This window comes from Tricharina praecox, assembly GCF_024521635.1.
Source record: "Tricharina praecox strain CBS 144465 chromosome Unknown BZA05scaffold_2, whole genome shotgun sequence".
Taxonomy (NCBI): Eukaryota; Fungi; Ascomycota; class Pezizomycetes; order Pezizales; family Pyronemataceae; genus Tricharina; species Tricharina praecox.
The window spans coordinates 825,531-1,287,836 of NW_026250404.1; the positions used below are offsets into that span (position 1 = coordinate 825,531).

At 54.3% G+C, this 462,306-nt stretch overlaps 127 protein-coding genes and 4 non-coding genes across 131 annotated transcripts; 72 read left to right on the forward strand and 59 right to left on the reverse strand.

Annotated features, from left to right (window-relative positions):
- The first annotated feature begins 2,094 nt into the window (after window positions 1–2,094).
- Window positions 2,095–2,858, forward strand: BZA05DRAFT_384579 (uncharacterized protein). The gene has a single exon (XM_051482326.1). The coding sequence runs from the start codon at window positions 2,172–2,174 to the stop codon at window positions 2,766–2,768; it is 597 nt and encodes a 198-aa protein (XP_051343456.1). The 5' UTR covers window positions 2,095–2,171; the 3' UTR covers window positions 2,769–2,858.
- A 1,853-nt stretch (window positions 2,859–4,711) lies between these two features.
- Window positions 4,712–8,583, reverse strand: BZA05DRAFT_433144 (uncharacterized protein). Its single transcript, XM_051486250.1, has 5 exons — window positions 7,569–8,583; window positions 7,185–7,516; window positions 6,836–7,110; window positions 6,134–6,754; window positions 4,712–6,075 (listed from the first exon to the last, which is right to left on the reverse strand). The coding sequence occupies exons 1-5, from the start codon at window positions 8,287–8,289 to the stop codon at window positions 5,151–5,153; spliced, it is 2,874 nt and encodes a 957-aa protein (XP_051343457.1). The 5' UTR covers window positions 8,290–8,583; the 3' UTR covers window positions 4,712–5,150.
- Window positions 8,584–14,320: 5,737 nt separating this feature from the next.
- BZA05DRAFT_433145 (uncharacterized protein) lies at window positions 14,321–15,918 on the reverse strand (the record flags this gene model as incomplete). Its single annotated transcript, XM_051486251.1, has 7 exons — window positions 14,321–14,483; window positions 14,590–14,697; window positions 14,739–15,002; window positions 15,036–15,121; window positions 15,324–15,404; window positions 15,631–15,667; window positions 15,879–15,918. The coding sequence occupies 7 exons, from the start codon at window positions 15,916–15,918 to the stop codon at window positions 14,440–14,442; spliced, it is 660 nt and encodes a 219-aa protein (XP_051343458.1). The 3' UTR covers window positions 14,321–14,439.
- Window positions 15,919–16,710: 792 nt separating this feature from the next.
- Window positions 16,711–17,530, forward strand: BZA05DRAFT_384594 (uncharacterized protein). Its single transcript, XM_051482327.1, has one exon. It carries the CDS (start codon window positions 17,158–17,160, stop codon window positions 17,446–17,448), a length of 291 nt encoding a protein of 96 aa, XP_051343459.1. The 5' UTR covers window positions 16,711–17,157; the 3' UTR covers window positions 17,449–17,530.
- Window positions 17,531–22,985: 5,455 nt separating this feature from the next.
- Window positions 22,986–25,521, reverse strand: BZA05DRAFT_384597 (mRNA capping enzyme-domain-containing protein). The gene is made up of 2 exons (XM_051482328.1): window positions 23,396–25,521; window positions 22,986–23,339 (listed from the first exon to the last, which is right to left on the reverse strand). Exons 1-2 carry the CDS (start codon window positions 25,041–25,043, stop codon window positions 23,299–23,301), a joined length of 1,689 nt encoding a protein of 562 aa, XP_051343460.1. The 5' UTR covers window positions 25,044–25,521; the 3' UTR covers window positions 22,986–23,298.
- Window positions 25,522–27,034: 1,513 nt separating this feature from the next.
- On the forward strand, window positions 27,035–30,203 carry BZA05DRAFT_423693 (Mechanosensitive ion channel-domain-containing protein; the record flags this gene model as incomplete). Its single annotated transcript, XM_051485880.1, has 8 exons — window positions 27,035–27,180; window positions 27,268–27,538; window positions 27,644–27,823; window positions 27,874–28,482; window positions 28,537–28,852; window positions 28,909–29,032; window positions 29,090–29,916; window positions 30,100–30,203. 8 exons carry the CDS (start codon window positions 27,035–27,037, stop codon window positions 30,201–30,203), a joined length of 2,577 nt encoding a protein of 858 aa, XP_051343461.1.
- Window positions 30,204–30,898: 695 nt separating this feature from the next.
- Window positions 30,899–33,373, forward strand: BZA05DRAFT_384602 (tubulin alpha-2 chain). Its single transcript, XM_051482329.1, has 9 exons — window positions 30,899–31,128; window positions 31,285–31,343; window positions 31,418–31,574; window positions 31,648–31,735; window positions 31,809–31,880; window positions 31,939–32,349; window positions 32,418–32,532; window positions 32,584–32,969; window positions 33,030–33,373. The coding sequence occupies exons 1-9, from the start codon at window positions 31,117–31,119 to the stop codon at window positions 33,080–33,082; spliced, it is 1,353 nt and encodes a 450-aa protein (XP_051343462.1). The 5' UTR covers window positions 30,899–31,116; the 3' UTR covers window positions 33,083–33,373.
- A 12-nt stretch (window positions 33,374–33,385) lies between these two features.
- Window positions 33,386–36,134, reverse strand: BZA05DRAFT_104519 (transmembrane amino acid transporter protein-domain-containing protein). Its single transcript, XM_051478502.1, has 3 exons — window positions 34,914–36,134; window positions 34,734–34,859; window positions 33,386–34,675 (listed from the first exon to the last, which is right to left on the reverse strand). The coding sequence occupies exons 1-3, from the start codon at window positions 35,974–35,976 to the stop codon at window positions 33,819–33,821; spliced, it is 2,046 nt and encodes a 681-aa protein (XP_051343463.1). The 5' UTR covers window positions 35,977–36,134; the 3' UTR covers window positions 33,386–33,818.
- A 1,244-nt stretch (window positions 36,135–37,378) lies between these two features.
- On the reverse strand, window positions 37,379–39,106 carry BZA05DRAFT_104573 (Ser-Thr-rich glycosyl-phosphatidyl-inositol-anchored membrane family-domain-containing protein). Its single transcript, XM_051478503.1, has 3 exons — window positions 38,528–39,106; window positions 38,214–38,296; window positions 37,379–38,155 (listed from the first exon to the last, which is right to left on the reverse strand). The coding sequence occupies exons 1-3, from the start codon at window positions 38,731–38,733 to the stop codon at window positions 37,749–37,751; spliced, it is 696 nt and encodes a 231-aa protein (XP_051343464.1). The 5' UTR covers window positions 38,734–39,106; the 3' UTR covers window positions 37,379–37,748.
- A 1,618-nt stretch (window positions 39,107–40,724) lies between these two features.
- Window positions 40,725–42,738, forward strand: BZA05DRAFT_384608 (uncharacterized protein). The gene is made up of 3 exons (XM_051482330.1): window positions 40,725–41,065; window positions 41,156–41,440; window positions 41,501–42,738. Exons 1-3 carry the CDS (start codon window positions 40,811–40,813, stop codon window positions 42,494–42,496), a joined length of 1,536 nt encoding a protein of 511 aa, XP_051343465.1. The 5' UTR covers window positions 40,725–40,810; the 3' UTR covers window positions 42,497–42,738.
- Window positions 42,739–42,953: 215 nt separating this feature from the next.
- Window positions 42,954–43,983, forward strand: BZA05DRAFT_384612 (Tim17/Tim22/Tim23/Pmp24 family-domain-containing protein). The gene is made up of 2 exons (XM_051482331.1): window positions 42,954–43,189; window positions 43,241–43,983. Exons 1-2 carry the CDS (start codon window positions 43,163–43,165, stop codon window positions 43,853–43,855), a joined length of 642 nt encoding a protein of 213 aa, XP_051343466.1. The 5' UTR covers window positions 42,954–43,162; the 3' UTR covers window positions 43,856–43,983.
- A 165-nt stretch (window positions 43,984–44,148) lies between these two features.
- BZA05DRAFT_347137 (Brix domain-containing protein) lies at window positions 44,149–45,443 on the forward strand. The gene is made up of 3 exons (XM_051481206.1): window positions 44,149–44,319; window positions 44,376–45,102; window positions 45,155–45,443. The coding sequence occupies exons 1-3, from the start codon at window positions 44,306–44,308 to the stop codon at window positions 45,377–45,379; spliced, it is 966 nt and encodes a 321-aa protein (XP_051343467.1). The 5' UTR covers window positions 44,149–44,305; the 3' UTR covers window positions 45,380–45,443.
- On the reverse strand, window positions 45,444–46,945 carry BZA05DRAFT_384615 (methylenetetrahydrofolate dehydrogenase). The gene is made up of 4 exons (XM_051482332.1): window positions 46,629–46,945; window positions 45,934–46,561; window positions 45,793–45,882; window positions 45,444–45,737 (listed from the first exon to the last, which is right to left on the reverse strand). Exons 1-4 carry the CDS (start codon window positions 46,832–46,834, stop codon window positions 45,651–45,653), a joined length of 1,011 nt encoding a protein of 336 aa, XP_051343468.1. The 5' UTR covers window positions 46,835–46,945; the 3' UTR covers window positions 45,444–45,650.
- A 1,559-nt stretch (window positions 46,946–48,504) lies between these two features.
- BZA05DRAFT_104656 (uncharacterized protein) lies at window positions 48,505–50,970 on the forward strand. Its single transcript, XM_051478504.1, has 6 exons — window positions 48,505–49,171; window positions 49,223–49,426; window positions 49,489–49,896; window positions 49,947–50,033; window positions 50,098–50,290; window positions 50,344–50,970. The coding sequence occupies exons 1-6, from the start codon at window positions 48,750–48,752 to the stop codon at window positions 50,779–50,781; spliced, it is 1,752 nt and encodes a 583-aa protein (XP_051343469.1). The 5' UTR covers window positions 48,505–48,749; the 3' UTR covers window positions 50,782–50,970.
- Window positions 50,971–51,994: 1,024 nt separating this feature from the next.
- On the forward strand, window positions 51,995–54,511 carry BZA05DRAFT_367294 (Rad17 cell cycle checkpoint protein-domain-containing protein; the record flags this gene model as incomplete). The annotated part of the gene is made up of 1 exon (XM_051481560.1): window positions 51,995–54,511. The coding sequence occupies one exon, from the start codon at window positions 51,995–51,997 to the stop codon at window positions 54,509–54,511; it is 2,517 nt and encodes an 838-aa protein (XP_051343470.1).
- A 96-nt stretch (window positions 54,512–54,607) lies between these two features.
- On the reverse strand, window positions 54,608–56,515 carry BZA05DRAFT_347146 (cytochrome P450). The gene is made up of 4 exons (XM_051481208.1): window positions 56,077–56,515; window positions 55,641–56,004; window positions 54,827–55,575; window positions 54,608–54,768 (listed from the first exon to the last, which is right to left on the reverse strand). The coding sequence occupies exons 1-4, from the start codon at window positions 56,398–56,400 to the stop codon at window positions 54,655–54,657; spliced, it is 1,551 nt and encodes a 516-aa protein (XP_051343471.1). The 5' UTR covers window positions 56,401–56,515; the 3' UTR covers window positions 54,608–54,654.
- Window positions 56,516–57,968: 1,453 nt separating this feature from the next.
- Window positions 57,969–59,528, reverse strand: BZA05DRAFT_331259 (S-adenosyl-L-methionine-dependent methyltransferase; the record flags this gene model as incomplete). Its single annotated transcript, XM_051480580.1, has 4 exons — window positions 57,969–58,110; window positions 58,187–58,471; window positions 58,652–58,846; window positions 58,984–59,528. The coding sequence occupies 4 exons, from the start codon at window positions 59,526–59,528 to the stop codon at window positions 57,969–57,971; spliced, it is 1,167 nt and encodes a 388-aa protein (XP_051343472.1).
- A 6,989-nt stretch (window positions 59,529–66,517) lies between these two features.
- BZA05DRAFT_384627 (uncharacterized protein) lies at window positions 66,518–67,496 on the reverse strand. The gene has a single exon (XM_051482333.1). The coding sequence runs from the start codon at window positions 67,199–67,201 to the stop codon at window positions 66,560–66,562; it is 642 nt and encodes a 213-aa protein (XP_051343473.1). The 5' UTR covers window positions 67,202–67,496; the 3' UTR covers window positions 66,518–66,559.
- A 793-nt stretch (window positions 67,497–68,289) lies between these two features.
- On the reverse strand, window positions 68,290–71,853 carry BZA05DRAFT_470597 (uncharacterized protein; the record flags this gene model as incomplete). Its single annotated transcript, XM_051487909.1, has 3 exons — window positions 68,290–69,617; window positions 69,690–70,024; window positions 71,774–71,853. 3 exons carry the CDS (start codon window positions 71,851–71,853, stop codon window positions 68,290–68,292), a joined length of 1,743 nt encoding a protein of 580 aa, XP_051343474.1.
- Window positions 71,854–86,606: 14,753 nt separating this feature from the next.
- BZA05DRAFT_367302 (thiamine pyrophosphate enzyme, N-terminal TPP binding domain-containing protein) lies at window positions 86,607–88,653 on the forward strand. The gene is made up of 2 exons (XM_051481561.1): window positions 86,607–86,940; window positions 87,012–88,653. The coding sequence occupies exons 1-2, from the start codon at window positions 86,686–86,688 to the stop codon at window positions 88,512–88,514; spliced, it is 1,758 nt and encodes a 585-aa protein (XP_051343475.1). The 5' UTR covers window positions 86,607–86,685; the 3' UTR covers window positions 88,515–88,653.
- Window positions 88,654–89,116: 463 nt separating this feature from the next.
- BZA05DRAFT_441038 (uncharacterized protein) lies at window positions 89,117–89,533 on the reverse strand (the record flags this gene model as incomplete). The annotated part of the gene is made up of 1 exon (XM_051486637.1): window positions 89,117–89,533. The coding sequence occupies one exon, from the start codon at window positions 89,531–89,533 to the stop codon at window positions 89,117–89,119; it is 417 nt and encodes a 138-aa protein (XP_051343476.1).
- A 691-nt stretch (window positions 89,534–90,224) lies between these two features.
- On the forward strand, window positions 90,225–91,572 carry BZA05DRAFT_384635 (thioesterase-like superfamily-domain-containing protein). Its single transcript, XM_051482334.1, has 3 exons — window positions 90,225–90,495; window positions 90,558–91,093; window positions 91,149–91,572. Exons 1-3 carry the CDS (start codon window positions 90,237–90,239, stop codon window positions 91,422–91,424), a joined length of 1,071 nt encoding a protein of 356 aa, XP_051343477.1. The 5' UTR covers window positions 90,225–90,236; the 3' UTR covers window positions 91,425–91,572.
- Window positions 91,573–95,863: 4,291 nt separating this feature from the next.
- BZA05DRAFT_415129 (uncharacterized protein) lies at window positions 95,864–98,114 on the forward strand (the record flags this gene model as incomplete). The annotated part of the gene is made up of 3 exons (XM_051485291.1): window positions 95,864–96,025; window positions 96,088–96,486; window positions 96,555–98,114. The coding sequence occupies 3 exons, from the start codon at window positions 95,864–95,866 to the stop codon at window positions 98,112–98,114; spliced, it is 2,121 nt and encodes a 706-aa protein (XP_051343478.1).
- Window positions 98,115–98,142: 28 nt separating this feature from the next.
- On the forward strand, window positions 98,143–98,570 carry BZA05DRAFT_384639 (uncharacterized protein). Its single transcript, XM_051482335.1, has one exon. It carries the CDS (start codon window positions 98,259–98,261, stop codon window positions 98,490–98,492), a length of 234 nt encoding a protein of 77 aa, XP_051343479.1. The 5' UTR covers window positions 98,143–98,258; the 3' UTR covers window positions 98,493–98,570.
- Window positions 98,571–101,314: 2,744 nt separating this feature from the next.
- Window positions 101,315–104,017, reverse strand: BZA05DRAFT_331443 (uncharacterized protein; the record flags this gene model as incomplete). The annotated part of the gene is made up of 2 exons (XM_051480591.1): window positions 101,315–102,847; window positions 103,088–104,017. The coding sequence occupies 2 exons, from the start codon at window positions 104,015–104,017 to the stop codon at window positions 101,315–101,317; spliced, it is 2,463 nt and encodes an 820-aa protein (XP_051343480.1).
- Window positions 104,018–111,307: 7,290 nt separating this feature from the next.
- Window positions 111,308–114,184, forward strand: BZA05DRAFT_384647 (uncharacterized protein). Its single transcript, XM_051482336.1, has 3 exons — window positions 111,308–111,780; window positions 111,885–113,554; window positions 113,681–114,184. Exons 1-3 carry the CDS (start codon window positions 111,598–111,600, stop codon window positions 113,697–113,699), a joined length of 1,872 nt encoding a protein of 623 aa, XP_051343481.1. The 5' UTR covers window positions 111,308–111,597; the 3' UTR covers window positions 113,700–114,184.
- A 261-nt stretch (window positions 114,185–114,445) lies between these two features.
- BZA05DRAFT_384648 (uncharacterized protein) lies at window positions 114,446–115,448 on the forward strand. Its single transcript, XM_051482337.1, has one exon. The coding sequence runs from the start codon at window positions 114,770–114,772 to the stop codon at window positions 115,346–115,348; it is 579 nt and encodes a 192-aa protein (XP_051343482.1). The 5' UTR covers window positions 114,446–114,769; the 3' UTR covers window positions 115,349–115,448.
- BZA05DRAFT_384649 (uncharacterized protein) lies at window positions 115,449–116,081 on the forward strand (the record flags this gene model as incomplete). The annotated part of the gene is made up of 1 exon (XM_051482338.1): window positions 115,449–116,081. Exon 1 carries the CDS (start codon window positions 115,493–115,495, stop codon window positions 116,078–116,080), a length of 588 nt encoding a protein of 195 aa, XP_051343483.1. The 5' UTR covers window positions 115,449–115,492.
- Window positions 116,082–120,765: 4,684 nt separating this feature from the next.
- Window positions 120,766–123,168, reverse strand: BZA05DRAFT_441045 (uncharacterized protein; the record flags this gene model as incomplete). The annotated part of the gene is made up of 3 exons (XM_051486638.1): window positions 120,766–122,427; window positions 122,811–122,940; window positions 123,143–123,168. The coding sequence occupies 3 exons, from the start codon at window positions 123,166–123,168 to the stop codon at window positions 120,766–120,768; spliced, it is 1,818 nt and encodes a 605-aa protein (XP_051343484.1).
- An 879-nt stretch (window positions 123,169–124,047) lies between these two features.
- BZA05DRAFT_433168 (uncharacterized protein) lies at window positions 124,048–124,673 on the forward strand. The gene is made up of 3 exons (XM_051486252.1): window positions 124,048–124,216; window positions 124,327–124,402; window positions 124,465–124,673. The coding sequence occupies exons 1-3, from the start codon at window positions 124,132–124,134 to the stop codon at window positions 124,634–124,636; spliced, it is 333 nt and encodes a 110-aa protein (XP_051343485.1). The 5' UTR covers window positions 124,048–124,131; the 3' UTR covers window positions 124,637–124,673.
- Window positions 124,674–131,077: 6,404 nt separating this feature from the next.
- BZA05DRAFT_104952 (uncharacterized protein) lies at window positions 131,078–131,969 on the reverse strand. Its single transcript, XM_051478505.1, has one exon. The coding sequence runs from the start codon at window positions 131,849–131,851 to the stop codon at window positions 131,279–131,281; it is 573 nt and encodes a 190-aa protein (XP_051343486.1). The 5' UTR covers window positions 131,852–131,969; the 3' UTR covers window positions 131,078–131,278.
- Window positions 131,970–134,576: 2,607 nt separating this feature from the next.
- On the reverse strand, window positions 134,577–136,995 carry BZA05DRAFT_330707 (uncharacterized protein; the record flags this gene model as incomplete). Its single annotated transcript, XM_051480549.1, has 2 exons — window positions 134,577–134,978; window positions 135,040–136,995. 2 exons carry the CDS (start codon window positions 136,993–136,995, stop codon window positions 134,577–134,579), a joined length of 2,358 nt encoding a protein of 785 aa, XP_051343487.1.
- Window positions 136,996–138,407: 1,412 nt separating this feature from the next.
- On the forward strand, window positions 138,408–140,774 carry BZA05DRAFT_367316 (P-loop containing nucleoside triphosphate hydrolase protein). The gene is made up of 3 exons (XM_051481562.1): window positions 138,408–138,804; window positions 138,875–140,174; window positions 140,227–140,774. Exons 1-3 carry the CDS (start codon window positions 138,431–138,433, stop codon window positions 140,566–140,568), a joined length of 2,016 nt encoding a protein of 671 aa, XP_051343488.1. The 5' UTR covers window positions 138,408–138,430; the 3' UTR covers window positions 140,569–140,774.
- Window positions 140,775–145,727: 4,953 nt separating this feature from the next.
- Window positions 145,728–147,027, forward strand: BZA05DRAFT_331142 (cyclin-domain-containing protein; the record flags this gene model as incomplete). Its single annotated transcript, XM_051480576.1, has 2 exons — window positions 145,728–146,723; window positions 146,785–147,027. 2 exons carry the CDS (start codon window positions 145,728–145,730, stop codon window positions 147,025–147,027), a joined length of 1,239 nt encoding a protein of 412 aa, XP_051343489.1.
- On the forward strand, window positions 146,972–147,640 carry BZA05DRAFT_384681 (uncharacterized protein). The gene has a single exon (XM_051482339.1). The coding sequence runs from the start codon at window positions 147,174–147,176 to the stop codon at window positions 147,624–147,626; it is 453 nt and encodes a 150-aa protein (XP_051343490.1). The 5' UTR covers window positions 146,972–147,173; the 3' UTR covers window positions 147,627–147,640.
- A 421-nt stretch (window positions 147,641–148,061) lies between these two features.
- Window positions 148,062–149,824, forward strand: BZA05DRAFT_105062 (adenylate kinase-domain-containing protein). Its single transcript, XM_051478508.1, has 3 exons — window positions 148,062–148,477; window positions 148,571–148,842; window positions 149,072–149,824. Exons 1-3 carry the CDS (start codon window positions 148,276–148,278, stop codon window positions 149,480–149,482), a joined length of 885 nt encoding a protein of 294 aa, XP_051343491.1. The 5' UTR covers window positions 148,062–148,275; the 3' UTR covers window positions 149,483–149,824.
- On the forward strand, window positions 149,825–151,467 carry BZA05DRAFT_105063 (ribosomal L28e protein family-domain-containing protein). Its single transcript, XM_051478509.1, has 3 exons — window positions 149,825–150,227; window positions 150,283–151,145; window positions 151,210–151,467. Exons 1-3 carry the CDS (start codon window positions 150,166–150,168, stop codon window positions 151,284–151,286), a joined length of 1,002 nt encoding a protein of 333 aa, XP_051343492.1. The 5' UTR covers window positions 149,825–150,165; the 3' UTR covers window positions 151,287–151,467.
- Window position 151,468: 1 nt separating this feature from the next.
- BZA05DRAFT_105029 (CRAL-TRIO domain-containing protein) lies at window positions 151,469–153,027 on the reverse strand. Its single transcript, XM_051478507.1, has 3 exons — window positions 152,698–153,027; window positions 152,569–152,618; window positions 151,469–152,496 (listed from the first exon to the last, which is right to left on the reverse strand). The coding sequence occupies exons 1-3, from the start codon at window positions 152,863–152,865 to the stop codon at window positions 151,782–151,784; spliced, it is 933 nt and encodes a 310-aa protein (XP_051343493.1). The 5' UTR covers window positions 152,866–153,027; the 3' UTR covers window positions 151,469–151,781.
- A 675-nt stretch (window positions 153,028–153,702) lies between these two features.
- On the forward strand, window positions 153,703–154,305 carry BZA05DRAFT_384690 (uncharacterized protein). The gene is made up of 2 exons (XM_051482340.1): window positions 153,703–154,003; window positions 154,082–154,305. Exons 1-2 carry the CDS (start codon window positions 153,720–153,722, stop codon window positions 154,182–154,184), a joined length of 387 nt encoding a protein of 128 aa, XP_051343494.1. The 5' UTR covers window positions 153,703–153,719; the 3' UTR covers window positions 154,185–154,305.
- A 19-nt stretch (window positions 154,306–154,324) lies between these two features.
- Window positions 154,325–155,366, forward strand: BZA05DRAFT_384693 (Snf7 family). The gene is made up of 2 exons (XM_051482341.1): window positions 154,325–154,467; window positions 154,524–155,366. The coding sequence occupies exons 1-2, from the start codon at window positions 154,431–154,433 to the stop codon at window positions 155,138–155,140; spliced, it is 654 nt and encodes a 217-aa protein (XP_051343495.1). The 5' UTR covers window positions 154,325–154,430; the 3' UTR covers window positions 155,141–155,366.
- Window positions 155,367–155,887: 521 nt separating this feature from the next.
- BZA05DRAFT_367335 (putative ATP-dependent protein binding protein) lies at window positions 155,888–157,385 on the reverse strand (the record flags this gene model as incomplete). The annotated part of the gene is made up of 2 exons (XM_051481563.1): window positions 156,813–157,385; window positions 155,888–156,757 (listed from the first exon to the last, which is right to left on the reverse strand). Exons 1-2 carry the CDS (start codon window positions 157,086–157,088, stop codon window positions 155,888–155,890), a joined length of 1,146 nt encoding a protein of 381 aa, XP_051343496.1. The 5' UTR covers window positions 157,089–157,385.
- Window positions 157,386–158,645: 1,260 nt separating this feature from the next.
- On the reverse strand, window positions 158,646–159,349 carry BZA05DRAFT_331435 (ERV/ALR sulfhydryl oxidase domain-containing protein; the record flags this gene model as incomplete). The annotated part of the gene is made up of 2 exons (XM_051480589.1): window positions 158,646–159,111; window positions 159,165–159,349. The coding sequence occupies 2 exons, from the start codon at window positions 159,347–159,349 to the stop codon at window positions 158,646–158,648; spliced, it is 651 nt and encodes a 216-aa protein (XP_051343497.1).
- A 271-nt stretch (window positions 159,350–159,620) lies between these two features.
- Window positions 159,621–160,499, reverse strand: BZA05DRAFT_331647 (HAD-like domain-containing protein; the record flags this gene model as incomplete). The annotated part of the gene is made up of 2 exons (XM_051480599.1): window positions 159,621–160,020; window positions 160,063–160,499. 2 exons carry the CDS (start codon window positions 160,497–160,499, stop codon window positions 159,621–159,623), a joined length of 837 nt encoding a protein of 278 aa, XP_051343498.1.
- Window positions 160,500–160,664: 165 nt separating this feature from the next.
- Window positions 160,665–162,131, forward strand: BZA05DRAFT_384708 (Alpha/Beta hydrolase protein). Its single transcript, XM_051482342.1, has 2 exons — window positions 160,665–161,631; window positions 161,694–162,131. The coding sequence occupies exons 1-2, from the start codon at window positions 160,930–160,932 to the stop codon at window positions 161,994–161,996; spliced, it is 1,005 nt and encodes a 334-aa protein (XP_051343499.1). The 5' UTR covers window positions 160,665–160,929; the 3' UTR covers window positions 161,997–162,131.
- A 117-nt stretch (window positions 162,132–162,248) lies between these two features.
- On the forward strand, window positions 162,249–163,465 carry BZA05DRAFT_470618 (uncharacterized protein). The gene is made up of 2 exons (XM_051487911.1): window positions 162,249–162,576; window positions 162,644–163,465. The coding sequence occupies exons 1-2, from the start codon at window positions 162,561–162,563 to the stop codon at window positions 163,372–163,374; spliced, it is 747 nt and encodes a 248-aa protein (XP_051343500.1). The 5' UTR covers window positions 162,249–162,560; the 3' UTR covers window positions 163,375–163,465.
- Window positions 163,466–163,947: 482 nt separating this feature from the next.
- Window positions 163,948–170,569, reverse strand: BZA05DRAFT_105255 (uncharacterized protein). The gene is made up of 4 exons (XM_051478511.1): window positions 165,593–170,569; window positions 165,115–165,541; window positions 164,286–165,061; window positions 163,948–164,229 (listed from the first exon to the last, which is right to left on the reverse strand). Exons 1-4 carry the CDS (start codon window positions 170,396–170,398, stop codon window positions 164,113–164,115), a joined length of 6,126 nt encoding a protein of 2,041 aa, XP_051343501.1. The 5' UTR covers window positions 170,399–170,569; the 3' UTR covers window positions 163,948–164,112.
- A 9,636-nt stretch (window positions 170,570–180,205) lies between these two features.
- On the forward strand, window positions 180,206–184,291 carry BZA05DRAFT_105353 (muts domain V-domain-containing protein). The gene is made up of 7 exons (XM_051478512.1): window positions 180,206–181,737; window positions 181,797–181,875; window positions 181,926–182,068; window positions 182,132–182,568; window positions 182,621–182,884; window positions 182,933–183,105; window positions 183,161–184,291. Exons 1-7 carry the CDS (start codon window positions 180,360–180,362, stop codon window positions 184,206–184,208), a joined length of 3,522 nt encoding a protein of 1,173 aa, XP_051343502.1. The 5' UTR covers window positions 180,206–180,359; the 3' UTR covers window positions 184,209–184,291.
- A 2,357-nt stretch (window positions 184,292–186,648) lies between these two features.
- BZA05DRAFT_105358 (rab-GTPase-TBC domain-containing protein) lies at window positions 186,649–189,261 on the forward strand. The gene is made up of 5 exons (XM_051478513.1): window positions 186,649–187,923; window positions 187,984–188,348; window positions 188,403–188,492; window positions 188,546–188,659; window positions 188,715–189,261. Exons 1-5 carry the CDS (start codon window positions 186,744–186,746, stop codon window positions 189,099–189,101), a joined length of 2,136 nt encoding a protein of 711 aa, XP_051343503.1. The 5' UTR covers window positions 186,649–186,743; the 3' UTR covers window positions 189,102–189,261.
- A 516-nt stretch (window positions 189,262–189,777) lies between these two features.
- Window positions 189,778–190,269, forward strand: BZA05DRAFT_441064 (putative sister chromatid cohesion protein Ctf8; the record flags this gene model as incomplete). The annotated part of the gene is made up of 1 exon (XM_051486639.1): window positions 189,778–190,269. The coding sequence occupies one exon, from the start codon at window positions 189,778–189,780 to the stop codon at window positions 190,267–190,269; it is 492 nt and encodes a 163-aa protein (XP_051343504.1).
- A 241-nt stretch (window positions 190,270–190,510) lies between these two features.
- Window positions 190,511–191,877, reverse strand: BZA05DRAFT_384725 (uncharacterized protein). Its single transcript, XM_051482343.1, has 3 exons — window positions 191,743–191,877; window positions 191,602–191,667; window positions 190,511–191,534 (listed from the first exon to the last, which is right to left on the reverse strand). The coding sequence occupies exons 1-3, from the start codon at window positions 191,819–191,821 to the stop codon at window positions 190,612–190,614; spliced, it is 1,068 nt and encodes a 355-aa protein (XP_051343505.1). The 5' UTR covers window positions 191,822–191,877; the 3' UTR covers window positions 190,511–190,611.
- A 1,067-nt stretch (window positions 191,878–192,944) lies between these two features.
- BZA05DRAFT_105400 (prenylated rab acceptor 1) lies at window positions 192,945–194,129 on the reverse strand. Its single transcript, XM_051478514.1, has 3 exons — window positions 193,827–194,129; window positions 193,471–193,750; window positions 192,945–193,411 (listed from the first exon to the last, which is right to left on the reverse strand). Exons 1-3 carry the CDS (start codon window positions 193,887–193,889, stop codon window positions 193,224–193,226), a joined length of 531 nt encoding a protein of 176 aa, XP_051343506.1. The 5' UTR covers window positions 193,890–194,129; the 3' UTR covers window positions 192,945–193,223.
- Window positions 194,130–195,099: 970 nt separating this feature from the next.
- BZA05DRAFT_105413 (cytochrome C1 family-domain-containing protein) lies at window positions 195,100–196,577 on the forward strand. Its single transcript, XM_051478515.1, has 5 exons — window positions 195,100–195,276; window positions 195,411–195,568; window positions 195,641–195,703; window positions 195,766–196,163; window positions 196,229–196,577. Exons 1-5 carry the CDS (start codon window positions 195,214–195,216, stop codon window positions 196,486–196,488), a joined length of 942 nt encoding a protein of 313 aa, XP_051343507.1. The 5' UTR covers window positions 195,100–195,213; the 3' UTR covers window positions 196,489–196,577.
- A 692-nt stretch (window positions 196,578–197,269) lies between these two features.
- On the forward strand, window positions 197,270–199,046 carry BZA05DRAFT_384735 (cyclophilin-like domain-containing protein). Its single transcript, XM_051482344.1, has 5 exons — window positions 197,270–197,473; window positions 197,543–197,637; window positions 197,695–197,943; window positions 198,151–198,302; window positions 198,471–199,046. Exons 1-5 carry the CDS (start codon window positions 197,366–197,368, stop codon window positions 198,710–198,712), a joined length of 846 nt encoding a protein of 281 aa, XP_051343508.1. The 5' UTR covers window positions 197,270–197,365; the 3' UTR covers window positions 198,713–199,046.
- An 800-nt stretch (window positions 199,047–199,846) lies between these two features.
- Window positions 199,847–200,443, reverse strand: BZA05DRAFT_441069 (uncharacterized protein; the record flags this gene model as incomplete). The annotated part of the gene is made up of 1 exon (XM_051486640.1): window positions 199,847–200,443. The coding sequence occupies one exon, from the start codon at window positions 200,441–200,443 to the stop codon at window positions 199,847–199,849; it is 597 nt and encodes a 198-aa protein (XP_051343509.1).
- A 1,603-nt stretch (window positions 200,444–202,046) lies between these two features.
- On the reverse strand, window positions 202,047–203,995 carry BZA05DRAFT_105484 (glycosyl hydrolase family 61-domain-containing protein). Its single transcript, XM_051478516.1, has 4 exons — window positions 203,594–203,995; window positions 203,489–203,540; window positions 203,241–203,425; window positions 202,047–203,186 (listed from the first exon to the last, which is right to left on the reverse strand). The coding sequence occupies exons 1-4, from the start codon at window positions 203,741–203,743 to the stop codon at window positions 202,107–202,109; spliced, it is 1,467 nt and encodes a 488-aa protein (XP_051343510.1). The 5' UTR covers window positions 203,744–203,995; the 3' UTR covers window positions 202,047–202,106.
- Window positions 203,996–208,738: 4,743 nt separating this feature from the next.
- On the reverse strand, window positions 208,739–209,759 carry BZA05DRAFT_415158 (uncharacterized protein; the record flags this gene model as incomplete). Its single annotated transcript, XM_051485292.1, has 3 exons — window positions 208,739–208,852; window positions 208,883–208,904; window positions 208,966–209,759. The coding sequence occupies 3 exons, from the start codon at window positions 209,757–209,759 to the stop codon at window positions 208,739–208,741; spliced, it is 930 nt and encodes a 309-aa protein (XP_051343511.1).
- An 886-nt stretch (window positions 209,760–210,645) lies between these two features.
- On the forward strand, window positions 210,646–212,289 carry BZA05DRAFT_105501 (uncharacterized protein). Its single transcript, XM_051478517.1, has 4 exons — window positions 210,646–210,740; window positions 210,834–211,636; window positions 211,692–212,033; window positions 212,108–212,289. The coding sequence occupies exons 2-4, from the start codon at window positions 210,849–210,851 to the stop codon at window positions 212,127–212,129; spliced, it is 1,152 nt and encodes a 383-aa protein (XP_051343512.1). The 5' UTR covers window positions 210,646–210,740; window positions 210,834–210,848; the 3' UTR covers window positions 212,130–212,289.
- Window positions 212,290–214,406: 2,117 nt separating this feature from the next.
- BZA05DRAFT_330763 (uncharacterized protein) lies at window positions 214,407–217,570 on the reverse strand (the record flags this gene model as incomplete). The annotated part of the gene is made up of 3 exons (XM_051480551.1): window positions 214,407–216,534; window positions 216,594–217,037; window positions 217,095–217,570. 3 exons carry the CDS (start codon window positions 217,568–217,570, stop codon window positions 214,407–214,409), a joined length of 3,048 nt encoding a protein of 1,015 aa, XP_051343513.1.
- Window positions 217,571–218,674: 1,104 nt separating this feature from the next.
- BZA05DRAFT_105515 (IEC3 subunit of the Ino80 complex, chromatin re-modelling-domain-containing protein) lies at window positions 218,675–220,726 on the reverse strand. The gene is made up of 4 exons (XM_051478518.1): window positions 220,486–220,726; window positions 220,305–220,421; window positions 218,878–220,215; window positions 218,675–218,796 (listed from the first exon to the last, which is right to left on the reverse strand). The coding sequence occupies exons 1-4, from the start codon at window positions 220,587–220,589 to the stop codon at window positions 218,784–218,786; spliced, it is 1,572 nt and encodes a 523-aa protein (XP_051343514.1). The 5' UTR covers window positions 220,590–220,726; the 3' UTR covers window positions 218,675–218,783.
- An 867-nt stretch (window positions 220,727–221,593) lies between these two features.
- Window positions 221,594–222,669, forward strand: BZA05DRAFT_367376 (ATP11 protein-domain-containing protein; the record flags this gene model as incomplete). The annotated part of the gene is made up of 2 exons (XM_051481564.1): window positions 221,594–221,769; window positions 221,829–222,669. The coding sequence occupies 2 exons, from the start codon at window positions 221,594–221,596 to the stop codon at window positions 222,604–222,606; spliced, it is 954 nt and encodes a 317-aa protein (XP_051343515.1). The 3' UTR covers window positions 222,607–222,669.
- BZA05DRAFT_384749 (uncharacterized protein) lies at window positions 222,670–223,551 on the reverse strand. Its single transcript, XM_051482345.1, has 5 exons — window positions 223,299–223,551; window positions 223,203–223,241; window positions 223,086–223,146; window positions 222,884–223,010; window positions 222,670–222,822 (listed from the first exon to the last, which is right to left on the reverse strand). The coding sequence occupies exons 1-5, from the start codon at window positions 223,507–223,509 to the stop codon at window positions 222,742–222,744; spliced, it is 519 nt and encodes a 172-aa protein (XP_051343516.1). The 5' UTR covers window positions 223,510–223,551; the 3' UTR covers window positions 222,670–222,741.
- A 157-nt stretch (window positions 223,552–223,708) lies between these two features.
- On the forward strand, window positions 223,709–225,251 carry BZA05DRAFT_384753 (uncharacterized protein). Its single transcript, XM_051482346.1, has one exon. It carries the CDS (start codon window positions 223,821–223,823, stop codon window positions 225,186–225,188), a length of 1,368 nt encoding a protein of 455 aa, XP_051343517.1. The 5' UTR covers window positions 223,709–223,820; the 3' UTR covers window positions 225,189–225,251.
- A 318-nt stretch (window positions 225,252–225,569) lies between these two features.
- On the forward strand, window positions 225,570–228,280 carry BZA05DRAFT_441079 (uncharacterized protein; the record flags this gene model as incomplete). The annotated part of the gene is made up of 7 exons (XM_051486641.1): window positions 225,570–225,660; window positions 225,723–225,851; window positions 225,909–226,015; window positions 226,070–227,456; window positions 227,510–227,608; window positions 227,665–228,178; window positions 228,235–228,280. The coding sequence occupies 7 exons, from the start codon at window positions 225,570–225,572 to the stop codon at window positions 228,278–228,280; spliced, it is 2,373 nt and encodes a 790-aa protein (XP_051343518.1).
- A 719-nt stretch (window positions 228,281–228,999) lies between these two features.
- Window positions 229,000–229,884, forward strand: BZA05DRAFT_384761 (nucleophile aminohydrolase). The gene is made up of 2 exons (XM_051482347.1): window positions 229,000–229,558; window positions 229,616–229,884. The coding sequence occupies exons 1-2, from the start codon at window positions 229,124–229,126 to the stop codon at window positions 229,817–229,819; spliced, it is 639 nt and encodes a 212-aa protein (XP_051343519.1). The 5' UTR covers window positions 229,000–229,123; the 3' UTR covers window positions 229,820–229,884.
- A 24-nt stretch (window positions 229,885–229,908) lies between these two features.
- Window positions 229,909–231,579, forward strand: BZA05DRAFT_384762 (uncharacterized protein). Its single transcript, XM_051482348.1, has one exon. It carries the CDS (start codon window positions 230,016–230,018, stop codon window positions 231,414–231,416), a length of 1,401 nt encoding a protein of 466 aa, XP_051343520.1. The 5' UTR covers window positions 229,909–230,015; the 3' UTR covers window positions 231,417–231,579.
- Window positions 231,580–235,300: 3,721 nt separating this feature from the next.
- On the forward strand, window positions 235,301–237,231 carry BZA05DRAFT_441082 (Rho GTPase activation protein; the record flags this gene model as incomplete). Its single annotated transcript, XM_051486642.1, has 5 exons — window positions 235,301–236,181; window positions 236,271–236,446; window positions 236,512–236,633; window positions 236,691–237,085; window positions 237,150–237,231. The coding sequence occupies 5 exons, from the start codon at window positions 235,301–235,303 to the stop codon at window positions 237,229–237,231; spliced, it is 1,656 nt and encodes a 551-aa protein (XP_051343521.1).
- A 1,744-nt stretch (window positions 237,232–238,975) lies between these two features.
- BZA05DRAFT_384764 (branched-chain amino acid aminotransferase) lies at window positions 238,976–240,881 on the reverse strand. The gene is made up of 4 exons (XM_051482349.1): window positions 240,390–240,881; window positions 239,867–240,300; window positions 239,282–239,796; window positions 238,976–239,226 (listed from the first exon to the last, which is right to left on the reverse strand). The coding sequence occupies exons 1-4, from the start codon at window positions 240,421–240,423 to the stop codon at window positions 239,070–239,072; spliced, it is 1,140 nt and encodes a 379-aa protein (XP_051343522.1). The 5' UTR covers window positions 240,424–240,881; the 3' UTR covers window positions 238,976–239,069.
- Window positions 240,882–240,980: 99 nt separating this feature from the next.
- On the reverse strand, window positions 240,981–244,343 carry BZA05DRAFT_384768 (uncharacterized protein). The gene is made up of 7 exons (XM_051482350.1): window positions 244,048–244,343; window positions 243,921–243,983; window positions 243,205–243,870; window positions 242,857–243,156; window positions 242,764–242,799; window positions 242,298–242,711; window positions 240,981–242,244 (listed from the first exon to the last, which is right to left on the reverse strand). Exons 1-7 carry the CDS (start codon window positions 244,099–244,101, stop codon window positions 241,156–241,158), a joined length of 2,622 nt encoding a protein of 873 aa, XP_051343523.1. The 5' UTR covers window positions 244,102–244,343; the 3' UTR covers window positions 240,981–241,155.
- An 877-nt stretch (window positions 244,344–245,220) lies between these two features.
- BZA05DRAFT_441085 (uncharacterized protein) lies at window positions 245,221–246,522 on the forward strand (the record flags this gene model as incomplete). The annotated part of the gene is made up of 6 exons (XM_051486643.1): window positions 245,221–245,262; window positions 245,317–245,486; window positions 245,554–245,609; window positions 245,712–245,915; window positions 245,983–246,210; window positions 246,278–246,522. The coding sequence occupies 6 exons, from the start codon at window positions 245,221–245,223 to the stop codon at window positions 246,520–246,522; spliced, it is 945 nt and encodes a 314-aa protein (XP_051343524.1).
- A 3,556-nt stretch (window positions 246,523–250,078) lies between these two features.
- Window positions 250,079–251,511, forward strand: BZA05DRAFT_433201 (uncharacterized protein). Its single transcript, XM_051486253.1, has 3 exons — window positions 250,079–250,226; window positions 250,310–250,443; window positions 250,530–251,511. Exons 1-3 carry the CDS (start codon window positions 250,217–250,219, stop codon window positions 251,313–251,315), a joined length of 930 nt encoding a protein of 309 aa, XP_051343525.1. The 5' UTR covers window positions 250,079–250,216; the 3' UTR covers window positions 251,316–251,511.
- Window positions 251,512–252,822: 1,311 nt separating this feature from the next.
- Window positions 252,823–253,805, reverse strand: BZA05DRAFT_433202 (uncharacterized protein; the record flags this gene model as incomplete). Its single annotated transcript, XM_051486254.1, has 6 exons — window positions 252,823–252,950; window positions 253,034–253,154; window positions 253,211–253,304; window positions 253,345–253,414; window positions 253,496–253,537; window positions 253,756–253,805. Coding segments are annotated over 6 exons (378 nt in total). The 3' UTR covers window positions 252,823–252,949.
- Window positions 253,806–256,899: 3,094 nt separating this feature from the next.
- On the forward strand, window positions 256,900–257,868 carry BZA05DRAFT_105865 (uncharacterized protein). The gene is made up of 3 exons (XM_051478519.1): window positions 256,900–257,094; window positions 257,210–257,277; window positions 257,350–257,868. Exons 1-3 carry the CDS (start codon window positions 256,947–256,949, stop codon window positions 257,593–257,595), a joined length of 462 nt encoding a protein of 153 aa, XP_051343527.1. The 5' UTR covers window positions 256,900–256,946; the 3' UTR covers window positions 257,596–257,868.
- Window positions 257,706–262,996, forward strand: BZA05DRAFT_105878 (ABC transporter). Its single transcript, XM_051478520.1, has 5 exons — window positions 257,706–258,513; window positions 258,579–259,179; window positions 259,244–260,273; window positions 260,325–261,367; window positions 261,423–262,996. Exons 1-5 carry the CDS (start codon window positions 258,141–258,143, stop codon window positions 262,798–262,800), a joined length of 4,425 nt encoding a protein of 1,474 aa, XP_051343528.1. The 5' UTR covers window positions 257,706–258,140; the 3' UTR covers window positions 262,801–262,996.
- A 2,600-nt stretch (window positions 262,997–265,596) lies between these two features.
- Window positions 265,597–268,399, reverse strand: BZA05DRAFT_331316 (uncharacterized protein; the record flags this gene model as incomplete). Its single annotated transcript, XM_051480584.1, has 5 exons — window positions 265,597–266,462; window positions 266,532–266,821; window positions 266,957–267,328; window positions 267,399–267,893; window positions 268,011–268,399. The coding sequence occupies 5 exons, from the start codon at window positions 268,397–268,399 to the stop codon at window positions 265,597–265,599; spliced, it is 2,412 nt and encodes an 803-aa protein (XP_051343529.1).
- A 1,429-nt stretch (window positions 268,400–269,828) lies between these two features.
- On the reverse strand, window positions 269,829–270,197 carry BZA05DRAFT_384787 (uncharacterized protein). Its single transcript, XM_051482351.1, has one exon. The coding sequence runs from the start codon at window positions 270,183–270,185 to the stop codon at window positions 269,844–269,846; it is 342 nt and encodes a 113-aa protein (XP_051343530.1). The 5' UTR covers window positions 270,186–270,197; the 3' UTR covers window positions 269,829–269,843.
- Window positions 270,198–274,836: 4,639 nt separating this feature from the next.
- Window positions 274,837–275,243, reverse strand: BZA05DRAFT_384795 (uncharacterized protein). The gene has a single exon (XM_051482352.1). The coding sequence runs from the start codon at window positions 275,225–275,227 to the stop codon at window positions 274,898–274,900; it is 330 nt and encodes a 109-aa protein (XP_051343531.1). The 5' UTR covers window positions 275,228–275,243; the 3' UTR covers window positions 274,837–274,897.
- Window positions 275,244–281,541: 6,298 nt separating this feature from the next.
- BZA05DRAFT_384804 (fungal-specific transcription factor domain-containing protein) lies at window positions 281,542–284,021 on the reverse strand. The gene is made up of 4 exons (XM_051482353.1): window positions 283,783–284,021; window positions 283,672–283,697; window positions 282,907–283,603; window positions 281,542–282,855 (listed from the first exon to the last, which is right to left on the reverse strand). The coding sequence occupies exons 1-4, from the start codon at window positions 283,832–283,834 to the stop codon at window positions 281,639–281,641; spliced, it is 1,992 nt and encodes a 663-aa protein (XP_051343532.1). The 5' UTR covers window positions 283,835–284,021; the 3' UTR covers window positions 281,542–281,638.
- Window positions 284,022–286,693: 2,672 nt separating this feature from the next.
- Window positions 286,694–288,931, forward strand: BZA05DRAFT_330901 (acyl transferase/acyl hydrolase/lysophospholipase; the record flags this gene model as incomplete). The annotated part of the gene is made up of 3 exons (XM_051480559.1): window positions 286,694–287,063; window positions 287,139–288,181; window positions 288,302–288,931. The coding sequence occupies 3 exons, from the start codon at window positions 286,694–286,696 to the stop codon at window positions 288,929–288,931; spliced, it is 2,043 nt and encodes a 680-aa protein (XP_051343533.1).
- A 4,754-nt stretch (window positions 288,932–293,685) lies between these two features.
- Window positions 293,686–295,356, forward strand: BZA05DRAFT_441092 (uncharacterized protein; the record flags this gene model as incomplete). The annotated part of the gene is made up of 2 exons (XM_051486644.1): window positions 293,686–294,026; window positions 295,290–295,356. 2 exons carry the CDS (start codon window positions 293,686–293,688, stop codon window positions 295,354–295,356), a joined length of 408 nt encoding a protein of 135 aa, XP_051343534.1.
- A 5,892-nt stretch (window positions 295,357–301,248) lies between these two features.
- BZA05DRAFT_347260 (uncharacterized protein) lies at window positions 301,249–303,686 on the forward strand (the record flags this gene model as incomplete). Its single annotated transcript, XM_051481209.1, has 2 exons — window positions 301,249–302,390; window positions 302,955–303,686. Coding segments are annotated over exons 1-2 (1,590 nt in total), but the record flags the coding sequence as incomplete, so codon positions are not given.
- Window positions 303,687–305,669: 1,983 nt separating this feature from the next.
- On the forward strand, window positions 305,670–306,621 carry BZA05DRAFT_384820 (uncharacterized protein). Its single transcript, XM_051482354.1, has 2 exons — window positions 305,670–305,855; window positions 305,929–306,621. Exons 1-2 carry the CDS (start codon window positions 305,710–305,712, stop codon window positions 306,341–306,343), a joined length of 561 nt encoding a protein of 186 aa, XP_051343536.1. The 5' UTR covers window positions 305,670–305,709; the 3' UTR covers window positions 306,344–306,621.
- A 1,119-nt stretch (window positions 306,622–307,740) lies between these two features.
- BZA05DRAFT_106304 (uncharacterized protein) lies at window positions 307,741–309,581 on the reverse strand. The gene is made up of 5 exons (XM_051478523.1): window positions 309,306–309,581; window positions 309,125–309,229; window positions 308,546–309,058; window positions 308,172–308,473; window positions 307,741–308,116 (listed from the first exon to the last, which is right to left on the reverse strand). The coding sequence occupies exons 1-5, from the start codon at window positions 309,390–309,392 to the stop codon at window positions 307,750–307,752; spliced, it is 1,374 nt and encodes a 457-aa protein (XP_051343537.1). The 5' UTR covers window positions 309,393–309,581; the 3' UTR covers window positions 307,741–307,749.
- Window positions 309,582–310,097: 516 nt separating this feature from the next.
- BZA05DRAFT_330855 (uncharacterized protein) lies at window positions 310,098–310,972 on the reverse strand (the record flags this gene model as incomplete). Its single annotated transcript, XM_051480556.1, has 2 exons — window positions 310,098–310,313; window positions 310,370–310,972. The coding sequence occupies 2 exons, from the start codon at window positions 310,970–310,972 to the stop codon at window positions 310,098–310,100; spliced, it is 819 nt and encodes a 272-aa protein (XP_051343538.1).
- A 375-nt stretch (window positions 310,973–311,347) lies between these two features.
- BZA05DRAFT_106290 (polysaccharide deacetylase) lies at window positions 311,348–312,949 on the forward strand. Its single transcript, XM_051478522.1, has 5 exons — window positions 311,348–311,525; window positions 311,580–311,672; window positions 311,743–311,887; window positions 311,946–312,295; window positions 312,353–312,949. Exons 1-5 carry the CDS (start codon window positions 311,495–311,497, stop codon window positions 312,718–312,720), a joined length of 987 nt encoding a protein of 328 aa, XP_051343539.1. The 5' UTR covers window positions 311,348–311,494; the 3' UTR covers window positions 312,721–312,949.
- On the reverse strand, window positions 312,829–313,859 carry BZA05DRAFT_441096 (uncharacterized protein; the record flags this gene model as incomplete). Its single annotated transcript, XM_051486645.1, has 4 exons — window positions 312,829–312,953; window positions 313,035–313,385; window positions 313,436–313,559; window positions 313,614–313,859. The coding sequence occupies 4 exons, from the start codon at window positions 313,857–313,859 to the stop codon at window positions 312,829–312,831; spliced, it is 846 nt and encodes a 281-aa protein (XP_051343540.1).
- A 1,130-nt stretch (window positions 313,860–314,989) lies between these two features.
- On the forward strand, window positions 314,990–317,068 carry BZA05DRAFT_331339 (FAD binding domain-containing protein; the record flags this gene model as incomplete). The annotated part of the gene is made up of 4 exons (XM_051480585.1): window positions 314,990–315,123; window positions 315,222–315,803; window positions 315,857–316,197; window positions 316,248–317,068. 4 exons carry the CDS (start codon window positions 314,990–314,992, stop codon window positions 317,066–317,068), a joined length of 1,878 nt encoding a protein of 625 aa, XP_051343541.1.
- A 1,836-nt stretch (window positions 317,069–318,904) lies between these two features.
- BZA05DRAFT_347272 (molybdopterin binding aldehyde oxidase/xanthine dehydrogenase) lies at window positions 318,905–323,723 on the forward strand. Its single transcript, XM_051481210.1, has 5 exons — window positions 318,905–319,365; window positions 319,430–320,409; window positions 320,466–320,818; window positions 320,866–320,971; window positions 321,022–323,723. Exons 1-5 carry the CDS (start codon window positions 319,026–319,028, stop codon window positions 323,554–323,556), a joined length of 4,314 nt encoding a protein of 1,437 aa, XP_051343542.1. The 5' UTR covers window positions 318,905–319,025; the 3' UTR covers window positions 323,557–323,723.
- Window positions 323,724–325,091: 1,368 nt separating this feature from the next.
- Window positions 325,092–325,502, reverse strand: BZA05DRAFT_415187 (uncharacterized protein; the record flags this gene model as incomplete). The annotated part of the gene is made up of 1 exon (XM_051485293.1): window positions 325,092–325,502. The coding sequence occupies one exon, from the start codon at window positions 325,500–325,502 to the stop codon at window positions 325,092–325,094; it is 411 nt and encodes a 136-aa protein (XP_051343543.1).
- A 648-nt stretch (window positions 325,503–326,150) lies between these two features.
- On the reverse strand, window positions 326,151–328,863 carry BZA05DRAFT_106487 (uncharacterized protein). Its single transcript, XM_051478524.1, has 2 exons — window positions 326,556–328,863; window positions 326,151–326,469 (listed from the first exon to the last, which is right to left on the reverse strand). Exon 1 carries the CDS (start codon window positions 328,743–328,745, stop codon window positions 326,601–326,603), a length of 2,145 nt encoding a protein of 714 aa, XP_051343544.1. The 5' UTR covers window positions 328,746–328,863; the 3' UTR covers window positions 326,151–326,469; window positions 326,556–326,600.
- Window positions 328,864–332,880: 4,017 nt separating this feature from the next.
- On the reverse strand, window positions 332,881–334,863 carry BZA05DRAFT_106740 (uncharacterized protein). Its single transcript, XM_051478525.1, has one exon. It carries the CDS (start codon window positions 334,593–334,595, stop codon window positions 333,183–333,185), a length of 1,413 nt encoding a protein of 470 aa, XP_051343545.1. The 5' UTR covers window positions 334,596–334,863; the 3' UTR covers window positions 332,881–333,182.
- A 6,612-nt stretch (window positions 334,864–341,475) lies between these two features.
- Window positions 341,476–343,338, reverse strand: BZA05DRAFT_106902 (uncharacterized protein). The gene is made up of 3 exons (XM_051478526.1): window positions 342,995–343,338; window positions 341,839–342,939; window positions 341,476–341,791 (listed from the first exon to the last, which is right to left on the reverse strand). The coding sequence occupies exons 1-3, from the start codon at window positions 343,239–343,241 to the stop codon at window positions 341,703–341,705; spliced, it is 1,437 nt and encodes a 478-aa protein (XP_051343546.1). The 5' UTR covers window positions 343,242–343,338; the 3' UTR covers window positions 341,476–341,702.
- Window positions 343,339–352,075: 8,737 nt separating this feature from the next.
- BZA05DRAFT_384908 (uncharacterized protein) lies at window positions 352,076–354,988 on the forward strand. The gene is made up of 3 exons (XM_051482355.1): window positions 352,076–352,446; window positions 352,518–352,693; window positions 352,762–354,988. Exons 2-3 carry the CDS (start codon window positions 352,573–352,575, stop codon window positions 354,810–354,812), a joined length of 2,172 nt encoding a protein of 723 aa, XP_051343547.1. The 5' UTR covers window positions 352,076–352,446; window positions 352,518–352,572; the 3' UTR covers window positions 354,813–354,988.
- A 767-nt stretch (window positions 354,989–355,755) lies between these two features.
- Window positions 355,756–357,632, reverse strand: BZA05DRAFT_384910 (uncharacterized protein). Its single transcript, XM_051482356.1, has 4 exons — window positions 356,883–357,632; window positions 356,408–356,823; window positions 356,262–356,353; window positions 355,756–356,206 (listed from the first exon to the last, which is right to left on the reverse strand). Exons 1-4 carry the CDS (start codon window positions 357,503–357,505, stop codon window positions 355,820–355,822), a joined length of 1,518 nt encoding a protein of 505 aa, XP_051343548.1. The 5' UTR covers window positions 357,506–357,632; the 3' UTR covers window positions 355,756–355,819.
- Window positions 357,633–361,468: 3,836 nt separating this feature from the next.
- BZA05DRAFT_384911 (uncharacterized protein) lies at window positions 361,469–363,615 on the forward strand. Its single transcript, XM_051482357.1, has one exon. The coding sequence runs from the start codon at window positions 361,512–361,514 to the stop codon at window positions 363,222–363,224; it is 1,713 nt and encodes a 570-aa protein (XP_051343549.1). The 5' UTR covers window positions 361,469–361,511; the 3' UTR covers window positions 363,225–363,615.
- A 2,464-nt stretch (window positions 363,616–366,079) lies between these two features.
- BZA05DRAFT_456443 (O-methyltransferase-domain-containing protein) lies at window positions 366,080–368,022 on the forward strand (the record flags this gene model as incomplete). Its single annotated transcript, XM_051487554.1, has 4 exons — window positions 366,080–366,328; window positions 366,403–366,948; window positions 367,003–367,358; window positions 367,423–368,022. The coding sequence occupies 4 exons, from the start codon at window positions 366,080–366,082 to the stop codon at window positions 367,613–367,615; spliced, it is 1,344 nt and encodes a 447-aa protein (XP_051343550.1). The 3' UTR covers window positions 367,616–368,022.
- Window positions 368,023–371,624: 3,602 nt separating this feature from the next.
- On the reverse strand, window positions 371,625–371,705 carry BZA05DRAFT_t30. Its single transcript has one exon. It is a non-coding gene; the product is annotated as a tRNA-Gly (tRNA).
- Window positions 371,706–374,809: 3,104 nt separating this feature from the next.
- Window positions 374,810–375,649, forward strand: BZA05DRAFT_107082 (uncharacterized protein). Its single transcript, XM_051478527.1, has 2 exons — window positions 374,810–375,295; window positions 375,353–375,649. Exons 1-2 carry the CDS (start codon window positions 374,862–374,864, stop codon window positions 375,495–375,497), a joined length of 579 nt encoding a protein of 192 aa, XP_051343551.1. The 5' UTR covers window positions 374,810–374,861; the 3' UTR covers window positions 375,498–375,649.
- A 451-nt stretch (window positions 375,650–376,100) lies between these two features.
- BZA05DRAFT_107088 (snare region anchored in the vesicle membrane C-terminus-domain-containing protein) lies at window positions 376,101–377,403 on the forward strand (the record flags this gene model as incomplete). The annotated part of the gene is made up of 3 exons (XM_051478528.1): window positions 376,101–376,229; window positions 376,320–376,601; window positions 376,696–377,403. Coding segments are annotated over 3 exons (858 nt in total), but the record flags the coding sequence as incomplete, so codon positions are not given.
- Window positions 377,404–378,041: 638 nt separating this feature from the next.
- On the reverse strand, window positions 378,042–382,617 carry BZA05DRAFT_107111 (uncharacterized protein). Its single transcript, XM_051478529.1, has 3 exons — window positions 381,510–382,617; window positions 379,069–381,156; window positions 378,042–379,014 (listed from the first exon to the last, which is right to left on the reverse strand). The coding sequence occupies exons 1-3, from the start codon at window positions 382,321–382,323 to the stop codon at window positions 378,215–378,217; spliced, it is 3,702 nt and encodes a 1,233-aa protein (XP_051343553.1). The 5' UTR covers window positions 382,324–382,617; the 3' UTR covers window positions 378,042–378,214.
- Window positions 382,618–384,165: 1,548 nt separating this feature from the next.
- BZA05DRAFT_415200 (uncharacterized protein) lies at window positions 384,166–385,123 on the reverse strand (the record flags this gene model as incomplete). Its single annotated transcript, XM_051485294.1, has 3 exons — window positions 384,166–384,240; window positions 384,278–384,955; window positions 385,082–385,123. 3 exons carry the CDS (start codon window positions 385,121–385,123, stop codon window positions 384,166–384,168), a joined length of 795 nt encoding a protein of 264 aa, XP_051343554.1.
- A 1,427-nt stretch (window positions 385,124–386,550) lies between these two features.
- On the reverse strand, window positions 386,551–387,054 carry BZA05DRAFT_441110 (uncharacterized protein; the record flags this gene model as incomplete). Its single annotated transcript, XM_051486646.1, has 1 exon — window positions 386,551–387,054. One exon carries the CDS (start codon window positions 387,052–387,054, stop codon window positions 386,551–386,553), a length of 504 nt encoding a protein of 167 aa, XP_051343555.1.
- A 598-nt stretch (window positions 387,055–387,652) lies between these two features.
- BZA05DRAFT_107152 (uncharacterized protein) lies at window positions 387,653–390,286 on the reverse strand. Its single transcript, XM_051478530.1, has 3 exons — window positions 389,997–390,286; window positions 388,325–389,913; window positions 387,653–388,268 (listed from the first exon to the last, which is right to left on the reverse strand). Exons 2-3 carry the CDS (start codon window positions 389,898–389,900, stop codon window positions 387,709–387,711), a joined length of 2,136 nt encoding a protein of 711 aa, XP_051343556.1. The 5' UTR covers window positions 389,901–389,913; window positions 389,997–390,286; the 3' UTR covers window positions 387,653–387,708.
- Window positions 390,287–393,367: 3,081 nt separating this feature from the next.
- Window positions 393,368–396,130, forward strand: BZA05DRAFT_415203 (uncharacterized protein; the record flags this gene model as incomplete). Its single annotated transcript, XM_051485295.1, has 3 exons — window positions 393,368–394,052; window positions 394,437–394,512; window positions 394,564–396,130. The coding sequence occupies 3 exons, from the start codon at window positions 393,368–393,370 to the stop codon at window positions 396,128–396,130; spliced, it is 2,328 nt and encodes a 775-aa protein (XP_051343557.1).
- A 1,424-nt stretch (window positions 396,131–397,554) lies between these two features.
- On the reverse strand, window positions 397,555–398,711 carry BZA05DRAFT_107178 (uncharacterized protein). The gene is made up of 3 exons (XM_051478531.1): window positions 398,621–398,711; window positions 398,173–398,556; window positions 397,555–398,089 (listed from the first exon to the last, which is right to left on the reverse strand). Coding segments are annotated over exons 1-3 (900 nt in total). The 5' UTR covers window positions 398,623–398,711; the 3' UTR covers window positions 397,555–397,575.
- A 161-nt stretch (window positions 398,712–398,872) lies between these two features.
- Window positions 398,873–400,509, reverse strand: BZA05DRAFT_384938 (pyridoxal phosphate-dependent transferase). The gene is made up of 2 exons (XM_051482358.1): window positions 400,290–400,509; window positions 398,873–400,211 (listed from the first exon to the last, which is right to left on the reverse strand). Exon 2 carries the CDS (start codon window positions 400,198–400,200, stop codon window positions 399,055–399,057), a length of 1,146 nt encoding a protein of 381 aa, XP_051343559.1. The 5' UTR covers window positions 400,201–400,211; window positions 400,290–400,509; the 3' UTR covers window positions 398,873–399,054.
- Window positions 400,510–400,647: 138 nt separating this feature from the next.
- Window positions 400,648–403,108, reverse strand: BZA05DRAFT_107189 (Oxoglutarate and iron-dependent oxygenase degradation C-term-domain-containing protein). The gene is made up of 2 exons (XM_051478532.1): window positions 402,816–403,108; window positions 400,648–402,760 (listed from the first exon to the last, which is right to left on the reverse strand). Exons 1-2 carry the CDS (start codon window positions 402,998–403,000, stop codon window positions 400,939–400,941), a joined length of 2,007 nt encoding a protein of 668 aa, XP_051343560.1. The 5' UTR covers window positions 403,001–403,108; the 3' UTR covers window positions 400,648–400,938.
- A 1,652-nt stretch (window positions 403,109–404,760) lies between these two features.
- BZA05DRAFT_384940 (uncharacterized protein) lies at window positions 404,761–405,679 on the reverse strand. Its single transcript, XM_051482359.1, has 4 exons — window positions 405,601–405,679; window positions 405,501–405,528; window positions 405,147–405,266; window positions 404,761–405,089 (listed from the first exon to the last, which is right to left on the reverse strand). Exons 1-4 carry the CDS (start codon window positions 405,612–405,614, stop codon window positions 404,952–404,954), a joined length of 300 nt encoding a protein of 99 aa, XP_051343561.1. The 5' UTR covers window positions 405,615–405,679; the 3' UTR covers window positions 404,761–404,951.
- A 250-nt stretch (window positions 405,680–405,929) lies between these two features.
- On the reverse strand, window positions 405,930–406,920 carry BZA05DRAFT_384944 (mitochondrial ribosomal protein L37-domain-containing protein). The gene is made up of 2 exons (XM_051482360.1): window positions 406,487–406,920; window positions 405,930–406,410 (listed from the first exon to the last, which is right to left on the reverse strand). Exons 1-2 carry the CDS (start codon window positions 406,806–406,808, stop codon window positions 406,025–406,027), a joined length of 708 nt encoding a protein of 235 aa, XP_051343562.1. The 5' UTR covers window positions 406,809–406,920; the 3' UTR covers window positions 405,930–406,024.
- A 156-nt stretch (window positions 406,921–407,076) lies between these two features.
- Window positions 407,077–408,155, reverse strand: BZA05DRAFT_384945 (uncharacterized protein). The gene has a single exon (XM_051482361.1). It carries the CDS (start codon window positions 407,698–407,700, stop codon window positions 407,473–407,475), a length of 228 nt encoding a protein of 75 aa, XP_051343563.1. The 5' UTR covers window positions 407,701–408,155; the 3' UTR covers window positions 407,077–407,472.
- BZA05DRAFT_384946 (uncharacterized protein) lies at window positions 407,960–409,630 on the forward strand. Its single transcript, XM_051482362.1, has 4 exons — window positions 407,960–408,214; window positions 408,267–408,553; window positions 408,604–408,885; window positions 408,939–409,630. The coding sequence occupies exons 1-4, from the start codon at window positions 408,083–408,085 to the stop codon at window positions 409,300–409,302; spliced, it is 1,065 nt and encodes a 354-aa protein (XP_051343564.1). The 5' UTR covers window positions 407,960–408,082; the 3' UTR covers window positions 409,303–409,630.
- A 986-nt stretch (window positions 409,631–410,616) lies between these two features.
- Window positions 410,617–411,846, forward strand: BZA05DRAFT_107226 (uncharacterized protein). The gene is made up of 2 exons (XM_051478533.1): window positions 410,617–410,766; window positions 410,848–411,846. The coding sequence occupies exons 1-2, from the start codon at window positions 410,715–410,717 to the stop codon at window positions 411,720–411,722; spliced, it is 927 nt and encodes a 308-aa protein (XP_051343565.1). The 5' UTR covers window positions 410,617–410,714; the 3' UTR covers window positions 411,723–411,846.
- BZA05DRAFT_107227 (uncharacterized protein) lies at window positions 411,847–412,337 on the forward strand. The gene has a single exon (XM_051478534.1). It carries the CDS (start codon window positions 411,971–411,973, stop codon window positions 412,235–412,237), a length of 267 nt encoding a protein of 88 aa, XP_051343566.1. The 5' UTR covers window positions 411,847–411,970; the 3' UTR covers window positions 412,238–412,337.
- A 39-nt stretch (window positions 412,338–412,376) lies between these two features.
- Window positions 412,377–414,962, forward strand: BZA05DRAFT_107308 (alkaline-phosphatase-like protein). The gene is made up of 2 exons (XM_051478536.1): window positions 412,377–413,061; window positions 413,122–414,962. The coding sequence occupies exons 1-2, from the start codon at window positions 412,630–412,632 to the stop codon at window positions 414,940–414,942; spliced, it is 2,253 nt and encodes a 750-aa protein (XP_051343567.1). The 5' UTR covers window positions 412,377–412,629; the 3' UTR covers window positions 414,943–414,962.
- A 1-nt stretch (window position 414,963) lies between these two features.
- On the reverse strand, window positions 414,964–417,025 carry BZA05DRAFT_107296 (cytochrome P450). Its single transcript, XM_051478535.1, has 2 exons — window positions 415,761–417,025; window positions 414,964–415,701 (listed from the first exon to the last, which is right to left on the reverse strand). The coding sequence occupies exons 1-2, from the start codon at window positions 416,848–416,850 to the stop codon at window positions 415,256–415,258; spliced, it is 1,536 nt and encodes a 511-aa protein (XP_051343568.1). The 5' UTR covers window positions 416,851–417,025; the 3' UTR covers window positions 414,964–415,255.
- A 1,620-nt stretch (window positions 417,026–418,645) lies between these two features.
- On the reverse strand, window positions 418,646–420,603 carry BZA05DRAFT_107378 (uncharacterized protein). The gene is made up of 5 exons (XM_051478540.1): window positions 420,435–420,603; window positions 420,046–420,382; window positions 419,777–419,985; window positions 419,631–419,722; window positions 418,646–419,581 (listed from the first exon to the last, which is right to left on the reverse strand). The coding sequence occupies exons 1-5, from the start codon at window positions 420,440–420,442 to the stop codon at window positions 418,821–418,823; spliced, it is 1,407 nt and encodes a 468-aa protein (XP_051343569.1). The 5' UTR covers window positions 420,443–420,603; the 3' UTR covers window positions 418,646–418,820.
- A 1,402-nt stretch (window positions 420,604–422,005) lies between these two features.
- Window positions 422,006–425,017, forward strand: BZA05DRAFT_107333 (fungal-specific transcription factor domain-containing protein). Its single transcript, XM_051478538.1, has 4 exons — window positions 422,006–422,257; window positions 422,320–422,770; window positions 422,833–423,055; window positions 423,110–425,017. The coding sequence occupies exons 1-4, from the start codon at window positions 422,130–422,132 to the stop codon at window positions 424,963–424,965; spliced, it is 2,658 nt and encodes an 885-aa protein (XP_051343570.1). The 5' UTR covers window positions 422,006–422,129; the 3' UTR covers window positions 424,966–425,017.
- Window positions 425,018–425,045: 28 nt separating this feature from the next.
- Window positions 425,046–425,446, reverse strand: BZA05DRAFT_107315 (uncharacterized protein). Its single transcript, XM_051478537.1, has one exon. It carries the CDS (start codon window positions 425,407–425,409, stop codon window positions 425,125–425,127), a length of 285 nt encoding a protein of 94 aa, XP_051343571.1. The 5' UTR covers window positions 425,410–425,446; the 3' UTR covers window positions 425,046–425,124.
- Window positions 425,447–429,539: 4,093 nt separating this feature from the next.
- BZA05DRAFT_384962 (uncharacterized protein) lies at window positions 429,540–430,848 on the reverse strand. Its single transcript, XM_051482363.1, has one exon. It carries the CDS (start codon window positions 430,730–430,732, stop codon window positions 429,785–429,787), a length of 948 nt encoding a protein of 315 aa, XP_051343572.1. The 5' UTR covers window positions 430,733–430,848; the 3' UTR covers window positions 429,540–429,784.
- A 2,163-nt stretch (window positions 430,849–433,011) lies between these two features.
- Window positions 433,012–439,133, forward strand: BZA05DRAFT_415213 (uncharacterized protein; the record flags this gene model as incomplete). The annotated part of the gene is made up of 5 exons (XM_051485296.1): window positions 433,012–433,648; window positions 433,811–434,022; window positions 434,147–434,457; window positions 434,519–438,885; window positions 438,925–439,133. The coding sequence occupies 5 exons, from the start codon at window positions 433,012–433,014 to the stop codon at window positions 439,131–439,133; spliced, it is 5,736 nt and encodes a 1,911-aa protein (XP_051343573.1).
- A 37-nt stretch (window positions 439,134–439,170) lies between these two features.
- On the forward strand, window positions 439,171–439,651 carry BZA05DRAFT_384969 (uncharacterized protein). Its single transcript, XM_051482364.1, has one exon. The coding sequence runs from the start codon at window positions 439,407–439,409 to the stop codon at window positions 439,593–439,595; it is 189 nt and encodes a 62-aa protein (XP_051343574.1). The 5' UTR covers window positions 439,171–439,406; the 3' UTR covers window positions 439,596–439,651.
- An 836-nt stretch (window positions 439,652–440,487) lies between these two features.
- On the forward strand, window positions 440,488–440,587 carry BZA05DRAFT_t25. The gene has a single exon. It is a non-coding gene; the product is annotated as a tRNA-Ser (tRNA).
- Window positions 440,588–440,810: 223 nt separating this feature from the next.
- On the forward strand, window positions 440,811–443,296 carry BZA05DRAFT_470677 (uncharacterized protein; the record flags this gene model as incomplete). The annotated part of the gene is made up of 2 exons (XM_051487912.1): window positions 440,811–440,956; window positions 441,002–443,296. Exon 2 carries the CDS (start codon window positions 441,089–441,091, stop codon window positions 443,294–443,296), a length of 2,208 nt encoding a protein of 735 aa, XP_051343575.1. The 5' UTR covers window positions 440,811–440,956; window positions 441,002–441,088.
- A 643-nt stretch (window positions 443,297–443,939) lies between these two features.
- On the forward strand, window positions 443,940–444,012 carry BZA05DRAFT_t26. The gene has a single exon. It is a non-coding gene; the product is annotated as a tRNA-Cys (tRNA).
- A 1-nt stretch (window position 444,013) lies between these two features.
- BZA05DRAFT_384973 (uncharacterized protein) lies at window positions 444,014–445,592 on the reverse strand. The gene has a single exon (XM_051482365.1). It carries the CDS (start codon window positions 445,540–445,542, stop codon window positions 444,133–444,135), a length of 1,410 nt encoding a protein of 469 aa, XP_051343576.1. The 5' UTR covers window positions 445,543–445,592; the 3' UTR covers window positions 444,014–444,132.
- A 118-nt stretch (window positions 445,593–445,710) lies between these two features.
- BZA05DRAFT_107468 (uncharacterized protein) lies at window positions 445,711–446,517 on the forward strand. Its single transcript, XM_051478541.1, has 3 exons — window positions 445,711–445,770; window positions 445,829–446,071; window positions 446,190–446,517. The coding sequence occupies exons 2-3, from the start codon at window positions 445,846–445,848 to the stop codon at window positions 446,270–446,272; spliced, it is 309 nt and encodes a 102-aa protein (XP_051343577.1). The 5' UTR covers window positions 445,711–445,770; window positions 445,829–445,845; the 3' UTR covers window positions 446,273–446,517.
- BZA05DRAFT_107473 (uncharacterized protein) lies at window positions 446,487–447,983 on the forward strand. The gene has a single exon (XM_051478542.1). The coding sequence runs from the start codon at window positions 446,762–446,764 to the stop codon at window positions 447,896–447,898; it is 1,137 nt and encodes a 378-aa protein (XP_051343578.1). The 5' UTR covers window positions 446,487–446,761; the 3' UTR covers window positions 447,899–447,983.
- A 2,033-nt stretch (window positions 447,984–450,016) lies between these two features.
- On the forward strand, window positions 450,017–451,137 carry BZA05DRAFT_330885 (putative NADP-dependent alcohol dehydrogenase C 2; the record flags this gene model as incomplete). Its single annotated transcript, XM_051480558.1, has 3 exons — window positions 450,017–450,274; window positions 450,328–450,926; window positions 450,990–451,137. The coding sequence occupies 3 exons, from the start codon at window positions 450,017–450,019 to the stop codon at window positions 451,135–451,137; spliced, it is 1,005 nt and encodes a 334-aa protein (XP_051343579.1).
- A 515-nt stretch (window positions 451,138–451,652) lies between these two features.
- On the forward strand, window positions 451,653–453,819 carry BZA05DRAFT_470681 (Alpha/Beta hydrolase protein). Its single transcript, XM_051487913.1, has 2 exons — window positions 451,653–452,664; window positions 452,719–453,819. The coding sequence occupies exons 1-2, from the start codon at window positions 451,775–451,777 to the stop codon at window positions 453,641–453,643; spliced, it is 1,815 nt and encodes a 604-aa protein (XP_051343580.1). The 5' UTR covers window positions 451,653–451,774; the 3' UTR covers window positions 453,644–453,819.
- A 1,964-nt stretch (window positions 453,820–455,783) lies between these two features.
- BZA05DRAFT_456466 (Nitroreductase-like protein) lies at window positions 455,784–456,634 on the forward strand (the record flags this gene model as incomplete). Its single annotated transcript, XM_051487555.1, has 3 exons — window positions 455,784–456,012; window positions 456,087–456,402; window positions 456,476–456,634. The coding sequence occupies exons 1-3, from the start codon at window positions 455,876–455,878 to the stop codon at window positions 456,632–456,634; spliced, it is 612 nt and encodes a 203-aa protein (XP_051343581.1). The 5' UTR covers window positions 455,784–455,875.
- Window positions 456,635–457,226: 592 nt separating this feature from the next.
- BZA05DRAFT_t27 lies at window positions 457,227–457,299 on the forward strand. Its single transcript has one exon. It is a non-coding gene; the product is annotated as a tRNA-Cys (tRNA).
- Window positions 457,300–458,665: 1,366 nt separating this feature from the next.
- On the forward strand, window positions 458,666–459,907 carry BZA05DRAFT_384979 (uncharacterized protein). The gene is made up of 3 exons (XM_051482366.1): window positions 458,666–459,010; window positions 459,059–459,062; window positions 459,180–459,907. The coding sequence occupies exons 1-3, from the start codon at window positions 458,890–458,892 to the stop codon at window positions 459,802–459,804; spliced, it is 750 nt and encodes a 249-aa protein (XP_051343582.1). The 5' UTR covers window positions 458,666–458,889; the 3' UTR covers window positions 459,805–459,907.
- Window positions 459,908–462,306: the final 2,399 nt, after the last annotated feature.

The following is a 462,306-nucleotide window of genomic DNA, read 5'->3' on the forward strand; positions in this document are numbered from 1 at the left end:
GGGAGAGTAGACGACGGTAGAGCCTGAAGAGCGGTTGGCAGATAATAGAGTACCTGCCGTCGATAATGGATCACAAATTATCACACTCTGCTACGGGCCTATGGCTCCTAGGTTGTGTATATTACCGATTCAAACGTTCCGGTAACTAGGCCTCACTGTGATGACTACAGTAAATGTTTACTACTGCGACCTTGATGCGATGTACATAGATTATCGCGGCGGCGAAACCCCGTCTACTGCATCTACGATCACTCGTCCCCGTTGCACAGTGCACGTGCGTCGGGGCTTTCCAAAATTCAAAATTCCGGTGGCTGCACCTATTTTTAGTCTGGCCACCCCCAACTTCAAGTTCCAATTTCCAAGTTCCAACAGGTTCGCTTACCTCACAACACTCTCACCCTCAGAAGTTATCATAGAACCATCTACATATACTCCTCTCCGAATCCCGAGAGACATAACTGCTAGTTCTACTTATAGAATCCAAAGACTGAAGGCTTTTTTTCCTTTTTTTCTCCCTTCAAGCCCCGCGCGGCCCCACCTGTGCGAGGGGGCATCAGCATCGCAAGGCCCAATATAGATGTAGAGTGAGCTCAACCTACATAGATTTATACAAGATTTAACGTTTCGCCCTCCCTCCCTCCCTCCGCGGTGTGGAGAGACTCGAGAGTGCATACGGTAGCGGTGCAGCGTGGTGCGCATTTCTTGCGTGCTGCTGCAGGAACTGCTTCCCACCCCCCACTCCCCCGCCCCCCCTCCTCCTCTTCAGCAAGCAAGCATGGAAAGGTTCAGGAGATCCAATCATCAATGTTGCTGTAGGCACCGTCCGACTCGGTTCTACTTTTAGAAATCCAACAGTCATCAATCATAGATTCATCACGCCCGTGATGTATGATGTATGATATGTGCGTACGTAGTTATCGATACCGGTATCCATCGTGATTCGTGAGTCGTGACCCCGCGCGGCGCGGATGAGCAACGGGCATGGTTCTTGCCCGATATAGATTGATTGGCAAAAGCGGGTTTGTTAACTTTGTTTGTTTGTTCGTTGCGTAGGCGCTAGAGTAGTGATCCAGCAGCTGAGCAGGAGCAGGAGCGAGAGCGAGCGAGATCGCGGGATAATTCTACAGAACCTCCGCGGACCGCTGCCCCACCCCACTCGGCTCAGGGAGGTGCCGGTATGTGGCTACTTTACTAGTACCGTGGTTGGCAGTATGCATGCCAATTACCTATGTACCTCACCTCGTCGTCGAGCACCACGGACCATAGCCGCGCGCTCGCGTTGGCCGTCCTCCTTCCAAGTTCCTCCTCCTCCTTCTCCTCGGAACACACTCGCGACTCCTCCGGCTATCGAACCGGTAGTTACCCTCTAGCGGCGCCATGGCAGCCACCAAACGTCAGCCCCGCCGATGCCGGACCGCAAAAAGTTTTCCGTTTCTCCACCATGGCCGAGCCCACCTTCCCGGTTCCCGTCGCCGGTCACTGATGTATGTAGCGGGGTAGTAACTACTAGTAGTTGGACCCCGGCTAGTATGCAGGGTAGCCCGCCGACGTTTCCTTCCTCCACTCCACTACGGTACTCTAGGTACGGTGCTCTACTACTGGCCTCTTAACCGAGCGGACGATGAATTCACGAACCCACGCCAAAATAATACCGGTAGTTGGATAACTGTTAATCCATCGAGCCCTTCGGCCATTTTCTCGGATGTAACTACTTCAGAAGTATTAAGGTAGGTATTTAATGACCAAATATCACGTCAGAGAACTTGAAAGTTGACACCCGGTGCCATGCAGATACATACCGTACTTACTTACTCCACCATAAGGTTCCCTTCCCGGCCTTCTCTCCTCCAGAGTACCGTGGTAGTATGCATAGCAGTAGTAGTAGATCCCTCCCCCAATAACTAGCCGCAAACCCCATCACATCTACACAAGTTGCCCCCCATGTCTCCTCGAAGCTGCCCATCCGCCCGCGAACCCGCCAGTTAACCGTCCCCGGCCTCCATAAGCCGAGCCTCCAGTTGAACGACGGCTGGCGTGCTTCCCTACCCACCCAGGTATATTAGGTACACATCTTACATAGCTTAAATTCCCAAAGCCATGATATCCTTCCAAAATTGAGCCGGCGATATCAGAGGTGATGTGGCGTGCGCGCACCGGAGTTACGGAAAAGTATGCATCTCAGTATCTCAGTATCAGTGAGTGGCTTGTCCACTGCCCAGCGGCCGCACCGTGCAGATCTAAAAGTAGAAAACCCCGATTCATCCGTGGGCCATGCATACTACACACATACATGCATACCGTCTGCGCACGCCCACCCACGGGATCGAAAAGGCACACACTTGAATGAGTCTCCATCAACCAAACGAGACAAACGCCTCCCTCTCACCCTCCCTCCACAGAATCGCCGACGCCGACACAGACTACTTTCAAGTCTCGAATATCTATCAAGGCCAGGCCAGACCAATCTACTATCCACTCCGTTACCCGTGCGTAGAAAAATAAACAGTGCTCCTAGCTATATACTCCAGATAGGCATGTATGTGTGTAGATATGTGTTGCTGGATGCAAACGTACGGCGTCAGTGCGTCTTTGGCCATGGCATGCATGAGCATGAGCACGAGCATGATGAGCATGAGTACGAGCATGATGAGCATGAGCATGAGCGTGGAGGCGCTTCCGGGAAACGAAACGAGACGATACGAGACAGAACAGAACGGGACAGAACAGGAGTCGAAACAGAACGAGACAAAATGATAAGTGATAACTGAATACATAAGTAGGGAAGAGTGGAGTGGAGAGTGGAGTGAAAGGTCTCTTAATTCCGGTAAAGATTGGGGCAAGTGATGGGGCAAGTGATGGGACACAGTGCCCCCCCTCCCCGCCGGACGGACCATCTCTTCTTCTCCCCACCCCACACACCTATGGAGAGAATGCGACTGGATCTCACGCGATTAATCGTTAGGGTGCAGCGCACGAATCTGGCAATAGAGATGGTGGACACAGTGTGGTCGTGGCTGCTCGTGGATGCTATTAGTAGCCCCCCCCCCCCCCCCCCCCCCTCCCTCGCCAGATCCGCCGCGCAGGCTAGACACGCACTGCGGGTTGACAAGTGATACGCCAGAAGCTATCTTGAGCTCTGGCTGTGGCTCTGGCTCTGGCTCTGGCTCTGGCTCTGGCTCTGGATTCCTGTGTTCCCTGCGTCCGTCTCGCCGATGCTTGCTTGCTTGCGGGAGGGAAGGGGGAATAATCCCACCGCTCAAGCGAAGGACGGGCAGCTACAGTATACCGCGTAATGCTGGATTGTCTCCCCCTCTAAAAAAGAAAGATACCTCACATGATGTATATAGCCAATGTCATCCCATCCCAGCGGACACTAGGTACCGTACCGGTTCTCTAAGTAAGTAGTGTCCGGGGACCTTGGAAGTTATGTAAGTATAGCAGCCCGTCCATCCTTCCATTCATATCCATCCAAACAGAGTGACTGTATATCCAAATACCCAAGACCAAGATGCTATCCCCCCGTCCAGCGATAGGCACTGGGAGAACCCTATGCGGAACAAGGACTCTGGTACTTGCCGCCGTACCGCCGCGCAGGGCCTCAACCCACCGTACCGGTTCCTCCGTCTAATAGTATCTATTCGCCGAGTAAACAAACGACAGAGATGTCGCATGGAAGCCTCCCCATATCCCTCTCCCTGCCTATTGATATCGATATCGGTATCGATACTATACCTCCCCCGCCCCGCCCCCAGGTATCGATCAACCGACATCCACAGTTGCATCCCCCCCTGCCATCCCCATCCGAAAGTTCACAGTACAGTACATGAATAAGGTAGCAGAACCTCGCAATAGACTACAAAGCTCAAAGCCCAATGCCCAAACTCCAAACTCCAAACTCCAAACCACAGTCAGTTCTCAGCAGACCTACCCCCATCCGCTGCGCGTGCGGATCATAGCACTGTATACTAGTAGCATAATCCAGGGTTACCGAGGAAACGCCCGTCGCCCGCCGCCCGTCGCCCGCGGGGGAATCTGGACTCTGGACTCTGGACTCTGGGTATCTACCGGTAGAGTATGATATCTCTTGCCCCCCACCCCCCATCCCATCCGATTACCGCTGCTGGTTGCACTGCACTGCACTGTACGCATGTACGTACATACAGCGGATAGGATTCCTGATATGTTGATCTGTAGCGGAAGTTGGAGCGGACTGTTCTGTTCGCTTCGCCTCGCTCTTTACCCACTTCACATGTGCTTACAAGTTGCCCCGGCTAGATAGTAGACATCCCCTACACACAGCACACTGCACGGAAAGCCCAAGCCCAAGACCCAGACCACATCAATGGAACAAAGTATTTATACACCCACACGCCAAAAAGTTATTGACATGAAAGTAAAAGTAAAAGGTTGCTCGGAGCACCGTAGTAGGTACATAGCAGTACCGGTAGACAAGTACCTACAATGTAATGTACGAAGACATATCGGACATATCCCCCAATCCCCGCTCGATGATGATCTCCGCCTCGAGCCCCCCAAGTTCCCACCTTGTCCTCACCATATCTCCGAAAATATCCCCCTTCCCGCCAACCCAACCCAACCCAATCCCATCGTCACCATATCGAAGCAAGAATGCGCCCACACGCACAGAGATATCGATGAGACCCGCCCCCCAAAAGTCCTAAAAAGTCCAAAAGGAACAGAAGAAGAAAGGAAAAGAAAAAAGAAAAAAGAAAAAAGAAAAAAGAAAAAAGAAACAGCTAGAAAAGCAAAAAAAAGAAGAAGAGCCAACCCTTTCTCCATCCATGCCCACGATAACCATGCCATTCGTCAAAAATATACATACATACATGCGCAGCGAGCTGCAGAAAATGTTCCAAATCAGTGAGAATATCATCACCATACCAATTGCATCCATCCGTCCCTTCCCGCCAAAATACTCTTCACCGAATGAGTGCAAAAAAAAAGAATCCCCTCCCAAAAAATCGCTTCTGAAAACCAATGCAAAAAAAAAAAAAAGTAAAAACAAAATCAAAGGACCTGCACTCAAAACCGCCTAATTCGGCTGAAAGACTCGTCATGCCATTCCCTCCCATATCGTATCTAAAATAACTGTTGAACTTTCAAAGAACTAGACGTCGTACCAATGGTGTTTAGAAATAATCGCGATCCCGGCTGGGATCGTACCTGTCGTTGGGAACGACAGGCAACTCCGGGTCTATTGCTGGTGTCGCGTTATCGTCCCAAATGTGGGGAGGGCAATCGCGAAGGAACGTATCTGCAAAATCCGAAACCGGTGACAGGTCCTCCCCTCCCAGTGGCGCATCTCTGTTGGCGTTGGCATTGACGAAACAGTCGACCGGTGTCCGTGCTTGCCATGACGGATATGTGTACGCCGAGACATCGCTGTGCGTGGCATTTATGGCCTCGACAGCCACTGCCGGGTTGCGGAAAAGGATCGGAGCCGGCTCGAAGTTCCTACCCTCATCCGGGCTCTGTATGTAGGCCGGGGAGATTCCCATGGGCGGAGATTCGCGCCGCGGATAAAGAAGGGGAGGGAAGGAATTGACCGGCGCAATTTCGGGACTGCATTCCTGCATGGTACCTGGCGAGAGGTCGTCGAGGCCATACATAGGAGACGAGTCGGTGGACCCGTCGACGATGCCCATCATCGGTGTCGCGTAGGCGCTAGATGTCTCCGACTGGGGCGGCTGCACCCCGGTAGTCATGTGGGCCGGTGCTGACGATGGCGAGGATATGCGGGACCGAGGAGGAAGTGCCCGAGGGGACGAGACTTGGCTACATCTACCTCCCGCGCTCCCCTGTCTTGCTTTCCCTCGAACCGACCGGGTACGTTTGTATTCGTATCCATGAGCCTTCTCCATGTGTTGCTTCACATTGCTTTCCCGCCGACTCGAATATCCGCAATTATAGTTACAGACTTTCATTGGGGTGCTCCTGTCATGCTTGTCCTGGTAGTGTCGGTCGCGATCCTTTTCGGCCGAAAACCCAGTGATGTGATAATTGCACTTTGGAACCGTGCACTTGTAGGGCCTGTCATGGGTTTTCACATGCTTCCTACAGTCATCGGTCAGCATGCATGTCCGATCGGGATATATTCAAAGACCTAACTCACTTCAAGTCACATGCCCGTGGGAAACATTTGGTGCATTTCTCGCAGCAGTGGGACTTGGGCTCTGCTGTGGATCTTGAGGCATTTCGGCGTCGTGAGGGGCCAGGGGAGGTGGAGCTCTCGCTGGGCGCTAGTGTCGAAGGAGAATCCGGAAAATTCCCGGCTTGACTTGAGTTGCCCGACATGGTTGCAAGGGCTCGGGGCACAGTTGAATTTGCGCTTCGTTTATGTTGTTGTAACTGTGGTGTCGTGGCAATATTCACATCGTTGTAATTAAAAGGCGAGAAAGGTGGACTGAAGACGTGGGTTTCAGTTGGCGGGCCGGTAGTTAAGTAAGAAGAGGTGGGGTCATAGAAGGGATTGGTGGGATCGGAGGGATCGGTATCAGGAGAAGCGCACCCGCGGGACTGGCTTGGGGGTTGCATGCTTATTATTCCAGCGACACGGTCGCACACCGCAGCACTAATACCTGCCGATACTCTCTCTTTGGACTCCTGGGAAGAAAATGTGTCGCATGCCTTGGTTCTCGGTCTCTTGCGAGTAGACCCGGCGTCTGATGGCCCGGGCTTAGTGAGCCTTTTAAGCGGTGTTAAGCTGTGTAGCACGCCCCCTTTCGCAAGTACACTAGGAACAAGCATTATTATTAGCTTAGCGCTCACTAAGTAAATACTTAAAGTACCCCAGAGAGAATCGCATGGCAATTACCTCGTATTTCCGACGCTCGAAGTAGTGATATTCGTGGAGGTTGTTTGTCGCATGCTCTGTAGAACACTGCCCAATTCTTCTCGCTGAAGTTTGAAACGGACCTGGGCCGTACCGATGATCTTGTGCTGGGCGTCGAGGAAGTAGTTTTTGTTGTAAGGAAGATCTTGCGGACGGCAGAGGTCGGCGTCACAAAGCTGTGGCCAGAGCTGTTCGCTGCGCTCGAGGAATTCGAAGGAGAGTTGGAGATACGACGAAGGTGTGCATCCATCCGGCTGCTATTTTCAGACATAGTAAGTAACAAAGATCCATCGTGACAAGCGGGGAGGGGCGCGGAGTGGGGTTGATATACATGACCGAGTTCCAACAAGAGGACATTTTCAAGGTCTCTCAGTGTCGTTATCTTTCCATCGTCCATCCGTAGGTGTGCTTGTCGGAGGACGTTTCGAAATTCGGAAAGGGCGGGATTCTGCATCATGGGCCGCACGATATTCGCCGTGATGGTACGGTAGCCGCCATCTGTGAGTCTATCCGTCGACGCCGTGGGAGATGCGAAGCCCTGGAGAGTGCGGCTAGGACTCGAGATGCTAGGCGGAGAATTGCGAACGCGGGCGTGCTTTGTTTGGTCTTCGAACATCGGCGGCGACGGCGCTGGGAAGAGACTAGGAAACATGGCCCCGTTTACTGTAATCATCAGTTTCCTCACAATAACAAACTCAAACCAGGTGAGACAGACGCTGATCTCGATTGTCAACGGCCTTTTCCTTTCCCCACCAAGGTTCCAGCAAGGGCTCGGGGCTGCTATCGTACCCCATGAACGGGGATTGGTAGCTCATGAGATGGGCAGTTGTCCCGGGGGAAGCCTCGCAGAATCCGGAATCACTCATGAAGCTCATAGCCACGCCGACCGGTGACTGGGACATATCCGAAAAGAAGCTGGCAGAAAATCGTCTCTCACGCTCTCCCGAGCGGGCCGCAACGTATTCAGATCCCAGGGTATCCCAGGATTTCTCCTGCTGCCCGTCGCCGCCCGTCATGACGGTGTCGTCACTGGCGAAGCTCAGGCCGATACACATATCGTCTAGATCGCTCCGTTGCGTCGTGTCATCCGCGATCGTAGACACGGTATCGGCATCTATATCGAGTGGCCAAGCATTGTCGTGAAGCGCTGCCGAGTAATTTGTGATGTTCGGGAGAGGATTGGCGCGGTCATGGACGGTTCGCGATTCGTGGGATCGGGCGTTCTCCTTGGCTTGGGTTTCTTGCAGCTGCACGACCTCTTCACTTGCAAGGTAATTTCGGATGTTGGCAACATGATTATGAGTTCTGTCGTCGCCCGCCGAAGAAGTCTCGGAGCGCCATGTGGAAACCCCTTTCGATTCCTTGGTGTACCTGTCGAACCCACTGGAAGACATGGTTTGGGGGGAATATACGGAAGACTCGGCGGAAGAATTCATAGTATTTCTATTCTGTGGAGGATCTGCGGCGGCTTCGGTAACCTGGATCGGTCGACAAGTGGTCCTTGGAAGAGAGTATGGCGCCGAAGGATATGGCGACGATATATCGGTGTCACTGGATGAACAGGAGGAATGTGGGCATGTGCTTGCGTGTAATGGGCGATACTGAAGGGTACTGAAGGAAAGTTAACATCAGAGCGAATTCCAAAATAAAGACGAAAAAAAAGATGCGAGAGGCAAGGTGGGACAGAGAAGGTTTTTGTCGGCAATCCGACATGTCATGACAGGTGTATGGGGCCAGGGCAGGAGGGATGGGGGATGGCGGGGGGTATGGATAATGGGCACGTACGTGGATTCTTGGCTTCTCTCCAATTTGTGACTAGAGTCGGACTCGTCAATCTGGTGGAGCACTGTCGTAAGGCTGCTGGGGGATTCTTGCGCGTCAGTTCGACTGATGATTCGTTTCGATTGTGAACGACAGGGGCCCGGCCATAGTACAAACACCGAGTGACAGTCTGCGGCAGCAGACTGTGCAGGAGTGACAAGTGGACAGAGGCAATGCAAGTGGACGAGTAGGAAAGGGGCCGAGACAGGACAGGACAGGACAGCACGAAGCAGTACTGAAACTAGGGGAGATGAAGGAGGAAAAAAGAAACTCGAACAAGCGACGGTGGTGGTGGGGGGGTTATGGGTCTGTAGGAGGCGGGCAGGCTCTGTACTGAGTATGTGTGTGCCGTACATACTCGTACAGTTTCCTTGCTAGCAAAGCACCTGCGCAATCACGCGCATTCGCCGATGGAAATAATTACTGCGAGGGAGCGCATAGGGAAGATATGGTCTCGGTGATTGCGCACAATGGATGTGCTTCGGACCCGCTTGCGCACCACCACCACGGCCACCACCACCGAAACTGCACCAAGGCGTGGAACGAGTAAACGTGGCGGGGCACGGTGTGAGGGACGAACGGCAACGGGAGGACGGCTGCGCACCGGGGAAGGGACGAAAAACCAAACAGTGACAGGAAAGCAAAAAGGGACCGATCATCAACTCACCGCGACACGTTCCGGTCTACTGTGCTATCGATATCCATCATCATCATCGTCCAAACTCTCGGTACACACGATGCAAGCCGCGTGGGCGATCAGGATCAATGGAGCAAGCGATCTCGTTGGCTTGGGGCGGGTAGGGACTCGCAGGCCGGCCGGCGTGACCGCACACGCAAGGCTGGATAGCTAATTGGTTGGGTGTGGGTGGGTGCTCACGCACGTATGTAGAGGAAGAAGAAGAAGAAAAGTCAAGATCCCTGGCAGCTGACGTCGTTTGGCTTCGTCCGTGCGGTATCTCTCTATCGTAAAAGCTGACTTCGATGGAGGAAGGAAATAAGAACCAGAGTGACAGTCAGGCGGATAGGAGATGGAAGGAATAGGGTATTTGGTAGTCGGCGGGGGTGTATAGAGGGTAGAGTAGATGGTGGTCTGTGATATCCAAGACAACGATGGACAAATTGCGAACAGGCGGAGAACACAAGAGATCTGGGGGGGAGTGTGAGGAGGGAGGGGGAGACAAGGGCACCGAGACAGATGGCTGACTATCTACTTGAGTATAGGAATGGCGGTAGTAGTGGGGGGAGGGGGTGGTAGGTGTGAGAGGAATTCTGAACCAACGATAACGAGAGGGAAGGGTGGCTGCTAGGGAGGCAAGTAACCGGTCCGGGAAAGGTGTGAGGACAGTGGCAGAGGGATAGCTGACGGTGGCTGGCAGCTCGCTGGCACAGGATGGCTTGATGGCTTGAGGATCGTAGACAGGGCTGAGGATTAGCAATTGATATGCACAAAATGGCCCCCAAAGTGCTGGAAAACGGGGAGAGTAGTTGGAGGGAGCAGCCAATGGAAATATATAAGAGGAGTAGGATAGCGACTGCGGCACAAAACAAGGCGAAGCGGGAAAGCGGAAGGGGCGATGCGGGGGGGTGGGGGTATTCGAGGGGGGGTTGTGTTGCGGGTGCGGTCGAACGAGGGTTTTTGGTCCCTGGTGTACTGGTTAGTACATACGGAAGGGACTGTCGTTGTCAACAAGAGTTTGATGGATAGAGGCGCATACGCATACATAGTAGGACGTACCTATCTCTGGGTCTCGACGTCTGAGCCCCACAAGTTTAGCGGCATCGATGTGCTCCAATGCTCCATAGGGTTGCGAGGTAGGTAGGCGGCTCAAAGGACGGAACCCGAGAAGCAGGGGGGGTGGGTAGCGGTAACGGCAGGGAGCAGTCTAGTCCTGGGCCAATCAGCCGCCCGGGCCCAAATGGCCAAAGTTGAGCCTCCATCTAGGCAGCAGCGGCTCTGCTCTTTTACCGCCAAGACGTCGAGAGTGCGCGCCGGCCGGGTCAGGGTTTTGCGTGCATTGCCGTAGAGTAGGCGTCGTTCGTCAATCGATTTCGAACGGCCCCAGAAGAAAAAAACAAAAACAAAAATACTCTACAGACAGACATCAAAAGCGCCAGGAGCTTCCTAGATGGCTCCGCATTCCACCGGCAGAAAAAACCATCTGGTGACGCCCCGCTCTCGCCAGCTCTCTCGCCAGCCATTACTCGATGGGTGCGGTCCTGCCTGCTTGCCTCTGCAGAGTTCCACGGTCATGATGGCTGCCATCTCCTCCCTCAGTCGATGCCCACGTGTAGGATGGAAAGACAGACAGATACCCCCCCTCCGCCGCGCGTGCACCCGCTTTCTCGCTCTGGAGTCTGGAGAAACAATTAGGCATTGGACATGTACGCGATTTGTCGGTTGGTCTTCCTTGCACGGCCGGTTGCTGGTCAGTCTCTGTCGGGGCCCGCCCAGGGCCAGGCCCGAAGTGATGGCCGTGTTTCCGCATACTACATAAGGGCTTCTTGGGGTTGTACATGGGGCGTGGTCGGCGCGGGCCAGCAATTGTTGGGGTTTCCCGCCAATCGGAGTCGCGAGAGGGGCAGGTGGAAGCTACTTTAGAGATGATCAGAGATAACCATCCATCCAAAACCTTCGGGTTTGAAAGAAAAAACCAGCGTCGCTAAGGAATAGCCGGGCGTAAGAAGAATGTGCCTTGCTAAACGCCTGTGCGTTCTACGGTACGCACTATCGGTAGTAACGATGTATGGGCAATCTTCAGCACCTCAGCGCAACCATTCCTAAGTAAGTACCATGTAACTCCCCCACTGCTACCACTACTGCTGCTGCGCTAACAAAAGCAAACTCCTCTCTCTCTTGCGTTCCCTTGTCCGACTCCGTCATGGCCCATGGTCCACTGCCACCACCATGAATCCGGTTGGTTTCAACCTCTGCTCGGCTACCACAGCCCGCGCCCGCAGGGCCGCAGCAGACAGAAAACAGTCAACCCTCGAAGGTTGCTAACCGGCTCCCCCGGCCCCCCGAGGAGGAGGAAGAGGTTCCCCGCCGAAATTCAACCCCATGCTCCTGTTTTTTTCTGGTAGAGTAGTTAGTCCCGACTTAGCGAACACAGTGAGCAACTGAGCAACTGACCGCTGGTCCGGACGATTGGAAGACTGAAAAAAACTTCTGCTATGTCATAGCAACACGCGGTGAGGGTCTACCCGCTCGTAACTATGTCATGGCACAATAGGTCATACCAAGCGGATAACTTGAACAATAGTCAGTACGTACGTAGCTAGAAAATAGTACGACTCACGAGAGGAGAACGGAGTGCAGTGCTCTCCGGCATCATAGCTCTTGGGCTGTGGTTGCCGCTGGTATGTCGGCAGTGTGCAAAATGCGGAGGGGAGCGCCTGCATGCCATAGGCTACTAAGAAGTCGGGACCGCCACAGCCCACGCCGTTGATGCGGTGACAGCTTACAAGCGAGACGTTTTCCCTTCCAAAACAAGGATTAGAGTAGTTACTGTGAAGCGGGCACTCGTCATCTGTAGCTTGCACTAGTAGTTTGTTTCCTCAGGTCTGATGAGTAAAGTCGAGACCATGATATGTGCCGAATCCCACCCAGCTCCGGACGAACGACTCGATACGTATGGCTGTGTGCTGCAAACTAAACGTAATCCTCGGGACGGGAATTTTTAGAGGTTCGGCATCCGGAGAAGTCCTTGGTGGCTGGTGAGCTGGCCATAGTAAAGTACCTATGGTATGTACTGATGTGTTTGCTAAGAAAATTGGCATGATATGTGGATCGAGTGTCGAGACACAGAGGCCATATGCGAATTTGTATGGAGGATCCGGAGTATCGGGATGTTCCCACTGCGGGATTCGCAGCCGGAAGCCATAAACCTCCAAACACCCTCTTCTGGCAATCTGGGCCCCCCGCTTGCCCTATATTATAGAACGGCTGAAATACTCGTACCCAATGCATCCAGTGCATGCAATGCAACCGACGCACTCGATGAACTCACTTCCCCCATCCAGCAAGCCCAACACGACCAGCACACGCTGATCTCCCTCATCCATTATCTATCGTCCATCGTCCATCGTCCAGTGGAGAGGGTATGACGCTGCGGCGCTGGCCGCGGGATTCTCCTGGCTTCCGACAGGTTGATCGGATCGAAGCATCATTGCATCAACTTGCATCGTGAACGGTGACTCCCGGCGTTCAGCTAGAGTTCTGCAACGACATCAGCTGAAGCTGAAGCTGAAAGCCTGAAAGCCTGAAACCTATGTGCCATCCAGAAGTCGTACGAATGATGAATCGTGGCCCTCTAGGGAAGGGGGGGGGGGGTGGTGGTGGTGGAGAAAGCTTGTCTCGACTCTCGACCGGCGAACCGTTTGTGTGAATCGTGATCAACCGCCGGCGCCATCCACTCCTCCAATTGGCATCTTTGCCGCGGCTGACGCCCGTCCGCGCCCAGCGCCCTCTAGGTCGAGTACTAGTAGGTCTGCGGTCTTTGACGAAGACAAAGAAGAAAAAGAAAAAAAAAAGTAGTTGAATCCACAGCCCCGCACGCCGAGCTCCGAGCTCGATGCACCGCCTCACGGTTTTACTGGCGCGAGTGGACTCTCTTAGTTAATCTCGATTGAGAAAAGAACAGCAGTTTCGACTTTAATTGGTGCATACGATTGCGGGGGGTTAGGGGTTCTGTATAAGTATTTGGAAGAGGTGAGATTGTGCGTCCGTTAGAGGAAGGGGAGAGCGGGAGCCCAAGTTCCCTTTCTCGAGTCTCGGCACTCCACTTTCCGCTATTATGTATGCAAATCGCGATCCCGATTCTCCTCGCTCACCTCCGACAGTCGGCATCTGACCACATCTGGGTTAAGACGATCCCAAGGATCGATATGCATGCACTACATACCTACATGCAATCATGGCCGCAAAAAAGCCGTCTCACCAAGAGATGTATCGAACGGGCCAGCCCTGTTTCGGGAGCATCCTCCGACAGCGAACACAACCTGCAGCTGGATGCTGGGCCAACGCCGGAAAGGAAAAACCGTCGAGCTTGCGTGTGGCCGCTATCGTGATCAGTGCAATGCAGGTTCCGATACCCGCTCTTGGGAGACGTTGTCACGTTGGTGCCCTACACACTCACTCACTCACTCACTCACCAAGTTGCTGGTTACATAATACGGTACTGCCCCTGTATCGGCCCCCCCACGAAACACTATCCGGACATCGGGCCACCCATATGGGATATCCAACACCATCGTACCTGCTTCCGCTGTCGCAAGCAGGCAGGTGTCGCAGCTATCGCAGCTGTTGTCAGCGACCGTTCTCTATGGAGGATCCGGCAATGGACAGGTAACGGACGAGCAATGGGGTTCGACCAGTGAGATGCGCTTCGAAGATATTCGTCGGGGCTCCGCATCCCAGGAGCGACCTGCATACGCAGTACAGTTGGATACCGTATCATACGCAGAGGTATGATTAGTCGTACATATATTGACATGGTCCCGGTGCGTTCTCGAATCTCGACCTCGCAAAGTCAAGATCTTGGCCCGCCAGCGGCCACAGCCAATGGTTCTCAAGTCCCCCTGGTGCCAAGATGCTGGAATGCGGAATGCGGAATGATGCTGATGCTGATGCTGACCCTGAGCGGCGCCCGCCCGCACAACTCCGATGAAAGAGAGACCTCCCCCATCATCCATCATCCATCATCCATGCACGCAGCATGCAAGTAGAGTGTGTATAATATGTACAGTATCTAGACTCTAAAGTAGTACTATACTTGGATGTCGAACCAGTGGTCCGGTGGATCAACAGGCACTACATAGACGCGAACCCCCAAAGTTCCAACCACGGTGGTGGAGAACTTAAACCCCAGGGTCAACCCATCCATGCCTCCATCCACGCATCCATCCATCTAACCCACAGTTTCGCTCTTGGTCCTGTGGGCCCTGGGGTGGGGTCCATGTCTCGGAGGTGCTGTTTAACTTCTGGCGACTCCAGACTCCAGAGTCCACCGGCTGAACCTGAACTCCTGAAGCCGAACCGTGCCATACCTACTAGTACCTGACATACGTTTCGAATCCCGTTTGTATGGCCGCCGTCGACGATCCCCAGTGGCGTGGGGAGTGGAGTTGCGTGCGCGCGCATGCGGGGCTGAAGGATCGTCCGAAGGAACAATAGCGCCGACTTCGGGCGGGAGACATCGCACATCGCACATCACCGACGAGAGAGGGGTATGAAGTAGGAAAGTAGGCGCCGGTGTCGCGTCGTCGTCGCCGCCGCCCAACGCGGGTGCGTCACACACAGCCGAGCAGGAAGATGTGCGCGATACAATATCTACACAGTTTAACTAGGTGGATATTTACATACATGTGGTGAAGCCGTGCATCCTGCAAGAGGCCTCGCACAATTTCCCAGCTCGCACATCGGACAAATCATCGTCGAGGATCTGGACTCTGGCGGGTCTGACAGTAGCACTTTGTTCGCATTCCGCGCGCGGGGCTCGCGGAATAGGTATGTACGTTGTATATAGGTGGTACAATTGTACAGTGTACACTTCGCGGCACCCGAATCGTCTGGGATGAACGCTGAATCGAATCGCTGATGCTTCTTCTTCACCCCCATGGCATCGGTAGATCCCCCCCTCCACCCCCATACAGATCGATGGAGTTTACACCCCGACGACTGGCGAACGAGAAGAGCGTTAGGTTAGGTTGGCCATCCTCGTCGGTGAAATACCTAATACAGGGCAAGGCCAGACCAGACCGATTAAAGTTATCCCGGTTGGGCAGCCGAAAGGAAGGGAATGGATGGGAATGGAAGGGTCAGCCGGTCTCTAGTCTCTTGCCTCTTGTCTCCACTCTCGGGGAGGTGGAGGGGATGGCCAAGTGTTCTAGAAGGATGTAACCCCAGACGCCGTGTAATTTTGCCGCCTACCAATACCAATGGCAATACCAATACATACCTGCAGTGATAAGGCCACACACCGCTACTTAGGCACTCTAGTAAGTCAGATCAGGAGTGGGAACAAACAATAGACTATAGTATGTAAGTAAATCTGTACCGTTACGACGTGTCGAGTAATCCATTCCCTCTCCTTCTCCCTATCCTCCTCCTTTCGACTGGGCAAGCCGGGTGTCGCGATATGATCTGCGGTAATTATTCCTAGCTAGCCAGCCAGCTGAATGGGGGGTGAGTACGCACTCAACCCACCCATGCTGTCACCAGACAACCTTTTTGATCCTTCACCCATTTGTGCATTTGTGTCACAGCCCGCCTGTCTACCTGCCTGTCCGCCCCTCCGCCCAACTCCCGAGCCAACGGGAGTAAAGGAGAGCGGACGGCAGTCTGCGTGGGAAACTGGAAACGCGGTTTTTTTCTCTGTCAAGCATCAAGCAAGCTTAGGTATGTAGTTAACACAAGGGTGGGTGGTCGTCCCCCCCGACTCTTAGTAGGATGGATGGATGTAAGCGTTCCAATCGCGGAGCGACGAACACTGTCAGCCATAGGTCGTATCAGAGCGTTTGCTCTTCTCACCCCCCCCCCCCCTCCTCGATGAGCCGTCGGTATCAGATCCAGAGTGATATAGGGTGGCTACTCTACCATCGGCTGGTGTGGAAAACACATGTAACTACATTTAGGGTCATGTGGAATGATTCGATAGTAAGCAACTTCCGACTTCCGATCTAAAGCCTTAGTAGGATACTCAAAGCAAAAAGACCCCTTTTCCGGCAACTACGTATGCAGGTTAGTAAAACATTAACATTCCAGCCTGCCAGCCTCTTGGTGTACCGGTAGTAGTAGGTAGGTAGACCCCCACTACCACTATCCCTCAAACCGTCGAACTCGTGTTATTCGCCCCAGCCGTCACATTGACATCTCCGGCTTACCGAGCTATGTACCTACTTGCAAGCGCCAGGGCCCAGGAGTGGCAACAAACGGGCGGACCATTGTGATGTATATACTACTATACACAGACCCAGTAGAGCAAGAATAAACTACTGAAACACAGGGTGTGTGTGCGTGTGTGTATGCTCTGCTCGCGCGGCGGAAATAAGTATGTATTTAGCGGCGTTCGCAATGGGGGTATCATGTTCTCAATACTTGCCTGGAACAGCCATGTCTGATGTCTCTGGAGCATCGGTGCGGACCCACTTCCCACTTCAGATTGCTATATGCACGGACAAGGGATAACATGAAAGTTTTTTCGTTTCGTTTCGTTTCGGGACATGGCCAGTCTCCTGAATTTCTTCCATCTCTTTGCTTTCTTTGCCAGATCTACTACCAACTACTTCTTATTTACGTGGTCACTCTATTCCCGCCCCACACGAGAACAGTCAGCGATGAGTGGCTAATAATCTTTCCGAGACAAGTGCAACTTCGGACTTCGGACTAACACGATGCTACCAGTAGAGGTTGAGTGATGCGCAGCACAGAGCACCGTAAGGGATGCCGAGCTCGAGCTCCTGATTTCTAAACCGACCCATGATCCATGGCTCGGCGGACCACTGCTGCTCATATCATTGTATGTACGTATGTAAGTACTGCGCGCACCACCAACATCGGATCACTAATTCACAGTCTCCCACTACATCTCTTATTTCCTTATCACTCTAGCCTTGTAGGTAATAGGTATCATACATACGGAGGAAAGGAGAAAAAGAGCTTCAGGTATTTCGAGCCACTACACACCGGGACCCCACCAACCCCCCCTATAGTAGTACATACTTCCGACGGGGTTGCATTTTATTTTACTCTCTTTCCTCGTATGTATTGCACATAATGTAAAACCATGGTCGTTGGCCACCGTCCAATGAACGAGCATTGTAGCCCCTTCTCCTCCTCCTCCTGAGTACTCCACCTCCTCCTCAAGCCCTCGAATCCACTCGGCATTCCGGCACATTACCTTATACTTTGTAATTCCCCTCCCCATCACGACGGCGATATTCCCGGTAACACGAGCTCTTGCCCCCGCATCGAGACTACTATGTAGCCACTGGCTCTTCCAGTTCGTCGGGGACGAATACGGTATGCATACCGGTACATACTTGCGTACGGCTGAGGTTTCCATGCTACATACTCGGTAATGCGAGGCAAAGACTACACGTCTCCGATAGAGTAGAGCCCGGTTAACGGCAGGAACACAATAGTAATGCTCCGGCCCTTGGTTATAGTAGCTGCAGTGCAGGCGTCTGAAAGTATAGTAGAGTAAGTACCTACGCAAGTGGCTGGTAGGTCGCGAGTGATTATTAGTGATTAAGCCGGCCACGTCGAGACGTCCTGGAGGCGACGGCGAAAGCCCCGAGGGGGGGGGACTGAATAGCACATTAGGAACAAGGAGCGCATGTGATAGGATGCAGCTGGTGCAGCACTACACGCGCAGCAGGAAAGACGGAAAGAAGGACAGCTGCGATTTATGATTTCTCACGCGGCCCGGCTCGGTATAGTTCCCTCGCCGTTTCAATTTCCAAGCCCGTTCGACGAATGCGTAAGGCTTCCGTCTCGTTTGAACTTTGGCTCCGCTTGGAATGCACTACACACATACAAAGGTCGCCATCGGATTCCGACACTTCTTTCTAAGCGACGGACATTTAGGAAACGTTTCGCCTCCGATTGGATTTCCGTGTGGAGAATGTTCCAACTGCCTAGTCGAGATGTCAGGGGAAGTACTCTCACGTGGCTTTCTATTACTACCTCGCCGCTCATCCGTAGTGCTTATGGGAAACCATCAGCCCGACTCCAGCTTACAAGGCTCAACCGTAGATACGTAGTTACAGTAAAACTAAAACCGGTTTGCGGTTGATCCTGTAGTAGGTATTCCTGCCGGGTTCGAGAACCCGCGGTAGAACCACTGGGTCAGTAACCGTGAATACCTACGCGATTGTTCACATGAATATAGTGTACACGATAGAGGAAGATTGCCATCCTACGATGGAAAGCTGGACAAGTGGAGGTTCGCAGTGGCTCAAGAACTGCGCACGTTTTAAAAACGACTATCTATAGTAGTCCGCGCACCGTTGCCTCGCGTACCTGTTCGAGACAGTAGTCGTATGTACCTACATACTTCCATCGTTCCATGTCAGTTCAACTACCTACTGTCCTTTTCTGTAAGTTTACCGAAACGAAGCATAAGAGAATTCATAAAGCGGCAGGTGCTACTGGCCGAAACTCAGAGTGATGTACGGTGCTGCCACCTTTTGCGGGTTCCTGTTCCTGGTTTTAATTGTTACCTCGTATGTTCTCTCAAGGACCTCTGCTTGGAGTCTGAATATCACCTTGCGATCGTGAATACCGGTAACAATCTCAGCTCTCTTGCCGCCACAGCCTCCTCGCCCTTTCCTTTCGGTCCTGATTCCTAAGTCTATGGAAAAAAACCCCGCTGGAGGAAAACAAACAAGGGCCCAACGGTAGTTATCCGCAGTCCCGACGAAAGCATATCTGTTTCCTTAGGGTTCTGCTTAGGATTTATAGTGTTGCGAAGATACTTTATAATACATGCGCAGTCAGGAATGCACGCGCAATAATGAGCATGAGAGACGCAGGCCTCATGATCCCGGGCCTGTGACCTGTCGAATTGATAGGCTTAGCGACAGCCTCGCAACACCTACTTCTCTATAGTGATACTCTCGGAGCTGGTAAGAACAGCTGTAACCGTACGATATCGATCACGTACGAAATGTTTCGAAACAAAAGCCAACGTTCGGTGGAATTCGAGAATGCCGAGAGAGAGAGCCGTACGCTCGGCGGCCCCACCACTGAGCGCCGCGGAACGAGATCCACAGAGGCGGACTGAGTGCGGATGATCAGGCTTGCACGCTATGTTATGTGCCGCTTAACTACGTACCTAGGTCGTAGTGTCAGCATGATCCGATCCTTTCAGTTCAGTTCGGATGCGAGATATGAATTGTAGTTGTAATATGACCATCTCGCTAGTTAGACCACATTCCCGAGACATGCTTATTGATACATACTCTACATACATACTCTAATTGCCCTCACATGCGGGATCGAAAAAAGGGTTCAGTCTACGGAAGGAACCGGTCGGTAGGACCGTCGGCCGGCGAGTCCGCATACGGCATAATTCAGGCACCCAGCGGCCGGCCCAACCAGATTTCTCCGGCAAATCTCGCCCTTGCATCATCGCCACTGTCGGGGAGAGAGAGAGAGAGAGAGAGAGAGAGAGATCGATGGACTGGTGTGGGAATAGCATGTATGATAGGTACTCTAAGCGACCTCCGGATGGAATCTTCGGAGCCAAGTACCTACTCTACATATGCTGGCTATGGTTATGGGCGCTGGTGTTGAGAGGTGAATTTCGGGCCGCGGCAAATTGCGCTTTATGCACAAGAACGGGTAGATATAGGACTACCGAGCACGTGGCTGCATAACAGCCGGAGCAACGGCAGAAAGTTATATGTACCTTGTAGTATAGGTAATACTAGATTATCGCTTCGATAGCAAAAGAAGATAAAATCAATTCATATAACCACATCCGGCCGCATGGTAGTTACTCTAGTCCGCAATAACAACACACTTTTCGGGGGTGTGCTCCAAATTCGCCCTCGTGGGTCTCCAAAATAGGTACACGTCTACTCAAAACTACATCATACTTGTCCTTTCGAACTTCACGACAGCCTACCGTTTCCATTACCTCCCTTGGCTCGCCTTCCAGGGGCTTAAGTAAAAATGATGTTGGGCTGATCATAGGCCATAAAACTATTATATCTGCACCTTGCCAATGGTTGTCCTCGGTTGCGATGTCACATCTCGTCTTCTTCTTGTTAGAAGGACTCGTGGAGGCGATTCACTGGAACGATCTAGATGGAGAGAAGTGGTATGTTTGGGTTTGAGAGAGTGGGAGAGAAAGAAACCCGAACTTGGACCCGCTACCGCACCGAACGTTCCAAGCATTCTCCACCACTGGTCCTCCGAACGGCTAGTGGACTACTCACAGGAACACACTCGTTCCAGCACTTCTTCTTCTTCCTCTTCCTATTCTTCCTCCTCTTCCTATTCTCCTGCGTCTTCTTATTCTGCTTCCTCTCCCTATTCTTCTTCACTTCCTATTCTGCTTCCTTTCCTTTCCTATTATTCTTCGTCTTCCTATTCTACTTCCTCTTCCTATTCTTCTTCACTTCCTATTCTGCTTCCTTTCCTTTCCTATTCTTCTTCGTCTTCCTATTCTTCCTCCTATTCCTATTCTTCTTCCTCTTCCTCCTCCTCTACTTCCGCTCTGGCTTTCTTATTCTCCATCCGCTCCTTTTCCTCCTTTTCGTCTTCAATCCGTCCCACACTCTCTCCCACCGTGACTTGCCCGTAGTAAATAACCAAATGCCACACCTTCACATCCACAAACTCAACTGTATTAGCCGCAGGTACAAGTCTCATAAAAGCTATAATGTTTGAGGATACCTATCAATACGTTTTTTTTGGCACGATTTCTGGGCCCTAATGTCATTGGTCGACAATGCTTCCTGTCCTTGCCGTACATATTAAAGCCGGTCACTAGCGATCATTCGCCCGAGTATCCACAAAGGCTGCAACTCGTGACATCGTGATCTTGTACAAGACGAGCCTGTAATTCGCTTTCCTATACACAATTCCAAGCGGCGTTTTCCTCATTTCCAAGGGCTCGGAATCCGGCGAGCCAACAGTGGTGACTTCTTTTACCAGTGAGATCGCATGACCCAAGTTGCGAGTTACTTTACAGTCAGGGTGAATAGCCGCTACAACCGCGACTATACTGCACTTCAGCATTCGCCGGTGATCTTCTGGGAATATACTCTACCGATTACTATGTTCCAGAGCCTAGGACTCAAAGGAAAAAGAAAACAAAAACCTTGGAACCTTTACGAGTTTCATCCCAGCCGGACGCGCTCACATGCTTCACGATGACTTCTGTTTCTGAAAGAAATACAGTTTCTTGCACTCTAGGAATACAACGCATTTCGTTTTCATAAATTCCAAGGACTTGGTGGACAGAATTACCACCGAAAGAAGAAATACGACAGGAAATCACAAGAATGGCTAGATCCTTTTCGACAAGTTATAGATACTTGGGATTGGCACGAAAGCTTTCAGCCCAGGAGCTATCGTCTACACCCAGCATACCTAGGTAATCCGTCCTCCATCATCAGCCAGGTCGGTTTGTTCTGCCCATGAGTCTGGTCACTCGGTAAAGGGGCCTTGTGGCACGTCCGCTCCGTCAAGATCAGAAACATCAACTGATCCTGCTTCGCGATTGCTGGGCTAGTCGCCCCCCACAATGACCATCCGATTCCCGTACGGAATGCAGGTGTGTGCCCCAGAATGTATGTACTGGTTAGCAATCAAGGTGGAATCGGGCTCGAGTTGGGCACATCTGCAATCACCACCGCTCAGTCGGTAAGTGGGCTGCGGAATAACGAGATACTTATCAGGTAAACACGCACATAAAGGCTGGCATTGAGAGGACATAGATGTCATGTACTCGGGTTGTGGCGTCGGTGTTGGTCCGCAATCGAGGCGGAATTGGGCCCGAGTTGGGCCCATATGCACCACCGCTCAGTCGGTAAGCTGGCAATGAGAACACAAACCATTCAATTTCCATAGACAAAAGATCGCTTCGGTTTCGCAGTTGCGGATCAGAAGACCGGAATACAATCATGAATCATGATACTCACTCGTCGACGTTACCGCTCCCCGTTGTGAACTAACACCGAACAGGAACACGTCGGTGTGAGAGGCTCCCCTCCACCGGTAAGCGGCGCTTGATTATACCGCCGTCTTCCCGCCTTTTTCCTGGAGTCAATTGATCGTGAGGTATTCCAGCTGCGCCGTAGAATCAGTCACCTAAAGCCCGCGCAACCAACACAACACAACCGTTCATCATATGATCGAACGATCGTAGAAATGGCCTCCCTGCATAAGCAGATCCTCTCCATCGACCCACAAACCTCATCTATTAACCACTGGGACCTCAGTCCACCTCATCGCTACTACCTCGAGGTTCGGATTAATTCACATTAGAATCTCGTTCGAGTGATAATCTGACGGAGTGCCCATTCAGATCACAGTCACACACACTGACAGGCTCACGATCCGTAACGCGGCAATTAGCCACCCCGCCGTCGATGTAGACGTACTCGCCCACGCAGACGGCGGAGTAGGCCATAAGCTAACAGTGCTGGTCTTTTATCGAATACCCATGGAGGTTAGGGCGGGTGCGACGGCTCAGACGAGGCAGAGAGAGGTCTTCTACTGTTGCCACGACGATGACCCACGAGAGTAGAACACGATCAGAAGCGGTGGATCCATTGTTCGCTGAGTTTACGTTTATTCCCCGCATACGTGAAGGAGATGTCCCGAAATTCAACGTTTTATTTCCCCCTATCCTATCCTATCCATCCAGCCCATCCGTCTCGTCCCGTCGCAGCATCAAGTCGCAGCATCAAGTCCCATCCCTTCGCATTTATGGACCAAAGAAAATCAAAAGCATTAGAACGACAGTAGCAAGCAATAGCGCGAACAATTGCGATCACATTTTTAGTGACGCAAGGCCTTTAAAGGTGGAATCATACATGCAAACGCGCAAACGAACCGAAATCAAATTGATCAGCCAGTGCCATATTTTTGTTCCAACGAAAGCCGGGCTCTACAATCCACCCTTTCTGAAAGTGAAGGCAAGATAGAATCCTGCACTCATCGTTAGCCACAACGCATCCCACGGGGGTAGAAAAGGGTAAACTCACCACACGCCTCCCACTCATCGTCGCCGAGCGCAAAGCTACCATCACGGTTGCGAACACCCATACGCTCACTGAGATGCCTCATCTCGGGTTGATCTTTCTCCTCCCTCCAGACGTCATGGAACGGCTTGCGATATTCGAGCTCGAGCCCGTAGTCCTCAGCGATGCCACGGAAAGCCTCCCACGGCACCACATACTCAGGCACTTCCTCGACTGCCTCCTCAAGGAAGAAGTTGTACTCCCAGCCCCACGGTGGACGGAAAGTTCCGGCCCGAGGAGGCGGTTTAGAGAACTTCACGCGGTATATAGAGTTGCCCCATTCCTGGATTCCGTGCTCCGGGTTCTCGGGGAGGGTATCTCTCTTGTCGGTTCCGCGGACACGTGCAGAGATCACATCGGAGGACGGAATGGTGCCGATGAACCTCCCGCCAGGCTTCAAGGATCCCGACACGTTCTTGAGCATGGCCCGGCACTTTGCCTCGGTCTCGAAGGCGTAATGCATGCAGAACATCATGCTGACAACGTCAAAGCCAGCGGGCGAAAGGCGGGGATTTCCCCGTGATCCAGGGCCAACATTAGCGTCATAGCCGATGCGTTGGACGATCGGAATCTTGCTGAGTGGGTTGGTCCAGCAGTCCAGGGCGTGGAATTCCGCGAAGAAGACCGGATGGCCTCGGCGACCACGTCGTTGGTCGGAAAGCATGCTGTTGTATCGGTCACGGGCGTGCGCGATCGAGACATCTGCCGAGTCGACACCGAGGTAGAAGCCCACCTCTTGAGGGGCTGATTTCCACTTGAGCAGGTCACCACCCTTACCGCAGCCCATGTCCAAAACGACGAGGTGATCGTTTGGGTTGTAGCTGGGACGACGGGGGTCAAAGTCGTCACGAGGAGAGAACTTCTGAATAAGCGTGCTCTTGACCCAGTTGTTGAAGGACCGCAGACCCTTGATTTTGCTCGACTGTCGCCATTCCTTGCCGAGTTCCTTCTTATCGTTGTAGTGCGAACGCACCACCTCCTCGACACGTTCTGGGAGCGCCGGCTTCGACTGCTCTGCCTCACGCTTCTCAACGGTTTGCCGCAGAAGTTCCTTTTCCTTCTCGGTAAGACGCGAAGATGTGCCAGGACGCTTGCGTGGGCGTGGAGGAGATGACCTACGCGAGGGAGGAGGTGTAGGGTCATCATCTTTCGGCGCGGGGATTATCGGCGGCGGCGGCGAGTTGTAACGGTACTCGCGATCGCGGTTGTCGCGGCGACGAGGAGGTGCGGAGGATGACTGTTCATCGTAGCCCGCACGACGCCGCTTCAAGGGAAGTGGTTGCCGATCCCTCTCATCATTTCTGCGTGTCGGCGGCGACGCTTTGCGCTTGCGCGAGGGAGAGACGGAAGATTGGGACGCGGCACCACGGGAGGGCGAACTGGACTGAAGAGGGGATCTGGGGGGCTCGCGGACACGGACTGCTGGAGGCGAGGACTGGAGAGGGGGTGCATGTTGCTGCTCAACGGGCTGCTCAACGGGCTGCTCAATGGGCTGCTCGGCGGGCTGCTCTGCGGGCTGCTGTGGGGGAGCAGGACGGGCTGGCGGAGATGCCGAGATGGGGTCCGAGGTGAAGATATCTCGAGCCGGATCGTAGCGGTCGCGAGTTGGCATTGTTGGTTGATGCGATGTTGTAGTTGAGCTGAGGGTGGATGTTGACCAGCCTTGAGATTGACGATGGGTTTCACACTAGAGACTGGCCACGTGACAAGAATCTGCGACGTTCAAAAATGCATGACGTTAGCGGTTAGCCTAGGATTCCATTAGTTAGTCCCATTCTCTGAGACCAGAACTCTCAGACTTATCGGAAAGGAAAAGCCCCGAGCTCAGCAGGGAGGCTGGTACTCTACTGTACTATGTATCATAGCAGTAGTACCCCTACAGCTCTTGCCCTTCAGCACGGTTTTCCTCTGGATTGGATGGTTTGGATTCAACGGAGGAAGCAGACGGGTGACCAAAGTATCCGCACGGCAGCCAAAAGCACACCCAACACCGGCGGCGAGCCGGTTGGGGAAATCCTCATGTGATCACCAAATTGATTGGGAAAATCTGTAGCAAGTCGGGGAGTGGCTGTTTTTCTAGAGTCTCTTCCCGGCGCATGTATGTAGAGTACATAACATGAAACGACCAGGTAATTCTTGAAGCGGCGGTTTGGTAAATCCTGGGACAACTGGTCATATGTGCATAACTTGAGAACTCAACAGAGCCGCCCGCAGTGGTAATACCTATCTCCAAGGTACATCATAGCCACATATTCCAAGATGTGATGTTGGATTCCGAATGCGGAGAACCGTCGTGTCAAGATATTATTGTCGCTAAAAGGTGATTTCTCAGCCGGCTTACGGCCAGTGTGTGTTTTGGCCATTATGTGTTGTCCGGAAATCTTTGTCGTCCGCATGAGCCATGAACCTATGTGCTGTGCGGACGGTATGCAGAGTACATATGGTCGGCGCAGGATTCATCCCTACACTGGTGCCTATGCGGGAACCATATGCAACGGTAGCTCATGACGCGGACTGCCTCCGAGATTGAAGATAGAGAAGAACAGGATCCTGTTTTTTGGCGTCGGTTGCCGAGAGATTTTCCCCCTAAGTCGGGCCCACCCAGGATCCGGCCTAACCCATGTGGGATACCGAAGGTGGCCAGGAAGACTTCCAAGTTTTCTCGACGACCCAAGTTCCGCTCCGAGTCTCGGTTTCCGGCAAGTCGCCGCGACACCACGCGTTTACGCCACTGCTTTTTGACAGCGGCCTCGTTTCTCTCGAAATACACACATCCACACCGATCTCCCGGCGCAGGATATTCATCCGGCGCAGGTCCTGTATGCAGAATTTTTGCCGTGTGGCGTTCACGACCGACGAGAAACACCTGATGCCCACTTTCGTCAGTTGAGATGATCATCCACATCATGGAGCAGAGATAAAGTAAAGGCCTAAGCAGATACTCTATCACAAAGTAGAATGTTCACCTGCATACACCTACTGATTTGGTCCAGGGATGAACGCCGCTTCTCAAAACATCCCAGGACGGACACAGAACAACTTCTGTCGATCATCCCTCTTACCGATACTCTAGGTCATGGAGATCCACTCTTGGGCGCTGTCCCTTTGCTTGCGTGCCCATCTCCTTGCTCCTATCATCCAGCCATCCATCCAAAGGGGTCTCCCTGTTGGCATCCGTATCTCGATCGGCTGAGAAAGCAGAAAGGATCTGCTAGTGTTGACAGCTAACAGTAAAAGATATGCTGTTCAGCATATCCCTCTTTTTCCCTCACTCCTCAATTCTCCATCTTCTGTCTTTTCTCTCACCGAACTCCCCCTTCGTTAAAGATTCCCCCAAGACCTCTGCTCCCTAGATCTTCAAAACTCTGGATAAACCACCGGTAACGGAGCTCCCGGAACCCCCACAAGCTAGCTGTCGCTAGCCACTGTACATCGACGTCACGCTCATTTCGAGCGCTCAATCGGCGTTTGCCTTCTATCCAAATCAGCCCTTTTAGAAATCCGCTGTTCCCCTATACCCGGATTTGATATTCTTGTCGTTGATCATAAAACCCCTCGGCTCCCCCCGAATTGATGTCGTTGAAGCTCAACTCGCACTCCTAAATGTCGACACCTACCACAGAATGGGAGAGATCCCAACTAGCATACCCAACCGACCTCCAACGTCCGCCTGCCTTGGACACCTCAGGACGGCCATACACCGGCGGAAACGCCAATGATCGATTTCCTTCCGAGAGCACGGCCGGAACGTATGCAGAAACCCCAACAGCCCCAACGTCGCCCACGTTAGAAAGGTTGCACAAAACAACAACCGGTGGCACGGCCCGAACGGGGAGATATGGGTCGAGCGTCTACTCGCCCTCACGGGCGAGGGAGGAGGCCCACCGACCCTTCGACGATCTGGAGCTCATGAAAGCCGAGCGAGTGGCTTCCAAGAGCTCCAGAGACATATACCGAGCCAGCAGCAAAAGAGACAGGGATTTTGCCGCGAGGCCAGACACTACATCGGACGTATTGGAAGAGGAGACGAATCCAGTGCATAAAACTGGGAAACCATGGAAACCTCCGACACAGCCGGCCACAAAATTTGCGAAACTCTTCAAGAAGGTAGGATCGGCCCAGTCCAGTCCAGTCCAAGCAAGTCCACGGATTCAAGACTTCCTCCTTCTCCCGCTTCCCCCGAAACATCAATGCTGAGAGAGAGGTATGTAGGTTCACGAATCATCGTGGGTGGTACGGTACTTTACGTACATTGTGCCGGTGGCGTTGGTGTTGCTCATCCCACTTCTAGTGACAGCAATTCGGTATCCCGATCATACCACCGGAGGGGTATACACCAAATGGTTTATGATTTGGCTGGAAGTTGTCTGGTTGAGCTTATGGGCTGGAAGAGTGAGTACTCCAACATTTGATGGAATAAACCAGTTATTAATGGTAAACAGATCGTCTCCAAACTTATCCCATATCCCGTGGGGATTTTCGCCAGTGCGGTCACCAACGGCAGTAAGAAGTGGCGAGACATGGCCCACATGCTAGAAGTCCCAACGACGCTGTTCTTTTGGTGGCTCTCCATCTATATCTCCTTCCTGCCAATAATGAAACACAACCACGCGGACGGAAACACCGATACCCAGTACTGGGAGAAGAATGCAAATATTGTATTGTTGTGTCTGTTCATCGCCACCACCTTGAACCTGGCCGAGAAGATCATCATTCAGCTCATTGCCATCTCCTTCCACATGAGGACCTATGCCGACCGTATCGAGCTCAACAAGTTTCAAATCAGCAGTTTGGCAAAGCTGTACAAGCATGCTAAGCAAATGGAGAGAGACTTTGGAGAGATGAACGAGAAGGTTGCTCAACGTAACGGGGCTGTGACGCCAAAGGTTGCGTTGCTGCAGGCCAGACAGGGTGCCCAGCGTGCGTTCTTGCAGATCGGAGACGTAGTGGGAAAGATTGCGGGTGATTTTACTGGCAAGGAGGTCAACTCCAGCACCTCGCCTCAACAAGTGGTTCTCACTCTGCTTCAAACGACAGAAGGAAGCAATGTGGTCAGTGGCTCTTCTGCCTTTGTGGGGGTGAATAGGTTCGCTAACCTCCTATAGCTCGCTCGCCGGCTTTACCGCTCGTATGTTAATCAAGACGAGGAAAACGTGCACGCAGAAGATCTGTTAGGCGCATTCACCGATGATGAAGAAGGCGAAGCCGCATTCTCAATGTTTGACCGCGATCTGAACGGCGATATTTCTTGTGAAGAGATGGAACTCGCATGCGTCGAAATCGGTAGGGAACGAAAAGCCATCGCGGCAAGCTTGAAGGATTTGGATAGCGTTGTCGGCAAGTTCGATGACTGCCTGACATTCATCGTTGCGATCATTGTCATTCTGGTCTTCCTCTCTTTGATCTCGAAATCGACGGCTGGTAGGTGCACCCATTTCCCTTTCTTCCGCCGGACAGTCATTAACACTCCGCTATAGGAGTACTCACTTCCGCGTCAAGTTCAATCCTAGCTCTTTCTTGGCTTTTCTCGGGAACGGCGCAGGAATTCCTTGCGTCCCTCATCTTTGTCTTCGTTAAACACCCGTTTGATGTCGGTGATCGGTAAGTGATGGTTCATGATTAGGTGCTATGAACCCTGTCTAATCAAGTGCTGAACAGAGTTGATATCTACAACACCGGAGCCGGCACGATTGACACTTTCTACGTCCGAGAAATCGCCCTGATGTACACCGAGTTCAAGAAGCTGGAAGGAGCCATCGTCCAAGCTCCCAACTCACTCCTCAACACTCTGTTCATCCTCAACATGCGCCGAACCGGTGGACTAGCCGAAGCCATACCCATCGTGTGCAAATTCGGCACGACACTTGCCCAAATCGACGAGCTCCGCGAACGACTTTTGGAGTTCGTAAAATCCGACAAACGCGAATACCAAGGCAAGATCATCACGGAGCTTAGGGACATCCCGGACATGCACAGCGTCAAGCTCAACGTGGTATTCTTCTACAAGAGCAACTGGCAAAACGAACTCGTACGTCTGCAGCGGAGGAACAAGTTCATGTGCACCCTCATGTGCAACATCCAGGAGCTCGGCATCGAATCGCCGAATATGAGATGGCCTGGACAGAAGCAGAGCGCCCCGATGTACCTCAGCAATGCTCTCCCCGAGCAGTTCGCGTCTCCTATCCCCAACCCCTCGATCCCCCCGCCTACTTTCGCCGGCCCCTCCGCGCCAGTCGATGACTTCCCCAATGCTTCCGACAGCTTCTTCGGGGCACGTAGAGGCTCAGCGACAACACTTGAGCGTGGCGGCTCCATTCGGGGCCGCAAAGTCGACTTTTCGCTTGGTGTGAAGGACATGGTAGCCATGGACGATAGTGGTGACGTTTGGGACGACCGACCCAGACGGGGACTAGTTCCATCGAGCAGTCTCCGCCGTGTGATCGAGGAAGAGGAAGCAGAAATAGCAAAGACCACCAGCAGGAGAAGTAACGAAAGCCACGGGAACCATAGCTTCCTGCACCGGAGAAGGACCACTAGTACGAGGGGTGGTAGTCGAGAGAGAGGACCGCATGATGAGGAGCTGGGGCTCCCAAGGCCGATGCACAGCAGAGGCAGAGGGAACTCCATCGGATCCCCGCCACAATCGGCGCAAAGTAGAGTCCATGCAGTGAGCTCGCCGCCTATGCCAATGCCTGTGATGCCGGTTCCACCGCCGCCGGTGACGGTGACGCAGAGTACGCCGAGGGAGGAGGTTGAGATGAAGATGATTTAATGAGAGCATCTGGGTGAATGATATCGCATACAGCATTATGGTCGGATGATTAGGCTTAGATTTAGATGTTTTTCTTGTATTTACCTTGTTTTGTATTCAGGGGCTGGACCCATGTACTGGTTCTTTGGGGGCATTTAATAGTATTTTTGCGCGCATTAAACATTGTTACCTATCTCAGGCGGTTCTGTTCTGTCTCTCACGATGCTGCCGGCCCTCTCCTTACTCCTCCAATATCTCCGCCGCACGTCTGTCCGCCTCCTCAATAACCACCACGTCCTCCCAGTTCATGAAGGCCCCAAATACGAGCCCTTTCCCAAACAGGGCACGGTCCTGCCAACTGCGGTGGTGCCAAGAAAGCCGGAGGTAGCCGGGTTGCATCGTGGGTCTGTGAAGAGGGTCACAATCCATGTCCGGTTGCGCCATCTATGTAGCCTGTCGTCTTCAGTTGAGCTCAGGTACTTCCAGCCACCAGATTCGTGAGCTGTCGCCACGAGTGAGATAGCATGAATGGAATGTGCCTTTTGCACGCCAACTGTGACGCCGGCGCAAACAAGTGATATACTGGTAAGCCAAAATGCCTTTGGCTCTTCTCTCATTCCTATCCACGTTAGGTCGCTAAACTTGCCCTTCACTTGCCCTCACTCGACCCCCATGTAATAATGTTATCCCTGTTAAGCGAACAACTCACAATCGCCTGAACAACAAACGACTAAGCCAATCAACCCCAGTCAACCCCGGCCCCCGGCCAAGACCTGCAACACAGCAACGAACATCTCGTCTCGTCTTCCTTTCACCTCCATCCCCTCCTCCCCTTCCGCGCCCCCAATAACATCCCCTTACGCCTCTTGTTCTACGGATCTCCCCCATCCAACCTCTTTTGACCGTTTACACTTGATACGGATTCTCTACCATCATGAGGGGCGAAGTAAGTTCTTCCTTAATCTCGTTTTATTTATCGCCCTATCAAGCTCAACCTCAATCGTGGCGTGTCTCGCTCGCTTGTTGCTTATCATATCCGTTCTACTGTTCGCGGAAAACTTCTCCCGGTTGCGCGCTTGAGCTTACCCCGGATTTCTTCTAGATCTGCCATCTACACATCGGTCAGGCCGGAACCCAGCTGGGTAACAGCGCTTGGGAGTTGTACGTGCTCTCCCCCCTCCTTGTTGCTGGTCGCTTCATCGTGGTAGGTGTTGTCTAATCGGCGCAATGGACAGGTACCTTTTGGAGCACGGCTTGAAACAGGACGGTCGCCCCGATACCGAAAAGGTCCGTGGGGAGGGCCAGGACAATGGGTCGTACGAGACATTCTTCACTGAGACTGGCAATGGAAAATACGTTCCGCGATCGATCTTTGTCGACTTGGACCCGTCGGTAGGATTTGCTGTCTTGGGATGCTGAGGCGGTTCGCCGGGGGAAACACAGAGCTGACGCTTTGAACCCATAGCCCATTGACGAGATCCGAACTGGCTCCTACCGACAGCTGTTCCACCCTGAGTTGCTGATCAGTGGTAAAGAGGATGCTGCCAACAACTGTATGCTGCGAAACTTATACCTCACGCTTTGCGCGGTCACACAATTTGGACCCGAGATGCTGATTCGCCCTAGATGCCAGGGGTCACTACACTATCGGAAAAGAGCTTGCCGACAGCGTTATCGATCGCATTCGCCGTGTCGCAGGTAAGCGAGCCCCACACTCCACCTAATGGACGTGTATATTGATACAAGACGCGCCTAGACAACTGCTCCAGTTTGCAGGGCTTCCTGATCTTCCACTCCTTTGGCGGTGGTACTGGTTCTGGTTTTGGTGCACTTCTCTTGGAGCGCCTTTCCACCGATTACGCGAAGAAGTGCAAGCTTGAGTTCGCGGTCTACCCTGCCCCCCGAGTTAGCACTGCTATCGTCGAGCCCTACAACGCCGTTCTCGCTACCCACAGCACCATCGAGAACTCCGACTGTACCTTCTTGGTCGACAACGAGGCCGTCTACGATATCTGCCGACGCAACTTGGATATCGCCCGTCCTTCATACGAGCATCTCAACCAGTTGATCGCTCAGGTCGTCTCTTCGATCACGTCGTCGCTGCGCTTCGACGGTGCCCTCAACGTTGACTTGAACGAGTTCCAGACCAACCTGGTTCCCTACCCTAGTAAGCTCCCCTTCCTCCGGCTGTCAGCGCTGGAGGTGTGGTTGGATACTAAAGTCTCTCGCGCATAGGAATCCACTACCCGCTCATCAGTTATGCGCCAGTCATCTCTGCGGCCAAGAGCTCACACGAGTCCCACAAGGTCTCGGAGTTGACCTTCCAGTGCTTTGAGCCTAACAACCAGATGTAAGCTTGCTCTCAGACCATCCGCGATTATTAGCGCTGACCATACCTTAGGGTGGTGTGTGATCCCCGTGCTGGTCGTTACATGGCCGTGGCCCTTCTCTACCGTGGAGATGTCGTCCCCCGCGACTGCACTGCCGCGATCGCCACACTCAAGGCCCGCTCCACTTTCAACCTTGTCGATTGGTGCCCGACCGGATTCAAGCTCGGAATCAACTACCAGAAACCCGCACACGTTCCCGGAGGAGAACTCGCATCCGTCGACCGTTCGGTCAGTATGCTTTCCAACACCACTGCCATCGCCGAGGCCTGGGCGCGTCTCGACCACAAGTTCGACCTCATGTACTCCAAGCGCGCGTTCGTGCACTGGTACGTCGGTGAGGGTATGGAGGAGGGAGAGTTCTCAGAGGCCCGAGAGGATTTGGCTGCGCTCGAGAAGGGTTTGTTTCCTTTACTCCTTTACTATTTAAACTAAGCAAAACTCTGACACGAAATTACAGATTACGAAGAGGTTGCCAGCGACTCTGTTGCTGAGGAGGAGCCAGAATACTAGATTATTCGTCAAAACTACTCTGCAACCGTAACCTGGTTTATCGCTGTTCTGTTCTGTTCTGCTGGCGTGGTGTACTTTCTCCTTACTCCGTGTAATGTAATTCAGCACTGCAGTGCATAGCGTTGTTACTCTCTTCAACGGAGCTGGCGAGGAAGGAAATTGTCGATTTGGTTACCATATCAGTGGACTCGGAGAGTGTGATATCGTGTGTCCTGGCATCTCAAAGGCCATCTTTGAGAAGCCAAAGCACTGTACCTATTGTCAGTCTATGAAGGTATAGGCGTCACCCACAAGAATCACCCGTCTACCTGCACGCCTGTTAAGATAAATCCGATCTTGAATCTTTATATAGTATAGTCCATCCACCATTTCCACTCCATCACACCGATACTTGGTACCAAGAGGACGAACCCCGCAGGCAAATGACACAAGCAAACACAAGCAAGCAAATAAAACAAGAGAAAAAAACAAGCCAAAACTAAACTTCTAAACCCCTATAAAGCCAACATTCACAATGCATCCCCCTCCATAGTAATCCAGTCCAGTCCAGTCCAGTCTGATCTCTCGCAGCGAATTCTCACAAACACATACAAACAGTAAAAGTAAAACACGCACGCACAGAACACTAAACGCAAAACATAACAGAAACAGAAACACAACGCTGCCAAATAGAAAAAATAGGTATCTACATCGTATCTTGATCGTAACCGGGGTTGGGTGGGTGAGAGGTGTGTCTCTATTGGCTAGGATCACTCCACTGCCACGCCGTGAGCGCGGTAGTGTAGATCATGACGGCACCACCGAAGACACACAGTCCACCCTCGATGACCTTGCTCAACCAGCCACGTCCGGGGTAGGCGCGCATGTGCAGCAGCGGGGGGTAGATGTAGACGAGCGGGATGCACGCGAAGGATCCGATGATGGCGACGAACTTGTCGAGGTCGTCGGCGCCGCCCCAGGCGATGAGCGCAGTGGCCATGACTACTCCGAAGCGGAAGAAGTTCTTAGTCCATTTCACCTTCAGGTTGTATTTTCCACTCTTGGGGAAGATGCCGGTTTCCATGATGCGGATGGCAGGGAAGAGCTGCAGCGGCGTGGAAAGGAGGATGGCGAGCGAGTAAAGGAATTGGACGGCGTTGACGAATTTGCTGTCTTGCGGGAGGTTCAGGATCACAACCGTCTTGGTGTCGGAACCGTAGGCGGCATAGCACATGGCGCCCATTGATACGAAGATGGCTGTGATGATGACCATTACTCCACCAAGAATCTTGGGGAACTTCTCGGGGTGCTTCATGGTTTCCTGGATGGGGATGATGAGACCAATTCCCTCGAAGGTGAAGATTGCGGTGCCGATGAAGAGGGTCCAGCTTGAGGGATTGAAGGCGACGATATCTGCGACGCCCTTAGTCGATAGCGTGAAGATGTCAAAGTAATAAAGGTAAACGAGTCCGAGCATGATGAACAAGTCGGCGATCAGTGCTGTACCACCCAATTTGGCCATGTCACGGATCATCGAGAATGGTAGGAAGATGATGAGTTGCATCAAAATCAGCCATTTGACGCTGATAAGCTTCTCGCCATGTGTTACCGCAACTGTGGCACGTATTAGTTACCAGTCCTGGTCAGTGAGAGACTGCGAGGAGAGACTCACGGATAAACGCCTGCAAGTTTTCAGATGTGAAGACAATGTATGCCGCCGCGAAACCGATCTGAGAGACAACGATCGAAGTGAGAATCAAAGACCGCATCTTCGGCCCATATAGTTGGCCGCCGATATCTGAAATTATCATCAGCAGGTATTCCACGCGAGAAGTTCACACTGGAATCAAACCTCCAAAACTTCCTACAACCCTCAACCTGGTCCTAACCAGCAGCACAAAGCAGTAATAGCTCAACGCGCTGACGAACAGCAGCACAAGATTCGAGAACAACATGCCACCGTTCAGATATGCCTTCGGCAAGAACAACACACCAGTTCCGACGAAACTCTTGAGCAACAACAGTATCGCCTTCCCACTCCCCGCCGTTCCGGTCGCAATCTTGCTCGGCCTCCTCACAAGACTCATCCTTCTACTACCCATCAACGGCTGAGATTCGGTCTCCTCGGGAGTAGCGTCCTCCTCGTCCACCGGCTCCCACCCTTCATCGTCCTCTAGATCCTCACCGGCGAAATGTCCATGCAGAGTCAAAAACTCGATGAAATTCCTGGTAAAGAACCCACTTCCCTCCGGTCTGAACCCTTCATTCGTCGGAGGGCCCTGCGTCCTCCTCAGAAAGTCCCTCCGGAACCCACCAATCGATTTGATATGATTGATATCCTCGGTCTCGTGCTCTGGCTCAGGCCGCGGCAAGTGAAAGCTCATGGAGCGCCCCCGACGCGCGCCCTCGGCCGTCTGATCCACATAGCGATATATTGGGCGTGTAATATCACCGCCCAGGAGCTGCAATGACGAGAACTCCTCATCCGAGCCGTCGCCATCACCACGTCCGGACGCCGCATCATCATCTGTGACCAAGTGGCGGCGCACGATCTCGGGGTCCTCGATGGGCTGTCGCGAATCGAACGAGCCGTAGTGTATACTAGTCGGTCTGCTATCCCCAGGCGCGCCGTGGCCGCCCCCGATTGAAATCGACGGAGTCGCGAACCGTGGCGGTGTTCCGAACCGGGGAGGTGTCCCGAAGTTGTTGAACTGCGAGAGGAGATCGCGGGAGCTCTGGCCGGTTCCTTGGATCGGCGTGCCGGTGCCGGAGCCGCCCTGGAGCTGCGAGGGAAACGCGGAGCCGAGCACGGGAGATCCGAGGCGGGCCGTTGCTTGCCGTTGCGAGGGTGAGGCGGAGCGCGGTGGGATGGGACGACCCGAGGTGTCGGAGGACATTGAGCCTGGGCCTCCCATGACTGTATATAGAGAGAAAGCGTGAAGGAGTTAAGGAGAGGATAAGTTATGTGTAAGTGCAGGAACGGGGGGGTGGGATTTGGGGGAGTGGTGTTGTTCTATGCAGGAGGGTGAGTAGAGTAGGTAGGAGTTGGAGAGCTTGGGTTGTTGTGCAGTGAGGTTGGGGGCAGAAATGCGCTAAGTCAGACAGCAGGAACTCGTGACGGCAGAGCAGATGAGCGAAGCCGGACAGGTTAGAGCGTGTTCTTATTATTCAGCAAGAAAGAGAAGCCAAAGCCGCTAATCACGAGAACCCACTCACTCCGCATTTTCCACAGACCTGTCTTCCTAGCACGTATTGAAGGGTGCTGACTCCTGAGGTATGAAGCAAGTAACTATTTCCTGAGTATGCGATCGTGTACCTATCGTATCCCGCCGAAAATTTCAGTTAACCCCCTCGCAAACCACGACTTCCAGTCCCCGCTCGATCTTCAGGCACGCGCCCGCAGCGCAGGCAGATAGGTAGATAGATAGAGTACGCGGCAGATACGGTAACATTTTTAGAGAGCTTCGTTTGTTTCCCCTCTCCCCCCACTGTCCCATCGGCGCATCGGCCTTCGGAAAATCTCTGCAAAGACAAAAGAGGCCTCCATCGCGACGAAACAGGATTATTATTTTTATTTAACTTTCCTGTCGCCGATGCAAGTCCTTGTTGGTGGTGTCTTTCAATTCGTGCTGCAGATGGATAGATAGGGCGATGAGACGCCGAGTCGGCACGCGCTGAATCGTTATGATCTCATCAGGTGAACGGAACCCACAGGCAGTTACGACTCACTCAACGTTGTTTGTGAAACATAACCATCGTGTCCACTGTCCATCCTCAAAGTTCAATTATATATCCCACACACAACACACGCGACTTCACTCCCTCCGGCCTCGGAAGCGCGTTTTAATCGACGCGCGCCGGCGCCTCATGATCACTCGGGCAAGAGATGACGTTTACCTGGAGCTTGAGCATTTCTCGCGGCATCGGGCAGAGAAATTCATGACATAGAGACGACCGTAAATTTTCATATTCAAGCTGTACAAGTAAAAAGTTGGCTGCTGGAGAATCTCATGCCATCGAGGGAGTCTGAGATGGTGAAGCTGTGTCGTGTGCTATTTGCAGGATAAAATAGTCGTAGCTATTGGTATCGTGAGAGCTTGTGGAAGTACCGTACACTGGTATCTAACGTCTGATCCAGTGCCAGTACGGACAACCGTTGTAAAAACGAATAGACAGCTGATCATCTTATGACCACTTGGAAGTTTGGAGAATAGAATACGATCGATTAGAAGATACAGGTCGGCGACAAGAGTGTTCTCGAGAGTGGGACGTCCTACCGAGCAAATCGGAATCAACAAATATCACAATACGGCCCACTTCTGGCTATCATATTCCCCACCAACGTCCACCGATCAAAACCCCACATTATACATACATCCATCGCTACATACATCCCGCTAAGACAAAGAACTCCGTTCACGAAGCCACATCAAAACCGAACTATCTTCATAGCCGTAAACAAAAAGGAGAAAATACACTCGGTGTATGAGATCATCGAGCGCGTTACTACCTCCCCGAAAGAGGAAAAGAAGGTACAGGAGAAAAAGAAAAAGAACAATCAAGAATCAACGAAATACCACCATTCAGTAGTTACTCCGTAACCCGTCCCCAAGCGAAGATGAATGCTGACATGCATGCATACACCACAAACATAGATCACAAGAGAAGAGTTGTTGATTTGAGACGTTTAATAGAAGTAAACCAGCGACGCAGCGATGCAGAGCACCAAGGCGAGCGGGGAGCTAAGCTGGCCAGCGGCGTTATCGGCCGGATCGGAAGCAGCGGTGATGGGCTCTTCAGTGCTGCTGGCGGAAGCGCGGCGAGTGGTGGTCGAGGAAGGCGAGGCAGAGCCGGAGGCCTCGGCGGACTCGGACGCAGTGGCGGAGCTCGACTTCTTGGTCGCCGTGGAGGTGGTCTCGGAAGAAGAGGTGGCGCTGGTGGTGGAGCTAGACTTGATGCCGGCACCCTCGGACTTGATCGTGAAACGAGGAGAGTAGTTGGTCGCGGAGCCGGCAACAATCTGGATGGAGTAGTCGTCGTCACCCTCGAGCTCCTTGGGAGGAGTCCAGGTGTATGATCCGGTGTTTTCCGTCTCTGCGCGTCATTGTTAACAACCAGCCCCCCTGGTTTTGTTATAGGGGAGATCACTAACCAACGATCTCAACGACAATGTCAAGGTTGTCGGTGTCACCCTTCCTCAGGATGAGCGTAACTTTGTCACCATAGTTGGCATCCCTAAGATCGCATAATTGTTAGCGATATGCGATCGGACAAACGAGTGGCTAAGACATGGCGCGGAGATTTATGATGGAATGATGCCTGCAATCCAGATCCCATCTGCGATTCCGCACAGACTATAAAACGTCCGACCGTCTCTCTCTCATCGCACGACGCTTGCGACACGAAGTCACACCATTCGACGACAAATCGCGGTAAGGGCTAAGGAAAATAGACGCTCCTACGTACCACTTGATGGTGAATGGCTGCCCGGCCTCGAGAGCGACATCACCCAGAGGCTGGCGAATGGGGTTGGAACCTCCAGAGACCGAAACACCGGAAACGGTAGGAACCGCAGCCGGAGCGGTAACGGTGGCTGGGGCGGGCGCAGCAAGACCGTAAACAGTCGAGGCGAAGGCGGTCAGGGCAACAGTGGCAGTGGTGAAGAAACGCATTGCTTTGTTTTGTGAGGTATTAGGGATTTTCTGAGAGAAAAAGAGTGTGTAACGCTGAAAGCGATGGATTTGTTGGTGCTGCAGGAAAGAGTGACTGAGCAGTTGGATTGATGAACGAAGGACGAGGAGAGGATGGAGAGGAAAGGAAGAGAGGGGGAGCGAGAGCCGTTGAAAGAACGGGGTGGTGGTAGGATAAGTAGAGCAAGGGGCGTCGGATGACCTCCTCCCCTTTTCGCACTTTGTGTGAGGTCACTCGAATCGCTGTGCCTTTCTGCTGCCCTTCCTACGGTATCCGCCTCTCACTCCGCTCGCTCGCTCGCTGTGGTCGAGATGTTTAGCCGCTTCGCAAATTACACGATGCCCTGGCGAATTGAACTTAGTATTCCCGACAGGGGTTGGCCTCCCACTCTAGCAGCAGAGATGAGTTTTAGCCCCCAATCAGGAATCACGGGGAGCATATGACTCGGGCCCGGGTGGCACGGCGAGTCTCGAATGAGAAGCTCGACATAGCTGATAAGGCGCGTGGAGGAGAAGGCATATGTAAGGAAAGTAGGTGCTTGGGTGGAGCAAGTTGCGAGACTCGAGCAAAGCAGTTCCGCGGCGGGTGCGGGTAGTCGGGAACAGAATTCATCGTCGAGGCGGGGGACGAGGGACCCCTCGTCTATTTGGGGTTGTGTACCTGCGTCGAGTCCACCGAAATCAAATGGAGTCGGTCTAAGCTAGCGCGGGACTTTTGGGGGCCGATTGATGACCAAAACCGTTACAACCTGTGGCGGCCATCTCGCGGTGCATGGAGATCCATGGCCAATGATGTCGCCACATGGAAGGAACACCGCAGTCCTGCAGGGCCGTTTGTACCATATATACTTGTACTCTGCTTACTGGTATTTCAGTTGTAAGTATGCGTCCGTACGGGTTGTTTTCGGAATACGTTGTTTCCAAAATTCTGCATGGCTCCGACACCACTGTGGACACATCGGATGGTCATTCCAGAAACGCGGAGTCTGCGTCTCAAGCAAACCTGTAACCTTGGCCGCTTCTGCTCGGCTTTCTGCCTTCGTATGTATTGTTCTGAAGGACGGAAGGTATCAAGTGTTACATACCAGCGACATTTTCACCGCGCTGAGGAATTCGTTGCGACACGTAGACTCTTTGACACCCGATTTCAACCGTCGTCCTTTCTGAATTAGGCCGTCCTATGAGCTCATGTAAAACTTTGGATACAAGTATTCCAGATACTCGCAGTACACGCCGACATCGGCCGCCTGGGATATCGGCATGAGTTCGGCTATGGAAGCTACGCTGCCATGGCTCCGTTTCTGTAACCCCCGTGCCGTCCGTCGGCCTGGCCAGTGTCCCGGTTGATAGTAGCGCGCGTTGAGCAGTCATGGTGGAACTAACTGCGGGGTTCAGAAGTTAGCATGTTTGTGCAAATATAGTTGGAGGAGAAGTCTTTTGTGCACATAGATAGCTTGAGGAAAAGTGTCTTCTGTAGAGTGAACGTCCGTAACGCAAATGGCATAAGATCCGTTTTACGGACGGATAAGGCAACTTCGGCGGATGGTCCTCAAGCACCATATTGTCGCCAAGTGTCTGGAATCGAAAATTTTGCGTATCTGTTGGTTCCCGAGGTTCACCTGCCCGTCTTTAATTATCATATAAATGGTATCCAACTTTATGCACGCCGTTGGCCGTCTCAATTCACGGCCCGCCGCGATTATGGGGATGTGGCTCCGCATAACGAAACACAAACCCGCCGAAGAATGGAGGCTCGGAATTGGTGTGTCTCGGACACGATTTCAGCTGTGCGAATAAGACGAGAGAGAGAGATAGAGAGTACGAAGGGAATAGAGACAGACGGTTGAAGCTCAAGTCAAGGCTTCCAGTACTCTACATGGGTTATGCAGTGTGCTGAATTAGTGGTTGCGATTCGCGAGCACTGACGTAAAGAGCGGCTGTGTCTCAGATAGGGCGAGGTTACGTGGAGCCATCCCTGAGCCCCACTATATACCTCCCATTTGCGCATCACCACCGCCAACCCCCCACCAACTCTCCACTGCCTTGCAACGACATTGCGATGTCTGAATCAGTAGCTATTGCCCCATCCGCTGGCAAAGGCAACGGCCTATTCGCCAAAACTGCCTTTGCGGCAGGCACCGAAGTCTTGACCATCCCCGCTCCACTTGTCGTGATCGCGGATGACGCCCACCTCTCCGAGACGTGTGCCCACTGCTTTACATGGAAACCCGAAGGCTCCATCCACAGCTACTACAGCTCTGAGACACCGCTTCAGCAGTGCACCGGCTGCAAGACTGTCAGATACTGTTCTAAGGTACTGTTGCATTCCTGTCGCACAGTCCCCCCGCACTCCCTGACCGCAAGCGATGAAACCAGCGTATAACATAGTACCTTCTTCCAACAGGCGTGCCAGCGCGATGATTGGAGACTTGTGCACAAGAAAGAGTGCGAAATCTTCAAGAGATTACCTCATGTGCTTCCAGGCTCGGTGCGCGCGCTCAACCGTTTATTGCTCCTGCAACCTTCGCTTCCTGCCACCACTTGGGCCGCATTGATGGACATGCAACACCATGCCGCGGACTTCCAGAAGCTTGAGCATTGGGAGATCATTGTGAACGGGGCCAAGGCTGCGCATGCTTTCTCGCAGACTGGGTTACCCGAGCCCATGGTGCTGCGGTTGTACTGCACTGTGAGTGCCTGCCGCATCGTCATAATACCACTGCTTCACACTCCTGATACACGTGGATAGATGCTCGTCAACATGTTGACATTCTCAACGCCCACACTGGACCCCATCGGCATGTGCTTTGACCCCACAGCGGCGATGGCAAATCACTCCTGTCAACCCAACGCCTTCATCGTATTCTCCGGACGTTCCCTCCACCTTCGTAGTCTCACCGACATCCCCAAGGATACGGAGATAACGATTGCCTACACCTCCACTACCGATCCCTCAAGTACTCGACAACAGGAGCTACAAACACGCTGGTACTTCACGTGCACATGTCCGGTGTGCTCCATTGGCCCCTACGCACTAACCGACGTCTACATCTGCCCCGCCTGCAAACGCACCAGCATCCCGGACGACTCTACAATGCAATGCCCCGCCTGCAACCACCAAGCGAAAGCATTCTCCATGCCGAAAGACCTAGATCTAAGCTTCCTCTGGAGAACCGGCTACCTCGAACCAACGCGAACCCCACTGCCAACGATGCACGAAGAGACTATGCAGCGGCTCCTGACGGAGGGGGATTATAAGGAGGCACTGAGACATCAAATGCTGCTGTGTTCACTCGTGTACCCGATTTCCTACAGGCAGCCCCATCACCCTGTGCGCGTTACTGCGGACTTTGTACTCATCGCTCTGATGCTGGAGGTGCTCCACGATCCCGGCAATGATTTGATACGGTACAGTATCGACTGGGCAAAGGTGGTGTGGGCGGGCCTGCAGATGGTGTGTGTTGCGGTCGTGGGTAGTCATGGTGAAGATTCGGGATTTGCCAGAGCGGTGCGGGAGAAGCGGGATGAGGTGAGGAAAGACTTGACGAAGGCTGGCTTCGATTGGCTGGACAAGCCGGAAAAATATCAGGGCGAAGTGAAGAAGTTGAAACTTTTGGTTAATGATTTTGTGAAGGAGTTGAAGGAGAAGCCGGAGAGCAAAGTCTCGGCGACACTGGAAAGGATGCAGGGAGATAATTTCTATTCACCGAAGGCACGTGAGGTGCTAGGCGGAAGGGGATACTAAAAGTATGTAGTGGGCGGAGAAAGAAATCTTCAGCGATCTGTAAGTAACGGATATAAAAGTCGGTTCTCTTTGTCATTTTAGATTACGAAGCACGAACCAAGAACCGAAAGTCGCGGCGGGACGGGGATCATCAATTTATCTCGCACAAAGCCTATAGACTGGATCTATAGTCGATTTATCCTCAGACACTCATAGGTTTTGTACGAGTGACTATGGATGATGATGTCTGCGCACATCTCACTCATTACCACCTAATGGCAACATCAATTTCACACATGCATATCATCGTTCCCCGCTCATCCTTATGTCCTTAAGTTATGTTCCAAAGTCTTCCCCCACAGTTCTACGTGTAACTCTATCATTTTCACAAGCAATCGCTTCACACGCGTCACATGCCAGCATCGGTTCACCATCTGGCGGCACCCTCGCCTTAGCCGACAACCCTGGTTCCCGTCGCAGCATCTCCGAGCTGTTGCCGCGCCTTCGTTGATCATCGAGCCATGTACTTTCCAACATCTTCCCCACAACTCAAACCATACGTTCTCCCTTCTATCTTCACCGTGCGAATACTACATAGAAGTTACACCTTATCCGTCTACGTCGCCGCGACATCTTGTCACCTCCCACGTGCAAGCAGCGACCGACTCTCCATAGAAACAGCCCACAATGTCGACCCACATGGAAGCCTTCCAGGTTCGGCTTCCTCCAGCTCCGCTCTCGAGGCTTCACTAACCCCCCCTTCAGGCCGCCGCAACGCGCTTCATAATGGACCCTTCCAACCGCGAAGTCCTCACGTTAGTCAAAGGCCTTCGGAACGGGCTCGTCTACGGCACCAAGATCCGCTTTCCGCACGCGCTGGTGATGGTGGCGCTGTTCCGCTCGGGAACGGTGCGCGAAAAGGCGTCCACAATCCTGACGATGACGAAGACGCACGCGCGCACGCTGGGGCTGTTCGTGCTCACGTACAAGACCGCCATGCTGGCGCTGCGGCATCTGCGCGCCGACAGGAAGGAGATGGGCAGTGATAGCTTCCTCGCGGGACTGCTGGGTGGTTACCTCGTCTTTGGCCGCGGGAAACAGTCCAGCGTCAACCAGCAGATCGTCATCTACGTCTTTGGCCGCGTCATGTTGAGTCTGGCGAAGGTGGCCGTCAAGAAGGGCGTCGTCCCTGATGCTGAGGGAACTATTTCGGCGAATGCCTGGCCCGTGTTTGCGAGTCTCAGTTGGGCTATGGTCATGTGGCTGTTCAGGTGGCATCCGGAAACGGTACAGAGCTCGCTGCGGAATAGTATGGTGTACTTGTACCAGAATGCGGATCATTGGGATGGGTGGAGGAGCTTTTTGTGGCATAACACATAGACGGGAGACGGGGGCGTTTAGATGGTTGGGAGATACACTGAGCTGTAGCACTATTGTCATGGGTTTTTCTTGGGGGTGTTGGTTTGCGTTCTGTGGATGTATATTATTGTATCATCATCTTGTTTTTGAATGCTTTCCTCTGAATACCATCGTGACCATCTTTGCCACCTTTCCTTGTTCCGAGCTTTCGGCGGTCCCTGCAGGCCATGCCCAAACTCTTGCATGTGCCCCATCCCTTCAACCATCGCGTGACGTCAAGTCTGAACGGGTAAATGGTCTCTTCCCAGGACCGGCCTAGCCCGTAATCCCTGGGAGTTTGAGGCTCTTCCAAAAGTTCTCGTTAGCGCCAAAAAAAAGCAGCGCAGAAGAGTTCAGTCGCAGATCTTCACCTTCGCCGAACTTCAACTCCACCACTCATTCAACCTCACGACTCAGCGCAAACAGGCAGAAATGATTCGCACAACGTACCTCCCCCCGTCTTTTCTACCTGTCGGAGCAAGATTGACGTCCCTGTGTATAGCAAGCCCAAAAACGCTCGCTCGAAGCGTGCGGCCGACGAGCGCCTGCCGAAGCTGACGGAGAACCAAAAGACCACGCTGGTTCTGCGGGGCACGACCGCCAGCGAGCTGATCCAATCGGTGTTGACGGACCTGCACGCGCTGAAGAAGCCAGCGTCGATCAAATTCAGCAAAAAGAACGACATCCGGCCGTTCGAGGACGCCGCGCCGCTCGAGTTCCTGTCGGAGAAGAACGACACCTCGCTGCTGGTGCTCGGCAGCAGTTCCAAGAAGCGCCCGCACAATCTGACCCTCGCGAGGACGTTCGCCTATAAGCTGTTGGATCTGCACGAGTTTGGTGTGGATGAGGCGACGTATCGCAGCCTGGCTAGCTTTGTCGGTGAGAAGCCCCGCGTCGGGATGAAGCCGCTGCTGCTGTTCAGCGGTGATGTGTGGGAGCGCGACGAGACCATGAAGGCGGTTAGAGCACTGTGGATCGATTTCTTCCGCGGGGAGGCGGTCAGCAGTGTGGATGTCGAGGGGCTGCAGTACGTGCTGTCCTTTTTGGCGACCGAGGAGGGCAAGTTCCATGTGCGCGGATCGATGATCAGGACCAAGAGGAGTGGGCAGAAGTTGCCGAGGATTGAAGTGGAGGAGGCGGGACCGAGGCTGGATTTGACTGTGAGGAGGGTGCTTCCGCCTTCCCCCGAGATGTTGAAAGAGGCGTTGAAGACGCCTTGGAAGCAGTTGGTATGTTGTCACCCATTCACCTTTGCGAATGACGGCGGCTGATGAAGTACAGACCAAGACGAAGAAGAACATCTCCATGGACATCATCGGAGACAAGATCGGTCGCATCCATACCGGCAAGCAGGATCTCGACAAGCTGCAGAGCAGGAAGATGAAGGGACTCAAGAAACGGGGTGCCGACGACATGGACGATGATGCAGCCACCCTTGTAGACGACGTAGTGTCCGAGGCCGAGGAGGCTCCTGTTGCGAAACCGAAGAAGGCGAAGAGATCATAGACGGATGGGACGAGAAGATAAAAAAACTTAATGTCGCCGTGCGGTTTCCTTTTCATGTTGGGTATAACTTTGCTTCTTGTTTCATTGTTTGCTTGCTTGTTCTGTACACATCTATGGAGTATAAGGAATTCTACCAAAAGTCCTGATTTTTTTCTAATAGCCGACCTATCCATTCCTAACGCCTGCTCAATCTAGCACAACCGTGGTTCCTTTGTTTTGCTTTGATATCAATATCTCGTCATCTACCCACTCAAGTGTTCTTCACAGCTGTCTACGTCTGTGCTACCCCTTCTGGGCCGGCAGGATCTGCTGGTGCTTCACCCGCTGCTTCGGCCGCCTTGCGGTTCTCGATCAATCGCTGCAGATTCCCATCAATATTCAACCCATGATGATATTAGTGGAGGGCGACTCACCAGAATGTTCCTCAGCAATATCGTGATCGTGACCTTTCCGATAGCAGGCACGTAGATCGACGCCTTCTCCTTGACCTCCGGATCGAAATTCTATACTCCATCAGCGCCGTCCCTCCCCGCTCACTCGACGAGATTTCATACCTTCTCTGACGAGAAATTGATGCACACAGCACCCGACTTCAACAGGTTGACGGGGAACTTGTAGTTCTTGCTCGGCACACCAGTAATGACCACGTCGCTGCGCGGCACCACATCTTCCAGCTTGTCGTCCACATCATGGACATGGTGCATGGTCCTCTTGATTCCCTCACCCCTTGTGAACTTCTGGACACCGGTGATATCGACACTCCAGACATCGGCGCCATCATTCGCCAGCAGCGCCGCCAACGGGCGTCCCACGATCTCCGATCTGTTGACGATCGTAATCGTCCTCCCGAACAACCTATTCCCGTAGGGGAGAATGGGGTTGTACACGCCGACATGCTCGAGGATCTTGATGACGGCGAGGGGCGTGCACGGCAGCAGCGATTTCTGCGTCTTAGCCGCGTCTAGGAACCGGCGGTTTTGGTACATGTTGAACAAGTAGCGGTGGGAGAGTCCCTCAACGTCCTTCGTGGGCACGGTGAGCTGCTGGAGGTAGCTATCCTGCATCGTGCCGAAGACGGGGAAGTAGATTATTATGCCGTCGATCGCCGGGTCCACGTTTGCGCCGAGGATGGCCGCCTCGAGGTTGTCCTTGTCGAGGGTTCGGAGCTCAAAGGCGAAGCCGCTGTTCCTCGTCTCAGTCCCGCGCCTCCTCCGCGAAACAGTGGGGGAGAGAGGGGGAGGGCGGTTACTTGTCCTCACACGTCTTGCCCGTCCAGTCCGCGTACATCTTCGCCGCGGGATCGGTATTGGCCAGGAAACCGACCAGCAGCGGTTTGCGGCCCAGCGTTGCGAGCGAGCCTTTCACCTCCAACATCAGCTTGTTCGCGACGGTGCCTGCGAGGACGACCTTGCAAGTCGCTGGTGGCGGCGAGGAGGGGCGCGTAGGTTCCGACATGACGTTGGGGTGTGGAGGGCTGGTGGGGTGCACTTGTTCTGTTGCGGTACGGTGACGAGCGCCTGGACGGTGGGACACGAAAAAGATTTTGGTGTTTTCGTGGTGGGGTTGATTCTAGGACATAGTGGGGCTGCTAAGCCGCGTTCATTCACGCTTATTTTTGTGCGACATCCATCTATTAGCGTAGAATTACTAGCTGATCCAAGGTTAACTACAGCTTGACGCCGAGTGCTTCTCATGACTGTTGGCTGTGGGTCGGCTGGTTCTCCACCAATTGACTTCGAAAATGGGGTCGTAATGAAGTTTTATTGGCCTGAATGGTGTTCACGACATTATTTGGCGACGTGTGAAGAGTCCTAAAGATCCGGGAACGAGAAGGCAGTGAGGGATGTCACTAGCCACACCTGGTAGATCTGAAGCCACAGCTACACGAGAGGACGTGCGGATCTGGGGAATACGCACGGGCAAGGAGACCACCACAGCCCTCGACGACGATGAACATTGGGGATGCTCAGTGCACACATCACGGAGCACGGTCGCCCGCCTACTCGGATATGTATGCAGAGTAGGTAGAGTACACACACAAACTAACCCACACGTAGGTATGTGGCTGAAGCCTCGAGCTGAGGAAAAACGGAGGGGTTTGTTCACAGAATTTGAATCGCCACATGCGCGGTGAACTTGGCTGCGTTTCGTCTTGTCGAGGCTGAGAAAAACAAAGACTCTACCGGTACTGCCTATTCTACCCCATGCCCCTGACAAAGACGCAACACGAGATCAAAAGACCTGTACATACCCGGATAACTATGGCCCTCGAGACTGGAACCGCTTGAGTATGTACCAGATCTGGTTCTACTATACCTAGACCAACTTCCATTGGAACTTAGAGTTCTCATGGATGAAAACACACCAATTAACTCTTTTCTTTCTTCTCGCAAACCCTTCTCCACAGCCTCAGATACCCTAATTCCGGCTGTCCCGTATTCGAAAACCTGATACAAGCACCATGCGTCGAGCAAAGTCTTGGTTTGGTTCGTCCAGCGGCTAATATACACTTTCAGCCCGCCATGCGGTGTAGATAAGACAGGCGGTGCTACCTGTATACATACTCTACGCTACGGTACTCTAGAGAGTCAACATGGTGTCGATCCCCCGCAAGCTGGGTGGCCGTGAATTGATTGCTGGTGTCAAGCGTACCGGTGACGGCTGACCGAACTATGTAGAGTACGATCTTCCCGCGCCCCAGGGATCTAGTCCCGGGTACGATGGCATTTGGGATTAGATAGGTATATAGGATAGTTGACTATCGATACGGTATTGCGGGGATTGTGGGTATTGATGTTTTGTCTTCTCTGCGCGCGTAAAAGCACTCTACTCCAGAGCTCGACAACCGTGGCGTTCCAGTTGTCAGCGACCCGCTTGCTCTCCTGCTTTCGCCCATCATTCCTTTTCCCCAGCCGCAACATCTCGGCTTCGTTCCCTCTCCCCCACATCGGAGCTTCATTGTCTAGTGGGTGCGCCTCGTGAACAACGCTGCATGCGTGCATGTGCACAATCTGCAGCACTAAACCTGAGCTGTGGAAATGAAGATGTATCATGCTTGGCCTGTGTTACGTAAATCCCAAACACGCACTCGGACTGGACGATTAGACGAGAGCGAGCAAAAGCATGGATTCAAAATACCACTGCCCAGGCACCGTCAGCTCGAGGAAATCCGTGTATGTAGGAGGCAGGAAGCGGCTTCCTGCAGGGGGTATGCCCACTGGATGGCATGCGGCAACAACAGCAATCATAGCAGCAGCAGCAGCAGCAGCACATCAAACTGGCACATCCGGGCGTTGTGCTAGGGACGGGTCTCATATATCTCCAACATCTCCTTCAGGTATGGAGGAAACGAGCACAAACTCAACCCACAATGTATCCACCGCTTCTGACCCTTCTACTCGTGTGGGTCACCGCCGTGGCGGCAGCCGAAGACCTCCGCCTCGTTTCCCCCGCCGAAATCCGGAGCACCCGCCGCGACCTCCTGGGGTACTCGATAAAAGACCAGTACTGTTGGCTTCTGGCCCATTCCGCCGTCCGCGTGGGCAACTACGTCTACATTGACGGCGGCATGGCTAAGTACCGCGTCATGATGGATCGTGAGCCGGTCGGTGTGTGTGATCTGAACGGACACACTGTCAGGTTGTCGCTCGAACGGGATTTCGATGTGGATAGTCCGAACCTCGAGGTGATGGCGACGAAGGGCACTGAGGTCCCAGTGGCTAATCGGGGAGCCTTGTGGGTCGATGGAGAGGACCTTCTCATTCAGGGCGGCCATTTCTACGACTCTGCGATGTACGTTTGTGTTGCTTGCACCTAATTCAGTTGACTGATTCCACAGCACAGCTGGAATACCTCGACGTGGTATAAGAATAAGACGGATATACCGGATTATTCCATCTGGCGTTTCTCCCCCGACAAGCAGCCGCAGGAAACTCGGTGGCAGGAGGACAACTTCCTTCTCGAAAGCGGCCGATCGGCGGTCCGGCCCGTCGTCAGGACCGTCTCCGGCGCCGCAACCTGCACCGATACCGAGTGTTTCTGGTTCGGGTCGGTTCATCCTCCTGTGCTCTTTTGATACTTCTGGTTAACATAGGGTCCGCTACAAACAGAGGTTATATTAGCTCACGCACATCTCCCGATACACCGCTGAATTACAGCCTCCCCCAGCGAGGCATGCTGATATACGACAAAGAAACCAAGACGATAAAGAACCAGACCATCGAGGGCTACGGCACCGAAGAGGACGGCTATCAATTCGGCACGATTGATTGGATCCCGGGGAAAGGCGGGAAGGGTGGATTATTGGTTTCCTTGATGGGGGAACGCTCACTTATCGGCAGGGCCAATACCACCGACGATGATCTGGACGGCGTGGGTGTCAGCCTGACGCATGTGATGGTATACGACTTGGTGGGAAGGCGGTGGTATAATCAAAGCACCGATTACCGAGGGGAGCCTCTCATCAGAACCCGTTTCTGCTCGGTGCTAGTTTACGACGAGGAGCGGGACGTCCACGAGTGAGTATCCATGACTGTGTTCCGATTACTCGGTAGCTGCTAAACCGAAGTTGTCTCTTTATCTATGGCGGCCAGTCTGTTGCTGATGTCACAACCGGAGTAAACGATCTCTATGTGCTCTCAATGCCCGCCTTCAGGTGCTTATCCTTACCCTGATAAACCAGTCATTATTCTGCTTGCTGACCGAGCGGTGGTTTGCAGATGGGTCCAACTCAAGCCCGAGTCCACTACGATTGCGAATCAGTACCTGAGATCACACGTCTGCATTCCTCATGGAAGTCAGATGCTCATTATCGGGGGCAGCTGGCCCAGTAATCGTAAAGGAGAAGTGGACCAAAACTCTGAATGCACATCACGGTTAGTCAATGTGATCGACCTGAACAGAGCGGATATAGTAAGCCACCCTCCTCCCCTTTGATGGAACTACACACCACTAACACACGGCAGCAATACCAAACCAAATTCCACGCAAAGAAAACTCCATACCACCAAGCAGAGCGCATCCGCAAAGAAGTCGGCAACGCAATCGAGCCCATCGCCGCAGGCTGGGCGCACGAGGGTCTTGGTGCGATCTGGCCACGGGGGTCACGGAACGTCGAAACCACCCCCTCCCCACACGCCAAAGGGCCACTCGCTCCCCGCGCTATCGCCGGCATTGCCATCGGCTCCGTCGCCGTCCTCGGCGCGATCACCGCCTTCGTCTGGTGGTACAGACGAAGGAACAGGGCAGCACCTTATCACGGCGGGATACCGGGAGTGGATCATTCGCCGGATGACGAGGACGCATCTAAACACGGCGGGCTACCGGGAGTGGATAATTCGCCGGATAGCGAGCCCGAGCCTGGTTTGAGGGGCGCCGCCGCCCGTTCCCCCAACCCAAGGTGATACAGACTGGACTGGTGGTCAGAGGGCGAGGTTGGCGGTTGTCTTCGCCAGTACTCTGCGCACGGATGAAGCTTAATGTAATGAATACCGTATATATTGAGAGGCGGGGCTAGTTGAACGGCCGGGAAAGCCGGTTACTTTCAAGGTCACTGTTAAAATCACCCGTCAAACAGGACTCAAGAAGTAGACAATGCCGTCACGAATCTCCTGGAGTTGCAATATTGTCGAATACTGCACCGTATTCTTCACAAAGAGGCCTCTCCGCTCTCTCGATGTCGAACCCAGAATATTCGGTCTATTCGATACGTAAAATTTCAGTTTCTAGAAGGGATGCAAGATGGTACTTACTCATGTGCTATCACCCCGACTTCAAAAAAAAAAGGGTTCACGATATGTACTTCGTGCCCTCGTCAATCCGTAAGTCTACTAGGTACCTAACTAGCATCAGCCAAATCGTACGCCAGTCTATCCCGGCGACCTCGTTGTCTCGTCGTAAGCAGGTAACCGTCTGTCGAGACAAAGTCCCTCACTGATCATTGCTACCAGAGGCAATAACCGACTTGATCGTCCCAGGGATCTCCCCAAGCCGCTATTGCAGCCCCCCTCATTCGTACTCCGACCCTGAGGTGAGTGGGGTGAGCGAGGTGCGAATGGAAGAGTGAATGGCGAGGTGAATTACTCCACCACTGCCACTACCACTAGCCGGTAGCCATTCATCCTCAATGCTCATCTCGATTCTTCATACAGCCTAGCGAGTGACAAACAGTGAAAAAATCAACATTGCATTCGACCTTAATAGATCATGGCAGATTACATATCCCTTTTCCACCCGGCTGTCACAGAGCGTTGGCTGCGAGCTTGATACCGGTCCCCTATCGCTCTTCGCCTAGCCTCCCCTCAAGTCAAACCTCAACCCTCCCTACTCAACTTCGACTCCCCTCTCAATCCTCCCCACTCAACCTCGACTCCCCCCTCTACCCTCCCTACTAAACCTCGACTCCTCTATCGATCCTCCCCAATAAACCTCAACTCCCCTCGGCGAAACAAACACCTGATAATCAACAGTCTGCTACATAGTAGATGCATAGAGTGATCCGACATGATCCCCGCTACTTCGGCACGTGACCCGGCACTCGCTCGCGTCTCCATTGACGTAGCTATCCATGTACACGACCCAACCCAAACGACGACCCGCGTACACACTCTGCAAACAATGCCCGCCCGTCCACCAGCACAAAAGAAGAGACGCACCATCGTCGACAGCTCGGACGAGTCACAGCCCGCTCCAGCTCCCGCTCCCGCCTCTGCTCCTCGCGAAACTCGCGCCTCAAAGCCAAGGGCAGCTACCCGTCGCTCCACCACCACCACCACCGACACCGCCAGCACCACCACCACCACCGACACCGCCGCCGCCGCGAAACCACAACCCGCGAAAACGAAACCCGCGAAAGTAACACCCCCACCTCGGAATCCTGTGAAACCGAAAGCCAAGAAACTCACGGGCCAGTACAAATCGCTACACAGATTCTTCGGCGTTCCGCAGGGAGGAGGGTTTCCTGCCGCCACCCCTGCGGCGCCGGATGCATCGAGTCGGCAGTACACGCCTACTGCATCGCAGCATGAAGATGCCGATGATCTGATCGAGGATATTTCGGAAGATGATGAGGTGGTGCTGGTGCCAACGAGGCGGCGGACGGGAACGAAGGATGGATCGCTGGAGAAGCACCTTGTTGTGAGTAAACCTGGGGTTACCAAGGGTTTCGGACATTTACTGGGGATTAAGGCCCCACCTACGAAGCAAGAAGCTCGAACGACTACTGCCGCGGGGGTGATAAAAGCAGATAGACATAAGGCGGCGACCACTGCACCTGGATTACTGCCGCCGGAAGATACACGCACATGGCCAGAGAGGTTTGCGCCCACATCGGTGGAAGGGCTGGCATTGAATAGAACCAAAGTGAAAGAGGTTCGGATGTGGCTGGACTCTGTTTTCGAGGGGGGGAACCGGCAACGCGTGTGTGTCTTCCGTGGCTCGGCGGGGACGGGGAAGACGGCTACGTTAAATGCGTTGGCGAAGGAGATGGGGATTGAAATTCTAGAGTGGAGGAATCCGAGCAGTGGAGCAAGGGGCGAGGAGTATGGTGAGGACGGTGCGTTCTCGGCGGGCTTGAGCGGTCTCTTTGAGGAATTCGTGGGGAGAGCGGGAACGTTTGGATGCTTGGACTTGATCTCGTCGAGTGGGAAACCAGTATCGACGCAGTCATCACAGCCGTCAGCGGGGGATGATCGGAAGAAGAAACTTATCCTGATTGAGGATTTCCCCAACACTCTATTTACATCTTCGCCAGCGCCATTGCAGTCTTTCCGACATACGATCAAATCATTTCTAGCATTACCACCTCCCCCGGCCGAGGCACCACCGATACCGCCGTTAATCTTGATCATCACAGAGACCGCGAGCATAACAGGGCCAAACTCATTTACTGCGCATAGACTATTATCACCAGAGATCCTCCTCAATCCCTTGGTGAAAGAGATCGCCTTCAACAAGATTGCACCAACATTCATGTACCGGGCCCTCACTGCCATCATTGCTCGGGAGTCTCGGCTGTCGGGGCGGAAATTCGGCCCCAGCAAAGCTGTTCTGAGCACGTTGTCGACTAGTGGTGACATCCGTAGTGCAGTGATGGGCCTCGAGTTCCTGGCTATGAACGGTGATCTCCCTGGTATGGGCTTCACGATGCCCCTGACGCAAGCGAGGAAGCGCAAAAAGACAGAAGAGCAACCACTCGATGATGACGAACGAAAGATCCTTGAAGCGGTGACCCAACGTGAGAGCAGCTTTGGTATCTTCCACGCCGTTGGCAAGATAGTCTACGACAAACGGTACGGCGATGACCTCGGGGATCCATACGTACCGCAACAACCTCGTCCTCCCCTCCTAACACTCCCCTATCACCCTCGTGCCCCGCGCATCAACTTTGAAACGTTCATCGATGATACCGGCACGGATCCGCAAACCTTTATCGCCGGCATCCACGAGAACTTCCTCCTCTCGTGCAATCCCCGTGGCCTCAGCTGCCTCCCCACCAGCGACGAAGATGTCCTCGACACAGCGATTGCCTGCCTCGACTACCTCTCGGACAGCGACCTTCTCGCCTCCAAGGGGTTTGGCTACGACAACGAATTCTCTGACATCCGCTCGGACGAGATATCGTTCCACACAGCCGTCCGCGGCATCATGCTGTCACTCCCCAGCCCCGTTAAACGCTTTATTGAACCGAAAGTCAGCGCGCAGAAAATGTACTATCCCACCGCGACACGTCTGTGGAGGGACCGACAAGATGTCGGTGATGTCGTGGATTGGTATGTAGGAAAGCAACGGGCGATGGCACCTTGCAGCGGAGGAAAGAGGGAGGCGCTCGAAGAGCGGATGCCGTTTCAGGCTCTGATCGAGAGAAAGAGGCACTATGGTCCTCGTGGAGGCAGTTTTCTAAGGCAGTCGCCGGATCCGGCGACCAGCAAGGCCCTCGAGCGTGTCACGGTTTTCAAGGGCGTTAGACAGAGCGACGAGCCCATGGAGGCGGAGGAGGCGGCCGAAGCCGAGCAGCCGCGCGGTGGCAGGTGGAAGAGGAAAGAAAAGAAGACCGTGACATGGGCTGAGGATTTGATGGGGCCCGAGCTTGCAGAGAAGCTGGTGCTTAGCGATGATGATATCGAGGAGTTCTGAGAGAGATCTTTATTCTAGTACGAGTTGCAAGGTGCTGGCGTTTGTTTGAATACATTTTCACTTCTCTGGACGGCGGTCGGGGCTCTGTACTACAGTATTATAATAAAGTATCCGGTTTTTTTTGATGGGCTATATATTGTACACTACACACTGTTTTCGGCCTTGATTCTCCTTCTGAGCTTGACCATAAATCCGGACTGCCTCACAAACCAATGGTTAGACAGCTTCCACTCGCTCTTGGGATCCGCCAGAGTAATCTACCTCATTCGTCAGCAACGCCGCCGCCGCCGTCTTCTCACGCCGAGCAGAACATACCTCGTAGTCCCTCAGGATCTGCGGCACAAATTTATACATCTCAAGCCTAGAGATGTTCTTTCCAATGCAGGTCCTGGCGCCCGCTCCAAACGCGAGAATCCTGCCATCCATCCTCTTCTTCGATTCCTCGTCCGCCTCAATCCACCTCTCAGGTCTCCACACTTCGGCATCAGCGCCAAACACACTCTTATCCCTGTGCACCACCCACGCCGACATCCCCACCACCGTCCCGGCCTCAAACCTCCTCCCGCAGATCTCGCGTCCTCCCGCGGGGACAACGCGCTCCAGCATCATGCCCACCGCCGGGTGCAACCGCATCGCCTCGCGGACCACGGCGTCCAGGAACGGCAGCTGCTGACTCTGGTTCCAGCTGACTATTTCGCCCTCCGTGAGCACTCCTTGGGCCTCGGCCGCGGCAATCTCCGCGAGAAGCTTCTGCAGCGACGCCGGATTCTTGAGCAAGAAGTAGAATATGGTGCGGAGCGCGATCGCGGTCGTGTCCGATCCCGCATTCAGATTTGACACCGTCCATGACACGATGTGGCTCCGCGGGATCTTGTCGGGTGCTTTCTGGTGCGCCTGCACAAATTTTGTTAGGAAGTCCGGTCGCGGCTTGTCTGCCGAGGAGGAGGAGGCGAGGTGCGATTCCAAATGCTTCAGGGAAAAGCGCGCGACGTAGCTCGTTGTCGACGCGAAATGCGCCATCAATGGGTTCTTGCGCAGGAGGACATCTAGCCAGGGGAGTTGTCCTGCCGAAGGGAATGTCAGCGTGGACTCTAAATATGATATTCTGGGAGATGTCGGTGCGCCTCACCGACTAATGCCGCATACTCGAGATGCCGCTCGATCCCCGCCATGACGCCCTCGACATCCGTCCCCGTATCCAAGAAGCCAAGGCGGTTCCCAAACGTCAGCTCGCCGATGACGTCGAACGCGAAGAACTGCAGCCACATGCCCCAATCGCACACGGCATCGTTGGTAAACAGCTCGTTCATGCGCTTCTCAAAGCAGCGGATCGTGGAGTCCACCAGCGGCTCGTACCCCGTCAGCGTCGACTGCGAGTACATCCCCGCCACTGGCCGCCGCAACGATGTGTGCAAAGCCTCGGATGTCGTGTTGAACATCCCCTCGATCGATTGGCCGTTCGACATCGTTTGCTGCACGGGATAGAACTCGGACTAGCACACACACCTCATCAACCTCCCGCCCTCCCCCCTCCCACCAGCAACATCAGGAATCACCCCAATTACCTTAATATACCCCCTGCCGACACCATACACCTCTGCAATCCCCTCCGGATCGCTAATACTCACTAAATTCGGGCCGTAGCGAACAAACGTTCCATGCTTCTCATGCAGCTCGATCAGCGTGCGAATGCTCTGCTGCGACCACTGGTCGCAGAACCGGTACAGGTTCGAGACGCTGGCGAGCCAGGGGCCGGGAATGCCGCGGGTGGAGGCACGGCCGTAGCGGGTGTAGAGAAGGTAGCCGCCGAGAACGGCGAGCAAAGTGGCGAGCTTGTGTGGGAAGTCGATAGCTGCTGACAGCAGCGCGGGGATGTGGGAGGTGATCATTGAAGCGGAAATGGGAATGGGAATGGGAATGCTTCAGCCCGGGAATGGCGGGCGTAACTAAAGCTCCCTCTGTAGAGCTCGAGCTCCATCTTCTTATATCCCCCCCGTCGTCTTGTGATACATACGTGACATAATCCGGATATGGCGGCCATGCAGTCCACTTACTCCACCATCCCAGCACCCCAACTTATATGTACTCTACATATTGTACTCCACATATGTAGGGACGGGAATACGGGGGATCGGTTAAACGGGCCCAGCCCACGTGGATCCCCCGCCATTGCCGAGCACAGGGTTATTCATAATCGTTGTAAAGCATGGAGCCGTGGTTGGCAGATATACACAGGGTACACAGGGTATGTAGAGTAGAGCGGAGTGCTACAGCTCTAGAGTACAGGCGCTGCCGAGTGCCGACGACGGGTACGGGTACGGGCAACTGCTGGATGGAATAATTGTCCCGGATGGACAGACAGACAGACAGGTGTCGCGCGAGTGAAGGTCCTTAGTTTTGGTTTATTTAATCGCGATTGATCGCTCACGACCTAGGTACCATAGTTCTCTAGTTCATGGCAATATACATATGTATGCATACACTCCGTTTCCATATCCACAGTCCAACCCAACTCGTCTACGAAGAGGTCTCGGATCTTGAAGTGAGAGGATCGCCAACTGGCTGGCTCTTCCACTTTGGCCTCCGTGATACCGCCACGCTTTGGGTATGTACATAGGCAAGCGAGGGTTGGGGGGAGGGGGGGGGGGGGGGGGGTGGCACTTAGCGGCCTGGTTCCGTATTGGGCCGGCGCGAGTGAAGGGACGACCGATGATCTGTCGGGGGCAACTCTAGTTCGAGTGATAGGTATGCTACGCAAAAGGCCGAGATTTGGTACATATGACCCATCTCATCTGATGGCGGCGGCTTTCCGGTGGACTATTGGACACGCTAATCCGAGAAAGGCATAATTCAAGCCTGCTTGTTCGTGAATAATGGGTATCAAAGGCAGGATCTACCAGCGACTGTGAAGAGATGCAACCGAAAGGCTAGCTATCAAAAGTAATTATATAAGAACAAGAAACCAAGTATGTACAAAAGCGGTCTGCCTAATTACCAGAACAAGTTTAGTCTGTGGGCAGGACTCGCCGTGGTGTTACTCCCTACAGGCTACCACTGTCTGTCTGTCTAACCAACGACTTTTTCACCGGCACCTCCTCCGACAGCGGCGGCGGGGGCTGCAGCGACCGGCTCTTCCTCCATCTTCTCTGGCTCCGGGGATTGCACGATTGCCTCCGCCGTTCCCTTCGAAGATGGTGATGCTGCATCGGTCTCCGCCGCCTCCTCCGCCTCCTCCGCCTCCTCTTGCCCGGACTTGGCCCGTAATACTGTGTTTTCCTTCGACTCGGCCTCATCCACCCATTCTTCGCCTTCTTCCCCCTCCTCTATCCACTCCAGCTCCTCTTCCTCTTCCTCCTCCTCGTCAGATTGTCCCTCCAGCCGCGGTTTCCGTGCAACCATGACATGCCTGGTGGTGATTGTCAGAACCGCAAAGCACGAACATGCCCAGCGGAGGAACTTACATGTCGAAGTAACCGTGCACAGATTTGCTCTTGACCTCGTTCTCACAGTCCTGAAAGAGCTGCTTCGCATCGGCCGGGCTCATGCCCAAAAACCGTGTGAGCAAGCCCAGTCCATACGCCTCAAAGCCAGTTTGTATCCTGCCCATAGTTAGTCACACCGATTCCTTCCGCAGTCCCGCCTAGGCAGGCAGGGAGACAGGACAAGACAACTTACATCAACGTCATCCAATGGCCGAGCTCTTTCATTTTCTTATCGACCGGCCAAGTTCCCAGTGGCAACTTGACGACGTCGTCGCTGAGATCGACGAAGCCGGCATCTGTGAGGAATTCCAGCGGGTCGCCGGCCATTGTGAGCGGGCGTCCGGCCATTTTGGACGCTTTGTTGGCTAGATCGTAGAATCTCCAGAGCTTGGTCTTGTTGTGGTAGGAGTCGTCGTCGGATGCTATGTTGAATGTCGGGCATTCGAAGATTTCGATGTAGCCGCCGGGCTTCAGGGCTCTAGGACCACCAGCTGCGTTAGTTACTTCCTCGTGTCAGGGTAGGGTATGGAAGGTTTGGGAAGTGATCGATGCATATTCTCGACGAGTCCTGCGGACTCTCATCCCCTGTGAGAACGAAACAGAGTGCCAATGTCTTCCTTTGGCTGTAGCTCGGAACGGACTGGAATCAAACACTTACGTGAACACCTGCTCGATCAGTCTGGGCCAGTCCTCGGTCGACCCCAGCATTCCGCGGATATGGACGAAGTCAAACTCGCCATCAAACGTCCAGTCCGACTCGGCATCGTCCACAAAGAACTGCACGTTCGGCGGCACCCAGCCGGGCTGAATCGGCGACAGATCCGTGCCGATGATGGAGGCTTCCGGATACAATCTGTGCACGCACGCAAAAACTGCAATCAGCCCGGGACCGAACCGAGAATCAACTTGCGTGGTATGTTCTGTTCGATGTTCTTTGACACACCACCGGGCGGGAAGAGTGAGAGCGAGAGAGAATGGGGGCAGACTCACTCCGCCATGTCTATTGCCCAGATCCCCGTTCCCGTGCCCACATCGAGGATGTGTCGCGGCTTCCTCAGCGGCGCCAGATGGAGTTTCCCGCCAAGCATCAGCGAGTAGATGTGATGCATCATATCCAATCGATCCTGCTCGGCCTCGTCGTTGGGCAGCGCATACTGCCCCGCCCGGAAGCCATGGTATCTGCGCCCATTCTCGTACTCGTACTCAAACGCCGCCGACCCGATCGACGTCGTCTCGGAATCCAGACTGCTGCTCCCGCCGCTGTGGCTCCACGCATCGCAGTCGTCCACCTCGCTGTTGCTGTCCACTTCCAGCTGCGGCTGAGCCGCAGCCGATCGCTGCAGAGGCTGCCGCCGCAACGGCGCTGAGGACTCGCGACCACTGCTGCTGCAATAGTCGCCTTCGTCGGCTGAGCCGTCTTCGTCGTCGTCGTCGTCGTCGTCGTCGTCGTCGTTCTCGGCCTCGGCCCCGTTCTCCTCCCCCTCCCCGTTCTCGTGCCCGTCCTCTTCATCCTCATAGTTGGAATCCACCTCCATCAACGCATCTTCCGTGTGTTCTGTTATGCGTTCGGCGGAGTCGGGCATGTCGGCGATTGGGCGAATCGATGGTTGTCGAGGGGACTACTCGTAACAGTTATAGATAGTAGATGGATGACTCGATTCTGGGTGAGGGTTGGGTGGGTTGATAGCGGAGAGGAGGGGTTGTCGAAGCGGGCGGGACCAGGCTGGTTCGATGGCGGGACATAAGTACTCTACTCTACTCTCTCTCTCTCTCTCTCTCTCTCTCTCTCTCTTGGGGGGGCCGCCCCCATGAGGAGGCGGGGTGCTGAGGACCTGCATGCGCGATGCACGATGGCATTTGCGATTGGCCAGGGGCTGGGGGACGCGACCCACGAGGTGGAGTCTCGGTGTTACCGTGTTGAAATAAATGTAGCCCCTAGTACGCACGGACCGTGACGCTGTCCCATCCCTCCATCCATCCATCTGCTCTCGAGTATAGTATCATCATGGTATACATAGCATCATAATATAGCAGGTATCATAATAGTATCCTAATAGTATACCCAGTAAACATACCCAGCATACCATACTCTACATAACCCAGTACATGTGCGCTCCATCTAACCTGAGATCATGGCTTACTCCGCACACTTGTCCCGGCCCTGCCCTTCCCAGCACGGACCTGCCTTGCCAAAGCTTGCAAAGCTTGCGTCGTCTCCCTACCCGCATCCACGCCCACGGGTACTATGCGCTTCCCGCAATTAGAGCATGCCGTTACTGGGTTAGTCAGCTGTGTCCGGCTCGCTGGAAACGGGGCCACCCCACGCTGAGATTACACAGAACCATGCCTACGGTCCTACCTGCCGCTCAGCACATGGCGAGAAATCACATCGTGCCGCACGGGAGCACGCACACACGCCCCGCACGCATCCAGTGGAGGCGGGCGGGTTCCCCGTACTGCATCGCATCGTACCGCATCGTACCCTACCCCACGGTACCGTAGTTACCGTGCCGCACATGGCCAGGACCCAGACGCCGCACTGCCGCAGCCAGCTAAGCAAGCAAGCAAAGAACGTCCATGGCGGTGGAAACGAATCAGACCCCCTTCATATCCCAAACCCGACACTCCGGTCGAGGTGGGTAGAGTAGTTACCCACGACCACGAGGAGCGGAAAGTAAAGAACTCTACTCTACTCTGGGTAGCCACTAACGGGAGCACTTCCACTTGTCATGTCCCGGCCACGGAGGGACCGGTAACGGGAACGGGAACGTGAGCCCTCCCTTGAACCGCCAACCTTGCCATCGCGTGCCGCGTGTGCGGAGGGAGTACTCGAAAGTCGAAACCCCCCACTATATTCCAGTCCCTTCGCATCCTCCTCCTGGGTCCCGGGTCTTCATGTCCCCACCAGGTCTCCTCTCGCACACACGCACGCACAGGCCCACTCACTCGTCCATTCCACATTCCATTCAACCCGAACCCCACGTGAACCCCAGCAAACATGCAAACCGCCTTCCTGGGCCGATATGTAAAACCGGAGCACCTCCGATCCCGGCTCACCGCACCTCACTCTTCCCCGCCTAACTCATCCCCCCACACAGACACGACCTTTACTACTACTACTACACACAGAGTACTCTACCAACAATGTCCACACCCGCCGGAATCGAAACACTCCAGCGGATTCTCGCCGCGCTGCAAGAGCTGCGCACCGCCGTAGCCGCGGGACTGAACCCTGAGGTTGCAGCGCGGCTCGATAGTGTCGTCGCCAGCAGGGCCGATGAAATTTTGCGGTTGGGGGTGAGGGAGGCGAAGAGGGTGCAGATGCAGATGTTTTCGCAGAAGAAGATGGGGGAGGGGGGAGGGGGGTACATGGGGCAGGTAGCTGGAAGAGGGGAGGACAGAGAAAGCTAACGACGACCGGGTACTTGGAAGTCTGGGAACTGAATGATGAATCATACGATATTTGGAGTTTGGGGTTTGGGGTTTGGGGTTTGGGGTTTGAAACCGAACGGCTACCACATCGCAGGCCACATCGCAGCGCAGCGTAACTTAGCCATGGCCTAACGTGTAGAGTAGAGTGAGAGTATGTACCTACCGATGTAACGTGCCCGCTGCCCAGTGGCAGCAGCATCGGCCTCTTCTCAGGAAGCATTTCGATCGGAAAGCTGTACATATATGCCATAGGGCCGCAGACATCCGACCCTATCCGCGCCGCTGCTGGCTGGAGAATTGCTGCTACTTGCTGCTACTCTAGCAAGCCCCGTCCGGAAGGGGCGGTACTATCGCAGTAACTATGGGGGCACTGTCGGCCCAGGAGTCCAGGACTGAGTGAAGTGGAGTAGGGTAGAGTAGAGCACCCAGAGCAGAGCACGACAGGCACGGGCACGGAAGACGCAGAAGGTGCGGTCAATCTCCGATGATGCTACAGTGCTACAGTGCTACGTTGCTACAAATCACGGAGCGAGTTTGAACGCTTGAACGCTGCGCGCGGGCGGCAAGCCCGGCGTGGACTCTGTGGGCACTGTGCAAGCTGATCTTGTGATGTGAAAACGAGCTAGGTAACTGAGGTAGAGGCTGCGCATGTATCCAGTAATAGGGTGAGTGAGTGAAGGGCACTTCTGGCCAGCAGCCAGCTCCGGCTCGCCCCGTCGTCGTTGGTGCATAAAGGACGGTCCCGGTGAAACTGTTAACTGGGCACCCCCGCGGCCTTGTGTTCGTTGCTATCCCACCACGCCGGCGCCGGCGTACTCTACTTTGCTTTGCTTTGCGTTGCATCTAACCGAGCAAGGCCAAGGGAAATCCCGTGAAACGGAAGCCCCGTACTCTAGAATAGACTCTCAGAGTTCCCTTACCGGATCGAGAAGCTCTGGCGACAGTAAAATCTTACTTACGTTCGTGTACGGTGTAGCACCTCAGCCTGGCTTCGTATCCGTAGCATCTAGTTGAACTGTTCTGAAGCACCTATGTAGTATGTAGGTAGAGTAGGAGGTAGGTGGCCTGTTGATAGCGGCGAGCGGTGATAGACCGGTATGCAACCAAACCAGGTGGCCGAATAGGTAGCGCCTGTGGTTACAATTCTTCCGTCGCTCAATAGCTCGGTCTCGCGAACCTCCCTTCTCCCCAGGGCCCACACACATACACGGTGACCCCAGAAGAAATACATATCTGCGTATCATATGTACAGCAGAGGATTAGAGTTGCGGGGGGTTCCCCATCCTCGGACTGTACTCTACATACTCTTCCCCCGCAGTACTCTACCTAGCCCAATCCGCACCAAAAGCTAGGACTTGCCACGTTGAGACCTGCTACCTTGGGCACTCCTACGTATGCCTTCGTATAGGTAGTGGTAGTGGTTTGGACGAACGAAAGTCGCAAGAATGCGGTGTAAGTTGTACTGGTACCATGGCCGTGGAATCTTCAAGGAAGCCGTGGGTTGTAAAATAGATGCACACTCTTGTCACGACTCACGACCCACGACCCACGACCCACGAGTCACGAGGCTTAGGCAATGGAAGCCCGGCGTCCTCTAGAGTATCTAGTTCGATGGGTCTAAGGTCTAAGGTAGTAGTTAAGCACCAATACCACTGTGGCGGAGCAAGAGGAGGAGGAGCTGTCGATGAGAGGAGGATCTGTCCGGTGTCGGTGAGAGGAGGAAGTGAAGGAGGAGGAGGAGCTGTCGGCGGGAGAGACCGAACATGGTTAGTAGTGGACATCAACGTTGGCGGGGATCAACATTGGCGGCCATGGCGGGGTCGTCTTCGTCTGCGTCTTCTCTCTCTCTCTCTTCATCATCTATAGAATAGGTAGACGATCAACCACCATATCTCCTCTTTCTTCCATGTGTCGAATTCAGCTATGCCCCACACTTTCCGAAGGGAACTCTGCCGGCCTTCCGGCCCCAACACGACGGGGGATGCAACCAGTCTCGTAGCAAGCCTTGCTGATCCGATTAACTTCTCCTCCTCCTCCGAGTTGGCCGACTGACCGACTGATCGACAGGTTGACAGACCGACTGCCCGACTGCCCGATGTTCGACTTATGTATCGATGTAGAAGCTGGACGCGAGTACATACGGTGGCAGAACAGCACGGCATCCACCCACCATCCACCATCCGCGCTGAGTCCACTGCTAGCATAACTATCGGGAATGATATGTCATCACATGTATGTACATAGGTCCGCACCACCAAAACGGCAACACGCAAATCAAGGTCCGGAGAGCTGCGGCATCCGACTTCACGAGCGTTCCGTTCCGTCAACCACCGTTAGTTAGCCCATCATTAGCCATCATTAGCCCATCATTAGCCACCGTCAAGCTGCAGAGCCAGGAGCGAGGAGCGAGCTATGTTAGTTAGCTAGCGCATCCGCAAGCAAGCCAAAATGCTGGTCTGATCTGGTCTGGTCTGTTCCCCATCCCGAGCTTCCGTCCGCTGGTTGGAATTTGGAAAAGCTTCCTAGCATCACAGACAGCGCGGTGGATGCGGAAGCGGGAAGCCACGAAGTACGTACTACCTATGCTATAGCGTGATAACTTCGGAACCCCTTCCGAAGAATGAGACCAGAGTACCTAGTGGCCTTCGCCCGACGCCCGTCGGCTGCGGCCTGCAGTCGGTTATGTACATACGCTAAGGAATCGCAATTCAACTCGCTCGCTCGCTAACGCGGATGAGGGGCTTTACCGACGATTGTGTCTATGCATTGGACACACCGCGAGGTGGAGACCCCGAATAACGTGCCTATGTACGTGTTTACCGGCTTGCTACCTAGTTCGGCTACAGGGTGGAGGTGCTAGCTAACTATGTGGAGGCAGAGGGATGAGGGATGAGTGCACAGGTTCCATTGTGAATCATGATAGTTGTCAGTTTCAACATCGGTCACTCGGACAGCGGGTGATATTCTATGCCCCTGACATTCGATTATTCGCTACGACAGCGCGTCCATACATAGACTCGGACGCTACATAGGCCTAGTTAAAACTTAACTATCCTCTCTCGTCACCCTTGCACAATCCCCGATCCCGACTCCCGAGCGATTCAATGCTACTAATAGCACTAGTTATCTGCTTAGTTAGGGGGCCTCCTATCATAGCAACCTAACGATAGTTACGCACCTACAAGAAGAGGCCACCTGTGCAGATTTCAGGAAACCGCAACTATGGATTCTTCGCAATCAAACCATCTGTGGATACTCGGATACTCCCTGGCGGCGGCCATTCCTAACCTGAATCTTTCCCCGCAGCCTGTGCTTCGACTACGCAGAGAGAGCTAGGGCGACGCTTCGTTTGGAGACTCGCTTGCCAAGGCCGCGACGTCAAGGGCGCTGTCGCAAGAGCTTGGGGCCGGTGCCGGGGTGTCGGTAGTGGCCCGTAGATACCTATGCGGGCTGCTGCGACCTTCCTACATCATACCTACGAGCCTACTGGTAACTCCATATCTATGACCTATACGAGCTCGCGAGATTCCTGTGATTAATATAGCCAGATTACTCCATACATACCTACCTGGAAGTGGAGCGAAAACGACCGCGTCGGATTCAACAAGGGCTGACGAGACGTTTGTAATAGGTATCTTAGGTACATAGTCGGCTCCGGACTGACAGAATTTGCAATCGCGTGGGGCAAGCAATGGAAATTCCACAGTTGCGGTAGGTAGGCAGGTCTCCCGGAGATATTGGCTCTTTTCAGATAAAGCTGCGGAGAGGATCTATCGACCGCCCCCGGCCGGCGGCGCCCCCCATCCCCGGGCCCGGAAAGTGAGAGCTACCCAGTAAATGTCTAACTTTTCGCGGAGGGCGGAATATATATAACTGACTCAGATTCAGGACCCAGAACGGCGGACCGGGCCCAAGTTGTCACCGTTCTGCCATACATAGGTACACGATCCCATAGCCACGGAGACTGGGTTAGTACCGCTCTATCTAGTTACTATAAAGCGACTTTCTTGACGAACTGAAGATTTTCCACGTGATCCTAGAGAAATCCTACGCTAATACTATTTACATGTTTAAGCATATATGGGCCATGGCAGCTTTGTCATAAACCGAAATCCGAGCTCCAGTTGCGAATCCGAATCACGGATTCGTGTAATTCAGGCCGACGATGATGCAAGTCGTCAGCCACCGGCGCAGTCACACAGGTCTCTGGATGCAATACCGACGCCACATATACCCCTCGCATACGAGTTGAACATCACCTGCACCGGTTGCACAGATGATGGAGAACACGACCTCATACATAGCCATCCTTCTCCTACGCGAGTTCCTTAATCCTCACCTCCTCACCCCCTTCCCCACTCCACTCCCCACCCACCGCCGCCGAAAGTCATGACACAGTCGATTACACCGTGAGTATATCATTTCTCGCATGTCAGCGTGCGCGCTGCTTGGGACTGCCCGGATCGGATGGCTCTGCCTCGTGGGGGCCTTACCCTTGCGGTGGATCTCCCCCCTCCCCCCTCCCCACGTCTCGATATTTGCTCGGAACGTGGCAGCGCCGTGGCAGGGTTGCTTCTTCATATACGAACAAACGCTCGGGCCTTCTTCCATCTACCTACCACTCTATTAGATACCCTGGCGGTAAATTGTGTCGCGCGCTCGGTACCGAGCGTCTGTCTCGCTTGGCTGATGGCTGATGGCTGATGGCTGATGGCTGATGGCTGATGATAATGGTGGTTATCTCAGAGCAAACACGGCGGACCGACTTGGAAGTCTTGCGCCGGAACTGCTGAAGGGGATACTGGACGAGCTCTCGATCCTGAACCTGTGCACTCTATCCCGCACCAGCCGCGGCTTCCGTCGCTACGTGAGCCCGCTAATCGACCACCAAGTCTCTCAGCTGGACGCGGACACTGTGGGTCCCATAATCGACCTACTCATTGCCACACCCGGGTCTACGGCATCGGATGCGCCGATCGCCGACGTCCAAAAAATCTGCCTTAACCCCACGCTGCGGCGTAAAATGCTCGGGTACCAGGAAGCGCGCGCGCGCTCGGTGGACACCAAACACGTCGGCTCCCACAAGTTCTACGGGTTCCTACGGACGCTCGTCGAGCGCTCCGACTTTGCCGCGCTATTCGCGGCCGCAGCGGGGAACACGCGCGCGCTGCAGCTGCTCGCGGACACGCACTGGGCACCCTACCACGGCGTGCTGTACTACGCCGCGCGCTGGGAGCTGGGCTACTGCAATCCGTTCGTGCCGCCGCCGGAGGCGCCGAAGGAGGAAGTCGACTACGACAGCTACTGGAACCGGCGGGCGCCGCGCGGCGAACCGCGCTCGCCCGGCGTCGTCGACGTCGTGCTCCAGATGAAGCTCCCAGAGCGCTTCCGACGTGCGCTGCTCCACGAGCAGGCGCCCTGCTTCCTGCCAAGGCAGGCTTACGGCAGAGGCACTTACCGCCCCTGGCCTCTCAGCGGGAGTAATCTGATCCTCCGCATCTGCTCCGCCGAGCCGTCCGATAGCGCGGCCGCCGCGAGGATCATAGGGAAGATGCTCGCGCTGCTCGAAGACGCCCCGAGGGACGACTGGTGCGAGTGTCTGCACCAGTGCTTTAGCTACTGCGAAGTCCCGCGCTGGGGCGAGGGTAGGGAGCCGAAGATCCTGCTGGCTTGGTGGAAGTGTTTGGCGCCGCGTGGGGGGACGGAGGAAGGTTTTGAGGGTGACGGTTGGTACCCGCTTACGAGACGACTGTGCTGGAGAGGACTCGGAAATCATTTCTGAACAATTACGAGGCCAAATTGATCTTGTCTTTCATACCAGTCCGGTGTAGCTGTGTATTTTTTTCTTCGAGTGAGTTATGGATACTTCTGTGTAATCAAAGGATGCGGGAGGATTTAGGGTAGCGATATGGTCTCGGTATGGTATTTATGCACGCATAATCAATTGTGTCAAACTTTGGTCGCCCGGAGTCGTCGGCACGAATAAGGTTTTGCGGTGGAAGGTCGAGTCTCGAGACCGAGTCTCGGCGGCCGCGACAGACTGTCGACGAGTACCATATGGTTACGCACACACACCTCCGACAACCACACCAACCTTCCGAAAATGCCAAGACTATGCGTTGGCACACCAAATGCCCCGCTCACTTTGACTTCAGGATTCATGTGGCGTGTGTGTCCACTCTTTCCGACCGCGGATTGAGTGCCCCGACCGACGAATTCGACGACGATGAGCATGAAGCGATAGAGATCAATCGAGCCTCGGTCCCTGGCCGGAGAACTGCACCACCACGGGTGCTACGTCCGAACCTCTGAAGAAGTCTCACCATCGCTTCCCCGCACATCATCATCGATTTCAGGCTGGCCTTGGGTAAAACCCCGATCTCGGGCATGGTCCTTGGCCCTTGGGTGGCCAAGTAAGATATGGTGCCTAGATAGAGCGCAGTGATCGGGGCGGGGCGCCGCACCTTAGGCGGCCGAGGACCGACCCGTCCGTCAGTCCGAGGCGAGGACCTGACGGACAGATTTTACAACCGTGACCCGTCTTTCCCAGGCTCGGACTGCCCGGCATTTTGACCGTCCGGACTGGACGATGGAGAACATACACTGCATCTCTGCGATTGGCTTCGTTAAGGCATATAGTAAATTCACGCGTTACAAGCTATCATTCACATGCACGATTGAGTTCGGATGATTTTAGCAGCGTTTCACTTCACGAAAAACAGTCTATTAACAGGTTCAGTCAAGTTTTATTAAAGAAGAAGTAAGATCTAGGAGTGTGTTGCGATTCGAGTCAGTCGGTAATCTAATCGTAGCATTTTCCTGTCAGATGTAACCAAATGTAACCAAATCGACTTGTACCACCAATCAGAAGTTCTCCAAGTTGAAGTGAACCTTGCGACCGCGGGATTTGCTGCGGTTGCGAGGCGGCTGCTGGGTGGCGTCGGTAACCTTGAGGGCATTGAGGCGCTTCGTCAGGTCTTCATTCGAATCCGCGGACCCGAATTCCTTGCTAAGCATCTCCCTGATGGCGGCGCGCTCGCGCTCCTCTTCGGCGTCCTGAATGGCCTTCCTCGCGGCTTCCTCCTTGGAATTCTGCTCGTCCTCCATCCTTATGAACTCGTCGTACTGCGTCTGTGCAAAGTGCAGCTGCTTCTGGATTTCGGTGATCACTCGCTGCTCCTCTTCAGCCTGAGCCTGAGCCTGGATGGCGCGCTGAGCGGCTTCATCGTCTGCAGCTTTCTTGAGAGCCGCTTGCTTAGCTGCCTCCTCGGCTTGCTGTTCCTTAGCCGCCTCAGCCCAGCGGCGCTCGATCTCCGCTTGCTGCTCCTTAGCCACTTCGACAGCCCAGCGGCGCTCCATCTCAGCTTGCTGCTCCTTAGCCGCTTCAGCCCGGCGGCGCTCCATCTCCGCTTTCTGCTCCTTAGCCGCTTCAGCCCAGCGGCGCTCGACCTCGGCTTGCTGGGCTGCGACATTCTGATTGTGGTAGACAGCGGAGTCGGTAGCCTCTTTGTGCGCAGCTGTGAGTCTGGTGATAGCCTCTTCCAGTGCCTTCTTGTGTTTCTCGGCCTCGGTAGCGAAAATCTTAGCCGTGTCAGCCTTTGACCTAGCCGCAGCCTTGTTGAGTTCATCAGCGATAAACTTGGCCGTGTCGGCTTTTGCGGCGGCTTCGATCTTGGCTAGTTCGGTGGCCAAATGATTAGAAAAATCCTGTTTAGCAGAAGCCTCGGCTTTGGCAAGCTCCTGCTGGTAGACTCTGCTGGCCTCAGCTGCGGCAGCCTCGGATTCTTCCAGCTTCTTGAGCAACTTGGCCTCTTCCTCGAGTTTATACTTCAGAGTTACAGTGGCCTCGTCAGCATCCTGCTTAGCCTTCTGAAGCTCCGCAGCAAGATCGGCCTTCTGTTTGGCTTCAGCTTCCTCCTGGAGTCTCGCCCGTTCCGCCCTCTCAGCGGCTTCCCTCTTAGCCTTTTCCTTCCAAGCCTCGATTTCCTGGGCCAAGAGCTCCTCACGACGACGATCGCGCTGACACAAGCTGCACCTGTCGCAGCACTCCATCCGGTCTTCATCTTCACTGTAGGAAATCGAGATACCGCAGACGGAGCATGAGGAAGTTTGGATCTGGATACTAATGTTCCCACCGGCTGGATTCGAGAAAGACCTACGTCCGCCTTGGTCGTAGGGCCGTGGGTTGGGGTCTAATAGCGACTAGTGGTCAGTATTCAACTTCATAGAACCAATAGGCGAGTGACCAAAGGTTTTGAACGAACCTGGGAACGAACCTGGCATAGGCTCCCTCGGATGAAAAACGCAGGGCGGTTTCGCGAAGCCGCTGGGGATGAACGGCCCAGTGTGAAGAGGCTGAACAACGAACTGAGGTTGCCTATCGCCGATCGGCTGCGCATCGGGAGAAACAGGGAAGAATCCGGTGGTGGACCAGAAGCCGCCCGGCATGCAGCCGACTGGGGGCAACGGACCGACATGCTGAGCTCCCATAGGAACAGCGGTGATTGGAGCTCCCTGAGGAATCTTCGCATGGGGAGATGGGTCCACACAGACCGGTGGTGGGTGGTAGAACACCGGAGGTGGGCGCGATTGTCCTGGGCTAACGGTGAGGGATTTGTCAGCACCGCATTGTTGTTTGCGTAAGCTCGGAGAGGATGAGAAATGAGAGGGAGGACCATACACCGTAGGTTGTCTCACAACCACGGCAGGTTGATGATAATACAACGGCATGATGGATTTGTGCTGCGAACGGTATACAACTGGCCGAAGACGGATGCGGAATAGAGGGGGAGGGGTGAGAAGGTAGTGGTGGTGTGGTGGTGGTGTGGTGATGATGGTGATGTAGTGATAGAAGGCGGATGTGTGATTGGGGATATGTGATTGGGATTGGTGATTGGGATGTGTGATTGGGATGTGTGATTGGGGTAGGGCTCGGGAGATCGTGGTTTGCTGTGGAGTTTTAGATGGGACGAACCCTAACTGCCGCCAACCAATTGCAAGTCTAACCGGAGTGAAGATGAGTAGGTACGTAATTCAGTATTCTTATGCAAACGGCGACGATCGTGATGGTGACCGTGGGAGGATCGTGGTTGGCCGCTGCAACGGGAAGCACTAGCGCGTTCACTGCCGCGGGATGCCAATCACTGCCGCGGGATGCCAAGGCGATCGTCTAAATGTGGTAACAGACGCAGCGCTTGGCGAATTAGAGCTTCCACGCGGTATCGAAGCGCGCCACATGGGCACAGCGAGTCCGTCTTGCTTTCTTAAATTCCATCTTATCCTACGCTGACTCTGCAGCCGCGCGTGCAGCAGCCCGCATTCTGGGGCTTGAGCCGCACTTCGTCTATCTACCTAACTGATCAACGATGCAACTGCCATATGGCATGCGACGCTGCAGAAACCCCCGATTACGTACCCACACAAGACGGCATCACACCACTATATGTCCCCCGGCACATTAACAACATACCATACTATTCCATGCTCGACGTGCTGGCAGTTATTCACTTTTGGGCTTTTTCCGGCGGTTCTTCTCATAACAAGCAAGCACGTAGGTGCACACATTCTTAGCTCCCCCACGCTCGGCCGCCCAGATCCCCATGGAAGAGCCCAGATTCTACGAGTGCGAGCTGAAAATCTTCCTCAGTGGCTCCTACGATGCAGTGAGCTCTGGCCTCCCAAGACCGAGCCAACGGGAATTCAACTGCAAGACGGCATGTTTCGCATTTTTTCCTGCGCTTTGCTGTCACCGCGCGCCGGCGATACCCAATAGATGTATAGACTGCGCTGTGTTGTCTGGACTCACCCAACCACAGTCTTGACTGCGATAGATGACGGCGTTGTACTGCAAGATTCCTCACAGGAGTGGGGATGGCACTAGCCAGAAGCGACATCTTCCATCCTCTGGACCCCGCACTAACCAACTACCTACTTACCGGCACTCCGAGAGAGAGAAAAAGGTACTTGTGGACAGCCGTCCTTTCGGTATACAGAGAAGTCCTTTCTTTGCTTGCTGGATTTCGACGGATCCTGCCACGGAAATCTGTCCCGATCGCAGGAGATCGGGGCACTCCCAATCCTCGTGCTATATAACAGCCTCTATCCTCGTTCCTGTCTTCTTTCCCACCCACTTCGCGTGATTTCTACTGCTGGCCGACCACGGTCCATTCCGTGATGGTAGTGTTGCGTTATAACCTGCGAACGACACTTTCCGATCTCCTGGATCTCATCCGAGGACGCGGGGGCGAGCCCTTCTGCAGCCGCGGCTGCATTATGAACCGGATTGGCGCCCCAATTGTAACCTGCCTTACGTATCCTTCGCGCTCGCTCGCCCAACCCTCATACATACCTTAACGTCGCGGCATCTCCTTGGACCTGGCAGACACCCTCCGTGTGAATGTCACGCACACGGGGAATAATATCAGCCATTGGAAGAAATCAGAGAGAAAAAGGCTTTCAAGGCTAGGATGGCGGGGATGATCGGCCGGACGAGATATGTTTTGCCCCGCCCACCCGCCGGTCAATCACCAGCACGCAAGCTTAGGCATGTCGATTAAGCCTCCGAACATATAGACCAGTCATGCAATCTGTTGCGGCTGACCACAGCGGACGGACTAGCCTGGAACGTGTTGAATTCTGGTTCATCGAAGCATGCGCATTTAGAGAAGAAGAATCCTAACGCAGCCGATAAGGTGCATGCTATCGACTGTCGGAGCCAATTGGACCAGTGATTCACCAACTATGGACCACACAGTATGTACGTACTACATGTAATCTGATATCCACTGGTGACGCAACCGCGCTCCGCACCCCACTCGGAGCTTTAACTTGCTGTTCAGATGCACTTTGCATTCCGGAAGATCAACTCTGGTCGCGGATGTTCCCGTACCCGTGCAGACCGGCATCGCCAATTCAGACCATACGGCGCCTGCGTTTAGAGAAGGGTGACACAAACAGCCTATAGGACCAACATATGACAACCTCCGCAATGCACCAGAATGAGCTTGGGTCCAGGTGATTGGTGCCCGAGGTTGCTCCTGTGACCTTATCGGGGGTGTTCATTCGGCGCCGACTGCTGCTGTTGTCCCTTCCGACGCTACTATACCCCGGATTTTCTCCGTCCATTGGTGTGCGCACAGTTGAGATGCTGGCCACATATCGCTATCATAACACGACAAACCCTGAGAGGTATGAATCGCGCCCCTTCCATTGCTGACAATTGCTAACAAACCCAACCGGCTCAATTTAGTCACTTTGGAATGCAAGCGTCCAATACCGCCCCGTGTCAGCACCTCTCTCCGAGTCCATATATGCACCTGTTCGAGATGCATACCCAGATCCTACAGATTACAGAGGTCGGGGCAACCCTCTTGGTCGACTCGTAGCACGCAACGGCCATCCTCGAGCTTTCTTTGAGGATTCGTTCTCCCGTCCGGGCGATTCTCCCAGTGTCTCGGCAACTCGTCCAAGTGGGGGGGGGGCTTGCCGGCATATACACAAGAAGACCAACTAGGCACTCACGGAAAAAGAAAGCACCTGCGTGCGCACGTGCATGCACATGCGTACATCGACGCAGTGCAGGACCAACCGCCTCAATGATCCGCCATTCAGCCAATGCCATCGAACCATAGCGGCAGAAAGTGCTAGGAGTGGTGTCTCGTGCCTAAAAGCTCCCCCCAATGGTTCTATGCTGCGGGATAACGCTGCATTGGCTTTGCGTGGCCCCATAGCACCAGATCTTGTCTATGCCGTCAGATTGCAGATGCGGGGTTTGGGTTTACCAGCTGTTCGACAGGACTAGAGCTGAAACCGTGGGCAGCCATTCGATGTGCAGCCAGTCCCTGCAGAAACTCCCCCCGGTTACGCAAGGCATGTCCACACCCACAATCCACATCACCTAGGTACATCTCAGAAGGTCAGAACATCGGCCGCAGAAGCTGTAATAACCGGAGATCATCAGTCGCAGAAACCATAATAATCAAAAGTAGACTGTTTCCACCGAGGGGTTGAGTGACTGCCGTATGTACCATGATCATATATTGACATATTCACTCACGAACTCGGCCCGGTCAGGATTTGTTGGAACAATTTTTCAAAATGCAAAAACAGACACGTAAGAAGCCTCTTAGCAGTTATGTGTACGACCCTGCCCACGGCCAGTCTGAAGGAAAGAAAAAAACAGCCGGTTATGCAACGAGAAACAATTTCTGATCATGATCTAATGCAAAACAGGCCTCAATCAACGCAAATGCAAACAAAAAACACGTGAATTTGATCCGTCGTATACTGGTATTGCGGCCGTGGGTATCGTTAGGTGGGTTCGCACTGACGCAGCTGGGTGGTGGAGATGCAATCAAATGCATACGGTCCCACAGTTGGGGCAGCACTAAACAGTTCGGATTAGCATTTCGACTACGGCCTTTATACGATCTCGATCGATGAGATAGATACCTTTCCTCTAATGACCCACTGCTCCGTGCCTTCCTCGAGACATTTGGGGCAACGGATGCCAGGAATCTGATTCTAAATTTAGCCGAGTTCTCAACGGAGTGGACTGAAGGATGCGGAATCAACAGTTCTGCGGCCTCGTCCTGTACGTGAATATGTACAGGAGTATGGCCGCGGACCGTGGCACGATTTTGGTAGGATATTGCTTGTAGTTCGCAGGATCTGACCCGTTCGAGTGCATCCGGAACGGGAATCTGATCACTCAGGCCGGTGATCGTTTTTCTTCCCGTCCGGGATGACGCCATTCCCATCAACGTGGGACAGCCATGATCCTGCGAACTACACGCCAACACCCTACAAACATCGTCCTGGGAATTCGGCCCCCACCCTCCTCCCCCTCCCCCGTCCCCACCCGGGGCCTGTTCATCCCTAATGCAGTGTTCTAGGAGTGGCGATATCAGACCACTTACTCCTGTGTGGCCTATCGCGTTTGCCTCAACATCCCAGCCGATGATTGACTCAATGGAAACCGCTTGCTCGAAGCAATCGAGGTGTCCCATGGACTCGGATTCGAACGAACCCGGAAACATAGCGTCGGTAGTGGGGAACATCTCGAAGTGATGGGATTTCGGATTTTGGATTGGGGTGAAGCTTGGAGTGGAGGTGCCCGTGGGGTATATACTGAGGTTTGTATACTGGTTATACTGATCGGTAGATAGCGAGTTGTTTGGAGCGGAGGGGTAGCTGGTTGATTTTGCTGAATATCTTCGCTGACTCTGCTGGGCCTTTTATAGATCAGACTGATGGATTGTCGTCCAAGTGGAAAACCGGTCATACCGGGAAGGATTCCAGAACGGGGCACAAATTAAAGACATAACTCGAGTAGATGGGCGAGGTTATTTCTCCAGGTACCTCCCCCCCCTCCCTCCCTCCCCTCCCCTGTCGACTCACAAAGGACCGGCGCGGATCATTCTTTGTTTTTTCTATATTCCTTTCTCCGCTCTATGCTCTGCTCTGTCTACTGTTACGCCCTCACCCGCTCACCCGCTGTGCCAGCGAATTCGTTTTTTTCGTCGTCCTCTTGCTCGTAGGGTGCACTGATCTCCCTCGAGGCGCAAAGCCGGCGCTATCTAGCTATTCCAGCTGGTCTGGATGCCGAGTCATGGGCTCACACATCGATTGCGAGCCTGCCTACCCTGATTTACAATTCGGCGGCGCAGCTATGTGGTTTTACTATTCCCGTTGCTGTCGGCTGTCTCCAGCGGTGGCCGTCATCAAAGTGGGTGGTGCGCGCTTGGGCCAAACGCTCGGGCCAGGGTGCGGGTCTATCGATCGATTGGGGAGGGGAAACAGCACTACTACATGAGAGCTCGAGTCGGTATAACAGAGAGAATGTTTCGTAGCCATTTTCGGCGGCTAGTGAAGTACCGATGTCTGAGCTTTCTCTCTTCCCTCTCCCTTCTCACTTCTTACTTCTCACTTCTCTCTCTTTTCTCTTCCGTTGCGGTTGCCCGAAGTTGCGGGCTAGGAAGCCGATGAGCCCATCCACCAATTGCGAGCTGAGGCCTGCACGGGCTTCTCGTGATGAGATGGGGCTTTACCGGTGGCAAATCACGGAGGCCCCGCAAACCGCTCGGTGGGAGAGGGCGAGTGGGTGCGAAGGGAGACATGTCTTTTCTGATGCATCGTTTTGAGGCCTATTCACCACCAAAAAGTCTGATGGGGGGGGAAGAGATAAAGACACCCAAAACCTTTACACTCTTGGCGGGGGAAGAAGACCACAGAGGCCGCAGAAACCGACCATGAGGACTCTAATCGCTTTGTGCTATGTGATCAAGACATGATTCACATGGCAACAGAACGAGATGGCTACTACTCACAAGGCCGGAAATTTTGCGGGCCCCCCTGCAAAAATATGATCTGAGATTAGATCAGTGGCTGAGAATGAGCAATTACCCCTATGTGAGATAATAGATTCTACGGTTGAGCCACTCGAAGCCACAGATCTAATCTCAGATCATATCTTTGTAGGGGGGGCCCGCAAAATTTCCGGCCTTGTGAGTATACTCTACTCTCCACAGCTCTGGGGATTTGGCGCTTCCTGGCTCGAGTATGGTAGATACCGGACGTCGCTCACTTCACATGACAACGTCCTCCACCACCACCAACAGCTCGAGACTACCACCAGACTAAGGCAACGCATGGGGAGTCAATAAACCTCGCAAATAATATTGATAACCGAATGCGATCTGCGGTGCGTCGCCCCCAGACTCAACCAGCCGGCTGCAGTAGCAGCACGCACATATCTCTGTCATGTCGGTTGTATTTATGCTGCTGCTGAACGATTCGTGATCGATCCGCAAGATGGGTGGGCGCCAGGAGCAGTGAAGCATGGCCCTCAGCTGGGGCGGAAGGTCCCATTCACTTGGCTACGCTTAGTGAGAGCGGCTTCTCCAATGGAACTGGCTCGAGACTTCTTCACCCCTCGGACCTGTTGCGGTGGTGGCTCGCTCGCTCACGCACGCACGCAGATTGATCCCAGCGACACACGCCCTTCTGCTCCACGCTCTAGGGGGTTTTTTTTATATAATGTTTTGTTTTTTACATTTTTTTATCTTTCGGGCTTCGCTACCTCCGCTACGAATGCGGTGGATCTCCGGTGGGGGCCAGCGATTGGGGAGACGACTGGAACTGGGGACGACGTGCGGCGGGCTTGGGGAATGGAGCTAAGCTAGCTTTGGATACTACACTGTATTGTACAGTATTGTCTCCATTGCGCTGCAGAATCATCGTCGAGAGGGAATCGTCCCCCCACACAGCATGCGGTAAACCTCCGTTCTCCGTGTCTGCACCGGAGAGTTAGCCATTTCGCTACCCAGTAACCACACACATGCATCCAGAACCACGGTTCATCGCTATGTATGCGGGTTAATACAGTAAGTTACATACAGTGGTGGGTTCGGCTAAAACAGCGCTAATGCTAATGTTTTCCGCTGATATAGCATGCTCGGCATTTGCTTTTTCGATTCCTTTTCTTGTTTTTTATTTTATTTTACCGACTACAAGCACACGCGGAATACGAAGAGAAGAAGGGGAGGGACTCAAATCGCACGCCCGCTTTGACCGCTTTCCTCTTCGTGTCTGTGGCTGTTCACCGATTGTGGGGTTTGATTCGGAGCGCCTGAAGATTCTTGGATGAAGTCGATATGTTGGGTATGATGCAGGTATGTATTACCTTCGGTCCCTTCACCCCCCCTCTCGGCTTCCCGCCCGGGGCATCGAGAGACATGCGTGCGGAACCATCATTCAACCTGGATGACCTCCGTACCAATCATTCGCACATCCGGGCGAACAATGGGAATGTACCTCTACACGTGAAGCCCTACCTGTCTGTGAGAGGCGTCGTCCGGCTGGTCATGTCTTCGCCGCCCCTTCCCCCCGCCCCCGTGGGCGCCTCAAGAACCGTTCTTTTTCTTTCTTTTCGTCCGGGCGTTGCAAGTACGGAGTTGAAGCTAAAACACGTATAGTTCAATTACATCACACTCTCGAGCTCTCTGTGGATGAACATCCCTACGTGAATGATGGCGGTCTTGGAGGCCTCATGCGTGCACCTGCTATCATATGGTCGAATGCGTACAGTGTACCTGTACATGGTGGAACATGCTACTCTACTACTCTACCGTATATGGGCCGATGCCAAGCGGGGAGGCATTTCTTGGGGGAAGTAGGCAGTTCTATTCCTCTCGACTCCCGGCGGCTCATACGATAACTAATTGTGACCTGATATTGACAGTTCGGGGCCGTGGTTTCCTTCCTCGCTCAACCCAGCCCGTAGAGTGAGTGCTCAACCTTACGTGCGGCTGGTAGATGGTCAGGGAGGTGACATCTGAGTGCGCCGATAATACGTACTCTACTCTACTCTGCTCTACTACTACTCTACAAGCCGGCCGACCTCAAGCTGCTAGGACATACATCCGGTGGCGCTCTTGGAGACACACAATTCGTGTGGAAATACATCATCCCACGCGTACATCCCCTTCTACTAACTCCCTCTTCCCACCGCTGTATCCTACCTATCTCCACGGCCATTGAGTTGGTGAGTGGTTTTTCTTTCCTTTTCCTTCCCTTTTCCTTTTCCTATTCCTTGCTTTCCTTTCGTCTTCAACAAGAATGCGCTGAGAATGCGCTGTCTCTTTGTCTTCACCTCCACCCTCATTCAGGCTATGATGCTCCCATAATGAGGTCCAGGCAATTGCAACCAGGCCAGAAAACACACACACTGCCAAGGAAGAACGAAGTGTTGTTGGGTGTTGGGGGGGAAGTGAATAATCTGTACTTGCTGCTGCAGAAAGTTCAGTCAGTTCAACCCAAAGATCTAGTGAACCAGGGTTCCCACCCCTAGTTTCGACCACTAGCGCCGATCCGGGTCAGGCCCTTTGAGGTTTCTTGTTCCACTTGCTGGAATCAGTGTCGGCCGCATCAACCACTTCGCGGTCTGTGTGTGAATAATCATCAGGTAACTAAAAAAATGTTCGCGGAATCAAATCGTGCGTGCGACACGCAACTTCGAACACATACGTCGATGATACAGTACCTAGCTTGCGCTGTTTAAAATAAAAAGAAGAAGCGGACGGACTGCCCTGACGAGTAGACTCTATGCAGACCTTCCCCCCCTCACCACCTCACCCCCTGTGCTGTATAGGCAGCTCTCCGAAGAGGCAGAAAACCAATCTGCAGGCAAACATCCGGATGGGAACATGCAACACCCCGTCGGTACTTGGCGAGTGAGGATGGGTGAACTCTGGACGATACCGTGGTACGATGCTACTGCTGCTGCTGCTATCGGTGAGAATATGGGTTGGATGGATGGACGCCCCGATCCGCCCCCCGGCCAGCCCAGCCCTAGGCAGCCAGGGATTCGATTCTAATTGAATTGAACTAATCCTAGTACCGAGTCGGAGATCATATCCTCCCCTCCTCGGAGTTTCACGTCCATCCATCCCCCATCCCGAGGAGAAGGAAAGGGGAGTGGATGGGAGAGGATGGGAGGATGGGGGGAGGGGGGGATGTGACACTCCAGCCAACTAGTACGTAACAGAATGGGACCGGCTATACCAAGCTCCTATCCGTATCTCCGGTACAACAATCGCATTCCCCAATCCCAATCCCCAGCCGGGGGATAGGTACTACATGCATGCATATGTACATACCGTACCATACCATCGACCCATCACAATATGCTGATGCATACCGTAGATATGCTCCGGACGATAGAGTAGCTGGGCTTGGTGGGGAATACCAACGGGGACTTTTCCCGCCGCGCCGCCCAGCAGGCCAAGTGCCGGAATATCTGTCCGGAAAGCGAGGAGCGAGAGTCGGAGCTTGTTAACTCGTTAACTACTCTACATACTCCGCCGTATATGCTACTCTAGAGTCTAGACGTGAAGGAAGTCACTCGTCGACTTGCATGGCGCTAGGTATATCTACTATGGTTAAGTGCTACACTCTACACTCGACATATGTTGAGTATGTAGAGTAGAGTATGTATATGGCAACTACACCACCGAATGACGGACGGACATGTGATATGTGTGATATGTGTGATGTGCTTCACCCACGACGGACGACGACGACAACCTCTCACTTGTGCCCGCTTGTATGTAGACGGGATACTCTATACTCGAAGGAGTAAAATCAAAGTTATGGGGGTGAGGGAGGGTGAGAGGTGATTGGCTCCATTGACGTACAGAGTACTTGGAGGTGGAGATTGCCGGCGGTGGAAGTGGTGGTGATTAACAATTGGGAGCAACCAGCTAACCAGCTAACCAAAAAACTTCATACATATGAAGACAGATATGCCGAACGGGAGGCGGCGGGCGTCACGAGTGACAGAGTTCCTGAGGCTCTACCCATTGTCACATTGATACTCGCAGTGCAGCAAACGGGGCCCGAGCAAGAGCAAGAGAAAGTCGTACGGTGTATCAAGAGTACGGTGTAGAGTAGAGTAGAGTGCGGTGTACCAGTCCGTGGCTGGGCGGATGTACCCAATGTGGAGTAGTGTAAAGCATGTGCACCGGTTAGCATCGCCGTCACCGCCCACTACCACTACATACCACGACTACAACGACCTCCACCACCACAACAACCACTCCTACAACCACAACCACCATCACTACAACCATAACCAACCAGTAACCCCCAGCGTCGCAGATCAGGTTACATACGTGGTTCTGTTGGGGCATCCAGCTTCTCAGACAGATCTCCGGTTCTCAGGTTCTCAGGTTCTCAGCTCTCGCTCACGCTCGCTAGGCGCTCTACAATACTACTGGATCACCACTGCTGCGCGCACGAATGCATGGTCGATCAGCGTGTATATATACCTACATAGAGTAGTACATAGACAGGTACATACGTCCACGCAGGTATGATATGTATAGCAGGCATAGTATGATATGTAGAGCAACGGATGGATGTGATATGACGGGAGATCCAAATTATTTTATTTTTATTCCGCCCTGGTTCCAGACGCTGCACTGTACTGCAATGCACTGCACCACCACCACAACCACCACCGGCGGATTAGAGCTGTTGCAGATTAAGCTCTTGTAACCTAAAAATCACCCATGATGTGTGTATAGTACAGTACTGTCTAGAGCTTCCGATACATAATGTATCACATATATAATGTATCATACTTATGTACCACGATTATTCCACCTCCAGCCGCGGGCACCGCAACTTTCACCACCACCAGCATCTCCACCTCAACCATCGCCACTACATAAGTACCAGGTCAAAAGTTTTCGTACACCTCCCCAAAAGCGCCACCACACCACAGACATATATCTCTATAACACAACAACCACACTTAAGAGAATACTGATAATTAGCATATGTCATGAATATATACTAATAAAGCTTCAATGAGATTTCCAGCTCGCTAGGATGATTACTTTATGCGAAGTAGGGTGGCTTGGCGGATTTCCCTTTCACCGAGGCAGGTCATTTCCCGCCATAGATACAGCAACCATAAGGTAGTATAAAAATATGTGGGCCATTAGAAGGTCTTCTAAATCAGGTAGAGAACCTCGATTGAAATCGGCACATAATTCCAACTGGTGGTGGTTGAGTAATGCCGTATGGGAGAGAAGTTGGTGTTGAAACTGGTTGTCGCAATAATTTTGCATGGGGGCCCCATACAAAATCCGAAATCACTCTCCAACCCGTGCACAACACCGTACCAAGCGCCACCAATTCGAAGTAAAAGTTGTCAGACTTCTTATATGTGATGCATCTTACGATTCTAAAGCTTCTATGAAAGACTCGATTTTTTTCCACCACGTGAAGGGTGGGTTTTGGTTACTTAAAAATGGGCATTTTTAGTGTAAAACGGCCATCGTACGAAAACTTTTGACCTAGTACTTTACATACAGCCCAACTGTCTTTCTGCTTTTTTCTCTCTCTCTCTTCTTACCGAACCCCTTCTTCTTCTTCATTCCCTCCCCCGCACCCGAAGGGTGCTAGGTGCTAACTAGTAACTATTCTCTTCGGGGCCCAGGACCGAGATCATGGGAATGGGAATGGCCCCACCACCCGCCAGTGGAGGCTAGTGGATGCCAGTGGAGGCCAGTGGAGGCCAGCAGTGGTGGTGGTGGTGGTAATGGTAGACATGCGATTTCCGCATACACACAAGGCGTGACGATGACGATCCAAAGACTCCAAAGGCACAAGACAGCGACTGGGGGGGAGAGGGGGGAGAGGGGGGCATTGCATACGGCGGGCGGGCAAGGCCTGCACTCGGGCAGTGGTCCTGAGCCAATGGTGCACGAGTGGTGAGCGTTTTGTGTTAGTTAAGTGCGATTCCCGCTGCTGAGCATTAGCTGAGTGTACATACACAAGACAAGATAAGCAGCGCCGCCCCCCCCCTTTCCCTCCGAGGTTACTCATGGAGAGTCGGTCAAGAGGAAGATGGGGGGGGCGACGACGGACAAATCCGATTCGGCTCGGAGTCTCGGACACTTAATATTTCAACCGTAAGTAAGTGTCGTATTTGTCATTATTTATTGCTTATAAAAAGAAGAAGAAAACAAAGTTTCGACAGCCGACTCGACGGGGAGGGGGGAGGGGGGTAAAAGGGCGGGAATTTTGTCCAGCTGAACATCTGCATCCCACGATCTTGGCTATATCCAGTTATAGGACGAGCTAACTACTAACTATAGTTAATACTAATAGTGGTAAAGATGAGATTGATACCCATCCGTATTGAGATCGACAGGGGGCGTAGCGAGAGGCGATTGATTGACATGTACATACTCTACTCTACTCTACTCTACCCACCGCAGGGGGAACCAGCAAGGGTTTCGGGTTCAACCCACAAGCTGGTGGAGAGGAGAGACGTCGAGAGAATGAGAGTGAGAGTGCGAGAGACACCAGTGATGTTGATTCTTGTCGGTTTCTTGGCTACGATGGCACGTGGGGGCTACAAAGGCACAAAGGGGGGCGCGTGCACTGTGCTGAGTGCTCGCAAAGCCGCGAATCCCTCGGAGTCTCGGAGTCGTAGATAACATGGGGTTGGGTTGCTGGACTTTGGGGGCTGCTGGGTCTCAACCGGAGTTGAGGACTATACCGGTACCGCGTATAGGTTCCTAGGCCCAAACTACTCCCTACGCAGGTAGTATGTAGGGCACTCCAGCTCTCCGTCGCACCTACTACGGTAATGGTCACAGCGAGCAGTTGGCTGTGTATAGACAACGCATGTGGCAGTCCATATCATGAGACACACGCAGTGCACACCGTAACATAGGTATGTACTCTGTACTCTACACGCTTACTCTACTTTCCCATCCGATCCTCAGTCAATGACAATGCCACCTGTATATCGGTATCCAGGGCAAGAGAGACACGGCAGAGCACGACTGCGAGTGAACTGCCGGCGAGTTCAGTCCTCTGTGGGGACCACCGGTGTGAACATGTGCTTCATTCAAGCTCTCACGCGGCGGGCCGCCGCCGCCGCGACACAAAGATCTATAATTCCGCATCTTGCTTGCGGCGCAGGGCTCGCACTACACACCATGCAGAAACCCATTTGCCGTGGCTCCGTGGCTGTCACTCGAATTCTCATCAGGATTTTCGATATAAACCGTCTGATATGAGAGAATTGCCATGGGCTGGTTGGAATGGATAGGTAATGTAAGCTTCATCTGGTTCCGTTGACATTGACATTGACGCTGCTCGAACCGGTACGTCGATAGAGAAGACTGATACCTTTGATACCTATCGACCTACCGTACTCTACATTCGTGCTAGAGGAGATATCAGCACACCACAGCACAACCGGCGGTCTCGATACAAAGATACCGAATTGCGCTACGTGGCACCATGCAAACACCATCTGCGTTCTCTCCGCGTCCTCCTCAGCCGGAATCGCTGCGTCGGCCAGTCTCTCGAAGGACTGTGCCGGCTACGCTTTCGGTCAGCCCTAAAGCCGATGGGACGCCGGTCGACCAAAAGAGGGCTAGGGTTATTACTATCTAGTATTAAGGTTCGCTCTGATGGCTGATTCCCTCTTTACCTGTTCATCTTCTTCATCTTCTTCTTCATGGCAACTCTCTCTCGTGCCAGTCTTCGGCGGCGGCGGCAGACCCGCGTGTGTTAGACTCTACCGGCATACAGTACACATCATACATGTGCATATGTGAAGCTCTAGTGGGCTCGCTTCCGCATCCTGACAGTCGGTATGATATGATTGTGCTTTCCATGCGTCGCACGATAGGTGGTGAAGACGGGTGCAAAAGATGCGGCAGGTCTAGGTCAGACTTGTGAGCGGAAAGGCATTCTGTTTACACTCCAGCAGGGATAACTACAGCTTCGATGCTCGTACATGAGATGTGTGCCCTATCGACGTGCAACCGACGTGCAAACTCTAGGAGCACAGCAGTACATACGTACTTGCATATCTTCTCATCATCGTCCGCTTGAATACCGGTACGCTGTCACCATCACATCTCTTTCCCCTGGGCCACGGTGTCCAGCAGAGCATGCACGAGCACCACCACTCTACTATGGTCACCGCAGCGTCGAAAAGGCTGCCAGGTAAAAACCCCTCACGATGGGGACTTCATGTCCCCCCTTCCCACCCGGTAATCTCTCCGGGAATCTCTCTGGGAGTAATCCACATGCGTGGTCTGCTGGGTCACACTGTATCACTCAGTAACGTGAGCTCTTGCACTTGACCGAAACATGCAGAATTTTGGTATCCAGTGTCGTCAGCAGCCGCATGCAGGGCAGTTTACGATCGATCAACCCGAATTTAAGCGACAAGTTCGGCCGACGTCAGCAGATTGATTGGGGGGGTGCAAACAACAACCGCGGCCAATCAGTCTCGGTGGCGCTTACCTACTTAATGTACCTGCCAGTTCCACTGCCGCAACTGGCAAGGAGATTAAAGCCCTGCAGCCGGCTAATATGTTTCCACTTATCGTGGCCGCCGGTTAGACAAAACAGCAAGCGCCCGGGGTGGAGAACCAAGTGCCGGCATTCTGCTGTACACCGGTGCCAATCTGTGGGTCGGCAATTTAAAAACTTCACCTCACTAGCTACCTTGTACGGTACCACATCCAACGCAGGGCAGCTCGGTTCGTCCCGTTACGATTCGGACCGGCGTGCGATCCGGAAAGCTGCATGACCATGTATGTACACACATGTGTATGGTACATATACTTTCCCACCTACCTACTACTTTTCCACCTACTTACATCTGCGGTGGCCGTACATACAATGGCTGGGAGGCCTCTTGCTTTGCTCCATTGCCGCTGAGCTGTGCGCCACTGCTTCCTCCAAATTCCCCTTCGGTCTTCCACTTTCTTTAGCTTTTCCCCTTCCTATCAGTTGCCCGTTCTGGGCGCAGTGGCTGGATACTAACGCCCGCTTTTCTGCTGAGCTGGAAGTATGTATGTATGTATATCAAACATACACACATATACACACATGCACATATATGTACACACGCACAAGATGACTGCGTCAAGTTTCAACGCTGTCTTGCAGCGGCGGCGCACCCGATGAGGATGCGGTGAGACGGCGGTTTTTTTTCACTTTTTGGGGGGGGAGCACACATCGGAGTATGTACCGGTAGAGACGAGATGGGGTCACACACCGCTCACCCCATTTCGAGGTTTTTGTTTTTTGGGGTTGTTTTTAGTTTTTTTGAGGGTGGGAGTTTGCCCACAGCCTACGGGTGGTATATCATATATCGGCTCGGATTATTCGGTATGCGATTGATGGAGGTCATATTTTTGCTCGCCATCGGCTGAGAATTACATACTCACTCTGCTCCACATGGAAGGGGGGGACGACGAGTTGTCGAGCTACGGAAAATGGAAAACTGTGTAGTTTCTCTGCCTAGTAGACGACCGATCCCGTGAGATTCCGTGAGCGATTTGTGCGGCGAAGGAACAAACGGGCTAATCTCCGTGCAGCTGGTGGTGCTGGTGCTGGTGGACCTGGTGGTGGTGGGGAAGAACCGAGTGATGGGAGGATCACTAGCAGCGGAAGTTGTTCTACCTATGGTATGTACATAACCACGGTGGGTGTGTAGGTACTCTATCTAGGTAGGTACTAGTCGCTGCCATTCCAAGTAAACAATCGCCGCTCTCCCGTTCAGCTATCACATCACACCATATCATTCATACCAGTACGGTATCTCCCTCAGATGTGATAACGGTACACTTCATCGTGCGTCCGCCCTCCGCACTTCGCCCGGAGTGCGGGCCCAGACCAAGGCGAACACGCTCACTCGGAATACCTATCTACCCAACTATGTATCTACCATATGGGCATTCGTTCCTGTCGATATCGCCCCATATGTAGAAGGGATTTCGCAAGTAGGGTTATGTTGTGGTTTTTGGCGGGGCGCGGGGGTAGCGGGGGTGGCGGGGCGCGGGGCGGCGCTACTGGTAAGGCAGTAGCGCCGCCCCTCCCCCGCCCACCTTGTGTTGAACACAGCTAATAGCTATTCGCGGTCTCCCGTGATAACTTGGTAGGTAGTCCGCGCCGATAGGCTGGGACTCGAGATATGTACTTAAGATGTATGTACTTGCTTCCGAATTTTCGCCCTTCTCCGTCGTCGGCGTCGGTACCCCCGCGCGGCGAATGTATGTACATTGTACCTATCGGACGCGAAGTACCTACCAGCGAAAATGGCGTGAGTGATTTCGAGACCACTAGGTAGAGTACTCTATGTAGGTGCATATTTACATAAATACTTATCCCAGGTAGTCCAGTGTACCGTAGCGTAGGGAATGGACGAGCTCAGAGCTCCGAGACAGCACTCTACATAGGTCCGACTGAAGTACCAAGTATCTATCGTATCTAGATAACCATATTGAATCACTCGCACTGCCCCGCGAGAGCCAACCAAACAACGTGAAGAGGTGCTCCGTTGGATCAGGATCAGGATCTCCGCACGCACGTGCGATAGATAGGTTACATTGACTCGGTTTTTCGAGTGATATTCTATGAGCAATGTCACTCCTGTCTACATATTGCGCGAATAGCCTCCTGTAGCTTATACGTGACATCTGGCCATTTGAGCGGTAGTCGGAAAGGTCCGCTCAAGTAAATACAATCCTCCAATTCAAGAGTTATACGTTGAGCGCGGATTGTCGTGTAGGTCACATGATATTGTGTCATTATCCTCGGCCTGAGCGTGCTTACTCCGGCACGACACCCATGCACTTGCATGTAAGTAACCGCGACACCACCGACCTCCGACTTCTTCACCTTCACACTGCGGACACTCACAACACCCAAGCCATGTCGCAACAACAAACCGGTGCACACCTGATCGCCGAGACCCTGCGTGCCCTCGAGGTCCCCGTGATCTTCGGCATTGTCGGTATTCCGGTCATCGAGGTCGCCGATGCCTGTATCGCTGCCGGCATCCGCTTCATCTCCTTCCGGAACGAACAAGCTGCCTCGTACGCTGCTACGGCTTATGGCTACCTCACGGGCCGTCCCGGTGTGTGTCTAGTAGTCGGCGGACCAGGTGTGCTTCACGCAATGGCTGGAGTTCGTACTTCCCCTTCCAGTTACCCATAGCTACTTAGCTAGCTATCCCGGCAATGCTGACACGAGTGAAGGTAGGAAACTCAATGGTCAACACCACCTTTCCGCTCCTGCTTCTCGCCGGCGCCGCTCCGACAGGCGACAGTACAACGAAGGGCTCCTTCCAGCAGTTAGACCAAGTTGCGTTGCTGGCGCCGCACACGAAGCTTGCGCTGCGCCCACCGTCGCTCGAGCAGCTTCCCAACGCCATCAGGGACGCCTATCGTGCCGCCTTCTATGGTCGTCCGGGCGCCACCTACGTCGACCTTCCCGCAGACTACATCCAAGCACCCATCCCATCGTCTCCCAGCCGCATTTCCGCCGTCGAGCAGGCACCAAAGATCCTCGCCGATCCGGAAAGAATCCGCGCTATCACCGCCGCCCTCGCAGCGTCCAAATCGCCGCTCGTCATAATCGGCAAAGGCGCGGCATACGCACGGGCAGAGGCGGATATCCGCGGGTTCGTAGACGCGACACAGATCCCGTTCCTGCCCACGCCACAGGGGAAGGGCGTGGTACCGGATTCTCATCCGCTCAACACTTCCGCAGCACGCTCCGCCACGCTCAAGGGTGCCGACTTCATCCTACTAATCGGTGCGAGAGTGAATTGGATCCTGCATTTCGGTACGCGTTTTAGGTCCGGCGCCAAGATCGCACAGGTCGACATTTGTGCCGAGGAACTCGGTCGCAACGGTGTCGACAGTAGTCTCTCCGTAATCGGAGATATTTCTGCCGTGCTAGCACAGCTGCGCGAGCAACTAGGCGGATATGCACACCCATCTTCCTCGCCATGGCGAGGGGCGATCCACGAGAGCAGTACGGCAAACACACGGAAAGCACGAGTAAAAGAAGATGCCGTAACAGCTCCTGGGGAGCGCCTTAGCTACCAACGCACCTTCCGCATAGTCGAAGACGCATTGCTACAGCTCGCTGCTTCCCCAGAACAGCTGGTGTACGTGAGCGAAGGTGCAAACACGATGGACATCTCACGCTCCATCTTCTCCATCGCCGCCCCGCGCCAACGGCTGGATGCAGGCACGTACGCGACTATGGGAGTAGGCTTGGGCTACGCCATTGCCGCGGAGATGGCATACAACCACTCGCCCTCATCCTCATCCTCACCCAAGCGCGTAATCGCGATAGAAGGCGACTCCGCACTCGGGTTCTCACTCGCCGAGATTGAAACCATGGCGCGGTACCGCCTGCCCATCATCATCATGGTCATGAACAACGGGGGCGTTTACCACGGCATCAGCGATGACACCACGGAGTTTCGCGAGGTGTGGGAGAAGGATGAGAGGAGATTGGAGGGTACTTTGCCATCGACTGCGCTGGGCTTCGAGACGGAATATGACGTCGTCGCGAGAGGGTTAGGGGCAAAAGGATGGAGGGTGGAGACCGAGGAGGAGCTGAAGAGTGCCGTCGAGGAGGCTTGGAAGCATCAGGGCCCCAGCTTGTTGAATGTGATTATTCGGAGTGGTGCTGGGGGGAAATTGAGCTTTGGCTGGTTGGAGAAGAAGGAGGGGGCGAAGTTGTAGCCGGGATACGGACTTTTGATAACGGAATAATACCAGACAACAAAGGCGATTAGAATTGTGCTTTTCTACCAACTACCTGTTAATTTCTCTCCATAATGGGGCATGTGCCGCGCTTCCACTTCAAGTATTTGCAAGGGGGAGGAAACGGAATAAACCATAAAGAATCTCCCTTTGCCGGGACATAACAAGCACCAGAACCATAAGCCAGCACTCGACGAATAGGACGTATTCCAGTTTCCCGCTCTGTGGTGACACAGATCACTACAGTAGCAACCGGAGTGTTCGGAGCGTTTGCCGCTGGAATCTCGCATCAGGAGTACAGTAGAATACATAAGTGAAACCGTCTGTATGAGTCCTTCGAACCTTCGAACTCCAGTAGCCGCTCTGATAACTTACGGCACCGCAAACGAAAGGAAAGGAAACGAAAGGAAAATCTTCCGCCATCCAGAACCCCCTCGCATTTCAAACACCACCTTCCGCCATACCCGCCGGCCACCCCCTTTCCTACACAGCCTACAAGCAGCACTAGTAACAACCGTCTTCACCACCTCACCATCAGCCCGTACTATAGTAACCATACGCGTTCTCCCCAGCTCTAGGTCTCAAATCCGCGTGACTGCCGCGGCCTTTGCCGGCATACGAGGAAACGCAGGTGCGAGGAGCGGGAAGAAGACCGGTTTGGACGGGAGAACGGTCACTGTGCTCAGCGTTGTTGCGATGATGGTTGTTCCGCCGGAATGCGGGATAGTTGATGAGGAAGTGGAAGTGGAAGTGGAAGTGGAAGGGCTGGGTGTGGACGGCGGCGGTGGCGGCTGCGAGGTGCTGCTGCTGCTACTGGGCTTGGACGGCGTGGTGGATGGCTTTGATGTTGAGGGCGTGGGTGTGGTAGAGGTTGTCGAGGTGGTGGTGGGAGTGCCCGCGACTGTTCGTGTGATGGTGAAATCGGTTGGAAATCCGAATTGCGCGCTGACGAGTGAGAGGGACGCCAGAATACTGGCGAGAAGAAAGGTGGACTTCATGGTGTCGAAAGAGCGAAGAAGGTAGCTGAGTGTGTACGAAAACCGAACGACCGCTGGACGGTTCGACGAATGAGTGTGGATGAAGTTCTTGATAGTTAAGGCCAAGGAGAGCCGAAAGGTGGATGGGAAGTCGGTTTTATATCTGGGCTCAATAGGCGGAGATTTGCTGCGATCCCCCTAAGGCACCCCGTATTATTTGCCATGTTGGGTGTGTTCGCGGAAGCAATAGAGATGCGACATGACCATGGCCATGCCTGCGGCCGAAATCCCCCATTGCTGATGGACTGTGGCCCGATTACCCCGGATTTCATCTGGAGCAGGCGGCTTCCGTAGTCAATTGATTGCTCCGATAGTAGTCACCAAGTGCCAACAAGCGAACACTCATCATCTCGGGAGTCAGAACCCTGATATTATAATTATGGCTACTTGATGTACCTATTGTGCCATAATCCCAAGCTGCTGGTCTTTACAAACTCGGCGCCGTATCCTAAGCCTGAAACCACGGTGCATCACGTTGAAAGCCAACCACAAAAGTATATAGTGGCTTGTAGAGTGCTTCCTATGCAGTCTGGTGGTTGGATATTGTGGCTGAGCGGAAAGTCTAGTTACATAAGGTCAATGTGACTGTGGCGCTCGTGACACGAGTGATGGTATGGATGAATAGCCGACTGCGTGTACCGAGGTTCGGTCAACTCCCTGCAATATGGCTCAGCGAATATCCCCCCAGTCCTCTACGCTCTTCCTCCTACTGCTCTCTATATTTCAGCAAACCGAAATGATGTCCTCCGACTACAGCACACCAATTGATACCCCTGAAGGAGCGCCGCCTGCAGAGACCAAGGAGCAGTCTACACCCTCGACTCTCGTTGAAGGAGCAGCTGTCACATTGGTCAAGGAGGGGACCAAAGACGAAGGCGTTCACTATTCCGCGCAGTTGAGGAGCGACTGGTGTATCGGTGTCGGCAAGGCTATCATTTACCTCCACCGGTCCCGCAGATCATTCGCTTACATCGCACGCGCACAGTCCCGCACGGCGGCTACCTAACCACCGTCCTGATCAATGTCTCAACGCACTACTTCATCCACTCCAGCGTCGCCAAAGCCCTCGACCAGCCGCACGCCATCCACAGTGCGCTCACATTCATAACGCGCTGCTCGATCGGGCCCGCCACGATCCACGTCACGCCACTGAAGCTGGGCCGGCAGTACTCGTTCGTACGCATAGTCCTGCGCCAGAACGGCCATGTCTGCATCGATGCCACCATAACGCACGCATGCATCTCACGGGAAACCGGTGCGACGCTGGAAACGCGCGGGATGGGCGCGTATCCTGACCTTCCGGACCGCGTACGGGACTGCAAGGAGATGCGGTTGTCACAGGATCCCTCCTTGGTTTTCCGCGTTGCCACGTCGAAGCTGAAGTATTGTTTCCCTATAGAGGGGAAGTACGGTTTTGGGCGTGCCGGGATGGGGCCGAGCATCAGGGAGCAGTGGGTGGCGCTCGATGACGGCTCCGGCAAACGGTTTGGCGTCGCAGATTTGGGCTTCTTGTGTGATATGGTGAGACTCCGCCGCCTATCCCGTGAGAAGACGCGAACGGGCTAACGTGCGGAAGTTTATTCCCATTCCTGAGAACTATCCTCAGACAAAGCGGCTACACTGGTATCCCACGCTGTCACTATCGCTAGACGTTAAAGCGCTACCGCCGAAGGAAGGGTGGGAATGGCTGTATTGCCGTATTGAGAGCTCGGTAATCCGCGGTGGCCGTATGGATATAGACGTAGTGATTTGCGACGAGGACTCAAACATCGTGGCGATCAGTAGACACGTAGCAGTTGTCGTCGATTCCGCAAGGAATACGGCGAAACAGGCGCCGGTGGCAAAGTTATAAGTACTTGGCTACCGGTGGGAGCGGAATGTATATACATTAGCTTTGGTTTATATGAAATGGATACCCTATAGATAGACAGCAATGATACTTGCTATTTGGATTGCCATGTTCTGGCTCGCCGTTGTTTCGGACGTTGTATCGATTATGGGCTTGGGCAGGTCCCCACAGTGCACATGTTCGATGGTATGTGCTTTAGCCGTTAAGCACTTTACTATTACCCTCTCCCTCCTTCGTTCCTTCCTTGGTCCACCGTCAACTCTATAGGAACCAACCATGTCTCCCTTCCCACGAAGAGTAAACTTTACAGTGCCCCCAGACTCCAGTCTCTCGTTTTCATTCCCATCCTCGGTCTCTCCCTCCCGCTGAAAGGCAAGGCAAGGTATGCAAGGAATCAATCCGAAACCTGCCGATACGCGAAAGCCGGGAATGGTGTCGAACTGTGGGGTGCTGTATGTCTGCATGTATGAGGTATGTACCTGCATTGGCGAAACATAGATTGATAGATAGATGATTAGATTAAAGTTCCATCTGCCGCTGACTTCTGCAGGTTTATGGTTTATCCTGACAACCCAACTACCCCCACCAAGATGGCAAGACCGAGCTGCGGGGAAGGGAAGGGAAGGAAGCTACGGTAAACGCCCATCGACACGGACGTGAGTGGCGTTCGAGGGAACGGCCCCGGCGAGCCTTAAACGCCGGTGTGGCGGAGCGAGAGGATATCAGGGAGCGAGAGGAGGAGCTGTCTGCGGGAAAAAACGAATGTGGTTAGTAGTGGGCATCAACGTTGGCGGGCATGGTGGGGTCTTTTTCTTCTTTTTCTTCTTCTTCTCCTTCTCCATCCCCTTCTCCTTTCTTGATCATCATCTATCGAATAGACAGACAACCTCTATCTCGCTCTTTCTTCTATGTGTGCTCTCTTATGGATCCCGTCTCCGGCCTGGAGGTGTGTTGGCAAAAGATCTATCTGCAAAGCCATACTTCAGATTATTGGATATTCGGAAGGGAAATATCCCCATTCAATATCGCAAAGTCATCAGAGGCTAATGACGACTACCGATCATTAAAGGTCATCGACATGCGGCTCCAAGGGGTGATCCAGAATTGGCGTTGAACTTGTGTCTTCCGCAGAGAGATGAAGTGGTGTTTGAAACTCAGACGGGACATCGGCGGTTCACGCACTTATAACATCACGGATAGGCACGGAGCTATTGCATCGAGGTCGTATTTCAGGAATCAAGGCTACCGGATCACATTGCACCTCAAGACATCTCTGCCATTCGAAACGCCGGTCCTCAAGACATCTCTGCCATTCGAAACGCCGGTCCTCGCTCGCAAAAACAACACTTCACGGAGAGCCAACTTCCACCTGTTTTAAAACAAGAGCAGCAATACGTGGGGCGGATCAAAAACCATTTTCCATCCCTTTGAATTCTGGGCCTACGAGTGACAGCTTGTGAAGGCGATGTGACCGGCTGTGTCAGCACCACTTTTAAAAGACGACAGGCAGACGGCCTGAATACTCAATCTGCGCTCACAGCACTTCCTACAGCAAGTTAGGATACATACACTGCAGTTCCCCAAATTCGAAGCGCAAAATTCGCACCACCAAACAATATTGACGCAGGAAAAAAAAAGCGCACTCGTTTACAACATACGGTAGTGAGGTGGTGGGGCTAGCTCAAAGTAACAGTCCCAACCTCAGGCCGGCCGAAATGGGATTTTCACAATCGGCAAGTGCAGATTTAACCGTCTTTCGCCCGAGGCTTCCGGGAATGTCGACTCGCGTCGATGCCTGGCCACCACAGACATCCGGGGTTTCCCCAGTGACTAGTGGTCGACATGTTTCTCCGATACGGCTGCGGAATTCCATCTCTACACGGATGATCATTGTCATACCGAGATGTACTCTACACAGCTGATTCTGCTCACGAAATCGGTGTTGCAATGCTGCGCGCCGCAGATTTTTGGTACTCTGCTGCACTGTTGGTGATGTCATCCATACGGGCTTTATGAAGGAACACTCGACATCACCACTACGCGCGGCTCGCATCTCCCGTCAAGCCACAACATGTCTAACGGAGCAGTGCATAACATTGGAATCGACGTTGTGCTGAGGGTGAAACACATGCTTTCCAACCGGGCTGGGATGGAAACATCTGCATGCTGATGTTCGGTAATGGAGATTTTCGCTTAAAGATACACAGCTGCAGGAAAAAAACTCCCGAATAACAGCCCTGCACCCACGGCACTGGAATCCACACCCGCCCGTGTCTGGTATGTGAGTGAATCATCAAACACGCGTGTCTGGTATGCAATTGAATCATCGAACAGATGAATGCCTCATGCATCGCACCACCAGACATGGAAAACCGTCCGATGTGGAGTGGGGAGGAGGATGATAGCTCGGATATGAGTGAAGATTCCGACGACGACGGGTATCACATCGATTTATCTCTCCGGCCGTCGTGGGTGTCTCGGAACCATCACCGGCAGTTAGGGGAACTGGCTCGCCTTGTGTCGCGTCGGTGAAAACCAGGAAACGGGCGGCCGCTGGCCAGCAACCGAATGCGCGCTCAGCGATGAACCTGGGTAGTGGGAGCTTGGAAGTTGGAAATTCGCGGGATATAAATATCGCCAGTTATCTATCTATAATCTGCCATCTGGCATCTGCCTTTGCTACGGTGCTTCCGCTGCGCCATCGGGAATGAGCAAGCGCACCCCCGTCGGGATCTCCCCTGGAGACTCATCTCCCGGCAATATGCATCTGCGGGACAACCCGAACAATCTGGGAAAAGGCATGCAAGTTGCTGCTCCATGTGACGGATGTGACTAAGGGAGGGGGAGAAGGATGAAGAGAAGGATGAAGAGAAGGATGAAGAGAAGGACGAAGAGAAGGATGAGGAGGAGGAGGAATCGTTCTTGCCATGTCCAAAGACGGCGTCGTCTACCGGTATTCTGGAGGCGTGTGACTATAACTAGTATCTATCGACTGCGGATGATTCTCGTCGATTGGATCGCATCGGAGTTGAGAAGTCCGCAGAAGGGAATCCATTCGGATCTACTCTACCTCGGGACATGCATCGCTCACGTCGAGAACACAGTACTAGTTACTAATAGGTACTCTGCATTCACGAGAACACTGCACGGTCGAAGGACTTCCATTACTCTGCATTCACGACTCACGAGACCGTTTTTCGCCAGAGACTCTGCACCCTCGGGGCTTTCGATGACCTTCGGTTTGCAACACCCCACACGCTCACTGAGACACTCTTTCGCTTCGATGGGGGCTGGACGCTCCGCATCCAACCAAAAACCAACGGGGGGACCTCCCAAACTGCAAACCAACCGAACAGAGACACCCCCAAACAAACGGTTGGCAATTTCGCGACACGGATTCCGCTCAGGAGCACCCCACGACTTTCATTGCCACCTATCCCGCGAAGGTGAAGTGCTAATTAACTACTATATCGATATTCGGCAATGTCTTTTCGACGCAATCCTTCGTTCCCATTTACATACCTTTGAATTCGACGGCCCTTCATCAAGCCCGAACCGAAGACGGCGGGTCCTGCAAGCCTATCCCGTCTGCACTTGGCAGGCTCTGTTGGTGTACAATCTTATTCGCAGCAAGGGACCAACTCGATTAGCACCGCTTCCCGTTCCCCTGGTTCTGTGCGTGCCCCAATCATCCGCGCCAGTGCTGGGCCAGGCCTAGTTGCGTGTGGCGAAGGCAGGGAAAAGCTTGGGCCAGTAGAGCAGAGTAACCCCAATTCCTTGTAACTAACTGTCATATAACAAGTGCCGACTCCCTTCCTCACATGCTGTGCGTGTGTGTGTGCTGTGTATGCCGTGCATCGCCTCATACCGAAAACTTTCAACTCACTCACTCATTCACCCACGGACCGACTCGCAGACTGACAGACAGACGGGCAGGCTGAGAGCTGCACAGCTGTGAGAGATCGCACATTCCTTTTCACAAACAAACAATCAACACCCACCCCCCGACTTAGTACATACATATCTACATACCTTACACACGCGATTGGCATAGTCCAAGCATCTTCACCAGCTTCATCATCGGAATGAATTGAGAAGGGAGCGTCCACAGCTCGTTCTCGCGTCTATATACATACCGCAGTCAGTCATTCGTTATCGATCCGGCATTCGTTGGTTCGGTCACTCGCTCGTTCGATACGCTGGAGGGCCTTCAGAAAAAACTTGGTTCACGTTCTCTTCGATATCGGTGCTCACTTCGCGGCAACTTCAATCCTTTCAGACATCTATTCCGCCGCGGACCGAAGCTACAACCACCACCACCCATGCCTGCCACCGGCATGGTGTACCTCCACCAACCTTCTCCTCCGCCTCCTCCTAATCCTAATCCTAATCCTCCTCTTCCTCTTCCTCCGCCCCTCCCTCCTCAAACCTCAGCATTCTCGATGTCATCCTCCGAAGCGGGCAGACTGAACCGGTCGTCGTTTCTAAGACGCCTGTTCAGTCGGGGCAGGCTACGGGCGTCAAGCGGCCCTCATTCGGGGGCCGCTGGGGAGACATACGATGACGACGATGCGGATACAATGGTGATGATGCCATCACCGCACGTAAGTGAACATCATCCGAATCGCCATCGCTCCCGGCCGTGGCTAAAAATATATGTCCTCAGACACATCCACTCCTTTCCAAACCGTACGCGCGGGATGAATTTCAACTACGACGGCGGCGGCCCAGAGCTCCAAAATCCGCCTTTACCGGCCTGGACAGCTCAACAGCGCGCAAACTCTCGATCCCGAAGCTCACTGGCGGGTTCGAATACTCGGGCAGCTCGTTCTCCATCAACCTCACCGCACAAGGAGATATGTACCGACGGAGTCTTCGGGAACGGGAAATCGCGGCGATGGCTGCAGCCACGGATCGTAGATATGTACAGGAGTGGGGCTTCTTCATCAAATGCTATTCGGAAGGCCGATTCAACTTGTCGAATCCACCCGATCCTCCGCCCCGCCGGCCAGAATTCAATCATCTCATTGCACCGCTGCCCCCGAACGAGCGACAAAGACTAAAGGTAGGTGTTCTTTCCGTTCGCCCGTGCTTCCGGGCCGTGAGGATGACTGTGTGGCTGATCAACGAAAGGCTGTTAGAGCGTGTAATATTACTTTATCCGCGGCGGCACACGAAAAATGCCATCGACTGGTCCTGCTCGCCCGGAAGGTGTTTCAGACGCGGATGGCTTGCATTAGTCTGATCGATGAGAGCCTGGAAATCATCAAGGCGGAACATTCGTTCGGCCGAAAATACCTCTCTCGCGGAGACAGTATCGCGACGCATGTCTTGCTGACTAACGAGCCGATGGTTGTGTTGGACACCGTGAAGGACTGGCGGTTTCGCGGAAGCCCGTTAACGCAGGATGCACCACACTTACGATTCTACGCTGGCGCTCCTATCACCAACTTTGATGGCCAAACAATCGGAGTATTCGCAGTCTTTGATACGCAACCGCGATCCGCATTTCCCGCCGCTTCCCGCAGGAATCTCATGGATTTTGCACGGCTGGCTATGACCGAGTTCGAAATGGTGATGGAGGAACACGATGTGATGAAGCAGCACATGCCCACCAAGATCGTGGGGCAGACGAAAGTGGCCGACAGCGATACGGACTCCATTGCTTCTCGTAGGGGAAGGCTCTCGGCGAAACTACTCAAGGGGATCGAGGAGAACGCGGAGAAGATGCCGCCTGTCAGTCCTATCCTTGCGGGCGAGGCTTCGGAAGTAATCCTGGATTCGCCAACGGTTCCGACCATGCCTCAGGACAGCTTCGTTGCCAGGCCCAGAGAAGCAAGTCAGGGAAGCCTTGTCCTTCCGCCTCCGGAATCACCAACATGGTTTTCGGACGAGGAGCCACGCCAATACAAGGTGATGGACAATCCCCCTCCTCGAACTTCCAGCCGTGCACCTCCACCGCCTCATGTCGGTGTGGCGCCCTCATCGACAGGATACGCAAACGCAACCCCGATAACGCCTCGCTACAAGCAGCACCGGCCACTTCCAATAGTTCCCGCCCCGCACCTCCCCAATGCACGTCACCTCATCTCGCCCGCACCTTCAACCCCGTCAACACCCCGTATTCCAACATCGCCTGGCTCGATAACGTCGATGGTGGAAGCTACTTACGCCACCTCCCTCATCGCCCGCTCACTCGATTACGACTTTGTGTACCTGCTCCGGGTCAGTTCCTGCGCGGCCGAGTATTCGCCGCTGGTCCCGATCGAACCGTACCGCGAGAAGACCGCCATCTCGACACGAGTCCTAGTAGCCCATGGCCTGCCCTCTCCGCCGCCCATCTTCGATGCCGGCCTGCACCTGCGCGCTCTCCGGACCGTTGGCGGGCTAATATTCCAGAATCCAGCTCAGGAAGATAGTGGAGAGGACGACGTGGGGTACCAGCTTGGAATATTATTACCGCTCGCGAGGGACTGCGGTGATGGCGTCGGTGGCAGCGATGAGGGCTATTACTCCCCCGGAGCCACCGAGAACTGCGTCGGCGGTATCGTGCTCGCCGCCTTCGCACGGAAGGCGAGCATACAACCGGCGTTCCGCGCTGATGAAGTCCGGTTTTTGCGGGAGTTTGGCGAGGCCATGCGGGATATCCTCGTCAAGGCGGATCGGAGTCTCAAGATGGGTTCGCGAGTGTAGTGGGGTGGGGGGTGCGGGGGGGCATGGCGGTAGATGTTGGGAGGTTCTTTGTGATGATATGGCGCACAATGGGTGATCTTTTTCTTGTCTTTCTTTCCCTTTCTTTCTTTCTTTCCCTTTTTTTTCTTATACTTTCTCCTCTTTATGGTGTTTGGGTGTGGGGTTAAACGTTGGGGGCTTTTGCGAGCCGTTCTTTTGGGTGTTTTTTTCTTTCTTCTTTTCTTTTTCGCTTTTTCTTTTTCTTTTTCGCCTTTGATCTTGGGAAACTTTCTCCTGAGATTTGTTTTGCCTGCCTACCTGCCTGGCCCCGTGGAAGTTGGAACCATACACGATCATTACTACACTACCTACATACACCTAAGTACATACCAAAACTAAAAGCATTGGGATCCACTATATATATCAGTAACGATGGAGAGTGAAAGTGGGCATATATGCGGTGCTCTGGCAAACCTCAATTGTATGTACATACAAACAATGACGACCCAACTACAACACTCCCGGATGATGAGATAAGACTGGCTACCGTAATGGCGTTGGAAGTTCCAGCACGAGTATTGCAGCGGCCCTCCCGCCGAAGTTCCCATCGATTCGGGAACCACAATACCACGGAACCACCTTCGTTCCTGCACAAATCTTCAGCACCTCACCTCAAGAACGCCCGCAGCCACAAGAAGAGCTGTAATAGTAATGTATCACGTCACGGAGCAACGAGGGCACTAAAAGGTGGCACCAGCAAGTTCCGTACGAGATCACAACGGCGCACTCGTCATGAGTCAAAGTCACGGCACTCTGTGAGAGGTGAGACTGTGAGGGGACTTCCGAATCCGAACGGCCCGGCTCAAATTTCCAACGCTCTGCTACTACCGGTAGGTAAGATAGGTAGGTATATAGGTATTCTTATGTACGGGTACGAGTACGGGTAGGATACAGGTACACCACCGGTGATGTCCTACGGCACGAAACTTGTCCTGAATCGTGACGCCCCCCCCCCGCCCGCGCTATTCCGGCTGTCCCCGCACCCGCTGTCCCGGATGTACATTGTATAGTAGGTACTGGTATTCTACCTGGAATTGACCTTTGGAAATGGTGTATGGAATATCGTGATATCCCCAGGCCATAGCGAGAGTCTATGATACCCATCAGACTCCATGTGGAGTACACACCTACATACAACCAGCGATTGTGGTTGCGGTTCACACTTCACAGAGCGCCATTCCACCGATGCTGTCTGCTGCCCCAATGCTCACCCGCCTATGCACCAAACATCCGATTCCCGCAGTCCCAGTCCCAGTGCCCAGTGCCCAGTGCCCAGTGCCCAGTCCTGCCGAGTCCTGCCCAGTCCTGCCCGAATATCTATTTACATCATCACCCCCACACACACACATCCACCTACATGCCTAAGTACGTGCGCACACAAGCACCCACATACACATAACACACACATACATGCCTTGTACCCACACATGCACATAAACATATCCACCCACAAGCCCGGTTCCGCCCCGCCCCGCCCTGCCCCACCGCTCCCCGACCTCGGCAGCCGCTGCCGCAGATCGATGAAACAGTCCAGATCTACAGAGCTCGCGCGCTGCCAGGCGTATGCAGCCGTTCGCAGCGCTGCCCGCTGCGGCGCTGCCCATCAGTCTCCACTCTCCAGAGCCTCCGCTCCGCTTTACCCGCGCTCGTCCTCCTCCCCCGTCCCCCTCCCCCCGCCCCAATTCCCCCCGCATCCCCCCTCCAAAAAATAGTCTCTGCCAGCCTTACCCAACTCCCGCCATCCCCCGACGTCGATGGCCGATGTCGATGTCGATGGCCCATGTATGACGCCGTAGCATCTGCACCCCGCGTTTTCTTCAAGCGAGTGCAGATGGCACATCTACCATCTACCGGTACCGGTACCCAACTGTCACATATTTACATGGTAGATGTATAGAGTAGGTGTTATCGCGGTTTCGTTTCTTTTCGTTTATCGCTCAGCCCAGCGGGTACGGACTCCGACTCTGACTCTGACTCCGTCATCTCCCGAGGGAATTTTCTTCACATGGTAAATTACTCCATAGTAAAGCAAACGATCTTCCTCCCCCTCCCCCCCCTCCCGCCTATCCGTAGTCGTTTCCGCCGTTCCGTTCCGCATTCCGGCTCGGGCATGAGTTCATCACCCACACACTCACCCACCCACACATGCACATGCACACGTAGTTACGGCTGAGGAGAGACAAGGGGACAGAGAGAGACAATAGGCACACGACACATGTCAAGTTCAAGTTCAAAAGTTCAATATTTCCCTATTCTGCCCAGTCATACGGTACCGTACTAGAGTACCTGGGCAATACCCAGATTGCTCGATAGCTATCCAATGCTCACCACCACCACCACCACCGCCGCCGCCGATGCAAAATTCTGTCCCGTCCAGTCCAGTCCAGTCCAGTCCAGTCCGATCCAGTCCCCGATCCAGTGACCCAACAAAAGAAAAAGAGTAAGAAAAAGAACAAAACAGCAAAACAAAACAGCAAAAAGCAGCCGGCCCCGCTATACTAGCAAAAGCGATCACTGTCTCTATGGTATGCATAGTAGAGTAGTATGTAGTATCATACTCACAACTCAATCTCAATCTCATCCCTTCCCTTTCCGATCCTTCCCATCCCATCCTGTTCTGTCCAGTCCAGTCCAATCCAATCCAATCCGTTCTCATCCCAAAAGTGCCGAGCTCGTGCTCTCCGCCCCATCTCAAACCTAGCCAAAACATTGTACAAGAAAAAACTCGAAGCAAAATAATGAGATACGTAAAGAAGCACAACAAAAGAAATTAAACAGAGTAGAAAAAGATATTCTTAGGGAAATGAAACCTTGCTCCCATCTGAAAGAGGAAAAAAAACACACACGAAGGTAGCAGAACCTGGAAAGAAAAGCAAAAACAATATGTATCTGGTAATCTGGTAGTAGGCGCGTTCGAATTCGCAAAGGACAACAAAAAAAACACCCAAACCCCTTCGTAAAAGTCCCATCGCTCCGCTCAATGCAAAGGAAATGAAAACACAATATGGAAAGAAAAATAAAGAGAAGAAAGAAAAAAACAGGCAGACGATGAAGATCTCAGAGTAAGGACCACTCCTGAAGACCATCTAGACGTGCCCACTCAGTCGTCAGGACCACTCTATCAAAGTAAGAGTAGTAGCAAGTAGTAGCAGCGCGGACGGCTACCACAGACCTCCTTTACCGCGCTCTCCGGCCTGGAAGTCGGGATTCTCCTGAACCCACTTCTCACAGTACACCGTCAGCGCCGCCTTGCGATCCCGCTTGACCTCGGCAACGTCCACTCCCGTGTAGGCTGCAAGTTCCGGATCAAACTTGCCCGCAACGTTCTCAAACTGGAGGCTTAGGTATCGGTACACTTCGTCCACGAAGCTGGGTGTGACCTCCTTAGCCGTGTTCTCTCTCCTCTTTGCCGGCGGCAGCGACGCGACGGTGTACCCGGGTGAGGGACCCCCAGGGCGGTGCCACATCCGTGCTGGTGCGGTAAGGGGTCCATTTGTGAGGGTGGTTCGCGTGCTCGACATTGTCGATAGAGCTGGCGAATCTGTTGGTGATGAGAGGTTTGGGCTAGTTTGGTAGGCTACGGCGAGGCCGGCGGGCTGCCACATTCCCTCGACATTGGGCGCTTGTCGCTCTCGGTAGAACCTCTCGTCGTGATCGTCCAGGAGCTCGAAGTCGGGAATAGGTGCTCGGCGCTTGAACGCTTCGAATCGGGGCGAGGAGCAGATCGGGTAGTCGTCGTTGTCTTCTTCGTCTTCGTAGTCGATGGAGCTGGATCGCCTCGGCTGTGTCTTAATAGCTGGTTCTGTCTCAATCGCCCGCAGCTTCGGTCGGATGGTTTCGGATGACTCGCTCCTTATTCCCAGGCCAGTGCGTCGGGTTGCACAGGCGTCGTTATATGTCGCATCATCGGTATCCACGTCCTCGGTTATAGGGAAAGGGTACTCAGGCCCCTCTTTCGCCCTATCCTCCGCCTGTATTTTTTCTTGCTTCAATTTCCGTTCCAGCGTCAACACGTAGCCTGAGAATCCGTCGTCGGGAGATTCGCGGCGCCCCTGAGAGCCGAGGATTTTCGATGACTTTACAGGGACATCCCAGGCCATGCTTGTCGCGGAGGATGTCGGTGAAGAGCTCAGGCTCGGGCATTTAGAGACAGTGGTGCTAGCATCTGGGCTCTCAACTGGACTTGTGGGAGTCGAGTCTATCGGCTCCTCCAAATGCCATACGTGATCCGCGGCGGGCGCTGCGAATTTCACTTTCGGTCGGTTCCTGTCTCGTGTGAAGTGATATTGGCCAGGCGACGTGGGCCTGCCCGAGGAGGCGTCCCTGCGTAATCCCGGTGCCCTACTCGTCCATCGCGACACGGAAACTGGCTGGGGGAGCTCCAAATGCATTTCGGCGTGAGGAACTCTCGACAGAGAGGATCGCATCGAGCTTTCTACGAGTTGGGGTATCAGAGGACGGACATTTATGGGTCGATGCGCTCGTCGCGTAGACTCGATCGGCTGCGGCAGGGCATCGGGGCCAAAGAACGACGTGGTAGGTGTCGGGGGGTCGTCTTTCTGAATTGGTGTTGGGTCCGGGCGATTAGACCTCCTTGTAACCTCAATCGGCGACGGTAGGTCCCCCTTCTTCTTTTCCGTGGGGGTAGGGCGATTGGAGCGCCGCGTCGACTCTACCGGCTCGGGAAGGGGCTCCTTGGCCGGACGGTTCGACCGTTTGCTGGATTCTATAGGTTGTGGGAGAATCGCCGTTTTCGTTTCCGGGACACGGTTGGACCGACGGGATGATTCGATGGGCTCTGGCAGGATTTCCTGAGCGGGCCGGTAGGATTTCCTGAGCGACTCGATCGGCTGGGGAAGGAGCTCTTTAGCCTCTGACGATCGGTTGGACCTTCGACTCGACTCGATCGGCTGCGGAAGCAAACTGGTCTTGACAGTCAAACCAGAGGCGCGTGACTCTCCGCCCACCGGAACGTCGCCATCCTGATCATCCACGGATTGCATCTTGTTCAGAGGACTCTTCCGATGCGTTCGCCGGGACGATTCCACCGGTTGTGGCAGTCCCATCCATAGTGTTTCTTCTTCCTCGGACTTCAGCTTCTTTGGAATGGGCACAGGTCGCCTGTTGCTTCTCTTCACGGTCTCTATGGGTTGAGGCAGGAACGGCTTGTTCGGAGCATAGCTCCCCTCGTCGTCGCTAGGCATGTGCGGTCGGTGAATGGCATTGGGCCGGTTGTCTTCGGTTTGCAGGAGCGGCGTGTACACCTTCTTGCGTGGCCGGAGTCGGGATTCGATCGGTTGGGGTAGAGGTATCGACGAGCCGTCGCTCCGTTTCGGTTGCTTGTCTGTCGCGTTTGGCTTCTTCCTGGTAGCCCACTCCTCCAACCGCCTCTCCCTGGCTCTTGCTTCCTCCTCCTTCGTTCGCTTCGCTTCCGTCGCCTTTGGGCCTGTCGCCGAGCTGGCCTGGCTGGGGATCTCCTCGGGCTTCCGTACCAGCTTGCTTCGCAAGGACCTCTGTACCGCTGGTGGCGTAGGCTCGGGCAAGGAGAATCCGGTGACGGAACCGAGCCACATGATCTCATCCCCGCTTCTCTTCTTTGGCTGAAAGAGACCTGTAGGCGTCGGTTTATCCTCCGAGAGGCTGTTGTTTCGCGTCCACGTTCCAGCCGTTGGTATCTTTGGTGGCGATCGCGGGCGATGCGTGGGAGCTTTCGACCGCCGAGGAAGCTCTACATTCGGGGGTTGCCAGATGGTGACTGGAGGTGGTTTCGCCGGCTGCTCGAAGAACGGCGAGAAGTATTGTGGCGCTTCGTTGGGAATCTGCTGCCGCGGCGTAGCATTCTGAAATGGATGGAGGCCCGGCATGATGGCAGCACAGGCGTTCTGTCACTGGGTGGAAGTTGGGAAGAAAGGTAAAAACGATAGTTCGAGGTGGCCACGGGAGAGCAAGCGAACAATGATGTGGGGTCCCTGGCTGCGCACGGGCCAAAAGCCGAAAATAGCAAGGCACGGAAACTGTCCAGTTAGCACGCCCGCACAGAAGTGTATTAAATTCCAATTTCGAGGACAATTTAGAGGGGACGAGATGGGTGAAATGCGAAGGAGTTGGTTGGACAGACCTTCAAGCACTGTGCCGGTCAGGGTGGGGCCGTGGGATAGTAATTGCTTGACAGACGAGGGGACGATAGAGCCAGTCGATGATGACGTTGGGAGCAAGGTGCGACAGGAAGGGTGCAATGTGGGGAGGGGGATGATAGTGAAAGCCGTCGGAAATCGTCTGCTTCGAATCCGGATATTAGAACGAGCTCAACCAGAGAAAGACCCCATGAACCAAGCAAAAGCCCACCGCAGCCGCCGCGCATTCGCCCATCATAGCAGACAAATCACAAAAGATCGACGACAACCGGGGGGCCTCAACAAGTACGAGAATGAAACCAACCTTTTGACCGAGGAAGCCCGTTCCTTTGCAGCGAATCCTTCGTTTTCTTGTCCGTCAAGCTCGTGGTTGTCGCCCGCGTCCGAACCTTGGGTTGCAACCGGAAAACAGCGGGGGGTGGAGGTGGGGGGCTATCGATTCTTTATCCTTCCAGCCGCTGGCACGATAAAGAGTTGCTTCTGCTGACAACTGGAGCCGCAGGACTCTAACCCAGTCTGCAGCCAATCGATTGATCTATGTGTCGCGTGTATGTGCTGTTTGCGACTTCTGGAAGGCGGATAATAGTGGCTAAATGATGAGGAGGTGAGCAATTGGCTGGGCTCCAATCTGTGGGTTTCGCTGTATATAGAGGGTGTGAAAAGGTAGGCGGGAGTTGAGGGATATGGCGGAGGGCAGTTAAAACCCGGACTGGTTTGCGTGAGAATCTGCGGTGGTGTGGGCACTGTGCGGTGATGTAATACGCGCACGCAGATGTGCTTGGGAGGCCGAGTTCTCGAAAGCGTAGAATTGACGGCGATGAGCGGAGTTACTCGTGCAGGTGTTTGCACTTCGCCGAACCGACCACCGGCAGAGGGTGGGGTGGTGATAGTCGGAGGTATGTGTGTAGTACCTGGCAAGTGGCCAGTGGGCGTATGGTGATTCCGAGTCACCGTAACGAGTGAGCGAGCGAGTGACTTGGTGGAGTGAATGTTCGTGCTAAACGCCGATGGGGTGGGGGGATAATACGGATCGATATCGATAGGGGCGATGGCTTGGGCGGGGGCGTCGCGGCAGTGAGCGGAAGGGCGTACGGAGGAGCAATGAGTAAACAGCTTCGGCGTGGGCAAGCAAGCGGGTCCCGGGGATGGAAACGCGGATGAGAGAAGGAGGAGGAGGAGTGGACGAACAGGAGCAAGAGCAGGAGGAAGCTCCGGTATTTTTTTCTCAGGAGGCCGCCTTCTTCGCCTCTACGGCCATGGCCAAATGCTCCAGAACACTCGCACTAGGACCTGGGGATTGTTCCAAAGCGACCTAGATCCCACGCTTCGACACATGCAGAGCACCCTAGCGGTTGCAACATGGATGCACAATCGTCGTCGTCGTCGATGTTGCAAGTTCACGACTTCGCCCTCGACAGCACCTGCCCTGTCGTGCAGACTTTCCGAATGGCTGAGGATGATGATTCAAAGAAGCTGCAGAATAAAGAACTCCAATGAAGCCCCGAGCTTCTGGGAAGGATGGAGCCGTGGTAAAGACGGTGCGGAAAGACGGGAAACGGTATGTGTGCCGAAACATCTCCATCTATAAATTCACAGCACTTATTCGGCCACATCTGACGATTGCGACCAAAGCATAAATGCCATAGGTACATACCAGAGTAACCTTCATGTCACCGAAGCCTATCATCACGATACGCAACACAGCGGCGTTAACCGCGGACGACGACGAAGCACATCCGTGTTGGCATTGTTGGTGTTGCAATTGTTCTCGCCGTGACTCAACAACCAATCGAGATCATTCACTGCCAGCTGCCTCTCGAGCTCGTTCACCAGCTAGGTACTAGTACATAGCATTTCCAATTGCTCCCCCGTCAGGCACATATGCCGTGATCGCGTCACGGGGAACCATGTGCTCGCTCCGTTCAGCCGCCGGGGTGTCCGTTCCCCGGATATCCGCCCCACGCCACAAGAAGGCGTCCGTGCGTTGGACGGACGCCGAATACCGCGGCCACGCAATCCATCCAACCACACGGCCCCCATCGCGGCCAGCTGTGAAACAGACACGTCGGATCATCGACCACGAAGAAACTGCATCTTCTCCGGACTCCCCAGCTAGGCGGTACTCGTCTTCCAGCGAAGACTTCTCGGGTTTCCGCTTCCTCTCCGGACTTCCCAGCTACTCGTCTTCCAGCGAAGACTCCCCGGGTTTCCGCTTCCGCTTCGACTCCCATTTCATGCAGTTGTCAGTCGATGTCCGTCTCGTTGCGAGTGTGAGGCTCCCTGTCCCCACTCTACTCCACATATGCGCATGCAGCTCCCCCTTCTACCCCCAGATCCTTTTTGTCGTCGGGTTCAAGTCGCCTGACAGTTCTCTGCACCGTCTCGACTCTCCCTCCCTCCTTCCCTTATGCACCTAAACACCCAGTGTGCCGTGCTCAAATGCATTCTCCCTACAGCAACGCACGCTCGCTCGCCAAAGATTCGGTCGTTCGCCGTTGACGACAACCCAGATGTGGCAAATCGACGCGGAACGGATGCGCTCTTCTAGAGTCCTCGCCACTTGACTACGGGGAGTGGCTAATGTAGCCTTGTCGCGCAAAAGTCGCGAGCTCAAAGTTCGGACGCCCCGGCTTTTGTTGCGGACTTACGGTGTCCCGCCGGTGGAACTGGGCACCTATGTACCCAAAGAACACATTTGCAGCATCCACGAACGCTGTACATACAGTCATCATATGTAAAAGCATCGTGATTCGTGATGGCGGGCGGGCGGAAGAACCGATTCTCCGCACATATCCATCCCATGTCGTCGCAGGGCAAATGACCCGAAAAGAAAGAAGGAAGAAAAAAAGAATTTAAGGCAAGGCACCTCTGGCACCTGGCAGTCTGGCAGGATCTTTCGGACTTTCCCCTTCGATCCTATTTTAAGATACACATCCGGTTCTCACGGTAACTACTTACGTAGCGTTACATAATCGCCATAAAGCCTTCGTAACCGCAAGTGTCGGCCAGATGCTTGTTCAGTTTCGCGTTCCGTCGTTCCATGATATTGTGTCTTGTCACCCGCACTCCGGGCCAGCATCTCGATTCGCGGAGTCACATAACACCGCTGGCTGCGTATGTACGATGCGGGGTCCGACCTGGTCGGCTTCCAAGTTCCTGCTGGTGTCGTGTGCTCGCTCGCTCGCTCGCAGCCCAGCCCAGCCAACTCGGCACTATCTCCGGCCATGGCGGCCATTATTCTCCAGAATACCGAACTATCCTGTCCTGGCCAAACCAACAAGCTTGCGCGGGGTAGAGTACGGTAGAGCACTCTAGGTACTTCTTAGAGACGAGCGAGACACGCCTCCTTATCGCCCATCCATGAGGTTCGGTATCAACTTAATTATTACTCGATATATCCCGCCCCCTCCCCGCCTCCCCCAACTTCAACATGTCTCCCCGCCCCTTTGCCTTCTGTCTGGCCAGTGCTTACTTTGTACTTTATGTATGCAGGTAAATGAAGTATGTATGTACTTCTTATGTATGGCGTTTGCAGAGCTGCACGAGTACATAGCCTATCTATTTACACAGGTAGCGATGGCCAGCAAGAGGAGAAAAAAGTTTTTTTCTTCATCTACTCATCGAACCGATAACAAATACCACCTAAGGACCCCACCTCGCCATCTTGTGGCGGTCAGTTATCGCTCCTCCACGTTCCAGCTGTTTCCACCGCCGCTCCTCCACATCACCATCCTCTTCCTCAGCCAAAGCCTCAAGATAAAATCTCACCATCCGCTACTGCACTGTGGCCACTAGATAACCAACTAGTATCCGGGCGAACCCCTAAAGTAGTTCCATGTACCCTAGTTGTCAGTGCGAATCGCGATGTGTCCAAATTAATCCGTGGCAGATTTTCGAAGCCTGAGAGTTTTGGCGGCTGGCAAAAACATGATTAAATCGAAGCGGTGCAAATCCTTTAATATATACCTACTCCGTGTTCGTCGATTAACGGATGTCATAATATTGGGGTTCTCAGAAGCTTATTTTTGCCCTGTCGACATCGGCACTCACTCACTCGGCCACCAGAATTGTTCGGTGGGGGATCATGGCCTCGGACATATCTATCAGTTGCGTGCTCATCACGTTCGGAGAACAAAAAGCTGGATGCTCTTTTATTGGGTTTTCAATCAGACGGCTTTGAGCTGTCGAATCACGAATCCTCAGCACCCGGATTCCGGAGCGGCCACCGGTTTCGACAACTTGAAAAACAGTGGAGATCGAGAAGGATAGGTTTGAACAGGCTTACAATAGGTACTAATACTTGATTGATTGATTGTTCATAAAGCATGGAGATACTGATACTTGGTAGCAAATACTTCTGTGAAATCTGGCCAAAAAAGATACGTCTCAAAGCCGGCCCCAGTTATCGCCTTTTTCTTTAATCGTCAAAACAGGTAATATCACTCGATCCGGCTGAATTTCTCCATCGAAATTTAGAGTCGACAACTCGGTTTCCCATGTGCAATGAACGCGGTATCTAGACAGCAGACCTGCAGGCTTCTCTTCTGCGGCACACCCTCCCAAGACCGCGGCCGTAAATCTTCCTAGCCAGTGACCACCCACCAATGGAGTTTCCGTCGACCGTATGTATGTATGATCTCCACGGCTCCAGAGTCCAGCCTCCACCCACAAAGCCACGATATCAAATCGGAACCGGCTCCGTGCTCTCAACTCTGAGCCTGGATTTTCTCGCTTCAGTTGCGCTGCGTTGCGTTGCGTTGCGCTGCGTAGTCTAGCCGCGTGGTCCAAACTGCGTGGTAATTAACGCGAGTGCGCGAGGGCATCTGATCTGCAGAGTTAGCGCTCTACTTTAGCATCAGGAACCGGTGGGAATCGTGCTGCCCGCTGCATCGGTGAGGGGCGGGAGGGGGCGGGCACGAACGGATGACTACGGGAGCAGCCCCGCCCCTGAGTACTACATACGAGTACATACATTGTTCCAACAACGTGTCCGGAATTCGTATATCCGAGTTTTTTTTTGGCTGGCGGGTTCGAGTTCAGGGGAGATCTGATCTGGCTCGCTGATCGATATAGCCATAGAATAATCATGGCCGCTTCTCGAAAGTGACAATATCGATGATTGCTGTAGATAATGACGGGTTCGTTTTCACGACGCTCGTATGTACGATAAGATCTACTATCTAGATATATAGGTAGTAGAATGGACATCGATTGCGGCCGCGCATTCCGGATGCTTCACCTCCTCTCTCCATATATCTACATAACTGTCCGAATAAGTCGTTCTCGATGTCGATATTGATGACCGCGATTGATCACCATATAGTAGTATTTACCAGGAATTTGCAGGTCTGGACCGTTTATCGATGAAAGGGCTCGAGCACACTACATGCCGAGCCTTGGTGCGTACCTCAAATTTGTACCAATAACGAACTAGATCGAGGCTGTTCCCATGTGCGGGACGTGATTGGCCAACAACGTAGAATAGATGGAATAGACGCGGTCGCCCCTTCGTGCCGCAGCACGTAGTCACGTGTCGCTGGCCAGACGGGCTTAGGTGGCGACGGTGTGAGAATTTGTGACGCGTGCGATGGCGGACGGGCTCGAGATGGTAGGTACATACGATCTTTTTGCATGGAATCTGACATACACATTCTTTCTAGATTAAATGTCTAAGCATACACTCTTCTTTCTCCTGTTAGTATCTATTTGGAATTGCCGACGACGACAACAACGCCGCGTGAGTTTTGGTGATCAGCCGGATACATATGGTGAGAGAATCAAGTGGCCAAGGTGGGCAATCCACGACTTGACACTGTCGGAAACAGATACTGCGCATACTCCATAGAGATAGAAATCCGCTGTTGCTGTGGTTGGAAAGCTTTGGGCATAGTCCACGCGCAACCGAACGAAACGAAATCCACCAAGGCATCATGAATCATAATCTACGGCATGAAGGTCCTCGCTCGCTTCACCGAGGAGCTCATCTGATTCAAACCGCTCTTTTAAAGATACACGCTCGCAGTGATTGACCTGTGAGCGCTCCATGGAGGCTATTGCTGGGTTTGAATCCAGATAACCTCGTGCTGAGAGAGACTTTACGGCAGCTGAGGTCTTACACCATCCAGTCCTATACCCTACGGGCTTCGTAGGGAGTGTTCGAGGTGAGCCCACAAGCAAGATCTGGAGCTTTAAGGATCCTCCCGCGTTCTGTTGTCCCTCGCACTCCATGCGTGTGTCTGCGCACGCTGGATCCCCGCTTACCGACGACTTCGTGGAGTAAGTTTAGCGGCCATATCCAGAACCGGCAGAGATATCCTGGGCAAGATCGGTTCTCTTCTGACAGCCGTTTCGATTTCCAGACTCCGGATAGTCTTGGATGGCTCATGGTGGTCGAACTTCATGGCGTGTGTTTTGGCCGATCTGTGTGACTGCAGCGGAAGACACTTGGACAAATCTTCAAACACGGGGCACCAGAGGGAGATCGCAGGTTCAGAAACATTTGAAAGTCTACTCAAGGAGCACTATTCATTCTTGAATCCTCAGGCCCAGATTCAATGCAATCGATGCCGACGTCAGCAAGATTCCGGTGGCGATCGGCCTCTGCGCGCCTGGTGAATCTCCCATCTACTCCACACATAGTGACTTCCATCACCATCACAACTGCAATACCGGACTTCCGTAAAGCAACTGGTAATTCCACAGAAATTTGGACTGAAATTATCGGGTGATATCCTATGAATATCACGTGTAAGGCGGTAGGTAAGGTTCACTTGGAAATTGTTGGAGAAAGTCTCTTGATTCTGGTAGACTTGACGAGTAATTATTGGCCCGCTCTTATATTCGACACCGCCACTCTTGGCCGTCTTTTCAGCTCGATTTCTGCCCATCTTGAAGCACTTCGAATATTCTGGTTGCGGGCTGTCATATGCAGTAATTGTCAGCAGGAGTCCATTCCCGGCGGTTACCCGAGGCAGCTTCAGCCAATCCCGGGCCACTCTCGGACAACTCATCCCACACCCCGCCACGAATCTCGGTCCCTACTGCGCCAAGACCTAGATCTGCTGCTCTCGTTCGCTCGCCATCCTCGACCATAGAATTCCTCCATCAGAGTCCCTTTTCCCAACAATAACATAATTAAAAACAACAAACGCCTCTGTTTCTCCACCCCCTTCCCCCCTACAGCTTATTTCTCCCTTTCTTCTACGAGGCATCTCGCGTCCCGCCTTCCCAAGCCGAAGCTACTCGTATACCAACACTCGTAGTCCCAACACCTCCCTTCACAAACCGAATACACCCAAAGTACCTTCACGATGTCGTTCCTGGGTGGCGCAGAATGTTCGACGGCCGCGAACCCGCTGGCCCAGCTCTCCAAGATCACACAGGGAGACAAATCTCTCCAACGCGATCGCTTCGAGGGCCAGCGGTCGATGGGAGCTGGCGGAAGCTTGCGATCGCGCGTAGATGGCGGGATGGGAGCTGCTGCCGACGCACAGGTATATCCCCGCCTCATCATCATCTCCTCACACCTCTCCCTCCCCCGCCGCCACCACATCGCTGTTTCCAAAACTACACAGAAGCTCACACGCTTTCCATCTAGCTGAACGATTTTTACGCGCAACAACAACAAAATGGCGGCAATCCCTTTGTATTCGACGACATGCGACACGGCCTTGCGGACATGTCGCAAGGCGCGCAGATGCAGGGAGGACCGCAAGCGGCCTGGGCGCAGGAGTTCCCGCAACACATGGGTCCGGACGACCAAGCCCGTATGGAGGCGGCCTTCCACGCCGGGAAGGCGGGTCCGCAGTGGAATGCCGCGGAGTTCGAGAGCTTCCAGCCCGGCGCCGCGCATGCGGATCCGCGGATGGCGTCGCAGCAGCCCATCATGCAGCAACAACAGGGGCTGAACCAGCAGGGACAGTACTTTAGACAGATTAATGGGTACAACCTTAACGCGGGTATGCCGATATACTCCGGGATGCAGCCGCAGATGCATCAGCACCACCATCCCCAGCAGATGGACCACCATGGCAAAGGGAAGGAGGCTGTGGTGGAGTTGGATGAGGAGAGATGGGAGGAGCAGTTCCGGGAGTTGGACCAAGACGCTGCATTGGATGAGGCAGCGAACAAGGCTATCGAGGCCGAGCTGAACGGCACGGAAACGATGCAGGGCGACTTCCAGGCCATCTGGGAGGGGATTCAGAAGGAGGCTAGAGAGCGCGCGGACTTGGAGACTCTGGATTGGACCAATGAGATCGACGCCGAGAGCCCGTGGAATTCCGAGAACTCGTTGACGAAGACGATACCGGGGATGGGAGTCTACCTCTTCGAGCCAGATAACCCTTACATGACCCACCAGGACCCGTACTCCGAGGGCAAGCGGCTTATGGAGACCGGCGGTAACTTGTCGCTTGCTGCCCTGGCCTTCGAGGCTGCGGTTCAACAGAACGAGAAGCATGTGGACGCCTGGACTGATCTCGGTGCCTGCCAGGCCATGAACGAGAAAGAGACCCCTGCCATTCGCGCCTACGAAGCCGCGCTGCGGCTGGACGAGGGTAAGCTGACTGCGCTGATGGGTCTGGCGGTATCCTACACCAACGAGGGCTACGACACACAGGCATACTCCTCCCTGGAGCGCTGGCTACGATCGAAATACCCCGCGATCGCCGACAAAGCGGGCCCACCACCCGCGACTATACACGACCGACAGGCGCTCCACGATCGCGTCACCGGTCTCTTTATCGAGGCGGCTATGCTTGTGCCCGAAGGCCAAGCTATGGACGCCGACGTCCAGGTTGGGCTTGGGGTTCTGTTCTATGGCGACGAGGAATACGACAAGGCAGTTGACTGTTTCGAGGCGGCCCTCAACTCATCAGGCACCTCTACTTCCCCCGAGCACTTGCTGTGGAACCGCCTCGGTGCCACGCTCGCCAACTCCGGCCGCAGCGAAGAGGCGATCAACGCATACGAACGCGCGCTCCAGATCAACCCCAACTTCGTACGCGCTCGCTACAACCTAGGTGTCAGCTGTATTAACATTGGCTGCTTCAAGGAGGCGGCTGAGCACCTGCTTGGTGCACTTGCCATGCACAAGGTTGCCGAGGAGAAGGCGCGTGAGGATGCACGCGCCGCTGGTGTTGAGCCCGAGCGCATCATTCACAACCAGAGCACCAACTTGTTCGATACGCTTCGTAGGGTGTTCGGACAGATGGGTCGGCGCGACCTGGCGGATAATGTGATCAACGGCATGGAACTGGACGTATTTCGGTATGAATTCCCCTCCCCACCACCACCACCACCCACCAGCACGCCCTCATCCCCATGACCCCCCATCCTTCCCTCCAGAAAGAGGCGCCGTTGATTGGTTATTTGGATCGGTACTGATTAGAACAGAAAGGAATTTGATTTTTGAGCGCGATCGAGACAAGGGAGGAGAGTGGTATGACGACTGGAGCACGAAGCGTGGGAGTGGTGGTAGGGAGGGCGTAGGGGTAGAAGATGAGGATGGAGACGGCTTTAGTGATCGAGCTACGCAGGGTACCGAAGTTGATGTTGATGAGCGCGATGCGGCCATGAGAAGTCCTATTGAGGAGAAACCAGAGGAAAATGCTTTGAGGTCGCCCGGGGGGAGAGGAGCGAGTGTTAGGAGGTTTGCCTTTGGCTGCGCGGATCTGATAGATTTTTAGCTTTTCTCCTTCTGTTCTGCTTGCATGCATGTATTGCGATGACAATTGTGCAATTCCTGACGGACTCTTCGCTTTTTTGTCTCATCATCGTAGCATTTGACACGAGTATACCTATGACTGTGTATGTACAAATCCGTGTTCGTTGCCTATCAGCTCGCCGTGGGTTTCCCATTGCTCTCCGCCCGGCCCTGAAGGCTGACAGATTCTGCACTTTTGTATTTGTTTTTGTTTAATCATAGCATTCGACCTAAGTAGACCTCCAGACTCCACAGTCCGCGCCGCATATATGCGTGCTCCCTCTCCAAAAATACGCGAGTGCCTTGCCGTGAAGCCGCATCCCGTCCCAAGGCGCGCGGCTCAAAATATGTTGTGTGGAGGTGGTGGTGGCACAACAGCTGATTAAAGTTAGCGTGCGTTGGCCTGCCTGCCTGCCTGCTTCCGTTGCTTCCTTGTTCCTGCCATGACCGCTGCTGCTCGACACCACACACCCCTTGGCCGTCTTCCCGTCACCGCGCACCACCACCACCACCACCACCGGCCATCCATCCATCCATAATATAATCCGAACCTGTTTGCCTCTGCACCATCACCATAACCATAGTCCACTTGATCTGCGGTTTCTCAAGAACGAACGAAAGCTGGACGCGTACACCACACCACACACACGGAATAGAAGATACTTATACCTGCACATCTCCACCCATTTCCGTTTGCACGCGAAACACCCACCCACCTACACACCCACGCACCAACCGTCCGTTTCCACTGCGATAGCTCCAGCAAGCACACAAACACAATGACAACGCGTACCAGCTCCAAGCGACCGCTCGTCGCCGACCCCGCATCCCCCCCGGACTCGAAACGCTACAAGCCCGCGAACCTACCGGCCGACTTCTTCGCCGCCAGCTCTGCCACAGCCCCCGGTGCCCCCCACGCCGCCTCTACTACTACGAATACTACCACCCCCGAGGAAACAGGTCTCGACGCCGAGTGGGCCCGCTTCGAGGCCGAGGTCGTCGCCGAGCCGGAACTCGGAGCGGCAATCCCCTCACACGCGGTTATCTCGGCGGCACCCGTGGCTGCTACCGGAAAGGCGAAGGAGGAGAAGCCAATGGTGGAGGAAGATGTGGAGGACGGAGAGGATGAGGAGGCGCAGGAACGGCTGCTAGAGGAGTTTGAGGAGATGGAGGGGTTGGAGGAGCGAGTTAGGAAGCTGAAGGAGAGAAGGGAGGCGCTGAGGAAAGTGGGGGAGAGGGAGGGTGGGGGTATCAGGCTTGAGATGGGCCGGGAGCGGCCCCGGGCGGATGAAGGGGAGAGCAGTGGTGAAGAAAGCGATGACGAGGAGGAGGAGGAGTTTTTTCTTAGAGGGCGGTAGTGGTGGGGGTTACGCTGCGACCGTTATTTGATGCATCATACTGGCTGGGTGGCATATATAGAGGACTCGAACCGACAAACGCATTTGCAATTCAAGCACGCTTAGATTTTCTTGCTTTCGTCGCCACAGCCCTCCGTGAGTGACATGTTCCATCAAAACTCCGCAAGATCCCTCTCCCACGCGTACCCCATCTTCTCTATCAGCACCTTATGCCTCGCCCTCGCGGTACGCAGCACAAACCAGCACAATCCCCAGGGCGCACTCAACACCTCAAAGACCTCATGCACGGTACTCTCGCCCGTCGCCTGCTTAACAACCCACGTGCTCCTAGTCCTAGTAGTCAACCCCAACCCGCCCGCCTCCACATCCATCACCACCCCATCGGCCGTATCTCGCACCAGTGCGATCGCCGTGGCAGTGATGTGGAACAGCCCGAAGAACACCGGGATGCGGTTCGTCAGCGTCCACATGTCGGGCGCGGACGAAGACCGCGTGAACCCGCTGATGTCCGGGTTTATGCCGAATACGTGCGGAGGGTGCTGCAGGAAGTTGAGGATGTGCGATGAGGTGAGCGGGAGCGTGATCGATGTCGTTAAGGACGCGCCCGTTGGGGACCGCTGCTGCGTCGCTGTCGCGCGAGGTAGAGGTACCATAGTATATGTAGTAAGTGATGGAGAGCTGTTGGGTGCTTGTTGTTTGTTGCTTGTTGCTGGGGTGCGTGGAGCTTGTTAGCTACTGGTTAAGCTTATCCGGCTGGCGGTGCACTAGACGATGTAGCAAAATCGTGGACACGCTAAGATCATCAGCCACAGCTGCCTCATCAGCCACCTCCCCTCCCGTATCCTGGTGATCTCGGCCAACATCAACACCCGTTGACCGATACCCTACATACACCCGGACACTTCTCAACTGCGCCACATGCTTCATTTCTATAGTTTCTCTCGTTGTGTTATAACGACGAGTGGCTTTGAATGGGGGTTTCGATGTGGTCGGTGTGGCTGATGACCTCCTGCAGAGTTCGTATGCATGCGATAGATATCACTCGGTTATATTTCCCAAGATACATATTAAGCGCACTTTTGTGCGCCTGGACTGCGAGACAGCACATTCGGCGTCACAGGTCGAATACGACTTGCAGCGGGCGGCTCCGATAGCCACGTACAACGTAGAGTACGTACAATGTATCACTCGGCCTCCATCGAGCCCACTAGGTACCTACACTTTGATTTGGATAGGTATCTCGGTGATGGCGTTCTTATTCGCGATTCATGGCAGGTCGAAGGTGACGTAAGAAGGAGGGCTCGAAGGAGGGCTCGAAGGAGGGCGAAGAGCGGAAATGATAAACGACAGAAACCAATCGGTGGACCACGCGCAGTGATACTCGATCCCCTCGCCCCATGCGAGCACTGGAGGGTCAATACCATCTCGGCGGTTCTCGCGCTTTTAGCAGCGCCTATGCTTTACTCTAGGACTCCAATATCTCCGGATCAGGCTTCGGCGCTTCGCTTCCAGCTCGGCACGGCGAAATGGGAGTCCTGTCCGATAGCGAATCGCTATGCTGGGCTATGTATTTATCTACCATGGTCCAGTCCCAACATAGTACGGGGGTCGTTTCTCCCTGCATACATGGCTCTGCTGCTGTTATTGGCATTCGTTCTTGGAATACTGAACAGACATAACAAAAAGTTGTATGTACCAGCCGTTGGAGACTTCAAGATAAACACGGAAATACTGATGCCCAAAGGTTGAAAGGGTGTTGAAACCCCTTTATTCGTAAAAACGATGCTGGCCCTGCTCTCTGCGCGGCTCACTGAATCCTCGGCAGTCTCGGTGTTTTCGAGAAACTCGTTGATGGTGAATTGGCTCTCATCCTCTATTTCACTCTCGTCTTTTGCAGCCACAGAGAAGTCAGCATGAGCTGTAATATCAGCGACGAAAGAGAAGAAAGGCAGCTTACAGGTGGCACCGTCAGCAAAACCGGAGTCTTCGGCCCCAGCCAATAGCTCGGCAACTGCAAAGGATGTAGGTCAGCACAGATTCATAGCGCATCACTCGGTTAATGCTTCCCGGAAAAGTAGTCGTTCTCGTGCCCGAAGCCGTCGGGGAATGGCGCCAGGACTGAATCTACAAGACTCACCAGCAACTATGGTGGGGCATCTGAAGAGATTAAACGAATACTTACATCCTCCGTCGAGGGGCCTGGAACAACCATGGTGCCGCCACGGTTCCTCTTTATGGACTTGGACTTACGATCAGCGCCGCAGAGTTCTTTGATGAACGTGAAGAAACAAAAACAAAAACATAGGCAAAGGGGAGAAATCTCCCCAGCCTTGCCAGCCTCCTCTTTGCCGGCCTCCTCTTTGCCGGCCTCATCTCCTTCGTTCTCCTCCTCGACAACGTCGAGAAGAAAGTTGTAGTGACAACGCCAGCGTTGTGATGTTAGTGTCGTTCGCACTCTCAATATCGTCGGCGATGTTATCGCTAGCGTCGACCTCGAGTTCGGCCAGGAACCCGGCCAGGAACCCGGCCAGGAACTCGAGGATATCGAACAAAGTCGCTGACGGCTTTGATGGTGGGGGCGGTGTAGTGGCCCCGCCCTTGTCGGCGGTCTGGACGTTGTTCGTGGTAATGGTAGTCATGGTTTTTTGATCGAGCGGTTGTGGTTGGTTGGTTCGTTGTTTGCTTGTTGGTTTGTTGGTGCTCGGTGATGGACCGATGGCGCGAGATGAGGGTTTTGGTCGGTGGTTTTTATTGTTGATGTTGATGATGTTGGTCATGTTGTTGTTGGTGAAGAAGAGAAAGATGGGGGAGAAGGAGGGGAAGAAGGGAAGAAAGGTGGGGGATAAAAGGAGGGAGCCGGTTCTTAGACTTACGCGTCGTCATTGAAGTGTGCAAGTGTCGAGGGACGATTTGGTCTCGACACGATCACTCGGCGCGAAATGACGCCAGCGCTGACGCAAATCGCTCCCCATAACCAAGCGCCGGGGATCGATGTGTTTCTCGCTTCGGTAAGCTGGAGTACCGCATACTCTTGAAATCATACGCCCGATCCAGGGACGTTTTGACGTCCATGTCGCCGTCCGAAGGCTGCGTTCCTCGGCCTCCCTCCGACACTGCGGTGCTGAGCTCGTTCCCCTCCGACCCGACCAACAATGGGTCCCTCAAGAAGGCACAGCACGTTCCGGACGACCCGGTTGCGGAAGTGGGGTACCCTATCCAGCATCCTCGGTGCGAACCAGCTTCTGCGACGGGCTAGCTTCGGAACATCACGTCCTCGGATCCACCATGACAGCTCATGGCTGCACATATCAACACTCGCAACTGTCGGGCTCCGCACTTAAACCCACTGATCCCCATCTAGACCCTACTTCCCTCGCGGTCCGGTCTGGCCGATTCGCAGCTCACTGCCCAGGAGATGGCAGGAGTCCTGCACGCGTCCCACGAAACAAAACGAAAACGCAGATCTGCCGCGGAGAAATACCTACTTTCCAAGCAGCATGCCTATGGGATCCATCTGTCGGTCTCCCCGGCTTGGTACACGTACGCTGTTGATTGAGGGAAGCGGGAGAGGCAGACTCCAGGGCCTCCGATAGTTCAGTGCAGTGCAATTCAGCAGTCCATTTTTCGGCATTAGTCGGACCGGATGGACTGGGTGCACTGGACTGAGGACTGAGAGGTGTATTCTGTCCCGTCCGTCCGTCCGTCTTGAGGCCGGGCTTGGACTGGACTGGATGGACTGGATGGACAGGTTGCACTGAGAGGTGTATTCCGTCCTGTCCGTCCGTCTTGATGCCGAGCTTGGATTGGACTGGACTGGATTGGGTAGAAGCCTGCGCCGCTGGCTGGTAGGACTGGACAGGACGTACGGACGGACGCGCCCAGCCACAGCGTTTTTGCAGTACCTACCCTGGGTAAAACATAACAGTGAACAGTGAAACAGGCGAGTGACATACGGTGAAGAAAACACGTGATAGGTACCTCCATAATCAACAGGATGGAATCATGGATTGTGAAGGGGCTGAAAGAGTTGCGGCGATGTTGCTTCTCATATGTAAAGGATTCGATGCTAGGTGGGGTTCTATGTAAGCGGTCAGCCACATGCCAAAAAAATCAGAATGTGGCAGCAGTCAACCGCAGTCCGTACCGGCAAAATCACAGACGGACTGACTAGGTATCTACATCTTATCTACAGCAGCCTCAAATTTTATGGACTGGACTGGCCACTGATGTAGTCCGGACTGGACCATCAGGAGCACTGCCCGGGGAGAGCACTTGAATCACGGCCAACCTCAACAAAGTCTCCGAGCAGAAAGTCAACTCGACATTAAACTGGTCACACTGGTTACACTGGTAACATCCGATGCCCATCTCCTTGCATCCAGATTCCCACCTCAACGCCCCTCCAGACTCCAGAGTGCACCCTCCACCGCATGCAGGCAGCAGCGCCCACTGTGAGGGGAGGGGGAGGGGGTAATTATGACTCAGCGGAGGGCTGGCTTGGCGACGGATGGGACAGTGTCGAGAGATGTGGACCATACTTTACCTATCCGGCCGTCAGCGCCCACCAACCCACTCCCCATCTAGCATCCACCCCGCAAAATCTCCCCAATATCTACTACATATGCCGCCCATACCGCCAGAAACGTCGTTTACCCCACACTTCGCAATTGTTTCCTGTATCGTTTCGCACACAGTGGCCATCTCACGCACTCGCACTCACACAGCATGAAATGCAAACGGAAACAGAAGCGGTGTGACAGTGTGACAGTGACTGTAGATAGATTGAAATAGAAAATGTCATTATCATTCATGATCATGCACAACATACAGACAGCTCCGAGCTCAATATTCTCTAAAAACAAAAACCGGGAGAAAAACACCCCATAAAAAAAAAGACACAAAAGAAAAGAAAGAAAAGGTTGCATTTGTCATCGCTGTGTTCCCCCGGTTTTTTTTCCCACCCCGAGCACCTGCCCCCGCCGAATCTCTCGCACACCCGCACACAATACGCAAGAAGCAAAAAGTAAAACACCCCATTTTGTAGAATTAGAAAGCCCTAGAATATAAAAGCAGCAGCAGAACCAGTGCAGTACAACCAAATGACAAAGTAAGGAAATGGAAGTAAAACATCGCAGTAATGCTATTGATGTCATGGGGAAGAAGTGAGGAAGGAAACACAAAGAAAAGACAAACCAAAGCAAAAGACCGCGCTGCGCACAAAAAAACACCGGCTAGCAAACGCTCCTCCCAAGGCCAAATCTGAAGAAATCATACAACGTAAATCATCAAGGCATCAAGGAAGTGTTCACGCTGTTTTCTGGAACTCGGCAGCGAACTTCAGTAGCAATGTAAACCCAACCCCATCCTTTGCGCGCGCCGCCAAAGACGACTCTCACCGAGGCCGGCAGCTAGCCGTCCTACGATTTCCCGAAGTGTAGCTTTGACAAGATCGCCCCAAAGAAGCTTCTCCGTTTGGACTTTTTTGACGATGACGATGTGGCGGCTTCCGTGCTCTTTCTGGGAGTCTCAATGCTAGTCTTAGCCCCAGAAGCGCCGTTGGTTTGGGGGATAGGCGCGCTTGGCCTTACATTCTCCTTGAGCTGCTCCTCGACAGCCTCCTTGCGCACGATAGCCTTGGGCTCACTAGCAGCCTCCGCCGAAACACCAGCCTCCGCGACACTGTGCTTGACCGGTTCGGGAACGATATCTGCAGGCTTGTTAAGGGTAATCTCGTGGTGCATGATGGTCTTGGTGTTGATGCCGTTCGTGACGATAGGGGCCTTCTGGTCGGCAATCTTGGCGGCGTTCACTAGAGCGACGGGAGCGGGAGTGGGAGCGGGAGTGGGCTCGGCCTCCTCCTTGGGTCCCTCGGTGATTGGGAGAGCCTCAACGACTTCCTGCTTGAGCTCGGTCTCGACCTCCTTCTTGGCCTCGACGAGATCTTCGTAGGCAGCGGCCTCGGCCGGAGCACCAGCCTCGGTAATGCTCTGCTTGACGACCTCGGGAACGGGCGACGCGGGCCGCTCAATGGGAGCAGCACTCAGACCGGTGGCATTGGCGACCTTGGCGATCACTTCCGACACAACGGGAGCGGCAGTGGCGGCGGCGATCTTAGCCTGCTCCGAAACCTGTGCGGCGATGATGGTGGCTTGCTCGGTAGCCTGTCCGGCCACCTCGACAGCCTGTTCGGCGATGACCTTGCCCTGCTCGGTGGCCTGTCCGGCAACCTCGACAGCTTGCTCGGTAACGGTGTTGCCCTCGGCGATGGCGGGCGTCTCGGTGACCTCGGTCTTCAATTCGCTCTCAACCGCAGCCTTCAGCTCAACAGCGTCGGCGATCGCCGAAGCCTCAGCCGGGGCGTGGGCCTTCTCTTGGCTCTCCTTGACGATCTCGGGAACATCAGCCTCCTTCACCTCAGCAGCCTCGGCGGCCGATGTGATGGGCAGTGAGCTCTCGGGAATCAAGTTGCGGGGAAGATCCAGGACACCACGTCCCTCGGCGGCGCGCTGCTCGGCAGGGGTAACGACATCGGGCAAGACCCAGGAACCGATGGGGAAGTTGGTGGCGCCCTTCTCGTAGGATTCCTTATCGAGCGTGACGTGCGAGTCGATCGACTCGGTGCCAATCTGGGGGACAGCCTCGCCAGGCTGCAGGGTGATGGGGTTCTCGGCCGTCTCCGAAGCAGGGAGGGGCTTGACAGAGAAAATTTGCTCGACCTCCTTGAGGGCCACGGGGGTAGGGTCGACGATCTCGGAGGCAGGAGTCTCGGGGAATCCACCGGGAACATCGCCAGCGCCGGGAGTGGGCTGCTCGAGAGGAACACCTCCAGCGAGCGAAGCGGTGGTGGATTCGGGAGCGATGGATGTGATGACAACGGTCTCGGTTTCCTTGGGGACAACGGCAGCGAGGACGGCAGTGGTCGACTCGGGGGCCGCGCTGTTGATGATGGCGGCTTCCATAGCTTTCTCTTCTTCGGTCTCGGCAATAACAGTCGACAAGAGGATGTTGTTCTGAACTCCGGACTCTTCGGTCTCGAGAGGTGCGTTGGGATCGGTTACCCAGTTTCCGTCAACAACAAACTATTGGTAGGAGGAATATATCAGCTTCCGTTTCGGATCAATCTCGGCTGATGGTATTGAACGAGAATGGATGATTGAGAAATGCGACGCTCGCTCTTAAGAAGAAAAAGAAGCAATGGGTGGTAGGTAGGAGGTTGTTTTGGAGGGGGATGAGATAAGGGCAGCGATGTTGACAGACGTCATCGCTACGGTCTTAGCTCCTGGTTACGCCATGCTTTTTTTTTCTTCTTCCTCTTCCGAAGCGCAACCGAAACCAGCGAAAGGCGCTCGTTCTTTGACCCACACAACAAAGCCCGGATCAAGCGGGCATAGCGCAGGGGAAAAAATAGAATTGCTGGCACTGAAGCGTCGAAAAAATAGTGAGATAAGAGAAAAGAACGTACCTTGTAGAGGATATTCTCAACGGGCAGCTCGACTTTCTTCACGAAAACCTCGCCAGCCTTGTCGAGCTTGGTACTCCTGCTCCAGCCATCGAATGTTCCAGTGACGTAAACCTCATTGGCGGGATGGTCCCTGTTTTTCGAGAGCTGTCAGTACTCAGGTTTCTCCGAAACATGGTGGTACTCTAGACACGCCTGCTCGGCTGTTCGTCATATCGCGGATGACGACGTCGGGAGTGACGATCGCCATCCCTGCCTTGACTCGATTGCGATGCCGCAAAACAGTTTCTGCGAGGATCTGGGATGCGAGCTGAGAAACGGGATTCTAAACGAACCATTTAAATGTGTAGAAACCGGTCATCTTGGCCTGTCCAATTGTCGGAGGTGATTCCAGATGGTATTTTTTCTTGTGCGGTAGCAGTTGGTTGTGGTGGTGGTGGTGGTGGTGGTGGTGGTGGTGGTGGTGGTGGTGATGGTAGAGCGGGATCGAGATAAGGAGATATCGACCGAGTTTGGACTGGGGGTGGTGGTTCTGCGAGAATGGAGCAGACAGATATGGCTCGCCGATAAGAGGGAGGATGTGAGGGATAGAAGTGAGGGAAGGAGGGAGGGAGGAGGGGGGAGGATGAGGAATGAAGTAGTAGATGAGGAGGTGGAGGAGGAGAGAGATGGAGGGGGGGAGGAGGAAGAAGAAGAAGAAGAGAACGAGGAGGGGGGGAGCAAGGGAGGTTAGTAAGTTTCACGGGGGGGCGGTGGTTGGAGGGGGAGGTGTGTGTGGGCGGAGGAGGGGACGTGGGGAAAGATTCGGAGGAGGGAAGTGGGTGGGTCAAGTAGGAGGAGGAGGGCGGCGGGTGTATGGAGGAGCACGACGGGGAGGAAGGGCGAGGCGAGTTGGATGGCAGCAGCTTTCTTCGGCTTTCCTTCCTTCCCTCGTCCGTTCGTTCGTTCTTTCCCAGCTGTCTCGTCCGTCACTCTGGCTAGCTGCTCTTGCGGGATTGATTGATTGATTGATTGATTGACTGCACTCGGCGTACATCTAGGTACTTCCGGCTGGCTGGCTAGCTGGCTGTCGTCGTCGTTGTCGTCGTCGCCGCCGTTGTGATCCGTCTCCAGATTTCCAATGCCGCAATACAGAGTACTCAGTAGAGTGCTCTACATACTGCCGGTATCTACCTCTGACCTCGACATCCGCCCACCGAGTCACCAACACAGCACTTGGCAGATAGAGAAAGACTTCCATCGACAATAATACTCTACCGTGTGCCGCCGCCGCCACGCCACGGCTCTAAGGCCGAAGGGGCATGGCGCCGACGCTACGATATCCATGCCGCAGCAGCAGCTCTCACTTCTCACTTCTCTTCTCGCTTCGCCTCAAACTCCCGCGAACGGCTCCATGTCACTCAATCAGCGTAAGTCAGCATGGTTCCGCGTTGTGCACAGCAGCGCAGACACGACGAGGAAGGAAAAAAAAAGCAGAAGAAAAAAAACAAGCTCCCTAATCACTCATCCTAGTTTGCAGAGGCAAAAAAAAACGTCCGGAAGAACAGCCAACAGAGCTGTTCAAGCGAACCACACAGCTTTGCAGGATGGGCACGGTACGTACAGCCTCCTGCCTGCCTGCCTGCCGGTACCGGTACTGACCTACTGGAGTTGGTAGGCAGCACATACATCCTCTGCAGACAGCTGCATATTTACCACAAAGCCCGCCGACCTTGGCCTTGCGAGACGGACTAGAGCATGTCTCTTCTGCACACGCTTCTGCTGCGTCTGCTTGTGCTGCTGCTTATGCTGCCCGAGTTGCCTGTTGGTTGCAACTTGCTGGGCGATAGCATGTGCGAGAAGAAGACGTCGACAAAGAAGTGCGTGGTAATGAGAGCAGTGGCAGATAGGTACGGACTAGAGTGCCTACCTAGAGTACCTCTATACATACTCGACCGGCACTCTAAGAAAGAAAAAAAACCACTCTGGCCCGCTGCACAGTGCAAGTTCGCCCGAAGGCAGACCAGCCTGGTTGTACGGAACGGCGACAAAAGCACTGTGGGCCGTCCGAGGAGCTTGCTGCCCATGGACATCGTCGTGGCATATTCGTCGTGGACGTCGTATCCGCTGTTGTGGTCGTGGCCGTGGTCTTGGTCTTGGTCTTGGTCTTGGTCTTCATAGAATACCTCCGCGCCGATGCGGGCAGAGTACATGCCTATGTACAAGATACACACCTACATACGATACCTATCTACAGAAACGTACCACGGCCGTGCGCCAGCTGCTTTGCTCTACCTACTAGAGCACGATGCCAACCTGGAGCACGCACTTGAAGAACCCGGCTTCCTTCCTGTGTGGAGTACGGACGGGCTCGAGCTCGAGCAGAGGTAGGTAAGTGTATATCTAGAGTACATACATAGGGCTAGGATACGGTCTACACGGGCTCGAGACGAGACGAGACGAGACGAGACGCAGCGGTTCGCACGGCGCACACAGGAAAAAAGACACACACCTAACACCCACGCAAGCAGGCAAGAAGGTAGGACGTCTCTTTGCTTTTTCCCCAGAACTTATCTTTTGTATCTAGAGTAGGCATAGTAGGCATCGTAGAGTTGACTTAGTCCCCGCTGCAGCTCGCGGCGAAGCGGCCGGACGATCACGATATCTAGTGTCTCAACAATTCGCAATGGGAGACGAGTTCGAAACGGTTAGGATGGTTGGGTACATACCACGAGGGCCGAAAACATAACTATCGGCTTTGGGACGGGTCTCACTTTGTCTGGTCGGTGCCGCGAAAGAAAGGGGAGAATCCGAAAGGCCCGAATAATTCTAAACAGCCACTGCAGAGCTCGAGCTGCGACCACATACACACCCTCCTCGCGCAGAGCTTCACGACCATGGCTTTGCTCCGTTCTGTTCTGGCATCTCGCTCCCTTCCGAGCATATGGTCCCGAATGCCACATGGAGAATCTACATACTCTACATAGATTCCCACATTTGATTCCCGACTGGCCAGTGGAACTGGAACTGGAATGTGACTGGCCCTCCCGGATAAGAAGAGTAAGAATAAACCACGGACTCACGGAGGATGGGATGATAAAGCAAGCAGATAGTTAGATACGACTGCTACACAGCATACATACCGGTAGGTATGGTAGCAGCATGGCATGGCAGCATGTGGCAGCAGCAAGAAGCAAGCAGCACGGCAGCCGCCGTTGACGAATCGAATCAAGCAAGGCATCCACACTTTCCCTCCCTTGATCCTGAGAGAGCGACAGAGAGAGCAGCAGAGAGAGAGCTCCTTCCTTCCTTCCTTCCTGCCCATCCTTTTCGTTCCTTCCTCCGTCCGAAGCGATGAGTCGAGTCGAGCTTTAGCCCTGCCCTGCCCTCCGCCCCCCTCCCCTCCTCCTCGAGCTCGCCTGTCTGCCTGCTTGCCTGCTTGCCTGCTTGCCTGCTCTGATCTGCTTCGCTCGCCAACCCCTTCTTTATGAAGAAACAACCCGAGCAAGCAAGCCAAAAAAAAGTGGGAAACCTGTCCATCCAGCCAGCCAGCCAGCCCCAACCCAACCCAAGGGAGGGAGGGAGAAAAGTCACACCAATTGCAGCATGGCGGAGGGGGAAAAATGAACGGACCGAAGAAAAGAAAAGAAAAGACAAGAAAAGACAAGAAAGAAAGAAAAAACCGGCCGAAAAGAGAGACACTCCCAGAAAGAAAGACAGACAACAGAGCTCTCGAAGGCAAGAGAAGAGAGACAAGAGAAGAATTAGTTATTCCCCGAATGGGATATCCCGGAAGGCTAAGCACGATAGGACACGAAGAAAAAAGAAAAAAACCACACCCGATATCTCAATCTTCTAATCGTGATTGGACATTCCACCCGTGTACGTACAAAGTATGATTCTAGGTACTCTAGGTAGTAGGCGCTCTACATGCCATACAGACAGAAGTACATGAGTATGATAGTCACCACTTCCATACTCTACACACCTGGCATGACACTCCACTCTATGGCCACGCATAGAGTACATACTCCCTTCCAGAGTACCTACATGCCATGCAGTCCGGCAACGTCTTCACTTACTTCTCCGTACCGTATGTACCGTACGCGTTGCACTGCACTGCGCTGCGTTCGGATCTAGCATCCCCTTGGGGAGATCCCGGGCCCGGGGGGTGGGATCGAAAGTTCAAAGTTCAAAGCGCCCTGCCAGTCGGTCGTTCGCCTTCGCCATGCCCGCCCATGCCCGCCAGTTGACTGCAATCGGACTCTATTCTATTCCAGTGACGGGGAGCACACCATCCAGACAGTCGGCCCACCCACACAGAAAGAGAGAAGACGTTGCCAGGTGTCCCTAGACGTCCTCTCTGCTCTGACTCTGTGTGTGTGTCAATATCGCTGCCGAAATTCATACATACATAGAGTACTTGCGGAGTGCCGTACATCATCTGCGGACGTGCGTGCGAGTGGACGTGCGAGTGGATGGATGAGTGTATGGATGGATCGATGAGGGTGGATGTATGGGGGCGGATGTATGGGGTGGATGAGTGGATGGGGTGGACGATGGACGGGTGGGATGGCGTTTCCGTTTCCGTTCTGGCAAGTCTATGCCACTGTAACACTGATGTTCAGTGTCCACATAAGCCAGATCAATTTCCCCCCTTCCCTCTTCCCCCCGTTACAAGTGGAGGACGTCGTGGCGGATCCATCACTCGGTTCGGTTGGAACGGGTGCGTACTTGGATGTTGGAACGGGTACTCTGTAACCTAATTTTCGAATCGAGTGTGGGTTGAAGGTTCCTCCCGCGTCCGGATGTACCGGGGGGCCCGCGGGGATCTACTGATGGGTACGTAGAGTACTATTCTAGTGTATCAAGCTGCGTCGTCGTCCCTTCGTGTTCTCTGCCGAAACCAGCAGGACGGCCAGCAGACGATGCAGACGATGTACTGTCCAGACGTGCTTCTGGGTTTCCTAAGCTTCTGGGTTTCCTAAGCTTCGGGCTCCATTTAGAGTATGTAGAGTACACAGGTCGGTATCTATGATAGGTTTGTAGGTATGTAGAGTAGGTATGGTAGGTATAATGGGTATGTGGGTATGATAGGTATAATAGGTATGGTAGGTATGATAGGCATCCAGAGGCCACGGTGTACTCTAACTACCACTCTACCACTCTACCACTCCACTCTACCACTCTACCACTCCACTCTACCACCACTCCACCACCATTCCACCATTCCACCAACACATAGAGAAGAGCACCCCACATAGCAAGTATAGTAGATAGAGCATCACACACATACCTATCTACAGTACATAAACGCCCAAGCACAAGCAGAACGCATGGAGAAACCCCACCCAGATCCATAGTGACCATATAGTAGTGAAACCACTATCGAGCCCAACGTTCTCCGATAGGCACCGCACCGTAAGTACTCTACTCTATGTAGATACACAGTTGGTTGGCTGTGGCTGGCTGGCTCAGCCAGACTGTGGCAAACAGTTAACGTCCGAGCGTTTGCGTTTGCGGCTTCTGCAAGTCCGCGAGTCTGCGACCCCGGAAATCCCATCCCATCCCTTCCCTCCCTTGCCTTCCTCTATGTATATTTTTTTCTTTCGGGGGGGACGGGGGACGGGGACGGGGGGCGAAGCGCAGACTTCACAGCGCACGCACGAATAACTCGTCTCTCTCTCTCTCTCTCTCTCTCTCTCTCTCTCTCTCTCTCTCTTTCGCCGGCGCCGACGACGCGGCGCCAGCAACCAGCAACCAGCGCCGCGGCGGCGGCAATTCCTATTCGCCACGCACGGCCGTCAAGCTACTTGCTGTGGCTCCCTGTATTCGTACCTAGTACCTAGATGTATCATGTACCTACACAGCAGCTGGTTAGCCTCGAGCTTCGAGCTCGCTGGCTGCATTGGAAATCTATGTAGTTATCAAAGACAGGTGGGCGGCGCTGCGCGGGACGGGGCCAATCCAATCGTCGTGGACTCGTGGGTGGCCACACGAGACGGTGATCCTGCAGGTCCGCTGTCCACGACTGTCCGTCCCTCCCCCCACTGCGCGCGTACACGCAGAAGGAGAAAAAAATTATATCACTCTGCTGGGTTTACTCGAGGGATTGAGGGATTGAGTGCGACGTAGGTACCGTATCTAACTAGGGGGTTTGGATACGGTAGCTACTCTGCTCTGGATACTCTAGATATGCTACTCTATGATTCGCAGATCAGATCTGGTTAAGAAACCGGTGGCGAGATGGAGACGCAATATACCTAGGGGGGGCAATTCGACTACTTACATACATACCAGGTACTATGGAGTGGTGTGTGGAGAGTTGGAAGAGGTAGTTTGTTCCGTCCGAACATTGCGGACTTGCATGTATGTAAGCATGTATGTAGATACCGTACTCTACTCTATCTACAAGGGCAGCGGCGGAGGAGCGGCGGAGGCGGTAAGCATACCGATATGGGAAAATGTTCTCTAGACTCAGGAGTCCACTCTAGATTGTATGTAGGATACATGTACATGTAGGTAGACTATCTACATGTGTAGTGTAGTTACTTGCCGTGTGCTGTGCTGTGCTGTGCTGTGAGCTCGGAGAACATCCGGGCGGTCGGGCGGTCGGTCGGTCAATCGGCCCATTCTACTCTACTACTCTACTCTACTAGGTATACAACTATATAACTATATAATTGATTGCCCTGCTTTGATTGTCCTGCTTTGATTGAGGTGATGTGGTTGCGGATTGCGGGATACGGTTTGTGGGTTGCGGGTTGCGGGTTGTGGGTTGTGGGTTGCGGTTTGCGAGTTGCGGGGGAAAAAAGGGAGTGGAGACTGGATGGCGGGCTGGAAGGTCGAGGGAAGGGATGGAAAACAAACGACGGAGGGACGGACGGATGGGATGCGCGAGATACGGTAGAGTATATTGCACCTGCGTGCGGGCCTGGGGCGTTCCGTGTGGGGTTAATATACGACACGACACGACACGACTGCGGATACGCTGCGATGGTTACCGTGGGTGGGGGCCGCGCGGGGGAGCGGGGAGGGGACGGGAGGGGGAGATGGAGGTGGAGGTGGGTGCGGAGGACTGACTGGCGGGCGGGCGGACAGATGGGCGGGCAGCGGTGGTGGGGGGTGGAAAACGGGTTTCTTCTTGTCCGTCACTCTACCGATTCGCTACCACTGCGCTTTCTCACTAGGTACGGTATCTAACGATCGAAGCGGAACCTGGATTTGCGGGCTGGTCGGAATCCAGCCGATGGGACGCCGCCCGGAGGGAACGACATACGGTACCTACCGGCACCTATCGCGCGCTCCGTGTGCGGTTAATATACTCTACTCTAGGTACCGTACTCTACGCTGCTTATCGTGAGTGCGGGGCCTGCGGGCCGTGCACCCTGGCGGGCAGGCGGGCAGGCGGGCAGGCGGGACGGCGGCGACGATACCGTGGTCGGCTTCGGGGTTTCCCCAGATGCCGATCCAGTGCGCGGGCTACTGCACTTTCACCGACTCGGAATTAGAATTCGGCTCCCCATCGCCGAGTCATGGCCGCTGTTGCCCACCACGGCTGGTGCGCGTCTGGAGCTGGCTAACCGGATGGCCGCTCGATCAGTTCTCGCGCCGCTTGTCGATATCGAAAATCGGCATCGAGGAAACCAACAGCTCTCTCCAGTGTCCGCCTTCCACCGCTGATCGACCGCCGTCGCAAGCTATACTTGACTAGCTCCAACAGCTCAAGGCTCAAGCTCCGACCATGGCCGCTTGGCGTTGATCCGCGTAGCCAATCGCAGGCCAACAGGTCTTCCGACATCTTCCGGTTGGCTCCGCAGAGAGATCATGCGATATCACCCGCTTCCACCACCATTCCGCAGGACTAGGTACCTACACCACGCCAAAAAATATAGTTGTTTCTTCTTGCTCGTTCCGGATTCGAACCATCCATCCATGGTCTGGATGTGTGCACCTGACAGCAGCACGAGACTGGAAGCTGGGGATGTTGTTCCGTATCCTGAGACTTGTCCAAAGTTCATTCTATGTACCTACATACGCATCTCGGATCGTGAACGGCTGGGGATACCAATAACTTGGTTTACCAGATGATTGCGGATGCACAGGTGCGGAAGAATAGAACGAGAAAGACGTGCGTCTCTGGCACGATGCATAAAAGTTGATTCGCAGTCCGAATGGTGGAAATCAGCGGCTTCGCGGGTGCCGGTTGGTCGAAGGAAAACCATCCTCTCTGTCTTTGTCGAGTAACGTGGTCAGCGACTTGGACGTCAACCCGTCCCTGGATCCGAGACATATGAGTTTGAGAGTATGTGGTACTCCAGCTTAAGGAACCGAGAGAAACATAGCGACCGCTGGCACTTGGTGATGGGGAACGATTTGTGTGAGCGCTGGCGTCATTCCGAGCCGAGTGATCACGTCGAGACCCAATGGTCCCTCGACACCTGCGCACTTCAATGGCGACCCGCAAGTCCATGAACCGGCTCTCTCTCCCTTTATTCTCCCCACCTTTCACCATTTCTTCCCTTCTTCTTCCTCTTCTTCTCCACCTTCACCTTCTCTTCACCAGCAACGACAATCACAACAACCATCGAAATAAACCTCCATCTCGCGCCATCACCGAGCACAAACAACCAACAACTAATAACCCGCACACACAACGACAACCACTCGATAAAATAACCATGACTACCATCACCGCTCCCAGCGAAGTCAACACAACCCCCAAGGGCGGCCGCACAACCCTCAAGACCATCAGCGAATTTGTCGATATCCTCGAGTTCCTGGCCGAGTTCCTGGCAGAACTTGAGGTCGATGCCGGCGAAGACGCCGCCGCTCACGGCAACGCCATCCTTTACAACTTTGAGGAAGAGGAGAGCAAGGGAGAGGAGGATAAGCAGGACGCGGGCAAGCCCGATGAGGAGGCTGGTCATGAGGAGGCTGACATCAGCGAGGAGGAGGGGGATGCGTGAGGGCTGGGGAGATCTCTCCCCTCTCCCTATGTTTTTGTTTTTGTTTTTACAAATAAAGGGGTTTGAAAATCCGTGCATTCTCTGGGTAATGGGCATCGGTATTTTCGTGTTTAGCTTGAAGTCTTCGACGGCTGGTACGGCTGGTAAAGCCTTCTGTTTCGGGATAGATACAGTGTCCGTTCGGTGGGTCCGAGAATGAATGCCAACAACAGCAGCAGCAGAGCTACATTGCATGTAAGAAGAAACGACTCCCGTAGCTACTAGGGACTGGACCGGACCATGGTGTAATACTGTAGAACTCTCGTTGTCTATTATGGATGACGTATTACATTTCGATACGTATTGCGAGAAAGACGGTATGATACGACTCCTGTCCTTATGGAAATATGTTTTTTTCTCTCCAGAAGTAGACATCTATCAAACCCCATAATTCTCAAAAAAGCTCGCATTGTGAGGACCCTAAAGTACTGGTGAACACCTATTTCTGCAGGCACGGCAGGCTTTCGGTAGTAATACCGCAGCCATCCGGTCGATGCTCACGGGGTACTATCGAAGTTATGTTCTCTTCTTGCGGGACCTATTGTTGGTCGGAGGGAAACAAATCACGATCTCTGCACTGCACTGCAGAGTCGGTGGGAGGCCGAGGACCTCTGCTTTCGGACGGCGGGATGGAAGTGGAAGTGAAACTGGGTCCGGAGACACGGAAGTTGCTGCTACAGCATAGGTGCTATTGTACCGTGGAAGGTCAGAAAAGTTGAGGCTATATCTCCCCGCTCGTGCGTGGTGATCTTTGATTGAAATTCCGCTATCCACGATGAGCGCTGCTGCGCCAGTGTTTGGAGGGGGCGAGTGATCGCGTCAAGACTCAATCGTCCCTCGACACTTACACACTTCAATGGCGACGCGCAAGTCAAGGAACCAAGGAACCAGCTCCGGGTCCTTTTATTCCCCCACCTTTCCTCCTTTCTTCTCCTTCTTCTCCTCCATCTTCCTCTTCTCCACCACCACCAACAACAACAACATCAATATCATCAACGATAATGATAACAACCATCGACCAAACCCCTCATCCCACGCCATCACCGAGCACCAACAAACCAACAAACCAACAACCAACCAACCAATCACACAATCACTCGGTCATATCCTTGACTACGATCGCCGCCGCGAACAACACCAACACCACCGAGAAGGGCGGCCACAACACCACCCCCACCATCAAGGCCGTCAGCGACTTTGCTCTACCTATATCCTCGATATCCCCAGTTCCTAGCCGGGTTCTTGGCCAACCTCGAGGTCGACTCCGGCGATAATAAAGCTGGCGACGAAAAATTGACCGGACCCCTCCTCATCTGTTTCACTCCGCATCTCGATTCTCGGTAGATCCGGTTTTTCGCATTCGCTCTGTCGCTCTGTAACGACTCTACGAGCAGTACTGGCGATTCCGGAATCCGGAACCGGAGCACCCAATGTGCCCTGCTGCTCCTGCCCGCTGATGGAGGGTGGTGGTGAGGAGAGAGAGCGGGAGGGGGGGCAGGAGGGAGAGTAGGAGGAGGAAAAGGAGGAGGAGCAGGGGGGAGAGCAAGATGTGAAGGATGTGAAGGATGTGAAGGAAGGCGAGGGTAGGGGTGGGGAGGAGGAGGAGGAGGAGGTTTAGGATGCCGCTGGAGGTATCTATGCAGTTTTTTTTTTTTGATTTCAACTATTAAATATAAGCCATTTTGACAACTCTACTATCCCCTTGTGTGGCAAGTCAAGGGTGGGACACTACGTACAGTGCATTAGCGTGTGTGATTTGTATTAGCGTGGAAGATTCAGCTAGTAGTAGTATAGTGTATTGAATTCAGGGCCAGTAGTAGTATAGTGTATTTTAGCAGAGAACCTATCCCAATACACTATACTACTACTGGCCTGGATTGTCCACGCTAATGCATATCACACACGCTAATGCACTGTACGTAGTGTCCCACCCTTGACTTGCCACACAAGGGGATACCTTTAGGCATTACCGGTGGTATCTTTTACTTGAAGTGTCGAAGAGCTATCCCCAGAGTCGGTAGATCCTGTAGAAGAAATCGGGTGTGAACGAGTGCAGTGGTCATATGGGGTCCTGACTCCTTATGAGTTCACGATCCATCCCCTTACTCTATACTCTATAGAAACAGAGCATACTCGACCAGCAGCTGCGGTAGACAGCCGATCGGATGAGTTGTATGATCCGGATCCTCCGGCTCTTTGCAGCATATCTCTGATGTATCAATGCCCACACTATCTACCCGCGATAATCTGCCCACTCTACCCGCCAGCCGCCGACACGACACGACATGGCCACCTTCCAGCGGCTATAGCGCGGGGAGAGCGGATTCCGACCACGAGTAGTAGTAGAGGCGCCGCCTGTGGTGCGTTTCCGTCACTATCCTTCCGCAAGACAGAGTAAGTACCACTCCCTCCACTCACCTAGGTAGTCTAAGCGTCTCGGTTATTTCGAAACCTCAACACCGCGCATAGGTAATCGGTAATCCCAGGGGCAGTACACTCGGCGTAGCCGCTATCACTGAGACCATGCATACCCTCTTTCCCAGGACGGGGGGCCACGAGTAATAAACCGCATGCCGAGTACCGCGTGCCGAGTGCCCAGTAGTGAAGCGGCGAACAAGGCGCCTTGGGAGTTCACAAGAACCATCCTCGTTTTTCTATGGAACATATTCTTTAATATCGCTTGAGAAGTAACGGTAGATTGACTATGGTACGAGGGGTATTACATCAGACATCAAAGACACAACCAAAATGCAATCTATCCAAGTACCACCACGCAACCCCCTCAATCCACGACCTCCAACATGGCATAGCTCTTGTGTCCAACAACCTTCTTGACCGTAGTCATGATATCAAGCTTTTTCTTCTCGGTCCTTGTCTCTCCATCTTTGCCAACGACCTCCAAATCCCCGTCCACCTCCGGATCCTCAAAGCCGCCGTCCTCCAGAAAGACCTTCAACATGGCCTGCGAGTACCCGCTAACCATGGCGACGCCCGCATCCTCAGTCGTAACCGGCTTGGGACCTCTTCCGCTGCCGGCAAGGTTCCAGTAAATAATCTCCGGCATCTCATAGCCCGCTTCTTCGAATTTCTGCTTGACGCGTTGGTGGTTGGTTGAGAATTTCAAGAGCTCCTGCGCTCCATCAGGTTCCTCTGCTCCATCAGATTTCAGTGCCTCATCGAATTCCTGTGCATCGATGTTAACACCTCGTCACGTTTCTTGCAATTATGTAGGGAGGAGGAGTTACCATATCGGAGAACACGATGAGACGCTTCACCATGTCCTCGGGACGGACCTTATTGGCGATTGCCATGGGTAGAAGAAGATCTTCAAAGACACTGTTGAAATTGGTGGTCATTCCCCAATCGGAGTTCTCCATTTCTGAGATCAAATCCCCAAAGCTCTTGGTCGTATCCAGCTTCACGATTTGTGGTTCCTCAGAGAATGTGATGAAGTGGTTAGCGAAAGGCGGTTTGGTGATCTGGGCGATGAGGAGACCCAGGCCAAGGGCAGAGTCCATGGGAGACGTCTTATCCTTGAAACATGTGGATTCCATGGATCCGCTCACGTCCACCACTGCAATAGTACTCTCGAGAGTTCCAGAGTCACGGATCCGCTGCACGAGGGTATTCCATTGCAAACTAACAACCTTAAGTTCAATCGATGCGATATGATTCTCAAGCCGTCTTTTGGTCTCTCGTGGGCCCGGAAAACGCTCCGGCGGGGGTCCCATGTCCTCATGATGGGCTATTCGGGCCTGCCGCACGAGCAGGGACGGGAAAAGGGTGGCGCCAGAGATTTTTGCTTTCCCATTGGCAACGTCGGTGAGATACTCATCAAAGTGCTCAAGGTCTCGGTAGGCAAATAATGGTTTGTACCGATCCATGGCTATGGAAGGCACCCGGCTGTAGTTGATCTCCTCGAATTTCTTCTCGGAAATCTTGGTCTCCACCAACTCGAGGGGCTTCCGGAGGGACGAGAGGAGTTTGCGGTAATGTTGACGGGCGTGCTTTAGATAAATTTCCCTGGGCTGGCCTTGCTGACCGATGGATTCGGGGGTAAACATGAGCTCGGCGATTGTGGTGGCGATTGTGGTGGCTCGGTCGAGCCTCTTCTCCAACGAGGGGGCCCACTTTGATGCGAAGGAGATGGCACCGAGATTTTTGCCCGATTCCAGGATCTTTTCATCTCGTTTGATCTGTTCGGCAAAGATGCGAGCGACGGCGAGGTGGAAAGCTCGGTAGAAATGGTCTTCGTTGAGCATCTTGACGACCCTGTCGTGGTCGCTCTGTTCCTTTCCACGCTTCTGTGCCTTGGCCTTCTCACGTTTCTCCTGTTGAATCCGTCTGTGCTTCTCTAGTATCGCTGCTCGGCGCTCTTTCTGCTGTTCCGGGGACATCGCCTTGAGCTCCAATTTTTCCCGCCTTCTGTTGGCTGCGCATCCCAGCTCCTCCCGTAATTCTCTCTTGTCATCCGCTGAAATCCTACGCATCTTCACGGTATCGAGCTCCGACTTCGGGTTGAAATCTAACGTCAATCTGTCCTTCGAGGCCAAGAATAAAAGATTCAGTAGATCACCATAGTAACCATGAGCACCGCCGTCGTTGAGGTCGAACCGGGTTACATCGTCATCATCATCAATCACCTCAAGATCCGCCCTCTTCACCATAACCTCGTCGCTCTCGTCCGATCTCTTCCGTGCCTCCTCCTTCCTCTTGGCCGTCTTGTCGGGTGTCTTGTCGATAACCGGTCGAACGATCCAGTCAAGGTTGATGATTGCGGTCCGAGGATGGTACTCTCGAAGCCAGCACATACATCTGTAGAATATGTACTTATTGGCCTTTCCGGTGTGTATACTCCGTACATTCCAAAAGAGCCGTAGTGTATCTTCAGCCCCCTCCTTCCATGCGGCGTGCAACAGCTGATCGAATTCCTCATGTGGGATCCTCCCATCTCCCGACGCCAAAACATCCGCGAGCGCCGAGCCCGTTTGCGCATAAGAGAGCGCTCCTTTGGTCGTGTACATCATGTTCTCAGGCAGCAAGGGGTCTTGCTTGGTAAGGGCGTCCATGAAGGTGTTCTTTGGCGGTTCAACAGGGGGCTCTTTCGCGACGATGGGGGCGGTTTTGATGTATTCGCGGAAGGAGGCACGGTCGTAGAAGAGTTCTGGGGTGTAAGGGAGCTCGACGGGGAAGGTTGACATCAGTGGGTGGGGTGCCATGGCGGGCTTCGGCGCCCCGTCGACCTCCATTGCGTCGGGCACTTTTTGGTATTGATATTAGAGAAGAATAAATGGAGTGTATATGACTTTCAGAGCGGAAAAGATGAGGTGGTGGTGGTGATGGAAGAGGAGAAGGTGGGGAGGAGGTGGGGAGGAGGATGGGGCAGAAGGAAGGTAGTGGGGAGAAGGTAGGAGGGCAGGTAAAGACGGAGTGGTACCGAACGCGGGGTAGTTTCAGTGTCATGCCCGAGTTATAATAAACAAGGCATATTTGAACTATTATGGAGAGGTGAAGCCTGTTACAAAAGTAGCAGCATCACGCTAGCATGACTTCTCGTATGACTCCGCCGCATGACTCTTCCAATGCATCCCTTCAGCATATATGCGTCTTTAGCTGCCGCTTGCGAAACGCAGTACACAATCAGTCCCTCCTACTGCGGATATAGATTCCCTGTTTAGTAGGCCAATGGATTGTTTGCGCTCAGCCCGACACATATTAGCCACTAGTAAATCAGCCCTATGTGTGCCAAGCGAGCCAGTAGGGCTACATGGATCGAGTCATATGTAGAGTACGTGCACAGATGATGAAGGATGGCGAAGTCATCCTCGCAAAGATGTAGGAGAAGGGGAAACCCGAGTTTCTGCGATGGAATTGTGCGAAACCCTTTGTTAGAGTTTGGACGTCCGGAAGCGGTCGATCACGACCGCAGCACTGCTGAAAGAGTTGGGCGTCCGGAATGTCACCCAGACGGTCGCAGCAATGCTGGCGGACGGCAGCAATGTTGGTGGACGGCAGCAATGTTGGCAGACTATGGATACATTTCCAATTCCTGCAAGCCGGCACCGAAATCGTAGCACTAGAGTGAAGTTGTTCTCTAGAAAAAGATGCGATTGGGCTGTGTGGGGGAAAGATCAATACTGGTACATAGAGGACGCCTGATCTTTATAAACAAGATGCCAGTTCATTCTTAATGCTGACCAGAACGCGCACAAGTGCATTGGGTATGTAGGCAGGGTGGATCGAAATGCTGGCATGAAGCCCCTTTCCCCCTCGCAAGACTGGCAACATCCGTGATAGTTTTTGCTTCATGAGAACATAAGTTGTTGTTGGAGATGGCCGACGGAGAATGCGTTAGTCACGCAATATGAGTGTACCATGGCAGTCAGCTCCTACTGTCGGTTTTCTGGGGAAGATTGTCCTGCATCTGACTCATTGATCATTGATTCCCAGCATTCCCGAAGCGTGGCATCGTATTTAAGCGAATGATGGGCGGTGATCCACCCCTCCTCACACATGGTTCGCCGATTAGTTAGTGCCGTGTAACGTTACTCAGAAAAGTAACCGAAAGGGCAACGACAAGTAAATTTTCGAGCCCGGACCGACGCCAACATCACGACTCGCGAGCAGAGCAACAGAATGGTCGCCGCAGCCAAACGCAAAGCGAAAGCGCAAAAGGTGGAGGCCGCCGCAGCCGCAACCGCCGCGACCGTGCCCACCGATACGAGTGCCCCCGCCGAAACCCCCGTCGATCCCCGCGCATGGGCGTCCGCCAACCCGCCGCTGTCACCTTGGATGCTGGATGGGCTCGCTGCCATGGGCTTTGCGAGGATGACGCCTGTCCAGGCGTCTGCTATCCCGCTGTTCATGGCGAATAAAGACGTCGTCGTGGAGGCGGTCACTGGCAGTGGAAAGACGCTCGCGTTTTTAATTCCCGTGGTCGAGAGGCTTCTAAGGGCCGTGGAGCAGCCGAAGAAGAATCAGGTCGCTGCTATCATTGTTTCACCTACTAGGTATTTCACTTATCCTGCGCTGTTGTGAGCGAAGGTGGTGGTGATGGCGGTGGTGCTGATCGTCTTGTAGGGAGTTGGCTGCACAGATTCACACTGTTTTACTCTCGATCCTCGCTTTCCATGGACCTTCGGCGGCATTGCTTGCACCCCCGTCCGAAGATGTTACCATGACAACGTCCGAGACTACCGCCGGCCCGCGGATAAAACCATTGCTACTGCTGGGCGGCAATACCTCGCCGGCACAGGATCTCCGGAACTTCTTGGAGCAATCGCCGAACCTCCTCGTTGGCACTCCCGGGAGACTGAACGAGCTTCTTTCATCGCAGCATGTGCACTGCTCCAACGACACGTTCGAAGCGCTGGTGCTGGACGAGGCCGATCGTCTGCTCGATCTCGGCTTCAAGGAGACCCTCACCAAGATCATCTCCCGCCTGCCCAAGCAACGTCGAACCGGCCTCTTCAGCGCCTCCATCAGCGACGCTGTGGTGGGCTCGCTGGTGCGCGCAGGTCTGCGCAACCCCGTAAAGGTAGTCGTCAAAGTACGCGGCGACCACGAGGAGAAGCGGACACCGGCCAGTCTAGACATGTCGTACCAGCTCGCCACGCCGTCGCAGCGTCTCATCTACATCGGGCGGGTCCTCTCGCCCAGTGCGGCCAGCATCTTCCCCTCCTCGCAGCTGCCGCTGAAGACAATCGTCTACTTCTCCAACTGCGCCGCGGTCGACTACTACACTTCGCTGTTCCCCGCGGTCCTCCGCGACGCCGCGAGCACCTACTCCATCGTCCCGCTGCACGGGAAGATGAACGCCAGCATGCGCACCCGCAACTTCAACAAATACGTCAACTCCTCGTCGCCCTCGATCCTGCTCACAACCGATCTCGCCGCCCGCGGCCTCGACATCCCCGAAGTCGACCTCGTCATCCAGCTCGACGCCCCGACCGACCCAAAGGTATTCCTGCACCGGTGCGGGCGTGCAGGGCGCGCCGGCCGCCGCGGCCTCGCCATCCTGTTCCTCTCCCCCGGGCGCGAAGAGGGGTATATCGACTTCCTAGACGTGCGGAAGACGCCTGTATCCCCGCTGCAGCTGCCCCCCACCCTCTCCGAGCCCCCAACAGACGAGGAAGTGGCCGCCACCGTCACCGCCATGCGCGCAGTCGTGCTGAAGGACAGAGGCCTCTACGAGAAAGGGATGAAGGCGTTCGTCTCCCACGTCCGCTCCCACAGCAAGCACCAGACCGCGAGCATCTTCCGCGTCGCAGATATCGAGTGGAAAGACCTGGCGGATGCCTACGCGCTCCTGCGCATGCCCAGGATGCCGGAGCTGAAGAAACTCGGCACCGACAGGATCGAGCTCGGTGTGGACGTCGATGTATGTCACTCCCCCTCCCCCCTAAATCCGCCCACTAACGGATAAAAACCAGCTGCAAACCCTCGCCTTCAAAGACAAATCCCGCGAAAAGCTCCGGCAATCAGAGCTCGCGCAGCCCAAGCCGGTGTGGAAACCATTGACACCCGAAGAGCTCGCGGCGAAAAAGAAAAAGCTCGAAGCGTGGAGCGCCAAGACGGAGAGCCACGACGCGAAGATGGAGCGGCGCGAGCGCAAGCGGAAGCGTCGCGAGGCCGAGAGACAGGCGAATATGCCCGCGGACGAGAAGGCGAGGCAGGAGGAGTGGATGGAACTGCTCGAGAAGGCGAAAAAACAGAGGTTGGAAAAGAATAAACTTGAAGAAGGAGAGGAGGAGTTTTTTAAGGGCTTTGATTGATTGATTAATAAGATTGGGGGGGAGATGCGGGGGTGGGGCAAAAAGCTGGGAGTTCGGAGTTTTGATTTCGATTTTGGGTTTGATTTGCGGGACTGGAACGCTGGCTGGATAGATGGATGGGCTGTACTGTACATACGATCTACCTGGCAGTTTGGGTGGGCTTCACGTACCAAGAGATGCATACCTACCTTATATACGAAGAAGGCATGTGTTGATAACCGTCCCATATCTACATCTGGGGGGGGGGGGGGGCTCACCTGATATCACTCATCCCATGTACATCCAACCGTCTCGATCGGTCCCGAAAAGGCAGGAGATATTCGTTATGCAGAAAGCGCCGAGGGGCGTCGTGGGACTCAAGATTCGAGAATGACAAATCCGAGTGATATTTCATGGCAAGCCTTATTGGAAGAATCCCCAGCTATGTTGTCTCTTCAAACAAAAGCATTGAGCAGTAACAAAGCAGTGGAAACATCCAAGTTATATCCCATTCGCTGTTTCAAAGCTACCTATGCTACAAACTTCTGCCACGCTTTCCTAGTGTTGTCCGGACTCCAAATGACCCGGGTCGACATCCTCGCTTGAGGAACACGGCAGACTCTGCCACATAGCATCCTTTCGACATTCTACAACTCTATAACTCTATGATCGGATGCCCCTGTATCATACCAGAAGCTCTGGGGCCGTCAAGGGACTCCAAAGTCCAGGCCCGGAGGCGACGGCCAAGTTCCAACTAGAAGTCGATGAAGATGAGACTTCAGACGGACCATTGCAACCAGTGACCACATTTTGATCGTTCCGTAATGAGGTCGGGCCTGCAACTGCCAAAGTACTAGGTATATGTATCTTGCAAGTATCATGATGAGATCTTTCCGAGTGAGAGGTGCGGTGTAAACTCTTCCACCTCCTCCCCAATGTAGCGCGGGGAGATCGCATCGTATCGTATCATACTACTAGGTAGCTAATGGAGCTGGGTGATCTGCTTGTTTGCTTGCTTGTTTGCTGCGAGTTGGACCTCCGAGCCGAGTGCATCTCCGGGAATCGGCGAGGTCAGACTGTCGGGTTGGTAGCATCGAGATGAATGAAGGAGGGCTGTGGCCGTGAGTGCATACCAAGTAGTTGACCAAGTCGCTATGTACCGTTGAGTGCGTATAGAATAGGTAGATGGGGGTGGTGAAGTTAGAAGGAACATATACTTCGGACATTTATACCCAGCCAGCCAGCGGCCAGCGGCCAGAGTCACGACTCACGTCAGCACGCCTCGGGCCGGGACTCGCTACTATACTTCATAACTCACATACTCTAGAGTTCTAGAGGTTATATAGAGTGGAGTTTGTAGAGTGGAGTAGTCTCGACTCTCGACTCGAGCTCGAGGCTCTTCTCGCCGAACCCCCCGTTCCATCCACCTGGCACCTCACGCATCACTCCCCGCCCGAAACATCCAGACCAGACGTTATACGACTCACTCGCCCGTTATCAGCAGCCAGTCCAGACTCGCACTCAGCCTTCGCAGCATTTACGGCCTTGAAGATGTCTCTACTATCTAGCGGACGGCCCCCTCACTCGATCAGCCAGTAACTATGACGTCACTCCGTCCGAGCTCCAGCTCCCAGCTCCAACTCCAGCTCCAGCTCCGGGCCCCGGCAGCTCCAGAGATTCAGAGAGTGGGAGCTCCCTTGATCCAGCCATTCAACCAACCATCCGATCAACCAACCAACCAACCATCCACAGCCATCCCTTTAAGATGCGCCGTTGATCCCCCAAATCTCTGCTCTAGGTAGGTATATGAACGCGGGGAAGCTCGATGACTCGCAGGTAAACCAAAGCAGGCTTTCGGTCTTTCTTTCGGTTCGAGATCGGTGATGCAATACCTACTCTACCTGGTAGTGCGAGGGATCATCTGAAGGCCGAAGGCCGAAGGATGGCAGCCTGTCTACCTGCCTACCTGCCCACGGTATGGTAGGTACTCGTAGCAGGCATTTACATACTATCCGGACATCCCAAGGGAGTGCGGGGAGGCCATCATGACGAGCACGCAAACACGCTATGATATCCGGATACTTTGCACCTACACAACATGAGTACATACACCTACTCTACACATAGTAGAGTACCATGGATGATCCATATACCCATTCTAGCGGCAAGCGGAGAGCGTGTCGTGCGGTGCGGGGGCTGCGGGGCTGCAGCGGCGTGCGTGCGGGGGGCTACATACACCAGCTATATACATACACCGAACAACGCAAGCGCCCTGTCCTGTCTGTCTGTCTGTCTGGCTGCTTCAACGCCGTTGCGGTGCATTGACAGGTCGTCGGCGTCGGTGGGGCTATGTAGGTACTATCGAGTAGTAACAGTAGTAACAGTAGTAACAGACATCGACGCCACTCCACTCCACCTTCTTTTCATTCAGCCAGTGAAAAGAGGAGGGGAACCGTTGTGGGGGTTGGGGAAGGGGTGGGGTGGGGGAGGGGGACATACACTCTACCTTCTACCTTGCATGCCACAGCATGCCGATATCGTGTTTCTCCTGAGTCCTGAGGATCCTGAGGAGAACCAGACGGAGGAGGCGGAGGCGAAGGCGGATTAGCGGGAGGAGATCGCAAAGAGGCGAGATTGTGGATTTGCGGATTGCGGGCTGGTACGTGCTACATACGGTACCGGTAGTATGCGTCATTTAATTCTCCTATCGTGCGTGCGTGAGTGAGTGCGTGCCTTCGGCCGCTGGAAACGGGCGCCTGTTGCTATGTAGATAAAGTGCGAGCTTGGGAGGTATCTCCAAAGTAGACATAAGGAATCGCGACCGTGGTGTGGGGCCAGGCTGGGCTGGGCTACATATCACTGGAATTCCTACTTACCTAGAGCTCGAGCAGCACGGGTTGGCTCAAACCTTCTTCTTCTTCTGCCTCTTCTCCCCCTCCGCAAGCTCAAGCTCCCGTCGGCCCTAGTAGCCCCCATGGATGATTTGATACTTACCCACATACTTTGCTCTGTCCACGGAAAAAGCGACGCCCCCCATCCCCATCCATCCACATCATATACCTACCAAATTGGCATGCTCCCTCCCTCCCATCCGTTTTTGCCTCCCCGCTGGGGGGTTCTCCGGGGGGAGGAGCCAAGCCATGTGGGATGCTGCGTGCGATTCGCCAATGACAGTGCGTCCTTTGCGGCGTGGGGCCGCGACGGTTGGCAGGATGGTTGGGATGTGCGCTCTAGAGTGGGTAGAGTAGAGTGTGTATGTAGAGTAACGAAGCTCTGGGTTTCGCCTTAGTGCTTAGTCGTTATGGCATAAGGGGTGGGAGGTTAGGTGGGAGGTGGTGGGTGGAAGGTGGGTGGAAGGTGAAGTGTGGGAGGGAGCGAGGGAGGAGGAGGGGGCTGCTTGGATATCTGCCGTTCTGCGTCTGCGTCTGTCGCTTACGGCCTGCTCTCTCGGCCAACGAGGGGGGAGGAGCGGGCAGGCTGCCTCGTGGGAGTGGCCTTGACAAGGCCCCACGGTATGTAGAGTAGATAGCATGGGGGACGTGAAGAAGCAGAGCATACATGGAGCAACAGCAGATGCGGATAGGCACTCTATGATATGCATTATTCGTGCCGATGCAAGTGCCTACCCGTGTTTTGGCTGCGGGAGAGTTGGTTGGGGTGGATTTCTGGCGATAGATACTTGTTACTTGCTTGCTGAAGAGCTCCGCGCTCTCTCCCTTCTGGATGCGGAGAATAGAGTGATGAATGGGGGGGAGGGGGGATTCTAAATTCTAATGCAGAGACAACACATGTCTTAACCACGTAAACGGGGGGTTCTTCCGCTGCTTCTTCCGCTGCTTCTTTGAATTCTTATTCTTCTTCTTACTTCATAGCTTCCATTTTCTTGATACTGCACTTTTTGCCCGGCCGGCCACTCATCACCATCATCACCACCACCACCACCACAACCACCAACACTGCGACCACTTCGCTGTCCGGGCTTGCCTTGTCTGGCCCGCCCGCTTTCCCGCGCTGGCTTCACTGATCGGAAGATGAAGACCCTGTCGCAAATGAATACAGCGGAACGTAGATGAAGTGAGTAGAATAGAGTATATATCATACTAAGGGACAAGGTAAATACAATACCCTCAGAGTGTGGCAATGCCACCCCCGAACCGGGCTCCATAATCATCGATATCGCTGCGGTGCCTGCTGTGCTGCGACCCATCTCCGCCCACTCACTCACTCACTCTACCGCGTTCCATTCTCCCTCAAGCACTCCTTCAACGTATCCCTCAACCTCCCAACCCGCTCCTCGCTCCCCTCCTCGCTCCCCCCCCTCCTTCTCTTCCTCCCCCTTCTCTTCCTCCCCCCATTCATCCTCCTCCTCCTCCTCCTCTTTCTTTGCCCCTCTCCTCTCCTCGGAATTCACTTCACACCACCACACTTGAATCCTCGTATTCATACCCTCCCACTACCTCCACCACCACCACCACCACCACCACCACCACCACATCCACCAACACCACACCCACTTCTATACACAGCCCACCCACCACCACCACCGCCTCCCTCTTACACCCACAAACTCGCAACCCACGACATCTCCCTCCACCTATACACCACCCGACTTCACGAGACCACCACAGTAATGTTGCAGGTACGTTTCGGCATCTGTTGTTGGATCGTTGTATTTCCTGCATCAACCCCCATGCACCACCCCTCCCCCCCCTCCTCCCGTAGCCAAAATCTCACTTCCACTACCCCCAACCCCGTTCCCGTCCTTCCCGTCGGAGTGCGACCCAGACTCCAGTCATAGAGTTCATGGCTCGCCTCCCGTTGCCCACGATATACGTAGCTTCGGGGAGTTACGGGCGCGATGAAGAAGAAAAAAAAACCACCCCCCCCCCTCCCCCCTCCCCCAATACCAACCAACCCCTTCTCCTTGCTTGGCTACATACCCCCGTACTTGCCTTCATTTCCCCCTACACGAGCGCACTTCTCTCTGGTCGCCGCGAGGTACTCGTTAGTACCGACACATTGAGACGCGGGAAAGACCACACACACATACGCACCGCCGAATCTCGTGCGCAGCAGCAACAACCACAAAACCCAACACCGGAACAACTCAACCGCACTAGGAACGCAGGGCTGACGGCTATATTGCAATGATTCAGGTGGGATTACGATCAGAGAACATCATGATAACTCACCCCGAGAGCAGCGCATACCGACCAGCGCTTGCTCACTCTTCATCCTCATCTACTCCCGACCAGTGGGCGCGGTCGTCGGTCGGCCCTTCCGCGATTCCTAATCCAAGAGAACCAGCGCCCTCGGCGCGTGGAGCTCCTCTGCCGTCGCAGCAGTCGGCGTTGAGGCATCACTCGACCAGCTCGCGCTCGACCCCACCGCCATCCACATCCACCCCGATACCTTTCGACCACGCCGGCGCGACCACTTCGCACCCACCGAGCGGAAATCTCGGTACCTTTTCCCCGTCTTCCTCGGTCTCGGCTACCCCCGACTCTTACGCTTCGCCGACCCGAACGAAGCGCGCATCCGAAGACACGCCGCCGATCCAGTTGCGCAATCTCAATCACATCGTCGAGCTGGCTAAGGAGGACTGTTTGCACCCGCAGCCGACGCACCGGAGGAATCGCAGCGGGAATGAGGACAAGCGGCGCTACGAGATCAGCAGCATGCCAGTCGGGGACGTGATAGAGATGGTGGCTGCGCTCCTGACGAAGATCACGACCACAAACGACCTGCAACATGAGCACCTACACAGGAACATGCCGCCGGATGGCGTAGCTGGCTTGAGCACTACCACCAACAGTGTCCTGGCCTTCCACGGAAAGAACGTCCCCAGCATCACAATTCAGAGCTACCTTTCTCGGATACACAAGTACTGCCCGACGACCTATGAAGTCTTCCTGTCACTGCTCGTGTACTTTGACCGGATGACGGAGCGGGTGAACGAGAAGCCTCTGGCCTACGGAGTAGGGGGATCAGTGACGATCGGGGACAACCATCCGGATATGCCACCTCCCCCGGCTCCCTCTGCGCCGGATCCATACCATACGTCTCATGTGTTCGTAGTTGACAGCTATAATATACATCGATTGGTGATAGCCGGCGTGACGTGTGCCTCCAAGTTCTTTTCCGATGTGTTTTACACAAATTCCAGATACGCAAAGGTACGCACAACGCGCTCATTGTACGCGGCGGGGAGGGGGAAACTGGCTAATTCGATAATAGGTCGGAGGACTACCATTAGCTGAACTCAACCACCTCGAGTTGCAGTTTCTGATACTCAACGACTTCCGTCTCTCGGTACCGGTGGAGGAGCTCGAGGCCTACGGTACGATGCTGGTGCAATTCTATGCTCGGGAAGCAATAGCGAACGCGAACCTGCAGGGCATCGACCCGCCGTCACCGCCAGCGCAGCAGCAGCAGCAGCAGCAGCAGCCGTATGTGGTTGGTAGTATCGCGACAGCTTAGGGAGTTTTCACCGCTACATCACCAACTATGGAATATGAGCAAGACCAGCAACCCAAGATTCCATCGTCACCCTCCGATTCCACTTCGATTGCTGCCACAACCATGCCTACGGAATATGCGGAGGAGCAGGAAGAGGAAGAGGAGGAATGAGGCGTTTAACGAATCTATTTTTCTTGAACCTTTTCTTCAGTTTTATTTTTTTCATTTCGGGTTCATGTAGTTTAGACAGGGAGGCAGCAGTGCAACTTTTGCTCTTGGATGTTTTTTTGTTCTTTTTTCTTCCTCTTTTTCTTGCCTTGCTTTCGTGTTCACGATCGTCATCATTGCTGGGTGTTTTCTGTTTTTTCTGTTTTCATGTTATTTCTTGTTCTTCTAGGTCTTTTTTTCTTCTTTTTCTTTCGTTTTGTTTTCTCTTTGATATACTGATATCTCTCCTTTTTTTTGTTTCCGCCTGGTTTCGGTTTTGTTTGATTGTGGTGGGCGGCGACACGGGGGGTTTAGACGGCAACGGGATCGAACTGACTGAGCGTACGTACTCTACTCCACGATTTACGGAGGAGTGCGAGGTGCGGGGGCTATGGGGAGTTACGGTGGGTTAATGGCGAGATCGGGGGTGGGAGGTGGGAGGTTGGGGGGGCGGGATGGTGTGGGATATATATGGTTACTGAGCGATGAGGGATGGCGGAGATGGCGGAGATGGCCCATGGGGCGTATGGAAATGTTGATGCTTGCAGATATTTACCGTGATCGTTGGGGGACGTGTGGGTGTGTGGGGGACGTGTGGGCGTGGATGTGGGTCGTAGGGAGCTCGAGCCTCGAGATGAATGGGGATTAAAGGTAGAATCTATGGTTGCCATGTCCCTGATCAGAGCTTAGAGCGAGTGATGTGGATGAACTACGGTTGGGGTTGGCCACGGAGAGCTCGTCAGCTAGGAATGTTGCTAGCAGCTGTGGTGAGTGATAGCTTGTGGAGATTGGATCCGGAAAACTCGCGGGTCTTGCTTGATTTCTCTCCAAGCTCAATACATAGCCTTGTAGCGGAAAGCCTAGCTACTCTGGCCGGCCCAATTGAGTGTCAACGAGGCTGAGCAGCACCTACCGAATTTCAATACTCTGGTGCAGTCCCAATCGAGCCATCCACGGTTTCCTCCACTTCCACCACCAAACCCCACCACACCTCGCCTTCATTCCTATACACCTTCACACCACCACACCACCCTCAATTACACCGTCACTTCTGAAGCAACAATGTTCGCTCCATCTCGCGTCCTCCTCCGCAGCAGCCTCCGCGCTATCCCACGTACCGCCGCCCCCCGACGCGTCGTCTCCGCCGCCGCCGCCCGCGGTTTCGCCAGCGGCCCCCCAAAGACTAGCATGCCGGTGCTGCCAATACTGGCGATTCTCGCGGCCGGCTCCACGGCATTCTACTACCTCGTGCAAGCACGGAAAGGTGCGTATTCCACCCCCTCACCCCCCACCCGCGGTCCCCCGCCCCTTTTGTCCGACGCAGCCATTGACCCGTGCACTGGCGGGTGACCAACAGATCCCCTCCCCGCCATCGAGGCGCACCAGCCCGCCCAGCAGCAGCAGATCGCGCCGCCGCCGACCAAGAAACCAACGTTCTCGCCGCAGCAGGTCTCGGTAATCTTTGTGCTCGGCGGCCCCGGCGCCGGCAAGGGCACGCAGTGCGCGAACCTCGTCCGCGACTATGGGTTTGTCCACTTGAGCGCCGGAGACCTGCTGCGTGAGGAGCAGAACCGTGCAGGTTCCGAGTTTGGCGAACTCATCAAGACGTATATTCGTGAGGGAAAGATTGTGAGTTACTTGCTATTACTACTACTACTTTTCTCGGTGCCGGTGGGGGAGAGGTGGGCCGCGTGGTGAAGGCGTTGTCGGCCCGGTGATCTGTGGCATGGGTAGGGGGTTCGGCCCGATGCCCATGCGGGCTCGGAACAACGCCGGGACGAATACCATCACGTCCCAGTGCGGCTGTATGGGGATGTCATGTCATACGAATCTGCGACTGACAGCGAGTGTATCACAGGTCCCGATGGAAGTGACGGTCGCGCTCCTCGAGAACGCCATGAAGTCCGCGATCGCCGCGCAGGGCAAATACAAGTTCCTGATTGACGGGTTCCCACGCAAGCTCGACCAGGCCTACAAGTTCGAGAGCGACGTGTGCCCTAGCACGTTCACGCTGTTCTTCGACTGCCCCGAGGAGGTGATGCTGAAGCGCCTGCTCAAGCGCGGCGAGACCAGCGGCCGCGACGACGACAACATCGAGAGCATCAAGAAGCGCTTCCGCACGTTCACCGAGACTAGCTACCCGGTCGTCGAGTACTTCCGCGCGCAGGGCAAGGTCATCGACGTCGATGCCACCAACACTCCCGAGGGCGTCTATGCGCACGTCAAGAAACAGCTCAAGGATAAGCTGAAGACCATGGACAAGGCTTAGAAGATCCTGTCGGTCAAACACTTGTCTACCAAGCGTCCGGGTGTCGGGGCCTTCACTGCTGCCGTGTCGTTTTTGCTACTCGTGGGAGGTTTACGTGGTGGTGAAGCGCAGGTTTCCCACTGGTGGCCCCGACAAGCGGCGGATGATGGCTCCGGTAATCGCTCACGCACACTGCTTTCTTCTCATATTCCTTCCTCTCATATTCCTTCATCTGTTTGTTTCTAGATCATACCTACTACTTCATACCTTCATTTTCTTTTGTACTGTGCTTTTTTGAGCGGGCGGGCACGACTTCTTTCCTTTTCTTGTAGAAGTCCGCATTATACATTTAGTTTCATACCTTAGACGATAGAATAGAATAAGAGGGGAGTATCTGGTTAAACTACTTCAGAGGGCCCGGTCGAGATTGTTTGCATTCGCCACACCGCTTGTGTTATCACTCGGCAGTGGCAGTGGCAGAGGGTGGCGGTGGTGTGGTGGGGTGTGACGCTAGTGGTGAGAACCCTGGCTGCAATCCGATAAAAATTCGCGACAACCCAATCCCAATCACGACAGCATATAGCGAGCAGCAAACCACCAGCACCACCAGCATCACCAGCACCACAAGCACTTGACCAGCTTGTCGTCGTCGTCGCTCCTGCCCCTCCACTTCCACAGCCGTACACCCCCTCCTCCCACCCACCATGGCGTCCGACGAGATCGTCTGGCAGGTCATCAACCAGCAATTCTGCGCCTTCAAACTCAAGTGAGCATCCCACCCCCTCCACGGTACCCCCACCACTAACCCCCCGCCCCTCTAGAACCACGAAAGGCACCAACTTCTGCCGCAACGAGCACAACGTGACGGGACTGTGCAACCGGCAGTCCTGTCCGCTGGCGAACAGCCGGTACGCGACGGTGCGCAGCGAGAACGGTATTTTGTACCTGTACATGAAGACGATCGAGCGGGCGCACATGCCGTCGAAGCTGTGGGAGCGGATCAAGCTTTCCGAGAACTACGCGCGGGCGCTCGCACAGATCGACGAGCGCCTTATCTACTGGCCCAAGTTCCTGGTGCACAAGTGTAAGCAGCGCATGACGCGGCTGGCCCAGGTCGCGCTGAGGAGTAGAAGACTGCTGCGCGAGGAGGAGCGCATGGGTGAGACTGTTGTTGCCAAGATTGCACCGAAGGTTAGGAGGAGGGAGAGTACACGCGAGAGGAAGGCGCTGGCCGCGGCAAAGGTCGAGAGGCAAATCGAGAAGGAGCTCATTGAGAGGTTGCGCAGCGGCGCCTACGGCGAGCAGCCGCTGAATGTTGAGGAGGGCATCTGGAAGAAGGTTCTGCGCGGGCTGGAGCGGGGCGGGCAGGCGGAGCGGGATGTGGATCACGACGAGGAGGAGGATGAGGAGGTAGACGAGGATGAGGAGGAGATCGAGGAGGAGGGCGAGGTTGAGTATGTGTCCGGAGACGAGGACCTCGAGGACGAAGAGGAGAATGAGGGCCTCGGCGATATCGAAGACTGGCTCGGTAGCGGCGCTAGCGACTTCGAGGAGGGCGACGATCTCGAGGATAGCTCCGACGACGATGACAGCTCCGACGACGACGAGGAGAAGGCCCCCGTCAAGAAGATCGACGACAAGAGTCGCAAACGTCCTGCGCCTCAGTCCGCGAAGCCCAGAAAACGTGAGCCTCCTCACCCACCCCCACTACCACCATTCCTCCGCATGCTAACATCTCTCTCCGACAGGTGGTGCCAGAGTCGAAGTCGAGTACGAGGAAGAAAGGGAAGCTCCACAGGTCTCGGCCAAGGAGTTGGCATTCTAATCCACTCACCTTCTACATGTGCTTTTGTTACACGCGTATGCCTGTCTGTTCACTGTTCTTCCTTGTACATAATAAATGCGCTCGGTGGGGGTTTACTTTCATTTGCTGTCTGGGAATAACTAAAAAGTTTTGCTTCCATGTCATACTATTGGATGCACTGCCTCAGACGAAGGGGACTGAACATCGTCCATGTGAAGGCCACGTACTAGTACTCTACACCGGCTCCGTGTGCAGTACATCTGTCTCTACGCACGGGTCTCAAAGTCAATCAAAGCAATTGATACTCCCGCTTTAGATTACCATGTATATATTTTCTGCCGCACCCACCGCCGCCAGTCTACGGTCCCAAGATCACCCTCTTCCCAAATCCAGCACAGAACAGAAACGTGGTAAAAAAATAAAAAAATAAAGTACAGCACAGCACAGCAAGATATAGCTTCCCTTATGTTGGGTTGTTGTTCCCTTCAATTTCAACAGTAAAAACACGCATCAAATCTATGCCGTTGCCGTTGCCTCGACTGTCGCCGCCGGGGGAGCGGTAGCAGTAGGAGTAGGTGCAGTGGCAGGGCCTTGATATTGGGGGTCCTTCCATGGGCCGGCATCCGACAGCTCGCAGCCACTCTCGCACTCGCAGCTTCCACCGAAGAGCTTGGGCAGGTTCTCGGCAGGGATCTGGCCCAGCAGTTCGGTCTGGTACTTTCCGCCGAGAACATGGATCTTCTCAACGGTGACGGGGTCGAGGAATCCCTTGACCATGTTGAAGACGCCCGAGAATCCCCACGGCGCGTTGATGATGTAGAGCTTTCCGAGGCGCTCGGGGTAGTAGTTCTGCGAGATGGCCGAGACCCTGCGGAGGAAGCCGTAGGCCTGGGGAATGCTAGTCACACCGACGCCCTTAAGGTCCATGATGGTGCAGCAGGTCTCGAGGAGCTTGCCGGCCTTGCGCGAACAGGCGGGGAGACGAGGGTCGGCGAGACGCTCGTACTCGAGCACGAGGTTCTGGATCATGCGCTCTTCCGTGGTGATCTTGAGCATAGCTGCCAAGTCGATCTTGCCGAGTTGCTCGATGTACACGGGACGACCGTCCTTGTCGATCTTGTGGTAGTACTGGGGATAGTACTCAAAGACTTTGGGCTTCTCGACGTATACAAAGTCTTTGACGATGTCTTCGACCTTGAACTCTTTCCGCCACTTTTCACACTCGGTGAACCTGAGCTGATCAGCCAGTGATCCGGAGAGAACGACGCGACGCGTCTGTCACACAGGGGTAGTAGATGCCTACATGGTCTTTGCCAAAGGAATATCGAACTTCCTCGCTCTCAGAAATCGGAGCTACAACAACAATGCCCGTCAGCTCCCGTCTTCGTGAGAAAAGTTTATCGATGACGTGTCATCATCTTCCGCAACCTACCAGAGTGAGAGTATCCAGATTCTCCGTGAACCCCTCCTCCTCCAGCTCCTTCCTCATCTGCACGACCTTCTCATCCTGCTCGGGGGTGGTGTGTCCTGGGTGGCCGGCGCCCGACTCGGGGTTGATGGTGGGGTAGTCGAATGTGTCGTGCTTGGGATCGGTAGCCATTTTGTTGGAGTTTGAAGATGGATGTGCTGTGGGGGTTTCTGCAAGGGGTGTTTCTTAGCAAAGGGGTTGCGTTGAATACAGATCGTGGTGTCTATGAAGCGGGAAGAAAACTGAAGCTGGTTGCGAGATGGAGATGGAGGTAACGGTAGTGGTGGATGGGGGAATCGGAAGTCTGTATGGTACTCACCAAGCTTCCCGTTATATAACTGAATCAAGAAACGAAGAGAGCGGCCTAGGGAGAAGAAGAGCGAGGTGGGTTAAAGATGGAGGAGGGGTTGGTGTGTGAGAGTCGAGGTATGGTATATTTTATCTCCAGCTCTCTGGGTCAAAAGGACAGACACTTAGAAAGGAGGTTGTGCAGTTGCTTGGCTGGCTGAAGACGGAAGTTGTTGGCGCGGCGGGTGGTGGGCGTGGGGCGGGGAGCGTCGGCAAGGGGATGGGATTTAAATTCTTGATTTAATTGGGAGTTATTTCTTGAATTATGCATTTGGGTTATTCCATGATGATTGGCGGGGTCATCGCATGCTCGTGGATGGATGGATGGTGGCTGGGACTTCAACGGGTCTCAACGGGAACAACAGACTGAGCTGCGTTCTCTACTTCTCGTCTCCATCTTCACTTTCATCTTCCTCACGCTCTCGCTGAATTCCGCATGGACTTTCTCTTCCCTTCAGTATCGGCCCAACCACCACCGACACCGCCCCCGGCGGCCACGACGACGACACGACGACTCCAGCGCTCGGCCGGCAAAACCAGATCACCTGAACGTACCGAGCCTCTACCCTAGGTACTAATCAGGTCCTGCGGCGTTCCGCGCGCCTCACCTTCCGCCACCAGCCAACCACACCGCGTCGATGTCCCCTCCGCCGACCAACACCGCCACACTTCGACACGCATACCGAGCGCTGCTCAAAGCCTCGCTGGCCGCGGTGCAATACACGGTACCGGAGCGGTACGTAGTGCGCGACAAGCTTCGCACGGCATTCCGGTTCACTCCCGCGTCGCACTACAGTCCCCGGCGGATCCACAACACCCTCGACTTCCTGTGGACCGCCGCCGAGAAGCGCGGCCTCGAACATAAAATCGTGAAGAATCTCTGCGTCGTCCATTACTACCAGATGGCTTTCAGGAAGAAGAGGTTTGTTCCGTTCCATCGCATTCATTCATAGCGAGTGAGAATTTGCTATGCGGGGATGATAATACGTACGGCGCCTAGGGGTCAGAATGAATCCGAGATGCAAATCGTCGCCACGGCGTATCACAGCTACCTCGAGAACCTGGGGCTGCTGAATGAAAGCATGGACTTGGATTTGCGATGAGAAAGAGGAAAGATTCTGTAGAATACGCGTACCTACTCTAAGTAGACGCTCTCCGACACATCCGTGTGAACACGCCAAGCAATATGGTGCTACAGATATATAGAAGTGTTCTGTGATGACGTCCCTCTGCTTCCCTGTCTCTCATGCTCATCTTGATCTCGTGCTCTTCCCACCCTCCGCCTTCTCCGCGAACAAACAAATAACCAACCAACCTCGCGCCCTCAACCACCATACCACTACGCCAGCATGGGCGCCACCCCCAGCCGCATAACTCCGCAAGACCGGTACCCCCGATCCCCCGTCCCCGCTTCCTCCCACAGCTACTAACCCCCGCGCGCAGCGCGATCCTCGATCTCAAGCTACAACGCGACAAGCTACGGATGTACCAAAAAAAGATCACGACGGTTCTGAACGCGGAGCACGCAGCAGCGCAGTCTTTGCTGCAGCGGGGCGACAAGCCACGGGCGCTTTTGGCACTGCGGCGGCGGAAATACCAATCCTCGCTACTCTTGCAGACGGACCGGCAGCTGGAGACGCTCGAGGCGCTTACGTCGTCCATCGAGTTCGCGCTCATCGAGAAGGATATCGTCTTCGGCCTCAAGCAGGGGAATGACGTGCTCAAGCAGATACATAAGGAGATGACGCTGGAGGCCGTGGAGAAGCTCATGGATGAGACCCAGGAGGGCATTAGGTATCAGAAGGAGGTCAGTGAGATGTTGGCGGGCGTCATGACCAATGATGATGAGGATGAGGTGGAGGAGGAGATGGAGAGGCTGGTTAGGGAGGTGGAGGGGCGGAAGGAGGCGGCTGCGCCGCCGGTGGAAGCGGTGGTGCCGAAGCTCCCCGAAGCTCCCAGTACTGCGCCGGTTGCGAAGGAACGCGCACGGGCGAGGAAAGCTACAGTGGAGGCGGCGGCGGTGGAGGTGGAGGGCAGAGGGGAACCGATGCTTGCTTGAGCAGTCATTCCTCCAGGTTGTTTTGTTATGCATATCGGGGCGTTTTGCTAGATTTCTCTTCGTCTTTGCGGGAGTTTGTCTATTCTGCTTTATGACTGCGGGCGGTGTACATTACTATTGTTTCGTACGGTAGATGAATGGACGAGGAGGTGAATTCGTGAAGTATCAAAGCCTGTCGGCGAAGACGGCCTGGTGATACCTCTCAGGTTTCGAGCTAAGATACGGCCAAGCTCCGTTTCAGTCCTACAGCTCATCTGATTATTGAGATTCCCTCAGATTCAGCTGTTATGCATATATTGATTCTACGATCCTTGAGTGGTTGACGCATACGGCGAATTGTAATGGCCAACTGAGGTAAACGCTCACAGTAAGGCGTCACTATTCACGGCAGTTCCCTCATCTACCCCGCATACAGACGATAAGGATGAAACGAAGCACAAGGCTCAAAACTCATAGTTGGGAGGAGTCACAATTCACCAGGCAGACGTGACGAAGTTAATCACATGGTTAACGACAGTAGGCAAAAGTAGATCACCCCAATCTCTGCGCTTCAGGCGCCATTTCCATTCGTAACATTGCGAGTCGACTACAACCGTGACGAAACCAATCTACAAATCGAAAACAATGACAACAGAAAAACACCGAATCCCCGAAAAACTAAACCCCAAGGCCATGATCATAAAACACCGTTTGGAAAGAAAACAAGAAAATCAACTCATCACAGCATTACCCACAACAAAGAACACTCTACTGGCCACCACGGAGACGCAGGACAAGGTGCAAAGTCGACTCCTTCTGAATGTTGTAGTCAGAAAGGGTGCGACCGTCCTCGAGCTGCTTTCCGGCGAAGATCAAGCGCTGCTGGTCTGGGGGGATGCCCTCCTTGTCCTGGATTTTCGACTTGACGTTGTCGATGGTGTCCGATGACTCAACCTCGAGGGTGATCGTCTTGCCGGTAAGAGTCTTGACAAAAATCTGCATACCACCACGAAGACGAAGGACGAGATGGAGAGTCGACTCCTTCTGAATGTTGTAGTCAGAAAGGGTGCGACCGTCCTCGAGCTGCTTTCCGGCGAAGATCAAGCGCTGCTGGTCTGGGGGGATGCCCTCCTTGTCCTGGATTTTCGACTTGACGTTGTCGATGGTGTCGGACGACTCCACCTCGAGGGTGATAGTTTTACCAGTGAGGGTCTTGACGAAAATCTGCATACCACCACGCAGACGGAGGACCAAGTGAAGGGTGCTCTCCTTCTGAATGTTGTAATCGGACAGGGTGCGGCCATCCTCCAGCTGCTTTCCGGCGAAGATGAGACGCTGCTGATCCGGGGGGATTCCCTCCTTGTCCTGGATCTTCGACTTGACGTTGTCGATGGTATCAGACGACTCGACTTCTAGGGTGATGGTCTTTCCCGTGAGGGTCTTGACGAAAATCTGCATACCACCACGAAGACGGAGGACGAGATGGAGGGTGGACTCCTTCTGAATGTTGTAATCGGAGAGGGTGCGGCCGTCCTCGAGCTGCTTACCAGCGAAGATCAAACGCTGCTGATCTGGGGGGATTCCCTCCTTGTCCTGAATTTTCGACTTGACGTTGTCGATGGTGTCGGAAGATTCGACCTGAGACGAATGTTAGCAGCCGCAACAAAAAATGCTGAAGAAGTGCGATGCTTACCTCAAGAGTAATAGTCTTTCCGGTCAGGGTCTTCACGAAGATCTGCATACCACCGCGCAGACGGAGGACCAAGTGAAGGGTACTCTCCTTCTGGATGTTGTAATCGGACAGGGTGCGGCCATCCTCCAGCTGCTTTCCAGCGAAGATGAGACGCTGCTGATCCGGAGGAATGCCCTCCTTGTCCTGGATCTTGGACTTGACGTTGTCGATGGTGTCGGACGACTCCACCTCGAGGGTGATAGTCTTACCAGTGAGGGTCTTGACGAAAATCTGCATGATGGGTATAGAGATAGGAGTGTTGTGTTGTGTAGTGTTTAAGCTTTGTCGGTAGAGTGTGAGGTGGAGGATGAAGTGGAAGGGGAGGAGGAGGAGGTGGATGAAAGGAAGGGAGGAAGAACAAAGGCAGACGGAGCGAGCTCTTTAAAGCTGTCTCGCAGCTGGGGCTGGGAGGCGGGGCTAGCAGGTCTTGGCATTCTAAGGCAAGCCCTGCGATTGGCGGGTTGAGTCATGCGGGCCACGAAGCTGCGCCATAGAAGTAGCTCGAAATTGCCGGAACGGCTTGTACTGCCGCAGCTCTCTCTCCGCAATACTCGTAACGGCAATAAGCAGCTTCAACTTGCCATCGCCACCGTGGCTTTTATTTTCTTCTTCTCTCTCTCTCTCTGTTTTTTGCTTCTGTCTTTCTTCTTCGCCACCCATGGAAATCTTTTCGACTCGGGGTTTCGGATCACGTAAACGTCATGTTGACTCGACGAACCGAACTCTGCTTATCGCCCCCCCTCCCCCACACATCCGAGCTCCATCCACCTTCCGTTACGCTTACGATACGGCATTCTCGGCCACCACCCCAGCTTGGTACCACGTCATAGGTGCCTTCAGCCACATCTCGGATTGCTCAACGATATTTGCCGGTACACAGAGAAGGCTACGGTACGGGAATGTTGCCGCATGCTTTATTGGGGACTCTGCAACGGATGAATTTGCACGGACGGAATTCGTTCCGTATTCCGTCGGCGAACGCTTCAGTTCTATCTGGAGCTCGCTCACTCGTGCTGCTTCCGGGATCACAGAGCGAGTGAGGCCAACACCGAAGCCACAGAACCGCCGGGATCAATCCCGTCCGATCGAAGGTTTGAGCAGTTCCCCACACTTTCAAGGTGCAAGTTGAACCGAAAGTTTGTTTAATTATCGAAATATGTGGGTTCTACTACGCCGGGGCCGACTGGTAGTTGAACCGAAAGTTTTCAGCTTGCTCGTGTGGTGTCTCGCTTAGGCGAGTGATGAACCGTGTCAACAGTTTCATGTTTTCGCCTGCCATTCGTTTCATTATTTCTCTTTTGAAGTCTGATCAAACTTGATCGATCTCTAAAGCAAAAGGATTTCCCTCGGATCATGAGTGCTGTATAATTCAACGGGGTGTAAGAAACGTTGTCTCCCGTTGGACGGCTATTGAGACCGTATCTGAGTATGAGAAGCAAGTACCTTATTTGATCTCGTCACTCCCATTTTGTCAAGATTTTGGTACATAGCACTTCTCATCCTCCAACAACTCATGTGTGAACGATGGGGGTGTGATACTTCTATGAAACGCATCGTGTTTGGGTTCACAGCACAGGCGCGGAAGTACTATGTGAAGATGTGGGAAACTAACCCAATTCCTCAAACTATATATTGTACAGATATAACCTCCATGTATCCCCCTCCCAAACGCCAAAAAGGGTATCGATCCACACCACAGACACATACGCAGTGTTAACCGCCATTCATATTCTCCCTACCCGCACCCATCAGCCAAATGTCCCACGACAGCGACAGCGACAGAGGAGCGGGAACTCACGGGCCAACCTCAATCTCGACCTTATCCCCAGCACGCCTGACATTCTCCTCCAGCACCCCGGCGCCCGCCAACTTCTCGGGCGCCTTCCCACCCTCCTTCGCACCCTCCTTCGCACCCTCCGGCAGCGGCGCCGCCGCATCCTCCTCCGCATCCGCATCCGCACACCCACACTTATACACCTCGCTCACACTGGCACAATCAAACTGCTGTTTACCGAGGCGTTCATTGACCAGGTTATGTAGGTAGCAGCCCCACTGGGCAGCCGCATCGCGACTCGACGTTTGCGGGGGGTACTGTTGCAGAAGCAGACGGAAGTGCGCCGCGCACTCGCCGCACGGGTAGAGGCGTGCGAACAGGTAGAGGTAAGAGCGGAGCGCTTCGCGCTCGCCTGCGGACGGCTTCATCGGGTACCGCGATAACGTCGTGTGCAAAAGCTTCCAGGCGGCGCGGCCGAGTTCGGCTCTACATATGGGTGGTTAGTGGTGCGGTATGGGGGTAAGGGGAGGGGAGCGCACTTGGCTGTTTCGTTGCCGAGCTTCGGCATTATCGCCTCGCCCGAGAGGATGTCGGCTGAGACGTGGATTTCGGGGAGAGGTGGCGGTGATGCCGCGCTGGGAGAGGTCGTGGATGGCAGCAGGAGGTACGAGGTTAGAAAGAAGAGCACAACTATGCCGCCGATTATGGCGAGACGGGCGCGCATGGTGGGCAGTATTGATGGCAGCTGGCGAACGGAAATATGCGGAGTCTTTGGGTTTCTCTGGTAAACGACGGTAAAGGGGTGTATGATATACGTCCGCGGTGGTGGTGATGGTTGTGGCCTGCTATGCGCCGAGGGGCTCACGTAAATTGTGGTGTCAGATTGGGAGCTAAGTTAGGAGCTACCCTAGCATAATTGCCGGAATATGCCATACAATAGTTACTACGGTACTCTGCTCCACTCCATGTGTCACTCGGATAAAGAACCTGAGATTCTATTCTTCACGAATCCACCTCCCTAATATCTGTAGATCTCGCACTTTGTATAATCTCTGTTGCCCATCTTTAGCGCAGCGCACATCCGTAAGCCCATCCACAAGCTCAATCCCAAACCTCTCACAGACGGCATCGAGCTTATCCCCAATAACGACACCCACATCCGCCTGAAGCAGACACATGAGGTCCGTACTCGAGTCTCCAACGTAGACCACCAACCCCTCTGACCCGCCCCCCTCGACGAGACGCTTCATCATGACAGTCTTGTTCTGCGCCGTCCAGATGCCGTGATCCTCGCCCAGCGCGGGTTCACGAGTGATTTCCCCCGTAGTCGTTGTTCCATCCTCGCAGAGGCTATTGGAGACCACTTCCACCTCGAGCTCAAACTTTACCCTCTCCCTCATCTCCCCAGCGCACTCACGCGCAACCGCCGCTCCCAACGCAGACCGGATCCACTCCTTACTCCAGTTGACCGACAGCACGCTCACCCGCCCACCGGCATCCAATACGGGCCTACAGGCCTGCCAAAGCCCGGGACGGACAGTCACGGTCTCCTCGGCTGCGTGCGCGAGATCGTTGATCCGCAGCCCCGTAAACACCCCCGCCTTCTCGATCCTGCGTATAGACGCGCGCTCTACCGGGGCGAGGGAGGCGAGGAACTGGTACTCGTCATCGAGGGTTCGTCGGAGGTGCGGGTACGATTGCACATGGCGGTTGTAGTCGTCCAGCCAGCTCTCGGCGAAGTAACTCCACGGTGGGAGCGCGGGAACAGTGGTGGGACGTAAGCGGTACGCGGCACTGCTGAGCAGCGAGATCGTGTCCACGAGTGTCAGAGTCTCGTCGAAATCGAGGATCAGGTGGCGGATGTAGGGGATCATGCGGGAGAGATTCATGCAGATGGACGGACGGGCGGGTGAGATCCGTGGGGTGTGCTTTGTGGGGTAGTTTAGTGGGCCTTTTTGGTTGGGCGTTCGGCAAGACACAGGTCATGGGCTGGGGGCCCGCGCTTTTTCTGTTGAGTGATGCAACCTGTAACTCATCGTCTATGGTTAATAATGACCATAACCAACCTCCTCGCCTTTCATCTCCTCGACCCTTCAATACGACCCTTTAACACAGCCGTGTCGCCACTCGCAAAAGTCCGTCACATACGAAATAGTATGCAGCGGCCTCTTAGACGCCAGATACAGCTTTACGATTACTGTCGCGGTTCTTCTTAACACGGACCATTCAAGCAACTGTGCGTGTGACTTCACCGCTACTCTCTGCTTCTTGAAACTGATAAGGTTAGCTAGATATTTGTTCACGATGCGTCTCGCAACATTCCTACACCTCACCGTCGCGTCGCTAGGACTGGCCTCAGCCATCCCGTCGCCCTCGCCCTCACCCTTGCCCTCACCCTCACCGTCCCCCTCCCCGCCCACGCCCCGCCCCACCAACATCACGCAAGCGCTTTTTGACGAATTCACCTCGCTCTCGGAGCTGGTGGACATAGCGTACTGCGTGGGGACACTCAACAGTGGAATCGACGTACCTTTCACGTGCCTCAGCTACTGCGCGCACTTCCCGTCTCTGACGCTGATCAAAACGTGGAACACGGGGCTCAAATTGTCGGACTCGTGCGGCTACATCGCGCTCTCCCCCGGCGACCGCCGTATAATCGTCGCCTTTCGCGGTACTTACAGTCTCATCAACGCGCTGGCAGATCTGTCCCTCGCGCGCCAGGAGTATCTGCCCTATCCAGACGCGGAGTGCAATGGGTGTACCGTCCATGCCGGGTTCCTCGAGAGCTGGGGGCAGACCGAGAAGATTATTGGCGGGGTGCTGGGGGATTTGCTACAGCAGTATCCCGGGTACAAGCTGGAGCTCGTGGGACACAGTCTTGGAGCGGCGGTTGCGGCGCTGGCCGCACTGGATTTTGCGGGGAGAGCGTGGAACGCGGATATCCGGGTGACTACGTTTGGAGAGCCGAAAGGCGGGAATAAGGAGTTCGCCGGGTTCCTGGATAGGGTCTGTCTCCCCTCGCCCCGTTTCCTTGAAGCTGCAGTTCATACTGACGCGCTGGTGAACAGCGATTCGATAATACCTCGTACCGCCGGATAACGCACATCAACGACCCCGTTCCCCTCCTCCCGTTCGAAAGCTTGGGCTATCACCACCACGGCCACGAGTACTACATCTCGGCACCGCACCTTCCATGCACGATCGAAGACGTGGTCAAGTGCGAGGGCGGCGCGGAGGATCCGAATTGTGTTGCGGGGACAAACTTTAGCATGTTTGGATCTTTGATGGGCCATCGGGATTATTTCCACAGGTTGGGATTGTGTTTGCCAGAGCAGTGGAGTGGGAGGAGGGGGAGGAGTGAGGAGTTGTAATGGGCGGGGGAACTGGAGAATGAGCTGTAATAGTGTGTTGGAGTTTTGGAGTTTTGGAGTTGTATTATGCAGAATAGTAATTCGATGTATCAGTACTTTTGGTGGGTGTGCAAATACAGGAACCATCTACATTACTCTACGCTAAATTTGCCCACCCCCCATGCCGTCGTGCCGAAGCCCGAGCCCAAGCCTCGCACCGCCTCGTGCCGCCCCGGAACCGTCCCGCACCGTTGCGGGGTAGGATGGTGTAGCGTGCATACATAGCGGGGAATTGGGAGTGCAGCTGATGACCGCATGTTTGTCAGTTAGTGCTAATCAATCGCGAGGTCAGCTTCATAATCCATCTCCAGCTCCACCCAGCCTCGCCTCCATAGGTATATCTATCTCGATCTCCGGCTCCAGCTCTAGCTCCAGCTCTAGCTCCAGCTCCACCAAGCTTCGTCTGCCTATATCTACCTCCAGCACCAGCTCCAACTCCAGCACCAGCTCCATCCAGCATTACCTCCACCCAGCACCAGCTCCACACAGCTCCACCCACCTCCACCAACACAACCCCCAGCAACAATGTCCAAACCCGAATGTACGCACCCACCCCCCGCCGTATTCCCCACCGCCTTGCCCCCCAAAACCCCAGCTAACCCCCGCAGTCGAACTGATCTACTGGCCCTCGATGCCGGGCCGGGGTGAGCCGATCCGGCTCCTCTTCGAAGCCACGGGCACCTCCTACACGGACACAACAGACGAGGCCGTGGTGGTCTCTTATATCACCCCGTCCCCCACTTCCCCCACCTCCTCGCTCCCCTCCCTGGCGCCCCCCATCCTTCTCCACGCCAACCGCACACTCTCGCAAACCGCAGCGATCCTGTTCTACCTCTCCCCGCTGCTTGGCCTCTCGCCCGCGGGGTTCGGCGAGCACCAAATGCGCGCGCTGATCCTGACGGCGCTGGACCTGCAGGACGAGGCACATAACACGCACCATCCGGTGGGGGTATCTCTGTTCTACGCTGATCAGCTAGCGGAGGCGGCAAGGGCCGCGGAAATTTTCCGGCGGGAGAGGGTAGGCAAGTTTTTCAAGTATTTTGAGGGCGTGCTTGGGGCTGCGGAGGGGGAGGGGAAGGGGAAGGGGGGGTGGTTGCTGGGCGGCGGCCTGTCGGCCGCGGATCTGGTGCTCTGGCAGGTCGTCGATGGGCTCAAGTATGCCTTCCCCAAGGCGACTGCAAGGGTGCTAGCGGAGTGTCCGAGGCTGGAAAGGCACTATGGGCTGGTTAAGGCGGTGGAGGGCGTTAAGTCGTATTTGGAGAGTGGCAGGCGCAGGAAGTATGATATGGGCGTGTACAGATATTATCCGGAGCTGGATGATCAGGAGGGGGATGAGTAGACGAGGAGGAGGTTGGGTTTGTACTTATAGGACTCGCACGTACACCAGGATATGTAGGAAATGCAATGCAATGCAAATAGGTATCACCATGACCATGGCCATGACCATACACTGCATACAGTAGATATATAAAACTATCATCGATCACTACCCCCCCACCCCACTATACCCCCCACCCCACCCATCTCCCACCCATCTCCGCCAGGGAACGAGATTCGAACGTCGAACGTCGAACAAGAACGAGAACAAGAACGAGAACGAGAAGCAGAAGCACAGCATAGCACAGCACAGCACAGCAAAAAAGAAGGAAAAAAAGCAACTGGTATTGTAAACCGAACAAGACGCCACCCCATGTTGGAAAACAGCAAAGACAAAAACAAATACAAAACAGAAACACAAAACATATGATAAATAAGAAAACCAGAGAGCGATGATGATGTGATATGATATGATATGATGGCGCGAGCGATGAAAAAGAAAAAAGATAAAAAATAAAAAGATAAAACTGTCCAGATGCACCCACCCCGAATAAAAACAAATAGAAAACGAAAAGAAATAAATAAAGAAGAAAGAAAAGAAAGAAAGAAACGACCCTGGTATATGACGGTAATATTGCTCCCCTTTGCACTCACTGAGAAGATGTAGTGCCAGAACTTAAAAAAAAGATAGCAAAAAAAAGAAGAGGCAACGTCACCAATCACCCAATCACCAACGTAGAGCTTTGAAGACCAGCTGCACCTAAGAGCTGGCCTCTTCGCTCAGACGTCGGAAGTGCTTGCACCAGATCCAGCCGATTTCGCCCTGTCTATCATCCTGGTTTCTGGCGAGCCAGATCTCACCCTTGACACCAATGATCTGTCATCACAATCAGTATACATCCCGTCATACATATTTTCCGGGGAAAAACTCACATCGAAAACCTCTCCCTGGACGTAATTGAGGTACGGAAATCCGGCCTCACGGCGCGGGGAGGGCAGGTGGAACTCGTACAGAGATGCGGCAATGAACATCGCCTTATCGTTGTTCGAGATCGTGAGAGTCCGTCTGAAATCAGTCCTTGATGGGGTTCTCGACGAGTCTCGTGACTGTCCTCTGGGAGGATTGTCCGACTCTCTATCCCTGTCGTCGTCCATGGGCATGGCAGACGAGAATGCGGCGCTGGGGAGAGGAGGCGAGGGCGATGGCGCATCTGCACGGCGTGTAGACAACGTCAAAGGCGCAGGTGCCCCTGTGGTGTAAGAGGGGCGGGGGCGTGGACGTTCGAAGAACGCCGACTGGGCCGCGGCGTGGCTGTCGGGGACAGCCGAAGAGTATGATCTCTGTGGACCCCCAGGTGGCACCGCGGCAGGACCTCTCGGCGGCACGGCCACCGAACTGGCTCTAATTCTATTATTGCCAAGGAGGGGCGGGAGAGGGAGCACCGGAGGGCCGCTCGAAGACAACGGGGACAGCGGCGACAGTGAGGCGCCACCACTATGTCGGCGCTCTGACAGATCGTAACCAGCTGCTGCAGAAGTAGGAGATGTCGTGTTCAACGACATAGCCCTTCCGCGGTTTGCATCATCGTCGGCGGTCTGGGGCCTGGCCACTTTGAATGGGGTAATCTTGTCTATCGTGTCGAGCGATACCGTACTTGCTGGCATTGAGCTAAGTGAAGCCGATGGGAATTGCATAGCGTTCAATGACCCTGGTCCGAAATTAGCATTCATTCAAAAATGATCCGAAAATGCCTGTGCTAACCATTGCAGATACTAAGTTTCGTGAGCATTGCTTCGTTGTACGTGAAAGACGTCGCAAAAGCATCCACAAATGCTTCTAGATTAAGAGGCATCTCAAGATCCATAAATGTCATCTTAATCTTCGACGCCCAATCGTTCATCCACTGCGCCTGAAGATCGATGAAATTGAACAGCACGGCGTCGACTAGCTTCTTGGTGAGGTGGAAAAGTCGCGGCAACTCTTCGATTAACGTCTCGTTGAGGGCCACATATGCGTCGGCGAGGTCCTTAGTCCGCTTATCCGGCGTGTCTCCGCGGTCCTTAATCGCTTTGAAGCGAGCATAGTCAACGGCCTTGTTATTCCGCTTGGTCATGATTATCTGCGGGCTCTCGTTCATCTTGAGGAGAGTCTCGAGCGGCTCAATGGCGTGCTTCTTGACTCGAAGTTTCTACACTCGGTTAGTTGGTGCAATTCTCGAGGCTGAGGAGGAGAAACTTACATGCTCCTGCAGGTACGTGGTCGAAATCTCCCGCATCATGTGATCGAACCTCTTCCACTTAGCCTCGGTGACATGATGGCGTGTACCAACCGCCGCGCCAAACTGGCTGAATGACAACGCAAACCCAATGAAGTTCTCAACGTGACCCTGAATCTCCATAGCGTATATCTCGATGTCGCGGTGCACAACCTCCACCTGGGTGTAATGCATGTTGTAGTTCTCAAAGAGTTTGTTGTAGGTATCGTCCACAACTACTTCCGACAGTCCAACCGACTGCCTTAACTTCTCCGCGCGACGAGCAAAGCCTTTGGTGATCCCATGCCTAATGTCGGTCTCGTTTCTTTTCCGTCCCACGATCTTCTCGACCATGTCCTTGCGCTTCTTCATCTCGTTGATCCGTCCAGCAACAAACGTCATCTCCTTCGATACTATCTCCAAGGCAGGGTAGTCTGGATGGCTGGGATGCGTGCATTCCAGAAGCTGAGACAACAGAAGCGGATACTTGAGAACCCTCTGAACGGGCTTGATGAGCAGCGACTCGAGGTTCCACGCGTTGGTGAGATCCTCGGCGCATGCCTTGCACTCTTGCAGCCAAATGGCAATTCCGGGCACCGTCTCCAGTTGTTGAAGCCTGGCAGCAGCAGCATCGTGGTTCTTGCAGTAGTCGCCATATACCTTCTCCATCATGTACATGACCTCGGCGAACGCTTCTCCGACATACGTCTTGCGATCCTTCTCCTCCTCGGTGAGGGTCTCTTCCCGTTCATCACTGTTGATGGAATTGACAACGCTCGCAGCGCTGCTGTTGATCCCATGTGGGCCCCGACGCATGACGTAGACGCTCGAAACCGAAAGCTTGAGTACCTCCAAGAAGCCTTTACTAAACTGGACCACTGCATCCGTATTTCCGAAGAGGACCTTGACATCGTCGGCGGTAACGGAATAACAAGCGTTGGCGGATCCCTTATAAATCTCCACCGCAACTGTCATATCCCTGAAGAAGGCGCTCTCCGTGTCGACGATCTCCTTGAGGAGATGGTGGCGCCTCCTTAGTCTCTTCTGATCCGGATCCTCGGGGACGGCCGCGACGATAGGCGCAGCTCCCCCTTGAATGGTCAAACTCCTTCTTGAATCGCTCAAACTTGATGGCGGCGAGTACTTGGTCTCCGAGCTCGGTCGGTTTTGCGAGTACTGATCCATGCTTGGCCTCTGATCCATACTTGATCTCTGATCCATGCTTGATCTCTGATCCATGCTTGGTCTCTGATCCATACTTGATCTTTGATCCATCGAAGACCTACTATCCATGCTTGGCCGCTGGCCGGGCCCGGCATAGTAGTGCTCCGAGTTGTATGAAGACGTGCGATCAGACGACGGACGGAAGTCATAGTGCGCAGGAATCGAGTGAATTGCCAGTCCCAGTGGTTCGTTTCCGGACATGGCAAGACTTCTATGGTGAAGGGATGGGGGCGCACTGCTGTATATAGATGAAGGTACGGGCGAGATATTCTTGGGCTTGTCCTTCTCCGGGGGAGGCGGTGGCCGGTCCTTCGGAGGTGGGGTCGGGGGTAGGGAGGAGGAGTCGACTCCTATGGGTTGTCTGGGAGTTGTTGGTGTTTCGCCTCTGCCATCCGACTCCGGACTGAAGTCTGAAGATGTCGTCCAACCGTCATCTTCGGGCAGCTGAAGTTCCAGGAAACTGTGCCTGGGGACAGCAGAGAGCGGCGTAGCTTCCTCGGAGCAAGAATAGTCGTCCAAGCTGTCTCGCGGCAGTGCCGAGGGTGGTTCCGAGCACGATGTGTAATCATCGCTGTTATCGAGGTGCAGATCACGGCGGTCCTCCTCAAGCTCGTTGATCTTGCTGCTGTTGTCGTAGGAACTTCGGTGCGAGTACCCTCCGGCGGGACTTCCATCGTTAACATAGCGATTGATCACTTCTTCTCCGTGATCGTCATATCGGGAATAGAACGAGTTGATAGTGCGTCTATCGTCAGAGAAAGTCGTCGCACCCAAGGGAGAAACTGTCGGTGTTTCGGAGTCTTCTGCGGGGATGTTGAAGCTAGGATTGTACCTTGTCCTCGTGTCGTAATGCTGTTGGGTAGAAGTCGTTGCAGTCCCATGCGTCCCCCTTTCTGGCGAGCTATCACCCTCACCCTCTTCATCCGTAGTCCACCCAACTGAATTCGGGCGCAACATATTGGATATGTTGTACAAAGCGGGTCGAGTTGGAGAGTCGGGGGTGATGACAACAGATATCGGCGTTGCAGAGGTGCGGTTGCTGACGGAAGAATAAAAGGAAGGACTGTGAGACGAGCGATTGCGTTTTGCGGTGTAGGGATACTGCTCTGGCATAAAGAACTGACTGAACCGGGTCGATCTAAGGGGCGTGGGATCCGCTTCTACTTCGATGACAGGCTCGTGTGTCTTGGAGGCCACCTCTGTCTCCGCCGCTACCTGGGTTTCGACTTCAGCCTCAACTTCCGTCATTTCCACTTCGGTGGTTTCCTCGCCGCTAGTGTCCTCCCAGGCATCTTGCTGATCACCTGCAGGAGAATCGATTGGCTCGGTAACATAGGTGTTTCGCTCGTCCACTCGTTCCGCTGCCCGATAGTCGACTTCGTCGCCGTCGTCGCTAGCGCCCCATGCACCAGGTATTATTAGCTCCCTCTCTACGGGCTCTTTGCGAGAGCTCCGAGTCTCGGGTGCGGCAGCAGTGGTGATCATGCTTTCGGTCGGCAGATGTATTTTCGCCATGATTTCTTCGGCCATCATATCCAATTCCGGCTCCGTATCGTTGTTGCTGCTGTCTACCTTTCCGTTTTGCATTTCCTGCTGCTGCTGCTCTTGCTGTTTCTGTTGTTCCAGCCTAAATAGTTCCATCTCCCGTTCACGCTTCAGCCGCTCCTGTTCCTCACGCTGCTCACGCTGCACGCGCTCCAGCCGCTCTTTCCGTTCCTGTTGTTCTTTCCGCTGCTGTTGCTCGCGCTTCAGCTGCTCCAGTTGTTCTTGTTGCTCTCGCTTCAACTGCTCTCGCTTCAACTGCTCCAGTTGCTCCTGCTGCTCTCGCTTTAGTTGCTGTAGTTGCTCCTGCTGTTCCAGTCGTTCCAGTCGCTCCAGTCGTTCCAATTCTTCCTGTTGCTCCTGATGCCGCTGCCACTCCTCTCGCTCTTGCTGCTCCTGTCGCTCTAGATCCGACTGCTGCCGTTGCTCCTCTTGTTGCTGCTCTTCTAGCTGCTCTAGCTGTTCGTGACGCTCAACCTGCTCCTCCTCAATCTTCTGCTCCTCCTCAATCTTCCGCTCCTGTACCTCTTCCTCCCGCTCCTCCTCATCCTCCTCCTGAATGCACGAATCCATAGTTGCGCCCTTCTTAGGGTCACTCTTGCCCTCCTCGTCGGATTCCTTAAGACTCTGATTCGATCTCGCCCGTCGTATCTGCTGTTCATTACTCTCCTTGAGTGTAAAGGCGTTCTGGATGCGTGCTCTCCTGGCCTCGAAGTCGATAGTTTCCAGCTCCGGGGGAACACCGCGTTTCCGCTCCTTCCGTTCGCCGGCCGAGGCCGCGGCCACCTTATTTTTCCCGCGCTGGAACGCATTGCTATCTTTCGCGGGCTGAAGCCTCTGGCGAGATGCGTGCGAGATCGTATTCGTGGGGGGTGGGAGGCGGTTTCCACGGGTGGAGCGGAGTGTCGGCGAGGATTTGGCGGGCGGCACCGAGATGTAGGCTGTCAGATTGGGGCTTTTGTCTCTGGTGGTAGGTTGCGGAGACCGTCTGGAACCGTGAGATGAAACGGCGGGAGGCGCTACGTTTCTCGTGGTGGATTTGGCACCGGCCGACGACGCGTTTGACTGTGCCGCAGGATGTTTGTCGAAGTCCCTCCACAGGTCAGGGTCGAGTTGTATCTCAATGCCGGGTGAGCCGCTGGTTGACTCCAGATTCGAGCGACTTCGCCGGTGGTGTAGAGGTGGGTGCGACTCCGACTGGGAGGCGCCGTCGCTCTCGTTGTCGGCCATGGACGCAGCCGATGGTGAAGGGGCCTCCATAGATCTGCTTCTCCGGTGGGTAGTCCTGCCCCTGGCTCGGGTATTTCTGGAAGCAAAGGAAGTCTGCAGGGGCGGCAATAATCTGTTGTCCGCGGAGAGATTATCAGACGACGCGGTACTCGATGAAGTCGATATTCTTCGTCCTGCTTTTGTCTGACGCGAATTGACAGTAGCAGTAGAGCGAGTGGTCGCACCGGTCCCCTTTGCAGCTGCAGATGCCGGTCTGCTGGAAGGTTGCCTTGCTGACCGTACGGACGGGGGGGCTGCACTGGCACTGGCAGACCGGCCCTTGTCCGCTGCAGCTGCACTCGCCTTCTTGAGCTCCGCAGCGCCGTTTGCCTTCCATGTTTGCGGTTTCCTGTTCTTCAAGCTAGTTGCCGAAGCAACATTAGCGGCTATGCGATTGGTCGGATTAGGTATCTTCTCGTCGGACGTTGTGTTAAAGCGGCTCACGATGTCCTTGAAGTGGTTGACATTCGCCGGCGCCGTCGACGTGTTGGCCCGCGATACCGGTGTCGTCGTGTTTGAGCGTGAGGTTGGTGTAGTGCTCCTGGGAGCCTGTTTATATGGCGAGACGTAGTTATTTTTTGCTGTGATGGCGGCGGATCGTGGTGTTATGGCAGGACGAGGTGGGTCTGGTTTGGAGGAGGACGAGGAGGAGGAAGACGGTGATTTCTGTGGGGTCCGGGGCACGGCATCAGAGAGCGAGCTCTCTTTGGAGGGATGGACAGCAGGGACATTCGGGACTGGTGCGCCTGCGGGCATTATTGCAGCAGCACATGTGGGTATAATCGGCGACAGCGTTCGTGAGTATCACGTCACCCGTGGAGAGATGCGGCGGCGGCGCCCTACACTTCTGTTTTGGCAGTGTATGGGGCCGGAAGGCAAGGGGCAAGGTGGGGAGGGCAGCACCCGATTCCGGGGGTGTCGGTTTATTGAGCGTTCAGAGTGAATATCGCAGGCTGGTTTTCCACGGCGGAGGTGAAGAGGGGGGAGGATCTGGGCAAGAAACATTCAACGTCAGACGCCATACACGCAATGTGTGCAAAAGCAGGCAGATAGTGAGAAGCAACAACGGGGCGTGTGTGGGATGGTACACATACCTTTGTTTCGGGGAGCGAAGACGGTGATGGAAGAGCAACACGCCAGCTTCCTCTACTCGACTACGACTACTACTGGAGGTGGTGGTGCTGGTACTGCTATCGTGTGCTGATGGCAGATGGCTGCAGTCGACTCTGCGGATCGAAAACAAGCGGGCGTCGGCAGGTGCGAGGCGGCTTGGGGGGGAGGGGGGAGGGGATATGCAAGCGGCACAAAACAGAAGCGAGGGAAGTGAACGATAAACGAGTCTCGGCAGGAGGGAGGATATGGGATGGTGGTGGTGGTGGTGGTGGTGGGAGGAGGTTCCGTCTCGCTCGGAATCGAGCAGGTGAGTGCGGACCTGTAGCCAATCTGTCCGTTCCGTGAGAATCTGGAAGGGAACAAGACCTGTCGGGGAGCGGAGGAAAGAGTGTGCGGGACTCGCGTGCCGAGCTGTCGATGGGATGGGAGAAGGACGAGGGCGCGAGGGCGAGGAGTAGCAGGACGAGGAGTGAGGTTTGAGTTGGGCACTAACTACCAGTCGGCACTAGGAGCGGAGAGCTAGGTCACTTCTGTAGCGGCGGTATCTCTGGAGTGGCTGATGGCTTGCCCGCTCGTTCAGCTTGCAGGAGGATGGCTTCGGCGTGGTCGGCTCCAACGTGAGTGGCGTACCGTACGTCTGCGGAGCGTGATTACTTTCTTCGCGATGGAGAGATGGGCGAAGAGATGGCGAGGGGGTGCAGAGTGGGGGAGAGAAAACGAGAGAAAGGGATGTTTTTTTTGGCAAGTTGCAGGAAGCAGTTAAACTATTGATTAAATTAATTGGGCGGTTCGTGCCAGGTTTAGACAGAGCGACGAGACGAGACAGGACACAACCTTCGACGCTGGAGAGGTTGCACACGACTCGTTCTTGCTCGGCGGTTGTCAGCCGCTGTGCAGGCGAGAAGGGGGGAAGGGAGGAGGATGGTTGGTGCGGAGGGTGGGCTGTGGAAGAGGCGGAGGAGGGGGAGGAGGGGGTGGTGGTGGTGGAACCAGTGGAACCAGTGGAGCTATGGTGGTGTGTGTGCGAGTGTGTGGCAGGAAGGGTGCAACTATGCACCGAGGAACCGGTAGCTGGGGAAGGGTAGGACCTCTAAGCACGCAGATTGTTCGGTGCTTTGGAGGCCTGGTATGAGGCATGCACGAGGCTGATGGCTTCCGACAGCAACGGAGAGAGGCTCTGGAGACGAACGACATGTTCCCGCAGGATCGCAGACTTGAAGATCGCACGGAGAGGCCTGTGTAACCGTCTCCCCTGAGTACATGCTAGCGAAGCGACTTCACCGTGGGTTTCGGTCTGTGGGCTCTTGGGGCGACTGTGGGCCCATCAGGCCTCCGGTGGGGCATATGGCCACACAGCGGGTGTTTGACAGGGCACCAAAACGATCGATTTGGGACAGGTGTCGGATGCGTTCGCACGATGCAGCGGATTTATTGGCTCGACACAGCGGCTTTATTAACTCGCCATGCCGAGCGTATTGACTCGACCCATCTGATCGTATTGACTCGGTCATTGTGCGCATTCGGAACTGGCCGAGAAGGGAGCTCCGGACCCATTTTCCGATCCCTTAACGCCGCCCCAGCCCGGGCCGCCCCCCTTCTGCCCCCTACCCCCTCGTAGAGGAGGTAGAGTAAGCATATAAATTGGGATTTGTCTCGGAGCTGTCTGCTCGCATTCAACGTTGAAAACCCATGCCTCTTCTCTTCTCTTCCCTTCTCTTCTCTTCCCTTCTCTTCGATATTTACTCGCCATCCCTACCTACCCCTCCTCTCGTCCTTTGCCCGAGCCGGCGTCTGCCCTTCACTCTTCGCATTGCCCTCCATCAACACCAAGGACGGTTGCACGACTCGAGCTCAACAGCAAGCTAAACGAATACGGTAGTCCGGCCTATTGAAACCCCACCACCCTCAGTACAGCTGCCGTCACTGTTCGAATTGGCGATCACAGGCAGTTGCCCAGCTATCTCGACGCGGAGGGAGACCTTCGAAGATGTCGAAATCGATGGCGTGAGCTAGCTTCTGAAGATACCTTCTATGACTTCCGCAAGTCGTTCCAGCACACGATTCTCTGCGCCAGTCCGAAGCTCAGAGAACAGTCGATTCTGTCTTCGACGCACTCGATGACGTCATAGTCTCTCACAGTATCCCGGGAAGCAGCGAGTACGTCGGTTTCGGGGAAGCATCCAGGGCTGGCACCTAACAGGTGTTGTACATACGAAGCGATACGGGCCGGGATACGGATGCACTCTATGGGGAGAGGCTTTTGAAGTGCAGAAAGCCCCACCGCTTGCGCAAAACCAGGGTTCTTGTGGAAGACGGTGGATATTCGGGTGTGCAGGAACGGGTCCTCCCACGGACGGAGCTGGAGTTGCAACTTGCCGAGCCTTCGCTGGATATCGTCGTCTGGTATGCGGCCCCAGAAAGAACTTCACAGCGGTTGTCGGAAATGCTAAAGTGTGCGTCCTTACAGACAGACCGAACGCCAATCGGCCTGTTCCGCGTCACTCGAGCCATGAATAACTGGTGATGGTCACCCTGCAGAAGTACAAAGGTTGAAAAACTCTTTACGCAAAAAGCTCTGTTTTTGCGTAAATTCGATGTCATCCAGGACAGACGCAGCCTATGGGACCATACTCGCGGGTATGATTCCGTGCTTCAGCCTTCGGGAAACGCCAAGTGGCCTCACCGTAAACGGTTCCAATATCTACATATCTACAGTACCTAGGAGCAGCCAGTCAGACGCGGAAGATCCCCCAGCCTATCTTTTGTCCTGCTACCTAACAATAAGCTCTATAGAAGGGTACGGTATAATCACATGTCACTGTGTTTTCGGCGACCTGTGATGTCGCTGGAGGTTGGCGTGCGGCTCGCTCGCTCTGTCTGCTGCTGACGGCAAGTCTCGGAAAGTCAAAGGGAAGGAGCCTGGAGCCCCGCCACCTCAAGCAGCACCACCACGCTGAGACCTCTACCGTACCTACCGCGCAGGATGTTTATTCGGGAATGGTGGTCGCGGTCTCTTCAACAGAGGCGGAAATTCGTTGTGATGGGACCTATCAGCTCACCTCCGAGCGGCGAGTTCTACTGGAGGCTGACGGTTGGAAAATCGGATGCCATCACATCAACACCCGTCAACGCAGAGAACCTTCAACCAACGCCCGCGGACGCTATTAGGTATTCAAGATCGCAACCTCCCGTGAACATCGGCTCATGCAAGATGTAAACTCTCCAATATCTTTACATCACATTTCTTATTATTCGGTTTAAAGGCATCGCTATGTAGAGCTCTTGAGAGCAACTCCTCAGGTTGTGTTTTTCTAGTTTATGTAGTACCATATGGCATACATACGGGTCATTCCGAAAAGGAAACAAACACTTCCCTGACGCCTCGTAACTCGTTAGCTTTGGCCATGAGCGACTCGTGAATGGCGGGCGTGAAATGAATGAGCGAAGAAAAGGAAGCTGAAGCTGCTGATCATGACTTCGGCGATGATGATGGATGGGATGGGATGTGATGGGATGGGATGCCTCACCGAATCCCGCCCGCGCGCAATTTGTGAGGTTGGTACTGCCATTGAGGAGTTAACCGCCCCCAATCGCCGTGGAATGTACGATACCGCCACCGACCACCGACCACCGGCCACCGCAGATCTCTCTCTCTTTGATGACGGTGGTGCATTTCTGTCTGAGCCAACCAACCGCCGCCGCCGCCAGCCAGGCCGAGGGGGCGGAGAAACAGACACATGCATGAAATGCCCTTCCTCCCGCCTCCCGCCCCCTTCTACCTCCTCCTCCTCATTTTTCAGACATCAGCCGCTCCTGCCCCTACCCCCGATAACGGGTTACGGGAGAACTCTCCAAGTTGATTAGCACTGGGCAGTGCGTGTGTTGAGGCAGGCGGGCGCACTTTGGGCTTGGGCTTGAACTTGAACTTGGCCTCGAAGCTCAATTCGGTATTCTACATGATAAGGATCACTTCGAGTCTCGACATCGGACATATGTATATATGGATTGAAGGTTCGTCCTATTTTTGGAATTTTGGCACGCCGCGGCCCGCCGGGCGAGCGACTCACGGGCGAGCAACGCGCGATGTCCACAATCAGTGATCACATCGCGTCGCCCTGAGCCCTCAACCTTCCCAGTGCCCGCGCCTTGCCTGTCCTACTTACGGACGTCGGACAACCAACCAACCAAACCAACCAAACCCACAGCACAGCAGATCCGCGCTCAACAATCACCACCACTACCATCACCACCACCAGCAGAAAAACAAGACCCAGATATCAATAACTTCAAAGGATACTTGGATCTTGGTATTATTGTACAATTCGGCTACGCACTTCTTCTCGTGTTCCATATCTCATGTAATTTTCTCGTTCTAGGTAGTTCCTGGGCTTGTCAAACAAACTGGGAAACATGGCACCCAAACGCAAGCTCCCACAGTTCTTACACCACCCAGATCAATTCCGTAGCAAACGTACCCGCGTAGCTGCGGCAGCAGCTGCGGCGGGGGCTGCTCCTGCTCCTGCGGCGGGTGCTGCGGCGGTGGGGATGGCGGGGCCGGTTTCACACCCAGTGCTATCCCTATACTTTGCGGAGCTACACACGCTGCGGGAGTACCTTGCGAGATTCCTGGCGGCCAGTAAGGCTGGCCGCCGGCGGGGAGGGGAGCTGAGAGGTATTGGTGCTGTTGTGGATGCAGAACTGGCGGCGCTGCTGGATGGGGTTGTGGTCGGGGTGAGAGATGTCCCGCCTGCGGCAGGAAACAGTGGCGGTGGTGGAGAGGGAGATTGGGATGGGGATGGGGATGGAGAGGAGGAGGAGGAGGAGATTGCAGAGCCGGGAAGGAGCCTGCCGAATGCCGATATCTCGCAATCGGATGTAAGCCTGTTCCCGACCCGCCCTTAACCCCCACCTAGCCCACCCCGATGCCAGATGGTGGATGAGCGAGCTAACTGCCATCCGGCCCCCCCATCGCAGCTCGTCGACCTCGTACTCAACATATTATTTCGCCAGGCCATCAACGCTCCCAAGGGGTCGCTTCACGCCGTGTACCCCGGCAAGCCGAACCACATCCTGTCACTTGGGTATGCGATCCACACGCCGGCGATTCACTCCGCGGGCATGGGTGTTGGCGACAATGATCGAGCCGAGTACCACGTGCTCCCCGGCGCACTCACGGTCCCGCTCGTCAATAGGTATCCCAATAGCCATGTCAACACGCTGAAATCGCGGGTGTGGCAGCGCCTCCTGCGAGTGGTTGGCGATGCTGCGATGGTACACCTGCTGCTGGGGACGAGCGTGTTTGTGCCCGTTGGTGGGAAGGAGAGAGGGACGTATTATCAACTGTCAGGTGAGCGCTTTTTTTCTTTTACTCTGCTTTTGAGAGAAGGGATGGGTGGGGGAGCGAGGGGTGGGGGGTGGAGGGGGGATTGATATGCCGATTACGTTTTGCAAAGCGCTCCGGCTGTGGAGGCCAGCCCATTTCAATTGGGCGGCCCGCCGGCGGAGGACTTTCGTCGCGGCGTGCCCGGCCACGGAAGCATTACGTTCGCAACGGCAGTTGTAAAAAGAAAATGATTTCCCTGATGCACTCACTCCTGAGCTGGACATCCGACTACCTATCTACCTACAGACTACTCTAGAAAGAGCACAATTTCGGCTGCTGAACTCTGTCTATATGTTTTTTCGCACTTCATATGTAGAGTATATCTCGATATTGATTACTCGGCTGACATCTCGTACCTGCACCGACATAAATAGGCCCGCCGATTTCCGATGCACTGAACGATGTCGCTGAAAGCTTCGCGGGGCCAGGTACAGGCCCAGATACTACAGGTCCAGCAGTGGGGGCGCTAGGGAAATTCCAGGGACACGGGCCATCCGTGAAACGCCCAACGTCGGAGATTGACAGAGCTGCCAAGGATCGGGTCGAGCAGCAGCAGCAGCAGAGAGAGGCGAATGTTGATCTCAAGGAGCAGAAGACGAAGAAGACGAAGAACGAGAAGAACGAGAAGAAGAAGATCACAGGGAATACTAGTAGTGTTCATAAGATTGGTGAGCAGGAGGCAGTGGGCACGGACGCCAAAACACATGGCCAGGGCCAGGGAGGAGGAGGAGCAGCAGCAGCAAAGAAGGATCCCGGAACAACATATGGCAACATCGTCTTCGTCAGGTCCCGCATGTTCTATGCCCGCCCCGTGTGCAACAATACGGGACACATCAGATTTGGACTCAGACACATCCGTATGTTTACTCTATGCTCGCTCACCCTCTTTCTTTATATTCGGTTTGTCTACATACTGAGTCGTCACAGACGTTCTCAACCGCATCCCGCACAACGCCGCTGGAGCGCGTGACGTCTTGAAGTACCTATTCCCACGCCAGCACGGCCTGCACAATGTGTTCACGTCTTCGGTGGACCGAAGGACAACCGTGCAGCCGCTTCAAGATTACACACTGCGGGAAAAAGAAATCCATGACAAAGCGAAAGCCCGTTCTGTGGTGCCGCGCAGACTCAGAGCTACCGGGGTTCTACTGCTGGTCGAAAAGATGCAGAGATTGCATCAAAGTTGTTCGTACCATGCGCTGGTGATGCACTACTGTCCGGCAAAGGTGAGTTACGGTACTTTTTGTTTTTATTTTGTTTTGTTCCCACTCTACCGCGCATATGTGAGGAATATTAAACTAAGTTTTTATTTTTTATTTACGTTCACAAGTTGTGTGATCCCGATGCTCCAGATAGACGACTTCGCCGTCATGCGCAGCAGCAGCAGCAGTCGGATGATGCATCGGCGGCGGCGGAGGTTCCCGATAGTAGCGATTTAGGCACGCAGAAGAAGACGAATCCCTCGGCGATCCTAGGATCCGGATCGACGACTGCAGGCGATCAAATACCGGTGCTTCAAAATAGCGGCAACGAACGATTCACGGAATTCGCATCGTCTGCGGGAGAAGTGTCGGGGTTCGTCAAGGCGGTCGTCAACCGAGTGATTCCAGATGATTTTTTCGGGACCGACGAAAACAGAAAGATTCTGCTCAGGATGATCGACCGGTTCATTAAGCTGCGCCGCTACGAGAGCTTCTCTCTTCATGATGTTATGCAAGGGTTGAAGGCATGTCGGACCCTCCCCCCAGTATTCTACCACCCCGGTGGGACCTGTAGTTTAGTCAAGGAAAAGTGGTCTGACATATTCATTGACCGTACAGTTGACCGAGATTGATTGGCTCCGACCACCCAACATCGATCGGGCGCAGAAGATATCCCAAACGGACTTCTCAAAGCGCCAGGAGCTGCTAGCAGAGTTCGTATATTGGCTCTTCGACTCATTTCTGATTCCACTATTGCGCGCCCACTTCTACATTACCGAATCGGGCGTCGATCGGAACCGCATCTTCTACTTCCGCCACGACGTCTGGAAGAAACTGTGCGAGCCCGCCCTGGCAAGGTTGAAGGCCGGCATGTTCAGGGAGATGAGGGGAGATCGGGCCTCGCAGATTCTGGGGGCTCGCTCGCTGGGGTTCGTGCAGCTCCGCCTGCTGCCGAAGGACGCAGGTGTGAGACCGCTGATGAATCTGAGGAGGAGAGGAACTGTTGTCGTAAGTGCCGTGCTGTGCTGTGGGTGGCTACACACATACGTTCGCCTTCCTTCCCTAGGTATGTAGCTGAGAAAGGTGTGCGGTCACAGCTGAAAAATGGGCAAACCCGCCTAACACCGAGCATCAACGCCATAATGACCCCGGTCTTCAATGCTCTGGCGTTCGAGAAGGTATGTATGCATGCTATGAATATCTGAGACTTCGGCCCGCATCGGGGCTCATATGTATCACTAACTGACAGCCGTTCCTAGTCCCGGAAATCGGAACAAATGGGCTCGTCGATGTTCTCGGTGAACGACATGTATCCGCGGATGAAAGCGTTCCAAACCCGCATTGCCGAAAAAGGCTGGCAGGACAAGAAGCTGTACTTTGCCAAGGTCGATGTCCAGGCATGCTTCGATACCATTCCGCAGGAGCGCCTGCTCCGTCTGATCAAGGAAATCATGGAGGAGGAGGAGTATCGGGTTAACAAGTATGTCGAAGTTCGTCCGCCGGCGGCAAAAGTGGGTGTGGGCAAGAGTGGCGTGGTCAAGCCGATCAAAAGGATTGTTACGCAGGCCAGACCGAGTGACGAGATCGAGTCGTTCACTGAGGTCACCAAGAAGTTGGCGGCAAGTTTGAAGCCCGGCACTGTCCTCGTCGACGATGTTGTCGGAAGGCCGTGGGAGACGCACACGCTTCTGAGACTGCTCAAGACGCATATCACGGAGAACATCATCAAGGTGGGTTGGTTTAGGTGGCACCGAATCATCACTGATCACTTATGACTGACCCCATCACCACACAGATTGGCAAAAAATATTACGAGCAAAAGACCGGTATACCGCAGGGCTCGGTACTCTCGAGCATCTTGTGCAACTTCTTCTACGCAGATCTCGAGCGCGAGAAGTTATCCTTCATCACCGCGGATGGCGACAGCCTCCTGCTGCGCCTCATCGACGACTTCCTCCTGATCACACTTGACCGCACAAAGGCTGATCGCTTTCTCAAGGTCATGATCAATGGAAATCCAGAGTATGGTGCAATGGTGAATGCAGATAAGAGCTTAGTCAATTTCGAAACCGCCGTGAATGGGAAGAAGATCCCACGATTGGTCGGGACGAGGGAGTTTCCCTACTGCGGGACGGTCATAGATACGCAGACTTTGGATGTGCGTCGTGATCGGGAGCGGCGAGGCGGCGCGAGTATGTCAACTCTCCCTTTCTGCTGCTGTATTGTGTGCTAACAAAAAGTACCAGACATCGACGACACGCTGACCGTCGAATACTCGCGCCGTCCCGGCAGCACACTCCTGCGGAAAGTAGTGGACTCGTTCAAGATCCAGTCGCACGCCATGTTCCTAGACACGGATTTCAACAGCGTGTCCACGGTGCTAAAAAACCTCTACCACGCACTGATCGAATGCGCCATGAAATTCCACCGCTACGTCCGCAGCCTCCAGCGCGGACGGGGGAAGGTTGCGGGCACGCTCATGGTCAGGGCCGTCAAGGAGCTTCTGGAGACCGCGTGGGCGATGCTGAAAACCCGGCAGCAAGGGATGGGGAAGGATATTGTAAGGAGTGAGGTCGTCTGGTTGGGTGCCAGGGCTTTCAGGAGGTGCTTGGGAAGGAAACAGGCTTCGTATTGGATGCTGCTCAGGTGGTTAAAGGGCGTGGAGAAGGAGGGACGCAGGCCGAAGGGTGTGGGCGCGCTGGGGTTGCAGGAGTTTCGCGAGGTGAGGTATTAGGATTGAGTACTTCATACATATCGTACTTCCTGTGGACACTGGATGGAGCAGATAGCTATTGTGTACAATCCTAAATTGATCAAAAGGTCACCATAGTTTCCAGTGCTCTCCAAAATCCATGACCTCATGCACTCCAGTCTCCGGGGGTTAGTCACGTGCCATCCCATCCCATCCCGTCGCGTAGACTGTCCTATCGTACCTTTACGCGTCCTCCTCAGCACAACAACCTCGCATTGATCCATTGACCCGCACCACACCGCCGCAACCACACCACAGCCTACCACAATGCCGAGCACCAAAACGCCCGCAAAAGCCAGCAAACAAACCTCGATCTCGAGCTTCTTCTCGAAGCCGTCCGGCGGCGGTCCCCCATCCTCGCCCGCCGTGGTCCCAAAGAAGCGAGCGCCGAGTCCACCGCCCAAAGCCAAGTCCGCGGCCGCACCCAAGGCTGCACCCAAGCCCAAGCCCAAGCCCGCGCCTAAGCGCAAAAAGCAGTCCGCGGCGGTACAGGATAGCAACGACGACGAGGAGGACGAGGACGGCGACGTGCGGCTTCCCGTCCGGTCCCGCAGGACGAAACGCGCGCTCGCCGATGACGACGACGAGGACGACGAGTTCAGGCCCCTGGTTGGCGACGACAACAACAACGACGACGATGACGGCGATGACCTATACTCTGTCCCGGCCCCCGCGGTGAAGAGGGTGAAGATAGAGAGGGCTTCGAGTCCCGCGTCTGTACCTGTGAGGAAGAGTGTGCAGGCGGAGCAGACGACTAGTCGATACCGCTACGATCCGTCGCAGAAGCAGAAGCCTGAGGATATGCTGGTCGATGAGGACCCCGCTAGGAAACGCGAGAAGGAGAGGTTGAGGGAAAGGTTTGTGCAGAAGCTCGGGAGGATCGAGATTTCGAGGAAGGATGTGGGTGGAGAAGGTGAGGAGGGGGAGGCGGACGATGAGGAGCAGCAGCAGGAGCCCGAGCCGGGGCCTATTACGAAACGGTTTGGCAGGGGGAAGGCGCCTGCTGCTGCTGCGAAGGGGAAGAAGGGCGCGGCGAAGTTGACGCCGCTGGAGAAACAGGTTGTCGACATCAAGCGGAAGCATATGGACACTGTGCTGGTGGTCGAGGTGGGGTATAAGTTTCGGTTCTTTGGGGAGGATGCCCGGATCGCCAGTCAGAACCTGTCGATCATGTGCATCCCCGGAAAGATGCGGTTCGATGAACACCCCTCGGAAGCGCATATGGACAAGTTTGCGTCCGCCAGTATTCCCGTGCACAGACTGCACGTGCATGTCAAGCGCCTCGTGGCGAACGGGTACAAGGTCGGTGTTGTGCGGCAGCTGGAGACGGCGGCGTTGAAGGCCGCCGGAGATAATAAGGCGGGCCCGTTCGAGAGGAAGTTGACAAATCTTTACACCAAGGGAACCTATGTAGACGATATTGACGGGCTGGAGGGCGCCGATCTGTCGTCTGGTGCAGGAAGTGGCGGCGCTTCGAATACCGGATTTTTGCTCTGCGTAACTGAGAAGCCTGGTGGCGGGAACGGCACGGATGAGAAGGTCCATGTGGGCCTCGTCGCCGTGCAACCTTCCACCGGAGAGGTGATATATGATGAGTTTGACGACGGGTTCATGAGAAGCGAGATTGAGACGAGATTACTACACAGTACGACCAAATTTCCCACGCTGCTGCTACTGCATTTCTGATACCAGGCGTTCGTCTAGTCGCTCCATGTGAATTCTTGATTGTCGGCGAGTTGAGCAAGTCCACCGAGAAGATAGTATCACATCTTGCTGGCAGCACGTAAGATTTCCTCGAGGACTCGATACGTTTCTCCTTACTAATGAATGTAGGACCACCGTGTTTGGAGACAGAGTTCGCGTAGAGCGCATGGGGAAGGACAAGAATACAGGAACCGAAGCATCCACTCATGTCTCAAAATTCTACGCCGACAAAGTACACGTGGCTGAATCTGCCGAAGCCGCGGGAAAGAACAGTATATTCCCTCCCTCCTCCTTGTCTCACCCTCGAACTCGGGTTGTTAATTGTACTTTCACAGAACTACTGGATGCAGTGTTGGATTTGCCGGGACTGGTGACAATATGTCTCTCGGCTATGATCAAGCATCTGTCAGACTATGGCCTGGAACACGTGTTCGACCTTACCAAGTACTTCCAGTCGTTCAGTGGGCGCTCGCACATGCTCCTCAACGGAAACACGCTTTCCAGTCTCGAGATCTACAGGAACCAGACAGATTACACCACCAAAGGAAGTTTGTTCTGGACTCTGGACCGGACGAAGACCAAGTTCGGGCGTCGGCTGCTGCGGAATTGGGTTGGCAGGCCGCTGCTGGATAAACATCAGCTGGAAGAACGAGTCAAGGCTGTGGAAGAGGCAAAACTTGGAGAGAACATAAAGCTGGATAAGTTGAAGGAGCTACTTGCGAAGGTTTCGTACGATCTTGAGAAGGGACTGATCAGGATTTACTATGGAAAGGTAGGCGTTCCTAGAGCTGTGCTGGTACTACGATAGAGCTAATGTAACATAGTGCACTCGTCCGGAATTGCTCTCGATTCTGCAGACGATGAACCGAATAGCGTCTGCCTTCCCGCTGATGGAAAATCCAGAGGATGTTGGATTCGAATCGGACATCCTCAATAAGGCCGTTGCTGCTCTCCCGGGTATCCAAGAGGATGTTGCCAAATTCCTTGGGATGTTCAATCACCAGGCGGCTGGGAAGGACGACAAGTATGATTTCTTCAAGGATGAAGACGAGCATGAGGAGTACGAAAAGATCGTTGAGCAGAAGATGGTGAGTTTTGACGTTCCATGGTTCGGTATGAGATATTAATTTTTGTAGGGAATCATGGCCGTTGAAGCAGACTTGGAGGAGCACAAGAAGGATATCAGCAAAATCCTGAAGGGCAAAAAGTTCAATTACATCACGGTCTCTGGCGTAGAGTATCTCGTTGAAGTTCCCAACACGAAAGTTGCTCTTGCTCCTGTACCAGCCAACTGGGTCAAGATAAGCGGGTCATTCTCAACCACTCCTACCTGTGTTTAAGATTGAGATTCTGACACTATGCAGCACCCAAAAGGTCCACCGTTTCCATACGCCACAGATCATCCAGATGATCCGCCAACGGGATCAGCACAAAGAGTCTCTCGCGGCGGAATGCGACAAGGCGTTCAAACGTTTCCTCGAGCAAATCTCCAGCAAATACCAAGAACTCCGCGACTGCGTACAATCCCTAGCCATCCTCGACTGCATCCTCTCCCTAGCTGCAGTCGCCAACCAGCCCGGCTATTCCAAGCCCGAGTTCACATCCGAAACTATCATCGACGTCAAAGAAGGCCGCCACCCGATGGTCGAGCAGCTCCTCCTTGACGCATACGTCCCCAACGACATCACTCTCTGCCAAAACAGCAAGCGCGCCATGCTCGTGACCGGACCCAACATGGGCGGTAAATCCAGCTACGTCAGACAGATTGCCCTCATCTCGATCATGGCCCAGATCGGCTCGTACGTTCCCGCCGCATCCGCCACCCTCGGGCTGCTGGACGCGGTTTTTACCCGGATGGGAGCATTCGACAACATGATGGCCGGCGAATCAACCTTCATGGTCGAGTTATCCGAGACGTCCGATATCCTCAAGCAAGCTACACCCCGCAGCCTCATAATCCTCGACGAGCTGGGCCGCGGAACGTCTACGCACGATGGTGTCGCCATCGCGCATGCAGTCTTCGACTACATAGTCCAAGACCTCAAAGCCCTCCTCCTCTTCGTCACACACTACCCCCTCCTCTCCCGCTTCGGGGAAATGTATCCCGACGAGGTGACAAACACACACATGGCGTTCGAAGAGGCCGGCGAGGGTGGCGAGGACATCACTTTCCTGTACCGTGTTGCGGAGGGCGTGGCGCATCGGAGCTACGGTCTCAATGTTGCGCGGCTGGCGGGGCTTCCCAAGAGCTGTCTTGAGCTTGCGGCGGTCAAAAGCCGACAGCTCGAGGCCGAGATGAAGGAGCGTGCCGGTGTGAGGTGGGCGACGAGTGTAAGGAAGATAATGGAAGACGACGAGGTCGATGTCGAGGCGCTGGCGAGGAGCTTGGAGGGGGTGGTGGTCGATGTGTAGCTTGGTGTTCTTGCCGGATCTAGATGTACGTGACTGCAGATATTATTAACAAGTAGACTTCTTGAATCTTGATTCTCGTTGTGGGCATGCGACCACTTCACGTTCTCGCTTTCGCGATCCGCTAGAGCAGCAATGAAAAAAGTAGAATGAAATCATATAAACAGCCATACAGAGCCATACAAGGTATGACTGTTGAAAGTTCCAAAAGTAAGCGTAGCCGCAGAGCAGCTAGAGCAGTCCAGAAATAAGCAAGACAAAGGAGATGATAGAGAACACACTGATGTAGGATAAACCATCGTACTCCGCTGGCTCTTAACCATGTTCGGGGGGCAGAGTGGATGTTGGGCTCGCACTATAATGGGAACGGTATCAATGGCATCCTTCTGCCTCACTGGATGTGGACTGTGGACCGTGGACGGGGAGCAGCGTGGAAACTATGGAAGGAATTAGAATTGGGGAGGAAAGGACTGGTGAAGAGAAGTTGTGGCGGAAGTGAGGATTTTTATATGCGGCTTGAAGGTGTGATTGTGTGAGGCTAGGTAGTGTCTACAGCGATGCATGGTGCGTCACTCGGATTCCGTGAAGACTCTTGGCGGGGGGAAGCATAGCTCTTCTAGTGCCAGACAGAGACATCTACGGATCGAAGTTAGTTTTATGCTCGGCAGGAAGCAAGCGCCAGATTTCGCGCCTGTGCCTGCCCGGCGCTTGGTTCGCTCTGAGGTCGCCTTCAACGTGCAGAGGATTGAAGCAAGAATTAAGCGCAATATCATGGCTGCATCGACCAAACGTTTTGGCGAACCTTGTATGCAGTCTCACTTGGCGTCCACCGGCATCCAGCCCGAGTGCATATCCCGCCAATCACACCCGCTGCCCGCAGGTAATCGCCGTTGAGGCACGAGTGACCCGGATCGATAAATTTGGCGCGTGTTCCTACCCCTCTAGCCCCTTTCCAACCACATGATGGGGGTCTGGGCGCGGGGGGGCTCAGCCGCCCGCCGCCACCGACCAGGTACGGCATTTCCCCTGGTTACTCCACATAACTCCCGGAATTCAGATCTCTGCCTCACCTTGCACACCATCATTATGCGTGGTATGTACGCCGACTCCACTGCGTTTATATATCATCGCATGGTCAGCAAAATGCCTTAAGACGGATCGATGTTCTCGCGGCCGGATTTCCATGCAACATTTTTTTTCCTACTGAATCGGGTCGAATCGGGGCACCATTTCCACATTCTGACGATCGATATGCGGAACCATTTTAGAGCACTGACGGTGTAATTCCACCAGAGCGCAAGAATGGTGGTCTAACCGGGTTGTAATCGGCCCAACTCCTTTTCCCTCGTCTGCCCTGGTCTGCTTCGCTTTTTTCATATTTACAATCCTCAAAAACAGTTTCCTTTCCTGGGCTAGATGGACAGAGGGAGATGGTTACTCTAGAGAGTTACTCTGGAAAACGAGCACGTCAGTTACTATCCGCCGTCGTGGCTTGCTTCACCATCCGCCGTTTCTTGTCATCCTGCGCTTGGATCTGAGGCCTTCTTTCTCGGCTTTCCCTTCTCTCCATCTTTGGCTGGATATGCCGTCGTCGTCCAAGCGCTAAACGCCTTCACTTTTGGGTTGTTGACCACGCTCCCAAGCGGCTCGAGATTACTTTCTTCGTGTGGGTTGGGTGGTGGTGGTGGGTTCTAAAGATCCTTGACGCGTGCGGTCGGTTCTCAGCACTTTAGAACCTCTAGGCTCGAGATCCCCCTTTGGAGAGAAGGGCATCCTGAAACCTCTCCTCTAACACCTACAAACCCCCACCTGCCTTGCCTGTCTTCCTTCCTTCTCTTCCTCTTTCCTTCTTCCCTTTTGATGCGTCCTCACACCTTTGTCGACTGCAACATATTCCCTTCGTTTGATCTGTTGCAATAGCCTCACCCTTCTTGTACTTACTACTCGGCCACTTAACTCTACATACTTCGTCCGATATACTTCCCGCCTACACGCTGCTCGTTGCTTTTTGTTTTCTTAGGCGGTTTCGTTCCCCGTCTTGCATGCCGGCCGCCGGTATCAGCATAATTATCTAGATCTCCTGTCAGCTTCTGTCGTTCCCCCGGTTTCGGATTTCATCGATCGCTCTCAGCAAACCTACCTCCCCTAGGCTTCAGGCCGCACGTCATTCGTTAAGTATCCCGCGCTCTTCCGTCGTCGTTTGCAGCATCGCGCGTTCGGAGTTCGGAATACGTACATACATACGGCAACATACGGAAGCTTTGACAGCTGACAACGGCTACGGAATAATACTCACGATTGACTTTGGGCACCTGCCTGAAGACGACGCGCCACACTGCCACCCCCATACCCTCGCTCACACCAACGAGGCCTCGTAATCCCCCGGTGAACCACCAACGCAACACAAACCTCAGGGGCCAGCCAGAAGATAGACTTGAGAAGAAAAATCACATCCACCAGAAAACTTTCGCGAAGGGGGAAGACAGAGGAGCAAGTCTTTGGGACTGTCCATTTTCGCTTTATTTTGGGATCCTGTAAATGCACAATACCTCGGCTTTTGCGAATATGCCTCCTGATGTTGCTGGTCTTTGGGCGGCGGAGTTTTCCTCGAAGGCGTCTACATCCTCGGTTCCTTCGAGCTTCCAGCTCGACGACGGTGGAATCCTCAATGGCATGACTGATTTTGAAGAGATCGGCCTCGACGACGACAACGGAGGCGGCAGGGGCCGGACCGCGGATGGGCGAGGAGTTGGAGCAGGCGCAGGCGGCTTCCCCGGATTGACGCGGGATCTCACACATACGCAGACCAAACGAACGACCTTTACGGCCCTACAGACGAATTTCCCTGCGCAAATCCACCCGGTAGATCGTCTTGCAGCTCCGGGAGCATCCAACGGACGGTCCAAGAAGCACCTCTCATCACCGGCGCCATCTCGTCCTACTTCTTCTCGAGGTCTATCGCCCGCGCGCCATTCGACTTCCATTCAGTCTCCCGGCGTTGCACCACTGCCCCTGGGAAATGGTTACCGACCCAGCATCTCTCCGTACGGACCCAAGCGAACGTCGTGGCAGAAAAAGACCAGTGAGCAGTTGGAGGAGGAATACGACTCTGACGACGAGGTCCCACCGGATGCAATCTTCTACAACGTCCCGTTATCCCCGAGATCTTCAAAAGCGCTCGCCTCACCGACGCCGGAACCGGAACCGGAAAGTAATAATGAAGAAGAAACCGAGGTTGTGCCAAACGGAACGGTAACTCCGCCGCCGGAGGATAACCAGGCCGAAAGAACACTATCCGCTCCATCAGCTCCAGTTTCTATAAACGGCAACCCGTCAGACCGAGATGGGTCGGATATGAGATCGAAGAGTTGGACCGACGCCATGATGGATTTGGGCTATGAGGCAAAGGAGCTGAGCGAAGCCTTGGAGGCGCACGCGGACGCCGAGATGCTGGTGACCGTGAACCGCCTGCAGCAGCGACGGAGTGAGCCTCTAGCTCCCAAGAAGAAGATTACACCGCCGGCCTCAAAAGGAAATTCAATCGAACTACCGCCGCTCCAGGTGTCCAACGGGATCATCGATCCTCTGCCGATCAGCAAAGAAAAGGAAGCGGTATTGTCACGGACACGCCCCAGCTGGCTACCACCAAAATCCAAAGATGAGGAGAAGAGACACCTCAAGGAATATCAACGAATGATGCGAAGGTCTCAAGAAACTGGTACGTCACACCTTATGGTTCGTGGTCATTAATTGACTTCGTCTGATGGTTGGAATTTAGAGCGCAAAAGGATTGAAAAGGAACGACACGACCAGGAAGAGAGAGACCGCTTGCAGCTGGAGTTCTCGAATGTTTGGGAAACCAAGATTATCCCCAATTGGAACCGTGCTTGCAGGGCGCCCTCGACGCGGGAACTCTGGTGGAAGGGTGTTGCTCCGCGGTGTCGAGGCCAGGTGTGGTCGTTATCGTTCGGTAACCATCTTGCGGTCAGCACAGAGACGTTCAAATTGGCCTTGAAAAGGGCCAAGGAGATTGAGATTGGTGTCCTAAAGGCGCCAACGATGTATTCTGCCAGGGAAAGAGAGCTTTTCGAGGCGATTCGTAGGGACGTTAAAACGACGTTCCCGGAGCTCAAGATCTTCCAGGTATGTGTAAAAACCCAATACGAATCGAGAGAAGTAGGCTAACCTGTGCAACAGAAAAATGGTCCGTTATACGAAAGTCTACGGGATGTTTTGATGGCATATGCCATGTACCGCAGCGATGTGGGATATATCTATGGTTCACATGTTTGTGCACCCCGATCTCCACAAAATATTTCGTTTTATTGACAGGGTGCTAGACTGTGGCCGGAATGCTGCTCCTCAATCAATCACCTGAGCAGGCTTTTGTGACACTTGCAAACATGCTCAATCGACCACTTCCATTGGCATTTCTAACGAATGATGAAGGAGCTGTAAGCCATCTAACCAAGCCCCTATTAATTGAACATATTCTGACAGCATCTATAGATATCTAGATCATATGGCCTGTTCCTCAAAGCATTCCAGTACAAGCTGCCCTCCCTCTTCCGTCATATCCACCAGAATCTTCAAATCGAGCCGGAGCTCTACCTCGAGCCCATGTTCCTGACCCTCTTCTCGCTGCAATTGCCCGTCGACATCACCAGCCGCCTCTGGGACATCTACTCGTTCGAAGGCGACAGTTTCCTCGTGCGAACAGCAGTCGCGATAATGATGGTGCTCGAAAACAAGCTATATGGCGACCGCAACGAGGTCCTCAGCATCTTGGGTTGGAACGCAGGAATATTGCCCGTCGGAAAGGAAGAGGAGTTCCTTGCCATCGTTAGATCCGCTGGGAAGGAGGAGGTTGAGGGGGGTCCTATTGAGCGATTTTGATATCTTTTTTGCGTTGACGGTTGTATGATTTACACTCTTTCTCTTTTCTCTGCCTCTCACTTTTCCTTTTCCCTTTCTTTTTTACATACCATAACTAGAGCACTCTTTACCTTAATTGTAAAAAAATCTTTTTTTTGTATTTTGTTTTGGACCGTACGGCTGAAAAACTAGAAGCGGGGATAAACTGGGGGGTTTGGGATCTTGTCTTTGGTCTCTTGTGTTTCTGGAGTTTGATATCTTGTTTTATGCTGTATAATTTTTTCTCATTTGGGTTGATTTTGGCTCCCGGTGTAATCTTAAGTATTTAGTACTTCATATAGTTAGAATGCAATGAATGGTGTGGGTTGAATTGAACTGGACTGATGCGGTTGATTGAGGTCGTGGAGATTAGAGATGGCAATGGTGGTAATGGGATGGTGAAGGAGCACGGTGCGGATAATGTTTGGTAATGCCACTTCGGCCCTTTGCCCATAAATAGGCTGTTGTTCCACGCTCGGGACCGTGGATTCTTTTGGTTCCAGAGGACCGAGCGATTCTTCTCTGGCAGGTGGTTATTTATTGGCCATAGCTCAGGCAGGGCATGGGGTTAGGGCGCTGTCGTCCATCGGCACGACCACCACCGCCAACACCGCCAGCATTGTTCCCGCTCTCACAACCTCCACAACACCACACCGCGATGCCGACGCTCCCCTTGCACCTCTCTGCGGCCCCCAGTTCCACGACCGTCGCCGCCGCCTCTCCCGCAAACCCCCTCCCACCCCTCCTGCACACGCCCCTGGGCCTCGCGCTCCTCGAGCTCCAGGGCACCATCAACACGCCGCCGGCCACCGCGGCAACAACATCCACTCCCGTCGGCACACTGACGTTCCCCGCCGACTTTGGGCCCGAGAACAAGCGCGTGTACATGCACGTCGGCGCGAACCAGCGGATGATAGGGGAGCTGCGGAAGTTGGCGACGCCGCTTGGTGTGTTGCGGAGGCGGCGGCGGCGGAGTGAAGGGGGGGGGGGGGAGAGCGCCGAGGACGTGGTCATGCAGGAGGAGGAGGCTGAGGAGTCCGGGAAGTGGGATGGTGAGGAGCTGGAGGTGGCTGAGGTCGTCAGGTGGAAGTTGGTCTTTGCGGGAAGGCCGGAGCCCGTCGGCAGTGCGCCGGTCGATGCGTTGGTTTGATGCGATGCGTGCGGGAGGAAGCGCATGAAACTCTCTACGCGTGCTCGGATTGATACTTGTAGCTGCGATGACCGGATCAATTCTTGTCTGTCCGTCTGCTCTGGCTTGTTCCAGAGGAAGATATCGGGCTGGTGGAGGATGCATCATCACCGCCCACGCGGTGAGAGCTGGGGATAGACATTGAGACGTGCACGAACACGCAACGCATATTCACTTCTTTCGTGTGTATAGAGTACGGACATCACTTTTATTCCTACATTTCCGGATCAAAAAACGAAATATTAACGAAAGAAACGAACTACATCACAATCTATGAGACAAATCCACATCTATCATGGGTTTTCACTTCTGCTCCTTCTTGACCGCGCGACCCTTGACCCTCCGTCTCGGCAGTCCCTCCCCACTCCTAACCAATTTCTTCGCCACCTTCTTGACATTAGCAGCCGGTAACACCTCGTCGGCCGACTCGGAATCATCAACGATTTCCTCCTCCTCCTCAGCCTCCGCCTCGACCACAGCCTTCTTGGGCATGAACCGACCCAACGTGATTCCCCAGATACCCATAGGCAGCTTAACCAGCGTGGTATCGCGCCACCTGGCACCCGAGATCTCCTTTGGATCTAGCAAGAGCTCTTCAGGTCCATCCTCCGTCTCGTTGAGCAGGAAAACGTCGCCATTGGGATCAACCATGAAGGTCTTTCCGTTGGCTTGGCCGACCCTCTTGCGCTGCGCCGTGGGCGGGGACGCAGTCCCGCTGGCACCCCTCTTGGAAGCAGCCTTCTTGGGCTTAACCATCGCCGCAGAGCTTGCCTCGCCCAACCCCTCAAGACCAGGGATTCCCGCGGGCCCGTACGCAGCAGTCCTGACGTCGCGGATGACATCCTTCATGAAATCCTTCTGTCTCTTGGCCGTCAAGCCCAGCACCGCATAATGCGCAACGCCAACAAACAGGTAGATTCCAATGAGGACGCTTCCAATGCCCGGCCTGAACCTCGCATAGTAATAACCGGTGCCGCGCCACTTCGGGAATCCATTCCTGAGGAAGTGATCGTAGCGGTCCCGGCCCTCGCCACGGAGGACATTGGCGATCAGTCCCAGACGTGCGAAGCGCTCGCTCGCCTTCTTGCGAAGGGCGGCTTGCTGAGACCGACCCAGTCCTTTCGCCGGCTTGAACTTGTCGGGGTGCAGACGGGCACTGGTCTTGCGGTAGGCCTTGTTAATGTCGTCCATGGACGCCGCGGGACCGTTCTTGACGCCGACGAAATCTACGCAGGAATATGAGTAACCCGAGCGGATGCAGATGGTTCACGGGTGGGTGGTGAGCGGGTGTACCGTAGAATGTTACTCCCTCCCCCTCGTTCATCTCCAGCTCATCGCGGATGCGAAAGATTTCATGGTCTGCTCAAACTCAATCAGCTGTCATTCACTCACTCGACCCCCCCCTTCCCCTTTCCCGTGAGTGATTGTACGCACCCTCTTTGCTCCACCCATAGCCCAAGACTCCAGCGAAGACGCTGGACAGCAGCAACGTGAATAGCGCTGCGGATCGCATTGCTGTCGGTTGCGACGGATTTTGTTGGTTGTGTCGTTCTGCAAGGTGTGTTGTGGAAACGTGGAGGTTTATGTATTTCTCGAGCTGTGCTTGACTTGAGGCTAATTATGGCTAACGCTACCACCGTCACACAGGGTAGCGTGTCCTCAGTGAACTCTCAATCCGTGAAATCTTATCGCGATCATCGCCACACAGTATGATATGTATTGCTGAGAAGAATTTCCAATACATACGTGCGGCGTAACTTGATCACTGCCATAAGAACCATTCGTTCCCTAGGTATTCACAGAATATGCACCGTCTGAATCGAGATGAAGCTGGTCCGAAATCACGTTACATATCATAAATTCGGAGTGCAGCACATTTCTAACTTGCAAAAGAAAACAGAAACCCAAAATATCTAAGTTCGAAAGGAAAAAAAGCAAAAGAGCAAGAGAAACCATCCCTATCCAATCTACCGTTGACGCCAGAGCCAGAGCCATCATTAACTACCGTTCGAGTTGCTTACGCAATTCCTCCCTCTTCCTGCGTCTAGCAAGTGCCTCGGCAGATAGAGAACTCGAGCTTCCTTCGCCATCATCACTTCCCGAGACAGAGACAATGTCCGACTCGGACCTGCTAGCAAGTGCTGGGTACTTGTTGGGGTAATAGCCAGGTCGGGGAGGCAAATCGCGAGGTCCTGAAACAGGTGATGACCGAAAGTCAGAGGTGAGCTGGGAAGTTGAGGATGAAGGGCCGAGAGGAACAGGCGGAGTATGTCGAACAGACGAACGTATCGGCCGAGGTTCGAGATCCGAATCACCGGGAAATGCGCCAGCTAGTGATCCGAGAGGAGACAGAGGCGACGCTGTGTCTGGAATAAACTTGTCGATGACTGGAGGATCGGGATAAAGTTGTCTGGTGGTGACCGCCGGCTTCTGTCGTGGCGACACTTCTCCGATTGGCGCGAATCCATTGCCCGTCAGGATGCCAGGTGCCGCCGCTCCCCCCACTGGTCTTGTCGGTAATCGTGGGGATGACGTCGGCACAGTAACCAACCTTCTTCTCTCCATCTCCAGACGCTCCCGCTCCAAGCGCTCCGCAACTCTCCGCTCGACCTCCTGTTCTATAGCCATATGTCTCTGCCACGCCTCCCACTCCCTTTCCTCCATCTCCACCATACCGTCACCCCTCCTCTTGGCCCTCTCGAGCGCCCGCCTCGCTCGCTCCACCATAACATCATCGATGATTAAATCTTCGCTACTTGCACTTGCACTTGAATAAAGGTTGAAAGAATTTTTTGTCGTCGCACCACTCCCCGGACCCCCACCAACCGCCCGCATTACTTCTCCCACCGCGCCCCCGGCTACGCCCCCCATTGATCCATATCTTTCTTGATGTAAAGGAGTTCGCGGCTGGACCATTAGACCGCCTCCTCGGAAAAAGCATTCTCGATCGGCTTGTCCATGAAGGATGCGTGTCCGAGGATGGTGACACCGGAAGCTCCGATGAGCCAGAGGACAGTGGAGAACGGAGAGGCGATGATGCCCAAGGGAACCGCGATAACCAACAGCGTGGTGTAAAGCTGCGAGGGAGTGGCTCTAATAGGACCTATACAACAATTGTCAATCGAATGCACCCCGTGTGTTTGGCGGGAGGGCTGAACGTACCGAGTTCCAGATCCCGACCTGCAAGTTTGCCGATACCCCACATGCCTCCGACGACGATACCGATCACAAAAAGCAAAAGGAGGTTGGTCAAGAGGGAGTAGATGCTTAGAATGACGAAGAGCACAGCATAGTTGCTAGCGAAGTACGACAGGTTGTAGGAGGCGCGGCTCTGGACCTCAGCAAAGTTCACAGGCTTCGAGATACGCTTGAAATCGAAGAACTCGCCGAGAGGACGAATGTTCGAGAAGCGGTTGGCCAGAGGCATGCGGTTAGCACCTTCCTACAGGAGAAGCACCATCAGTACAGCTATCCCGAACCGAGAGCACACCAGCTTCGGAGGAGATAGAGGAACATACGGTGAAGCGGCCGAGTCCGAAGCGGTCGGAAATCATGCTGATGGGAATGGATATTCTCGACATGGCTGGTTATTGGGTTTTGGTTGGAGGAGGTTGTTTCGTTCCGAGTCTGATTTGCTGTGCAACTGGTTTGTGCTCTCCTAGCTAGGAGGGCGAAGATATATCTACTAAAAAAGCACTCAGGTGAGGAGTAAGTATCGTGTGTGTCAGAGAAGCTGACGCGGCGTTGAATGGTGGTCGTTAGAGCAATCCGTGGGTGATGCGACTGGAAAGGAGGGTGTTGGCTTGTGGGTAGTGAACTCCTTTTTGGGTTCTTCTGTTTCGACGTAGCAAAAGTTGCCAGCAAGCCCTCCGTAGCACCAAGGTGTGGCAGTGCAGCTAGTGGCGCTTTCCAGTCCAGGGTGCTTTAGGCTTTGGCATGTGCATAAAACGCCACAAGCAGTCCACGCGGCCCGGTTCTACGTCGCCCCGCTTTGGTCGGGCCCGTCGAATCACGATACCTGCAGGCCTCTGGTCAGCGAGGCTGGAGTCACTCTTCAGATCACGGCGCAACAATACGCCGCGAATCAATATCCATAGGCATTCGGCGGCCTAATTGCACTTACGCAGGCGATTCCTATCCGGGGTGGCCGATCGAGTACTACCAAGCTTCACTTTGGGCTTCGGTGGCTAAGATGAGTCCCTCGACTCCTCGCATTCTCAGACGGCGAGGCCTAATAGATATAAAATATCTCGGAAAAGCACATAGTTCAAATTCCCGGCCCGATGTGAACTAGTGAGTGATATCGCATGAACCCAAGCAGTTCGACTCTGCCCGTGATTTCGTATTCGCGATGGCAAAGGTGCTTACATGCCAATTAAGCGAGTTTTTATGGTGTAGAGGGCCACTCTGTATTGGATTCGGAAAGTTAACGTTCATGAATCAATGAGGTCAGAGTTTGAGGGTTGCAGTGGTATACGGGCTTCGACCGTTCGACGGGCATCGGAACGTCTTATGAATCACCTAGAACATGTATTTGCTGGATAAAGAATAAAAGTTACTCTCTTGAATTCTAGATCTTATCCGGTGTCCGAAGACTCGTCAATGGCCCCTTCACAAAAAAAACCCCATCATTCACAGCCAACCCGCCCCTCGACCAATCACACTTGGCTCTTTAGAAGTTTGTCCCGTGCTGCAAAATACGCATCCCCGCTATCCCACCTCACAGCCGTACACGCCCGGGCTTAGCGCAAACAAAAGATCACCTCTTCCGATCTTTTCCACTGCTACCCAAAACCAGAAGTCCTCCACCAAACCCCCCCATCTGTATCCCGCCTTCGCCTCTCCACTCCTTCCAACCAGGCAGGGTTCTCGTCCGTCGTGATATCCGCCCAAACCTCCTACAACATGTTCGCCCGATCGTGCCTCCGCTCGACGACCTTGAGGTCAATTCCTCGTCAGGCCGCTAGGGTATGTCCCTCATGCCCCCCCACACCCCCCCTACATACCCTCAACGCCGAGGTCGGATGGCAACCTCGAAGATGGAAAGCATTAATCGAAGGAGACATCTACAACAGTGCTAACGACACACCTCATGTGCACAGCGTGCCGCTTCCACATCCTCCGCCTCCGAGGCGTCCCCCAGAAACCTGAACATTGCCGGAACCGCAGCTACCGCTGTCGCCATCGGTTCCGTCGCTCTGTACTACCAGCAGTATGGCTTCATGTCGGATGTGCACGCTGCGACTCCGGCCGAGGAGGGGTATGTGCCAGGCTTTTCTGCGACACCGTATGTGATGGGGAATGGCATTCGCTGATATCGGATGAATTATAGTCTCCACGCCTCGAAATACCCGTGGGCTCACCAGGGTTGGTTGAAGACCTTCGACCACAGCGCGTGAGTTTCAACCGCTGCCCGCACCTTGCCGCGCGACATTATATTCTGACCACCACTTCCAGTCTCCGCCGTGGATTCCAGGTCTACCGTGAGGTTTGCGCCTCCTGCCACTCTCTCCGTCTGGTTCCTTGGCGAACCCTGGTCGGTGTCACCCACACCGTCGACGAGGCCAAGGCTATGGCCGAGGAGAACGAGTACGACGACGAGCCCAACGATGCCGGTGATATCGTCAAGCGCGCCGGAAAGCTCTCGGACTACATCCCATCACCCTACGCCAACGAGCAGGCCGCCCGTGCTGCCAACCAGGGAGCCCTTCCCCCGGATTTGTCGCTGATCGTCAAGGCCCGCCACGGCGGTTGCGACTACATCTTCTCGCTGCTGACTGGATACCCCGATGAGGTTCCCGTTGGTGCCAACGTTGCCGAGGGCTTGAACTTCAACCCCTACTTCCCCGGAACCGGTACATTCACTTCCTATCTCAACCGTCAGGTCCACTCGGAAGGTACTTGAAGCTGACTTGACTAGGTATCGCCATGGCCCGTGTTCTCTACGACGGTATTGTCGAGTACGAGGACGGTACCCCCGCCACCACCTCCCAGATGGCCAAGGACGTCACCGAGTTCCTCAACTGGGCCGCCGAGCCCGAGATGGACCAGCGCAAGAAGATGGGAATGAAGGTTCTCGCCGTGACCGCCGTCCTTACCGCTCTCTCGATGTGGGTCAAGCGATACAAGTGGGCCCCGATCAAGAACAGGAAGCTCGTCTACACCCCTCCCAAGGCCTAAACACCCAATCACCACTGCAACAACCAAACCAAAACCTGGATGATGTGAATGGGAGAGGGAAGGGTAGAAGGGGCAGGAAGGGTAGGAAGGATGTTTTCGGGTGGGCGGGTGGACGGATGGACGGACGTACGGAACAGACGGGACCAATGGAAATATTACATACGTTAGATGCAAAAAATTACTTGGCTCGGTCGGAGTTGGCTTGCGTTTTTTTGTTTCTCTTTGGGGAGCGCGAAAAAGACGTGAACGGTTGACTTATGGGTGGGGATTGTATGGTTTTCACTGTAGTACTAGGCGTGTTTGTGCAGAAATCGGGAGGTCTCGTTCTTTTTATTGCGTGTATGATGGATTCCTTGCTACACCCGCACATCTCCATTTCTCATATGCATTAAATCTACTACTACATCTTGTCTTTGCTTTCTCCTTTTTTGTTATGCTGGAAATATCATGGCTGTTTGTTTTGTCAATTGGGTTTCCTCGACTTGGATGCTTGTCAGATGCAGTCAATCTCTCCTCATTCACTTCAGTTCCTCATAATCCGGTCCGAGCTGAGTGAGACCCGACAAGACCGAGTGATACATATGAAAGTATACAACGCTGCAGCTATGCAGCAGACTGGAGTGGACTTCTCCTGGAGACATTCCCCGTTTGAAGGTTTGTAATGGGGTTCCACGGCAGCCTCGATTGAAACGCAACAACTCTATCTATCCGTATGGTACGAAGTATGTACTCTTATTTAGCCGCCTAAGTACCGAATCCCTACACCTCCCCAGAGCCCTAACCCAGCTGTCCCAAGGGCCACATAAGCTCCTCACGGCGCCTACATCTTGCTTTCTTCTTTCTACTTCTTCCTCAATAAACCCTCACCATTGTCATAATGGCTTTCCTACACAAGTTCGTTGCACTCTTCGTGCTCATCGCTATCACGCTCTCGTTCCTGATCCAGTCTGCTGAGGCAGCGAAGGGACCTCTGATCACCAACAAGGTAACACCAACAACCAACTCGGAGTCGGTTGGTTACGTACATGGCATGTTAACGGACGGCGATTACTAGGTCTACTTCGACATCAAGCATGGCGATAAAGAACTCGGCCGCATTGTGATCGGCCTTTACGGCAAGACCACCCCCAAGACCGCCGAGAACTTCCGGTGAGCTCCCCCCTCCCTCTTCGACACCCAACCACGGTTTCTGACTGGCGTGTGTAGCGCATTGGCAACCGGCGAGAAGGGCTACGGCTACCAGGGCTCCAAGTTCCACCGTGTCATCAAGAAGTTCATGATCCAGGGAGGAGACTTCACCAAGGGCGACGGAACCGGCGGAAAGTCGATCTATGGCGAGAAGTTCCCCGATGAGAACTTCAAGCTGAAGCACACTCGCCCCGGACTTTTGAGCATGGCCAACTCCGGAAAGGACACCAACGGATCGCAGTTCTTCATTACCACTGTTGTCACTTCGTGAGTAGCCCCGGAATGCCACACCCCATACACCACCCCTCCACCCCTCCACCCAATGATGAAACAACCATTCCAAACAGTTATCCCTGTCTGAACATCCATCTGTTGATAATCTGCTTCTGAGCTCCTCTCCGTTGCCCCTCCTTCCCATACACATACATTCTTTTCTGTTACCCACCTTGTAACACGCACTGACACCCAAACCAGTTGGCTCGATGGCAAGCATGTCGTTTTCGGCGAGATCCTCGAGGGCATGGAGATCGTCACCGCGATTGAGAACGCTGAGACCAGCTACGGCGACAAGCCCAAGCCGGACGTGGAGATCGTCAAGAGCGGAGAGTTGGAGGTTCCTGCTGAAGGTATTCACAAGGAGCTTTAAACTGCCCCTCCCCCACCTACGGTCTTTTTATGTAGAAAAAAAATGTGGATATGTTTCAAGTCAGTGTTTTTGTTATCTAGCTCGATCGCGATCAAGAGAAATAAGAGCATTCGCTGATTCGCCTGTGCTTCCTTTCTCGTGTCTGTAGAACCCGAATCCCCCGTTCCAAACGCACCAGCCGGCATCCCCGCCGGCGCTGCAATCGATGAGCTTGAACTCGACAAGTCCGAGCCTGTTATCGTCGCCCCCCACGGCGTCTATGAGAAGGCCAAGGCCCACGGTCTGTCGTTCGGTGAATTGCTGTTCATCCTCGCCATCATTTGCGGCGCTGCCTGGTTCTACGTCAGGATGAGAAGGAGGGCAGCTGCCACTGATAAGATCCACGAGTAACGTCGAAGCTGGCTTTGGCGGGGGGAGGCGGGAGGATGAAGAGGAGGAAGAAAATGATACCGATTGTTTAAACACATGTCAATTTGCAATTGCTTGATATAGATTTCATTTGTGAAGTAACAATGAGGTGAGGGGCCGAAATGGCTCCTTCATTATCCTCTAGAAAGACTCAGCGAGCCAGCGGATTTTTTTCGTTTAATTCTGATGTATTCGACCTCTCTAGACCATAGCATCGGTAGCAAGTTAGCGTGTTTTTTTTGTTTGAATCTTCAATGCTTTCGATCTCATGTAGGCAGATTATGGCAGTTACAAAACCGTGTGCCCCCATTGCCCCCATTGCCCCCGTTCTCATGCTGTTTGCTGGTGGCTCGATGTGAGTTTCCATTGCTCCTATATAGCCTAGGCCTATCGCAACCCAGCGGAGGGGGCGGGGCGGGGGCTTCTGCGTGCGTAAAATATTCGCGAGTGACGGAATATGAACAAGTATAAACCCTAGAATGTAGCCTCTCTATCCTATTCCACTCCTGCGCCCATGAAGCCTATAAGCCCCCCGGCAGCAGATGGCTTGCGAGTTGGAACCACTGCTCGGGGTGTGTATGTACCCATGGTGTCTCGGGAAACTGCGATATTGCATTGTTCTGCTGGGGGGCGGTGTGAGTCCGGAGCCAGAGCGAGTACGGAATTTAAGGCATGGTTGGCGCTACGGCTGGGGAAGTACCTAGATGGCGGTAGCACGTGGCATCACTCGTCGATGGAACGTAACTACAGGTGACAGTGCTGTGCGGAAATTACAGTGGCGGGTGCCTGGCTCGGAATATAGAGGCTTTGAGGTGAGTACACATGTTAACTGGTATGTACCATAGTCTAGATAGGCTGCATGTAATTAGTGATGAGACCAGTTGTATGTTCAAGCATGGCAGTCCATAGCGTGCAACTACCGATCTTGGGCAAAGGAGGCGCTATGTAAATGGTATGTATGAATCCACGACAGACAGCAGCACATCACGATCCTTGGCTCATCCAGCGGGCACGAAGAAAATCACATCAAGACATGCAAGTAGAGGAAGAAGCAGTGATGTATTATCTCCTCGAGCGCGCCACCACCACTATTTCCCCCCTAGCACAACCGCCCATCTAATGCAGCACAACCCTCAAGTTCCACTGAAAGAAAATGTAGTAACCGCCGGCCCTGCTCATTCCGTGATTTCCGCACCTGGACTTAACTTCGAGCATAGCCCAGATGATGTCCTCGCAGGCGAGGCCCTGCTTGTACCGACCGCAGAGGGAGACGTTGCCGCCGTCCGACTTCGCAATCTGCGTGCACATGGAGCCACCGCCGTTGCTCTGCCAGTAGCTGCAGGTCTTCCAGTTCTTCTTGTCGTAGACCTTGGCGATCAGCCCGTCGATCTCGGACATGGTCGGAGACGCCCACGACGTCTCGCATTTTACTTTGCCCCAGCCCTCGCCGTTCACCTCGTCGACCGAACCAGAACCCGTGCCGCGGACGAGTTTGTCTTGGTAGTTGTTCTTGTCGCCGGTGTCGGCTTGAGCGGGGAGGACGGCCACGTTGACCTGCTCGGCGTTGCCGGTACCCGGAATGGAGATGTGAGTGTAGTCGACCAGCTTGTTGGTGTCAGAATAGACGAGGCCGGTAGAGAGAGGACCGGGAGCAGCGGCGGTGAAGGCGATGAGGGCCGAGAGCACCGGGAGGATGTTGAGATTGACGAGCATGTTGATGATGTTTTTGGTGGTTGGTTTTTGTTGCGGTGAGTCGTGAGTCGTGAAGTCGTGAAGTCGTGAAGTCGTGAAGTCGTGTTGGGTGTCGAAGTACAAACAAACAATTCCGTTTTCTGAAGCAAGTTGAAGTGGATGCACGAGAACGGTGGGCCGAGTTAGGGCTTCACTACACTTCGATTCTGCTCGTGGCCTAACCGCGTCACCAATATCACTCGCAAAATAAAACAGGAAGATCTCTCTCTCCACCGTGACTGCAGCCGCCGTATGTTCCCTCTCTTCGCCGCAGCCGTCACGTCTGAATCAGCTGAGCCGATCACTCGGGAACCTGCTTTCTCGCACCGTCATCTTTCTTCGTCTCCTTGCATGCAGCCAGGAAAACAATGAAAGGCTTTGTAGTACCAGTGGCATGATGATCGTCGACACGCGCAAGCATAGTGGTCAACCCATGTTTTACAGAATACGAAAGAGTCTGATGGACTGGTTCAAATATTAGACTGAAAAGAACAGATACTGAGATACCCACTACACTTGATCTAAGCCCAACGACTAAAGTCTAAAATAATTAGTCAGCATGTGATTGAAATTTGAATGTGTTGATGGGGTGGGTAAGACATACATATCAAGGAGAATTGAAGAGAAGAGAAAGGAGGGAGGAGTAGTTAGAGAGGTAGTGGTTTTTGTCTTGTTTGATCAAGTATCCAACCTTACGTGATCATGGCAGTTACAAAAACGGTTCCTCCTTCACTGCCCCCATTCGACCTCGTACGGTCCGCGGGTGGCTCGAGTGTGAATAGGGAGGTGGTAGTTTTGTTTGCCGTTTACTCAATGACTGCATGCGACCCGTCTACGGTAGATCATGACAATACACACCCCACTCCCATGTCCACTGTCTACTGTCCAACCCACCTTTCATCAAGCGGGCCGATGTGACTTCCCTACCCCCTCTCACCAGAATATGCCATGAAGGAAGCCGTGGGGAGAAACAGCGGGAGTGACCCCGGCTCCTCAGCCTCAGAGTCAGCGCCCTCCTCCTTTCCATCTCGTCTCAATGAGTGTGATCCGCCTGTCTGTCTTCCCGCTCCCTGAGCTCCCACCCAGGAACCTCGCTTGCTGTATCTCCCCCAGCAACCTCGGAGATCCGCCTGCCAAAACCAGTGGTGGCGAGGAAGTCCAATAGGGAGGTGGTGGTGGTTTTATAGGTGGACTATCGGCGGTCGAGTGACTTAGGGAAGATCGCTCCCAGTATACAGCCGGGCTGCGTACATAGGGGCTTGATCCTTGCTACTATCACCGCCTCACTCTTCACAATCTTCACTCTCCCAATCCTACTTGGCACATGTCCTCATCTAATAAAATCAATTTTTCCGCTCCCAGTTCCAAGTTCCAAGTTCCAAGTTCCAACTGTCCGTCCGTTTGCGCCAACTGCCAAAACTGCCCAAAGTGATCCGTCGAACATCAAGATAAGCAACGCTCACAAAACCAACCGGGTATATATTTATAAAACGCAATTGAAGCTCTCGATTCTCCGGCCAATGCGGAGTCCGAAAGAATAGAATAGAAACGTGCACCACATCGAAAACAACCTCCCCTCCCCCGCTCCCCTCCCCCCCTCCCTAAAAAAAACAAAAAACTAGAGCTGCGATCCAGTGGTAACCACTTAATACCTCCCCTTCTTCCCCTTGCCGGACTGGCTGGATCTGCTAGCCTTGATAGCCTTGCTATAGTACTTGGGGCTCTTGCTCTTACTCTTGATCTTCCCGGCCTTATCCTTCTTTGCCTGCTGGTAGCGGCACCACTTGCCGCAGTACGCCGACTTCGAGGGCCTCACGCTGGCGGTGGCTGTGCGCGTAATCGTGCTCCCCTTCGTCGTTCGCGTGGCGGTCACGAATGTGTACACTACCGGAGTAGAGGCGACAGGAGCAACGTCGGTGGGGTATGCAGCTGGGGTAGTGGCAACAGGAGGAGTGGCAACAGGAGCAACGGGAGCAACGGGAGCTACCTCCGTGGTGGGCTCGGCGATGCTGCTGGCCGGGTACTCGGTGCTGCTGGGCAGGGGCAGGTACTCGCTGGTCGTGGGGTCGACGTTGGGGTTCTGCGCGCCGTTGGCGAAGCTGGTGTAGACGGAGAAGTAGGTGGTCGGGTAGGGTTCGCCGGCCGTGGGGTCCTTGTTGGGGTTTTGGGCGCCGCTGGCGAAGCTGGTGTACACCGGGAAGTACGTGGTAGAGTACGTCTTTGTCACCAGCACCGGGAGTGGGAGTGGGGTCACGGATGCGAAGTGAGTGAAGGTGGGGAAGTAAGTGGTCGAGTAGGTCTTTGTCCGGCTCGTGGGCACAGCGAGCTGGCTCGTAGGTACGATGGGCTGGCTCACGGGAGAGGTGCCGTCGACGAAGAGCGCGGGGCCAGGCATCGGGTAGTTCTTGAACGTCTCGCTGTTCCACACGTCGAAGATCAAGCCTGGGGTGTCGATGTTGACGTAGCCTGGAATGCTGACGGTTTCTGGCTTCGCAGTTCCGGTGGTTCCGGTGATGGTGACCTGGGCACAACCCGGGTAGAACTGGGGCGACGCCTGGCCACCAATGCTCTTGGCGCCGGCATCGTTGAGGGTCAGGAACTCGGCGCGGAGGATGTAGTCTCCGGCTTCGATGGAGCTGGGAATGGTGACCTCTTGCAGAGCATTGGCCTCTCTTAGTCTGGTGGTGCAGAACACACCGTTCGAGTCGAGTCCATCCTCCATGATCTATCTCATGTGTCAACGAAAGCTCTTTGCGTGCTCGATAAGGGTCAGTCTTACTTTGAACCAACCATCGCCTGGAGCCGTCGCAGAGGTAGAATCTGAGACCTTCTTGGCATACACCGCACATGGGCCCATATGGCTCGTGTCGGTGACACCGACCCTTTCGCCTTCATCGTTGAGAGGATAGTCGGCGGCAGGAATTTGCGGATCGACACGCCATTCGAACCCAACGATATCGCCGGCTATATGGATGGTTAGCAAGAGTAGAGTGATGCCACCTCGTACATAGCATAGCTAGATCATACCTTGAACTGTGCACTTGTTGGTTGCCTTGCTCGAAACAATATTGCAAGCCATCTACTAGACATCAGTTGCGGAACCGCGGGGGGCAATCTTCAGAGAAAACATACAGCATCACTCGACAGATCGGTGATAGGGTTTGTACTGGATGCCTGACGGACACACGACGAATCGGCGACTCCGTTGACATGGAAATGCGAGACCATACTGTGGGCCGAAGCCAAGCCCGCCAAAGCGGAGAGAGCGAATAAGTACTTCATTGTTTTTATCCGGCTACTGTGGATGTCGGTTTTGAAATTTGAACGAGGATGTAAAGTTGGGGGCTGTTCGTGATGTTCGTCGATCGAGGCTCAAGTGCAACAGTAAAGGATTGGACGTGGAAACTCTTCAAGAGTTACACACAGAGAACTGGGTGGCGAATGAAGCACGGGAGCTTGAAGACGATGTAAAGGAATGTGGTGATAGGCCAGCTTGGTGAGGAAAAGCGAGTGGAAATGTGGGCGTTAATGTGTATTTGTATTTTGAATTGGCGACATCCCCAGCGGACCACACCCTGGCTGGAACCCGAGTTTCTCGTCGGCCAACCATGGCAGCAAGTCCAAGGGCCGATCAGTATAGTAGAGCACATACGAGGTCAAAGGCACATCACTGGTAGCAGTTTCAGCATCTAGCGAGCCGCAGAATGGGGGAGTTAAGGCGGAGGTTGCTGTGCCCGGGGGTGGGGGGGCGTCCATGCGTGCTGTTGCTGCTGGTGCAATAAAACCATGGGACATCGCCAACGTTCGAGGGGGGCCACGGGCGTGAATCCACGGTTACACCGACCGAGCCAACTAGCGGCCGCGTATAAAGTGCCCCCTGCAGCAAGCCGCTCGCTCGCTTTCTCGTGTAGGGAGATCTGGGGGAGAGTGCGGTTCCTCGTGCGCATAGAGGGCCCAACACCGCCCCTTCAATCGATGCCGAGATACGGGCCTTTCTCCATCCACCAAGGATTCAGGGGCGAACACGTTTTTTCTTTGGAGATGCCTGCTGCAAGTGGGAGTCCGCGTTGATGTTGTTCCTGTGTCCTGGTTGTGGGTATTTCAGTGGGTCTTGGTTGGTTGGCGTGTTGTGCACGGCGGTTATCGCTGGTGCAAGCGTAGCCGGCGTCCATGTACCACGGTACTCCATGGAGTTATTAGTCTATATACTAACCAGAGTAGCAACTAGCACCCAATCCCACCATTCGCATCCTGATGCTGCGCTGTTGCCCAGAGCTCTCCTCGCACCAATTTTGCCTCCACGGACGAGCCCGCTTGCTTCTTGTGCTTCGACCCTCCAGAATATCCTTCGAGATTATCCGGGATTCGCCGCCTCTAGCTTCGGTGCGAATCCCGTCTAAATACTCCCTACTCTTGTACTCTACTCTGACATCAGTGAGGCTGGAACCTCGAAAAAAAGCAACTACGCCGTGAACACATAGCGTCGTTCCTTCAGTAATCTCACGTTACGGTCGGTGCATAGGAGGGGCATAGGTACTCGTACTACCTGCTCTGCGATACCGTGACAAGGAGATGCCCAATGGGGGGCTGGGATAACGAACAAGCATTCCGGAGTCGTGTAGACATCCCCCTCCTCCTCTCGGCCAGGAAACAGATTGAAACGCGGCAAAAGAAACCACGAGCCCAAGCGAGATGTCAGGCACGGATGTGCCGAATGCTGTAGATGTGTGTAATTGCGGCGGCGCAGCCTGGAAGACTGGGAGCCGAGGCCTAAGGCAAGGGGAAATGTATGTAAATATGACTCTGCGCAGAGGAAAGAGCAGGCAGGCAGATACCAGTACCTACCGGTAGGTATGGCTCCTGAATGCAAGGCAAGAGGGAGTGCCGCCGCCGACGACGCCATCCGATATAGCTTCGGTCAGTGGGTGGCGATGGGTGTCTATCGACAAGGCTTACAGGTTGTAGGGTTCCAGCTTCCGGTGGGCGCGTGCAAGTCTGTGAGTGAGCGGGGAAGACTCAGCGGAGAGGAGAGGGGGGGGTTTCTTCGGAATTGATTCTCCGTAGGGGTTCCCGTTTCGGGCAAAAGAAAGGAAAGCTGCTTGCTTACAAGGGAATTAGGATTTTACATACTCCGGGGTGATTGTTCGAACTGTGCCACCTATTGGACCGCACGGAAAGGACAGGACCCCCTGAGCGCGAAAACGTAAGAAGGAGCACAGGTTACATTCACTAATACCTGGATACCTGTTATCCGGGCACAGGAATCGCAGCGCAGGCCCAGCAGCACCCCGAAGAACCTCTCACCTGTATGTCAACGAGGCGCCACGGTGGCGCGTCTTTCATCTATTGCAAACTTTTCGGACACGATACGCACTCGAAAACATGGACTTTCACGTTTCGAGGGTTTTCTCGCCACGATGAACCTTCCACGATGCGAATCTTGCAGTCGTCGTCGATTGCCGTCGATTCGATCTCGGGCGCTGCGGTCTCCGCCTCGACTCCGGATGCCCGCGGCTGCCCCTTGTTTTTGTAGCCGCACAGGCTCCAGTTGGTGAGATGGAACGGCACAGCACATGCAATAGTGGTGCGCCCCCATCCATGCCCGGAACAAGGTAATAAGGATTCTCCGAAGGATCTATCCGAATTGCTTTTTCGTTTGTGAGAGCACGGATGCTGAAGTTCAACGCACCTATGAGGTACCTACTCTAGTAATCTCATAGCCTCTCACGCGAGCTGGGATTCAGCATCGATATCCTGGTGAAACCTGCCCGAGCAACACAGTGACAGTGGGGTGGAACCGGAAAGTTATGTAAGTGCCATGATGATTAAACAAACAGCCCCGAGCAACAGACCGAGCTTCCGTGCTGGTCGTAGTCTTCCCGACGCCCGGATCCCAACCACATTAAAGACCAGACAAGCCTTGGACTAGGTCTGTAGTTAAGCTCAATCCACTTTCGCGTGAATAATATGTACCATAGTCGGGGTGAAATTTCAGTGGTATGTATGTGCATTATGCACTCTGGATACTTCGTATTGGTCTTTAACTAACCAACGATCCTCACCACGGCTCAATCCGTCAACGGTTAACTAAGGTGTCCAACCCGCGCTTAAAACTGCATAAGCACCCGCGCTCCCTCTAGCTTGCTCGACGATGTGCGCCAGAGCTGCAGCTAACTAGCACTGTTCCGGCCGGGGAGATTTGATGCAGGAGAATCAACGGCGGGCGTAAATCATGCGCGATCTCGAACTCTTCTTCTTCTTAGATTTAGGTCTGGTACATAAAAGTAAGCAAGCAGTTGCTCGACATATGCACCGCGCCGCAGACCGCTCACACTCGTACATAGCATCCCGACCGGGTCAGACTCCAGTCGGCAGTCCCTCCGGGATCGATGATGGCGACCCGTGCTTGGCTATCCGTCCTGCCTCATCTCATCTCGAGCTCGGAGAAGGAGAAGTTCCCGTTTCGTTCCCACTCGTCAGTGGCGCAATGGGTCCATGACGATACCATGCACGCCGGGTCTCGGCCGGTGTGGACATGAGACAGATACATCTAATAGGTAGTAAAGCACTCGCCCCCATGGTATTCCACGGCTAGAGTATTCCACAACTATTCCACTAAACTAAGGGGCTGAATCGATTGGCATAGGTATTCCGAATCCCACTCTCCACAAAAAGTGTTTCTCCTGTTTCGCCCCCGTATGGCTTAGGGTGGGTATGCGCCTTTTTCGAATGATACGCGGGAAATAGGTATGCATAACTATGTACCTGGCTGTTGTCTCAACTATTTACTGGTAGTTACGTGCTCACGCGACATACCTCCTACATACTCCAGCATAAATCCAGCCACAAGATCTCTGAGCTTCGAGCTGCAGATCCTATGCATAAACTTGGTAGCCTTCCCGAATTCCGAATCCGCATCGATTCCACGATTCCACGATTCCATGCATCGTACATATCGAATGCACGAGAGGTTAGTGGCCGTCAGGGTTGCGATCTCCGCACCACTTCACTCTCTACATACGAGTACGGTATGCGGTATGCGGTAGAGTACCGACCCATGCGCAAAGCCTGCCCTTCAAAGTTCCAATAACCTCCGGTCGATCGAGAAGCACTCCCGTAAACCCGTAACCCGTAAACCCGTTGCAAGCTCGCCGATCCGGGGCGGGGCGGTCGAATATCGGACGATTCTCGAATACGGGGAGGGAGGGAGGGAATCGAGTGCTGGATAAAGTACGTAAGTATGTAGGAAGTAGGTACCTAAATACCTTGTTAGCTCCAATCTTCAACTTATGGTTCTTCCCTCCGGTGACTTTGGAACATTGATCATGCATTAGTTAAGCTAACGGTGGGGGTCGGTGGTGGCCGGTGGTGGTGGGGATGGCCGATGGTTCACCGGGTCACCCGGGGTTGGATGAGGATAAGGACGCCCGTGTATGGTACATACATGGCCGGATTGGCGGGGCCGACCGGTTGGTTGGAGCAGTCAGACTGGCCCGGAGGATTCTACATATCCTAGGCCCCACCTTTGGTCGGCCCGGCGGGCTAATACCTACCATGTTTACCGTGGGTATACCTAGAAGTCCCGTAAACGCTCACGACTCACGACAGATGTCTGAGTACTTTTCTCTTCTTCCCCAAGCCCGAAGCCCGTTTTATCCCCGACGACCGGGATACCTATGGGCTGAGGCGAGTCGACATGCGATGACACTGGCAGTACTATCGGAAGACGACGATTCGGAAGTTATGCTACCCAGCAGAAAGAATATAAATTTTCAAATGAAAGCTAGGATACACGACACGATACGAGCAATGCTAGGAGCATTGAACTGATGCTGGCAAGAATCATATACAGCAGATATCACTCCGCAACTATAGTTCTACGCCTGTGTTGTCTGGCCATCTTTGAGGCCCCAAACACACGGTACACCTGATATCTTTGCTGTATATATGCGGTTTATGCATTGAAGAGTTCCGAATCGAATAGGACTGGAATGAAGAACCCATCTATATCGATTTTTCGAGTGGGAACTGAGGGAGCGTCTGCTTCACGTTGCCCCATGAGAAATACAGTGAGCGAGAATACTCTCTTCACCATAACATCTATCTATCTGTAAGTTACGGGTGACGAAAACACCTCGAGAGAGCCGAGTAAACACTTACTCTGACTTTCAGCCAAGGCATGTATCCGTATTCCTCGAAACTTGGCAGCTCAAGCCGCGGAGTCACAAGGAATCACCGGAGGTGATCGCGTCACTCTCAGCGATATCTTAGGTACGATCAATCCCACTCCCTCATGTAGCGGCCAGAGAAGCAACTTTGACTTTGGCAGTACTGCTTCATCTCGTTCCGGCACTGCCGAACATCTCGACGAAGAAACTCGGCGTCTACAACCTGCTGTACACCATAGCGGCAGCAACATACACGATCAGGAGCCTGTATATATCTAGAAACTAAAAAGAAACATATCACTATTGCTCGTCCTGATGGGATCATCTCATCTTTACCGTTCACTATGTTGGAACTCCCAGTCACTGTCCGGTGACCAACTGTTGAGTGGGAACTCTGCTACAAGCTCGGCGTCCTCTTCTGAGATCCGTACCTCGCTCACACTCCCATCTGCGACGTATCCTTGCTGCCTCCCATCTCCAGCTCGGCCCTCTTCCACATCTACATCCATAGGATCCTCTCGTGGGAGCCTTGCACCGCCTTCAACCTCAAGCGCAGCAGTGGCGAGGGTGTTAAGATCATATCCGTATATTTGAGAAGCGGGAGAACCAGGGGGTGCCTGAGGCGTCGGGAGCCTCCAGTCCGGATACTGCTGCGTCAGGCCTGCAATCTGCTCCGCGACTCTTTCCACGGTCTGTTCCATGACGACAAACCCGCCGCTCGCAGCCTCCGGCTGCGAGACCAGATGCATCTCCCACTCGCTGTCTTCGTCGTACATATAGAGGCTTTCCCCATCGCTGTCATAGTGGGTGTACTCGTCGCAGTCGCAGTAGATGTAGTTCTGATCGTCCGGGTAGAACTCCTCGACGCCTCGCCTACCGGCAGGCGTCTCAACGAACGTCACTTCCGCACGGCAGTAGGGACACGTAGCATCGACGTCGGAGCGCTGCTCGCGGAGCCACGCCTCGACGCACGCGACGCACAGATCGTTGTGGCCGCAGGGGAGTAGGCGGCTGTTGTTCCCCCGGGGTATGGGCTCGTAACAGACACCGCAAGTCGGGGCCTTGGAGCTGGGTGGCGTCGGAGGGTTCGAATGGAGTTCTTCGGTATCTGGAGGTGGTGGGGCTGCCATTGGTTTTGTTTCTGGAATTCACTTGGGCGAAAGGCTTCTCTAAACCTTTTTTTTGTGCTAGATTGATGGCTCGCAACACGAGTCGCCCTTTCCTTCGACATGGCTGCCCTCGGCGGTTTGGTCGTGGGACTCGGCGCCGTCATCACGAGCGGAAACTCGCCCGCCACCGCGGTTGGGGATCCGTCATGTGAGTTCGCCAACCCGGCTTCGACCCGAACAAGTTGTATTATTACGGCAAGCAGCGTCAGATACGGGTCGTACTGCTCTAGGAGAGCGATTTTCTCTCTAGGCGTCCGATCCCTTTGGGTAGATCCACATGCTTTCCTCAACATGTAGTCAGCCCTCGATTTAAACGCTGATATCGGTGCCGTCTGCTTCTCGTGACTTACTAGGAGAGACCCAAACAGTATTTCTATCAACTGCTGCTTTCTGGACCACGCTTCAAACGGACTAGGGTGTCTAGTTGAGTGAAAAATACTCCTTTGGGATGTAGTATATCAACGGGAGACTAGTGACCTCAATCGCCGGGTCGAATTCTCTCGGCGGGGACTGGCCAAATTGTCTTGGCGGGTCGAAATCTGTCGGCGGGCTTTACAAGAGTCAATACTCGATACTCATATATGTAACGGGCGTTGAGTTGTTTTAACCCAAAAGGGTCTGCCCTATCTACAAAGAACTGTTGCAGAGAGTTTGTTGGCCAATCACAGTACTCGGCATCTTTTTTCTCACACCTCATTGATTTGTACTCACACCGCTAGTCACAACGAGGCCTTAGCGTGGTGTTAGCGTAGACACATGATGTGAACGCTCCCCGATCCACCTATAAATCGCACGATATTCTTCTTCTTCTTTTGCTTCCCTCGTATCTACCATAATCATCCCGCGTCCCCGCCATAACTATCCCGTGCCCCCGTCATAATCATTCCACCAGCTTTCCACGTACCTGTCGCCAATAATCCAAATTCCTATTTGATAAATAATGTATGTTGTCGCTTCTTCCCGAACCCTCTTTGGCACTTGCTCGTACAAACCATCTTCTCGGTGACAAGATTCACTGATACTGACATCGCTTAGTCCGTCGCAGTAATTATGCACCCAGAACACTGGTACAATAATCTCGGGGGAGAGGGTGAGGACGACGCCGAGTCTCTCGACGGCGAGGGAAACGTGGAGCTCGACCTCGAAACACCTATGAAATCAAAATTCACCGTTTCGTCCAGGTTGGATTGCTCGGACAACAAGTTGACGGAGATCTCTCTTGTCAACGAAGACTTTCTTCCCGCTCAGACAATCATGAACGCCGACGACAATGGCAACGGAGTGTTTGGCAACACCTTGAAGATGCGACAGTTCCAATACCTTAAGGCCATCCAAATCGCGAAGGAGAACGATGAAAAAGGAAACCATGGATTCAATATCAAGTGGGATGAACACCCGAGCACCATCATTTCCGCTCTGGAGGATTGCGGAGCTGCACCTACACTCTCGGACGACAGAATGAACGAAACTAGCACCCGGAAGGCATTTGATCCTAAAGCGCCGCATTTTGACGTTATCGTTATCAATCTATTGGAAAGTCCGTATTTTCCCAAGGATACTGTCGTCCCCGAAGGTGGTCTACGTCCGACTTTGATGGACGACTTGCCGATATCTAGTTTATTGGGAAGACCCGGTTTTATCATCATGCACATTGGAGGAACCGCCTTGGGAAGGGAAGAGGGAATGCGTCTATTTGATGTCTGGAAAATAAAAACCCTTGAAACAATAACATGGTTGCCAAAAGTTATTGAGACGCTGCACGCGAACCAGCGTGGACACGGAGTTCTTTCTTCTTCTTCGGAAGATTTTCTCGTTGGGTTGAAGGGAAACATTAACCGGTAAGACACCCCTCCCCCCAATTGTTCTCCGCAATATCCGCTAACCCAACAAAAGGTCGAAAGACTCGAATATCGTCCACTGTAACGTCTCCGGGGACGTTATGGTCAGCAGCCAGCGCCCGCAGATGGAGTTCTTGGCCGAGAAATTTTCAAATGGGCAGCGAAGGCTGTCAATCTTTGTGCCCTCTGGCGCCCCCCGTCCTGGCTGGGTGCAGATGGGAAGAGACCTCTGCAACAACTTCGACTGTCGCGAATGGCTCCAAAAGTGGCAAGGCAAGGACAGCTGGCTACTGAAGATAACCGATGACATTGAGTATTTCCGGCCGAAGTCACCTTCTGATACCGGTTCAAATGGCCAGGGTGATTTTCTAGAGGATATCGACGAAATCATCAGAAGGTTGAAGACGGAACACCTAGCTGGTGAAACGAATACTCAGAACTCTGAAGCTCACGTGTCGGCTGAGGCACCAGAACTCGAAGCAAACGAACATGAATGGCACTTTCAGACGAGATCCGACCCCTTGGCTCGCACCGAGTTCGACTACAGATTTCCCACCCCCCCTCCGGATATCGTGTCTCGTACCGAGTTCGACTTCAGGCTTCCCTCTCCTCCTCCAGGTAACTTGGACCATAGCACCGGCTATGACTACGATGCGAGGTTTACCTTCTACCCCTCGGGCATCTCGGACCGCGCCACTGCTGGGGACGGTGAATCTCCACATACGGGCAACAGGGACTTCGAAGGCGGCTTCTTCGCAGTTGGCTTTCGCTCTCCCACAGCTTCGCCTGTTCACTCTCCTCCCCGACCTTCGTCATTCCTCACCCCCTCCCAAACTTCTCCTGTTCGCTCTCTCCAAATATCCCCCCCCCCCCTCTCCCCCCGCCTCCCCTGAGCAGCCCGCGGCCCGTATCCTCAATTTCGAGACCTACCGTGAGCGCGTTGGAAACGACCTGACTCTGTCGTGGATTGAGTCTGATTAAATTCGTGGGGTTTGGCACATAACTAGTCCAATATCATACTAATAGGACTTGTTTGGGTTTGGTACACAATCCGTCCGGCTATGATAATAAAATGACTCTGTTGGCCCGGTTACCGTGTTTTTTTCTGTGATTTTCTGTGATTTTCTGTGATATGTAGGAACTGGAGCAGGGCTGTCAACCGTCCGTCCCGTCCGTCTTTGAGGTTGCCCGGCCCGGGACGGAATTAGTCGGGCTGAGGAGACGAAGGACTACAGTCTTCCGGGCAGGAGAAATGAGGACGGATACCCTACAGGGCCCGGAGAGTAGTCGGACACTAAGAACTAGTGGACTGTAGTCCGGACGGACGGTTGACAGCCCTGAACTGGAGTGGATTTCTAGTCATCTACTAGTAGTTAAGGACGAGCCAGTAACCCGTGATATGAACTACCATAGCCGTAGCCGTAGCTGTACAACTAACAGGATTGGGTTTCCTGCTTTCTATTTCACCATTGATCGTATGTAGTTTACGGTATCTAGACTAGGTATGGCGATTTTCGGGTGCGGCTTTGATTTCTCCAGTTTCTCACTACGGCCTGATGTAAAAAACCGAGTGACCAGTGCCTCCGATAGTCCAGTCCAGTCCGTCCGGACCCAGGACGGGACTGGACTACATACATCTAGTCCGTCCGGAGGTGTCTGTCGGACAGACTAGGTAGTCCACCAGTCCAGTAAGGCCGGACAGGACGGACTGCAGTCCAACCCGTCCAGAAAATTGGCGGACGGGACGGACTACGTTTTCTTCCGCCCTCAAAAAGGCACGGACGAGACTGGACTGGACCTTTTCAGTCCGTCTCGTCCGGGCTGCAGTCCGGACCGGACTATGTCGAATACTGCACTGCACATAGGTAGTTCGACCCAAAAACTTCAGAAAGTGTCCGTCTGTCAGTCTGTCAGTCTGCAGTCCGAGGCGGCAAATCTTGGCCCAAGGACGGACTGAATTCAAAACCGTCCTCCAATTTTATGGACTGGACTGGACTGGACTATCGACTATCGCGAGCCGGATCGAGTGCGAGCTGATGAAAATATCGAGTGCGAATCTGTGAATGAATCCGCGCCCACCCGGGCTCCACTGGTCATTTCGCCTCCGACGGCGGAACCAGTTACGAAGAGAGATACAGACGCCCACAGGAGACTCCTGCCGGGGCAAATGTGTAGCCCTCTACAATCATCATTTTTGGGTCTTTTCGAGTGCTCGAAGACCACTCTACAAGTACTGGCTTGATAGATAGATGTCCCAACTTGTGCACCATCCTATCGGTACTGTTTGATCCTATGCCCCACAGAGTCACAGGAACAAAAACGTCCGGTCCAGTCGAAATCAGTAGCAATAGATCATGTAACACTTCCATGCTGTGGAGATGAGGAGATATTGCGAGCGCCACACCATGCACATGTAACGAACTCACCGTTCGGCCATCCTCCACCCCATGAGTCGTTTCTTCACATCCGTTTATCAATCACTGTATTGAGAAGCGTACATATCAACCATTGCAGTAAGTGAAAAGCAAGTTATGTAAGGAAGCAGGACCATTTCATATGCTCCTCTCATCAGGTAAAAAAAAAGAACCCCCATCAGACCAGACCAAACGCCCCAATAGAATAGAAAGAAACACAAGTCATCATCCGCCCCGTACCATCCATCCAGCAGATCTGTGTACATGCAACAGATCTGTGTAGGTATGCATAGCAAGAACGTAACCCAAGTAAACAACAAAAACCACGAGGAGAAACACCCGACCCCCACCTGCTTCTAAACCTGTGCCTGACCCCGCTCCTGGCCCTGCTCCTTCTCCAGCTCCTGGCCCTGATTTTGTTCCTGCTCCAGCTCCTCCGCCTCAAGCTCCCAATCATCCACGACCTCCTTGGGCTTCTCCACCTCCTTTGGCTTCTCCTTCTTCGCGGCGGTACCCGAAATGACAGCTGCCGAGCTGCCACCAGCTCCACTAAACAGCTCGAACCCATTCTTGCTGGCCAACGAGGGTTTAGTGGACCACGTAACTGCCGACGCCGACTTCCTCGGATTCGTCACGCTCCAGCCCGAGCCGTCCTTGTTGTTTACGCGTCCGTCCTGGCCGACCCAACAGAGTTCCGCAGCGTCGGCAAGTCCCCGAGCGGCTACGACGCGCTTCAGTTTGGTGCTGAGGCCGTGAAGCTCTGCTTCCACCTGCTCGATGGCGAGGGACGAGGCTCGGGGCTTGAGGAGTACGTCTTCGTCGCCGTACCAGCTGATGTCGAAGCGCAGCTGGGAGTCCTTCAGGATCGAGAGTTCCTTCTCGAGCTCGGACGCGAGGAGGCCGACTTTGATGCCTTTGAGGAGGAAGGCGTTGACTGCGTGGCTACGGGCTATCTTTTTCAACTGCTGGACGGCAACTGGAGCGGCACCCGGTGTGGCACTAGATTTTGCTGCAAACTCCGCAAGCGACTTCCGCGGGACGGCAACGAAAGAGACCGGCTTTCGGACCATGATGCTGCGGTAGGGCTCTGGGTCCTGCGACTCGCTGTCAAGACCATAAGCCTCGGCCAAAAGATGCAAGAACTCCCGAAGCGGTGCTCGCATTGGAGGGAACTGCAGAGCTCTCTGGTCCTTATTTTCGATGAATGTACGAAACTTCGTTTCCATCGCGGCGGACCACTTCGGATCCCTGTTGTACGCACTGACGGTCTCCTCCGAGAAGGACTGACCTTCACGATCAGGGTCGAGGTCGAGAGCCATTGCGAGTCGCCTCACCCGGCACGCGTCGGAACAAGGTATTTCCTTCTGGTTTCCAGCCGGTTTAGCCTTGGTCGCACCACACTTGATATCCTGTTTCACTCCTCCACAAGGACACGAAAGTTTCAGTTTCTCCTGGCAAGGCTTATCCTCCGAGCACTGGAAGGGAGCATGACAAGGATCAATGCATGGATGTCCGCAGGTAGGCTTGGGCTTTCCGCACGACTGCTTACAAGGCTCCTCGCATCCTCCATCGTGGCAAGGCTTACGGCAAAGATGTGTACCGCACGAAAGTCGTTTCCCGCAAAGCTGGCCGCACGAAACATTCTCACGCCAACAGGGGACTGCCTTGATCTCCTTCTTACCACACTTGCAGAGCCGTCCTGTCAGGTACGGGCACTTGGGACATGCTTCGTCATCCGTGTGACAATCGTGGATAACTGGGGGGTGTCCGCAGGACGGGGGCCGAGTACAAGGGAAGCGGCAGCGAGGGGGCTTCGAACCGCAGGGAACTGGTGGGTCGATGGACGTCCTTCCGCAGTGACAGGTCAGCTCTTCGAAAGAAGCCTCCAGACAGGTTCCGCAAGGGCCTCTATGACACAGCATCGAGCAATTGTGCTTGCCACATTTGAGCAGTCTTCCGCAGGGCCTTGTGCAGATATGTTCGGGCTCGAATCCGTCGTCCGTCTGCAATCCAGGATTGGAAGCGAGCGGTCTCATTTTTCTCTTGGCTGATATCCTCTCCTGTGCCTTCACCTCCCCAGAACAGCACTTGTCTCCGCATTCGTGTCTTCCGCAATTCAACGCCGCCCGGCAGTTCCGCATGCATTGGGGAGGTTCGTAATCTACCCCCTGGTGGCAGAGACTGGAGGAGTGGGTTTTTCCGCAACGACATGCTATCTCGATCTGAACCAAACAGACGCCGCATTCACCATCGTGGCAAGTCTTCGTGCAGGAATGGCCGCACGCGAGAGTCTTCTTACAAACCTTCCCGCAGGTAGGGATCGGAGCTTCACAGTTGGGTCGAGGCTCGGACAAGATATCCGTCAGGGGTGTTTTACCGCACGGGCAGTGCGCAACGACTGACGGATCAGAGTGACAGATACCGTTGTCGGTGTCCTGTGGGTGGCACGGCTTTTGACAGTGGTGAACACCGCAAGCAAGCAACCTAAGAAGTAATAGATTAGCAATCAGGGAGTGGCAATGCCCAAGGAGAAATAAACAAACCTATTGCAAACTTTGCCACACTCATAGTATCCGGTCCACTCTTCGAACTCATCGTCTGAGTACTCATCATCCGAGACTTCGAATGCCCTGGACGAATCTTTTGGATGCTCCTTGTCGGAACACTTCATTTCCTTCATCTCATTCCCGCAATAGCACTTAACGAGTTCGGGAACCTCGCAAGACCCGCACAAGAGGGGATGACACGGCCTCGAACAGGTGTGTTCTCCGCAAGGCATGACGTCTCCGCATACTTGACCGCAACTAAAGCCGCCGTCGTAATCCGTATCCACACATCGTTTCTGTTGGGATTCCCTGCCGCAAAAGCAGGTCATAACCGGGCCCATGGCCGCACAAGGTGTACAAGGTCCAGCGTGACACTGTGCACTACACGTGTGAGGACATTTTTTCGGGTTGGAGAGCTGCCTTCCACAAGTCTGTCCACAACTTTATGGTCATTAGTTAGGACATTCCCGAATAGCGGAAAGCTAGAGGTCAACATACCTGTGCGGCGGAAGATATTTGGTGCTCTCCGGCTGTGTCTCCTTCTCGCACCAACAGGTATAAAGATCCGGCAGTAAAGTGCTCGGATTATTGCAAGCCGGACACCTCCACGATTTCTGTGGTTCATATGCACCGACCGGACCCCTCGTTTCCTGCTGTAGACCCTGCTTCCCCCATTTCTGAATGCAGTTCAAGTGGTACACCGCCCAACAGCACCTGCAAGACCAGATCTTTGCCCTCCTATTCACACTGCCGTAGCAGACCATGCACTCGTAGGCTCCGCTGCTAATCTCCCTGTGAATGCGGCTGGTTATGTCGTCCGCGCCGGGCACAAAATCAGGAGCATCAGGCCTTATTCGTACTTGAGGTTGTGACTTCTGGGGCGACGTCTCAGCTTCGGGATTGGCAGCACTGAGCTGAGCTCCGAAGGCTCTCCGTCTAGCATTGCCACCTCCAACTCCGTTGCTGGCCGGCATAGGATGTAAATGTGTATGCTGATGCTGATGTGTAGTTCCGTCTTCCGTAGATCCACTCGTTGGCGGTTTACGATGTCGGACACGTTTCCTACGGGGTGGTGGAAGCGGTTCACCCTCGGGGTGCGAGTGTGCGTTCGGTGGTGCGCCCGGGGGAGCGCTCGATGGAATCTGAGCGTTCGGTTCCGGAGCTGGGTGTAGAGCGCCACCGCTGCGGTGGGACTGCCGTGGAGGTCTTGTTCTGCGTGTCCTCTGCCGCTGCTGCTGCTGTCCTTCCGAGGGGTTGCCACCGCCGCCACCACCGCCTGGGGCACTCCCACTCTCTCCCACCGCTGCACCGGCATAGCCCTCAGTCTTCTCAGACTTCGCGGGCCGTCGATTTCTTCGGCGAGGTCGCTGTGGATCTGCTGTACCTGCATTCCCGTTGATTGTCGGCTGATGAGGCTGAGGTTGGGACTCCATGTTTGTATCCAGTGATTGAGTTGGGACTATGTTCAGACGGAGAGGTATGGAGGAGTAAGTTGCGCTCAGCGCCAATAAGAAAAGCAATGGGAAGTTAGAAAGTGCCTCACAGAAGTGAGTGTTGAAGTGGGGGGCAAAGAAGGAAAGGAAGGAAGGAAGAAAGGAAAGAAGAAAGCTGAGGTACTTGTGTCCCGTCTTTACCTAATGGTCGTCGGCTGTCGTCATTCCAAAAGTGAGTGGTGGTGGTGGCGCATTAGTCTTGGCAGGGTGCAGCTTCGCAGTGCTCTAGACTCAACTCGACCTGCCACTCGGAGTGGATTCACGTCGACTCATTTTCGACAAGCATCCACCAGCCCGAGTCTAGTGAAGGAGTACCGTATTATGTATTCTACGAAGAATAATGAATCCCGAACCGTCACAATTCTCGTAATAAGTGCTTACTTCATACAGGTACAATTATAAGTTGTAGACCTAGAACAGACGAGGGCATATATTTGACCAGATGGGACAAAGGAAAAAAAGGCAGGTTACAGTAGTATACAAAAACAGTATCAAACCCTCTTGAACTCCAGAACCCACAGAAAACAACCCAGATACACCTTTCCACCCCCCGGAACATAGTGATGATAGTATCCAGCCCACCAGATGGATGTCATTGAGAACTAGAACAGGACTTGCCGGAATGGTAGAAAAGTAACCAACGCAACATGAACGCCATGTCTGCAAAAGTGCCACCCCTCTTCACCATACCATATCACTCAAGATGACTGTTTCCCTCAAAGTCAGAACCCCATTGCAAACAAAACAAACAAACTCCCGCCATTAACCCCGAGACCTGCCAAACTTACCTCCTCTGCCTCTTGAGTGGAGGGTCGCCTTTTCGTCCACCCCGTGAGCCCCCTCTACCCTTGCCCCCCGTACCTCCAGGAGCTGGTGGTCCCCCTGTAGCATCGTTCCCGTTCGTCTTCCTCCGCTTGGATGGCCCAGTCTTGCTGCTCTCCCCAGGCTTCACCGTCTTGCCGGTCGCCACGCCCATCCCCTCATCTCCCGAATCCGCTACCCCGATAGCCTTTCTGCGGCCACCCCGACCACGTCCCGACTTTTTACCTTCCACTTCTTCGTTTTGCAGGAATACCTGTGGTTGGTTCTTCCTCAACCAGCAATACACGCTCATAGGATTCCGAGAATCACCCTCTGCCTTGGCTGCGGATGGGTCGCCCGGGCGCTCGAGCGGCGGAATTCCACCATCGTATTTCTCCTCAATCTCTGCGTACCACTCTTCCTCCTCCTTGAGTGTCATCAAGAATGGACTGCCGCTGCGGAGATACTCGGGGGTTTGCCCACGGCGGTATTCCTCAACGATGGTGGGTGGCTGGGGCGCGTCGTCGGCGGGACCGCTGTTAAGCTCTGCCTCATCCTCATCCTCATCTTCTATCTCCTGCTTGATCTGAACCGTCGAGGCTTTATTGATACCATTGCTCTTCTTCTTCTTCTCCTCCTGCTCAGCCTCTGCTGCTGCGGCTGCTGCGGCCGCTGCGGCTACTGCGGCTGCTTGAGCTGCTTGAGCTGCTTCGGCTGCTTCAGCTACTTTGGCTGCCTCGGCTGCCTCGGCTGCTTCAGCGGCCTCCTTCGCATGCTGTTCGGCCTCCTTCCGCACGTTCTCCGCATCCGCTTTCATCTTTTCGCGCACCGACTTAGGTGGGGTGCCTGCAATGCCGCGTGTGTAGTTCCACTCCCGTATCTCTTCGCGGTAGGCCTCGCTGGTATCCCCATCGTCATCGTCACTATTGTACTTGGAGCCGCGGCCAGTCGCCGGCGTCTTCTCGTCATCGTCGTCGTCGTCATCGTCGTCGTCCGAGCTCTCATTGTCATTCCTACTCTGTGATTCCTTCAAAGCCTCGCGAGCCGCTTCCTCCTCCGCCGTCGCCGCCGCAGCAGCAGCAGCCATAGTAGCAGCCACAGCCGCCGCCTCCGCCTCCGCCGCCGCCGTCGCTACGGCGTCGAGGTCCATCTTCTCCACATCATCGTTCTCTTCCGGCTCCGGATATTTGCCGTACCGAGCCACATACACCTCCGGTGAGAGGAAACGAGGCGGAGTTGCACGCGACGGGGACCCAATGTTATGACGTCGTTCCTTGGGAATATGCGAGCACTCGTTCAGATCCACGAGGAAATCCAGGACGCGACTATACGCAAGCCAGCACAATGTATCAGCGACACTTTATTCGCAGCGGCCAGCGGCGGTGGTGGGGAAGAGAAAGAGAGAGGTATTTACGTGTTTTCCTCCTGCATCCTGCGAATCGCCTGTTTCGCCAGCTGCTCCTGCCGGAACAGCTCATCTGAGCGCCTCATGACTTCTTTAAACTTATGACGAAGTTTTCTATACTTTCTCCTGCAGTTTCGCGCACAGACAATCAGCCTACCGACACACGCACAACGGGCGCAAAGACGCGTACTTGTAGGATTTTTGGTGAGCTTTGTCTTCGCTGTAGCCGCTGCCACCGGCACCTCCCATTGCACCTGGTCCGCCATTCGCCGAGGGTAGCTCGGCTTGAGACATGGCGATCAGTATGTGCGCCGTCGTGGCAGACGGTTGTGCGTAAGCGGTGGGGTTAATTGTCGTCGTCGTGGTGGCGGTAGGCGCAGGTGACGGGTTTGTTCAGTAGTTGATGTTTGGGGGGGTGAAAAGCGTGAGTGATGATGGTGCTCTGGGTTGGATGGCTACGAAGATAGGAGAAGATTAGGGTTGTTGAGGAGCGTGGAAGGGAGGTTGTGTCTTCTTGTCGTTTTGTCGTGGAGAGTGAGAGGGGAGAGAAAGCGAGAGTTCGAGTGTGAATGAGAAAGTTGAAAGAGAAAGCAAGGAGTGATAGCTTTTTAGAAATGCACTCAATACGATGTTCTCCTTCCTCCTCTCCACTAGCTAGAGTCTATGGAATCTCCCAACGTTCCATGCGACGACACCACACACGACCAATTCCACTTAAGCCTGAGCAATGTTCCTGGCGACGACGAAAAACGACATCGACGAGGGATGAGAAGGTGAGGAGTGTAAGCACTTCTTCTACACAGCCTTTCTTGCGTGCGAGATTTGCGCGAATGCTGCATCCTGGCAGTAACTCTACCTGCCTGCTATCCCATGTGAGCCGCAGGAAGCAGCGAATGAAAGCGCTGGAGACAAAAGAAGATCGGACTGCGACGCAACCTGCATCCTTTGCCTCAACACAACAAATATCGGTATGCTGCATTTAATGGTGCTTTCTACACAGCAATAAGCTTGTCGAATTAGAGTGCGGATTGTGATCTTGCGTGTTAATCACGAAAGCATACTCGCCCGAAAGAATCAGCCTCGCTGAAAGTGGACTCCAAGCTGTATCTGGGCTTGTCACGGCTCTCCATGCTAGATCTGGTGAAGCCTTTCTGATCTACCACCGTAGGTAGTATCGTCCATCTTTACTCTCGTGCCATCACGTCACTTTATCTCACTCGTCGCCTTCACAACTTCTTGGCGTCACTTCCCCACTAAACACAAAGTCCCTGGCAACCTCCGCCTCTCGTTCAGCAATCATGACCCTCGCCTCCGCCGTCCGCCCATTGGCCCTACGCCAGCTCGCCCTGACCGTTCCGCGCACGCCCCGCCGCAATGCCCGCGTCGTGAATGCCTTCTCGCGCTTCTTCCAAACGCGCGTGGAGCCTCGGGTCGTCGCCAAATACCGCGAGAAGCTCGAACTGAAACAAAAAACGTCTGCCACCGGAAAATCCGCAGAGGGAGGACTAGAGCTGATGAAATAGAGACACAAAGTGAAGGCGTCAGCTCATTCGAGGAATTGAAGCAAGTCTACAAAGGCAAGATCGAAGCCGTGCGGAAAGAAGCCGCCGTCACCCCCGAGGTGGATGCGGTTCTCAATGCCACCGCCGTCGCGACCACCGCTGCCGCAGACGCACCAACGCAAGCCCGGCCGCCACCACCGCCCATCGCCGCCGCCGCCCGGAGAGCCGCTTCGGCCCCACCCGGCGTAAAAACGCTCTCCTCGTATGTCGACGCCGACGCGCTCTCCGCGCACACATCGCCCAAAGAAATCGAGCTCATCTGGCGCGCGCGCTTCGTCGCCGCCGCGGACTCGCTGTGCGCCGTTGTCCCCACGGCGACGTATAAGCGCATGGAGGCGCTAGCAAAGCGGCACCCGATGTTCCTGCTCCCGCTCCCACGGGACGGACAGGGTGTCGAGATGCATCTGCTGCAGTGGACATTCCCGTCCAGGGAATCCGCTACGGTGATTTTCACCTCGCTGGAGGACTATAAGCTCCGCGGAGAGTTTGCGCAGCCCCACACCACGCTGACGCATCATCTGGAGCTGGCGGATGGCCACGGCCTCGTCCTGGCGCAGGGACAGGTGATTAGTGAGCGCGGCGTGAGTGTGGATCAGGCGCAGCTGCTGGTGATCGCGCTGCAGAAGTTTTATGGCGCCATCGAAAGCTCCGAGACTGAGAGGAGGAAGGAGATGTTGGAGATGTTTACACGAGGTGATGAGAAATTCTCCATTGAGGCGTTGATTGCGGAGGTGGAGAAGGCGGTGTAGATTGTGAGGTTGTTGTAAGATAGATAGACGCATTGTATATGTAGACAGTCACTGGCACGGTAGATCCTTATCGTTATTATTACGCATTAATTATCATACAACATCATACACCATCCTACATGCTTCCCATGCCATCTATTGCGCCACAGGCGCCGCCGGCGCAGTGCCGGTAGCATCCATCTTCACCGGCACAGGGAAGAAAATCGGCATGTACGTCTATCGCCACGCGCATTAGCACATATCCTCCTCCATCTTCCTATAGAAGTAGAAAACTCACGATCAACAAACTCATGAACGCCATTCCAACACCAAAGTATGCAGGCTGCTTTCCGCCCGCAAGCTGCGCCGGTGTCTCGTTCAGCCAACTCTGGATCGCGAAGACAACAGCGCCCCAGCCGATCATGCTGTTCTCTCGCATTAGTCCGAGTCCGGGTTGTAAATGGAGGAGGAGGAGACGGAGGATGTGGTGGAGGGGTTACCGGTGGCGGGTGAACATCGCGGCCATAGGAAGAGCAGTGCTCAACGTGTCGGACATCGACTCTGTCACATCGTCAGCAAACACCCAACATCACTTGTAAACTGAGCGGGGAACAAACGTTCTTCAATCTTGGTCTCGGGCGCAATGTATGGGATTGCTGTTGCGCGCCATTAGCGATTTGCCCTAAAGGATGACGAGAGCAGGGAGGAAGTACCGAGCTCCATGCGGCGCTGGTCTTTGAGGTTTCTGTTGAAAGACATTTTGTGGTAGAGATTGTTGCGATGTCCGTAGAGTCGTGGTGGGTTGATCAATGGTGAGGTACGGTAGTTGTGGTTGCGTGTTAGGTGAGATCTGTTCGTTGTCTCTGGAGCTCGGGGCCGATGAATACTGGCCAAAGCTCGGCGTACATGGTGCCAAGGGACCATGGTGGTATGTTACTCATGCCGCATCACTCGCCGAAGAATACCCATTTCTTGAAGAATTCTTGGTTCAAGAGGAATTTTGCATCTTCCCCTTCCCTCAATCAGTCCGAAAACCCCAAGGACCGAAGCAATCGTTTGAGCGAGCTCTCACCGAGGAAATCGTTCAAATTGAGTTTCCCTACCCGCGACCGGCAACTTCCGTCTCGTTTGCAAGCATACGGTTCGAAGAAAAAAAAACGCTGCGACATCCAACCAACTTCACACAGCAGTTATACCCCCCGCTCGAAACCCCACTCAACTATTACTTCACAGCGATGTCGAAAACGAAAGTTGGCGGCGACCAAAAACGCAAGGCGGAGCGTAAGGCTGCAAAAGCTGCGGCGAACGCGGCCAACGGTGCAGCAGATGTGGATGCTAAGATGACCGATGCTGGGTCAGAATTGAAGAAGGAGAAGAAGGAGAAGAAGGAGAAGAAGGACACGGCCGAGAAGAAAGAGAAGAAAGAGAAGAAGGAGAAGAAGGAGAGGGATGAAGATTCCGAGGAGAAGAAGGAGAGGAAGGCAAAGCGGAAGGAAAAGAAACGGCAAGAGGAGGAATCCAACGAGACCGAATCCACATCGCCCAACCCCACCGCGGACGACGACGACACCGAAGAATCGCCCCCCAAAAAGCGAAAACGCGATGCCGCCGAAGGCGATCTCGAGATCGACGTCAGTCTTCCGCAGCCGCCGTCGAAAAAGGCTCTTCGAAAACTCAAGAAGCACCCCGAACTCGCCCCAAAGATTCTCAAGCCCACTCCTTCCAATGCGCCCAAAGCTGAAATCGACAAATCCACCTTCCCCGAGCACTCCTCACAAGTGCGCTCCAAGCACGGTGTCTGGATCGGCAATCTTGCTTTCTCCACCACTGCCGACACGCTGCGCGACTTCATTGCACTCAAGCCCGAGGATGTCACTAGAGTCAACTTGCCTACGGATGAGAGGGGAAGAAACAAGGGTTTCGCATATATCGACTTTGATAGCGAGGACGCACTCGACCATGCACTCAAACTTTCCGAAGCACTACTTGGGGGCCGAAAGGTACTGATCAAGAACTCGAAAGACTTCTCGAAGCGTCCAGCTTCCGCTCCCGCCCCTCCGAAGAACGGCGCAAATATTGATAAGAACCCGCCGTCTCGCATTCTCTACGTCGGTAATCTTGACTTCAGCACTACTGCTGAGGCCCTGCAAGAACACTTTGAGTTCGCGGGCAAGATCCAGCGTGTGAGGTTGGCGACTTTCGAGGACTCGGGGAAATGCAAGGGTTTTGGCTTTGTCGATTTCCTTGACATCGAGAGCGTTCGCCGCGCCATGTTGGGCCTGACAGCCGAAGAGGAGGGAACGATGAATGAACTCGAGGGTAAGGCTGAGGTTGAGTTGGCCTCAAGGAGGAAAAGGAGGGCGATGCTCATCGGAAGGACCATTACCATGGAGTATGGGCAAGACCCTTCTGTGAGATACAAGAAGCGGTTCGGAGGCAAGGATAGGGAAGGCGGTGATGAAGAGGGTGGAAGTGCTGTGCCGAGGAAAAAGGAATGGAAGGACACCCGCTCTACAGATGCTGGCGCCGCATACTCGAGCGACGTCAGGCGGACGGGAGCCATCACGGCTGGAGAGGGAAAGAAGATGACGTTCGCCGAGTAGATGGGTGGATGTTTATGGAGGTATTTGTGTGTAAAGCACCAAGATGCAAATTAATGCCAGGGCAGCATACTCTCATAGCTGTTCCCATTGGTGTAAATATCCCGAAATCGCGGTGACTTCTGAAACCACAGTGCTTATCATTCATAGCCAATCACTCATTGTCTTGGCTACTAACCGAAGGCCGGCCATGCACCGTTTCGTCACTGCAGCAGCGACCCTTGATGCCGGCGCCCTGACGTGGCTGGCCAGCGCCAGATGCTGACCATCAAACCGGAGCATGACCTTACCGCCCAAAGATCTCCAAAAAATATCTTCTCTGCGCATTACAACTACTACTCCGTACAACTACTACTCCGTACAACTATCCAGCATTTCGCAGACATGTCGGCGCGCTTCTTCTTCAGCACCTACGAGTATGGCGACAATTCAACAAAGCCCCCTGGCGATGGGCTGTACGATCTTCGTCACCAAGGTTAGTGGTGTCACTCGCCAACCACTCCAAAGCTCCTGTGCTAATGCGCGCCATCTCTACAGAACAGAGAAACCTTATCCAGCAACTGATAATATCCGCCCTCCTTGGAATCGGGGCCTTCTCGACCTTTTGCCTTCTGCGACCGAAATGGCCGCACTTCTACTATGCGCGCAAAATCAGAATGCGGAATGGTGGGTGGACCTTTGTTGTTGGGCTCGCGGGGTCCCGCTAAACTGTGGCGAATACAGCATCGTTACTTCCCGAGTTGCCAGATACTCTCTTCGGATGGATACCGGCGCTCTGGCGCATCTCCGAGGACGATGTATTGGCGACAGCTGGTCTTGACGCCTATGTGGTGAGCAGTCCCTGTTATGCGGCAGCTGCATAAATTGTCGCTTACAGAAAATAGTTCCTTGCGTTCTTCAAGATGGCTATACGCTTCCTTTTCGTAGCATCGGTTCTTGCGGCAGTTGTCCTTGTTCCTATCCACACTTACTTCAAAGACGACGATGATTCCAAGGATAACACGGCGAATATACTGGGCACTGGGAATGAGCAGATGCCTTTTGTGGATGGTAAGAAAAAGAAGCCACTGCAACACGTGAAGCCTGCATATCTATGGGCGAATCTTATCTTCGTCTATGTCTTCACCGGCCTGGCATACTATTTCCTGTGGAAGCAGACGGAGGAGGTTGTACAAGTCCGGCAAACGTATCTCGGCAATCAGGCAACAGTCACCGACAAGACTGTTAAGCTCTCCGGAATCCCTGAAGAATTGCGCTCCGAAGGTGTTCTGAAGGAGCATATCGAGAAACTGGCGATAGGGGCAGTGGAGAAGATTACCATCTGCCGGCAATGGGGAGATTTGGATCAGTTGCTTAACGAACGAAGTTCGACGCTGCGGAAACTGGAGGAAGTCTATACTGTCTATCATGCTAGAAAGGGGCGTAGAGGCATGATAGGCGACAGTTCAGAACGGCAATTTGACGAGTCCGGCGGTGAAGAGGAAGGGCACTCCTTGCTCGAAAGACGTCCTAGCTATCGTCCGCAACTCACTCTGAGATACGGCAAGTTGAAGCTCAGGACCAAGAAGGTCGATGCACTCGATTACTACACCGACAAACTCCAGGATTTGGATGATCAGATCACCGAGGCAAGGCAGAAGGAATACCGGGCGACTCCTCTGGCTTTTGTCACTATGAAGTCGGTATCTTCTGCACAAGTCGCGACACAAGTGCTTATGGATCCTACCCCTGGTGCTATGGTCGCCCGACCAGCACCTTCGCCGTCCGATGTAATCTGGCCCAACACGTACCTGTCTCGGTCCTCCCGCTGGTCCAGAAGCTGGGCTATCAGTACCTTCATCACTCTCTCATCAATCTTCTGGCTTGTACCTGTCGCTGCTTTGGCCGGTCTGTGGAATACGAATGAAATTCACAAGATCTGGCCTCAGCTGGCAGATACGCTCAAAGAGTACCCTGTATTGGCCTCATTTGTTCAAACATTCCTTCCGACAGCAGTTTTGACCCTGCTTAACGTGGCTGTTCCGTATTTCTATGACTGGCTCTCGCAGTTCCAGGGGTTGATCTCACAAGAAGAGGTTGAACTCTCTGTCATCAGCAAGAACTTCTTCTTCGCATTTTTCAACCTGTTCCTTGCGTTCACTGTATTTGGAACTGCTTTCAATTTCCATTCTTTCTGGGAAACTCTTAACCGCTCATTCAAGGACACTGCCAGCATTGCGCTGGCTCTGGCGGAGGCCGTTGAGGATCTAGGACCTTTCTACATCAACCTGAGTACATATCTGTCCGGATCGCTTTTGGTTGTGCCATGCTAACAAAATGACCAGTCATTCTTCAGGGACTGGGGATGTTTCCGTTCAGACTTCTGCAGGTCGGTTCTGTCACGTTGTACCCAATCACCAAGTTTGGCGCAAAAACACCGCGAGGTACACCCAGAACACAACTGGCTAGTATTTTGGGGGCTTTAACTGAATTTTTACAGACTACGACGAACTCAAGCAACCAGCCATATTCCAATATGGCTTCTTCCTTCCGCAGCCAATCCTGATTTACATAATATGTATTGTTTATAGCGTACTCGAGCACGGAGTCTTGATTCTGACCTTCGGCTTGATCTACTTCGTCCTGGGCTACTTCACCTACAAGTATCAACTCCTGTACGCGATGGACCACCCTGGCCATTCAACCGGAAAGGCCTGGCCAATCATCGTATACCGTGTGTTCCTTGGACTCCTGGTCTTCCAGCTCACCATGACGGGCTGGCTGGCTCTCAGACAAGCCTTTACTTCGGCAGGACTGATCCTCCCGCTCCTCGCCTTCACGATTTGGAGCTACTGGCACTATACTAAGAATTACTTGCCGTCGAATTACTATATCGCGTTGAGGTGCATCCAGGAAGAGCACGGCGATTCCGTGAGTGATGTCGGGATGCGACATACCGTCGACGAGGAGCGGGAGGAGGGACAGGTATTCGTCAATCCTAGCTTAGTGTCCCCGTAAGTTCAAATATGAGATCTCGTGCCAAATCATTCAGTGCTGACTTCCAGACTAGATTGGAGCGTCCATGGGCCATCGGGGACACGAATGGTCACAGTTGAAAGGAATCCGTCATCGGAATCGTGTAATGCCCTGTAGGAGTACATATCGTATGAAGTGGACTGGGCCGGGGGTCGGTTTCCACGTATTGTTTATGTCTTGCGTTTGCCTGGTTGTTTGTTAATAGAAATTGTATGATTGATGGTCTTTTGAATGCGTAATGTCTGCATGGTTGTACTTAGGAAGTATAGGCTTCGTTTGACATGGAGATTTTGGAAAAGTGCTAGAATCGGTTTTATAAACAAAAGTTCGAGTGATGAACCATGGGTGGCGGTGACACCAAGGCTTGTGGCGTTCCTACTTGCGGCTCAACTGAAAGCTACCCACCTTCAACTGAGCAGCAACGCAGCACCACCGAACAGCGAACGTCTAACTCCATCACCGCCATCCATCATCACGGTTCTACCTCTCCCACATCCCCATCAATAAATCTCCGACAGCTCCTATCGTTTTGAAGAGAAAATGCCGGGCTTCGACTTCTCGAACTTCACCCGCAACGCGGCCCTGCACGCCAAGGGCTTCCCGCTCCCGAAAGCTACCTCCACCGGAACAACTATCGTAGGATGCATCTTTGATGGAGGAGTCGTGATTGCTGCGGGTACACAGCATCTTTCTGCTCTGCGGTTCTGGGAGATGTCTAAGATGCTGATGGTGCACAGATACGAGAGCCACCAGCGGCGAGATAGTCGCCGACAAGAACTGCGAAAAGCTTCATTTCATCTCGCCCAACATCTGGTGTGCCGGTATGTTGTCCCCGCACCTGGTATGTGCTATTTATAATATTGACTGGCGCGGTGCTGCAGGAGCTGGAACCGCCGCCGAGTAAATACCGCTTCCCGTCGACAATGCGCGGACATGTCCAGCTAATCATTGCGTTTGTGTGTAGCACCGAATTCACGACCTCCCTCATCTCCTCCAACCTCGAGCTACACTCGCTCAGCACTGGCCGCAAACCGCGTGTCGTCACCTGCATGACCTTGCTGAAACAGCACCTGTTCAAGTACCAGGGCCACATCGGAGCGTACCTCGTCGTTGCCGGAGTCGACCCCACCGGTGTGCACCTCTTCACCGTCCACGCACACGGATCGACCGATAAGCTGCCGTACGTGACGATGGGTTCGGGATCGCTGGCGGCTATGGCGGTGTTTGAGACTATGTGGAAGAAGAACATGACACGTGAGGAGGCTGTGGAGCTGTGCAGCCAGGCGATTCTGGCGGGTATCTTCAACGATCTGGGATCAGGAAGTAACGTCGATGTGTGCGTCATCACGGAAGAGAAGGTTCGTGTTCTCATGGATGGTGTGTGGAGATTGGTTGGTGGCTAACAATGGGAACAGGCGACACTGATGAGAAACCTTATCAAACCAAACGAGCGTGTGCCCAAGGAGCAGAGCTACAAGTTCGCCCGCGGCACGACGGCGTTTCTCAAGGAGGCCAGCGTCGAGAAGAAGGATCTCAAGAAGTACGTTACAATTGTGGATCTGGGTGCGGCTGTGCCTTCTGGTACAGTGAGCGGGGATGCGATGGAGGTGGACGCATAAGTTGGCTTGTTCTAGTTTTCTACCTTCAGTAATGAATAAACTGCGAACTTATGGATGATCCGTGGATACCTGAACTGTAAACCGGAATATGCCGGGTAATAAACTAGAGGGGAGAGGTGGGGTGGGACCCATGGTGGGGTAGCTTGAGCTTTATCTTGAGCTTCGCACAACGCGCTGAGGACACATCCCGTACACAATGCCCGGACACGACCGAACACCACCGCCGTTGCCGACGCCAGCGGAGGAAGAGACCGCTGCTCTCAAAGCGCGAATCCTCAAACTCGAAGCTGAACTCGCGCAGTACCGCGCCCTATACCCGCCGCCGCCGCCACCACCGCCTGCGCCTAGCTCCAAGCCCTCGATTTCCTCGCAACCCACCACCACCACCCTCACCCCCGACGAATACATCCGGTACGGGCGGCAACTAATCCTGCCCTCGATCGGGCTCCCGGGGCAACTCGCACTAAAATCCAGCCGGATCCTGATCGTCGGCGTCGGCGGCCTCGGCTCGCCCGCCGCGCTCTACCTTGCCGCGGCCGGGATCGGCACCCTAGGGCTCCTCGACCACGACACCGTCGAGCTCTCCAACCTGCACCGGCAGATCCTGCACCCGACGTCGCGCGTAGGCCTGCCAAAGGTCGTCTCCGCGGCGCGCGCACTGCACGATGTCAACCCCGCCGTCAACGTGATCCCACTCAACGAGGCGCTGGCGGCCGAGAACGCCCTCGATATCGTCACGAAGGAGAAGTGGGATGTCGTGCTCGACTGTACGGATCATCCCGCCCTAAGATACCTCGTCTCGGATGCGTGCGTGCTGGCGGGAATACCGCTGGTTAGTGCGAGCGCCCTCAGGATGGACGGCCAGATCATGGTGTTTAATGACCCGCCGGGCGTGGGGCCGTGTTACAGGTGTGTATGGCCGCGGCCGCCGCCGGCGGAGTCGGTGGTGTCGTGTGGTGAGGGCGGGATTCTGGGGCCGGTCGTCGGCGTGATGGGGGTGATGCAGGCGCTCGAGGCGGTGAGGTTGGTGGTTAGGCGGGGGAGCGCGGGGGAGCACGGGAATAGGATGTGTTTCTTCTCGGCCGCGGCGGAGACGCAGTGGAGGAGCTTGAAGATGCGGGGGAAGAGGAGGGGGTGTGTCGCTTGTGGGGAGACGCCGGCCGTCACGAGGGACGGGATCACCGCCGGCGGGATGCAGGAGTATATTGCTTTTTGCGGCAGGAAGGCGGCGGCGTCGGCGACGCTGCTACGCCCCGAGCAGCGGCTCTCGGTGCAGCAGGCCAGGACCGAGGTGGACTCCATGGACGCGGTCATAGTTGACGTGCGGGACCCGACGCAGTTCGGGATCTGCGCGCTGCCGAGGAGTATCAACGTCCCGTTCGATCAGTTCGCATCCTCGGGAGGGATTCCGGCAGAGATGGAGCGGCTGATGGCCGCGCAGAAGAAGTTGGTCGTCGTCTGCAGACTGGGGAATGATTCGCAAACGGTCACGAAGAGGGTGCTGGATACCGGGTTTACGGGAGAGGCCTACGATGTCATAGGCGGCATCAGGCAGTGGGCGAAACAAGCGCCCGAGGATGGCGTCGTCGAGTATTGAGCTGACTGGCTATCGATAACCATGAATCATCACGTCGTGCCTTCAGCGTCTGTTTGAGCTGTCCGGTGAGAGTGAGACTATTATCTACCCCAGAAAGCCGTAACTATTGCCTTAACTTGCCTTAACTTGCCTTAACTTGCCTTAACTTGCCTTAACTTGCCTTGAATAGTAGCCTTACCCCAAATTCCCTACCAGACAATCCGATATCATGAGTGACCACCTCCGCAAACTGGTGGGGGTTGAAGTTGCTGCGCCATTAGCCAATCTTACGACAGTAGCGTACTCTACGGAAACCGATGCACGGACGATTGGCATAGTCAGCATCTAATGTCGGAAACGGAGCGGGTATCTATTTAGAGAATCGGCTCTTTATAAAAAGAGCCACCGTTACTGGATGTTGCTGTGGCTATGCTGGCTGGGGGACTCGGAGACTCGGGACTCGGGGGTACGTATGCTGGGAAAGGATCGGATGGGAAAAGGAAAAGAGCTTTGCCGTGGCGATGGTCTGTGCATAGAGTACTGTAGGTATGGGGTGAACAGGCTGTTGAGCTTCAATATATCTACCATCCATGGTGACTCTCAGCTGTGATTCCCCCCGTTCAAACTTCACCGAACCGTAGATAATTACCTATACATAGCTATTCCTCTAGGAGCCCCCCATGAGCTGTCGTGAGTTGGGTGCTCGTCTTGCCGTTTTACCGTTCTGTGTACCGTCGTGAGGACGGAACTTACCTCCTCACGGCATACCTGTTCGCCTACAACCAGTGACCACTCCAGCACCGACCGATTCCCGGCGACCTCTGATCGTCTCTGGGGGTGGGTGGGGCGCTCAATGTTGCCCAGGGGCCACTGGGCACCGGGCGCGGGTGATCATCTGCAGCGCTACGCGCGGTTAACTACTAGTGGGCACTTGGGTATTTGGGTATTTGGGGACAGCCGATCACCACCAGCACCACCAGCACCACCACCACCACCACCACCGGAGCCGGAGTTATGATAGACCCGGAGTTGAAGAATACGATAACAGCTCAAGAGATTGCATGTCGTAAATACCTGGTAAGTACTCAGGTACGTATCTAAGAATACTCTGGCGCTGCCCTGCGTGCTGTTAACTGCTCTCAACAGCGAGCCTCGGAAGTTCAGTTTAGTCCAGTTCCGTTCAGCCCTACGTATGCAAGCAGCAAGCAGCAGGCAGGTACCACCGTATCAGGCACCGCGCACCAGGCAGGCAAGCAAGCGGACGGCGGAGATCTCCGTGTGGGGAGTCGGGGGAGATTGTATGCAGGTTCCTTTTCCTACTTGCGGCCCAGATCGATCGAATAGATCGCGCAGCGGGCGGGTCTGAGAGGAGACCTTCCTTGAAGATTCTCTGGTCTGTAGCGAACCTACTGTACCTACATAGAGTACCTGTAGCGCCAGTGAAACTGCTGCCGCCGCTACTGCTGTGGCTTGATGCAAACTTCATCAATCCATCGATCGATGGTTCGGCTCGGTTCTGTTCGTTTGTCTCTGTTCGTTTGGCGAGACCGAACGTGCTTGTACCTGCATGTATACTCTACTGAGCGGGTGGGTGGTGGCCCGCAGATGCATTAGTACCGGTCCCTTGGGGGCTACCTCTCGTTGCACGTATGCAATGCACGCACAGGAAATCATCGCCTATCTACAAAATTGCACCTGTAAGCTGTAAGCTGCAGGTGTCAGATGGGTGGGTACTGGGCTCGCACTCGCATCTTGCAGTAGGTGCGGTGAATCCGTGATGTGGGAAATGGTTGACAGGCGGGCTAGGGTGTTTACTTTACTTCGTTCACGGAGTCTTCGGTACGGGGTAAGCTTCAGCCTCTGGGCGGTTGAGTTTAGCCTCGGGGGATTTGGTGCAGGTACCGAAAAATGGGAAAAGGGGACGGAGTCACGGAGATATAGTATATTCGAGTAAGTACTATGTACGGTTTGACTGTTTGCTTCACCGGGGCGCTGCGGAAGAGGAGATGCGACAAGTTTGCAACACTGCGCTGATCTGCTCTGCTTGTGTCTGTTCAGCTTTGCTTGTATCTTCACTGCTTTGCTTGTGTCTGCTCTGTTCTGCTCGAGAGTTCTGGAAATATTTGCGAGTTTGTGCCTGTCGGCGCGCCGAGGGCCGACCGATGAGACATTTGGCCCGGTCAAAGAGATCGATATGTACCCTACTCTACATTCAGCGGCTGCGATACACAAACACGCAACATAGCGGCGCGGCGCATTTCATCCCACTGTGGAAGGAGAATGGAAAAAAGGCAAAGAAAGGAAAAAGGATGTCGAAGGAGCCGACACCATCTTGAAGTTTGTGGCTAGCTGCTTCCGTCGTTCGGGCTGATTGTCGTCATTATTAGTTTGCTGTGGACAACAGCAGTACCGGTAGGTGGTGCAGGTCACAGGTGGGCCTGGTCGGCCACCTTCGTCTTGACGGCTGCGGGTGCGGTGGCCAGACGAGCGGGCATCTGTGTGCATACTACGCTCATCTCCCTGCTGCCGAGACGTGTCGATCTTGCATGGGATCGTGGAGGAGAGGAGGAGAGCAGAAGGATCTGTCAAGACGATTCCCGTTGTGCATACCTGTGCATACCTGCGAAAAGCAATTCGGCTCTCCTCCGTCCCGCCCACCACCGATCCCTCCGGCGGCACCTGCGCAATGGCCAGCCAGCCGGAGCTGAGCAGCAGAGACAAGACTTCGAGACCCTGCGTGGAGTTATTCTAGCTGGAGGCGTTACGTCCCCACACTGCCGCCTTAAGCCTACCGCAGCCTAGTACCCCCCAAGGGACGCCGCGCTCTCCAGGTACTCTATGCTGCTCTAGTGCTCTCTACACCCTTCACATCGCATCCACGCCTGGTACATCATCCCTCTGCACTCCGTCCTTCCTACAACACCTCCCCTTCCCCTCCCCCTCCCCCTCCCTCCCCACAGAAACCCAGTGTCCTCACGAACTGCATACCGCCTACTCGTATTGATTGCTCGTCGCTCTACCTCCTCCATCAAATCTCCACCTTCTCCCACACACCACCGAACACTCTGTACCTGAGTCCAAAGTCGTGCAACCCCAGAACCATCCAAGTCAATCCAAACCCACCAAGACGCTGACGAAACCAGGCCCCCCTCCGACCCCCCCTCCTCTTCTTCCTCCTCTTCTTCCTCTCCCTCCATTCACCTTCTTCCTCCTCCCTGTAAACCCTCCTAACCTCCCCCCCTCCCCACACACCGACCCACCCACCCCCCCAGACCCTTCCGTCGGTACGGCAATTCGTTCAACGTACACGTTCTCTGTCGTCTGCGCACGCTTCATTCCACGCGCACCCTTCAGAGCTATATCCACACGCATGCCCACCGGCAGTGCTCCAGATCTGCCCGATAATCCTCATTCGTCCCACAATCCGACTGCAAAGCCAGAGCCGCCCAAACACAGATCACGGATCGCCCAGCCGTACTAGTCAGGTACCAAAGTAACTCTCTACCCGCCCACACCCAGACAACGCAACGCAACGCACGCTTCCTACCGGAGCAAGGGGGGGCGCGCGCCCGTACACGAAGAGGGGTCCATCTTTCTCGACAGAGTCCAATAGACCTTCACCTACCGAGATCTTCCAATCACTGACCGCAACGTCAGGGCTCAGGCCCCCCGCTCCCTACCTTCGTCCAGCTCTCCCGGATCTCGTTCTTGCGTCTTTCGTTCGCATACCCTCCCCCGCGATCGTCGCGAACGAAATCGGTGCCTCGACTTGAAACCGGAATATACACGTGCACCGCACCGCCCGCACTCCTTCCTGATCGTCCTTCCGCGGACTACGACTCCGCCGACGACGGGGAAAAAAACAAAACAAAACAAAAAAACAAACAAACACAAAGAAAGAAACAATGACTAAGAAGGACCAGCAAGCATCCTCTTTGAAGTCAAAGTCGAGCAGCAATAGCGCCGGTGGGCTGGGTGGTGGGATTAGCGCTGGTATCAGGGCTGTCAACGATTCGATAACTGCGCCTCTGTCCAAATCGGTGTCGCCCAAGAATAAGGCCAAGAAGAAGAAGCTGGTAGGCAGTCTCAAGGGTAACGATGATGACGACGACTTTCCGTTCTTTCTGCCTCCGAGCAGCTCCATGTTGCAGCAGAGAGCCAACCCGCCAAACCACTCGCACCCGCCAACATCCCCTAAAATGACTGATCCGGTCAAATTGATGGCACAGCGTTCGGTTGGGCCTTCACTCACGGTATCGGTATCGCCCAAAGAACCAGCCAGGTCCGCACCGTCTTCACGCACACCATCGGCGTCACCCCCTACGCTAAACCTACAAACTCCAGTCTCGGCGCAGCTTAGACGGCGAGAAATATCACCCTCGTCCCCCGCAACCGACGTGGCTTCTCACCATTCTCTACGGCCTGGTGGTCCTCGGCGCTCGTCTTCGCAGGACGGCAACTTCTTCAGCAAGGTCAAAAAGGGGAAAGAGCACGTTCAGGCGGGCGGACTTATGGCGGCGAGTTTCCTCGACAAGGTGTCGCATGTGGCGTGGGATAAGCTCAAGAGCCCTCGGTTGAACCACCCCAGGCACGGAGGCGGACGGTCTTCGTCCCCACAGCACGGCCGCGGAGACAGATACGATCAGTATCGGGACACCAGTCTCGACGTCGAGGTGTTTGGCATGGATCTCAGGGAGGCGGTGGTCAAGACGAGGATCGTTAGAGAGCGCAAGATGGAAGGCGATGCGACTTTCTGGATACCCGCAATCGCCTACCGGTGTCTGCAGTATGTTGGCCTCCCTGGGCATGGCGCTCGTTGTTTGAAGGTTGCGTTGCGTTTGTGAGGGCGGTGATCGCTGACCGGACGTTGCTCAGGTACCTTAATGTCTACGGCCCCCATGAAGTCGGCATATATCGGATACCGGGAAGCACCGCCGTTGTTGACGAGCTGAGGGCAGAATTCAAGATAAAGCACGATGTTGATCTGTTTGAGAACCCACCGGACGACCTTCATACCGTGTCGTCCCTGCTGAAGGGATGGTTCCGCTCCTGTAAGCTGACTAGCTCACCTCCCTCGTCCTACTCGCCAGTTTTACTGACAACGATTCCCATGCAGTGCCAGACGCAATTCTTCCAATAGACGTTCAGAAACGGATATATGAAAAGTGCAAGGACCAGACAGAGTCTCTAAAACCCCCGCAAGCCTTCGTCGACGAGCTGTCCAACTTGCCGCCCTATGTAAGGAGCCCTCATCCCACCTACTGGTCCCATCCACATCCGCTTACATTATGTCAGAACTATTACCTGCTCAATCACTTGTTCTCACACTTGAGCACGGTATGCATGGAGTCGGACGTCAACAAGATGAACCTGTCCAACCTGGGCATGGTGTTCTGCTCGACACTCCGGATCGATCGCTTCTGTTTCAATTGGTTGGTCAACAACTGGGCGGATTGCTGGGCCGGTTGCTTGACTGAAGAGACGGAGTATCAACGATCGATGCCACTACGGTTCCCCTCGAATTCATCGTCCTCGCATCAGCAGCACTCGGCACAAACACCATCTCATCAGCAGCACCCGTCACAAACATCATCTCATCAGCAGCAACCGCGGACACCACCCTATCAGCAGCCACAACAGATACCGGCCTACCAACAGCCACCACAAACGACGTCTCACGAACAGTCACCGTCAGCCATGCGTCAGCCGCCAGTACCGTCTTCGGATGCGAGAACCACGAATCGAACCGGACAGTATGCTGAAACTAGACGATCCGAGGATGCCAGAGGCTCTGCCGAAACGGATCGTTCGCAAGATGCCTGGCCCACAGTTCTAAATCGTGCGAAACTCACAATGCCTCCACTATCGGCGACTTTAGCAAGGAGGGAGGATAAAGACGGAAGACGTGTTCTGTCCATCATCGAAATGGACTCCGAACAAGCCGCGCATCGCGAGAGGATGGAACGGGAACGGGAACGTGAGTTGGAACGGGAACGGGAACGTGAGGAAGCGTTAGGAATACGACCACAATACAGCCATCGCGAAAAACCCCATAATCAGCATAACCACCATCCGCACCATAAGCTGGTGCCTTCTACGGATCGGACTATCTCGGTTTTCACGGACGGAGATCGGTACAGCACAATGGTCGAGCCTAACAAATCGCCCAGACAGAGCATTGGCGACTGCGGAAGGCTTGGACTGCCACAGTCACTACCGCCCATCCCCCCGCTCAGTCCGATGATCAAAGAGGGCCATAACATGGTTTGATGCTCGAAACGGAGTGGTTGGTTCTCTGGGGGGAGCTGAAAGTAGCTGCGAGTTGAGTTTTGTAAGGCTGCTGCTGCCGCTCGCCGGGCGGACGGACGCTATGCACGAGGCGATGATGATAGAGGCGTGGTGGTTGTTTTTTGCTTTTTCCCTTTATTCCCGGGGTGTTGATTTTCTTTCTCTTTTCTCTCCTTTTTTTCTGATGCGGATGATACCTTGAGTGTTTGTTTGTTTTTCCCCCGTTCTTTCAGTTCCGATTTCACGAACAGGGACAGCAACGACAGAAGAAACTGCTTTCTTTTCTGTCTTTCCCTCTATCTTTTTTTTCTTCTCTTCGCCTGTTTACCTTTCGATGTCGGTTGTTTGCAAAAGGTTTTTTTCTTTTTTCGGAGTTGAACTTTTTATTTTTTGTGTTGATTGTTGAATGAGCGAGAGCGAAGGCGAGCGTAGCATCATTCCAATGAATTCGATCTGTGTTGTGATTTGTTTGCTCTGTCTTGCTCTGGTCTGGTCTGGTTTGGTCTGGTTTGCTGCGGTTTACTCTGATTGACTCTGGTTTGCTGTGTTCTGCTCTGGTTTGCTGTGCTCTGGTTTGCTGTGCTCTGGTTTGCTGTGCTCTGGTTTGCTGTGCTCTGGTTTGCTGTGCTCTGGTTTGCTGTGCTCTGGTTTGCTGGGCTCTGGTTTGCTGGGCTCTGGTTTGCTGGGCTCTGGTTTGCTGTGCTCTGGTTTGCTGTGTTCTGCTGTGCTCTACTCTGCCCTGGTTTACTCTGGTTTGCTCTGGTTTACTCTGGTTTGCTCTGGTTTGCTCTGGTTTGCTTTGCTCCAACATGCCGGCGCTCAATAATGTGTAGTCTCGAAGTACGGGGACAGCAGGCGGATGAGATGGGGAGGCAGTATTTGTGGCGATGATTCTGTCTCTCTGCCTGGGTCTCCGTACCTTGTATGTGGGATAGGAAGTAGGAGGTAGGAGGTGGGGGGGGGGGGGGGGGGGGGGGGGGAGATAGAGATGCGCCGGATCATGATGGGGATATAATGATGATGGGGTTACTTTTATGTCGTCTGTCTCAGATGCGTTAGGTACTCAACATACCGAATTGATTTTTTTCCCCTGTGTTCTGTCTGGCTTTATTGATGGCTTTGCTTGCTGGCTCTGGCTCTGGCTGGTATCGTGCTCAATACTCGGTGGAACAAAGATGGGATTGAGTTGTTCACTGGCTGGCTGGCTGGCTGGTATCACCAGGGAAAGAACAAAGAGAGGAATTGACTTGTTCTTATTTCCTGGCTGAACGATCTGTATATCCCCCTTCCCCCTCCCCACCCCTCCCCCGCCAACCAACCGAACTTTTAGTTTACCAGATCCCCACCAAGTACGCATGTACGAACCCCTCCTCCCACGCAATCCTTCTATAGCGCATTGACAGCGGTAAGATTCGACGGCGTGTTCGCCTCCGTCTCTATCAGCGGCGCCGGCTCCTTTACCTCCTCGCGCCAGCTGTGCGTATCCTCGCACGTGCCCGCCTGGATACCCTTCAGTGCGGCCAGGAGCTTCATTACGCCCTCACTTTACAGTATCTTATTAGCCCTGTACTGCTCCAAGCACGGGTGGTGGGACGTACGGATTCTCGTCGCCGTACTTGTAGACGATCTTGGTATCGGTGCTCTTCTTGGTAATCGACTTGATCGGCACCAGCGCGGCCGCGGTGCCCGCAGCCATGACCTCATCGAAGCCCTCACACTCCTCGAACCTAATGGGGCGGACCTCGACCTCCCATCCCATATCCTTCGCAATCTGCTGCACCGACCTGCTAGTAATACTCTTGATGACACTATTCGAGTCCGCGACCAGCAGCTTCGTCTTCACCTCGGCCCCCGAGCCCGCAGGTGGGTACTGGATCGCGAGAAACCCGGACGTGCTGAACTCGTCGATGTGCGTCCGCGTCTTGCTGTCTAGGTGCAGCGTGATCCCGTATCCTGCCTGCCGTGCCGCTTCGCTGTGGATCAGCACCGGCGCGTAGTTGCCGCCGATCTTGGCGGACCCAGTGCCCGCGGGCGCCGCACGGTCGAAGTCTTCGAGTACGAGGCAGTCCACCGTATGGATCCCGTGGTACACACCGACCGGGAGGACGTAGACCTGTGCTGCTGTTAGCCTTCGGTGAGCGGGGGGCGGGGGGGGGGGGGGGGGGGGGCGGGGGCGGACGTACGACGAACGTGTACTCCTCGGGCGGGCTCAACCCCAGCTGCGCAGAGCTTCCGAAGAGGAGGGGACGGATGTACATACTGGCGCCTGAGGCACTGGGGGGAACAAACTCCGCATTCCTCGCGACAGCCATATGCACGCTCTCCAGAAACAGGGCCTCGGGCACTGGCGGCATCGCCACGAAGCTGGCGGAGTGCTGCATGCGGCGCGCGTTCTCCGACGGCCGGAATATGTGGATGCTCTTGTCGTCCGGGTTCCGTAAGGCTTTCAGACCCTCGTAGCATTGCTGCCCGTAGTTTAGTGCGGGAGACATCCCGTGCAGCCGCAGGTAGGGGTCCCGGATGAACACCGGAGCGCTCCATTGCCCAGTCGTCTTGTTGTACGTGGACGAGACGTGGCCGTTTACTTCCCGGACTTTGAAGCCGAGGTCGTTCCAGTCTGGGAGGGGGGGTCAGTATGCGGTGCTGCGGTTGGGGAAACGGCAGTAGCAGCAGCAGGAGCGGGACGGAGAGGAGTAGGAGAGGTACCAATGGCCGACGTGGGTGGAGGCGGGAAAACCATGATTGCAGCTGTTGCGGTTTCGTTTAGCGTGTGGAAGTGTGGAAGTTTGTTTGGTTGTATGTTTGTTTGCGGGCTTGGTTTCGTTCGTTCGTTCGGTCGTTTGGTGGATAGTGGGGTAGAGTACAGTAGTGGGCAGAGAGAAGGAAAGCTGGGGTAAATATATACTTTCACTAATTCTAACGCGGCTCCCCCCAGCTCCCGGAGGTCGGTGGTAAATTAATCGCGATGATTGACGGTCTCGCACGACAGCCGCGCCCGCCGGCCGGCGTCATGGTGCGGGGGAGGGGCAACTCCGATGACGTCCACAAGGAACCAATCACACGTACTTAGATCCGTATCCGTAGAACCAGTGGGCGTTCTATTTGTGTCAATGGCTCTCGTAAGCCCTCGTTACTGAGTGGCTCGGGCTAGAGAACAATTCTCATATAATGCCGAAGTGTTTCGGACCGGTGCTGAGGTTTCCTGGCTACAGAGCTGAATGACTTCTCGGGCGTCTGAAAGAGCGAACCCTAGCCCACGTAATCATTACTTCTCACCCGAGCCGGACAATGGAACATCGGCTTTCAATGCAATTATTTATTAAACCCCTATGGCGCCGTCAAACCCCGTGTGAAAATATGTAGGTACAGGGACAAATAAGCAGGCTCGCAAATATGAAAAGTAATTCGGTCAAAAGTACTTGTGTACCCCCCAACTAAAGTCCGGAACGCCTGCTCCAGCCATGTCATGCAATCACCACGCCTCCCTTACCTGTTGAAACCCACTCGTCGCTGCAACTCCACCCGAAAAATCACCGTATTCAATCTCATAGCCATAATCAGTTCTCGCCCGCTTCGCAACACCTCCCTGGCCTCTCATATCTACTCCCTCATACTCCATCTCCATCACGCTGGTTTGGGTACGGCTTCTTCCAGCCGTACTTCCACCATGAGAATACCTCGTAATCGTCATTCCCCGCTTCTTGGTCACTTGAGTGACGACCCTTTCCCCTCCCCCTCCTTGTGTCATGGCCCTCGTCGACGGGGGTCTAAACGGGGTATTCATCATCGTCGTCGAGCGTCTCGCACGGTACATTGACGGGGCTGTCGAGAAATCCAGCTTTGCCATTCCCATTGCGCCCGTAATGTCACGGTGTACGTTTGGCTGCGGGGAGCGGTATATGGCAGTCGCAGTGTACGCCCGACTCCGGGCTGCTCTGGTCGTAGTTGCAGGGCGATCGGGATCCCTTCTGAGTCTCGCTAACGCATTGATGAAGTAACTCCCACTGTCTGGGGAAGGCTGCACGGTGTACACGCGGGTATCTCCTCCTTCCTCTAGAAGCGCTGGCCCCGGCTCTGGTGAAGGAGTAGGGGGATGTGAAGGTGGAGGCAAAGGGCTTAAATGCTCCGATGAAAACTGTCGAAAGCCGCCTCCGCCCCGCTGACCTCGCCTAGAATTCGGGATAGGTGAGCGTTGAGTCAGTTGCCGGTAGGCAGTGATTTTGGTTTGTTGAGTGTTCCATCCGCGAGTGCTAGGCTCTCGATTGAGGGGTCTCCAGCTGTCCATTTCACAACTAGGGTAGTTTCGCGGGGAATATGGTGCTAATTCTGGCTGCCGACCTTGTGGAAGCCTCCGTTTGCGAGTGTTGCCGTCTTGATCTAGGTGCTCCCAGTCGGCCTTCTCAGGCACACGCTTTCCGCCACTGGCGAAGAACTCTGGAGCATGGGAGCTGAATTCAAGATGCCGGGCACTGATTGGTCTCTGGGGGAGTGCTTTCCAGCCATCCTGCGCCACAGGAAGGTTGGAGGGAGGCTGTGGCTCATCATATACCGACGGCTTTAGCTAACGAGGAAGAAGTCAGAAATGCAATGCAACAGTGATGTTGTTCCACATACTCTCGATTCTTTACCGTTCCGAACACTCCATTGATCTGGAAACTGTTCAATCTCCGTAATTCTTCTCTGTTGTTTAGAGGCCGATGTTGAAATCCTTGATTCTACTTGTGATTTGTTTCCAGGACGTCCTTCAACGGGAAAATTACTGTATATAGGGGAGCTATACGTGAGTGGTTCGTTGTCGTCCCAGAAAACTCCTCCGGCAGGTTTGGCAATCCCTTGGAAGTGGGAATCATCACGCGGTGATGTGGCGTGGCCGGCATGAGAGTCTGATGCAATGCGGTCACTAAACATCTTCAGAGGTGCATCCTGCAATGGCTTCCTGCGATATATTCCTTGAAGCTCAATCTCCCTCCGGTTGTCAGATGTGTCCGGTGGCTCGGCTTCATGTAACTCTTCGGCGCCGGATTGATCCTAAAACCCAATTAGCTTTATACAAGTTGAAGGTTGGAACAACTGTACATACGTCAAGGTTTGGAACCGATCCCGACGAACCTGGACCCTACATAACTCAGTTACAGCACTTGTCGGAGGTCAAAGCAACCCGAGATATATATACCAGTTGGAGCATCGTTGGGTCTGTAAGACAAGCCGACACCAGGTCAACATCTAGACCAGCAAACAAACTTCTAGCGCCTCTGCTGCTGTTGCTTTCGGGTGTCGGTAACGCCGGAATCTTCCTACTGGAGGTCTGTGGGGTCTTCTCTAACGCCGCAAAAAGCCTCTGACCGAGTTCACTGATAGGATAGAGCTTACGAGCTGGAGTCTCGGTGACACTCGACAATTCCGCCCTGGCGTCCGGCTGGCTCGCATCGATGGGATCGTATGGTAGATCAAGGGGTGGTGGGGTCCGATCCTCCTTTCCCCTGTAAGCAAGATTCACGGCCATATACAGCAGGGTGTGTACCTCGAAAGTGGGTTCCTTGCGAAAGATCGGGTTGTAAGATAGCGGCAGTGCACCCCAGACAGACAAGACTCCTTTCTTTCTCGGACGTCTCGCCTTTCGGGCTTCATCATCCGGGAGAGAACTAATGCTGACATTCCTCGCTGGCCTAATCGTCCTCTTCGACGTCTTATACTGTGCCGTCTTCTTCTTGCGAGAAGCCTTTCGAATTGCAGCGAGTTTCTTGAGGGCCTGATTTCGCCTCGTCGGCAAGTATTCTTCCAAGTCACTGTCGGAATCACTTCCAACTAAAGGGGTTTCTCCATCCTCATCCTCCTCTCCCTCCTCATTCTGGTTGTCTGGCGAAGCACACATATCCACTTCGCTCTCGTCCTCCGCCTCGTCCTCATGGTAGTCTTCGAAGAGCTCCCATGGAAGCCCCGTTTCTGCTTGCTCCTCGGGTTCCCTCTCACTCTCGCTGAAGAGTTCCTCATCATCTGAAAGCTGTATTTCTCCATCTTCCTTAGGCCCCTCACTCAATCCAGCTAACTCTAGCAGTTCATCTCCATACTGCGTCGTATTATGGATGAGGGTGGATTGCCGCTTCCCTGGTACGACCAACGACTCGTCCTTCTCCTTCTCCTTGCCCTTCTCCTTCTCCTTGCCCTTCTCCTTCTCCTCCCTCTCCTGCTACATTCCATCAGTTAACTCTGAGCACTGAATCTATAGGAGGCCCTCACAATGAAAGAATCCGAAGTCGGCAACCGGCGACGAGGTCTGAAGTTTCTTGGCGTGCAACTGATCTATTGTTTCACATCCGAGATATCAGCACGACCCCTAGCACCGGTATGTATGTGAGCGGCATACCGCTCTCTCGATCTCCTCAAGCGTCATCCCGTCGCCGTCGCCGTTGGTCTCCATTGTGCGGGGTTGGCTGGTGGGGTGTGTTGTAGAAGGCAAGGTTACGTTCGTATAGAGTTTGGTTTCGGTCGTTCAGTCGGAACGGCGAGTATCACACAATGATCATGGCGGATGCGGGCGTCCGCATTAGTATGTAAAGCCATCACGTGCGCCCAGAAAGCTTGCATCCCGCTTGGGTCGATCGGTATAGACAAGTTTAGGTGGAGGGATCCTGCACAGTGGGAGAACTACTCTAATCCGACCCATCGATGTGCGCCGAGCATGTATGCACAGCCGCCGGTGAGTCGGAGAGTTTATGGACAGCAGACTACGTAGCATCCACGTGAATCGATCTCAACAGGCTGATGCCTTGGGTCAGATTTCCTTGATTGGCGCATTCGGCGAGTCGGCGACTTTGCGGACCGAATATGTACTACGTGGAAATCGAAGCATCTCATAAGTAAATACTCTATTGCACTGCCATGTTCCTACGTAGTGATCACAAAATACCGTAGTCGGGCTATACAATGACTCAAGAGCCGTGAATCCTCCATGCGTTCGGCTATAACGGCACGCAGTACCGTATCGGCGTCAACCACGAATCGATGCACCACTCGCGTGCAGCACCGGTTCTCCCAAGATCAACTAGACGGTCGGGCGGTGGGTCTCTTTTTCGGACCGGCCGGAGTTTGGCGAAATCTATGAGCGGCTATATACTTTTGTTGCCGAAACGGGGTGTATCAAGTTCTCCGTTGCAGGGTCCGGAAGGAAGGTGGACTACTATCGTACCAGGCGAGCTTTCCCTCAACGAACTTAGGCTCGGAATTAACGGAATTGGCGGCGGAATGATAGACCGACTTCTAGAACTCCGTCTTATAAGCGAATCAAAAGGCTTGAAAAGATCCAGAGATTGTACGCCACTCTCGGAATTACTGGGAAGCGCCTACAGGAGAGTGACATGTCCCCTAAACATGAAGGAAGGAAGGGTGGGAGGGGGTAGTATTGAGGACTACATAAACCTGAGGAGCCCCGACACGACAGTCTCCACTTTCCGGAAGCCGAAATCCCCATTGTCCCAAAAACTCTGCCAATACCGTCCGCCGCCGCCGCCGCCGCCGCCGCCGCCGCCGAAACAACAAAATGTCGTCGAGTGCCGAGTCGTACGCGCTCTCCCAGATGCTTGTCAGTTGCACTCCCGTGTCGCTACCCGTGACTTAGGTATCTAACACTTCACAGGCGAATGGCCCTCCATATCCAGCTCGAAACGCCGCATTCGGCGGAAAACCAGATGATACGATTGACGTAGGTGTCTCGGCCATGTTCATAGTGATATTTGCGTGTCTCGCCGCCACACACATGTACCTCTTTAAGACCAACAAGGCGAAGGGTCATTTCTTCATATTCTCGTGGGTTCTCCCGAAGAAAGATACGGTCGAAAATGTGCGGTGGGAACTGACGTTTGGTTACGTATAGCGGCGTCACTTTTGGTTTCTGCATGGCTCGAATCACCACTTTCGCGATGCGAATAGGTTCGCCCCCCCTCTCCCTCCGCCCACTTCCCGACGTGGCGGACGTTGGGAACCCACCGCGATTTATATTCGTTAACCAATTTTTTTCTTTTTCTTTTACAGCCACTGCGAAAAACCCCGAGAACACGCAGGTGGCTATGGCGGCGGGCATCTTCGTCTCGGCGGGCGTGCTACTCCTCTATATCGTCAACCTGAACTTCACGCAACGGATAGTGCGTAGCTACCACCCGCGGTTCGGGCGCAGCAAGCCAGTGGTCATCGCCTTCGCCGTGTACTACGTTTCCGTTGTTTGCGTTTTGATAATGCGTGAGTCGAGTGATAACCGTCGTATATCCTATTGCAGGGGCTGGGACTGACCGAAGGCGAAATGTAGTCATCACGGCGACGGTCATAGGGTTCTACACCCTCGACACGGCCAGGCTGCTGAAGTGCCGGGATATCCAACGCTTCGGGATCATCTACTTCACGGTGTTTTCGTTCATGCCGATTCCGCTAGTGCTCGCCGCACGCTTCATCCGCACTCCCGCGAAGGCAAAGTTTGGAAAAATGGGGACGACTATGCACAAGGTGATCATCGTAATAATTGCCAGTCTGTTACTCAGTGAGTTTCCCCCCGGCACACACAGAGAGATCGATTGCTAGCCAGTTAACCAGACTGACCAACGCAGCCCTCGAAAACGCCTTCCGCGCAGCAATCGCGTTCCTCCCTCCCCGGCCCATCACGAACCCCGCGTGGTACCACAAGCGCGCGGCTTTCTATGTTTTCCTGCCCACGCTCGAGGTGATCGTCGTCATCCTGTACGCCGTGGCCCGCGTCGACCAGAGGATGTTTGAGCATGGAAAGGCTGAGCGCGAGGCTAATACCGCCAACACTTCTGACGAGGAGAAATCGAGATCGGGCACTGAGTTATGAGCAACGGCTACTCGTTCCGTATGGTGTAAATATATATATGGTGTAAATATATATATATGGCGTTGATTAATTGGTTAATAGTTAGAATACATTCCCCTCTTCGGTTTAGATAGATAGATAAATAGATGTATGGAGCGTCGGAACGATCGACTATCAGTAGTCGTTGCCGGAGCTGAGCTGAGCTGAGCCTAGCCACCGCCACCGATTCGCACCCAGAGCCCTTGATATGTATCACCATTCATAACCAGTGGCTAAAACACAGCCGGCCACCAGCCATCTTTCCCGCACGTTTTCGCTTGCAGGTTGACCACAGCCTTGTGGAGGAACGAGCGAGGCCCCGTCGGTATGCGGTTAGGTATCAAAAGGGCACACGGACACAGCGGCACAGTTGCACAGTTGCACAAGGGCGAATAATTTCGGATAATCAAGCTTATTTCATTGAAGCGAACGAAAAGAACGTTTGAAGCGACATTAACAGAATTTCAAAAAACGAAACCCCGCAGAGAACCATCTCCTCGATCTCATCCCACTCCTTCACTCTTCCGCAGTCCCCTCCTCACTCCCCCAATTGCCACCGCGATGTGTTGTTATCCCCCGTGAACGATAGGCAGGCGTGACGTGGTGGGTGGGTCGGTTTGCTCAGAGATTGTCGTTAAAGAGACATTTATTTATGCTGGAACGACGGACATATCAGTACAAGTCACGCGGGCAAGCTGGGAATGAGGAAACTGACAGGGCAGCCGTCGCAAGAGCAGCCCTCGCCGCATCCGCACGCTCCAGACGAGGCACATCCACAGCCAGACATGATGATAGTTGGTAGTTGGTGGGGGTGTTTGGTGGAAGGTTTTGGTTTTGTTGTGTGAGGTTCTGATTTATTCGAAGCGTGGTGAGGAAGGAAGGAAGGAAGGAAGGGAGATGAGGAGGGGGGAAAGAGGGGTCTATATCATGATTTTCGCCCACTGGGTAAGCTCATACTTGCGTAGGTGCTTATCTAGGGCGGCGGTGGTGGCGAGGCGATCCGGTACCACCGGACTGTGTCAGGTTGTCCATCTCCCCCACTACGTAACAAAACTGGGCGCCGCCAGCTACCGCTCTTTACTCCACCTACTACATCGTGTGTAGCGACGTTGGCCGGGAGCAGGGAGTAGATTCTCGCAGCTTGGCAGTGTCTACGAGTAGAGTAGTATCGCACTCCAACCGTCCAAGTCCCATCTAGGCACATTTGGCGAGAATCCGATGCGTGCTTTGTGCGGGGTAGGCATGTCTGATGGGTACATACCGGGTGGCCAACCAACCAACTACTACTGATCTTGGGCGGGCGGGGGTTGTGCGTACGCATAAACCGGTTGGTAATGAATAGAGAAGGGTGGTGCGGCACACCCCGCACGTTGCAACCAGCTGAATTCATGGAACCGGTGATGTTTGTCTTGTCTCACCAGCGATCGGTATCTTTTATAGACGTTTCCTACATGCCCATATCCTCCGTGACCTGGGGCTGGGGCCGCGATTCAATTCTTAGTGTTCTAGTACACTAAACATTGTAGCATGTAGCCACGATATCCGTGCCAAAATCCATATGAAGCATACATTCCTACGGTATCTACTCTAGACTACAGTACTCTACCTCATGCACGATTAACAAACGAATCGACAACCGCCTTGGCGATGGCTATGGCAGGGACAGGGCCAAGTAACCGAGTAAGTATGCATGCATTCCTTTTTATGTAAGAAGTTACATATGATACCTATCCGAGTTTGCGATGTGCATAGCCTTTCTTTACCCCTCGCGGCATACACACCCACGTGCAACTTACAGTGATGCAGCCGGATCTACTTTCGTCCTGTCGGAACGCTTGGGTTGGCGGCTTGGGAGTCGAGAAGATTTCTCTGCTTCATGCCACCGATAAGATCTTTGACTCCGCGGAGATGGAGACTTGTCGATGGCTATCCGGCTTCTCTGAAGGTGTCTTTGGAAATTCCCTCTTGTGGTTATGGCCTTGGAGCTGGTCGGCGGGTTGGCTCAGCGTTGCCCCGAGTTCGAGTTCAGACGGGTTGCATGCAGCAATCAAAACGTTGGATGCGGACTGCGATGGCGTGTAAGAAACGACCGGGGGTAACTATAGTCTACCTGATTTCAAGCGAGACTCTCCCCCACTACCCCCACAGAGCTTCACGGCAGGTATGTGTAGCCTCCTCGTTCCGTGAAGCCAGCCCCAAGTTAGTCGGCCAAAAAATATGATATACGTACGATTACAGTGGGGCTCGTGCCTGTTTTTCTACTACGGGGGCTGTCCGGACTCCGGCGCCGGATTCATCTTGCCTACCTGACAGCTTCGCGCGGTAAGCTACATATCTATCTATCTGGAGATGGATATGTACCAAGAGCGCCCCTCCCCGGGCTCCCCCTCATCTCATATCATAAGTGCTTTTTTCTCCTGTGGATCTGTATTCGCTCCTCCAGCTGAATCTAGGACAGCCATCCTGGAGCCCAAACTTCGCATGTCCGGCGGTTCGAAGTTCGAACCCATACGTATACGTACGTACATGGCTCCTCTTCAGCTCTCAGGAATCCTTCTCCAGAGTCCAGACAGGAACATACACCCTCCCTCCCTCTGGAAGAAAGACTAGGGGAAGCGGGCTCCCTTCCATAAACCATGGTAGCGGGATACAAAGACGCTATTACTCTACTGCCAAATATTCGCACACGTTTTTGGCAGGGCGATTCGAGGTCGTACACTATGACTCTTGGACTGCTCGTGTTCACGATCTCATCTCCACGAGAAAAGCAACAACAATGGGCTGCGGGGCTCAAGTCTTTAGAACCGCATCGAGAGCCTACAGGTGCCCGGCACAGGCGAGACACTCCCCATCCAACCAACCGTTAGTGGAGATGGCTTTGATGGGAGGCAGATGTAAGTTATCAGATGATCATTACCAACACGATTCTTGCTGCCGCCAATACTGGGGCTTGCACTACTACCTAGTAGGTAGGAGGAAGAGACGAATCGCTCTGGCCAGTCATGACGAACTGGGGATTCCTACTCCTGGGTATTTAGGTACATACGGCTGCCTCTCCGTCGACTCAGGACTGTGGATCGATCCATGTGATACAAGTCACACGAGCACCAATCACTACAGCTGGGCGACATGTTGGGAAAACATACTCACCACCACAGCCCCGCCAGATTCACACCATGCCCAGACCAGAAGCCCGTGTCTCAGCTTCAGAAAATCCCGTGCTCCAACATCATTCGGATTTCTCCGATTCCGAATGCTTTTAGATCTGCCTCGATGATGACTTTCTCTGCAGTGATGGCTTACGGGCATAGGTACCGAGGCGAGAATATTGATGTTGTAGTTAAGTGGAGTGCTATGTACTATCATAGATCACGGATAACAGAGTTTGGAACGTGTTTTGCTCACATCGTGGCACTCGTAAAGGCTATTGCCCTAACCTTAGTCTGCACGTGCCATATCTATATGTATACATGCTGCCAGAAACCCTATCCAAAAGTGGCGTAGCGCTCCCGCCAGATCCTACTTAGACAGGGTCTGCAACCAACCGCAAAATTTCTCGACATGGCGTCTCCTCGACACCGCAAAACAACCTCTTCCCTTCCTCGATACCGCGAAATAACCTTACTCTCTTCCCCAAAAACATCCCCTCCCACAGCAACTCCCACACACATTCAAGATGGTCTCCTGTATGCATTTCCCCTCCCCCCCACCCCGGGCGCGTTCCTCCGATATGGGCTCAATGGAGCTAATTGAACCCGTTCGCGCACAGTCAACTGCGAGTCCTGCAACGACGTGATCAAGAAGCCCAAGCTTGACGCGCACCGCGGCCGTTGTCATAACGCCGTCTTTTCGTGCATTGACTGCTCCACCACGTTCCACGGAACAGATTACCGCACCCACACCGTTCGTTCCAACCTTCACCCTCCCTCCCCCCCACCTCCCACACATTCACACCACGCAAGCAGCTGACATATATACGCACTGCATAGAGCTGTATCTCTGAAGAACAAAAGTACCAGGGCGCGCTCTACCGTCCCGACAAGGGCAAGGGAAAGAAGGGCACCAACGCCAAGAAGGAGGACCCCGTTCCCGCTCCCGCCTCTGTCGCCGTTGTCATCGAGATCAAGGACGCCGAGATGGAGGACGCCGAGCCTGTTGTCGAGGAGGCTCCCAAGAAGGCCAAGAAGGAAAAGAAGGCCAAGAAGGAGAAGGCTGTCAAGAAGGTCGAGGAGGTGGCACCCGTCGTCGAGGAAGAGGCTAAGGAGGAGGCCCCCAAGGTCGAAGCCCCGAAGGAGGACAAGGTCGAGAAGAAGTCTAAGAAGAGTAAGAAGGAAAAGGTTGAGAAGGTTCCTGTCGCTCTTGTTGCTCCTGTCGCTCCTATCATCGCGGCTGAGGCTGAGGCCGCGGCGCCCGTCGAGAAGAAGGACAAGAAAGACAAGAAGCGCAAGCTCAATGCCGACGCCGAGACCGACCTTACGTCTGCTGCCACTTCCCAGGCTCCCGCTAAGAAGTCCAAGAAGGAGGGTGAGACTGACAAAGTCGAGTCCAATGGAGTCACCAAGAAGGCCGTCCCCTCGCCTGCCGCCGCCGAGGCTTTTCTCGAGCAGATCAAGACCGGACGCCCTCTGTCTTTCCAGAAGGCGATCGCTCGCGTCGAGAAGGACCTTGGCGACAAGTTCAACTCCGAGGAACTGTTTTCCATGCTCCGCCTCAAGCGCGAGAAGGATGGTAGCATTGTCATCGCTGTTGCCAGTGCTAAGGAGGGGAAGAAATGATAGACGATTTTAGAAGTTCATCCAGATTCTACATAGTGTCGAGGGTCTGTTACCTGTATGATACCGGCTTGCATTTGTTTGGGGTTCTGTGCGTGGAGTTTCGATGGTGTTCTTACAAAAGTTTGGGTTTCTGTGGGAGAGTGTGCCTGTATTTAATGCCCCCCATTGTTGTACCTAGCAATTGAGTGTTGTTACCAAATCCGAAAAACAAATTCTGCTCGGAGGATTCGTAGCAGAGTGCAGCCCCATAATACCTCACTCGAGGGCCCCACTCCGGAGGGGTTACAAAGGTCCCCGGTCTCATGGACAGCAGTCACAGTTCTTCTGACGGATGGGCGAGTACTGTCCTATAGTCCACCAAAACTATCGTAATGGTATCACCGATAGTTCAGTAGGTACCTCCATCCTGTAACTGAAGACAGCCCATTTTTCCGTGAGCCCCACCGCTCACTGTCAACACTCTTTTGCGGACGGTTATTTTACTAACACCCCTACCAGGCTGGAGGCGGGATCGAGAGGAGAGCACACACAGAAGAAAGAGAAGATATGGAGGTTGATGGCCTAGGTATTCGGTAGACGATGAGAGAGAGAGAAGACGACTAAGGAGCAGGCGACTAAGACGCAGACGACTAAGACGCAGACGATTAAGGAGCAGACGATTAATGAACAGACGATTAAGGAGCAAACGACCCCGCTGGACCCCACTAAAAGTTGATGCTCCCTACCAACCACATTCGCTTCCTCCCGCCGACAAGCCCTCCTCTCGCTCTCCCCCCAAACCCTCCCCAGTACGGATAGTGAGGGGCCTCCTCATCAGCCCGGCAGCGGCGGCAACACTCTCCGCCAAAGGTTCATCTTTGTCCTTACTTACATACTTGCTGCATTGGAGTTCTGTCTCGCTTTGTCTTTGCCCGGGTCAAGTTTTTTTGGATGTGGCCGAGTGACGAGTCTTGGGTTCATAAAGTGACATCTCTCAGCCTTCTCTCTGCACGTTCCTTCTCCACGGTTCTGGTCTAATGAGCCGCTGCACTCCTTTGAAGGGGAGCCATACCGGTAGTGAACGTTGCTGCGTGATCATATCCTGGTTCAAGTTGACTGTCATGTTCATAGTATGTACTATATATAGCTTAAGCTCCAGAGTCCAGACTCTCTTTACACATGAGTCTTGAGCAACAGACTTCCAATATCGCGTCAACATTCCTCACTGCTCAGTGATCACACCGAGAGGGATATCTCGCACGTGAGGAATCCTAAAACTAGGGAGCATTCACTCAGCTTCCGAAATAACCACAGGGTATCTCTGGAAACAGTTTGTTCGAAAGTAAGGGCTTCGTCTAGACGGCAGATGAACGGGGTTCGCCGTTATAACGAGGTGCGAACCTATGGTATTATGCTTCGTTTGGTAAAAATCAGGACCTGCGCTTTTCGCTAGGCTGGGAATTCTGCATTTGTTTTCGCGGCAAAAGTTAAAATCAAGCGATTACTCGGTCTTTCTGACCCTATGAAGGTCCGGGTTTAAACTTTAAAGCGAAGCGCACCATACAAAGATAATCCGAAAATTGACAGAAATATCGACTTGGAAGACCGACACCATGCCTACATAACGAGTGATGGTAACCGCACGGAAGCCGGCCCCTAAGACTCGAGAGACGGGCGGTCAACCTGGGTTCTGAACGAAGTTCCATATCGGGCCAATGGGCAGGCATTTCTCGACTCACTACAAGGTGCTGATATTCCAGTCGTTTTGGTCGGGGCTCCGTACGGCAACGGTTGCCCTATCGAGCGAAGGTGGAGGCGGGCCGGCGCCACCTCCGCCACCTCCGCCACTCGTGCCACCATCTACCCTACTGGTCAGTGGTAGCCTCCGCGACGCCCACACCTCCGTAAATACCTACCACACCATGAATCGACCAGTCTTTTTGCGCCCGTGGAGATTCGGGGGTGGGTGTGTTCACGGCTATTAGTGACGGGAATGTTGCGTTCGTCGGCCTAGGTATTTATATCACTGCGAAACCAGTACGGAACTCACGCCGTAGGACTGATGGTTCCCCAGAGTATTGTGATGGCGCAGATCAGCGGTTTTACCGGTTTTAAATGGACTTTAAAATGTTGGGCGGTATTGATCGTTATCGGTGGGGTTGTTTGGCTTGGTTTGACGATTCCATTTCCCTTGTACATACCATGAGAGGGAGGATTCAAAGGATGTCAGGAAGGTGAATGGTCTGTTTCGATTATTATCATTATTTTGTTTTCAAGTTTAGACGGAATGGGAAAATAGCAAGGCAGAATAGGGACCACAAAGTTTAAACCCATTTCTTCGGGAATTCAAGACTCGATATAAATGTCACCGCGAGCAGCGCTCGATCCCAAGGAGCTCGGCCTTTTTGTTTGGTTCGAGGTTGGAATAGGTAGAGTATGTGCTCGTAAGTTGTGGACTTACAAGATCGCGATGGCGTGGGGAATTGAGGGGTGAAACAGGATTTCGGACATTCCCGATGTCACTCGCGCTGCTGGTTAAGATTCTCTAGGCCATATCGAGCCGTGTACTAAAGTCAAAAGCATTATGGCAGCCACATATGAGAAAAGTCTCGTCATAAAATAAGGCTTAGTCAGGGTTTTCAAATTCCAGCTCTGATTGTTGAATATGGCTTCCACAATCCTGAGTGCAGTGAAAATCAGTCCTGAATCGTAAGCCTTCTGCAACGACTACTGGCCGGCCGCCTTTGAAGCTCATAAGGGTTTCATATGGGCTCTGTAGGGAATTTTGAAAAATAAGGATTAGTAAGGCTTATACGCTCATAAGTATTCCCTAATGACTTCTTCTGCAACAAGCCTCATCTCTTGCAATGCCTATCACTTATCGATACTCTTCATTTCAAGATGACTATCACTTGTTCCGTACCCTTATACACCTAAACTACTCTTCTTCCCCGCTTCCCAGTCCCCCGCCACCATTCCCGTACCGTCTCCCGCTCACCATAGTACTGTGTTCCCGTACTCCTCGTCGTGGATAACTTGCTGGTATCGAGGGAAGGAAGTGGAGGAAGTGATGCAGGAGCTGTCAGCGAGACGATGAAGTGATGGGGGAGCTGTGGACAAGAGGAGGAGCTGTCAGCAAGGCCATAAAGTGATGGAGGACCTATGTTCGACTGGACGGACGATTCCCAGGCCTGGTGATGGGAGAGCTGTAGGCGAGAGGAGAAGCTGTTAGAAAGATGAGGATGAGTCGTTAGAAAGATAAGAGGACGGGCCGTGGGCTCGAAAGTTTTAAACTGAAAAATAAGCTTCATCATATCTGTCTTCAGAAAACTCTGCGCCTAACCATACGTTAGGACATTATCTGGCGGGTTTGATTCTGTTTGAGCTGCCTCTCTCTCTCTTATCACCATCTACAGAATACCTAGACGTTCAACCTCCCACCTCCGCTCTCTCCTCTCCACCCGCCGCCGCCGGTGTCAAGCAGGCTGATTTTCGCATATGCACTACTAACTCATAAGAGTGATAGAACCCATAGGTTTGAATAAGACTCATCGGAGGCTTGTATAATGCTTTGAACAAATCGAGCGTGTGGAGCTCTAAGGATTTTCTGCCTCGAACTAATATATGCCATAATGCTTCAAAAAGCCTGCCAGTCTCACAGTCATTATTGTACGGCAGTGCTGTGAATCTCAACAATGACAATATAGGCCTCAAGAAAGCTATAAGGCTCACAGAGTGAGAAGGCTGATTTATGCGATGGTGGTTTTCGCTGCATAGGCATTATGTCGGAGTTACGACAATTTTAGGGAAATGAGAACATCAGCCGTATTTTGACATAGCCCTTACGGAGGCCTCACGAGTTCAACGCGCTTATAGCTGGATTATACGATGACTATTTTATTTCGTAGGCCTATTCAAGCCCTACATAAGGCTAACGACATTAGTACACGGCTCGATATGGTATATATACTATACTCTAATTGCCACACGGCTGCTTCGTTTTTAACTTTATTTAACCAGTGGTTGCATACGACCTATTTCCGACCTAGATCATCGTGGTACATATACACACCGGTTCCCGTCGTAAATTGGAATGGATCCGTATTACGAAGCATTAGATCATGTACACGTGCAGTCGAGCTTAGCAAGATAAGCCTCGGCAAAGTTTTTGTGGCGGGTGGAAGTTTGCTACGGGCTCATCATGTGCCAATACTGGAAATCGAGGAATATATACCTATGTCTCCGTACGGCTTCCCCGAACGGCTGAATGAAAACCATCGCAGTTTCATCGCGGCGTCCTGGAACCTGCTGGATTCGGTATTGGCCATTCGATCAAGTCGTAAAGATCAAGAACACGAATACGCGTGAAACGTGGACTAGCAACGGACTTGTGGAGATTTCTAGCTATGGAAGGAGATGTGATTCCTTTTCACCCTGATTGCCATGATCATCCGTATATCCGCCCTGTGTTATCCGTATCTATTACCCTCTTGAGCAAGTTTTGTCTTGGTATTCAGTGAAAGTCCACTTTCCCAACCGATCCGTACACCGGACGGCGGAAGTACCTGTCGGAATGGACTTGTGCCTTCGGCTCGCTTCCCTCGCTCGTGGGGAGCACCGTGCACATACCAGAGCATCACGCCATTGAGATGCCTATCGGAGCCTTGCGAAGCTGCTCCACGGTTGACCGTGCACCAGTGGATGACTTATGGAGATGCTGCATGCATTGTCGACTCACCAAGAGCAATCGATCCCATGGATTTCGTAGCCATCGTCAGCGCAATATCAATGTGAGCTTCGATCTCAAATCGTCGACTCGCCATGACCAATCAATCTCACAGAGTTCGCAGTCATCGTCAGCACAGTATCAATGCGAGCTTTGATGGTACTGCAATGTCGACTCACCAGGAGCAATCGCACACACATTCCATAGCAATCTCGAGTCAATATCGACTCGAGCTATAGTACATTGTAGACCCACCAGTAGCAAACCTCCATCACGCGGATAATTCGATACGAGAAGCCAAGGAAAATAAGCATTGATTTCTGTCGAAATACGGTACTGAGATGACGGAACTCGGAAAATCTATGGTACCGGACGGTACGATTGATACCCGCCGAAAGGTAGTAGATACCGGGGGTGTCATCGAACAGTCAGCTAGGTAGTTATGTCGACTAGATCGGCAGCCATGACAGCTTATGCCAACTTTCGAACCAGACGGATTCCTCTGAATATTTCCATGAGTGACTTCCTGTGCTTCCGCCGGATAGATCGATCTAGTGTTTCGGAAATCGGTGTCGGGGGTATACTAAGTGGTTATCTCCGGCGCGAGCATAACCCACCAAAGGAGAGACGTCCTGCTTTACCGCTGACAAATGTGAAATTAGCGTTTTCCCTCCTCGCGATCGGTGCCGTACCGCAAACTTTGCTGCTTGATACGGACAAGCGTGGGGGCTAGAGTGGAGTAGATGTCATTACTTAGCCCTGGATGGGGGAGAAAAAGAAGGAAAGTCTTCGGCTGCTTCCGACGGGGGATTACGCCAGAAACGTGGAAGGACGCGCAAAGGCCTACCGGCAAGGAAAGTTTGGTTGAAGTTGATGATACGAAGGGGAAGTGGGGCCGGCGCTGCTTGCCGGGACTGTGGTCCTGTATGCGTGCCCAGACTTCTGTCTTGGTGTACCTACTCTATCTTGTATCGGTTGCAACCTTGAGCATCCTTTTCCAACTCAATTTCTTGCCCGCGACAGCACAATCGTTAATTTATTGCGACGAAGAATTGACTGAAATGCCAAAGCTCGGTACGTCGTACTACCTCCTTTATATCCGCGTCGGTGTTCGTGGATACATCCGGTGCTAGGTAGTTCGAAGCGCTCCCTGACAATTCATGACCGGGCCTGAAGCTAAGAGAATAAGCGCGCCCGGCACATCGGCACTGGAAGCACCAGAGAAGGTTCAGATTCCGCAGCTACTCTAAAGCTAAGGTAAGCGGCCTTGCCCCGGTGTCCTGAATCAGCTCGGGTGGATTCAAGCTACGTTGGACGGTGGCTATATAGGTACTCTACTTGATCGACAGACGCGGACTGGTTGGATCCACTCGACGCTGCCAAGAGTGGAAATGCTTCCGCCAGATGCGACTGAAGACTCTGATATGTAACAGTACCGTCTGTGAGCTCAAGGAGTCAAGGATGGCAATTCACACGGTCTTTCGGACTTTTGAGAATACCGATGATTATTCGTACCACGCGTCCGGCTCCGAAGAGACCGATATGGTCGGCTACTTGAGTAGCATCTGGCATTGAATGGCAGTCGGAATTGTTCTTTGCACGGGTAGTGGTGTCTCTCGACGCTAAAATTTTTGGTGGTGGGTTTTTTCCTGATCCCAACGATCTTTCTTCTTCCCACCACCAAGATGGAGAGGAGGTCAAAGCTTCGGTACGTACCGACTACGCACGGCCCTACTTACACTTGCGATGCCCTCGGCTTCCACGGAACTTTTGTGCTCCTTTCTCAGTAATCCGGCTTAAGGGTATCCGTGTTATGTATTCACCAGGCTTCCGTGAAATTGATCCTTCATCCGCTACTCTAGTGCTTGCCATCCACATTATTCTTATCTCCGTATTTTTGGTGCCGCCGGCCGCAGCCCCGAGGAAGTAATATTGCTATAAGGCCCCTTCCGTCACCTTTACGACCAGGGCTTTAATTGCTATCCCACGAGTTCAATCCATTCGCTTCTGGCCGGATCTCTACTCGAATATATACCACAACACCGCACCTACCTATCAACCAACGTTCAGAAATCGACAACCACACACCGCAAAACACGATCCCCTCACATCACACCTGGATGGCTGATCCGGTCAAATCCCACAGCTCCGGTGGGTCAACAGCCTCGGACGACACCGTCTTCGAAGACATCCACCGGCGAGAGAACCTCAACACCGCAAATCCCCGTGGAAGCTCGAATATTTCCCAAGGTGTCGATGTCGAAGCTGCCGAACATGAGTTCCGTGAGCTCAGCTTGCAGATGTCCCGGATCTCAAAGACGGCAAGCGGTAGCCACATCTCAAGGGTCCAAAGCCACCGGGATGCGGCCCGTGCCACCGATCCGGAGAAGGCCGGTGTCCAGGACGACGTGGCCGAGCAATTCGACCTCGAAGATCATCTGCGTGGAAACGAGTCTTCGGAGAGGGAGGCAGGTATCAGGCAGAAGCGAGCTGGTATGTTATCATCTTGGGCGATTGCCTTTTTCCTTCACGAGTTCGAAATTAATGTTTGTACACAGGTGTAATATGGCAAGACTTGACGGTCTCTGGTATTGGCGGTATGAAGAACCTCGTTAGGACGTTCCCCGATGCGGTCGTTAGCTTTTTCAACATTTATGATACAATAAAGTCAATCATCGGAATGTCATCCGGCGGAGAGGAGGTCGATATCTTGAAGAATTTCAAGGGTGTCCTGCAGCCTGGCGAGATGTGTCTGGTCCTTGGCCGTCCTGGCTCTGGCTGCACTACCTTCTTGAAGGTCATCGCAAATCAGCGTTTCGGATACACCAAGGTCGACGGCGAAGTCATGTACGGACGGTTTTCGGCGGACACTTTCAGCAAGAGGTATCGTGGTGAAAGTGTTTACAACGAGGAGGATGATGTTCACAACCCCACCCTTACTGTTAAGCAGACGTTGGAGTTCGCGCTGGATACCAAGACACCTCGTAAGAGGCCCGCCGGAATGTCCAAGCAGGATTTCAAGGAAAATATTGTCAATTTGTTGCTGAAGATGTTCAATATCACGCATACCAAGAACACCGTCGTTGGAAACCAGTTTGTCCGTGGTGTATCCGGTGGTGAGAGGAAGCGTGTCTCCATTGCGGAGATGATGATCACCAAGTATGTTTCCCCCCATCACCGTCGAATATTCGGTTGAACGAGAACTGACCCAATTTTTCTGTAGGGCTGCTGTGTGCAGTTGGGATAACAGTACTCGTGGCTTGGATGCTTCTACAGCTTTGGACTACGCCAAATCTTTGAGGATCATGACGAATGTTTACCAAACCACCACTTTCGTTTCGCTGTACCAAGCTTCGGAGAGCATCTATCAACAATTCGACAAAGTTCTCGTTATCGACAGCGGCCGCGAGGTCTACTTTGGACCTACAAAGGGAGCTCGTTCTTACTTTGAGGGTCTTGGATTCGCTCCGAAGCCCCGCCAGACTACTCCGGACTACCTCACTGGTTGCACCGACGAGTGGGAGCGCGACTTCGCCGAAGGCCGAGATGAAACCAACGTTCCAACTACCCCGCAAGGCCTCGAAGACGCATTCCACAACAGTCCGCAATTCGCCGCTCTGGAACACGAGATGGCACAGTACCGTGAGAAGCTCCGCGAGGAGCAACACGTGCATACCGATTTCGAACTCGCTGCACGTGATGAGAAGCGTCGTGGTGCGCGCGCCGAATCCGTCTACACTGTCCCATTCTACATGCAAGTCTGGGCATTGATGAAGCGGCAGTTCCTGCTCAAGTGGGGTGACAAGTTCAGCTTGGCCGTCTCTTGGGCTACTTCGATCATTATTGCCATCGTCTTCGGTACCGTCTATCTCAACCTCCCGGAAACCTCGAGCGGAGCTTTCACTCGTGGTGGTACACTCTTCATGTCTCTTCTGTTCAATGCTTTCCAGGCGTTCTCCGAGTTGGCTAGTACTATGACTGGACGAGGGATTGTCAACAAACATCGGGCGTATGCTTTCCACAGGCCATCGGCACTCTGGATAGCACAAATCTGCGTCGACGTGGTATTTGCCGCGCCGCTCATTTTCGTGTTCTCTTGCATCACATATTGGATGTGCGGGTTGGCTCAAGATGCTGGGGCGTTCTTCTTATTCTGGATTCTTATCGTTTGCGGATACCTGGCAATGACGCTGTTCTTCAGAACCGTGGGATGTGTTTGCCCTGACTTCGATTATGCCCTCAAGTTTGCTTCGGTAAGTTTACCTCCATGATTTCGGTACTCAAATCACACTAACACTCGATAGCTCGTTATCACTCTCTTCGTTCTCACGTCCGGCTATCTACTGCCCATGCCCGCACAAGGAAAGTGGATCTCTTGGATCTTCTACATCAACGGGCTCGGCCTTGGGTTTTCGTCCCTCATGATGAATGAGTTCAAGCGTGTCGACTTTAAGTGTGGCCCCGAGGCACTGATTCCATCCGGACCTGGCTATGGCAATCTCGATCACCAGACTTGCACACTCCCTGGTGCCCAAGCCGGATCGGACATGATCATCGGCAGCGACTACGTCAAGACCAGCTTCTCGTACGACCCAGCCGATCTGGGCCGCAACATCGGTATCCTCGTGGCCTTGATCATCGGTTTCCTCATTTCCAACGCGCTTCTTGGAGAGTACTTCACCTACGGTGCCGGCGGAAAGACGGTTACCTTCTTCTCGGGAGAGAATGCCGAGCGGAAGAAACTCAACCAGGCGCTGGTTGAGAAGCGGGAAGCACGCCGACTCAACAAGTTTGGTGATGCGGAGGAATCGGCGCTCATCATCGACTCGAAGTCTGTATTGACTTGGGAGGATCTGTGTTACACGGTGCCTGTGCCCGAAGGAGAGATCCAACTTCTGAACCACATCTTCGGATACGTTAAGCCTGGACAGTTGACCGCGTTGATGGGTGCTTCGGGAGCCGGAAAGACGACATTGCTCGACGTGCTGGCTAGCAGGAAATCTATCGGTGTTATTGCTGGTGACGTCTTGGTTGACGGAAAGCCAAAGGGTGTTGCATTCCAGCGTGGTACTTCGTATGCCGAGCAACTGGATGTTCACGAGCCCACGCAGACTGTTCGCGAAGCACTTCGATTTTCGGCTTACCTCAGACAACCGTTCGAGGTCCCCATCGAGGAGAAGAATGCCTACGTCGAGGAAGTTATCGCCCTGCTTGAGATGGAGAACATCGCGGACGCAATCATCGGAAACCCCCAGAGTGGACTTGCTGTGGAGGAAAGAAAGCGTGTTACTATCGGTGTCGAGCTGGCTGCAAAGCCTGAGCTTTTGCTTTTCCTTGATGAGCCAACGTAAGTCGAGTTATCCCCCACGATCAACCGGCATTATTCTAACAATCCATTCTAGCTCCGGTCTCGACTCTCAGTCTGCCTATAACATTGTTCGATTCTTGAAGAAACTGGCCAATGCTGGACAAGCGATTCTTTGCACCATTCATCAGCCCAACGCCAGCTTGTTCGAGAACTTCGATCGTCTGCTCTTGCTCCAGCGCGGTGGTGAATGTGTCTACTTTGGTGACATCGGAAAGGACGCCGCATCTCTGTTGGCCTACTTCGAGAAGCACGGTGCCCACTGTCCTCCCGACGCCAATGTCGCCGAATGGATGCTCGACGCAATTGGAGCCGGACAGGCAGCGCGTATTGGAAACCGTGACTGGGCTGACATCTGGCGTACATCGGAGGAACTGGCCAACGTGAAGGCGCAAATCTCGCAACTCAAGGAGGAGCGAGTCGCCGCGATCGGAGCCGTACCAGCAGTCATCCAGAACCAGTACGCCACACCGTTCGGTTACCAGCTCATGCAGGTGATGAAGCGCACGAACCTCGCATTCTGGAGGACGCCAAACTACGGATTCACCAGACTGTTCAACCACGTCGTTATTTCCCTCTTGACCGGTCTCGTATTCCTGCAGCTCGACGACTCCAGGGCGAGTCTGCAGTACAGGGTTTTCGTCATCTTCCAGGTCACCGTCTTGCCGTCCTTGATTCTTGCCCAGGTAGAGCCCATGTACGACATGGCTCGCTTGATCTCGTACCGCGAACAATCTAGCAAGATGTACCAGCCGCTCGCGTTCACGCTTTCCATGGTCGTTGCCGAAATCCCGTACTCGATTCTCTGCGCGGTCGCCTTCTTCGTCTGCATCTACTTCCCGACCGGCATGTCCGCCGACTCCGACCGCGCCGGATACCAATTCCTGATGATTCTGGTGTGCGAGATGTTCTCGGTGATCCTAGGCCAAGCCGTAGCCGCGCTGACCCCCAACTTCTTCATCGCCTCGCTGCTGAACCCGTTCATCATCATCGTCTTCGCCGTGTTCTGCGGAGTCACGATTCCCAAGCCCAACATTCCCGGCTTCTGGCGCGCATGGCTCTACGAGCTCGACCCGTTCACGCGCCTCATCGGCGGCATGGTGGTCACCGAGCTGCACGACATGCCCGTGGTCTGCAGCGGCAACGAGTACAGCCAGTTCCTTCCGCCCGCCGGCCAGACGTGTGGCGAGTACGCCGGCAGCTTCATGGCGAGCGCCCCCGGTTACATCCGCAACCTCAATGCCACCGACGTGTGCCAGTACTGCGCGTACAAGGTCGGTGACGAGTTCTTTGGACCCCTCGACTTGAGCTTTGACAATCGCTGGAGGGACATGGGTATCTTCATCGCGTTCGTCGGCAGCACGCTGATCATCTTGCTGGCGGCGTCGAAGTTCTTGAATTTCTCCAGGCGGTAGTGGAGCCACGGTCACCCAGACGTGTTTATGTTTTTAAAATTTCTTGCTATTTTTCTTTCTTGTATATCTTTTGCAGCATAGGGTGTATGTGTGTGTATGTATGTGTATGTGTGTGTCTCATGTATGTGTGTGTGGGGGGGATGTGATGAGTGTTGGAACGTTTAGACGGAGATCTCGGAGTAATGATTGGTGCAACTTTTTTTTTCTCTGGAAGTACGGATAGATAGACAAGTATATTTGACTAACATAATGATGATGCCCACGGGGTGGAAGTTCGAATCAAGAGTTTTTTCCCTGTCAGTAATAACGACGATCACCGGCTGAGAAAGAGGAAGCCCGAGATAGTCATGGGGTCGCACTCGCACCGATGAACGTGGGGGCCGAATGTTAAATCAAGAAAAAGATGGCGCCCTCCTATGTATGTAATGTGTCCATCCGTGGCCAGAAGCGCGTGCTACCCAGGTCCCAAATCCCACTCCCCGATGCCGGCGTGGAATATTACAGCTTGTCGGTAACTAATGTATAGCCAGGGGGGGTAAAAGATGTGGTAGTGCTAACGTATCTCTAAGAAAATGCTAATAATATCGTATCAGTACGGTCAAACTACGTGTTTTTTACGCCCTGATACGATATCAAAATGCGTCCAGTGGGGAAAAAATACATATTTTTTACCCCCCCTTGACTAGAGTATACAGTACCAACTAAAGCAGGTTATTTCTTGGCCGTGACTTTGCTCGCCGCGTGCACATCCGGGAGTCCGGGACCGGGGGAGGAGTATAGATTATGTATATACATCTCTTGAATCTCGGGCCAGCTGCTACATAGGTCTCGTAGCACGGGGAGACACCACGGTGCATCAAGGATATGCGGTTGAATTCCCTACGATGTGCGTACCTATGTCTACTATGTCTACAGACTACTACTATATATCTGTGAGATGCGGTGTGATGGGTGCATCATCGGCGTTACTATCCCTTTGGGATACCTAGACAAAGTACCCAAGAGGTATGTACCTACGTGTGCTTGCGTGCGTGCCTGCGTGCGTGCCTGCGTGCGTGCGTCGTCACGGGAAGCAAGCAGTGCATGAGCCGCCCCTTCCCACTCCCGAGTCCCCCCCCCCTCCATCCAACCCCTACTCGTTTTACTCTATCTACTCTACCGTAGTCAACGCCGTCCCCCGGGTGGTTGGGGGCACTGGGGGACATCGAAGCGAGTGAGCGTGTGTGCACGGGTAGACAATGCCATGATCTAGATAAGGTCGCACGCAATTAATGATGAAACAAAAAACAAAGCCAGCTGTGGAGCCTGGAGGCGATAATCCCTTAGGATGAACTTCAGCAGCAAGGGAAGGGAAGGGAGGAAGCAAAACGTACATAGGTACGGCGAGGGACACAAATCCCCCCTACCTACACAGGAGGTGAGACGATATACAGATGGATCCACCACGACTGGAGGATGTGGCGGCGGGCTAGGCTATGGCGATGTGATGGGGGAGCTGTTGGCGAGACGGGGAAGTGATGGAGGACTCAGGTTGTCGCCTGTCAGCGGGAGGAAGCGAATATGGTTAACAGTGGGCATCAACGTTAACACTTGGTCGTCCAGGTACCAGCACTCCGCTGCTCCGGTGCGGCGGCTTGAGGGTACCGTATCTGCTCGCTGTAAATACATGGGGTGTTCGTGCCGGGAGAACCGGCAACCCGGCTGTGCGATCCCCTTTCAGCTTTCAGCATCGGCACACCCCCGGGCCCATAGCCATAGTCCATCACTCGCCCCCCACCACACCTGCTCGGCCAATCCAGTCCAATCCAGTCCAATCCAATCCTCGCTTCGTTCCCCCCTCTTTGCCTCCTTAGGAATGTTATATAAGAGTTTTGTGACATCTCATTCTACGTGGCTGGCTTATATAATCTGGGGGGCAGTTCCAACTTCACTGACTCCGAAGCCTCTAGCTTAGTCGGCCGGGGCCGGAACGGCTGTGAAGTGTTTTCGCGGGGCGCTCTTGTAGCCGGCCGTCCGTTCCCGTCCCCGTCCTTGTCCCCGTTCTCGTCCTCGTCGAGTTGACCGGTGGAAGAAACAAAGTCCCCGTCGCCAAAAAAAATAAAAAAACGATTATCTAAGCACCGTACCAACCCGGATAAATCTCTGCATCTGGAGGTATTTCCCCCCCAGTTGGTGCCTGCCGCGCTTCAGCACGGTTGCAATTCGTCGGTCAATCGCTTGGAGTGCGTCCGTCCCAGTCACCAAACCAGTGCAGACATCCGAAAAAAGAGCTCCACTTAGTTAACTAGCTTCGACCATCCCATTCTCCGCGTCAAAGATGCCGAGGGTTTACGGAGGCGGAGAATTAGAGGTATTTCCGCCACCGAAGCTCTGTGTGGGTTCGCTAGATATATAAAACGGTGTTGATGCCCCCCCCTCCCCACGAGGGGAGTGGGAGTCAATGCCGGGATTCCCCGGTTCCCCGAATCGCACCCGACGGACAGACGAACGACGAACGATCGAGACACAACGAAACACACCGCGGACTCGGACAAAGCGAATCGGTCAAACACATCTAATGCATACTCCTCGAGACTCTCCAAACAAACAAACAGCACGTCGAACGAATCTATCTTTTCCACGTCTTTTTTCTTCCAGTCCACGAAAAACCCGTTCCGATAGAACCACCGATATATATACCATCTACAATCGCCCGCAAAAAGAGAAAACACAAAAACTCCGGTTCAACGCCCCAAATAAGGACCAAATATGGAATCTACATTACAAGCAAAGATACATGGGGGGATTATGGTGGTGTCAATAGGGCAGTTGTGGCGACAAAAAATCGAAGACGCCCATGCCGAAGTACTGCTGGCCATTGACTTCGTACACCTGTCCCGGTTGTCCGTTGTGGATGTTCTCGGAGGGCTGGGGGTAGATCACTCCAGTCATCTGGGTGCCGGATGGTACGTGCTGCTGTTGCTGTTGCTGCTGTTGCTGCTGTTGCTGTTGCTGTTGCTGCTGCTGTTGGTATGATTGCCAATGCTGCTGCTGCTGCTGTTGTTGCTGGCCGTTTCCGACAACATATGATGACACTTCGTTGGTTGTGTGGTGCTCCTGATGCTGCGGTTCGGGCATCATACTTCCGCCGTGTTGCGCAGTTGCGTCCCACAGCCTCGAATCGTCCACCGGGCTGTTCGAGTTGGCGAACTCGACGCACTTGTGCAACATCTTCTCGAGGCCCAATGCCACATGTGGGATGATATGAAACTCACTCGCCACCCGGGATTTCGAGTTCAACAGGTCGATGACGCGTTCAACCAAGGACCAGACCTGGTTGGTGGAGATGTTGAAGCTGACGGATTTCCACTTTGCGGTGACCTTCAGGAGGAAAACGGCGGCGAAAGCGACCATGGTGTTGATGTACAGTGGTACACCGACGAGGGACTGGTGGATCGACGGCTCTTCCAAGATGATGGATAACACTGATATGGCGGAGGAAATCGCAATATTGGCATGGTCTTTACGGTTCTGTGAAAGGTGCTGGACGGTGCTTGGAGATGCGCCGCGCAGAGCGAGGGAGTTGAGCTGTAATTTGGCGAAGTGGTAGTGCAGTTCGACTCCTTTGCCAGGGAAATCACCGACAAAGTTGATCGTTTCGGGGTTGTGCCCCACGGGGTCCGCTGCTATTCGAAGCCGTCAGCACTGGAGTCGCCTGGGGAATCTCGGACAGGAAAAGTGGGAGGTCGTACGAAGCCTTGATCGCCAGGTGTTCCTCCAGTTCTCAAGCTGTCCATTGAAGACTGGTAGGTGGGAAAGTCTTTCTTCTGAGATCTCATTCTCCGATTCGTCTTCGTAAAAGTGGAAGATCCGCGTTAGAACAGTGAATAGCGTGACCTGCGATAGAACGAGGTCATCTTCGCCAGTAGCCAGGTGAGTTTGTAGATACAGCTCCCATTTTCGCATGGGCTCATGGTCGTGGATAACAGGTGGTCGGCCGTAGACGATCGAGAAATGGTGATCACAAACATACAGCAGATACCTAATCGAACGAAGTATTGTCAGCAACCCATGATCAACACCGGATCCTGAGTGGGGGACTCGGGTGTAGGTTGTGTAACGGTTTTGTCCGATTCCGGAAAGGCTCGCGCAAATGCTCCGGGCGGGGGAAGCTCACCATAATCGTGCCTGCTCAAAGTGTTGGCTAGACCCTGAAACAGCTTTTCCGAAGGCCTGGTGTATGTTCATCTCCGTAGCGATCCTTACAGCATGGCCCGACAGTTTCCATGAGACCTCCATCAACCAGAAGGCGCCGATGCAGAGTCCACGGACGTCGTCCAGCCGGTGGTATCGGTTGAACATACACGTCGAAACGCTGGCGAGGAACTCCTGGTACAGTAGTGGGAATAGATGATGGTGCTGCGGCACGTGCAGGGCGGTAACGGTGAATATGGCGGCTGTCAGGAGTGACGATGAAGCTCGAGCGGATTCGAGATCGTCGTGGACGAGCGCTATGTTGTATAGGTATTGGTTCAGATTATCACGGAACCTAAAGGACTGTCAGTCGCCGTGCTTGCTTCGTCCGATGATGGGATACTATCGATCCGGGGGATGTGTACACTCTGAATAGCTCCTGTGCGTCCGTCTCGGAAAGTAGGCCCCTGGATATGAAGTCGACGTCCATATCGTCTGACTGCGCGCCGAATCGAGTGCCGGCGCTGCCGCGCAAGCCGCGCAATCGGGTGACCTCGTACAGCGAGCCCATCGGGTTCGAAAATAGGGACTGACCGTCGCTCTCATCCAGAGCTTGAGAATGTTCCCTGGCCATAGGCAGCCCGCCTCGGTGCGATTGCTGGTCATCCTCCAGCTTCAAAGAATTGCAGCTGGGCGGTTCCTGGAACCGAACGGTCGAATGGGATGCCGAAGTGCCGCGTTGATGGATCTGCAGCGGTTGGGGGGGTTGGCCCTTTGAGTTTGGAGGTTCCGAGGATGGCCGTGATGTCGGTGGCGTAGTGGGGCAGTACGAAGCCAGCTGCCGCATGTTCAACGACGCAAGGACGTCCTCCACAGCACGCTGCAGCTGCACGGTGTCTTCCCGCATCTTGTGCTTCCATCTGTGCAAAGAATCACCAACATCAGCATGCGGAGAACAAAGCGGGGGGTTCGGAAGAAACGGATCTTTCTCATCGGACAACACGCCGGAGGGGAAGGGGGGGATGAGGGAAACGAACTCTATATCTTCGTCCAGGATCGTCTGGAGACTGCGATTTACCACACACTCTAGCTTCATCTTCTTGCACCGCACACAGGTCTGCTCTCCATCCTCAAAGTCGCATCGTATCTTCTGCTTCTTACACGCGGCACATGCTCGGACCTTCCTCGAGATGGTTGGCATCCTCGTTATGCGTCCGGAGGCATCGGCGAATAGCGACGCAACGGCGCTGTGACAGTTCTGAGCTGAAGGTGGTGGTGGTGGTGGAGGAGGGGCCAGTTGTGGAGGAAGTCCTGGCGACGTTGATCTCCGTTTCCTGGGGAAGTTTGGGGATGCGTCCCCGGCGGGCGGGGAACTTTGGGCCGAAGAGGCGGCCGAACCAGTGGAGTCTTCGAATGAGCGCTTCATAACATGCTGTGGAATGGGCAGAGCTGGAGCTTTTCTTGTGTCCGTGGTCGGTGTCTGGCAGTGTTTCTCGGGTTGGTTCATCTGGTAACACTCTTTTCCGGACAGTTATTAGATATTTGTTCTCTCCTTCACGGAGACCGGTGGACAGTGGGATGTTAAAAACTATCGAAGACGGCTCCGAATGCGGCCCAGCGTCGAGAGCGGACTGGGCCTTGCCACTATTGGCTAGCAGGTACATGTACGTTGAATACTCTCTTCCCCCCCTCGTACTGCAGCGTAGAGCTACAGGGACCGGGAAGCAGCTTGGGTTGAGGGGGGGAGGGGGGGAGGGGATGGGTGGGGATGCAGGTCAGCAACTAGTATTCTTTCGGAGCTGGAAATCGGAGTGACGAGGTGGACTGTTTCGAAGCCCGATTTTTTTTCGCTATTTGAGCAGGCGCGATCAGGCACGTTGGATTTATTTGGGGGGCAGATGATTTGGGGAGCGAGCCTCGTCACGATTGGCAGCAAGGATGCGTGGGGGGGATAGAGTACTTTGCACACAACACGACGTTAATTGCGTATGGAGCGGGGAGGATGTTCCAGTCGACCTGTTCGCCGTAACGGGGCCTTGGGGTATCCTTGGCCGCCGGAGCAATGGAGATCTAACCGTATCCAGACAAGTGTGGGGCTGTGGGATGGCCAACGGAAAAACTTTTCGCGTGGCCCGGCACCACCCTCCAGTCAGCCTTCGGGATATTCACAGGTGTCACTCGCTGGTGTATACCATCGGTACATATAGTACATACGCTGAGCAGTGTGCAGTGTACACCGCATTACTCTACCTTCATGCATTCAATGATCAAATAAGAAATGGAAAAAAATACTGCACTACTTACCTACCTGAGCAGTCTCACGGCTTACCACCCCTTCGTGACTGCGACTCTTATCTCGCCAATCGGATAAACGAGCCCACGTTCTTGCCACGTTTGCTTCCTCACACTGCAAGTCAGACGGCAATAGTCGACTGGGCATATATGTAGCAAGTATGTAAGTACTTCTTCTCTGGGGGGGAGGCAGTCGGACCAAGCGATCGAATCGATGCGTTGAATTCGTTTAAACGGTTTCCGGGGTTTTTGGACGAGCCAAGATTGCCAATTAACTTAGGGGCGTTTGGATGCACCTAGGCTTCGTTCGCGAAACAAGCTTGCCGCCGTCGAACGCGCTGGAAGGAGAAGAAGAAAGGAAGGAGAAGAAGAAGACGGAGAAGGCGGTGGAGAAGGAGAAGGGGCGGGGAAGGGTGTGGGGGGTGGGGTGGTGGTGGATGGTGGTGGTGGTACCGGGTGGTGGTGATGACCGTGCCAAGGCCACTGGTGGTGACACAAAGTCGCCCCCGGTCTCTTCCTCCTCCTCCTCGTCCTCATCCTCCCCTCCTATGTTCACTCTCGCAATCATGCCTTCCACTCTAGAGCATGTACGCACCGCTCGTTCGGAAAGGCTCGCGCGAATTACTTCTAGTGCTCCTATGCATCTCTCTCCCTCTCCCTTCTCTATCCCTCTCTCTGCTGCGTGACCGAAGAGACCGGATGACGGGAGTGGCAGCAGAGTTGGCGGGTGAATGTCTGCATACATACTCTGCATAATCTGCATACTCTACTCGTACATGCTCTACGGCAAGCATGCACCTCCGAGAAGAAGAGGGATGGATGGCACCCTGTGGCCTGTGGTTTGGCATATATCGTTCCTGACTAGCAGCCACCACCACCACCACCACCACCACCACCGTACGTGCTAGTATAGAGTACATAGAACATCGACAAGTTCTTCTCCAAGTTCTCTCATCACTTTGGCCGGACGAGAATAGAAGGAGCAGATCTCAGCTCCTCTAGCTCGGCGCCCCCCCAGCCAATCTAGAAGGCGGGGTCCAGCATCCGGACCTGGAGTGTGGCTGGCTGGCTCTGCACGCCATCTGAGGTAGAGTGGTGTAGGTATAGGTACTCAGGTACCTGGGTAACTACTATCTAACTAACCAAGTACTTGGTGGAGTAGGTACTATCGGCGCTATACTATACCATACTATATACAAGCTGGTTTCAGGGGGGAAGGGAGGAGGGGGGACGATCAACCCCGCTCCAGCTTCGCCTGTTCTCACCCGTTTCAAGCAGCGGAGGGCGGGCGCGCTCGAACGACGACGACAACTCTGCTGCACCCGCAGAGGGCTCGCATGTGTATTCGCGGCCCACGAAGATTTCCCGGTTCGCTCGATTATTTGCTTCTGCAGCGATATATGCTCATCGGAGAGCCCCCGACCCTCTCCCCTCCCCGACCCCCTTTGCCGCATCAGATTCAGGTTGAGCTTCCCGATGCCTTCCCACTCGCAGTTCGAGCCACCGTCCGCCAACCACCTGCAAACCATCCAACGGGTTGCGCGAATACATACCGGCTCACTTACATACATACGTGCTTGCTTGGGGGCGTAGTCCTGGATCAACGAGTCGGACTGCATTAGCTCGTCTGCCGTCAGAAGCCACAATATTATCCCTCAGGCCATCCTCCCAAATGGCAAGAGAGGGAGAGGGAGGGAGGGAGATGGAGAGAGAGGGGAGGGAGGGAGGTTGTGACAAGTGTGCGCGCGTCTAGAGCACCGTATACCTACCCTAGGTGGGTTGGCTCTCAGGAACAGGTGTTTGCAGCGCCCCCGCCCCGCCCTCCATCCCCCATCCCCCCAGGGTCTTGAACTGTCAATGGTGGAGTGTGAGGTGGAGTGAAGAGGTGGAGTCTGAGGGGTGCGGTTGATTGATCTGCTGCGCGAAAAAAACGTGGAAGTCAAGCGACCTAGACTTGCATACCTTCCTACCTACATACCGTTCCTGAAGGTTGCATGACACTCTACCGACGCAGTCATCACGGTGACGATATCTGCCGCTGCAAAAGGGAATCGCCATGGCCGCGCGCATTGGAAATGGAGAGTGTTCAGGTGGCGTGTGGTGTGTGGTGTGTGTGTGGTACTGGGCGGGTGGGTGGCGGGTAGAGCACCACGGTAAGTAGTGTACATACACTACAGTCTACATACTGCAGGCCACCGCGATTCCGTCGAAGGATATATATATTGCTCCTACATACAGACATGAGGGGGGGCAGATACTTACAGACTTCTTAGTTACTTTGAAAACGCGGGGAAGGTGGTCATACAATCAATTCGACGTTACAGATACAGAGCTGCAGAAAATCCGAGAAATCGAATTCCACAACAGCCATCGATGCGCCCACGCCCGGCCAAGGCGACACGAGCATCATCCGGGAGCTTCATGGCGGGGGAGGGCGGGGAAAGGTGGAGGGAAGGGCTCGTCTCCCTCCACCAGCGAATCCCGAGCTTTGCGGAGAAGTGCGGAAGCGGCTACTTCCGCGCTCTCGCTGCGGAAATGTTATCTAGAACTTGAGTACGTACTTGCTTACTTGGAGTGTAGAGCTTATGAAGGTAAGTACACACCTCCTACGCCGCATACCTAAGAACTTGGTAACCATTTACTCATGAACACGGACAGGCACTCAACTGCACCGACTCTCTCGCCTGAGACAGAGAGAATAGATTTGTCGTTGCATACCGCCTTATCATACTACGACCTCTCTCGCCTGAGACCTCTGGAAGCGATTGTTTGTGGAACAAGTCGACTGATAGTTATGCCGCCGGACCCATCCCGTCCCATCTCACCTGCACTTGCGGTAGAGTACCTATGTGAGCGTCGCGTTTGCCACCGCACCGACGCCCGACGAATACTCCACACACCGTATGCAATGCAAGTGGCCAACCTTCTAGAAGAGTAAAGGAAGACGCCCCCGGACACACCCGCATGCATACAGACCTACTCTACATAAGCTGCATGCGAGGGGGGGGCTTGCAGGAAATGCATCATGACGGTAGACGCCGAGATTGAAGCTGGGGTCTTGAGCAGTTAGCGAAGGGCATGTATGTGGGTATGTAGGTAAGTTCTATGTACTTACCCACATAGCTAAAGCACTCGATGTATGTATGAATGTGGTTGTGTACAGGATGGTTATGCCGGTAGAAGACGCTCAGCTAACTATGGTAGGTATCTCGCAGGGCACTCATGGGGGCGGCGGCGAGTGATCGGATGGTTGTTGCGGTTGACAGGTTGCTCGATGCTACATAGGACCGCCATCATCCAACTACCGTACATGAGGAGTACTTCTAGGAGTTACGGACCGCAATGCTGTGCTGAGACACACATAAACCTCAGACGGAACGTGCCAGACAGCCAGCTGTGAAGAGCCGATATTATCTCACTTTTTTTTCTTTTTCTTTTTTCTTCCTTTTTTTCTCTTCTTTTTTTCGCTTTCTTTCTTGCACGCCGCCACCACCATCGCCACCACCACCACCGGCCATAGCTTTAAGCTTACGACTTACCGTACGTGGCGGGACCAGGGTGGACATGGTTACTGATGTACCAGTACATACCAGTTTGAAGTCACCGGTCCTCGCTATGGGCTTTCTTCGTGGTTACTACCGTACCTATAGTAGAGTACGAGTACATCTCTGCTATCCGGACCACATACGCCTCCCTCCCTCCCTCCCTCCTCCTCCTCCTCTCCCCCACCCCCAACGAAAAGGAATCCGTGTAAGCCCTCACCTTTTGCTTTTCTTTTTTTTCTTTTCTTTTCTCGTTTTTCGTTTACTTTTTCTTTTCTTTTCTTTTCTCGTTTTTCGTTTACTTTTTCTTTTCTTTTCTTTTCTTTTCTTTGCTTTGCTTTGATATGCTTAGATTTGCTTTGCTTCGAATCGCTTTGCTCAGATTTGCGTTGCTTAGATTTGCTTTGCTTTGCTTTGCTTTGCTGTGTGCTTTTTCCGCTCATCTTTCTCCCGGGCCGCTGCAAGCTACTGGTTAGTACGGAGAAAGCTTGTGATATCTACTCTAGATAACAGTGCCGGGAATCATCATCATCATCATCACCATCATCATCATCACCATCATCATCATCATCACCATCATCATCTGTCATCACCATCAGCAGCATCATCATCATCATTGCCATCATTCCGTCCTGAAAGCTTTCCCGTCGACTCGGAGCTGCTTACCTATGTACTTACCTAAGTACCTACCTCCTACTTACCTACTCTACACCTCCAGAGTCCAAGTATCGTATGATATGTACCGTAGCAGCGGGCGCCGGGCCCTTGGGGCTGAAAATGCTTTCTCCTTCTGGAATCCGGAGTACATAGTAGTAGTATATAGCAGTATCATAGGTACTGCATAGTAGTACATAATAGTTAGTAGTGGTAGTACATAATAGTAGTACGGTAGTACATACTACATACCATATCATAGCAGCAGCAGCAGCGACAACAATAGCAGCAATACCTATCAGCATATAGTACTCTACCATGCTGCAGGTCCATCATCGGCCTTCCTCCAGGCTCCTCCAAGCTCCTCCAAGCTCCTCCACGCACTGCTCCATCCACTGAACTGATTAGAGCCGTATTGGCGAGGGATTTTTTTTCTTTCGGAATTGCTTAGTGAGGTTGTGCGCCAGTGGTCGTGCGCCAGTGGTCGTGTACCAGGCGTCGTGTGGTATCGGTACACCGTACCGGTATCGGTATGCAACCGGTATGTACTATAGGTACATATGCAACTGGTTTGGCGCAGCACGGTCGTCGTATGTATGTAGACAGTATGTAGACACAAGGCTCGCGGGACGACTGTCACTTGACTATATGTAGGATGTCGGGACCTACGCATACGCATACGTTGAAGGTCCAGAGCGGGCGCCGGGAGAGGGGGAACGTGGGCGTGGGCGGTCGGGGCTGTGGGTGTAAGTGTACGGTGTTCGGTGTTCAGCTGTTCAGTGCACTACATACTAGTACGAGTCACGGCTAGTAGGTACGCATGTAGATAATGATACGAGGTCACGGGATGGGTGATACGGTACGGTTCCGGTAGAGCTGTGTGACGTTTCAACGGAACTACGGAACTACCTACGGAACTACGGAAATATGGGGAATCGCCGGTGAGCAGTGTCTGCTTTGTACGACGGGATGGACGGGATGGCCGGGACGGATGGGATGGGAGACTCTTGCTTACGAAGGTGGGAGCCGAGCACGGCGATGTCCGTTGGATCACCCCCTAACCCCTCTATCAGGACTCCCAGACTTCGGCGGAGTCCCCGCACTCGGAATTACCGATTGGAGTGGAGGTCTCGATACGAACGATGATTGCCGCCCTCATGCTCTTGGGCAGTGTGCAGTGTGCTTCGGGTCACTCTCCCACAGGACAGGTTGCATATTGCATATTGCATATCTCAAGAATGGTCATGCACCTCATCCTCCTTTGGCACCCCACGAGCCTTCAATATGCCAAAGTGCCTACTACTACTGGTAGCACATACATGTGTGCATACGGTACATACACGCCTGTAGTCCCAAGTTATGCAGTTACCGGCTTCTCCAGCCAAGTGCTTACTCCTGGCGGCCTTCACCGGTTTCTATCACCACGGTCACCACGGTCACCGCCACAACCACCACCACCACCACCATCTCTCGAAGCCGGCTTTCCCATCCAGCACTCCGAAATAACTCCCCCTCCCCCCATATCCCATATCCAATATCCCGTATCCGCCCAGGTATGTATGTTGACGTTGTTTGCACCTTCTCCCACTCGCCGTACATACTCTATGTACCCCCCCAACTAAGAGATCTGCAGTGGTGAAACCCCCGCCTTCGGGGAGCATTAGGCTAGGTATATAGTAGTAGGTCGTTACCCCATCCCCGGACAGCAAAACAAACCAAAAAAATCCGACGTGCCAGGCTACATACATCTCTAGATTGCCTGGCATCGTCCAGGGCTGTGGTTACTCTGTACTCTATTCCATCCTGTCTATATCTAAGAGAGCATCTACATACCTAATTGTATGTAGAGTACCGTTCCGGTTCTTGTGAACCGTCGGGCGGCTCCGGTTCGCAACTCCAACTGTCCAACCATCCAACCATCCAACCATCCAACCATCCAACCATCCAACCATCCGACCAACCCCCCCGCCGCACCTCCCCTGCCACACTTCAACCTTGGCCGTGACGGAAAACTGCGGTATGTATGCGGTCTGCGAGTGACCATCCTTTAGCCGTACATAAAAGATGAAGAATAGGAATGCCTCCCTCACCCCCCCTCACCCCCACTATATGTCTTCTTCTTCCTCTTACATCGCCGTGCATGTTTCTGGAACATTGTATTCCTTCGCTGGCGGGGGGGAGGGTTCCTCAATGCAGGAACGTTGGGTACCTTGTCTTGCATGTGTTCCTAGTAGAAGTCTTCTCCCCCTCCTTCACCTCCTCCTTCACCCCCCATCCCTCATCCCCGTCCCCTCCCTCGCCCCGGTCTGCTGTTCTTCCTGTCGTGCGGTTTATGGCTCACGCACGCACGGCAAGGTGGGGGCCCTGGGGGGCCAATAAACATCGCGTTTCGGCCGGCCCCCAAAACTGTACCGTACCACTTACAGGGCGTTCAGAGTGGTCAAGGTAGATTAGAGTACTCTACTATTCTAGAAGCACGTCCGACACTCTTACTAACGGCGATCAGTTACTCGGTACTACCTAGTAGTAGTAGTTGGTAGAGTAAGGTACATACCATGCATCCGCACGGCAGAGTACCTAGGGAGTCTGTCGGTCAGCCTTCACGACGGGAGGATGCGGCATCATATGTATGTTCACAGTTGCTTGCTTCCGTCCGTCCAGCGGTGAGAGCACGCATTGGCGTTTCCGCAAATAGCAGCGGATAATCCTGGGGGCGTTCTGGGTAGAGCCTTGTTGTTGTTGGCACATGGAAAACGCCGAGGAGACGATAGACGCAGGATGTAGTGTATATCCGCTTTAGGCGTGTCCCCTCGGTTTCACCGTACGGGAAGGGGGGAGGGTTTCCAGAATAGATCGTTCCCTGGTTGGAAATACCGGTACCGTTCAGGACTGGTCGTCGAATAAGTACCGTACCGGATATTGTTGACGAGTGCGAGGGCTCGGAAAAGCAAAGCTCTTGCGCTGACAGCATGAGATATTTATTTTCTTCTGCACAGCCAAGGGGCGCACAGCTACCGGTATCTATCGGGATATGTATGATGCCCTGTTTCACGCGTTAGTTAGATTTCAGTGCTATGTACCGTGTACCGCTGCTCAGTGCTCAGTGCTCATACCCGTCATCGGCGTCGACTCTACTATAGTTCTGATCCGATCTGCTCTGATCTGCTCTGTTCTGATCTTGCAAGTCCCCAAGGCTTGCGGTAGCTAAGTACCAACTTAGATGTACTGGTCGACCAAGGAAAACCTCCCGAGCCGACGCCGAACCTCCAGCAAATACTAACGAATGTGAAATTCAGGATGGCAGCGGTTGAGCATACCAGCATTCCGAGACGCCACTAGGTAGTTCGTCCCGATAACCCGAATTAGGACGTGAGCCATGATTCATCTCGTCTTTTCGACACGGTGCTGGCCGCAAGCAAGCACAAAGCACATGCTCGATGGCACGGTGTGATCACGTTCAGATCGTGGGCCTATTGCCCGCAAGGCACTATCGGGTGCCATCGGGGCACTCCTGAGTTTCGTAACAAGCCCGAGGGAGATACGGTACATAGATTGAAGGGACGGATCGAGCGAATGGCATGTGAGCAGTGAGCACCACACGGTCAGGAGGTAGCGTCTGGACTCTGGACTTGTGTACCAATCGGCATCGTGATACAACGCTGTCGTGTGCAATCGAATGGAATGGCGCAGCCGAAGCTCGAGGTCGATGTGACCGTACAAAAACTAATCATGAGTGAACGGTCAGAAGTTAGAACTAGTATCGAAAGCTCTCCACTCCCCCCCCCCATTACCCTCACACACATGACCAGCCCTGTACATACCGTCACAAAGGATTTCAACTCCAAGGCCGGGGTATATAGTTGAATTCTAACCACACTAGATATGTACGTATTAGTAGCTTCTATCTGGCGATCATAATGGGGGAGGGGGGGCAGAAATCCTCCGGGTGGGCCGCCAGGTGCGCACTAGGTCCGAGAAAAGGCACTCGTTCGCTCGCTACCTATACGGGTTTGCGAGGGCTCTTTCGCTAATGCCTCTCCAGGCCGGGAAACAGGCCGAGAGAAGGAGAACGCACAAGGAGAGAGAGAGGAGATAGAAGTTGATCGTCTACTGGTATTCTGTAGATGATGATCGAGAAAGAAGAAGAAGAAGACGAAGACGAAGAAGAAGAAGACGAAGAAGAAGACGACCCTGCAATGGCCGCCAACGCTGATTCCCACCAACGTTGGTGCCCACTACTAACCACATTGGTTTTCTCCCGCAGACCGGAGTCCTCCTTCATCTTCTCCTCCCGCCGACAGCTCCTCCACCACTTCCTCCTCCCGCCGACAGCTCCTTCTTCACTTCCTCCTCTCGCCAACAGCTCCTTCTTCACTTCCTCCTCTCGCCAACAGCTCCTTCTTCACTTCCTCCTCTCGCCAACAGCTCCTTCTTCACTTCCTCCTCTCGCCAACAGCTCCTTCTTCACTTCCTCCTCTCGCCAACAGCTCCTTCTTCACTTCCTCCTCTCGCCAACAGCTCCTCCTTCGCTTCCTCCTCTCGCCAACAGCTCCTTCTTCACTTCCTCCTCTCACCGATAGCTCCTCTATCGCTCCGCCACAACGGTATTACACTCACTGACAGGAACCCGCGGGTGCCGCATAGATTGTGCAGCGCGCCTCCGGTCGAGCACTTACACTGACCACTGGGTCACCGACAACTATCCACTCGGCGCAGCCTCACAGGAACGACTACCTACGTACATCCTCTGAACTCCGAGTCCCACTTCTTCGCACCACCGTACGTGCGTAGATCGCCGGTTGGTACCGTATCAATATGGTGTTTCATCACGTCACCGACGCCTCCTCCCCCACATCATCATCTCCCCCCGCCCCCGTCCCCCAAAGTTACGAAGGCACAATGAGGACAAGTGGGAGGAAGTATGCAGGAACTAGTGGGGGGACGGACCGCAAAAACAAAACAAAGCAAAATTCTTGCCATATTGCGCACAACAACAACACCAACACGGTCATGCTGCATCCTGCAGCAGCAGTCATTTTCACCGGAGCAACCGCCGCCTGATCTCTTGCCATACATACCGGCAGTAGTGGTGCTCTGCCGATTCAAAGTCGCTCTCTCTCCTGCCGATTCGTCCCCTACCACACCACACACACAGACACAGACTGCTTGTCGGATCGGAAATACAAACCATGCGGGAACCTGTCGGACAGCCGGACTTTCTATGCAGAGTACGTCCCATGACAGTTGCATGCCCCCCCACTCACGCAGCCTCCCCCCACAGGATCGAACTGTTACTGAACGTCTGGACGAAACCTCGGGAAACGGCCCAATTGGATACATACGACTCGCGAGTAAAATAACAAAGAACTCGATGACCAATGCGTGTCTGTGTCTCAGACCGAGGGACCCCAGAGGCCCGTCCCGAAGCCATAGGTTGCCCGAGGCCAACAGGCAGACAGTACTATATTGCATTTCCTCACACTTTCCGTGCCCATCAGCATCGACAGCAAGGCCAGCCGAGCCACCAACCATGCAGAACAATATCCCATGGCCGTGTGGAGAAAAACTCTTCTGTGATACATTGGTACGTAGGTACATATGATGCCTACATGCATACTGCCATACATAACTACGCCCCGTACCTACATAGACCGCCAGCCGCGTGTGTCACCAGCCAACCATGTCCATCCCACCCGGCGCCCCTCCGTCCGTTCGTTCGTCCCGAGAATTTCCTCAAGAACCCCCGAATGACCATTTCTCTGATTTTTTTTTGCACATATGTATAATGTACGTACATGCACGGTTCCGCATCGCATGCACAGCACAGCCATTCCGCCGTCCACCTGGATCTGGCCAGGGGGAGCTCAAGAGGAGAATCTACTCTACATACATACGTGACATGATACGTCGTGATCGAGAGTTTTTTTTTTCTTCTTCTTTTCTTTTTGGGGCCAGACAACAGCCGAGATCTCACCGTGTCCAATCCACCCCGCCGAGATTTCACCGAACAGTGTCTACGGTAATCGCCGAAGGAAAGAGAGAGCGAAAGGGTGGGGGGACTTGCATCTTGGACCGGCACCGGCGTCCAGCCCACAAAGCGAGATCTTCGACTAACTGTGCTAGAGTCTAGAGTCCAGACCGCTGGCTGGCTGGCTGGCCGGTCGCTTCGTCTGACTGGCCTGAAATTCTCACGGACGTTGCCCGAAGGCATCCGGTACTCTCCTCTACTCTACTCTACTATAGCTGGCGCACAGAAAAGCGCACTGGTTCGGACCATCTCGGGAGTATGTAGGTGTGTAGATCTAGATTTTCAACACATTACCGGTATCTGGCGGGAACAGAGACGGAGACGGTGTCGTGCTGTGTATGTGTACCATACACACGCGGTCACTCGATTCGATGTCCCTAAGTGCCCACCCGGGGGACGGCGTTGATTATTGTACGGTAGGCTCTAGAGTAGGTTGAGCAGGGGTCGGGTAGGGGGAGGGGAGGGGGGAGGGAGAAGGGGGGAGGGTGCGGCTCGTGCACTGCTTTACTGCTTCCCCGTGACGATGCACGCACGCATGCACGCACACGAAACTTGGGTACTTGGGTACTTTTTCTAGGTATCTATAGTAACGCCGATGATGCACCCACCACACCGCATCTCACAGGTATATAGTAGTAGACACAGTAGACATGGTGGACATATGCATATTGTGAGGGCTCCATTCGCATATCCTTGATATCTTCACCGTGGTGTCTCGCCGTCCTACTATAGACATAGCAGTTGGCCCGAGAGGCCGAGACTCGAGAGATGCCTACCTACATCCTATACCCACACAGTCCCGGATATGCATGCGGCGAGCGAAGTCACGGCCGAGAAACCACCGGCGTTACTTAGTACATAGTTACCGACGAAGCTGTGATCTTCACGCCGGCGTCGAGTAGGATCTGGGACCTGGGTGACACGCGATTCTGGGCCACGGATAGACACGCTGCAGCGCTTGCCAGCGAAGAGATCGCGGATCGTGAAGCGGTCCTTCTCCGAACCGTTTCTTCCCCAACCCGCTTCCAGAGTATCCGCTGCCAGTGCTGGCTCTTCCATTGCGGGGCATTTTCGCCTCCACAGTCGGCAGCGTAGGGCGTGTCACGTGATAGGTACCACCGAGTGATATACACTAATAGCTCCTCCCCTCGCTGACAGTTCCTCCTCTCGTTAATAGCTCCTCCATCACTTCCTCCTCTCGCTAACAGTTTCCCCTCCTCTTGCAGACATTTACCCCTCCCCTTGCAGGTAGTTCATCCAGCACTCGGCCACAACAGTGTGTTATCCGCGGCGAAGACAGTGTGCTAACCACACCGAAGACAGTTTTCTAACTATGGCGAATAAAGTATGGTATTCGCTCCACCCCAGCGTAGCACCGAGCTCAGGAATGGTATCCGAAGGGCACCGGTGGCCGGGTGCCTGGATTGGAACCGTATGCATACCGAATTATGTAGTCTACATAGAGTAGTGCTCCCACCGTCACGCCAAAACCAAAACCAAAACCAAAACCGTCACCACCCAGGCCCGGTGGGTGGCGCATCGCCTTGGCCGGAAACTTCAAACTTCAAACTCGTTACTTGATCTGGGTTCCTGGTTCCGGCACGGAGTAGCACTCGGTGCGTGAGTGATGTCCTGTGCAGGTCTGTAGTTGATGGCTGCGAGAACTGCTGCGAGAACTGGTGGATCAACGGTCTGTGAACTGTTTGAAAGACAGGTGGGGATGTGTTGGTGCTGTGGTTTGGGGAGAGGACTTGGGGGTGGATGGAGAGCTTGGGCGTGTAAACAAGGTACTTGTCAGACTCTGGTAACCGTATGGATGTACCTATTGGTGTGATGTTACCAACTATACCTTGTTTACTGTGTTTAGTACAATCTGAGCAGAAAGTGCTGTAGGTTCTGCAAAAAGACTTAGGTAGTGTATTTGCAGTATACTAGGTAGGTGTATACCACTTCATGACCGGACATGGACATCATCTCGCGACCATCGATGGAAGGACCAGAGGCAATAGACAATCGCTAAAGGGCCAAGCAGTAACGTAACAGACTATATACGGCAGCAGTATTCAATTCCATATATATGTGCCCCCCCACCAGCCCACCAGCCCACCGGTCGATCCGAGAACGAATGCACGCACGCAAAATACAAATTCTACCCCCTCCCCCTCGAAAAAAACCCATCGACCAACTCGACCATGCCACTGACCAGCACCGAAAACAACACGCGCATCTGCGGACACTGCTCCGGCGCCCACTCCACCTCCTGTACACATCTACTGATACTCCTTAGCAATTCGACGTCGCCCTCGTCGTCGTCGCCTTCGCGCTCGCCATTATCCCTATCGCGCTCGCCCTCCGTAGGCTTGCACACCAGGCCGGAGAACAGCACCCACGTAGCCCCGGTGAGAATCAGCAGGCCAACACGATTCGGCAATCTCGCTGGCCCGAAGTCCGGGCTCCCGAGCATATCCCTCATCGCGGCCGCCTCGCATCGCGCCCATTGCTTCAGCTTCAACCCATCGTCATCCGATTCGCTTCCGATGCCGACATCGGCATCGGTGTCGCTGCTGGACGGTAGTCGGCACACCGACATCAGCGCGCAAAAGTAGTTCCAGCGTACGCGGACCAGGCACGCCATGGCCTCCCAGCTCCCGCCCTCTGCTGCCACCCCTTCCAGTACTTGTCTCAATGGAAGCCTGACGTCATCGGAGCGCTGCAGCCACTGATCGAGCTCCAGCTGCAGCGCCTCGACGACGGGTGGTGGCGCCGGCGCAGCCGCATATAGCAGGCGGAGAACGCGGGCCATGACCCAAGTCAGCTCAACGCGTTGACCGAACCGGGTACTTGGCGGAGGTAGTGGTACGTCGACATCGCGCTCGGCGATGCTGCTCATCTGGCCCGAGCGCAATGATAGCTCTTTATCCATGCAGAAAAGAACCCACCACGCGTTGACACGCTCTTCGCACGTCAACTCGTCGGTGATGCGGAGACGACGAGGATCCCGGTGGAGACCCAATTGTGCCGCGATTGATGCCGCGATGCCGAGTACCGCGAACATAGGCTTGGAGTCGTCGCCTTCTTGCAGGTATAGCGCCATCCCCACCAGAGCTTGTACCGTAGGGATGGATGGTATGTTGGAAAAGAGAAATTCGGGTAGTGAACGGGAGGTGAGGTTGTAGTAGTGGAATGCGGCATCATAATGGATAGATCTCGACGGTAATGTTTTCGCGAGATGTTGCGCGCCCAAGGCAAGGACGATTGTATTACTAGCGGACCATGTGCGGTGATTGCGGAGGTGCGCAGGTGTTGGATTGGTGAAGAGGTGCTCGGAAAATAATGGAGTGACGGAATTGACATGCGTAAAGTACTCTACTCTCGTTTGTCAACCATACAAATTTATTGGGCGCGGGTGCGACAAACCATGGATATACATGGCTCGCAGCTCGGGCGTCTCCACGAAGCCGGAGCTCCTCTGCAACGCCGTCGTTAACGGAATACCCAGCCCGAATGAACACCCCTCCGGGCCGCTATAAGATAAGCAGGCAGCCTGAGCCCGCTCCAAGAGTGCTGAGAAAGATGTATTTCCAAGCTTCGCGTCGATCCAGTTCATGCCCGATTTGGAAATAAACGAGAACGGGCTCGACGCGCCGATGTAAACATTGCTTATGGGAAGCGTGACCATTCCGACTCTGCCCTCAAATCTGGGCGACGATGCCGAGGATTCTGGTGACACTGCAGCCGCTCGGGGTGTCGGAGATAGTGCTTCTTCCTGAAGGCCCGACGCGGCCATCGGTGCGGGGAGGATCCGGGCGTCCAATAGCTCGGACTTGTTCTCGCTGTCGCCATCGCCATCACTGTCGCCGCTTGCACTGCTGCTCTCGTTGCGTCGGTGGCGAATGAGGCTCTCTTGCGCCAGACCGCCGAGTTTCAGGTTCTTGTAGACGGCAGCTTCGATGCGACATAGACGCTCGTCAAGGTCTTCGGTACGGTGCGTGAGGATCTCGGTTGTTCGGCGCGGGGCGGCGGTGGTGGTCTTGCTCCGCTTCGGCGTGTAGACACAGGGCAGGCCTTTGGCTGCGCAGTGCTGACAACCGGCAATCCGGCCGTCGCATTTCTTCTACTGACGCGAGCAAGGTTAACGCGGGGAATGCCAGGAGACTATTGTAAGTGGGATCGAGAACATACTTTGCGCCTACGGCAGGCATCACAAGCTACCGAAATAAGTGTCAAGAGTCGAAATCGAAGCGGGGTGGGGGTTTAGTTTAGAGGGAGGGGAAGACCACGTTCGCGACTTACCAGTGAAGTGGGTGTATTCGTCCTGAGCCTCAAAGTTCTGGACTGTTGCCATTTTAGTTTGCTAGTTGGCGTTTGGGGGGGCGTGGTGCGATTTCGGACAAGCCGTTGGGGCAAGTGGGAGACTTGGACGAAGTCTTGGAATCTTGGAAGCTGCTCGAGCAGGAAAAGAAAGCAAAGTGGTGGGCGGAGAGCGAGAGTCAGAGTGATGGCTCGATTGTTGCGCTACCACTCAAATAAGGGGTGGTAGAAGCGAGAATGCAGACTGCGTGCTTGTGCATCATAGGCAAAATGGGTAGCAAGCAGCACTTGTGGGGTGAGTCGGCCACAAGGGTCCGCAAAACCCAAATTTCACACCGATTAGGCAATTATGGCCACTTTTCTCTTTCCATCGTGCTTGATATTTCTCGACGGAGTGCACGAGAAGCTTCTCGTAGAACAGCCCTGTACGCCGTTTGGGATAATGGCCGGATCATGGCAGTCGGTCGGGCCGCTTTTCGTGGTGGCGGCCAAGTCGGTCTCGCCAGGTTTTTTTGTTTAATTGCCTGCGACCGTGAGAAGTCGTATCATGAGACCGGCCCAGTGATACTTTGTGAGGTACATAACCATATGTGCTTGATACCTTACCAGGATGACCCGAGAATATAGCCCATATTTCGAATGTATTTTCTTTCCTCGTCTCTATATCCAACGGCCCGCCATAACACAGGTGGATTCGATGTTAGTGGTCGGACTTCATAGTATAGTGACATACATGACCGGTAAGTTACGGTATGATGCAATTAAGTGGTCCACTGAATGGCATATCTTGTGTTCCGCGTTTTTCTCGTGGTCGGAGGTCGGAAACTGCCCTCGAGGATCTTTTGGAGTCAGAACCCTTTTCAAAGCTTCTGGTGAAGTACTATGTACGTATCGCACGAACCTTCTGTAAGGCAAAGAAGCAGTACGCCATACTACGGGGCTATCAGGAGGAGGTTTATGGCACTAGGAAGGCATTCATCTTGTCTGTCATCACTAGATGAGAGACTCAAGCTGGACTGTTGAGGCCCATCGCGGAGGATAAGGAAACGTTTCAACTCCATGTAAACGATTGCAACGCTGATATTCCGGAAGACGTTGGCGATTATATTCCCAATGCAGGCCTTTAGGTCCGTCCAGACGATGTTCCATACCTCGTCAGCGGCATTTCTGAGCCCCTCATGTCTTACATCCATTTCAACATCAGAAGTTTAGACCGCAGTCACACTCGTTCGAGACCGATTGGCTGGCATTATCTTTCTCCAGAAATGCTGCTGAAAGTTGAGGAGTAAGTGAACGAAGAGGATCCTATTTGGTTTGACTATGTATTCTAATTGGCACGGAAGAGAGAGCATAATGAGGTTGGAAGAAGGTTTAAAACAGCGGCAACATCCATAGCTAGCCGTGTATTCGCTTGTATTTTGCTTTAGAATTTTACCGAAATGTACTGCAACGTAAGGAAGCTTACCGATGAGCGAACCGGCCGATCCCTATTTGGTGTGCTGATAATCACTCAGGATCACTCGTGGCCCGGCGTCCGGCGAGTCAGTCTGAGGATCCTCCCATCGACCATTCGCCATAACGGTGCGCAGTAGGGGATTTTATCTTCTAGACGGACCTAGAAGGTTGTTCCCTCTCTCATAATTACCGTGAACGTTTATACCGAGGTGCGGCGCCGGCTGAACTTGGTGGCTCCATGGTCCTCCCGGGAAAGCTATTGGTTGATACTTGTAGCCGGGACGTGGTTGAAAGGGATCGACGTGCACCGCCACGCTCTCTTCCATCCTTGCCATTCGGAACCGCATATCAACGACTATTGCTTGAGCTCCCGGAGTGCGTAGACAAGGTCCGCCTCGCCAGCAAGTAGTAGCCGGGAAGGCGTATAATTGGTGGCACTAAGTATGCAGCCGTAGGTACCACGCTTGCGTCCACCACAGGAACGGTATTCTTCAACCCAAGTGTCGAGGCTGTGTTCTCCTCCGAGAACGAGAACGAGAAGAACATCGAGCCATGCTTCCGCTTCCGCTATCCGAACCCGAACAGCATCTGAAGGTTCAGTTTAAGTCAAGCATTTGTCGCCGCCCTGGACATCAATGCGTCATCATTGGCGGTGGTGGACGGTTGGGGAAGCTCGGTGCACACTGCGCTCACAGAAGGTACTCTACTCCGACCTTGATCTAAGGACTCGATTTACGAGATTCCCGATTCACGCACAGCCAAGTAGCCACTGATAGGCGCTTTAACAAAACATGACAGGCTAGGGTGAGCCTGCTGAGCCAGCCTCATGAACGTTAATGCAAAGTGGGCCACATGGCTCGAATATGTACCTACAGCCTTCGGTATTAGTCAACGCTCGTGGCATCAATAGTCAAGAAGTCCAACCTTCGCCTCATGAACGCAGGTGCGCCATTAAACACCCCATGTGCTGTCTCCAACTGCCAGCAACGAAGTCCTCGAGGTTGTCGCCCTCTTTTCGTTTCGCCTATTCTTTCATTTCGCCCATTCTTGACCGGCAGGCCCTGGTTTCTATTGGCAGAGTGTCCCACCCACATCCAATGATTAGACGCTGACTGTTCATTCACTTAACATCACTCGAAATCTTGGCGCCGCGGCGCGAGGGGATGGGCTAATCGTCATTGCTACCTCCCAGTCGCCTCCCAGTCGCCTCCATCTCTCTCCCCCCCAGCCTGCATATATACGCGGTAGTCCCCATTCACAACAACTCGGTCCTGCAGTGCCCTACAAAGATCGCCGCCTTTTCCCCAGACCACTACTTAACCTGCAAAAAGCCCTCCGGCCCCGGTCGCGACACCCCAACTACACACCAGCCACCGCATATTTACAACTTCAGGCTTCCTCCGCTTACCACGGCCGTCCGCAAATCAAACATAACCGCATGGAAGGCTACGACTATAATCCTTCGACCGGCACATATGTGCGCAACCCGCACTTCCGTCCTTCGCACCCTCCACCGCTACCGCCGAAGGAATATGACTCCGTGAAAGAGACCCAGACTGCGCCGGCCGAACTCGAAGCTTCGTTAAGCTCGGCGGGATCGTTCATCTCGGTCGACTCGCAGCAACCGAAGCGGCGCAAGGTGCGCGTCCTCTCGCTCGATGGCGGAGGCATCAGAGGGTACTCAACGCTCGTCATCTTGGGCGAGTTGATGCACCAGGTGTATGTGCAAGAGAACGGCGGCCGCGCGCCAAGGTCACCACAAGACCTGCCGCGTCCATGTGACTATTTTGATCTCATCGGCGGAAATGGTACATCTACCCATTCCAAGACTTTTAGTCAAGCCCCGTTCGCCCCCGCCAAGCGCGACAGGCTAACATGATCAGGAACTGGTGGTTTGATCGCGCTGATGCTCGGGCGCATGCGCATGGACGTTGAGTCCTGCAAGTCTTACTACGTCTCTTTAACGCGCTTCGTCTTCATCACCGACAAGACCATCCTGGGAATGCCCTATGGCAAGACGTTGTTCAAAGCGTCGCGGCTTGAAGAGGCAATCAAGCATTGTGTGCGCGAGTCGACACGCTTCGATTCCGAAAAGATCGTCCCGCACTCCCCGCCGCCGGCAGAACCCACGTCACCGCAGTCATTGGTGCACCGGCGTACCGATTCTTGGCGCCGTCGGCGAAGCGAGAGCGCCGGTCAGAGTGAAGAGCGAGGGAGGACTGGACGGCCGCGAAGGAATGTCGGTAATCCTGATGCGCCGTTGTACGATACGCGCGAGGGTGCATGCAAGACTTTTGTCACGGCAATGCTGGAAGGTAGCAGGAAGGGTGCTCCGCCAGTTCTGCTGCGATCCTATCCGTCGCCGGCGGAGAGCATGCCCTCCTATCGCACTACAATATGGCAGGCTGGCCGTGCTACCTGTGCCACCGCCGCAGCGTTCAAGAGCGTCACAATCGACCACCTCACCTTTCTGGATGAAGGCAACGGCATGTACAACCCAGCCTTCCAAGTTCTGGACGAAGCACATATCCATGAGTTTCCCGACTGTGATATCGCTGTCTTTGTCTCTGTCGGCACGGGCAAGCGGCAGAAGTCGAACAACACCCGAGAAGAGAAACGCGATTGGTGGGAGGGTGTCGCATTCGAGGGTTTTGCGGAGGCGAAGCGCAGATTGATCCGTCGTATCGACGATTGCGAGCGCGTGCACCGTGAGCTGGTCGATGGCGATGATGGCGGGCGGCCGAAGCTGGCGCAAGGCGGTGTATCTACCCAGGATTACTACCGCTTCAATGTGGAGGTGGGCGTGGGCGAGTTCGGCATGAACGAGTGGAACCGATTGTCGGAGGTGGCCACGGGCACTCGGCGCTATCTCACCCAGCGGGAGACGTCGAAACTGGTGAAGGAGTGTGCCGGCAAACTGGTCTCCGTAGAACGGGGCTGTGTCGATGACGGTACCAAGATCAAATTCCGTCCTTCGAAGGCTGGCGACATCGGAACTAGCGCGGGCGTGGTGCCTGTGAATTACCCGCGGTACACCGAATCGCAGAGGCACCCAAAAAACCCAAAGCAGCAGTCGCCACAGGTACAGCAGCCGCAGACGCAGCAGCCACAGGTGCAGCCACAGGTGCAGCAGCAACCTCCACCACAAATACAATCGCAGCAGCAGCAGCCACCGCCGCAGCGGCGACCTTCACATCCCCCACCACAACATCCCCCTCCCCAACGCCCTCCACAACCACCGGCTCAGCAGCAGCACGCCCCACACCCGCAGCCGCAACACCCAAGCCAGCGCCCCAATGCGAACGTCAAAGTTGCGCCCCAACTCCAGCACATCATCATGCCGGATGAGAAGAGCTACCGGCAAACCCCGCCGGTAGCGTCCAATCCGTACGCACCGCCACCGCCGCCGCCGCCGCCACAGGTACCCGAGCAGCCGCTCGCTCCTCCGCCCAAGCCGCAGAAGGTCGGAAAAGTGCTCGTCGCCTCCAAGACGCCCGAGCCGAGCGGATACTATGCCGACGACACGCCGAACCCCGAGATCCGCCTCACCAGCCCCTCCACCGTCGCCGGCGGCTCCGACGACGAGGAGGATATGTACAAGGGCTACGGACGCAGACGGAGACGGAAGAGTAGAAGCCGCAGCCGCAGCCACAGCTTGGGCGGGATCGATGAGTAAAGTAACGACGTTTGCGGAATTGTTTTTTTTGTTTTTTGTTTTTTTGTTTGGTTTGGTTTCATTTCATTGGCGAGAGACAGAGATGATGATGGACAGTTGTGGTGTTTGGGAGTTTGCTTCGATATACCCAGATGTTGTGTTGGCGATGATGATGTAGTGGAACTTACTTACTTTACCTGTGCTTGGAACTGGGAACTTGGAACTTGGAACTTGGATGAACGGACTAATTTTGAACGGTTGAACTTACTTACGGTACTTGCTTGCTGGATTTGTTTCTTGCTGCTGCTGCTGCTTTCTTATACTTATACGCACTTATAATCGCGCGTGCGAGTACCTACCTGCGCGCGTACGGCTTGCTGAATTCATGTGCTTACGGTGGTTTGAACTTTGGTGCAGTTGCGTTGCGTTCGGTAAATGAGGCTACCAACCAGCGAGGAGAATCTGCGGGAGGGGGGAAGGGGGAGGGCGCTGGTTTTACTGCTTTACGTAGAGTACTGGTAGAATTCAATACAATGATTGTTACGAGACATGTATCTGCAATGGTTTCGTTATGTGGGAGTGAAGTGCGATTTCGACGGGAATGGCGCCGATAGAGGTGAATGGAGTCGGCAGAGGTGAATGAGGCAGACAGAGGTGAATGGGGTCGGCAGAGGTGAATGGAGTCGGCAGAGGTGAACGGAGTCGGCAGAGGTAGCGCATCCACGGCACCGTCCTCGAATTACCTATGCTAGGTAGTCTTGGTACATTATCACGAGCTTTGCACTTGGCCAATGGCCATGCCAGGAGACATTTGAAAGGCATTCTTTTCGCTGCTCACTTTGCTACATACGCCCTTCTTTTCTTGAGAGAACACGTTCTAGGTACCTGCTTCACTTCTCGAGAAGTTTTTTTTTCTGGTTTCTTCATTATCTCGTACGACCTATACAGAACATGGCAACATGTGCACCCCTCAGTCCGTCTATAGTCCTTCACTAAAAACAATAGGCCTTCACTAAAAAACAAGCCTCGAGCGCTCAAAATCGGGTGATACCATGTGACGTACTCACAACAAGTCACTCGAGTTTCAAGTTCATGGCTGAGCGATTCATTCCGTCGCCTTTACAGCACTCCGGGCTCTCCAAACACTCTTATTTCTCTAACGTATTTGTGCTGGTTCAGACCGTGTTCCAAATTCCAACTTCATCACCATATAGAGACCTATATATAGTATTTACCCCAGGTATCCCAGCTCCGCGCAACCCCAGTTTTTATCCTCAGTACACATGATACGTGAAGAAAGATACCTAGGTATCGGGGATGACGCGGCCCTTAGACGCAGCAGTGACGACTCCATAGTCCGTCCAAGAGCGGGTTATAGATGTCGGGATATAGACGCGGTACTCTACGGTACGGTAGTTACCTGGGCATTGATACCTAGGCATTGATACCGAGAGTACCTATTATAGGGTGGTGCGCCTCCCGAGATATCCGAGCCAAAGTGCCAGCGCCAATGCCGAAGAGTGGCACACGGCCGGCGATTGAGTGCGTGCGTGATGTTCGCCGGAAAGTTCTTACGGCACATATCTCGCCTACACCGCGGGTTTTGGTGGTGCTGGTGGTGCTGGTGGTGCTGGTGGTGCTGGTGGGCTAGGGTTTGGGGTGTTAACATGAAACTGTAATCTACAAGTCGACTGGCGCACGCCGCATTGCTACAGGACTTTCGAGGATGTAAAGGCATTGCCATTGAATGATCGAATGATTGAATGATTGGATATTGGTATAACTGTCGCTTCTTAGGCTCAGTAATGGTATCATACTAGTAGCTGAGCACCTTGAAAACCCGTCTCGATCGAACCGCTCCGGTGCCCATTGCCCAACCGCCGCCGTCTTCGGCGTTCGCGGTACCTAAAGTCATCAGCCTAACATCCTGGCGCCGTGCCCGCCCCCGCGGCCTGCATGCGTTAAACGCCCACCAGTCCCACTTTCCTCCATCCGTCGCTGTCTTGTCGCTAGGTGCATAAAGGTGCAAAAGAAGCATTTGTCCCATGACTCCCATCCAGGTGTTTCTGTTCACCCGGTCTTTGTGCACAATCGCGATGGGGGCCAAGTGTAAACACTGGGTGGAATTTCGCTTGTACCGAGCATTCTGCACGGCTCAGCAGAACTGCGCGGCATCATCACGAGAAGCGGGGCACTGCATTTTACTCTCAGCCCGAGTAGAGTGCTCCTTTAATCCGTGATCGTCGCGTAACTAGAGGCGTGGGGTAAAGTTACGCGGCGATGCTCGAGCGCGACAGGGCGTCGTTAGTTAGCGACATCTCCATGCACGCAGCGCGATAGAGTTGAGCAAACCGAAGTCTGGAGAACTCTCCAGGATTCTCTCTCTGTTGCGCTCTCTTGGTGTCTCTTGCTCTCTCTTGCTCTCTCTCTCTCTCTCCCTCTCTATCTCTCTATCTCTCTCTGTTGTTCGTTGCCATCGTGTCTCTCAACACAGCCCCATAGTTCAGCTCCACTTTCCGAGCGCGCAAATCGCACCGCAGCACTTCCCCTCCGAGGAGCGCCGGTCCGGCTGGTGCGACACAAGCGGATTGCGATCACCAATCCATGTCCCCCTGCATCCGTCCATCCATCCACCCGTCCAACTGCAGCCCTCGGCCACCGCACGTAAACAAGCCTCGTCGATAGAGTGCGCGTCACCCGGTGCGACAGTACTCGCAGATGGGCGACGAGGGCACAAACAATATATGAATGTGTGACCGCCCCTTTTCTCCTCTCTTTCTCTCTTTCTCTCTTTCCCTCTCTTTCTCCCACCGTCTCTCCCCAAGCTCATCGCGAGTCCCACGTCCCACCCTCTTTGCGACCACATTCGTTTCCGCTCTCGACTTCCGCCCGTCCATTCGTTCCCATTGCCTTAGAATCTCTACCGAGCGCTGTATTCCCGACTCTCACGCTCACTTCTCAATCCACACTACTACCACCACCACCCAAAAAGGCCGGAAAAAAACAACAATCGACAAGATGACAGACGACCTCCTCGTCAACACGCCCCTGACCACGTCCGACATCGTCTTCATGTCGGTGGGAGCGATCGGCGTGGCCGCGTGCGCGGTGTGGGCGCTGCATGGCTTCCTGACCAGAAGGAAGCAGCAGGATCTGTGGATCTAGGTGGTGGGCGTGTCGTGTAGGAGGAGGGCATGGAAAGGTGTGTGCATGGAGCCCATGAAGTGAGATGTGATGCTAATGGAATCTACTATAAGGGATACCTATTATCGTGAAGCGCAAGCGGAAGCGGAGCTACGAGGGAGAGACTCGCGAGTCGAGCGACGACGAGATTGATGCGCGAAAGAGACGCCGCGGGGCGACGAGCATGCAACGCGATGGGCGTCGTTTCGCTGGCTGTATATATTACACACATTACTTGAGGCGGCGGGTGTGTGACACCGGGATGGGAACATGCGGCGATCCGGTTTGGAGGGCGGCGTTGCGGTGCGGGTTGCGCGGTAGGTAGCGGGGGCGTTGGAATGCCGTGTCGGATTTTTAAAAAACACAAGTTACAAATTGATGGATGAGGAATACCCACTTCTCTCCCGTGCTTTGCAGTAATTTCGTGACTTGCAATTGCAGCCTGTATGTGCTATTTACGCCGTGCGGAACACTCAAAGATTGTGGCCAGGAGGATACGGTACCGTAGGGCATTGTACCACCCCAATGTCAAGACAAACTTCAGCCAACACGCCAGCAATCATTTTTATGTAGATATGTAGGCCGAAGCAATGTACTCCGCAGTCACATGTAAAGGAGGGGGCAGTAAATCACCAGAGAAGCTTATGCGTCCACGCCCAGACGGGGAGGTCTGTGGCCGTGTGCAAGCCCGCCCGCTAGCTACCTACGCACGGCCCGGATACAAGCTTTCGGGCCAAGGTGGTTCCGGAGCCAGCCCGCTCGGAGGCTGAAGTCGGTCGGTCGGCCCGAGTGAGAGTATCTATTGGAGGTACCTATTGGAGCTGTGCTGTGCTGCGAACATCATTCACGGCGTGATCATGGACACCTGGCGGTAGAGTAGAGTACTAGTAGAGAAGACGATTCGCGCGCGGCGCGTCTGGCCGATGAATCATGAGTGCATCACAGCGTGTGACTCGAGCCTTGCGATTCCACGGTTGAGGCCCGTCTGCAATATATCGGTCGAATCACCCGAGGATCCGTCCGGTCTTCCGGCGCCTCGCTTTTGTTGTGTGAATCTCGATCTCAAGCCTATCGGATTCGATGAATTTCCTCGGTTTCCATATCCCCCCCTCCAACTGCCAGTTTTCCATCCCTCACATTCTCACCCCTTCTCGAACGTCGAACGTCACCGTCACCAGATGACGTTTCTCCCTCCCTCCCCAGGCTGATATTCTCCCCTCCAGGGGGTTTTCTTGAGGATCCAAGGCACAGCACAGCGCCTTGGTTGAAAGCAATATATAGAGCACCCAGGTAACTGTACATCTTCCCTGCTTAGCGACCATGCCTATATTACCGGTACTGCCATAACGTCACTCGTCCTACCTACCTACCAGCCTACCTCCAACTACCTGTTCGCCATCCCGGCAACGAGAGCATCGCTGGAGACTGGATGCGTTCGGTGTTCATATAACCCACGCCGTTTTCCGCCGCCGCGGGAGGTGCTGGAGTTAATCGATATTCCCGTTGAAAGCTTGACTACGAAAAAGACTTCCCTCCTCCTCCCCAGAAGAACAACGACCGCACACACGCAAACACACACGAAACCCCGCAGCATGTCCGCCAAAACCGAAGAAAAGCCACGAGTCTCTGCCCCGGTCGCTGAAGAGGAGGAGGATGACTACTCCTCGTCGGACGAGGACTACTCCAGCGCCGACGACGACGACGACTACGAGGAAGAAGTACCACGGCAGCAGCAGCAGGCTCTCGCGCAGCGGCAGGGACAGCAGCAGGGCCAACAGCAACAACAGCCAGGCCAAGTCTCAGCGCCGCAGGCGCAAGCACCAGCGAAGGAGAAGGGCCACTCCGGCGCGCCCAGCGTAAGGCTGGACCTCAATATCGAACTCGAGGTTACCCTGAAGGCTAGGATTCATGGAGATTTGACGCTCGCGCTGTTGTATGTTGCTCTACTCCCCCCCCCCCCCCTCCCCCCAACGGCTGCGGTGGAGTTTTTGTTGCGCCGCAGGCCGTGTTGATACTTTGCTCCGTGCTACAGCAACTGAGACTGAGACTGATGCGACTTTCTTTTGCGCAGAACATAAGCCTGTTCGGTTCGGCCGGGCGGTCGGGTGGCAATGATGATGATGATGATGAGAAAACGAACGCGGGGTCCGGGATGGGGGAGGGGAGGGGGAGGGGTGGATAATGGGTTATCAATTTCCGTCGAGTTGTTTTTCTTGCTTTCTTGCTTTCTTGCTTTCCTTGGGGTTTCCTATGTATTCTTCTCTCCCTTTCGAGCGAGTTATCGAGCGTATTGTATCTTGTGTAATTTTTCTTCTTCTTCTTCTCGTCAGTGTGGGCATATCCTCGGTTCTGTAAGATAAAACATCGATATAGACGAATTACTACGTAGGGAGCGTCTTTTCTGTGCCTGGTGATGACTTCCTTGATCCAGCCGTGGATACCGGCCGTGGATAACGAGCGGCGACGAAGTTCCTTGTTACTCGAAACAGTCGTACACGGGGCCTGTAGTGATGTCATGGCATATACAGTAGTGACTATCCTCGATCATCGCCCATCGCCCATCCCCGGCCGCGGTCGGGTACGATATTTCCCGGGTGGCCATAATGATGAGGTATCCCCCCGGGAGGTGGCCGGGAATATCGGGTAAGATCCAGCATCCCTGCCGAGCGGCCGGGTCAATCGGCGGAGGCGAGTGATAAGCTGTGTTTGTGCTTTAAGGGATGACAAAAAAAACAAGTGATGTCTGGAATCGCAGTCAGCGCTAGATCTTGGGATCTCGACACTTAGAGGTGGAGGCAGAGGTAGTCGAGTGAATAGGAGTTGGCAGTGGGCATTCAGCCAACCGAGCAGTTTGAGCTGGTGCCGATCACGGACGAATTTGAGGAGGAAGGGGAAGGGCAGCGAGTGAGTGGGATATGTTCCTATCCTCAAATAGCTGCTGTCAGCGCTGATTAAGCCCCATAGGTACCCGATGGGAATCTCACAGGGTGAACGGCGCCGGCCGCAAAATAATGGCTCCTACATACGAGCGAGAACAGCAATTCAAGCCCGCCACTGATGTCGGAATGGCTCCTGCATACGAGTGAGAATAGCAATCCAGGTCGCTACCGATATCGGCTCGGCTCGGCTCGGCTTAGAATCATCATCCTCAAGCTGGATGTGAAGCCGGACGCAAACCGCTGCCGAACGCGCTCAGGGGAAAACCAAAGCTCGTCGCGGTGTGCGAGATCCAGTCTGCGCTCGGAGAGAATTCGGTCGAGTAGTGTATGGAAATCACGAGCGAGAATAGCACTCCAGGCCGCTACCGATGTTGGCTCGGCTTGGGATTCTTGAGCTGGATGTAAATTATTGCCGAATGATTACACGTGCCGGATTTTTCCAGTCGTCGCGGTGTACGAGATCCAGTCCGGGCTCGGAGAGGATTTGATCGAGCAGTGTATGGAAGCGTATGCTGTGTATGTTCGCGAGAATTCATGTGATCGAGAAGTTGGTTGTAACTTGTCGCCAAGGTGAAGTCCGCCGGAGCCTGGGGGGTTAAGCTTGGAACTTACAGTATCATACGAGCATCCAACGTACCTAATGACGAGACACGATATCACCTTTGAAAGAGGTTCGCATTTCGACTTAATTGTAGTTGCTGACACACGCAGGGCCACATGACATCACCAGCTTATCGATATCTCCCAGGTGCAAGATTTCGGGGGGATTTTTTGTTGAGCAGGCATCCGAATAAACGAACAAATGAGTGATCTGGTGTGATTCTTCCCATCTCCAGTCGTAAAGGTGTGTAGAAGAGTCGATTCAATCTCGAAGAAAGTTTGAATCGCACGTAGAGTAGTACTGAACGCTCTGTACGTAGTGGAACGACAAAAAGCTTGGAGTTCCAAGTGAGGAGATTCTTTGAGCGGATGAAACTCGTATGGTTCTGACATCTATTGTATGATATGTTACCGAATCGGTAGATTTATCAACGAAGAGATCCGTAACGACCCACAGAGAACAGAGTCTCGTCCAACACATCCTACCCACAGTGACAACAGCTCTCACCAGCGCATCGGTAACTACAAAACATTCACGCGGACATACCAACCCGTAACCCACCGTACTTCCCAATCCCGTGAAGAACCAAAAAGTCGAGTGCTACCATATGCATCGCTGCGTTTATGTTTTAGGCAGCCAGCTATAGTAGCGTACTCTGTCACAGGCCCACGAAAACGAGCATAAGCACAAGCACCCGGCGGAAGCCGTCGATCGAAGAAGCAGCCATGCCGCCGGTCTTGCTTTTGCCCTCGTTCATCCCGCCATCCCACCATCCCGCCATCCCGCCCTGCCATCCCACCCCATCCGGTCGGTTCCGAATCGTGGTACCTATGAGATTCTCCAGCCTCCAGCCTCCAGGCCCGTACCGTACGTATGATATGTACTCACGTTTCGCAAAAACGATACGAGTGCAAAGCCATTGCAGGCGGACGGCCGATCGATTCCGAAGCCACCTACTCTACACACATACTCTATTTATTCTCCGTGACTTCCTCATATGCCTCATGTGACAGACAGAGACAGAGACAGAGACAGAGATCGAGCGAGCGAGGGAGGGAGGGAGGGAGGGAGGGGGGTCCAGAACCATCTCCCGCCCCGCGGGTCTCGCCGCTCCGCCGCACCGCTGCGTGTGGCGGCGGCGATGGTGGCGGTGGTGGTGGCCACGCTGTCGCCCGCCCCCCCTCGGTCGAGTACAGGGTTCGGCGGTACCGGTATGCATCTGTGGAGATACGTGTTGTCATGGTCATGGACTCGTGGTGGAGGCGGTTGGGTTTCTCTCTCAATTTCTCGGAAGGGAGATCTCGTGGACGATTCCGAATCTCGTGTGTGAGTGTGTGTGAGCTATGCACGCTGCAGCGCGAACTCGGTTTTCAGCTGTGTTCTGCTGCGCAGCCTGCGCTAAGCAGACTCACACATAGATACCAGTAGGTAAGTAGAGTAGGTACCTTGGAACGCGGCGGCGGCGACGGGGCAAGAGAATACAGGATACAGAAGTGTATCGGATACTTGTTTATCACAGCATCGCTCCCGACTCGGGGAGGATGTCTGGCCGCTTGGAAATCACATTGCGAGGTCGCGGCATCAGTTGGCATCAGTGATCATAGATAAGCACTCGTAAACTGGGAATGGACTGTAAAAGATGGTGGTGACGTCTATGTAGATAGATGTCCGAAGCCGGCTCATTCTGCGCTCCTCAACAGTTTGAAAATGTCGTCGTTGTTGTTGCGCATCCAGTTAATCCGTACATAGCCGATCAACGGGAAAAATATCTCCATATGAGCCATGTAGAGTACTCTACCTACCATGGTGATGTTGCCGTGTCCACAGCCATGCACGACGAGTCAGGCCCCCACCATCGGAGTTGGTCGCCGTTAGTTTTGTCGTATCGGGTTTTGCACCTCACTCACTAGGAGATACCGTATGCAGGAGTAGAAAAAAAAGCAGCAAAGACAACAGATACATACCGTACATGTTTCGATAGATACCCAACATGCATGCACGGCAAGGCGGTTGGTTAGGTAGGTAGGTAGGTAGGTAGGTAGGTAGAATATGTGAGTATGTTGTAAGCATCTTGGCCACGGCAAAGATTTTCATCGGATCCACCGGCTCAAAATTACAATTGCCCGGGAGAGGTTATTGAAGTGGTGATCCATCGTCTCTTTGTCATGAATGTGTTCGGAGTTCAGGAGGCATTCATCCGACACCGCGAGTTCTTGTTGGAATACTATAGACTGCTCCAGGTACCAAGCCGTGTCAATCGATGATGGTGTATATCATGTCGATCAGGCAGCCTCCCCCCAGCGTTAGCGGGCAACTCAGGTGGCCATTCCCGGCGTAGGTGGGTACGGTACTCTATCTCGTTTGCGCCTGTTTTGTAGATACTTTGGATGGTTCTGGTTGCTCGGGAAGATATGCAAGGTACTCTACCAAGTGGGTCTCTGGATGCCCGGTTGCGGACGATACCTTCGGTACGAGGATATACGGGTAGTACTATCTTCCGTCCTGTGCGGTGTCCATGACTACATATCTCCGAGGTAGATAGACACTCTACGTTCTTCGACCTTCTCCGTGCTTCTGGCCGGTCCAGTCTTCTCGATGGCAGCCGGGCAGGTGGCGACCGTACGTAGAGAACGGGATGTCTCTCTTTGATACAACCAAGGTCAGCGAGCGACCAAACAAGCAGTCAATACTGTGGAGTATCCAGGAACAGTCTGGAATCCTGTTAGTAAGACCATTCTGGGCACGGGCCCTGTAAATCATTCCCTCGTTTTCGGCTCTTGGGCCCCGGCTCACCCGACTGAGTGATTTCTCTAGGGGGTGTTCTAAAGTTGGAGTCACGCTGGGGCCTGTATGGAGTTACTCTGCACTGTACAGAGCCCACTAGATACTAGCAGAGTGCATTGTGCCAGCAGAAGTTGGCCGCGGCCTGCGACGGAAGCAGTCCGCGTTCTTGCGACAGTGAGCGTGTCGAGCAGCTACTCTATACTAGTATCTAGTATGAGATATCTAGTTGTTCTCACGGGGTCGATGTCTATGCGTGATCCTGCGAAGGCGCGTTTCGAATGCACGGATAGGGTTTTCTTCCTTTTCGCCAGTTTCATCAGGAGGAAGTCATGCCGTCGCCTTTGGAGGAAATCCGTGGCGATGATGCCTGCAAAGAAAAGGGGAAGGGGGTTTGGTTAGAGTAGATGGCTGAGATGCGAGGCTTCCAACTTTTTTCTTTTGGGAGAATTGCCGAATTCTGGGCTGCGGCCTGAGATGAGAATGTTGGTGGCGTGCTGGCTCTCGGTGGGGACCTGCGATCACGAATCAGAAATTCGGGGCTAATATCGAATGTTGCGGCTGACGGATCGAGTAATTGGGTGGGTGGGTTGTAAAACGATTGTTACTGGTTGCGGTTGCGAGCTTCCCCAATGTGTAAGGATTCGACCAAAACTCACGTGTGACCCACAGTCCAGGTTTGCGAAAGGGCCCAACTGGCCTGGGGAAGGAGGGGGGGACTGCCTGTCCGGGGTGCCGTATCGATATACTATTAGCCAATCATCTCTGGCGCTTGATGCTGCATCACAGGCAAGAAGCCTCCACGGCATCGGTGTGTAGATGTCGAACTGTCCTCGATGCACTTAACCGATGCTTCGCAGCAGCAGCGGGGACGGCGGCGGGGACGGCGGCGGCGGCGACCGACACCGAGAACGTCCCGGAGGACTGCGGCCGACTCTTGTCGCTTGTGGCTTCCACAAACAGAAGGGAGTGAATCGAATTGCCATTGCTCTCCGTGAAATGGATGACTCTCATCTCGACTCGGGTCGCCAGGAAGCTGTCAGTCCTGGACGGCACTAAAAGGTCGAGTAATTAGCGCTGCGAAAATCATTCGCCGCCGGACCTAGTTCCTAGTGAGCCCGTAGCTTCCTTCCCATGCTTCCTTCCCTCGCTTCCCGAGGACGATGGGGGGTTGGGTTGGGTTGGTAGGCGAGAGTGAGGACACATCATGGCCACAATCACCACAACCTCCCCGCCCGCTCGCCCGCCCGCCCCGTCACGAATAAAGACGCACTGCACATGCGGCATACTTGTCCTGAGGACGGCTTTTTCATGCGGCAATGGGACGATCCTGCTCCCTCTGTTTTTCTTCTTCGTGGCGGCCGTTCGCGGAGAATTTCAAGAAGCACCGCTTCTTGAAGCAAACTGCTTCAGGGGACTGCAGCAGGCGGACGGGGCTTTGTCCGTGCTCTCATGGCCGCCAAACTGCTTGCGATCCTCTTGTCAGCGCAAGGCATCCGGAAGTGTATTTTTACTCCGCACCTTCGACTCACGGTGCCCCTGGATCGATAGTTAGTCTCCCGGCTATGGGGGGTGGAAATCACGAATTGCACTGCACTGCACTGTATAGTCGCGTATGACGGCCGGGAAAGTGGATCCCAATCCTTCAGACGTGCGCAGGATTGACATGCCGTGCCACCAGAGTGTTGTGGTGAGGTAATCTATCATCATTGGAGGTCGGATTGGCTGCCAAGAGCAAGAGGACCTAACTTAGTTATAGGGGCGCCATCTCAGCCTTACCAAGATACTATCATCCCCTGAGCCGTGGGGTCACCAGCGCTATAACTTACTACCAACCAGTATGGTTAGTACCGCCTTCCTTGCCTGCTGTAGCGTTTAGGAGGCGACTGGGCTCGCGTTGGCATCGCGAGTCACCTGCTCTCAGCTTCCAAATGAACATCGTATTTGCGCGGCGGCTGGGCCTTTCGATGCTACGGCGCTCGCTCGAAGCACCGGCGAGCAATAGTTGGGTAGGAACGGAGCGGAACAGTGGATTGGCCCAGCGGAGCGACCGGTCGCCTACGACTAGGTAGTATACCAGTATTCCTAGCCAAGTGTCAGCCTGACAGCTGCTATAGCACATACGGTACTCCATACAGCAGCTGATGATACGAACAGTATTGGTCTGATAGGGGATGATCCAGGTTCTTTCCCCTCCACAGCCTGACCGTCTCGCAGCTCGCTCTGGCGGTCCAATGGAATGCCCTCGGGCCGGACCACGTTTGTCGATATTGATGCTTGTTTGTTGCAACATGCAAGGTACCCGCCGCGGCACTGCGTGATGCCCACTGGTCACTGAGCTCGGTTGCAAACCCAAGATTGACCGACTTTATTTTGGGAGCGTGCCCTGGAGAGAAAAAGTTAGGGGGAGGGAGCAATGCGCATTGCGAAGGGGGCATTTCCAGAATCCTAGCTGGAAGTCTTCCCCCTTATCCGCAACCGGCACAAGTGAACGAGCAGCCTTGAGTGATGCGATTCCACGGCGGATTCTGGTCGCAGGTCCCACTGTCGTTGCCGTCGTGTGGTGTGCTGGAATGACTGGTCCTGTCCCGCGGCGTGCAGAATGTAGGGCTGCGGCCAGCGAAAGTCTTCAACCCCCCAGAGCGCGCAGATGCCAATTTCCGGTGCAGCAGGCTAGGCAGTGGGTGGGTGAACTGGCGATGTCTCGATGCATCCTCGCGCGAGCAACCAGAAGCCCCGGCAACTTCTGGTTACCGAGAAGAAGACAATGCCTGGCAGCCCCAGCACTAGCTCCACCTCCAGCGCCGCCAGGGGGACAGAGGCTTTGGCTGGGGGCCGGTTGGCGAAAAGCGAGCAGACCTCACCACTATTCGGACTCACCTCCACAATCGAAAATGAGTATATAACTCCCGTCGGTCTGCCTCTCTCAGCTGTTTTTCTTTCCTCACCAGCCTCAGCTTCTCCATCAATCTCTAATTCGTGTCCATCTTCTCATTCTTTAGAAGACAGCACAGTCACTCTTTGACCTCCTACTCTCATTATTTTCATAATCCACTGCTCTTTGCAACCACTCCCAATCACCCTCTATAATCTAACACCTCTCTCTACATAATTCAAAATGCAGTTCCGAAAGGGTATTCAGATCGCCGCTCTCCTGTCGGCTCTCTCCCACATGGGAGCCGCCGCCCCGGCCCCGGCCGGCGGTGTCGAGGCCCGCGGTGATAACTACGGTTACACCGCTCCTACCCCCAACAACGCCACATACACCTCCGCCGCTACCTACGGAGCTCCTACTCCCGTCGCCGGCTACCCCAAGGGCGAGGACTACGACCACACCAAGTACCCCAACGGCAAGCCGTCCGCAGGCTACCCCAAGGGCGAGGACTACGACCACGTCAAGTACCCCAACGGCAAGCCTTCCGCCGTCGACTACCCCAAGGGCGAGGACTACGACCACGTCAAGTACCCCAACGGCAAGCCTTCTTCCGTCGACTACCCCAAGGGCGAGGACTACGACCACGTCAAGTACCCCAACGGCAAGCCTTCTTCCACCGGCTACCCCCACGGAAAGCCCACATATGTGAACGGCAAGCCTACCTACCCGGCTGCGGAGGACTGCGATGAGAACGGTGTCCCGTACTCGTCTTACCCTCACGGAAAGCCTTCCGGCAAGGGTTACCCCTCCAAGTTCGGCGGCAAGGGTGACTACCCGTCCAAGACTGGCTACCCGGCCAAGACCGGCACCGGCTACCCCTCCAAGACTCGCTACCCCGGCAAGAACCACGGAGACGACGAGTCTGACTCCGAGCACGGATCCGAGTACGAGTCCGAGGATGAAGGTCACGGACACGGCAGAAAGCCCACCGGACACGGACACGGATACAAGCCGTCCAAGCCCACCAAGCCGTCTTACCCCGTCGCTAAGCCCACCAAGCCCACCTACACCAAGCCTAACGGCCACGGATACCCCTCCAAGGGACACGGTGGTAAGGACTGGGAGTCCGAGGATGAGGACTACGTTCCCTACAAGCCTACCAGGCCTACCGGCAAGCCCACCGGACACGGATACCCTTCCAAGGGACACGGCGGTAAGGATTGGGAGTCCGACGATGAGGACTACGTTCCCTCCAAGCCCACCTACAAGCCCACCAAGCCTGTCTACACCAAGCCCAGCGGACACGGATACCCTAAGGGACACGGCGGTAAGGACTGGGAGTCCGAGGATGAGTACACTCCCCGCAAGCCCACCGGCAAGCCCGTGAAGCCGTACAAGCCTTCGTACCCCACCAAGCAGCCCGTCAAGCCTACCTACAAGCCCACCAAGCCCACATACATTAAGCCTAGTGGACACGGATACCCCTCCAAGGGTCACGGCGGCTGGGAGTCCGAGGATGAGTACACTCCCCGCAAGCCCACCGGCAAGCCCGTGAAGCCGTACAAGCCTTCGTACCCCACCAAGACCCCCTACAAGCCTACCAAGCCCACCTACGCCGTCGACACCCCGACCAAGAAGCCCCAGGGACACGGATACCCTTCCAAGGGACACGGTGGTAAGGACTGGGAGTCCGATGACGAGGAGGAGACCTACCCCAAGGGTCACGGTGGAAAGGACCACGACGATTCCGAGTGGGAGTCTGACTCCGAGGACACCTACCCCAAGGGTGGAAAGCCCCACGGAGGATACCCGGCCAAGTCCACCGGCTACCCCTACGGACCCAAGGACACTGGTTACCCTTCCAAGTCCACCGGCTACCCCTACGGACCCAAGGACACTGGTTACCCTTCCAAGGGTACCGGCTACCCCCACGGAAAGCCCTCTGGAAAGCCCACCTACCCCAACGGCGGCAAGAACGTCGATGAGGAGGATTGCGATGAGAACGGTGTCCCGTACTCGTCCTACCCTCACGGCAAGCCTTCCGGCAAGGGATACCCTTCCAAGGCCACCGGCTACCCTAACGGACCCAAGGACACTGGTTACCCTTCCAAGGGCACCGGCTACCCTAACGGACCCAAGGACACTGGTTACCCTTCCAAGGGCACCGGCTACCCTAACGGACCCAAGGACACTGGTTACCCTTCCAAGGGCACCGGCTACCCTAACGGACCCAAGGACACTGGTTACCCTTCCAAGGGCACCGGCTACCCTAACGGACCCAAGGACACTGGTTACCCTTCCAAGGGCACCGGCTACCCTAACGGACCCAAGGACACCGGTTACCCTTCCAAGGGCACCGGCTACCCTAACGGACCCAAGGACACCGGTTACCCTTCCAAGTCGGTAGAGTACCCCAAGGATAAGGGCACTGGCTACCCCACCAAGTCCGTCGAGTACCCCGCTGGAGGCAAGGACACCTACCCCAAGGACACTGCCTACCCTACCAAGTCGGCCGAGTACCCCAAGGATAAGGGCACCGGTTACCCCACCAAGTCCGTCGACTACCCCGCCGGAGGCAAGGACACCTACCCCAAGGACACCGCCTACCCTACCAAGTCGGTTGAGTACCCCGCCGGAGGCAAGGACACCTACCCCAAGGATACCGCCTACCCCACCAAGTCCGTCGACTACCCCGTCGGAGGCAAGGACACCTACCCCAAGGATACCGCCTACCCCACCAAGTCCGTCGACTACCCCGTCGGAGGCAAGGACACCTACCCCAAGGATACCGCCTACCCCACCAAGTCTGTCGACTACCCCGTCGGAGGCAAGGACACCTACCCCAAGGCCACCCCCACTTCCACTTACCCCTCCAAGGGTGGTGAGGACGAGGAGGACTGCGATGAGGAGGAGGTGGTTCCTGTCAAGAAGACCTACTAGACGGATACACCGACTGTGGCGGTAGCATCATGGAGTTTGTTTTGAGGTTGTGATTTTCTTTTTTCTATTGTTTATTATTGGATTTGTCGCTCGTTTATCATGTGGCGGGAGGGTGGATTGGAATCTTTGATGGAAAGGATTTTGTAGCCCGGTAGTGTTAATTGATTTTGGCGGATGTTCAGAAAATCTGGCTGTGCTCTTCTCGGCGACTTCAAACGTGATTAACTTGCCCATGGTCCGCTCTTCGGCATTTGCGATTAGCACTCCCGCCTCTGGCGGGCTGATCGGTTCTATTCACGATATCGCACTTAATAATGTGAGTCTTTCAATTCGGTGTTTTCTTTGCGCCTAACAGCAGCATCGCCTAATTTACGCTGCGTCATAACCAATCTCTCTAAGTGCAATTATCATAAATTCAGGGACGAAACTAAACATTTTTACGTTTTTAGATTTGTTTGGGCCGCTGCGAGGGGCCGAGGGCACGCTGCACCACAGCTGAGAGGCGTCCAGTGTCCACCTCCGTAGACGTGCATAGGGTACATACAGCGAGTCAACGACCCGAACCATAGACGAACACTGCGTTACGTATGACACGATTTGCAAAACCGACACAACCCAACCGACACAACTGCCACCCTGTCACCACGTCTATTCCTTCCTCGCCTCTCCTCACGACTCGGCGCGCGCTCGAAGTCGCAGTCGCAGTTGTTCCGCACCGTACTCTTTCTCGCGTTTCTCGCGAGCCGATGCGATGCGATACGGATCGCTCGGAGATCCCGATACTCGGGTGGCTCTCGGATCAAGCTTTGGCTAGGCTAGGCTGGCTGCTGGCGCGATCGGACCCTTGATTTCTCTGCGGCCTCTAACGCCGGGTGCTAATTTAGCGCGGTGGGAGCCGGGATTGAAAACTCTGGGCGGCAGGAAAGGCGTCGGGCGAGCGTGGGAGAAGGGGAGGTCGGGGTTTTGGGCGGAGGATTGGAATATATTCCGTTTTTTGTCGGGGAATGAAGCGGATAGTGGTTCTCGGGCGGTGTTGGCTGCTAACAATCACTGGAAGGTACCCGGGGCGGCCAGTTTGCGGCCAGTTTGCGGCCCCTGACACCTACCTTGGAAGACTCTCTTTTGTCGCCGGCTGCCTGCGCGGGCGGGATAAGTCTACTACACGGCGGCGGAGTTATCATGCAAAGACTTCCGTACGACTGGAATAGCGCGATTGATGCTGACGCTGACGCCGAAGCTCCGGGTTGTCGGGAATTGAAGGAGCGATGCCGGCAGATCGAGACTTCCGACTCCCAAGCCGAATGGATGCGAGAAACTTCTGGAGTGAGGTAAGGGATTGGAGATCTCCGGTACTAATGATGTGGCAGGTACCTGGGTCAGTCAATTTGTCGCCGTGTCGCTGTGCCGTCGACGCTTTCCGGGAGCACCGGCTCGAGTCTGCACGACTGATACGGTGGTCGCGGTGGTAGTATCTCGCACCATGACACCGATCATATTCGTATCTACCGGCTCCATTCATTTTTGGGTATATACTCACGGTTTACCGGCTACATGTGATCTACATCCAGGGGAATCGCGTGCGCACTGGATAGCTGGATGGTTGATAAAGCGCTTCAGTGGGCATTGGTAAGCTTAATACACCTCTCATTCGCGTGGATTGGGAAAGAACCAAGCAATAACTAACGGTGCTTCTACATAGGTGTTTTCGGTGTTTTCGGCGTTTTTGGTTTCGCCAACCTCCGAATCCCGACTCCGGAAACCCGAGGTCGCCGTCGTTTTTCAGGTACCAACTTACGGTCCACCGGCACGTACGGCGCGACCGGAACCCATCCTACACTACTATATTCATATCATACATCCGACCGGAAGCGCGGGCACAACGGCGAGAAATTAAACCCCGAATAATCAAAGATAGGGGGCAGGTTCTACATTCGTCCGTGGACAGAGCGACGGAAATATGTAATCGACTCGACACGGATTTCCAACGAATACAGCAGCAGCGGCGGGTGTCCGGAATCACGAAGAACCATGGCACACCCCGGTCGCCGACTCCCCGACTCCCCCGGCATGAAGGGATCGCGAAGCGAAATTCCCCAAGCGAATACTGGGCATAGCTGCTTCTTCTAGTTAGCACGCCGACAATAGTGCAAGGATGCCTTGCAGCGAATGCTAGAGGAATTCCGTGCAATACGAGGTACCTACATCCAGAAATACAGACGGGGATCGTTTTCTGCTCTGCTCTGTGATGCTCTAGATAGGATGCTCTAGGATGCCTGACCTGGCAATCTGTCCACGTGGGAATCACGCGATTGCGAACAAACGCGAACCCCTTTTGGGCGCTTCTGCCACCGGGTCCGGGGGAGGGGGGTAGGGGGTCGGGAATCGGGGGTACATACATATTGCACGTCGCTATCGACAATCCATGAACGTCGCTGCCTAGATTCGGACCCCATGCGGCGGTCCCAAGGCTGTCGCCTTCCCATTGCGATGTTTGGGGGGCTCAGTTTCCCCCAGTTGGGTGGATGGATGTCGGTTGCGTGCGGCGCTTGCCCGAGATCTGATTGTCCCGGCACTTTAGCCGTGGCCTGTGGGTCGCGACTGGGAGTTTCATCAGACGATTGTGCTGATCGTACCGATTGGGATGGTTATGCTACCGCAGTGGGTTGCCCTTCTATGTAGCTAGCACTGGGTCCCAGTTCTGGACGGAGGTCACAGCAATTGTATCTCGGCGACGCTCATCATAGGAACCCATGGGGTCGACACTCTACGGCCCGCGCTCTCCGCGATCGAGGGTCGTTGATTGGCGCCCGGTGAGAGGAGCCCGAGGATTTTTTTGTCGCATACGGCTGGTGCTAGGTGGAAAGGGAACTTAAGGAAGGAGTGAGTACGTGTGATTGATGGTCAGCAATAGGCGCGCCGCGTTGTGGACGACAGATTCAGTATCACTCATCCTATTCATCCTCCCACCCCCCATCGCATTGGTTGTGTTAACGCTTCAGGAGAGACTGCGAGAACAGAAGCTTAGAAGAAATCAGAACTGCTCCATTCCAAGAACGAAAAGCAGCGGGTGATACCGCGTGTATGTGAAGCAAGTCGCCAGGCATTGACCAAAGTCGCCAGACGTTAGTCCTTTACTTATCGATATTCACCCGTGCTAGCACTGCACACCCTCCGTGAGTAGCGGGCAATCATATATCGCCATCTATTGCGCCGGCTGTAGATCATTTGATCTGGCATCATGCGTCCCGGCGCCAACACGTGCTAGCCGATCGGGCTCCTACATACGCCTCGCGGACACCAACGCATTCCCGAGCTCCTACACTGGTGGCAGCCTGGCAGATCAAATTCACCGATAAATTCTCGGTCGTGTTCGATGATCCCGCATCTATGTATGCCTGCGATTGAAAGGCGGGAATGTCGCGGTATGTAAATGGAAAGATCGACATCACACAGCACATCACTCGTCCATTGAACTTTCCAACATAATGAAATTGATTTTATAACCATCTACATTGCCTACCTACAACAAGCTCCTCGTGACATGTTCCCTCCTCCTCTCCTTGTCCTTCGGCATCTCCCAATACTTTTTAAAATCCTTCTCAACATCATACCCCATCAACCACGGCGCAAACTCCGGATCCCTCCACGCGAGCACCTCTCCGGGCGGGGTAGGATTCATGCGGAGCTTCCTGTCCCTCTCGCACTGCTCCGCGCCGTCGGGGAGGTGGTAAAGATACTGCTGGACATTCCCGCGCTCGACGATACGCGCGACGCGAGCTCGCCGGCCGCGCTCATACACCGTCAGTGCGCGTTTCACCTCCGACCTGGACTTGATGCTCCCCAGGGCGAGCCCCAGGAACGCGCCGTCTTCGAGGGCCATACCCGCGCTTTTATCATCAGCTTGGAGTCTCTGCGCACACGTAGTGGGAGCGGTGGACTCACCCAGCAGCCAAATACGGAAGCGCGGCGTGCACGGCGTCTCCCAGGAGCACGAAAGTCCCCGCGGGATTCGACCAGGCGGGTAGATCGTTTGGGCGGATGGAGAGCTTCCACTTGTGCACCTCCGTGCACAAGCCCAGCAGCTTGGGGATGCGCGCGTCCCAGTCCGCGTACAGCGCGCACATCTCGGCTACGTTTCCTGGGACTACGGTACTGCTGTCTGGAAGGTCGTCCGGCACCAAAAGGACCATGTTGAATTGTCGCCCGCCCCGGAGGACGTAGCTTACCGCATGTTTATCCGGGCCCTGGAGGTGTCAGTGGGGAGGTGTGCGGCGGGGAGGGGGGGGGGGGAGGGGGGAGGGGGGAGGGGCGCGCACAAGCCAGTACATAACCTGCGGATCCGTCACCATTCCCGCCAGCTCGGGATCCTTCAGCATCTCCCTCGCGTCCAGAAGGAGTCTATACGCCAGATCGCCCGTCTTCTTCGGCGGATCCTTATGCCCCACAAACGCCTCACGGGTCTTAGAATAAATCCCATCGGCGCCTACCACGAGGTCTGCGGTCACCCTCTCGCCGCCCTCCAGCACCACTGTCGTCTCCCCCCCGACAAACTCAAGCGTATCAACCCTCGCCTTACACCGCACCGTGGCACCCAGCTCCACCGCGCGCTCCAGCAAACACCGGTGCAGATTCGCGCGGTGGAAGTCCCAAAACGGGCTGCCGTACTTCTCAGCGGCCTCGGCGAAGCGCATGCTCGCCAGCGGCTCGCCGCGCCACGAGAGCATGTTTACGCACCGCGGCGTGGTCCAGTACGCTGATAGTGCGGGGGCAAGCCCCCAGCGCGTCAGAATCCGCGATGCGTTCGGGTGGATCTGGATGCCCGCGCCGATCTGAGATGGTTAGTTTTTAACCGAGTGATCGCCTGTGCGCCTGAGGGTGGGTGGGAGGCAAAATACCTCGCCGATTTCAGAGGCTGCCTCGAGTACCGTTACGTTGTGCCCGGCCAACGAGATGCCGATTGCGGCGCCGAGACCGCCGAGGCCTGCGCCGACTATTACTACCTACACATACCGAAGGATACTTGTCAGCCCGGGAGTCGGGAGTGGAGTCGGGGACGGAGGGGGAGGGGGTGGCAACATTCAGTTTACACCCGGCCGTGGGGTGGATGTATTCATGTGCCGCAGACTCCATATTCGTTTTGTGGGTTGTGTTTTTATTGTTCATCGTATGATAAGGCGTGGAATCTCGTGGGGAACTGTCGAGCTCGAGTGGTCATGTAGATGGGTATCAACTTGTAGGCAGGCCACCGTTGCACCCCCATTATCCATATGCCCGCGGGGCCATTGAATCGGCACAGTATTGTTATGATTTCTACGGCGATCCTCCAGAATTTTTTGAATTCCATTATACGATCGCATTCGAGCTCCCGTTGCAGCGTGTCGGCCGTTGCACGTTGTCCTTCCGTGTCTCATAATTCTCATTCCAAGTGTAACAATGACGACGCACGATGACATGGTCCAATACTCTACTCTACCTGTACCGTAATCCGATCCACTTGCCCCGTGCTCAAAACGTATGTAGAGTTTGTAGAGTTTGTACGCCTCCGGGGAACTTGGATGTCCCACCTGACAGTCGTGCTGCCCCTTGCCGATGCCACCCGCCCGCAGTACGCCAGCCACCTGCCTACCTACATCCCAGATTACGATCGAGATTTGGGATTGCAGGACGACAAGACAAACGGTGGATGATCGGCGGCAAATGCCAATGTGCAGTGCAGTGCAGTGCAACCAGCGTGCCGTCATGGATACCGCATGTACATATCACACAATACAATCTCAACGAGAGCATGTGGAGATTGCAACCATGACCTTCAGAGTGTGATGCATCCGGACCTACTACGAGACACAACCGTCCTACCAGGCTACCAGGCTACCACCTTGTAACCCCGCCATCAACCAGCATGTCCTGCCCCGTCATGTACGAGCTCGCATCGCTCGCCAGGAACACGCACGCGCCGCGAATATCCTCTGGCTCCGCCACGCGCCCGTTCATGATCTCGTCCTTCCAGCTCTCGAGCAGGTGCGGGAACGGCGCCGTCATCTCCGTCCGCACGTAGCCGGGCGAGAGCGAGTTGATGCGGATGCCCTGGCATGGTGTTGTCAGTAAGATGTTGGTTATGGGGGGAGGGGGGGGGGATATACGTATTTGACCAGCTCGGCCGCAATCGGCGGGACCATAGTCCTGACCGCGCCCTTCGTCGCGCAGTAGGCGCTGCTCATCTGGCTCCTGATAGCCATATGGCTCGCAATACTTGCGACGCAGACGATGCTTCCCTTCTTCGTGCCGTTCTTGATCATCTGTTTCGCGGCCAGCTGGGCAGTGAAATACACGCCCTTCCCGTTGACATCCATCAGCCGCTCGAACTCCTCCTCCGTCGTGTCCACAAACGAAACGTTCTGGTTCACGCCTGCGCAGGGCACGCAGATGTCGAGCGCCCCCGAGAAGTCGGAGATGAATTGCGCGAAGCCAGCGGTGAGCGAGGACAAGGAGCTGACGTCCACCGTGTACCATGCTGTTCGCACGTTGTACGTTGAAGTGAGCGTGTGGAAGGCCGCCGACGGCGGGATGATGTCGAAGATTGCGATGGAACAGCCCGCTTCTGCCAGGCCTTCGGCGAAGGAGAGGCCGCAGCCCCGCGCGCCGCCGGTGATCAGGGCTACGCGGCCGGTGAGGTCGAACTGCGGCTGGTTAGCGGGTCTCTTGACGTGATTGCATGGATGGGGATTGTTTACTCTCTTGCTCATGTTGGTATCGATAAAACGTGGGTGGATTAGCTTGTGGTAGTGTGATGGAGCCAGGAGAGCTATGGGAGTCTAAATCTCGAGCTTATTTGAGCTTAACGGAAACTGCCGTCGTAAACGTCCACCCCTCACGACGATCATCTCCCGAGCCCCGCAACGGCGAGCTGCATATCCAGTTCTCCAAGCAGCTAAGGACTTATCTTTCGGAGTTACACGTCCGCGGAAGTTGATGCATGATATGCGGGTTGGCCATTTGCAGTTTATGCATTACTGGCCCTTCTCAGCTTGTGAAGGCCGTAGCAAAGCGGGGCAGCTCACAGTTATCGATAGCAACGGCCACCCATTCCTCCCACCCGTTGCTCCGATGCGGAGGGGGATAAAAGGGCCGGGCGCCGATCAAGATTGATTGACGTTACATAGAGCACATCTGTTTCTCGATCCATCTGTTCCCAATCCCACTGCTCCAAATCTCATCTGCTCCACCACCTTACAATCTACCTATCAAATTGGCCCATATTCTGAACAATGGCCGAAGCAGCAGCTCCACCCAAGAAACGTACGCTTCCCAGCCTTCCTGGCCTCAGCCCCAACTGACTATCCATTCGCACAGGCATCCTCTGCTCCTACGGCGTGGACATCGACGCCGTCGCTGGGTGGCTCGGCTCCTACGGCGGGGAGGACTCGCACTCTGACATTTCCCGAGGTGAGCACGCCCATTGCCCCTCACCCATTGCCCTGTATACATACAGAGCCCAAGTTACTGACGACTGCAGGAATGTTCGCCGGCACCGTCGGCACGCGCCGCATGCTCAAGCTGTTCGAAAAGTACAACATCAAGGCGACGTGGTTCATCCCGGGGCACTCGCTCGAGACGTTTCCCGAGGAGTGCGCCATGGTGCGGGACGCGGGGCATGAAATGTACCCTCCCCCTCCCCCTCTCCCTCAATTCTAGCTTAGACGACTAACGCCCTCGCAGCGGCCTCCACGGCTACTCTCACGAAAACCCCGTGGACATGACATGGGAGCAGCAGCGGGACGTGTTAGACAAGTCCTACCGGCTTCTGACGGAATTCTGCGGGAAGCCACCACGTGGGAATGTCGTTCCGTGGTGGGAGTGCAACGAGGAGGGCACGGAGCTGCTGCTCAGCTACGGCATCGAGTATGATCACTCCATGAGCCACCATGATTGCCAGGCATACTACCTGCGCAAGGGCGATAGTTGGACGAAAATTGATTATCAGAAGAAGGCGGAGGACTGGATGAAGCCACTCGTTAAGGGACAGGAGACGGGATTGGTGGAGATTCCGGGGAGTTGGTATATCGACGGTAAGTGCCGCGAGCGGTGGGGGCGTGGGGGCGTGCTGATGTGTGGTGTGCTGGTAGATCTCCCGCCGATGATGTTCATCAAGAACAACGCGAACTCGCACGGGTGGGTGAACCCGCGGGACATCGAAGACATCTGGCGGGACCACTTCGACTACTTCTACCGGGAGCACAAAGACGAGGGGTTCATCTTTCCGATCACGGTGCACCCGGACGTCAGCGGGAGGCCGCACGTCCTGCTGATGCACGAGCGCCTCATCGAGTACATCAACTCCCATGAGGGCGTCGAGTGGGTCACCATGGAGGAGATCTGCGATGACTTCAAGAGCAGGAATCCGTACCCCGAGGGCGCGCTGAAGCCGAGTCCGCCAGGTGAGGCGATGAGGGTCAGGCCGGAGTTGGGGGTTAAGGTGGGTGGTAGCGTGTAGTGGGGTAGGGCTGTGGAGTTGTACATATGTTTACGCGGCTTGAGATGTATATATACGAGCGACGAGATTATCGTTATGGTTAAGAACGTCTGCTTGCTTCTATTATGGCTAGGCCTGGGTTTCACGAATGATCCCTTCGATAATCTTCATGCCCGCAAGCGTCTTCTCTTCCTTAAACTTGCGCTCGATAACCTGCAGTCCCACCGAATGGCCCTTCATAGTCAGCGGATCATCTGTATACTGTCAGTTTCACTCGTGCGCCGGTAGAGGTCCACTTCCAGCGCCGCCCTCATCGCGGTGACCAGCGCGCCCACCGTCCGCGCCATGGGCCCGGCGGTGCGGGAACGTGCTCCTGCCCCCGCGTGCTGACGGCGGTGCCCGCGTACGACAGGCGCGCACTGCACGGCTCAAACCCGGCGATCCCCATGATCGCGCTCGGGATCCGGATGCTCCGCCGATGTCGCTGCCGCCGCTCAAGCCGCCGGGCGTGAACGCTCTGTTCCGCGGGTCCGTCGTGAGCCCGAAGAGTGGCGACGAGGTTTCGCACCACAGCAGGCTCCGCGGCACGGTGGTCTTGCTGAGGCGAGCACGATCGCGCCGAGCGAGGCGAGGACGGTGATGAGCGCGGACTGTGAGGTCACCAGCTGCGCGCACAGCGACGTGTACTATAAGTTATCGTCGTGTCCAGCCCGCGCACGTTGAACTGGTCCTTAACGGTGATCGGTCGGCCGTGCAGCGGGCCCGCGGGTCGCGAGGTATGCGTCGAGCGCCGTGGAGAAGTTCGGCTCTGTCAGGGCTCCGTAAGGACGACGCAGTGCTGGTGGACCACGGTCGCGCTCCTCGCGGAGTTTAGCGGGGCTCGTTCACTTCACTTCACTTCACGGCAGGGATACGCGGGCGGGTGCACGTCGTGATGTATATAGCCCTCCACCGCGTGCCGTCGCGTAATCGATGTCGTCCGCGTTGTGGATGGCGGTTTCGAGCAGGTCGCGACACGTCCGTCTGAGTGCCTGGCGGCCGCTGCGACGGGGGTAGATGCTATACTGCGTACGCCGCGAGCTTGCGCGCAATCCCGTGCTGTTTCCGGCGTACGACGTCGCGCCAGTTCGGCGAATGGCGGGGGGCGCACTGGCGCTCATGGTGCGGCTGAGGCCGAGTTGCGTGTCTGTTCGGTGAGCGAGGGATTCGGGGTGTTGCGATTCTCTCTCTGGGTCTGGCGAGCGGGGAGCGTGGCGAGCCACGGAGATAAGCATGCGTCGACAGCCTGCGCGCCGTGGTGTGGCCACTCTGCCTGCCTGCGCGACGCATGTGTTGCAGTCTTGCAGATGTCGGTCGTGCGTCGTGGGCGCTGGATGTGCGGCTCTCCTGTCCGATCGATAGTGGGAATGCTGAGGTGGGAGCATCCCACGGCCGTGGATCCTGACGAGCTTTCACTGGTTGCTGGTACGGTGGTCTAGGGTAGCAGGTAGAGTAGAGTAGAGACCTGGAGCATGAGCGTTTGGACTGGCCATGGCTTCTGCACGTCCAGCCATCCACTCCCACGGAAGCGAGTTCTTCAAGCCCATGATGCCACTTTTGCTGCTGTATGTACGGTATATAACTGCACTCTACATGCCATTCTGCAAATAACCAGTCGAGTCCCGGATGGGCATGGCGGATAGATAGCTACCCCAGCTTCGGTGTTCCAGAAAATCAGCAGTCCGGCCGTGGCCAGTGGCCAGCAGAGTAAAGTAAGCAACGAACGACAGGGCCGGGCCTCTGCTCGGCCTACTTACTCTGCCTACTCTACGGCCCCTCCATCCCATCATGGCCACATCTAGAAAGAGGATATCGACCCAGAATCGCGCCACAACAGCTGATTTTTTGGAAACAGAATTGTCACGCAACTTTGAACGCCCCGTCCCCCCTCCCATAGAAATAGAGCAGCATGTAACCCGCCATGCGCTCCCTTCCACTGAACGGAAGAACGAGAAGGAAAACCGGAAAGCCAAATATCCCGAGACGAATCCAGACCTGCACACCCGAGCCATCACCCGCACCCGCACCCACACCCGCCCGCGCCACTACTCCCCACATGAGCGATCATCGCGAGCAGCCCCTCGAGAGCCACGAAGATCATCTGCAGGCTGCACGGGAAGTTACATCGAGCATAGCAGTGCGCCCCAACGGAACGGCTAGAGCAGCAGCAGCTTCAGCTTCCCCCAGCGCCAAAAATATAACCACAGCGCTGTCCCCGAGCTCGCCCTCGATGAAGAGACCAGCTTCGGAAATGACGCCTGGCTCGAGCACTGAGTATCCGACCCGCCCAAACCCGCCCACGCGTATCCGTCCCGACGTCGACACCGATGTCCAAGAAGTCGACGTGCTCGTCGTGGGCGCCGGGCCGGCCGGTTGCATGCTGGCGTAAGTCGATCCATCCATCACGTGTGGCGTGCTCTCCCTCTTCTCAGCGTGCCCCCCACTACCTCCAGCTCGCTGATTTGGCTTCTCTCCCGCTGCAGAACCCAACTCGCACGCTTCGGCATCAAGACCAAGATCATCGATGAGCGGCCAGACCGGACGCCGACGGGGCGCGCAGACGGGCTGCAGCCCAAGACGATCGAGACGTTCAAGCAGATGCGGATAGCGGAGCCGGTGCTGCGGAAGGGCGTCAAGATATTCGACATAGCGTTCTGGAACTCGAGTGCGGGCCAGCGATTGCGGCGGACTGGCCGGCAGGAGCATTTTCCGCCGCTCGTCGACGTGCTCGAGCCGTTCATACTCCTGGTACATCAGGGCATGGTCGAGAGTCTGTTTTTGGATGATATGAAGGAGCGTGGATTGGAGGTAGAGAGGAACTGCGTTTTTGAGACGTGCACGGTTAAGGAGGATGAAGCGTATCCCGTCGAGGCGGTCTATAAGGATAAGGTCAAGAATACGACGAAGAGGGTGAGGGCAAAGTACATCGTTGGCTGCGATGGCGCGCATAGCTTGGTGAGGAAGTGTATGCCCGGCGTCGCGATGGAGGGCGAGACGACAGATGTGTTCTGGGGAGTCCTAGATGGCGTCGTGGAAACGGATTTCCCAGATCTGTGGAGCAAGTGGTATGTGGTTCCTCTTTTACGCACCGGTACTGGACGCTTACCACCGAAAGCAGTGCCATCTCCTCGCACGAGGCCGGGACGATCCTCTGCATTCCTCGCGAGAAGAACATGACACGCCTCTACATTGAGCTCAATACCGTCGGCGAAACCGGTAATGGTAAGATCTCGAAGGCGATCGCCAAGGACTTTGTGATACAGCGGGCCAAAGCCATTCTGAAGCCCTACACCATCAATTGGACGTCGATAGAATGGTTTGGCGTCTACCAGATCGGCCAGAGGGTGTCGACATCATTCTCTCACAAGAACCGGATCTTCATCGCCGGCGACGCAGGGCATACTCACTCCCCGAAAGCCGCACAGGGAATGAACGTGTCCATGCACGACACCTACAATCGTGCGTATCCCCCATCTTCAGTAAACTTGTGCACACATTGATTCTCGCAGTCTCGTGGAAGCTCGCGCACGTCCTCCACGGCCTAGCCAAGCCCGCCATCCTCGACACGTACGCCGAGGAGCGGCGCAAGATCGCATGCGATCTGATCCGCTTCGACCACGAGCACGCCAAAGCCTTCATCAAGAACGACAGCAAAGCGCTCGCAGAGAACTTCAAGACGAACATCCGGTTCATCAGCGGGGTCGGGGCCGTGTACGGTCCCAACTCCCTCAACCTCCCATCCTGGACGAGCACCAAGCTCGTTCCCGGCGAGCTCCTTGTCCCCGCACGCGCGGTCCGCTACGTCGACGCCAATCCTGTCGATCTGCAGCTGGACATACCAGTGCTGGGCCAGTGGCGCCTCTACTTCCTCGCCAAGGACTACCAGGCGAGCAAGTACTTTCTCGACACGATGGCAGAGTTCATCACCAGCCCACTCTCGATTCTCGGACGGGCATCGGAGAAGTCGCGGGGCGCGCCCACGCCCGCCCGCGCAGAGGCCGACGATATCGTCCAGCCCCAGCGCTATACTACCACTGGACGACTGTTCACCCCCGCGCTGATCACGCGCACCCCGCAGGCGGAACTGGAGCTCGCCGACCTCTGCCCCATGATGAAGGATGCCCGCTGGACTGTCTACCTCGACCGCCTCGAGGGAAGGACTAGTCCGTTCAAGAAGTGGGTTGGCGGCGAGGTGCGAGAGGGCGAGACCGTGCTCGCCGTCGTCCGCCCCGACGGCTACGTCGGCGCTATTGGGAAGTGGGTGCCAGAAGGAGTCGAACAGGCCGCCGCTTGGGTGGAGGCGTATTTTGGGGGGTTTTTGCAGGGGTAAAGGGGGTGGTGGGTGGTATAGCGCGCGGATCTGGGGTTGCATATGGCGTTACTTTGTTTGTTGGTGTATTTCATAGCTGGTTTAATGTGCACATTATCTAGAGGTTGGCTTATGCCGAATATGTTGAGTAGGACGGGCGATCGTTCGCTGTGCTGGCGGATGGCGGACAGAGTGAGAGTGGGAGGGTTACACAGTTGCACGAGTGATTCGAGAAATGGGTCCTTGCGGCGAGGGATCGGGTTGATTGATGATTACTGATTCATTTACTCGGGATTCTATCTCTCCGCGAGTAGGGATCTACAATCGTACCGTGCAGCTGCTGGTATAACGGCTGGATTATGTACCCGAAACCCGAGACCCGGGAGTTGATACGACCAGTTCTCTAGACGGGTGGGTACACGAAATATCACTCGCTTTTGCGTTCGCCATCAACTTTTGAGTTCTCGGATGCAGAGGTAGCTAGGTTTTGAGTTTACTGTCTGTCTGTTTGTTTGATTTCATTCCGTACATAGGAAATTCTGGACGAAGAACAACAAGCAACAAGGGAAAAGTATGTACTGCATCGGGCCGGGCACCGGCGTTTGTGGACTTGGACGGACACGGTCCAGTACCCAATCAGCCATGATCTCTACTTCCTACTAGTAGTACCAATGCCGGATGCTACGATGATTAAACCCAAAATCTATAAAATAACAATAATCCGGGAGTCCGGGAGAGGCTACATTCATACAAGAAGTACTCGGGGATCGTGTGTAGGCAGCCGGTTTCTGCGAAACCACATGATGCGACCCTCGGCCGGCTGCCAGTTGCCAGTTGCCAACTGCCAGCAATGACAAATGTCTCGGTTAGTATTCAGCCCTAGTACGAGGGCGACGACTGTGTACCTAGCGGGCACGCATACGTCGCATAGGTAGCCTATGCAACTCCCCACACTCGCCACGTCGACGGTCGACCTCCCCTCCTCAAGCCTCGAGTCTCGAGTCTCGACAAACCACGGCTCGGTACCTACTGGTACTCTGCTGATATGTACTGGTACCAACCGGGTAGGCCCCACCCAATCCGGCGCGGCGCGGGTAGTAGCGGCAGGGCGCGGGCTTGTGTAGCGTATATATCCATCCCTATGCCGCCTTATCGAAGGACTGGCGAGATGCAATTGGCTTGCCATGCAGGATGGGTGCGATGCAGGATGGGTGCGATACCAATTGCGGGCTGAAGATCGCGATCGACTTGTGGGTACGAGGCGTCGGAGGAGGAGAGTTTCTATTCGGGCTGCTGGGGGTCGCTTCGCAAGCTAGCCGAGAGCTGAGGGCTGAGGGCTGAGGGCTGAGGGTAGGGGCGATCCGATCCATCAAGACTTGGGTATTGACTCGAGTCAATGTTGATTTACATGCATACTCGGCCGGCTCTGAATGACCGTATGGGTGGTGGATGACGGCCATGCAACGCAGCGAGTGTGAAGCATGGCCAGGGAATTGCGATAAATACAGAGGATGCCGGAGAGCCTTTGTTGGGGCCTTTGGGCGGCCTGGAAAAGTGCCACAATCATGCTGTTCCACGCATCGTCTCAAAACTGGGCACAGAGATGTCGCCAACTACCGTACGGGGAGAAGGGGGAAAGGAAGGGGAAAGCGACACACCTACTCCGGTAAAGGAGTGAATCTTTCCTCATGGTGGGATGTTGCAGATTTTCCGAGTCTGTTCGTAGACGGCGAACTTGCCTCCGACACTCGAGCTGTAGGCAACGGTGTAACTAGGCCATTGGATTCGGGCACTCTCGTGTCACCACCCAGTTCCCAGCTTGCCAGCTTGCCAGCTTGCAGCACCTTGCTTAGCGTCAAGGTGATCAACACTGCACTGATATACATACGAGAGGATGTCCGTCGTCCGCCTCCGCTGCTCCTGTGGATATACATCCTGAGCCACAAGCTACAGCTCCTCCGAGCTTTCAATATTCACAATGGCCACCGCAAAACTATCCCTCCCCACGCCGCTCCCCTCCTCCACCAGCACGGCCACGGCCCTCTCACCTGCAGAAGCCCTCAACCCACTCGTACACTCCATCTTCACGACCTCGACGATCTCCTTCTTCCTCAATGGCGAGCAGCAGACCCTGCACAACATCGACCCGTCGGCGACCCTACTCGAGTACATCCGCAGCCACCGCGGGCTAAAGGGCACGAAACTCGGCTGCGGCGAGGGCGGGTGCGGCGCCTGCACCGTCGTGGTGCAGCAGGCGGACTCGCGGGGGCGGGTCGAGTGCCGGGCGATCAATGCGTGTCTCGCACCCATAGTTTCCGGTACGTAGTATTCCTGCTCTGCCCTGCCACTGCAAGACTGCAACCAAGCTGAGACCTCCCGCAGTGGATGGGAAACACCTCCTAACGATCGAGGCGCTGGGCACGGTGGACGCACCGCACCCGCTGCAGCAGCGCATTGCGGCACTGCACGCAAGCCAGTGCGGCTTCTGCACGCCCGGGATCATCATGTCGCTCTATGCGCTGCTGAGGAACGCGTATGATCCGCACAGGAAGGTGTTTCGCCTGGCTCGACGCATGGTTGAGGTTGAGGGCGCGCTTGACGGGAATCTGTGTCGCTGCACTGGGTATAAGCCCATCTTTGAGGTCGCTAGGAGCTTTGTCACGGAGGATTTGGGGGGCGTGTTGATGGATGAGGGGGAGGAAGAGGGGGTGGAAGAGGGGGAGGGGGCGGAGGGGCTGGGCGGGAACTGGACCGTGGATGCCGGGAAGGCGAAGGGTGTGAGTTGTGGTAGGCCCGGTGGGTGCTGTCGTGACTCCCCCAGCAGTAGTGAGAGTGGACAGTACGAGAGCTCGGACGGGGAAACGGCATCGGCGAGCACAAACTCTTCCACGCCACCTCCGGCGGAGGAGGAGCAAAAGAGCAATGGTCAATCCACTCAGCCGGGCTTCAAAGAGTACTCGCCTGGCAGCGAGATAATCTTCCCCTTCAGTTTACGGAAATACGAGTTCAAACCACTCTGTTTCGGAAACGAGAGGAAGGTCTGGTTTCGGCCGGTCACGCTGGAGCAGGTGTTGATGATCAAGGATGCGTTTCCCTCTGCGAAGCTCGTCGGCGGGAGTTCCGAGGTCCAGGTCGAGGTCAAGTTCAAGAACTCGGAGTATGCGGTTTGCGTCTATGTCGGCGATGTGCCGGAGCTGAAGGGATTCGCTGTGGACGAGGCAAAGGGGGAAGCTGTCATTGGGGGCAATGAAATTCTCAGTCTGGTCGAGGGGGAGTGTTTGAAGTGGGGCAAGAAACTGGGGCCTCGCGGACTCGGACTGGAGGCGATCAGGAAGCAGCTGAGATATTTCGCTGGGCGCCAGGTTTGTTTTCCCCACGTAACGACATGGTGATTCAGCTCATGGAATGATGGGAATAGATCAGAAATGCCTCGACTACGGCTGGGAACATTGCCACCGCCTCGCCGATTTCCGATCTCAACCCGGTATTCGTTTGTGCTGGAGCAAGGCTGATCGCGCACTCGCTCTCAAAAGGGCCGCAAGAGCTGGATATGCGCAAGTTCTTCCTTGCGTACAGGACTACTGCGCTTCCTGCCGACGCGGTGATAACGAAGATCATTGTGCCACTTGGACATGCCAGCGGACGCGAGATCATCAAGGCGTATAAACAGGCGAAGCGGAAAGATGATGATATCGCTATTGTCACGGCAGGTCTTCGGGTGAGGCTTGGTGAGGACGGTTGTGTGGAGGACGTCTGTCTGGCTTATGGAGGGTATGTTTGCCAATTTCCCCCTAGGATGTGGGTTCTGATAAGTTTAGAATGGCCCCGACGACCGTCGAGGCGAGGAATACTCAAGAGGTGCTCATGGGGAAGAAGTGGTTTGAGCCTGCCGTACTGGAGGAAGCTATGGGTGCAATGGAGAAAGTGAGTTTTCACATAATATCACTCGCTTGCGGATTCGCACTGACAAACAGGATTTCAATCTCTCTTACTCTGTTCCCGGCGGTATGCCAACTTACCGCAAGACTGTTGCTTTCTCCTTCTTATTCCGGTTCTGGCACGAGGTTGCAGCAGAGCTGAAGATTGCCGAAGTCGACCGCTCCCTCGTCTCGGGCCTCGACCGACATGTTTTCCTCAGTGGGACCCGAGATCATGACAACCCCTACGAGCAGGAAGTAGTGGGAAAGCAGATTCCACACGTGTCCGGCTTGAAGCAAGCAACAGGACAAGCGGAGTTTATCGACGACATGCCCAAAATGGACGCTGAGGTCTTTGGTGCATTCGTCATGTCATCGAAGGCACATGCCAAGTTGATCGAAGTCGACTTCTCTCCCGCCCTGGAATCGCCAGGTGTTGTCGGGTTCGTCGATCATCACGACCTATCCGAAGACCGCATGCTGTGGGGAACCGTGGTGAAAGACGAGCGCTTCTTTGCAAAAGACATTGTGCGCTGCCATGGCGATATCATCGGAATGGTCCTGGCAGAATCCGCGGCGCAGGCGCAGACGGCGGCGAAGCTGGTTAGGATCGTGTACGAAGAGCTGCCCGCTATCATCTCCATCGATGAGGCCATCGCTGCTGGATCATACTTTGAGTCCTACAAGAGTATGCTGAAGACTGGAAAGCCAATTGAGGAAGCCCTGGCAAAATGTGACCACGTTATTTCGGGCGTCTCGAAGATGGGGGGACAAGAGCACTTCTACCTGGAAACCAACGCGGCGCTAGCCATTCCCAAGGAGCACGGTGAAATGGAGGTATGGTCGAGTACGCAGAACACCATGGAGACACAGGAGATGGTCTCGCAGGTTACTGGAATCCCGGCAAACCGCATTGTCGTCCGGGTGAAACGATTGGGCGGTGGCTTTGGCGGAAAGGAGGCGCGCTGTATGCCAATTTCGTGTATTCTTGCAGTTGCGGCCAAAAAGCTGGGACGTCCCTGCAGAGGCATGTTGAACCGTGATGAGGACATGCTCACTACGGGACAGCGACACCCATTCCAGGCGCACTGGAGAGTGGGCTTCAGTAAGGATGGCATGCTGCAGGCGCTCGATGCCGATGTTTACGACAATGCTGGGCATTCGCTCGATCTCAGCGGTGCTGTGATGGATCGTTGCCTCACGCATATCGAGAATGCATACTGGATTCCTAATGTGCATGTTCGTGGCCATGTCTGTAGGACCAATACGCACAGCAACACTGCGTTCCGAGGTTTTGGCGGGCCACAAGGAAATTATATCGCCGAATGCATCATGACTACTATCGCCGACAAGTTGGGCATCGATGTCGACGCACTCCGATTCAGGAATCTCTACAAGGAGGGCCAGAAAACCCCGTTCCTGCAGACTTTAGTGGACTGGCATGTCCCCGAGATGATGGAAGAGCTGCAGGAGGCGTGTGCACTCGACGAGCGGAAGAAGGAGGTTGCCGAATACAATAGCGCGAACAAGTACAAGAAACGTGGCATCTCGATGGTACCCACGAAGTTTGGTATCTCGTTTGCGACTGCTTGTCACCTCAATCAGGCCGGTGCCCTGATCCACATCTACACCGATGGCTCGGTACTCCTTGCGCACGGCGGAAACGAGATGGGACAGGGCCTCTGGACCAAGATGATTGCCGTCGCAGCGCAAGAGCTTCAGGTCCCTTTCGAATCCGTCTTCACCGCGGACTCGTCTTCCAACACTGTCGCCAACGCCTCGCCGACTGCCGCCTCCTCGGGCTCCGACCTCAACGGCATGGCGATAAAGCACGCCTGCGATCAACTCAACGGGCGCTTAATTCCCTACCGTAAAAAGTATGGCAACGACATGAAAGCGATCGCCAGCGCCGCCTTCGTCGACCGCGTCAACCTCTCGGCCAACGGATTCTACAAGATGCCGGACGTGGGCTACAAATGGGGCAACCACATCGACCCGCTCCCACTGTACTTCTACTTCACGCAGGGCGTAGCCTGCACCGAAGTCGAGCTCGACGTCCTCACCGGCGACCACTTCGTCCGACGCACGGACATCATCATGGATGTCGGCCGCAGCATCAACCCGGCCATCGACTACGGCCAGATCGAGGGCGCGTTCGTGCAGGGAATGGGCTTGTTCACGACCGAGGAGACGCTGTGGACCGCGCGCGATGGGAAACTGTTCACCACCGGCCCGGGGACATACAAGATCCCTGGCTTCGCGGATATCCCGAAGGAGTTCAATGTGCGCCTCCTCAAGAAACCGAAGAGCCAGTGGAAGAATCTCCGCAGTATCCAGAGCAGCAAGGGTATCGGTGAACCCCCGCTGTTTCTGGGCGCGACGGTACTGTTCGCCCTCAGGGAGGCGGTTAAGGCCGCTAGGGAAGAGGTGGGCGGGAAAATGCAGGAGACGCTCGTGTTGGATAGTCCGGCGACTTGCGAGCGGATTAGGGGCGCGATTGGTGGTGACGTGTGGGAGCGGATGAGGGTCAAGAAGGAAGGGAGGCCGTTTTTCGTTTGCGCACAGGGGGAGACGCTGGGGTTGGCTTTGTGAGGTGTTTGGTAGGAGGCATACAGGCAAATGGGGTTTTCAAGTTGTTGGTTGGTTGGTTGGTTGAAAATGGGGGGGGGTTTTTTTTTGTTTCTTCGTTACTTGCATGTAGCCCATTCACTCTAGACATTGGCCGGACCGGTCGAACTTGAATGGAGCTCTGTCAACTACTTCAGGTTCACAACCACAGAGTGATCGTGAGTGATCCAACCTTGCGAAACATCCGGTTTGCTCGTAACTAGTCCGACACTATTTGCCGTCACCAGTAATATCTTGACCTACTACATGACTTTCCAAGCGTCCCTCCAGAAGAAAAAAACCTGCACTTAGAAATAATTGATGCAGGCAGCGAAAGCCTGAACGATCCTCGATGTTGTCTGCCACCACTACCGATGAGAGATAGATGATCAGATAAGATAGGAGGAGGAGGGACTAGCCGGATCGGTGGATCTGGACGTTGTATGCAGATGGCTCTTCGAAGTTGAATAGAACCTCAACTTCTCCATATCCGTTTCTCTTCCAGGGCCACATACTTACGTCACTCGAGCGTAATCGGTCCATCACTCCACTCCTCACAGGAGCCAAATACGGTAAACCTGTGAACCCGAAGATCTTTCATCATCCCGCCTCTATGTGCCTATGCCGATCACCGATCACCGACGGCAAAACTTAAAATAAAAAAACTTGTGTAAAAGCTGGGGAAGTTCTGGAAGATTCGCGCATCATCTATGATCTCACACTAGCTGGAGGCTAGCAGTTCAGCGAGCCGAATATCTATGAATAATGCTGCTTCCTTTTTCCATTCCGATCGATACGGGACGAATCTAGAGTATGTTACCTGACGTCAGGCGGGCAAAAATAAGAAGAAGAAAAGAAGAAAAGAAGAAGAAAAGAAGAAAAGAAGAAAAGAAGAAGAAAAGAAGAAAAGAAGAAGAAAAGAAGTTGAGGTGTGGCGTGGAATGGCGGCGGCGGTGGTACGGCAGGCAGGTCATGATGCGATGAGGATCCCTTGATGGGGTGGACGGTGCCCTCTAGGTTCGACATCACGTTTCAACCGCTTGCTGGTCTCGACTGCTCGGGAGGAGTCCTTGGGGCGGGGATACCAGTACATTGGAGCCAGTGAAGATTTTGTACCATGCTCTACATACGGTGAATCACAAATCATCACTCCGTTGTCTAGCTGATCAGTTGCATCGATAACTAAAGATTGGATGTTACTCGGCCGCCATGGGTTTTATAGAGGAAGTTCGAGCATTATCAATCGAGAAACCCCCCTGGATGTTACTTGGAGAGCTGCGGAAGGCGTGTCGAGGGTGCTGAAGATATTTCCTCTGGCTACTTACTTAGGCATCGTGAATGGATATATGTACTTTAAATACGTGGAGAAAAGAGATCATAGGAACATAGCGAACGTGAAGGGCCGACATCATTACATTAGGTATATAGTCCCCACCCTTCGACCGACCCGGAACCATCAGAGCGTGCACAACGACTATCCTACACTCCTCCCCGCCCCCCTCCCTCCCCCGTTCCCCGCATCACAAGACCCAATCACACCTCACCCCCCTCATCGCGCCAGTAGGATTACTCGCGAGCCAAATAGCGTCCTCGACGCAATACGCGGCGATGAGCGTCGACGTAGTGAACGTTGCAACGCCCTTATCGCCACTATCGCCATTATCACCCTTGTCGCCGGCGTAGTCGAATCCCCAGCCGTCGATCTGCCCGCACCGGTCATGCAGGTTGTTCAGCAGCCCGCTGCCAAAGTCCCGACCCCATGGCCCAAATGTCTCCACGGAGAACTTCCATGTGATTGTGTCTTGTTGAGTGCGCTTGCAGATGGCAAGGTTGCCGGAGCGGGGGGATTGTGTGGGGTCGGAGGGGGCGGCGGGGGCGAGTGAGAATATGGTGGTGGTGGCGGCGGCGGAGACGAGGGGGAGGAGCTTCATGGTGTGGGATGGTATGATTGTGGCGGTGGTGGCGGTGATGGTGGTTCTGATCGAGGTGGTTAGATGTGTGGCGTTACTTCGACGATGGAAGATTTCCGTGGGTGGCGGCACTGTGTGCGAAGGAGCTAGCACAAGAGGTCTTTTACGCCTTTCCAGAGGCTGCGCAATGCCACTGCGGCCACTGACAGGTCGGCATGAGTTATTACCGTACTCTACTAGAGTCGGACACGAGTGGTTACCGTCCTCTAATAGCGTCGGATACGGTGTAATATAACAGTCGACCATTCAACGATTGAAGGAGGAGCAATGAGTGCTGCTGTGCGCGCGACAGGGATTTGTGCTGACACCAGCTCCAGTGAGCCGACCGGCGAGAAACTCTCCGCCCGGGAACGGAGGACCCCGCACGGCCGATATCTCAACTACTATATCTACCTAGTACCGTAGGTACGGGACCAGGCAACCGCCAATGCCACCCTACCCCCCACATCGCTTGCCTACCTACCTGAAACGCGGGATCACGCAGGCCGAGTGAGAGGAGGCCAAGGCTTGGGCTGGCGCGAAAGTCACCAGCAAGTGGTACGAGGCACAGTCGGAAACCGGACCCGATCCCGGCGAAGGCTGCGAGGTTCCACTAGCTGAAGATAGGGCACTGTCGCACCGGATATGTAATACCACCAGTAGTCGGGGAGCAGCCTTGCCGCCAGCTGAGGATGGTGTCGGTACAAGACCCAGACCCAGACCCGGCAGCACCTCTTCGAGTGCTATCCCCGAGTGGAAGAGAAGGGCGCTGAGGTCGAGGTACCCGGGTCACTCCAGCTGTTCTTCCCTACACACCCCTTCATGGCTTCTCCTCATGAAGAGATAGAGGACGAGGCGGAGTGAGGAGCGGACCTTTTATTTTCCTAGTTTCATTTCCTTGTTGCGCTCTGGACCGTGGATATGGAAACGGCGTGTTTATTCCTATGATCTAGGTAGCTGCAAGAAATTAATGATTAAACAAAGAAAAGCTCATACTCTGTCTATATCTCCATGGGTATCATTCCGGCGTCGTACTCTGCTATACTTCATTCCCCTATGCTTCTCCACCGAACCGGTGCCTCACACCACGACCACCAGCCCCGCCACTTTCAAGCACTCCAGCAACGACTGCTGCTCCGCTTCCGACAACATAGAGTCCCGCTGGGCATCCAGATTGGCGACCAAGAACTGTTCCAGCCTTGACGTGGTCCACCCACCAAACACGACAAACGCAATCTTCACCGCCATCCAGAGGCAACCCGCTTCGCCAATCTGACTCCCTGCGTCGTCTCCAAAGCTCGGGAACTGATTATTCCGTCCTCGCTCGTTCAGCTCCGTTTCGAGGTTTTGGCTCGAGATTTTTTTGGCAAATCCCCGCGCCCGCACGGCTTCCGCGCGCCAGTACCACGCCTTCAGCGGGATCAGAAACTCGTCCATCGGGTTGGCGCTGTACATGTCGACGGCGCTGACCATGATCTCGAGCGGCTGCCGCCACACCCCGTCGCGGCCAAGTAGATCCGAATAAAGAACTTGCCCGGTCGTATCTGTAAGGGTGCTCTCCGTGAATTCCACAGGCACCGAGCGGCCCACGGAAGAGTGTCGGCGTAGCCGGATGACAATGGCCAGCACTGCGGCGATGAAGAAACGGTTGTTGTCTAGCGAGCAAGGAACTGTGGATTGCGAGAAGGCACATCTGTACGCCACCGTTTCGTATGTCGGGCCGACACGTGCCGGGGAAAGCTGAAGGGGAAGTCCAGGAGTACCGGTGTTCGAGTTACCGGACTGGCAACCGCTACTGGTGTCTTTCGGATCCTTTTCGTTGGCGATCGGAGTTGACCCTTCGTCCTTGAAAAGTAGGTCCCCTCGGGCGGATATGGTGTCGAGTACATCTCCAAACGGAAATGGGGACGGATCGCCGGATTTCAGGAGCTCGAGCTCGTCGGGAACGAAATATGCTCGGGCCACCGACGCAACGGCGAAGGTTAACAGAAGCGCCAGTGGCGCCCACCACAGCGATGTTCTCAAGCCCAAATACAGCGCGATGTACCCCAGCGTCATCACAACGACTGTACAATGTGACAAGATACCGACCAGCCGCTTGCGTTCGGGCCTCATCGTTGCGACGGACGAAATCACAACAGCCTCGGGACAGAACGACAGCTCCGTACCTTCGGCGATGCGTTCCGAATAGAACCCTGCTCTGGTCGCCGATAGCGGGGTCAGGTCGATCGTTGTCTCGTCGGAAGCAGCATCGACCAGGCGAGCGGTAATGAAGCTCCCAAGAACCGATATGGCGACTCCGGCGGCCACGAGTGCGCAGTTCTGGTTATCACGCTGCTGCACCCAGTTCATGGCTATTACGGCCACGTCGGCCAAGATGCAAGTCAAGACCACTGCCAACCTCATCACATCCGTCAGTCCGTGGTCGAGGCAATGGCTCGCGGTAAGGCTGAAAGACACATCCGTCCAAGCCGCATACACCGCTACGCACGCTTCCGTCGCGCGCAGCTCTTCGGCATCCTGTCCATCCTCAAAAGAACTAGATCCCGACAGATAAGCCTCTGCGACTTTTCGCGTCTTGACGGGCGCGTCGTCTCCGACAGCGCGGAACGATGCCACCATCCCCCAACCCCACTTGCGCATGTACTGCTGACTGGTCGTCACCACCGCGCCGTAGGCGATACTGCCAATGATCGGTCTGAAACCAGCGGCATAGTCGAGCGCCACCTGTGCGCCGCCCACCTTCTTGCCGTGCACATAGAACTGCGCCCAGTCTTGGGGATCGGGGTTCGTCGTCTGCTCCAGCTTCCCGTTCTTGAGCTCCAGACAGACGTCGCCGGCGGTTACGCTGGTAACATCCGCCAGCACCTCCGCTCTGGTTTCGAACTGGCGGCCGATGATGCGCTTCAGCAGCGGGGAGCCATTGAGCCGGACCAGGGTTGTGATGGCCGTGACGAGACCGATGGGTCCCGCGGCGTAGAGGAGGTGGTGTGAAGTCCGACACATGATCTTGAAGTAGGCTTTCACATGCTTTTCGCCCACCAGGACGAGGAGCGGCGCAATGTTTGCGACAAGCGCTGCCCAGACATCCGAAGAAGTAGCAATGGAAGAGTTTGCGGCAAAGGAGGGATCGATGTATATCATAAGTACAATGAGCCGTGAGATGTTGAGAAACTGGAGAGAGTTCCGTGGCCATGACCAACGCTCAACTTTTATGAAAGCCATCTTTGCTGCGGCGAGATACACAGCCTGTACTAATAACTAGGAGCTAGCTGGTCTAAGCTAGGTAGTCTAGTGGCAGCGTGAGCTCTCCGCGTATCGTTGGAGCAACGCAAGGATCTCACTGACCTGTTAGAGTAGGTATAGAGTGTATGTAGCCAGGTCCTGCGCTTGGGACATGAACGTCTTCACACGCAAGAGAACGCGTAGTTATCCACAGAAACCCCACTGCCTAGGGGTTCAACAGGGAGGAACCCGGGAGACGGTGAATCTATAATATTCCCAAGATGCACAACCTCAAGATGCTTGTGAACTTGAGCTGTGCACGGGAGAGCGGATTGGCCCAAGCTCAAGATCCAAGCTCGATCTGCCGGGCTCAACGCGAGGCGGCCGTTTGCTTCCCTTCGCGACCTATGTAGGAAAGCTACGACGGAGTTTTTCGCGTCTGGAGACCGCAGAACATCGATATATTCCCGGAGTCGACTGAGCACTCGTGTAGATATGTGTCGATATTTCAACGTTGATTCCAGCGACCGAACCGCATGTAGAGTACCAAACGTTTGTAAGTAGGCGGCGCTGGTGGTGAATGTTGAAACTTGAGAGAGAGGACGAGGCTATGATGAAGGAAAACACGCTCGCAGGGGGGGAAGTAGGTATTTGATGGTTTGTGCGGGGTTCGAGGCTGACAACGTAGAGTCATACTCTAATATCTACCATATTCCTATTTGTAGCTGCATGTGCGACCTCAGTTGGTGAACGAATCTTCGGCACATATCTACATATTATGCAGCTCAACATATCAACTGCCATCACGTTCGAGAGATGCAAATCGGTCGGTCGGATTTCTCGTTCTCTGCTTGGTTTCGTGTTCACTCTTCCCATCTTTGGATGTATGTTACCTACTCCTCCACTGCAAATACCAACGGCACCGGGGATGGAGCTCGGCTCCGGAATGGACTTCGTATTATGAGCAAACATATCACCGACAGGGAGTGAACACGAGTGACGCTTTATTCAAGACCCCATGGGCCATCTACAGGTTGGGGGAAAGGGTGGAGTTGGCTCGGGGTTGGGGTGCTCTGGCAGACCGGCTCGACAAACAAAAATCTTCAGAGTAGGTGCTTGGATGAGTCCATGAGTGGTCGAACGAACGAACGATGCCTACTAGTAGTGTTGGAATAGTTGGATAGACAGATGATGATATTCCATTCGATACAGAAGAAGAACCTATCGTCTACGGCAAAGACCTCTATTTAACACTGAGGGGCCACCTAAAGTTGGCCGCCGAACAAAGTTGGCCGCTCATCAAAGTTCGTCGCCGCGTAACCATATACTGGTCGATAGTCCGTCGCGGCCGTCGAGACTCTTCCATCGCCAAACCTTAACTCGTGCCGAGATCTCCGGACGACTAAAGTTTGACAAGTAGTTTCAGTATTCCGATGTTGTAGATACCTGTAGTCATCTATGATGAATGATATCGAAATGTCGATAGCGTCCCATCAATATCGACATTGCTCGCCAATCTCTCCGGCGACCCATGGCTAGTCAAGTCGAGTCAAGTGACAAGTCACTTCCCTGAACGTCTGAATTCTGACGGGAGCGGAGTTGCAGGTATCGTGTATGTTGACGGTCTCTATACCATTCCGCGATTGATCACTCCGAAGCTATCGTGCCGCATCGAAAGCGGCGGGGATACATACCATACGCCGTGGTGGCTTTCTGGATAGGTAGGTATATACGGCTAGCCACTTCCCGGCGGTCGAGATACCGTACATATCCGTACATAACCATCCGTACGACACTCTTCCGAAGGTTTTGTGTTCGTGCTCATATTGATGGATTGTATATGCCAACTCAGAGGCTTTCCGTACTACGGTAAAGGACGCTAGGTTATCACTGTTTTCCTAGGTACCTACGCAAGTGTTCCCCATCACAAACTGGGATACCATAAAAATTCACTCCGATCGTGTCATGATCGCTGCTTGAATATTGTAACCCGAACCGCATAAACCCGTATGTATACAGGAGGAAGAATAGTAACAGGAACGTAGGTAACATAGGTATTTCATCATCGCAAAACCACTGCGGATCCCACCGCTCCCTTCCATGTCCAATCCTGCAGGCAGAGGACGCTGTACATACCTACCTCACCACCTGGTAACTCCAATCGCTACAGATATCTACTGCAAAACTGGATCCGAGTACATACAAGGATACCGGTAGTTAGTCAACCTTGCGGAGTGATACCCATCTACTAAAATTCCAAACCGGATCCCGTTTTTGTTTTTCCGGTTTTCTGGGAGTGGCCGTGACAGGTCACGGGCGTCGACGCGTGGACACTGGAGTTAGAAACTGGACAGCAGCACTGTGCTGGCTGATTGACTGACTGACCAGTGACGCAGCGTTTGTGACTCGTGAGGTGGATTCAAGACGTAGGAAGCAGCCTGCCCGCCCGTCCGTCTCCAAGTCATGCCCGAGGACGTTGACGAGCCCGGCGCGCCTGTTCATGCTCTGGCTATGTAACAAGACTGGATGGCGGTTGATGGTGGGGAGTAGACCAGAACTCCCGCTGTTTTCAGGATTTACTGTCTCCAATTCCACTCCAGATCCTGGGGATCCGGTCTTACAAACGAGATATCGGAGTGATACTCCATGATTTACCCCTGCGGCCCGCACCGACCACCCAGTCCCTCCAATTCCGAATCGATAACTGATTGAAGCATTTCTTCGCGTGAATTCACTATTCACGAAGTTCTCTCTCTCTTTAGAAAAAAGAAAAACTCCCGTTGAATTCGGCGTTCTCTCAATTGATGAATCACTCACTTGCGTAAGCAAGTCGCCGACCAGCGCGCGGTGCGTGGGGTGGTACTTGCTATCGCACAGTGGAAATTAGAAATTAGCAGATGTGAAAACGTAACGCCACACCACACCACACCATGCCCACCCACCCACCACCCACCAAACGCAGTCGCCGTGGACACAGAGATAGAGATAGTGATAGAGGAGAGATAGAGAAGCGATAGAGATAGAGAATATGGAAAGGAGAGGGAGGGAGATGATAATAGGAGCCCACGCCCACCGAACCTCTGCTCTGGCTTTCTCTTTTACGTTTTTGTGAAGGGAAGAATGAACGAACCATCGAACGTTGCCGTTATCGCCGCTGCCGCCCGTCCGCCGCGATGAAACGAAACAGCCCTGCCCGCCAGCCTTCCTGCCCGCCCCGCCGGCCACGAGGCCCCACCACCGCCCGCGCCCGCCCTGCCCGCCGCACCGCCCCCCCAGTACCATCACGAACCGTGTCCACACACACACGCCCCTACATGATGTCGGCACATTTGCTATCATATTTACAATCGCACATCACGTCGCACATTCGCACATTCGCACGTCGCGACAAACGAGCCCGAGGGCTCACTGCCTCGCCCCGTCTCGTCTGGTCTGGTCTGGTCTCGCCGCGTCGTCGGTGCCTCGTCGATGCATCTCCGTGCGGCCGATGATCGATCGATTGGGCTCAGCTTAACTCAGCTCAGCTCAGCACGAGGCGATTGATTGATTGATTGAGCACTTGAGAGCTTGACGTGCTGATACCTCAACACAACACAACTTCCTCAAGCAACACAACACGTATCCACCTGCCCCATCTCCACCCCCATCCGCAACGGCTGGCTGTCTGGCTGCCAGCCAGCACGCGCTCGCCGCGTACATACATACAGACCCCCATACAGACCCCATACTCCACAACAGCTATCATACAGCTACATACAACAGCTACCTGCAAATCACATCGCATACATGCATACTCTACCTACATGCATGCATACGCCGGCATTTCTCGCGGACGGGAGGTGTTTGCGATTGCGATTGCAGTTGCGATTGCAGTTGCGATTGTACATGCCGCTTCTGGTTCGGCATGCATGCGTTGCGTTAGGCAGAACGAGGAAAGCCTCGGCAATGCAGCGGATCACGGCTGGACGGAGAGATACTGATACATACTAGGATACTGAGTACTGCGATACTGATATGCTGAGCTACTGAGCTACTGAGCTACAGACACAGGGAGACACAGGGAGACAAAGAGAGAGAGACACAGAGAGAAAAGTCACGATGCCATGTGAGCTTGAGTGCGAGAAGAATTGCTTCAATGATTATAGAGTAATAGCTAAGTACTTAGGGTGACCAAAGAAAGAGAAAGAACAAGAAACTCCTCCATAGGTACGGATTATAACGCTAGAAAAACCGAAAGAAAGAAAAGCAAATTGATACCGATTCCCATTTCCAATGCCCGCGAGAAAAGAAAAGATCAAACAAAATCATCGCTCCGGCTTCGAGTTCATTTCGCTGAAAGAAACGAGAAAGAGAAAGAAAAAAACTCCCCCCCAAAAGAACGCCATTTTCCCAAAGCAGCCCCAGAAATTCACAGAAATGCAACGAGGATTATGCGAATCAAACATCCAAGTTCACCAGACCGGCGCGAACAGCCTCCACAAAGTCCGCCTCGCCAATGGCGCTCCACTCTCCCTTCTTTCCACCGCCGTATAGGCCGGTGTATCCGTACGGGCCCTTGACGCTGGGCACCTCCATGGGGCGCCACTGGTTGTCGGAGGCGAGCTTGGGTGCGATGTAGCTTCCGTGCACGAGGCGTGACTTGGCCTCGAACAGGTACGGGCCGACGGCGATCTCGATATCTAGGTTGTCCGAGTTCTTCTTCTCGAGGAGCGTGCGTGCCGAGTCGAGGAGCGCAGTGATGTTGTCGGCGCGGTTGTCGCCCTCGCCGCGGATGCCGTGGCTGCCGACGCGCACCCGCACGGTCTCCTTCCAGTCCACGCCGGGGTTGGAGAAGAGCTCGGGGCAGACGGACGGGACGGTGATGGCCAGGTCCGAGAGGCGCGGGCACGAGGCGAGAAGGTTGCAGATGTGGCGGTTGTCCTCCGGGGTCTGGACGGGCTCGAAGCCGTCCTTGGCGAGCGGGATGAATTCCAGGAGCTTGAGGGTCTCGCGGGATGCGGACACGAGCGCGGAAACACCCTTGGCGGTGATGCTGGTGACGTTCGTGATCAAGATCTCCTCGAGGTTGGTGGCGGTGCGCGCCATGAAGAACAGGTCTTCGTCGCTGATGGGCTTCAGGTTCGAGTCGCCAAAGATCTTCAGTCGGCGAAGCTTGCTGAAGTCGAGGCTGGGGGTCTTGCCAAGCACCTCGGTGTCGCGGTGGCTCTCGGGGAACTCACAGACCTCATTCTTGAGACCGACAGCGAGGAACTCGAGCGAGGTCAATCGGGGGAACGAGAGAACGTTATTCCAATCCGCCGAGTCGCCATATCGCAGCGCAGTCCAGGGGATTGTCACGGTGCGCACGTTGCGGCAGTTCTGGAGGATCTGGAAGACATAGCCGACGGTATCGAAGCGATAGATTCCATTGAACCAGATCTTGCGGACGTGGCGAGCGAGCTGCGGGTAGTCACCAAACAGCTTGGCGGTGGACTTGACCGACTTGTAGGGGTTCTGGTAGACGACGGGCAGGATCTCGACGGGAAGCGCGTTCTCGAATGCTCGGCGCATCCAGGTTTCTCCTCCCTGCCATCGGCGGATGTACAGCTCCCGCAGCGCGTGGGACAGCGCCCACTCGTGCCACTGTGCGCTCACTTGTCGGATCGCGTCCACGGAGTGCCATCGCTGCACGTCGGTCGGTACTCGGCCTCGAAGATATTTCTGGATGTACGCCTTGTTCTGCATGGGGCGGGGGGCTTGAGTGAGGCCATAGGTGTAAGTGACAGCATTAAGATCGTTGGCATTTAGCTTTGCGGCAATCGAGAGGATCTCCGAGACGAGCTCGAAGGGGAGGTCTTGAAAAGACGGCATGGTGTGAGAGGGAGAGGGAGTGAGGGTGGTAGTGGGAGTAGTTGGCAGTGGCAGTGGGAGTGGGAGTGGTGTCGATGGTATGCTCCGAGGAAGGTGTGCTGTCAAGATTCAGGTTCAGGGCAGGCGGGGAGAATGAGCTAGGTGAGGTGGAAGCTTGATGTTGGAGCTTCTTGTCTTGGTGGCTGTTGGTGTTGATGACTATCGAAGCTTGACGGGTTCTTTGAGTTTATATATCTACGCAAGTAGGGAGAGAGAGCTCTTTGCTTTCGGCAGCTGTGACTCAATTAACAAGCAGCACTCTACGAACCTAGAGAGCTCTCTCGCTTTGTTGGTGCCGGTGCAGAGTGATCCTTCCTCGGCCGCCATGGATATTGGTGCAGCACCCAGCGCGGTGGCTAGGCCCCATGGTGGAAGATCGTGAAATTCCCACCGGCAAGGGCCCCGGGAAGGCATTGGTTATTGCGCGACCAAGTGAGAGACAGGAGCCCGTGCGTCACCTTCGGTCGACGGTTGTCCACCTTTCTTTCGCATCCCCGCCTAGTCGCATCCTAAGCTACGTGTGGAGAGTGGCCAACCGCCAATCGCAAAAAGACTGAGATTTTCGAGATTTTCGCTTGATTGGTAAGAGCCGTCGAGGCGTGCGGCTTGGGCACCCAGCAGGCAGGTACTTTTACCCCAGACTTTCGCAAGCGGTCGGGCATCATGCATGGTCCGAGACCGTTGGCTGCTGCTGGGGCGGCCTTGGCCGGCTGTACGAGCATTCTTTGGCCGCGCCCGCAACAATTCGAGACTTGGCCTGGAGCGCATGTAGAGTAGAGTAACCGCTCGGCCGGTGACTCCGCCAAAGGGCCAAAGGAGGACAACCAGATGCCAGGCACCGCAAAGCGCAACGCAACGCATCGCATCGCGTAAAGAAGAAAAGAAACAAAAGAAAAGTGGCGAAAAACAAAAGAACGGGAGCGAATGCGCAAGAAACTACGAAACAGCAGCTGTGGTTGTGGTTGCGTCGATCGATGCGATGGCGTTTGAAGCTGCAGTGGTTCCTCGGTTTCCCCAAGGGTCAATTGGAGCCGCGAGCGGGTGTCGACTTAGGTAACGCCCCCTCATGTGATGTGTGTGGTTGGCCAATCGCAAGGACGGGGCTGTGGGCGCCCGAATGGCCATGAACCAAACTCAGTTCCTCCCAGCGTCATCTAACCTCCCGCCAAGTATATCCAAGACGCACCGGCGTCATTACGAAGAGCAGAATTCTGCAGATTTTTTCTTTCTTTCTTTTCACTTCTGGCATCGCCCGTTTTCTTGTGCGTATGCTGGTCGGTGGTGTAGCCTGTGTGGCGTGGATAATTCGGGAACACACAACGCAAGAGAAAAAAAACGAGAGATGGCGGAGCATTACTGGCATGGCGTAATTATGTGTCAAGCTTCAGTGAAAAAATTGCTCGTGCACTCATCCATACTGCAACTTGGAGGAGGTCGATGCCAAAACCGCTCAACTCAGCTTCCTCAATCGTTGGTTACATAATACCTATCCGATTCGATTCGCTCGTCGTCGTCGTCGTTGATGTGATGATGTGCTGGGTTGTGGCACATACCTACACATCAGATCAACCGGTTGTAAAGTGTCAATCCTCATTCTCATTACCATCCATCGATCCAATCCGGCAGCTTCGACACAAGCGCCTTGCAGCGAGTGGGTCATGCGCCGTTCCTCGGACGGCGCATCGAGCCGGCGCATGTGCTGGTGATGGTGCACGATGTTTGGGGACGCGACGGCCGGAAGACTGTGGTCCTGAGATGGCTGTCTGCTCTGTCGATTCCCATGGGCGGAACGATGGATCCTCTTGGTAAGTGGTTGCTTGGTTAACGTTGGTTATGCAAGCGGCGGAGGTGCTGCGGAGGAACATGCACGGAAATGCGATGGCCGTTCCCGCTAGCACCACACGTGCGGGCCGCTGGCAGCCGACTGACCACTCACAGGCCTTCGCGCTTTGTTTCGGAAGTTAACTTGTCTGCGCACAGCCGTGTGAGGTTTGCCATGTTACATACAGGCGGATGTCTAGGTGTGCTCGAGCACCTGTGTTGAAGTCACGTCGACCCGGAAGCTCTTTATTTCCGTTCGGTCGTCGTCGCGTTCGATCTCAGAGGACCGTTGCCCGCGGAGCTCGTTTCCTCCCTTGGAACACGCTTGCCCCTCGGATGACTGCTCGTAAGGTGACCTACAAGCCGGGTAAATCTGCGCAACGTTTAGCGTGAAATGCTATTGATGTACCTATCGATTTGGAGCCTTGTACCGACCGATCCGAATTCCGGATCCCGAATGAACGCGGATTGCTCGATGGACCGGTTCGGACGGAAGCTGTGGCCGCAGGTGGGAAGCATGATACATATGCGGGCGGAGAGTGAGGGCGAGCACGGCATTCTTCGTCATTCACCCTCTATGTGTCGTCTTCATCTGGTTTTCTTCGACTCCATTACCCGACAAGCTGCCTGAAGGAATCCCGCCGGCGCGACGGAGGATCAGAGTTCTCCTTGCCCCCCTTCCCCCAAAATTCATGTGCGGTTCGTTGTCTTCAAGGTTTGCTCGTAGTGTACCTTCTCCTTGGAATTGAGCGACCATTAGCGCTAACTAGACCGTAGAACAAACGGAAAGTTTTGAGTTGCCCCACTTTTTTGGTGGTCTGCCGCAGATGTCCAGACTCCAGACTGAGCAGACTCCAGTTTTACCAGAGAGTCAGAGACTACCAAAGAGTCAGAGACTACCGCACTATTTTGAGTATTCTTTTTTTAGCCAACGGGTGACAGCAGATGAGTTACGAGTAGGCAAAAATTTCTTCCGTCTTGGGTGCATATATGTACAGCAATTCTGTCGCCAGAATCTTCATGACCTCGTATATCGCCGCTTCATATGTGCTCTCTACTGGTTCAAGACATTCTTGTTGATTCTAGCAGATTCGGTACCCTTTCCACTGGGAAAAAAGATGAGTTTTCTCCCCATACGGTTGTGCGGATATGTCGCAACTGCCAACAAGTCGCATCGCCCATGGGTTTTATGGCCTCTATGTATCAGGGATTTCTAGCAGAGTAGGTACTCTACTATGTGAGTACATAGGAGTCTAGGGGGCTCACAATTGTTGTCTAACTGCCTTTTGATCTTAGCTGCTATGCTGTTCCTCCGCACCATGGGCCTTCCGCTGGAACTCTTCGGTAGTGGCGGGACATAGCCGAGTTGCGGTGTCCCTGAAGCTGTAAGGACGAGTGCTGAAAGCGCTAGATACACCTCCAAGCATCGCATGTGGGAAGCCGGTCGATCCTAAGTGGCTGGGCTGGGCTGGCATTCCAAGAGGCGAAGAACCGCGGCCCAGTAGCTCAACACATTTCTTATGTAAGTGTCCTCGATTGATTCTCGGCAGTTTGGCTGAGAGGGGGGGACCCTGGGGATTTCGAGATCACCGAGAGCGAACAGCATGGACACATGGTCAAGGGATGTTCTATGGACATCCCCCGTGGGCTGGGGAATGATCCGGAGCGGTAGGTATGTACGGTAGATCCTGGTGCGTGTGTTGAACCCCGCGGAACGTGCGAACTGAAGGCCCTTTTCTGGTTGTACGTAATATGTCTTGGCTCGGCTCGGTTCCTCCAATTGCTGGCGGTCTTTAGAGCATGCGCACCCCAAGAGTAAGTAATACGCACAATATATCACTCGCTAAATGGGAAAGACGGACCTCGTGGGATATAAATTGAACGAGAGTATTGCCATGAGCTAGATAGGTCACAAGCAATCAGTGATTAAACAAAACAAACAAATTAAACAAGAAGCTGGCGGTGGATGAACCCAACGCCCGCGGGGTGGAGGGGACCCGGTACATACGTACCTCGACCGATGCGGAACCAGACCACTGCTCATCGTTCACATACCTGAAGTGCGGGATCACGGAAGCCAAGTGGGAGGAGACCTAAACATGGGACGACGCGAGAATTCCCAACAAGAAGCACCGGACACAGCCCGAAACCTTGCCAGAAACCGGTCCCGGTCCCGGCCCGGGCCCCAAGCGCCTGAACTGCCGACAGTAGAGGCGAAGAGAAAAGCACACATAGATGAAGAGACGGGGAAAAGTGAGGGTTGATTCTCTGTCCTGCAGAGGGTGGTGAGAGAGCGGGAAGAAGCTCTCTCCATCACAGATTAAGTTCGCCCCTCCCTTACTGACAGGAATATCCATCTGCTAACCGGTTTTGGTCGCTCCCGCCGACAATGTTCTCACCAGCCACTCCGCCACAAGATTCTGTGGGCAGAGGTTCGGAAGGGGACAGGGAGGGGCAGGATCACTTCAAGATCCAAGATCTCTTCGCAGACGAGCGGTGTAGCCAGGTCATCCTTAACTGTCCTGTCGCCACTGATGTGGGCAGGCGGACCCCGGAGGTCGCTGAGGATAGTGCAGCCAGTGAGGTGTCGGAGTGGAAGTTGAGGGAGCGGGGAGAGAGACTGGCGGAGAGAAGCAGGGCTGTGAGGTCGAGGAGCTGAGGTCACTCTCATTGTTCCTCTTCACGCCAGCATGCACGAGGACAATGGCCGCGAGAGTAGTGGAGACTCCCACGGCCATATTAATATCTGGATGTTTGTTTTGTCTAATCATCATTGCATTCTATCTTAGTAGATCATGGCAGATTGCATACTTGTTTCCACCCGGCTGTCACCGACCGCTGGCCGCGAGCTCGATACCGGTTCCCTATTGCTCTCCGCCCAGCCTTCACCGCTCAAAGTTCCTCCCCGCTCGAGAGTCAAATCCTCCACGCTCAACCCTCCCCGCTCAACCCTCCCGCTCAATACCGGCAAGAAGGAGAGAAAGAATAGAAGAACGAATGAAGGTATTCATTAGTCCAGCTCTCGTCCCATCCAACCTCCTTTAAGCTCAACCATGAATCCGGTTCCTCGTCCCTTCCAACCTCGTTTAAACTCAACTAAGAAACCCAGTTTCTCGTTCCTGCCCCCCGTGTTCTCTATGTCCTCCAACCCGTCTCCTCGATCGTCCTGTATCCTCTTTCTCACCCTGGTTCTCACGCTCTCCGAGTTTATTGCCGATGCTGATGTCTAGGCGTGAGTGAGGGCGAGGAGGCCAGATGGGGTGGGGAGGAAGAGGGGCCAGGTCTCCTCCTTCGCGCTTTCATCTCTCCGGCTCTTGCCTCTCTTTTCTCTCTTTTCTCTTCCGCCCTCGCCGCCTTTCCACCGCCGTTGTCCTCGCCCCTACCCTCTCTGGTCCTGCAATAGGATATATGGAGTTTTTTGTTTGGGCGGTGCGGAAGTTTGGATCATACGGACAGAAGGTGCGGTACTCTAGAGAGAGACGGAGAACATGCAAGGGATTGAACTGAAAGTCTTGCTTGATAGAGATAGATATGAGAAGAGCGGGCAACATGGGCGGTTTATCCATATACAGTGCTATACAGAACGACATCTGTCTTCCATGCTCGAGCTTTTTCGCTCCACATTGCGTATGCCCATTGCGTATGCCCATTGCGTATTCCCATTGCGTGTCATATATTCTCCAATATTACGCGTCCCGTCTTTTGGGTTTGCCAGGTTGTGGTGACGCACTTTTCTTCAGGGTTGGCCGTTACCGCTTTCGGATCAGAAGTTCGACTCGGGGGTTCCGTTGTGTCTTCCGTCCCGAGGGCCGGTACACACTCGTCGTTAGTATCTCGATGAACGGCTGTGCGACCACCAACGGCCGTACTACGCCGTCTCCCGAGTGCCAAAGGGAGCTTAAATACGCTGTAACTATCAGCAGATAACTTCATATCACCAGCGGGTTAACAGACTGATCTCACACCGTTGCCCTTTATACTGGGTGTCTTACATACTGTATAGTGAAGGGAGGGGATAAAAAATACGCTTTTTCCGCATCAGTACGGTCAAAAATCGTATTAGTATGGTTAAAAATACGTATTTTGACTGTCCTGATACGGAAAAAGGCGTAATTTTGACCCCCTCCCTTCACTATATAGTAGCTAGATCAACAGAGGTGGAGGTGTTTGTTGTTGTAGTGGGCCCGGAATTCGTTAGTTATACGAGATTATATACGGGCTCGCCTATATATCCCTATGGTTCCACAAATGCGTATTTTTCTAAACACGTGTATCCTATAAACGTCTTAAATGCGTGCCTAAATGCGTATTTAATAGCGTGTGCGACTAAAAACGTCAACACTTAAAAGCGTGGAGCGTCATGATTTCGGTCTTAAATGCACGCTTCTTGTATACGTCCCGGTCCATTAATGCGTCCCAATCGCCAATACGTTCATTGATTAATGCGCTCCGCCACCATATATACACCCACTGTATATACAGGCAGTTGTACCAAGCATACCGCTGGAGAAGCAGACGGTGGTCAAAATCTAGATAAAATAGACAAAGAAATCCGCACAATACAAAACACTTCAGAGACTCAAACATTCCATCGCCTAGCCAGATCCATGCTAGGTAGCAGCGAATCAGCACGATTTCATAACCGGGGGTGATATCGAATGAGGGCTACATCATACGTTCATCCAGCTCCAGCATGTAATCGATATAGCTCGCCGGATTTTAATGACTTGTTTTCTGCTGTGCGATTGAGACACTGTGTATTAGACTCTGCGTGCGATCGCACCTGTGGATGGAGCTCGTACCTGACGTCACTCCTCTTCGATGCTAAACTCTCGGACAGCACGTGCATTTTTGGCACTCATCGCTTTCCTGCGACGTTGTGGCTGCTGTGATCGTTTCTCTCGTACGTCGTCCGAGGTATTGGCTATCTTCCTAGCTTTCAAGTTTGGTTTCATCCTGCGGCGCTCGGAAGGAGAACTTAGCCGGAGATGGCCGCTCGGCGGGCCTACCTGCGATTCTGGCACCCGGATATTGGCAATAGGTGTGCTTTTGGTGACGTTCTTGCCGGTTACGGATGCATGATCGGAGATAGACCTCCCGACTGACAGGTTTGTCTGCTGCTCAACACTCCCAATGCCGGCAAACTGTCCAGTGGAAATGGGCGTCAGTGAAAACTGAACTTTCGTTCTCGGATTCGGGGCCGTGGTATTGATGACGGTCCGGTCGTCTGCAGAAGAACCCGATACTTCAGCGTTGGTGGTTAGGTTGTGAAGTGGAATCTTGTCTGGACCTGGAAGGACGGTATCGGGGACGGGGAAGCGGGGTTGGGGTGGGTTCTTGTGTTCATCAGTGCCATACTTGTGCAATTCAAGGGCATATGTACCTCGCTGATGAATATCCTCGGCAGAGTCGTATTCCTGCTCCCACCGAGCTGCAGGAACGAGCGAGAAAACTACGCATCCTTCAACTAGCTGGATGTCATCCTGATCCATTCGTTCGACAAATTTGTTGTAATCATCTGAATCGTATATTATCGCTTCTTTCCCAGCGCTTCGACGATACCATATACTCATGTCGGCAGATGGCACGGGACCCTTGACAGACTTGCGGGCGGCACTGTGGACAGCTCGTAGGAAATCGTCATATTCGAATGCTTTTGACAGTAAAGTCGATATCCTATTAACAACGGCGCGGTAGTGAACATTGACTTCCGGCTCGGAGAAGACGGCGCTTCCGGAAGACATCGAAGTATTGCTGTTAGTAATTAACTTGGACGTGGGAGAAATCCTTGTATGCTGGGGCTGCTCATCTGCCCTCAATTTTGACTGCCTGTTGCGATGTTGGCCAATATGTCCTCCCAATTTAACCTGAGAGGACGGAGGAGCTGATAATGGCATAGAGACGGGTGTATGTGAGGATGGCACGATTGCTGACTCGGTTTGATGACGTGTCCTCTTGCTGGTATTGTTGGAAGGAATAGGCGCCATCTGGGCCCTGTGCTGTTTAGCCGACTTGATAACCTTCGGGTGTGGTGATGGGAACGAGCGGAGTGGTTCTATTGTAGCCTTCCGTTCGCTGCGCCCGGCAGTCGGACCCCGGGTTTGTTTTGCGGCTGTGGTGGCCACCGGCGTTGTTGTTGGCCGTGCGGTCTCACTGCCAAAGTCTCCCGATGGGTTCTGGCTGGTGGTTGTATCTGTAGATTTAGGTTGGGGCGTAGAAGGGGAAGAACGAGGCGCTTTGCCTAGAGATTCCGGCAGCGCCTTCATATTGGCAACAAGATCGCGGACAGTGGGCCGCTGTGCTATCCTGCCAGTCTTTGGACGTCCCCTCCGTGGCTTGTCATCCGGGTTCCCCGATTGGCGTCTGACTTCGTTTTCAGCGCGGCGGGCATTCTGGACGTGACGTTGGCATGAATTCATCAGGACATCCCGGGCGAGCCTAGGCGTCCAGCCATGACCATTCTCGTTCATTCCATCCACCACTCCTAACCGGCATGAGTATGTGAAAATAAATCATTGAGCAGGTTAAGCACTACTCACTTCGAATCATCTCCTCAGCACGCCCGTGGGCAACGTACCATGAAAACGGCATGGAGAGATCGTGACCGCATAGTCGTTTGGCTTCCGTATAAAAGTGTAATGCGGCGGCATTCCGAGTGCGCTGATCCGCATCTAGTGGTATCCCCATTCGATAACGGAGCAAACCTCCTTTGCCAAGTCCTTTGGTCACAACCAGATCCACATCAGCTGGCGGAGGCATGCGCATGGCGAGCGCGGGGTTCTGCATCGGAAAGGTGGGGGGTCTCCTGGCACGTTTGACGCACGTTGGAGGTTCAACCCGACTGTCTGGAATCAATGGTCCATCATCACTATTCTCAATATCATCCTCATCCTCATCCCCGTCCTCATCCACATCCCCGTTCTCATCCACACCTCTATCCCTGTCTTCATCCTCATACCCATCGTCATCATTCTCGTGTTCATGCCAATGGCCCCCCGCGTCTCGATCATCGCTGTGGATGATTTCGTCTTCATCGCGGCGGGAAAACACGGCGCTGGTATGGACCGGCTGCCTGGGTTCGGAACCAAAGGTAGAATTGGTCTGGCGGATGCCACCGTCAGCACCAATCACAGTGGGAAACAACCATTGCTCTGTATACCACCTTGCGTCTCTTGGACGCGTGTTTGTCTTTGTATGCTGGCTGAGCAGGCAGCTTCTTCTTGCTCTGATTCAGGAGGGCCTGAATTTGATCAATTGTAGCTTGGTCGAGGCCAGCCAGGCTCAGTACGTTGCCGCTGGCCGCTTCTTTCCGGGGAACCGGCGCGTCGCGGGCGACACCCGCGTCATCTGACAGGTCGCCGTCGGACTCTTCGTAGTTGTGGGGCCCCGAGTATGACATTGTGAGAAGGCGGAGTGAGAGAATGGATAGAGTCGGGCGTAGCAGATGATGGGGAATCTGATGCGCGAGGTTTGGTTCAACAAATATGAGTAGTACCTGGTGGATACGTGAAGAGCAAGGGAGTAACTACGATGAGAGCTGCGTCGATTGCTACCCCCGGAAACATACGGATCGTGTGTAACATACCTCATGATAGACCGGGTAAGTATGCGCAGGCCGCCCACGGTACCCACCTCGTATGTACCTGTTATGGTTCTCCGAGCAGCAACAGAGGACATAACATCATTTTTCTCTCTGTCAAACTTTGGACACCCCTCGAGTTGGCTCCAATAAAGTTCCGCTGTGGAGGAGTCGAGACCAAGCGTCGACGCGAATACCTATGGTTACACGACGGGCGGACGAGGCAAACCTACTCTAGATTAGAGTCTGAGTCTGAACCTGTCTGCATAAGAGAACTCGCAGCCGCTAGTGCTGTTGCTGTATCGAATGGATCATCTCTTCTCATCTACCCAAATATTCCTACACTCTCCATCCTTCGAGTTTCCCCCACGAACGTACATCACTTCCGTACACCCGAGTTGATACGACGCCAGATTTACATAGTAAGTACCATACATCGCGAAATAGCAAATTGTATTAATTCATACCCAGGTTCAGTAGTACGGCCCAATGGCGACGCCTTCCAGTCATCAACAAGATACAACCGATCCCTCAGCGGACGCAGAATCCGGCAATGACCGAGTTGGGAGAGCACCAGCTGGCGATGCAGCAGCCGGCTCCCAAACTCCACTCGGCCACCGATTCCGCGCCCCTAATCAATCGAAATCGAATCCCATCTTCAGTGCTATCAGGGCTGCTCCACCGGCATCGGCGTCACAGATCCCGCAGAATTCCGTCGTGCACGGTCTGGTCGCCCCGCGTGCTCCGTCGAGATATAATTTCGCTCTCGCTCCAACCTCTTCGGCAGGAGACCACGATAGCGATACCCATGGAATGTTTCAAGACTCCCTGGAAGATGAGAGTCCTGTTATAGGGACACCCAGAAGCTCTTCGGAATCGCCTAGTACCCCACATCGTGACAAGCGATCGCGGACCGACCACCCCGACACCTCGCCTGACCCGGTAGGAGTCTTTCCTTGGTGGAAGGAATCACCCATGACATCAGCTCAAAGCGATCACATTAGCTCCGAAGACGAATATGGGTATGGAGCCAATCAACCATCGGACTCGGATGAGGGTGATGAGCCTGAAGTCGCCCTGGGCGGATATTCTTACCCGGAGGAATTCATTGATGAACTATTCGATGATCTCAACAGGGACGACCCTCCAATTCCAGACGACGATCCGGAGGACATGCTCGGGGTGGTGGAGGCACTAGATATCTTCGGTTACGGGATACTAAGCGCTTTGACGAAACAGGAAGCCGTCTCGCTGTCAATGTTCCTCGCGAAAATCAAGAGCAAGTCGCCACGCGAGGGATATCGAGCATACCAAGAAATACTGGACATTTTGATTGCTGAACGTCCTGTGGACATTCGTACCATACATGCTATGCTTGAGAGGAAGACCGGAGTGCGACACATACGTTACCAGGTACGCAGACACTGTCCGAGTTAATGTTTTGGCTCCCCAATGCTGATACCTACATTACCAGGTGTGCGAAAATAACTGCTATTGTTTTGCCGAAAACCCCAACGCAGAAGCCTGTCCTATATGCGGAGAGCCTCGTCCTGATCGTAGGCTCTGCAAGAAAACATTCGACTGCATCGATATCATTCATCTCCTCCGTCTGAAGTACTCCCACGCGGCCACCGCAGCCCGTTTCCAGGTGTACAGAAAAGCACTTGCTGCGGACTCTGGATCCCATTCGGGAGAATTGCGAGACATATGGGATGGCAAGCTCATTCGCCGTCTGCAGGAAGAAGACATGCTTAACCAAGACACCGATCTGGCCTTTTTTTGCAGTACTGATGGCGTCAACCTCTTCCGCAGAGGCCGCCAGCATTCGGTTTGGCCTATAGTTCTCGTCAACTATAACCTTTCACCGGACATCAGATTTCGACAGGAGAATATCACTTGTTTCGGAGTTGTCCCAGGACCGAAAAAGCCGAAGGATTTCAGTTCTTTCCTTTATCCGCTTGTGCAGCAGTTCAAGGCATTGCACAGAGGTGTCCCTGCGATAGACGGCTCAAGACTCAACGCCGAGTTTCGAATGAGGGCCTATATCGTCGCCATTGGGGCTGATATGCCTGCAAAGGACATGCTGATGGGACTCTCCGGTCACTCTGCGAAACACTATTGCAACTACTGCCTGGTTCGAGGAGTGTACAGTCAGAAGTGCAAACATATGTACGCTCCTCTTCGGGCTCCTGCGTCACCCGAAGGAGCCTCCGAGAACGCGAACCCGGAATGGCGCTCGTACAATGCCGATGCCTTGCCCTTGCGAGACCACGAAACAACTCGGATGCACGCCAGACACGTCGAAGACACTGGTGACGCTGAAGTCACCGAGAAGACAGGTGTCAAGAATTACACGGTGCTATTGGAGCTACCATCTATTATCTTTCCTTGGAGTTTTGGGATCGATTCCATGCACTTATTCTACCTGAACATTGCCCAGTACATGCGAGACCACTGGTTAGGAACCTTTACTCCAAACATATCCACTATGGACGATGAGACAGCATTAGGGAAGGAGGAGCCATACCAAATCTCAGGAGGCTCATGGCGCGAGATTGAGGAAGATATCAATCAGATGGTGTTTCCTGTCGCGTTTGGTGACAAACCTCGGAGTATCCTTGCAAAAAGGCTCAAGGCCGCAGAATGGAAGACGTGGGTGCAGGTATGTTTGACTGCCAGCCGCATTAGCCTTGTTTATTTTCTCACCAAGTCTCAGGTTGTATCTCCCATCGTCCTTCGGAACCGACTCGCCGAGCCGTACTATTCCGAGTGGATGAATCTCGTGGAAGTATGCACAAGAAGCCCATACTCGTTCGAATTGGAACATGCTCCCATAATTGAAGCTAAGGGATCAACAGGCTATGACTACGGCGACCGGCTACTCGATTTCCAAGGACCAACAAGCGTCGCTGCATGCTAAGTTTGTTCGTTTCGTACATCATTACGAAGCCCACTACTACCAGTACGATTTGTCCCGCGTAGCAGCTTGCAAGACAGTATTTCACGCCTTACTACACGTTGGAAAAGCTGTCGAGTGGCTCGGCCCGATGTGGAGTTACTCGCAATGGGTAATGGAGCGTACATGCGGACTCTGGACCCCACGGGTGAAGTTAAAGAAGGCTGGATACATCGATCGGCATCTCTCGCTGGTCATCCTTCACGACACACAGATACAGTCGTTGCCTATGGCAGTTAGGCTTGACATGCTCAGTGATTCGCCGTGTCCCCATATCCTGAAATATATGCGTCGCCAACTTGAATCGCAACCTGGCGAAGAAGCCGTTGAGGAGGATGACCGCAAGTCGACATATCGCAGTCCCGAACACCAAGCGTCTCTACATACACGCGCGGGGGAGGTAGAATTGACATTCAAAGAAGTTCGGGCTCTCGTGGATATGCTTAACCTTTACGACATGAGGATTCCCGAAGAATTGAATGCTATTCTAAGGGACCCCAAAAACATCTGGCGGCCCACAAAAATATATGTTCGAGCTTACAAACATCTGCGTACGAATGACCGTCACGTTGAGAATGTTCTTTCTAAAGCCTATGTGAGGAGCAAACGATTCGAGCCCGGTGTCAGCCGCGATGCAACATTTGTCCGACTCGACATCCAGGGTCAGACATGCTTTGGACGAGTTCATTTCTTCTTTCTCTACGAAATAGAGCACGAGAATGAGATTGGTGGTGAAGGGGATGTCGACAAGGCAGTCAGCGTCCAGATGTTTGCATTCTACGATCCCATTAGGGTGTTCCTGGATGAAGGTGTTTATCGAGTCCACGCATCCGAAGGTGATCCGGCGTCGATGCCCTCTCGACGACTTACCGTTGTCGATGTAGACCAGATAGTCGGGCTTGTCGGTATTGTCTATAACGGTGATGGGGCATTTTTTGTTTGTCGGGACTCATGTTTCTTGTGAAGGTTTTCATGGTTAGATCGGTTGTTGGGTACTTACAGTGTGTATGCCTGTTGATTGCTGCAGAATGTACGCAGGGAAAAGAATTACGTATGATACGTACTTGTCAGCTTTCACGTATTGAGAGGCTAATACGCAATGAGGAAGCGCGCAATTATTAGCTTTACGCATAGATGAATAGACGTGTTTACGAACGCGTACGCATATAGAAAGTGACACGCTTGTGAGGATAACCGCTAGTCAGCCTTTACGCATTGAGAAACTAATACGTAATGAGGAAGGGCGCAATTATCAGCATTACGTATAGAGAAGTATGAACGTGTTTATAAACTCGTACGCATATAGGAAGTGACCCGCTTATGAGGATAAACGCAAATATGTTCTACACGCATATTTGAGCGCACTACGTTTAAAGTATCAATGTGATTATTGAACTCTACGCATATAGGGTACATCATAAATGCGGCCACGCGCATTTAGTTTCTCAATGCGTGCATGACGTATTTTGGGAGCTCCTAAATGCGTCGTGCACGCATTACTGGAACCCTAGGATCTGGGTAAAAAAGGTGTATTTTTTACAACAGTAAAATTTTCGTAAGTAATTCTCAAAGTGCGGTGCCAGTACTGTCATTCAACGTATTTAGCATTTTTATATAATATCTCCAATCCCTTTAATACGAAGCAATTGTCTACATCTCGCCATACCGTATCTACCTTCGCGATGGCTATCATCATACTTCGAAGTTCGTAGCGAAAGCGAAAATATAGGGCCCCATTCTTTGTCAATGCCGCTTTCGCGAAGTAGTAATAACATATGAGTAGCTCCAGTCACTTCAACTTTCTCTAACTGGTTATGAGATTATTTGGATTTGATCAAGTCGTCGCCGTAGTTACCGTACACGCAAAACCACCACAGTGAGAGTGTATTACGGCGGTCGAAGGTGAGAATAATAGCCGAACATGGTCAACACACTGTGTTGCAACACAGTGCTGGTCGCCCCACACCACAACAGAGCGCCTACCGAGACAAAAGAGGAGGCAAAAGAGAGAGAGATAGAGAGAGCGAAAAAGAGCGAAAAAGAGAGAGAAAAAGAGAGAAAAAGAGAGAAAAAGAGAGAAAAAGAGAGAAAAAGAGAGAAAAAGAGAGAGTGGAAAAGAGAGCGGAAAAGAGAGCGGAAAAGAGAGAAAAAGAGAGCGAAAGTTGCGAGGGACGGTAGGTGACAGCGAGGAGAGGAGTTTGGTGGGGTGGGGATGGGTTAGGGGTTTACATGTCACGGAACTACTAACTATCCCTTTGGGTGGAGAGTCCAGGGCGGGGTACTCTGTACTGTGCATTAGCGTGTGTTAAATGCATTAGCGTGGGCCATTCAGGCTAGTAGTAACAGTGTATTGAGATAGGTTCGAAGCATTGCAAAAGGCAATCAACCCACACAGTTAGAGTCATTGAAGGAATGACTCTAGTCACCGAGAATTATTGACTCTAGTCATCGAACAGGAATGACTGAGTCATTCCGCGAAGTGAAGTCGAGTGGATTGCACTGTCATCGATATTTGGGCGGTTGGTGAAAATGCGACTCACGAGAAGTTCCCGCGACCGATGAGATATTATGATATTTGCATAAGAGTGAAACCGCGAATAACAGCCGTGATGGAATTTATTTCCGACATCTCTTTGCTCACTGCTCAGTAGCCAGCCTATCCTAGATGGGCGCTCAGTAACCCAGCGACGCCGTCGCCCTGGCGATCACTTCATTGCTCTCTTCTGTGAAATCCAGTAACATTCACATCATGTACATTTTCACCCGCTACCGGCTTCCCTGCTTTCCTCCACGCCCACCCAGATGTAGACAGATACTCTCTGACCGGAACCCTTTGCTAGAGATGATTCATCTAGCTGCAAGTCCAAGAGACCTTGCTGCTACCAATGCCGTAGACATTCGCCAGCCTCAATGATATCCTGCTTAATGCAGGCTCGTCGGTCAGTAAGCAGTAGCTTCGCGCCATTAAAAACTAGTTCTGGTTCACATGAGGTGGCCGGAATCTCAAAGATATCCAGAGCCGTACGGGCAATGTCAGGATATGCGGTAACCTTGGACTTCCAAAAAAATGATCGGGTTGGTGACATAGGGTTCCGGAGCTTCGCGCAGCCAACGGTCATACTGATATAGAATCGGAGCTTGCTGGGCATTTCTGCCACGGCCACGTCCTCGGGAAGTACCTAGTCGCCGTATGGTTGTCCTGAACAGGTCTTTCATACGGATTAAACCACGTATTACTGAAGCGACAACTCGAATCGGAACTGCCAGTACCAAGATTGTAACTAGCAGCCAGGTCGGAAGCCACTGAAAAGTGCAAAACATTACCAACCGGCTTATATGTAGTTTCCCACAACTGGCGCCGGACTAAACGGCGTTGTGGCTGAGCTGTCGGCGAGATGAGGAAGTGAAGGAGGAGCTGTAGGCGAGAGGGAAAGCATGTGGTCGTAGGAAGCGTCTAGCCCGCCAGCCCAAACGCCTTTGGGCGCCGCGCCAACGTAGCCAGCCCAGACTCCAGAGATCCAGCCCAGATATCCAGCCCAGATATCCAGCCCAGATATCCAGCCCCGCGCTGAGTGGACTACCAAGCACACTGCCATCACATTCGCACTATCATTCTGCACCTAGAATCCGGTCAGCACTGAGTACGTAGACAATGTGGGATTCAATGTACTCCGTCACCGAACTTCTTCAGGTCTGTTGAGCACCAACACACGCCACTGCTTCCTCCGGTCAATATTCACCGGGATCCCTGATCCGGCTTAGTTATAAACCATGGTAAACCGCGGTTTCTGTGTATACGATTGGCCGGCGAGAGGGTTCCGAGCGAGAAGGTGTCATGGATGAAGAGCATCAGCCCTACCGGAAGACGGTTAATTCACCGGTCGCTTCCAATACACCCTCCACTATGTAGGGGCGTGGCTGGTCGAGCATTCGGGGGTGTATCTTCGGTGAGATCTGGGGGGATGGGGTCATCAATTAGTTTCGCATAGGTACAGCCCGTCCGAACTACATATGTCGAAGGAGTCGGGGTTTGACATCGGAGGGGTGTGTTGAAAAGTACGAGTAACATTTTTTCGATTGATTCGCAAAATACAGCGGATGACCAGCTAGACATGCCAGACAGAAGCAGAAGTAAGTATGAAAATAAACAGCATTCTGGAGGCGTGCAAATATTACCAAATATTACCGATATGACTAATGTGCAAAATCTTCGACGAGTGAAGATGTTGCTTGATGATGTGACTTTTGAAGGAGAATCGCGACAGGGTGGCTTTGGGTGGGGATGATTGAAACGAGTGATCGAGGTTGATGCAGTGCACACATACCACCGGTAGTAGTTATTGGTGGTTCAGTATATATGAGCATCTGCCATCTGGTCAGTGGTCAGGGCTATTCTACGCTAGTTAAGTCTAGATTGGTAGGGCTGAGATCTTACTCATGGGGAAGGAATATGAAGAAGAACCTTGCCGCCATTACCGTTGTTTTCCTCCAGCTGAAACCATGAGGCTGAGAGTTCCGGCGGGGCAGGTGCATCGCTTTACATCGAATGACTGGACCATAAACGTTGAACCCCGATTAGGTAGACAGAGAATCCACTGGTTGAACATGGATGGCGGCGGGTGGGGCTATGCGAAAGGATACATACCATACCGGTGAGCATTTCGGCAGCAATCACCACAGACGTGCGTAGAGTCTAGACCTGTCATATCGATTGTTGCGGCTAGAGCTCTAGACACTAAGCTTGAATGCAGTGAGGGCCTCTCCTATAGGCTATTAATCTCAGCATGGACACGACTTAATACATCCCGAGTCGAAGCACTCCACATCACCGGCGTGGAGACTTTTCTGCCGGCACCTGCATCAAGTGGGCCGCCACGTCAGGGTTGCGTACGATTCAATACCCCGAACATTTCAACACGGTCTAGTCCGGTTGATTTCGCACGGTGTAGGAGTATCATAACTAGTCTCCATTGATCTCAGGGCCGGCGTAGAAATGATATCAGTTCGCCTTGGGGGCGCGATCTACATACGAGGGTTAGTTACAACCCCATGTGCTCTAGTATACTTGCTAATCTAGCGAGTCTACAGCAAGGTGAGCGGAACGTGCGCTAAATATCATCGGGGTGAGTGTTTATTCGCAAGACATCTGACACGGCGCAGCCCGCTTGCGCCATATTTAGCAGCAAAGCACACTTCTCAACCCCCTCACTCACCGTCGACTCTCGACTCTCGAGGACGCCTCCACAACCGCCATGGCATCACACTCTCAGCCACCATGTTGGCCACACATTTTGTCATGCTGCCTGCTGGCCGGCGAAGCATGGACTACTCCATGAGGAGAAAGTACCTATGTCCCCACTCTGACTACTGGTAGGGTCCCAGGCAGCCATGCCATAGGACTGACTCAATGCTCCCTTCCAATGGATATTCACCCCTCACAATAGACCCCGCTACGGGTAAGCACAGCCCTACCACTTGTCGGACCCTCAGGAATATGGCGTGAATAGATCTGTATTTAATGCTCAAGTCTGCCGTCAACTCTACCCATATCACGGCAGTTCCAACAGCATCTTTCGCTTACCATGAGAGCTTCACACCTATTACTACGAGGCGCGAGTCTGGCGGTATTCGCATCCACATGTTTGACAGCAAGCACTACAGAAATTGATCCATGCGAGAAGCTCGGCGGCATCCAACTCACAGGTCAGTAGTAAACTCTCACTCCCGGTCAGGCGTGATTGAAAGGCACATTACCGATACGGTGATACCAGAGGATGTCAACGGTCCGACAGCATTTACGCCCACGGAGGCCCTCAACTGCTTGAGATCGGTTCCATTCTCTGCCGACGACGCCACCGAGCTCATTGAAACTCTCCGTCACACGAATGCTTGGTATGCTGGGCAAGCCTTCTACAAGGTCCCTATAGAGCCCTTGCATGAGCTTCCAGCGTTCGACGTCGACAAGACCATCGACGGGATCGAAGCCAAAGTCAAGAGCGGACACTACAAGAATGGATTCGACTTCTTCCGCGACATCGGCCTGGTACAGACGTCCTATCGCGACATGCACACATCGTTTTACCCAGCTTGTGGTGACTACTACCTATTCAAGTACACACATGATTATCCCCTCGTGGCCGTCTCGGATACGGCAGTTGGGACACGGGGTATCTATACCTTGAAGAGAAATGGAACCACGGCGAAACCGAAGCTAGACAAGCAAGTCGAAACAATCAATAGACTTCCTGCGGAGGAGTTCCTGATCAGACTGGCGTCTGATCACCCTGATCTTTGGATGTACCACGATCCCGACACCAGGTTCAACATGCTGTTCGAAAACTATCCGTGGGAGCAGAACTCGGGTATCTTTAACTTTCGTCAGTACTTTGTAGGAGAAGAGGAAGAAAAGCTAGAGATTGGCTTCGTGGGAGGCGAGAAAGTCCAAGTCCAGTGGAAGGCATATTTTCAGAATCTCGAGCTTCAATTCAACTCGACCGAAGAACTGATCCAGAATGTTTGTTATTTGTCTGCCGAGGAACTCAAGCCGCTTTCACCCAAGGTTGCCGGGCCTCTCTGGAAGGAGGATCCGAGTGGAGCTCTCTGGAGTAGCGCATTTTCCCCCGAGGTCGTCGAAAAGAGAACGGCCGCGCCCTTCCCCGCCACTACCGCTACCGACTCACCTGCAACCGCTACCGACTCGGCAGAGACGTCGGCGACACCCACGACGTCAATAGTTGGTTATCCAACTCCGGTGTCCCGCAACGAAGATGAATCGCTCGTTTGGTTCCAGGATCCAGATGGTGATAATGAAACGGTGATTCTTCGGATTTCCACCTTTGACATAGAGGAAACCGACAGCTGGTCGCTCTTCCTCAACACGACTTTGCAGGCTTTCCACGAGAAGGGTGCGAAGAGACTCATCATCGACGTCTCCGGAAATGGTGGAGGAACCGCCATACTTGCAAAGAGATTTGTTCGAGTCCTCTTCCCAGATCTATTTGACGGAACCGACGAGCCGGATTACTATGCGAACATGCGATATCACTCAGCCCTGGACAAAGTGTGGAAGGCTGAAAAAGATTTTGATCCGGAGAACCTCCAACACACCCTGCTGAACGAGTACGTAAACCTGAACGGCACCAACTTCACAACTTTCGATGAGGTTCTTGGCCCATACCGCAACGTCGCATTCAACGACTCGTTTACCGCCATGTCTCTTTGGCGACCCGACCTGGACAAGACCGACTTCGGGTCCAATAGCGAATGGAGCAAGGAGAACATCATTATCGTCGGGGCTGGCCAGTGCGCTTCTACCTGTCACAACTGGATGGAATTGATGAGGAACGTCGGCGTCCGCACGTACACGTTCGGTGGGAGGGCCAACAGCACAGCGATGCAACCCGTCGGTGGTACCAAGAGTGGCACCGTTCACGACTTCAAACAAATGGTTGAGAAAACTTGGGCAGCGCTTGGCGATACGACAAACTACAAGGACGTTCTCAAGTACCCTCGCGCCCGTCTCGTCAATACCAGGATTGGCATAGAAAACCAGTTCCGGTTAGGTGAAAACAACTCGACGACTGCAGTACCGCTGTTCTTCAGGTGGTCGCCTGGCTGCAAAAAGCTTCCGTACTCCAAAACGACGGTGAACGATCCAGCGGAGATGTGGCGGGCTGCCAAGGCTGCTGCGTGGACTACGGATGGCAAAGCTACGGAATGCGACAAGCAGGCAATCACGCCCCCAAAGAGTGGCGAGGAGACGCCTTTGACGAAAATTGGGAAGGTGATTTGGGAGCATATCCATTTTGGGCCGAAAAAGTAGTGTGTGTGTGTGGGAGGATTTCTAGTAACTAAGTTGAGTAGTGCTGTTAGTTATCTCTTTTGGGTGTTTGTTTTGTATTTTATGGAGGCTCGTTCGGATATGACTTTATGCGCAGGAATGTTTGAGAACCCGTGGCTTTGAACGATTGGAAGGAAGTTGAATATTTGTGATTAAACTGCGCGATCGGCTTGCCATGAGTGTTCCTCGGGATCCAGACTGGGCGGCCACCATAGGGAATCGGATCATGCACAATCACTCAACATTCTCGCCAGGACAACGGAAAAAAAAGGCCCCGCCATCGAACTGCTTTCAACCATACCCAGACCGGGAAGCGGTGGGGATAATGGCATACATATTAAAGAAAGAAAATCTCCCGGCATGAGAGCTAGCGGGTTCTCCCGAGTCCCTCGGCGAAGTGCGTAGGCGGGCAGGTGCAGGTGCATCATAGGTAGTCCTTAGTCAACGCCCCACCTAAAAAAAATGCGCCGATAACTATTATACAGCTCCCCGCCGGCGAGAATAATAAAGCGACTGTGCCACAAGAACGGGATCGAGAACTGCTGATTCCCGCGGTCCGCGCGAAGTGTAGGGAGCGGGGGGATGGCGCGGAACGGAGGCTTGCTTCCGGTCGGCGTCGAGATCGTCTCGACGAAGACGAGTGACCAGTCGCAGGTGGATATGGAGCGACGAACCCATCTGCATGGATGGATAGCTACTAGGAGAAGAAAGATTCTTTCACTGGGTGTAAATAGAAAGTATCACGCGGATCGACATCCATTACTGCTTAAGGTAAACTCCGTTGAACTACTACTGGTTTTCGAGGACGTTCAATAAGAATATCATCGTTTTCAACCAAGGAGAAAAACTCTTTGCTGGGTATTTGAGGGCAAGAATTCAAACGTGACGTTCACGATCAATAGGTAGTCCAGAGTATCGCTGGAGAGTGTATGTACTCGGTGTTTATTCAGCACTTGCTTCGGAGGTGGGATCCCCGAATGCAGACCGCTCTATTTCTTGCAGTGCCTCATCTCCAGCCACCTCAGAGGGGGATACACCAAAGCGGCCCAGGCCATCATAATGGGCACCCCCAGATCTCCCTTCGCCCTTCTAGCGATTGGCCCTACCCACCAGACCTGGGACATGCCCAGGATGGCACCAGCCCATCCCACCAGGAAAGCTGCCAACGCGGCGATGCCAACAGGGAGCTTCTCCGGCTTATCCCAATCCTCCCATCTCCATTTACGGTGTCGGCGGAAGACGAGCTCGTCGGAAAGTTGGATCGTTACCCAGCCGGCTACCCATGGTCCCATGAGCGCGAGGAAGTTCTCAAAGATTGTGAAGATGCTGTTGCGACCGACGATGGCGCAGATCGTGTACACAAGAATGCCAAACACCTGGTACATATGATGTTAGAGCGGCCGAGAGACGTTGGGGTGAGGGGGGTCTCACGGTCCAGACTGCACGCGGTACTTTTTCCCAGCCGCGACCCAGGATCTGCCACGCCAGGGCGGAGCTGTAGATGCCGGGAATAGTGTTTGCGACTAAAGATGTCAACCGAGGACCAGGGAGGAATAGGCGAGAGGAGGGTCACCCACTGGGACCTAGTGCCAGCACTACAGCGCAGAACTTCCCGAATCCACCCAGAGGCGTGTATGCTTCCGCCATCATGGCACCTGGACTGACGCTTAACGCATCCCCCCACTCGATCTTCGAAGCCGCACCCGAGGCGAGCCCAACGCCAATGAGCTCGGAGAAGAGGAGACCCAAACACACGCCGATGTGTGACATCGTTCCCACAACAGCCCGTGGCATGGTCTCGGAGTAGTAGACGAAGTAGTCGGCCGAGCACATACTCCAGATAAACGCCGTGTTGAAGACGACGAAGAAGAAGCTGATTTGGTTCCCACGGATGACGTCGGGTGTGCCTAGGGACGGCGCTGTTGTGTTGAAGTTGGGCCCCGCACTGCCGATCATGATGAAATAGACGATGAGTGAGGGGATCATAGCGTACCTACAAATAAGTTAGATATGTTGTCGCAAAGATGGCAGCGGCTGACCCGACTGACTGACCGTTCGTAGACGTGGAAGACTCTCATTCCGACCACACAGACCACCATCACAACGATTCCCGCAATGATCACCCCCACGACAACGCTCATCTTTCCATCCGTCGAAACCGCAGACAATATCTGCCCCGTAATCAATGCCGCCAACAGCCCATACCCCAGAGTTCCAATCAGCTGCAAGCAAGCGCAAAGCTTAGCCGGCCACCACCCAAACACGAAGCGCAAGATAACCATGGTCCTATTCCCGCTCTTGGGACCCAGGCCAGATATATACGCCGGGCCGACCGCACCGAGGATATTCCCAAACAGACACAGCAGGGCGGAATCCCTGAACGAGAGCCTGAAGACCCACGGCCCGAGCATACCGACGAGGGTATTATTCGCGACGAGATTGATGGAGAACCAGCTGAGTGCGATCTGTACAGTCCCGAACAGCGACACCGGGTTGCGGTCGCTCGGAGGCACTCGCTGGATCCCGCGGGCTTCGACGCCGAAGCGGTCCTCCCATCCTTCGATGCGCTCGAGGAGTGTGCGCGAGCTACTGGATCCGTCCGGGAGTCCAATGTGAGGAAGCGGCGTCTTGCTCGGTGTCGGCTGCCGCTCGAGATTGGTGGGAGTGACCTCCATGGCGGCGTGGATTGTTTGACTCTCAGAGCGGCAGTGTACTGTTTAAGTACCCCTCAATGCTCATACCTAGTATCAGGAAGAAAAAAAAAGGTGACGGAGCACCCCTGCGGAGAAAACCCTCTTATCGGTTAACATAGAGTTAGATTATGATCCTTGCGTGCATGCAACGTGCCGGCTGACAATTGTCATACATATCCGCTGCCGGAGTCGGAATTTGCGGTGGCGGGAAATGATCATTCCAGATTCGACACAAGCGCCAGGCAATATAACCGCATCGGATTGTTTCATGACACATCACTCTACACGGTATCGGGGTCGAGTCCCTTCCTGCTCTGTACGGTAGTACATACGGGCTCGCCTCGAGATTCTACATAACCACCAGCTAAAGACTGGCCAATATGCTCTCACTAGCAATACCTGGCTTAGAAAGTATCGGCCCATGGCGCGCTGCAGATGGTGTCATTACAACACGCAGACTCAGCAGTAGTTACCATATCAAAAACTGTCCGCAGCGGATGGTACGACAGGAGACGCTCCGGACGCGGGTCGCCGCGGCCCACCGTCTGGGGTTGGAATACGGGTCAGATCAGCGGCCGCGATCACATGCCACAGACGTCAAAATCACGCCGAACCCTTCGTTAACAATATTCGTCGCACCAAAAAACCAAACCAAGACACTGTCCTCGCCATGAATACCTAGATCAAATGGAGTCGCCAGGAGATGGAGATGGGTATGGAGTCCCTCGGGCTATGACACTATGTGGAGATTCAGAGTGGCCGACAATCGATGGCGGTTGTTGCGGCCGACCGAGTTGGAGTGTGGCGCTCGGCTGCTCGCAAAATTGTTGGGTGAGCAAGTATGATACATAGAGTACCTAGTCAAGTGACGTAATCCTGGAAGTTAGTAGGCGGAAATGAAAGATGATGCAGAAGGTGAGGTTTATTCAACCTCGAAGAGTCATTTAGTATGGCTCGCCTTCGCTGCCTACAACGTTTGGTGTCACTCGATTCGGCTAGTCCGGCTGACACCACCATTCGGATCCACCGATCCGACTAGCCTCTCCTCCTTCCATCTTATCAGATTCTTCATCTTTCATGTGTTTCTCTCATAGTGGTAGCAGACGACGGTACTCTAGTGATTGAAACCTCTGGTAGCGAGTCATCCCGCACCTCCGGCTCGGCAAAACTGAGTATATACTGAGGGAGCGCGGGGCCGAGGCGCCTCTGTGTTGCGGAGAGCGGGGAGCGGTGAGCGGCGGTATGGTGGGACTAATTGTTATGGCGGGCAGACCCGATGCGGTCGCTCAACGTTGAAATCTTTTCTGTTGATGCTTTTCTGTTTGTCTTGTCGGTCGGTCTCTTGTTCTATACATCAGACATTATTCAACACCACAGACATCCACAAAAAAGTTCATAAGCCTGCTTTTTTTCTTGTTCTTTGCTTTTCCAATTGAATCACGTTCTTCATATGCTCGTACCCGTCAAGGGTCTCTCAGTACATGCCTATGATATTTCTCACCTATCTTGAGTGCTCTCGGAAGGAGGTCATGAGCCATGGCAAGTTCATGGCATGAAAGATTCTGGAAGAATCCACAATGCCATGAAAATCCCTTTGGACCCCTTACGCCGTTGTGCACATCCTCGAACTGTTTCGCGATGGATATGGTCGGCAAGCTCTGACGTGGAAATCCGTCGCAACTCATTGGTCCAGTGAAGTCGGAAGTCCTCGACTATGTAGAGTACTCCAAGCTTACCGACAGCCTTGTCGCGTACGCTGGGGTTGCTGCTGCTGCTGCTGAGGAGCTTGAGCTGCCATCGCAACCGAGAAACATTCGATTCGTTCGAACTCTCACCACGGCCGACAGCATCGCGCACGGACGGATCTTGCGTAAGCTTAGCCTCGCGCTTACTCTCATTTCGCCGGCCACCGGTGATCGTGGCTGAATCGACGGGTGCCTTAGGCGGCAGCCGGACGCGGGGTCCCGGGGCTGGGGGTGGGGGTCGGGACAGTCAATCGTTCGTCCAGTCCGTCTTTGAGGTTGCCCGGGACGGGACGGAATTAGTCGGGCTGAGGAGAACAAGGACTACGGTCTTCCGGGCTGGCGAAATGAGGATGGATACCCTATCGGGCCCGGAATTGACTGGGACACTAGGACACTGCTGGCGGCGTAGAGCCACGCAGCGGCGCCGGTGTGCGGATGTGTGGCTGCTAGAGGTGGATCGTTCGGGGCTCGTCAGGGCATCGGAGACAGGCCTGTTGGTGCCATGGCCCAGTGGCATGCGTGCAGCCAAGTCTGACGTACCGGTGTGTATTTAGAGTACTCTCCTCTCCAGCGAGTCAAGCGGGAGCTCATTCATGATTGGTCATGGGGATTCGAAATCGGCCGGCTTTGATTTTCCTTGTCGATAGTTATGGTCTTTTGTCACGCTTGAACTTAATTGAGCTTTACTGTGCCAGCACGACCAGCAACCAGCAGGCCCCTTCCAGCAGAACCCTTCTAGCTGGACAGCGCCTCACGTGGTCCGCACGAGCTAAATGATCGGCGGGCTGCCGCCTGAAACCTGGCATGCAAGTGCTCAGCAGCTCACGCGAAAGGGTATCGGACGGCAACGGGCGGGCACGCCAGATCCGTCGCCGCCGCCGCTAGCCGGCCTCCCCGAGTCCCCGCCCCGCTGTGGGTAAATCAGCCCCGTCTCCGAACCGCGGCATCTTTTACTATCTATCCTACGGTCCACCTACATAAGAAGTACTTGCATCCCCAACTACATAACGACCAACCAAACACACTGCCAGCAGGTTTTCTTTCAGAGGGTATCCTGGGTATCCTATAATCGATCACCACATGTGGTGGGCCAGCAGCCTCATGCAGGATTACTTCCCCAATTAACTATCATGCACGATGCTGGTAGTTGGGCGCAGAAACATCGGTTTGCAATGTGCATGCTGGTGAGATCTCTATTTCTGCAACCGAAACACGAGACGAGAGCTGAAGCCAACGCAGTTCGCACTTCGCAGTTCGTATTTGACATCGCCCGTTCGCGGTGCGGACGAGCGAGCTAGCCAGTCTAGAGTACTTCCGGGTATCTCTCAGCTTCCTCATAGGGTGTGTAAGTAGTCGGGTTTACATACGGGTTCTCGAGTGAAAAGGATCCCGGTCAGTATGTAAGGCTGAGAGCCTGAGAGGGGGCCGTAGACATGTATCTAGAGTATCTATGTACTCATAGTACAGGCTACATTAGTTAGATACTAGTAGTACAGTGTTGAGGCTAAAAATATCCCTATTGCCGAACCTGAACACCTACTTCTAAGTTCTAACTTCATACTGTCTCAGACTCTCAGTGCTCACTGCCCACTGCTCACTGCCCACTGCTCACTGCTCACTGCTTTCAATCGCTACACAGCCACAGCCGCGATCCGTTCAAAGTATCCATAGTTACCTGGCCGCAGTAGAGTTACCCATCACCACTGCTCGACTCTGGTATGTACTGGTTGTCGTCAAACTGAAATACCATACCCATTGACGTATTTGGCTGGGCGCCGCTTGCTCGTGCCCAATTACGCGAATCACTCTGTTTGCCGGATCCGAATTGAGTTCGGTAGGTAGCGATTTCAATCCCCCATCTGTATCCTCTTGGTAGTCATACTTACAAAACCACATCCAAGTTCCATGGACGACCGGCTCCAAAAGCACAGGCCCACCAACGCCGCAGTCCCTGTCAAGCACACAGCCAATCCCGATCGGACGGGACCGAGAGGCTGACGGCCGACCCTGTGATGTCCCCCTCTCCGTCCCCTATTTTCCAGTGCAGCTCGCCCACTGCCCAGTGTGTCTGCCCCGCAATTTTCCTTCTTTGGGGGTGTGCATGATCGAGTGCCACTGTGCCACACACGCCTTGAACGGGAAACCCTATCTGTGACCCATAAATACCTTTGCTCTCCTCCAACCTTCTTCGTGGCGGGCTCATCCTCCGACTTCGACAAAAAAATTAAATTTTTTATCCGACGATGGCGCTTCAGACCGGCTATCGATCGTCGACCACGGCGGTGCAGCAGCACGGCACGACGGAGGTGCGGCCTCGTCGCCGGCCACGGCACTCGGAGCTCCCGCCGCTTCACACCAGCTTCTCGTCGCCAGTCCGCTCATCCGTGATCCACCCCCCGGCGCCGGTCACGGTCGAATACTACGCGCCGCAATACCCGGCTGCGGCGGCCCAGCGAGCACTGCCCGCCGGTTGGTCGTCGTCGTATCCACAGCTGCCGCCGAATGAATCTCCGCAGCTGCTACCGCCACCATATCCGAAACATCGCCGATTTCCCACCCTTCCTCCGCCTGGGTTCCGTACCCTGCCCAACGGAGAGAACCCTTACAACTTGGCATCGAGGCCTACATTTATTGCAACGATCCCTCCGCCTCCAGCAGTGTGGGAACGGGAGGATTATGTTCCATTCGGAAGCCATAATCCTCTAGCTCCAACTCTAGCTTTGGCTCCGGAAACATTACCACTGATTCCCAGCCGGCCATCCCGTACCGATTCGACAAAGTCGGGTTCGGTCCAGGATTTGGCAGAGGAGATTGCCGCGATGGTGCAGGCAGAGATCGACGAGATAGAGCAAGAACTTCTGGCACGAGGAGCAGCGATACCCCCTCGAGATGGCCAGAGGTTAGCGGTGGAAACTGACGTTCACTCTGCCGTCTCGGCAAAGCTCCTCGCGCCTTTCAATGCCGTATACGCATACGCCGAGGTGAGCGATCATGATGAGCACACGAACGAAGATCCTGCTTCAGCCAATGGAAATAGATCGTCCCCCTCGTCGTCCGTATCTGATCGTTCCACTCGTTCGCTGGCCTCGTTCTTTGCAAGACGCGACTCGTCGGATACATTCTCCAATTGCACTCGCCCGCCTTCGGTGGCATCGCTCGCGGATATTGAAGACTACAAAGTTAAAGTCGCTGGTGTTTCACTGGCCTTACCTGGGATCGCCTGTCCGAAGGAAGTCCAGGATGCCCCTGATAATTTTCGACACGCGGACAGTACTAAAGAAGCTACGGAACCTCTATACACGCGGCAACCACTAGTTGTATCCCCTTTGTGCTCGCCTACTTCATCGAACCCTCCGCCTACGACTACTACCGTCGAAGGCCAGCCCGACTACCGAAGGTACATGGAAAAGATACCGTCGCCTCTTTCAGCTCCTCCGCTCCCAAATATTCCTTCTCCTCCGCCACCGATGCGTTTACCTCCTCCTCCTCCTCCTCCCTCTTACCCGCCTCCACCGCCTCCTCTGCGTTTACATCCGCCTCCGCCTCCTCCCTCTTATCCGCCTCCGCCGCCTCCAAACATTGCACCCGCGTCGTTAGTCACGACACCCACACCGGTCGCCTGCGATTCCACGTTCCTGATCCCCCAAACGCCAATCGAATCCTCCGCCGAATCCGAAGTTACGAAGACTCCGGAACCAGACTCAGATAATCATCTCAGTCTTTTCAGCCTGGTCCGTCAGACGTTGACGTTCGCCGAGAATCTATGGACCGATCTCGACGAGGAGAACGTTTTTAAGGATAACGACGATAAATGCAGCATGATGACAACAACAACAACAACAACGGAAAAGGTCACCACGACAACACAAACGTCAGAGATAAAGAGGATATCTACAATTCGACGAGTCGCCACCATCCGGCGAAAGCGGCGGGAAGACTCGACCTCGACCGCTTGACGGCGGCGCTATATTTCATAATGTGTATTTTTCTTTGTCTACAGGCTATCCTGTTCGCTCTCTTCTTTGTTTTCGGAGTTCTGGCTACATACTTCTTCTTGGGTCTCTCATTGTTCGGTGGGCAGCGATATATATAGGTTTATTTATTAATATTTGGCATACCGGGGAAACAAGACGTTTTCTCCTCTTTAGAATTTCTTCTTCTTTGCTCGCGTAACTATTGCGGAATTTGACTAGTTTTTTTTTAATCTTTCTGTGTCCATCATCATTCGGGCCTGCATCATGTGGCTGGCTGACTTTTATTTTTATGTATTTTAATCATGCATTCTGCATTCGACCTTACCGGTATGATTCCGTACTAGGTATATCATGGCAGTAACATACACACCGGTTCTCTGACCCGTTGCAGAGTGGCCCGACGTGAGCACTGAGTTCCCCTCTGCCCCTCCGCCTGGAGGCTGGCCCAGCATGGCGATGCTGGCTTCTTTTTTGTCAATCATTGATTGATTTGCTTGCGACCTGTCTAAATCATACTCCGTTTCATTTCACTGTCCACTGTCCAACCTAACAACCTAATGCACGATGTTGGCTCTGCACACCTACAAAGGTCTTATGCAGCGTTGACCGGTCGGTCGGTCGGATTGTGCGAGTGAGATATCATGACTCCTTTATCCGCGAGTTCGATGGCCGCGCAACAAAGTCTGTGGTTTGTGCTTTTGCGGGCCGGCGGCGGTTTCCGATACATACATTTTGGCAGGTTTTTCTTCCTCTCGGGATTTCCTTCCGACAGTTCACAGTGCACAGTTCACAGGTACGTCGTGGGCGCGTGCGCCTACATAAGAAATTCACCTCGAGGCGCGGCAAAAGTGCACTTTCCTACATAACCGTTACGCCTACATACCCGCTACTCGTGTGTATAACATACATAGCATAATAGCACGACTCACGAGTACTTACTTTCTTACTTCTTACTATCGCCTTCCTGCCCTCCCCCCCGTGCGGCGGCCGCCGCCGGCAACTAACCAACCAACCAACCGGAGAAAACGTATTTGTCATCCGTTGCTACACACAGCTGCTCCCACCGACTTACGTACGGTATGATACGGTCACCGAGAGTAGAGGAAAGTAGAAATCGAGAGGCAACGAACGGAGATACATGCGCTGGTATCCACAGGTACATTTATCATGAAGATACCTCAGAATCCGGGAGATGCCGCGTCCGTCCAACTCCACCGTCAGGGTCGCCGTCGGTCCGGGAGACCTAGGTATGCAGCTGCCGCGCTTAGCGTGTGCATGCCAACAATCTGGCTCTACATATCATACGCCTCTCGATTTCGGAGACTTTTCGCAGCGTCGCCGTCGTCGAGTCGTCGACGTGTCCAAGCCACCCACCGGCTCGGCTCCTCCTTCGGCAGGCACGGACTGGACTGGCGTCATCAATCGATCACCATGTGGCGCTTTCTTCCCCATTATCCATCTAGGTGTGCATACCACTGGCTAATAACTAGAGTAACTAACTGCATATATAGCTGCATAACTGCAGGCGGCGTTGGTGTTTTTCTTTTTTTTTGCCTTCCCCGCTCTTCGCCCACACCCGAATCCACGTGGATGGATGGGCTCTGGAGAACTGCGTGAAGTAGTGTGGGATTTGGGGGTCGAGGCGCTTCTGTGTTGTGGGGAACGGTGAGCGGTGAGCGACGGTATGGAGGGCCTAAGTGTTGCGGCGGGCAGACCCGATGCGGTCGCTGAACGTTGGAATGTTCTCTGTTGCTGCTTTTATGTCCGTCTAGTCTGTAGGTCTCTTGTTCAACACATCAGAAATTATCAACCACCACAGATATCCCCGAAAGTCATGGACCTGTTTTTTTCTTTCTTGTTGCTTTTCTAGTCAATTGAATCAGTTCATCCGCTGCCCGTACCCGTCGAGGGTCTCTCAGTAGTTGACGGCAGCGAGCGAGCAAGCCACGCTAGCGTCGCTACCGCCTAGACCGCGACCAGCTAGCCGGAACTACCAATAGAGTAGACAGTGAGCATGGGCTACCGCGGAGAAATGCCTGTATGTAACCACTATCCGGGCTTTTCCTCACCCGCGTGGGTGGTTCCGCGTCATCCGAGCTTCCCTGATCTCTCCCCTCAGCTGCAGCTCGGGTCGACCCACGGTATCTAGATAGAGTACATATCGTTCCTGGCATTCTGGCGGTTTTATGGCAACCGGTAGGTACTGAAACGGGTCTGCCAGACTGGCTTCGATAGGCGGTTCCTCCCCATACGTGAATCTTCAAAGTTCCTATGCATACTAGGTACATACTCACGTTCATATCCCCCAGCAATCCAAGGTGTTGTTGCGCCGGAGGCTGAAGATAACTACATAAAACTTGTCGGCTGCCAGTGGTAGAGATCAGTCGACGGGTCATGCCTATCACTACTAACTAGCTGGAACTTATCTTAACGCTGGATATACATATCATGCTTGTACCCAGCAACCTGCCTGCAATCGCGAGCTGCGATGCCACGAAGCTGCCCAGATGCAGCGATGGAAATAAATACGCATTTATGCATGCACCTTTAGCTAGGTAGCAAGCAGGCGCATCGGGAAGCAGACAAGCGCCAAAGTTCCGGCACCGTGTAGGAGTAACGACCCTACCGCCCCATCCCGCTCCAGTATTTCTACTTTCTACTTAAGCCGACAGCCCACCGATCAGAACCCCAATCTCGACTCCACCCTCCATCCTCCCAGCTCCCCCCCACAGACGCCCCCGCCGCCGGTCACAGACTCAATGTCGACTTCACCCTCCACCACCACCACCACCATTCCCCAGCGAGCCACAGACACCCCCTCGGCGGCCAAAAACACAATGGCGACTTCAACTCCTCCCCCCTCCATCCTCCAGCTCGCCACGGATATATTGGCCCATGCGAAAACCATCCACCAGCACCTCGAGTCCAACGGCATTCCGCAGCCCGGATTCGACCGCGATTCTCCCCTCCACTTTCCCTCGGATGCCGAAATCCAAGGTTCGCGTATGGCCTTGATCGAGGCCGCAAAAGCAATCTACGACCTTGCCGTCGGGCCAACCAACGGCATAACCTGGAGCTCTCTCACGGTAAGCCATCCTGTTCCTCCCCCCCACCCCCGGGGTGTTTGGCTTGTGGCAACCCATTATAACATCCCTACCAGAGTAAATTCGAGACCGTAGTCCTCCGCGCAATCACCACCTACAACCTCGCAGAAGCGGTACCGCTGCACGGCGAAGCCTCGTTCGCACAGATCGCGGCGGCATCGAACCTGCACGAAGACTTTGTGACGCGCATAATCCGGTACGCGACGACATCACACATCTTCAAGGAGTCGCGGCCGGGCTGGGTGATCCATACGGCGGCGTCGCGGGCGATCCTCGAGGACCATCTGCTGCGCTCGTTCCTGGCGATCAACGCCGACGAGGGACTTTCCGCCGCCGCAAAGATCAACGAGGCGAACGATAAGTATGGGCATACTGGCAGCAGGTATGAGACGGCGTTCTGCGTGGCGAATGGTCTGGAAGGAGAGGATATGTTTGGTTTCATGGAGAGGCCCGATCAGCAGTGGAGGAAGAAGAGGTTCGCCGAGTGCATGCAGTACCGCGCCAAGAACGAGGAGTCGACGAGCGCGGTCAACAAGGAGTGCGATCCGTTGCTGAATGGAAGCTTCGATTGGGATGCGATTGGTGAGGGGCTTGTGGTCGACGTGAGTCCCGAAAAACTCCCCCTGTTTCCGGAATACACGCTAATATCGATACAGATAGGAGGAGGCCTGGGACACATCTGTGCGTCTATCGCGCGAAACCACCCGAAGCCTCGGTTCCTGGTCCAGGATCTCGCATCGGTGGTGTCACAAGGCAAAACCTCAATCGAGTCCGAAGAGGAGTCCGTCAAGAGTCGCATCTCTTTCATAGAGAGCGACTTCTGGAGCCCGCAAACCGTCGAGGCTGATGTTTACTTCATGCGATTGGTCATGCACGACTGGTCGGATGAGGGCTGCGCTAAGATCCTGAAAAACATCATCCCTAAGATGAAGCCGAACAGCAGGATAGTCATTGTTGACGCCATCCTTGCCGAAGCGAATACCATTCCGAAGCTGTTTGAGAAGCTGCAGAGGTATGTTTCTTTTTTCTTTCACTGTAAACCGTGAGAGTGGGCCGCTGACTGCTAGCGTAAATAGGACGTTGGATCTGTCGATGATGATGCTTGTGGGCGGTAAAGAGAGGACTGGACAGGACTGGGAGCTGCTGATGCGTAAGGCGGATCCGCGGCTGAGAATCGTCAAGATGTCTCTGCCGCCCGGTAGTCAGTTTGGGCTCATTGAAGTGGCATTGGACCGACGGTCGGCTCCATTCCTTTCGGGCAAACTGTAGGTTCGAATTTGAATGCAACGAATTTCGTTCCTGTGCAGTGACCTTGATCGAATTCATCGGCGGTGAACGGTGGTGTCAACCTGGAGGGGCCGTGACATGTGACTCGTAAAAAAGAAAGAGCACGAACTTTAGATCGATAGAGATGATAGCAAGCGATTGATACTAGGAAGATGGTATGAACCGTATCGGCTCCGTGCTGTCGGAACTTGAACTCTAGCATGGCTGTGCACTCGGCGTAGTGGAGGTATACCGAGCAGCCTGCAGGCGCTGCCCTTTGCCGAATCAGCTACTCGCATCTATTCGCAGCCCAAACATCACTCGGTTCCACCTACACGAGTGAGCTTCCGTGCCACATCCATCTCGATTCCCGCCGCTCCCATTGATTGTAGGAAACAAAACCGGCACATACACGAAACAAAGGAAAACCACCATATGTCCCTCTTCCCCGCTTCCCCTCAAAGCGATTTCAGATCCAGCCCCAACCACTTCCCAGCTTGCATTACAGAGCCCACCTCCCACCATCCACTTCCCAGCCCGATATCACCACTCCCACCAGCGAAAATTTCAGGTCGCCAGCCGTCCACCACCAGCCTGCATGATACCACGAACCGATACCAGTACTCCCCACCACCCAACCGGCGTCCAGATGATGTATAGGGCCGCGGCGGCCGCACAAAGTGTTGCTGCGGTGAGCAACACCTTGCACGGGAGCGAGTGTCTGCTGTCGCGCTCGAGAACCATGAGGCCGGGGGCGGGCTCCGACATCTTGGTGAAACTATTACTACTACTACTACCAGTAGTAGTAGCTGGTGGACGGCGGAACTGCGTGATCGGCGCCATTGATGGGCTATAACTAGTAACCAGTAGCTAACTGGCGATAAGTAAGTGGGTAGTCGTCAGTTTACATTCGTCTTTTTACGGAAAAGGGACCGTATATGTAGGTAGGTAGAGTAGTTATTACCTGCGTGGTCCTTTCGTTGTGATATCCGGTGAAGCTGCGGAGAAGCGGCGGTTCAAGAAATGGTTTTATGAGAGTCCGAGCGTGTCCTGTCAACAACTGGGTATAATATGCAGCCGAACTTATTCCACACTTCGGTGTAGCCCCTTCCGAACCGACGTATATATAAGCAACGCCCCGCTCGACGTTACTGTGTTGTGTTGACAAGCGCCGACGGAATTAAGCACGCTGCACAGCCGCCTTGTCAAGTGCTGACCGACCGTAACGGCCCCCCGCGGTGTGCGACACACGACGTGCGACATGCGACTTGGGATGGCGTCAGACATCCCCTCTTCGCCCCGTGTGCCTACCTACCTACCTGCCTATAGCGCCTACCTACCTGTGATATCTGGTCGGGGCAGCCGGATATAGAGTTTGTTAGGTATGTAGCATAAGTAGGCATCATATCGACTCAGTCTGGATCGATCGTTGGCTGTAATTAGCCTGCAGCGTAAGATTGGAGAAAGCAACGTAGGTAGCGCTCCAACCAATAGCGGGCGTCGATGTCTGTTCTGGACTCTTACTCTTGGTACGTTTAAATAGTCTCTTCCGACCGGAAGACTGAAGTAACTAGGGCTCGTATACGTATTGCTTCTATGCATATGTAATGGTGAAGTGTAGGAGTATGAAGATGGAAAGACTTGATTGCTCATCCTTCTCGAATCTCGTCTCAGCAGTAGGTAGGTCCTCTACTCTATATACATGTATCCAGATCATAGGTAGCTACCGGTTCACTATTCGGCGACCGGCCTCTAGCACTGTCCCGGTGTCCTCCGGTGCCTAAGGTGTCCTCCGGTGCCTAAGGTGTCCTCCGGTGCCTAAGGTGTCCTCCGGTGCCTGAGGTATCCAAGGTGTCCTCCGGTGCCCACGGTGCCCGAGGTACCCAAGATGCCCGAGATACCCAAGGTGTCCTCCGGTGCTATCGAACGTTTAGATCCGACAATCACGGTTGGTGGAGGCGAATGCTAAGCTTTCGACTAATCAGTTATGCATAGTAGTACCTACCGGTACTGTCGTGAAACTCCTCGTACAAACAAGGTATGTCTGTAGGCTAGAAATAGGCTGTAGGGTTAGGGGTCTTCCGTTCCGGTGGGCTCCTACCGGTAACTATCCTAGTCTTGAGTCCTGGCTCCAACGGCGCACCGCCCCGCTGGCACCGCCACCGTCACCGTTTCTTACGGCGCAGTGAGGGACCAGGTACATAATACCTACTGCTTACAAACCCTAGGACTTTTATGTAAAGTTGTTCTTATGTACATAAAAGTAGTTGCGCCGGTGACGCCGATGATTACCAATTCCATGGCGGCCCCCGTTCGATGCGGAGGTATCTGCAAGTTTTACGCATAAGCACTTGTTCGTATAGCCGTAGTGGTCCAGCCTATAATCAATTAGAAGGTAGGTACCTATCAGCCAGGATCTCTTTTCGTGCCCAGGAAGGGTTGATTCGAGCTATCCGCATGGGGAATCACTCGTCCACCGGCTTTTTGGGTAGGGGGTCGCACCATTAATATAGATAGAGCAGTTGGAGGGCAGGGAGGGCTAGCTATCTCTGTACGGCATACAAAAACGTAAAGCCAAAGTAAAATCCTGATATTGACAAATCACTCTTCTCCGCTGCCCCACGGCCGAGTGGGGTGGGCTCGGTGGGGTGCCACTCCTTTGGATACCTCATTGTCTCAAAGTTACCGGAAAATCGGACGAGGTATCAATGGACCGCGTGATGCGTCGGCGCAGCGAGAATAGGTAGTAAACGCATAAAGGTGGTGCGAATTCGGGCTAGTCTAGTGTTAGAGGCTCAGAGTCTAAGCACCTGTACCTAGTAGGTAGCTGAGGGTACGAGATCATCTGGGGAGGTCGAAAAGTCGGAGAAACCTAGGATGTGGCAATTGGGCCATGATTGTTCACCGCCTAGGAAGTGCAGCTGCCCCCCGACAGTCGCTGCTCTCCTGTAGTACGGACCCTGATATCTCTTCTATCTTTCGGCAAGAGCGAAAGGGTCCCAAAAATGGTTCTGTAGGACGTTAACTCTCACAATCCGAGTGCGTCCGAGTGATGCGTGAAGGACTTCCGTCACAACGAAGTGCCTTATCCAAGTAAGGACTCACCTATCTACCCCTAGATTTCAGTAGAAGTAACATCGAAGATTGGAAAACCGCGATCTTCCAGTCCGACACCATAAAACCCGTAGACCCATATATCCCCCATCCCACGACAAAGGAATGATAATGATACATTCTGATGATGGCTCAATGCTGCGAAGTCCCGGGCTACATACGACCATCAATCTACCGATGTGGCCATATTCTTAGTCGAAAGGTAGCGGTTGGATCGGTTATATATGATGAGCAAACAGCCTTTCGGATTGTTCTGGATGGTGGGTAGGTATCTTCTCACCACAGAGGTTGAAGGCCCGATCCCATGGGTGCAGGGCTGTTAATAGGGCCTTCAGTCCGTCTTTGGGGTGGCCCAAGACGGGACGGAGTTACTCTAGTCGGGCTGAGGAGAAAAAGGAGTATGTACAGGCTTTCGGGCCGGCGAAATGGGGACGGATACCTTACAGGACCTGGAATGAAATGGGAAACTAAGACACAGACTAGCCAGAATAGCACACTAATGTTATCGGGTACCATAGATACCTGTAGGGTATCCGCGCCATTCATTCTCCGGACTGGACGGACTAATCGTCTGGAGATTCAAGAACCTGCCCGAGACGGCCCCGGCCTACATACAGTCCCCCAATTAGACTGGCGTCCTGACGGACGAGTCACCACCCTGCTATGATAGTAGACAAAATACCATTGTCTCAACGTTTGCACGGGCGAAGGGTGCCGAAACCCATCTCGAGCCATCAGCTGGGTGCGGGACTGGTGGACTGGTGGACTGTATTCGCAAAACCAGCGAAACAGGCACGTCCAAAAACCGAGAAGGGCGACAAAGAAGCATCAAGTACACTAGTAAAATAAAAAGATCAGGACGCAAAAGAAATATTCTGGAAAGAATATCTATATTTGATGATTCAGCCGGGATTTGAACCCGGGTCGGGCGCAGAATGCTGGATGGCAAGCGCCCATGATACCCCTACACTACTGAATCGAGTGATGGCGGAAGTGGCAACAGTCTTCTCATAGTATAAAATATATCTCCTCGCTCTTTGAAGACACCACTATAACCGCCGATTTCGCTCTTGACGATGTCGGTATTATGACAAACCTGGATGATATGTACCTTGCTCCACCCACGGATGGACCTGCTTGCTGATCACCACGACTTTTCATCCTCTCGTACTAAGCTGTCCATCAGTCGACAGCACGCCGAGGCCAATTGATCTACGGTATGTACCCCGCGCGGAAGAGACACTTCCGTCTTGGAGCCCTGGAACCTTTTGTATCTTGCTATGCCGTGCAAGCAAGCACATCTTGGCAATTTAAGCGCTGCATGCGAGGCGACAATCGACTTCCCCAAAGATCCATGCCCTCGTGTTCGCTCTGGATGATATGTATGCCATATGGCAAGTCATGTCTCCCGGCTGCCAATTCCGAGGCAGGGGGGTGGGGAGGAACTTGCGTGGACGGTGCACTTAGTCGTCTGGAATCGCGTCTCCGGAACCCGAAACTCCAGACTGGAACGCCCCACAAACCGATGCTCGACGTGGTTCGATTCGGGAAGGAGAATGGAATTGCAGCAGAATGTATGGACGTCTGGGGTACCACAGAGGTATAAAATATACAAGCCTCGCAATATAGCTGCGGAGTTCCACTCGCCACTGTACTGTGGGGTGCATGGAGATCAATACCGGCAAGCAGAGAAGCGTAGGTATGATGTACACAAGGGTATCTTTTGCGTTTCTTGGGTTCTCGTGTAGGGATTCACTGCGCTTGCAGCATACCGAGATCGGTAGGTTAGGCCCATAACGATGTTTCCTACGACAATTAATCCCGACGACGGTACTGGTCCTTCCTACGGTACTCGCCCTTTGCACTACCACTAACCCCAGCCGATAAAAAGCTCAAGTGGATTCGAGACTGAAGTGAGAAAATCCACTATACCGGCAATGTTACAACTGCGGGTCTCTACTTGTTACCAGTATCGCAGTGGTACATCCTCTCACTTTTTTTGCTTGCTACATCGCCTGTAGACCGATCCCCTGTCGACTTGGCCAGCATATGCGGGTTTGCAGCGGTCGCCCACAACCATATCTCGACCTCAGCCGACGTGCCGCCTGCTGGTCGGGGGTGTATACCACCGGGATCAGCGTTGGTGACGACTCTTGTTCTCGCCAGATGGCTCAACGTTGACATTTCGCTAATCCCCAAAAGCGTGCCCTGTGTGTTGGATCAATCGAACGAGTTGGAACGCGATTGCAAGCGCCTACTTTCGCCCTTAACGCGGGAACGACTGAAGCGAAAGTAAAAAAGCAATGCCTACACAATCCGTCCACCGGAGGATCATCGACGGGCCATATTCATCGATAGAGTACCCGCCAGGCTCGCTGCATTCATCGGGGCTGAGGCATTCGCCACCACAATTTGACCAATCTATAGTATATGTCTGCCTGCATCACCGTCTGGTGCGCATCGATAGAGTTACCCCAGAGCTGCGATGTTGCAAAGAAAGATGCGGTAGCTAGCCGTTGCCGCCTATTCGGTCGTGAACCGATATCTCCAGTCCCAATTGGAAGACGAAAGGCGGGGAAGCCGGGATGGTGCTTGGGGAGGGGTGTGTGGGAAGGTTGTGTTGGATATTTTGAAACGGTTATAAAGTATCACTGCCGTCCGTCCGTCCCCATCTCTCTGGCCTTCGTCTTTTACTTTGCACTCGGTCCTTTGTTGCACCAGTGGTAGCAGTGATGGTACGCCCTTCAACTCCTCCCACAGTGATGAACGAGAAATCGGACGGGCCGATGGAGGAAGTCGATATCGACAAAGCACCGGTCTCGCACATCGAGAAGGCCCGCTCGCACGAAGAGCCTACGGATTCACAAGGAGAGTCGCGAATGACGAAGGCGAAATGGCTAGCCTGTATTGCACTCGGGCTTTCCTACACCACCGCCTTCCAGCAACATGCGTGCACGGCTACGATCCTGAAGCACATCGATGATGCGTTGGGACCCACCGCTCACTACAATTGGATGTTGTCGGCCTACACCATCTCCGTGGCTGTATCCCTTCCGCTTGCCGGCGGTCTCTCCGATATTTTTGGACGACGATACTTCTTCATTGCCGGGTGCTTCGTCTCTCTGATCGGAACCATCGTTGCCGTGTCCGCACAGAATGTGCCGACGGTGATTGCTGGCATGGCCCTCAAGGGAGTTGGAGGCGCCAGCCAACAGCTCGCGTAAGGCCCCAAAGACTGGCGATCGAAGCAACCACTGATGATACGCAGACTGGCTGCAGTAGCTGAGTTGGTACCGAACAAGCATCGTGGTCATGCCCAGGCAGTCTTGGATATCTTGGTTCTACCATGGACCATGTTTGGTGCCCTTACCGGTAAGCTTCATGGTTGGTACGGAGTGTTCGTCGAGCTGGGCTGATGGAGTCAGGCAACGCGATGGTCAAGTATCAGGCTTTGAGTTTCAGAATCAACTGGTATCTCGGTATCGGTCTCAACGTTACCAGTATCGTCACCGCGTACCTCTGGTACCACCCAGTATGTTCTTCGTCTGCCCGTTCGCAAGCGATCATGGCTGATCTTATCCATCTAGCCGGCGTACATCAAGATCGAGGGCAAGAGCCGACTACGACAGCTCGCCGAGCTCGACTGGATCGGCATCTTCTTCCTCGCTGTAGGCATCGTCCTTACGCTCATCGGAATCGCCTTCGGTGGCGTTGAGTTCCCGTGGAAGCACGTCGGAGTGATCCTCCCCATCATCCTCGGCATCTCCTCTCTCATTTGGTGCGGCGTGTGGGAGTGGAAATTTGCCCCTCGTCCCTTCCTCGCCCATGAGCTGTTCAAGAATAAGGGAAGAACCTTTTCTTTGATCCTCGTGATAACGTTTGTCGCCGGCATGGGACTGTATGCCGCTGCCGCGTTCTGGACGCAACAGGTACAGGGCATGTGGGATAGGGATCCAATTCGGATCGGTGTCTTGACTATCCCCGGAGGTTTCGGCGGTGCAGGTTGGTTCCCGTACCCATGGGATAGGTAGCTAGATGGAACTAACACCAGGCAGTCGGCGGCTTCCTGGCGGGTATGTTGATCGGCAAGCACTGGATCTTCAAAACCAATCTTTGCCTCGTCTACGGCGCCACCATGAAGATCATTGCCGACGGCTTCCTAACCACACTCACGCCGGAGACGGTCCCGCGGGCACTCGGCCTCGGCTTCATCTCGATGATCGCCACTGGGTGGACCTCCGTGTCCCTGATCATCTGTGTGCAGCTAGCCTGCGAAGACCGCAACATCGGGCTTGCCACGCTGCTCTGCGGGTGTGCACGCGCCATTGGCGGCAGTGTCGTCGTCACCATCTACTCATCGCTTCTCACAAACAAGATCGCCGACGACTCGGGGCCGCGCGTGGCGAAGGTCGTTGTGCCCCTCGGCTTTAAGATCCCGTTACTGCCGAAACTCATCGGATACCTCAGTCACGGCGACGTTCGCCACGCTGCGGCGCTGCCCGGAGCTACCCCGGGGATCATAGAGGTGGCGGCTAAGGCGCTGCAGTGGTCGTGGTCTGAGGCTTTTAAGTATCCACCCTCCCCCCCGATCCTTTAACGAAGGAACGCAACTAACGCGGTAGAAAGGCTGGTTTACATCTCGGCAACGGTATTTGCGGGACTGTCCCTGGCCGCGGCGCTGTTTGTTCAGGACGTGAGCCATAATATGACGGATAACGTTGCGGTAAGGTTGGCGAATGAGAAGGAGCGCGTCAATACTGTTGATGCGTGAGGATGTGCGCTTTCAAGGAGGGAGATGCGCACGACCGGAAATCTGATGGTTGATGGTTGATGATTCACGACGGCTTTTTGTTTGTATCTGGCATTGGGCAGCGGGCTCGCATGTGGGACAACGTGGAGGAATATGTTGCAATTGAAATGAGAATCACAGTCTGCAAACTCGTGGGTACTTCTGTAAACAATACGTCTGATACCTAGGCTAGTTACCCAACACGCCCGAGTCACCCCCTGTAATGTAGTGTAGTGTAGTGTGAGGGTTGTGGGGGGGGTCGACGGCATGAGAAAGTTCGGAGTACTCTAAACTTAGTGAGCTGGGCACGAAATCTCTGTTGCAGAGCGATGGGGGGGGGGGGGGGGGGGTCCAGCGGTGCCGTGTGCTCTCTCAACCGTCTATGATGTATCTACTCGCTGAAGCAATAACTGGTCTTTAGACAAGATTGGGAACTTTCGTACTTCCTCCATATGTGCATACGTCCGATGTGAGTTCCATCCGTCGAGTGACACTGTGACACAAGCTTCTTGGGAGCTATATCACGTGCCCACTCGCAAGGTATGTAGTACGTGTCTCTAACGAATTCATCCCGAATCCACGCACGCCCGCCTCGCCGCTCACACACCCCGCCTCACTTCACGCCTCTACATATCCCCACCCGACCTCGCCTGTACCTGCACCTGCACGCCCACCCGCCGTCGTCGGCAAACACGCTCCCCCACCCACAATATGGTGCACCCCTTCCCCCTCTCTATCAACCCAGACCAGCCAGCTCTCTGCCCTAACAGCTTAGCTAACCCCCCCGCCGTCTTGGCCTTATAGAACTCGCTCTTCAACTCTGCCCTAAAACAGACTGCATCACTGCAGCGGGACCTCTCGGCGCTCGTGGCATCGCCGGCAACCGCGTCGCCAGCACTGCAGGGGCAAATCTCGGCGTCGATTGCGTCGCTGTCGCGCACGATCGCCGACTACGACGCCATGGCGCGCCGCGAGCTCATCCCCGCAAAGAAGGAGAAGGCCGAGCTGCGCGTCAAAAATTTCCGCAGGGAGATGGCCGAGTACCGTGCGCAGTTCGAGAAGCTGAAGGCCGAGAGGGAGCAGGTGGTTGGTTTTGGCCTGATTCCGATAGAGGGGAGAGGGGGGTGGGGGAAGGGAAGGGGAAGGGGGGAAGGTGGCTGACGATAAGTGCGAAATACAGGCTCATACGGTTGCGCGCGGAGAACTGCTGGGTCGGAGAGGTCACTCGTCTGCTACACCTGAAAACCCGTATGCGAACAGCACGCACGCGCGGTCGTCGTCGAATCCGTTTGGTCCGGCGCCCGGGGGAGGGGGTGGTGGTGGGGGGAACGTGTCGATTTCGCAGGAGGACCATACATTCCGCGAGCGGGACTTCCTGTCGCGGACGGATAACCAACTAGATGAGTTCCTGGACCGGGGGAGGGCGGTGCTGTCGGATCTGGCGGAGCAGAGGGGCATGCTGAAGGGGACGCAGAAGAGGCTGTATGGCGTCGCGAATACACTGGGAATCAGTGGCGATACTATCCGTATGATCGAGCGGAGGGCGAAGCAGGATAAGTGGTTCTTCTATGGCGGTGTACTGGTGTTCTTTGTGTTTTGTTACTTCGTTTTGAGGTGGCTTGGTTAAGGTGGGAGGGTTGCGGGTGGGAAGGGCGAGTGAGATGGTGAGATGGAGCGACTACATAGTACCTATACCAATAGTGGAAAATCAGTTGCAGCTATGGATCATCAAAAGGTGAAGGCTTCGACCTTGGCATGGCAAATCGCCATGGGAAATTTACATCTCTTGGGATTTCCCGTATACCCGTATCCACTACACACAGTGACTTTTTCACGTGTGGTTTGGCATAACCAACCGTGAAGAGATCTCACCATCACTACTAGTAATGGTCATGATTGCGAGTCTGGCGAGTATGATGTACCTCGGCAGGAGGGTAGGATGTGCGGAGCCACATCTTTATAAACGGCTTCTATAGAGTTCAAGTTCTGCGCACCAAACGGTGGAGAAGAACCATATCTAGGCTATGGCGAATCCAGCTCCTCCCACCGCCCGCAGGCCGCACTCCATAATGCCGATCCCCGCCTCCTCCCTATCCCCCTCCCTATCCTCATGCCGGGATCTCATCCACCAGATCCCTCATCCACATTGCATTGCCACAACCATCAGACCAGCCTCTTATAACCCACCATTCAACTCCAACATTCCCCACAGTGATTGCCCCAGCTCACTAAACTCCTCATACTCCGATCCGCCCCCTGTGCAGTATAACCTCCAGGGTGGCGAGTGGGGTGATGTTAACCTCCCTAGACATCACACGCAGTATCCGCCCCCGCCCCTCACCCTCCACAACTAGCCGCAGTCATAGGTGTGTGTTCTGAGAAAAAAATATTCACTGTCAGAGGAATCAGAAACATCGTAACACCTCGCTGGATTGCCACCTCTACCTCTGGATATCAAGACATAAAAGTACACACCAAAAAGCCAAATAAAACACCCAAGCGGAACATACACATTGCCAAAACTCATCCCACTCGTCATAAGGTCCATCCCCGTCATCTCCATCATAAAGTCGTACAGACAGAAAACTCCAGTGCCGCGCCCAAACGCAACAAATAAACGAAAACGAAAAAGAAAAAAAGAAGAAAAAAAACTCCAGCAGTAGTAATTCCATTCCCATCATTAGATCGTGTCCTTCAATTCAAACCCTCAAGAATTTCGAAAACGCCTTCTTGAAGAACCCGCCCTTCTCCGCAGAGCTTTCCTCAGCATCGCTAACGCCCCTCTTGTTGCGTTTCTCCGTCGTGGTGGGATCCGTTTTGCGTCTGGGTCTCGTCCTTGGCCTATCTCCGCGCTCGCCCTTGTCCCTGTCGGACCTGTCCTTGGCCCCTTCCGTCAGCGCCCTTTCCCTGCCCGTGGCCACCACCTCCGGCATCGCCGGCCTTTCCCGCTCCTTGCCCTTCCTAAGCCTCTCGTCCACAGGACTGAGGTAACCCGGGTCGATGCCCTCGCCGGGAATCTGTCGCCGCGCGCGTTTCGCCTCCTTGCGTAGCCTGTACTCCTCCTCTTCTTCGGGGGTAGAGAAGCTCTTGCTGCGACTCCTGCCCGCCTTCTCTCGCTCCTTCGCTTTCTCCTTCTTCCCTTCGGATGAGAGAGAATGCCCACTATCCTTCAGCACCTCTTCCGTCCGCGCCTGCTTGCGTGCTTTCCGCTCCGCTCGACGAGCCTTGTGCGCGAGCTCTGACGCCTCCAGCTCGTGCGCAGACGGTTCCTGCAGAAACGACGAGGGACCTGCAAACTGCGGGACTGGTGCTTCGAGGTCTTGCTGCAGGTGTTCAGAGGGCGGGTGGGCTACCTCTTCTGGCTCAAAAGCTATGGAGGCAGTTGCAGGTACGACCTCCGGTTGGATTTGCTGCTCCATGGCAACCGGAACTGGCACTGGACCGTTCGAACGAGCGGCAGTTTTGGCAGCCTTACGGGCTTTTCGTTGCTCTCGGTCGTCTGTGGGAAGTTAGCAACACGAAATCTGCACGGAAGTAGGTTGTTGCAACGCACCATCATCCGGATGTCTAGACTTTGAGCGTGACTTCTTCTCTTTCTTTTCCTTCTCTCGGTCCCCCTTATCCTTGTGTCGATGACGTCGCTCCTCCTTCGCTTCATCCGACCCGTGCTTTTTTCTGCTACGATGATGGCGCTCTTCAGCGACCTCGGACCCGCCAGACACGTGACGGGACAGCGATCGCACTCGGGTCTTGGATTTGTGCCGATGCTCTCTAGGCTCGGCATCAGTCTCATCGACCGGGTTTTTCGATCTGTGTCGGCGGTGTCGTGGTTCCTCCGCGCCCTCTTCGTCCTCCATGCGCCGTTCTCTGTGACGCCGACGTCGTCGCGACTCTCGTGCCTCCTCCTCAGGGAAGCTGGATTGCGGTACCGGCGGCTCTTCGTCGACTGCAACACCAGCCATGTCAGGGCGCAGGTCCTCGGCGGGATGCCTGGAGCCAGATCTCGCTCTAACCCCGGGCGACCTGGTCCTAGACCTACTCCTTGACAACGCTCTAACCACCTCAGCGCCATTCTTCAATCCCAGTATTCCTGCTGCCTTTCTTGAGATGCGTCCTTCGCGTAAGTCCTCCGGCGGAGGCATATCGGCCTCGCCCCTGCTCGGCCGCTTCTCCCGCTTCTCCTTCTTGTGCTTCCTTTTCCGCTCCGCTTTCTCCAGGGGAATCTCGGGATCAACGTCGGGGATATCCAACATGTCGTCGGGTATGTGGACAGGTTCGGGCATGGCATCAGGTACTGCCAGCGATTCCTCCTCGCGACGCTTCCTGTGGCGCCGCCTCTCCTTCGCTGCAAGCTCAGGCTCCATTCCCAACAACACCTCTGCTTTCTTCGACGACTTGCGACTGGAGGGCGTGGGCGTGTACGGTTCTAGCGGTATCGACGGTATCGGTTCTTCGTAGGCTTTGTTGTCACGCTTCCGTTTGACTTGCGAGCGAGTATCGGAAGGCGACTCTCCTGTCTCGATCGCGAGTTTCTCCGCTGCCTTCTTCGCCTTTCGTGCGGCGCGCTCCTCGGGTGTTTTGTGGCGACGTCTCCCTTCCTCTGGCTCGTCGTCGCGATGATGTCGCGACTTGTGGTGCCGAGGCTGCTGCGCGACTTCTTCCTCTTCCTCGGGCTCTTCTTCGGCGGCGGCGTGCGACAAGCCGTAAATCTCCTCAGCTGTCTGTATTCCAGAGGGTACACTACGTCCACCAGCGTCGTGAAATTCTTCGTCGTTAAATTCTTCCTCGTGAAATTCTTCGTCGGGCGGTAATTCGCTAGGCATAGTGGTCTCAGGGGCGGGATCAGTGGCGATGTCAGTGGAGACAGGCGCAGGGGGAATGGCGGTGGGTTCGTCCGCCATTTTGATTGGTGGAGCTGCCGGGTTGGGGATAGCGTCGGGGCTTGTGATTGGTTGCCGCGCGGGGTAGTCGGGGTCAGCTGGGTTTGGAGCGTCGAATGTTGCAGCTGAAAAAGAAACAACAGTCGGCGGACTTGCGATCACAAGGGGTTCTTCGGTAATCAGTGTTCCCTCTGCCCCCTGTGAAGTTTCTGTCTCGTCCGCTGTGGTGGCGAGTTCACGATCCTCAGAATGTCCGTGCGCAGATGTTTCGTCGTCGGCGTCGGTGTCGACGTCAGCCTTCCCTAGTGTTTCGTCGTTTTCGTCTGGCGCACTCTCTGGCGTCGCTTCGGCTACAAAGACGACAGGGAAGGAAGGCTCGGGCTGTGGTTCTGGTTCCGGCTTGGTGTGTGGCGCCGAAGGATCTTCGTCCTCCGCGTTCGCTTCGACGGGTTGTTCCTCTGGCGCGGACTCGGGCGTGGACTCGGACTCGGGCCCGTGCTCGGGCTCGGGTTCAAGTTCGGCTTCGGGCGCAGGGGCAGGTGCAGATGCAAGCTCGGATTCTGGCGCAAGCTCAGGTGCAAGCGCAGGCTCAGGTACAGATGCAAGCTCAGGTTCGGGCGAAGGTTCGCGCGCTGGCTCTGGAGGAGTGTCCGGTTCGTCCGCAGGCGGTGGAGTGGAGGAGTGAAGGTCAGTTGGATGCGAAGGCTGTTCGCCCTCCTGGATGGGTTCTGCCTTCTCCTCTTCTTCTTTTGTTTCAGTGGCTGTTGGTCGCACAAGGAGGGTAGGTTAGCCCAGAAGGAACGAAAATCCGGATTCGATGATCCTGGTTGGTCTAAAAGGGAGTCGGGGAAAGGGCCCGGAGGAGGGGCGTGACGATGGGATTGAAGGAGGGGGATGGGCTGGCGATGGTGGTGATCGGTACGATAGAGTAGGATGGTACACGATACACGATAGAGTACTCGAGCAGACAGAAAAAGAGAAAGAAAGCGGGGTCTTCAAGCAATCAAAGCGTATGAAGAACGGTAGTGGTACGCATGGAGCACAACGAGATAGAGCGGTAGGGCGGTGGAGTAAGAAGGACCGAAGAGAAAGAAGATATGTTACTATTACTGACCTGATGCCTCTTCCGAGACTTCTCTGGCTTGTTCCTCAGTGGCTTCTCTGGCTTCTTCGTGCTCTTCTGCAGCTACTACTGCAGTAGCTTCCTCTTCTTGGTGTTGAGGATTATTGTGCTCCTCTTCTTTGTCGTGGTCGTCGCTGTGGCCCTCGTCGCGGTTGGGGTTGTCGCCTTCGGTTGGCTCAGCTGGAGGCGGGGGCGGAGCAGAAGGTTCTTCACCTTCTTCCTCTTCTTCGACGCGAACTCCCCCCACAACACTGCCATCGTCGTGGTTATCCTGACCGTTCTCCTCGCCGTCCTTTGGGCATTTCTCGGTTACCTCGATGCCTCCCCCCTCTTCGGCAGCTCGACATTCATCCACTACTACTCCTCCATCATGTTCTCCTCCTCCTCCTTCGACTTCTCCCGCTGATTCTCTAGGCCCTTCACCTTCGGCGTCTCCAGCCACAGTCTCCTCCGTCTTCTTCTCTTCCTGCTGCTCGCCTTGGCCCTCGCCCTTGGCATCGTCGAGCGCTGCTGCTGGCCGGTCGTTCTCGTTGCTGTCATCACTGGCACAGGTGTCCACCACGTCGCTGCCAGTAGCAGTAGCAGCAGCAGCATCATGTACCACTTCTGTAGCGCCAGCATCACCAGCGATGTCGGCGCCGTTCTTCGCTGGCTGCTGTTCCTGGTCTGGAAGTGGCGTCGCATCGTTCTCGCGCTCCTCCCCATTCGTGTTCTCGTCGGACGCCGACGAGACTTCACTCCCATCGACCACCTTTCCGTCCTCGGTCAACTCGAGCTCAGGGAGCTCCACCAGATCGCTGCCCATAGAGTGCGCGAGTATTTGTATGTATCGCCAGCGAACTCAGCAGCAGCAGCAGGCAGCAAGCAAGCAAACGGTAGGGGGGGGGCGGTGTATGTGGCGGCAAGCAGGAACCAGATCAGAAACCGAACGTGGCCGTTGCAGTGGAGCTCATCTCAAAACGCGGAAATCGAGCAGAGAGGGGATGGTTATTGGGTGTAGCGGAGGGGGGAGGAGTGGATATTGGATTGGAGGGGTAAAAAGGGCACTGGAGAAGAGACTGGACTGTCTTGTCGCTCTGTGCTGTGTGTGGGCGGGTTGGGGGGGGGGGGGGGGGGGGGGGGGGAGATCAAACCGAACTGGATGGAATGCGGTGAATCGCTGACTGGTGATTATTGCGGTAAGAAGTATTTTTTTCATATTATTTTTTCCCTACTGCGCGGTGCTGCTGCTGCTGCTGCATGCGAGGTAAGTGAGGCGGTAGGTGTTGCCAGTTATTGGGCCACGTCGATGCTGGCGATGGGGCCAACCCGGGAACATCCTGATTGGCCGGGCACATCGAAACACAACTCTCTCACTTATCTCCGCCCCTCTCGCCTACTGTCAAGGAGTTTTTTTTCTTCTCGCTTTCTTCTTTGCTTTCCTTTCCTTTGTTTCCTCTTTGACGCCGTGGAAGAGCGATTGTGAAGAGTTTATGCGATCGTGGGACTGGCCGTCGGAAAGCTACCGTGGGGGACAGTCAGCTACCTAGACGCTTTTGATCACAACTGCAGAAAGAATCGTTTCGCCGGCGGCTTCCCTGGCGGGCCGCGGTCATGCTCGGCCGCGCGCGCGACGGCTCTCCCTCCCGCCCGCCGCCAACCAGCCAACCGAGGAAGAGTCTGCGGCCCCTGAAGACCCTGACAGGAGGGCACTCTATTTGAGTTGCGCAAGGCCCGAGCACACTCTATTTGTCTACATACTCCGAGTACCGCACTGTGCAGACATACGCACTCAATCTACATATCAATCCATTCTTCGCAGTATCGCAGGGTCGGCATGGTATGGGTATGGCAGTCGGGTTATCTTCCCCGCGCCTGCGTGCATGTTTGTCTGCGTATGTAGGATCTGCATGCGATAGCGACGATCGCGTGCATCCGTCACATGCGTAGATACTCTACATGCTCTTGTTACCCAACGGAAACAGAACTGTCTTTGCTTTGCCGCTGTCGCTATCGTCTAGAACAATGCCTACCATGCAACGGCCGGTTGTTTTTGTTTTTTTGTCCTGTCATTCTGTAGATAGAGTAGGTATTCGACCGTTTCCGATCACGGCAGTATCCACAGCCTACAGGAGTCCCTACTTGCCTCCGCCGATGCCCGTCCTCATCTCCGCTCAGGGTATAGAGATGATGACGAAGGAAAGAAAGCAAATTGAAAAATCCGCACTTCAGTTACCAGTGCCGTGTTGCTCGTGACCCTCTGTAGAGAACCTGCCAGCTCGCCCGTTAACTCCTCCCTCTTCCCCCCTCTTCTTTTGCAAGCTGTGCGGTCTCCCGCAAAACAACTCCATATGAACTTCGGAATCCCGCTTCTTAATCCTCTGCCCCGTCTCCATCTCCACGCACAGAAAGGCCTAAGTTCCCGAGCCATCCCAAGTTTTCTCGGTACCGTGGATACTCTACCACCAGCGCCGCCCGGGCAGGGCCGGCCATGGGATTGTAGTAACGGTTGGTATGTACCGCGAGTTGCGCATTTCGGCCGGGGTCGGATCCCAGGTCCTCTTCTGGTGCTTTCGTCCGTGCGTGGTCGATTAGTTATCCGTGAGCCTGTTCATGCAAGCTTTCCGTTCACTTCCTCTCGGTGATGTCTCGCTTCACTACGGTTGGCTTAGCGAGGTTTCGCTCCACCAGCGGCGTAGAAGTTCGGCGCTTCGTTGGGATCCGTTGCTTTTAATGTCGGGCTCTGCCCGCGATTGTGTGTCGTGCTGTTCAAATTTCACCTCCCCCTTCGGTTCTTTTGCCTTGGTCGCGGCGGGGGTACGGGGTGACTGAGAATCGGGGGTACGGGATGTCCAAGAACCGGGACCACCAGCGCTGCCACTGCCGGCACCACCACCGTCGGGGGTCTCTCCCCCAAGCTCCATCCACGCATCAGCGGCCTCCCACGGGGCAATGAGTAGATTCGACGCCCCGGTAAAGACTGCGATCAACTGTCCGGCGGAGTCCGCGATGCCCGCAGTTACCAGTCGATTCTCCACGATCATTCTCTCGACCGAGACCACCGCGACGACCGGGCCGAGCAGGAACACGATCGCGAAGTGGGCACACCCGGCGGCGAACTGTACACTGAACACTTGGCGCGTCCAGAATAGTCCCTGCAGCGACCGGATCAGATTGTAGTCGCTCGGCCCGCTGGTGTAGTATGCGGCGCATGCCATGAGTATTACCGGGCCTTGCTGGAAACCCTTACGGGCGCGAACGAGGTGCGCAGCGAGGATCAGGGACAGCCAAGCGGCGAGGATGGCGGAGAGCGCTGTTGCCGCGCTGACCCAGGCCTCGTTCCCGCGCAGGCCGAAGGTGAACACTATTGCCAGGCGCTTGCCGGGGCACGCGGGCGGCGGCTGCTGCGTGCGCTGCATGCCCACCGCCCAGAACCACGCGCTGAACCACGAGTATACCTTTTTAGCTCTAGCGCGGGCATATTATATGTACTCCGGGCTGCAGGTCTCGTTCATCGCTATGACATTGAGCGGCAAAGTGGTGGGGCGGGGGAAGAGGAGTCAGTCGCTGTTTGTGAAGCTTACATACATCTTGACTGCATGCGCACTCGGCACTCGTCGCTTCATGATGACTGAGTGAGGGGGGTGTGAATGTGGCGAAGAAGGCGGTCGTTATCACTTGAGGTCTGTCGGCCTTGCTCGTTGCTATGTACGGTACGGTATCGGTGGTCGGGGGGCTTGGTTAGTGCATCCACTCTACCCCGCTTACGCTTCTCACTCGCATCTGGCGGTGTGCCATTCTCCCCCATTCTTCCCCCAGAATCTTCTACACAGTCAGATACTGTCGCTGAACTCCCTCCCCCTCCCCTCCTTCTCCACCTAGCGCTCATTCTAATCCACTGTCCACTGTCCACTGTCCAGAGGGTGTCCGGGAATCCGCTAGCTATGCATATCGACAGTTCCGGAAGTCGGCACGTAGGGGAGAATGGGGGCAAGTGCGAGTGCGAATGCAGAGTGGTGAGATGACAAGGAATCATGCGGAATCATGCCAGTTCACTCGTGTCCTGTCCAGACTCAGTCACTGTCGGACCACTTGTGTGTCTTCCGGTCTTACTATGGTTTACTAGAGTATAGATAGAGTGCGGCGGAATCTGTCGCTCGGTACGGCGTTAGTTAGGGCGGCAGTTAAGGCGGCAGTTAAGGCGGCAGACAGGGACGTCACCGTGGCGATTAGGGCGGCAGACTGGGTGGGTTGAGACAAGAGGCGAGTGATATAGTGTGTATATGTGTGTAGGCGTGAATGCGGGCCAGCCCATCTTCAAACATCAACACCACCATTCCCCACAGATATTCACTGCACAGCCAGTGCTATATCCACACCGAGGAGCGGTAGCAGAAAAGTTTGCAGACGATTCCTTTGCCAACTTCACTCCTCCAGGTTGGCGGCGGGATCAAGAGGAGAGCACACACTTCCTGTCGCTGACCCCTGTTTAGGTATTCTACTACAGCCAAGTAATTTAGTACCTGGCTCGGTGCAGCATCGTAATCTCCTCCGTCCCACTGCTTGGTCAAAATGATCTGCATAAGTAGAAGTTAGACACTTCTCAACTCGAGCACAGGGTCGAGTGCTAGTTTGTGGATATCGCGAGAAATCAGGACTGTCTTCAACTGTTGTCTGGATCAAGGTGATATACAGTATGTTCTTCCTTCAACTAACTGAGAGGTAGGAGAATTGAGCAATCCAGTTGGATAAATGTAGTCCGTGTGATCAGCTACGAGACCTACAGTGGTTCGACATACCCGTCTCGGAGCATCAGGACGTATTGCCCGTCACAGTTTCCACATCCGCAGCCGTGTTTCTTTGGGGACTCCACCATTCTCGCAGCCGTGGCTTCTGGTTTTCGGGCGACTTCCCAGGAGTGTTCGTCGCAGACGTCTCCTCCGTAGGTGTTGCCTCAGCCTCAGGCTTCTACCTGACAAACTTGTTCTTTGCAGGCGTTTCCCTCCATGTAGGCGTGCTTTTCGTAGGCGTCTTTCCCTCTTCATCAACTCTCTCATCCGCAAGTGTCTCCACCACCGTCTCCTCGGCCGCAGCCTTCACCTTCGCAGCAGCAGCCTCTTCTTCGCCGGTGTAGCCTTCTCCCCATCTCCTTCTCCTTCATCTCCTCCCTCTCCTTCTCCTTCAACTCCCTCTCCCCCTCCTTCATTTCCTTCGCCTCTTCCCTCTCCCGCCTCCTCTCTGCCGCCAGCCGCCTCTTTTCCTCTCCCGCCTCCTTAGCCAGCCTACGTCCCTCTTTTAGCTCGCTATCACGGCGCAGAGTAGAAAGGACCTCCGGCCACGAGGATTCGCAGCCACAGGGCAGCACCCAGCGGGCTTCGTGCGAGACGTCGCTGGGCGCGGCTTCCACGGCGCGCTCGAGGCAGAACTGGCGGGCTTTGTGACCGCACGGCATCAGGAGCGGTGGCTGCGAGATGGACACGGGATAGGGTGCGGGAAGGCAGTCGCACTGACCGGGTGCGGAGGCGGGGGCGGCATTGCTCGGCTGCGGCTGGGACATCGCTGTTGGGGGTTATATCTGGTGTTTTTGATGAGTGCGGGGTTTGTTCGTGTATGCTTTCGGACGTTAACGTAGCGGGTAATGATATATCCTGCTGCTGGTTCGAGTTGAGCTATACAATCGAGATGAAGCTGAATTAGTGAGCCGTGGTTCACTCTAGATCACTCGTCCCCGCAGTACTTGTAACGGAAAATCAACACTTTATTACAATTCAGTTGAACACCATTAGAAAGAGAGACCTCAATAGCCTCACCACCTCCTCCATGGGACTCCAGTTAACTCCCCTCATTACCATGAAGGCAAGTAAAAAACCTCTCAATCTCGCCACCTCCATGCCACAATCAACCAATGAAAAAAAGGATATCACCGACGTCTCTACCGCATTCAAAAAAAACCCACCCCCAGCCAGCCCACGAAAGCATGAAATCAAACTAAACATTTCTCAATCCCAGGTAATCATATGGATATATCAAGGAAGAACAAAGAAAATCAGGCGTGCAAGAAAACCGACAACGCAGGCAAAAAAAAATGAAAGGGTTTAGCACTGGTAGCAATTAGCATGAGCATATAAAGTCAGCTGGTATGATGACTTACCCCTGTGTCTAAACCAACAGTGCTTTGAAAGGTTCGGCAGCAGCTTTTCTTTCGCTGCGCTCAACAGCCAAAGCTGCAGGGATCGGCGGTGAACTTGACACGGCACTGCTTCCACTCCCGCTCTTCGCTCTTGGCACGGGCAAGAGCGCTAGTGGCGGAACGGGCAGCAGCGATATTGATGAACCTGAGATATGCGGTTCCGGCCGTATGGTCGAATTCGATGTTCTCGATGTGGCTCTTCTTGGGTAACTGCTTGTCAATCCAGCGAGAGATAAAGACAGCAGGGTATCTATTCTCCGGGAGTCCCATCATGGCTAGGCAACGGGTCTCATCATCTCTGAACGGCTCCAGAAAAGGAGTCGTAAAACCGTCCTTGACTTCTGGTGGAAGCTCTCGAGAGACCGAAAGCTTGAATCCCATCAAGCAGATCGGTTGACGCGCGTGCCAGGCAACAAAGCGATCCGCAGAGTCGGAATCTTTGAAGTAGACAACCGCCTTTTTATCTCCACCTTGTATAGGGGCTTTGAACATCACCACACTGTGAATAGCTCCTCCGTGGATCTCTGAAAGGATCCTTGGGAGCGATATATTCGGTGGGACTCCCTGGATAAAGACGCCCACTGCAGCTTGTCAGTTACTGGTAAACCCGGTAGATACAGTGATTTGGGAGGAATACCTTCTGTGCGGGGGACGGTTCTCTCCGGTGGTCTCAATTGTACCACCACCGTCTCTCCGGGACCACCGAAAAGTCGCGGTCTCGGGTGTCTCTGGACACCATCAGCCTTATTCCTGTTCTGTCCTCGATCGCCATTCTTGGCGGACGGCCTTTGCTGCCTGGCCGGTCGTGGTTGCTGCTCGGGCCAAGCGGCCATGTAACCGGTACTTCTAGGAGCGGCGGTGGGAATGGCGACGGGTGCGGCGGTGGGTGCAGCGGCGGGTATGGTGATGGGAACCGAGGCGGGAACGGCGGTGGACAGAGAAGCGGCAGTCAGGGTAGTGGCCGTTGGGGAAGCAAGGTTGGCATGAGGGCGAGAGCCAGGACGAGCAGCAGTGGGCTTCTTATTCCCGAAGATATCTGTGTCTTCTTCGCCCAAATCGGACCTGTCATATGCTTGCTCTTCTGAATCTTTACCAACATCAGGCGACTCCGTGAGCCGGTTATCGAACTCGGCTGGCTGCGAACCCCCCTGCTTGCTTCTGGAGCTGGGGAGTGACTGCAAGAGATCGTGAATCGGCCGATGCTCCATTTGAGTCGTATCCCCCTCATCTTTTGGAATACTATCCTGACAATTCGACACATCCTCAACTTCATCAACATCGGGAGCGGATGTGAAGATAACCTCTTCTTCGATGCTTGCCGTAGCGGTGGGTGTGGTGGTGGGTGCGGTGGTGGGTGTGGTGGTGGGAACCGAGGCGGGAACGGCAGTGGCCAGGGATGCGGCGGTCAGAGCAGTGACCGTTGGAGAAGCAAGGTTGGCATGAGGGCGAGAGCCAGGACGTGCAGCAGTGGGCCTCTTATTTCCGAAAATATCTGTGTCTTCTTCGCCCAAATCGGACCTGTTATGTGCTTCCCCTTCTCCATCTTTACCATCAGGCGACCCTGGTTGGTTATCGAACTCGGCTGGCTGCGAACCCGCCGGCTTGCTTCCGGAGCTGGGGAGTGACTGCAAGAGATCGTGAATCGGCCGATGCTCCATTCGAGTCTTAACCCCCTCCTCTTCTAGAATGCTATCCTGAAAATTTGACAAATCCTCAACTTCATCAACATCGGGAGCCGATGTGGAAATGACAGCTTCTTCAATGCTTGCAGAGCCACGACAATGACGACGGCGACGGTGGGCCTCATCGTTTGCGAAGCGAAGAACATAAGCGAGTCCCTTTCGTTTTAGGCTGCTGACATGTACCTCAAAAGAGTATCTCTTGCGTTTGAGGATTTCGGCGAGGGCTTGAAGAAGTTCTTCACTGGTTGTGAGGTCGATGTATCTGGTCTCCGTGGGGCCCGTAGTAGACGTCTTCGTGGCCTGAAGCCTTGGCGAAGAGACAGAGTCCACAAGAACATGCTTCGTCGAGGGTGCGGAGGAAGACGGAGAGGCAGTTGTAGAATGCATCGGAGTGTTTGAAGCAAAGGAAGCAGTAACATTGGTGCTTACGGGCTGCCGAACAGCTTGAGCAGGCTGTCGGTTATTGGCCGGGTCTACCGCTGGGAGCACGTGAGGCGGAATGTGTTCCGTCAGTTTGAGTGGGAGCGCCATGGTCGATCTTGATCTGTAGAATCTAAGGCGATCAGTAAAGGTTGCTCAGATTGTTCATGGATTCCAAGAAGAATATGGGAGAAGGGTGTATCTCACATCTTTCGAGTGCGAAACGGGAGAAGGAAGGAGGTTGTAATTGTAGAGGGGGAAGGACGTTGTACTTGTAGGGGGGGAAGAGGTCTGTGTTGCTGGTCACGGAGGAGATTGGGGAATGGAAGAAACGAGCAAAGAAGATGGGAGGTGAAAGCGAGAGATAGAGAGAAGCAAGTGTGAGATGTGGAAGAAAGGAGAGATAGAAAGGGTCGATGTTGTGTGGTTCTGGTAGCAGGGCTGCGAGTGTGGAAGGAAGCAAGGGGAGTGAGAAAGAGTGTTAAAGATCATTGAATAGCTCCTACGTGAGCCTTGATGTGCTTGTGTTGGTTCGTGCAGCCAGCAAGACTTCTATGTTCACTAGCCTTAGCCAAAGCATTAAATATCGAGAAAAAGAGACAGCGAAGAGAAAAAAAGAGAAAAAAAGAGACTGTGTCTGACGGCCACCGTACGCGGCGCACAACCATGAGTTACACTCATGCCGAGCGCCACCTCTAGTCGCGTATAAACAATCGAAAGAGCATCATCGGCAACGTCCTAGCAGAGCAATCGAAGAACACGGACGGTGTTAGAATGCAATAAGGCGATTAGGTGCCTGCCAACAAAAACGTCAACAAAGGGAAATAATAAAATAATTTCTGCACACTCCGTACACCGGCCTGGATCACCAGAATGTATGCATACGAGATGGTAAAATATCCTTACTTGCGGCCGAGTGTGCAATCGATCCACTCCAGCCATTCCTAGTCCTTAGGCCCGCATTCCTTTCCGCAATGGCGAGGTGCTCCTCTACCCCTTCACCATCGAAGGGCACTCTACACCAGCTAACCGTGCATCTTCCACCTCTTTTTGCATGGGCAGATAAAGCTGAAGGGGATCTTTCCATAGACTTCGGGTCTTCTTTGCCTTCTCAGTATTTTTCTCTCGCTTTCCCCTCCTTTCGTTCATGGCCCTATTATTCCTCTGATAAAAAGCCTGGTCTACTGAGATCGAAATCGAGAAAACTGTCACGGCTCACACCTATGGGTAGGAGAGAGAGATCTTTGGAGTCTATGGGTGGGAAACATTGTATGAATCCTTAGGTTAGATGGAATCGAGTGATCGATATTGGAAGGGTCGAACTCTCAAGGGTTATTGTGGAGAATCTAGTTCGATTTTAGGCTAGAGTTGCGTGGGAGCTATGTTTCCCAACTGCTGGTTTCTTACGCGACATCTGTACTCAATCAATTCAGTTCCCGTCTCAAGGCAACCCCCGTGTTCTTGTCAGGCCTCAGCTCATTTCCTGCCTCTTTCCTACTTCCTTAGCCCCGTCTGCGACCCATCAGTCATTGATTTCTACCCTTCGACCCCGGATCGTTACAGAAACAAGCCGGGAACGTCCCTGAGGTCGAACCATGATTTGATTGATGTGGAGGTGAAAGTATAGGAAATCGTTAGGGTCATTGGTGGACAAGGTGGATTGGGGGTGATAAGGGAGAGATGAGAGTCTGGTTGCGTTTGTGGTGGTTTAGGGGTTTTGTGGTGGTTTAGGGGTTTTGTGGTGGTTTAGGGGTTTGAGCAAACAGAACGACACCCGGTCTATATGCATGAGTCCCGAAAAAATTTAACGAAACTTCCAAAGCCGGTATTGTCCTAGGTACCCGATTCTGTCAGGTTTGTGTGAGGCTCTTCGTATACCCGCCCATCCAACAATGATGTGGACAACGTTACTGCCAGCCACGTCTTCGCGCTGTGTCATGTTGCATTCTCAGCGCAAACACAGCCGCACCAGCCACACCATCCACACGACGTCCGACCACTGGCCACATCATTGTTGGATGAGCGAGTATAGGTACATGAACTCATTTCCTCATTTATAAGACTGCAATTTGTAATATAAAGCTGGATTTTTGTTAAAACGCTAGAATCGACGCATTTTATTGGGGTATTTAGCCGAGTGACGAAGTAATGTATCGCAACTGATCGAGGTGCTATTGAGACGATGTAAGAACCGATATTCAACTATATACGCGTTGTCAACTCACTCATAGACTTCTCATCTCTTCTGGGAGTACTGCTATGTCTGAAATCTCCCTCCTCTGACGTATGGTGTTACTGAGGCACATCATTGCCTTCCCAGGCATACAAGTGTGACATCGATACTATATTGTGTGCTGGCGACCGCAACGCGAACCGAGACGGCTATGGGCATCATCCACTGACTCGAGCAGCGGGATGCACAAACAGCGATCTTGTATCAGATTACCAGTTAAAAGCCTTCCGTGCCTATGAAGTGGTCGGGGTATTTATTAACATAATGTTGATTTCCCGAGGAAAGCAAAGATTTATTCAAGCGTGAGAAGCCATCGCTTGGTCGACAGCAGGGAGTTATCTGTTTGGACAGTTATATTCCGTACATATCGGAATTGGCCTATTCGCAAACGTCCGGGGGAAATGCCGATTTATTGATATCGCATCGATCCTCGAATAACCAGAATGGGGTACAGTCTTGAGTCGGTAGTTATGTAGTTAGAGAACCCTGGTGCTTCGAAGAGGTGCTTTTAGCAGTCCGCACTCTAACTGATGCCCAAATGCCGGCATACACCAGTCCAGCATACACCAGTGTGTTCGGATTACGGGTTTGAATCCAGCTCAGATCACCGGATTGTTATCCAAGAGCATTCTTCGAGGTACATTCATATCAATTAGTGTATACTGATTCCTCTACGAGAAGTATGTTTCCGGCTACTTACGACAAACAGGAGTTGCCTGTTATCGAGTGACCTTATGATTGGCAATGCCGTGTTGCGAGCTATCTTTCTATCTTCATCTGTGACGCTCTCTTGGCTCATATTCTAAAAGTATACAGGTATGGCCGATGGAAATATACCCCACGGTTCTAGTCTTCTTCTTCCTGCAACTGGGTCTCTCCAAGGGTTTTATGTACCTATTTTAAGGGAGTGGGGACGGGTGAGTGAGCGCAGGTGAGTGAGCGCGGATAAGTGCAACAGCGTGAGCGCTAGCGGCTAGCGAGCGGCGACGAGCGGGCGTTTGAGCCCTAAGAATACAACATCTCTCCGCTAGCTTAGATTCTGCAACAACAAAATCAACAACCATCCGGATTGCTTCTCTTCTTCTTCTTCTTCTTCTTCCTTCTTCACCATCGGCAATTCACAGCTCCACTTGTGCCGCTTCAACTGCTCAACCTTCTTCTGCTCATCGCAACCTTCTTCTGCTCATCGCAACCACTCCCGCTTTTCGCTCATAACATCTTCCGTTTTTCGGCCACAACCTTTTCAGCTTTTCGACCACAACCTCTTCCGCTCTCAGAAAGTTTCCCGCTTATACTATTCTCTCTCAATCTCGCTACCTCCTCATACTTCCTTACCAAGAACACAATGTCTGTCTTTCGAGGTGTCGACACCGAGCCGCTCAGAAGAGTGGTTGAAGCATTGCGCAGAATGTCACCCACGAGTACTCCACTAGAGGCGAACCCGAGCCCCTCGGTCTGCTCCTTCATATCTGGACAAGATTATCTCCAGAACCGTTTCAAGTATGTTACCATGAAGTCTGAGCTTCAAGAACGGATCGACTGCCTCGAGGCAAAGAACGGAGCGTACGAAAATCAGATCGAGACTCTCCTCGGGGAGCTCAAACGATGTGAGAATGCGAAGTCCGCGCTGATGCAGGCCGAACTTAAGGATATCCACGAGAAGTACCACCAGAACTTCCGACAGATCGTCAACAAACTGGTAAACGACCTTGATGCCGAGCGCAAGAACATGAATGCTTTGCAGAAGTCGCTCACGGAGTGGCAGAACATTGCGAATGGAATGAAGAAGCTTCACGATACGCTCAAAGTGAAGCATCAACAGCTTCTGAACAGTACGAAAGAGGAGAAACTGCTTACGCAACAGCACAATCCGGAGCATTCTTCTCAGATTAGGGAGTTGCAGATCAAGGTTCACAATCTTCAGACGGATATCAGCAAGCTCAAGGCTCAGGAGAAGAACCAGAAGTACAAGTTCGGCGAACTAACAGCTCGGATTCTGACGCTGCAGATCGAGAAGAGCCGCCTTGCCGGTGAGATAGACGACCACCGTTTCGAGAACGATGGCCTCCTCAAAAATCAAGATTCTCTCGAGCAAGAGATTTCTCAGCTTCGTCTCGACCGAGCCCAGGAGCAAAAGCGTGCCGACTAAAAGTTTTCGCATCTTCGCGACGAGCATGAACGGCTTCGTGATCGTCTTAGGCTTGAGAATGCTAAGAGTTCTGGCAACAATCAACGTATCCTACGGGAGAAGGACCGCCTTGACCGGGAGGTTGAGGAGCTTCGTGAGGAGAAGTGTCATCTGAGTGGAGAAAAGGGCCTTCTTCGCTGCCAGGTGGATAGTCAGCGTCAAGAGATCGAACGTCTCCAGCTAGAGAATAGGCATTTTCTTGAAAAGGATGAAATTCATCGTCAAGAGATTAACGCATTGTCAGAACTGAATGAAGCGATTCTCCAAGAACGCAACGATGCTGAGGAGAGAAATACCGCGTTGTAAGTACTGGCTTCTCTTTAAATTGTGTTCCTAAGCTGACGACCCCCAAGCCGACAACAGATCGAACAGCTCAAGAGGGAGCTTGATAACTCACAAAACTCCTCCGAGAGGGATTTAGGCCACGAGAAATCTACGGATTCCGTTCCCAGACCCCAATGCAGTTCGGATGACAGTTTGCAAGCTGAATTGGACCGTATCCTTCCGGAACAGAAGATATACGCCCGGAACAACGGATCCGAGCATGACAGGGACAATGATGAGCCACGAGCCGTCCTACCGTCTGTTCCCCCTGCAGCCTCTAGAGAGATCAAGTACGCCGTGAATGCACACAACCGAGAGGAACCGAACGCTTTAACCAACGAGTCTGAAGGCAATGAAGGAGAGGACGAGTGTGACAATCCCGAGGGATCTGAGAACCTCGAGTCCGAACCAACAAAATCAGAACTGGAGGAGTTGGAAGGCCATGAGGAAGAACTTAAGGTTGCCAACGACGCGAGATGGAATAATATGCTAAGGCATTTGAATCGGTACTTCGTAACGACCGTTATTCCAATCGACGAGGCAGACTTGCACCCTGTCAATACTCCACCCGAGCCATGTCTGGAATTCATGGAGTGTATGGAGGATACCGACTCCCTCGCTCCTTCGGATTCCTTATCACAGTATCCGGGCTGGATTCCTTTCTCGGACGAAACGGCGCCGGATAAATTTGAACTGATCAGAGAGATCAAGTTCATTTCCGTCCCTGAAAACGTGTTTGATATCCGAAACGTTTTCAAGGGAATCTCGTGTGGTGTGGTCGAGTCGATCACCTACAGCAGAAGGAGACGGGAAATAGTGATACTATTTGTTGACCCGATTTGCGCCCGTGAGCAATATATAAGGCTCTTCAACCGTCCCTTGTGGCTCCCCGTGGCGGACGGCCACCTGAAGACTAGTCTCAACTGGGACTATTTTCATTGCCCCATTTCTCCGAGTCCTTTCAAGTGGACCAGAAATTCGGAGCCTGTGTCGGAGGAGCTGCGAAATGCTGTCTACCAGAATGGTGTCAGCCGGGCAGTGTACCTGTCTGGAGATCTCTCCGGCCTCTCGGTGGCCAAGGTCATGGAGGATGCCCTGTACCAGATAATGTCCCACACTGGTACCACTCGGTACCGGGCGTGGGACATTTTCGAGGTGGTAGAGTTTGTCGAGGAGACCCGCCAGTACCGCATCTTGTGTGCGGCGATTCTTTTCGCGTGTTACGCAAAAGAGGGACTAAGTTCCCACCCTGACTACCAGGGTATCGAGGTCGGTTTCGGTCTGGATCCCTGTGACCGGCACCAGATACTGGACGAGCTGCGGAATCATGTAGACCTGACGCCGGGCGAACTTGTGGCCAAGTTTGGCACCGCACTCTCTCCCGATGATTCGGACTGGCCCTGGGCCTTGCCTTCGATGAGGGAGAAACAGTCCGCGAAGTACTGGGCCTGGAAGCAGGCGAAACTCATCAGGGGCATCCAACCGACCCCGATATCGGCGCAACGTCTTGCGGACGTTGTGAACTCGACCACACTCCCATCATCCGATGAGGATATTGTGGCCGAGGAGAACGATCATCGGGGCGGTATGGTTTGAGGGGGGGTGAGGACTCTCGGGGGAGGGGACGACAGTTCCGGCGGAGTAGATTTTCGAAAATAATACGATAATACGATAATTTTTAATGACCATACAGTAAGCACTCAATATACTATGAGACATGACTGGATACTGACTTCTACGATAGTTACAAGTATGGTGGGGCGAGATACTATGCGTGAGCCATGTGCGGGCGAGAGGCACTGGGCACGTTTGTTCTGTTTTCGTACTAGTAGTTTCGGTTGGCAAGGGCGGAATCAAACCATTTTTACTCCATCATGGCTCTCTCGATATCGGCCAGTAGGCGAGTGATATTTAGTATTATGTAGGGAGAGGTGGTCAGACGTGAAGTAAAAGAGCAGCTTTAAGGAAACAGACTCCTACATATTCACCCAGGAGATCGCTCTGTGCCGGTTCCTCGGACATGAAAAGGTGCGGCTTCATCCCCATCGCTCGGCCATAGCATCCAAACCAACCCACCGCTCACTCCCCCAGCTTCTTCTAGAAAGAGGTGAGGTGTAAAAGAGGCGAGGAGGCGAGAGGAGAAGGAGGGCGGTGAGGTTGAGGAATGGGGTCCCACCACCGTTCCTTCGCACGCCCTTCTTCATGACATCACCTGACGAAGAGGCCGGGGGCGTAGCGAAATGTGGGGTGGAAACTTTCTTTTCCTAACTTTATTTCCTCAATTCGTTCTAAATATCTTTTAGGAATGCCAGGGCGGAGGGCAGCGAGGAGGAGCCACAGCGAGCTGCTGCGGACTGATGGATGTCGGGTTGGACAGTGGACATGAAAACGGTTTACAAGTATTTAGGAAGGCTATGACCTAATTAGGTCGCAAGCATCTAATGATTGCACCATGAAGAATACAGCATCACTTCTTAGGCGCAGAGCAAACGAGATGAGAGCAAACAAGATGAGGAGAGATGAAATTGCCATTTGTACGAGTTAGGTACCCCAACCCAACGCCATCGCACGCATCCAGGGCACTGTTCGTTCCCTGAAAATCGTCTTCTTCTTCCAATCCCTACTTCTATCACACACACCCAATATCGTACAATAAGCTACCTTCTCCTCCCCTTCTCGTCCTCCTTTCCATCAATGGTTGTCGCTGGTGATGGGATGGGCATAACAATCTTCAGAAGATGTACAGAGAAAACGATTGAAAATGAAAAGAAGAAACCCGATTATACCCAACCCATACCGTACAAGTTAAACTCAAGAAGCCTCACACGCTCCTCCTCCTACTTACGCTCCGCAATGAAGAAGAAAGAACATGGGAGTTTGAGTACAAAACTGGCGGGAAAAAAAACTGACAACAGAATCCGAAAAAAAAAACCGTTCAATCGTATCTATACACTGACTCCACTCTTCTCCTGCCTCCCCCGCCAACTTTTTATACCTTAATCTCCACACGCCCAATTATTGTTTTATATTGGTTGCACTCTTTACGAGGACAAAGGCTTTTCCGTTGTCTCCTCGGCTTGTGCCTCGGCATCAGCCTCGGACTTCACGGGCTCCCCCGAAGCCTCTGAGTCCTCGGCCTCGTTGCGCTCCTCGTACTGCTTCTTGCGCTCATCCGGGGGCACAGAGTAGTCGATGCGGATCTGACGGCCGTACAACTGAGTACCAGCGAGCTGCTCCTTAGCTTTAACGGCACTGGGAACGTCCGCGAAGTCGGCGTGGACGAAACCCCGGGGTTGACCAGTGCGGCGGTCCATGGCGACACGAACGTCAACGCAGCCGGCAACGTCCTTGAAAAGCTCGTTCAGGTCCTCATCGGTGGTGTTGAAAGAAAGGTTACCGATGAACAGAGTCTTGCTCTCGGGGTTGTTCTTGATGCGCATGTCGGAGCGGTTCACGTACTGGACGTTCAAGCGACGGCCAAGGAACGAAGCCATGTGCATAGCCTCGATAGCCTCGGCGGCCTCCTCCAAAGCACCGAACTCAACGTAGGCAAATCTAAACACAATCTTCGTCACTCCATGTACATGTGAAGGGTGGCAGAAGAAAATTTCATGAGAGCGGAAGCGGGAAAACCATACCCTCGGGCAATACCGGTCTCGCTGGTGCGGGGAATGCGGACACCACGGACATCACCAAACTCGCGGAACTTCTCCTCGATATCCTTCTCGGTGACCTCGTACTTGAGGTTTCCAACGTACACAACCTTTGTGGGGGTGGTGTTGTTCTGGCGCTGCTGCCACGCCGGTCGGTCTGAGCCGTTGTCACCTACTCTCCGGTACGCATCCTGTCGTCCGTCGCCGGAGGACTGGTTGTCATACGAGTAGAAACGGGTCTGGAGCAGCGACTCAAAGGAGCGGAGTTCTGCAAGATTTTGGGGGCGGGCGTGACGGGTCAATCCCAATGCGGCAGCGGGGCGACCGGCGCTGCGGCTGGCTGTCGTTGCGAGACGGCGAAGAGCGAACCTACGATTGCGAAGGTTAGCCAAAGCGTCCAGATGATGGTGCGGAATGCAATGGTGAAGCCTACATTGTGAGAGATGTGATGGATGGTGGGTGGATTGAGGGAGAGTGTTGTGAGAGGGAAGTGGGGAGAACGTGAGTTGGGGAAGGAAGGTGGGTGAAGTGAGCTGGGACCGAAATTCTTTTGTGTGAGAAATTTTGAATAGGCGGCTCAACCCGGTTAGCGGCTTGGCAGATCCGAGTGCTGACTGATGTTTGTCCGTGTCTGCCGTGAACCTGCAGGAAAGAAACTTTGGGCGTTTTAGTAGGAAATTCTGGCCCACGGATACCAGGGCTTGTGAGACCATAAAAAGTCCTCTGCAGTCGATACAAACAGCCGAACGCCTCCCAGGGTCTAGAATGATACGGACGTAAGGAAAACACGAAAGACCTTAAACGAGCCGAATGAACAGGCCCTGAAACCTTCAAGCAAACCGGTAATGCCGGCGAGAAACAGCCTTATCAATGTTTACTTCTGAGATACGACTTGGACGCTACCTCATCCTCTCCTCCCCTCTCTGTGCCCAGCCCTACAGTATCTGCCCTGCGGCAAGCCTCCTTCATAACATCTTCCAACCTCTTGACCGCCTCAGCCGAGTTCTGGAAGTGACACATGATCCGTTCACCGCCTAGTTTAACTCCGATGTCCTCCCCAACCTGCTGCCAAATCTCTAAGCTGACCCCTCGGCCTTCAAGGTCAAGCCACACGGCATTGGTATCCACCGGCAGTGTCACCGTCCCTCCGCATCTCACCCATGCAGCCTCCACTTGCTTGGCATATACATTTGACTCTTCCAATCTTCCAGCTAGATACACCTCGTCTAGTCCAACCTCCGCCATTGCCGTCAAGATCCCGGCCTGCCGGATCCCGCCCCCGAGAAGTTTCCGCATGTGAGTCGCCTTTGCGACCAGTTTCTCTGATCCCACGATGAAAGAGCCTACAGGACAACCCAACGACTTGCTAACACACACCGACACCGAGTCCGCCTCACGTGCATATTCCGCAAGCGATGGCGACGAGGGAACGGAGCATGCATTCCACAATCTTGCGCCGTCCAGGTGCACGCCGATCCCATGCTCTCGAGCAAAAGCACATATCCGCTTGATCTCGTCGAGGGGATGAATCACACCCGAAATGGTGTTCTCCAAGCATATAATCTTAGTAGGCGCGTAGTGGATGTCATCCGAGATGATAACGTGTTTCTTCACGTCCTCGAGAGTGAGATAGAGTCCGTTGCGGGGTATCACTGGGGTGATGGTTGCCTGTGAGATTAACGCCGTTGCGCCCGCTTCAGACGTACAGATGTGGGCCCGGTGATCGCAAAGTACCGAGTACGGCGGCTGCTCGAGAAGCGCACGGATACAGAGCTGATTCCCCATCGTCCCTGAAAGAACGAATAGCGCGACTTCTTTCCCAAAGAGTTTCGCGATACGGGTGGAGAGGGCATTCGTGGTCGTTGATTCTTGGTAGACGTCATCGCCGAGGGAGGCATTGGAGAGTGCGGCGAGCATAGAGGGTGTCGGCGAGGTCACGGTGTCAGAGCGGAAGTCGAATTCAGCAGGCGAACGTGTCCACTCATTACTGCGTGGGGCGCATGTGCTGTACATCGTACGCGATACTGATTTCGTAAGCTATTGACTCGCAATAGGGTCTTATGATGGATGACAGTATGTGGACAATGGAATATGCGGCATACTGGACAACAGAGAGCAAGTCTGGGCAAGGGGTGTTATAACTGCGAGGAGTCAGTTGTAGACAGCGCCTCCGCCGCATGAGCCTACCTCGGGAGCGAAACGCCGAAAAAGCTGCTCGGTGGCCAAAAGTAAGAAGCATTCGCGGTAGCTTGTGGCGGGAGAGAATGAGATGAGGCGGTTAGTTGTGGGGAATGCCCCGCGGCCATTAGGACACCTTTTGGTGCCTGCAGGGAGATGCAGGGATAAGCAGCATCCCCCGCTTTACCGTCATCAGCGGAGTGGGCCGGAGATTGCCGTGCCAACCCGTCGTTCAACATCCGAGAGCAAGTAATGATAGGTATCCTTTACAGTTCACCATATCTGCAACCATACTTCTTAGATGGTGGCTAACTGGTTGCACTGCCCACAATATGGCTACTTTTCCGTTCCTTACCTCCGTAACACGAGCTTCCTGGTAGTATTGTGTGAGGATTCATGTTAGAGCTTCAACAAAGCCACCACCAATCGCAGAACTACTGCTCATTCGTAGTTTCAATGCACTTATGAACTTTCTAACACTGTTCACTCGAAGATCTTTTGTATGTAGGTATGTACCCGAGGCAAACGCTCTTTGCTATATCCACCACAGTGCCCACCATCGTTACCAGCCTACTACGGAGAGCACCCCTTCCACTCCGGCTCATTATCATATTCACCGTCGTCTTCACTTCCACTCGTATCTCCGTCCTCATCCTCATCATCCTCCTCATCCTCCTCATCCTCGCCTCCCTCTTCATCGTCATCTTCCTCATCACTCTCCCCATCCTCAAGCTTCTCCATCCCAAACTCCCCGACCAAGTCCCACCGATCACCCTTCGCAGAAGCACTAACATATTTAACGAACTTCAGCACACCCTGGTCGCGCAACGCAAGGCTGAGAGAGTTCCATCCAGGGTAGTTAACAAACAGCACTCCATCCTCTTCCTCATCTCCTCCAGCCTTGTATACCGCGGGATCATTGGTGGGATCATCGTCTTCCGCAGCCATATACATCTCGTATCCTCCAAGAGTGCGGGCGGAGTCGTCGAACCGCTTCTCCTTCTCTTCTCGAACGAAATCCGGGTTGAGCCTGCTCTTACCCTTGCCCTTGGCTTTCTTTTTCTCCTTCTTTTTCATACCTTCTTCCTCCTCAGGATTAGGGGATTCCCAGCCAGTAGTAGGCGTGAGGTTGAGAGTGAGCTCCAACTGCATGGGGTTATCTTCGGTGGCGGGAGAAGATGAGCTCAATCCTGTAGCCAGTGTGTAATCCATTCCTCGCCGGAACCGTCGTGCAAGAATGTTGCGAGATGTCAGTTTTAGTCCAGTGGCGTGTTGGATCAGTTTCTTGAACTGTGGCGAAGGAAGGAGAACGGTGACGAGTTCTTCAAGCGGAGTCATCCCCTTGCCGCCGCTAGAGGACTGTAGGTAGAGGTATTTCTGCTTATGCGGTGGTACGGCGACGGGCCAAGTGCTCGGCTTGCCATCGTTCGACTCAATGTACTCTCGCAGCGGCTTCTCAAAAGTGTTGCGTAGAAATGATGAGATCTGTATCGCCGAATCGCCCGCAAACTGCTCTGCTAGCTGTTCGAGGGTAGCGGGCGTCAAGAACGTCGGGTGGATATATTTGAGCAAGAAGTCGATCTCTTCTGGTGAGAACGCATCATCGTCGTCTTCATCTTCCTCCTTGCCCTTCCCTTTTTTGTCCACCTGCTTGTATGACACCACCTGCGGCTGTGGCCGGTCATAGCAATCACTCTTGGTTTGCAAGCTCGCTAGCGAACTCTTCTTGCCCAGCTCTTCTTCCAGCCCTTCGATGAAACCGTCTTCGCCGCGCTGTGGAATGTGAAACCACCCACTGATTGCCATTCTAGTACGCTCGGTTCCATCTTCGGGATCGTAAACCTCCTCGACATCGTGAAAGCTCTCGCCGGGCACAACCTTAAAGAACGCTAACTGATTCCAAGCAGGAGGACAAACGCGTGACCACTCTGCCGTCGGCACTTTCGTCCCGTCGTCCGCCAATTCCGTAGGATACAGCCGTAGCGCACCTCCCCATTCAGGCCTCCACGGCTCGTCCTCGCTGCCACACAGGTAGAGGATGTAGCTCACTCTGCGACTGCCAATGACATCGTCGTGCGTGAGTAGGTGGCATCCGGGTGTGTAAACATTGATGGCCATATCCGTCTTCGTGCCGCTCAATGGTCCACATCCGGAGACAGCGCACACATAGTCGCGGAATTTCTGGGAGTATAGCGCATCGCGGAGGCGGCGGAGCGAAGGGAGCTTTGCGGCAAGCTCCTGTGGAAGCCCGGAGAGGTTGGCGAGATCGCCCGTCTGGTGTAGCCGGTAGATGTCGGTTTCTTTCGCTGTGAAGGAGAGGTGCGTGAGAATCTCGTTCTTGACTGAGTGCAGCAGCGGCGATGAAATGAGGGTGGGGATCACGGCGTGCGGGTAGCTAGGCTAGTGTCAGTGCAATAGCGAGAGGCAGGAGCGGGAGGGACGAAACACACGGGCCAGAATCACGATATTGCGTGTTGTATTCCTTGAGCACATCTTTCTCGAAAAGACCGGGACGGAAGGAGGATTCGATGTCGTTCTCAATGGGTGCTTTGGTGGGGGACGCGGTTGGCTTTCCCTTCTTTTTGGAGGGCGCCGAAGACGAAGCTTGCGAGCTTGAGTGCTTTCGTTTGGCCATTATGATAACGTGAGGGAATTGGAGCGGTGGAGAACAGTTGGAGAAAATCTGTGGTCACTGGTGGGAAAGGTCTCTGGTCAGACCATGTCGTTCGAGTTCCAAATGACGAGCTAAAACTTTTCTTGAGGCTCTTCGGGCCGTGGCCTGTGAAACCGGACAACTCTCAATTCCACAAGGCACTAGTCCCGATGCCGGCACACTACCGCTACAACCGCCACGCCTGCGATACAACCTCCTATGGCGACGTGATTGAGGCATGGCGCAAGATTAGCCGCGCAGGCGAGAACTTTGGTCTCGAATGTAGGCACGCGTGAACAAAAGGAAACACAGCTACTATTACCCCTCTCACTTCAACCTCATGCACCGTTACCTTTTTTCATCACCCCTCAAGGGTCCCGGGCTTCTCAGCCCTGCTTCGGGCCTTCCGACTTTCAGACTGGTGGTTAGATGCCGGATACTATTGTACAGTACTCGCCTGTGCGGTACCCATGCTAGACAACTACCACGAAGAGGCGCGGTGTTGCAGGAAGTATTTCCCCAATCGACCGTTACCACTCGACGATATGGCCGACAACGGAGACATGCCTCACCACAGATTATTTCCAATTGCTCTCGATCGCTCTAATTCTCTCAAGTTACCAATGGGCAAACGGAAACACTCAAGCTCGCACTCCCGTCCTCCGCTATGGCGACTCTTAGATGGAGAAGCGCACCAAGAAAATCGAGAAAGACAGACTGGATACCACCCTTCCCTCAGGTCATGAACTGAGTGTATAGTGTTTAGTTGACCTACTGGCGCCAAAGGAATCTGCTGCCTTATGCCACCTTTCATTTGTCGAACTCACACTACCTACTTTGTTGTTTCCGCTACATCCGCATCGTCCACTACGCCCCGGATAGACGGGGGAAACGGTCATGTGACTACCATGATCTAACAAGTTCGAATACAATCATAATTAAGCAAAAAGGAAAGCCCCGTTTCTAAGGAATTGGGGAATTTTGATTTACCGAGTGAGATTGCATGTTCTACTTCGGCTGCTGGTGCCAACTAGCCCGTCGGCCTTGAAACCGATCCTGCTGGGGCAACATACCACTAACCCACTGATTGCGCTCGAGACATACCAAATTAGTCGCGAGGATCCAGGGACCGCCGCCCTTGCTCGCTAAGCATCGGTAGAATGCTTTCTCACTTTGGTCCAGTATTGATGGGTAGAGAATTGGAAAGGCAGTAGTTTACCATTGCAATGCAAACTGACTTCCCCTGAGCTCTCCACTGGCGGTTTCCCCCCTCCATACTGCATATAACCTTTCACCATCATACAAAGCACATTCCCGAGCATCCTACCCGTAGTCTGAATGACCAGCTCGAGGCAGGAACCTACGATCTTCACTCGGGGAAACAGCAGTAAACAAAAATCGTCAAAATGCGAGTGAGCGCTCATGATTCGCCACTGATAATGGGCTTGATTCTAGGGTGGACGTTTGCTATTAACACTGAAGTTTGATATCACGGCGTTTTCTGCATTGTAGCGGTGATTTTCAAGACGGAGGAAGTTGCAGTGTTGGAGGCTGGAACGTATTGGGTGAACTTATGCATACCATGTTGGAATTTGTGAGCATTGGTGCGTGAAGGAGTAGTAGGGCTCATGTCATGGCTACTACGCAGATGGGTGCCAACTATTATTCAATCGATCAATCAGTCGATCAATTATGGGAAATGGTCAAAGAAATTAATGGGTCGACAATTAATGTGAGCAAAGGCGATTATGGTTATTTCACGAATAAATCCGACTCATGACAGAAGTGAGGCACAGGCGCATCAAGTTTGTCAACTGTTCCGCCCCGAAAATGTAATTCAACTCCCGGCTCGCGCAATTTCAATCATGACATCGTAAAGAAACAGGGGGTAGCATCCATATTCGCTGTATCCTACAACAATCCGCACCGCGCATTACCTCGCTTTTGCGCCCGCCGTATTGGCCGCCTCCCTCCTCGTCGCATCCTCGAGTAGCGCAGTGTCGACCGCATTGGCGGGTAGATGAACGTAGCGCACGACCGAGCCACGGATGAAGACGTTTTTTACTGCCGCCTATTATATCCGTGAGTTAAAGACCTTATCATACCAAATTCGGAGGAGGTGGCTTACAAGGTGCGGATACCGCGCCTCATCCTTAACCCGGATCTCGTCGAGCTTGATGTTAAGGAATTGGTCGACACTCTTGAGCGTGCCGGTTATGCAGAGATCATTCTTGAGTTCTATTGTAACCTGTGCCCGTCAACGTCCGTGCTCCGTGCTCAGTTCATCTGCGTTTTGCAGAACAGGCGGGTAGAATAGAAGAAGCCCTCAGAGATAAACTGTGCGTCGTCTCGTCCTGGCGTCAGCGACCTCACGAGTGAAGACCTGACGCTGCGTCTAAGGATGACTTGCGGAGTTCTCATCATTGGGTGGGTGGGCGAGGTGCGGGTGCGGGTGAGCGCGGGGTTGAGAAAAAGAACGTACTTCGTGGTCGACGAGGGTCTTGAAGAAACTATACACGTGTAAGCACGGTCAGTTGATGATGAAAGAGGAAATATCGTGACTAAGGAAGGGAATGGAATACCTGAAGAAAAGCATGGCGATGGCGGCACGTTGAAGTTAGTGGGGGACGGCCGTGATCGTGGGTGAGGTTAGCTTTGGGGTCGAGCTTTGTGGATGGTTCGTGTTCGTGGTAGGGTAATTGAGGGTGGGTTGTTGAGCCGCATGCATGTGTGGGGGTCGGGCCCGGAGAGTACGTGATTAGGTGCGAAGACCGCACATGTTTTAGCGTCATTGATCATCGCGGATTGGCTATCAATTAGGCTTAAGAATCTCTTTATTCTTTGAGCGTTCATGTTCCTTTCCCCGAGGAAGAATACGGCCGCGTCATGGAGGAGGAGGATAAGTTTTGATCTCCAGGTCACAGCGCTCAACTAAACTTTGAGACTCAAAGTAATGCACATGTATCGGCCTATCGAACAAAACCTCATGTACAAATACACAACCATTTACATTTGAGCCAAGAAGTTGCCCTCCTTAATGTTGGCCCTTCCCTTCTTGCGCAGCGCTTTCTTAATCTCCTGCCTTGCCATGGCCGCCTCGACACCGGTAACCTGGAAATTACCTTCACCACCAATAGTGACAGTCGTAGGCACAATCTTGAGCTTCGTCTTGCCAGCCCCCAATCTCGCGGTAACACCTCCAACAGCAGCAACAGTCCTCGTGAGTGGCGAAGGAGCCGCCGGGCCACCATGCAACGGGTCCATGATGGTGGTGAAGGGAAGATCAATAGTCTGCTCGTGGATAGGAACTTTCTTTTCTGGGTCTAACGCTTCGAGGGCTGCCATTCTCGCGGCGCGCTTTTTGGCGAGTGATCGGGCTTTCTTGGACTTGGCTGCGGGCTGGCGGTCAGTTGGCTGGCTGTATGCGAGGTGTGGGTGTAGCAAGGGAAGAGGACGCATGTAACATACAATAGAGATCCCCGACATCCTCGGCCGCATTGCTAGTTGACTTATTGCTGTCGTCCAGCGCAGCCCACAGCCACTCCGGGTACTCGCTATCCTCCAGAGCAACCGGGTCCTGCTTGTTCTTGAAGTAGTTGATGTTGTTCAGCTTGGTGCCGGCGAGCGTGGAACTTCTAATGATCGTGGCATCGGCGGCAGGCTTGACGGGACCGGGAGTGAGCGGGGTGGTCAGCGGGGAGGCGTCATCGGAGTACAGCCGCGAGGCGCCGATGAGGAATCGGCGGGGAGAAGTGCGGCTGACGCAGCGGATACACAGGGCAGTCGCCATATCCGAGATAGAGTGGATGCGAAAGTGGGGTGGTGACGACTGTTGCGTGTTTCGTGGGTTGTAACGGGATGGAGGCTCTCTACGAAATTTGCTGAAGTTCTGAAGAGTTCGGTTATCCTGCGTAGACCAAAACCATAGGCATCTAATCCAACATCTTATCAAGATGATCTGCCACTCACATGGTGGGTCATCTCCTCAATTCACCTCTTGCCCCAATGAAGCTAATCTTATCGTCGGATGGCTCCGTACATGGGCGAGAACCCTGGAAGCTTAAGCTTGCTGTAGCGTGAACTGAGTTTTCTCCATTTTTACCTTTCTTTTTTTTGCCGCGAAAAAAAAACGGCCCCCAGCCTCTTCGCGCCCGCCTTTTAATCCCCACATCGCTCCTCCAAACACGTCTTTCCCCCACCATCCTCTCTCTCTTCACCTCTTCACCACTCCCTTCTCCCTCCCTACTTGCCTTATTGCCGCACACTCGCACTCAAATCAGAAGAAGATTCATCACTGGGGGATTACCTTTCCAATTGGCTTTTTTTGACGATTCCATCTGAGGGCTTCATACTTGGTTCACTCAATTCTCCACGATTGTTTGACTCTGTTGGGCACTGAGGGCTTGTTCCGCATTCGCACATCTGTTACTATTGGGTTTCCGAGGGCTTCATTCTTAACGATCCGTTAGAACTGAAACTGAGGGCTTAACGTTCCGATCCGAGGGCTTTTCCACATTTTTTCCACTCACATCCCATCTCTTCTCTACCGCCTTTCCCCACAACCAGGTTTGTATATTCATACAATCTAACACCGCAGTAATGGGTCCTACTACAAAGAAAGCTACCAAGCCCGCCAAGGGCGCCGACAAGAAGGTTCTCTCCACCGTCAAGAAGGCTGGCATCACCAAGCCTGCGAAGGAGGCCGCGAAGACCAAGGAAGTCGCCAAGAAGGCCGTCGCCGCTGTCACGGAGAAGAAGTCCGACAAGAAGGACAAGAAGAAGAAGGTCGTCAAGGAGCCCACTCCCGAGCCTGAGTCCGACTCTGAGTCCGAGGATGACTCTGACGATTCGTCCGACTCTGAGTCCGAGCAGGAGGAGGTGAAGCCCGCCGCCAAGGCCGTTGCTAAGCCCGCCGCGAAGAAGGCCGACACCAGCGACTCCGACTCCGACTCCGACTCTGACTCTGAGTCTGAGGACGAGAAGCCCGCTGCTAAGAAGGAGGTCGCCAAGGTCGCCTCCAAGGAGGACTCTTCCGACGACTCCGACTCCGACAGCGACGAGGAGATGGCCGATGCCGATGCACCCAAGGCTGAGGCCAAGAAGGCCGACTCCAGCGACTCCGACTCCGACTCTGACTCCGAGTCCGAGGACGAGAAGCCTGCCGCTAAGGCTGCTGCCGGAGCCAAGAAGACTGAGGTATGTCACTCTCCACCACCGTGTTCGGGCGCATGTTACTGACATTGCATAGACTTCCGACTCCGACTCTTCCGACTCCGATGACAGCGCTTCCGACTCTTCCGAGGAGGCCTCTCCCAAAGAGGACAACAAGAAGCGCAAGGCTGAGGTCGCTGCTTCCCCCGTCCAGAAGAAGTCCAAGAAGGAGGATGAGCCTGTTGAGGAGAACTCGAAGAACCTCTTCGTTGGTTCCCTGTCCTGGAACGTCGACGACGACTGGCTGCGAAGCGAGTTCGAGACTTTCGGAGAGCTCACCCGCTGCACCGTCATGTCCGACCGTGCCACTGGTCGCTCCAAGGGGTATATTCATCCATTGTCTTGAACGTTAATCAGTGCTGATTTTGTTCCAGTTTCGGATACGTTGAGTACAGCACCGCCGCTTCTGCCAAGGCCGCTATGGACGCCATGCAGGGTAAGGAGCTCGACGGACGCACCCTGAACGTTGACTTCTCTACTCCTCGCCCCGAGCGCCCCGCTCAGAACGACCGTGCTTCCAAGTTCGGTGACCAGCGCAGCACCGAGAGCGACACCGTCTTCGTTGCCAACTTGAGCTTCGAGGTTGACGAGGACATCGTCCGTAACGAGTTCGAGAAGTTCGGAGACATCATTGGCCTCCGTCTCCCCACTGACGCGTAATTACCCCCTTCTGAACAACTTGACCTGTCCGGATGCTAACTATTGGCAGTGAGTCTGGTCAGCGCAAGGGTTTCGGTTACATCCAGTTCGGTTCCATCGCCGAGGCCAAGGAGGCTGTCGAGGGTATGTCTGGTGCCTTCGTCAACGGACGTGCCATCCGCACCGACTTCTCTACTCCCCGTGACCCCAGCAGCAGCGGAGGCCGAGGAGGAGGCCGTGGTGGCCGTGGTGGCTTCAACGACCGCGGTGGACGTGGCGGTGGTCGTGGCGGCCGTGGTGGCTTCGGTGACCGTGGTGGACGTGGCGGTCGTGGTGGCTTCAGTGACCGTGGTGGCGGCCGTGGCGGTCGTGGCGGAACCACCAACCGCGGAGGCTTCGGGGACTTCAAGGGAAAGAAGGTCTCCTTTGATTAAACGTGTTGCACACACTCCATCTCCCCTTCTACTACACTAGGACATGGTGAGTTGCAGGCACGATAATCTTGTATGATAAAGTGGGCTTTTTCTTTGCGTGTTTCTGTGGTCCATGATGGTACGACTCTAATGTCTCCCTTCCCGTTCCCGTTGGTCTTTTGTCTTTTGTCTTGAATCTCGTTTCGGGGGATACCAAAAAGTGTTTTTTTGTTGGGTGGTTGGAGTTCTTTCTTTTTATTATTAAGTTTGCAATAAATGTCCGCGTCAAGTGGGTACGAGTTGACGTTCAATTCATGATCCTTCGTCGCTCTACATACTTTGACGATCCACGCGTGGGGTTTGTGTGACGAAACACTCCGGTCGCCGGTTTTCTGTAGAGTACAGAGAAGCGAGAGTGGAGTACGGGGGAGATACGAATCAATGACATCAACCTAACCAACCCCAAGTCGCGCCGTCTGAGTCGACATGATGCGACGAACACATGACCACGTCCGTTCCGTTCTCTGCAGTCCGAGTTCAACTCCGAGCCGGAGTCCGAGCACGAAAAAACAGTCGACATTTGGCCGTGCATACTTTACTTCATACATATTCCCAACCTTAAACCCACTCTCTCTCTTTTTTTTTGTTGGGAGCTCTCTCTGGGCTTCTGGGCTGAGGTTTACATATGCGGTGCGAGAGAGATGGAGTCTGCACCCGGCTGGGATTTGATGTCCCTGTCCCTCCCCGAGATATGCGGTGGATAGATAGAGGTACGCAAGACAATATGCGCTGGGGTCGGGGGGGCGGTGATGGGCAGCGATCATGAGACTTGAGAGCTCTCTCGCTCGGGTGTTGGTTGGCTGTTGGCCGTCGTTGCATCTGACTGTCTCTCTCGAGGCCCAGCGGTCAACGGCAGAGATAGAGATAGAGATTCCCACCCACCCGCGGGCAGCCGAGGAGGCTTGTCTCTCTCAAGGATAGGGAGTTGAAGGGAATGGAGGGAGGTAGGAATAGAACAGGGGAACGACTCTTGTGAGCTGCTTTTAGCTATATCATAGCTATAGTTGCACCCTCTTAACCCGCGCGACCTTCCTCTGCCACCACTTGGACTCGTACACCGCTGCACGCCAGAAGCCACTCTGCTAGTAACTAGAAGGTTGCCGGATCCGTTACTTAGACCACGCCGCCCACGCCTACGGGGCGACTGACCGACCGAATCACCGACCAAGGCAGGCATCTACGAGTACTAGTTACCGTGTCGTCGTGTCGTCGCTGCTTCATCCACAACCACCTCACCATCACCACCATCACCTCCACCATCACCACTACCTCTACCACCACCGCCAGCAGTAGAGAAAGAGAGAGAGCGGAGCGAGCGAGAGATATCGACAATCTACCCACCACACACCAACACCCATCCCCACTACTACAAAATGCAGCGTCCCCAACCCCGCACGCACTTCTCCTCGTCGCCATCACGTCCCGGTTCGTTCGCTCTCCCTCCCTCCCTCGCCCTCCACCCTCCACCCCCCCCCCCGATCCTTAGCGCTAATTAACGCCGTACAGAAGACAGCTGGATCGAGATCTCTGGCTCCGACGAAGAGGAGGAGGAGCAAGAGGAGATCATTACCTCTGGCCTGCGCATCCGTCGTCCACAACACCTACAGCAGCGACACCACACGTATCCCTCCTCGCAGCAGCACCAGCAGCAGCACCAGCGTGCCTACCCCAACCACAACCACAACCATCACCTCGCTGAGACGATACTGATCGACAGCATTGCGTCGCTTTCGTCGTCGACCTCCTCCTTGTCGCGGGGAGAGGAATCGTCGGAGGAATCGGAGGCGGAGGAGTATGAGGGCGAGGGCGAAGACGTAGCCTCGTTCCTCGCGTCGCAGCCACTGAGCGACTCGGAGTGTTCGGCTGACGACGTGGCGAGCGAGGACGATACCGAGGAGGACGACGAGGAGGAGGGTGGGCCGCTGCGCCCCGTGTTTGCCGAGAAGGCGCGGCTGGAGATGGAGCACGACGCGGCGCTACGGGCGTCGCTGAGCACGCTGCTCAGCTGTGCTGCTGCGGCAAGGGGCGCGGGCGCACATGTTCAGCGCGACCGCGTCGAGGGCCTGCGTGTGGTGCAGAGCGTTAGTCCGCCGGCTACCACGACCAGTGCGTCCGTGTCGCAGTCGGTCAGTAGTGAGGAGGGCAGGAGAACGAGGAAGGGCGGCAGAAGCAGGAGGCCGAAGAAGGAGGTCAAGAATGAAGTCCTCCGCACCACCCTCGTAACTCTTGCATTCTCGGCGGGGGCTATCGTGCTCCTGAGTGCGGTGAGCTTCTCGGCGGGGTATTGGGTCAGGAGGCTCGAGGGCGGCGGTGGGGCCGGCAGCGGCAGCGGCAGGGTCGTCGATGGTGTTCGCAGGGCGAGGGGCGTGAGGGTTGTTTAGTGCTGTCGTGCTGTATGTGGCGCCGTGGGATGATGATGATGCTTCTGCTGCTTCTATGTCGTTTGCTTGCTTGCTTTCGCTCGTTTCATTTTCTCTTTTCTATTTTTTTCTTCTTCCGATGATGGGCGGGCGGGCGCCGGGGGGAGGGGGTGCCACGCACATATACGTAATTGGATGACTGACGGGTCGGGCCTGTGTTCGTTCTGTGTCCGTTCGTTCGTGGCGGATTTGGGACTGCGGATTGTTGGATGGATGGATGGATTTCTTTTGCTCGTTCTACCGATCGATACTTTACGACGACGACCATCTACATAAGGCAGAAATTTGGGTTTTATACTCTACTCTATCCACTCTACGTTTTTTTCTTCTCTTCGTTTCCGGTGTGCGGGCCGATGCGGAACCGGGACAGCCTACAGGGCTGCAGATGTTTTGTATGTATGTATGAGTTTGCGTTTGTGGCGTGGTGGATGAGAAGGGAAGGATACATGCGGCCGATCGCTGGTGCGCTACGGTAGGTACTCTGGGCTTGTAGTAGGTAGCGGGCAGGAGATCGCGATGGTTATGCAGATAGGAAATCGAATTGCTTCGGATTCTATTATGTAGATGTTGGGATGCATACTATGTAGACACAAAGCTGAAGCGCAACCCTCCAGTCCGCCGCGTCCACGCCATAGATAGTCACCGAGCTCTGACCAGCTACAGTATCCGACCAAATCCACCAAATCCACCACCCGAACCTAAAGTTCGTGCTTGTGACACCTCCACCTCCACTGACCCACAGCGCTCACATTTAACAGTGGGGGATAGCACTCCATCTTCCCTACATACCTCAACAACTCCGCCTCGAGCCCCGCACGCCAGCCCGCCAGCTACATACCGGCACATACCCACGCACACCCCACGAACGATGGCGCGAACCAAAAAGCCGCGGCCCTCCGCGCGCGACCTCTTCAGCCGGTCGTCGTACGACCGCGACGCGCCCGCCTACACTGCGGTCGACACCGGCCCCTCCCACACCCTCCCACCCGTCTCCGCCCGCCCCTCCACCTCCTCCACTTCCTCGGGCGACGACGAGGAAGGCGCAGACGTCCTCCGTGAGGAAGAAGAGCGCGAGAAGCTGCTAGCAGGCGGACTGTTCGGGGGGAAGGGCAGCATCAAGATCGGGAAGAAGGTGCGCGGGCACCGCAGGAAAAGGAGTGCGGGACAGGTCGCCAGTATGATGGGTGGGAAACGGCTCGGTATGGAGGCCGGCGGCGAGTATGGGATTGGTGATGAGAGTAGTGATGGTGATGAGGATGAGCGCCTGGGCGGCGCGTGGGGCGAGAAGGGAGGGGTTAAGGTACGTGCTCGACATGATGGGGGGCGGGGGAAGTGGGGGGTGCTGACGCACCAGGTGAAGCCGAGGAAACCGACATTCAGAAAGATCATACTGTTTACGTCGCTGCTGCTGAGTTTTCTGGTCGTGATGATATTCGCGTCGCTGGCGCTATCGCAAGAGCGTGGGGCGGGGCCAGCGATGGTGTTCCACAACGGCACGCACGCGTTCGCAAAGACGACGCTGCTGATCTCGCTCGACGGGCTGCGCGCGGACTTCCTGAACCGACATCTGACGCCCACGCTGACGTCGTTCATCAATTCTGGCGTGTCGCCGCCGTACATGGTCCCGTCTTTCCCGTCCGTCACGTTCCCGAACCACTGGACTATCGTTACGGGACTGTATCCGGAGAACCATGGCATAGTCAGTAATTCGTTCTATGATCCGAAGCTGAAGGCCGAGTTTTATTACACCGACCCCGCAAGGAGTCTGCAGCGGCAATGGTGGGGTGGCGAGCCTATATGGCAGACATTGGAGAAGCAGGGTGGCAGGGCTGCCGTCCACATGTGGCCGGGCTCTGAGGCCGATGGGCATGGGGCGGCGGTGGTCGATCGGTTCAACTCTACGGAGAGGCTGGATATCAAGGTGGACCGCATCCTGGGATTACTGGATCTGCCGGTGCAGAAACGGCCGCAGTTGGTCGCCGCGTATGTTCCGGATGTCGACGTGAGTGGACATAAGTTCGGCCCCAACACTACAGAGACGGACAATACGATCAGGGACGTGGACGGCATGCTGCACTCGCTATTCCTCGGCCTCGAAGCACGGAACCTCAGCGAGATCGTCAACGTCGTCGTCGTGTCGGACCACGGCATGGCCAGCACCGACCGATCCCGGCTGTTCTACTTCGAAGATCTCATGGACACCTCACTGATCGAGCACGTCGATGGGTGGCCTCTGTACGGTCTACGCCCCTACCCGCAACACAACCTCACCGAGATCTACGTAGGGCTCAAAGCGCAAGAAACGCCGGACGGGCACTGGTCGGTGTACCTGCGCGACGTGGACATGCCCGCGCGCTACCACTTCAGCCGCAATCCGCGGATCGCGCCGCTATGGATCGTGCCCGAAACCGGCTATGTCATCGTCACGAAGAAGGAGTACCCGCCGGACTCGACGGAGCCGTACCATCCCCGCGGCCTCCACGGCTACGATAACCTCCACCCGCTCATGCGCGCTATGTTTGTTGCCCGCGGCCCGGCGTTCCAACACCTCCACGGCGAGGGGAAGGAGTGGCTCGGCCTCGATAGGCACTCGGGCGCCGTCACGGTCAATGAGACGCTCACGAAGGGCGCGGTGCGCGCGGGAAGAGTCCAGCCGTTTACGAATGTCGAGGTGTATCGGCTGCTGTGCCAGAGTCTGGGGATTAAGGAGGCGGCTAGTGATGCCACCCTGGTGGAGCTGAAGTTGGTTGGCGAGGATGAGCCGGAGCCAGAAGTTAAGCCTGGCGCGGGCGATGACTTCGAGCACACATCTACTGCGTCAACAACCGCTTCTTCTTCCTCGGACTCTTCCTCGGACTCCTCCGCTGCGCAGGAGCCAACAAAGAGCATCGGCATACAAACCCCGGAGCCACTACCCGTGCGACCAACCAAGATCTCGGATCCCAACGCGCCAGTGGTGACGGGCACACCGCAGAATATTGGCATATCGCCGCCGACCCCGCCCGAGGGGGAGGAGGAGGGCGGTGATGACAAGGGTGGTGATAAGACGTGGTGGGAGCTGCTCAAGAGTAAGGCTGAGCGCCTCAAGGGGAAGCTCGAGGGCTGGTGGAGTAGTGTTTGGGTCGATGATGCGAGTGCGGATGCGGATGCGGATCTAGATGATACGCCGGGGCCTACGTGAGGGGATGGGGCGGGGTGGTGGTGGTAATGGTAGGGGTGGGTGGGTTTTTGTCTTTGACGTTGGTTTCCGTTTTCACTTCTTTGCGCGCATGGAACAAGGCTGCTTTGGGGGTATCATTGATTTTGCGTGATGGGTTTGATTCTTCTTGCGTGAAAGTAGGGATGTGGGTGATGTACGATGATTTCGGGCTGGAATTAAACAAAAATTTAAGATGGATTTAGGCAGTATAGCGTGTATATCCGTACACATAGCATCATAATTCATGACCGAGTCATCACCAACGCGGCACCTTGCCCGCCGCCCCCACGACATCCTACTCCGCAGTGTCCATGTCCACCGGCACCAGCCTTACCCATAGCGTCTCCGGCGCAATCGTAAGCGTAGTCTGAATCCTAGTCACGCCTCTATCCTTCGCCAACTCCATCCCCTTGAACCTCTGCAGCAACTTAACGACGGTGTAGCCGGCCTCAGTGAGGGCATACTGCTGACCGAGACAGATCCTCGGGCCGCCATTGAACGGCAAATACTCCCAGCCGCGCCCGATCGCCTTGCCCTCACCCCACCGCTCCGGCCGGAACTCTGCCGCGTCGGCCCCGTACAGGTCTGTCCGTCGGTGCAGCGCGAATACGCTGTATTGTACCCGCTGTCCCCGGTGCACGTGCATCGGCTGTTGCCCGTCGACCCCGCCGCCGCGCGGGAGCACGGTGTCGCGGATCGCGGTGCGCAGGTTGAGGGGGACCGCGGGGTAGAGGCGTAGCGCTAGGTTCCGCATCAGCTATCATATTTGCGCGGGGGTGGGGGAGGAGGGGCACGCAAACCTTCGTTCAGCACGTGCCGCAGGTACACGACGTCCTTCAGCTCCTCGAAGCTGGGGCTCCTCCAGGCGCCGGGCACGCCGGTGCCGAACGCGGCCTCCAGCTCGCCGCGGAGCTTGGCATACACCCGTGCGTCACCCGCGAGCAGGTACATCGTCCAGCCGATCAGGCCCGCGGTGGTATCGCGGCCGGCCAGGAGGATATTGAGCATCTGGTCTCTTAGGAGCTTCGGGTCCTGCGAATGCGCAGCCACCGCGTCGAGGAAGACATATCTCTCCGCGTCCCTCTTCCTTGTTGGGTCAAGGGCGTGGGCTACATAGCCGTCGACAAAGCGGTGGACAAACTCGTTGCAGCGGCGCATAGCCGCGGGCTTCCACCGCATCACGAGCGGGAACGCCCGCAGCCGCAGCCGGAACATGATCCACTCCAGGCCCTGGTTGAAGTTGTATGCGAACCCCTCGCGGTCGTCGGCGCCGCGCAGCAGCGACCCCGCCGTCTCGCCGAACAGGAACTCGGTCGCCGAGTCCAGCGTCAGCGCGAAGAACAGCGGCTGCAGGTCTACCGGTTGGCCGCGGGGCACCGCGGCCAGGTGCGCGAGCACCCGCGATACGTGCACAGAGAGCATCCCGACGTCCGCCACCTGCTTGCGCGAGAACTGTGGCCGCAGCAGCGCGCGCGAGTGCTCCCACCCCGCGCCGTCGAGCGTGAAGATGCCGTCGCCGAAGAGGTCGCGGAAGCTGTCGTGGCGGGCGACGCCCAGCTGGTAGTCGCTGAACTTCGTCGCCAAAACCGTCTTGATGTTGCCCGGGTCCATCGTCTGGATCAGGTCCGTGCCGAAGTGCGACATCGCGAATGTCTCCATCCCCGAGGTGTAGCGCGCGACGATGTATTGAAGGTGCTCTTTGCGTCGCGCCGCCGAGAGTAGCCCCACGAAGGCGTAAACCCCCCATGGGCCCGAGGCGAGGCGGCTGGGCGGCTGGCAGTTGTGCGCGCGCCGGAAGCGCCGGCGCTGCAACGCCGTGAGCACCGACCGAGCCAGGCGGTAGAGCACTGCCCCGGCAAATAGCAGGAGGAGGAGCGTGCTTCTGTCCATTGTTAAGGAGTGAGTGGCGCGGATGGCATGGCTCCCGGCCACGGCGGGATCTTATAGGCACGCACTCGGGGCACACATGCAGGTTCACAATGCGAGGGCATTCCGAGGTCGAGCTCGCCTGGCTGACGTATCGGTTTCATGTGCCAACTACTTACTGCCGTACCTAAGAAGGTAGAGTACTGAGTGACCCCAAATCCAAGCCAGCGCCGCGATATCCGTCCAAGACTCCAGTCTCCAAGTGGCTGCCATGGTGAACCCCCGTTTTCGGATCACATTCCCCCCTCCTCCCCTCCCCAGTCGTTCAGCTGGCGTACGGCTGGCTGGCTGAATGTTTTGCCGAACATGAGATATCACCGGATGACGGTCTTCGGCCTGCGGCGTGCAGTCCGGGCCGCCGGTGTCCGGGCCTTCCGAGGTCTATAGTACCTTTCCTCCTGCTTTATTGTCTGTTCTGTCACGTGGGAGGGCTGGGTGGAGAGGAATAGGTCGAACCCGTAGGTACCGAACTCGCGGCCAGTGGGGTAGAAACGGATATGTGTCATTGTATCTACCGTGTCGTACCGTAGTAAGCTCGAAGCGACGATGATTAAACAAAAACCGCCTCCTGAGTCCTCGGTGCACAGCATGAAGGAACTGCATGTGTATGTAGAATGTACTCCAGGCAGACACTCAGCGACGCTCCAGTGCACCACAAAGCTCGAATGCTGCGTATGATGATGATTAAACAAAACTCAGCTTCCTCGGCCCACAGTGCACACATTCACAAGCGAATACCCCCAAAAAACCAATTAGAGTAGAGTATGTAGAGTATGTAGAATAGACAAGCCTTCCTCACCGGCTGCAACCAAAGCGGGGTAGCGAGCTGCGTAGGGAAGGGAAACGCCTTAGGCCTCTAGCCCCCGCTACGCAGTAGTTAAAGCAGTGATGATCGATCAACTCTAAATGGGAAATGGCGGGAGTGCATCTGACCACCACCACCACCACCACCACCGGTGACCACCGATTTCTTGTCCTACATGGCACACAGAGCGCTGGCTGCGACAGGGAGACGTTTGGCGAGAATACGTACGCAAAATACTCGGTAACTACCGAAGCGTGGACACTGGAAACCCAACCCCACCCAGGAAGAAACGAACCGTGTGGAACGTAAGAAGTCTCCCGGTGACGGGGTAGAGTGCCCAGAGTACATGCACTACGGTACGTCGAAGGTCGCGGCGTGGATGTTTGCCGTGGTGCTGGGTTCTCGGGATACAGCCCCTCGTGGTATGATACGACTACTACATACCGCTACCTACTGCTATGTACTGCTAAATAGTAGTACTAGTACCTACGCCATCCCTCGTCCTCGTTGCAGTCCGGTCCGATGCGGCGCCCCTGCCATATATAGCAATTCTGGAACAATGGTATCACACCAGATATCAACGTCAGCGTTTTTGTTTTTTGTTTAATCATCGATGCAGTCAACCTTGATGAGTCATAGAAGTAATGTATAATAAATGCCCTATTCCCCTCCTTTGTCTCCGACCGCTGGCCGCAAGCTGGCCGTAAGCTCGATGTCTGTTTCCTGGTCTCTTCCGTCCAGCCCCTCCTGTATGGCGCGCGAATGAAAGTAAAATACATGAAGAGATCTTCAGAACGGGAGAAAGACGGCCTATCGAGTGATAATCGCAACAAAAATGCGTCTATCGTCAACGCTGGAGTTGCAGTTGATTTTACCCCATTTTTCTATACTGAATGTACTCATTGTAAAACCGCGGATTGAAACGGGATCACGTTGGAAATAAAGAGGTGATCGAAAAGTCATTTACTAGGTATGTGCAACTGACTATCAACCAAACAAAACGCCAAAACCAGTAGTAGTGAAGTTAAGGTTAAGAGAGGAGCAGACTGGGCTGGCAAAGAAGGGTGAATGGATGCGGAAGTAATAAAGAGCGGGGACTACTTGCTCACTCGGTCAAGACATCGTTTCCTTACACGACTTTCCCCTGGTATCGCTCGGTGGTGCGAGCCCTCGGAAGCAAGCCCGGGAAGGAGGAGCGGCGAAGTTCATTGCTACCGGCGACAGTGGGAGACACCGGCACGCTGAAACGGTTCCTTGCCTTAAGCACGGGCTGAGCCAGAAGGTGGTCCTGGCTGCAGCTGGAAGTGGACATCGATGCACGGCGACCTTCATTCAGGTCGCAGACCTTGGGGGCTCTGAGAACGGCCGAGACGGGGCGGGCGACAGCGACAGATATGCGAGCGGAGGAAACTCTGCGATCGTTGGGGCCGAAAGAGTCCGGGTTTTCGGTGTCGGTCCGTCCTCCGTGGTTGGGCGGAGGAGGCGATGCGTCATTGTCATTGTCGTTCTCCTCCTGCGCCGCTTTCTCCCGCCGGTACCGGAGCACCGCAGCTCGCCACTTGTCCTTGCTTGCGATCGCCTTGAGCATCACTCGTCTGCGCGCACTTTTCTCCTTGAGCCGCTGGCACTCGACCATCCAGCCTCGCAGTACGGGGATGAAGAACGCCGCCAGTGCAGTGTACGACTCCAGACAGCCCCAGACCTGGTGCGCGCGCGACGGCGAGAAGTTGTGGGTTCCGGGGTACAGCGTCATCGGATAGACGCTCTGCAGCCGGTTCATGGCGAGGAGCGGCTGCAGGATTGCGGCAAGCATCACGAAGAATCCGCCCAGACGCTCGGTTGGGTCTTGTTCGGGCGTGATGTAGGTGAAGATCGCGAGGATGATGATTACTATGGGTGTTAGTGAGGTGGTGGAGCGCGAGGGGCGAGGACGACACACGAATGTCTGTGCCAATGTTGAGCGATGCTTGTAGCAACACTCCATCGGGATCTTCGAGGAAGAGACACCTGCCGTCTTTTCTGGTCGGTGACCTACGTTCTCATCAGCAGAATGACTCCATTTCTGCAATGTCACGGGGGACTCACAGTTGTCTCTCGGAAGAGCCACCGCCGCACCATGTGAATGGCAGAATCAACAGCGCAAACAGGCTGGCGGTAACCAGGAGAGTAACAATGAGGAGGTAGCGCCGCATGATCTTCCCGTAGTTCTTCCAGTTCGGAAAGAAGTAGGCCAGAAAGCCATACTTGAGAATCCAGAATTCGATCGAGTACACGAAACCGATGTAAAAGGAGACCTACAGATCATAAGCCCTCACTCACTCACCCCCGCACAAGCAAGTGGAAGCGGAGCTCACCTTATTAGCCCAGTGACTGTCCACCTCTTTCATCTCGTCATTCGAATCTTCGGGGTTAAGCCTCCACGTTCTCAAGCACTCATCTATGCCATAGCTCATGATGAGCACGCCGTCGCAGATGATCAGTAGCCCAACCGTGTAGTACGCCGTACTGTTGACCACGTACGCGGGGTCACGGCTCCACGAGTGGCGCCGGTATAGGCACAACCTGATTCCCATCATGATGAGCGTGGCAAAAATGCCACATGCCACCATCACTAGGAAACCAAACAGCTCGAAAGGTGGGCGGAATGGCGGGAGTAGGTCATCGCCTTTGGAGTCGCCCCCGGGGTTTGTCCTGTGAACGAGTAGGTTAGCAGGTGTCGAGGGCACCTGAATAGTAGCCGAACCCGTTCATCGTTGAAAGCACGAGACTCTGTTGCTTTATTGGGGTTGAATGTGTTTCAGTTGTGTGGTGGTCGAAGGACGGATTGAAAGTCGCACTGGTGATGATGGTCGACGGGGGCTGTGGAAAGAAGAAAAGAAGTGTGAAGAGAAAAATGAAAAGGGAAAACGAAAGTAGACACAGAAGTGTGAAGAGGAGAGTAGAGACAGAAGTGCGGCTGGGGGTCTGTGAGTTTGAGTATTGCTCAGGTCACTAGCGGCTGGGAAAACCAGAGAGAGTGACATATCGTGATCAACTGTGGCCAGCAGTCAGCCACAATCCTTCCACGATGCTTCCCCACAAAGTTCTGGAGCTCACTGCTGGAACTGCGGAGGAGCCGTTATGTTAACTCACAGGTATGTCGCTGCTAGTCCTGGCTGCGGGGCCGCTCCGTAGTACTATCTGTCCCGCTATCTGTGAAAGACTTCTATTTGTGCGCTTAATCAGTTAAGCGCCTTCCCGAAGATTCACAGGGTCGATCGTCACAATATGTAGTACTGACATGCTTTTGTTTTTTGTTTATCCATTGATTGCATGCGACCTATTCGGATCATGGCAATATCCACCCATACACCTCCGTTTCCACGCCACTGTCCAACCTGACTTTCATCGAGCGGCCGATGTGGCTTTCCCCGCCCTCCGCCCCGGCCTGTCCCTAGTATTGCCATGCCACTCACTATCCAAGTCTATATGTTCAACTCTGTCGAGTGACACGAAATGAGCAGCCAAGACGCTAATCTCGGATGCTTCTGCTCTGGGTTCCGATCACACTCCAGAGTCCATACCTCTTCAGCTCCTCACTTCGTCAGTTTTCGTGTTTACCGTTTGGGCTAACTTTCCGTAGATTCTGCTTCCAACCAGCCGCCGAATTCCTCTCGAGCTTTCAGAGTTGTTAAACGAGCGACGATCCCAGGCTCGGCACGAGTGCAATCTAGCCTTCGGTTCTCTTTATCTCTCTGGGCCCTCCGGTCCGGGAGTCGTGGTGGATTGCAGACGCAGGTGGATGGATGCCAAGTATCCCCTCGATGGCCGTCCCTCATCGTCGTCATACTCCGAAGCAAGACATCGTCAATACGAGGAAACGAAAGGCTCGCACCTACCTGCCCGCATCTCCCCGGCTATGTTCGATACGGACGCGCGTGGACAGAACTAAGGAAGCGACGTTGCGACAGTCGACAGGAAACTAGAGCATACCATCCAAAGCTAATGGCGAATGTCAAGCGGAGCATTTGCGTGCTTACGCTGGGCAATATGCCTAGGTGCGGTACTCTATCCTTCAACATATTCTCGGAGAGATGGGCGGAAGGCAATTGAAGGCTCTCTCTTCTCCATTGACCCCGGTCGATTACTCACAGCACCCTCTGCACCTGCAGCGCCCACTCATACGTACATCTCACACTACACTACGTAGGCCCGCGAATGAGCTTACTTATTAGCCTGATGCCCAAAGCTCCCAAGCCGTTCGTCCCACTCTAGAACGCAAGTAGAACAACGAACGAACTCCCCGCTTCGACCACAATCACGCCGTCGCCATCGTCAACCGTAACTAAATCAAGCCATCGGAATCATCGATCGTGTCGCGCGACCGCCACTCCCGAGCCCAACCAGCCAGCGCTGTGATCCCCTTGTTCCCCGCCCCGCACAGGTCTCGCTCGCAATCATGACGCCCACCCCGCCGTCTTCGAACAGCCATTCTCCGCCCGAGCAACACATGTCGAATAGTGCGTATCGCGTGGTGCGGAAACGAAACCGAGTTCCACTATCGTGCGGGCCATGTCGGTCTCGAAAGTAAAACCCCACCCCGCACTTGCCCCTCCACCGTGCGTGGAACTCGAGCTAACTGCGATAAGACTGAAGTGCAACCGTTCGTCGCCCTGCGAGAACTGCGTCCGTCGCAATGATGTCCCCGGTTGCACCTATGCGACGTCTACACACTCGGCGCGACAACGCAAGCAGTCGGCGGGATCGAATGGCTCGTCGGACGAGATGCAGTCGCGGATCGACCGGCTCGAGGGACTGGTGCTCTCGCTCATGTCGGGCAACTCGAATAATATCAACACATCGCCGCGGAACCGCGACACGCGTAGTTCGTCGTCTGGCGCTGCAGCGTCATATCCGAACTCGCGTGATAGCGAGGGTGATGATGATGCTATGGGCTACGACGAGCAGGACGAACACGAGGAAACGCACACCGTCGAGGAGGAGGTGGAGGAGGTTAGAAACGCGCTGGGCGTGATGAAGGTGCAGGAAGGAAAGTCTTTCTATCGGGGCGAGACGCACTGGGTTGCCATTCTGTCAGAGGTTCGTCAACACTCCACGGCCAGATTGTTTTCCTTGAGCTCACGGCTGATCACGTCGGACAGATTACCGAGGTTAAAAAATACTTCGAAGAAACCAAACAAAAGTACGAGAGTGAGCTTGCCACGATGCGATGTCAGACGGCTATAGAGAAACTACAGGCCACCGGGTTTCCTTTCTCGGCAGGCCGCCCACCGTCAAAACCAGAGATTTTAGCCCTTGTACCGGAACAGGCGATGGTGGACCGGTTGGTAGACTGTTTCTTCAGGAATCACGACCCCCTATTCCGTACGTGAGCCCCCACGGTGATGCATTCGTCGGTCATTCTCTGACACTGTATAGATGTCCTGCACCGACCATCATTTTACAAGCAGTACGAGGAATTCTGGCGTGATCCTTCCAAAGTGGATATATTATGGCTCGGTCTACTCATGGTGATCATCTCCATCAGCGTAAAGATTCATGACTCTATCGGCGAGCCCCTGAAAGGGGTCGTAGGACGTGATACGGCCGAGACGTGGCATGCTTTCCGCACTTCAGCCGAACAATGCCTAATAGTGGGCGAGTACACCAAAAAGCCATACCTGCACACGGTACAAACTTTGATTCTGCTGTGTATGTCGTCGACGGACGATAGTGCCTGGCTATTCCTGGGGATGGTCGTTCGGATAGCGATGAGCATGGGCCTCCACCGAGACCCGCAGCAGTTCCCTGCCATCACTCCGGGAGAGGGCGAGATCCGTCGACGACTCTGGACACAGATCACCTGTATGGAGCTACTGACATCGATCCGGATCGGCCTGCCTTCCATGCTGAAGGAAGACGAATGCGACACGAAACTGCCGCTGAATCTGCATGACGATGAGATAGGCGAAGATGTCACCACGCTTCCACCGGAGCGCGGACGGGACGAGCTGACTGGTGTAATCTACATGATATGCAAAGCCTCGATGGCACACACGCTCTGGGAGGTCATCCGCCAGGTGAACTCGGTCAAGGCACGGCCACCATACGAGACAGTCTGGACTCTCGAGGCTGATATCAATGCACGCTATGAACAAGTCCCAAAGTTCCTCCATCTAAAGCCGATCGCGGAGACCGAGAATGATCCCCCGTGGCTTATAATCCAGCGCTATAACCTTGATATCCTGCGTCAGATGTCGCTCCTGACACTCCATCGTCCGTATGCCACCAAAGCGCGACTGAACGCCCGCTTCGAGCACTCGTACCACCAGACCATCGGTGCGGCCATGACGCTGCTTCGATACCAAGACGAAATTGCCACGCAGAACGAAACCGTCTTGCGTCACGCACGGTGGTACACCGAGACACAGGGCGTCCAAGAGTTTCTTCACGCCGCCATGATTATCAGTCTCCACCTCTCATGTCCGCTGGCTGCGGTTCTCGTTGACGAAGAAGACCGGAAACGCAAGTTTGCCGCACTCTGCAGATCGCGCGACATCAGTACCAACCAGAAAGATAAATCCGTCGAGGCGAACAAAGCTTCCGGCATCATCACAGTCATGATCGAAAAACTCAAGCGCGAAGAACCCGGTCACGAAGAGCGACTGCGGAGACAAGCCGAACAGCAGCAGCAGCAGCAACAGCAAAAACAACCCAATCATTCAGAACAGCACCTCACGGCCTTCGAAAGTGGGCTTGCCAACTTCAACGCCGCGCCCCCCATCCCTGGCCCGAACTTTTCCGCCACCTCGTCCACGCAACCATTCTCCGGCTCATCCGAGCCACTAAAGAGCGAACAAGCAGCCGCATTGACGCTCGGGATGATGTCTGGCGGCGGCCTCACGCCAAACTCCGCCTTCGCGTCACTATTCGACCGCCCCGCCGTGTCCACGCCCGGCGGAACCCTCAACCTCCCGGACGCAGTCAACTCCTCACTACCAACGACAACACTGGGCGACCTACCACCGCCGTCAGGCGGAGCGCTCTCGCCGCCGGGCTGGAACTCGCTGTGGGGCCCCGCCGGATTCGATATGCCGCAGGGCTCCGAGTGGGAGGACTGGGAGAACTTTATGCGCGGTATCGATCTCGACACTAGTCAGCTGGGCGGATTCCCGGTCCTCGCTGGCATCGGGATGTATCCCCCATCGGCGGCGCAGGATAGGCTCGATAAGAAGTATCAGGACGGAGATGTGTCGGGTGGTGGTGCTGGTGCTGGTGGTGGCGGCGGATTGTAGTGCTGCTCTACTATAGTGCAAGCGACGGGCTCTACACTCTACATACCGTACCGTACCGATGGGCGTTTTGGGTTTTCTTTTTTATACTTACAATGTAGGTATCATGTTGATGTTCGTTCACGGGCGAATCATGTATAGTGATCGGCTTAGCTTAGTTGGTTAGTGGCCGGCGATATTATTTCTGCTCATTCCCTTTAAAGTCGGTGTCGGGTGTTTTGTATGATACTGTACTCTATTATTATGAATGTGGGGAAAGTGAGTGTTATTGGTGTCTGAATTTCCGGTGTGAGCGTGAGTCGACGGAGGAGAGCGTCCGGGGAGAGAGGAGGAGGGAGTGGGAGGATGTGAACTCACTTTACTACTACCTATATGAGCACTCATCGCGATCAACACGGACAGCCATGCAATTGTGTGCGGAGTGACCAGTCTCGAGGCCGCAATCATAGGCTGCGAATCCAGAGCGCTCGCAGGCCATTTACGGAAGAAATAAGTGCCGGATCTACATATCCATCATACGAGCACACATGTAGGTAGTATAGTACGGTATGATACGGTAGATGAACTCGTATGTATCTTAGATGAGTATGATAGGTACTTGGCTACCTACCGTATCATATGTAGGGTACTCAATGTACTCCACATAATCTACTAAGGCCGAATGCAATGATGATTGAGCAGAAAAAGGTACTCCAATGTCCAGACTCACACGAATGATGATTCGCTGTCGCCTCCCACGCCGAAGAAAGACGGCGAGCGGATGGATCACACGCTGCGGGGAAATTCCTACTGTTATTGACTAATCTACCGCACTCTAAGATACGGTGCTTTACTTTATGGTACTTTATGATACTCTGTTCTAGTTCGACTCGTGGGGATAGGACAGGACAGGACAGTGTCTGATGCCGTCGACGCCGCCGGCGCAACCGCAGCCTTAACGGCGGGTTCGGATTGGAGGATTGACTACCATCTAATATGCGCGGGTGATTGGAGGAGTACTCTACCTAGAGATGTTCCCCCCGCTCCCCCACCGCCCCCAACTGTGCAATAGGCTGCCATTCACTGCTGCTCAAGCCGTTGGGGAGAATGCATAGATTATGCAAGTACCTATGTATGCGTGACCGCAAGTTCGCAACGAGCAAGCAAGCTGGACTGTGCAGCCCCAGGTGCTCGTCTACGGGTCTAACTATTGGCCTAGACCGTAACCCCGTGCCTCCGGCGGCGGATGCAGCGCGGTGGTATCGATGGCTACATACTACCCCGGGCCAGGAAGACGATTGGGGGAGGTAGACGGGGCCTGACATCTCATGAAGCGCCCGCGAATTGGCAATCATAGGTAATCTGCAAACACCCATTGCCATTGCTCTGCTTTGCTTCGCTTCACTACCTATCATCCTACATATCATCCTACCTATATATGATCCATACCATGCCATGCCATACCATATACCAAAACTCCCCGCCCACCGCTTAAGATGATTGTGAACCCGTCATGAAACCCAAATTCTATGCTATACCCAAACTCCATCGCGCCCCAAAAGAAAAACAGATGATCATGAGCTATGGGCCTGCACGAGCTCCCCCGTCCTCCGGTAGCGGTACCCCGCTCCCCCTCTGGCGACCCGCCCAGGGCACTCCCATCCTCCAGATTTCGTATAGTACCGACTCGGGGGGAGGTGATGATGGGGCAGTCGGGGACGGTGTCGATGGTGTACTTGGATGTAGACGCACCGGCCGCACCGGGAGATGGTGCGGCTGGGTGTAGTGAGTGCGCCGAGGGGTGGCTTGCGGGTTCGGTCGTGGGTGCCGCTGCCGGTACCGGCCTCCACGGCTGTAGAGTAAGCTCCGTCGATAGTCGAGGCGCCATTCGGGAAATGAACAATGGTAAAAGTAGTAAAGCTCGTGGGATGAGATCGAGGGAGCCGGCGGTTCGGGTACATGGGAGCAATTTTGGAAAGCAAGTTGCCGCCGACAATTGTCACTCACAGTCTCACACGGCTCTTCCATATGTATGAGCCTCACACCGGAGCCGCGGACGCTGGCCCAATCATCACGTAGAACTCGTAAGTACCAAGGTAGGTGAGCAGCACATCTTCGGTCAAGTTATCCCGGTTGGTTGGTCGGGAATCCGGTTTGTATCCATCCCGCATCCCGGAGGGGGTTTGTCGCGAGACAGTGAAGTTCGGCGAGAGCAGGTATATAGGATGAAGAGTGTATAGGTAGTAAGGAGATACCTAGACTTGGGCGGAGCAATTGGGCGAGGAAAGGGGAGAGACGTTGGGTACCGTAGTGCCAGAATGAGCACGTACCTACAGCACAGTACAGCTCTCAACCGATGCTGCCTGCACACACGAAGGTGAGTACGCACTCCTCACATCATCGTTACGGTTGCCTCCAATACCGGCCTCCAATACCGTACCTAGAGTATTCCCCATCCAGCCAGTGAGGACCGAGAAGCGTCGCGGACGTTGAAGAGTGGCCCTCAACAAAGCCGAGCATGATGTCTAGCAGAGTTGTCTAGCCACAAGGGTACGGAGGTACATGCTTAGCCACATATATTCGTGTCTCGTGTGTGCGAGGGGGCGAGTGAGATCGCGAAGCCAATCAGAGCGCCGTTAGGATTCTTAGGGTTCCAAGGACTTGGGATGGGTTGGAACTTGGGGGGCGCGGTTGGCCCGTGACATGTGGCCTTGTATACGCACGGACAATCGTTAGTGGTCGGTACTTTTAAATAGGTCACTCGGAGCCGGAGGGTAATATGTATCATACTATGTATCATGATTCATCAGTGTTGGATGTTATTTGTGGTGTTGGAGAGGGGTGGGGGTGGGGGTGGGGGTGGGGGTGGGGGTGGGGGATTGGCTGGTCGGTCGGTTGGTTGGTTTGGTTGATTGGTTTTGGTTGTGAGGGGGTGGTGAGGACTGGGTGAGAATCCGCTCCGAGAGCGCCGGGGTGGGAGGGAGAGTAGGGATGGCGGGGCGGGGCGCCGGCAAGATAGACGAGACGACCGGATCCCCCGTCTGTGCTCAAGTGCGTATCCCATCTTACTGTTGCGGGGGGCGGAAGGGGGAGCGCGAACTCAGCGCTCGCGGTTTCGGAGCACCGGCTGGGTCTCGGACGATACATACTAGTAGAGTAGAGTACTCCAACCAGAGCTGAGCTCTACTCATACGAGTCCTCTAGCTTCGGGTTCGAGAGAGAGCTCGCGACGACGACGACGACGAAAGAGAAGACGAAGACGCTCGATTAAGTACAGCAGCAGCGGATTGGAATTCGGTCTCGTCGGGCGCACTCTGGATGGGATCCCCGGAGGGGTGCCTGGCAGGCTTTGCTGTACTACCGAAGCAGGAGTAGGGAAGTAGAGTACTTCTCAGGAGTACTCTACATGCGTGTTCGGTCAGGGACGGACGGGCTTCATCTCCATACCTATCGCAGAGTGCCTGAGTACTCTACCCACCAACTACCGGTACATACCTATCAGTACTATACACATACTTCTTACATGTCTCCAGGGTCCATCGCCATATCGCATCCTCCGCTCGAGCTGAAGAACCTTCCGCGGCCGAATTACCGATGACACACTTCCCCCCCCTCTTCGTCTGTGCCAGCTCATTCGGATTCCCGTCTCCAATCGCGCGCAATTACATATGGTACGGTAGGCACCTACATACCCAGTGCCTTCACATCGTACTCTTCTCTTCACTTCTCGCGTTTTTTTTCCTGCTGCAGCGTGGTAACAAACGAAACGGAATGGAATTCAATGCGCTGTCCATCTCTCTCTCGTGGCCACCATCACACAGACACACAGAAGCATTGTACAGCAGATCGCCGTTGTGCCGCCACCAGATCGACAAGACGGATTCGCATCTGCGCGGAAAAAACAAAAAGCCGAACGAGAAGTTACACGCAGCACGCTGTGAAACAAAAAGAATATGTACCCAGGTAAGCACGTATCTATAGATTCACGCGTTGGATTGGATTGGAGTCGAGTTGTCGGCGGCGGCGGCGTTGGCCGGGATGGGGGGGAAGGGGGCATAGACATGGGCATGGGCAATGCGCATGCAATTGGCATGGGCATGTGTCAGGGAGGGAGCAGGGTAACTAACCGGTACTAGTACTCTATTATCGTCGGGGAGGGGAAGTTGGAACAGGGCCTGACTCCTGGCTCCTGAGGCTCTGTGCTCCGGCTTTTCCTCAGCTTCTCTGCCTTCAAACACGTCGCGTTGTTGTGCGAGGAAGGACCACGTCGGCGGGAACGAGGGGTCGACGACGCACGCCCGCTCCACAACGGTTAGTGCCGAGGCGAGAGGCGAACGCTTGCAAGTTACCTAGCTGCCCTTGCACTCGTTGTTGGTGATCCCGGTGGTGCACGATTCACGGTACATGCCTAAGGTACTCACTTGCCTCTTCCATACTTCGTGCTGGGGGTTGGGGGTTGGGGGGTTGGGCCGGACCCTGCAAGACATCCGGAAAACAAAAGAGTCGCTCGTAGGGGTGGGTGTGCCGGTGTGCTACGGAGTGTCGATGCTGGGGATGATCCCTTTTTTTGGGTACGGGCGAGCACGCATAAAGAAGGAAAGTGGGAAGAGGGGGGAGGGGCTCTGCGATGGGGGGGATGGCAGCCGGCCGGGAGCGCGGGACTTTTTTTCTTTTGACGTTTCGAGCGCGCGGACGTTGGGGTTGTGCGCGGGACTTTCCTTTTGACGTTTCGGAGCGAGCGAGGACGCCGGTTCGCTTTCGGAACGTCAAGCGCGAGCACGAGCACGAGCGCGACGACGACGCGAGCGAGCGTTGGATTCGGCCGGACTTTTATTCTGGCTCACTAGCGATGGGGCCACGCCGGAATATCGATGCGAACAGATGGCCAGCTGCCACGCCGATTCCAGCTGGCCATCACATCGGAACGGCACCCATCGGCCAGAACTCCCAGCTGCCATCGCCAGCGAGTAATCGACTGCGACAATAATCCACCGGACGCAGAGCCGGAAAATGCAGCACGACAGGGACAGCGACAACGCCGAGGGGCAGTCGTGGATTCGTGGATTCGTGGATCCGCGGATTCGTGGATGCGCATCGAACACGCCGGAGAAAAAGAAAGGAAGGAAAGAAGACAGGAAATGGTTGTTTCTCCCCCCCGAAGACTGCCTCCAAACGAGACTGGCCGTCGAATCAGAAGCCGACGCTGCGGGTTCGGATGCGAGATGCACCGCGCTGCTTCATGCGCCCAATCAAAGCTGCGCCAATTGCAGTAAGCTGCGTGGAGCCATGAGCTGGCCCTTCCGAGCCAACCTCCTTTGACCGTCGCCACCTCCACCACCGAGAGAACGACGAGAACGATAGCGAAAACTTTTCTCATAGGTGCATCGGACCTAGTCCGCGCGAAAGGCGAAATCTGTACGCTTCCCTTCCGCCTTCGTTGTCGACTGCCGTTTATCCCTCCCATCCACCCCCATATGCCTTGGGCCAGCCATGTTTGCAGGTAAGCAGCAGCCCTAGCCAGGCAACCGGCAGCAGAGCTGCTCGTCGAGCACACGCCGGCTCGAGCTTGCGCACCAAGGGAAGGAAAAAACTTGTCTCGATGAAGTTCTAATTGCTTGCGAGCCTGTGCTTTGTCCTCCTCGCGCGCACCCCCCCTCTGGCACTCTACCGTATCAGTGATTGTCTCGATTGATGGCGTCCACCAGCAAAGTGCGTCCATGACGACAGCGTAGGTTTGCAGACGGACGGCGGTCTGGAGGAACTGGGGGGGAGGGGAGAGAACGGGGGGCATATGCTTGAGACCGCTGTCTAGTCGAATCTGAATTTATTGTGGCTGTCTGGCAGTTTTGATTTCCGTCGATTTTTTTCTAAGTTGAACGAAGTGCTGCTGCTCGCTCGCTCTCCTACCATACTCATTTCATCGCCCTCCTCACCGATATCGCCAGAATCCGCCGCGCTCACTCGATCCCTTGAGCGGAGCAATTGCCAACTTGCAAGGCACCTCCCTACCCTACCGTGTCTGCCTGCCTGCCCGCCTGCCTGCCCGCTCGCCCGCCTGCCTGCCGGCCTGCTTGCCAGCCTACCTGCCTGCCTGTGCCCCGTGCCTGCCCCGTGCCTGCCGTACCTGCCGTACCTGCCGTACCTGCCCACACACCCGTACGCACCTAGCTAAAGGATTCCGCCTACGTCCATCCATCCCATCCTACACCGCAAAGGACCAGTAAGTTTCATAAGTTTCACATTTTCACATTTTGCTCGTTTTCGTCGTTTTCCTTCTTTTGGTCGGCCCGTACCACATGGAACGAAACGCAGCCAATCGATGCTGTGCTCCCTCCATCCACTACTGGATTCCATGATTGGGATCTGTTGGGATCCCGAGGTGGTCACGTATCGAATTGGTGCGTTTCCGCATTGGCGAGGCCCACCCCCCCTCCCCCGCTCCCGTCCTTGCCTGCTTGCCTGCTTGCCTGCTTGCCTGTCTGTCTGTCTGTCTGCCTGCCTTCCTGTCTGCCTCTGTTTGCCCGTCCGTCTGTCCCTCTGTCCCTCTGTCCCTCTGTCCCTCTGTCCGTCTGTCCGTCTGTCCCTCTGTCCGTCTGTCCCATCTGCCCTCGTGTCCGCACCTGTCCACACCACTCCGTGTGTACCGTTGTCACCTACTGCTACCACTCACCCGGTCTTCCGGGGTGGGTGGGGGAGAAGTGTGCGATGGCTACGCACGGATGGAAGGCAGGTACGATCGATGGCAGGTTGGTGTGGCTGGATTGGATAGGTGGGTGGGTGTGATGGACGGGGGGAAACAAGGCCAAGGCCAAGTCGCGACGGGCGGGAAACATGTTCCCCCTTCAATGCCGGCTGGCCAGCGAAGTCGAACAGCACCGACAGCGAATGGAGCAGCACGACTGACCTTTTTTTCTTTCTTTTTCGAGTCCTTTCCGGCCAACACCGCCACCACCACCACCGCCCCGCCCCGCCCAGTCGCTACCCAGTCGCTACGTACCCTGGCCCTCGCTGTTCGAGCGACCCCTGGCGTTTGCGCTTGATCCCAGGTCGTTTCCCACGGCAGCCAAACAGACGGGCCGGTCTCTGGGTGCGTAGCGTCGGCGTAGCTGCTTCACGTGCTATCCATACATATATGCACTCGGAGGGAGGGGGGCACTCAGAGACATGCTTTGCAGCCTGTCCAACACGCTTGCTCTGTTCCGGCCGCCGCCACCCCCGGCGCACCTGGCCCGACAGCGCCAACAGCAGCAGCAACAGCAGCAGCAACAGCAGCAGCAACAGCAGCCGCAGCATCAGCCCGAAAACCAGGCCCAGAATCACACCCAGACTCAGCGTCAGGATCAGGATCAGGATCAGCACCGGCTCCGTCAGGATCGCACTCAACCCCACCACCAGCTTTTCCTCACCCACTGGCAGCGATGGCCCGGCGCTCCCCATCACGCATATGTAGCTGTAGCTGTAGCACACTTCGCACCCGCATCGACCTCCCCGACAGATAAGCGGCCGCCCCAGCATTACTATTGTTCCGCGCCCCTGGCCCGGCCTTCTCCATCCTTTCAGCTTCCCGCAGCTGCTGTGTCCGCCTTCCGCGAGCAGCCTTCTTCTTCTGCTACTTTCCCTCGCCCTCCCCCTCCCACTTCCCCTTCCGCAACACCTTCTTCTTCACCCCCGAAAGCGACAACACCAGCATTCGCTGCCGCCTCTGCAGCTTTCGACCTAGTGCCCAAGGTCATCGCACGCTGCTCCTCTACCACCACCACAACCACCACAACCCAGCCTGCCCGACAACATTCGTCATCGACGACCCCGACCACACTCAAACTAAAAAAAACAAACACATCCCCCACATACACAGAAGAAACATTATTACAGCCACAATTACCAGCTGCTGGTGAGGGAGGAGGATTAACAAAAGCGGGGCCTCCGGCACCCACTTCGCGGCCGTCGCCGTTTGCGTCGCCGTCGTCGTCGTCGTTCCTCTTCTGGAGCTCTCTGTTCTTCCCAAGGTCGAAAGCTCAACACGCTTCTGCCCCCGGATCGCTATCTCCCACGGTCACCTCCCCACTAAAGATGCTAAAGGATGATGCATCACTCAATCGAACGAGAGCATCGGCCGCGATAACAGCCGGAAAGGACACAGCAACCACCACCACCACCACCACCACCACCAGCACGACACCAGCAACCACCACCACCACCACCACAACAACAAAACCACAACAGAGAAACCCAACAAAAAAAAGCGTGCTATCATATTTCTCTTCGCCTGCCGGACAGAAGTTTTTAGACGATTTGGAGAAGGAGGCGCGAGCAAAGCGCAACGCGAAGGCGGGGGTGGAGAAACAGCCATCGCGGACCGAGAGCACTGATGGGGCGGTGCACCACATCTCACTCGCCGATGGGCGCGAACCGCGGGGGCGACAGGATTTGAGTGGAGGATCGACAGCATCGGCAGATAGTGCGGGCAAAGCTGGTGCTGGTATTGGGCGAAACAAGGAGCACGAGGTGTGCCCCGACAGCGACTACGAGAACAGGGACCACGTACGACCCGCCAGCGACCGACACGTTGCACCGGCTGTCTGGGGCGACGGCGGCTACAGCCAATCACCGACCAGCCACCACATCAGACCTGCAGGCGCTGCACAGGCATTGAGTGGCGCACGTGAAGCCCCCGGGCGGGGCAGTGTGGATGGAGACGTGTTCGAGGGTGAGTAAAGTGTGTTGACGCGAGATAGCACCATCGCAAATTTGCCTGCATATACTCCCCAGTCCTATCGCCGTTGCGATGTTTTATATTCCCTCTGCCCTGCATTGTCGGCCATCCTCTCTCAGTTTTGGTTTGCTAATCACCAAACAATTTTCGCTTCAGACTCCAAGAAGAAGAAGACGAACGTCGTCGTCAACGGAAACGGAAACGGAAACGGAATCAAGCACGACGTTTCCATACGCTCTGAGCTCTCTGTCCGCGACCAAGTGAAGCTGAAGCGTAGCTTCGACCAGCTACTGCGTGACATCACCGAAGACCAGAGTACATCCGAGATGGGTCTCGGACGACTGGAGTTCGGTTATCCGTTCAAGACCGTACGCTGGCCCCCCTCATCTCTCGTCCCCGATGGCCGCTTACGTGCATCGTGGCTTGCCGTCTTGCATGAAGCTTCAGCCCTATTGTTAGACACCCAGTGGATGTTGATGTGCGTTTGTTTAGGCTCGTCGGACAGCTCCTACTGCATCGGAATCGACTACCGTTGCCACCACCACACCAGTCGCCGTCCAAACACCCGCTCGCGTTGGACCAACGTTCAGCGAGAATGGAATCGTCCCCCAGATCCTCCCAGCCAACAACAGAGTCGTCTTGATTGCGGATGCCGCTCAAGACCCAACCGACTTGGACGCACGGGAACTCCACACGGGGTCCAATGTCGTCTGGATCATCGAGAGCGACTTTCAGATCAACGTCCGAACTCCTAAACAGGCCCTCAAGGCACCCGAAACTGTCGGCTCATCCTCCAAAGTAAAGTCAGTTCAGCCCCTTCGCCCCCCATTGACCCCATCATAGTTAACATGATATCACCCTCAGACGGATCAATCCTCTCCGAGACACCGTTCGGCTGCGATGGCGTGTATTCCACCCCGAGTACACAGAAAAGAGCGAATTCACCTTCGAGACAGCGGCCGGCTCCGGGTCCGAACTCAAGCGCAAGATCACTGCCACCATCGCGGAACACAAGACGAAGCGGACTCGCGACGACGATGTTGAGACCCATACCTTCAACGAGAAGCCGTCCATGTCCACCGAGCCGGTGGTGAAGGAGCCCAGCACTGGGTATCCCACCAGTCTGCTCGGTGCTAGCATCGGTTTGATTGATGAAATCATGGGATCTCCTACCGTACACCGCGTCGCTATCCCTGAACCCCCCGTCGTCGTTAAGGAGGCGTTCGGCATCCCGCAACCTATCGTCGCACCATTCATCGCGCCTATCATCAAGTCTGTCAACGATAAGGAGCCGGTTGTCACTAGGCCAATCGTTGAGGAGCCTATCGTTGAGGAGCCCAGCGTTGAAGAAGAGGCTGTTGTCGTCGAGGAGCCCACCGTCGAGGAACCAGTCATTGAGCAACCCATCGTCGAGCCCATTACCGTTGAGGAGCCCGTTGTTGAGGAGCCCATCGTCGAAGAAGAGGCCGTTGTCGTCGAGGAGCCCATCGTCGAGCCCATTGCCGTCGAGGGGCCCATTGTCGAGGAGCCTGTCGTTGAGCAACCTACCGTCGAGCCCGTTACCGTCGAAGAGGCCGTTGTCGTCGAGGAGCCCCTCATTGAGGAGCCCATCGTTGAACAGCCCATCGTTGAACAGCCTGCTACGGTCGAGGAGCCCATCGTCATCCCCGCGCCAGTCGAGGACGAAGTCGCCGAGGTCGAGGTTGAAGAGACCCCTCTCGTTTTGGACACCGCCTCATCTCCCGTCACCCAGCTGCCCTCTCCCCTCTCTCGCGTTGCATCCCCCATTCCTTTGGAATTTGATGCAGAGGAGGAGGCCGAAATCAAGGAGGCAATCCAGGTGGCGATGCAGGACGAGATTTTGGAAACCGAAACCCCCGAGGTCGTGACCGAGACTCAAGCTCCTGTGGTCGAACTCGATCTGTCGACACTTCCAGCTCTTCCCGACTCCCCCATTCTCGAAGCCATCGATATTGAGACCCTCCCGCCTCTTCCAGAGTCGCCTGTTCTTGAGGCTGTGGAAGCCGAGGATTCTGAGGAGATGGCAGACATCGAACTCAGCGATGCCCAGGACGAGTTGACCGTTGAGGGCGATGTCCCTTCCACCGAGATGGTCCGCCAGCCTTCACCCCCTTCGTCTCAACCCGGCACTCCTACGATGGATCACAGTGAAGAATCGTTGAAGATCGTTCCTTACATGCCTCTCACTCCTCCCGAGACTCCATTGAGCTTCCGCAGTTCTCGCGAGAGGACCATCGAGTTCAACTTGCCCCTTCCGTTGATCATGCAGCCTGCGCCCCCGCCTGCCACTTCCATCTTGGATTCTCCCATCTTCTTCAGAGGTAAGGACAGGCAGGTCGAGGACTCTCCGTCTCACTACTTTGTCCCAGCTCCTCCCTCCCCGTCGTCCCCATCTCACTCGCTTCACGATTCGCCTCTGTCGACATCGAGAATGCGCAGGATCGGGGAGACAATCAAGGAAGAGGACGAGGATGTCGAAGAAGTTGAGATTCCCGCCAAGGTTGAAGATTACGAGAGTGATGTCGAGGAGATTGTCCGGTCCCCACGTGGATACCCGTCGCCCCCTTCATCTCCCATGCAGGTGATCGTGGACGCCCCGACCAAGTGCAAGGAGTTGACCCGTGTTCCTTCCTTCACCATCATCTATACTCCTTCTCCTCCTCCGTCGATCCGCGATGTTGTCATGGGCGAAGACGAGGATGGTGGTGTTTCGATTGCTCGTGGTGCATCTCCCGCCTTCGACCTGTCTACCTCCAAGGGTAAAGAGCGCGAGGAAATCGCACGGACCCTCCCCTCGCCGGTGCTGGAGCAACATGAGGATAAGGATATCGAGTACGACTCTACCTGCCGTGCCGCCTGGGCCACCGCCGACGACATCTTCCTTGGTCAACCCGAGCACTACCACTACTCGTACCAATACGACAACCGCCGTCCCCCCACCCCCGCCTCCTCCATCTGTTCGCTTCAGCGACGGTGGTCCGGCGTTTCGCGCACCAGCTACCAGACCGGAATCACCACCCCTCCCGCTTCTCGCCCGGGTAGTGCCCTCGGCTCCAACAAGCTCATCGGATGGAATGATTCCGACCATGCTCTCCGCCGCAGTGACTCTTACACTGGCAGCATCCGCCGCGACCAGATGCGCGACCAGTCCCGTCCCCGCAAGCCGCTGCTTACCGCCACCGAGGGTTCCTCCGCTGAAACCGGCCGTCCCGCACTGCGATGGAGCATGAGCATGCCTCTGATTCGCGAGCAGTGGGCAGTCCAGACCGCGACAATCTTGCCGGCCAATCGCAGGGGCTTCGCCTCGGCTATTCCGGACGAGAACGTAGAGGAGTACGACGTCCAGATTCCCGGCACCATCCAGCTTCTCCCTGCCACGCGTGGGGTCATTGTTACCCCGCCCCGCATCGAGCGTCGTCGCCGCATGCGCCCGCAATACGAAATGGGCCCCCATCGCCGCAAGATCCGCAGTCTGGTTGTATACTCGCCCGACGATCAGCTAGAGGGCATCGGCCAACTCTTTGGGGAAATCCGTGAGTTCGAGGAGGTTGAGGACGAGTCAAGGGTTACCGAAATTGTCGAGGTCGAAGAGGTGAAGCCAGTCGTGTCCGAGATGCCAACTCTTCGCCGTGGAGAGTCCGTCAAGGAAAAGCTGCCGAACATGATGCGCCGTCTCAAGTCGCGTGCTTCAGCTCCCGAGGTCGAGAGGCCACACATGTTGCGCCGGCTCAAGTCCAAGGCTTCCGCGGTCTCGATCGACGGTGGTGCCGCTCTCCCTGTCGATGAGAAGTATTCTCTCCCTGTGCCCAGGATTGTGGTGCAGAAGGCGGAGTCCCTCAACGAGCAAAAGCCCAACCTGCTGCGCCGGCTCAAGTCTAGGGCTTCGTCTTCCGACATTCTCAAGATTGCGGCTTCCGCTGCTCCCGTCGAGGGGAAGATCAGTGTCCCTGCCCGCGCTACGTCCCCGGCTCCCGAGTCCGTCAAGGAGAAGAAGCCGAACATGCTGCGTCGCCTCGGTTCCAGATCTGAGAGTGACAGGCCGAACGTGCTGCATCGCCTGTCTAGGGCTTCGTCTTCCGACATTCTCAAGAGTGCGGCTTCCGCTGCTCCCGTCGAGGAGAAGATCAGTGTCCCGGCCCGCGCTACGTCTCCGGCTCCCGAATCCGTCAAGGAGAAGAAGCCGAACATGTTGCGTCGCCTCGGTTCCAGATCTGAGAGCGACAGGCCAAACGTGCTGCATCGCCTGTCTAGGGCTTCCATCCATGACATCGTCGCCGCTTCCCCTACTTCGGCCGAGGAGAAGATCACCGTCATTCCTCGCGCTACGTCGCCGGCCCCAGAGTCCCTGAAGGAGAAGAGGCCCAGCATGTTGCACCGCCTCAAGTCGAGGGCTTCCAGCCACGAGATTGTTGCGCCCGCCCCCGCCGCCGAGCAGAAGGCTATTACCCCGCCACCCACTGAGGAGAAGCCTGACCACACTCTTGATTACGCGGATAGGCCCATCACCCCCGAATCTGACGATGATGATAAGATTTCCATCGCTTCATCCGCCGAGAACGGGCATATCGTTCCCGAAGCCAATAACGATGTCGAGGTTATTCCTCGCGTTGCGACTCCGGTGCTGCAAGCCGAGCCCATCAAGGAGAAGAAGCCGAGTGTTCTGCGTCGCCTTGGGTCCAGAGCGTCCTCCATGCGCGAGGGCGAGAAGCCGAACATGCTGAACCGCCTCTCGAGGCATTCCATGCATGACGTTGTCGCCGCTTCCGCTGCCCCCGTCCAGGAGAAGATTTCGGTCATCCCTCGTGCGGTCACCCCGGCTCCTCGCGCTATCACTCCGGCTCCTCCTCGTGCGGTCACTCCGGCTCCTCCTCGTGCCGTCACTCCGGCTCCTCCTCGTGCCGTCACTCCGGCTCCTCCTCGTGCCGTCACCCCGGCTCCTCGCGCTGTCGCCCCGACTCCCCGTGCTGTCGCCCCGACTCCCCGTGCTGTCACTCCGGCTCCTCGTGCTGTCACTCCGGTTTCACGTGCGGTTGCTCCAGCTCCCCGTGCGGTCACTCCGGCTCCTCGCGCTGCCACCCCGGTTTCACGTGCGGCCACTCCGGCTCCTCGCGTTGAAACACCGATCCCACAGGCGGATTCCATCAAACTTGGGAAAAAGCCCAGTCTTCTGCATCGTTTCAAGTCTAGGAACGGCACGCAGGAGATGCTGGGTAAGCCTACCGCCGCTCCTACCGCTGTGCCGGAGCCAGTGGCTACGCCGCCTGCTGAGGAGAAGGCCTTCGTCGTCCCCCGTGCTGCAACCCCGGTTTCGCAAACATCGTCTGTCAAGGACAAGAAGCCCAACATGTTGCGCCGTCTCGGATCCAGGGCCTCGAACGTTAAGGACAAGCTTAAGGACAAGGTTTCCACTTCCTCGACGAAGAAGCTCGACAAGGGCAAGGGAAAGGTAGTTGTTTAGCTTAGATTGTCGCATTTTTCTTTTTCAGTTATTTTCAGTTATTTATTTTCTCTCTCTTTCACTTTTTGATTGTTTCGTTTTTGGGAAGCGAGGTGTCTAGAGGCGTTTTTTTTTGCCTTCCTTTTTTTGGTTACATTTTCTTTTGGGTTCATTATCAATTTGTTTGTTTTTCAGCATTTGCATGGAACGGGGACGGTTGGGGGATGAGTGATGAGATAGGATGGCGGGTGGTAGTTGGCGGACGGCGGATGGGGCGAATCCAGTTTACGAGATATGATACCAGATACATTAACTGACGATTTTGATGACGGGGGTGTTTTTTTTACTTTATCTTCCTATTTATCTACTTTCTTGCGTTCATTCACACTCATATCTTTCTTACTTACACCAGCCATATACAAGGGGGGGAGCGATAATTGTTTTGGTCTCATGTACCTTTTTTTCTTTTGTTTATTTTTTTAGTTACTCATATCATACCTACTACATACTCAGACTGTATATCATGGGGGAGAAAGGGGGAGAGGAGGGGGGGGAAGAGAAAGGGGAGAGAGTCAATTGAAAGAAGTTGAAGTTGAACGTTGAAGGCGAAGTGATCGTGTGAAGTGATGTGATCGCTTGTGAAGTGAAGTGAAGTGGTCGATTGTGGATTTGTGAAAGTCTCTGGAAACTGGAGTCTGAAGTGGTACCTACTTCGAACCGTACGAGTACGAAGTATTACACGACATTTTATTGTTGTAGTGACAGTAGCTCGGAAGTTGGCAAGCAATTTGTCTGACTCCATCACTCGATGCACGAGTGACACAGTATGAGTTGGAGTTGTCCTGCCCGCGTGAAAATGAATCTTTAGTTCAGAACATAAACACAGGTATTACTGCTCGGAAGTTTGTTTGCGCTGGCTGAGAATAGGTACCTAAGTAGGTTCATCCGTGAGGGATAGGTACCACGGTTCCAAGAATCAGCTGCACCCGCAATATGGTAGGGATACTCCTGAGCTGCCATGTTGTCTGCCACCACCACCGTGAGAGGAGCGATGTGGGCTAGAGTAGGTGCGTTATGCCACCCGCCAGCTCTCGTCAAACCCATTCATCATTCAGGGTGCCTTCACTAGATACCTTCCAAGTAATGCTCAGAGACTATACGCAACGATGTCTCTTTTACAAGCTTCTGAACCTAAAAGAAACATCCACCAAGACGCCCCACTCGCTCGCTCGCCACCGGCCCTCCATCCACCGCGCCACTGTGGCTGTAGCTCCGCCACACCGCCCCTGCCCATAACCATAACCACATCCACCGACAATCGTCTGTCACAAAATAGTACCAAAATAGTGCACCAAACGAAGATGCCACCATAAAAGGCAACGTGTCCGAGTGGTTAAGGAGTATGACTCGAATACCTTCACAGTTGATGATATCATATGGGTTCGCCCGCGCAAGTTCGAATCTTGTCGTTGTCGATATAACTTTTTTGATTTTGGGCTGAGCTGCGGATAGGTCGTCTGGTGTCTGTCCGATTACCCCGTGTCGCTCTGTTGTTTTGTTGTCCTGCGGCAGTGCGGCGTCGGGAATCAGAATTCAGAGTCAGCACTGTGCGAACTTCGAAGGCTGAAGCGCGCGTACCAATTATAGATGCTGGAGGAATTTGTGATCCGCTAGTGAGCAGTGAGCACGCTGCACCACCACATGGGCGGCTGCGCCGCTGCAGACAAGGGCCGGGCCGCAGATAGCGGGGTCGCAGACTGGCTGTCATAAAGACCATGAGGATTAACTATATTTGCACATCGTCATATCCTAGCCCTTAGGAGTCTACTCTCATCCGTGAAGTGGTGAGTTGAGTGTTCCGGCGCCGGGTACAATGCTGACACTGACAGCGTATATCTCCACTGTACTGTATTGCACATCGGGCATCAGTTGAAGCTCCGCCATCAGTCGGCTCGCCGATATCCAAACCGACGAAAATGGCGGCGAATATAGCACTCCAGGCCGACATCTCCAACATACCCACAGCAGCGTTAGGCCTTCTGAGCACACTGCAGCCCTTCCTGAAGGCTTTATCAGCAGATGAAGTCGACCCGGGGGCGGTCCTAAAAACGCAGCTGCTCGGCAGCTGTTTCCGGCTCAACGGCTTGCTCGCCGCACGCCTCCCCGAGCTCCTGCGGCGGCACTCGAGCATCCGGCTGGAGCGGCTAGCGGCAACCATCGGCTGGCAGAAGGGGGACACGGCGGCGCTGATGTCGCAGAGCGGTAGCGGGCAAGCCGCCGCCGTCATCTCGCTAGCGCTGCGGGAACTCTACCCAGAAAACATCGCCGGTGAGGTCCTGTACGATGTCGCGGCTAGGATCCTTCCCGACCACCACCACGAGGCCAATGCTGGCCCCAGGGCCCTGGGAAGGGTCGCTGCCACGCTCGCGAATAAAATCGCCGCGTTCGGCTGGGGAAGGCATCTGGCGGAACAGGTCACGAAGATCCGCGTGGCGTATTTGCACCTGGCTACGGTGGCGGTGCCGCGCGATCTACTGGATGTCCCCACCGAAGATACTATGGCGGAGTTTCTGCAGTGTCTGGCAGAGGCGTTTAGGGATGATGCGACGATACTGAGGATCGAGGGAAGTACGAGTGTGGGACATCTCATTGCGCTGGTGACGGCGCTGTGTCCGGATAATGTGGCCATTCATGTCGAGGGAATGAGTATCTTCCAAGGACGACATGCGAGTGCGAGGAGTTCTGCGGCCACAAAAACGACTGCGGTAGTCTTCTCGGTCAGGGCGGGTGAGCAGACTACTTTCGGTATCGAGACGGTGATCAATATCGCCCCGTCTGGCGATCTCCTCAAGATTGTGGCCACGGATAGGTTCCTGACACCTACGTGTAAATATTCGATTCCGTGGGAAGGCTGCTTGTCGACCCTTTTGGACCTCCTGTTCATGGAACGCGGACTTGTATGTACCACCGAGATTCTGCAGGCCTGTGCAAACGTGATCGCAGCGGTGGCGACAATGAAGGGTGACAAACTCTCGGACAACATCGAAGACCGGCACAGCCTGCCGCTGCACGGCCTAAAGACGCTCCTTGGGCCGTTCCCGCTGAACCGAATCCGGGATGCAGTCAAAGCAGTCCTCCTCGTCGAGCCAACTTTCGCTACGCAGGATCCGCAGGTACCCTTAGACTCCCTCCTCACGCATATCAAGGCCATCGTGCCATCGTGCCGCCTTGGGCACTGCGAGACATCCCCACTTGCAAACAACTGCCGCCCCGATTGCGATCGCCAAAAGCTCACTCACACATCCCTCAAAGTGATCGAATCGGGGATCGCAGCGTTATTCGTGACCGCCCGCCCAAACTCGCTAGCAACCTTCAACGCCACCTTCCACGGCGCCCGGAGCTTCACCGGCACCGGCGCTCTCCGGCCCGGCTCCCAAGTGCACTTCTCCATCAGCACCACACAGCTGCACCGGGCGATACTGCACCTAGTCGCGCCCACTCGGGCCCAGGGTCCGATGGGGGACACCTCTGAGCAGCCGGGGGGCACACGCATGATCGGCACTGGCACAGGAGCATGCACGATCTTCCCCACGACGCTCATCTCGCCGCGCCTACCCGAGACGCCGAACGTCGAGTACATCCTGACCGAGGGCTGCTTCCAATACGGCAGCACGTGCTACACCACCGTGATCGCACTCGAGGGCGACGGCAGCGACGGGGCCGCACCCGCGCTACCACCGACGGATATCATCCCGCCCGCTACGCCCCTCACCCCCTCCGGCATCGGCGCGCACGAGTGCCTGACCTTGTCCCTGCGGCGCACGGCGGACCACCTCCTCCTGCGCACGGCGATCCAGGGCGCCGGCAGGACCGTCGAGGTCAGTTTTTGGAATGTGCAGCTGGGGTTCCTGGGGCTGGCGTATGCGGCCGCGTGCGAGCATGATTGGAAGGCCGAGTTGAATAGGGAGGCTAGGCTGGGAGTGGTGACGACTTCAGTCCTGGCGCCGGTGGCGCACAGAGATGGTAATAAGGTGGTTAGTGTGGCTATGACAAGTTTTGCTCCGGAGGCGCAATTTTTGTGCTGTCGCCAGCCGCCGGCGTTGCTGCAGAGGGAGTGCTGTCTTGAGTGTGCGGTTAGGCAGGCGAAGGGTATGGGTTTTCGGCTGGTTATTGGAGGATCTTGATCGTTAGTTGGCGGTTCGTTCTGTTTGTAACTTTATATATATTGGTGGATGAGGCGGGCCTCGAAATAGCAGCTTTTCATGAAATTCACCGCTGGCTACCGGCTCCTAGGCTGGCTATAGTAGTGAAAAGGATTCCTATGTTCGGTCCTAGAAACAGAATGAAGAAATGAGATGTACGGTGCTGACCGCTTGTGCTCCATCACCCAATAGCACTCCAAGAACCTAGCAGCTGGCCTCACAGAACTAGCCTTTCCTGCCTCGCCCTGCAGAGGGTCGGGTTGGCTTGGGGTTTTTGCCCATGGGCGTACCTAGTCATCACTCGTAGGCCGAGTGATAGTACGATTAGCAGAGTCTTCGCTCTTGAATAGGTAGGTACCTGATACCATTAGTGCTCGATATACTGTCCGGAGGCATAGTTATTGGAGTGAAAAAGACGAGTAATATTAGATAAATCTACTTACACTTAAGTAACGCTGCGCCAGCTGTTAATCTGAATCCTTGGTGTGGCAATGAATATACAGAAAGTGGGAACCTAATCGCGGCCGCCGCAACTCTTCAAGTTTCAGGAAGAGTTGGCAGAATGCATGTTCAACCACAGAGAAGATGGGATTGAAATACCTAGGACCTTAACAAGGCATAGGTGGCTCTCGTAGCTCAGGGGTTAGAGCGGTCGATTGCAGATCGACAGGTCCCTCGTTCAAATCGGGGTGGGAGCTTCTTCTTTTGGTTAATTTTTGTAGCCTATGAAAGGTGCCCGGACAGCCCGGTGTATATAGAAGAATTACTTTCTCCAATTATTTGTACTTATTACAGAAGTAACCTAACAAATGCTTGCATCAGTAATAGCCCCCCAGAATCTTAGTTGAAACACTTGAGCTCTCCTTCTCGTCCTCATCATCACTATCCCCCCAGCCCAGCCCTTCGACTCCCTCCACCAATCCTTCGACTCCCCTCCCGAGCAACGCCTTTTTCTCCGTAGAATCAAGCGTTGGCACATCCCATGGCTTAACACTATGTACCTCTCGTCCACTAGGTATCCTCGCGGCCAACGTGCTCACCCCCACCACCTCCTGGAAAAAGACCGCATCATTACTCCTCCTCCAGTTCTCTTCGAGGGCCTCAATAGTCCTCGTCTCCTCTAGCCGTCCCGCATCCATACCCCAGCTTGCATCCCCCCGCTCCAGCGCAGACTTCTCCCGGCGCTCCAGGAGTTCCCGCTTAATCTTCGAGGTAGCCGACGACGACGATGAAGCGGAGAGGATGCTCCGTGCCAGCTCCGCCCATCCAATCGCCTCCCCAACCCGTCCCGACGCCTCCGCATCAATCGCCAAAAACCGGCAGCTCTTGGCTCGGGCTACACGGTGGAGGGAATCTAAGTACTTTGCTAGCTCGGGGATCACCTCGTCGTCTTGCTTCTTCCGGCGAGAGGTCGAGGTCGATAACAGTCCCAGCGCCTTCTCGGCGTGTGCGCTGGAGGCAATGCAGATCCGTGATAACAGCAGGGCTTTGACGCCCGTGGGTGCTTGCGGCGGCGCGTAGAGGTATTCGCTACCTGTTGATTTGGTGGATGACGCGAGGAGATAGCTGGGGTAAGGGTCGGCTTTGGTTACTGCTAGGAGTGTGGCGGAGGATAGCGAGAGGGAGGCGAGGGAGGACAGGACCGAGGGAGCGAGGTCCACCGGCCAGGTGCTGTCTGTGCCTGGAGTCCGCGGGAGCGAGAGTGAGTGTGTGAATATCGCGGAGGAGGCCAAGAGGTGCTGTATGGCGCTGTTAAGGAGCGTCTGTTTTTGCTCGGGTGGAAGTGTGGGTGATAGTGCGTCGTGTAATTGTGATCGCGCAATGAGCGTGTGTGTATATCCGAGTGTTGAAAGGGTGAAGGCGATCTCGTAGTCAAGGCCCTCGCGCTCGCAGCGCTTTGGTGGTGCACCGGGGAATGGCGGGGTGGTTATGGTTGTTCGCCATGATGGGGTGATCGGGCGTGGAGAATCCGAAGGCAGGACATCGCCGCTATGGAGGGAGGCCTGTAAAAAGAGGAGATACGGGAGATAGGCTTCGAGTGCAGAAAGCAGCTGTGGGAGCTGCGTCGATTGTTGCGACGGTGACAAGCGCTTGTGAGCTTTCAGTAGGTTGCGTACAGTCCCGCGGTGTTGGGTCACGAGCAGCGGTAAGGACGGGTAGACTGGGGAGGTGTAGTGCGGGGCGAAGGAGGTAGGCGATGTCGTGGGGAGTGCGTGCGGGTATGGCATTGTTAAGATAGAGCCGAGTCGTGAGTAATATGATGAAGAATGCTACTCGTGTCTCGAGATCTCGATAGGTTGGTGGTGAGCGAGGACCCGCTTGCAGCCCCACCCTTGCTTACTCATCCACAGTCTAATCGGACAACCGACGGGGCTTGCTTGCTTCACTCCGACTGAGCGGAGCATCACCACTCACCAGCGACACCTCTACCTACCGCCGTTACCACAACCACCACCGTTGTACGCCTTCCCTGTCTTCCCAACTCTCCACAGTCGGTCACTTACATCGTCTCAGACATACAAAACGCTACCATGCCGATCCCCGAGTCCGCCGCATACCTAGCCAAGAAGCCGTCGGTCCCGCCGACATTCGAAGGCGTCGACTACGACGACACGAAAGCACTCAAGGCCGCCCAGGACGCTATCCTGCGCGAGCAATGGGTCAAAAGTATGATGGCCCGTGTTGTCCGTGCCGAGCTCGGAAAGTGCTACTACCGTGAGGGTGTCAACCACCTTGAGAAGTGCGCGGGTCTACGGGGTGAGTGACTTCCTGGGCGGGGTGGATCGAGCGGGGGTTGCGCATGGGAGGTTGCGCATGGGAGGATGCGGGAATGGAGAGGTGAATGATGCTGATGTAACGGGCCCGGGCGATGCAGACAGGTACATGGAACTACTGAAGCACTCCAAGGTGAAGGGATACCTCTTCGAGCAAACCAATTACGTTCCCAAGAAGGAGTAAAGCCGAGAAAGAGGAATCTGGGATGCACGGGGAGTGGGGAAGCGAGTGGACGGGGGAAGGATGGTGTATCGTCGATCGCGAGCCATACGGAATAGAAATACGATCTATGCATCGGCACCGCTTCTACGCGACCTCCATCCTATGTGCATTCAGCTCCTTTGGAATTTCAGTTTCGCAGGGCGGGGGATGGGGGGCTGGGTTGGTAACCGGGTGGGACATTGCTCTGCTGTCAGATCTACCCATGGGGATGAAGGACCGTCTTAAAGCTCTGATGAAGCCTACATCCTTCCTCTCCAATGGCCTCTGGAGTTCATCAATGGGAAGCCCTGCCCTTCTGGCTGCTCCAATCATCATATCATACTTCATCTTATGCCAAGCGAACCCCCGTGACACAACCCTTCCGGGTAAGCTAGCCGGCGCGCGACAGCGACAACCCAGACACGACTTCCCTATCCACCACCACGACCCACCACCGCCATCGCCACCACAATGTTCTCCTCCTCCATCCCGCCAGAAGTATTCCACACTCTCCCGACTCTTGCTGGTACCGAGATCTCCCCATCGGGATACCCAATTCCGACAGTAACCTTCATTTGCGCCTCGTGCGAACGGATAATCGGCGACTCCTCCACGCTCCTCTTCCTCCACCACAAGCAGCTCACTCTCACATTCACCCGCCTCACTTCTGTCTCCGCCAGCCTGCCGATACAATTCTCTCCGCCGGGGGAATGGGACGAAAACTGTACCTTCCACCCGCTCTCTTGCGACAAATGCCACACCATCCTCGGCAAGAAGCACCTCGCAACCACATCAGAGCTCGGACAGTTCCAGAACCAGTATACAGTCGATACCGAAAAGGTGGGAATATACTACCATGGCGCATTGGAGCCCGCTGCGCAACCAGTAGAGCTTGCGGGGGTGCTGAGGGTGTTGCATCCGGATCCGGATGAGGTTGTCGAGCAGATGCAGAGCATCATGAGTGTGTGTGTAGGGCTGAGCGAGAATGTGGGGGAGTTGGCGAGGATGCTAAAAAGGGTTGCTGCGGTGGCGGGGCTGGGGGTCGGGGAGACCGTGGCAAGATTAGCGGGTGAGGCAGAGGCGGAGCTGCCGGTTGTTGAGAAGGATGCTCTGGGAGAGACAATAAGGGCATTGCTGAGTAGGGTCGACGGTATTGAGGAGACGGTAGAGACGCTGAAGCAGGATGCCACAATATTTGAGCGCGCCGGGAAGTCTTCCAGTGCTAAACGCAAACGCCATGTTCTTCCCGAAACCGCACACTACGTCTCGGAGTCGCCACGATCTGCCGAGGATTCAATGCAGCGCACGGTCATACCAAACTCGCAGTCCACCGACGAGAACCCCCCATTCCAACACCCAACCGAGCTCGAGCATGAATCGGACTTCCAGGAGATAGAGCATCTTCCCACCCCGCCGGAGTCGAGGCGGACGTACCTCGATGAATCGCAGCCCAAAAAGAGCCATAAGAAGAAGAAGCCGAAGGAAGATAATGGCTACGAGATGCCAGATTTAGAGGAGGACATCAAGCCAGTCAAGAGGAAGGTTAGGAGTGGGGAATTTGATGGCTCAACCAAAAGGCCGGCTACAAGAGGGACGAGGAAGAAATGAAGGCGGATATTTCAATCTGTCCTTGAACTATTATGTGGAGTTCGGAGTCTTGTCTTCTTGCGTTGTTCTATATGAGATATCAATGGTTGCGTTGCACTTTAGCACTTTGTTCTATATCCCGCGGTTTCTAAAGTATCATTCGCATTTTTTGCTTTCTGCTTTACATCGCACTAGAAACCATTGCACCGCGACTCACTGTCTTTCACTCGCTTCGCAGTTCGACTCCTGGATGCTTGGGATGCTTGGAGTAGCATGAATACGATCCGAATCCTACAACAAAGAACTTCACAGAATACAATTATTTAGAGTGATGAGCTCATGAAACGACCTGAAGCCGGCGAAATAAGTTGGCCAGCACAGCCGCCGCTTAACACCTCCAAAGGCCTCCCTCCTGGTACTAACACCATAAGCATTACTACTCTAGTCATGGAAATGTGCTGGAATGCACATGTAAGCCGCTTTGATTCCCAGCACACGTAGGTATGGCTTCTAGATGATTCCTCGTCGGCAAATTTTCCACGCGATTGAAGTACCTAGCGCCGATGATATAGGCGTGACATGGCGACAGCGCGATGGACGTATCGGTGTTTATTTTGGCAGCGGAGCGGAGATGCGGCATAGTTACGGTGCCTGGTAGTGCTGACGGCGTGGCCAAAGCTCCTCCGACAGCCCTACTCTACTCCACTTCATTTTCTCGGCAAATCGAAGCCGATCAGTGACGGCGACATTATTATCCGCGCTCTTCAGGCTGGGGACTGCTAGACATAAGGACTTACGTTTGCTTGGGTCCGAGCACTCCGGCAAGATGAGCCGTACATATTGGCAAGAGGTATGTGGAGTAACTGTTGTGGCGCTCTCCACGGAGCTCAGCCTTGTCTTCTCAGTGAATGGCATGGAGCGTTTTCACGGCCGAAGGCTCAACAGTGACTCCAGTATTACAATGGCACCCATCACTCCCTCCCTCCCTCCCTCCCTCCCTCCCTCCCTCCCTCCCTCCTCCCTCCGCCGCCTTGAACCCCAATGCCTCCTTAACTCGAAAATTTCAACACGCAATGAGATTCGGGACCAGCAAGCTATCGGCGACACGTATCTCCGGATTGTCCGGTCTAGCTATCCGGAACCCTTGGATCCCAAATGTGCAAGGGTTATTCCGAGCCGCGGGTCCCCGGTCCCGTCTGCCATTGCGCGCCCCACCCTCCGCGCTTCCCGTCGCATGGACAAACTCTGTCGGCTCGATTCAATCTTGCTTTCTAAGCAATGAGGGAGGGTCAGCGGGGTATTCTCCGAGGGTATTGAAGAGGATCGTCAACGGCCTTCTCCGAGGGCAACAAAAAGGCCCGGCTGGACCTTTTCCGAGGGCATCGAGGAGCGTCGACAAGGCTTTCTCCATGGGAATCAAAAAGTGTCAGCAGGGCCTTGACCTTCTCTGAGGGCATCAAGGAGCAATCTGACGTCGGGACGTTGCATCAGAAAAGGCCTGCTGCTGGGATTCTTGCAATGCCTGCAATTCAATAGCAACAACCATAGCGGATTTGGGGTTTGTCTGGAGATGGACGATACCCTATGTGTGCACTTATCGAGCAGCCAAAAGACGTATATATTCGTGGTGGTGGTGGTTACTTCGCTGTGCTCGCGTTCTCGCCGTTCCAAGCTCGTCCCGTGCTGGAGGTTGAAATCAGGTACAAAGTAGGTACCCCACAGCGAATGCGGTGAAACCGTAAAAGACCGCCGTAAGCAATATGTACCTCATGGCCAACTCGGGAGTAAAGATACCTGAATTTGGGGGGAATTATCGGGCTCATGTAGGCTGCTTATTGTGAGGTTTGGCTCCGGAGTGCAGGCGGACCGGATTACCATACTTTTCGTTAGTATATGGCCAGGTGAACGGGCCGGGGGGTTTTGACATTTGATTACACTCAATTAGCGTATGGGCTTGGAGAAATAATTGGTGCGGTGTGATGTCAGGATACCTACCTATGGATCTCCACCCGGAGTGGTGGTAGCGGTATATAAGTATTCGCTTTTCCCTCAGGTATATTGTGATCTCACGAAGTTCCAAAACGAATACCTCCTACCTCCTACCTGCGCCCCCAATACATCATCATACCCGAATACATCATGGTTGCCACTCACAATTTCACCGTCTTCCGTGGCGACAATACCGGCAAGATCCAACGCGGCACCACCGAGAAGAGGTTGGAGGCAGATGAGGTCCTGATCCGTGTCACCCACTCCGGTCTTTGCGGCACCGACTGCCACTTCCGAAGCAGCGGGATTGTCCTCGGACATGAAGGTATCGGCACCGTTGAGGCTTGCGGAGAGAATGCGAAGAAGTACACGAAGGGTGATGTTGTTGGATGGGGATACATCCACGAAGTTTGTTCTCAATTCGCCTGGTGGGCAGAATTGCAGTGGCTGATGGTGGACAGACCTGCGGTTCCTGCCATAACTGCCTCTCCGGAAGGGAAGTCTACTGCGCTACCCCCAAGATTTTCGGCAACCACGCCGTCGACCAAGGCTCTCTGTCCACCCAGGCCATCTGGAAGGAGGCTTACATCTTTGCTATCCCGTCGGCCCTCAATCCCGCCAACGCTGCGCCGCTGATGTGTGCCGGTGCCACCGTCTTCTCCCCCCTCTACGAACACGGCGTCAACGGCACCCACACCGTCGGAATCGTCGGCATCGGTGGTCTCGGTCACTTGGCCATCCAGTTCGCGGCGAAGATGGGATGCCGCGTAGTCGTGTTCTCCAGCACCGAGGACAAGCGCGATGAGGCCATGAAGCTCGGTGCCAACGAGTTCTATGCCACCAAGGGAAAGACCCATCTGGATGTCGAGCACCCTCTCGACTTCCTCCTCGTCACCACTAGCTTCATCCCTAGCTGGAAGATGTACTTCGACACCATGGCGAAGGGCGGAACCGTTGTCGCACTAACCGTTGCGCAAGGAGACATCACGATTCCGTACGAGAATATCTTGCAGAAGGGACTGAAGCTCATGGGCAGCAGTGTTGCGTCACGATGGGTCCAGTATGTTTCCCCTCCTTTTCAAACCCGTTGGTAAGCGAGAACCAGTGCTAACACTTTACGTAGCAAACTCATGCTGGAGTTCGCGGCACGCCACAACATTCAAGCACAGATCGAGGAGTTTCCCATGACCGAGGAGGGAATTACCGAGGCGTTCGATAAGCTCGACGCCGGAAAGCTGCGGTACCGTGCAGTTCTGAAGAACGAGATGTAAATTGCGATTGACTTAAATTATGGGCTTTTTTTCGTTTCCTTTTTGGTTTATGATGATCGCATTGGGATCTCGGGGTTGTTTTTGGTTTTGTCGGGTGCTCTCGGGATTTGTGTAGTGCTGCAACGGATTACGAGATGGGTGGAATGGATTGTTAGAGTATCTATAGTACATACTATGATGTACTTACCTCAAGCTCGTGAGTTGGGGGATTGTCGGATCGTGCGATTGCCATACCGGCGGTGGTGGTGACATGCAACGGACGTTAGTTACACACGGCAGTGGTTGCACTCGGCTATGAAGCTGTCACCGAAGCGACACACGCATCATCTTCACACAAGCACTCAATCCACATGTTAGCCGCCGATCACAGTGCATATTTCCTTGGTTACATACATCCAACCTCCGTGATTCGTTTCTTTCTTCCCGGTTCGTCCTCACCGTGCATGATTACTGTTATACCGGGATCTGCGCTGCAATTCAAAACAGGGATTTGCGGGAATGACATCACTCAATCCCACCGCGAATTCCCTTTACCAAGAGTTCGAATAGAGCAGTTGGCGGAATCCATGATCAATATGAAGGCTCCAAATGTACTCCCCATCGCTTCTCACTCACGCATCACACAGCAGCAGCAGCAATGGCCGGGCGAGAAACAGAACGAGACATTGAGGCCGATTTGGGGACCGAACACCTCCCCGGCGACTCCGGCGCAGCCTTCAAAGCTCTGTCCGTAACGCACCACGACACCGTCATCGAGACCGCGGACGGCCACCGTCTCCCCGGCGTCCCCCTCTCCGAGGCGAAAAAACTCAACGCGCTCAGAAGCAATGTTGCTTCTCCCGCCCCTTCCTGTTCCTCAGAGGACAAGAAAGCGGAGGAGGGTGGGAACACAACAATCGAGATGGCGCCCGCATTCACGGATCCGCTGTTCCCTCCCGTGCCGGTTTACGGTCCGGCGACGCCGCTCAGGAGGCTGCAGTGCGCGGTGTTCAGGGTCACCAGTGGGATACTCAGCCTGTCGTTTCTGGGGGTGGTGGTGATGGGCGCGATCGCGGAGTCGCTGCCGGAGTTTCTGCTGAGGAGGTGGAAGCGCGTTACTCTGGAGGATCCGGATCAAGGAAGGTTGTTCAGAGATATCGAGATGGAGAGAAAATTGGAGAGGGAAAGGAATGGGCAGCCCGATGAGCTCAAGTGCGATATTGCGTATTACGCCCAGCGAGTCGGCCTCGATGCCGAGCTGTTGACGGTCGAGACGGAGGATGGTTTTTTGCTGGATCTGTGGCATGTTTTTGATCCGCAGAATCTGCCTTATTATCCTCCCGAGGTTCAGGATGGCGAGAAGAACGAGGATGAGGATGAAGCCAAAGAACATACAAGGACTCGACTACCAAGGGAGACGGGGAAGCGGCCCAACGGAAAGTCAGGTGGCACTCGGTACCCAGTGTTGCTCATCCATGGGCTACTGCAGAGTGCTGGCGCTTACTGCGTCAACGACGAAGACTCGCTCGCGTTTCATCTCGTCCGCAGGTGTGTAGTTACAGTCCATCTTCCTCTTGTACAATACGAGACTGACCATTCTAGTGGCTACGACGTATTCCTAGGCAACAACCGTTGCGGCTTCAATCCCAGACACACAGTGCTCCACTACAGCGATCCGCGCATGTGGGCTTGGAACATCCGACAAATGGGCATTCTCGACCTGCCAGCCTTCATTTTCCCGATCCTCTCGCTTACGGGATACCCCAAGGTTGCGCTCGTCGCGCACAGTCAAGGCACCACGCAGACCTTCGTCGCCCTCGCAAAACAGCAGCGGCCCGACCTCGGCGAAAAAATCAGCGTTTTCTGCGCCCTCGCGCCGGCAGTTTACGCCGGTCCGCTGATCAACAAGTTCTACTTCAAATTCATGAAGCTGATCCCGCCGTCCGCGTTCCGGATCGTCTTCGGAATCCACGCATTCATCCCGTTCATGCTCCTGATGCATAGAATCGTCCCCGCAAAGTTCTATGGGGAGCTGGGGTACCGCGTTTTTTGGTTCTTGTTTGGATGGAGTGATTTGAGGTGGGATCGTGGGCTGCGTGCTAGGTTCTTTCAGTTCGCGCCGGTGTATGTCAGTGCGGAGGCGATGAGATGGTGGCTGGGGAGAGAGTGTTTTGCGAAGCACAGGTGCATCCTAAGCACGCACTCTGCGGGGGAGTTGGAAACGCGGGGAAGCGATGGTGAGAAGGAGTTGGCGGAGAGTCCCGAGAGGGGTGGCGGCGCATGGTTCGATAATCGCTTTCCGAAGCTGGCGCTGTGGGTTACCGGAGCAGATGATTTGGTTGACGGCAGGAAACTGGTGAGGAGATTCGAGGAGGGGAGGGAGCCGGAAGTCGATCTCGTGTGGAAGAGTGTACTCGAAGAGTATGAGCACCTCGATGTCATCTGGGCCATCGATGCGAAGAAGAGGGTGTTTGACGAGGTCGTAGATGTCATCGGAACGTGTAAAGAGGAGGAGGAGAGGAAGTAGGGGATTTACTATGTCCATGGGTGGCGTCGGCGTTGAGGGTTGGCCAGTACATACACACACATAATACCCTTTCCTTCTGTTTGTTTTGGTCATGTAAATAGCTCGCACATTATTTTTCCATTCGGTCAACTGCCACGTAACTAGAATTTTTGAAGTAATCCTGCTATTAATTCTCACCACGACCCCTACTCGTGCTTATCACGCTTGCTGCCCGGGTCGGGGGCCCGGGTCGGGGCCACGATTAGCAGGCTTCAATCCAGCCAACCACATGATGCCTCGCATCTTCAACCACAGCCCCAGATGCTTGATACCACACAGTTCGCAACGCTGGTGTCCACATTCACGACACCTATCGGTGCCACCGCTCGTGGCGATCTTGCACTTGGAGCAGCGCCATCGGTAGCCGGGGTTAAGTGGTGACATTACGCAGGACGTGAAATCAGTACCAGGTCGGTAGAGGATGGGGAGGAGGAGGAAGAGGAGGAGGGGGTGCTGGGAAAAATGGCATCGCCACGGGTTTTTATTGGCGCAACGGAGGTGTTCAGCTCGACCAGCAGCGGTGTGTTCGAGTGTGAGTAGGCGCGATCGAGACGAGTAACATGGACGTGTCCGCGACGCTCACGTGGGTAACCAGCGGTGTGTACACACATACATACGAAGACTTGGCTGGAAACTGTGTTGCGTGCGGGGAGCGGCGAGAAGCATCGTCTGCAAAAACGTGTCGTTTCGAGGCCGATATATGTACCTTCTGTGAGGAAGTTGTGGGGAGGGGGCTCCCTCTCGTCTCATGATCAACCCACATCGCCGGAGATTTCGCTAGAATATTGGTATGCATAATTCGGAGAGCCGGCTTGGAACACTTTGTTTTTTTTATTTACTCATTGAACCGGCTTGGAAGACTCACGATGCTGAAGTCGAAAAAACACATCATGCATGAGTGCTATTTGGTGACGGTCCCTTATTCTGTGTATAATCACACGAGTGATGGGGGTAGATATTGCTATTGCCACGAGCGTGATGTCCGTATGTATGCCATATCGTCTCCATAAATACATCGTGAGCGCCTGCAAGCTGACCACCCCGCATATAAGTCGCACAGTTCCAACGTACCCGGCGTTCCGGCGAGGTTGCGTTCTCTGAATGATAATCAAAACCTCTTGAACCCGTTCCACTGGGACGGGCAAACCTTCGAAAGCACATGACCGAGTGGGGGCAGAGCCATGATTAGTGGTAGTTATGTAAGAATGGATACGGCAGCTCTGGCGGCTCAAGCCTCACGGCCTGCACAATCCAAGATTCGGTACGCTTGTTCGGCATCCGTCCCGAGCCGGGAGCCACGTTTCAGGCATGAGAGTTATCCAGAGTATTCCATGCGCGTTGCACCGGAGAAGGCGCACGCACGCACGCCCGTTCGAGACATCCGCATGTATGTGGAGAAGTGTGCGTACATCCGCAATCTGTACTCCGCCTATGTAGCCGCTGGCTGGATCGAGCGCGACTCTGCTGCGCATGCAATTTGTAAAGCTGAGCTCACCCACCATGCACCATGAACTCGCTACTCCGGATCCCCATCAGCTTGGTGAATAAGCATTCGGAGTAATAATATATTGACGGACAAAATGGACGGGTTCCTGGCATCTGCAGGGAACAGAATCACTGTGATTGGTCCTAACTAGTGCAAAAATAAGAAAAGTTCCTGAACGCACTGCCTGTCGCTTCCCTCCCGGAAATAAAAAAATTCTGCTATCCGAGCGTCACGTGGTACGCCCAGCGGGGTGGTTCCGGTGAGTGCTCAACCCAACACCTTGATTTGCAAGCAGCCATAAGCAGGAATTATTGAGCATCGCACGTGGCACTAACTACCAAACTTCCATTTCTGGCAATCAACCGTTTGCGCCAGCCGCCACACGTACCTAGCTCGGATGATGGAATCCACTAGTAGTAGAATCTCAACCTCAAGGAAAACCCCACCTGGGTGAACTTCGGATCTGAGAGATCGCCGGATCGCATGGATGGAATTGTGTCGTAGCGCCACCTGAAAACCCTCTATTATTCGGAATGCTGTCCAAGATCCCAATCGCCTTTATAACCGGCCTTCTCCTCGTAGTCCCATTCATGTTTTCTGCCATCATCTTCAACACACTCAAGTCCACTTCCATCAGATCAACACTTCCTCGCACCTTCAACCCCACCACAATCACCAGCCGTTTCTTCTCAACCAAACCCGCAAACATGACTCTCTCCGCCGCTACCTTCCTCGAGGCCGTCAAGCACCGCCGCAGTCACTACGCCCTTGAGGCCAAGTCCCCGATCGCCGACTCCAAAATCGTCGAGATCATCCAGGAGACCGTGAAGCACGTTCCCAGCAGGTACGCATCTCTCTCCTCTCTCCCGTCTCCACAACTCCGCAAGTACATATCCCCGACTCACACGTACCCTCTAGCTTCAACTCGCAGACCGCCCGCGCCATCGTTCTCCTCGGAAAGGAGCATCAGAAGCTGTGGGACATCACGATCGAGTGCCTGCGCCCGATCGTCCCCGCCGATGCCTTCCCCGCCACTGAGGGAAAGCTCAACATGTTCAAGGCCGCCTACGGCACCGTTCTCTGGTTCGAGGACCAGACCGGTGTCAAGGCCATGCAGGACGCTTTCCCCATCTACGCCGACAAGTTCCCCATCTTCTCCGAGCACGCTTCGGGAATGAACCAGTACGTCGCGTGGACCGCGCTCGAGGCCGAGGGCTTCGGTGCTAACCTCCAGGTATGTTACCCCCCCCCCCCCCCCCCTCCTGCTACTATGTATGTTCCACGAGCTATTGCTGATGTCCGTATAGCACTACTCCCCCATCATCGACGAGAAGGTCCGTGAGGAGTGGAACGTCCCCGAGAGCTGGCTCCTGGAGTCGCAGCTCGTCTTTGGAACTCCCACCGCTGTGCCCGGAGAGAAGACCTTCAACCCCATCGAGGACCGCGTCAAGGTGTACGGTGCTTAAATTGCACAAGCTTGGGCGTTTGTTTGGATTCTGTTGTTTTAGCGTTTTGGGCTAGTTTGGGCAATCTTTTTCGCAGAATAGAACTTGGTTGATACCTATCCTCTGATCATAATCATTCCGGACGTGAAGCTTCGCTGCAGAGTAGATATGTGTGCACGAGTAAAAAAAACGATGTGGCTAGGTAGGCATCCGGAGTCCGGACCTCCTCGTGAAGCGGTTTCCAGGGACTCCGAGCGTGCCGGAATGTTTGGATGCCTTTATTCCCAGCCGAATGTGCCAACACCGGAGCCATCCATCGGAGGCTTTTTTCTCGGATATGCGAGAGTCACTGCGGATCCGGTCGCCAGTATTGTCGACGGAGTGGACTGCCCAATCCTACAGATGCCGTGCTACCCTTGCAACTCGTGAAACCGTTCATAGTAGACGCCCCACAGATAGCTCTTCCAAACAACGACCGATCGGATATTCGCTGCCGAAGTGTCGCACGGCTGCGGCGAGCCCTGGGAATCAGATGGAGCATACTAGTAATAGTAATCAGCTGTCCAGGCCGAGAGCCGGTCATAAATCCTGCGGTTCACGGCACAGATAAGCGGCTCTCGTAGCTCAGGGGTTAGAGCGGTCGATTGCAGATCGACAGGTCCCTCGTTCAAATCGGGGTGGGAGCTTCTCATTTTGCTTTCGCTTTTATTCAACAAGCTTTCTTTGCTTTTGCTTTTATTCAACAAGCTTTTGCTTTCGCTTTTATTCAACAAGCTTTCTTTGCTTTTGCTTTTATTCAACAAGCTTTTGCTTTCGCTTTTATTCGTGCGACGGATGGCGTTTTTCGCGTGGGTTTGTCGCACAGTCAAATGGCAGGCGTCCATTCCGATTAGGCTTTGCCTCTAGAGTCCGGGCTATGCCAATAATAGTCAGGCTCGGATCGCTCTCTCGTAACCGTAACGTAACGTAAGCATCCACAGCGGGTACTAGTGGCCGGCCTGAGTGGGCCGTGCACTCTGTCGACCAAAGAGACGGATCACGGATTTCGGGTGGTCCTCTTCTCTCCCTCTAGACGAACTGATGGCTTCGGCCTGGCCTGGCCGGGCCTGAGGCAAAACGGGCATGAGGCAAAACTTTAACGGGCCCAATGCTCAATGCTTTTGGGTTGAAGGAACCACTTATATACCGGCATGTACCTGCCTGGGTAACGATCAGGCCACCGGCAGCGCGCAAGACCCGAAGTTCAGCTCCACATGACCCTCTTCCTCCGCTCCCGCTCCCGCTCCCCCTCTTACCCCTTGGCCTTACGCAGTACCTGGTCCCGGCAGACTATCCTTGCGCCAGCGATTGAAGGTCCACTCAGCCTCTCCAGTACTGTCCAGGCCCAGTTACCAACTTGCTAGCCTTGTGGTACTGTATTCGCTTTGGCGGATTACTACAGTGTGCGGCGCAGTGGCAAATTATTCTCGTATTGATCGTATAGAACGATCCTCCACGAGCAGAGTGGCTGCGTAGGTGCCTACCGTATGTATTACATACGGACTCGATACCTACTATGTAAATAGACGAAGCGAAACCCCCATGCGACACAGGGTCCACGAGGTACACAGAGTGTACCTACATACATACGATGTACCCAACGCATTGGTAAGGTACCGCAACGGATGACGTGCGAAGGAGAACAACATCTACTGGTGTACCTACCTACTCTATGCACAGCGAGGAATGCTGGGATTTTTTTGCAGGATGATCTATCGGGCGGTCTTGCATCGTACCTTGAATACCTATTGACTCACGGTGGAACACTCGTCGGTTTTGCCAGAATAGCTAATTGATCAGTCCTCGCCGCGTTTCTGTTACGCTATATTGCCAACACGTTGGATGCCTACATACATGTTGTATTTCCTAGCGTGGCGCCGACGGAGGTCCTGGGACCTGCATGACAGTGGGGGGTATGTACCCATATGTGCGGGTATTATTAAGACCTCCGCTGAGTCTGCTCTTCGGCAATTTAGCGCAGGGCTTTCGCCTCTTTCATTCCGCTTCCTCGTCGTGCCGATTCGCTGTGTTGCACTCGTCGCCTGGGATAACTGAAAACCCTAGTTATCGCAAGGAAAGGGGCAGTCATAGCTACAAGTGAGTGAGTGATTACGGTACTTATATGTAGGCGCTGGCGGTCTCTTGCACGCTTTTTCGATAGTATTGCTGCCCCGCACACCGTGATCTTCGCCCTCGTTTTTCCTTCCTTCTACGGTAGCAACCCTGCGGATTTCGAAATGCAGTTCTCATTTACAATACTACTCGCGGCGGCTGCGGCAGGCGTCGTCGTTGCCGCTCCTGGTCAGGGGTATTACGACCAGCAGCATTATTTGCGGGCCCGAACCACTACGAATACTGTACGTGTGCCCGCAGATACCTCTCGTGCGTAACTATAGTACATTGCTAAAACTTCGTGGTAGGAAACGTAATCCCTCTCTCTTCCTCATGGCCAGCCCACCGCTCTATACTCTAGGCGGCAATGATTGGTACATGCTCACAGCGAGTTAGCGCTGATGGATTCCCATAGTATCACTCGCACCCCGCCGGCGAACCGATATGGCCCAACTACCGTCCCCGTGCCCGACTATGTCACCGCTATAACCATCACCGCACCAGTTCCCCGTGCCGCGACAGCCTCTCTTGCCGCTGACGGCCCCGGTGGGATCATCGCGGATACCCCTGCACCGGCGGCATGCAAGCAGCCATCAGCCGTCGCGAACGGCGGATTCGAAACCGGGCTCTCTCCATGGACATCTTCCGACTCCGCAAACGCAACCATCTCCGTATCAACATCCGCCGCAGTCGCGCGCACCGGCGCCGGCTACATATCCGTACGGGCCAGCCGCGCTCCCGCTAGCGCTACAATATCGCAGACAATATCGGTGTGTCGCGGCACGGAGTACACATTTTCGTTTTGGGTGCAGAAGTCGGGTGCAGTGGCAGCGTCGGGGTGCACGGCTGTGCTCTCGCTGGATGGGATGGCGTTCGCGGTCGTCATCCCCGGCGTGCAGACTGGCTGGGTGCGATCCATAGCGGTGGGAACGTACATACCAACGACGGACGAGGCGGTGCTGGCTGTAACGGTTAGCTGTATGGATGCCGCCGACTCAGCGGAGCTTCTCGTCGACGATGTCACACTTTCGCTTGCCTAGGAGGTGGGTAGTGGTTGGTTGTATATACGAACGGGAGGAATGCGGGCTGTTGGGGAGCGGCAAGGTGTATTCCTGTACTAGTAGTGTGCATTTTGTATTATTATTACTACCTATTAGATGTGGATGCGTGGATGGATTCCCCACACCAAACAGGTCCGGGTGTCCATCGAGTCACTGGGGGCGAAGGGACATCGCGTGCTGTTTATGGCGTATCCGTCGTGATCCGGAAGGAATGCTTTCGATATCACTCTATCACTCTGTGGTTTTCATAGAGGTCATATCGACGATGAGCACCTACATACATCGGTCCGCCACCCAATCTCGATCTCGATCTTGAGTGGGGGGGAATCATTTTATTGACGTGTCTATAGACCTAAGTAGATCACGACGTCCACACCAAAGAGAGCCACCGCCGCGAGACTCGCTAATCGGCGTCTCGCCTGCCCGCGAGAGAGAAGTACACTATCCAATTTCGATCTCGAGTGTCCTATACGGGGGAGGGTCATGCGCAGCGTTTACGGTCTCCAGAGCGGTGCGGATCGAGAGAAATCAAACGCAACCTCCCCCTCCCCCACTACATCTAACCATTGCCTGTGTGGGGTTGCTTGCATGCATGCATGTGCAACGGGCTCGCTCTGAGCCCGAGCCCCACCGGCGGACAACGGAAACCTCGACGGACGCCATCGGTAAACCGCAGCGAATGTGATGCGACCTGCGGCCGACACGCGAAGCCGCGGCTACGGACGTGGGCTCATGTGTGTGTGTCCGAGTGCGATCGTGTGAATGGATGGTATGGTGAGAAGCTGAAGGGCCAGCTTACATAGTACTAAAAGTCCAGATAGTGGGCAATCAGAATTTCTGTAGATAGATTGTGGCATTCCAAGCATACATAAGAGGTAACGCCAATGTGTGCTTCGTCCACGGAAGCAGATGAATAGGTAGCTGAGGTGAGACACGATAGTGCCTTTTCGCACAGTTTGTCACTCAAAAGAAAAGAAAAGAAAAGAAAAAGGGGCATTCGTTTCGAACGCACATGTGTAAACGATAACAGCAAGAAACAGAATTTCAAAATTTGCCCCCGTGGCTCAACGCCGCCTGCGTATTCCAACCCCCCCTCTCCCCACTAACCTGAAAGCGGCCGGAGTTCAAACTCCTCAGAAAACCCATGACGCCCATCAATTCGCATGTTTTCTGCGCAATGGTGTTCAAGTACCTACGCCCTGAGTCCACTGATCTGTACCCCCGGATCCCCGGTTCTTTCTCATGATCTCATCGCAAAGTAAATAGCCATCCTTCGGCTGTCTTCGGTTGTAGTTTGCATGTAGTTATGTATGATTCATCGAATCATGCCACCCAGAGCTGAGAGTGCCTACCTATAGACAGACCCTAGTTCTTCCTCGTCCAGCCAAACTCTCGATTCTAGATAACCAGATAATAAACAAACATGCCAGAGTCTGCGCCGCCGCCTCTGGCGCCGCATAACCCCTATGCATCCGTCATGTGCCCATGTGTCCATGTGGGGGTGCCCGGGGGTAGGAACGGCAATCCATCGATAGGGTGCGGTGGTGGTGGCGATTTCTTCCCCTCCCCCCTGTCCTTTCAACGATAGCAAACATGCTGAATCGAAAGTGCGTTTTTTTCGAGGAGACCAGAATCGCGCCGCAGGTCCGCAGCTTTATACTCCGATGGCCATATCTCCACGGAGGTATGTCCGCATGCTCGGAGCAGTTCCGCACCGTATGTACCGTATCGATACACTCGCCGATTGCCCAGTAGTTGGATAAAAAAGCTTGTTTCCAACCAAGCCAATCACTAGACTCGGAGTGGTTGGTAGGGAGGTATCCAACGGAGCTGGGCGTCTCTTGGCCAGAGATCCTGACAGGGTGCATCCCCATAAGCGAGACTAGGCCCCTTCTCTCTGGAGGCAGGTCACAGATGCGATGCCATATGGTGTAGAGGTGTAAATCGAGCTGCAAGGCTCAGTGGGCCCGGCATGGAAGGGCACGAGACATCATGGCATGGACGCTCCACTTTCCGGCTGGGTATATTAATAATCCATTCCTCTCTTGCAAGTTGTTGGTAGGACTGAAAAACTCGAGACCGCAGCTACATACGAGTACGATGTAGGTAGGTAGTCGCTGTTGGGGTGCAGAGGAGTGTCCGCGAAACTCCGAAGCCGCCCAGCAGCCAGCTATGGCTACGGGTGTGCAGTGAGGAAATCTACGCAAAGTCGTTAGAATTTAGAATGTGTTTATCGCCAGTCATCAGGGGAATAGAGTAGATAACTATACGGACGACATGAGTCCTACATATCCTCGGCTCGGCATTCATTCAAGTACCTGGTACGACTCTGTCCCCCCGGAACTTGTGAAGTTGCCCCCCCCCCCCCCCCCCCCCCCCCCCCGGCGTCAAAGATTACTGAAGCGACCTGTCAAGTACCATGTCCCAATGTCTCATCGTTTTTTAGTTACCGTGTTTGTTCCGATTCCATCTTCGTTTTGG

What these genes read in the sequence shown, in the direction of transcription:
- BZA05DRAFT_384579 (XM_051482326.1), top strand. Translation starts at nt 2,172, where the DNA reads ATGCATCTCAGTATCTCAGTATCAGTGAGTGGCTTGTCCACTGCCCAG.
- BZA05DRAFT_433144 (XM_051486250.1), bottom strand. Translation starts at nt 8,289, where the DNA reads ATGAATTCTTCCGCCGAGTCTTCCGTATATTCCCCCCAAACCATGTCT. An exon ending in CGTTGACAATCGAGATCAGC is followed by an intron (nt 7,517 to 7,568) that starts GTCTGTCTCACC and finishes TGATGATTACAG; the next exon opens with TAAACGGGGCCATGTTTCCT. An exon ending in CCACGGGCATGTGACTTGAA is followed by an intron (nt 6,076 to 6,133) that starts GTGAGTTAGGTC and finishes CGATGACTGTAG; the next exon opens with GAAGCATGTGAAAACCCATG.
- BZA05DRAFT_384594 (XM_051482327.1), top strand. Translation starts at nt 17,158, where the DNA reads ATGGCTCGGCGGACCACTGCTGCTCATATCATTGTATGTACGTATGTA.
- BZA05DRAFT_384597 (XM_051482328.1), bottom strand. Translation starts at nt 25,043, where the DNA reads ATGCCAACTCGCGACCGCTACGATCCGGCTCGAGATATCTTCACCTCG. An exon ending in CGATGAGTGGGAGGCGTGTG is followed by an intron (nt 23,340 to 23,395) that starts GTGAGTTTACCC and finishes CGATGAGTGCAG; the next exon opens with GATTCTATCTTGCCTTCACT.
- BZA05DRAFT_384602 (XM_051482329.1), top strand. An exon ending in TTGTCGACTTGGACCCGTCG is followed by an intron (nt 31,575 to 31,647) that starts GTAGGATTTGCT and finishes TTGAACCCATAG; the next exon opens with CCCATTGACGAGATCCGAAC. An exon ending in AGAGGATGCTGCCAACAACT is followed by an intron (nt 31,736 to 31,808) that starts GTATGCTGCGAA and finishes GATTCGCCCTAG; the next exon opens with ATGCCAGGGGTCACTACACT.
- BZA05DRAFT_104519 (XM_051478502.1), bottom strand. Translation starts at nt 35,976, where the DNA reads ATGGGAGGCCCAGGCTCAATGTCCTCCGACACCTCGGGTCGTCCCATC. An exon ending in GGTTGTAGGAAGTTTTGGAG is followed by an intron (nt 34,860 to 34,913) that starts GTTTGATTCCAG and finishes TGATAATTTCAG; the next exon opens with ATATCGGCGGCCAACTATAT. An exon ending in AAACTTGCAGGCGTTTATCC is followed by an intron (nt 34,676 to 34,733) that starts GTGAGTCTCTCC and finishes TACGTGCCACAG; the next exon opens with TTGCGGTAACACATGGCGAG.
- BZA05DRAFT_104573 (XM_051478503.1), bottom strand. Translation starts at nt 38,733, where the DNA reads ATGCGTTTCTTCACCACTGCCACTGTTGCCCTGACCGCCTTCGCCTCG. An exon ending in CAGCCATTCACCATCAAGTG is followed by an intron (nt 38,297 to 38,527) that starts GTACGTAGGAGC and finishes ATGCGATCTTAG; the next exon opens with GGATGCCAACTATGGTGACA. An exon ending in CATTGTCGTTGAGATCGTTG is followed by an intron (nt 38,156 to 38,213) that starts GTTAGTGATCTC and finishes AATGACGCGCAG; the next exon opens with AGACGGAAAACACCGGATCA.
- BZA05DRAFT_384608 (XM_051482330.1), top strand. Translation starts at nt 40,811, where the DNA reads ATGTCTGAATCAGTAGCTATTGCCCCATCCGCTGGCAAAGGCAACGGC. An exon ending in CTGTCAGATACTGTTCTAAG is followed by an intron (nt 41,066 to 41,155) that starts GTACTGTTGCAT and finishes TTCTTCCAACAG; the next exon opens with GCGTGCCAGCGCGATGATTG. An exon ending in TGCTGCGGTTGTACTGCACT is followed by an intron (nt 41,441 to 41,500) that starts GTGAGTGCCTGC and finishes ACACGTGGATAG; the next exon opens with ATGCTCGTCAACATGTTGAC.
- BZA05DRAFT_384612 (XM_051482331.1), top strand. Translation starts at nt 43,163, where the DNA reads ATGTCGACCCACATGGAAGCCTTCCAG. An exon ending in CCCACATGGAAGCCTTCCAG is followed by an intron (nt 43,190 to 43,240) that starts GTTCGGCTTCCT and finishes CCCCCCCTTCAG; the next exon opens with GCCGCCGCAACGCGCTTCAT.
- BZA05DRAFT_347137 (XM_051481206.1), top strand. An exon ending in AGACGCCTTGGAAGCAGTTG is followed by an intron (nt 45,103 to 45,154) that starts GTATGTTGTCAC and finishes GATGAAGTACAG; the next exon opens with ACCAAGACGAAGAAGAACAT.
- BZA05DRAFT_384615 (XM_051482332.1), bottom strand. Translation starts at nt 46,834, where the DNA reads ATGTCGGAACCTACGCGCCCCTCCTCGCCGCCACCAGCGACTTGCAAG. An exon ending in GGCAAGACGTGTGAGGACAA is followed by an intron (nt 46,562 to 46,628) that starts GTAACCGCCCTC and finishes GACGAGGAACAG; the next exon opens with CGGCTTCGCCTTTGAGCTCC. An exon ending in TATTGCTGAGGAACATTCTG is followed by an intron (nt 45,738 to 45,792) that starts GTGAGTCGCCCT and finishes GGGAATCTGCAG; the next exon opens with CGATTGATCGAGAACCGCAA.
- BZA05DRAFT_104656 (XM_051478504.1), top strand. Translation starts at nt 48,750, where the DNA reads ATGTATCCACCGCTTCTGACCCTTCTACTCGTGTGGGTCACCGCCGTG. An exon ending in GAGGAGCGGGACGTCCACGA is followed by an intron (nt 49,897 to 49,946) that starts GTGAGTATCCAT and finishes GCTAAACCGAAG; the next exon opens with TTGTCTCTTTATCTATGGCG. An exon ending in ACCTGAACAGAGCGGATATA is followed by an intron (nt 50,291 to 50,343) that starts GTAAGCCACCCT and finishes AACACACGGCAG; the next exon opens with CAATACCAAACCAAATTCCA.
- BZA05DRAFT_347146 (XM_051481208.1), bottom strand. Translation starts at nt 56,400, where the DNA reads ATGATCACCTCCCACATCCCCGCGCTGCTGTCAGCAGCTATCGACTTC. An exon ending in TCGGCAGGGGGTATATTAAG is followed by an intron (nt 56,005 to 56,076) that starts GTAATTGGGGTG and finishes TGTGTGTGCTAG; the next exon opens with TCCGAGTTCTATCCCGTGCA. An exon ending in AGATCCTGAGGGACTACGAG is followed by an intron (nt 54,769 to 54,826) that starts GTATGTTCTGCT and finishes CGAATGAGGTAG; the next exon opens with ATTACTCTGGCGGATCCCAA.
- BZA05DRAFT_384627 (XM_051482333.1), bottom strand. Translation starts at nt 67,201, where the DNA reads ATGATTTCCGAGTCCTCTCCAGCACAGTCGTCTCGTAAGCGGGTACCA.
- BZA05DRAFT_367302 (XM_051481561.1), top strand. Translation starts at nt 86,686, where the DNA reads ATGTCGCAACAACAAACCGGTGCACACCTGATCGCCGAGACCCTGCGT. An exon ending in TGCTTCACGCAATGGCTGGA is followed by an intron (nt 86,941 to 87,011) that starts GTTCGTACTTCC and finishes ACACGAGTGAAG; the next exon opens with GTAGGAAACTCAATGGTCAA.
- BZA05DRAFT_384635 (XM_051482334.1), top strand. Translation starts at nt 90,237, where the DNA reads ATGGCTCAGCGAATATCCCCCCAGTCCTCTACGCTCTTCCTCCTACTG. An exon ending in CGACTGGTGTATCGGTGTCG is followed by an intron (nt 90,496 to 90,557) that starts GCAAGGCTATCA and finishes GCACGCGCACAG; the next exon opens with TCCCGCACGGCGGCTACCTA. An exon ending in TGGGCTTCTTGTGTGATATG is followed by an intron (nt 91,094 to 91,148) that starts GTGAGACTCCGC and finishes AACGTGCGGAAG; the next exon opens with TTTATTCCCATTCCTGAGAA.
- BZA05DRAFT_384639 (XM_051482335.1), top strand. Translation starts at nt 98,259, where the DNA reads ATGGTGTTTGGGTGTGGGGTTAAACGTTGGGGGCTTTTGCGAGCCGTT.
- BZA05DRAFT_384647 (XM_051482336.1), top strand. Translation starts at nt 111,598, where the DNA reads ATGTCGTTCCTGGGTGGCGCAGAATGTTCGACGGCCGCGAACCCGCTG. An exon ending in GAGCTGCTGCCGACGCACAG is followed by an intron (nt 111,781 to 111,884) that starts GTATATCCCCGC and finishes CTTTCCATCTAG; the next exon opens with CTGAACGATTTTTACGCGCA.
- BZA05DRAFT_384648 (XM_051482337.1), top strand. Translation starts at nt 114,770, where the DNA reads ATGACAACGCGTACCAGCTCCAAGCGACCGCTCGTCGCCGACCCCGCA.
- BZA05DRAFT_433168 (XM_051486252.1), top strand. Translation starts at nt 124,132, where the DNA reads ATGCCGCAGCAGCAGCTCTCACTTCTCACTTCTCTTCTCGCTTCGCCT. An exon ending in CTCCATGTCACTCAATCAGC is followed by an intron (nt 124,217 to 124,326) that starts GTAAGTCAGCAT and finishes CCTAGTTTGCAG; the next exon opens with AGGCAAAAAAAAACGTCCGG. An exon ending in AGCTTTGCAGGATGGGCACG is followed by an intron (nt 124,403 to 124,464) that starts GTACGTACAGCC and finishes TGGAGTTGGTAG; the next exon opens with GCAGCACATACATCCTCTGC.
- BZA05DRAFT_104952 (XM_051478505.1), bottom strand. Translation starts at nt 131,851, where the DNA reads ATGCCCATTACCCAGAGAATGCACGGATTTTCAAACCCCTTTATTTGT.
- BZA05DRAFT_367316 (XM_051481562.1), top strand. Translation starts at nt 138,431, where the DNA reads ATGGTCGCCGCAGCCAAACGCAAAGCGAAAGCGCAAAAGGTGGAGGCC. An exon ending in ATCATTGTTTCACCTACTAG is followed by an intron (nt 138,805 to 138,874) that starts GTATTTCACTTA and finishes ATCGTCTTGTAG; the next exon opens with GGAGTTGGCTGCACAGATTC. An exon ending in AGCTCGGTGTGGACGTCGAT is followed by an intron (nt 140,175 to 140,226) that starts GTATGTCACTCC and finishes GATAAAAACCAG; the next exon opens with CTGCAAACCCTCGCCTTCAA.
- BZA05DRAFT_384681 (XM_051482339.1), top strand. Translation starts at nt 147,174, where the DNA reads ATGAGGCGTTTAACGAATCTATTTTTCTTGAACCTTTTCTTCAGTTTT.
- BZA05DRAFT_105062 (XM_051478508.1), top strand. Translation starts at nt 148,276, where the DNA reads ATGTTCGCTCCATCTCGCGTCCTCCTCCGCAGCAGCCTCCGCGCTATC. An exon ending in CCTCGTGCAAGCACGGAAAG is followed by an intron (nt 148,478 to 148,570) that starts GTGCGTATTCCA and finishes GGTGACCAACAG; the next exon opens with ATCCCCTCCCCGCCATCGAG. An exon ending in ATATTCGTGAGGGAAAGATT is followed by an intron (nt 148,843 to 149,071) that starts GTGAGTTACTTG and finishes AGTGTATCACAG; the next exon opens with GTCCCGATGGAAGTGACGGT.
- BZA05DRAFT_105063 (XM_051478509.1), top strand. Translation starts at nt 150,166, where the DNA reads ATGGCGTCCGACGAGATCGTCTGGCAGGTCATCAACCAGCAATTCTGC. An exon ending in TTCTGCGCCTTCAAACTCAA is followed by an intron (nt 150,228 to 150,282) that starts GTGAGCATCCCA and finishes CCGCCCCTCTAG; the next exon opens with AACCACGAAAGGCACCAACT. An exon ending in GTCCGCGAAGCCCAGAAAAC is followed by an intron (nt 151,146 to 151,209) that starts GTGAGCCTCCTC and finishes TCTCTCCGACAG; the next exon opens with GTGGTGCCAGAGTCGAAGTC.
- BZA05DRAFT_105029 (XM_051478507.1), bottom strand. Translation starts at nt 152,865, where the DNA reads ATGGCTACCGATCCCAAGCACGACACATTCGACTACCCCACCATCAAC. An exon ending in ATCTGGATACTCTCACTCTG is followed by an intron (nt 152,619 to 152,697) that starts GTAGGTTGCGGA and finishes TTGTTGTTGTAG; the next exon opens with CTCCGATTTCTGAGAGCGAG. An exon ending in ATTCCTTTGGCAAAGACCAT is followed by an intron (nt 152,497 to 152,568) that starts GTAGGCATCTAC and finishes TGATCAGCTCAG; the next exon opens with GTTCACCGAGTGTGAAAAGT.
- BZA05DRAFT_384690 (XM_051482340.1), top strand. Translation starts at nt 153,720, where the DNA reads ATGTCCCCTCCGCCGACCAACACCGCCACACTTCGACACGCATACCGA. An exon ending in ATGGCTTTCAGGAAGAAGAG is followed by an intron (nt 154,004 to 154,081) that starts GTTTGTTCCGTT and finishes TACGGCGCCTAG; the next exon opens with GGGTCAGAATGAATCCGAGA.
- BZA05DRAFT_384693 (XM_051482341.1), top strand. Translation starts at nt 154,431, where the DNA reads ATGGGCGCCACCCCCAGCCGCATAACTCCGCAAGACC. An exon ending in CCGCATAACTCCGCAAGACC is followed by an intron (nt 154,468 to 154,523) that starts GGTACCCCCGAT and finishes CCCCCGCGCGCA; the next exon opens with GCGCGATCCTCGATCTCAAG.
- BZA05DRAFT_384708 (XM_051482342.1), top strand. Translation starts at nt 160,930, where the DNA reads ATGCGTCTCGCAACATTCCTACACCTCACCGTCGCGTCGCTAGGACTG. An exon ending in TCGCCGGGTTCCTGGATAGG is followed by an intron (nt 161,632 to 161,693) that starts GTCTGTCTCCCC and finishes GCTGGTGAACAG; the next exon opens with CGATTCGATAATACCTCGTA.
- BZA05DRAFT_105255 (XM_051478511.1), bottom strand. Translation starts at nt 170,398, where the DNA reads ATGCCCGCAGGCGCACCAGTCCCGAATGTCCCTGCTGTCCATCCCTCC. An exon ending in CCACGTACCTGCAGGAGCAT is followed by an intron (nt 165,542 to 165,592) that starts GTAAGTTTCTCC and finishes AACCGAGTGTAG; the next exon opens with AAACTTCGAGTCAAGAAGCA. An exon ending in GAAACTTAGTATCTGCAATG is followed by an intron (nt 165,062 to 165,114) that starts GTTAGCACAGGC and finishes ATTTCGGACCAG; the next exon opens with GGTCATTGAACGCTATGCAA.
- BZA05DRAFT_105353 (XM_051478512.1), top strand. Translation starts at nt 180,360, where the DNA reads ATGCCGAGCACCAAAACGCCCGCAAAAGCCAGCAAACAAACCTCGATC. An exon ending in TGAGACGAGATTACTACACA is followed by an intron (nt 181,738 to 181,796) that starts GTACGACCAAAT and finishes GCGTTCGTCTAG; the next exon opens with TCGCTCCATGTGAATTCTTG. An exon ending in CGAAGCCGCGGGAAAGAACA is followed by an intron (nt 182,069 to 182,131) that starts GTATATTCCCTC and finishes GTACTTTCACAG; the next exon opens with AACTACTGGATGCAGTGTTG.
- BZA05DRAFT_105358 (XM_051478513.1), top strand. Translation starts at nt 186,744, where the DNA reads ATGCACAATACCTCGGCTTTTGCGAATATGCCTCCTGATGTTGCTGGT. An exon ending in GATATATCTATGGTTCACAT is followed by an intron (nt 188,493 to 188,545) that starts GTTTGTGCACCC and finishes ACAGGGTGCTAG; the next exon opens with ACTGTGGCCGGAATGCTGCT. An exon ending in TAACGAATGATGAAGGAGCT is followed by an intron (nt 188,660 to 188,714) that starts GTAAGCCATCTA and finishes CAGCATCTATAG; the next exon opens with ATATCTAGATCATATGGCCT.
- BZA05DRAFT_384725 (XM_051482343.1), bottom strand. Translation starts at nt 191,821, where the DNA reads ATGCGATCCGCAGCGCTATTCACGTTGCTGCTGTCCAGCGTCTTCGCT. An exon ending in CTATGGGTGGAGCAAAGAGG is followed by an intron (nt 191,668 to 191,742) that starts GTGCGTACAATC and finishes GAGTTTGAGCAG; the next exon opens with ACCATGAAATCTTTCGCATC. An exon ending in GGAGGGAGTAACATTCTACG is followed by an intron (nt 191,535 to 191,601) that starts GTACACCCGCTC and finishes ATTCCTGCGTAG; the next exon opens with ATTTCGTCGGCGTCAAGAAC.
- BZA05DRAFT_105400 (XM_051478514.1), bottom strand. Translation starts at nt 193,889, where the DNA reads ATGTCGAGAATATCCATTCCCATCAGCATGATTTCCGACCGCTTCGGA. An exon ending in TCGGACTCGGCCGCTTCACC is followed by an intron (nt 193,751 to 193,826) that starts GTATGTTCCTCT and finishes CTTCTCCTGTAG; the next exon opens with GAAGGTGCTAACCGCATGCC. An exon ending in AGGTCGGGATCTGGAACTCG is followed by an intron (nt 193,412 to 193,470) that starts GTACGTTCAGCC and finishes ATTGTTGTATAG; the next exon opens with GTCCTATTAGAGCCACTCCC.
- BZA05DRAFT_105413 (XM_051478515.1), top strand. Translation starts at nt 195,214, where the DNA reads ATGTTCGCCCGATCGTGCCTCCGCTCGACGACCTTGAGGTCAATTCCT. An exon ending in TTCCTCGTCAGGCCGCTAGG is followed by an intron (nt 195,277 to 195,410) that starts GTATGTCCCTCA and finishes TCATGTGCACAG; the next exon opens with CGTGCCGCTTCCACATCCTC. An exon ending in CCCCTACTTCCCCGGAACCG is followed by an intron (nt 196,164 to 196,228) that starts GTACATTCACTT and finishes TGACTTGACTAG; the next exon opens with GTATCGCCATGGCCCGTGTT.
- BZA05DRAFT_384735 (XM_051482344.1), top strand. Translation starts at nt 197,366, where the DNA reads ATGGCTTTCCTACACAAGTTCGTTGCACTCTTCGTGCTCATCGCTATC. An exon ending in GACCTCTGATCACCAACAAG is followed by an intron (nt 197,474 to 197,542) that starts GTAACACCAACA and finishes GGCGATTACTAG; the next exon opens with GTCTACTTCGACATCAAGCA. An exon ending in AAGACCGCCGAGAACTTCCG is followed by an intron (nt 197,638 to 197,694) that starts GTGAGCTCCCCC and finishes TGGCGTGTGTAG; the next exon opens with CGCATTGGCAACCGGCGAGA.
- BZA05DRAFT_105484 (XM_051478516.1), bottom strand. Translation starts at nt 203,743, where the DNA reads ATGAAGTACTTATTCGCTCTCTCCGCTTTGGCGGGCTTGGCTTCGGCC. An exon ending in CAACAAGTGCACAGTTCAAG is followed by an intron (nt 203,426 to 203,488) that starts GTATGATCTAGC and finishes CCATCCATATAG; the next exon opens with CCGGCGATATCGTTGGGTTC. An exon ending in CAGGCGATGGTTGGTTCAAA is followed by an intron (nt 203,187 to 203,240) that starts GTAAGACTGACC and finishes CACATGAGATAG; the next exon opens with ATCATGGAGGATGGACTCGA.
- BZA05DRAFT_105501 (XM_051478517.1), top strand. Translation starts at nt 210,849, where the DNA reads ATGCACCCAGAACACTGGTACAATAATCTCGGGGGAGAGGGTGAGGAC. An exon ending in TTGAAGGGAAACATTAACCG is followed by an intron (nt 211,637 to 211,691) that starts GTAAGACACCCC and finishes ACCCAACAAAAG; the next exon opens with GTCGAAAGACTCGAATATCG. An exon ending in ATCGACGAAATCATCAGAAG is followed by an intron (nt 212,034 to 212,107) that starts GTTGAAGACGGA and finishes CTGAGGCACCAG; the next exon opens with AACTCGAAGCAAACGAACAT.
- BZA05DRAFT_105515 (XM_051478518.1), bottom strand. Translation starts at nt 220,589, where the DNA reads ATGTCTCAAGCCGAGCTACCCTCGGCGAATGGCGGACCAGGTGCAATG. An exon ending in GCTCACCAAAAATCCTACAA is followed by an intron (nt 220,422 to 220,485) that starts GTACGCGTCTTT and finishes GCGAAACTGCAG; the next exon opens with GAGAAAGTATAGAAAACTTC. An exon ending in AGGATGCAGGAGGAAAACAC is followed by an intron (nt 220,216 to 220,304) that starts GTAAATACCTCT and finishes GCTTGCGTATAG; the next exon opens with TCGCGTCCTGGATTTCCTCG.
- BZA05DRAFT_384749 (XM_051482345.1), bottom strand. Translation starts at nt 223,509, where the DNA reads ATGGTCCCTTGGCACCATGTACGCCGAGCTTTGGCCAGTATTCATCGG. An exon ending in CCAGCGCCGCATGGAGCTCG is followed by an intron (nt 223,242 to 223,298) that starts GTACTTCCTCCC and finishes GGCGCGCAACAG; the next exon opens with CAATCCCATACATTGCGCCC. An exon ending in CGTTCATGAGTTTGTTGATC is followed by an intron (nt 222,823 to 222,883) that starts GTGAGTTTTCTA and finishes GCGTGGCGATAG; the next exon opens with ACGTACATGCCGATTTTCTT.
- BZA05DRAFT_384753 (XM_051482346.1), top strand. Translation starts at nt 223,821, where the DNA reads ATGTCGAAAACGAAAGTTGGCGGCGACCAAAAACGCAAGGCGGAGCGT.
- BZA05DRAFT_384761 (XM_051482347.1), top strand. Translation starts at nt 229,124, where the DNA reads ATGCGCGGACATGTCCAGCTAATCATTGCGTTTGTGTGTAGCACCGAA. An exon ending in GCGTCATCACGGAAGAGAAG is followed by an intron (nt 229,559 to 229,615) that starts GTTCGTGTTCTC and finishes CAATGGGAACAG; the next exon opens with GCGACACTGATGAGAAACCT.
- BZA05DRAFT_384762 (XM_051482348.1), top strand. Translation starts at nt 230,016, where the DNA reads ATGCCCGGACACGACCGAACACCACCGCCGTTGCCGACGCCAGCGGAG.
- BZA05DRAFT_384764 (XM_051482349.1), bottom strand. Translation starts at nt 240,423, where the DNA reads ATGGTTTTCCCGCCTCCACCCACGTCGGCCATTG. An exon ending in TCCACCCACGTCGGCCATTG is followed by an intron (nt 240,301 to 240,389) that starts GTACCTCTCCTA and finishes CCCCCCTCCCAG; the next exon opens with ACTGGAACGACCTCGGCTTC. An exon ending in CCGAGGAGTACACGTTCGTC is followed by an intron (nt 239,797 to 239,866) that starts GTACGTCCGCCC and finishes ACAGCAGCACAG; the next exon opens with GTCTACGTCCTCCCGGTCGG.
- BZA05DRAFT_384768 (XM_051482350.1), bottom strand. Translation starts at nt 244,101, where the DNA reads ATGGAGACCAACGGCGACGGCGACGGGATGACGCTTGAGGAGATCGAG. An exon ending in GCAAGGAACCCACTTTCGAG is followed by an intron (nt 243,157 to 243,204) that starts GTACACACCCTG and finishes TACAGGGGAAAG; the next exon opens with GAGGATCGGACCCCACCACC. An exon ending in GATCGGTTCCAAACCTTGAC is followed by an intron (nt 242,712 to 242,763) that starts GTATGTACAGTT and finishes ATTGGGTTTTAG; the next exon opens with GATCAATCCGGCGCCGAAGA.
- BZA05DRAFT_433201 (XM_051486253.1), top strand. An exon ending in CAGATTACCGCACCCACACC is followed by an intron (nt 250,444 to 250,529) that starts GTTCGTTCCAAC and finishes CGCACTGCATAG; the next exon opens with AGCTGTATCTCTGAAGAACA.
- BZA05DRAFT_105865 (XM_051478519.1), top strand. Translation starts at nt 256,947, where the DNA reads ATGCGTGCCCAGACTTCTGTCTTGGTGTACCTACTCTATCTTGTATCG. An exon ending in GACTGAAATGCCAAAGCTCG is followed by an intron (nt 257,095 to 257,209) that starts GTACGTCGTACT and finishes TAAGAGAATAAG; the next exon opens with CGCGCCCGGCACATCGGCAC. An exon ending in GCAGCTACTCTAAAGCTAAG is followed by an intron (nt 257,278 to 257,349) that starts GTAAGCGGCCTT and finishes GTGGCTATATAG; the next exon opens with GTACTCTACTTGATCGACAG.
- BZA05DRAFT_105878 (XM_051478520.1), top strand. Translation starts at nt 258,141, where the DNA reads ATGGCTGATCCGGTCAAATCCCACAGCTCCGGTGGGTCAACAGCCTCG. An exon ending in TATCAGGCAGAAGCGAGCTG is followed by an intron (nt 258,514 to 258,578) that starts GTATGTTATCAT and finishes GTTTGTACACAG; the next exon opens with GTGTAATATGGCAAGACTTG. An exon ending in ATGCCCTCAAGTTTGCTTCG is followed by an intron (nt 260,274 to 260,324) that starts GTAAGTTTACCT and finishes AACACTCGATAG; the next exon opens with CTCGTTATCACTCTCTTCGT.
- BZA05DRAFT_384787 (XM_051482351.1), bottom strand. Translation starts at nt 270,185, where the DNA reads ATGTACTCTATACTAGCACGTACGGTGGTGGTGGTGGTGGTGGTGGTG.
- BZA05DRAFT_384795 (XM_051482352.1), bottom strand. Translation starts at nt 275,227, where the DNA reads ATGCCAGGCAATCTAGAGATGTATGTAGCCTGGCACGTCGGATTTTTT.
- BZA05DRAFT_384804 (XM_051482353.1), bottom strand. Translation starts at nt 283,834, where the DNA reads ATGGCAACAGTCCAGAACTTTGAGGCTCAGGACGAATACACCCACTTC. An exon ending in ATGCCTGCCGTAGGCGCAAA is followed by an intron (nt 283,604 to 283,671) that starts GTATGTTCTCGA and finishes TCGCGTCAGTAG; the next exon opens with AAGAAATGCGACGGCCGGAT. An exon ending in GCGAGCCATGTATATCCATG is followed by an intron (nt 282,856 to 282,906) that starts GTTTGTCGCACC and finishes AAACGAGAGTAG; the next exon opens with AGTACTTTACGCATGTCAAT.
- BZA05DRAFT_384820 (XM_051482354.1), top strand. Translation starts at nt 305,710, where the DNA reads ATGACACCGATCATATTCGTATCTACCGGCTCCATTCATTTTTGGGTA. An exon ending in AAGCGCTTCAGTGGGCATTG is followed by an intron (nt 305,856 to 305,928) that starts GTAAGCTTAATA and finishes GCTTCTACATAG; the next exon opens with GTGTTTTCGGTGTTTTCGGC.
- BZA05DRAFT_106304 (XM_051478523.1), bottom strand. Translation starts at nt 309,392, where the DNA reads ATGAACAATAAAAACACAACCCACAAAACGAATATGGAGTCTGCGGCA. An exon ending in CGGCCGGGTGTAAACTGAAT is followed by an intron (nt 309,230 to 309,305) that starts GTTGCCACCCCC and finishes CGGTATGTGTAG; the next exon opens with GTAGTAATAGTCGGCGCAGG. An exon ending in CTTCCGTATTTGGCTGCTGG is followed by an intron (nt 308,117 to 308,171) that starts GTGAGTCCACCG and finishes TGATGATAAAAG; the next exon opens with CGCGGGTATGGCCCTCGAAG.
- BZA05DRAFT_106290 (XM_051478522.1), top strand. Translation starts at nt 311,495, where the DNA reads ATGGCCGAAGCAGCAGCTCCACCCAAGAAAC. An exon ending in AGCAGCTCCACCCAAGAAAC is followed by an intron (nt 311,526 to 311,579) that starts GTACGCTTCCCA and finishes CCATTCGCACAG; the next exon opens with GCATCCTCTGCTCCTACGGC. An exon ending in CGGGACGCGGGGCATGAAAT is followed by an intron (nt 311,888 to 311,945) that starts GTACCCTCCCCC and finishes ACGCCCTCGCAG; the next exon opens with CGGCCTCCACGGCTACTCTC.
- BZA05DRAFT_347272 (XM_051481210.1), top strand. Translation starts at nt 319,026, where the DNA reads ATGGCCACCGCAAAACTATCCCTCCCCACGCCGCTCCCCTCCTCCACC. An exon ending in GTCTGTCTGGCTTATGGAGG is followed by an intron (nt 320,819 to 320,865) that starts GTATGTTTGCCA and finishes TGATAAGTTTAG; the next exon opens with AATGGCCCCGACGACCGTCG. An exon ending in CTATGGGTGCAATGGAGAAA is followed by an intron (nt 320,972 to 321,021) that starts GTGAGTTTTCAC and finishes ACTGACAAACAG; the next exon opens with GATTTCAATCTCTCTTACTC.
- BZA05DRAFT_106487 (XM_051478524.1), bottom strand. Translation starts at nt 328,745, where the DNA reads ATGGCTTTCATAAAAGTTGAGCGTTGGTCATGGCCACGGAACTCTCTC.
- BZA05DRAFT_106740 (XM_051478525.1), bottom strand. Translation starts at nt 334,595, where the DNA reads ATGCCGTCTTTTCAAGACCTCCCCTTCGAGCTCGTCTCGGAGATCCTC.
- BZA05DRAFT_106902 (XM_051478526.1), bottom strand. Translation starts at nt 343,241, where the DNA reads ATGCAGAACCCCGCGCTCGCCATGCGCATGCCTCCGCCAGCTGATGTG. An exon ending in TGCTGAGGAGATGATTCGAA is followed by an intron (nt 342,940 to 342,994) that starts GTGAGTAGTGCT and finishes CATGCCGGTTAG; the next exon opens with GAGTGGTGGATGGAATGAAC. An exon ending in CGAGGATATTCATCAGCGAG is followed by an intron (nt 341,792 to 341,838) that starts GTACATATGCCC and finishes GATGAACACAAG; the next exon opens with AACCCACCCCAACCCCGCTT.
- BZA05DRAFT_384908 (XM_051482355.1), top strand. Translation starts at nt 352,573, where the DNA reads ATGAGAGCTTCACACCTATTACTACGAGGCGCGAGTCTGGCGGTATTC. An exon ending in CGGCGGCATCCAACTCACAG is followed by an intron (nt 352,694 to 352,761) that starts GTCAGTAGTAAA and finishes CGGTGATACCAG; the next exon opens with AGGATGTCAACGGTCCGACA.
- BZA05DRAFT_384910 (XM_051482356.1), bottom strand. Translation starts at nt 357,505, where the DNA reads ATGGAGGTCACTCCCACCAATCTCGAGCGGCAGCCGACACCGAGCAAG. An exon ending in GTCTTCCACGTCTACGAACG is followed by an intron (nt 356,824 to 356,882) that starts GTCAGTCAGTCG and finishes ACTTATTTGTAG; the next exon opens with GTACGCTATGATCCCCTCAC. An exon ending in TACCGCGTGCAGTCTGGACC is followed by an intron (nt 356,207 to 356,261) that starts GTGAGACCCCCC and finishes CATATGTACCAG; the next exon opens with GTGTTTGGCATTCTTGTGTA.
- BZA05DRAFT_384911 (XM_051482357.1), top strand. Translation starts at nt 361,512, where the DNA reads ATGGCGCTTCAGACCGGCTATCGATCGTCGACCACGGCGGTGCAGCAG.
- BZA05DRAFT_107082 (XM_051478527.1), top strand. Translation starts at nt 374,862, where the DNA reads ATGAAGATCATTGCCGACGGCTTCCTAACCACACTCACGCCGGAGACG. An exon ending in TCGTGGTCTGAGGCTTTTAA is followed by an intron (nt 375,296 to 375,352) that starts GTATCCACCCTC and finishes CGCGGTAGAAAG; the next exon opens with GCTGGTTTACATCTCGGCAA.
- BZA05DRAFT_107111 (XM_051478529.1), bottom strand. Translation starts at nt 382,323, where the DNA reads ATGGGCAGCGATCTGGTGGAGCTCCCTGAGCTCGAGTTGACCGAGGAC. An exon ending in AGTCTCGGAAGAGGCATCAG is followed by an intron (nt 381,157 to 381,509) that starts GTCAGTAATAGT and finishes TGCGACCAACAG; the next exon opens with CCACTGAAACAAAAGAAGAA. An exon ending in GTCTAGACATCCGGATGATG is followed by an intron (nt 379,015 to 379,068) that starts GTGCGTTGCAAC and finishes AACTTCCCACAG; the next exon opens with ACGACCGAGAGCAACGAAAA.
- BZA05DRAFT_107152 (XM_051478530.1), bottom strand. Translation starts at nt 389,900, where the DNA reads ATGGCGCTCCCACTCAAACTGACGGAACACATTCCGCCTCACGTGCTC. An exon ending in AACCGTCCCCCGCACAGAAG is followed by an intron (nt 388,269 to 388,324) that starts GTATTCCTCCCA and finishes GACAAGCTGCAG; the next exon opens with TGGGCGTCTTTATCCAGGGA.
- BZA05DRAFT_107178 (XM_051478531.1), bottom strand. An exon ending in GAGACCGGTATTGCCCGAGG is followed by an intron (nt 398,090 to 398,172) that starts GTATGGTTTTCC and finishes GATTGTGTTTAG; the next exon opens with ATTTGCCTACGTTGAGTTCG.
- BZA05DRAFT_384938 (XM_051482358.1), bottom strand. Translation starts at nt 400,200, where the DNA reads ATGTACAGCACATGCGCCCCACGCAGTAATGAGTGGACACGTTCGCCT.
- BZA05DRAFT_107189 (XM_051478532.1), bottom strand. Translation starts at nt 403,000, where the DNA reads ATGGCCAAACGAAAGCACTCAAGCTCGCAAGCTTCGTCTTCGGCGCCC. An exon ending in CAATATCGTGATTCTGGCCC is followed by an intron (nt 402,761 to 402,815) that starts GTGTGTTTCGTC and finishes ACACTAGCCTAG; the next exon opens with CTACCCGCACGCCGTGATCC.
- BZA05DRAFT_384940 (XM_051482359.1), bottom strand. An exon ending in AGACCCTCGTCGACCACGAA is followed by an intron (nt 405,267 to 405,500) that starts GTACGTTCTTTT and finishes TGACGGGCACAG; the next exon opens with GTTACAATAGAACTCAAGAA. An exon ending in AGGCGCGGTATCCGCACCTT is followed by an intron (nt 405,090 to 405,146) that starts GTAAGCCACCTC and finishes CGGATATAATAG; the next exon opens with GCGGCAGTAAAAAACGTCTT.
- BZA05DRAFT_384944 (XM_051482360.1), bottom strand. Translation starts at nt 406,808, where the DNA reads ATGGCGACTGCCCTGTGTATCCGCTGCGTCAGCCGCACTTCTCCCCGC. An exon ending in GGATGTCGGGGATCTCTATT is followed by an intron (nt 406,411 to 406,486) that starts GTATGTTACATG and finishes GCCAGCCCGCAG; the next exon opens with CCAAGTCCAAGAAAGCCCGA.
- BZA05DRAFT_384945 (XM_051482361.1), bottom strand. Translation starts at nt 407,700, where the DNA reads ATGCCAGCCTTCTTGACGGTGGAGAGAACCTTCTTGTCGGCGCCCTTG.
- BZA05DRAFT_384946 (XM_051482362.1), top strand. Translation starts at nt 408,083, where the DNA reads ATGGCCGATGCCGATGCACCCAAGGCTGAGGCCAAGAAGGCCGACTCC. An exon ending in CCGGAGCCAAGAAGACTGAG is followed by an intron (nt 408,215 to 408,266) that starts GTATGTCACTCT and finishes GACATTGCATAG; the next exon opens with ACTTCCGACTCCGACTCTTC. An exon ending in GCCACTGGTCGCTCCAAGGG is followed by an intron (nt 408,554 to 408,603) that starts GTATATTCATCC and finishes ATTTTGTTCCAG; the next exon opens with TTTCGGATACGTTGAGTACA.
- BZA05DRAFT_107226 (XM_051478533.1), top strand. Translation starts at nt 410,715, where the DNA reads ATGCAGCGTCCCCAACCCCGCACGCACTTCTCCTCGTCGCCATCACGT. An exon ending in CTCGTCGCCATCACGTCCCG is followed by an intron (nt 410,767 to 410,847) that starts GTTCGTTCGCTC and finishes AACGCCGTACAG; the next exon opens with AAGACAGCTGGATCGAGATC.
- BZA05DRAFT_107227 (XM_051478534.1), top strand. Translation starts at nt 411,971, where the DNA reads ATGGATGGATGGATTTCTTTTGCTCGTTCTACCGATCGATACTTTACG.
- BZA05DRAFT_107308 (XM_051478536.1), top strand. Translation starts at nt 412,630, where the DNA reads ATGGCGCGAACCAAAAAGCCGCGGCCCTCCGCGCGCGACCTCTTCAGC. An exon ending in GCGAGAAGGGAGGGGTTAAG is followed by an intron (nt 413,062 to 413,121) that starts GTACGTGCTCGA and finishes CACCAGGTGAAG; the next exon opens with CCGAGGAAACCGACATTCAG.
- BZA05DRAFT_107296 (XM_051478535.1), bottom strand. Translation starts at nt 416,850, where the DNA reads ATGGACAGAAGCACGCTCCTCCTCCTGCTATTTGCCGGGGCAGTGCTC. An exon ending in GCGGCACGTGCTGAACGAAG is followed by an intron (nt 415,702 to 415,760) that starts GTTTGCGTGCCC and finishes TGCGGAACCTAG; the next exon opens with CGCTACGCCTCTACCCCGCG.
- BZA05DRAFT_107378 (XM_051478540.1), bottom strand. An exon ending in ACAGTCACTGGGCTAATAAG is followed by an intron (nt 419,986 to 420,045) that starts GTGAGCTCCGCT and finishes TATGATCTGTAG; the next exon opens with GTCTCCTTTTACATCGGTTT. An exon ending in GGCTCTTCCGAGAGACAACT is followed by an intron (nt 419,723 to 419,776) that starts GTGAGTCCCCCG and finishes ATGAGAACGTAG; the next exon opens with GTCACCGACCAGAAAAGACG.
- BZA05DRAFT_107333 (XM_051478538.1), top strand. Translation starts at nt 422,130, where the DNA reads ATGACGCCCACCCCGCCGTCTTCGAACAGCCATTCTCCGCCCGAGCAA. An exon ending in GGGCCATGTCGGTCTCGAAA is followed by an intron (nt 422,258 to 422,319) that starts GTAAAACCCCAC and finishes AACTGCGATAAG; the next exon opens with ACTGAAGTGCAACCGTTCGT. An exon ending in GAATCACGACCCCCTATTCC is followed by an intron (nt 423,056 to 423,109) that starts GTACGTGAGCCC and finishes GACACTGTATAG; the next exon opens with ATGTCCTGCACCGACCATCA.
- BZA05DRAFT_107315 (XM_051478537.1), bottom strand. Translation starts at nt 425,409, where the DNA reads ATGATTGCGGCCTCGAGACTGGTCACTCCGCACACAATTGCATGGCTG.
- BZA05DRAFT_384962 (XM_051482363.1), bottom strand. Translation starts at nt 430,732, where the DNA reads ATGCCCCCCGTTCTCTCCCCTCCCCCCCAGTTCCTCCAGACCGCCGTC.
- BZA05DRAFT_384969 (XM_051482364.1), top strand. Translation starts at nt 439,407, where the DNA reads ATGATACCAGATACATTAACTGACGATTTTGATGACGGGGGTGTTTTT.
- BZA05DRAFT_384973 (XM_051482365.1), bottom strand. Translation starts at nt 445,542, where the DNA reads ATGCCATACCCGCACGCACTCCCCACGACATCGCCTACCTCCTTCGCC.
- BZA05DRAFT_107468 (XM_051478541.1), top strand. Translation starts at nt 445,846, where the DNA reads ATGCCGATCCCCGAGTCCGCCGCATACCTAGCCAAGAAGCCGTCGGTC. An exon ending in GAAGTGCGCGGGTCTACGGG is followed by an intron (nt 446,072 to 446,189) that starts GTGAGTGACTTC and finishes CGGGCGATGCAG; the next exon opens with ACAGGTACATGGAACTACTG.
- BZA05DRAFT_107473 (XM_051478542.1), top strand. Translation starts at nt 446,762, where the DNA reads ATGTTCTCCTCCTCCATCCCGCCAGAAGTATTCCACACTCTCCCGACT.
- BZA05DRAFT_470681 (XM_051487913.1), top strand. Translation starts at nt 451,775, where the DNA reads ATGGCCGGGCGAGAAACAGAACGAGACATTGAGGCCGATTTGGGGACC. An exon ending in GCGTTTCATCTCGTCCGCAG is followed by an intron (nt 452,665 to 452,718) that starts GTGTGTAGTTAC and finishes TGACCATTCTAG; the next exon opens with TGGCTACGACGTATTCCTAG.
- BZA05DRAFT_384979 (XM_051482366.1), top strand. Translation starts at nt 458,890, where the DNA reads ATGCAGTTCTCATTTACAATACTACTCGCGGCGGCTGCGGCAGGCGTC.